At 41.5% G+C, this 564,653-nt stretch overlaps 3 protein-coding genes across 23 annotated transcripts; 2 read left to right on the forward strand and 1 right to left on the reverse strand.

The window, feature by feature from the left end:
• Positions 1-811: 811 nt before the first annotated feature.
• On the reverse strand, positions 812-13,627 carry UBLCP1 (ubiquitin like domain containing CTD phosphatase 1). 4 transcript variants are annotated; one of them, XM_074916322.1, is made up of 12 exons: positions 13,567-13,603; positions 12,154-12,247; positions 10,810-11,000; positions 10,314-10,405; positions 9,823-9,908; positions 9,623-9,738; positions 8,416-8,514; positions 7,456-7,493; positions 5,229-5,327; positions 4,682-4,798; positions 3,202-3,329; positions 812-1,827 (listed from the first exon to the last, which is right to left on the reverse strand). In XM_074916322.1, exons 3-12 carry the CDS (start codon positions 10,961-10,963, stop codon positions 1,800-1,802), a joined length of 957 nt encoding a protein of 318 aa, XP_074772423.1. In that variant the 5' UTR covers positions 10,964-11,000; positions 12,154-12,247; positions 13,567-13,603; the 3' UTR covers positions 812-1,799. The 4 variants fall into 4 exon arrangements, with proteins under 4 accessions (XP_074772423.1, XP_074772421.1, XP_074772422.1 ...); XM_074916320.1 differs by having other exon boundaries at positions 10,810-11,003; XM_074916321.1 differs by lacking the exon at positions 12,154-12,247 and having other exon boundaries at positions 13,567-13,627.
• A 6,909-nt stretch (positions 13,628-20,536) lies between these two features.
• RNF145 (ring finger protein 145) lies at positions 20,537-67,651 on the forward strand. Of its 3 annotated transcripts, none has more exons than XM_074916118.1 (11): positions 20,537-20,792; positions 29,614-29,827; positions 42,308-42,416; positions 48,082-48,173; positions 53,008-53,243; positions 56,658-56,833; positions 60,642-60,782; positions 62,223-62,405; positions 64,279-64,426; positions 65,110-65,466; positions 66,633-67,651. In XM_074916118.1, exons 2-11 carry the CDS (start codon positions 29,644-29,646, stop codon positions 67,074-67,076), a joined length of 2,070 nt encoding a protein of 689 aa, XP_074772219.1. In that variant the 5' UTR covers positions 20,537-20,792; positions 29,614-29,643; the 3' UTR covers positions 67,077-67,651. The 3 variants fall into 3 exon arrangements, with proteins under 3 accessions (XP_074772219.1, XP_074772220.1, XP_074772217.1); XM_074916119.1 differs by lacking the exon at positions 20,537-20,792 and adding an exon at positions 22,257-22,298; XM_074916116.1 differs by lacking the exon at positions 20,537-20,792 and adding an exon at positions 23,620-23,638.
• A 17,391-nt stretch (positions 67,652-85,042) lies between these two features.
• Positions 85,043-368,911, forward strand: EBF1 (EBF transcription factor 1). 16 transcript variants are annotated; one of them, XM_074915730.1, is made up of 18 exons: positions 85,043-85,928; positions 87,377-87,533; positions 87,876-87,939; positions 88,197-88,252; positions 97,408-97,481; positions 104,555-104,623; positions 263,316-263,397; positions 271,351-271,492; positions 293,752-293,882; positions 301,627-301,753; positions 334,926-335,014; positions 353,958-354,023; positions 354,621-354,798; positions 355,973-355,975; positions 356,343-356,522; positions 359,982-360,176; positions 360,548-360,616; positions 365,725-368,911. In XM_074915730.1, exons 1-17 carry the CDS (start codon positions 85,795-85,797, stop codon positions 360,613-360,615), a joined length of 1,815 nt encoding a protein of 604 aa, XP_074771831.1. In that variant the 5' UTR covers positions 85,043-85,794; the 3' UTR covers position 360,616; positions 365,725-368,911. The 16 variants fall into 16 exon arrangements, with proteins under 16 accessions (XP_074771831.1, XP_074771825.1, XP_074771837.1 ...); XM_074915724.1 differs by lacking the exon at positions 355,973-355,975 and having other exon boundaries at positions 293,749-293,882; XM_074915736.1 differs by lacking the exon at positions 360,548-360,616.
• Positions 368,912-564,653: the final 195,742 nt, after the last annotated feature.

The raw sequence follows: 564,653 nt of genomic DNA on the forward strand, positions 1-564,653 counted from the left end.
AAATTTTAAAAAAATCTTTTTTTTAAATGTTCCTTATATAAATCAAAAGAAAGTAGTATCACTTATTCATCATAAAACTTCTGTCTGTATGCCAACTTCGAGGAAAAAAAGTATGGGTGTGTGTTTAAATACATTCCTTTGGTTCAGTTTTGTGTATCTGGCTAGCATACTAAAATCTATAGGCGATTCAAGTGCAATGCCTCGACTTCTTTCAATTGTTTAAATTGAAGGGTATTCTCATACACCATGTACCAGTCCCATATTCCCCTATCTATGCTCCTGAAGCCTTTCTAGGTAAAGGATCAGTTCTAACCTTGGAGACTGTACCTGCACTGTATGTATGTGACCAAGTCAGCCTTCTAGTTCAGAAATCAGCTGTAGGAGACAAACCTTCAGAAATTCACCCTCCATAATTACCTAAGCCAAAGATTTTTATACATCAGGTTTCTGGTTTACTAGTTTAAAACACAGCTTGGGTTGGCACTAAACCACAAAGAGCAGTGGATAAGAAACTGTATATTTTGTGACAAGTCATTGAGCTGGAGCCTAACATGCTCATCTTAACAGCTCATTTGTGTCTGCTGTTCTGACATTTGCTGTCAAGGTTCCTTTCCCGGGCAGCTACGTGCTTCACTATTCACCACCACTGCCCTAATCTGCAGCAGCACATACCAGTCTCTTACTTAACTACTGATGCAAAAATCACTGTTTCTGGAATCCAAAGAAACACCTCAACCCCCCCCCAAAATTATGATTATCAATAGCTCCTCTATTATGCAAACTAGATATGTAAGACAGTACAGGACACAAATTCTGAAAAAGGTATTTATTATTTACACAACTGCTATAGTTCCTTAAGAACAATATATACCATTTTTATTTGAAAGGGTCAGTCTTCTTTCAAATACATGAACTGCATAATGCACAAGTGTTGGTAATGCCAGACAGCAGTCACATCACACTTCTATAGTGCAGGCATAAGCAGCGCAAGTAAATGATATTTTAAGAACAGTATGGCTGAATATTGTCTTTAAACACAGTGTTTGCACTTTGACAAGATTTAGCTAGAAGAGAACAAGGGTTTTGTTCATGCTTTGTTAGGAATGTGACTTTCCCATCGGAGGTTTAAACCCTTCATCTGACATGAGAAATTTTCAGGCAGACTGCTTTTCACTTACCACGTAAGAGTGGGTTTCTCTCCCTCAAACTTCAATCTTTTGTTTTCCAGTTAACACTGCTTTATAGTACAAGTTCACACACCGGGGTAAATTGGCCACAGAGGTGGTACTTTCCCATCTTACTGTCTTGCACAGAGAAACACTGACATACTAATACATACCAAACTTAAGACAACTTGTAATTTATAGACTTAAATATTGGAATGGGAGAGGGAGACTGTTTCTAAAGATGGAGGGAATAGAGGGCTTATACAATTCATACACAGGTTGGCTCCTTACTCAACTTTTTTGGTCTAAATATGTTTTTTCTAGTTTCAGAATGGTTTTGGTCTTTAATGGTTATGGTTGTGCTTCTGCAGCAAAGGAGAGGAAAGTATTTTTAAGTAGTAACACCAGAACTGAATGCAAGAAAAAGTAACTGACTTGTTTCTCCCACTTTGAGCTTATTGCTGTGATCTTTTAAAAAAACCCACAACCAACCAACTGGAAGACCAAGTATAGCAGTCATTCTGGCATTGGATCCAGTGTCCAGCACTATCATACTCTAGCATAAAAGCAAGGAAAAGTCCAATGATCTTAGTTATGTTCCCTTCAGTTCAGTGCCACACAATTTTATTAGTGTTATTGTCCTTGCTTCTTTGAAAGATACCTAAAAGAAACAAAAGTACAGTTTTTCACAAAATAAAAAGTAGGCACAAATATATCCAGTACCTTTTATAAACTCAAATTATAAATCTGATTTCTTTTTTTGTTAGCAATCCCCCTTTTGATAACTAAGAAGTAGGAATGTGATCGATACTACTTATGATTTTGATTTCAACATTCTTTCAATTCCATGGTAGGTTACTTTACAGTAATTCAAAGTCATGTCTTAAGTCAGACTCTTTTAGTCTTCTAAACAAAAGGGAGGAAGGAAATGGAAACATGTTTTATTCTAAGAGGTTGAAAACAACATCAGTTGGAAAAGTAGCTATTACATCCTTCAAGATAAAAAGGCCCATTAGATATGTCACTCCTTCAAATAAATTGAAGACTTTAATGAACAGTCATCCAGCATAACCTGAAAAGAACAGCACTCCACTATCTTCCTTAGAGAATCTGATTACTCCAAAATGCCTGTTTTCTGATCTCACAGCTCTCTTACCACTACAGCTGAAGCAATCTGGCTATGTGGTGACATTGAGATCTTTGCAAATACTCTAGGAAAAAAAAAAATCAATTAATTTAACTGACAGTGTGAAATATCCATAGAATTTCACTGCTTTTAAAGTTTCAACGTTTGAATTTCTTTTCTAATCAGAAACAAGAAAATTGTATCAAGTTTGCAAGGCTGTTCTTTTAAGCACTGAATGAGTGTTTTTCAAATAGCATATTGTGCACACTTTTTTTTCCACATATATTGAAACCAGGTTGTTGCATAAAACCATTAAGAACTCTGCTCAGACACTTCAGCTAATCATTCTCTAGAAAGAATGAGGATGCTAACTGGTGCCCTAAGGATTTGGAAAACTCACGTTCATAACAGTCATTTGCATTTCAGAGCTAATGAATACCGTAATACCACACAACCTGGATAGAGCCTGAGAACCCCACTGTAACACCCCAAACCTCTGAAGTAACCACCAGAAAAGCTGCCTTGTAACAAAAGGCCCGAGATCTGAACTGACAGCCTAACTACGTAGGGGTGAAAAGAGACAGATTTTCAGGGACCAGGTTGCTTCAATTTTTTTTTTCTCCCCCTTTTGGAAGCGCAATTACTTAACTGAAAACAACTGGTGGTCCTGAATACTGGAGAAGTGTGAAAACAAAGTTCATTCTGTCAAAATCTTATCATTTTAGGGAAGCAGCCCAAACACTATAGCCTTATTAAAATTCTACTCAAACTAAAGAAAGGACCTTCATAACTGTAAGTGATGTCAAAGTTCATCAGCTCATTTGTTTTCAGTCTTTGTACAGACAACCTCAAGAAAAACACAGTGGGGTCAGGGACAGAAGGAAGAAAGAATTTTGATTTTGTTCTTACCTTTCCCAATGTTTGTGATTCAGCTCCAAAAAGTCATCTAATTTTGCTATTTCTTTGAGGTATTGAGTGAGCTTTAGAAGCTCCTTGTCTTTATCCCGATTTAAATGTGCTTTCATAAAAGGCCTTATCTGTACAAAATAAATAAGCTGGGTATAACAATTTGCTCAAAGTAAGAAAACCATGTCTGATTCTTTATCACTTACCACCTAATTAAAAGACATGTTCAGTACTATGCTAAGTTATAACTCCTCTCAGGTAAGAGGAAGAAAAACCTTTTCCATTCATGGCCATGTCTAATTTGTCTTGTTGTTGATGCAAACCAGACTGCAGGATTTTTGTGTTGCCTACCCATCAGGAAGAAACTGTTTTGTCTTCAACCAATTTGGGCCTTCCCTTTCTAGTCAGACAGAATGATAAAATGATCTAGAATGGACTGCCACCTTTTCCAATATGATTTCACAGATATTTTTGTAGGAGAAATGAGGGGGTTTCAGTTCTGCTTTGAGTTGTGTGGCATCACTGAAACCAGATGCTTTTTCTCAACAAAGAGCATTTGACTACAATCATAGCTTCTGTGAAAAGAGATGTCAGAAATAAAGTTTATCTGACAACTGCTTTTAGCCTGGAATGCATTATACCTGTGCTTTGGTTTAGCGATTCAATGTTCTTGTCTGCAGCTCTTAACAACAGTTTGAAAAACATCTTTCAAATCTGAGCTAGAGGGAGCTCCCTGGATAATACTCTCCCAGCAAGATCTTTGCTGTTCGTGATTCTCCTAACACTATACAGTTCCAATTAACATCATTTTGCTAGATCTTATCAGTTGCTATCGTCTTCACATCATGGATACTTTCAAAGAAACATCTTGGATTTTTGCTTTTAAAAACACCTTTTTTTAAAAACAAACAAACAAACAAACAACAAAAAACTGAGGGTTCTCCATGCTGCTATACCATCATATACAAGTAGAAATTTAAGTTACATTCTACTTATCCAGAACCAGCACTGACAATGGAGCCTAAAGTGGCTGATAATTTTATAGAATGAAATATTTGCTGTTCTGCAGTCAAAATGGCTCAAGATAGTAATTATTTCCCAGAGCGGAATGCTTGCTATTACACTGGCATGCTACCACAAAGTACAGCCACTTGTTATTTGATTTATTTCCTGAATATAACCACTCTTGAGATTGAACATCATATATTTCAGCGGTGCCTGTCAGCAATGCTCAGCTTGATTCTGGCTTGAAGGTATAATTTAAGCAGAAATCATAATTTAATTGATTTTGGTAGTCTCTTAAAACTTATTTAATACTATTATTACAGAAATATTAGTCCAGAAAAATGTCAGTCTAAAAATATAATAAAATCTTTGCTAGTTAAGAATAGCCTTTCTCTGTGATACAGCAAAGAAGTATGAGAAAGTGCAACTTGAAGTATAAAAACCAGTAGTAATAAGTTAAAATTCTAGTTAAAATTACCTTGAGTCCGTTCTGTGGATTCATTAGGAAGTTTCGGCCGATATCATCAAACATAATAGTATTTTTTTTGCTGTAATATTCTGAAAATTTTCCCCAGATAACACCAAGAGGCTTCACCTGCAAAAATAACACATAAAAGGTACGTGAAGTAAATCAGGAGATAAAACTATCAGTTTGTAGGAACTTGAGCCCAATGGACACTTGTATTCTTTTGCTGAAAAATGAGCAGGTAGTTGGGTTTTGATAAGGGAAGAGATGTAAAATAATACAACATACTAAATACCCCTCCCACTAAAGAAAACCTTCCTGTTGGTATTAAATTTTCTTGCAACACATATCTATTATTTGATTTGAAAGCAGTGTCATCCAAATGTCCCAGTCAAAACATTAATAGAAAATTTAATTAGGAAGACAAAAATCAATGCTTCTAAGATTCTTACAGATTTCTTGCATGAAAACTCTAGCACAACTTTATTGTTGAATATTTCAAAGGGGTGTAACATGTCAGTTGAATGTAGAAAAAGATTAGGAAAAAATAAATACTTACATCTATTAGTCCTCTTCTAGGAGTGTGCACCGTTATCATGGCAGCACTGTCCAACATGAAAGTTATCTTGTAGTTTGCATTGGTACTCACTCCAAGCTCCTGCACCACAAAGGTTTATTATTAATTCTAATTGTGACAGTTTTACTGCTGTACAACTGAAACTATGATTGTCAAAAGGCTGAGTTGCTGAGAATTACCAGAGACACACTAGAAATAGATATCTGGGGGGTTAAATTTTTTTTAATCTCAATCACAAAAGTACACCATTCTACCAAGAAAAAAAAAAGCTAAGAGATTTTTTTTGTTGCAGTGTTTACTATCAGAAACTTAACAGCTGATGTCAGCATAAAATCAAAGCAACTTTGCAGAAAAGGCAAAATACAGAGAGAGAGGTCCTGTCAATACCTTAACGTATAATCTTTCACAGGTTCTACATGCCTCAATTTTACTCAGTATCTATAGCAAGGATAGCAACTGTGTACCGTCTGCTATTTGTTCCTTCCAGTATGTTACAACAAATCACAGCCCAATCCAAGATGAAGTATACAGTAACAGTTCATTATTACTGTTTCCTCCTACACATGTCCAAGATAGCCAATGCTAGTCAGAAATCTGTCAGTTTGCACTTTAAAGATCTGATAACTCCTGAAATAAAGACTCTAAGGAAAACATCCTTTATAGAAATAAACTTTGTTTGGATGAGAGGAGCATTTCCATTTCAAATCCTTTCCAAAGCTGAAAAGCAATAGTAAAATCTGCTGACACATTACATTGCTGACAATTTCTGGTGCATGCAACAGCAGTAACATGCAAAGCTACGTAACAAGGAGAAAATATCCACTGCAACAGCTCTCTTGAAAATATCCAGCCACACTTAACTGATTTGCTTTTATATGAAAAAGCCTTGCAAATGAAAAGCGCTACCTACCTGGGTCAGTGTCCTGTTACACTGAAATAACTACCTGTTCTAGATCTTTTGAATTCCAGGCATAAATAGATAGTAAATGAGAGATTAAACTTGGTTATCTGATACTCCCTTCTTTTTAATGCTGTTCCTGCTTTGTAGTTTAAAACAAAAACTTTAATTCCAAGCATTGCTGGGATCACTGTTCCCTGATAAGAAGTGAAACTTTTAGAGGTAAGCACCCAGGTGCTATCAGTTTCAGGAGAAACAGCAGTTGGCATCTGGTGGTAGGAATCTCAGCTGATCAAGATCCTGGAGTAGGTATAGAAAGGTTGTGATTCAGTAACATAAGAAAGGGCTGGAAATGCAGAGTGGTGGCCAGTGCAAGGGAAACAACCTGGTTTTGAACAATGATTTTCCATAAGATTAAGTCCTAGCACTACACTGACAGACACAACATAAACAGAGATATAACACTGCCACAAGAAGTGCAAGGTTCAACACTGATTGAAGATCACTGAGGAATTTTTGTTTGCTTAGAAAAATTGTAGCCATTTATTTTGAGGAAGTGAACACTGGAAAATGTGCTTTTGCTCTGTTAAAACCTGAAAAAATGGTTAGTCTGTAACAAAGAATAGAGATACAAATGCTTAAATTTGGAGAAGTTTTCTCTGAAAAGGAAACAAGCTTTGATTTATAAGCATTAAAAATATAACCCACCAACCAAACATACAGCAATTCTTAGTAAGCTCATCAGATTTACAGCTAAGCTTCACTGTAAATATGTTTACCACAAGGTCAGCTGTGCAAAACTGGCTAGTTGCCTGTTTTAGATACAGAAGAAACTAGGATTGAAAGAAGAGTTCTTACAGATGTTTTAATAAGGCAGAGGAAGCAACAGAACCATACAGCTGCAAGAGATACAAGATAAATATGAAAAGAGCTTCCTCTTGATAACCTACTCCAGCATTCCACATCTGTTTGCTCCTTTTAAGAAAAAATGTTATTACACTTAGAGATTAGATCTCTTAAAGGTAAGATGAAAGCAACTGTGAAAGCTGTGTGACTAATCTAAGTTTCAGCAGGTACTGACTTGTTTTTAGTTCTTCTAAATTTTGTACCTACTGCTGATAGTTCGCATGGAATTCTAAAATTAGATTTAATCTAGTTTTGTGACAAAGATAATTTAAAGTTAATAAGATCTAAAAATCTCAGGTTTGATTCCTACAACCTCCGCAGTTGCTAACCCTCTCTATAATGCTGAGCTTGAGTCCAACTATATGAACAGTCAGCCAGACTAGAAATAAAGTCACAACAGCTTACTTTCATTTTGGCTTCAATCCACTTCATATTAGTAGCAGCTGAAACAAAAGGGAGAAAACAGAAAGAATATCAAAATAAGTCACTGACAGGCAAAAAGAAACAAGCCAAGAAATTGTTCACTTAACATACCAAATTTTAATACAAAATTTTATTTCAGAAAGATCCACCTCTCTTACAGCTTTTAGGGTTCTCTGCCTTGAAGAGTCTTTCTTCAAGGAAGTTTATTTCTATTTGGAAAAGCTAGATACAGCAGTGCACACATTCAAACCATTTTCTAGATCAACTGTTACGGAACTACAGTCTGCAGGACCACAAGAAGTGGGCTACACCTGCTTTGAGGAACCATACTGCCTTTGCAAATTTTTCTCCTGGAAGCAATGATAAGAATACCTAAGGCCTGGAAAAGACAAAGTGTCAACATTGCCCACTGATGTAAAGTATGCGGAAACATTCTTCCAGACTATGAAAACTAAATCTGTAACACAATTTTTATATGGTTTAAATTCTGCACTGGCTAAAGTCTGTTCTCCAGCTGTTGGACAGGAAGTCAAACAGCATGCAAGGGCAAACGATCAACCATCCCTGCAGACAGGAGAATCTGGTTCATTTGGCAGTTCGTTTCTTATTGTCTGAATTGAGATTACTTGTAAAGACAGCCGTCAAACGGTGTCTGAATGTGGATTATACATTTTTATTACTTCAAACGTACGTCTGTACAGAGTAACACATAGTAAAGTGGTGCTGAGCTTTAATACTGTCATTAGACCCATTCATAGGAGCAATGTAAGAATTACTATTTTTCTAAAATAGCGCTAATAGCTGTGTGAACATTCCTGCTGAATTGTATTGTTTTAGACCTTGTGATTCACACTAAAAAGCTGTATAAAAACCTCCCACCTGGAGTCTCTGCTCTGAATGACAATTTACAACAAAGTCTTAGGTATTAAGTATAAAACTTACACCAAATTACAATATCATAATCCTCATATGCAGACGTCAGGAATTCATGAAGGTATGGCCTCATCAGTTCTACCCCAGTTTCAGCACATGATCTGTGGTCTAAAAAGAATATGAGAGAGAAGCAATTCATTATTAAAGTTCAAATTAAGTTATTGAAATTCAGTCCGACTTTCCTATTTACCCAGACACCTGAAGAGTTTTCATGAGGGAGGCACTGAGGCACTTCACAATCATGAATAAATTCATAACAAACTACCATTCCCATTTTACAGGGGGAGAGAAGATGCAGAGGGGATATTTATCTGTTGATCCTTGCAGGTATTTGAGGGCTTAGCTAATAATTAAATCAGAGATCTGTGGGTCTAAACATCTTTGAAGAGTCAGGCCAAATAGTTTATCTGTGTACCTTAGCAAATTTGTAACAGCTCAGATGTGAAGCAGATTCCTTCAAACCTAGTCAAATTTTGTGAACGTATATGAAGCTTATTTCAGACGTTCAATGTTGCCTGTTCCAACTAGAAAACTTCCATCAAATTCTGCTAGCAGACAACCTCTGAACAAAAATTTTAAACTCAGTAATAGGCTGAATTTCCACCTCAGATTGTAAACAAATCTCATTTAAAAAAAAAAAAAAAAGCTAAGGAAAAGGAATAAGGCATGCTATTATTTACTGTTTATAGTCAAACTGTCATGACAAACCTACATCATGGAAAACTAAGTCAGAAGGAAAATTCTGTCTTCCGGAAAAAACAGTCTGACAGAATTTCCAAGTAAAACACGTTTTAGTGCATGTTTAGGAACAATCTGGAAATAAAACTTGAAGCTATTGTCCCATGTCTCCAAAAGTGGAGTCAGTCAGGTACAGACTGAGATTATTATTTTACAATTTCTTGCTCTGCCATTGTGATGTCCAAGATCCAAGTTGGTCAAGAGAAAGATTATTTGGATAAAATACTAAATTGCTACTTTTTCATGTCTTCTTGAAGGAAGTAAATAGTTGCTGTACTAAAATCAACAATACGCAACACTTAAGTTCAATACTATTTAAAATATGAGCAGAAGACCCCAAAATATTACAAAGCAGAAGTTACATAGTACAACACGTACCAAAATTACTGAAGTAGATTTGTAAAGCAAAAATCAGGAAACATGAACTGCAAATAAACTGACCTCTTAAATAAAAACCACAACTTGCATAAAAGCTCACCAAATAGTGTATAATCAACATCTAGCACCAGCAGCTTTTTTCCTTCTCTAGGAGGATTCAGAATTTCCACTTTGTATTCTTTAACTCTGCGGGAAATTTTTAGTAGATTTTCTTCCCTAATGTAACAGTGAAAAAAGTTACAGTTAATTAAAATGTATATTCAATAACAGGACTCGTTTTTAATAGCTAAAACTCCTAACCTGTTTTCTACTTCCACAACTTCCTCTTCAATATCAAAGTCATTGACAACATCATCATTATCAGGAGGTGGCCCAAGGACATCTTCCTAGAGAAAGAATAATAAAAGATAAATAGGATCACTGAAGGAAAAAACCAATGGATATCAGGTTTCTGTTCCTGCACGTTACAGGGAAAAAAAAACCCTACTATTTAACCAAAATTATTTCACTTTACTAGTGAAAAGAATTACTAAAGTATGCTGATGATTGTTCAGATTTGAGAAGTCAGTGAATATCATAATAGGTTTGTACTCCAAGTCCAGAACAACACATGACTAGAGAATACACTGCAATCAGAGTTCTGCAGGATAGCTTACTTTACATAGAGAAATAAATACCAAAAAAATCTACTGTGCTACTATTTTCAAATGAATATTCAAAATCTAAAATTGTAATAAGGAGACATATATATGAACATCTTTTCCTATTCAAGCTAAAAAACAAGTATTTACCAAACTCTCTTCACGAGTGCCCATCATCATAATTTTAGTATTTGGTTTCAATTTGAGAGCTCCAAGCTTAACATCATCATCTGCAGGTTTGCCTATAATGCAAGCAGATAATTTTTTTTAATGCCGCTGAGAGATTTTAGAAAACTGTCAATACATTTCATGCTTAATAGAAATAAACTACCCATCAAACACCAGAATACCCCAAGCTGTATTATCATCCTCCTCCTATACAGATACATTGCTTGTCTGCCAAGCAGCAATTTAACTTTTTTTAACGCATGTTTGCCACACTTCCATGTCAGCCATTAAAAAATGACCAGGTAGATGTATCAATAATACACAATATCCATCAATGTATAAAATTTCTATGTTCATTCAAAAGCTAGGTCTGGGAGGTAGATGCCCTGTTTAGTACACCCATCCTGGCTAGGTTTAGGGGATGTTCAGCCATAAAGATTTCAGGCACATCTGCAATATAACAAATAAGAATAGTTACCTTTCATTTTAAGTCCAAGTAGTTTTTGACGCTCTGGTAATACTCCGGTAAGGCCTTTAAGAGACTGCTTCAGATCCAATACTGTGTCTTCTTCTGATAGCGAGGTTATTGTATACTCCTGTCCACCCCATTTTATTATGAGAGAGAGAGACATCCTTGAAGCATATGTTCAGTATTATTTTCTGAAAAATCTGCTGCAGGAGGGAAATACAATGATCATGTAAGGAGAAACAGAACTACTCTTTTCAGAAGACAAACCCTACAGTCTGCTTAAAAGTATTTTTGATTTCTTATTACATTGTACATCAAAGGGCTGTTTTTATCAATATGTTTATACCATAAACATATTGATAAAATGCTGAAACTACAGGAGAAAGAACAGTGCTAAAACTGGGCCTCCGAGTTCCACTTCAGTGTATTTAGCAATGTCACATTCACCGTTTGCTCCAGCAGATGCTCATTTGCTGTGTGTTCCATGCAGGTACAGCCTGTTCACTGCACAACCAGCACCCAGGCAGAGCACTGCAGTATCATAAAAGTAATTTCAGATCTCAGAAATGTCCTCTGCAATAATTACGCAACCGAACCAGCCATGGATATCTTTACGTATGTAACAACAAAACAGCAAGTAGGAAATACCTAAGAGATAAAACCATAAAACTAGTTCTGAACCCAACACTTCATTTTTAGCATTGGATTTCTCTAATCACTTTCACTGTGCGATACCTGCAGTAATACACACCCCAGGTCATGTCTCATTGTAGCAATATCAAAGTAGGAGTTTGAAAACAAAGCCAAAATACACACCTACACAGTGCAATTACACTGTAAGAACTGTACTTTCATTGCAGTGCTGACAAAACAACCATAATTATACTATCTTTAATTTACACAGCATCACTTATACAAATTGTATTTAACAATTTAGTCCTACATTAAACAGAGCAGAGAAACAAGATTTTTAGCTTTATGGAAGGGAGAAGAACGTGGGTTTTTTTCTGTTAAAGCTCGGAAACAGAGAATCAAGGAGATAGAAAGGTATGAAAGGCTGTTACAGGCTGTCAGGCGATGCAGAGAAGGTCTTTGTACCACTAATGGTCAGATTGTCTTCAAAAGATATTCAAAAAGAAGAGAGAACAGACTTATGAAAAAAGCAGGCTATCCACCTATAAGAAATACATTACACCAAGAAATACTGGTCTAGCAATTCTGAAAAATTTCAGAATCCAAAAATCTGACTCCTTTTCCTCTCTGGCATTGTATTCTCCGAGATTATATGCTCTCAGACAAAATTATTTTCATTTATACAATGTAGCCTATAAGAAACAAAACAAGCATACCCACCAGGCTCAGACCAGATGAGAAACAGAGGGCTAGCTACAACCTGCTTGCTGGGGACACTACAAGCCACACCTCCACACTATTCCCTCTAAAAGCCCTGAAAATAAATTGAAGAGGAAAACTAGTATCACAGAAAAAAAAGATTTTTACTTTTTTTTCCCCCAAATACCCCCACATCAGCTAGGGATCTAGTGTTATCCTCTAAAAATGGGGTCTTAGATGCACTAAGAAATTCAACTGAGGTTAAAGCTGCATAACATCAAGCAATGTTGATACATAGGGTGATTATCATAAATTATCCCTGTTCATAAATGTTGGACCAAATTTACAGAAAGAAGAGTTTATTTTCTGGCTTGTCACCTCAAATAGTTCTGCATGAAAATGCACAGGGTAAGAACTGTAAGAAAACTTCTCAAGTCTCTGTCCAGTGCTAAATTGAAAAGATCATCCCTCCAAAGCTGAGCACTTGACCAACCGTCTATCCTTAACTGAATTACAGTCCTGTCAAGATGAACGTTATCAGAAATGCCAAGCAGAAATAACACAACTTTATTTAATGCTAAAATGCTAAGGGGACTGAGTGTGGACACCAGAATCAATCATTACAGGAAAACAGATTAGGAGCAGAGGAAGACACAGGGATTTTCAAAGTTTCTACCATCGGGGCTGGATGCCATTCAAAAGGTAAGTTTACTGAAATGAAGCCTGATTTGGCTAATTACAGCTTCAGAGCCTTTACAAGCGCCTTGGACCACCAAGAGCCTATGGGTTGGAAGGTCACTGGGTCAGAGAAAGTAGTGTTGTAGTTAAATTGTCGTATTACTCCACCTTCCTGTGAAGACAGGGAAGAGAGACACCCGCATCGTTGTTTCACTAAGCACCACGAAACCCCCAAAGCACAGAAAGCGCAAGACTGTGCAGGCAGGACCGCAGCGCTTCCCACGACACCGCAACAGGTGGCGGAACGGGCTTTCCAACAGAGCCTGCTCTGTGTCCGCCGCCAGCGCGTCCCCGGCCCGCAGCCGCAGGAACGGATGCCGCGGTCCGCTTGTCCCCCCGCTCCCCGCCGGGGCTGTCCCGGCCGCGACCCCGGGCCAGGCGGGCGGGGAGAGCGCGCACGGTGCTGCCGGCCCCGGGCCCGGGGAGCCGCTCCCGCCCCACAGACGTCACGGGGGTACCGACCCGCCCGAAACAAATGCCTTGGGCCCTGCCCCCCCACCCCCGCGACCGGCCCTGCACCACCCCGGCCCGGTAAAGCCCGGCCTCCGCCGCACACGGACGGGCCCGGCCCCGGGCCCAGACCCACCGCGCTGCCCCGGTGATCGGGGGCACGGCGGCGCCTCCCGAAACCCCCCGGGTCACAGCGCCGCCGCCGATCCACCCCCCGCCCCCCGGCAGCGCGATGCGGCCCCTCACCCTGGCAACGGAACCGGCACCGTCCCGGGATCCGCCGCACCGGAAGCGGAACTGGCGCCCGCCGGAAGCGGGGGGGGGGGGGCAGCGCGCGGCGCCCGCCGCCGCCCGGATGTGCGCGGTGTCCCGCGGCGGGAGCGGGGCCGCCTCGGGCTCCGGGCCAGGCCCTGGCTCCCCGCCAGAGCGGTCGGCGGCGGGCGGGGCGGCCCTGCCTGTCCTGGCACCGGTCAGGCTGTGGGGCGAGGGAGAGGTTTCACCTTCTTTTAACGAGAAGAAAGCCGTTTCTCCGTGTGCCCGCCTGCGGAGAGCTCCTCGGGGCTCCTCCTGTCGGGTTCACGCAGGAAATCGCGGTTTCGTGAGGTAAAATCCCCGGCAGCCGCGGAGCAAAGGCCGTGCCCGCACCCTGCGCTCCCCTCATCGGCGGCGGGGAGGCCGGACTGCGCTGGAGCCCCACCGGAGCTCAGCCGGGGCCCCAGGGACGCCGGTAGAGGCGACTATTGCTACAAAAACGTCAATTTTCCGCTATTAATCCTGAAAGGAGATTGCTCTCTACCCAGGCATCCTCCCTCACACCTTCCTTAGCTCCTAAGCTGACTCTTGACAGGCAATGCCTATTACTCTCTTTTTGTGTCTGTTGAGGCAAGGGTCACTTCTCAGCTGCTGTTGGGATTCTTGGGAACTGGCTTCAGCTGAAGTGGTTTTGTGCATGGACAACAGATGTAGAAGAAAAAATGTATTTTGCACCAAGATGGCTTTTTGCACTCAGGTATTCTGCTTTGCAGAAGCAGTTTGAAGGAAAAAAAACCCTGTTCTGTGGTAAAGTCAGGTTTTTTACACATGTCAAATAAAGTGGAGATGATAGACTTAAGTTCCCCTTGGCATCAGTAGATACTTGAGAGAGAAAGTTAAAGTTTCAGTCCTCCCTTAGGTCTTGCTCTGTAGAGAGGTTAGATAATTTTTCTCTCCCTTTTTTGTTTACTGATAAATAGTGAAGGGAACAAAAGAGCAGAGGTCAGCAGCTGTGCACCAAGTCCGAGTTTCTTCAGAACTGTCGCTTTTAAGAACCATTGCTAGTGTAAGTAAATCTCTGAAGATGTGCAGTATAAACTGAAGAACTCTGTAGAAACCTGATTTCTTTCCTGAGTGGATATGTAGTTTGAATTCTGTTCTATATTCAGGTTTTAGCATATAAGCACTTCGGTTTCCAAAAGGGTGGTACAAATGGCAGACTACTGTAGTGACTGTTCATGTTGATTTTAGCTTCTGACTACACATAAATCCATGGAAGACCAGTTGTTCTATATATATCCCAGTCATGAAGAGTCTGCTTTTCTCTGTAAAGACACGCAGCTCTCCTTTGCACAGAGGCAGCACATTACAGTAGTGCTGGAAAGCTTCCAAAGCTGCAACTAGTAATTAAAATCACACCCTGTCATAAAACTATGCACCCTCCGGGCCTGTTTAAAAATGCAAGCTACAGAAATATATAGTGTGATCACTTCTCTGTAAACTTTAAAAATTTTTTTTTATTACTTTCTGGTTGGCTTTTAAAAAGTTCTCTTGAAGAGGAGTAGGGTTTTGGCTTTTGGTGTTGGTTTTTTTTTTTTTTTTTTTTCTGATTGAGGAGTAATATGAAAAAGTATAAGTATTTATGCATATTTAATTCTGCTATGATACTGGTGTTTTAGTATCCTGAGCTACGACTAGGATATCCCTGCACTAAGCACTGTTGAAAAATGCTGTGATCCTGGCAACATTCACGTGGCACAAATAAATATGTCCTTTTACTTAGCTGTGAAAACGCATGGTGGTGCTCAATCCTAACATTAATAAGTGCAAAGTGGTAATTTGACTAAGACCATATAATTACCATTCAGAGCCCAAACAGCATAATCTTTTCTTTGTACTGAGAAGTTTGTTTCGTGGTGGTACTCCGGGTTTACGCTGTGGTACACTAGCAGAGCAAGGAGGGAAAAGCAGTGGGGAAATTTTAAAGCAAATGCACGAACCCTTTCACCTTGATGTGCACTACACCCTGGGATGCTCCAGGGTGAAATAAAAAATGTTACTGCATGTCAAATTGATGCCTGCTGGCTCCCTTCCAGTACCTCATGTTCACAGCAAGCATTTCTGAGCATTTTGAGGAATACACTCCTGTGCATAACTACTGAAGCCTAGGAGCTCATCTCCTAAATTGCTGTTCATGCTGCATATAAAAGCAAAATTCCTGCTAGCAACTCTGGGGGATGCTAGGTCAGAATCCTTTAAAATCATCATTTAAAGCTGAAAGTTGTGTAGAAAGCTCAAAAGGTTGCTTTGAGAATTAAGAGAAAGATTAGATCACATCTTTAGATCACTTCTCTATGTAATCTAAGGAGATAGAAAGCAAAAGGTGATGACACATCTGCAGGGCTGAGATGCTAAATATTTGTGACAGTCAGTGACTTTAATGGTGGAGAGACAGTGCAGATGTTAATGGGATGCAGATGGGCCAACATCCCAGATTTCAAGGTTTTGCAACTTTTTTTTTTTCCTTCCAAATTGTTTTTTGGTTCGGAAAACTCATTTGAATATACACCAGTCTCCCTACCCCACTTCTAAATTGAACCCATGTTAGGAAAAAATCTAGAGCAGAGCCCATATTCTCCACTAGGAATAGAAGAATCCTTACAATACAGTTTGGGACCAGTGTATTTTAATCTGGTTTAGATTTTTTGGTTTCTCCTCTTGACTCTTTTTGCTATTTCCTACAATACTTTATTAGTTTTTCCCAGTCCCTTTTCTCTGGTCTACAGTTTATCCCTAAGCAGGTAGAAGCAATGATGTCTGAGGACATCAAGCTCTTCATGTCTGCACCATCCAAGCATCCAGCCCAGTGCAGATGTGTGTGCAAGCCTCCTGTGCTGGTCGTGAGCACTTCAGTGTGATACAACACAGCGTGATGTACTGGACACTGGCAGCACTGTGCCCTAGAAGTGTAGCATTTGAATGCAAGCTCTGATTCTGAGTCACTGTGTGACTCCAGGCAAAACACTGAGAGCTTAATTTCCAGTGCTTAATAATGTGGTGTGCTTTAGTGGCTGGCAGCTCAGCTGGAGACATGGAAGTGTCTGAAGTTTGAAATGAAACACATTTTCAAGTTATCACTAATACAGTAAGTCTCTGTCTCAGCTTCCTTATCAGTAGGGTGGAGGTTAGAATAATATTTCTATAGTTCGTTCCCTTACAGGAGATTTTTCACGATAATCTAATTAATGTTGGCACTGTGAAATGCTAGAAATACTAGAGGCTTGTACCAGTATACCATATGATTCTTCACTTTCTGAATGCAACTGTTATTCTTCTGCCACTGTTCAGCCCAATTATTTTTATTTTATTTACTTCGATTCTTTGTATTCTAGCTTATGCCCCACTGGCAAGGGATCTTGGGAGGGAACTGTGATGCTTTTGTTTGCTGAACAAAACCTGATTCATCACTTTTCTTACATCACCACCCAGCTCTCTAGCTTCTCAACACAGACATTGGTATGGCTTTCCTTTAGGTAGGTTGTAAATCACAGCAGCTGTTTATCTGTTTGGAGTCAGTGCTCTCCAGAGTTAGGAAAGTGGTAAAAATAGAGGTAGTCATCTGAGATATGTAATTATCAGAGATACTGCAGAAGTGTTTTCCTGCAGAGAGTGAAAATAAATATGAAGTGAGAAAATGGAACTAGCCAAATTGCTAGGAAGAGCTCTGAAAAGCAGTCAGAATGAGAGGAAAAATGAGGGTTGATGAGAAGCTAAGTGATGGCGAGAAATTCATGAAATAGGGTCACAGATAGGGAAGAACAGGGGAATTCCTGAGATGGGGCTACAGTGAGAGTAGGTAAATCAGAGAAAGAGATGCACGGGCTCTTGCTATCATGGGACCCCGTAATGCTCCCAGTTCCTGTGTCTGGGTATGTGTTTCTGCAGGAATTAAAGTTTATTTGTTCCTTTGTTTAGTGAATGGAATAAAATTGCAAGAGAACACAAAGGCTTTGGGGGCTGGCTGCCATCAGTATTATAAGGCACACGTGAGGCACTAAATTAGGCTTCATAGGCGATCTTAATTTTTGAATTATTTAACTTTTATCTGACTTTATGCAATGCAACCTACTTCTTAAGATATCCCTTTGCTTTTACATATGTATATATATTTTTTGAAACAATGGCTTGTAAAAAGCTTCAAATAAAACTGCCCATGTTATTGTCCACCTTAGGCATGCAATGTCCTTCCATGTCAGCATATTTTGAGAATTCTTATAAGGGATTTTCTTTGTAAGCAGTTTGGGGTGCTGGCACTTGTCCATCTGCATGGACGAAACAAGCTTCCACATTATCTGAACTCTGTGAAGGTCTTTTGAAAGTTTTAATGAGATGTCACCATAGTGGCCCCCTTCAGTCCCCAGTTGCTGATCACTGAGTTTGGAATCCAAATGCCTCTGTTAATACCAAGAGATAAACAATCACTGAATTCAGAATTCTTAGCCACCCAGTGTCAAATGGAGGAAAGGCTTTTAAAATTCCAGAGAAATGAAGCAGAAAGTTCAGGTGCTTTTAAAAAGACATGCCTGACAGGACAGTGGTAACGCCACATACCTGATCTGTCCATTAGAAAACCTGTCCTCTTTTCAGGTAGCACACTTTCAGAATTAAATGCTGGGAGATGATAGAATGAAATAAAAGCGGGTTTCAGTTCCTGTCGTTTGCTTGCAAAATGCAGTGACAACTTTGGTGATTTGCTACAATACTTTCTTGGTATAATTACATTAAAATAATAATAGAGAATTCCACTCCATCTCCTATAAATACCTGTCACTGTCTACAGTTGTGAATATATATATTTGTCTCTCTGCTGCTTGCTCTTTTTTCTCAGAAGCAGCACTGAAGACAGGCGATAGGACTTACAGATTCTGCACCATCACCCCTGGCCTCAGTCAGCATTGAACCAAGCCCACAGTGAACAGAAAAGAAGTGACTCATGATTTTTTTTTTCCATGTACGGCATGAGAAGACAAGCAGGCCCTAGAAATGAAGCTGAAATTCTTATGCCTTATATGACAGTGGGTTCCTACTCCTGATAACAAGTGGGGTACTGGCAAGTATTAGTGATGCAGTAGGGAGCAGGTTGAGCCAGGCAGAACAAAAGGGTGGCTGGAGGCTGGTGAAGCCATTGTTTTCCCATGTTCTCTGCAGCAGTCCAGGGTTTGGAGCAATGTGTTTACCCCAGATTCAACAAAAGGATTAGGTGATAGTGGTGTGATTAATAAAAAGATGTATAAAACAGGAGCTGCAAAAACTTGTCATGCAGGGACCTGTTAGGTGATAAAGGAGGAAACTAACTGTTCAGGAGAGAAAACTCAGTGGCTCAGCAAAGCCCTGTGCAGAATAAACCTTGTAGGCCTGACCAGAGCACAAAGTGCTTCTGAGTAATAACCACATGTATATTCATGTCCTCACTTTGGTTGGACGTGCATATTTGTTCTTTCTAAAGAGAAGCATGACTGACTTTAGGAATCCTTGCACAAACTGATAGGTCTAAACTAAAAGCTTTACAATAATAAAAAAAAGCCTGTTATTTTTTAAATAGCTTTAAAATCTGGATTGTGAAAAATTGTACCGCTGAGCCCCTCTGTGGTGCCTGAGCAAAGGCTTCCCTCTGGGAGAGCCCCACTGGTTGTGGTTGTGCTGTTTGTTCTCCTTTCTGCTGCGTGTGCGGCTGACGGCGTTTGGGCGAGGACAGGGAGGACAGGTCCAGTGTTAACACCTGAGAGTGCAGCAGGGCAGAGCCCTACACAGGTTTGATAAAAGTTAACACAGGCAACGTTCAAACAACCTTTTGCTTCGGGTTTTGAAAACCTTTGCATGCACAGACAAGGGTAATTTTGCAAAGCAGAATGTGGACAGACACTCAAACCCCTTATTCTAATCTTTCTACTTCGAGTTGAAGACATTGTGTTGCGAGGACACATTGTTAATACCTGTGAATGCTCCAGTCCATTAGAGAGGGAAGGAAAAAAGCAATTATCAAATTGGCTAGCCCAACCCTTGTGAACTACAGGATTTTCCAGTTCAGTGTATTCCCTCATTCCCTGCTGCAGCGTTTTTTCATGTCTCAGACAACGTGGCTTTGTAAGTTTTCAAACGTTATGGCAAAAAAACATTACTCCTCTTGGATCACATTTTTTCCTTAGCACTTAAGAGTGCATGCTAGGCCTGGGCCACGCAACCTTTACAGAACGAGTAAATACTAGTGAGACTTTTCATGCAAGGGCTGAGGGAACTGAAAAAGCTTAGACATGACAATGCAGGAGAACAAAAAGTCTGTTTTTCTGTTTGATCTCATAACAGAGGTGACTATGGATTTTGCAGTACCTCACTGGAAAAAAGAGAGTCAACTTTAGTATTTGAAATTAATACAGCGTTTTGTGTTCCACAAGGCCAGTAAAGAGTATTATTAAAAGAGCTGAGCTGCCTTTCAAACATCTGCCCAGACACTACCTCACATTTTGCTGAGCGGCTCTTGTGACTCATCTTTCAGTCTTGCAGCTGCCCTGACGAGTCCTTCACGTCCCGGGAGGACCCAAAACCAAATCAAAACGAAAACCCTGGTCTCCCACCGGAATTTACAGCCGGGGGACGGGGACGGGCAGAAGCGTGACGAGAGGGCGGCCGGCGCTGCGCTCCCCCGGCGTTAAGCGCGGAGCCCCGGCGGGCTGGCAGAGCTCTCGCTCGCTCTCGCCCCGCGGCGCGCAGCCTCCCCAGCCGCATTCCTACGCCCCAACCCGCGCCCTGCCGCCCCAAGGCGCGTTCCGCCCGCCCGGGGGTGTGGGGGGGGGGGGGCGCCCCGCGGGCGCGCGCTACCCCGCGCTCTGGCGCCAGCGGCCCCCGGCCGGGCGCGCGGGGCGGTGCTGCGGGCGGGGCGGGGCGGGCGCATGCGCCGAGCGGGGCGGCGCGCGCGCGCAGGCAGCGGGGCCATGGCCGCCCGTCTGTGGGGCCGTGGAGTGTCGGCGCCCTGAGGTGGGGCGGCGCGGCCATGGTGCCTCGAGGAGCCGCTCTGCCGCCGCCGGGCACCGAGGAGCCGCCGCCGTCGCTGTGAGGCGCGGAGCCCCGCCGCGCCATCGGGGAGCGGGAGCAAGAGGAGGAGGAGGAGGAGGAGGAGGAGGAGGAGGCGGCGGCGGCGGCGGCGACCCCCCCCGCCGGCCCAGGTGATTCCCCACCCGCCGCCTCGGGCACGCGCGTGCCCCTCCCGCCCCCCTCGGGCCGTCGCAGGGGCCGAGCCCCCCCCGCGCTCCGCCTACCCCGGCCCGCGCGCGTGCGGGGGGGCGCGCGCCCGGGCCAGGGTCGCCCTCCCACGCGCCCCGCTGCTCCCCCGCGTGTGCGGGGCCGTGCGTGCGTGTTTGTGCGCCGGGGCTTCCCCGACCTCCCCGGTGCGCAGCGCCCCCCTCCTCCCCTCCCTCCTCCTCCCCCTCCTCTCCCCCCCGCCCTCCGCCGGCGCTGGCTCGCCGCGGGCTTTGCAGGGGGTTACTGGAGTTCAGAGGCGGCGGAGCTGCGCGGGGCCCGGGGGAGGGTGCGAGGGGCTATCTGCAGCGCCGGGGATGAACGCGAGAGTTTCGCCCGGCGGGCGGCTGGACGGAAATAAGTCGCCGGTTGGGGAGTCTGCGTGGAGGGGGGGGTCGTAGAGTTCGCACGCCTGTATGTACGCGTACCTGTGCGCAGCCCGGCGGTTGGAGCTTGACTCGGGCCCGGAGGACGAGCTGCTCGGTGCTGCGGTCGTGACCGAGGTGCTGGCTCCGCTGTGGAGGTTACGGTGCTCCCCTCCCTCTGTGGGGTCTGGCTTTACCTTCTGGTTTCCGCAGCCGGCTGTAAATAACCCCCATTTTTCCGGTGGCCGGACGCCGCACGCCTTTACGGGTGACACGGAGCTGTGCCTTGTGCCTGGATTCAGGTGGGAAGAGGGGAGGCCCGGCCGATCCCCCCTGGAGACGGGCCCTGAAGCATGTGGTAATGCTTATGTAAGAAGCAGTCTCTCCGTGAAGAACAGGGCTTTTTCTATCTTTCCTACTTATGTCATGTTAGTCGATTTTCGGAGACCTTCTGTAGTCTTTTAAAATAAGGTTTGTGATGAGAATTTTCCATTTTTTTTCTGTGATCGAGAGTAGTTCTGTGTACTAAGTACACTTGTGACAGATGGTCGCTCTTAGAGGGATTCTTATCTTTTGGCTGGGCTGCCTTATTGGGGGTGTGTGCAGGGGACCTGGTGCATAAATAATGTGATTGGGAGAATAAAGTGAAAGAAAGGTGGGGGTTTTTGTTTAATGCACGTAAGTATCAGTAAGCAAGGGAGAATAGACAGTATAGGCAAAAAATACCTTTTGTTTACCAGTGTAGAAGATTTCTGTAACATGTTTGACTCACAGATACTACCCATTTGTGATCTCACTGAAAAATGCTTACTTTTTAAGTCTGTGGGTGTTGCTGTATTCGTTTCTTGAGAAATTTTTAGTACAAGAGTTTTCTGTTAACTTGCTTTGTGGATTTGGGGCTTGGATGCTTTTAGTTTTGTTTGTGTTAGGGTTTCTTGGGTGTGTAATGCACCCCTAGAGATCAAACTTGGGAGGGGAAGAAGGAAATAATTTTTAATTACCATCTTTGATCATTTTTGGTTGTAGGTTAATGAAGATAGATTTAAATACCGGAAAAAAATTTTTAAGGTGAGCGCCGTTAAGCTGTTGCACCCTGTAACTTTGGTTTATCTGTAACCTTGGCTTATTTTTGCCAGTTACCTTAAATAAGGAGCTGCCTGTGCTTGAGAAACTATCTTTTTGTTTCTAGTTAGTTTTAATAACTGTGTTAATCAGCTGCTGTTTTTTTGAGCCATAGTGTCATGAAAGGATTTAATTAATTCCTAAACTCATTAGCATCAGGATATAGTGTCTTTGTGACCACCGTTATATAGGAGAATCATCAGAAATCTTAGAGCAACATAAATCTGCTGCTTGTCCAAAACACAGGATTCATTCACCTTGTTTATATCAGTCTTACAAGGAGATACTGATGTTAGAGCGACCAAATTCTAATGGAGATAGAAACTGAGCGACACACGTTGGAAGAAATATTGGGGAATTTCTTCCTTTGGAGATGATGGAAAGATTAGTATCTCACTCGGGTTCAGCAGCTGGAGTCCATGGTGCAGATGCAGAAAGACACATCATGCCAATAAGATGTGAATGAATGGGTGTGTCATGGAAAACTGTATAAGCCTGCTTAGTGTTTCATGTTGCACTCTCAAAAACATTCTCTAAGCTGTTTGCTAAACTTGAGTTGGTTTCCTCCTCTTCACACAGACATGTGAATAGATTCTCTTGCAGTCCTCTGGTACACTTCATGTTTGTGTGGTGATTTACTCTCTTTCTGAATCTGTTTTTAGCTCCAAATACACCTGGCAATGTTTGATGTGGTTATAGAGTGGACAGTCTGCCATCATTTTGCTTTTTAAAAGCATGTTCATGTCTAGTGCCTTCAGTACGATTCAGACATTTGTGCCAGTTTCCCTGCCTTTACTTTTATAGCATTTCCTTTCATTTTAGAGAAGCCCTGCTGCTTTGTAATTAGTTGCGTACTTGAAAGGAGTATTCAGAAGTGGGTACTTCACCTCGTGGAGTTTTACTGGAAAGATTTTTTGGTTGCATGTCTTGAGTTTGAACATGTTTTAAAAGGGACTTTTCTAAGTATTTTCACCATTTGTTGGATCTTTCTGTTGTATGAGTCTGGTACTGCAGGAAGCTAAGCTGCCTGTGTCACAGGCCTGGAAGCTGATGTTCATCATTTACATGAGTCAAATAGCTAAGGCAGCAGCAGCAATAGAAAGTTTATCAGAATTGACCTAGACAAATCTTGAAAGTCTTATTTTATATTTTAACTTCTTGCCAGTCAGGTAACTACTTATTGGCGTTGCAGGTTCTAAACATAGGCTGTCTCTATATCTGAAATGGCTAAAAACTAAAGGAGCAGCTGTGGAGGATATTTCATCCTGGCATGTAACTTCATGCTGGTAAGACTTTTGGGTTGCAGGGTTTTTGTGAGGTTGATGGGGTATGCCAGCTTTACTTGTGTGACTGGTCTTCCTGTGGTCGAGCTCTCTGAGGTGGGTTGTCACAGACTGGATCATCTTGGGCTGTCATTAATGCTCTGTGTGCAGGTCCTCTGGGTATTCTATCCTCTGCAGAGGCACTTTGGGATTGCTGCCCAGATTTTCTCAGAATGTGCTGATACAAATGTGGTTAGGCAGGCCTGTAGGTGTAGGCTTGCAAACGTGGCTGTGATGGAAAAAAAAAAAAATGCTGAATAACTCGTTAATAAACCAAACCTTGGGCTGGCAAGAAACTGTAGAGTCAGGAAGGACCTCAGAGCAGTTCAGTTTGTTGATTCAATCTAGACTTTTTTCCTGTGAAGGTTTTACTTTAAAATAAAAATATAACTATTAATATCTTTATCAACTAGATTCCTGTTGTTCAGGTGCCTGACCGAACTCAGCAAATCTGTGATCTAAAAAACAAGCAGCCTCTCTAAGTGTGACTGGATTTGAACTGATCGTATGCCAGCAGAGCGCCGATCCTGTAGAATCCACAGAAAGATTTTGCTGCATACCTGGTGGATTTGTTAACTTTTGTTAACATACATTAGTCCCTGAGTTGAGTGCCATGGTCTTACCTGCTCATTATGAAAAATAAAAGACACAGGATGTTGTACAGGGTGCCTATAAATAATACACTTGGTATATAATTGTGTACTGGAATTGCTCATAGGGTATCAATGTACACCAGAAATAAATCTTTAAAGAAAACTTAAACTTCACAGCTCTGTGATATGTATCCTCATTTTCCTGAATTGATTTTCTTCTTCCTCATACAGAATTCGCTAGAAAGTTGGAAATGTACATTTTTTTTTTCCTTCTGTACAGTTAACTGTCTCTAGTTGGTTTTCTCCATTTTTAATATGCCTTTAGTGCAAATACATGTTCACTTAAGTCCCTGTGAACAGATCAGAAGTTGACCTAATTTGTTTTGCAGTAAAAGTTGTTTTTTGCGAAGTATGTTATGTATTTATTTGGAATGATTAACCTCAGTTCACAACTGAATGAGTCTTGGGTGAATAGGAATTTAGGAATTAATTTGTTTTTTAGATAGAAATAACAGTTCTCCAGTCACACTACCTCAGTAGTTCTCAGCAATCCATATTGTTAGACCAGATGGGAAAAAAAGGAGAAAAAAATTTTGTTTATTCTTGTTAACTTACACATAGCAAGATCAAGTAGTCTGTTTGCCGACTGACTCTCTCCAGACTTTTAAATTGAAGGCTAAATACTCTGTTTATTACTTGAAATTACTGAACTGCTCTAGTGAACTACAAAAACTGAGTATAATTGGAAATGCTGACCGGATCCTAATGACAGTGTTACTGTACATGTCTGCAGTGTTTCACTGCTTGGTTAGTACACTTGGTACACTCACTGTATCTGTCCTCCTCAGGAGAAATTTTTGAGTGCTGTCCTTGTTAGCCACTTTAAATTGTATAGGAGCAAGACATCTTTTGCTTTCATTGCTGCTGACTGCATGAGAAAGAGCTGTTTTGATGGATCAGTGACTCACTCTCTGGAGTTGTAGGGGTTTTTTTTCCTACAGACTCACACAGGGAAATTATTTTCATAAGCGTGTATCTGTTAAACCTTTTTGTCATGTTCCTTCACTTTTCTTCTGTTTTCTCCCTCCTAAACTGATGATTTAAGATCTCAGTCTCTGAAGAATGGGATTCTTCTGTACTTCAAATTATGATACTTTCTTTCTGCTCCCAAGAACAAGACAGGCACATAGAAGCAAGGGTTCTGGGAAGTGTGTGAATACAACCCAGCTGATGGGTCTGATCTTAGTTTTTGGACTGTGACACTCAGCTTTTCTATAGTTACAGATAGGAGTTGTATATTTTGTTTTGGGTTTTTTTTTTTTTTTTTTTCTCCCTCTTCAAGATCTATCTAGTAAAGTTTACCCTATAGGAAAATAAAAGCTTTTCCTGGTGATGTTTTTAGTTTCAGAATATATCAGTGAAAAATAATTTGAAGTGGAAACTAGACTACAGGTCAGAGTCTGCTTGTTAACGGACGTATCCAACATAACTAGAATTTCATAGATGTGACGAACAGAGGTTAAAATTGTCTCTTAGTTTCTAGTCAATCTTACCAAGTGCTTTATTTTAGGTTGTAATCCTGTAGGAGAATGAGCATCTTGTTCACACGTTGGGCTGAATGTTGCAGGATCAAGTCTGGTTTTGAAGTTCTCATCCTGACTTGGAATCACTGTCTCTTTCTGCGGTGATTTTTGGTGGCAGTAGTATTAGAATAACTCTTAAATTTGCAGATATTTCAGTGTATTTCTGTAACTGTTAAGTAACTATATAATGAATGCTTTTCTAAATGTAGAAACTACTGTTAATGTAATTTTACATATGCTTGGATAAATGGATGCAGATTTTGTGTGACCTCTTGTACTGCTTTACCAGTGAGTATTTTCTGCCTGTGATGTGATAGATTTATATTTATGTTCATGCATAAACAAGTTACACTGATTTAAGTGACATAATTCACAGCTTCAGCTTAAATGGTAAAATTTTATGTGATGACAAAACCTCAGAAAGAGGATTCTATTAAAGGGAAAATGTGTGTTATCTTTGGGGTTTTTTTCAGAGTTCATTGCTGATCTAATGAGCTGGGACAGACTTGCGATAGGGTAGGGGTTTTTTAATTGTGTTTTGCTAATTCTAATGTTTTCTTTGAAACTAACCAGGAATATGCTTTTGATAAAATGGCTATGTCAGATAAGGGAAGAATTTTTGAAAATTACTGTGTTGTTAGAAAACAAAGGTGTTTCCATGAACCTCAATCAGTTACGATGGGAAAATTTTTAAAAGGTGATTTTGGTCAAATAGCATGACTGTGCTTGCACTCATTTAGGATGTGAAGTCTGAAGTTTTTCCTGTTCTTTTCCTCCTGATTTGGAACAGGGAGATATTTGAAATCATGGGAAAAAAGTGTTGATACACAAACTAGTGGCTTCCTAGTCCTGTTCTTAAGTCCATTTTTTGGCTGTGTACAACAGTGACCTATTTTTTCCTAACATCTGAGCATCCAGCAACTCTTGTCATCATAATTTATCTAAAGGTTTTAGAGGTTTAATGTTGTGGTGCTTTTCTGCTTTTTGTTTGTTTTTACACCAATCAAAATAATGTATTGTGAGAGCTCTCTACAATATAACGAGCTTAGAGCAATGGACTTTGTTGCTTGCCTGTATTACGTTCTGTTAGAACTTGGCAGCAATTACAACTGAGGCTTTATTTAACACATCCGCATTTCTAGTGGAGTTAATTTTAAAGAGTTTCTTATTAGTATTGGATGCTTTGTCAGTCAGTGGCGGAATATGTTGCAGAGTTGCAGTGGTTGCTTCTCATAGCCTATCTATTACAACATAATGTGGTTTTCAAAGTTTGTTTTGCTTCTGTTTTAACAGGGTATGAAATGAGAATTATTTTCCTAGATAATACAAATGCTGCACTTTTCAGTTCTTTTACGTTCTCAAGTATGCGTGTACAAATTTAGGAGGCAGAATTTTTCAGCTTAATTTGGATATTCTGAACCTCAGTTAACTTTCAGTATTAGAAGTCCATGGACTTCTGCATTTTGAGTAAATAAAGTGAAAGTTCAAGTGAAAATTTCCTACTTGTCCTACATGTTTGGTGGTTGTTGATGACTGGAAAAGGTTTGACAGTTATGATAATGTAATTTGAAATCAGGTGCTTGTTGTCACTTTACATGGCTATTTTTATGATGGAGTGAAAACCTGTAAGTCAGTTCCCACCCACTCCTGAGCTCTGATCTGCTTGGAAAAGTAACCTAGCAAAAAAAAAACCAGGAGGCATCTTACTTTCAGAGTTTTTTTAATTTTGTGAACCTGGGAAAACCAAAGATGTATTTTTTTAAAATGTTTTGATATTAATTATTTAAGCTGCATGCTAAGCATAGGCTTGTATTTCAGTATGCAGCCTGGTGAGACTCTTTGCAATCTGTGTAGCTTCCAACTTTTGTGTGATACCATATACGTTTAACCACCATCTTTTATTCACACTAAGTGTTGAATGCTAGTATTTTGTAGTAGCTGCTTGGGCAATAGCTTTGGTTGTTCATTCTAAATATTTGTAGTCTTCTGGCTGACCTTTTAATTCATTTTGGGAAGCATTGTGAAATGCTGGTATTGTGTGGGATGCCTGATGTAGCGGGGAGGCGCTTCCTGTGCGAGGGGAAGGATGTGCTGTCTTTGGGGTTTGTAGAGCTGTTGTAAGAGCTCTGTAAAAAGTGCCTGCATTTACATAACTCGAACAGTTAAGACTGTGGGCTAGATGACGACAAGCAGCAGCCCTGTACCCTGTGGCTTACTGAGCCAAATCTTAGTTTTGATCTGTCCTGACTTCTTAAGATGAATTAGTTTTGTCATACAGATGTTAGTGTAGCTTTAGGTATGCACATGAACAGGCTATGGTAGCATCTTGGCCATGGCAAGACAAATAGAACTTCACATGAGGATTGTGTGTGTGTTCCCATAAAAGAAGGAAGAATTTTTTTTTTTCTTGTTGTCTGTATGAGCATGGTTTCATTTCATGCTGTACTTGAATGTTGGCTTGATAGTATAAAACTTTCACAACTGCAAATGCTTTTAAAACTTACACAAGGACAATATGAATGAAGTCCTGTAAAACTTTTACTTTAGAAGGGCAGTTCCAAGTGCGGATTTTTCTGTCTCTGTGGTCAGAATGCAATTCTTTCCAATTGTCCCCCTAGTAATTGGGATTGCGAGCCTTTTCTTAAATCTGACCTCATCTGGAAACTGATTGTGCTGCAGGTGATTGGTTTTACTTGTTTGAATGGCTGCTTGTGGATTAAAAACTTGCTGGATCATCCTTACCTTGTCATTGAATACTTCAACTGCACTTTTCTAATACAGTATATATAATTGGTGGCTCACAAATACAGCCTGGGCTGAATGCTGTTCCTGGGTGGGCAGGTGGCATGTGGTAAAAACAGCACATTTCATTTAGGAGCAACTGTCAGTCTCAGCTGAAGGCAGTGGTCTGACACAATGTGGAACCTGATCCTTTTGCTCTTTAAAATCTCTTTTGAGATGCTGTTGTGGACCAGCATTTTTTTCCTGTTAAAAAAAAAAAAAAAGTGCCCTTCATTGTCTTACATCATCCATCTTCTCTGATCACAAGCTCCAAAATTAAATTACTTTCTAGTACCCTGGAATGAGGATATGGTCTTTTGTATGACTCCTTGTGGTGAATGACATTAAAATGAGTAGAATAGTTGGATTATTGGTCCTGATCTTCAAAACGCACAGCTCTCATTCCATAAATACATAGATGTTAATGAATGCTATAAATGATTTTTTAAAATCTTAGATGTTGGAAAATTATTTATTTCAGTCTTCATTGAGGAAGTGAATCTAAAATGTTTTAAGAACTGTTTTAATTGGTGGCTATTTCATTTGAGAGGCATAGAAATAGTGTTAAGCAAAGTGGAGATAGTATCTGAATTGTGTTGGTGTTTGCTTTCTAAAGCTTATCACGTTAATGTTTATGTAGTACCTAGTACATTGGGGTCATTTGGCTGGGATCTTGGATCCTAACTTAATGCAAATAAGAATGAAGGTTTACTTGGTGCACACCTTTTGACCATTTCTATGTCATTAACCTGCCCCCTCTGCTCTTTCCCCATTTTATTGTATCACCATGGAAAAATTGCTAGCAAATTGACCTTTATATAGCAAAAATAGCTGTCCTGTCTCGATTTGAATTTAACTCAGTTGATTGATTCAGTCATTTGTGGCCACACAGGAAGCCCCATTCATATGATCACAAAGCATAATAGCTGTTTGTACAGTGAGATTGATCTGATTACCTTTCTCTGTCTTGTGCTATTTACAGTCTGCTGCCAATTCACAGAAAGGGAAGAGAATGGCTGCAAAGGAGAAGTTGGAGGCAGTATTAAATGTGGCCCTGAGGGTCCCAAGCATCATGCTGTTAGATGTCTTGTACAGATGGGATGTCAGCTCATTCTTCCAGCAGATCCAAAGAAGTAGCCTGCACAACAACCCTCTCTTCCAGTACAAGTACTTGGCCCTTAATATGCATTATGTGGGTAAGTGGACATGTATTTAAGAGAAAACGCTACTGTAATAAATACCATTTTGCTTGCTACAAGAATTCTAAGAAATTGGTAATAGTATGATAATATATCAATTACAACAAATAGCACAATAATATATTTATTATGCTTCAGCTTAAGGGATTGTTTATGTTGGCCGTAAATAGATCCTGTCTAGGGTCTTCTACTGAACTTTGTTATTTAGTCTTGATATATAGAGTAAACCTGGTGTCTGAAAACACAATTGATACCCTGAAAGAATAGCACAGTGACTGGCCTGTGTCTGACTCAAGAGAAAGCTGCTGTGAAATGCTGTGCAGACAAGAAGTACTGTAGCCCATCATTGTCATTAAACAAGAGACTAGGGAAAAGGTTTCCTAGTCTGGACTGTGACCACAGCCCCAGAAGGTTACCTCTCACTGCTGCACGGACATGGCTCTTTGGTTTATAACCTTATAAACTGTATATATGCTGTGAGTAGATTAGATTAAGTAAAAAGTCCTTGTGTTGCAGATAAATGGACAAAATTACTAACACAGCTCAAGGAGCTGAGGTTTGAATCTTGGCCTGCAAGTCTAGCTCTGAAATGCCAGACATCTGTTTTTAGGAGATGAAAGGATTGATGTTCTGGGACCTGCTCTTCAGGTGGGTATGTGATTCATCTAGTGACTGCACATGGAGTTAATGAGGGTTTGGATCCAGGCTGTTGAGGTTGATCTACCTGAGTACTGCCTAGCTTGGAGGGGAATGGCTAGCATATAATTCTCCTACTCTGCAATGTTTCTTCCTTGTAGATGGCTTTGGAGGATAAAGGTGCGCTGTGGTTGGCTAAAGGAAACACCCTTTAGTTAAGTAGTTAAAACACGGGGGTTTTTTGAAGTAGCTTGTCCAGGTTTTAATTCTGACTCTGTAAGTGTAGGCATGTGACTTTTTTAATCCATTAAATGTCTGTTGTCTGGAAGTTATTTACTGCCATTAAAAACACATGTGGCTTTCTTTGTTATGGCTCCCCTATGCTCATGCTGGGATGGCAGTGTACTTGTAGTGCAAAAAGCTGATGTTAACAATTCTGTGCCTTTTTCATATGTTTGTGGGAGAGAGTACTTGTTTGTTGCTGGTCAATGTAACACAGGACCACAGTGGCACATAACTACAGCTGGCTTTCTATGCACTGGTATGCACACAAGTACCTTTTAGGAATTAGTTTATCAGATCAGTTTCTAATGCATGACTAACAGTTGTGCAGCTATCAAGATGTCAGTGGGTAATTTCCAGCTGTGATAGCCCCTCTTTATAGTCTTTTGATAACCTTGTCCTTGCCTAAGTACGTTGAGATAAACCAATAAGAAGTGCTACAGAGAGTAGGTATTGTCACCAAAGTATTTCTCACCTGGGTGCTATTTTAGTATTAAACCAGTGGATTCTGACTTTATGCTCCTCATACAAGTGGTGCTGTTGTGTTGAAGCACAATCACTCAGGAGGGTTTTTACAATATTGGTGTGCTTTTACTGCTCCAGCTGGTAGTTGCTGATCAAGAAGAGCTTCTAGATCATCAAACAAGTTGCTTGTTTTGTAAGATTTTTAGATGGTTTTCAGTGACAAAACTTTGCTATTACTTTTCAAATAAAGTTGATTTGTTTCAGTTCGTTGTTTGTTGTTTTTTTTTTTTTTAAGCTGTGTCAGTGTGAGGCTGGGCTAAATCAATTTGCATGTCTACACGAGATTTTATATAGATTTAATGGCATCACTTTACAATATAACCTTAATTAAAATGATGTATCAAAATATATAAAGTGGATTTGTAAGGAAAACAAAGCACCTTTCCACCAGTTTGGGAAATTAAGTGTCTTTGAAGATATGTTGGAGGAAATTAACTGCCAGTGTGTAATTTAAATAACACTGTACTGTGGATATGTTTCAACATGCTAATCTGTTTTATTTAGGAAAAAAATCCTCTGTTCACATTTGCAGTTAGGAGACACAGTATCAACAAATGCTGTGGCTGCTTTGCAACATGAAACAATTGCTGAATTTCTTATATAGGCAGTATGAGATACCGTATCGTAGAAGCGCTTCTAGTGGCTTAGGAAATTGGGTGCATCTATCTTGGACAGATGCTCAAGGAACGATATGGTTAGAGAGCCATCAAAATCAATAAACTCTACCAATCTAGATATTGTGAACCTCTTCCTGGAACTAAGGATTTGAAGTTGGAAATTTGCTCAGAACTGGGCTTACCAGGAATATCTTTTCTGCTTAAATGCACTTATTTTCTTCCATGTCTTTGACTTAGTGTGAAATACCAGTTGGTTTTGATCAAGTGATACATGTTACAATGTGATTCACGTTCCAGTTATCAGTACTGGGAATGTAATAAAAGACGCTTGGATTCAATTTGTGCTTTGATTTTTTCCCTTTCATATCTTTTCATGAAACAGCCCTTATCTGCTTTAGTGAAGGAAAATAATTCTGATAACCAGTCAACTGCAAGTTCAACTGTATGAAATTTAGCTAAATATACATAAAGCAATCAAACAGCAGAGATGAATTTCTGGTTAGAATTGCTGAATGTAAACAGATTAATTTCATACAGGAAAATTTGCAAAGTAATTTTGTTTATGAACTTTTATCTGTCAGATGGCACCGTGGTTACTGTTTCGGCAGGTGTAGAAGGCCTGTGACTGGCCTGCAGTGGCCTTCAGTGTGCACTTTAGCTCTTGTGTACAAAGTTTGTATGGTGTTTTATTTCATAATACTGTTTTTCTGCTCATGAATTATCTTGGAATCACCATTAAAGCTGTTTTTCACTTCTGAAAACATTCCCAGGTTATGGAGTGTGCTTAAAAAGACAAATATCAAACATAGTTAAGCAACAATTCAGGAATGTCTCTAAAAAATCTTTGTTCTATGTGTGTGTGAAAATTCATACTTGATGGTCACAGGATCACTTCAAGCTTGAAACTTGATTGATCACACCCAGTCTTTCTGGAAGTACTTTTGGTACATCTTACAGGACATTTGCCAGGTAATAATTTGTGAAAACTTAAAATTATTAGAGATGCTTGGGATGAAAAGGAGTTGACCTGTGTATCTGTTTTTTTGTTTGTTTGCCATATCTACTGTATATCTGTAAAAACAGGCAATAATTGGATAAAATGGGTTTGCAAACCAAATCCAGGTGCATGGCTAGTGATCATAGAATACTAGAATGGTTTAGGTTGGAATGGTCTATAAAGATCATGTAGCTCCAACCCCCCTGCTATGTGCAGGGACACCTTCTACTAGTCCAGGTTGCTCACAGCCCCATCCAAACTGGCCTTGAACCCTTCCAGGGAGGGGGCAGCCACAGCTTCTCTGGGCAACCTGTGCCAGTGCCTCACCACCCTCACAGTGAAGAATTTCTTCCTTATATCTAATATAAATCAACCCTCTTTCAGTTTAAAACTATTATCCCTCGCCCTATCCCTACACCCCTTGATAAAGAGTCCCTCCTCATCTTTTCTTGTAGCCCCTTTAAGTACTGGAAGGCCGCTCTAAGGTCTCTCCAGACCCTCTTCTCCAGGCTGAACACTCCCAACTCTCTCAGCCTGTCCTTACAGGGGGAGTGCTCCAGCCCCTGAGCATCTTTGTGGCCTCCTCTGGACCTGCTTGAACAGGCCTGTGTCCTTCTGATGTTGGTGCCCCCAGAGCTGGACACAGCACTGCAGAGGAGGGTCTCAGAAGAGCAGAGTAGAGGGGGAGAATCCCCTCCCTCGCCCTGCTGTCCACACTTCTCTTGATGCAGCCCAGCACACAGTTGGCTTTCTGGGCTGCGAGTGCACATTGCTGGCTCATAGTCAGTTTTCTATCCACTAATACCCACAAGTCCTTCTCCTCAGGGCTGCTCTCCATCCACTCATCACCCAGCCTGTATTTGTGCTTGGGATTGTCCCGACCCTTATGCAGGACCTTCCACTTGGCCTTGTTGAACTTTGAGATTTGCACAGACCCACCTCTCCAGCCTGTCCAAGTCCTTCTGGATGATGTCCCTTTACTCCAGCATGTTGACTGCACCACATACTGTCCATGTTGCCAGCAAAGATGTTAAACAGCATGGGCCCAGTACTGACCACTGAGGAATGCCACTCGTCACTGCTCTCCACTTGGACATCGAGCCATTAACTGCAACTATTTGAGTGATATTCAACCAGAAATTATATTAAAAATAGTACAAATTCTTTTGCCCTCTAGAGGGGAGTCACATGGAAGGTTTGTTCTGTATTCTGGCTCTTTTATGCCATTTGCTTAAATACAATAAAAAATAATTTTTTTTTCTTTTAAGAGTATTGAAAAATCCTGAATTACAAGCCTTACTTGCAATTGTGTCCTGTGAATGAAAGTGCATTCTGTAGGTCTTCCTGAAGTGTGTAGGAATATCTTGTCAATAAGCACGACTGTCCCAGGACTCACCCAAATGCTCCAAGTCATCCCGTTTAATTTTTTTGGTAACCCATTGAGATAGTCTGGCTGAAGATTAGTATGTGATAAATTTGTGTGTAGTGTTCACCAGATACAATTCTGTCAGTTGGTATGGTGTCTGTTGCCAGGTGGAAGGATCTGGAGGGAAAGAAGCTTAGAAAGCAAACCAACTTTTTTGCCCACAACTGTTATAGGTATAATGTGGTTTCATTAAGATTTCATTAAAATCATTTTGTGTAAATTAAAATTAGCCTCTCCTTCAGGAAAGGTCTGTACTAACTACAGTGGCTTTTATCTCAAACTTCTGTGCAGGGTAGACTAACATACTCTGCTACTTCAAGATTTCAGTGTTTTCTTCTGCATTGTAGAGTAGTTCCGAGGAGGAGTCACTTTTCATTCTTTTGATGAGGTAGAAACAGTTGAAACCACGTAATTTTCTGCTGTGAAGGGCAAAGCAATGCTATTTGTGCTAACTGGTAAATACTCTTGAGCTAGATGGGAAGAGGAAAGTCATGAACTTTAATCATTTCAACCTGTAATCATAGTCAAACTTGGCATTCAAGTCATTGTCATGCTAGAGTCACAGAATAGCACTAAATACATGGTGTTTTCTTACCTAAGAATAAAAATAAGAGCAGTCTTCTATCTTAAACTATATTTTTTGTCATTACAAAAAAAAGAAATTCTTGGGGGAAACAGTAAGGAAACTATTTAAATAATTGAAATAGGTGGAAGGTGTGTCATCTTTCTCAACCCTGTTTGTAATCACAGTTTCTTAAACAGTGTGGTTTATACCTTAAATTCCTCAGTCACCTCACCTGCTATGTGTGAACTACTTGATATGAAAGTTGCTTTTAAACAGGGTTTGATTGAGGAGAAACCTTATGAACTTACTGCTATGGTGTGTTCTCTGATTCCTCTCTACTTTGGTCTGCCCACTTCTCTTTATGTTATTGTGCATTTATTAGAAAATCTTTTATTTGGATTGCTTTTTTGTGGTGCCTTTTCTCTTAAGAGGAAGGATACAGTACTGTGATACACAGTAAGAAGTGTCATGTGAAGCCTCAGTGTGAGAAGAAAGAAGCAGCTGGTTCATTCCAGGAACAAATTTTCCAAAATTGTGAGAAGAGGATGTATGTCTAAATGTGGCAGTTAATGCATACAAAGATGAGGTGCTCCTCAGATTCAGCATCTCTGGGTTTGCTGTCCTGTGCCTTCTGTCTCCCTCCTGTCAGCAGCATTTAGATAAATGGGTAGTAGGACTATTTTCTGAGTGTTACTATTTTAAAGTGTAGCTGTTTTTAACCAAATGCAGTTTTACGACATGGACTTGGTCTTTATTTCTTAAAAAACCCAACTTGCTATGTCTTCATAGACTGTTGGATAAAATGAAGTCTGTGCTGCAGTTGGTAGACACAGAAGAGGGTAGCGAGTGTGCTGTGCTCAAAATACAGCATATCCTTGTTTCTCCTTCCAGCTCTAGAGACTGCTCATTCCTATACTGCTTCCTTAGTGTCGTAGGCTTTTACTAAGCAGCTTTCTCAGCATATAGATACTTTCAGGCAACTTTTCTGTATAAAACTGGTATCTCTTTAGCAACCACTTTTTATTAAAAAAAAAAAACCCTCAAACACCCCCCCCCAAAAAAAGCCCAGACCCCAACAACCAAAAAACCAATAGCGGCTTGCTTGAAAAGGAGGCACAATTTTGAGGTTTAATCTGAGTACCATTCTTATGACAACATGGCAATTTGTGTTCATAATTTAGAATACATTGTGACTGTTTATATTTTTACAGTTCCACTTCTATGTTCTTTTCCAGTACTCTTCAGGTTCTCTATGGTTATAATTAGTCCCAGAATTCTGATTATTAGGTATGATGTAGTATAGAAGCAGCCTCTGAATTGTATGGCAGAACTAAAGTCCATTTTATTTGTTCAGACAATACTGCAAATCTCTGTAAGGAACTCAGTTCTTGGGTTATTTATACTTAGAGTGCCCAATCTGTTAGGCATTTGAAATTCAAGAAACAGCTGTTGAAGCTGATGGCAGTGCCCCAGTAATGAGTAAATTGTTTTGTTGGCATTATTTTCACTGAGATGTGCAGATGTTAACAGGATTTCTGATCTCTGTTTATAGTTACACCGTGCCATGAGTGGGTAAATACTAATTTCCTTGTGTGCAAGTATGTTTAGATGTGTGTTTTCTCAGTTGAGAACTAATTTTTCAACATTTTCTGAAGGGCAAAATATTTGCCAGTTTAGTTCAAAATACAGTACTTCTTGGAGTGAATAACATTTGTTTGGGCAGCTCTGGCTGAGTGGGAGGGTGAGGAAGAGGCATGCCTTGGCGTTGCCATGCAAAAACATCACTCCCCAAAAATGCAGTACACCTCAAAGCCCCCTGCACTTATAAAGTGGTGGTGAGACAGGCTGGATGACAGATACCCTTTGTGGTGGTAGTATTGGTGCCTCAGTGGCTGCTTGAGACCGACAGGGATTTTGGCATTAAGTGCTCTCTGAATGGCTTGGCTTCTGATTTGATTTCAGTGGAGTGAATTTTGCATGAGTTGTGTGTTGGAGCCACCTCTGATGCAGGAGGGGTCAGTCTGTGTGGTGGCAGAGGTTCTCTATGTCATTGCCTTTTGTAACAGAGCAGATGAAGAACTAGTCTCACCCTCAGGACTGTCCCAGTCAATTCAGAAGACCCCATTTGGCTGAGTTATCCTTTAAAGGATGCTTAATGAGAATTAAAGATGTACAAGGGCTTTTTGTCTCTCCTTTTATCTGACTTAAAAATAAGTGGCTGTTAGGGTTCCTTCTGGGCTTGAGCTAGCCTTCAGTGAAGAGGTCACAGAATCTTCCTGGGAACTTTTGCATCATGTCTTTAACTGCAGTGAGCTCTAAAATACATCTTTGAAAAATCATCCACTTGAGATGATTTAGACATAGACAGTTTTATTAGTGTAAACTGTTGTGTAACCAGTCTGGTGATCTGTTATCCCGAGAATTAGACTCACTGAAAATAAAGGTGCCAATTGTCACTATAATGCTTCCACCATATCAAATAAAGTCTTTCAGAAGTCTGTCCTGTGGTATTGGCACTTTCATGTTGTGGCCAGATAGTTGTCTGAAAAAAATGAAATGAGGACAGTCAAGGGTTAGGCTGAAATGAAATCACAAACTCAGTACTGCAGTGATCCTGCATTGAGCTGTGAGAGACAGGAGTTCTGATATTCTGTGGCTTACGACTTGTTGCTTCACAGCTTTGCAAGGTGAACCCTTTTACCCTCATAGGATATGGGTGAGAGGGAAGTTAGGGCCCCCCAATTAATTTCTTGGTAGAATCCAAGCAATTGTGCTGTTAGTTTCTGGCACTCCAAGAGATGGTGTGGTTTTATTAAGAAATCTTACAAACTCTTGCATGTGCAATGGTCTTATTTTTAGACTAAACCTGCAGGAAACCTAAAGTAATAATGTGAAGTGGACACAAGGGATCTGTAATCATGTAAATGAGCACTAAAATGTTTCATAAAGAGGATGGCTTGCAACTTTGATCATACTCCAGAAGCCTCCATTGAATGCATCATGTCAGTAAAACTTAGACACCTGAGTCGGCAAAGAGGTAATATCTGGTGAGAGAAGCTGGGAAGCACCTTGGTGGTACACAGACAGAGATTGCTGAAAGGCAATCAGTGAGCTGCTGCTTACTGTAACAATGAGCATTGCACAGTGAGAGGTTTTCATTTAGCTGAATCAACAAGTTGTACATGAGGTCATGAGCTAGTTAATACTGTTCTTGTCTAGCAATGTTTAACTTAGCTTTTCTGCTTATTAGTGTTTTCACAGTTTATTTTCTCCAATGAGGCCTAAATCTGTACTGTCTTGCAACAGAGGCAGTAGAAATGCTCTGCTTTCTTGGGCTCCTGAATAGATACTGAGTGGTGGGTGTGTGTATTTGTAAGGTTGGCGAAATGGGTCTTCTATAGTGTTCCTTACAGCTGGAAGCCTGAAGGTGCAATTCTGTTTCTTGGTGGCCTGGCACCAGGGCAGTACTACTGTGTTCAGGAAAGTTTATTCTCTTTTGTCATTATCTTTTTTTTTTTTTAACATGTCTTTAGAATGGTTTCTTTACCAGAGCAGGAATTGGACTTCACTGACCCTGCTGCTTACACTCAAACAGGAATGTACTTGGTGAGTTAAAAAGGAGAATGCATCAAGTCCCAAGGGTGAAAATAGCATGCAGGGCCTAGATCAAGGGAGGAGAGTGCTCATTGCAGGTGTAGAGCTCGGTCAGAAAGCTTTGGATGAAAGTTGGTGTTAGTTACTCTTAACACAAGTCTAAAGGTTACCCAGTAAGGTGAATATTTCTCAAACTGTAAATCCCTTGTGTAGAGAATCTTTCCAAACGGGTATATGTTCTCAACATCATGTTTTCTTCTGACAAGAGGAGGTGCAAATGAAAACAGAATATAATGATTTAGATGAGAAAGCTGCTGTGAGAAATCTAATTTCCTGGTCCTTTTTTCTGAAGTAGAATCTTGTTTATACCATACGCTAATTACATCATTTGGCCAGACATGAACAAAGGGAATAGAATATTGCTACTTGTAAGTCAGAATCTGAGCATGTCTTCCTTTTCTTCTGCAATGAGACAGTTTGGTAATGAATTATTTGCTTTTTTTTGGCTGAGGCATTGTCAATAAAAATGTGGTTGGTACCACTTTAGGAATAGGGCCTCTGCAGTAAAAATGCAAATATTGCAGTATGAAGTGTGTTGAAATCTTTCTCTTATCAAGTCACAAGAGGGAATTGTAAATAAGAGTGAAAGGGAACTACTTTAAACGTCTCTTGCTCTTCCCCTCTTCAAAATTTAACAATTAGAGCAAACGGCTGCTTCAAAGCGAACATTTAAATTCCACCCCAAACTCATGAGCGGTGGAGTTTATTTCTCAGGCTTCTGCAGTAACCTTGGCTGCCTCGTGCTGCTTCCCTGTGCAGTGTTGTGAGCATCTGTGCTGTTTGGAAGCCCTCTGTTGAAAAGGCACAAATGTGATACAAATCAAAATGTGAGAAGATTACTATTTGGACAGTTTTTTCACTCCTTCAATGTGTCCTGCTATATTTTAGTTAAGGTTGTGATCATGTAGAGAAGAATGAACTTCAGTCACTTCTAAAATACTCCTATGTAACATGGCTGTGTCAGAGTGGAGTTACTGCACTCTAAAATGTCTTCCTTTTACAGAAATTATCCTAGCACCACTCCAGTACCTCATCATGTGGCCAAGGAGCAGACTTTCATGTGATAGAATAAGGTAAAAAAGATGGCAGAGCTTAAATGCAGATAGAGTAAACAGGTGTTCTGAGACTATTTATAGAGTAATGGAGGAATAAAAGACTGCATAATAAACTCCACTTAGTTCTCCACCTGAAGGTGAGTCACAGGCTACAGTGAGAAGGAAGGGTTTAGAGAGATTCGACTCAAGTGCTGGAATGATACATGGCTGTGCCACGTGGGTTGTTCTGCAAAGAGAATTGTCCCTGACTAAGCAATCAAGGGAAGGTGGCGAATACAGCAGAGATGAGGTGCTAAGAATGTCTGCAGATGGTGTGAGAGCTGCTGGAGCTGGCTCATGATGCTGGGGTGTGGTGCAAACTAGTTAAATGTCTTCATGGAGACTCTGCTGAGGAGTTCCTGCTCTTGTCATTTGTGTATTTGGCAGAAGGAAGGTGGTGAACAGAGAAGGTGAATTCCATAAATACAGGTGTTTGCTAAGGAAATAGATGATGTAGAACGTCTGCTGTGTTGTATTAACTCAAAGCACATTCTTCTGTTTTAAACAGTTGCTAGAAGGAAACTGTTGTAGTTCTGAGTTTCAGGTGTGTTTAAAAAGTTTAAAAATAAAAGTTGTAGAATCATAGAATGCTTTGGGTTGGAAGGGACCCTTAAAGATCACCTAGTCCAACCCCCCTGCGATGAACAGGGACATCTTCAACCAGATCAGGTTGCTCAGAGCCCCGTCCAACCTTTCCTTGAATGTTTCCAGGAATGCAGCATCTGTCACCTCTCTGGTTAATATATTCCAGTGTTTCACCACCCTCATAATAAAAAATTTCTTCCTTATATCTAGTCTGAATCTACCCTCTTAGTTTAAAACCATTACCTCTTGTCTTGTTGCTACTGGCCATATTAAAAAGTTTGTCCCCATCTTTCCTGTAGTCCCCTTTAAGTACTGAATGGCAGCAATAAGGTCTCCCCAGAGCCTTCTCTTCTCCAGGCTGAACAACCCCACATTTCTCAGCCTGTCCTCACAGGAGAGGTGCTCCAGCCCCTGATCATTCTTGTAAATGATCACATGGGTGCTGTACAGGAACTAGTCATGGTGTCAGTAACTATCAGTTATTTCGGTTTTTGAAAAGGCACATCCTCATGTGCAACTTGCTTTATGAAAGTACTTGGAAATTATCTTAAATGCATAAATTACATATATATTTGTATTTTTTAAAAAAGGTGAGTAAATAGACTTTGTCTGTCTATCATCAGTCCTGTTATCTGTCCTATCTGAATTGAGTTTTGCTTGGCATACTGTGCACCTTTTCTAGGAGCATGTTGCAAGTTAACTTCCTGAAGACATAACTATTGGTAGAATTTTAGAGATGGCTTATTGAAGGTGGCAGATATTAAGTACTTGTGAAGTACTTATACATAAAATACTGACTGACTCTGAAATTGTATCTTTTCCAATATTGGAATATACTGTGTTCCCAAGCTGTTTTATAGTAGCCGTTTGTCTCACTAGTTATGAGTGCTTAATTTAGAGTTACATTATTTTCTTTTTTTAAAAAACTCGAAGTATAAATTAACTCAGTTAAAAAGGCATGCCCAGTGTTGTTGAATAGATGGATGAAACTTTAAATGTAATGTGACTGGTATAGCTGTAAGTGTCAGGATAAATTCTTCTGTAGTGTTTTGTTCTTAGCTGCAGGGAAGGTGTTGGGTTTTTTTCCTAAATGGATTTCAGTGCCAGGCACTTAAGCTGACCTTCAGAAAAAGCATGAGTGCACTGCATTGTGATGGAGAGCTTGGAAATAAAGATTAGTAAAGGCACCATGTGTTGGGGTTTTGACCTGCAGAGTGTGTCGGGGAAGGAGAAGAGGATGGGCTTCTACCACCCAGTTGTGAAATGGACTTCAAAGTACTACTTTATTTAAGTATCCTAATGAGAGCAGGTATGAAAAAAAAGTTCGGTGTTCTGCTTGTTGGAGAGGCTGCTGAGCAGCCAGGCTATGGTCTTGAGAGTAAAACTGTATCTGCATTGGGTCTTTTTCCACAGTCTTGCTAAATGCCAACAAGAGGTGAAGGAACTGCTGGTGTAAATACCTACAAATCCTAGGCTGTGCCAAGTCTTGTCCTTGATTAATGCGACACTGATAGCTTGAATGTGCTTTAATATTACTGGTATGGAGAACAGCCTGGGTGTCCCCATCTCAAATTACAGGCATGCAAAGTGTCTTTAAACCATGAAGATACAATGGAAGAATTAAAATGTGTAATTCTAATTAGTGCAGAAAAGTGTTCTGTGTGCTTCTTGCTTGAAGAAAAGGATTTTTTACGTTAATTGACTTGAGTTTGTTGGATGGCTAGGCTTTTTTTCCTGCTATACTGAAACTTGCTTTCACTTGGAAGACAAGGGAGACGTAGGCCTCTTTTCCCTTTGTTGCTTAGGTTATGTTAATTAAGTCTTGTTAAAATACTGTGGATCAAGTCCACTCCTTGACATCTAGATGTAATCTTACAGAAGCTGGTAGAGCTATTTCTGTTCATGGGGAGAAAAAAGAAAAAGTGGCAGGTTTTTTGTGCTTTGATGAGAGGAAAATGTATGTACATGAATTTTAAAACCAAATGAAAACAAAGACAGTTACAGAGCTCTGAATAACTTGAATGTTAATTCATATTTTAAGAAAATTGGGTTTAGATAGCATTTTTTTGAAATTCAACTTCTGCTTTTTGTTACAGGTTACATCTTAAGTGTTGTGCTCCTAACTTTGCCAAGGCAACACCTGGTTCAGCTTTACCTATACTTTTTGACTGCACTGCTGCTTTATGCTGGGCACCAAATTTCCAGGTAAGAATAAATGGATTATTTCTGTTAGCTTGCTTTGGGAATTAGAAAAATAAGTGGTATTTTTTTAATATATAAATGGGGTAGGTCTGCTTTTGTGGAGGCATTTTTTTCTGTGCTAGACACCTAAATATGTCTTGCTGTTCTTTGTCTTGAAAAAGTGTACGGAATTAAATATGCAGTCCAGTAGTTCTGACAGAGTATTTTCATTGACTTAAAAGGAATTTCCAGCTGCTTTTCTGTGGAGTGTAATGTCCACTAATCTGAGGAGAGAAAGCACTTACCACAAGACTAAATGTGGTCTCTGATGTAGTAGTTGCTCAACTAACATGCTTTCAACAGTGGAGCATTCTACAAAGCAGACAGGATGTTACTTTTAGTTTCCTGGCATCTAGGATGAGAGCAAGTTGTGATAAGGAAGGTGGTAAAAGTAAAGTAATAGTGGAATTTATTCTTAAATTAATCTTTGTGTAATACATTTTACAATTAAAGACAGGTGGTTTGGATCTAAAATGCAGAGCAGGAGGTTGAAGAACTCTGAGTTGGACAAGATAAAGTCAACAATCTTCACTTGTTTGGCTCCAACGAAATCTGTTGAAAGCCCATGTAAACTCTCAGACTGACAAGATGTTTAATTGGAACCAAAGAGAGTGCCACCACATTAATGGCTTGACATGGGAAGTTTTGAAAACATGGACTTGAGCCTGACTTATTTTGGTGCCTGCTGATGTGAAACATTTAAAAATGTGCTTTTGATTGATTTAAGTGATAGGTTTGTTACTTCTGCATCAAAATTGTTGTTGCGAAGCATTTGCCAGAATATCTCTTACTCGGTATGTTACAGTTCAGGGGAGTGTTAATGAAGGTTTTGTGGTGACTTGACATGTTGCTGTTATGGCTGTCAGAGTTGCAGTTAATGATTTCCTGAATGGATGAGGGTGCAAGAGAGGAGTTATGGTCTCTTCTTGCCTGGGTAGGAAGGAAAGAGGGTTTTTTATCATTCTCAGGGGAGTCCTGCATTTTTATAGGTAGAGTTTGTGGATGTTTCTTATGGAGTTGAAGGCTTCCTTATTAGAAAAAGCAATCTAAACATTATTTAAGGACTTGTGTTGAAATAAAGCTAGTAACAAATACCCATCAGATAGCGGACTTTGGTCCAGAACATTTACAGCTAGAGATCTTTATGCTTTTCTGGGTCTTTAAATTTTTTAAAAGAAAGGCAGTTGGTATGGATTTTGGTTGATACATTAAGGGATAGGCCTGTGTTAGATTTTAATACCTCTTTTGTTTGTGTTTCTATGTGATGTGAATTGTGACTTCTATTGCTTTGTGAGGTTTGAGACATTAGAGGCTTCATTGAAACATGTTGGATAACTATTGCTTGGATTGTTCATCATATTCATACTAAGCTTTCCCTATTTGATGCTTCTGGAGTGAGTTAATAAAGACTTTAATTAAATCTTGCATCAACTGGCACAAAAAAATATATTTAATTAAACGATGTCTTGGATTCAAATAGTCGAGCAGTATTCCCTAGCTATTTTGCAAAGCAAATGTAGTTGCTAACACTTTTGAGTGAGCTTAGCCATTCCCTAGATAAAAGACTGACTTGGTTTGGAAGGAAGCACTGTGCAAGGGGTTCTCAGCAGCCGCCTTTGTATAATGTGGGGAGTGACACTTGCATTATCTTTTCAAAAGAATTTTTGATTCCCATTAGTTTTCATATTGAGAATAGTAAAGTGTAACACACAGATAGAATATTAGTGGAGCTATTCCTTGTATTGCCAAAGCTATCCAATTCCAACTGATGTTTCTATTTAGCAGACTGATCATAACAAGGCATACAGTAGTCACATGTGCAAACTGTTCCTGAGTGGTTTTTGTTAATAATTCTGCGTAGAGCTGAAAACTTCCAGTGAATTGCTTGCATGCACTACCAGTTGGGATGCTATTTAAGACGGATGAAGAGGTCTCATATTGAGGCCAGTTTAGTTAATGCAAATTATAGAACAAGACCAGAATCAGCTGGCACTTGTGACTCTGCAGTGTCCTGGAAATTCTGAGCTGTTGAAAGACTTCAGCTTTCAGTGCTTTTTTTCCACCCCAGAAATAGCTTGCGGTTCAGCTGCAAGTCTGGGAATAAGATCTGAATTTTATAGTTAAGCTCTGACTTCAGACTTCCATGTCTATGTGACCTTGACAAGTCACCTAATTTAAGTGTTTGTTTCCTTGTCTGCAAGACTGAGAATTACCTTAATGCATAAAGCTTGATTAGCTCATGTTTGTGAACACTTGGAGAGCCCAAGAAGATGCTACATTTGTATGTAGCATGTTAACCTGGCAGTTTGGGTGGAGATAATACACCATCTGTTTATGGAAAAAGGAGAAGTCAGCTTTAAAAAACAAAATCCTGCTGCTTCTGACAAGGAGAATGAATGCTGGCTTTACTTTATATGTAGCTGCATAACTGTCTTGCTTAAAAGGATCACATTTCCTCATTTCCAGCAATAAAATTTAGCAAAATAAATGCTGCAGTTATGCAGAAATGATGCAATTAAACACATTGCTAATGCTAAAAAATTGAATCCACATCATTATCTTATCTCATGTTTTGCAGTGTTGTTATGGTTGTATTCCAGGTGTTCAACCTCGCAGAGCCCAGAATGAGAAGACTGGGGGGAGAGTAACTGAACTGTTTCTTACGGATAATCTTAAAATACACTTAATTTTAAGATTGTCTGTAGACATTTAATACCTACGCGAGTGTGTGTTTGATGTTGATGACAGAGATTAATCAGCCAAAGTAAATGTCAGCAATACGAGTCAATTAGATCAGATAACCACTGTGCCTTATGTCAGTCAATTACAAAGCATATTTTTAATAACAGAAGACCTTTCTGCACTTTCAGTAACAAAAAAATGGTCATTATGAAGCACTGTATCTCTTTACCTTTTTACAGCAATGTTAGTCACGGATGTCCGTGAGTAGATGTTAACAGTCCAACAGTTTGATTAAGTGAGTTTGGGAATGCATCTACAGAATGAACAGCAGGCAGTCTGATCTAAGCTTTATTTTTATATCCTAATTTTCTAAAGTAATAATGTAGTTTCAGTCATTCAATTAACTAGTAAATAATGATTTTAGCATTCTTGTTTTCTTACATTGCTGCAGTAAAGTGAACAATTCTCAAATGTAAAAGCTGCAGCTTAATACAGCTTTAATTGATCAAAATTGAGTGCAGGCACTTGCTCTTCTCAGCATCTTGTATGGCACTGCAGCTGTTCGAGTCATCTTCTGATTGGTGTCTGTGCCAAAAGATCCTTGTGTTTGTACTAGTAATAAGAGAATCACTGCTTTGACTTTCCTTATTCAGACATCATCTACAAATACTGTTTAAAAAATTTAGGAGATCTTAAAATACTGCTTCTCCAAGCTGGTAGGCCTAAAACTCAATTAATGACAGTTACTTTAAGGAATTAAGCAAAGTACGGACTTCAGTGCAGATGACTGAATCAGATAGACAATGGCAAGAGATGTATCTTGAAGGAATTTGGGTCATCTCCAGGCATGTTCTTGGTGTTGAAGAAGTAACTGTAAGTGCAGCTTTGTTGGTATGTCTTACTTAAGTTGTGTAAGGTTGTCTTGCTACAGTTGGTATCCTGGATGATTTTGTAACCTGTTTCCTAACAGATAGAGAAGAAACTTGATGTCTTCGCTGCTTTCCTTCTAGCAGTTTAGAAATAGCTTCTATTTTCACCCTAAATTTGAGGATGGAGCATGGCATTGCTAATACAGAAAGCCATCTTCAGCATGTTGCAAATGGTGTTATTTTTTCCTTCCCTTGTAATTCTGATGGATTATCCTGTTTGTGTTGCTGGTTTCAGAAAGTGCCTTCTGCAAGTTCATATGAAATAAATGAAACAGCGAACTTTGTCCCAAAGACTACTACATCCATATGGATGTTGGAAGAAAACTTTGTTCTTAGTTATACCTTGATAACAAGGGGAAAAGTCCTATCTAGAATCAGTTGTCTTAGGTGCCTTTTCAATCCTCATGTGTTTTTAATTGTAGGTTACAGTCTAAAGAACCCATTTCAACATACCTCACATGTACTCTGACACTTGAAAAACTGCAGTGAGTAGGAAGGGTTGTCAGCTATGAAGAACAGGCTTTGAAGTGTTTGTTTTAGTACTTTGAGATTTATGTCTTGAATTCCAGAGATTTTTTGCAAATGAAAATGTGAACACCTTAGCTTGGAGTAGCAAGCTAATACTAGAACAAGGGTATATTTCCCCATTTGTGGGGAGAAGTGAATGCTTCCAGTAGCATCAAGTTGCATATTTTTCCACACTGAAATAAAAAGAGCAATTCTTGTGTTGGTTGTGGTTTCCAGTACTGTTTGCCTTGCTTTGACTGCATCTGTTTCCAGCAAGTGTAGCCTGCCTCACCAATATAAATAAATAGGTAATAAATGAAGTGCCATACACCTCAAGCAGACAGACTCATCTAGTTCCATGTGGGATCAGATCAAGTCTGTCTGCCTGGCATCCCTGGGACGTGATGCAGCTAGACATGAATGACCGGACAGTATCAACACGATACAAGCACAGGCTTGGTTGTGCTGCTGGTGGCAGAGTTGGTAGTGTCCTGATAAGGGTGGAGCAGCAGCCGGCCTGGGAGTGGGGAAGGGAAGGGTCACAGAAGGCAGAAAAAGCAGCTGGGTATCTGGATGCAAAGGGTTATGAGTACTGCCTGCTGTCTCATGGCAGGGGATTAAGGAGCCATTGGAGAATTACTGCTGTGCTGTTCCAGGATCACCTTCTGAAAGTGCAGAATGCTCTTAGTGTGATGTTCATATTGCTGTTACATACGTTAGCCTACTTGAATGCAGAGCTGATGGATGATCACCAACAGCAGAAAAATGCCCAGTCTCCTCAGGTTTTTACCTTTTTCTTTGTTTGCCTGAGCCCACCCTCCTAGCCAACATTTTCTGAGAGAAATTACAAATACCCTGTCAGATTTTCAGGCTGTTACACTGTGTCTGTCAATAGTGATCTATCAGTTTGAGGGTATTTGGTTGGCCCTCCAAGTTTCCCAGGATAGAGCTAAACTTTTAAATCATGTTGGATAAAAGGATTATGAAGCAACTCTGTTCCTGACTCTAGTCCATGACACTCACTTTTCTTTCATACCTATTTTTTAGTCAGTGCAAAGAGATTTTTGGGTGCAAAATACTATAAGCATTCAACTGGAAGATCTCTCTGTCAAGGTCTCAGTTGTTTTGGTTTTTTTTTTTCACGTGAAGCTGGTGAGGAAAAAAAATTATTATTAGGAAGAACACTGTATAAGGATACTTAAAAATGGAATGGTTAAGAGGCTTTGTCAATAAGCAGTTTCAGGCCACGCTCTGAAGAACAGCTTGGATGTCCCAAAGGATTTTTGCAGCTATGCCAGTGAGTCTAATTACAGATAATACTTCTCTTGCTTAAGTCATGCCTCAGTTAGATCCTTACATCAGTGAGGCTGCTGTAACAGTAGTGTTAATATTGCTTTTTGTAATTTAGTTAATTGACTGTGACATACACTAGAGTTACATATGTGTGGAATTAATAAATTACTTCTTGTCTGATCAGATGGATCTTAATAGTTTGTGGGGTTTTTTTTCAGGGATTATGTGAGGAGTGAATTGGAATCGGGATATGAAGGGCCAATGTACTTGGAACCTCTCTCTATGAATCGTTTCATGACTGCTTTAGTAGGTAAGTGCTTTAAATATTTGTGATGCAGGAGAGAGCTCTGCCTAATTCTCTTCATTGAAACCTAGGCACGTTTTACCTCTTGGTTTCAAATCTCTTAGCACTTTTAGTAGCTGTGATTCTCATTAATATGCAGGAGGCATGGGAGGCTAGGTGTTTTCTGCCTGGCTTTTTCTATGCCACTGATTTACCAATATTCCCATACTTGCAGCTTTGAAGTATTTTCTAGGTCTGTTTGTCATGCTCTGCCCCTGTGTTCTTCTCAGACTTGCAGTCTGATTCAGAAAGACCAGATTGTCTATAATAATCTTTAGGTGGAATGTACTGTAGAAATTGCAGTAGTAACATGTATTTGTAGTGCTTTTGTCAATGAAAGCGTTGTACAAGTTTTTATTCTTTATTGGCCTTATATATGAACACCATCATGTTCTTACAGAAAAAAAACAGTTGAAATAGGTTTGTGGGTGTGTGCATGGGACTACAGGCTACTTTTTTTAATGGATATTTCTGATTAAAGAGTTTATAAGTAACAAGTCAAAACTACATTTAGATTGTGTTTCATTAACGACAAAGATGACTTCTCTACCTAAAAATCCCAAATAAATCCTGAAGAATTGTACATTCTGGACTGTTCCCCTACCCTTTGAACTTTGACTAGAAGAGAATAAATTCAGCGTTAAGGTTGCTATGCCATACCGTATGTTCTACTGAGAGGATATTGGAATACACATGCACCGTGTGTATTTTAAAATTAAGCCTGAGTCAAGCTTGGAAGAAAAATCTTCCTTAATTCCTTTCACTAAGATCTATGGTTTTCATCAGATTATTGGCAGATTTAGTCAGCCATGGACTGTTGGCAAAACTGAGCTGCTTTCTGTTTACTTGCAACTGTTACTGGCAGATATAAATGGGTTTGCTTCTTTACAGTATGTTAGGTCTACCAAAATATATACATCTGTTTGCCTGCATCTTTACTTTCAAATGCGGCATTTGTCTTTGCTTTTAATGTATTTTTTATAGAAATAGCACTGGTGTTTTTCAAGGAAAGGAAATCTTCTTTAGAGATCATTTGTTCTCTCTTGTGAATTTCTAGATATATTTTGCTGTCTTGTCAAATAACACCAAAGTACAACTAAAGCCTTTTGTGTGTTTCTGTAAGAAAATGTTTGTAATTAGTCCTTTGAATCTCTCAGGTGCAATGCAGGGTCCCATGATGAAGCAGAATCCCTCAGGGAGCTTCACAAAGCAGCAGGCAGGCCTGGGCAGGAAGAGATCAGGAGGCATTGTGTCATTCAGTATCATTTAGACAGAAACTAAACGAGAGTCAAACCTATTGTGCTTCATCCAGCTTTTCATATGGATTAAAAATAAGTGAGAAAAAGATAATACTGGTTTTATCCAGTACAGTTTTGGTTGTACTGAGTGTCAGACTAAAGTGTCCTCTTATTGTAATTGTTTTTCAAAAGTAGGTGCTTGACTATACTAGTAAATGTATGCACTTTAACATACTTAATTATCCCCATTATTAATTTCCTCTGTTCTTTTAAAGCCAACTTGAAAGTGTAATTTTAGGCTTGATGGCAGGTCGTCATCTTTGGGGAAGACCTGTGAAAGGCTTGACAGTATCTTGTATAAACATGAAATACTTTCTAAGATTTGTTACACACAAAGGTGTTTATCCAGTGCAATCTGCCATGTCTCAGGACTGCACTGAACTGTGTCATCTTCACAGCAAAATGTATAGACGGGTGCTCTGCTCCATCTTCTTACGTGTTCTGCCAGAGTGTTGTGCTGCAGCACTGTTGCAGAGACACTGAGGCAGGTGCATAGGGGAATAATGGTGCCACTGATATAGCTCTAGTTCCTAAAAGTTCTGGTCAGAATTAAGGGGATGATGTACAGTATGCCAGCTGGTTTGCAGATTTAATCTTTGCTAATGCTTTTATTCATGAGTGCTTTTTGAATGGGCTCTCATAGTCATTTCTTCCCCTGTATCTAATTCAGTCTGATGACTTTGACTGGGGTTACTAATAGTTCCTAAGTGCTGGATGGAAGAAATAAGTATCTTTGAAGACTGCCCCTTATATGAGCATGCCACTTTGTGAGTGTCAGCTGTGAACATGACAAAGCTACATGGTTTTGGAAGTGATGCTAACATGAAGACTTGGTTTTTCTTAGTGCACTGTAATGGTATTACATAGTAACTTTGAGAGCCTGTTTTTTGAATAACAGTTAATGACGTAGCTAGGGAATTTGTTAATGTCAGCTTTTTAAAATTGGGAATGAAATAAAGACAGTTCCCTACTCAAAGTGGCTTGAGCGGTGGCTGTACCACACAGACTTTCTTGTTGCACGTTTTCCGTTCGCTTACAAGCTGGGAGGCTTTGGCTACTTGTCAGCAATGGTTAATGTATTTGTGGAGGTTTTGGGTAGGGAAAAGAATGGGCTGGAATTGAAGGCAATAGATTTCTTCCTTATTGCCTCATTCCCTAGCAGAGGAGCCTGGTGTCCTGCAGGAGGATTCCAGCTGTCGGGTTCCTTAGCTGTGTCTGACAGTTTTCAGTCCATGGCATTTGAGTTTAGAGTGCAAACATTCAGCTGGATTTGCTAGTTTTAGCAGATAGCTGGAGTGTTAAAATCTTTTCATGGTTTGATATGAGGTACAAACTCATTTTTTTTGACTGATTCTGCTATGTTATGTGTGATGACTGATGGTGTCCCCTTGGAATTAAACTATGATTTACTGCAGAGAGAGATTCTGTCCTGAGCTAAGCTGCTGCTACACCAGTTTAAAATGGGAAGTACCAGTAACTAAAAGCTCCATTGGAGACATTTTCAGACCCTTCCTGAAAGGATTGAGAATTGACAAGGTGCAGACTACAGGAAGGAGATCGGGGCCTCCAAAGAAAGTGCTTCGTTTATTTCCTTGATGGTTCCTTCCTCTCTTTCCCATGACAAGTAACTTTTGGTGTTTCAGTTAAAAAGGTGGGAGGGTCAGAGAGTTTAGCAGGCATGACCAGCATACTCAGGACATCACTGTTGAAGGAAAACAGGTTTTGCTGTTGCATGAGATGAGACGAGACTGAATTCAGAGGTCCTATTGCATGATTGGAGAGCTCCACTCATCCCAAAGAGTGCTGATTGTTTAATGTGATGTTGTCGCAATATTTTATTTCAGATGATGACACTCTTTACTAAATCCTGAAGAACATATTGGATGCTGATATTTGTATCCCTTTGTGTGTGAAGCTGGGTTGCCTTAGTTACCATGAGTCGCAGAAATCCTCGCAAGCTGGCTGTGCCAGGCTCCTGAATATTACAGCACAGCAGTGTGCTGGTGGTTTCTTAAATAGGGTTGTAGCAACGTGTGTGTGGGCAGAGAACAACAAAGCAGAGGGAGAATGCTTCAGAGCTGGAGTCTGTTGAAACTTCTAAAAAGATGAGTAGAGTAACTTTCTCTGAGGCTTGTAAGACCCAGTATGCTGGTAGTGTCTTGCTGAGAGCAAGGGTGCTCGTTCTGAAAAGACGCCTGCTAATTCAAAAATACATCTAGTAGATTGACAGTAGGACTTAAACTTGAAAGAGGACAGTGTGGAGCAAGAACTTTGTATGCTTAAGTAGTAGAGATTAGAGATTGGTTTCAGCTCAGTTGCAGTTATTTTGAAAGCAGAAGTCCTTTCCTAGGTGGGGAAGCTAAGCAGAATGAAAGCAAAATCCTGGTGCTGCTATTTCTCCTCTTGCAACTTCCCTTCCCAACCCATCCAGGAGGGCTTACAAGGTCAGTAAACTTATGTGAAACAGGGAGTTAGTGCTGACCTAGAGACATGAATGCTAAGGCTAACTCCTGGTTTCGGGCAGAGTTGTGAAACACAAACATTAGTGGAGGTAGCTCCAAAACAAAGCACTTACTGTGGCTCTTGGATGTACGCTACCATAGGTGGTATACTGATATATATTGATATACTCAATATTGATTGATATTGATATACTCAATAAACTTTTCTTCCTGACTGCAAAATGATGAGTGAGAATTGTTCTTATCCAGGCAATATGCATTTTGCCCCATTACATTTCCTCTGAAATGAAGGGTGGAACTTCCAGTAACTCTAATGGGAGCAGTTATACAGAAGTGGTCTGCTGTAGAAACACCACCCTCCAAATCTCTGTGTGTGTGGGAGAGATGTGCTCGTGCTTGTGTCCCTGCCAACTGTTAAAGAGAATTTAGTTGTTAATTATCTGTCACTTGCAAGCTTCAGTGATAATTTTGAGCAACTGCCTCAGGGCATTATGAAATTATTGAAATCTCAGCTGCTGAGCTGGCTGTTCTCCTGTTGCTGTTCTTAGCCAGTAATTCCTCTTGACAGTATAAATACCGTTGCTGTAAATGCCATTTGGAATCTCTGATTACTTTTTTTGTGTAGATCAAGATGAAGTAGTAGTATAGCTGGGCTTTAGAAAAGCTGCTGCTGTGTGTACAGGTAGTGATGGGATTTAAGTTGAGCTGGGGTTGTTAAAAAGAGGGATGCCTGTTGGGTTATCCTCTGCATGATTTATTCTGAGGACTTCATATTAATCTGAGTATGATTCTGTATGTGTTTTGGGTTTACATTTTACTAATCTGTAAAGTGAAAGCATGTGCACTTTGCACAGGTTGAAAACGGTAACTTTTGTGACCCAGCAAAAGACATGGAGGAGCCTGGTTTCATAACAGGTAGTTAGAACTGTCATAATATGCTGGATGTTGATAACTGTGTTATGAACAGATAACGTATTAAAATACGTGTTTTCCTGAAGGGGATAATAAGCTTGATTATGAAATACTGTGTCTCGTTTTCAGGTCAGCTGGTGGTATGTACACTCTGCTCCTGCGTCATGAAAACAAAACAGATCTGGCTTTTCTCTGCTCACATGCTCCCTCTGCTGGCACGACTTTGCCTGGTCCCTTTGGAAACCATTGTCGTCATCAACAAATTTGCCATGATTTTCACTGGTTTGGAAGTTCTCTACTTTCTGGCATCAAATCTTCTGGTGCCTTATAACTTGGCAAAATCTGCATACAGAGAACTTGTCCAGGTAAGACAACAAACGAGTGAACGTAACAATTTTGTTTTCCTTGTCTTGGGCCTTTTTTGCAGGAAAGAAATAATAAAAAAAAAAACAACTTTGGCTGTCTTTTGTGCAACTGTGTGTGTTAACTCATGCTTTCTTAGCAAATCAAATGTGTTCCTATCCACAGAATCTTCTTTAATTTATGGTAGCTTATAATTTGTATGGGTGAGCAGTTAAGACATTAGCCTGAATTATGCTGCTGGCCAGCATGGCATCTCTCTTTGTTTGGACTTTGCTTAGTACTTCCCAAATCCAGGCTAAAAGACAAGGTTATGGCAGAATTAAATTTATTTACAGCCTTGTTAAGTGAGTGAGGTGTTCCCCATGCATTAGTTGTAGTAGCTGTTCATTTCAATAAATGCCTTCCTTCTGTATGAAAAACATTTGTAATTACAGTAGTGTTAAATTGGTAGTAACACTAAAGCTGATTCTGGCTGTAATAATCACTGAGTGATTTGTAACTTGCAGACAGTGATTTGAAAAGCCAATAGTATTTTCATTAGAACAGCAGCATTGATGAGACTTCTAACAAAAGAGTTATCAGAAACAGAGAAGACTGATCTGACGTATCTGTTTTGTCAATGCTTTGACACCTGGTATATATTTAGTTGAAAAGACGCTTTGTTAGTGATAGAGAAACATCACAACTCACATTTTTTATATAAAAATAAAATAGATGTGTATATGCATCCTTCTGTGTATTTCAATATAAAAAGGTTGATGCTTGCTTGACTTTTCAACTGACCTGCTCGTTCAGCTGTCACCACTTTCTGCATTTTTTTTCAAACCAAGCCACTGGTTCTCTTTCTTCTACTCTTCAGTCCAGAAGCTGTCTGAAAAGTACCTTAAGCTCTTTCAAGGACCTCTTTAAAGCTTTTCTTTGCTGTCATATCTGTCATACACAAAAACTTGGCAGAAGTTAGGTGTCTGGTGTGCCAGGGTCTCAGCCTGCTGTGTTGATCATAACTGTCTGGTTATTTATTTTGTAAGTAATTGGTCTTTGGAGCAGGATTATCCTTCTGTGCTTGCGCTGCACCTAGCGTGGTTTGATCTCATCCATAACTAGCTTATAGATTTGCTGATTAAAAACTAATTCGGGAGCTAACTGGCAAAACTTCAGTATCCTTGTTTTTCAGGGAGAGTAGGAAAATCATGCTTGCTGTTTACTTAGAGTAGTAACATTTGGGGTAAAACAGCTTTGTACAACTTGAACACTTGCAGCAGGTTGGAACCAGCACTTCCATTTTCCTTGTGCATGAACAGATACAGAGTTTAGCTTCCTAAAGTAAAATTCAGACTAGATTTGGATTTAAAAGTCATGTATCTGGCTTTTATTAGATACTTATGTTTAGAACACTTCAACATCTTAAGAAAGTTTTCATTACAAATACATTGCGGGGTAAGGGGGGAAATAGTTGTTTCTTGCTGATTTTTTTTTTTTTTTTTTTATTTTGGTCAGAATTGTCTTCTGAATATAACTGTTACACAGGTCTCCTCATTTCCCCCCCCCTCACCACCACCACTCTTTCAGATCTTTGCATGCCAGTCTGTATTACTTCTACCTCATGATTACAACACTGTATTCTCTGTACGTGACCTTTGGACACTGATTGTACTCCTGACTTTTTATGTAGAGGGCATAAAATTTTTTCCTTGGAAATGCAGAGAAAATGGCAGAAACTTTATAACAGAGTGTTGGATGCTGCTTTTCTAAATGCATGTGCTAGAGAGTGGGTTGGAATGAAAAGTTGTGAGTGGTTTTTACGTTGTATTGACAGGAAATATAGGAAAATGGGTTTTTTTAAAAGTTTTTAAAGAGCCTGTTGCTCTTTACTTATGTTCCTGAAACAGAACAGGAGGAAAAAAAAAAAAAGGCTTATAGCATATTCATGTGACTGGTTGCAACTCTACTACAAGTCGAACTTAGTATGCTTATTCTAGAGGAGGATATTACCATTTTGTGTTGAATATTTTCCTACTTGTATTTCTGTTACTGTTGCTAGTTTTCAGTGATGCCTTGATTCTGGTGTTTGTGAGTTTGCTATTATTTCAGGCTTGATTTGATTGCTGTTTTGATAATCAGTGGCAAAATTTAGTGAACATTGGGACATTAAACACCAGGAGTGTTTCCTGAGACAGCTGTAGCAGGTGGGCCAAGGCAGGTGTTTGTGTGTTTGTGTATTTGAAACTGTGGCTAATGGTATAACTTAAAAGTGGGTCCACAACCTTGGCAGCCTACTTGCAGCAGAAGATGCCAGAAATACCTCATGGTTATGAATCCACACTATGAGCGTAGCATGACCCTTTTCCGATGTGGTGGAGCGCTCTGCCAGGAGCTGCATAGGATTGCTTGCATTGGTCCCAGGCCAAGGGAGAGGCCAAGGGGCTCTTCTAGGGCAGATGCACTTCCTTCACAAGTCTGTGTGCAGAGCTAAAAGCAGGAGCTTGGCACCGTATCCTTGCCAGCAGCACATTGCTTGTCCATCAGCCACAGTACATACTGCAGCAGGTCCCATGAGCGTAATATCCCTCATGCTTGTCATGAAAGACTAAGTAGACAGCTTTTTTTAGCACTCCACTAAAATTTGTTAGCTATTATGATTGTGTGTCATTGTGGGAAGCAGATGATGAGGAAATAGTAGTTATGAGTGATTTCCTTTTGACCTCTTGTTAATGCAGAAATCCAGCTACATGAGGTTCCAGCTTCTTGGAAATAACTGTATTGTAACTTAGTCTTTGCAATACAAAAGCAGTACTTTGAGCTTCAGAGTCTTCTGAAATAACTCTTTAAGCATGAATTTCAAAACGTGGTGGATTAGGAGCAGTCAGAAGCTTGGTACATGTTCTTTTTTGAGATATCTCAGACATTTTATGTTCAAGTATTAAGTTTTTCCTTAAAAACAAGCCAGCAAAGCAAATTTACTGTGCTGAAGTGATGATTCACATTTCAGTATTTAGTGTATGCAGTGATTTGGCAGTAGCTACAGAGAAAGCAACATTATAGTGACTTAACATGGGCAGAAAGGTCTGAGAGGGTTGTGCATGAAGGAGAGGCATGTGTCCTCACCCCTCTGGCTGTGAGCGGGCTGCAGTCAGCAGCTCTGAGCCAGTTATAGGAAGGGGACGTTTGGCTGGTCTGATAGTTTGCTGCACAGTCAGGTACTTGTCCCTGCTTCAAGACAGACAGTAGTAATATGACACTGCTGAACCTGGGCTTTCTGTCAAACTGTAGTTTGATGTATCTTCTCTTTTCCTTTGGGATGGCTAATGCCATGTGAATTATCCTTAGTTTCCTTGTGGTTATATTGTTTATTCTTTTGTTATTGAATCACAGGTACTGTGAACCAGTAACAAACCGCATTTTTCTGTCTTGCCCAGGTGGTGGAGGTGTATGGTCTCCTGGCTTTGGGGATGTCTCTGTGGAACCAGCTGGTTGTCCCAGTTCTTTTCATGGTGTTTTGGCTTGTCTTATTTGCTCTTCAGATCTATTCCTATTTCAGTACACGAGACCAGCCTGCCTCAAGAGAGAGACTCCTCTTCCTCTTCTTGACAAGGTAATTAACTAGTCTGCAAATAGCTGGTTTTCTGTTTTGACTATCTTCTGAAATGTGCATGCTCTTTTAGAGACTAGATATGTAGATTGGCTTTATTGCATTTGGATACTCAACAAGTATTTGTCCTTATCACAGTGACTATGTATGTAAACCCTGTTAAGCTTGTCCTTCAGAGACATGGATCCTGTTCAGAACAGACAGCATTAGTAGAACTGTGGAATAATTCCCAAAGAAAGTAGAATATTCCTTTGATGAGGGAATAGCTATAATTAGAGCTTTGGTCCAGAAGTGTTCAGGATACAACTTGGTTTTAAGTCTGAGATATTTCAGCTGAAATTCAGTCCATCTGATATCTGATTCATGATTGTGTGGCTTTCTGAGCCCTTTATGTCTTGTTTCTTCATTCTGGTGTGGGACACATTCTTGAGTTCATCCAAGTAGCTGAAGTAGCTAACTCCCAAAGTAACCTTTGAGCCCAGTGGTTAATTTGGCAGAGGTATAAAGGTCTTATATACCAAATTCCCAAAACTTTGTAAAAACTGGTTGTAGGGTAAAGGAGAGAGGCTCATGTTAGTGCTCTTACTGAGAGAAGGGCAGCATTTGAGTGATTCTTCTGACTGCACCCTACATTGCCTTTGGGTGCTGTTGAACTAGAAATTAGAGCACATGAAAGGGCAGAGAGGAACTGGGTGTGTTGCAGAAGGTGGGTTAGGCAAATTAGTATAATAGTGGGATGGGGAGAAAGGAAGTAATAGTTGTCTAAACACACAGTAACTTAGGACATATTCTTTAGAGACCATACATCTTTAGTTCTGTTTGGGTAACTTGCTCATCACTACAGCTTTCCAATCAGACTTCCTAATTGCTTAGCTTTTTCTTGCCCTTTTCTGTGTATATATGGTGCTATAGTGTAAGCTGTCAAAATTAATTAACTTTAAGGAGACATGCCAGAGATTTTATTGCATGTAGTATTAAGATTGCTTACAGTTTCACACTGCATTATGTAAAAGCACTGACTGTGTTACCTGGTTGCTAACAAAACCATTGGTGTCTGAAGTTTTTCCTCCTGTTCATCTCTGCTGCAATTTTAGTTTTGTTACAATAGAGTACTGCGGTTAGCAGAGGTGGGGGAAGCTATCCTTTTCCTAGTAAATAAGTTTAGTTTATTCCTACACCAAATTGTTAGACTTCCTCTAATCATGGGAAAACAGGGAACTTGCTTTGCCAACTTGCATTGGCTCGATCTGAGTCAGTGAATACCAATTGAACTCTGATGTTCTTCTGCAGTTGGAAAAATACAGAAAAAACTATATAGATGCTCTCAGTGTTCTCAGCTCTATCACAGTAGAAAAATAATAAACACTTATTCACCTTAGTACCACTAACAGCCTCTTAGCCCTTAGGAGGGAGCTCAAATAGCTTCTGAGGCCAGTTAATGTAGTGCTGGCTGTTTAACAAGAAGAAAAGATGTGCTTTTCCATGAAAGTGAGTGAATTCTGTATCTGTGCCCTTTAAGTGTAATGATTGCTTAAAATAGTGTATCTGGAATTCAGGTGAGAGCAATTGGGGTGTGCAGAACAGCTGCCTCTGATTTTTCATAAGAATGTCTGAGTGGCTGTACTGGGTCAGACCAAATACTGATCTAGCCTAGGATCCAGTTTCCAGCAGTGGCCATAAATGGGTGCCTGGTAAGACACCCACTCATAATATGACAAGCAGGACACTTCTTAGTACTTACTGAGTCTCACATCCAACATATGTTTAATATGTATTCAGTAACCCTCAGAAGACTTCTCTTCCATCAGTTTGTGCTTTCTACCCTTGAAACTGTGTACACTTGTGTTATTTGAAAGATCCTGAGGCAAGGAGTTTCACAGCTTAACTTGGCCTGTCTGATGAAAAATCCATCTTGATTGTTTAAATCCATATAGTTTCATTCAGTGCCCTCAATTCATGTATTGGGGGAAAAAATATAAGACCAAACAGTTCTGTATGTTTCGTTAAAATTAAGAGTGTAGCATAGGTCTGTGCTTCCCAAACTGGAAAGCTCGCTCTTGCATATTTTCTGTTAAAAAACCTGCACTCTACCTTTCATTGTCCTTGCTGTTCCTCTCAGTTTTTTCCATGAAGGTGTAACTGCTGTGATTTTTGAGAAGCCTTGAAGAGTTCAGCTCTTTGGGAGAGTTTATAAATTTGTGCTTTACACATGAACACATACACTGAGAGCTCCCCAGCCTTCTCTTTGAGCTCTTAAGCTCCTCTGGGACCTCTGCATAGCAGATTGTCTGGAAATAAGTTAAGAAGGGTAATAAAACTAACAAAAAAGAAAAAAAAAAAAAGGATTGGGCACTGGGCAGAGAAGCCAGGACTCCTGATTTCTGATAATTTATTTTGAAGCAAAACTTAGAGTTTCTCAAATATCCTACAGAAATAACTGCTTCAAATACTGTATTTTCTCACTGCCTTGACCAGCAGGAACATTTACAAACTTTTTCAGCCTTGCTCGATTTGGTAAACAGGCAGAGTTTGAAGCCTTACCAGAAGCACTGCAAATAGTATATATAAACACATCAACATTTTCTGCTGTGAATTGCTTTCAAAGGAGATTTCCGGTTACAGTAATCCTTAACAGAGACAAAGTAAATGTCTCTTGGACAAACTTTGTTTACTTTTGAAGCACATGCTTCCTCAAAGCTCCGTCAGAGCACTGGACCAGTTCACTCTTCAGTCAGTTAATTACCATGGCATGTTTTTGACCACTGTAATTTGTCTCACATGACTACTATCCTGGTGAAACAAAAGTTTGGGTTTTTTCTTTTTTTAAATTAATGGTGGTGTCAGTGTTATTACCTCTGATTATGCATGTGAGGATTTCCAGATGTGTGATCCCACGCTGACACCTGGTTCTATACCTAGTGTTGGGGCATGTGGGTGCACTGCACTGCACTCCCCCACTTCTGGCAATGTAATGTTTCAGAGGCTGAAGTATGCTCTGAGGTTTAGGCTGCTCCAAATATTGCAGCACCAGGATCATCAGAAGAGCAGTCCCAAGGTGAGGGAGCTGAAGTAATGTAGCTATTCTCAGCATCATCAAAGGTATTCCAGGGTCTCAATTTTTGGGACTTTGCTGCTGTAGCAAAAGAGAGGAAGAAACCTGCTGAGGGAGAATATTATTCACTGTCTTTTTCTGCTGTTTCTGGCTTAGCTGTTTGCAAAACAGCTGTTGCCTACCTGAGTGTGATGTGAACGCTGCCAGAAAGCCCCCAGACTCCCAGTAGTATTTATCAGTTTGATGTTTGTTTGCACTATTGTGGATCTGGGTGGAAAGTGCCGTAGTGCATCCATCTGCTTTAACTGTTTCTGGTAGCTGGCTGAAACTCCAACATTAACCTGGGCACATTGTGACTGTCAAATTGACTTTTGGTTATGAAAAACCTACGCGAGCAGGACAGTGCCACCGTGTGGCACAGCGCAGGAGAGGGACTGGAGAGAGAAATGCCCCGGCACAGCCCTTAACTCTGGCCTGACGGCCTCACTAGCTGGGGAGCTGAGGTGCAGCTGAGATGAAGAACTCAGGAAAGATATGAGGATCTGTCCAGTTTAAACAAAGAAGTAACAGAATACGTCTCTTCTTTTTCTTCTTATAGGAGGATTTTATGGTGATGAAGAGCTTTTAATATTTTCATTAAACCAATGCAACTTTGCTTTAAACCCAGTTTGCACAGTTAACAGGACAAGGGGAGAGCTCATCACATTGCTTTCAATTGACGAACCTTTTCTTTTTATTTCTTTTCCCCTCTCTTTACAGTATTGCTGAATGCTGTAGTACTCCATACTCACTGCTGGGCTTGGTCTTCACAGTCTCTTTTGTCGCTTTGGGAGTTCTGACTCTCTGCAAGTTTTACTTGCAGGGTTACCGAGCATTCATGAATGATCCTGCCATGAACAGGTACATGTCTGGTTGTGCCTAGGGTCTAAAAAGAAGCAGACAAAAAGGGATTTATATAGAACTATATGGGTTGCATTGCAGTTTTTTGATTTATGAAATTTTGGGTATCCTTGAAAGGCTTTTTGTATGCCAGTCTGTGTGTGCATTGGAAGGATATGAGGTGAAAATACAGCTTGTCACGGACTTCCTGGGAGATGGTTGATTCTGTAACAAATTCTGGGCTGTTAGTTGGGATTTATAATTGCACAGTTTGATTGTCTTAGTGCTTTCATTTTCATGAGTCACTGGAAAATTCTCACATGCTTGGATAATACAAACACTTCATATTTCAATTTCCTCATTTACCCTGTAGTCATGTGGGAAACATTGCTAATCTATGAGGCTTAAAACACAGTTGTATGGGTTGCCTATAAATTACTACAGGAAATAGTCAAAATATAGAAATTGTCTTTTCTTAATGCTGTCCAAACTTGTCTGATATGAAATTGGGATCCTAGGTATGACAGTACTTTTCTGTTATTCCAGCCCTTAACTCTACAGATAAAGTCCAGACCATATGTAAAAGAATGTTTTACATTTTGGATTCCAAGATGTGGAAGCAAAAATGGGATAAATCAGGTTGCCCAGCAGTAGTCTACATAAAAGCATCTTTTGGGGAAGCATGTGGTGCTGGGTGATGTGTACTTTAACTGCATCAAATACTGGTGCTAAACTGTAGTCCTTGGAGGTATTAAATTCAACCTGAGGTTCCAAGCCAAAAGGAAGTGGACAGCTGTATTTGGTATAGGCACGGAGAGAATAAAGTGAAAAATTTGAAAAACTGAAAAAACAGCTCAACTCCTGATTTGCTTAAACTGGGCACTGGGTGAGGTGTTGAGTCAAGGATGCTTCCCCAGGGCCAGAGGACAGGCAGGAGGGTGATGGGGAAACGTAAGGGCTTGAGAGGACCCTCATGGTGATCTCCGGATGAGGCTGATGAGTGCCCGGGTGTAGACATAGCAGGACTGCTTCAGGCTTGTGTAGGCAACACTGAGGCTGAATTAAGACACAACCTTAATCCAACACTAGGTATAGAACCAGGTGTCAACCAGGGATCACATCCCCTTAAAACACAACCTGGGTCTTTAAAATGCTTTGTGCGGGGGGGGGGGGGGGGGAATGACTCTGTCGCTGGGTGGTATCTGCTGGGCTGGATGTAGCCCACACACTGCTAGTCAGGAGCAGCCTTTGAAATCTGCTAGTTCCTAACCCCCAGCGCTTCAGTGTTTCTGAAAACATTCCCCTCTGGCTAAAGCCTTAGCAGGGACATCAGTAAAAGAAAAAACCAGTGACATTTGAAGAGCTGTGACAGCTTATTTCCTGATGTTTCTAGATGTATTTTTGAACTAACATTGACACACAGAAAGATGTGATTGTTCTTTTGACTGTGTTGATCTGCAGGGGAATGACTGAAGGAGTCACACTCCTGATCCTGGCTGTGCAGACAGGTTTGATTGAGCTCCAAGTTGTGCATCGGGCGTTCCTGCTCAGTATTATTCTTTTCATTGTGGTGGCATCCATACTTCAGTCTATGCTGGAAATTGCTGATCCCATTGTCTTGGCATTGGGAGCCTCAAGGGACAAGTAAGAGACTGGTTTTCTAAACTGGAAGTTACTCAATGCTGGTTTAGGAGGTGATAAACTAGTAATTGATGGCCTGATTTGGACTTCTAGTAGCTTGTAAAGTTACCCTGCCTTTTCTGTATGCAGATTTCTAGTCTAAATTCTGTATTTTTTTTCCGCTCTGTCCTGCTTCCTCAAGGGCACAGTAATACTTTTCACCGTGCTGGCAAACAGAGCTGCCTTCAGTCACCTGCTCCTGCTCAGGACTGGGTCCATCCAGCCTGTGCAAGACCATGCTGTTCTGCAGCAGCTGGCTGCCCGCTCTGACTGTTACACTATTCAGTGGTTTTTCTCCCCAGCGAGAATGTCAGTGCACGGTGGTCTCAGTTAAGCAAATCCAGGACTCCAGTGCCTGTGCTCTCCCCACCCACGCTCCATTGTGTGGATTCGCAGAATGGTTTTGCTTAACCTCCTCTGCAGTTGGATAGGTTTCCCTCTGATTCAGTGGTCTTAGCTATTGAGGATGGGAAATTTCTAGGGGCCTTGTGTTAAGGTATTGTAAAACCTATTTTTCCGTGAGGCTGCGATCCCAAAACAGTAGGGTTTACTGGTGGAAAATAAGTGGTGGAAGGCTTGCGTTAGTGCACCAGATGTTCTGATCATGTGGGCTTGTTGTTAATTTGTGTTTTGAAGAGCTGTATCTGGTGTTCTGATATTAATCTGTTTGTATCTTTGTTAATTGCTTGTGTCTTTTCCCTTTGTGTAACCTGTAAGTGAGGAAGTAAGAGAAGGTTTATTTATGTGTAGAGAGTTTGTTTAGCTTAAAGGCTACTTGTAGCCAGCGTGTTCTGCCTGCAGCAATGTTAACTTCCAATACGGTAACAGAGGGAAAGGGAGTAGAGCCAGGATATGAGCATCTGCCCACTTTAAACAAGCAGTCTGTGGTAATAGTGTTTTAACTCTCTTCTGCTAAATCTCCCAGGCAGTTCTAAATCAACTAGGATCAGGGTAAATTCCACTTCAGCTCTCCCTTTCTCCCACACCCACAGACAGAGAATTGCAGACTTCACAGTAGTGTTCTGATGTTTCTTCAGGCTGTATTCAATTAGCCCATTTCTGCTGCTGTCCTGTCCCCCCAGTACTTTGACTTTTTCTGTACCCCGTTTCCAGAGCTAAATGATGTTAAAGTATAACCTGAGGGACATGTCGAGGTAGTGTAGTAAATTACTGGAGATACTCTGAAAGCCTTCACAAATGGGTGGGTGTAAAAAGATTGATGGTGTGTTTAGGTTGGGGAGGAGATTAGGAAGAAGTAGATGATAGCAGCAGCGTAAGAACTGGCAGAGATGAATGTTCAAGTCCCACTGCATTTCTTCTTTTGTGATCTTTGAATTGGAGAATAAAGGCAGCAGGGTTAAATCTGGTGATGAAAGGGAATACATGCGTATTAGCAAAAAAGACATAGAGGAGTTGTAATAAATATATCATTTGGAAGAACTGTTTATATAAAGAAGTGTACGAAATTACATGCATATTTAATGTTTTTCTTTATTTTAATGGACTTCCATCAGAAGCATTCAGTATCTAAGGTACTTAATTTGTCTAACCACTGACTTGACCCATTATGACAACTACTGTAGGTGAATTTTTTGCCTATAATCTTTGTCTTTGTATTGAAAACAGCAAAGGTCAGATGAGAGGGACCTTTTCATACTGTATATATTGTAGGCATACATGCTGGGAATGAGGCTATACCCAAGTAAAATAGAAACTCCTTTCAACAAGTTAAAGCCTTGAGAAAACATCTAATGTGCCTACATCCAACAGTCAGCCTATCCTTATTCTGACACTCAAATCTGACTTGAAAAATAAAAACCCATTGTGTTGTTTGCAGGAGTCTGTGGAAGCACTTCCGAGCAGTCAGCCTCTGTTTGTTCTTACTCGTGTTCCCCGCGTACATGGCCTACATGATTTGTCAGTTTTTCCACATGGATTTCTGGCTGTTGATCATTATCTCCAGCAGTATTTTGACCTCTCTTCAGGTAAGAATGTTAGCCCTGTAGTAACTGTGAAGCCCTGCATTTGCTGTGATGCTGTTGCTCTAGGGGGGGGAAATAACATGATGAGAAGAGGGATGATAGAAGGGCAGAAGTACAAGATACAATATAAAATCTCTTTCTTTATCCTATATCTGAGGCTAAGGAGCTCCTTGGGGTGGGCTGAGAACACAGGTGAATGGAAGTATGTTTCAAATTGTAAAGCCAGAAGGCTTTTGAAGGCATAACTGTCACAGTAAAAAGGGTTTTTTTTCCAGACCACTCATTTATGCATTGTTACTTAGCTGTGGCTCTTTGAAAGTAGTCTGATGTTCAAAACAAATAGTGTAAATACAGGAAATGTTTTGTACTATTTGTTATAACTTGCGTTTTTTATTATTAAATTTATGAAATCCCCCCTCATGCTGCTCAGCACTTTTGTTTAATCAACTCAAGCTATATTCTGGACTCAGTACAGAAGGGGAGGTACTTGGGAACAAGCTTAAATGCTTTGTAAGAAAGAGTGACTTTTGTTTGTCTTGAAGTTCAGCAACAATTTTACTACTTTGGGGCTTCTGCCCTGTTTGATTTGGGAGCATTGTGTGTACAGAGCTTGGTGGACAATGCTGAATGACTTAGCTCCAGTTCAGAACTGAATGCTGAGCTCACAGTCTTGCACTGTGTTACAGGTGCTTGGGACACTCTTCATTTATGTTTTGTTTATGGTGGAGGAGTTCAGAAAAGAACCAGTGGAAAATATGGATGATGTGATCTATTACGTAAATGGCACATACCGGTTGCTGGAATTCCTGGTTGCTCTCTGTGTGGTGGCATATGGTGTCTCGGAAACGATCTTTGGTGAATGGACTGTGATGGGTTCTGTGATCATCTTCATTCACTCCTATTACAATGTGTGGTTGCGGGCCCAACTGGGGTGGAAAAGTTTCCTTCTTCGCAGAGATGCTGTGAATAAGATCAAATCACTGCCTGTTGCCACAAAAGAGCAGTTGGAGCAACACAATGATATCTGTGCTATCTGCTACCAGGTAAGAATGGAAGTGTCAAAAGATTGACTTGAACTTAAATACCTCTAGACTGTCAGGTTCAGTCTGCAACTAGGAAAATAAGTTAATTGAATCATGTTTAATGTGTAATATTGTGCTCAATAAGCTACTTGGATTACCCAGTTCTCTGCTTTGTGTAAATTGATCTGGAGTGCTGGACTGAAATAGTTTTTAACCAATAAAGATACAGGCTGGATGTGTTTAAGCTTTCATTCTTTTTTCTTCAGTTATGCAACAAACTGTGTCCTTGAGCTTCTTTGAAACCTCTTGTGTGGGGGTTGAGCTGGTCTCAGTAGTAACAGCAAATGTGCCCTTTCTTCATTAGTGGAAGATTTTGTTACTGAAGGACAATGTGTACTCAGTAGCTGATTTGTTATTACTCCATAGAAGCAGCTCAGTCTCTGTAGACATAGCGACTTGAACTTCATGTGCAATGTCAGTTTTATAACAGAAACCTAATTATCAAAAGGTTAAGTGTCTTTCTAATGTAAGCTAGCAGATGTAAGGACCTTAGAAATCAATGCTGAAAGTAATATCTTTATCACCCCTCTAGCTCCAAGGTCTCTTTCTCTTGGATTGAAATTGTGGTTACATATGACAGTGAAAGAACCACCCTAAAATTAGTAGAGTGCAGTTCATAGAGTTTTGGATTGATTCCAAACTTGATACAAGCTCTTTGAAGAGTAAAACTATCGGTTCCAGATTGAATGACAGTGTTTGAAACACCAGACCTAGTAATACATGGGTCTTGGCTGACAGAGTTAGGGTGCTGCTTCTTTTCTGGTTTGCTGCTGTTACAGGTTGTGTCTGTAAGTGTGCTGGTTTTGACTTGCACAGTTGTTTCTTAAGCCAATTAATCCTGTGACTCAGCCTACAAAAGCTTTTATTAAGTTTAATAATGCTTTATAAATGAAGCTTTTTGCCTAATTTCTAATCCTTGTAATACAAACAGCCAAACCTGGCCTGTGTTTGAATTGTGTGTGTATTTGAATGTGGAGGCTTGTTGGTGTGAAGGAAGAAACATTCTTTTGCTTGCCTGTGGACTGCCTCCATCTCCTCTGTGGGTAGTGGACCTACTACATATATGGGGTGAGAGGAGAGGAATGGGACTGCAAATAATACTCTCTTTCTTTTTTCGTGTCTTTCAGGATATGAAAACAGCTGTAATCACACCATGTAGCCATTTTTTTCATGCGGGTTGTCTTAAGAAGTGGCTGTATGTGCAAGAAACCTGCCCTCTGTGCCACTGCCAACTTAAGAGCCCTTCACAGCTACCAGGACTGGGACTGGAGCCAGTTCAACAGCCAAATTCTAGTGCAGAGCAAAATACCAGACCTGGAGATGCAGCCGAGCCCCCCGGTGTCGAACAGGACAATGGGCCAAATGTGAAAGACAGCCCAGGCAAGAGCGATGGACAGGCTGCTGAGGGACAGGACAGCCTGGAGGCCTGTGCCCAGACAGAGGGCGCTCAGAGCACAGACGGTGACAGCAGCCCCTGTGAGGCCAGCCAGGGAGCAGCTTGTGCTGCAGAAATAACTGCAGCCCCAGAGGGGTGCCCTGCTCGGGATCCAAGGGTCTGTGTCCAGCCCTGAGGTGACAAAGGATGATGTGGGAACAAACACATTTCAGAGATCCAAGTTTGACTCAGAAGAAAACCAATCCTTCCACAGCTGTGAAAGAAGTTTAGCTATTAATGCTGGTCAAAATATAATCTCCCATGCTGATTTTTGTGGGCTGCTTGATAGTGGTAACTCCAGTGAGATGCAGTAGAAATGACTCCAGAAGCTCTCTGAACTGTGGGCATAGGAAGGATGTCTGGAAATAAATTGCAGTGAAAGAGTGTTTTCAAGGTGTAGGTGAGGGATAAGAGGAACAAGAGGTGTGTAAGAGGTTGTGTAGACAGACGGACAGAACTTTAGCTCGTGTTACAGTCAGGAAGAGGGTATCGCATACAGCCATGTCCCAGGGTACCCGAGAGGTGTTCAGTGCAGTGCGTTGCTGGTCTCTGACTGAGGTGCAGCTTTGCTGACAAAATTTTTTTATGGCACGTAAGCAAAAATCAAAGATAAAACAGCAGTGATTGTACTAGAAGATGGAAGCACTCTTAATACGTCATGTGTATGCTTTGGGTGTTCTTGGTGGGGCAATTGCATTTGAATTCATGTAATCTATAGTGACTCTTGACTTTTATGACGGAGTCTTCAATATTTTGATGTATATGAAACTTTTGCTAATAATGGGCACAGTCTGGGCTGTATGAAGTAAACTAAAGCTCTAATGAACACTTTGACCTCTGCTACCGTGTGAAGGAGGAAAGTGGGATGAGTTTTAGGGCACAGATAAAGGCCTTGCAGTACTGTGCTGTGTAATGTTTAATTCTTGCAGCTGAATTAAAACAGTATTAAACTCTGGCGATATTTGCACTTTGGGAATGAGTACATTATTGTGTATGATCAGACTCCGCAAATGCCACTTTTAAAGCTGTTAATAGGTTTGCACCTTTTTTTCTTTGACAAGGACATGTCCATACCTAAATTTTTACATGCATCATGGCTTCAAGTAGAACTGGGGTGGGGAAATAGGTGGGAGTAGGGGGCAGGCAATTTTTTTATGTGAATTTTGATATGAAGAGAAATTAGTCACTTATTTATACGATAGGCTTGACTCAAGTGTTTTTCAAAGTCGGTATTCCTAATGTGAAATGTGATACTATTTTATTTTTAGTAGTAAATTTGGATGTAGACTGACAGACATAGCTGAATGTCTTAATAAATTACATTTGAAGATTTTTACACCTGGTTATGTGATTCTTGTACTGCAGTTCTACTAATTAAGTATGTGTTGAGATGCTCTTCTGCAGTAGTAGTTCTGTTCCCCTTGGAGATCAGTGGAACTTCTGAAGCACACTCTCTTCCCACATTTCCATTTTGATGCTGTGTGTTGTGGTACCTCCCGGCCTCCCCTGGTCCTTGCCACCTGCCAGTACAGAACAACAGCAGAACACTGAGGCATTGCATAATTCAGACTGTTTCCATTCTAGCCACACTTAAAAGTCTGTGGAGGTGGGAAATGGGGAATTTCTGGGCAGCGCTGTCACAGAGTGCTGTTTAGCATCATGAAACAATTCACGATGCTCTGCCTCAATTCACAGAATACGTTCTTGAAGGATGCTCTGTGAAACCCTGCTTGCTGCCCCTGGGTGTGGAAAAATGACCTCAGAAGTTCCTCACACCAGTGAGGAACTTTGTGCAGGATCACCTCACTTACAGAGTAGGGAGCAAGTGGTACCCCAGGCCAACGGGAGCAGGAGAGCGCTTGGTCAGTCCTGTGAAATGAAGGTTGGAGGGGTTGTGACTGCTCTGTAGGTACCTCGGGTGAACACAAGGGAGGAGGGGAACTTGTGCTCGTCTACAGTATTCACACAAGGGCAGGAGGGGATCACGGGGGTCATCAGCTCCAGATTGTTGCTATCCCACACAGTATGTCCATCATCACTTTGATAAATATGGGAAGTGGTGTTGAAAAAGTAACAAAAAACAAGGTTTGCCTTCACTGCTTATGACAAGAAGCTGTTTCTAAGCCTAACTTATTTCTTGGCAATAAACCTTTAATTTCTACCCTAAATTATTCACAGCTAATTGGTAACACAAAAGCTGGAGGAGAGGACTACGAATTTACACCAACATTGGTAAGAGGTAAGTGTGCCTGGAGAGACTGCTCATTAAGAATCTACAAGAGATTCAACAACTGCGCTGCCTGCCAGGACTGCAGGTTGGAAACATGGATGTGGCACTGGAAAGGAGCCTGATGGACTAGGAAGGTGTGTGCTGTCTTTCAGGAGAAACTCTCCTGCAAGATTCCCGCTGGAGTGAACCAAAAGCAACTATTCTGTGCTGGAGAGGGTGCTCAAAAATGGATGGGGCTCAGGCAACCTTAGCAGAGCTCTACAGCCTGGCAAGAGGAGCATGATGAGATGAAAACAGCTCTGATGCACATTTTTTACTGTAAGAAGGGTATTTTCAAGGAGGAGAGGAGAGAAAGGAGAGGCTGCTAGCGTGGAGAGTTCATAGGAAAAGGGCTTTTCTTGAAAGATGGAAATTACCTTCATGAGATGCCAACACCATTACAAAGAGTTGTTTGTAGAGAGCAAGCTGAGGTGGAGTGTGTACATAACTGCGGGTTCACGAGGCAGAGGTAACAGGTTAGTAAAATCAGTTGGACTAGAAAGTTCAAGGAGGGGATGTGGGTGTGTATGTATTCATTTTTGCTTTGTTTTTGTTCTTCCAACTCAAAAATGCTGACAGAATATCTTTTTCTGAAAAACTAGGGGCAGCTAGCTCTAGAAGGAACTTAAAAATAAGCCTGCATGGAATGGGGGTGGGTGGAAAAGAAATACCGATAAGCCAAGCAGGCTGTATATTACAAGTCAGGAAGTGCAGGGGTGAAGTGAGAACTGCCAAAACTCGCCAAATTAGATCTTGCAGAAGAAATAAACTGCATAACTTGAAGGGGGACAGGAGAAAAAGGGGACAGGCTGCCATGGGGGAGCAGGAAGGTAAGGAATGAAATGAACCTTGTGTCTCGGTGCTCTGTAGAGCATCTGGGTGAATGCTTCTGACCCCCGAGCTTTGCCTAGTGCAGAACTCCCTCTTGGACATGGCTTGCTGTGAGTTGATTTTCTCTGGAGCTGTGAATGAGTAAATGGGGGGAAAAAAATGCTTTTTGAATGTTTATGATCAGGGTAAATGTAGGCTGAGGCTTGAAATCATCTTCATGTGGATCCCTTCTGATGGTGGCATGATTGACAAACATTTGGACTCCAAAAGATGCTTCCAGCCAGGTGATATAATGGGAACAGTTGGAAATTTTATGGCTGGTTGTTTTTTTATTGGAAGAGGGAGTGCTGATCACGTGATGTAATGGTGTATGTCTAGTCAATCCTGTTGAGTATCCCAGCGCTGCTGATTTACAGAGACCATTGGTCTGGGCTCGGAAATACATTTACATAAGGTGAGATGACTCCATGAAAAGAGCAAACAAGTCTGTGGCTAGGAATTTGAGTTGAAAGCCTTGGTTTGAATTGCACTGCTCTCAGCTCCCCTGACTTTTAGCTGCTTTGCAGCAGAAGAATCTATTTCCTTCCTTATTCATACGAAGCACTTTATTTTATGCCAAGGCAGAGAGTTCTTGAAATGCACAAGGTTTTCCAGTGTGGGAAAACATCTTCATTCCAAGTTCCTTTCCTTTCTTCCCTGATTCATTTTAAATTAAATTTCTAAGTTATCTCAATCCTTTTCCTAAAGTAGACCAGAGTTTGGGCTAAACTATCTGAATGTCTGAGAACAAACTTGTAAAACTTTTCCTAACTGGCAGGGGACGTTAAGGAGTTTGATTTCAGTCGGTTCAAAATTCAAATTGTGTCTAGCAAGTAAGATACACAAGAAGGTTGATATTGGTGTCTTAAAAAAAAAAAAAAACAACAACAACAACAACAACAAAAAAAAAACTAAACAAAACCAAACAACAAAAACCAAACCAACCATGCTTGGGAAAGAGAACTGTCTGTTCAAAGCATGTTATGTTTTTGGGAAGTGAGCTGTGTTCAGAATGAAAGTAGCTAAATTAGAATGAAACTGATGTTCCTGGGATTTGTTCAGCTCAGGAGAGCAAACAGCAGGGAGCTCGCTGGGTTTGAAGCAGGCGGCACGGCACAGCACGACACGGTAATCGCTGCACTGGAAGTTCCCAAGAAGGAAGGGCTATGGACCACTGCTGGCTTCTGCTGCTCTGAGGAGGGCTGGGGAGGCAACTAGTGGATTGGTGTTGGCTTCTTTTTCTTCCTGCATGTTAAATTTGTCTGAAGAGACCTTTAAATAATTTTCCAGCACTATTTCCCAGCCTCTGCAGTGTCTGGAGCTGTTGCATACTAGCTAAGTCTGTCCTGTAAGGATTGCTTATTCTGTCTTGCCTGTGATGTCACCCCGCAAAAACATTTGTGGAACAGATCTAGAAATACATTTCCCTACCAATCTCTTTGGCTTTGCTTGCACTCACAAAGGTGTTGGCAAAGGCAGTTCTAAACTCTTCAGTGTTACAATACCGAGTTCAGAAATTAACTGGTCCCTGTTTTTTGTGATAATGGGTGTTCAATCACATTAAGGATCACGGTTCACTCCCCCACACCCCAAAGATACTAGTTTTCTCTTTGACAATGCTTATTTCCTTTAGCTATGGCTATTTCATTTGCTAGCACCCTGCTAGAGTCCAAGACTAGAGGTGCAGTGACTTCTCCTCTTGGTGCGGTTCAGCGCTGCAGCACTGGACGGCTGTTCCTGGGAATGCCTAGTGCCGATGTGGGGACTCTGGCCAGGGAAATTCCATCTGTTTTCATAAAGGAAGTTATGTTTCAGTTGATAAACCACTCAGCAAATGTATTCTGTGGCTCTGAGTTCTTGATTATTCTCTTGAAAACAAACACTGTCTTTTAGAGAAAAAGCCTGCAAAACTTGGTGATCTCTCTACAACTTGGAGAGCATCTCTGGCATGCACATAAACCTGAAGATGACCATCATGGTTAAAGAGAAAATACGTAAAAGAAAAACAATTTATATGCATAAGCAACCAACCCAAATTAAAAAAAAGAAAAAAAGAAGAAAAAGATTTCTGTGTGTTACAAGTAACTAGACACAAATTTTCCCAGTGGTTGCCATTTCCTGGAGGCTTATGATCCACATCCTTAAATAAATCTGGTAGCTGAAACTCTCTGAGCTAATACAATAGCCAAAGACCAGATGATCTGTAGAATTCTGCAGCAACAGATGTGAAAAGCCCAGGACTGCGATGTGGATAGTGACTTAATTCTTAGGAATTTAAAATGTAAAACTGACTTAACTGCATAAAAATAATCAATTGAATAGGTATCTGGTATTTGTAAATGAAATGACATACAGTTTCTTAATTGACCATAGTCTGAGTTTTCTTTAAATTGATTGTTTGCTTCTAGCTTGGGGAAAAAATGCCAGCTGGAATGCAGAGGGATTAAGTTTTATTTATTTTCCTTGCTAAGAGCCACATTGTGCAATTTAAAAGAAAATGTCCTTGAAAGATGGGTTCCTCTGTAAACTGTTTCAGCCCTTGTTTGTTTTCAGATGGAAATTAATTTCTCAAAGACCTTCCGTGTTAGAAAGTGTGTGTTGATATGTAAAGAAAAATGAAAAATTGTAACCTGCTATGGTTGTGTTTTGGGTATAGCTGATCTGGTCACCTTGCTGGAAAAAAGGCTGTAATGGTCTTCATTTGCACAGGTGGTGGGAAACAGTCAGCAGGAAAGCCTCAAACCCAACTGGTAAATACCACTCGAATTCTTCATTATGCTTTGATGTACTTCGATATTAATCTTAAGTACTGCAGAAGATGCACCCAAGCAAGTCAGCTCCTTGTTGAGCTCAGCGGGTGCAGCGGGGGGCTCTGCTCTGTCCCGTTCCTGTGTCCAGCTGTAACACGTGGCAGTGAGGACTGACTGAAGCTGTTAGAGGCATTTTCACAAAAACTGGGCCTGTGCAGCCATTTCTCACTGGAGTAGGGTTGCATTTAAGATGGCTCTGGTGACTTCCAGGTCCCCTTTTTTTCCTAAAGGTGTAGATCTGAAGAGGAGAACTAAAGGAAGCTACAGGGTACGTTTTTCCCTTGGTGTGGACAAGGAATATTAGATGAGTCCTGACAGCTGCCCGACCCTGGAGGCAGGCACTAGGCCTGGGGTGACGGGTGGGCTGCCGTAATCTCAACAGAAAACACAAGTCTTACCCTCGTGGGGTTTTATTAGCTGGGCCTGGCTGTGCACTGATGGGTCCTGAATTGCTCCCTCTGGATTCAGACCCAGGTTATCGATTTGTGCTGGGCTTTCGGGGGGGGGGGGGGGGGGGGAGGGCGGTGCTGCCTGCGGTCGGCTCCTGCTCCTCCGGCCTTGTTCTCTATCAGACTGTGGGATCAAACTTCTCCCTGGGTAGAAAACCAGCACTAAACCTGTGCTTTGCTCCTGAGGATCCAACCCTCAAACATGTGTCCTGAAGGTGTTCCGACCCCTGCAAAACATCTGGATGAAATTAAGCCCCGTGCTTAGACTTCACCCCTCAGGGTCCCGTGCAGTGGGACTCCAAACTTCCCCAAGACCCGGGGCTGCTTCCCAGAGGGCTCACTTGTCTCCTTTTCAATGACAGAGGTGACCAGGATGAAGAAGACGGAGGCGAGAGGAAGAGGGAGGTTGGGAAGGGTGTGAAAGCCCGCGGAGAAGCCGGGGCCGGGGCTGGCAGCCCCCGCGGTGGCCACGGCGGGGCAGTGCCGCTCCGCGGACGGGAGCGGCGGGGGGGGCGCAGCACCGGGGGGTGCCTTCAGTGCGGTTTGGCAAATTTAAATAGAAACCGGGGAGTTTTACAGGGGGGAGAAATAATTTTTTTAAAAAATATTCCACAGTTAAATTCATCAACGAAATCCGAGCGGTTTCCCCGATGCTCTGCTAACAGTTCATGTCTGCGAAGTTTGCTGGGAAAAATGGGATTTACATTTACAGGGGATCAGAGATCTGCTCTGACAAGGGTATTTTTCTTTCCGCTTCAAAAAACCCCTTTTCTTAAAAACCAGATAGTCCATTCCCTTCTTAATGACGAAGCAATTAGTGCCATGAAGCAATTCCCTTTTTTTGGAGCTTCCCACAGATAAAGATTTATATGATAGAAATAATTTGATTGGGGTCAGGATTTCTGCTCAATATAACCCAAGGGTATTCTGAGAATTGCTTGGATTCTGGTGAAATCCCACTGGGTGCCAATCAACACTGTCCAGCTTCAATTATGGGTTTAGATATTTTTTCCTCTTCCCTTTGCACAGGGTTTTAAAGCTGAGATATGCAAACATGGGCCATTGTCAAATACTCCAATGGGAGACTGCTCTTCAGCTCCTTGAATACAATATCTTTTGCCTTCTTGCATAAATATTTTAATTGCTAATTTGCTGGTCTCATTTAACACAGATTTGGCATTTATCATTTGAATTTAAACTTGTTAAAATTGACAATTTTCTTGGTTACCTATGTTAATAATTTAAAGGGAAAGCTCATTATTAAATTATTATGGGTAATTATTTTGTAACTAGTGTGGAAACTGTCATTTCTGCAGCCTTAAAAGATCCAAGAAGTGTGTGCGGATCAATATGGATCAGATCTCAAAGTGTAAAGATGCACAGTAATATTGTCTTCTGTATAAAATTTTATGTAGCTGGGGAGAACTTTCAAAATTAAAATTAGAATTGAAATATAGTTCTTTATACTCGCAACTCCAAAGCCTTGGAGTCTGCTGAAGCAAAGTGATGTAGTTGAAGGGTCACAGCAGCCTTTTCAACTCTGGGTTTCAATTCATTCTGAAGCAGTGGCTGTGAAACTGGTGGGATGGGATTTGGGGGAGTGCACCTTGCAGAGCTCAACAGGAGTATTGTATACAATAAGATGTTTTCTGCATGTGTTTTGTGTGGGCTGTTTGTGCAATGCAGATGCTGTGGGTCTGCCAGACCCACCATTCAGCACCTTGCTGCCTTTTGCATGGCTAGTGTTTGTTTGTCCAGCACTTTCCCAGTGTGTCTAAGACTCCTGGAACAATGGGGGGAAATTTTTTTTGCCTTAATTTTTAATTTTCCACCTGGAAGGTACTGAGTTCAAAAAACAACTACCCCAAATATTAAGGTATGAAGCCTTGTTGTGGCACAGAGTAAAGCACAGGCTTCACTGTTTGCAGAGTCTATGGTCCAAGAAGACTGTGCAGTGCATGAAGTGAGCACTAGCACACATGGAACAGGATCAGGGCTATTGGTAGCAGTTCACGTTATTCCTGGGTGGCACTGATACTTTTTTCTTTGCAGGAAGATGTCAGGTAGCGGTTAATGCTCTGGATTCTGCTGATGAAGTAAGTTTGTTTTCTCTGATAAATGGTACTTAAGAGTGATGAATGAAATTTCTCTTTCCAGATACCAAAACCAAATGCAAGCAAGAGGGACAGATCATTTTTGCACACCCTGAAAAAGGTGACTGTCAGTTGTGTTCCTGTTTGTTAGAGAACGCACTTGTTAGGGTGCTGTTTGCAGGCTGCAGTTTGAGATCTGTAACTCCAGCACTCCCATCTAGCATGCACTGTACCTGCTGAAATGGTGGGCAGAGAAGGCTGAGTCCCAGTCCCGCAGGATTTCTAGGGGTCAGGTAAACACTGATGGTTTCAGTGATTCAGTGCTGAGCTTTACTGGGCAGAAAAATTCCTGTTCTGACCCTGCAAAGAGTGCGGAGGAGCCTTTCCCTGCCTGCAGCACCAGACTTCCCATCCTTGGCAGGTGTTTGTGCTGCAGCCAGCGCTCGGATGTTTTTGCAGGTACAGTGCACCCCCGCGCACCAGCCCCTGGCCCCCGGCAGCTGCCTCCATCCCTGACGCAGAAGCACTTGGCAGAAGTGTGTTATGTTTAGGTGGTGACACCGTCATCACAGATGTAATTCCCTTAAAAAGGATGTTTTGAGGTGCAAGGCGTGTTACCAAGGTAAGTGATGCCATCTCGGCCCCTCTAGCGCTCCCCAATTTCTCAGCATCCAGCCAGCGCTCTCCACAGCTGGATTTAGCCCACAGCACAAACGCGGAGAACAATGAGGTAAAGTCAAACACCCTCCTTCCTCCCGCCAGATGGCCCTCACGCTTTTTTAATTTCACTCTAAAGGGCTGGTAAATGCTCTGCAAGCACTTGGTGAGTTTACAAGGGATGCGAGTCTTTCCCGGCACTTTATTCTGGGAGCAGGCAGCGTGGACTCGTGGATGGTGCCAGCGCCTGTGGCGGACACTCCCCCGCCTTTCGCAGTGGTCCCCCTGTTTTTCTGGGTCTCTAAGTTGAGTCCTGAAGGAGGAGCACTGAGGGACTTCAGGAGGGTGCAGAGCAGGTCCTGGAAACGCTGCTGAGCTGGACCTTGCACATGTGTGTTACAGACCACGTCTAGCGCGTGCACCTGGCGCTGGTGCTAGTCTGGAGGCAGGCTGGGCGCCCGCGGGCCGGCGCCTGCTTCTTCCTCAGACATCAGCCCTTGGTCTCTACCCGTCAGCGGCTGCCAAATTCTGCCAGAGATGCTTTTTGAGAGCAAAGGACAGTTTGGGAAGTACTGAATTAGGCAATAACTAATTTTTCTGTTGGTCTCGGAGAAATAAATAAACAAACAACCCCAAAAATCCCAGTGAAAATAAAAGGACATTTACTAATTCCCTAACACTACCTTGACATTTGAGTTTCAGCTTTATGGTAGTGTTACAATATTGAGAAATTCAAACAGAACTTTTCAGCTTGCAAATTTGTGAATTTCTGGGTTTGGCACTAGCATAAACCAGTTCTTGATCCTGGATTTCCTAATGTTTGCATCTTCCCCCATACGCCAGGATCATTTTCCCTCTGAGAATGATACAGGATCTGGCTCTCTCATACTGTGATGTTACTGGTGTATTTTACTGTATTAACTAGTAGATTTGTTTATGCACAGAAAAGTTCTGCCCAGACATCACTGCTATAAGCTTTTCCATCTGCATGCCCCCATCCTGAACTTGATGTACTGTAGGGCTGAGGGCGGCTTGTGCGTGCTCCAGCCTTGCAGTCTTTTCTATCGGGATTAGCTTTAAGGGGCTCAAGTTGTTGAAGGGTTTTTCTACTGATAAATGGATTGAGACTCATATTTTAATCTCACGTCATCAAGCATTCATCAGATACTCCTGGTCATTACTGACAGAGCCAGGTTTGAACTAGTGACCTAGCAGTAAAAGGTCCCATTAGCAGTTTCCTTAAACTGTCAAGTCATTGCGTAACACAAATGAAATGCGATGGGATTATTTTTTTTTCCCCCACAGGTAAAGACATTTGGTTTCTGCCTAATTTTTATTTACTAATGACTGTGTTACCAAAACACTCCATGTTAAAGTCTTTATATAAGCCAGACATACGAAGAAATTCAAAGCTATGGGGTGTATCACCTGAATGCAGCCCCTCCACCAGGGCAGTTGCGTGGTCCCGCAGTGCCATGCAAACTTCACCCGTTTGTTTCCATGAACTGCAAGAGTCCTAGTGGCAAATCCCATCCTCACTGTGCCAGGCGCAGCACTCGCACCCGTGCCAAGACACATCCAGGCTGCGTGTGTTGTGCTCTGTAAGCAATAAAACCAGAGACTGACAGGCGTTTAGAAAAGCTTCTTTGGCTCACGTCACACTGCACTGCTCTCTTACCAGCAATTTTTGTATCCAAGTTCTTTCTTCATTTGAAGAAATAATGGGGGGGGGGGGGAAGAAAAATTACCTCCGGCAGTCATGTTATAATGGCTCTTGTGCTGACAGCCCTTTGGGAACAGTGGCAGCAGCAGGGTAAGTATATATGACATCTTTGTAGTGATAAAGAAACAAATAAATGTTCCCATTAACACTCCATCAGGTCAACAGCTATTCCAGACCAACATGATGTTAGAGGAACCGGTTTGATTCATATCATCTAAGACACACTTCTCTTGCAACATATCTTCTGGAAGGCACATAAAACAGAGGTCCTGCTCTAACCAGGTGGAGTCATTAAAGAATCAGTGAACTTTTTACAAGTTGCTTGAAATACCCTGGCTGAAATCCAGCTCCAGCGTTGTTGCTGTGTCTGTTCAACAGCTCCTTCATCACACCATGACAATGACTGTTTCAGTGCTGGAGGAAGTAATTTCTCCCTACATTGTTTGTAACGCATTTTGGGAGGCTTCTGAACGCTTCCTAAGCCCTGCAGTGAGATCAGTGGGATGTGAGCCTTACCATAACAATCTGCTCGGGCAGCACGAGCAGTATTTGTATATCATCCATAATGAATGGGTGTGCATATGGAACAAACACACACATACAGATGCCTGCTCAGACAGGCTACCCTTTTCCTACGCAAGTCAGTGTGAGTTGTGCTTGAATAAGTACCACGATGTCTCTCGTTCCCTGCAAAAATGCTAGGTAGTGAACAACAACTTCCAAAAAATTTCTGTTCAGGAGAGTGTTTAAGCACACTTTAGCTCTGCTGAAATGCAGACTTTAAAACAGGTACAGACTTTCTAATTAACATGGGATAACCCAGAGTTCCTAACGAATGTGGTGCTTCCTTCCCATATAACAGGCATTGTCTGGTTGTCTCCTTACCAGAACTTTTATTACTTTTTCACACAGGTTGAATATTTTTGAGAAAAGGTCCTGAGAAGGGATGTGAGAAGTCGGGGTGGATGTCTTTGCCTTGAGTCACACAGATACTGGGCAAAGATAAAACCAAAGAAATCCCCTCTTCTGGATCATGCAAAACTGGGGACTTGAACTTCAAGTTGTCCAAGGCACTGGAAAGTACTTATAAAAGTGAGTATCTCTTTGCATCTTAAATTTCATTGCAACCAAAACACTTCTATGCTCTGTTCTGGCAAAATCTCACTGGTCAAAGGTGTGTCTCCAGCTCCAGGCAAAATGTCAGAGCCCAGATGAAGAACTTAGTTCTGCTTCTGTTGAAATCATAAGACTTTCTGATGCTAACATGAATGCCAGAGAAAATAGGTTTCAAAATGGTCAGCACAAAAAGAGCAGCCAAATCCTGAGCAGTCAGGTCCTAGTCATAGAGAACATAACTCTTGCCAACCCAGCCAGTTATGTGTCTCCCTTATTGCTCCCCTATTTGAAGAAAGAGCCTGGGATTTTGGAGTACACCCCTCAAGAGAGCTTGTGCACCTCTGAAGTCAAAATCCCAACACGCGAAGTCCTCAGAGTTTATGTGTTTAAAAGGAGATGCAGATTCTTAAGTCGCTTAAATACTTCTGATAATATTCAGTCTTGATTCAGCAAAGCGTGTGACAACTTTAGTAGATGGTTAAATCCATTCCATGTAATATGCTTAAACTCATCCTCTCAGAGGGAGGGAGTGCATGCCTCTGGGTTTCTCCCTTTCCTCTTAAATGGGAGACATGTACTTACATCTCCCTGAAGCCAATAGCAGTTGATTATATGCTTTGCTGAACTGACAATGTAAAAATCATAGCAAGATTTTGTGTGATAAAATAACCATAATCTGTCCAGTGGCTGCCAGAATAAACAAATAAATACAAGCTAGCCTTAAACATATTGCAGGCTTGTGTGAGTACAGTTGGGAACAGAAATCTGCAGCTCTTCATCTTTAGTATATCGGTGGAAATTGCACTATGCCAAAGAAAGAGATTTCATCTGCTCTTAGCTGTGCAAGCAGAGGCTGTTACCCCCTGTAGGGACGGTTTGCCCTTTCGGCACGTGTAGGGCAGCCAGGAGGGTCCCAGGGGGCGTCGGGCCTGGGGGCACTGCCAGGCCAGGGGTGGGCAACTACACCTGCAGCCCCCTTTGCCCCAGGACAGCTGACAGCGGACCCCTCCGACGGCTGACAGCGGCGGGGCGGGACCCCGTGCCCTTGCCCACGACCAGCAGCCCCGCAGGCTCCGTGAGCACCGCGGGTATGTGGGGTGCCCCGCAGCACCCCCTCCCCAGCCCGGGGGGTGGCTCTGCTCCGCGCCCTCTGGGCTCAGCATCAATTCGCTGTCGGACGCGGGGACGCGGGAACCCCATGGGACGGACGGGGGCTGGGATGCGGGGATGGGGGGGCTGTGGGAGCCGCTCTCTCTCCCCCCGTACCCCCCCGCCCCCCGAGGCGCGTCCCCGCGGTCCCGGCGGCAGCAGCGTCCCCGCGCGGCCGCCAGGTGGCGCCGTGGCCACGCGGCGCGGCGGCCCCGGCACCGCCCCCCCCCCCCGAGGGGCGCTGGGCCCCGCTGCGGGAGGGGGGAATGGGGGGGCTGCCCCCCCCTCGGCCCGGCCCGGCCCGTGGGAGCGGAGGGGGGTGCCCTCCTCTCTCCCCTCTTCCCTGTCCCCCGCCGCGCAGCCCCGTGCGGGCTCGCCCCGACGTAACGCCACAGCTCTGCTCGCCCCCCCGCCCCGCCCCGCCCCGCCCGGGGTCTTCTGCCTCGGGCGGTAACGCGGGGGAATGAGCTCGGGGAGGGGGCGTTTCCTCCCGTCCCGTCCTTCTTCCCACGGGTCCCTGGGAGAGGCTTCGACACGTCGGACTCTCTCTGCCGCCTGACAGCCCTCCCCGCCCCGGGGTCCCGCACCCCTCCCGCTCCCGGGCACTCCGAGGTGGGTGTCCCCTCCTTCCCCCCCACCCCTTGCAGGTCTGGCGGGCAAACGCTTCCCTCAGCGCCCCGCTGGTTCCGACCCGCAGGAGTTAACCCTGCCCCAGGGCCGGCAGCATCCCCCTGCCCGACGGGAGGCAACGCGGGGGTCCCCAGCTCCAGTCCCCAAGGTGCAGGGGAGACATGAGGAGGAAATCTCCTGCGTGAAACGTTTCCGTCTAGGTTGCTTCTTCATGGCAGCTAGGGTAGAAGTGGGGTTCTGCCATCACTGTGCTGTGGACAGACCCTCTGGTCCCAGAGGCATCCAGCCTGCTGCCTCCTGAACAGGGCAGGCAGAGCATCATATCCCAGTCCTCTGAGCCTTTTTGTCCTCTTCTCCATCTCCACAGGAGCAAGTCAGGTAGAAAGAATACAATACCCCATGTAGCTGAACAGTGTTATCGCCTGCCAGGGCAGACACTGGATTTATCTGTGGATCAAAACAGGAGCCTGTTGGCTATAAGGAAAGTACTCATGAAAAATATTTGCTGGGGAGGATACAAGTGAAGTGTTCCCAAACCCTCAAGCCCTTTCCACCTCTGCATCAGCAGAAAGTACAGGTATGTGCTCAGACACCGAGTGCTCTGCTTTCCGTCCCACCTTGAGAGGAGAGGCTGCTTTTCCCTTTTCCCACATCCCCCCATTCCTTCTGAGAAGGGCAGGAAGGAGCACAGTCCCGTTGGGGGGTGCCTCATCCAGCTGCAAAGGTCAGGGAGGAGGGAGCAGAAGGATTTTCTCGCAGAAATTCCCATTTCCAGCTGCTTCTTCCCACCCTTGGGGTCTGGGCAGAGGGAAGTGGGGCCTGACTGTCGCCCCTGTGCCGGCAGCCCAGGCAGAGGGAGCGGGGACTGGAGGCAGGAGGAGGGAGTTATCCTGGATAAACTCCAGGTCAGAGGCGAAAGGGGCCTTGAGCCCACTTGGAAACGGTGTCAGGGCAGGGGAGAGGCCTCTCCCCACGCAAAAGATTCCTGAGCTCTGGGACCTCTGTCTCCAGCCTCACAGGGGTTGTGTTTGTCCTCTGGAGTGAAGCCTCCTTCCATGGCCCCCTTGTTCAAAGGCCTCAAAACCAGTGGTACCCCAGGAGCCCTGTTTTTTCCTATATTGATCAAGCAAACCAGAGCCCTTTCCTCCTCTTTTCCTTTCCACTGGCAATTGGATCCCAGCGTTGCTGCATCCCTGCTATCTGTCACAACCAGGGACACTGTGACCATGTCCTGGTCCAGTTTGTAAGCTGCTCTTGCCCGCGCTGTGAAGTTGCAGATCATGGATTTGTGTTGCTGGGGTAAAATCCACAGCTCAACCGTGCATCTCTCACTCACTTTGGGAGTGAAGTGTTTACTCACCCCTGGGAGCAAATCGCAGCCTGCAAATCTGTGTGTGTTTTATTCGGCGTTGTATGTTGGGAGCATTTAACTCGGGCTCGTAGGGAAGCCTCGCTGCCGTGTGCCTGAGTTTCTTTCTGCAGCAAAACAGTTAAACGCTGAGTCCCGGCCAGCCCACCAAGGACTCCCCCGTGTCCTCCAGCTCAGTTTGCCATGCCGAGGAAAGGACAAACTCAGCTTGCCACATGAATACGCCCTGGCCTCCTACCCGGGATGACAGCGGTGCGCACCCAGAGCGGCTCTGCTGTGGCAGTTGCTGGGGTGCGGTGGCCTTGGTCACCTGAGAGCAGACCCAGGCGGTGTGGAGAAAGTGAGTGCTAAAGGCGGCTGGGAATTCTTTAAAATAAAACCCCCGTTACGCTAAGGTTGGCCTCTGTGGTGTGGATGGAGCACAGAAGTCTCCTTGCCTGCTGCCAGGTCTTTTATTTTTTTCCTTCTTCTTTTTTCCTTCCCCCCCCCCCGCAAGTCCTCACTTTCTCACCCCCTCCTTGTTTCAGCTCTGCTTTTCTTTCACACTCCTCCTGTGGGGGTCGAGCCAGTGTTTAACTCTTTCTTCTTTGCAGCAATTAGTTAGTGGCTTTGAGACTACCCGTAAGCTCCGGGTGGGGCATCTCCCCAGCCCTCAGGAGGAGCCTCGCCTGTGTGTTGGGCACAGAGGCACGCACGTGTGTGTGTACATGGAGGAAAGCAGTGGAGAACTTGTCACTTTTATTGTCGTGGCTGGCTGTCCCGCCCAATGGAGGTGCCCTCAGACTGCTGCTGGGATGCTGTTCCCTTCAGCATCCGGGAAAAGGCATGGAAACGGTCCCCTGATCCCCTGAACAGATTTGAAGGGCAAAATCTGCCAACTGCTCGGTATATTGATTCAAATGCATTATTCCTCCCTGGGCAGATCCCTGCCCTGGGAAAGGAGCAATCAGTGCAGGTGCAAATAGCTCTTAATTGCAAAATGTATCTCACCACGGAGGCATTTAGGCTGGATATGATACGAGTGATACAGCAGCAGCCTGAAGACGACCAATAAGCCAGAGTGCTGCAGGGGCCAAACTACTCCTATGCAATACCTATGGCGTAAATATTCATGTATGGCTGTATGTCTGTGTTCCTCCACATGTCCCCGAGATATGACACAGTAGGATTGTGTGAAAATTCAAATATCATCTGCGGGGAATGTGAAAACTTGCTCTCCGTAAGGGTTCCTGTGTGAGCGCGTGGCGTATGCTGGATGGGGATGTTCTGTGTGCGGACTCGCCCGGAGCCAAGGGTCGGGAGCAGTTTCTCGTTGCCAGTGAGGTGCTGGCAGCGGGCTGAGCCTGCCCGGGAGCCAGAGCTCTCAGGCCGAGCTTTAGCCTGTTCCCAGAGTGATGGACGGGGGGCTGAAGAGGGTCCGAGAGAGCTGTCAGGCTGCCTTAGGGTGCCTGCGGAGCTCTGTACCGGTGCTTATAGCCTGTTGGACGTGGGGAGCCTGTTCGCCGGGCCGGGCCCTTAGCTGTGCTCGGGACGGGCAGTTGGTGAGCTCCGCGGGGCTCCGCGCAGCCCCTGGAAGGGGCGGACAGCAGCCGCGGGAGCAGCCGCCCGCCCCGTCCTCCCCCGCCGCTGCCGGGGCAGCACCTCTCGCACCTCGGGGAGGGGGATGGAGGAGCGGGGGAGCAGTTCAGACATAACCCCGACACTTCAGAGGTTGCCCTCCCCAACGCGGGGTCGGGGGGTCCCCTTCGAGCCTCCGCGATGAGACATCGCCGCGTGGAGGGCGAGTAGCCCGGCTTACCGGGACGCACCAAGGTTTGTTTTATTTCAGTGTGCAAAAGCTGCGCAAGCCTGTCTTTGGGGAGACATCACCCGCGCAGCCGGCACTGCGTAACCCACGCAGCCCACTCCCTTGCGCGGCCAGAGCCCGGGGCGCAGGGGAGCGGCGCAACAACCGTGCGGGAGTTGCGCGGGGGGAAGGATGGGGGTTGAGGCCGGGAAACCGACGGGTGCCAGGTCGGGGAGCCCGCGGAGAGGTGCGGAAACTGCCCCCGCTCCGCCGCCGCGCAGCCAGCCCAGCGCTTCCCCGGCGAGCGCGGGAATTGGTTTCATTAGTAGTATTTTTCCCTAGAAAAAAAATCGGACTTCCTAGAAAAAAATAAATAAATTGGACTTTCTCCGTGAACTGTCCTGTTCGGAAATGGTGTGTTTCTGCCGCAAAGCAGCACACGGCTGCCGAGAACGGGGCAGGACCCGGGGCGAGCTCTGGGGGTTCGGCGGGATTTAGGGGTTTGCAGAGGGGAAGGTGGCGGGGCCCGGGGCCCGTCCGGCTCCGGCCCGGCTCCCCACGCGCGTTTCCAGCGGCGTTTGCGCTGGGAGTAACCCCGCTGCGTGAGGCGGCCGCTCCTCGGCGGGCTCGGGCGGGGGGCTCCGCCGGCGGGGCACCCCGGGCTCCGGGCGGCCGGGCGCGGGGGGGCGGCCCCGGGCGGTGGAGTTGGGGGGGGCTCTGCCACCCTCGCGAGCAGCGCTGCCGCTCGTCCCCGCCGGCCGTGCGGGAGCGGGGAGCGCGGCGCGGGGCGCTGGGGAGGGGGTGTCGGTGCGGGCCGGGGGGCGTCTGTGCCCGCCGCACCCCCGGTTGTCCCCGGCGAGCAGCGCGGCGCTCATGAACAAAGGCGCGATCGTGTCTGTGTCAATGCCCCCCCCCCGCCCCCACCCCGGGGGGGGCTTTGGGGCAACTTCCCCCCCCCCCGGCCCCGAGCGGGGCGTCTGGGCGGGGCTATGCTAATGAGGGAGCGTGGCCTCGCCCCCGCGGCGGCGCCTCGCGGGCGGCCATTGGCGGCGGCGGCGCGGGTGTGGGGCGGGGGAAGCGGTGACGCGATGCAAATGAGGGGGCGTGGCGGCGGCGGCCCCGCCCCCCGCCCGCCGGGGCTGCGGGGCTCGTGTTCGGCGGCGGGGACAGTCAAAGTGGCTCCCAAAGGGAGAGACGGCGAGTCCGCCCCGGCGCTGCGGGAGAGGGAGGGGGCGCGGGCACTGGGAGCCCCAGGGTCTCCCGCCGTCCGTCCGTCCGTCCGCGCCGCGGGTGCGCCCCGCTCGCTCCCTTCCCGGCGTGCGCCCGGCTCCGGCAACTCGCTTCCTGCGCGGCTGAAGGAGGGAGGAGAGAGCGCTTCGGCTGGGAGAGGAGAGGAGAGAAGAAAGAGGGAGAAAAGAAAGAAAGAAAAGAGAGGGGGGAAAAAGGGGGGGGGAAACTTGCCTCTCTTGTCACTGGAAAATGACACTTGATGTAGCAGAGCCTGCCGCAGCTCCCGTTCGTCCTATTGTTTCTTAAACTGCCATCTGAGATTTTTTTTTTTTTTTTTTTTGCCTGCTGCCATCCGAGGGGTGTCTTCATACAAAAGGGACTTCAAGTACTCCTCCGGCTTGCGAGCGCTGCAACCAACCCCCAGCACCCTGCCAGCCCCTCCAAGCACCCAAACAAACTGCACACGCAGCAAACAGCAGCAACAAAACCGGGCTCTGATTGCCTCTGGATTTTTTTTTTTTTAATGTGCGTGCCTGTGTTTGCTTTCTCTGACTTGCTTTGATTCCAGAGATCAGCTGCAGAGAGAGAAAAAAGAAAGAAAAAAACCCCCATATATAACAGTCCGCCTGGCGATTTCATCACTTTTTTTTTTTTTTTTTTTTTTTGAGTAAAGAAGGAAGATTTGCGCCGTTGTTTCTGATTCATGTTTGGGATTCAGGAAAGCATCCAGCGGAGTGGGAGCAGCATGAAGGAAGAGCCCCTCGGCGCGGGGATGAACGCGGTGCGGACCTGGATGCAGGGAGCCGGCGTCCTGGACGCCAGCACGGCCGCTCAGAGGTAGGCAGGCTCCGCGCCCGCGCCCCGCTCCGCGCCCCGGGGCGCACGTCGCCTGCAGCGCTGCTCCCCGCGGGCAGCGCCTTTCCCCCTGCACCAACAAAAAGCCGGCTCTGGAGCTCTGCTAACAGCAGTGAGTTTCGCGTAGATGTCGCCAGTTAAATATTTATCCCTCTTGTCCCGTAGGAATGACTTTTTATTAAATAATAATAATAGTAATAATAAAAGGAAGCGGCGAGTTTCGCTAGGTAGGAATAGGTGGGTTTTAATCTCTCTAGCCCCTTGTGTTCGCGCGGAGGAAGGAGTTTTCAAAACTCTGTTTGCTGCTGATTTAGTCTTAAAATCTCCAAATGACACTTTCCTCCTCCGATAAGCAGCGAGTTGTGCACGGATGTATCCAAAATATATTTCTCTACCTCGCTTTCTTATCCTCGTCAGAATCAGCAGCTTCCCTTCTCCTCCTCCGATAAGCAGGGAGTTTTGCAAAGCTTTCTCGAGGAGAAATTTAATTCGAACCCCCTTTGTAAAACCACTGCCACTTATCTTAGATATTTTTTTAAAAAAATAAATCCCTTCAAACAGGAGGTGGATTTGGTGAAGCTGCGCCCAGCCTCGCTTTCTCATTTCTCCTTCTCCCCATCCTCTTCCCCGCGGAAGAAAAAAAAAAAAAAACAAAAAACCACCAAACAAAACAATCCCCTGAAGCCGGATTCGCAGCCTGAGCCCTGGAGCCGGCATCAGCTAAGAAGTTTAATGTTGACATCTCCCGGTGTCTCCCACCTCGCCCCGCACCCCTCCCTTTGGAGCCCTCTAAGGAAGGGAAAGTTTCTGCAGGGACAACCCTGAAATATTTCAAGTTGTCTCCTCGGCTGCCGTCGCGGTGTTTACCCACCACTCCGGCGAGGGGAGGAAAGGCTGCCAGGACTGAAACTGAAAGATAAGGCACATGGGCGCTCGGGTGACAGCTCGGAGCCGACTTTGAGAAGTGGCAGGACCAATGCCGCTCCGCGGGGCAACGCGCCGGCGGGGCTGAGCGCGGCTCCCCCGCCATGCAGGGCCGGCTGCGAGCGGGCACGGCCCCCGGGGAGGGTTGGTGGGTGCCGGGGTGGGAGTGGGAATGGGGGGGGCTGCCTGGGGCTTTTGGGGCTCACCGCAGGGCGGGATGGGGTCGGGTCTGTGCCCCGCTCCCGGCTCCGCGGGGTTTCGGCGTGGCCGCCCTTGAGCACGGCTTTGCCCTCGCCCGGAGGGAAGAGCCCCGGGGCGACTCGGGGGATGCTCAGCCCCGGGGCGACTCGGGGGGAGCGGGGGATGCTCAGCCCCGGGGGAGCCCGGCCGGGTCCCGGCGGGGGAGGGCAGGGGCCCGGGAGCCGCCTGGGGGGCGGGGGGGGGGGTGGGGGGTGTTGAGGCCGCGTCGTCGGGGCTGCCGCTAACCCGCGTCTTTCTGGTCCCAGCGGAGTGGGTCTGGCCCGGGCTCACTTCGAGAAGCAGCCTCCTTCCAACCTGAGGAAGTCCAACTTTTTCCACTTCGTCCTGGCTCTGTACGACCGGCAGGGGCAGCCCGTGGAGATCGAGCGCACCGCCTTCGTGGGCTTCGTGGAGAAGGAGAAGGTGAGTAGCCCGGCGCCCACGGGGGCTCGGCCGCCTCTCCCGGGTCCTTCCCGCTTCGCTCCCCCGGGGCCGCGGCACCGGCTCGTCCCGGGAGCCACCGCCGCCTCCCGGGCGCTTTACTCTTCGCCCGTCCCGGGGGGCAGCCGGGGAGGGGGTGTCCTCTCATCCCTCGTTGTTCCCGGGGTAGAGGAGGGGGCTGAGAGCTGCCCCGTCCAGCCCCGGAGGCACCCGGCATGCGAGTGATGGAGAAGCTTCATATATGTATGAACACAGACATTTCTTTTTTTTTTTTTTTTTTTTTTGTCTTTTTCCTCTGGCCTCCCGTGTCCTCTTTGACTCTAGGAAGCCAACAGCGAAAAGACCAACAACGGGATCCACTACCGCCTCCAGCTGCTCTACAGCAATGGTAAGGGCTGGGAGCCCCCGGTGTCAGCCCCCCCACCCCCCTCCCCGCCGCCGCCGGCCGCCCTCCCCTCGCCTCCTCGCCTGGGAAGCCCACCCGAGGCCGGGGACCCGCTGCCCCGGTTCCCCTCCGCTCCGCGTATCCCTGCGCTCGGTGCCTGGGCGCAGCCGGGACACGGGCGGCCCCGGCGGGGCGGGGGGGGAGCACCCGTCGCGCTGCCGCCGGCCGACCCCGCTCCTCACACCTCTGCCTTGTTTCAGGGATCAGGACGGAGCAGGATTTCTACGTCCGACTCATCGACTCCATGACCAAGCAGGTAGGTGCTGCGGGACGCCAGCGGAAGGGGGTGGGGGTGTTGCGGGGGGGTGTGGGGGGGTGGCAGCCGTCGGGGCGGCCCCCGGGAGCGCGGCGGGGCGGCCCGCGGAGGCGAAACCCGCCCCCGAGGCTCAGCGCAGCGGCTCGGCCCCGGCGGGGAAGGGGCTGCCGCCTCCCGAGGGGCACGGCTGCGCTCCCCGCTCCGCACCCGCGGCCGGTCCCCGCGCAGCGGCGGGGGCTGCAGCGCCGAGCCGCGGGGACCGACCCCGGCGTCGGGGCTGCGCGGAGGGTCCCCGCGGGACCCTGCCCGCCGCCGGGCTTGGGAGCTCCGAAAAATACAGGGGACCCCTCCCGCCGTCCTAGTCCGGGCTGGGGCAGGTTTTGCCGCTTAATTAGTAAGAATTAACCTCCGGCCTCCGCCGGGCCACCACACGCCGCGGCTCAGGCGCGGGGCTGGGGCTGTCCGGGGTGAAGTCGCGCTGCCGCCGGGTCCCGGGGCTCCCGCTGCAGCGGCCGCATCGTGGCTCACGATCGGAAAAGTCCCCGAAACGCGGCGCGGGGAGCGGCGAGCTCGGGCTCGGGGAGGGCGGTCGGGCAGCAGACCTTGTCAAGGGATTAAGCCTAATTTTGAGCTTGCTCTTTAGCTTCCTAAACAGAGTAATAGCGTGCGTGCCTACCTGCAGTAAATACTTTCCTGTATGAAAACAGTATTTTTACAAAGAGACTAGGTGAACAAATCGATTCTCTCTTTTTAAAAAAATTGTTCCTCTAGCTTTTCCTTCTGCTCCTGTCGGAATATTTTTCTCTTATTATACGTTTCTTCTCAGTAGTTGGGATTGCTTTTAAACCTTTTAATCCTTAAGATATGTTTTTTTCCTCCTAATCTGTTTTACTTGTTAAAGAATATTCTTAAATTTTATTTAGGAAAAACATCAAGCTGCTTTTTTTTTGTACCGATAGGAAAAGTCAGTCCCTGTATGTTGTCTGTAGGGAAAAAAACTCTTGGCTTGTATTTGGGTTTCTTTTCTACAGCAAAACATAAAGCTCTAAGGGCTGAGTTTGTTTTAGAAAACTCTCTTTGATGGTCCCAAAACATCCTTTCCTGCTATTGAAGACTTTCAACAGAAAAAAAAAAAAAAAAAAAAAAGAAAAAGAAAAAAGGAACTCGGATGAATTTTACTAGAGAATCCACTATGCATCTGAACTCTGTTATACACTTCCAAGCAGAGCCCATTCCCTGTAGGAATTAAAACAGCAGCAACATACCCTCCTTCATAACAAATCTTGGACAGCATTTGCTGTCATTCCTTGTTTTTCAGGCACAGATTGGTTAGTTTGTGTTAAAAGTAACAAAGTCTTCCTGATATATGAACTCTTTTTAGTCCTTTTGGAGCTTATGTGTTCACTGTAGACCATATGAGAGAGACTATCAATAAATATTATCTTTAAATAGCTTTCCTATCATTACGGAAATGCAAAAGCCTCTGTTCATAATCCTGTTGAAAACAGAGCCCTGAACTCATGTAGAGCAGCGGATTCAAAATAATTTTCTTAACAAAGGCATCTTGCATATGAAGAGTTCATCCTAAGGCACTGTTTGACCTCTTGGTCTCTCATTATTATCAAGTCATCAGAGGGTCTTTGGAGAGAAAGGGGAAAAGAAACCCCGAGATACAGTTTATTTGTAAAACCTACCGTGTAGCTTTAAAGCACATTCACAATGAAAAAGAGTGTGTGCATATATATATATTTTAAAAAAAAATCTGTCTGATTTCAGGAAGTCTTACAAAAACAAAGTTAGTGCAAATTACAGATTTTGGGGAATGTGCACTGAAGTTGAGAAAGGAGGATTTAAGAACAAAAGTTCTCTGAATAGATTAGAAAATGGGGAGCGAAAGGCTATTTTAGACGCAAACATGTTTGCTTACGTATTAATTTCTTTAATATCATTTCTTTAGGCATGACTATAATTGCTTACGAAAAATAGGGCATTGTCATGTCAAAACTGTGGCATGTGTAGCTCTGACTTTTTTGGGGGGGTCAGGGGCTAAATTCTCCCTCCTCTTCTTTTTTAATTATTTCTTTTTTAAAGTGAAATTATTTCAGAGTTGCAATGGCTTCAGTTACTGCATGCGTATTAGGAAGCGAAGTACGACACATGACAGAAGCCCACCCAAATGTTGAATATATCATTTATGTTTTACAACAGTGAATTATATAGAAGAACTTTCAAGTCATCAAACTGTAATTAAATATTGCAAAGACTGTCTGAAAAATCTTTAATTTTTAATGAAAGTTAAATATATATTGTCAGTCTACTTGAAGGTGTAGTATTTTAATGCATGACGTTCAGAACAAATTGGATAATGAAATGATTACTTTTAAATGAAACTGTTGCAGAAGCGTACACGTTTCAGCTGGCAAGTATCTTCTCAATACTCACACTCACACAGTCACACACTCAATAATTGTGAATTCCCAGGCTGAAATTACAGCTACTCTGAGGTTTCTGGTGGCAAATTAAAAATCCCACAGAAGCAAAGCTTGAATGAGTTAGGTTCCCCAGATCATACAGGAAAGTATTCATGGCTCTTCTATGTATTAAATAATTATTTTTAAAAAACATGGACACATCAGATTTAAATGTATTATCTTTGTCTCACAGTTATAAATTGCAAGGTTTTGTACAGTTGTGGATTATTAAGTTAGATAAGATAAAATAAAATCCGCTCTGCAAATCAGACCTAGATATCCGTATGTAGGATTGCTACTCATAGATTTAACATAAATGTCCCATTAGCAGCGTGCTCTATATCAGCAGGTAGACAGGCAGGGCTTCGCTATGCTGGATGCTGCGTATGTAATAAATAGGAAATGTTCCTGCTCCCATAGAGTTCTTGATCTGAGTAAGTCAGGGATTTGTTTGTGAGGCTGCGTCCAACTAAGAAATTCATGGCAAGAGTCCTGTCATAGGTGGAATACGGGGATCTGTGTGTCCTGGTGCGCGTGTGCGTGTTCTCTATCAGCTGTGATGCAGTATGGGAAGCGGGGCTGGAGAGTGCCGTTGCTGAAGTAACCAAGAATTTTGTTGTGAACTACACCCCAGGGCAGATCTGGGGTGTAGGTGTGAACTATGCATGCGCTGCCCCAAAACGTGAGCTTTTGCTGCCTGCTCCTTGGTAGCCTGGGCTGTGGGGCTTCCGAATGGGAAACCCAGGCAGGATTGGTCTCAAAGTGCATCATTTTGAGTTATATTTGTGGTAATGTGCTTGGCCTTTGGTGGTAGCCCCAGAGAAGTGTTGGGTGAGATGGGAATTACATGCCTTTGAGGGGTCTCGCTACGTTTCCAAAATGTGTCCCTGTCATTTAAAAATTGTAAATGCTACGCACAAATGGTTTATGTTGCGGAGAAGTTCTTTTCGGTTAGGATAACAACATTCGGCGTCAATACTGGCTTAATTAAATTTTCTTTTATGTTATCTTGGCACCTCATTTTATGTCGGGATCACATTCCTAATGCGTTCAAAACCCCGTAGGATCCCAAACTTTATAGCTGTTTCTTTCCGTAAAGCAGCAGCTCCTACTGCAGTAGGTCTGGCTCTAACAATGATGCATTTTGAAATTGCCTGCAAAATGTGAAATATGTCTGCTCTAATAAAACCGGAGTTTTTAGGCAAGTCTGAGGATTTTAATGTATTTACGGAGAAGAGATGCCTTCTATTTCTTCAGCTGTATTTTCATAAAGTTGAGATATTTCACTATTAGGAAAGATGGAGGAAATAAATCTAAAATACTTGTTCCCCACCCATTTTTCCTTCAGCCTGTTCTCATCCATAAGATATAACGGATGCTAATATGGCTCAGGCATCTTAAAAATCATAAGTTTTGCACGATGGCTGTTGTCTATTGCTGAGAGTCCTCATGAGTCAAAAATCTTTCCTTCAGCCTTAGACTTTGTTTACATTTTGCTTTTTTTCAGTACTTTAACTCTGGATGCAAATGGTTTTTCTGTTGACTTCTCTATCATTCTCTGATGTCTGCAGATATTTGATCAGCTCTCTATTCTGTGTGTAGCATGGCCCTTCTCTGGCAGCTCCATGCCTGGGAAAAAAAAAAATGTTATCAATAAGTTCAGAGGAGCCTCAGCAGACTCGGGGAAATTTCACACAAACATAAAACAAAACCTAACCCCTGTGACGGGGAAAGTTTACATTGTGCCAGATTTTAGCAGCTTTCTTGTGCCTTTGGTGAGATGTCAGAAGCGCAGGTGATTTTAATTTTCTTGTACAGAGAGGAATGGAGAAGTTTGGAATTTGCATGCATGATCAGGACCTGTGTTTGGGAAAATGTAAACTCATCACAGTGGAAAATGTGTTGTTTGGAGTCTGAGGGTGAAAACAAAGCTGAGGATTTTGGAGAGACTGCCTGAGCCAGATGGCCTGGTGCATTCCCAGTCTGGCAGCCCAACTGCTCCCTCCTGTATAATATACAGCCATTTGTTCTGGGATATTTACGCTAGAGCTGTTTCCATGTGAATGTTTGAAAACCATTAAAAATGAACATATTAGGAGAGATAAATTTATTTAATTTGTGTGAATATTTCGATAAGCAGGCTGTGTATCAAAGGCAGAGGGAGACTGGATAAAATAATTAGATGCTTCTGAATTGTGCGTTGAGAGACACAGCAAGAGCTAACCGTCCTCGCCCTGGGACCCAGCGCTCTGCTACTTGTCCGGGATAAACCGCGCTGGGATGAGTTGAAATTTTGCCTGGGGAAGGGGTAAAAACGCGGGTAATAAAGGGTTAAGTATTCGAAGCCAAATAAATGTAATTCACAGTATTTTCTGTGTAGATACATAGTGGATACAAGCCTAATCCTCTCTGGGTGAAATTCTGGCCCATCTGAAGTCAATTGCAAAGCTCCTATTGAATTCGGTGGGGCCAGGATTTTATTTTCTCTCTGTGTGTATGGCTGTATACGTCATTCCAAATCATTTTAGTTCTGTTTTCAAAAAGACCCTCGTTTTAATGAGTTTTTCTTCCTCTTTTATTTCAATAAAGGAGATAGTTTGTTTTGTGAAACAGATGAGGAATTTGAAAGCGAGTGGATTTAGATGCATGTTGATTTCTCTTCTCTTACTCTTTTAAAATCAAGGCCATGACATAACTGAATAATATAATGACCATGATCTCATTCCTTCAAGATTATTTTTCGTCCAGTTCAGAAAGCAGGATTGCTTGACTGGCAAGCTGACACCACGAGACGATTCTGCCCTCAGTCGTACCAGCATAGATCTGGATTTATTCAGGAATAGTTAAGGACAGAATCTGGCTCTATATTTTTCCAACTTATTCGTTGACTCTTTTACTGCTTTTTCCTGCCATCTTTACTGGGGAAAAAGTGGATTAAATGAGAACTGTAGTCTTGACTTTTATATTACACCCCCCACACCCCCCCTCCTTTATTTGTTTGTTTATTTATTTATTTTTATGAACTCTGTCACTGAAAGGTTTAGGTGAATTGTCTGAGGCACATATCGTCTAGAAATGACTGTGGTGTGTTCAGTTTAGTAATTTTTATTTGCTGGCAAGTAGTGAATTGCATTTAACTTTTTAGGCAGATTTTATTTAAATGGAAGTAAGGGAGTCTTATATTTTGATACTAATTTTTCGGGGGCCTGATTTTGAAATCGGTGCACAAGTGATTGTTACTCACGGGGATTTCTTGTAGAAAGGTTACTTGCGCGAGTAATGGCTTACAAAATGGAAGATTAATTTTGTGGGGAAATATTTAAGTTGTTCAGGAGAAGAAAAGCTACTTTGAAATGCTTATGAAATAACTATGAGTTAAAACTACATGAAGTAAACAAAAAGAAAAAAACAAAGTCTATAATTTTGCATTTCCTTTGCTGGTGTTTTGTTGTGCAACCCTGATGTGTATTTGCAGGCTTATTTTTAGCTCTGCTGTGGTCTAAGTTTATACACTGCAACTTTCACTTTATCTCTCATTGATGTGATCCCTATTTGTAAAATCACGACGATGTTAGGGCAACAAGGAATCCTGCCACAGTCACCCTGTTTTAAAGCCTGAACTTTAAAAACTAATAATTGAAAAAAATATTTAAGATGTTTTTGTTAAAAGGGTAGCTTTTTAAATCTTACGGTTAAAAATTTTCACAACACGAATATTGTAGACCCTTCCTGTAAAAACAATTCTGGCAGCTATAACGATCTGAAACTTTAGCAGTTCCTGTTTCCTTTTTGAAACTAATTGCAGAATTAATGCTTTAAAGCAGTGCAGTTTGCAAGACGGTGGAGTATCTGTAATACTGTCGGGCAGCCATTCATGGACATAAACAGTTGGTGCTTTACACACCCGTTTGAACAAGCAAATTGGGACATAGGAATGGGAGTTGGGGATGAGTTGCTCAAAAATGAATTCAGCAATTCCTCCTGCTTCTTAGGATTTCCTAGAAATTCCTGCAGGAATAGGATATACTGGAGTAGCTGCACTTAATATGGAGAAAACAAAATGTGCATGGGTACAACATCGGTAATTAAATGCAAATAAAGTGAAAAGCAAATCCTTAACGTAGAAGAAGGCAGAAGAATGTCATGTGCGCAAAGGAGGGATCACTGATGCTAAACACAACAGACAAGGTGATTATGTACCACAGTGTTGACTCTGCCCGTTCATTATTGCTATTTAGTTGAGTTATTTAAGCGGGTACCTGGAGGTTAAGTAAGCATAGCAGCAGGAAGAGAAGGGGAGGGGGAAAAAAAAGAAAGTAAATTTTGTGTTCTGGTTTGTCATTTCTAGTGTTTCCTTGGCTTCACTGGCAAGAAGATAACTCGTACTGGGTAAATTTATTTTAAGATTTGAAAGTCTTAAGAAGAATGAGCCAAGTTCGGCCGTGCTCTCTCAGGCACTGTTCCCCCCATGTCACGCTGTGAGTGTCTAGAGGTGAACAGGGACTGGAGGTGTTTGTCTCCACTAAAGGCCTCAGGGGTAGAGCTGTTCTTTACCCCCACACTCTGCACTCTCAGAGGCAGATTATTCTTTAATTATTGATTAAATTCAAAAATTGCTGTGAGCTTTCCCCTTGCCTGGCCTGTCCCACTGCCAGGTGGAACCTGATTTGGGGTTTTCTAGAGTCTTTGCAATGTCCCTGCCGACTGATCCCATCAGGTGTCAGTGGGTTACTTTGGTTCCCTGGTTTTGGCTGAAAGAAGGCTTCTGCCCATCTTCCCCTTTAACGTGTGGAAATGAGGATCTCCTGAATTTGTCCCACCTCCTGATGTAACACACGGATGACTGCAGTGCCATCTTCAAAGGCTTCCTGCAAACCATCTCTAGCTCTCTTGGGCACTGGTGAGGAAGTTCATCGAGGTGTGGGACAGCAACTGAGCGGGACGTGGGGTCCCAGCTGGGGTTAGGGGGGTTTGCTGGTGTCTGTGCTGTGGGGACCTTGCATGCGTCCTGTGACCACTTTCATGTACCCTTTATACGAGTGCTGTGTTCGCAGGGTTTGTGCCTCACTGGTGGGAATGACAGGGCACAAGTCAGGTGAAACTCCGTACCTGTTAGTTGCAATGACATCACCGACCTGTTTTATCTTAGCAGAAAAAGAAAAACCAAAACCACTGGCTCTCAGGTTTTCGGGGAATGCGCATAGCAAAACCGAAACGAAAAAATTAAAACTAGCAAAGATAAAACAGCCCCACTCCTGATATCATTTATGTAATAATTAAATAATTTTATAATGCATAATATTAACATTGCATATATTACTGTTAAAATGGTGTTAAAAATCAGCTCATGGTTCTTCAGATTTGTGTGTCCTGAGATCCGTGCCCCCTTTGCAGGTACAACACCTCTTACCCTTGGTGGGTTATATTTGTAAGGACTGGGGAAAGCTGTTCATATGATCTTACTTCATTGTATATTAAGATAACTTATTTTTTCTCAATATTTTCCACACTTCCATTTCAAAGTGGTCTCATTCTATAAAATGTACTTAATTTGTATAGCATACTTTTTTATTTTCAAACCGCGACACTATTTTATTGTTAGCTTTAGGATACTCGCATCAGATGTTATTTTATCTGCAGAGTTTGTTCCCCAATTTCTTCTTTTTAAGTCTGTATTTTAGAGGCTGAATATGTCACACCAAGGTCAAGCGTAGAGCTGATGCTCAGATGCAGGGGTGGGCGTACTTCCAAGGCTGGGGCTCTAACCATTGATCCCAGCTCTGGAGTGGCACCCTAAAAGATTTAGGAACCTCAGTGCTATCAAAAGATGCTTTTGAGAAGGCAACTTATTTTCACTCTTGTTTTGCTGCTAGAGGGCTGGTGCCTGGGACTAGGGGTGGTTAGAAAACAACTCTGTCCTGATCAGATGGAAACCCTGTACTGAGCGGGCTGTGAGTGCTAACCTAGTTCATGTGTAATGTCGATCCCTCACTGTTGCTGCTGGATCTGCTGGTGGGAGCACTGCAAACACAGACTCTTCTTGAAATGTGAATACACTGACTTTCCACAGTTTTAACTTAAAGGATTCTCCCCGTGCTCTCTCAAATTTCTCAGGCTGGTTGATCCTCTGTTTGTTTTGGTATCCTCTGCTCTGGTAGGGCCTGCTTCTCACTTATTTATATCCCTGTAACTCCAGAGTTCTCTCTGGAAAACGGTGGATCGTGAGGGTCAAGGAGAGAATCAGGCCCAGGCGCTTTCTTGGGAACTACCAGGAAAATTCCTGGGCTGTGTTGCTTTTGTAATTAAAAATATATGAGCTCTCTCTTTTCTTTTTTTTTAATGAATAGGACCCAAAGTATGCCAAGCCTTACTGTTTTTTTCTTTTAATGCTATTAGATTTATATTCTATTCTGATTTTAAAAGAAAACTGTGGTTGTCTTGACTACTAAAAAAACCCATCCTACACACTCCTTGAGAGATGTGCAACAGGGAGGAGAGAATTTAGCTGTACTCAGCTTGTGCTGTTTTCCAACTGCGAGTCTTGGAGCAGGTTTGGTGGAGACGCAGTCTCCTTAGCCTGTGACTTGGCTTGCAACTCCAGCTGCGCCTTCAGTTACTGCGATGTGCTTTTATTTTCTCCAAACTCAGCTTGCTAAAACAGCTAAAAATCTGTTTTGTTTCTAGGCAATAGTATATGAAGGCCAAGACAAGAACCCAGAAATGTGCCGAGTTCTGCTCACACATGAAATAATGTGCAGGTAAGAAATACCCCGCTTCCAGTTAATTAGTGATGAGAAGATGAACGTGTCTCTCAAAATCTAGGTTGAACCTGCAGCTATTTTCGGACTTAAATTTATCTTTCTTGCATTAAACAATCCCAAAATAACACAGTTCAGTGCGTGTAATTAGCAGCAAGGTCTCAGTCGTCACACTAGTTTTCAATTATTTATAAAGAGTTATTCTTAACAGAACGCTACTGGTTTTCATTTAGACACCATAGCCCACAAAAGGTCTCCTCACCAAAATTAACAGTCAATTATAGTCTTCTAGCACTAAATGTCTCTGTCCCCAATTCCCAACAAAACCTCCTCAGTAAGATGACAAAATAATAATTTTTCTTTTTTTTTTTTTTTTTTTTCTGGGTGTGCATTAAGACTTGAGGTCAAGAGTCCTATTTTGTCCTGGTTGCTGCCCACACAAGGTCCCTGCTCGAGTGGAGCAGAGTAGGTGATACTCGTCCATGCAAAATATGTCTTCTTGTTGATTTTCTTTAAACTTCCCTGTGCAGATTTAGCTCTGCCCTGTGCTCTCTTCCCCTGAACATGCCTGCCTGGGGTTGGTCACTTAAATTCAGGACAGTCAAATATCTTTTCTCCCAAAGATGGTACTTCTGCAGCTGCTTCCTTCTCTTTTCTAGCTGATTGAAATAGGTGAAGCTTCTTCTACTTCCTTTTTACTGCAGAGAAGGCAGCATCTTCTCGCAGACCACTTCGACACCTAGGAGAGCTTGACCTTGCAGTCTCATTAAAGTTAGTGGGTGTTTTTTGCATGACTGTAAAAATAATTTGTTACATGTTATTCGATGGCAGAAAATAATTGCCTGGTGGAAGACGAGGCAATTCTTGCATAAGCTTATTGTTACAATCAGTTGTTTTAAGACTGTAAAAATGCCATTGCATGCGTTGTAACTTTTACAAAACACATTTACTAAAAAGGAGTAACTTGAGGGTAGAAACTAGTACCCACTTCTAAGAGAATAAACTTGGATGAGGGTTTCCTGGTGGGGGAGAGTTTTAGACAAAATATTCAGATGGAAACTTCTCTGTTGGTTGATTTGAAAAAAATTTTTTTTTTCATTCTTGGTGATCTGCATGTTTTGTCCTCCGCGGCAGTTCCTCCCTGATAAAATCCTGCCGAAGGGCTGACATGCTGGCAGAGACAGAGCTGCTCTCCTTGCTTTGCCAGCCTGGGTGAAACCCTGTGCAGCTCCCCAAATTCTTCCTTGCAGATTTGGGGGAATTTTAGTTCTCATGTGTATTTTTCTAGGCTGCTTCATTTAGTAGGTCTGGCTTCTTCCAGGAAACCAAAGATTACCCATTGCAGCCCGAGAATGATCAGAGCAGACGGGTATCTCCAAGAGGTGCCTGAGCTTCTGCTCTTGTTGGGAGCTGCCGTGTTGCTTTGCTAAGGACTCCCGGCCTCTTCTCCCAACCACTTCTCCCTTTCCAAATGGCAACCCAGTAGTGCTGACAACTCATAATTGCCCTAAAATTCATTGGCCCAATTAGCACCACTTTCACACTAGATACCTAGCCAGGAACAATTCATGGAAATATTAAAGGAGGCCCCTGACCTGATAAGGCTGAAGTGCATGCTTTGCTTTTCTCCTGTAATAGACCAGTAAAACAGTGGGACTGTTCACATGAGTAAAATTAAGCACATGCTCAAGTGCCTTCAGCGTCAGGGTCTGAATCTGCTGTTAGTCCTGGGTGATGTGCCCTCCTGATTCTTAAACAGCACGGTTATGAGGTAGGAATGAGATCTGCCTGCCACTCACTGAGCCATCCGTGCCAGAGTAAGAATCACCTACTTTAATGCATTAATTTTCTTACAAATACCTCAGAAGTTTAAAGAGTAAGAAGTAAATTGAAACTTTATATAGAGGGCTGAGTTTTAACCAGAAGATCAAATACCTGCATCAAAGATTTACAGCCGTTCAATATACTTTGACTGAGATAAAATTATTTCCGTTCTGGGAATGTGGAAAGATGTGCAGTCTTTCCTTTTATTAAAGCACTTTATACTTTCTTTGTTCTTAAAATTCACTGGATCAGGAGCTTTATTCGTCTCCTTCTATTTGTTTACTGCTAGTTCTTGCTTTGTGTTTCATAACCATAAGGTGGAGGGGTAGCAAAAAAAAAATAGTCTCTGACCACAGTAGGCAAATATTGTGTGCCTGACAGGGTGGGGGAGACATATTCAAATTTCTTACAGCTCATATTAGATATTACCCATTTCCTTTTTTGCCTATACATGTGTAAGAGGGTGCTGTTTGTTTACTAGGCCGCTTGACCCTATTGCACAAATCTGTCATCTATTGTGCTGCTAACACTCTTTTAAATTGCAAATCTGATGCTCTTTAGGGGTCTAGAAGGGAGAAAAAAAATATCTCTCCACACCATTCTGTTTCTCTTGATTTCTTGCCTGTTGTAAGTGGAAGTTGGGATGTGCTGAATTTGCACCAGGGGTGCAAATGCAGCCTCAATTATAAGCATAAAATTAGAGTCTGTTCCCCATTAATCAGCTCAGCTAATTGCTATGCACTACCATTAGCCATATGGTGTGAAAGACAGCTTGCTCTCCCTAAGATGAAATTTCTTCATTTCAGACATGAAATAGTGAGGGCTCTGTATTTTAAAATAGCTTGTTTTAGATATTTAATTTCTAAACAACTTTCAGCAGTGCTTTCTATCAAGGCTAACTGCACAATAAAACTTTGCATTTATGTGACAAAGCTGGGTATTTATAGTATACTACAACTATGGCACGGGTAAGACAAAGAATTCAAATGTATAGGAGAGTCCTAGTTGTGGTAGGAAAGTGGGGCTGTGGTTTGCTTCAGGTGGCTGTTTATTTCAAAGGATTTCATTGTGTTTTGTCAAATATAAAAATCTACACTGTTGGCGAAAATGTTAATAGCTGGGGAGAATTCACAGCCTCAGTGGAATTTATTAGTATTGTAGGCAGCATGGGGAGGGACATCTATAGTTAATATTGCCTCAACAATTTCCATTATGAAACCTTCAGTGGCTTACAGCTTTGCCAAACTTAAACTGTTCTGGCTGAAATGTCCTTTGCAGGGTGTCAGCCTCAGGCTGACTTTCTTTGGAAAGTTTCAGCTAAAATGGTTCAGTGATTTCTGAGAATGAGGTTGGAGTAAAATATGGTTTTTGTCTGTGTAAAATAAAATCTTACAGCTGTTTTGGCGAGAAGCTCCCGTACCTCCACGCTTCGGGGTGAGGAGCCTGTTTGGGGCAGGGGTTGTCCTGACCACATCGTCTGAGGGATGAAATCCACCTCGCTGGGAGTCTCTGCAACATCTCCCACACGGACTCGCTAAGGACTTGTTAGAGCCTGGCAGCTAAATGATCGGAAAGTCGCATTTGCGCTGGCCACGTGCCATCGCCCCGTAATTTCTCATTGTTCATTGTCCCCGCAGAAAGCCTGAGTGCACAGATACACAAAGCAAGGCTCCTCTCACGAGCGATGCTCCTGGTCGCCACTCCAGGGTGGGGACAGGAGGATTTGGGAGTTGCCAGATGTTGAGGCAGGGGGGCCATCTCCTGTGCATCTGCGGCGGGGCCGGGCAGTGTGGGGTAGAGATGCTTCATCATCACAGGGAAGGCAAGGGGAAGAGGAAGGTATGGAGCAAGACGGCAGGAGGGCAGCAGGTCTCCAGAGGGTTGGGTGAGGACAAAGGCAGCCACAAAATCTGGAAGAGGTGGTGGCCAGGGGATGGGGAGGCCTGCAAAGGGGCAGGATAAGGTGTAGGGATGAGACCTGAGGGTGGCAGTCAGGTGGGGGGGAAGCCTGGGGTAGTCAGAGATGGAGTGCAGGAGCTGGAGGAGGTTGTGATGGCAAGAGGCTGCATTACCATTAAGGACTACTTGTTTTAGAAACAAGCAAACCCCCAAACAAATACATTTTTTGTGTTTTTTTTTTTCTGTGGGCCAAGGTGGTGTTGTGCCTGAGCTGTGGCTTCTTGCTCTGCTTGGGAAGAGGCATCACGGATGGGCAGCAGGGATGAGTCCTTGTCCTCCTGGATGCAAGAAGCCAGCGCTTGGCACCTCTCCCTGCGCTTCACAGAGCCTTGCTGGGAGCTGGGGGGCTTCTGGGTGACTTGGAGAAGCTCCTAGGAATATTTAAATTCTTTCAGGGAACGGAGAAAGGGCACTAAATATTTAGGAATTTATTTTCAAGTGTTAAGTAGGCACTAAAAGCCAAAGCTTTCCAGGCAAGTTGAATTAAAAGCACTTCTCATGCCGCGCAACCAGGTCTCAAACTCAGGATTTGCGTGATGTTTTAATTCTCTGCATAGAAAAACTAGGGTAGATGAGGCCTTGGATTCTGCTGTTACAGGAAAGAAATGCAAAAGGCAAGCTGAGAACATGTTTCTAGAACATGAAAGAACATTTGGGGTCTCTTTTCATGCCACACAGCCACCAGATGGTGGGATGTGCCGGCCATGTACCTCTTCCACATCACCCTCAAATTGTGGTGCAAGGAGTGAGAATTCTTAGTATTACTCAGGATTATTGGGGTGCACTCTTGGGAAGACCTATCCAAACGAGGAGGCCACCCGATCAGCAACGTGGTGTTTCCCCCACTCTCGAAGCCTGGTTGTGCCCATTGGCCAGTGCCTGACTCCAACCCGCTCACGGCAGGAGGTGAGACTGAGGCGTCCCCGTCTTTGGGCCCCCGCGGCCGCCTCTCCTGCTGGGTTCGCTCCCCGGGAAGGTGCCGGCCTCCGAGCCTGGTGGTGTGTGGATGGTGGTATCTGCCCATCTCGGGCTGGGAGCCTGGGAACCTTTGCTCGCCTGAGTAAGTGTGGCAATTTCTGTCCCTCCAGTCTGCTGTGAGAATGTCAGGACTAGCCCTGATTTGCTTTAGTCACAAGAACTGCATTGTCTTAACTTGTGCCAACTCTGTTTCTAATTACATTTTAATCATTTAAAAATGATTAGCAGTTTTTATTGCCTTGTTTGTGGGTAAATTTTCTCACCCCACACATTCTAGCTGCACTCCAAGGACAAGTCCTTTTATAGGCAAAAAAGCCCCCTGAATGTCCACATGACTATTTACCTACAGCATATTTTATTCCTTCCTAAATTTTAATACTTTCTGGGTGCCAAGGCTCTTGCATTTTCTGGTGGATCAATTGTGGTATTGTGCTGTAAAATTAAGCAGTTTTTTTTGGCAATCCCAAACAATGTAACTTCCACCGAAATGAAGATACCGCACATGTGTTAACTGTGAAAAGTTTCAGCCCTGAATAGTTGCCTTGAAGCTTTTTGCGGTGAAAAGAATTATGTATTTTCCTCTCTTTGAAAACAATTTTTTTTTTTTTTAAACCATGTTTAAACAGGCTGTTTTTGTAAAAGGCCCCCCTTTTTTTTTGTTATCTTTAGTGTGGTTAGTTGCTTTATTGCTAATCTTGGTGGGTAACTGTATATTATTCACTCTATTGTTCAGCAACACAAGAGAACCTTTGTCATACTCCCAACAGGGCTATTTATATAGCGTGGCACTTCTGAGGGCTTCTTCCTGCCCTGATGTTCTTCCACCTTCTGGGGAAAAGAAAATAGTTATAGTTCATTTGAGTGGGAGTGAGAGCAGTGGTCGCTCCTGCCAACCGCCCAAAGTCAGCTGCTGAAATGAGGGCAATGCGCAGGTACCCAGGATGGCCTTCAGAACAAACTTGGTGGTTTCCAAAGATTTGGTTGCGTGTGGTTGAGGTTTACCAGAAAGTTTACTGAATGGAGAGATGCACTCAGGTCTGGTCAGGGAGAGCAAACGGGGTGGTCGTCACTGCCTGTCCGTTTGGTGCCATCATGGGATGGGGTCCCTGCAGTCCTTCACCCCACAGGAGCTGCCCAATCTTCATCCAGCAGGTCCTTGGAGACCAAGGAGGGCTTAGGAAGACCAGGAGCTTCTTGGGTTTTGTTTTTGTTTTTTTTTAATTCCTTGGAGTCTTGATTTCAGTGGGGGATTTTCTGTTAAGGGACACCAATAAACAGGAGCTTTCCTTGCTAAATGGGTGTTTTGTTGTGGGGTGTGTGGGTGGGTGAAAGCCTGAGGCTTTGCTCACCTGCATAGCTGTGACTTGGTCTCATGGGCTTAGATGCACTACTGGGGAGAACAGGGCGGCCTCCACATTGCTCAGCTGCAGCTCTAGATGCACCAGGAGGGATTCCCATCCTAAGCAGAAACGTATATATTGCCTGTGAGCTTACCTGCAATACATTTATGGTTCCTAATGGACAATAACCTCTGACAAGGAATCATCACAAACAACAATTTAACTTCTCTTAGGAAACAATGAGCCACCTTAGTTCAAAAGAATCCCAGCCTCGAGGTCAGCGATGGAGCAGTGCTTTGGGAGACGGAGCTTATATTTCACATGCCTGCTTTGTATCTGACCTGACGCAGGGCACCAGCCGCCGGAGCTGTGCTCTCCATGGCATTAGAGATCATTAACATGCTCAGAAAACTTGGGGAAACAGGCACGCTCGAGCATAAAAAAGCTGCTGCCGATGGCGCTTGCATTTTAGCTCCCCCATTAACAACAGTGTTTCTTAGAGGGAGAATAATTGTGCTTTTGGATACGGGGGGAGGATTCCCAGTAGCTGAGAATTGGGTTCTGTGTAGAAGCAGGAATATCCTGTGGACGTGTAACATAAGCGTTAAGCAAATGCAAAAACCAGGCTCAGCGGGGAAAAAGCTGCCTTATATTGTGTGTGAGTGTATGTGGGACAACTGTTAAACCCTATGGAAAAGAGGCTACAAATAAGCAGGTCTCCCTGTTTTGGGTGATCCTTGAATTATTATTTGTGAAAGGGGCAAAACCCCTCTCTTTTTATATTTTCCGTTGCTAACCAGCTGTGCAAGAAGTTAAACATAGTAATTAACCCATATGTGACCCACTACATTTGACTGATTTCCAGGCAGGGACCGAGCAGTAACTCTAGCTGGCAATTTGAACCTACCATGTTCGTAATGATGATTTTACAGTGTAATGGTCGCACTAAATCCTTTCACTTTTGCTCTGTAGCCGCTGTTGTGACAAGAAAAGCTGTGGCAACAGAAATGAGACTCCATCAGATCCAGTGATAATTGACAGGTAAGGACTGCTATTGTTTCCTTCCATTTTTTTTCTCCCCCTCCTCATTATAATGAAACACCTGCCCTGTGTTGCTAATGGGGAAGAATTAGGAGTATATACGGATGAAATTTTGTTTTTGATACCGAATTAGTTGTGCTTTGCGATTGCGATTGCCACGGAAGGGCCATATGGAGGAGAACGGAGCGACCTGCTCTTTGGAGGGCTCCGCTTCTTGTAACTGATTCATGTGCATAAAGAGGAGATTTTTCTTTCTGACTTTCTGTGGCTCAATTCACATGCTGTGCCAGGGAAGCTTCAGGAATAAAATAATAATAGTTTGTGATTTATGAAATGTGGTTGGGTGCTTATAAATATTTAACTTTTATTTGAAAAATGTTTGAATCATTATCACTTTTAGCTACAGTAGTTCTGTTGGATGCAATCCATCTACATTTTAAGGTTTTTATTTATGCATAAAAACAGTTGAAAAAAATAGATCTGCAAAGTAAGGCTTTTTTCCTCCTCTTATTTTCTTTCATTGGAATACTATTTTGACTGTATTGTCAGTTGATTAATTCATTTTTGCCTGTCTTAATTATTGTGTTTTTAAACAGATCCATATTGCTAATCTGACAGCACCGACTAAATCACTGTAGTGTGTAACATCTATTTTAGTTGTGCCGAGCCACGTGTAGTTTCTGTGCTTGCAAATTATGCAAAATGGTAGCCAAATAGTCATTTTTACATTTTAATTGTCCAAACTCATTGTATAAAGCCATGTGCGATAACCAGGTTATTATGCAGCATTACTCTAGAAGAGTTAAATGGCCATGAAGTACTGAAAGTGTCTGTCATCAGCTGCGGAAAGCAATACCCTTGCACGAATCTGTGAATGGAGGGACCCGGAAGGGAAACTACCTCTACATCCAGGGCAAGAGCATGGAATAGTGTGCTTCTCCTTGCATTACTGTCTGAGCTAATGTTTGCTACATTAAGTTTAAAGTATCTGCTGTGCCAGTGCATCCATTTTATGAAAGAATGCGAGGAGGGTTTGATGTATTGGGTGCCACGTGCAGAGAGCGGTCCAGGGATGTGGCAGAGCCTTGCCTGGCATTGTGCTCATCCAGACTCCCAGATTTACGGTTCTTGTTTGAATTTGGTAAGAAAGTGCATATACTGGAAGTTCACAGCAGATGTTTTGATTAGCTATAATAAGTAATCCTGAGAATGTTTAAGTCTCAGAAGATATCTCAATCTATTTTAACTGGGCAGATTTTCATCTTCTGTGAGCATTAGGTAGTAACAGGGAAAGTGGGGGGGAAAAAAACCCCACAGTGAAATCTGTATAGAGATGTGTTTTATAAGCATGCTGCAGAGTTGAACACTATAAACATGGTGCTGAGTGGCATTTTGAGCAACATGAAAGCTACAAAATTCACATGAATTTTTCATTGTACTGGAAAGTGAGATGTTAAGATGCTAATGGCGGGTTTACGGAAATATTTTGTTTAACTATCTAGTATGCAAAACAGCTAGTTGCAAATCATTTTAAATTATGAAAGCCAGAGATGCTGTCTGTTACATGCTTCCTGCAAAATGCGGAGAACAGTTACATGAAAAAAAAGCAGATTTACCTTCCTAGCAGTGATCAATTTATCAGTCTTTACGTAAATTGATGCAAAAGGTACCAATTCTGCAGATTATTTTTAAAGTGCAAGCTAAACATAATTTAAAGATGATAATACAAACCCTACCTCACCACCCATACTGAATCACGCTTGGCTTGTGAATGGGTTAAGCTTTTAAGTTCTTCGCTTGGTTTTAAATTGTGACTTTGATACAGAAGGTTGATATGACTGTGGTTTGAATAACATTTGATTTTGACCTGTTCCTGTGGGTTGCAATGGTATAAGAAATTTGACTCAGCAGTACTGTAATTAGCCCTCCCTGTGTTTTTGAAACAGGATTGGGTTACCTGGATTGCATTAGTGTGGCTTCTATTGTTGCCGCTTCGCATCTGTCCCAGTAGGGTACTTAAAACCTTTTCTTGGCTGGGGCTAGTTCAAACAATTTAGGCCAAATAAGTATGTGCTTTATACAGTTAGTGGCTTTAGTGATGTTTCTCGTGACATTTATCCTATTCATTTTTTTCTCCCCCGTTTGGTTTGGAAAGGATGAAGTGATCTATATGGAGCCTTTTTACCTTAAAACGACTCCTTTAAAATTGTTCTAACATTAAAATGCCTGCACAAGTCAGAACATGTGTTTAGTTGTACTCCATTGTCACTTCTCCATGCACACAATTTTTAACTATTATGTCAATTGATATGCAAAACCATATTTAGCTATTTTTATTTGCATGTGAGCTTAGAGAATTCATTTACCATTTGGGCTAAAGCACTCCCACATGCCTTTACGCTCTGATAAAGTCTTGCCTATGGATTTAATCTAACTCTTGCATCAAATACTGCGAATCCACAGACTCTGACCTAACATAGAGTTTAACGTAGAATCTATCCATGGGATTTTTGACATATGTACTTACATGGAAATGCTATCCTCTTCTTACATGCTGAAATACTATTTTGGATTGATTAATTCTCTTTGATGAGGCTAGAGAAACTTGGGGTAGAGAGCAGTTTGTCTTTGTGGCGGTTTAGTGAACTTGGTGAAGAGGCTGTTTGGCAGCTTCAAAGTTAGATGTGTTGTGTTCTTTTTCAAACCCTAGATATATATGAGAAGTAAATAATATCTTTTTATTTAATCAAAATGTGGGGTTTAAAAGGAGTCTGTAGTTGTGTTTGAAACAGGATATGGCTTTATCCTTTATAAAATTGCTTTACGTTTTGCTCTATTATAGTATCAGCAGATACAGCAGTGAAAGGGACCTAAAGAAATTTATGCTTATATAGTGATCTAATTTTTCTCTGGAGAACAAAATAAATCTATTATGCTTATAGAGCAGTCATTTCAAGGAAGTTTCTTGGAAACCTGTGTGTGTCTGAATCATCTTCTTAGCATAGCCTGTATATTTTATCACTAATCCAGTTACATGTGTTGAGGTGAAGATCCGATGAACAGGAACTCATTTTAAAAGGGGTATTATTGTCACAATACAAACGCACAATTCCTCCTACGAATGTAGTGGCAGGGCGGTATTGTAATCACACTTTAAGAAAACACAGAGCACTTCCTGTTATTAAATTAAATTCTAGATTGATTTAACTTTCAAATTGTAACTCATATTTGAATTTAAAAGGTTTGCAATAAAATTCTTGAGAAGAAATTGAATAAATCGTAGTTTTATTACCACTTTGGATATCCTGGTGTCCTAACCTTTTTCCTTACAGTTATCTTAGTTCAATAAATAAAACCTCATTAGACTATTCCCATTTCAACGAGTTTATTAAATTTTACAGGAGTAATTAGCATAAGCTGTGCTAATTTTTCTGGAAGACTAATGAGAGAGCTTCCTAATTAGGTTTGCTTTGTAAGAATCAGAAAAGATGATAATGACAAAAGTCACATAGGGGAGAAAGTGGGGCTTTATATTATTCCTTGGTTCAGGAAAGAGGTTCCTCTCTCAGCATTCTCTTCCAAACTTTAAACCCAATTTACCGTTGTCAGGACTGATATTTAATGGTGTTACCCATGCCTGCTGGGGCTTCTTTACCTTTTATGGCTGCATCCAGTAAACAGGAGTCCTACTGACTGATAGAATAGGAATAACCACTGCAATCCCAAATATAGTGGCAGAAAAAATCTCAGCATTTAGGATCTATACCATATACCTCCAGCTTGTGATGCTGCATGGAAAAAGGGCTGAGAACAGCCTGCTTGGCAAGTGCTGGTTCATCCCAAATTTTGCTTCTTCCCAGAGTACTCGAGCAGGCTGATGGCAGTGACCTGAAGTTGGCTTTGCTGAGATTTACCAATACAGATGAGGCCTAGTTAAGAAATCTCACCACTGTCTATCTTTTGGATAGATAAAACTTTGCTGTGGTGTAAGTCAACGGGCTTTGTGCTGGAGCTCCCCCCCTGGGCCAGGCTGTGCCCTTAGGTCAGCATGGGGATGACCAGGGTCTCTTCTGGCCCTTGTCTGGCAATATATAGAAGTTCTTCACGTGCTGCTTTGGATGCAGTTTCTGAGGAATGAGGCTCTTTCTGGCTTTGGAGAGGCGCCTTACGCATTTCCAGTGCAATCAGAGCTCTTGTCGTGAAGCAGGGGTGAGGAATCATGGATTGAAGGCTGTAATATTTTTTACACTTTATTATCAGATGACACCAAGGTACATTTTAGTGCACGACCTGCTACCAGTGTTTGAAAGGCCTGTGTGCTTTTGACGCCTGCTGTACGGGACGCTCGGCTGGGCTCTCTGTCCCCAGCACACCCAGCTGCCACGGCTATGGAGGGAGCCAACTTACCTACATATGTTTTTGAAATCTTTCAGCCTTTAACCCGAAAAATTTTATGTTTGTGGGTAGGATTTCACTGTGCAATGACACGAAAAGAGGCATGAATGACTTTCAATGTCTCCATTTTACCTCTTTACAAGTCATCATGTAGTGGATTGTATTTTACGGGTCTGATCATCTTTTCATCCTAAATACCAGGCAGGTGGAAAAATGACACAGAGGACTGTATCTCACTCACTGCATCCTCCCCACAAATACACTTGTTAGGCAGGTGTGGCGATTAATGCATTTTGCAGTAGCTTTCCATGCCTGGAGGGAGAGTGATGGAGATGCAGGCGGGCTGGCAGAGGAGGCAGGCTTCGGGAGAGGTGCTGGCGTGAGGATGAGGTGGGGTTTGTTTGGGAGGGATCTGCCAAGGATTGCTTTGCTGCAGGGGATGGGATCAGCGCCGCAGCTGATCCTCAGCCAGACTCCAAGGATGTGGGCTCGTCATAGCACTGGTGTCACAGCAAAGTGGCAGAAGATGCCAGGCGCTTTGGCAGTGGTTCCTTTGCAGGAGTCCTAGTTCCTGCCCTGTCCTGGTCACATCCTGAGTCCCTCCCAGCCATATGCAGTACCTGAACCTGGCTGTGTAGGGTCAGGGGAAGGTGTGTGTACTGGTGTCCTGCTTCCCCCTTGCTCACACCAGGGATGGGGCTGCAGGAGGCTGTGGGTCCCATCTGTCCAGGGTCCTTGGGTGGGTTTTGCATGCGGGAGGGCAGGCATGGTGTGCTCAGATAGGTCTCAAGACATAGGTGAGAAATGCTCCTGAGCTTGAATATTTGGCTGTTCTCTTGAGTCTTGTACTGGAAAGTGCCCACCTCATTGCTGTGCCCCTTCCAGAGCCAGACGGGAGTTACTGATCCAGCAGGGAGGGAGTCCAAGGAGCAGAAACCAGGTGACGGAGGATTACCCCCAGCACCGCAGAGATGTGTCCCAGGCTGTCTTTTAAGGCTCTGCTGACTAAACCCTCTGGGCCTCTAAGCAGTGTGTTCAGACCGGCAGAAGTTGGCCTGGAGCATTTCACGCGAGCTCCCAGAGCCTGTGAACCCATACATTTCTGAGAGGGGAGGGACTGAAACACACATCCTTGAGGATTTGGTTATGATTGATGCAGCTGAGAAGCATTACCCAAAACATTTCCCACATGACTTAGGCAACTAAAGGCATTTGGAGCTGTTGTGAGATAAAGGGGAGACTCTGATTAGTAGATGCTTTTCACACAGATTCAGACATAAATGATTGCCCCTCTACCAACACTCCCCATGCATGCGGTGTCAGTCCTCTTTCTGGTGATGAAATCACTAGAGCTGGGGGTAACTTTGCAAGGACTCTTAAAAATCTTTTGGTTTCAGCCTACTGGGGTTGGCACATATCTGCTGCTTCAAAATTGATTTACTTTGCTCTTGGGGTTGAGTGAACTTGGTCAGGGTCAAACCAGCTTCTGCTTATTGTTTTTTTGATTTCTCTATCCTCTGCCTCCAAGAATTTTTGTATAATCTCAAAACTATTATGTAAAAACCTTAATTTGGTCTCAGCTTCACTCAGGAGGTTTGTGATTTTCTCAGCAAACCTGTTCTGAGTTTTCAGTTTGTTATAAAACCCCAAACCAGGCATGTTTTATGTGGTTTTGGGTTTCACTGCAAACATTTCACACTACTCTATTAGTTACTTGCTTCTCTCAGTGATGCCTTTTGAATCTGCAGCTAGTGTTTTGGGCTTTATTTCACTGTGATCTTATGCCTGATTATTACTATTTAATATCATGATGATGTAACAGAGGCTCCTATCGCAAAGAGGGCTCATTGTGCTAGATGCTGTGTAGTCTCTAGGTAGGTAGATGATCCTTTTCTTGAAGAGACATGGTTCTCTTGATGCAGTTTGAAAATTGAGATTTTTCTATGGAGAATAAAAATCTTAGGCTTGTATTGAATGTCCTGGGGATAAGGGAGACTGAAGACCAGTCCACTCTATTGCTTTTGGCATCTGCCTGTCATCTTTAGTGCTCACACAGCCCTTTGGGGCTTGGCCAGTTGTGCTGTCAGACCAGAAAGGTGATTTGAGTGAACACCTGGGATGTGCTGGACCTGCTGCCCCAAGACCCCGAGGTCGGTGTATCCATGTCCATAGAACTCTGCTGTGCCTTGGGTGGATGGCGAGCCTGGGGTGAGCAGCTCTGCACCTACTGCTTTCAGAGCTGTGGCTGCTAGCAGGTTGGTAAGTCCCTCGGGCTCTTTCTGAAAATCTCAGTCTTGGTTAGCAAGGGTCAACAATTTTAGGAGACTGCACTGGTTTGTCTATGTCCTTGAAGTCCATCCTGAAGACCCTATGGGTTTGCTTGTGCAGAGGAGCACTCCAAGGTCCTAACAGACCTCGTGGGTTACTCTGCTGCTCCATTCAGATGGCAGGATTTGGGTATCCAAGCTTAGAGGTGCTTTAAGAAGTTTGGCTGCCTCTGCAGTGACCTCCCGCAGCATCAGGAAAGCTCCAAGTGCACCGGCTTGGTCCCAAGGGGAGCCCAGGGCCTGGCAGGGTGATCTGTCCCTTTGTTTCTGGTCACAAAACTTCAAATGTGCTATTCATACCTATCGATTTCTTAATAGGAACTCCTACTTCAAAGCGTGTCCTGCAGCAGGGAGGATGTGCTCAGCGCAGTGGGCTACCCAGCTCCATGCAGCTCAGTGCCAGTTCTTCTCTTTCTCAAGAGTGGGGATTTTTAAAAAAACAAAAAACCCTACTGGCTTTTTCTCATATGAATATATATATATATATATATACACACACACATATACATATATATACATATATACACACACAGTTTCTGGTGTGGATAAATTTCCTGTCCCATCTCAACACCTGATTTATTTCCGTATTTGCTGTCACAGTGGGAATGCACACACGAATAAGAGTGATAGGAAAATGTATTTGCAAAGATCATCCTCAGTTTTAATGCAGATTAGCTAAATTTGTTCTGAACATGAAAAATGTATCTTAGCTCTATCCCAGTGTGTATTTAGTAAAAACATAACCCGAGCCTTATTCTGCAGAAGCTGAGGTGTATGAGTAGTTTTCTTCCTCTGAGTAGTCATAAATGTTTGCATGTTCTAGCCACCAAAATGTATTATTATAAGTAATTGGCCACATCTACAAAAATAACTATGCTAAATTCAAATTCACTTCTGTGTGCTGGAGGCATATAATTTTAATACAACATCTAACGAATAAAGTTAAAAGAAAGTAAGAAACAATTGTAGGTTTCTGTGTAAATCATGACTGAGATAACTTCCTAGAAATGAATTTAACGCTGTCCTCAGAGAGCAGCAAGTCTCTGTAGTAGTAGTGGTAAATACTGGTATGAATTTTTCTCTTTCCCTGTAGCATCATGGGTTTTTTTCTGTAACAGTTCTGGAAAAGTACAGAAAAGCCATACAAAGTTCCCAGTGTGTCACATTAGCAACTCTGCATAGGTAGTTTGTGATCAGAATATATTACTGTATCAAATGAGTGTTTACTTTTTTTGCTAAGGACAGTATTTTAGAGGCTTTTTTTAAAGCAGAACGAATAATTTTCTACCCACTCTTTAAAAATAGTGTTTGGAAATAGGAAATGTAAAAACAAATTTTCTAGTGCTGTTAATATGTGAATTATATGAAATCAGTTATTAAAAGGCTTTATTTCAAGTCACTGAAATTATATACTGGACAGTAGTAAGGTGACCCAGATATAGAGCCTTTCACTGCAATCATTGAAACGCTATGAACAGTACTGTTTTGTCTTTGGTTTCTTGCTGCCTCTAAAGGTGTAGGCAGATGAAGATAACTTTAAAAAGAGCTATTTCTCCAATTACAAGCTTTTGTCCAAGAGCAAAGAAAGATTTTTAGACTAACAGCATTCACTATAACAAAATTAAATTCCCTTCATCTGACAAGAAGCTGAGTTTGGCAATAGTCTGGGATTTTTTGTTGGAGATATAGCAGAAGCTGCCCTCTATACCCACTGTTTTTCCCTGCAGCGGTGAGCCTGCCAGACCTGGAAGGCAGTGACTGGAATTTGAGGGGGGAGCGAGGCGGGGAAGGGGGGGTGGGCACTGGGTGGTGTCACACACGGCCAGAGCAGAGTGGCCACCAGCCCGGGGACACCACTTTCCCCTTTGGTGGTGAAGTGGGGGTTCCCCTGCCCAGCGGTCCTGGGGAGGGGGTGAGGGAGCAGCATCACCGCTGCTGTCCCCCCCCGCCGGGCCGGGCCTGGCCGCCTGGCCAAATCTCTCTGGTTTTGTAACAACGCGGTAATGTCCAAAGTGGCATTCCACAACTATGCCATCTCACTAACCGGCTGAGGCACAATAGTTCAGTAATGTAATATAAAAAGTAATGGTGTTAGCTAACACATCCTTAATAAGATATTGTCCGCTGCTCTGCCATATGCTACCGAGCAGGCTTTCCCTCTGTGGGGCTTTTGAGTTCTCTCAATAAGATTATTTCAAATACTCTAATCCTGAATCATTGACATGAATACAAAAGCCTAGTGACATCTAATAGATGCCTCTTAGCTTTGCTTTTCCTCTTGTTCCTTTCCTTTTTCTTCTTTTTTTACCTGACAAAAAGCTTACAGACACTTGGGCTCTGTCTCTCAGTACCAGCATGTGGGTCCCCTCATGAAATATAAAGGAGGAAAAAGGGCTGACATAGGGCTGATAAGCCACAGAGCAAAGGACCATAGATTAAAAGTAAATGCCAGTAAATCCTACCCTGTACACTCAGTTGTTCTTTTATTGTTTTCTTTAACTCTTCCAGTGCCATGCCGGGCTAGAAAAAGATGAAAAACGGTGTTAAAAAAAAAAAGGTAATGCTACAGTGGCATGGTGCCAGGGTCCTAAAGGCTTGCTGTACACTTGGATTTTCTCAGCTCTCCTGTCACCTTGACTTTCTAATCAGAGTAGCAAACTGTTTCAGCTAATCGCATCATTCAATTAGCTGAATGTTTAGGTCATTTTTTTCAAAGATTAATTAAAAAAAAAAAAAAAGAAAAAAGAGACACCCCCCAAGTGACATGATAGTGACCCTGGAAAGGACGAATTTTATATAAAGTAAGTGTTAGGAAGAATTGATATCCCACTGTGAGTGTCTAGCAATAAAAAAAAAGGATCTTCCTCTTGTTAGTATTGTCTCGATGACTGTTAGAGACAGAAAATCATTGTCTGTTCATCTTCTTTTGGACTTTGCCAAACTGTTTATCTGTTGATGCCACAGTTTGCCTTTGGAAAAAGTTACTGGTACAGCATACAGCCCGTGTCTACAATGGGTTAAAAGGAAGCTGTTTAAAACATAATCATTTTCCTTAATTTTTTTCCACGAGTTTGCAGGGAGACTCTCAAGCTTTCCTGACCAGGATAACCACCCGCTTCCACCCAGTTGAGTCAGGTTGTCTCTGTAATCTCCCTGAATATAATCTTTCAGTTGGATTTTTTGGCATCTGCATCACTACATAACCATTGGCTGACTTCCCAGATGTTAAGTCACTTTGATAAGTGGATGTTAAAAACCACTTTACCTAGTTCAGGTTTTGTAGAAGGATGACACAAGAAGAGGAGAAATGTATTCTGTATTCATTATAAAGTTCTTTGCTCTAAAAGAAGGAGAAAATTAGCCACACTCAGAGCTATTAAGATCTGAAGGTAGCATCTCCTCCAGTCTGCTCCATGTGCCTCTGCATCCCTTGCACAGTCCTGCACGAGCCAGGGTCCAGCTGCAGACGGGAGCACGTCCCATTGCACGTCTTGCTGGGTGTTATGCAGGCAGGAGAAGAAAAGGAACTGCACATAGTTTGTGGTAGCTGTCCCACAGCTAGGACCAGGGTTTGGCTCTTTTTAAAGAAAAATGAGGGAGTCCTGCTGCATTACAAAGGAGTGCCCTATGTAATCCTGGACTCTTCTGGGGTCTAGGGCAGAATTTGTTTCTCAAGCTGGGGCTGCTTATGTGCTAAAAGCAGCTCTGTAAAACTCGGTGATGTTCTCACCTCTGGGTCTTGGGTGCCCATTGGAACTGTGGTCTGATGTTACTGGGCTCCAGTGGTCTCTGGGCTCCGTTGGGCTGCGGGGCTTTGAGCGCTGCTGAGTGAGGGATGTACAGTGACATGGTGAGAGAGTCTCTACCCCAGAGAGCTGTTTAGGGAAGACAATTCCTAGGCTACATATACCTTTTTTTTTTTTTTTTTTTTAAAGCACAGTGAGCTCTGTAATAGCTCTGGCATTGTGAAAAACAGAATAAACTGTACTGTGGTGTAGGAGGAAAACTTCTTGCTAAACCCCATTATGTGTACACGAATTGTCGTCTGTTGTATACCGCGTGGCAGGAGAGAGGAATTTTTTTTTCTGAAGGATTGCCCCGCTGTGACAATGGTAACTTAATTTGTCAGAAATTACAAGAACATTAATACATCATGCCCTAACGCGTCATTAGAGCATTAATACTTTCAAAGTCATCAGAGTTTTTCTAATAAACGCTTTCAAAGTCGGATGGGCATTCATAAATTTGAGTTTTCACTATTATAATTGTAATTGAGACACCTATTTTCTCTGATTAATTCCTGGAGTTTGTGTGTAACAGTCAGCCTTGTTGACATTCGCAGCCATCCGCACTTGAAAGAATAACATACTGTTAGTTAATATTTGTGTTATTGTAAAGTGGCATGATTTGAAAAAAAACCAAAAAGAAAAAAAAAAAAAAGGAGACTGTTCTCGGGGAAACAAAAGAGAATTTTGGGAATGCTTTTTGCCATGGTAACCCAGTTATCGCTCATTAATCTGTCACATATGAAACAAGTTCCAGACTACAACACACTTAAACGAGGCAGCGTTCCCGGGGGGGTTCGCCCCCTTGGCTGCTCTACCTCTTACCTGCAGGCAGCGTCACAGCCGGGCTCTGCGCAGTGCTGGAAGGGTTAACCACGGCAGAAAATCCCATCATGTGCCTGGTTGGCTCTGAAAGAGGGGAACCCCCCTCCCCGCTTGGGCCACCTGGGCTGCCTGGCCCTGCCACCCCAAAAGCAGCTCCCCGGGGAGATGGGGGAGCTGGCCCCGATGGGCGCCACTGCTCTGGCTTTAGGGGCTGCCTGTGTCTCCAGAAGGAAGGAAGTTTTTTTTCCTTCATTTCCAAGATAAGGTGTCATTCATGAGAGCAGCGTGCTGAACTAATCAGGTTAATTGAGAGGCCCTGAATAGCTCTCATTGAGCGGATCCCTCCTTCCTGCTCAAGGCAGATAGTGCAGACAGAGAGATTGTAAGTGCTTTAAACTCTTTCTCTCCATCTCTGAATTTCACACTGATTCCGGGATGATGAGGGTCAGAGTAGACGTGTGACACGGGGGTTGTACAATTTAGCTTTGTTGGGAGCAAGGCGGGTTTTGTGTTTTGTTTTTTTGTTTGCTCTGTTTTCTTCTTTTAATCATCATCGTTATGATTATTTTTTAGTGCAGGCAGAGCCTCACAGCTCTCCTGATGCCAGGGACACCCTGCTGATTTACACCAGCTGGAGTGGTGTAAATTATTCCACTGTTTTGGAAAGATGTAGAAGACTAATCCAGACTCTAGACTGACCTGCTCTTGAGTGTTGTTAATATTAAAATTATTTCAGACCTAACTCATGGCAGGGCTGCAGGAAACATTAATTTTAAAAAGATGTTTTCAGTGTTTGAAGCAGATAGCAGTTGGTTTTATGGCTTTTATGGTATCATTTCCCTTTAAACCCTTCTAATCGAAGTGGCTGTACATAATTTTATTCAAGTTTACCAGAATGCAAAAGCATTTCCCGCTGGATGCTCTTGCCAAATTAGGAACATCCAGGCTCCAAACCTCACTCTAATCTTCCTACTTGCCACAGTCTATTACATTTTCTTTGCAAATATTGTAACTATTACAGTGCAGGAGAGAGAATTTTCAGGAAAACAAATTCCCCAAAAGTAGTGTGTGTCATCCCCCCCCTTCTCCAAGCCAAACCAGTTGCTTAGTTCAATTTAAACACGGGCATCGTCGTCCCCGTTGGTCCCCCTCCTCCCCCCAACTTCTTTTCCTTGGAAGTTTCAGGAATGACTTTAATTATCTCTACAATCAAATTCTCACTGCTGTCCCTGTGAAAGCGTGTAGTCATGGATTGCTGGGATTATTTTCTTTAGCACTTGGGGATAGAGAAACTGGTTGTTTGGAAATGAGAACCAGCTGGGTTCTCAGAGCTGGCGTTTGGAGGGAGCCACTTTGCACACAAACCCGACGCTGAGCAGAGTCGTGAACTCAACCCCCAAATTACCGGCGCTTGGTTTGCCACGTGGGATTATGCAATATCGGGGCTGATTTTTATCTAATTAATATGCATCTTCAGGGTGGCTGTTGCCAGAGCTTGCTTTAACTCCTCATGAAACTTTATCGAGGCAGAGGTGTACCCTGCAGTCCAGTTCCTGGGCTTCACCTGCCTAAAGCATAGAAAATAAAATTAAACCACCAATACTTGATAACGTTATATAAGACACATGTTCTGCAGATGACAGGTAAGCAGGTAACAAGAGATTAATACAATAAAAGAAAAAGCAGAGATAACTTCTGTTATCTTGCATCTTTTGTTGCCCTAGAAGACAAGCTGCAGGGATGATGTTCTTCCTTTCTTTCCAGCTTGGAGAAATTAGTTCTTATTAATCTGTTTTAGTGCCAAATTCAATTCGAAATTAGGACCATACGTCTAGTCAGAAATTATATGACCTATGCTTTTAGCTGAGTATTTTGTAACAGGGTAAGTTGCAGAAATCTTCTTCATTTAGTTATGAGGATGTAAATTTGGAGATATTCCACTGGATTTAAGGCAGCTGTTTGAGATTTCTATCTTTTTAATAATTTTTACTTTCTCACACTCATGCACGCTTGCACACAGCTTGTGTTTCACTGCAAACTGTTGTTAGGTGCTTTACATTTAAAATTGTGAATTTTTAGTGTTTGAAATGCAATAGTGACTAAATCAGTAACTTAAGTGAAAAGGTCTAGAAAAGAAGTCTTCCAGTTCTTTTATTGAAAAAAGTTTATAGCAAAGAAAATGATTGATTGCTGAGCTTTGAACAGCTACTTTTATATGATTTGATTTCTTTATTGCCTGAAATACGACTTTGACTCTATTAATATCCCCTTTAGCACAACTAAATTATTTTTTGAAAGATGAAACCATTTAGTTCTGAACATGCTTAGATCATATCATGACCTAAATACTCTCATGGATCACACACACACACACACACACACACACACGTTTTAGAGTTTTAGGCTGAAACAAATATTCTGCAGCCACCGTGACTAACATTTGAGAGGTTTTCCACTTCTGCACGTTTTCTTCTGCTGATACATTTATTCAGTGTTTCAGTTTATCATTTTATGCGTATGTATACACATTCTCACACGCATACTGTGGTTTTGTGTTTTGGGTTTTATTAATCTGGATTTTCCATTTTTTTTTCCCCAACAAATAACTGCTGCATTTCCAGTCACTCAAATTTGGACAGAATTTTACTTCCTGTTTCAAAGGTCAAGGAAAGCTGACCTCAACAGCAGTGTTGAGGCTGCTGAATTATTCATATCATTGACTTTGTGTCAGCTTCCACATTTGTGCAGAGGGATGTTTTATTCATTTATCTCATTTAGGGACCTGCTCTGCACCTGTTTCTACCATTAAGTACCCTGTAATTTGCATTTGATGCTAATTTAGTTTCATATCAGCCTGGTCCCCCCTTGTTAATTTAATTTTCTAAGACCCTTTTCATTACAGTAGAAATGTTTCCCTCTTTAAAGCAAACATCTATACAAGTAATTGTATAAACTGCCTTTTAAATAATATCTTTTAGAAGATTCCATCGTTTAATTCCTTAATTCCTATAATTAGCCATGGTTTGATTAATGTTTCAAAGGGTTAAATTAAAATGCAGAATTACTCAAATGCATACTTGAATAATTTTCTCTCTGCTGATAACAGTTTCTGCATTGCTGCTTTTATTCTACTCGTGATTCTGAATGTTACATGTACTAACAAGCACTAATTTTTCTTATGTAGTGATTTTCCTCTGCTAAGCAATAGCTGTTTTTAACGTATAATTGTTGGAAACTCCATATTGCCAGTGGGATATTTAATTGTTTTCTTCTGATTGACTGTAAACAGTTAAGGAGAAACGCTGTGACTGAGGAGCCGCTCTAGGTTTCTTTCCAGATTGTAAGAAACTTAGACATCCTTTATTTTGCCAACAAACATCGCTGCTGTGTTCTCACAAACACCATGATTAGCACCAATCTCTACAGAGAATAATTTGGAAATATTTACAACCATCATGGATTTGTTTGTGTAGGTGAAAATTTACATATGCTGTGATCCTACAGGGCAAAATGTTCTGCGATTGTCACCTCCAAGCACATTTATGCCTTTTCAGTGCAAGAATACGGTGCCGGGGTAAATAAATGACCAGAGGGGCTGTAGTGGAAAATCCAAGTCCCTTCACTCCCCAGCGGGTTTATTTAGAGCGAGGTTGGATAATTGCAGCTGGGGGTGGGCACTGTGCTCCCATCTCCCCATGCTGGGGCTGGGGGATGGACATGGTCCCCTCCTTCCCCAGCCAGGGGAAAATGAAAACGGCGACTCGGGGCTTCCAGAGGTACAAACCCCCCAGTCCTCGGTGGGTGTCAGAGAGGGGGACGGGGAGATCAGTAGAAACACGGGGCTGGGGGCAGTGGGCAGCTGGGTTTCATTACCCCAGCAAAACAGCTCATGCTAATTCCTTCCTCTGCTTACTGTGGCAGGGGGGGTGAGGGGGGGGTGTGTGGATCAGGGCATCTATCCCAGAAGACCATTCCCCCATATCCTTCTCTGCCCTCCTGGGGACAGCAGAGATTTGGCATTTGGCTCTGCTTTGACACTTCGGTGAGGGTCTCCAGTGCCTGGTCGAGGCTCCAAGTTGGTTCCAAGTCACCGCTGTGGTGCCACGCACGGCAGGAAGGGTGCGGGTCCAGCATATAGCATCAGCTTAGCATTAGCTTTTGTTTTGCCCCACCAGAAGGTGACACTCCTCTTCCTCCAAGTCCCCCTGACGTCACATCGAGTCTGGGGAGAGAGATGCTTGCAGGTTTGGGCTAAAGGAGGCTGTCCTGCTCTTCTGCTTTCAGGTGGAGCTGGGGGGCTCCCGTTTGAACAGTGCCCAGGGCTGCACCAGGGGCTGGGTTTGGCTGTGGTGGTCCCCGAAGTGTCTCTTACCTTACACGACATGCCGCTTAGACAGGCTGGAGACTTGGGCTCTGGAGCTGCTAATAGCATGAGGATTTAATATGCAAAATTTGGGTTGAAACAAAACCTCTGTTTTTGAACTGCTGTTAGGATGTTTTGCTTTTACTCTTTTTGGTTGCAAAGATGTCTCGTGCTGGCAGAGCCCCCAAATGCTTGGTGTTGGGGTCCCGAGTGGGTTTGTGTTGGGGTTGCGCTCCTGAGCTCAGCTGGTTCTGGAAGTACTGGGGGTGGCTGATAGTTGGACATGCACCCTGCAAACATCACCTCTCTGAGCAGCCCCCAGATTCAGATATTCATAATTGCTCCCCCTTTATTTTATCATATACTCACAATAACGGCCTCAGAGCCGGGCATTTCCTGAGTATTAATGACCAGCTGGGGTTAATGGCCCTTGCTTGTGCCTTGAGCCATCAGCTCCTCCCGACTGGTCATTAATTCCCAGGAAAAGCCCTCTGTGGAGGTCATTATTGCTTAATTATCTCCATACACTTTAATGCCAGTTTTGACAATGTACAGTCTCATACTTTGAGTTATAGGTACTTTATAATTCATTAAATAGCTTATCATTAAAACTGCAGATGATCTTGATTATTATTTATTAATGTTTTCCCTTTGATTTTTTTTTTTTTTTTTAAATCTGACGCTCGCGTGCTGTAGTAAGGAGGGGACAAAGGTAGATGGAGTATGGCTCTGATGCTGAAAGCCATCATGCGGTGGCTCTCCCTGTCTGGAGGGGTCTCCCTGGCTCTGAGAGGTCCTCAAGGCACCTGCCAGCAGAGCCCAGACCTCAGCTTTGAGCTCAACTTGCTTGGCCCTCAAGGGCCAGCAGAAAGACTTGAGGAGTGGGATGGTCACATCTGCTGGAGCTCCCTGCGCCAGCCCCACGCTGCGGAGACGCTGGCAGGATCTGGCCCAAAGTTTTGGCAGTCCTTGCCTCACTTTTCTCCTCACAGTGGACCCGCCACAGGCTTGGGGTTTGCTCTGGGAACCCTTTCTCACCTTGGCGAGCTGTTCATGTGGTGAGCTCTCATGGGGTTCATGGTTTGGCCCTTCCTCCAGCAGCATCAGGTTGGCAATGTGTTTTAGTGCAGTTAGGCGGTGTGGAAAGTAGACGGGACAGGCTAAAGCCAAGTAGAGAGACTTTAATTTCCACTTTCTAATAAAAGCGTGCATCTCTTCCTCCTGGGAGAAGCTTATCTTTCTGTCACTCAGGTGTCCCTCTGCGTGGCATGACAGGAGCTGCAGCTGCTTCTGGCTTTGCACCTGCGAGAGCAGAGGCTGAGGGCGCTGCCCGTGTGTTCATGCCGGGGAAGGGCCCGTACGCAGCCCAGCCCAGAGAGCTCTGCCCCGGGCTCCTCGCTGAAATCACGACCCATGGCAATGGCCGGAGGGCCACGGGCATGTTCTGGTGCCCTCATTCAGGTAACGCTGACCCTGGGGGAATTTACTGCCTTATTTGCCCCAAATAGCCAAATCCTGTGACTTTGTCTAGTTCTCCCCTATTTTCCACATTTTTTCCCCGGGCTTTACAAGCGAGTATCTGGATGACAGAATGCTAAACCTTTGTGTCCGCAGTTCCTGTGAGGTTTCAGTGTGTAGGAGCCTCAGTCAGCACTGAGGGGGGCTGTGACCCTGCTTGGGGGACCCCTCCTGCACCAGCTTGGGGTCCACGATGCTGCCCTGTGCTCAGGGGAGGTTGCAGTGGCAGGAGGACTCTGTTAGCCAGAAAACTCGTTAGGATGTTTGCTCCCTGTACTCAGTCATCACTTGTATTTTCTGTTGCTCTCCCCTGACAGCATGAAGTTGTTTAGGCAATAATAGCACAGATTTGGAGCTGTTTTCTCCATTACCTGCGTCTCTGTTGGTTTTGTGTTTGCTGGAGGAAAAGTTGTGTGTGGATGTGAAAATACTGGCCCCATTGAGCTGTGCCATCGCCTTCAGAGGAGGCCAAGATTTCACCCACCGTATTTGCTTTTCTACCTCTGAGCTGTGTTTATTTACAAAACCTTCTTCTGAACTGCTCTAAACCGCCCAGCCGATCTGACTCCCAGGCCCAGTCAGCTCTGGCCTTCTCCCGAAACCAGTCCGTTTTGATTAAAATCATAATGTCATTTGAAAGCAGGGAAACAAACAAAACCAAAGCCTTGCGCAAAGTTTGAAAGCAACTCGTTGCTGCTGAGAGAAAGAAAAAAAAAAACAACAACCCACCCCAAAACCAAAAACACCAACCAAAAACCAAAATCCAGTCGCAACGGGTCTCCTGGTTACACCGTCAGGAAAGTCCCAACGGTTTGAAGCTGAAGAGTTGCATGTTAACAAAAAAAAAAAAAAAAAGGGAGCAATGTTATTTATTTATTTATTTAAGAGCCTAAAAGATTTATGGTAAAACTAATTTAGGAGCGCGCTCTATTCTGAATTCCTGCTGCGTGCGCAAGCCGGCCGGGCGCAGAGGGGCCGGGCGCGGATTTCGGGAGAAGGTGGCGGAGCCGGGCACACGCCGGTGGGGGTGTGTGTGTGTGTGGGGGGGGGGGTCGCAGTCCCCGTCCCCCCCCCCGTGCCCCCCGCCCGCAGCAGCGGCGCCGCAGGTACCCCGGGATCAGGCCCGGGGGGGCGGGGCGAGGGGCGGGGCGCCCGCGCGGGGAGGGCGGGGCCGGGCCGGGCCGGGGGCGCCGCAGCCGGCGCGTGGCCCGGGCAGCGCGTGCCCGGCGCGGGGGGGCGGGGGGGCCGCGCGCGCCCTGCTCGCTCTCCTCTCGCCCCCTTCAGTTCCCCTCGCTTTTATTTTTCTCTTCTTTTTCTTTCTCCTTCTCTCTCTCTCCCCTTTCATTTCCCTCGCTTTTATTTTTCTCGCTTTTCTTTCCTTTTTCTCTCTTTTTCTCTCTTTTTCTCTCTTTTTCTCTCTTTTTCTCTCTTTTTCTCTCTTTTTCTCTCTTTTTCTCTCTTTTTCTCTTTTTCTCTTTTTCTCTCTTTTTCTCTCTTTTTCTCTCTTTTTCTCTCTTTTTCTCTCTTTTTCTCTCTTTTTCTTTTTCTTTTTCTTTTCATTTTCCTTTTTCTTCTCCCTTTCCCTTTCTCTTTTCTTCTTTTTCCTGTCTTTTTTCTCTTTTTCCTTTACATTTTTAATCTCTTTTTTATTTCTTTGCTTTGCTTTGCTTTTCTTATCCTGGCTCTTCTATTTTTTTTTTTTTTTTTTCACTTTCATCTTTTAATATTTTTGTCTCCTTTCTCTTTTCTTTATATTTCTTTTCTACTTCCACTTTTTTTATCTTTCATTTATTCGTTCACTTTTTTCTCTTCCACTTTTTAGGTTTTTTTTACTTTTTTCTCTCCTCTCTTTCACTGTTTCCTCTCCTCTTCTGCTCTCTCCTCTCCCCTTCTCTAATTGTTCCCTTGCTAAAAGCCAAAGACAGAATTACAAACGCTGCTTTGGCATTGCGGTTTACGGCATTCTTTGGGGATGTTTTCTTCTGCACAGTGTGTTCTGTATCTTCCTTTTGGATCGTCATCTCTGCAAAAGAGAAAATATCCTTCTCTGTTATGAGTGGAAAAGCATGGAAAAATTGCGAGGTGTAAGGAATGTGCAATGCTTCTTCCCTTTCTCAACATCCATATAATTACTGTTGAGACAAACCAAAAAGCCTCAGGTTTAGAGATCGCCAAAGTTATGTTTCACAAGACAAAAACTGAACTCCGTACTTAAAAAAAAAATTGGTGACCAATTCTGTGTCATAGACTGTAAAACCACGCATGGTATTTTGCTAGGGAAAAGCAGAAGCATTCAGGTTTGTTACCATATGGAATATAAAATTAGCTTTATTTACATTTCTTTCTTTCTTCCTGCTTTGCGGAGAGCAAATTTAGCTATTAAAACTCTTGATTTTTTTTTTTTTCAAAAAGAATAAATAGCACAAATAAAACATCGGGGGGAGGAAATAGATGTGATGTATAGTGATGATGTTTCTTTTTTTTAAGTTTTAATTTCAGGGTGGGAGCACTGGAGCTGTGTTGGATGGGAAATGTATTCATGCAATGAAAGGCTGCATTTGAATGCAGCCTTTTTGTTTACTTTTTCAGCAAAACCAAGATGACACAGCTGGGCATGTTCAAAGTGAAATAAAAATAGGAATGAATAAATAAATAGTAGTAAAGAATAGTAGTAAATAAAAACGAAATCAAGCGGGCGGCATGCTGAGCCTTGCGGAAGGTGCCCTCCGCCTGGCCAAGCGGCGCCGGGCTGGGAAGGTGGTGTGAGCCCGTGGCCGGTGGCCGGTGGCTGGGGAAGGAGCAAGGGTGGTCGGGTGGCCCAGGGAGCCAAGGGAAGAGGTCAGTGGGGCAGGAGTGGGGCTCGGCTCCCCTGCTGCAAGCTCTTCCTCCAGTGCTGCAGCCCTGTGGCTTTGACCTGCCCAGGTAGCTTTGCGCTGCTGAGAGCCGAGTATTTTCTTGTATTTTCTTGCATGTTTTGGGGGGTGACGTTTAGTTGAGAAGGGGAAATTTTGTCTGCCCATGCCAAATGCCATGTAGAAATCTTCTGCCTGCAGGCAGAGGAAGAGGAGGGGTTGGGAAAACTGGGGAGGCTGCTGGGGGGCTGGGAGTTGTAAGAGAAGAAGAGTCTGGGAGACCTGGAAGTGGCAGGCAGAGATAGATAGCAATTAGGATCTAGAAGCAGACTGGGAGATAAGGAGTCACTGAAGATTTACTGTATGTATATGGACAGAAAGAAAGAGCGAGTACATTGGGAGCAGAGAGGGAGGTGTGTACGCACAGTAAATCTCCGGTGATGCCATATCTCTGGCTGCTTCTGCATCCTAATTGCTATCTCCTTGGCTGCAGCTTTCTGGCCTCCAGCCACTTTCTCTCCATTTCCCTTCCTACCTCCAACGCCACCTTTGTGAGCCAGGATTAGGCCCCTGTACACTTAGGGCTGGGCAGGGTGCTGCTCTCCTGGCATGGGCTGGAGCAGTTTTCCTAAGCCTGCTGTGATTTATGCTCTGCTTTCCGGGGCTTCCAGTGAACACTGGGAACAGCGGGGCTGTAGATGCTGTGTGCTTGCTCCTTGTGGTAGGACTTCGGGGCACAGCTAGGTGACCTGCACAGCTCAGCCGCCCTGGGGTGTTTTCCCTACCAACTGTAAGACCCCTTTGCACCAGCTAACCAGGAATCAGGCAATTAATTACATTTATAACGGGGAATTCAAGAGGCGTTTCTGATTATCACCCTGGGGATGAAAGGCAGCCCCGAGCTCCAGCTCATGCTCTCCACAACAGCAATGATCTTTGCAGACTCAAGAGTTTGGTCATTGCCACCACTCTTAAATTTATTTTTTGGATCCTGTTCTTCACCCAGGAACAACCTGGAACTGTCTGAGTCTTTGGGAAGATCTTTCCTCTCCTTGTCAACATTCATATCCACATAGTTTCACGTGTGATTTTTCTTGGGTCAAGTTGTATTTGCTTTAGCAATGTGAGTAACCCCAAGGACTCTCTCACAAGGAGGATTTACCTCTTTAGGTCAAAAGGATGGTGGTATCTGCAGTATTGCACTGAATCTTGTGTGGCTTTAACTTTTAAGAATTTTTTTTCCTGCCAGACAGGAATAAATGCCTCTTTGAAGTGGAGTATCTTATTCTTTCATACATCTTAGAGATCATCTCCTGATTTGTTCAAACTCATATTAGTATACCAGTAATGCTTAATTAGAATAGTTTTATATTGAGTAAATATTCTCTTAAATGCATAATTGATTGTGTAGGGAAGGAAGAACTGCAGGAATGGAAATCATACATCATTTGATTATTAATGGCAATGTCTAAATAAAATGCAGACCTTGTCATATTTAATGGATGGCTGAGTCCATTCTGCTTTAAAACGCAAACTGTTTTTTTTTTTAAAGGTGCCTGCATAATTTCAGCCAGTTTAGGTGGAATTTAATATTTCTATAACTGTGTTTGAGGGGTTTTAAGTTTGTAGGTCCTAAACTAGGTTGTCTCAAAGCAAACCAGTAAGGAAATGGTCTTGGCATAGTGTTGAAAGTTAATATTCTTTTAAAGTTCTCTTAAAGAGATTTTTTCCCAAACTAAATTTATTTAGGGATTTTCTTACAAACTGCATAACACCTAATGAAGGTTTTATTTTTTTACTGTATATAAAATTGAAGCTGGTGGGGCTCTGCAGATTTACACTCACTGCAGCTGTGGTCCCTAGTGTTACCAAAGGACAAATTCTGTTTCTTATCCTTTTATTATCTGTGAGGGCTGACAAGTGATGCTGAGGTCTGAACATGCTAGCAGATGGCAGCACGAGCCAGCCTGTCCTGTCCATGAAGAGCCTGGGATCAGACAAAGGATAGCAGGAAGATGTGGTGTATGAGCCGTCCCCTAACATCAATGGATTTAAGCATTAGAGGGCGGCAAGCAGGAGATGGGTTCTAAAATGAAGACCAGATCCGCTACTTACTCAGTCCCTCAGCGTCTGGCTTCAGTGGGAATGGGAGCACTTGGGGCTGTGTTATGTTTGCCTCCACACATAGAAGCCTTGAGGGGTTTCCTCCTCATGGCAGTCTGCACGGCAGAGCAAAGCCTGCTCGCTGGAGAAGTGGTCTCCAACGGCCTGAGGTGGGGGGGGTGCACAGCTCCGTCTCCTGGGTGCAGTCCCACCGAGCTCTCATGGAGAAAAGTTTCCTGAGGTGGTTGCATGCTGGAGGCACAACATAGTTTCTTGCCCTTCTTGTCCCTTGTCTTATGGACCAGATCCATCAGGGTGGCATTGGAATCTCCTTTCAGCAGAGCTTCCAGACTTTGTTTTAATGCCATGCAAAGCTGGAGAAATTTGTCGTATTGTCTGCTCTGTGAATGCCAGTAACAACCACATGTTCCTGTGACACGTACAGGTGCCAGACCTGGCATGGGCTAATTTTCTTCTGGCAGGATCACCTGCTCTGTATCATGGTAGTGCCAGGATGGGAATGGATCAGTGTCTGAGCAATGCAAGTGATGAAAACCGTCCTTGCTTGGGACCGCTGCCTGCCGTTCAGGTGACTCCCAGCACCCATGCATGGCTCCTGACGACAATGGTGGGAAGGCTGGAAGAGGAGAGCAGGGTGACTGCAGGTGAAACACAATGGTGGGAAGGAGAATGACTGAACTTGAAGTATCTTGGCAGCCCTGGGCACACGCTACAGCTGGTGCTTGCAAGAGGATGTCAGGGATTTTGTTCCTCAGTGTTTGGCAGAGCTGTTGTGTCTTCCTTGCCTAGCACAGACCACAGAGGCCTTTAGATCTGAGCTGTGGAGAGCTCCTGCTCTTCTCATCTCTAAATCTTTAAAATATTGCAAATAGTTCATTTGTTTTAAAGCTTTAAACTCAAACCTTTGATGTTGCTTTTAGGAAGTTAAATAATAAAGCACAGTGTTCTCCAAACGAGGGCTTTTGTCAGAAAACCTTGCTTTACAATGAAAAGAAGGAAAACATAAATAAATGATACTCAAATATTTATAAAGGCGTTCAGCAGATCAAAATGTTTCATTCTGCCTTTATATTGTTACTTCGTGTCTCCCTGTCTGAGGCTATTTTTTGTTTAAACCATGCAATGCAGAATGTATTTTGCTTCTTATGTCATTAATTTGCAGTGTTTTACTGAGTCCTTTCTCACAGGGACATCAATAGGGCATTCAAGGGATATGTATGTAAATGTATGAACATTATTGCTTTGGCTGTCAGTTTTGTGCCTCGCTGCTACGGATGGTGGAGCTGAGCTCAAAGCAGGAGATACAAGGCTGCTCCAATGATAATATTAATTGTCTGCAGGTTGACTGAGCCCTGTGTTTGTGTATTTCTGTTCATGTGTGAGAGGTTCTCCTGCCCCCGACATGTATTACATCCTGCTGCTTCCTTCTGCTCAGGGAATATGGGATTGCCTGCCCCCATCAGTGGCAAATCCCCATCTCCAGCTCCTCTCAACCCAGTGGTGGGAATGCACCCTCATCCTGCTGTGGGCAGGGAGATCAGTAGTCTTCTGTCTGCTTTTTTCCCCCAAACCCCTCTGGACTGATGGGGCACAGTGGTAGGGAAAACTGCCCAGGACCCAAGAAGGAGGAGTCTCTAGAAACAGAAATTCCAGGAGCTCTTTATGAGTCATGGGTTTTTTTCCAAATAAATAGTTGGCATCACTTCTGGCAGCACCTGAGCTTCTCCAGGTCCTCATCTCTCCACGTTGCCCATATACTGTATTGCCATCAGTAAGGTTTGGTCATGGTGTCATTGCCTGGAAGAAAATCCTTTCATTATGTCAAGAGGATCTTGGCCAGGTCCTTGAAACTCCATTACAGTATCGATATATGCTGCTAAACAGGAGAGGGAAGTACTTTGGCACCTTGAGCCCGCATTGGGTTTTCTGCATGCAGGGTGTGCTTTGGAAAACCACAACAAAGTAATAAACCCTATGAATTTTAACAGAAAAACAAAAGTCATTGTTCACATTTATAATTTGCCTGGCTGGGGGCAGGGATTCAGAAAAGCGTCCTGTGGTTATCTCTGGGGACTTTGAAGAGGTTTTCAGATGTGGTTCTGAATCCATGGCATTCATTGCTTCCTGCGACACATGTGACCTCTCTCAAATTTTTTTTCTTCTTTAAATATAAATAAAGTTTATTTATTTATTTATTAGTCAAGTTCTGTATTGCAGGTTAGTAAAAAAACCCCACAATCAGTACTTGCTATTGAGCAATGTAAATTCTGCTAAAACCTAAGCCTGAGTGAGTTGTAGCTTTTGTTCCTGGAAACTCAAGGATTCCTGGGATTTTCACTGGACAATGAGATTATCTATTTTTTTTGTGGCTTTGAATTTAACATTAATTTTCTGCTGCTTGTTGTTTAATCACCCGGAGTTCAAATGCAAAAGAAATCCTGTTGTTAAGAGGGCATTTGAAATGGATTAGAGAGCTCTTGACAAACTATGAAACCCGTTAAAGCATAAAGTTATGTTACATTTGTACTCTGGTGTTTTGATTTTCTTTGTGGATGATGTAAAAAGAGAAAATGTAAATTGACCCAACATACTGGCAGTTGGAGAAAGCTGTTCTGAACCCTCTTATTGATCACTGGCAGAAAATGTTGTCCTGAATTTCCAGAGCAACTCATCAGGGTGCTTGAATTTCTGGGCTACCAAGCTTTGAGTTTTGTGGGGGGTCCTGATTTCCAGAGCAGAGATTTCCTTCCCACGGTCAATATTTCACGGTTTGGCTTCCAAAGCCACTGTGTCCCCCAAAAGTGCAGACTTGAGAGCTGAAGCAGCCAGAGGCATCTCTGGGAAGACTCAGCAGTACGGTGCAAAACTCTTTGTGCTGGAGGAACCCCACCTGGGCCGCTCTGGGGTGGTATCTGCTCCCCACCGTCGTTACAGTCAATTAATTGAGGTGTTTGTTTCTCTCCCTTCCGGCTGCGCTGTTGCTCGCCGGGGAGTGGTGCCGCTGGTGCTTCATCTCCTGTGGTGCTGTGATCTGAGGGTCGTGCAGAGCATCCTTGGCAGTGCGTGTGATGAGGGATGTGGTCGGGGGGACCTTGACAGGAAGGTGTTCCCAGCAGCAATCATGTTATAACGATGCGAGTAAACCTGTTTCCTGATTTCTTTCCAGTGGGGCTGTAAGGCTGCGGGGCCGCTCCGCAGCGCTTTCCATGTGCTTCCCGGCATGAGCTTGTGATGACATTTCACTCTGTGGTGCTTTCCACCCTGGAGTTTTCATGGAAAGGGTTGTCTGATTATTTTCCTTTTGCAAAAATATATGTAAAAATGATGCTATGTGCTCTTATGTGGCTGTTGTGGGTGCTGTCGTGGAACTTGCAGTGGCCCTGGGCAGAGAGGTTGGGCAGGGAGGGGAAAGCTTGGCCAGGCACAGTTATCTGTTCCCTGCCAGCAGCCTCCAGGGTAGAGGGCCGATGGAGAGGGTAGGAAAGAGAAAAGGGGGTCACATCATGGAGTGACAGGAAAGCAGCTCATCCTGCTTGCTCCAAAGGGGGTGATGCTGTGCTGTCCCCACGGGACATGCCCAATCTAGTGCTCCCAGCAGCACCGAGCCACTGCGTGGCCTCTGGCCTGTGGCATTGCCTGTGAAGGTGAGGAGCTGATTTCTATGGCAAGGAATGTGCTTGTATTTTATGGTTACTTCGTCTGTGGTCTCAAGCTGCTGCTTTTAGTTGTGGCTTATCAGGCAGCTGGTCCTATATGGGCATCTGCCTACCTGGCACCCCAGGGGCTGCCCTGCAGATCTGCAAGGCAAGGGGCATCTCTGTGTGCCTGTCTGTCGGTCCATGCAGTGCTGTGGGGCTCAGCAATGGGTTGGTTTAACCTGTCAGGCTTTGCAGTCATGAGCCATGTAAAGCCCCAGAGCCCCTGGCTTGCAGCAAGCTCTGTGTGAGCACAGTGGGTACTTGCCTGGCTCCTTCACATGGAGGCGGTGGGTGGGCAACTGTCCATCTGTCCTGGGAGCATCGGTCGGTCCTGGGAGCGTCCCTCCACCTCCCGAGTGCCCTGGGGCAGCGTTGTGTCTGTGTGTCCTCTTACATTACAGGGCCCTCTCTGTGGCTTCCTTGGCCTATTATAATACAAATAAATAATCATAATAAAAGCCCATGTGCCTCCTTGGGAAAATAACAGTTTTCACATGCAGATACTCAGGAAGTTAAAATTGGCAGTTCTGACTAGTCCTGCTGATTTGTCCACACATTTATTCTGATATGATGCTTAAATGGAATCAGCTTTCTGCTCTGGCACTTGCAAAATGCATCTTTCCTACCCCCAGTCTCAGCATAAGAGGAGTGGAGATGAGAAATAAGGTCTGTTTCTAAATGAGTGGGAGAAGAATCAGGTATGTGACTCCTCTAATTCAGACAAGGCTGTCTCTTATTGTTTGGCAGTTTGACTATAGCTTTAGTACATGGGAAAAATTTCTCTTCCAATTACACAGCAGTTTTGTGGTGGCTGAGTGCTATAAATGGGAATGCTTTGCAGCCAAAGATATCTCATTCATAAATCCCACTGTTCCACTCTATAATTTTTCTCTTTTGGATAGATCAGTATTCTGTGGTCATATCAACCACAATCATGCAAGCAAAAATGAGTAGTTAAATATTGTGACAGTCCTATAAGTCTTCTTAAGGCGCTGTGCATAACACAGTTATTCAAAAGTGTCACTTGGTGGATGAAAAGAATTGACCCTTTACTAATATTTTCAGTAAAAGCTCTTGATTAAAAACCATAAAATGCTGAAGATACCTGGTCTGGTTGGCCAATTTATAAATTTTACTCTAAGTGCCAATATTTTGACACACATGTACGTAGACACACATGTATATAGATACACACAAATCCATTTGTGCTATAAAAATGCAGCTATGGTGTATATGCACTCATACGTTATCCTTTGTATTGGGTTTGCATGGCAAAGCTTTGGTAGCAGGGGGGCTACAGGGGTGGCTTCTGTGAGAAGCTGCAAGAAGCTTCCCCTGTGTCCAGAGGAGCCAACGCCAACCGGCTCCACGGTGGCCCCACCGCTGGCCAAGGCTGAGCCCAGCGGCAACGGTGGGAGCGCCTCTGGGATAACAGAGTTAAGGAGAGAAAAAACTCTGTGTAACTGCAGCTGGAGAGAGGAGTGAGAATACATGAGGAAAAATAACTCCGCAGACAGCCAGGTCAGTGCAGGAGGAGGGAGGAGATGCTCCGGGCGCCGGAGCAGGGGTTCCCCTGCAGCCCCGGTGAAGGCCGTGGTGCGGCAGCTGGGCCCTGCGCCCAGGGCGGCTGACGGAGGAGAGAGACCCACCTGCAGCCCGTGGGGGACCCCACGCTGGAGCGGGTGGATGTGCCCGACGGAGGCTGTGACCCCGTGGGGAGCCCACGCTGGAGCAGGCTCCTGGCAGGGCTGTGGCCCCGTGGAGAGGGGAGCCCACGCTGGAGCGCGTTTGCCAGCAGGACTTGTGACCCCGTGGGAACTGCACCCCATGGGGGACCCACGCTGGAGCAGTTCATGCAGAACTGCGGCCCGTGGGAAGGACCCACAGGAGAAGTTCATGGAGGACTGTCTCCCGTGGGAGGGATCCCACGCTGAAGCAGGGGAAGAGTGTGAGGGGTCCATCCCCTGAGGAGGAAGGAGCGGCAGAGATAAGGTGTGATGAACTGATTACAACTCCCATCCCCTGCCCTGCTGTGCTGCTGAGGGGGAGGAGATCAAGAAAACCAGGACTTAAATTAAGCCTGGGAAGAAAAGAGTGGTGGGGAAAAGGTGTTTTTTAAAGTTTTGGTTTTATTTCTCATTATCCTACTCTGATTTAATTGGTAATAAATTAAATTAATTTCTCCAAGTTGAGCCTGTTTTCCCCATGATGGTAACCGGTGAGTGATCTCCCTGTCCTTATCTCAACCCATGAGCCATTTTGTTATATTTTCTCTCCTCTGTCCAGCTGAGGAAGGGAGCGATAGAGTGGCTTTGGTGGGCACCTGGCATCCAGCCAGGGTCAACCCACCACATCCTTATATGCTCACTTACTTTCTACAGTGTGTGTTTATGAATTTAACATGACTCTCCCTCTCTATTTGCTGTCCCTGGGAACACCTCTAGCCAGCAAGCTAAAAAATGAAATACACATCTAAAGAAATGTTCCCATAAAAGAAATAACTCCCCGATACCAGCGCTCTGCGCTCCTGTACCCATTAGCATTCAGTGCAGCAGCTGCTTTACACAAACCTCGTAGGAGAGACCTGGAGCTTTCAGCACTCCCATAGACCCTGTGTCACCCGCTCAGCTGGTGTAAATTGGGCAGTTCAGTGGAAATTGTGGACCTGAGCTGATTTACACTACCTCAGAGGCTGGGACTGGCACTGAACCTTGGGGGGACTGAGCGAAGACTCTTCCTCGCAAGCACACACGCTTATGCACATCTTTGAATGCACCCCTGCGTGGTGGGAGGACGACGTACGTGTATGCAGTTGCATACCTATGCATGTTTCTGTAGATGTCTATTTTTTCAAAGCTGCCTGCTGATCAAAAATGCACAGAATGGCATTTTTGTTTGCAAAACACCCATAATGGATTTCTTCCCCTCACTGGTATCTTCTTCTTCCCTTTTTTAAAAATTTTAAACTTAAGCAGAGCTGTCTGTCTAGAAGTATATATTCACACTGAGAGGTCTAGTTTTCCCGTAATAAGCACGTGTAACTCCCATTAGTGTCAATGAGAACTTCACATGCATATCAAAGGGGAGAATAGATTCATATGCTGTGAGCAGGATCTGAAATTCAGATTTATAGTTCATGTTGCGTTTAATGGATAAATTCTTTGGCAGAGAGCTAAAAACTCTGAGGTGTTTATAACATTCCAGGTTCCCTTCCTTTTTAGTTAAAAGCAATAGCAGAACAAAAAATGTAACTACCATTCTGTTGTATTAAAAATGTACATATTTACAGCGAGTACTTTTTTCCCTTGCTCTTCTGATTTTTCTGTAATGGCTTTCCTGTTTTTAAAAACTCACAGATAGTGACCTCCAGGGTCTCTGAGGGCTGGACGCACTTGTGTGGCCAGAGACCAAACTAAAATGAAAGATTAAAGCAATTCTGAAAGATTTCCTGATAGGCCTCTGCCAGCGCTATTTCAGAAAAAAAGTCCCCTGTCATCTGGCCCTCAGCCATTTCCCTGGCCACCTCTGTGGGTGTAGAGCAGATAGTCATTTCAGAGCTGCACTCAGAGTTTTTGTGGAACTGTTTATTAAATATTTAAGCTTTTCCTTTTTTTTTTTTTTTTCTGCCTCTAATTCAGCCACATCGCAATGAGAGCAGGATTTCCTAAAGGTATTCAGCTGCTCTAGTGCCTGATAATGCGCTTTTTGGGAGGATGAGCCTTTATAGCCCAGCCACGTTTTATCAATGGTTTAGGGCAGGCTTGCTGCTCTGTCTTCTCTCCTTTGTGTGTGTTGGGGGTGACACAGGGACTGGCAGGGTCACGCAGAGATTTTGGCTGGTGGGGGGGCCACAAGCTTGGAGCAGGATTGTAAGGTGTGTCCTAACACAGTGATGTGGGATCCCTGACTGCCTCAAAACCATCCCACAGCTCCCGCTGGTCCATTAACGCCATGTCTCCTCCCTCTGTGGGCCACCTTTGGGCTGGATTGCCCTGTTCTGGCACTTCCCCATGCAACCAGCTGCGTTTCTTCCTTTTTGCTCGCTCTGAAGAAATCATGGCCCGGGGAAATGGGATTTTCAACTGGTTTTGTGTTTATGAGTAGTGGGTGCCGTGGTCAAGGCAACTCATCCCAGCAGTGCACTGGGCAGTGATCCCACAGGGGGGCAAGGGGGTCCCCAAGATCCTGCCATGTCCCTTCCCCTGCAAAGTCTGTGCTGGGGCAGCCACGCCGTCATGCTTTGCTTAGGTAGCACCCCATGGAGCCAGAGGATTTTATTTTTTTTGGACAAACAGCTGGATAAACAGTCATTTTCATTATGTTTAACTGAATTGGTTGCCACTGAGAAGTGGCAGGGTGTTGCTGTTGTCTATGAGCTGGGCAGGCAAAGGACTGATCTTTAAATAAATTCTGTTTCAGACCCTTTTTCACTCAGAAATAATGTTCTGCATTCCAGCATTACCCGGGATTAGATATTAAGAAACTCAAACAGAACTAAACCTTTGGAAAAGGGTTCCTAGGGGGAATTTTGGGGCAAGGATAAGAGGAGAGCAGAGACTCAGGGCTGCCCAGCCCCAGACTGCACCCCAGTTTGCACCTAGGGCCAAGAAGAGGATCCAGGGGTGAGGGCAGTCCAGCCTGCAGCCTGAAATGTGCTAATAAAGTAGATTCACTGTCTCCATGTAGGAAACATACGTTTTCTCCACTATTTTAATTAGGTTTTAAGTGGAATCAGTGGCATAAAGTTGTTTAAAAAAAAAAAATGCACAACAGAAACCACAGCTGATCTTTAAAAACTCTTTTTTGGAGGGAAATGGTGATTATAAATAAGAAGGCAGTTTTATAGCTCAATTACTTTAGTAACTTGATTTAACAGCTTGTTTTTTAAATCTACACCAAACCTAAGATAAAGGATTGATAATGTAATATGTAGAATACATTCAGCATAAAAACTGAAAATCCTACATCATACCATTGGAAGAGAAACATAAATGCATGCCGAAGTCTACAGTGGTTTCATTTTAACTAGTATAATATAACAACATGACATGCTGTGAAAAATAAATAACTTTTGAAAATGCATTTTCCAGGAATGAAAGTAATATTGAAAAATGACTGAAGTAATCACTTTTGTATGTATTCTGAGAGCAAAAGAGACGAAAAGAATAATTCAGAACTCAATGCAGTGTTATACGAAAGCATATAAGGGATTTATAAAATACACTGCTCCAGCCTGGGCTGTGTATCCGCTTATGGGCAGATGTGGTGAACTTTGAGTGGTCCTTTTTTCTGTGAATAGTCTTATTAAAAGTGATGTATCCTGCTATGCACGCAGGCTTTTTTCAGCCTTGGAGTGACAGAATATGACCTGTAGACAGAGCATATGAGCTTCTGGACTCTTACTAAATGCCATTTTTGCTTTGATTATCATTATTTGGTGTGGAACAGGCCAGCTACAGTGGAAATGTAATCTGGTTCCTGTTAGCCTCAGTGGGAACAGCATCATGTCTTCACTTTTTTTTTAAATTTATTTCTCCCGAGAAATCTCTCCTATTATTTACATACAATTTGCTATTATATTTTTTAGCTCATAATACAAGTGGGATGCACTACTTGCAAGTCTTAAAGTATTTACCTCTTGTTTAAATCTTTTTAGTATCATAACAGTAATGGAACCTGATTTAGGAACTTTGGGGTCTGAATCTTCTCTCAACTATGCCAGTGTTCATAACCAGCCAGCCCCATAACCAGGGGAATTAGTTATATGTGATATAGAGAGTATTCCAATAGCTGCACCTCCTGCTTATTCCCATGGATAGTGTTCAAAAAGTAAACAGACTTGTACTTTGGGTAGGATACCTCATGTCAGGCTCTCCATTGGGCTGCAGCACTCGTCTCTCCAGTTAAAGGCACAAAAAGTAATGCTTTTATTCCTGTGCTTGAGATTGGGTAAGACGGCAGTTGTTGCAGCACCTTTTCTGTGTGCTTCTGATAGTTTTTTGGAAAAGGAGGTGGTGCATCACTTTCAAAGCCTGTTGATGATATATTTAAAGGGGACATAAGGCAGTTGGGGTATTAAGCGAATGCTTGTTGGGCAAGGAAGATGCTTTTCTTTGCAGGGCTTACATTTCCACTTGGGAGTCTGGGCAGGAGGTAAGGGAGAGCTGGCATCTTGGTGGCCAGAGCTGGGTAAGGGCTTCTGGTTCACGGCACTGCCAAAAGTGTCTGTGCAGAACCCTTTGCATGGTGCAAAGGGAAAGCCTGAAGGTCTTAGACCTGAAATTGTCTTCTCCTGCATTGCTCTGAATATTCGCAAACTCCCACTGGGATCAGACAGGGCTTTGGTGGGCAAAGGATACAGGAGTAGTGCCTATGGAGTTAAATGTCCAGAAAAGGCGCTTTATGTGGCTTTATGTTAGCTTCAATTTCCTGGTGGAAAATGCGGTTAATCTCTAGTGTTCTCCCTTACACTGTGTAAAACAGGATATTATACCTATAGCAATATTAACTCACTTTTATTGAGGAGCTTTTATTTTTGGTGCAAAACAGTGACTTGAGCATTGTGTAAAGTTGGTAGCCGTGCGCAAAGGCAGTCATGAATAGGAGTGATTCAATGTCTGGGGTACACTTAGGACATTCTTTGCATCCTGTTAATTATGTTAGTTTTGGGATGGACTTGAAAACCCTGTGCTGTGGCAAAAATTGGTGTTTTGAAGCTAGAACAAAGGAGTCTGTTAGGTTTGCTTTACTCAGACCTACAGAGGAGCATTTAAATGAAAGAAGCCTGTCGTTTTTCTCCTACAGCATTACTGTATGTATAAAACAGTGTGCAGGCAAGAGGGGGTTAATTCAATAAAATAAATATAAAATACTCTCCAGGCTGTTGGACAGAGCTGGAAGGGGTCAGAGGTTGCTGAGCTGCTTCACTAGCACACTAATCGATTTGCTGTCAAGGTAGTGGTGCTGGGGTTTCAAGTAAGAGAAGAATTGAGTGCCGCTCGGGCCCAATTTCCATAATTGCTCACTGCCTTTAGTGTACAACCTTTTATGAAACACAAAAAATATATCACTGAATTGTATTGATTAGCCATTGGTCTGAATAATTCACTTAGTATTTATTACCTGACCCTCAGAGGTTAAATAAATCCACTATCTAACTTTGGCTTGTGAGAAATATTACTTATTCATTGAAATGTGGACTGATTATTACACAATAGGAGTGTATCTTTGTTGTTCTTTTTATCTCCTCCTGGAAGACTTCGTCTTTGCTGCATCTTAATGGCAACAAGTTAAAAGAAATATTTATGGGTAGTGAAGAGCGTTTTCCAAGATAAACAGTAACGCATCCGTACTAGCATAGCTTGGCTTTCTTTTGTGAAGCTTTTTTTTTTTTTTTTAGCTCACCCCATAGTTTGGGTCGCATTGCAGGGTCAAAATTCAAAATCCTCCAAAGTGAACTTTTATGCGCGATGGTAAAATATATTCATACGCAGAGTTTTCACTGCAAGCATCAAGTCTGCATAACAGCTTTATTGCTTGTGATGGGATCTAAGTCCATTTTTATAGCACTATTTTTGGATAGCTCCTGAAGGCCATAAATCTTCCTATCATATTAAACACCCTCTGATAATTAAATTCTCAAAGAAAACAGAAACCTTTCCTAACATGAAAAGATAAAATTTAAACCAGTCAACCATGGACAGCTCACTGTCATTACAATAAAAATGATTTCACATCACCTTAAAATGTTTTGGACATAATCTGCAGGGCATTTTATGGCTTTGTCAAACATTAAGGCAATAATCAATTATTTATCAGAGGATGGTATTTACATATCGCTTTTAGCATAGCTAAACAGTCCTTCTTTTGTTGATGAGCTGATATACCTCAAAGACAATAGCGTGGCTCTTAAATTTAATTATATACTCATTTACCATAAGATCTAGTCATCTAGATAAAATTGTTCAGTAGCTTGAAGTATTCCCTCCAAAAAAGATTTCCTAACTTTGTGTAAAGTCTTTCCTCAATTTCCGGCCTGCATCCTCCAGCATCCCAAAGTATTGTTTTTGAAGTTTGATGGAATTTGTGTTAAGTTAAGAGGAGGAAACTATGTGAAGCTTTTTTTTTTTTAGCTTTTTTTTTTTTTGGTTTTTTAAATGAAATGTAAAGGAAAAACCTAATGTGGTTTCAGTGCTACCCTGTGTTTGTTGATTGCTGTGTGTGTCTGTATCCAGGATCTGGGGGCTTATAGTTAGCAGGAGCTCGAAACCCGTGTTCTTGGTGTTATAATACTAAACCTCTTTTCCTGTATCACATAATGGAAGGAAAAGTCTGTCAGAAAATAATGGGGATATAATATGTACAAGATCCTCTAACATTTACCCAGGTGGCCAATTTCCTGAGTCCTGAGCATGGAGTGATAGCGATAGTATTTAACAGCGTTTCAGACCCTTCAGCTCGGAGACCTCGCGGTACGTCCCAGACTGTGCCTGGGGTCCCCAGTGCTGGGAAGAGGCAGCCCCATGGGATGTGGGGGGTGCCTGGGCACAGATCCCAACCCAGAGCAAGGCACGGCCGCAGGGGAGAGATCGTTTTGCATCCATACGGACCTTCAATTTATAAAGTGCCTGCTAAAGTGCCTGTGCGCAATGAACTGCTGGGAAGTCCGTTTATCTGCCCCGCGGGCGGGAGCGGCTGTGAGAGGCACCATGGTTTTGGGGAGCAGAGAACGGGGCTCTTCGTGTTCACAGGGCTGGGCGTCCATGAGGGCTCATCAGCAACAGCCGAGTCCTGCTGGGCTGTTTAATTCAGTGAGGGTTATTCCCTGTGCTAAGTCCAGCCGGTAACTCTTGGCAGGAGCTGAGCCCATGGGTGAAGCTTGGAGAGGGGTTTAGCAGCTGGTAGGTCTGATGGGGCTCCTGAAGTGGCTGCTATAGGGTGAGGGCACCCTGGCAGACATTTATCCCCATCTTTAGGTGCCTAAATACCTGCACAGATTTGGCCTTTGGCTAAACTTAAGGCACACAAATTCTGCCTGATGTTTGCCACTGCTTTACACCCAGTTTGTATTAAAGGGATTTAAGGGATGTCCTAATGTGTTTTTCTGCTGTTAACGGGTGTCATTTTGATGTTGCCCTCCCATTTCAGTGAGAGAAGGATTAAGAAATGTGTCTTTCATCTCTGATAGGAAAAGACAAATTCACTTCTTCCTGAGCTACCATCCCTTTGTTCAGGTAAAAACTTCCTGGCTGGGATGTGCAAATGAATAGGAAAATGACTTGAAAAAGTTTATGATGGTATCTCAGGATAATTCTGTTGTGGATGTTGAAAGATATATGTTAGCTGGACGGTCTCATTTGGAACGCCAGTTATACAAATAACATTTTAAAGCAAGCTAATGTCATAATAAATTCCGTAATAACAATCAAACAATCTATTAGTAAGAGGATCCTCAAACAGCAGCTCTATCCTCTGAAGAAAGGAGGTTTATATCGCAGTTGAAGCCCCCAGTTTTGTTCACTCCAGGAACTCTCCTATCCTTATGCTCGTCAGTAGCTCCAAAGTGGTGATGTCCTGGTCCTGGCTCAGGGGTCTGTGGTCTGTAAAATCACCCATGATTGTCTAAGGTGGGCATAAGATTCTCCCAAGAAGTATAATATTTTGCAAGTTTATATTAAAACTGGGGCTTCATTTTGGTTTTGCCTGCCTTTTCTGGTGGGAAAAAAACCCCCACAACCAAACAAAAATAGAAAAGAAAAGCCTCCTGGCAGTCAAGGGTGAGAGAGGCTGGTCCCTGTGCCCAGTTACATATTAGGAAGGGGCACAGGGAATCTGACTTTCTTCCAGTGTTGCTCTGCTCCAATGCAGAAGCAAAACCAAACCAAACACGCAAAAAAAAATCCTAAACTGGCTCCCTGCCTCACTGCGACCTGCTCCTGGGGAGGGAGCATCTCTTTACGGCCGAGTAGAGTGGAGCAACGGGTGGAAGGCTGAGAGGAGCACTCCCACCTTCCCGCAGAGTGCTCCTACCCTGCCAACACTGCCCTGAGATACAAGATCCTTTCCATTTCCCTTCTCCCAGGAGGCCCTTGATGGGATGAGGCGAGATAGGGAAGGTACCCTGCGTGCAGGGTGTGCAGCCAGTGGCTCCCCGTAGCTGCTTTTCCCCCGCGCAGGTCGCCATGCATCTGTCTGTTGTTTCACGGGTGATTTCTTTGGCCTGTGTCAATCATGATGCTGTGCACCAGCGTGAGATGCCAAAGGTAGACGTGGCAGTTCGGAGCTTTTGTCCAAGGAAAAGGGAGGGGAACTGTCTCCTTCCCTGTCTCTCCTCCCCCTTGTAGACTTTTAATGCATCCTGAAACATACATTCTCTTTTCCTTTTAGGTTGCATTGTACATAACATTTGAAAAGCTCTGTCAAAACAACTCATATGGGGGAAGAAGTAATTGTCTTGATACATGATGATTATCTAGAGCTTAAGCAGCAGCAGAGAGAGGGTTATTTTGTTTGCAATTTAACTAGAAGTGCCCAAGATTTCCCAACTGTTCTATTTTTGCAAATGTAAAAGTTTCATAAAAGGGTCAGATTTAGGCCCCTGTGTGGGAAACAACTGATACTGCCAGCAACAGGGCAAGATCACTGCTGTGTTGTGGTTTAAATGTCTTATTGCATTCCATGCATTGCTGAACTGTATATAGAATGGATGACTCTAAATCTCTAGGACTTTGTGTGAATTACTAACCCTTTGATTTTTTTTAACAATTATATATTATTTTTAACTCTAGATGTTTGTGACTTCTACTCTCCCCCCAGTAAATAATCAGCTTCTAACACAAGAAATGATTGGGGCAGTTATAAACAACCCTTAGAAATGGAGACCACTTCTCTTTCTTTTTTTGGGCTCTTATCTTTTTAATATTCTCATCCGGGTGGTTTTGGCCCCAAACTAGAAGCAAATGGAGGACAGGGAATTGCCATCAGTACAGAAAATATATAGATTTCATGTGCAGTAATGATGTATCTCAGTAGATTTAGTAAAACTAGAGATGTCACATTCACAGCTGGTTAACATTTTACACTTGAAGTCCTCATAACATTTGTATATGTTTCAACACTTCTTTTTTTCTAACTTGGGACCATCTGTATTCCTCATATGTGACACTGACTGGGAAGCACAAACTTTCACAGAACCAGCAAATGACTAGTTAGCTCTACCAGATGTCTGTCTCTTCCCACTTTATCACTCTAGATGCTATTAAATTGAAACTGGGTGGGGGAAACGGTGGACTTAGGAACTAAGAACCATTCCCCAAAGAAGTTTCAAGTGAAGAATTTAGTTCCCAGGGTCCTTGCTGCACTTAGAATAGCAATAATAAGGATGATGGATTTGCACAGAAGGAAGACTTTTTTAATTTTAAAATAGATAATCGTAGACTAATCTAAGCAGGTATTACATCTGCAAGAAAGGCTGTTAAAACCTATTCTCCTAAATTTCAATTTGTCCTCCATGTATTTCTTTGCTCAGCTGTATAGATCTCATCTTCTTTTCTTCTCTTTTCCATTTAGCAAAAGTTAATTTCTCATGCTTGGAAAGGATAAATGTATGAAAAAGAAGTGCTTTCTTTCCTGCTGCTCAGTTCCCATTAGGAAAAACCTGGAGAAGCAACTCGTGTTCTTATTGCATCTCTTCTGAGCAATCCTACCCCAGTGATTCATTTTTCCTCTCTTGGCTGCTGTCAAGTCATCCAGTACTTCAGTTGTTTTGCACCGGTATGTTGACTACACCCTTTTGCCTTTGAAGAATCTTGTAACGGATTTTAGTGCAGTCAGCTACGCAGGCTGGGGGAAAGCTCCAGCAGATCCAGTCATAAGGATAAACAACAGCTTGGTATGGTACAGTGCAGCGTGATGGGTGTCACTTGAAGTCAGAGACTTAAATTAATTACATTTAATCAACCCATGCTGAACAACTGAGCTAGACACCTCAACCTTATGCTATCGCTTTAATGTCCTACTTACACTCAGAGCTGAGGTTCAGGGGATGGATGTGACCATGCCATTCTGGCACTTTGCTGGGAAAATCAAAGATCCCTTCAAATGGAAGATCTGTGGGTATGCCATTAAAAAAGTGATACATAATGCTTGAAAAGAGTATCACAAAGTTGTTTCAAATCACATTACTGGGAGCTTTCATTAAAGGGAAAACTTACTCCTATTCTAAGGTGTACATTGTCAGTAACTAAAGTTAGCAGGAATCTGATTCCATTTTTTACATTCAGACAGACCTGTAGAGACATATTAAGTAGAAAATCCACAGAAAAGGAGAACCACCTATAGGAAATCTTGCAGGGTTCAGACAAGGGCAGTTTCATGTGACCTTGTAGATTGGATATAAAAAGGCTGCTATTAGTTCCATGTCAGTTCTTGTAGCGAATGTTGCAGAGTAATGGAGGGTGTTAAGCTGTCAAATACTAGCAAGGGTTAATAAGGTTAAAGAAGAAGTAAAAGCAGGCCAACAATAAAAAAAAAACCCACATGGATAAATATGCTGTAATAAATGAAGGATGGCATATCAAGGGGGAAACTAAAGTCATAACTTGGGAGCAAAGCAGTAGGAGAAATCCGAAGCAGGATAATACCACGTTGTTTCTTTTGTGCTGGTAATATGGCTAACTCCATGCAGTGCGTGATGATGCATAGCAAAGCTGAATCCCCGTATTTCCCACAGATATTTGGGGGAAAAAAAAAAAAAAAAAAAGTAGTTGAATCCCCTAAATGTTCTAAATATAAATGGAGGGATGCAAATGAGTGAATAAATGCATGCATGGACTAAGTAATTAAATAAGAGAATCCCAGGAACAGGAGCAAAGCACCTGGAGTTAGATATGAGCCATGTTTTGACATTGTCCTCTGAGATGATTTGGGTTTCAGTGCTTTTTTGTATCTGAGTTCTGAAGTAATTAATATCTGTGGGTTCTGGTTTTTTTTTAAAGAAAAAGGTAGAACTTGAAGTTCTTATGGCATATTATTATTTCTAGGATTTTCTAGCATTTATCTTAATTTTGTCCTGCTAGAACATTATTAAGGAAGGCATTTTAAAGCTTTTTTTCTTCCTTAGGAATATTTTACCTGTTTTATAAGTCAGGCCTGAGTTTTGCAAGTACTTACATGCACGCCGTCCTTCATCTCTAGGTATGGTTTCTGTCAGCTCAGTTATTCCAAGGAGATCAAAATTGCTTTGTATAAAGTTAAGGCTGAAGCAGCATTTGCAGGTGAGAGCTACTGGACTGCAAAAAATGCTTAGCTGTGATCTCAGTGGGCATTTTGATTTTAGCAAAATTGCTGGCAGGTCTCACAAGCTGCTCTTGGGGTGATCTAGCTTTCTATTGCGAATGCAGTCAGCAAGTTACCCCTTCTATTGGAAAGGTTCATGGATTTGTTGTTTTGTTTATAACCAATGCAAAGAGCTTGAGAGCATATTATTTTGCCTTTTAAGTACTGGTCTTCAGCCTTTTTAGCTGTACCTCCACCTGTCTTATCTGGAAAAAATATTAGTCCACAGACTATCCTATGAATTGTTGTCAAAATGTTTTTATTTATACCCAAACTCTGAATGTTTGTCTTTGCTTTTGCTTTTCCCCATTCTGTTCGCTCGTCAGCATGCCCATGAAAGCATCCAAATATTTTTTATTTTTCTTCAAACACGCTGTCAGTCATCTCACAGTCACTTACAGACCACCAGCAGACAAACATCAGGTTGAGAAACACTAAGAAAAGATGTAATGAGTCTCGAAATGGCTTTTAAGCTGCCGGGTTTGCCAGCAGGCAGGCGATGGTTGGATGTCACCTGAGTTTGCTGGGACCATGAGGCTGCAGACAGCCCGTCGGTTGTCCCCGCTGACTGCCATCTCCCTGCCAGGGACAGGGGCTTTGCAGAATGATGGGTATTTTTGCAGCTGTAGGAAAATATTGTCCCTATCCCGTAATACTTTGTGCAATCATCTCTTTCCTTTTGCCCAGGGAGATTGGTTCAGTGGCAGGAAGTTTCAGTAGGGAAGAATGAGGAAAAGATAGTATTTATTTCCTCCACGAAGGAGCCTGAGGATCTGTCTTATTCCAAGACATCTGATTAATAGCTCAGCTGAAAGAGCATTGGAAAACGTTCACATCATTTATCAGTTTGGAGGAGGGAACTGAAAACAAAAAATATGTTTGTTTTCATTTGCTTCCCTTCTTTCCCTCCTCCATCCGTCCTCTCGTCCTCCGGTCCTCCCCTCCTCGCCGCGGGAAGGGAAGGACGGCAGGGCAGGGAGAGGCGGTGGAGGGCAGCCCTCAGCGCACTGCCTTCCCAAACCCAATTACAGGATTCATTGTTAGTTTTCAGCAGAAAATTGGAACATTTCAGCAAATGGAAAATCTTCTCTTAAGATGTTCTTTTCTATCCAAAACATGCTTTTCCAGAAAACTATTTCAATGATTAAAATTCTAGTTATTTCTGTTCTGGAAAACCTAACCGGAGTTCAGATCTGAGCTCTGAGCTGGCCAGTGGCTCCTGGACCTCTTGCAAAAGTTACACATCTCTCTGTGAGCAGCACTATAGGATGCTTGGAGGGGAGCAATACGTTTGTTTTTAATGATGCTGCTAGTTTTCGCTATAAATTTAAACAAAGTGGGCGGTATTGGAACCAGCTGCTAGAATTTTTTTGTTTGTTTGTTTTCATGAGAAAAATGGTAACGTACTGCAATAAATTAAACAATGTACATATTTTTACATAGCGCTGTCTCTGAGTGTCTAGCTGCTAGGAAATTACAGAAGCTGAGGGCAGCATTTGGCCCTGTATTCATTTCACATGCACTGAAGTAAAGCGACAAATGTTTCAGAGTAACTGGATTTCCTTTTAAAGTGACACTTTATTTGTGCTTGAAAAATGTAATGAGCCTTCACTAAGAGATTTTTCTGGCTGTGTTCCTTCTTTAATGACCTGCCCTTACAAAATAAGCTAAGGAAAAAAATAATAATAAAAAAAAAGGGGGGGAAAAACCCAAATCCATTTGGTCAACTACTCTTTTCATTAAATGGAGAGCAGCAATGCTTTTAGATGGAGAAATAAAATGCAGCGCCTTGTAGGTTCCCATTAATTTCTCAGCCCATCCTTAATTAGTGTTTTACAGCTAATCCTCATCATATATCTTAAGGAGTTTCACTTGAGTTGGTTCCCCACAAGTTTTATTGCATGCAAAATACTCGGAGTGGCGGCGGGGCGGTGGGAATGGCTGTGGTCTTGGTGCGGAGGGAAAGCTGCTGCTCCTAATTGATTGCTCACTGGAGCTCGCCCCAGCTCGTTACCCCCAGGCCTGACTTTCCTCCATATGCCTGGTGTCAAATTTGGGAAAGCAGCTGGTCACTCAGAGCTCATCCTGCGGGAAGTGGTGGGAGCCGGGGAGCGGCGGCACCGCCAGCCGCTGAAGCGTGTTTTGCTGCTGGTTCTGCAGCCTTTAATTGAGCTGCGTGACAACACCATTCAGGAACTATCAAAATAAAGCCTTTGAGGAGATTTGTGTTAACAAGTTTTTGAAGAAATGGGGGCTTTGTTGCAAGCGTAATATGCAGATCAGACGCTTTTCAGCGTTGCAATATTCTTCCTCGTGGTGGAACCAACTGAAATAGAGCTGTAGAAAAAGGCCCTTTTTAAAATGCAGTGGTCGTCTGGTGAGCACCCCCCTGTATGGGCCGGTTTGGAAGTTAACTAAAGACACTAATTTTAATGCCCTCAGTGTATAAAATGCAAGTATTTTACAACTAGCAGCAGTAACGGGAGTGGACTAGACCTCTCCCAGTATCCATAATTGAAAACCACTATAGGGTCCATTAAGGCCATTTAAAGTTGCAAGGCAGTCTAATGGTATTAAACTATTATAGGGATCACACACGTGGCATTAGAAATTAATGCCCACAACAGAGAGCAGGCACTCTGCATGCTTTTTTGTCAACACTGCAGTACTTCAAGAATATCTCAATTGTTTCTGATAATTTAGACCTAATGTTGTGTACTTTTTCATAAAATATTACTAATACTCAGCAGAGGGGCTGGGAATTAGCATTTGATTAAAGCCAGCTTGGAAATAAATGCTATTTGGTGGCCTCTCTCTATGCCATTCAGCATAAGTTTATTTTGCATTCAAATAACCCGCGTAGAAGTGATGGGCTTCTAGGTTTCAAATGATTTTCAGTAATTAAACCAAAGAAGAATGACTTGCTCCCGTCCACCCTCTCCCAGCTTTATGAGGACATTTGTCACCTTTCTACCTCTCGCAGGCTGCAGCAGCCAGCAGGTATCAGCTGAGTAAGGCTGTCTATGGTACAGTAGATCTTGCTGCCTTTTAAGCACTGCGGTTTGCTCTCTTGCAGAAATCAATCTGCCGGGGAGCTGTATACACTGTGGATGGAAATGAGAGTCTCGATTTCAATTTACTAAGCAAGAAAGTTGCATGGGAGGGGAGGGTTAGGAAGGGAAAATCAGAATTCCTTAGCATGGCCTTTGAGCTGGGTGATGCTGTGCGCTCAGCTAGGAATAGCACTGGCACCGGCCCAGGGGGAGAAGCTGTCAAAAACTTTGCTGTCTGTCCATCTACAACGTGTAGCAGGTCACATTTAAAAGGGTGAATTTGAAGAAAGCAGAAAGAGGACAAGTTCAGGGGTTGTTTTTCATCATTTTCTGTTCTTTGGCAGTTTGGTTGGGTTATTTTTCCTGTGCCGTTGGATCCTGTTGTAATTTTTATAATTTTTTGTACTGCACACCAAATATTTTTTTAAGCCTGTGACAGAAATGTCAGCATAAAGAAGTAGTACCAGAGCTCTACCAAACATTAAATGATACTTGGTGATCAGAATTTAACAGCAAAGCAGAATCTGTGTCTGAGGGAATACCCACAAAACAAGTGAGGAACACAAACATTAATGAGCCTGATATAAAACATTTTTAAAGCATTTTTATAGTTGCTATAGAAACACCTTGGCCTTCACTCTTGCTAATTAGTTGGATTTTGCACATTTTATATTTGAAAATGCAAATCGGATTTCATAAATTATTACTTATTTTTCATTTGTATTTACAGTACTGTTATCCAGATACATGCAGGAAGTCTGAGATATTAATTAGTTATATAACACAAATAAACGTGACATTTATGGTCACAGGACATCTCTTGTTTTAAATACTTGTCTGGTAAATGCTTGGAGGAATTGTGCAAAGATTAATGCTTTTGTAGGAGAATTAGGTAAATATAAATGAATGGGTCCTAATGAGTTTTTAATAAAGTGCATTTTTGGAGCAGTAGAACTATAATTATTTTGGTCTAAGGAATGCAAGTTCATCTTTAAGTGGTTGTGCATGGCTAAGAATATTGCTCGGATTTTATCTTCTTCACCCCTCTGGAAACCATTACCACTTACACGGGTGTAAATCCAGTGAGGTCCCACGGACAAGACTGGTTTTGAAATGATGCTGCTAAGACCGCATGTTTAAAGTGTTGTGCCAATCAATGTACCTTTCTGATGTTCTATGAAGCAGTCCAGGAAATACTCCAGATTCTTCCAAAATATACACAGTACTGTTCTCTCAATTTTTCGTTCAATAAATACTCCATTTGAGTTAGTGAGGGCTGAGCTGAGGAAAAGGCTGCAAAGATCAGGCTGTGTTTGTGTGTAAGTGTGTGCAGATCTACCCGTTCACTATGGATATGGATATGCATTTGGAGACTGAAAATACAGTTCTTCTTGTCCTTATTTGATCTGTGGTTTTAGTAAACAAGCAAAAGCCTTTTTGCTTGGCAGTCTGGTGGATTTTCTATTGTACTTCACTAATTTTACTTACTGTTTTAGTGATAAGCAAGAATAGCCTGTTTTCCTGTGTCTGTAGTTCCATGTAAATCCATATTTTTCCACATGCTAGATGCTAAATAGTTTTAGGAAGGCACTTGAATATATATCTGAAAAATGTGGTTTGTTCATGTGTTATCTTGTTAATCAGTGACTTCCGTAGATGCGTGTGTTCTGGACTGCACTCACTACAGTTTAAATCAGTTTACTAGCTGAGAACCCGAACAGCTTGTTCAAATCTAGTCTATTTAAGCCATATAAGTAAAATACTAAACAGATTTACTTATATGTTGCAATGAAAAAGAACAAAAGTTTGGAAAAGGCTTCTTTTCTCTTCTGGAAATTGAAACTGATATTAGCAAACACACGCACATACGCTTGATGTAGCCGGTAACAGGAATGCCGTGGCAAGCGGCTAGCGAAGCGCCGCAGACAATGCTAATGGAACAGCTCCCAGATCTAAAAACATTTTTGTTGGCTATTTGATACTTGAAATGCCAGCAGACAGCCAATCTGAAAAGGGAAAAAATTACATTTCTGATATGTTACATTGTGTTAAATTGGATTCTGTTGTCATGCCATGTACTGCTGTGTCATTTCATGTATTGACTTTTAACCGGCTGGAACCATGTCGTTTTTAGAGATTGCAGCGTGACAAAATCCAACCTGCGTTATTGAAAGAGCAGTTGCTATTTCTCTTTTGGGGTTCTGGAAACCAGAGGAGGAATTCACTCCTGAGTATGGAGCGAGATGTATGAATATGGAGCGCATTTTTATGCTGATTACTATCTTTCCTGCCAAGCAAAAGAAAGGTGCCTGTGGAAGTGAGGTGGGAGGATAGCTACACACACAGAGGTCCAGATCTTACAAAGTTAAATGATATGGAGAAATGGGGAGGAATTTTCTTCTGTGCACTCCACAGGGCTGAACAAAACTAAATGTGAGCTGTGAAACTTTTTGCCCTGAATTCTTCTTGCAGCAGTTTTTCCTGCCACCCGTTCACACCCAACATTTGTCTGGTAGATAGGATAGTACCTGGATAGATCACGTGCACTCCAAAATGTGGTGCTTTTTGCTGTGATAGTGGGTGTTCTGGTGCAATGGGTGGCTGAGCATATGCAGAGGCAGCTGCCTTGGCTTTACAGGGTTTGAGGAGTGGGCTAAAATGGGGAGAAGAATGTGATCCCTTTTAATGAGTTCCCAAATTAAGTGTCACTGCATAGAAAGAACAATAAGGCCATCAGAAATGCTTAGGCAGACAATGACATGGTTTAACTCCTTAAAAAAAAAGGCCACATAAGTAAAAGTTCAGTAACTTCTGTATAACTGAGGTTGGAGAAAATATTTGCAGATCGGGACTCAGCCTTCTGTGAGCAGTGTGCGTGAAACATGGTAATGCTGAACGTAAACACAGAAAGAGTTAAAACATGAAATTTAAGGCACAGTTCAGTGAGGAGTCAAGAAGGACAGTGTGCACTCCTCTTCAGTCCAACCCATGGGCTGATTTGCCAGGACGTTACTGCACTGGTAATTCTGTCAGGAGCAGACAAGCTGTTCCCCGTAGCAGTGGCCTGCATTTCAGCTCCAAACTGGGAGAAGGGGCAAGGGGACAGTTTTTATTTGGTTGTTCTCTTTTTATGGACATCACCTCTTCTGCTCTCCCAAGTCTTAAAAATGTTTTTGTTTTTTTGGAATGGAGTAAGCAAATGTTGCATTTTTTTCTCTGTTTCTCCCCCAATACTTTTTTGTAGAAGGAGGGCAGGAGACAAAATGAAGTAAAATGCAGAAGTTTTCCTTTCCAATTTCTTTGCCAAAATGGAGGTAATGAAATCAGTAGCCCTCTTGGGATTTCTCTCTCTCTCTCTCACACTCAAATTTTGGTATTTGTGACATTTGCTCCTCATATGAGGAAATGCTCCTAAAAAGTCCTGCACCGAAAATGTCAATAAACAAAGCAATAAAAGAAGGCGGGATCGGTAACAAAAAGGCATTGTATTTTGGTATGTGGTGAACAACAGGCTGCAGTGCGAACCTCTCAAAATAGACTTCATCCTCCAGGACGAGGCCCCCCATACCTCTCTTGCAGAGGATAAATTAAATGGCGAGGCATTTGCTGGTCCCCAACCCCACCAAAGCAAACAAGCTCTTGAATTCAGGGCTGTCATCAGCACCGGGAAGGCCCTTGCAGGATCACAAAACAAATCGAGTAGCAGAGGGTTTCCGGGCAGCCAGCTAACAAAAATATACTATCAGAGGATGCAGTCCGCTGAGCTCTGCGTCCGACGCAGCAGTGGGCTGCAAACCTGGGCTTCCGCTGCACCGCTTCACCCCACATCTGGAGGGTCTGCGACCATCAGCGTCAGACCATTTTAGAAATCAGATACTCGGGGTATCAGGAAGTTGATTCGACTTCCACTTCCTTAGCAAAACACGCATTAATATTTAAGGTTTTCTTTTATAAAGCTGTGTTCTGTCTTGAGCACAGGGTGAAATTATGCTCTGGGAAAATTCACTGGGATGGAGCTGGAGCGTTCAGTGATTTTGGGCCGTTTTTAAAAAGCACAGGCTAATTGAATCCTGCTGGTTTGTTAGTGCTCTTTGACAGCTTTATATAAGTACTAAATAATATTCATAAAAAATAGATATGTACGTCTACATAGGCATACACACACCTACAGAAAGGAGGAAAAAAATCTATAAAACATTTCCACACTCAGTTAGAAAAGAAATCATGTGTATTATACTTGGTTCTGCACTGTGTTTAGCATCTTTCTTCAATTAGATGTCCAGATGACACAGATCTTCCTGTTACTTTCAGTAAGCACAAGCTTTACTATCAAGGTTGGACCTTTTGCTTTTCCTTTCTTGAAAGACAATTTCCCTTTAAAAAAACCCCCCGTATTTTATTGTAGCAGATTAATAGAGTGCCACAAAACTGATAATGCAATCTTGAATGCTGTGTGGAATTCCACTTCTAATCCAAAAGTCTCATTTTTCATACATTAAAAAATGTTTCTTGCTTATGAAAGTTTATTTTTTTTCCCTTTTAAATGTTGCTGGGATAAAAAAAAAACAAGCAGAAAAATAGTTCTTTAAGGGCTTTACTAATTCTGTGTGAATAATCTATTTTTTTGAATAAACAGCCTGTATATGTTAATGTTGGTTATCTGAAGTTTCATGGTCAACAGATGTTCAGTGGAATAACAGGCAAAGGTTTAAATTCAGGCACTGAATGTTCTTTCATGGGAAGTTTACCTTGTGGATCCAGACATGTTGTCCTTTTAGAAACGCTAAATCCTTTTTTCCCCTTTTTTAATCAGAAATTAATGTAAGTGTGCCCTATACAGCAATACTTAAAACAAGCATAACTTTTGACAGCTTTCTACCCATGTGCTCCCGTCTGCAGATAAAATACAACAGTCAAACCTCTGTCTCTCCTAAAAATCAGACTTAGGCAAATAGCTGAGACTTAAACTCAACAAACTCGGTCTCTGAAGGGCTGATGGTAAAAGAGCATTCCAGAGCCAGGAGTCATGTATCAGCGATGGCCTGTTTCCCATCCCCGGTTGCTCAGAGCTGGGAACAATTAACAAGAGGGCCACAGCTGATCCCGAATGATGGGCTGACAGATTGGGAGTGAAAGTGATCTCCTAGGTGCTTAGCCTCAAACCGCAGCCTTAGGGATCTCTGGCAGAGATTTGCAGAGTGTGTGTGGGGGGCTGTGCCGCCAGCTGCTGGGGCTCGGCATCGGGTGCTGCTGGAAACGGCGTGTGGGTGCAAAGCCCTGGCATTGCGTCTTGAGGTGAAGAGGGGGTGAGAGAATGGGAAAGGAATAGAGAATTTCGTTTGTGGGAGCAACCGCCCCGCACTTCCAGGTGGTCTCAAATTAATATTAGAAAAAGGGATTTTGTTGGTATTTAGGGCATTTAATTAATAAGCTGCCAGAGAGGGAAAACAGATTTGAAAGTTGGCTTGGCTTTTTTTGCAATACAAGATGGATTACTGTTCCCCTTTAGCTCATGTTTGGCAACTCTAATTGTTGCCTGCTTCTCTTGGTGTGAGGAATCTAGACCACAAAAGCTTTGTTTCCAACATCCATCTGTCCGTCCATCCTCAGAGACACATACCTTCTCAGAATTTTGTTTTATCAGCCTTGGCTTATATGAATCTGGCATGTGCTGCAGCAAGGAGGAGTTGGGGCAGGCTTGAATGAGGTGTGTGGATGGTGTAACGCCAGCTGACGTTCTCAGCCCCAGCCCATGCACAGCTCCCCACCCCGATCGGCAGCAGCCCCTGCAGCTCCCTCCTTGAGCATCGCTGTGCGGGATTGCAAATAGCTGCCATATCAGCTCCCAGTCCCTCAGCTAAGACCCATCAGCCACAAACAAGGGGCAGTTGGAGTGCTTAAAATTTATAATTTTTTCCCATGGGAAGAAGCTGACGTGCAAACCTACCTACAGAGACCGGGTTTGCTGCTGCTGCTGCTTTACCTGGATGCTGAACTGGGCTTTTAATTGGTTTCCCCAGCCTATTTTCCAAGTGTAATAACTAGTTTTGGGTCCTGAGCAAGTGTGTATTGTTATTGTTAGGGACATTGCTGTGATTTTCCAAGGAGGCTGAAGGGGTGAGATTCCCAGGTCCTTTGAAAGTGTCAGACTAAGCCCATTGTGCTACCAAGCTGTAAACTGATAAAATAACGTATGTGTGTGTGTGACCCCTTATGTGTGTCCCTGTGTGAGCAGGCTGAATCTTTAATGCAAGGGAGAGGAAGGGGCTTTCTGCAGGTGAATATAAAAGAAACGTTGAGGTTCTTTAGAGGTGGCATCCTGGAGATAGTTATATGGGAAAAGTCAGACATAGCCTAGGGGTGCATCTTTATTTTATTTATTTGTTCGTTTGGCCTGGAGCTGGACTCATCGTATGATTGCAGCTGCTGTAAAACTTATGTAGGGCCAGTACTGCAAAGTACGACTGAGTACCTTTTTGTGAATTCTCTGAGCATTCAGAGAACAATTTAATAAATAGACAGAGAAAGCCATCACTTTTTAGGTTTCTAAAATAACACCTTTCCCTATCATTTTTCTCTTAACCATTTTCTATTAACATTTTTTGAGAGTGAAGTTAGGGACACTGAATAATTTCACTTTAAAAAGATGGGAGTCATTTTAATAGAAGAAGTGGTGGTTCTGGAATGGTCTGTGAATTATAGGATTTACTTTTTTCTTAAATCTGATGCCTGTGCCCTCACTGCAGAATATTTCAATGAGTGAATCCTTGCTGGAAGAGAACAACAGATGAGACACAAGATGGACTCTGACTTGTGACTCTAGAGATGTCAGCTAATTCCTGCTCTAGTTTCTCTGCTAGGCTACAGGTACTTGCCCCCAGGTTTTCCTGAGAAAAACTCAGCATTTTGGATGCCACATTCTTCTGAAAAGGGGGAACTGAAAGTATTGAGAATTGCTGAAGACTTGAGGTAGCTGTTGTGCCTGAGCACTTGGAAACCTGTCCTTGCATTCGTCCCTCTGTCCAGGGTGGTGTTCTGGACTGAGACAACTCAAGCTGCTTTCCAAAGAAGATGGGTCTCATGCCCAGATTTGCATCTCCTTTGCACAGGTGCACAGCAAGTGACTTGTGTCTCGGCCAGTTTTCTCCTTACAAACCAGAACTGCTGTGGTTAAAAGTTTATGCAAACCCGAAATACTTGATTTCCAGCTGTGTTCAGCTTCCATAGGAATGTTACCTTCTACATTACCATGTCCTCAGCATCCTTAATGAAGTAAACTCTTTTGTTGTTAAAACTGAGATTTTTTTTTTCCATTGAGGTGTACTTTCCCCTGTAAGGTATGAATGTTTCCTTTTATGCTCCTTCTGCTTTTTTTGGTTTGAGTACTCCCTCGGGTACCAATGCAATGGCCATTTGGTCATTCGGGGGGAAAAAATACATTTAACAAATTCTTTTCAGACCCATATCTTGCTTTGAGATGTGCAGAAGATGGATAGTCCTAACAGATTCTGCTCTCTTCCTTAGACAAAGCTCCCCAGATTTCATAGACAGAATGTATGTTTTCCATGATGGAAAGTTCAAACTGTGTTGTCATCCAAATTATCGACGGTTTTTTTGAGGTGTTGTAACTATGGGCATGAAACAGTGCAACCTGCATGTAAGACAATGCAAAATACCCTTTTAAATTATAAATACTCAGTTCTGTCACATTTCTTAAAAGCCTGCTGACGAATAGCTTTATGCTGGGAAATGGCTTCCTAAGCATGTTTGGTTGTGTGTGTCTTTATAGCTGAAAATGGGGATATTTTATTTTAGCAAAGATTCCCAAGAGATCTGCATGTCTCTCGCTCTTTACCCCTGTTCTTTCTTGATTTGTGTGATGATGAGTGTAATGTCACTTTATTGCATTGATGGGATCATATTTAGCGGCCTCATTGCTTGGTTCTTATGATTGCCCGAAAACTGTATTGACACTGATCACTTCAGAGCCTATTATACTCCAAAACCTAAAATACAGTTGACAGAAAATGGTATCAATCCTATGGCATTTGCAGAGGCTTTTCCATGGCACCGGAGTCTAAAGAGCTGTAGCTTTGCAGAGATACACACAGGTTGGAAGAAATCTGCATTCACTGCTCATTTTTCCTGGTTGTTAGAAAGTAAGGAAGAGCCCAACTTGGATGGGGTTTTTGTCATTAATTTTCAATGAGAATGTGATTATGTTTTAATTGATGAGCTCTCCTGTGAAATCTCATGGCATAGATAATAAAGCTAACAGGTATCTTCCTGACCTGGGGAAAGAACAGACGTTCCCTCCGTATAACCACAGTGCTAATGACACTTAATAGAGAACATAATTTCACCTTTTTCTTTTCTTTTTAAATTCTGTCCCAAAACTCACTAAGGACTACATTGTCAGCAAATGTGTACAGCTTCATATATTTTTCAAGATACGCTTGCTACCTGTGTGATAAGCCTCATTTTATGCCCCATATGAGGCCCTCTACCAGTCTGGGTGTTATTTGTTCTCTGGCCCTGGATTATCTTGGAGCAGGCACTTCTGCAACGCTGTGATTTGGTGATTATTGTTCTTGACATTTTTCTCCATGGAAAAAGAAGAAACTTCCCTGTGACTGCATTTTGCTGTTCCAGGCGCATGCACTGCACAGCATCTTTACTATCTACTGATACCCTTTCTGAGGTTAATCTATTGTAAAATTAGATTGTAAAAATGGACACAGTTTCCACATTTACATGCCAGCACTGAAGACCTGTGGAATAATTCAAATACTGTACAATTCCTTTTGCAGAAATCACTGCAAAATTCATTTGTAAGTGACATGTAAACCATGCAAATTAGCATGGATCCTTCCTCAGTTCAATTCATCTTTCAGAGGTTGTTACCCTTCCCAATCTGATTGCCTTAAGATCACAGATTGTCTTCTCTTGATGGTGAAACTGCTTTAATCCCCTTTTCCAAAGGTCAACTAATCTCCAGTCTTAAGTGCAATAGATGCAAATACAGTTCTCCTCCGATGTTCCTTCTAATTTAATTCTCTCCTAAGCTTTCATGTATAAACCTAGTAATGGATCAAGTTTGGAAGGGGTCAAAAGGTTCTTGTTCCAGTAAAATTTAAATTGACATCGCATACTGATAATGGTTTGCTCTACTTTACAATAAACACTAGCTGCTACTCTATTGGCATATCATTTTGTGCAGCAACATAGTGATTCCAAACAGCAGCAGAACATATTCTTTGTTTTGTTGCAAAAGTTAGTGCCTGCAACCTGTGATACAAGAGAAGCAAAAATGCTTTGTTTTTAATTCATGGTTGTTATGCAGCATCTTTGGCCTACTTGTTTTATTCCATCATCCCTAATTGCATTTATAAAACAAAAAAATGATGCAGATTGCACACAAATATAAAATTAACAATTAATTACCTGCCCATTGCTGAGACCTAAATAAAGGCTGAAATGTGATTATTTTTTTATTACTTAAAAAAAAAAAAAAAAAGGCTCAGTATTAACCAGCTGTATGGAGTTGCTGTTTTGTTGGTCTTTGGTGTAGAAACTCCCCATCTTTAAAAGCAAGTGAATAAGCACAGTCCAACATCTGATTGACTGCAGGAGAATGGCAAGCACATTGTGAAATATTGACAACGGTGTTTTCATAGGTGGAACATGCCCATGACGTCCTACTGAGCTGGATCGCGCTTTCTTGTTAAATTCAGAAAAGGGCTGGTGTTATCAGCGAGGGACACTTACAGGATTTGATTGATAAATTTACTGCTCTTGTGGATTACCTCGTCCTTTGTGCAGGACTGGCAGAGTGTCAGGACTGGGTCTTGACAGACACCAGAACATATGTCCATACTAATTTACGGTGAAGACCGGGGAGCCAGGGCATCGTTAGACACCAGGCCACCGTGACATGGAGCTGAAGGCCTGGATTTCGTTGGATGGCACTTTTCCCTCCTCGAAGGCAGCCTTTCCTATAACTGCTGTGTATGATTTCACGATGTACTAGAAGTGCTGTGTGATCATTAATGGAGTACGTGGCAGGGCACAGCGATAAAAGATGGGGTTATTGATTAGCTTGTCTTTTGAAACAAAGGGTTGTACAGAGCTTATAGCTTTATGCAAGGAACTTAAAATATTTTTTTGTTCTAACCTTGTTAGAGTTTCTGGACTGCCTTTTTTCTACAGTGAAAAATGGAAGGTGTGTTGGTGTTGCAGCCATCCTGATCCCTGGTCGTGCCAGTGGGTTGCCCACACTCTCTAGGAAACCCTAATGAGTATTTTTGAAACAAACACTGTGCAGGGTATCAGATTCTAGCACATGAATTATACTCTGTGTGTCTGTTTTTCACCAAAGCAGATAAGGGCGGAAGATAAACAAGGTATTACATAGTTGGGGGGTATTTTAATTTTCAGACTACCCTAGAATGAGGGCAGGGCGGGAAGGCTGCCATGAGGCTCTGTTGGTCCTGCTCTCCCCTCCCAGCATGCTCCCACTGGGTTGGAGTGGGGGGCTTGCTGGAGCCAGGACCACGCAGTTCTGCTCTTTGTTCCCCAGCTGCCTGAGGTAAATGGCTGGGAAACTTCAGTGAGCATCTTTCGTTAGGTTTTCAAAAAGGGGGGGGGGGGGGCAGGGAGAGAAGGGGGAAAGAGGGAAAGAGAAAGACAGGAGCAATCCAAATGTGCCCTGCCAGCCTGAAATAGCTCGCCACAGGTTTGAAATCCATTTCCCACAATGGTAAGAATTAAAAAGCCACAAAAGCCGACCTGTACATTTGTGCTGTATGAGGATTGCTGATACACAGCAGAGCTGTCATTTTAGGAGGAAATCATCCATCATCTGCCTGCTAGTCCCCAATAATCACCTTCTATTACAGTCAGATTGAATCTTCAATCGGTGGCGTAATGCCAGTTTTTCCACAGTTCTCAGTTTCCTGTTCTTTACAGAGGTATTCAAAATAATTTGCCATTCAACTCTACAAACGTAGCACTTGTAGAGAATATTATTATTGTTAGCATGTTGTTTCTAAAGCGAATCTGTGCTGAAGCATAATTTGCTGTATTAATCATTGGTCACCCATTTACATTCTTCTCCCCTTATTTTACCCTCACACCCAGTTACGATTTTGTAATTGTTGTTGTTGTTGTTGTGTTTCGTAGACACTGATGCAATGTACCATTTGAAAAAGATGTTGAGCAATGACCCTATTGCTAATGATAAAAGCAATGACCTGATTAGAAAGATTCCATCAAGCAGAAGGCTAAGGGTGCCAGTGCAAGGAAAACTCACAGAGATAAAATGTATAGTGAAAATGGCAAATGTTAAAACAGAGTTTAGGATGGGTTTTATGGCATCTCCCTCTCTCTAATTGTTGGTGTATGGGAATACAGAGAAGACAATGAGGATGTCCAACTTGACAAAACCTCAAAGATTCCTGAGCAGACAAGATATCGTGGGGAGTATTTTGGGTGTACTGAGGGCCCAACAAAACTTACCCATCTTTTAAATACTTTAAATGTATGTGAATTTTCACATCTCTTTTTCCCCTTCTCCCCAGTGTGAATTAAGATTCAGCCTTGTACTAAATTGAATCTCTGCCTATCTTTCGCAGTGCTTGTGATTGCCTCTGCTTTTCACATGTCATTTTAGTCTTCACCAAATAGATTTCTTTTAGCTTTTTGCACAAAATTGAAGTACTGTATTAAAGCAGAAGCCTTTAGGGCATACCATTGGTTTTTTTTCCTTTTGGAAAATAAATAATAGTAAAATTTAATTACTGTACCTACTACTTAAGTAAAGTTTTGGTTCCTCTATCCGAAGTCCAATTTCCTACTTTGTGGTTAAAGCTCCAGTATATTTTCAGGGCAGTGTACTGTTACATGCCTGAATTCAGCAAAGGAAAATAGGAAATAATTCACTCTGGCTTGAAAAGGGTGGGGATTTCTTTGTTTCTTTTTATATTTATTCAGGAAAAGCTGACAATCGTCCCACATTAATGAACAACACCATCAATCAAAGTGCTGACAATGAGCGGAAAAGCGAGGTAGATGTCAGACTGACGGCATATTGCTTTTTTCAGCTAGGCCAGGGCTGTTTATAGCACTTTTCACTGGCAAAACTCTGGCTGCAGCTCGACAGGAATAGAAAGCAGAATCAGAAAATGCATGTGGAAAGTTGCTCCTGTGCTTTGTAATTTGAAATTAGCATTGAAATCCAGTCACTACTGTGTTGTTTTCATGGTTTTGCTTTGAAATGTGGCAGGGTTTTTCCTATCTCCTGGTGCAGAGATGATGAACCTTGCTTCAGTAGCCAAGAGACAGCTCAACCAATGGCTACAGCACCTTGCAAACAGAGCAGAGATGAAAACATAACTTGGATTATAGTCCAGTCTCTCCTTGGAGTGCCCTGAATCCTCCCTGTGGGCACCTTTTTCTTGTCTTTTTCTTTCTGCACAGTTTGCTTGCAGCAAGGAGAAGCTGCCAGGTTCCTTCTCCTGTGTGCCTGGGAAAGGGTTGCTGATACCAAGAGGTTTTCTGCCCTGCTTTGCTGTGTAGGAAGGGTGATGGGCCACCTGATTTATGGAGGATGGGGGGATGTGAATGCCCAAAGCTGAGTGGTTAGATGTCAGGGGACCTGGACTGCAATAGAAATAAAAGCTGGGACACCACAAAAAAAGGGTATTTTGTCTACTGCCCAACCTGTCAACTCATCTTCATCCTCACTTGCTTTTTCTGGAAGACGTGGGTTACCTCCGTCAGCTCTTAAAATAGCTACCTAAATGCCTATCTCAGGAGTCTCCCTCTCTTATTCAGGCTCTGTAGTTTAAAAACACACGTATCCATTCCCCCTCTCCTCCCCTCCCAGCTGAACCAATGCCAATTTTTGCTTAAAGACTTGGCCTGACACAGTGCTGTGTAACTCCTCTGTAGCTGCTGGGACCGTGTTATTCTCTGCAGCAGCAGCGCAGGACAGTGAATCAAGCACCATTTCTTTAAAGCCTTTACAGAAATGACTGTGTTATTGGAAATCACTTGAGTCATTGCCCCACTGTGTGACCTTGGGCAAGTCATTTCCCTTCTCTGTGCTGCCATTTCAGCCCTCACCCCACATCTGTCTGGTCACTATAAACTGTAAGATCATCAGGGCAGGGCTCTGTCTCTCACAGACCTTGCACACAAGCATGAACACAAGATAAAACAGAGACTTCTGGCTCAAAAAAATGGGGGAGGGAGTGGTGAATACAAAACCTAGGAATGTTTTGGTCATTTCTGCTTTGAGAATTTCATAAGAAAACAGTTTCTCCTACTTCTCTGCCGATGTGTGGGAAAACTTTTATTAAACTTTTTCAGATTTGAAACATCTGAGGGTTTTGAGTTTCCCTTAATTGTCTCTTTCCCACCCTCACTCAGCACAGAGAAAGAGGAGGAAAATGGGGAAAAATGATTAAACTGAAAAATAATGTCGGAGGGCGTCAGAACTTAATGTTTCCTTTTAATGCTTTGGAACTTTCCAAAGACGAGGAAGTCATGAAAGGTTGGAGCAGCAATTAAAAACAAATAAAAAAAAAAAAGAAAGAATCCCATACAAGGGATTTCATAGAAGGCTCTGAAGCTTCAGGAGCTTTAAATAGGAGATTTTTACAGCTGTTTCCCTTCCTCTGCATTTTCAGTGGAAGAGCATAACACAACCTCAGGGTAGAAGCTGCCTCCCGTGACCAGAGAGCATCCCGGCAGGGACTGGCTTGGTCCAGATGGGAGGGTTTTAGCCTGACATCTCTCTGCTACTAAATACCTTATGGTGTCACATGGCAGACTCCGATATTCTCTGCCACGGGAGGGGTTCATCTCGGCTGGCTGACATCGGGTCACTGTTTAGGACGATAGCACACAGCAGATTTGTGTAAAACCAGAAAGGGCTGGTTCTGTGTTAGGAAGAGCCTCGGAGGGCTCCTGTGGGTGGGCCCTGAAAATCAGCCCGGCACAACGCTGTCTGGCTCTTGCAGGGGGCTGGGTTTAATCCCCCTCCTCTGCCATGGCCGTCATGCTGGGTTCTGGGCACATCTCTTTATTCTCCCCAGTGCTCCTCTAGTAATGTGAAGGTGTTGCAGCTCACCAGGGTAATGGGGACATTGGGGGTGGCTGGGTGTTCAGGCTCTGCCGGAATGGAGACCTGGGAAGGCGTTAGCCAGAAAATCACACAATCCATCTCAAACAGATGGGAATAATGTGAAGAAGTGAAAGATATCTAGTAAGCTTTTAGTTTAAACTTGTCCCTCCACACCTGTTTTTATTCTTATAAATAATCAGTACTTATGCAGCCTTCTTCCCCTTCCATGCTTATGCTGCAGTTGTATCACATTCAGGACAATGTTAACCACTTAGAAAGGTGCGCTCTTCATTTAGCAGCCTCCAGTGGCCCACGGGAGAAGGTGTGAATCCGTGAGTGGTGTTTGTGAAAGAGCAGAGGCAGCTCTCAGCAGGTTACAGTGTGTAGGTTGCTCTGTGGGAGACATGGTACACCAGCATTCAGGCTCTGGCCTTTTTTTTGGTGTCCCTGGAATGCATTTCCCACCAGACAGCCTCTTCTGGTTGCTTGTACCCTTGCAGCAGCATGCACGATTCAGTGGAGGACTTGGTGCAAAGCTGAGTGGTATTTGGCTTTCCTGAGACATCTAACTCTTGTTAGTGTTGTCCAGAGGGACATACCTTAGAAGAGCATTGCAGATCACCTTCTGGAGCCTTGCTCTTTCTTTCTTCTGAGACGTGCTGTGCTTTGCCAGGGCCGGCTGCAGGTACCAGTTTAGGGGTATAGAAAGGGAAATACTACAGGAGAATGAACATACAACTAAGGCGTCTTGTACAATGAAAAGCTCATAGTGGGGTGGAAGTGGGTGGAAATACTGACTCTGTTGAGCTTAGGGAAACAGCCGCCCTCACATCTCCTTCATCATCTGAAACAAATGAAAACTGGGCTGATAAAATTCATGATGCTATTCCCAGCTGTTTCGTTTAAAGGAAAGTTTCCTTACGTGCAAAGTAACTGAAAACTAGAGATGTAATTGCTACAAAATGTAACAGTATCTAGCGAAAATTACAGCTACTCGATGAAATATATATTTTCTCAGCATCAGCATAAAAGTAAGAACATTCTCATCCAGAAATGGTATGTAAATAAATAAACTCTAATTGGTTTGACAATGCCCCTTTTCCTGGCAGTGCCAAGAATCCTAGCATTGTAATTACACAGTTCTGGGCAGACATGTGGTTTCCATTAAGAAAGACTTGTGATTGACTGAGTTCATGAGGCATGTCAGAAAAAACACATCAATGTCTTTATAAAATGAAAAAATAGATCCAAATTTACTTCCAACTTCATGAGAAATGTGCATTTGTAAATACTCTGAACACGGTACAGTAAATAGAAGTAAGGCAAGTTGCTATCAGGAAAATTTGCCAAATTCATGTAAGATCATAAACTTAGACAACTAAATGCACTTACTTGTATTTTTGTAAGGAGAAGTTCCTGCATTTTTGGTGAGCATTTAAAGTTTTCCTAACCTTTTTTTCCCAGTTGTTTCTATTCAGCAGTGTAGTAATTGAAAATGTTTCCAATGAAAATGAAAATGATATTCAAAGTCTACCACATTTTGTTTTACCTACATCACGCAAGAACACTTAGAGCTAAGACACAAGCTTTAAGAGAAAAAAAACTGCACACAGTTTTTTTTCTGTGGAGAAGGAAAACTGGCTAGTTAGGTAAGGGAAAATTTTATCTAAGAGTATTTTAAACTGAAATTCTAATGACTTGTTTTAATCACTTAAAGTGACTAAAATGTTGGATAGTTTATTTTCTGCCTTAGCATAAATACTTTTAAAATGACAAACATTTTAGGATGCTGCCAAATACTGTCATCTCTTGGCAACCTTAACATTTTATGCTAGATGTATTTTTCTTGACAACAAAACAATTCTGTCTGTTTCTTCTCTTCTCTCTTTTGAAAGACAGCAAAAGTGGCAAATACAGGATGTTTTTTAAATGGATTATATATGCGATGACTTCTTCTATATATAAATACAGATTTAAAATCTACTGATTTAAAACCCCACAACTTTTGGGGTCACTGACTGTGACCTTTTACAATTGTGCTAAATAATAAGATTTCTTTCTTGACCCCTCCCAATATAAATTGAAAAAAAATCTTAATTCTGTGACAAGAAACAGTACTTTTATGGATAGGTCACAGCACAGCGAATCTAACTGTCCTGCCAGTGACTCACTGCTCTGCTACAGGCTCCTGGCATGGTCACGGGCAAGTCGTTTAATCCATCTTGGGCCTTCACCTCGTTGTTGTGAGGTTAAAATCCACTAATCACTGTGAAGTGCTTGCATGGCACAGTGGGGAGGATCAGAGAAGTACCTAGAAAGATACGCCAAATCTAGTAAAGGATTTAAATTGTGCAGTATGCCTGCAAAGTGTTAGAATACTTTTTGAACTTTTAAAAAATACTTTTAAACTTTTTATACATTTTAAACTCCTAAGAAATGTTGAATTGGCAGGAAAGACTATTCTGTTCAGGTAACTCTAGACAGTGGTACCAGGTAAAAAATATAGATATGGTCTGAGCTGTTAAAATGGTACGGGAATAGGAGCTGATACACACACACACAAGTTTCTTAAATGCTTAGAAAGATTTAGAAGATCAAGCTGTAGGACATTTGTAAAGTTCATGGGGCAAGATTACATGTAGGGAACCAAAAGCAAATTTTGTGGCTCATGAAAAAGAGCACCCTATCACTTTCAAACACTTTTAGAGCTTGGTCGGTATGTTGATGGGCTCTTTTAGCTTATTTCTTGCACCATAGAGTTAATTTGGAAGTATGATTGATTTAGATCATTCTCAGTTGTCATTTCAGAAAGCCTACAGACTGGACAAAAGGGCTTGTCTGATGCCTTTTGACCGACCAGTCCATGCTATTAAATTTGCTCACAACAGAGAATCCTGTCTTGCAGAACTGGCTTTTTCTATGTATTTTAAGGAACAGTGGGAACGACAATCAGTTTTTAAGTAGGTCCTCAACAACAAACTCCTCAGGACGGAGAAATGATGGACTTGCTTCAAATGATTGCACAACATAAAAATTTGTGTTCATTTGTTGGCTGTAACCTTTGTGTGCATGCTATATCGATACTGCTTTTGTAAATAAGCTTTTAGGTAGTGTGCTTAGAGGAATGATGGTTTGCAAGGGATGTATGCAAATTTTGGAGATCCACAGCTGAATTTCTGATCCTGGTAGTGAATTTATAAATCATAGCAATCTGCATAGAACACTTAAATGCGTCTGTAGGATATCACATTGACCTAAGTGCCACTGAAGGAGTATCTCTACTCACTTTGTTCCTTGGAAGAGGCTCTGAGTGTTGTAAAGTGTGTGGTCAGCATGAAAGTACCTTGGAAAAATCCCCATCTTCACTTTACCAGATGCGCTCTCTCAAAGGAGAATAATAGCACTGTGAGGGCTTGGAGGAGATGAGGAGGTTTTGAGCACCCACCAATGGCAGAGCCAGTCTCTTTATCTGAATATGATGAGCATTTTCTGGAGCCATTGCATATTTTATTAAAAATGCTTTTTATAGAGAGAATATTTCGTTCATAGTTTCTCATAGTACGGTTTAATTATGCTTTGCTTTTCTGTATATAGTAATAGTATTACTGATCAGCCCTATTAGCAAGGTTTCAAAAGAACAATTGTGTCTCTGTAAAATCCTGGTACAGCAGTTAAAAATAAAACTTCCAGACTGATTACAAAATCAGCACCGTACTGATGGCAAGAGAAATGCTCCCTTTGCTGGAGTGTCTGCCTGTTTACATTTTGAGCCTGGTGTCTCGGTTTTAGAGTCAGAAGGACGTAAGGACATTGGACTCTGCTGATGTAGCCTCCAGTTTTGATGGGTAATCCAAAAAGCTTAAAGCTATTTTTTTAAAAAAGCCCCCCACCTTAGTTTAACATAAATGATTCTGTGATGGAGAGACTGGTTTAATCCTCCATTTTTCTAGGTTCAATGCCAACCCTTGCCACTGGGATTTGGTGTCTGGGGCTGATGACAAGCACACAGTGGTCTAGCAAGCACCCAGCACACAAATGATCCCACTGAAGTCAGTGGGGGTGTGAGAAGAAGGAAGGAGACTTTTTGCTGAAACTCCCACGCAGGTTGCCTGCTTAGTGCTCTTACCATTCATTCTTAGTTGCTCATGAGACTTTGCAACTTCTCTTTATCATGCAACAGAGAGTTTTTTCGTGAATATAGTTTGTGTTTTGGTTAGCTTGTGGAGTGTCAGGAAAGATAGACGAGATGAAATCTGTCATATTAGTGTCTGTCTGTTGCGGATGCTGGAGGTGATACAAGGTCCCACTTGTTAGCGAAGGGGTCGATGGTGCTGTAGCGCTACACTGACATCAGTCATGCAAGAATATTTGGGAATCTTCTGCTTGTACTTAAGCAGAGCTGTAGGAGTCTTTATGCCTGGGAAAAGTGGGCTGTCGGTCTGGATGTCTAGCTTCAAGCATTTGCTCAGTGCTCAGGAAGTTTGTGACAAAGTGGACATGTTGGTGGCAGTGGCAAAGACAGAGCTTTTTCCTTCTTGCTTTGTCTCTGATAATGGCTCCAAAGCCCTGCCATGCAGACAGAGGCAGAGGAAAGGGGGATTGCCAGTGTGAAATCTATGAAGAAAATGGTGGATAACTCATAATTACCGGCAAGAATCTGCAATCCTCACTCTTACTATAAGCTTTACAAAGCTTGGGAGGGGGGGGGAACCTGGCCACCTCAGAGTAGCTGTGTGAGAAGCAGTGCATCCCCTGGGAGCTCCTCCACATAAAACTGTTTGGAGCAGTGTTGAGCTGTGATCCAGGATTTCCACCCTGAAGAGCTGTGGGGGGTGGTTTCTGATGCCAGACAGCTGTGTGGCTGCTGATCCAGCTGCATTGCATTTGGGGAGAGGAAATTCAGGAGTCAGTACCACAGGGGCAGGCTTTTAGTAGCATCAGATGTTTGGGGCTGAGTTTCTCTATGTGTCTTCTAGCACTGCTTTACCGGGCAGCTATACGTCCTCTGCTGAGTTGATGTTGCTAGTCTGTCTGTTCCCAGCTCCAGAGATGATGGCTCAGATGCTGAATGCTGTGTTAGTGAGTAACTTAATGCCAGATTCACAAAAATACGAGGATCTTAGTTGCTCTGTAAGAGCTTGCTTTTCCATTGCTTTGAAAGGAAAGTTAAGCATCTGAAGTTTAGGTAACTAAGTACCTTCATGGATCTTGCATTGAAGCAAATCACTTAGGCAGTTTTGAATATGATATCCATAATATATCACTTTGCTTCTTGTTTAAATATTTATGGGGAAGACTTGGGGCGAGGCAAGGGGGTGATAAGGCTGACTGTAAAGTGAGAGAGGACATTGGGCTCTCTGATGTCACTGTAGATGAGTCACTTGTGCACATTAAGACTAATCTTACAGTAGTTTACGAGCCTTACCAGTTTAAAAAGAACACTTTGAAAATATTTATAAAGCCTTTAAAGTGCCTGGGCAAGTTCAGCAGATGGCTTTTTTGCTTGTCTTTTTTTGATTACTATTTGGCAGGGAACTGGACACTAGAGGTTTTTTGCTTGTTGGTTGTACCAGCAGAAACCCAAATTCCCCCAATGAGAATATCTGATGTTCTCTAGAACAAGAGGATTCAGGGAGTTCAAGCTGCAGGAAATTCCTCTTTTGGGGCATATAAGAAACCCCTAAGTTCAGTGGAAAAACCCTATATTTGCATGGTCTTTCTCCCCATAGATGAAATACTTCTCTGTATAAGTTTCCTCTGGATCATCTAAAGAGGTTAACCTTGGTGGGGAGACTCAGTCCTCCCACCCATGCACTGTGATCCATTGTTCTCAATGGCATGTACTGCCCTGTGTTGTCGCATCCTCACGGTAATTAAATGTGTCTTCAAGGAGCGCTGAAGATGGCTAGTCTGCAAGCTTGCTGCTTAATTACTTTAGCTTCGTCCCGTTGCTCCCCATCACTGTGCAATCGGTATCACTCGCTGATATTGGAAACAGATACCTGAAGGTATGGCCCCTGAGTGACTTAGGTTATAGTGTAAGGTAGTTTTAATAGGAATATACAGTCAATTACACTTTCAGGAAGGCCGACAAATGACTGTACCTTTCCAGAAAGCACATTTATATACACAAAAACTCCTCATGTTTCCCTTTGGTTCCTTTTTTTTTTTTTTTTTTTTTTTTTTAAAATCTTTCAATTTTCAGGAAACATAACCAAGTAGGAGACAAAGCTTTTTCAGTGAAAATGCCAAATAGAGTGCTTGTCTCATTTAAATACCTGCCTTGAAAAGCAGTAATCTTACATTTAGAAAAAATTGCAATGGAGGATAGAGGGTAATGAAAATGCAGAGTCGAGGTCTATTTGTCCCTTCTGAGGAAAAGCAGTGTTATGAGAAACCTTCTAATGAGGTGAATATTCAAGTTCGAATGCACTTTTTTTTTTTAAATACTCAAGCTCTTTCTGAAGACTACTTTTAAATGTTAAATTAAGAAGTAATTGTTTTCTGCCTGTTGGACTTCCCCCTGCAGCTCCAGCCACACCTTGCCGCTTAAACTGTCCCATTTATCGTACTCTGAGCAACAATTTAAAGTAACAGTGGCATCCGATATCCCATCCCCAAATACATACATAGTTTTGCGTGTTCAGATGTGATGTACGGACCTAAAAGCAAATTAACGTGTGTGACGCTGTGGGTCTGTGTGTGCTGTGTACAGTCTGTGATGTTACAGAACAGAAATAATACAGTATTTAAAATGGAAATTGTGATACATTTGCAGGTAGTACTTGGCATTGTTATTTCCTAGGAGAATCTGGGGGCATTATGATGCCTCTGAAGTATGCGTATTCTAATAGTAATGCATGCTGCAGTGATAATCTGTACCAAAACAAATAACGCATATTAGAATACAGAATTCAAAATTTTTATCATTGTTAGGTAAAGCGATTTTCAAATTAGCTTTTAATGAGTTCTAATATTTTAATACAACACAAATTTTCAAGTTAGAGGTGCTTTTTTAGGTTTTCTTTTTTTGTTGTTTTAGACAATGGGATACAGTATTACTTCATGGGATAACATTTAATTAAAATATACTAATTTATGTATTTGTTTATTAGTTTTATCCCTAAAGCAGCAAAAACCTCTGCATAATTTTTATGAAAAATGTAAATGAGGACTTTGGCATCACTAATAAAGTGGAATTAGCATACATTTTAAAAAAGGCTTGTTTCACTTTAATAGCATTTACAGCAATAACTTTAAAAGTGCCGCTTTGATTGGGAGTGCAATGAGTTTGCACTGAGGCAACAGAGGGGACTTTTCTTTCCCTGGACCAGATTTTGATGCTGTGTTTTATCATCCCATTCAGTTTGGTGGGACCTGTGTGAAGCCCCCCTTGGTTTGTCACATCCTCGGCTCGTGCCCGTGGTGCGATGCTGATTTACACAGTTGGTGTCTGGGTGGACGTGCCAGTGGGAGCCTGGCTCGAATCGGACTGAAGGCATCTCTAGCATTGGCTAAAGCCAAGGCAGGATCAGACTGCTCTGGGAATAACCTTCCATTTTTGTAATTTCCTTTTTAACTTTATTAGGTTTTACCTGATGAGGTCTTGTCAAAGTTTCCTCTTATTACTTTCAGCATATGAAGAGTTGCAAGGCGAAAGCCCAGTTGGTCCTGAGACAGACAAAATTTCCATTGAAGTTTATAGGAATTTTGTCTGAGAAAGGATTGTTAAGATCAGGCCTCAAATTTTTATCCCGTGATATAATGCATCACTGCAAGACAAGCAGGGTTGCTGGCAATCTGCTTAATGAGACTGTTTGTGTTTGGGTTTCTTTGTTGTTTTAATCATAAGTATTTTTATAATATCCTGTAACTTGTTGTGGGCTCGATCATTGGTGTCGGGGAGCTGTGCTCTGCGGGGTCAGCTCCGGTAAGCTGAAATCTGCAGCAGTTGGCGTGGCTGGGCACAGAAAGAGGGGCTGGCTGGGTCAACTGACAAGGTCTTGATGTTTTGTGCGTGTCCGGGAGTATTTGTATGTGTATAATAGAAAGAAAAAGAAGCATCCCCCTCCTTCTCCTCTCTCGGTTTCTCATCTCTTTCTTAGTCTGCTTATAAGAATAATAAAATTGAAATATAGAAAGGTAAATAGTTTCAGAAACATTTTGAGACCACAATCCATTCAGTGGCTAAAATCCAGAAAAGCTGCAAACTGGTGCTCCGGGGGGGCAGTCTGGCGGTGGGTGGCACTGAGATGTGGGCAGGGGGGGAACCCACCCTCTCTGTGCCCCCCTCGCTGGTCATGGGCCCCCACTGGGCCCCCTCCTCAGTACCCAGCATGGGGGGGGTCCTTGGGCCCCTGCCTATTTGTGTGAAATGTGAAGGATTGTCTTTGCTGCTCCTTCGTTTAAACGTCCCAAGGGTTTTAGATGCCTCCGGGGATCCCCATCTCCCTGACCCCACACCTCCTTCCCTGCGGAAAATACTCCAGAAACACACCATGCTCTCCCCCCGCCATTACTTCTTTGAGTTCACACATCTTTAGTTCACTGTGTGCCTTCGCCGGCAGCCTGTGCAGGGGCTGTTTGTTAACAAACTGTCAATAAACATACGGGTTTGGGGAAAAATAGTGAGTTTTGCACACAAGCTGCTCAGGCCGGTGAGGTGGCAGAAGGCAGGGCACAGCTGTGCTCTGGGGGGCTGGTGGGACGTTTGGGACAAGGGGAGGGCTGTTGGCAGCAGAAGAGCCCAGAGCCATGAGGAAGAAGCTGCGAAGGGCTTCTGAGCCTGGCTGGCAGTGCTGCCACCGAGGGATGGCAGAGTCCCCCCGACTGAGCGTGGGGATGCAGGGATGTGCTTTTGTGCAAACCTTTCCCTCACCCTCTCTGGTGAAGTGAAGGTGATGCTGGTTTGCTGCCCATCCTGAGCAACTTTGCAGAAAGAAACAATGATTTTTACTGTTGTTGTTGTTTTCTCTTTCTCCCTCTCAGTTTTTTTTTGTCAATTATCCACGTCACTGAAATGTTTTAATGAGGAAATCCCAACTGCGGAAAGGTCAGGAGATAAAAAGCAGAGCTGATTTTAAAAATAACGCCCAGTTTTACTGCGTGGCCAACTCCCAATGCATTTTGAGATGAAAGGGAAAGAAAAGCTTCACAGCATTTAAGCAATAAAAGTACTACAAGGAAAAGCTCTTTCATAGTCTTTGGCTGGCATGACGGGGTGGTACGTAAACGGGGGAAAGACAAACAACTTCTTCAAAGCAGTGTAGGATGTAAAAAGTAACACACACAGAATCAGTACTCTCCGGATAGATGTATATATGTGTGACTTGATATTACATATAGTCATAAGCAGATGTAGGGCCTGATTCTTCAGGCGTGTTATGCAAATCAGGAACTCTTTTTATCATGAACAGTTGAGATGATCATAAATTGAACTGATTAAGCACACGGTTAAATCGGCAGAATTTAGTTCACGTACTTATTCCTATATTCCTATACAAGCCTATATTCCATCAGTGTAAAAACAAATTACCCTAATGTGACATTAATATCTATTTGCTACCATCTGAGATCTTTTAAAATGGTATTTAATTTCTTAATATTCTGAGACTTTTTTTCCTTAAAAATTTCATGTATCATTAAAAAAAAAGTCTAGTCTAAGTCACAAATGCATCCTTTTTCTCATGTATATTTGATACCAGGCTCCAGTCTAATCTGATAAAGTGCACTTTGCCTGTGGTGTCTTACAATAAGCTGGCTGCATTAGTGCCGGGAAAAATCAATACCGATTTATAATTTACCATCGCAAAAACCTATCACTTTTTATGACCCTCCATCCTGGCTCATTAATATTACATTAAAACACACACACACACCACTGCAACAGGGTGAAATTGTAAGCTTGTCAGGTTTGCAGTCATAAAGAAAGCTTTAATTGGTCTTGGTTTGGGAATTCAGCATTAGATTTTGTTTATTTGTGCGATTATTATTTCTTTAAAATCTCCCTTACTTTTGGCGGATTTCTAAAATGCATCCTGGTAATGCATCGATTTCTCAGCCAACATCTCCTTTCAGTTTTCTTTTTTTTTCTGCATGAAGACATGGTTTGCAAATAATGGCTAGCCCTCTAAAATTTTAGCAAGGTTAGGTAGATCACTCAGAGGCATTACTTGTTTGGGATTTTCACTTATGATTGGAAGTGATAAAGTATAACAGGTTCTATCCACCGGTAACATATTTATTTTTCTAATCATGGTTGGATTTTTGTTTGTTTTCCTTTCATCAGAGTTCTAGAAGACAGTTTTGGGGCAAAATATAGAAATCTAATCATTGTATGTTACATTGCTTATCTCTTATAAAATGCCTTTGTTTTCCGAGCTGGCAAGAGCAAAGTGAGAAGTTGGAAGTTGTTGGCCCAATCCTGCCGGGTATAAATGGCCCAGTGCAGTTTACAGAGCACCAGCATCTCCAACTGATTTGAGTGGATCTAATAATTTCTTCCCTTAGGTGTGCACAGAGGATGACAAGAACTGTGAATTATAAAATCAGTGGTGAATTAAATTTTTTTCTTACATATTTTAGAAATAAAGTTTAAAAAAATCAAAACAAACCAAAACAATACTTCACCCCCTGCAAAGAAAATTAAAACAGTTTCATACTCATATGTTTTTAGACTCCAGAACTCCTTATATCTAAATTCTTTCCAGATAATGTCAAAAATAATGATGTCAGTGTTTATATTGGCAACAGAAAGGTGCTCTTTATTTATTTCATATTATTCCCAGAGAGTTTCCAGGGATTTTTATTTTTTCTTGTTAGTATCATGGAGATTCCTTCTTAACAAGATGGTTCACTCTCTTTCTTCCTGCATAAAAGGTTAAGGAATAAGTAGGTAAACAGAGTGTTAATGCAGAGGTTAAAAAAAAAAAAAAAAAATTAAATAAATAAAAACCCCGGGAAATTCAGTGTGTTCTCAAGTGTGCAGTAGATCCGCACCATGCAGCAAGTACATGTCGTGATTGGGTTTTTAAAAGACGTTCGCCTCCCCACTGACTGACAGGGCCTATTGATTTTTTAGGTTTCTGCCGTCATCAGTTTTCAGCCTCACAGCGGCCATATGTCGAGGTCAGGGCGCGCGGGGGCTCGGGCAGGCAGCCTTCGCCACATCCAAAAGTGAAGGGCCGCTGAAAGAAAATCAATCATGTCATAAGTGGGAAGCATCAAAAATTTTCCCCCTGTATGGCCAGGGCCCATCAGGCTGTCTCCACTCCCCAGCGAAGGTTAGGCATCTGTCAAACCGGGCTAGGTGAAAAGTATTAGAAATGCCAGTTAACCCGTGGTACGGCTGAGCAGAGCTGTGCTGCCTCTGCCTTTGTTTGCCTAGAGAATATGACAAGGTTAGCATTTTCACTTAATTTTTGAGACAAGGGAGCTCCTTCCACCCCCCTAGTTAATCCGCAGAATGTACTGTACTGGCTCAGGTTTTGGCAACCGATGGCGAAGCGCGCAGGAGCCGGGCTGGGAGTGGGCACACAGGCACGCACAGGTATAAAATTCATCCATTCACATGGATGTTTTACTTTGTTCTGGGAAGTCAGCACAATCTGTTCATAAGGTCTCCAAATGTGGTTCTGAAATGAAGCATCACCACAGGAGCGCAGCTTTTTGAGCAGAACGTGTAAGTTTTCAATGTTTTTTGTTGTTTTAGGTTTTTTTTTTTTTTTTTTTCTTTTTTTTTCCCCATTAATGATAAAATTATTTGCTCCTGCCCTGTGCTGGTCTGGATGTTGCTTGACTCTTGTTTCAGAATATTTTCACTGAATTGACAGTAAATATTTCCATTGTTCCACTAATTGGGGAAAATCTATTTCATGCACTCTGTGAAAGTATACTGCTGTGCTGTATGATTTTAATCTTTCTCCTCCTTGTTCCATTTAAAATCCATACAATTAGATTGTGCAATTATGCTAAATAATCGATCTTCTGTATCTTGTTTGCCACTTACATGATGCCTCTCGCAGAGAGGAAAACATATCTGAGTATGTCCACTAAATTTGAAATACTGATTTGGTAATACACTGGGATATTTAAGATTATGTTGGCCATCTTTCAAGCTTTCTGATTGCTGATCATGTGCCCCGAGGAATATTGCAGTAGGCTATGGATAATAGAGTGCGTGTGGATTTATTGTTAAGCAATTAGGCAAAAAGAGAAAACAAATTTATCAGTACAAGAATGGGAGCATAGCCTCTTTTTTTTTTTTTTTTTTAATTCTAGATGAAGAGCAATGCTACTTTCAGTAAAGGTAGATTTGCTCCTTTACTTTTTAACCCCACCCCACACACACACCATTTTCCTCATTTGAGGCCGATTATATATCCCATCTCCATGTGTGTGCCTTGTTGACTTAGTCGAATAGAAATCTCTCTTCCATGAGCAATGCTGCCCGTTGAAGCTCCTGAGGGGGATCCTCCTGTGAGTGTTTTTCAGAGGAGCAGAGCAGCAGCACAGCTTGCTCCAGTGCTTGTCCCGTGCTCAGCAGATGATTCTAAGGAGATGATGGGATGGGGTCTGTGAATGAGACTGAGAGCTGTAGTGCAGCTTACCACTTCAACATTGACTTTCGCCGCCTGACCTGAGATGTGTACTTCCTAATAAATGTTTTAGCTCTCTGCGCTCCAGTGATTACACTCTCCATTGAATACAGATAAAAAGACAAAATGTTTCTTTAATCAGTACTGTGATGTGAGACCGTTAAGGTAATAGTGCTTGAAACTATTAGAATCTTGAAGATATTGACTGGTTTGCTTTTGGCATTGCAATTATAATTGTATTTTTACTCTGCATTATACGGTTTTATAGTAGTTATTCTAACACAGAAGGCTTCCCTGTCCAGAGCCTTAACCATAGGGAGATACATAGGGGAAGAAATTTTGCAGTCCTGAGCTGCAGGTGGAACTAGCAGATGACCTAATTGGGACTGATATAATTTGGTTTGAGAGTGTGCAAGGAAATCCAGGTCATCCCTCTGGAATCCACAGTGAATGAGCATAGACAGATTTGAGGGGAAAAAGTGTTTGAAACCTTCCTCAAAGTATATTTTAAGCTCTTGAAGCGTTATGGGGAAGACTGGTGACAAAAGTTATCTTTTGTGAATTTAAGCCAGATAGGCTGCATCGGGCCAAAGAAGTCTCCCCTCTGCAGGCGTGTATCCCCCGTTCCCTGAGGAGCGAGGGTCTCCAGGTGCAGGGCACTTCAAACTTCATCCACTGACACCAGTTATCCTGCCTCGTAGACGCAGACAGCTGAAGTCCAGAAGAGACCGTGGATGATACAGGCTGACTGGCTTAGCACCTCCCAGGGAAACTTACCCCTTCACTACTACATCCAGCCTGTAATGTATAACCAAACCCTCTCTTGGGAGGGTAAGCTGGATGCCTTGTGTGAAAACACATTTGCAGTGACTGTAGCAGGGTCATTTCCACCAGTGTACACCAGTGGTAACTTCCTCCTCACTGGTGGCAATGCGCTAGTGTGAGAGGAGGGTAAGGCACAGAAATTCTTACTCTACTCAGTTATGGATATCTAATTTAGAAGCTATCATAGCTTGCATAAAAATGTTCAAGAGCGGTCCTGTTTTTCTAAATCTTATTTGGACATAGATTAAAATGGTTTAAATGTGTTGTGTTAGGCATTTGCAATAGTTTAGTGAAACTAATGCCCTTTGCAGTATCAGCAGGCTTATTGTGAGGTTGGATTTGATGACATATTTACATGATACGGTACAAACCATGTTTGCTAGCTTTTAGCTGATACTTAATTCCAGCTATTAAGAAAAAAAAAAAAAAAAGGATGGCAGCTAGCATTTTAGAATTGCTCTAGATTTGGTTTGGTGGCTGAGCTGTGGTTGCAGCCACAACTGGGTTGTTCTTTGAGGGTCTTTATCTCCTCCATAATTTCCTCTTGAGGGTTTGCTGGAGGCTGCCTTTGAAGATGGATCGGTTACTGTCTCTGGCACTGTGCTTTCAAGATACGAAGCACCATGGAAGTGTTGTCATTATAATTGTTCTTTATCAACCAGAGAATGTTTCTGAAGAGCATGAACCAGTCCCTACCCACTGACATGGACAGGCCACCTTGGCTGTCTGATCCACCTGATGTGGGTCAGAGGTGTCTTCTGATGGTTCCGCCCAGGCATGAGTTGGATGCTGTCTCTGTTTCTTCATGCTGGCTGTTCACCTTTCTCCTCTTCCATCACTCATTCACAGTATAGACCAGTGTGTGGGCTGGGTTTGCCTAACGGGCACACAGGACAAGACTCAAACAGCCTCTGCTATTTAATCTCAGGGTGCTGTTGTGCAAGCACTTCCCTGGGGTAGCTGTCAGCTCTGCAGCTCCTGCTCACCCAAATCAACCTTTTCACTTCTTTATTTCCTTCCGAGCTGGCATGTTGTAACATTGCAGTATGCGGGAGCAGTGCTTTCCCTTGAGCTAAGAAATAGTTTCCCCCCGCTCTTTCCTGGAAATTCTAGACCTCCTCCTCACTGGATCTCCTACCAGGACTGTGGCTCTTCTGTGCCTGAGCATCTTAATCATGTGGGTAGTCTCCCTTCTTCTCTCCCTCTTCCATTGCCTTTCCTTCTTCCACTTCTACTTCCTTTTTCCTGTTTCCTCTCTCTCATTTTTGTCTGATAAACGCTGCTGCTGTATGTGCAATAACATGTTCCAAACTTCATTTCAGCCCTATTAAAACAATAAATTCTGATAGTTCCATAGAAGCTGTTTAAGATCTCTTGGGCCAAAAAAATTTCCTTTTTAACAAAAAAAGTCCCTGAATACGGATTTACAAAATACATTTCAGAACCATTATGGCCTTCTGGGTAAATAATGTTCATTTAAAAAAAAAAAGTCTTTATAACATGTTTTTAAAGTGTTTTAAATATGACTTTTTTATAGTAGACCACGATGGGTTCTAAAGAGCCATTATGGTTTATCGGGAAATCATATACTTTTTTAAAAAAATTGTCTTTTAAATACTCATTCTGGAATTGTTGCAACCATGGTGCATTTCTAGCACAGGGGATTTTTTTCTGGCGATTTCCACACACACCCCCCCCTCCCAACTAACATAAAAGAACATTTCCACATCTCTGTCTGTTTCTAAAACAGAATGTGATAGTCTGTCTTAAACTATCAGCACATTAGAAACTCCACCTTTAGGGTGCAATATGCTTTTCTAAAATTGTCCATTTTAAAGGGCAGCTGATGTATAACTCTTTCCTGAGACAGCCTTGTCACATTGCATGACATTACCTACCTTGCAAGAGCTTGGTACAGCAGGTTACGTAAGAGGCAGCATCTCATTATTTTTGGATTATTTTGGGCATTCATTGAGAGGAAGAGGCCGAGTAGGGACTTCTCTGTGTTGACAATTCCCTCATAAGGCAGGGTGTGAAGAAGGCCTAAAGAGCCACCACAACTTTTCCAGAGTTCAGGGGCTCTTCCAGCCAATTTCTTGGCATGTGCAGACCATGTTATTCTTGTACTCTGAAAGGTGGGATGATTCAGGGAATGACTGGAGACTACCTCTTCTCCAGCAGCCTATGGTGAAAATCAAGACAGGGATAGGTATGTCATTTGACTGAACCTTGGTTCACCAGAAAGTGTGATTTGAATGCAGATTCTAGGTGTTGCTTTCATTAGAGTCAGTGTATCAGAGGAGGGCCTGGGATGAGCTGAGAAATGCCCACAGGCAGTGGGGAGAGGAGAAATCTCCTGCCAAAGCCTGTGTGAGATGTCCTCAATTTTACAGACACCTTCATGGTAGTCACTTCCAATACTCCCCACTCCTCCATGTGAGCATTATGGTTTATACAGGGTTTTCTGGAGAGTCAGACCTGAAGCCTTGTATAACCTTTTTCTTGCCTTCATCAGTTGTCTGAGGCTAGGAGGTAACTCAGTCTCTCACCAGCCCTCTTGAATCTGTGTCATATCTTTATTAGCTGCTGCAGAGAGGAAATGGAGGGAAAGGATCAAAGGAAATGTCAGTTTGAAAAAAGTCCTTGCAGAGCTGGAGAGAAGAGGTTGTAACGCTTCCAAATTTTTCTGGAATGAAGTGGCATTGCAAAGAAGTTGGAGAAAGTTAAATATTTGTGCTATGGTCACACCTGGGACACCAGATGAGCACTGAGGTCCCGGTGTGCCAGATGCTGTACAAGCAGACAGCAGATGCCGCAGGTGTCCTGGCACTGGTGACTGCTGTATCTTCCAGTGATGCCATAAATGGGATTGCAAAGTGTAAGATCAAGACACACAAAAAATACAGAAAACCCATAATCCTTACAAGAATAATTCATGGGAAAACCACATTATCTTGGTTTACAAGCAACTATCTGTGAAATAAGATAATTGGCCATTATGTAATAGTTCTGTGCAATAAAGCTAAGGTATGTGCATTTGAACAGTTAATAAATGGACTTAATGCAGACTGAGATGTTGGTAGTATCACAGATAACTGGGTTAAAGGAAAATTGTTCTGAGAAGTAGACTAGTTTTTTTCAGGGATATTTGTAAAACTACAGAAAATTATTCTTCCCAAATGCAAGAGTTAGGACTGAAAAGAACAGATAGGTGATTAACTAAGGATGCATGCACCAAAATATTAGGACAGAACACAAAGATTTAATTAAAAAGTACATATATTTTTGCAATAGTGTAGAAGTGATCATAAAGCAACAGAAAAATGTCTGACATAATGTAACAGCAGCATGTATGCATATTATCCTGAACTAACCACAGTAAACATCAAAAGGACCTGTTCATGGCCATTTGGGAAACAAAGTGTGATGATGAGGATGATGCAGGACCTGAGCTTTCTGTGGAATCAGTAAGGAGTTTCCGAAATAAAGTTCTGTAAAATCATAGACATGTCAAACAGTGCAAGGCTGGGAACAGTCATCTCATTTTTAGAAAGCTAAACTAAACTGCTGTGCAGCACAGTGAGTAACTTTGAAATAATAAGTTGCTGAGACTGGATTTCCAGGTGAATTGACAGCAGATAATATACAGTTCATGAATGGCTTATTTCAGTAGTTCCCTTTGACATGTCAGGTCAAGAATGCAGAGCTCAAGCATTGACTTTCATATTGGTCAACTGAAAAAATCTGTATGTTGCAAGGTGTTTAATCTGGAGAGATGAAGCTTCGGAGGATGCAAAACATCAGCACATGATGCTTTCCTGGTGCACCATGTCTTGAAAAGTTTCATCACAGTTGCTAGTTTGGGAGCTTGTCAGTAGATGACTGCTTTGATGGTAACATCTAATGGTTCTTCAGGGATCCTGGTAGAGCTGTGGAGATACAGAGTTGCTGCGCTAACTTGTGTGTATGTGTGAGTGTCCATGTGTGTAGGCACACAGGAAAACCTGAAAAGATACGGTGTGGTAAAGGATGCTCAAGGGGACTCTCCTGGTAGGGGAGCATGTAAAGAGAAAGCAGCTGGCAAATCTCCTATAGTGACAGCCTTGCTCGTGGTCCAGCACCCTGACCGCATCTTGGCATCAACCCAATGCCAGCCAGACTGAGCAGGATGCTGTTGGTTCTGGCTCTTGACCCGCAGAGCACAAACGAAGTCTGATAGCCAGTTACTAGCAGTGGGAGGGCAGAAGCAGGGAATGCCAGCAGATTTCCTCTGCAGAAGGGTTGATTTAGTGGTGTTTCCTGCTGAACCTCAGAAAACCCAGTTGTGTTGAATGGGGCTTGTCTCAGCCCATGTCACTTCTGATCCCTGGAGCTGTGGGAGTCATTTTAACTGGTGTGTAAAGGGAGAGGGCATGGCATCTCTGTGGAGTCTTAGGATCTGTAGCAGTGGCACTTCTCATGGTACATTCTTGGACCCCAAAATGCCTTCCACCAGGGATGAGCAATCTAGATTTCACTGGCTGAATTCTCCCTTCCCATGGGACCTCTCTAAGGGAGGTAGTACTCAAACCTTGAAGCTTTTTATGTACCTTACAGAGTTTCCATCGTGCCAACCCATCTGGGAAATGTTCATGAAAGTAACTTCCTAAAACACCGCGCACGTCACAGGTAGTGACCGCGGCAGCTGAAATGCAATACAACCACACTCTGAGGGATTATTTTTATGAGCTACCCCCACCTTTTCAGACTAAACTATCACAATAAAATGTAAGACAGGTAATTAATAATTGTGCCAGTGACCTTGAAAATTAATATTGTTTGTTATTCCTGTAAACAAACTGAGTTTCCTTTCCTTATTATATTTTGTATGGTAATTTGGCATAAACACTCCTTTTCACATAATTTCCCCAGTTGACTTTTGTCTCCTTGGTAATTTCCGGCTTTAATAAAGAAAACCTAATTAAGAAGGAGCTGTTGATTGGTTTGCTAGTGTAATTAACACAGGTGATGCTAATGAGTTTCAATGAAACCAATGGTTTATAGGGAAAAATAAACAGAGTTGTGCTGCATCTGGTGTGAGTGATATCTGCACTTTGGGAAGATATTATTGTGATTTTCAAGCCTCATGTGAGTGGTTTGTGAACATGGGCGGGGGAGATAAAATGTTTTATAAGATTCATTAGTGGTGTTAGACCAAGTTGAATAAGCTTCATGGCTTGGGTATATTAAAAATCAGTTTTTTTCTGACCCCGTTAATAGCATGTAAAGTTTTATCTTCCTGAGGGAAGGAAGAAATGTTAACTTTTTTCTGTTTTGTCTGTGCTAAATCTGCAGTATGACTGAAGCACTGTGCAGCTGGGTCCTGACTCTGTGGGGCTTGAGTAGGTCACCAGTCCCCTGAGAGCAGTGGGGGGTGCGAGGGGGAACCCCACTGCCCCTATTATCTTTCTACAGAAAATGGAAAAGGCTGGGGATAAGGCTGTGCAAGGAGGCTTTCTGTGATTTCCTTGTCACCTCAGGCAGTTCTCTCAATCTTACTTTTCTTTTTCCTGACTCTGAGAGCAGGATTTTGCCCCATGTGTTTAAGTTAATGCAAAATGTGAAATATTTGTTAGTGTAGATGTGCAGTGCGATATTCTGAATTTCTGCTAGAGGTACAATTCCTTTAACATCATGCTGCTACCAGTTTTGTGTGGCAGTTTCTTTAGGAGGAGCCGCTTACTTTTGTAATAACATTGATAACATTTTATAGTTGGTCTATATTTCTAACAGGCATTTGTTGATTCTTAATTTACATAGCTTTCGTTCTGCAAAGCGAAATAGAGTTATGTTTTATATTTCAAGGGTATGCTCTTTTGTTCGTTCCTGTCCTGCCTTTACATCGCCCTTTTATTTGTTTTTTTTTTTTCTTTTTTCTTTTCATTTTCATCTCATTTTTCATCATGATGTAGTTAATTCTTTTTTTCAGCTCATGCTACACTTTGTCTTGTCTATTGCTATGTGACAGAAAAGCCAGAGACATTCCATGTCTGGCAGTACACCTCCAGGGACATCTTTTGAACTCTCATAATTTGTATTTATTGCCACCCACTTTGTAAGTTCACAGTTTAATTTGCCAGCAGTGGCAGTGTTAGGCCGACACAGTAAAACAAGATAACGTTAAAATGTCAGAACGAGAGGGGGCATGAATGATGCATTACCCACTGCTAGAACTTGCACTTGTCATGCCTTTCCACCAAAGTGATGTTAACTACCTTTTGAGAGCCTTATCTGACTGGTATTACTCAGAAATAGGATCATTAGTTCACTGCTCTGATTAGAAGGTTGCTATGGTTGATTAACTCTTCTGGAACTGGGATCACGGTGGGAACATAACATGAATCACACTGGATTATGCATCTAGAACTAATTTTATAATTATTTTTTGCATTTATTTATAGTTGTTTACATATGTATTTTCTTAATTCACTCCTGGGCTGACAGAACTGAGGATAGAGGGGGAAAAAAAATGAGCATATTTTAATGGAAACATTTGAGGTAGATTTCAGTTGAGCTGTTTCTCCTTCAGCACAGTGTGCTAACGGTGACCTATTATGCAAATTACTATAAAATCAGGAAAAACTGCAATTTGATGTGGTTTCTAGAGTTGCACAGATAGTGTGAGTTAAAGCCTCAGCAAAGAGTGACAGCCCAAATGAGAGTCTGGTGTCAGGCACAGAAGAATGGATTGCTTACCAGAATTGGGGGCTGAAGGAAAGCCAGCCAGGGTGAGCACAAGGGGGTCCCTCTAAGAGGAACATGGCAGGGACCATCTGATGGTTGAAGCTGGTTTTCCGAAGTGCTTCTAAAGTGCTGCCTTGTGAGTGCTTTCCTGAATTTGCGAAATGAGCAGAAATCAATGCACTGCAAAAATGTTTTTAAAAAAATTATAAGAAAATTTTGCTACAGCAATATTCCCATAACCAATGTAGGAGTTTATTCTTGAATGTTGTTCCTTTGGCTTCTTCACTGTAGGGATTCCTTTCCCATTATGACTTCAGATACCATAATGGACAACTAACATTAGTGTTATACTAAAAAAAAAATAATCCTTGTGATGTGGACATTAGCAAAGATGCATTAGTAAGAATAATGTCTCCTAGCCCAGCAAGTGCATGTGCACAAGATGGCTCTTTATAATTTCAGTGCTTCCTTCTGTATGCAAACAGTTTTCTGCATCAGGCTATCTGATGCAGGCAATTTCAGACTGAGTTCAGGCGGTACACCTGAAGACCTGACTGAAATACCTAATCCTCTACCGACGTTATGCAAAATGGCTCTGATCCAATTGTCTTTGTAGTCAAGGAGAGCTGGATCAGATCCTAAAAGATGAAGGGCCAAGATGGATACAATTTAATTGAGTGAGTAGCATGACTGATTCCTACAGTTACATATCTGAGTAAAATGAGGAGGCTTTGGACAACAATTAGCTGAAAAATGCAGTTTGAAAAATACAATCACACTGTTGACAGTGACTTTGGAGAGTAGATTTTGGCTGCTGAAGAAGAGATTTTGCTTTAATGATAAGAAATAAAGATTCCTTTGTACCAGAAACACGTTTTAATGAAGTTGAGACATTTTGAGGCAGAATTTACAGTTGCCTTCTGCCACAGACTGTGTGTGGGTACATTAGAGATAAGACCAAATTTTATATCCCTTACTCAGTTCTTCCTCAGACAGTGATGAAAGAGTTACTTAGACTTTGGTCATGACTTCATGGGGGCTGTTCACAAGAGAGTGGTCCTCAGAACTGGATCATGGTTTATAGTTCGCTTTTTCATAGACAAGTATCCACCACTGTCCTTTTCTTGCTGGGTTTCAAAGGCAACCTGTAGATGAGTTGACAGTTGCTGGTTCTTTCCTGGCTACATCAAAATCAACCACAGTGTAAATCAGTGTTGCGTGTCTGCAAAGGAGCTGGTGTTCTGCAGGGCTTGTTTTACTAAGACAAGCTCAAGAGATGTAAAAGCAGATGTAACCTCTACCTGTTGCTAAAACAAGCCACATGAATACAAAGCCACAATTAAGGAGTGGTGCAGCACATAAGATTTTTAACTGTCACACTGAGCGTAGGAATGGAGTATGGTGCTGGCTTTATAATCCTGGCACTTCTAGTTTTGAGGGTGGTATTACTGTAGGAGCCTTTTCAGGGATTGCATTTGAACAGAAGTTTATATATATACCAGCTTTTTTTTTTTTTTTTTTCATGGTATTAAGCCCACATAATGTAGCTTGGAAGTATTTTTTCCCCTTTTTAAAAAATAAATATAATAGATTCTCTTTGGCATTAAAAATATCCAGGCTGCCTTTTGGAAATGGTAAAGTTGGACATGATCTGAAAAGACCTCTATTTTTATTAAAATTAAATGAATTTATGAATGACAATCTTAAATGTTGGATGTGTTTTAAATAAGCGTTGAGAAAAGACTGTAAGGGCAGAGCTGATGCGTTAGGCTGACAAGACAGACCTGAAATTTTTCCTCATCGTGACAGGTTTTTCAGGGACCAGAGGATCTCTCTGTCCTTGCAAAACAATTATTGCACCTGAATTATTGAGCTGCTCAGCAGCCCCTCTCTCTGAGCTGTCTTCTTACTGCACTTTCTGCATTGCCCAAGTATGCTCATGTCTTGTGTCAGATGGAAAAAGAAAGAGAACAAAAAAGAAAGTGTCACCAATTTTTGCCTACCTTTTTTTGCTGTGAGCCAAGGCTTTTGCAGCACCATTAGGATGTAGATTATCATATTTAAAACCTGTGATGACACCATTGTACCCATCTGAATGATTAATCTGCTCATTAAAAGAGTGCCGATGGGCTAGTCTAATTGGAACATGGATCTTCTTAAAGGACGTTGCAGGGTCGGGAATAGGAAATATTACTCATAACATAAAGTAGGGATTAATTATGCTACTAAATACTACTGTGTGAAATTTACATATGGGTCTGGTCATTGGTGAGGGGTTAGGAAAAGTGTAAGCATCCCATTTTTATAACCTTAAAAATGTAGGTGGTACGTTCATGGCAAATCTTAACCCCTTGTTATTTCAAAGGTAAGATCTGCTCAGATGCCATGGGAGGGACAGGAACACAGCTTCATACCAATTAATCACTACTGCTTAAATTGAAATGCTTTTCAATGTGCGGATCGCAGCAAATCCTCCAGTACCAGCAGTGGTTTCTAACTGTGGATTCCTGTGAAATGCAGCCCTTCGTCTGTACTATCAGAGGGCATGGTGGTGGGGTGCTGGGGGGGCAGTGAAGCACAGTGGTCACTGCATGAAATTCCTTAGATTGCTCTCTGGAATTTCACTGGCCATGTGAGTGCTTTGGCTGCAGTCTTGGCTTGGAAGTAGGACTAATCATTTAATTACAGGAAATAGGCATTGTTGCTCCAGTCTGTGATGGTAAATTTTGCCTGTTCTTAGGTAGTTCTTGGCAACTGTTAGGCAGTATTATTTAGTTGCATGGACAGCTTTTACTGTGTGTTTGTCTCCTGGTGGTTGCTGTTGGAAGGTTGCTTTAGCTGTGGATTGGCAAACAGTACTGTGGAGCTCTGCTTTTCCTGAACTATCTTAGGCCAATGTATATTCTTGTTTAGAGTCACCAATCCCTCATGGCAGTGGTAGTCTATATGCTCTTTCTGAATTAACGGATGTCTTTATCCTATAGTTGCACTGTCAAGGTGACCTTAATACCAGTTTGGGCAGAGACTTAGAAATCAGTGGAGTTTGGATAGGCTGCAAATCGGGGAAAGAAATAGTGAAAGTATCACTGGTGAAACAGCCTTAATATAAAGTCTACCTGACATCTTTTAATGGATTATGTCCCCTCTGAAGTAGTGATGTGCTATTATATTGAGATTTTGCAGCAGAGATGAAACCAATTCTCCAAAGAAGTCTGTATTTAAGCTGGGATCCTCTTCTACATTCTGTATCTCCTAAATCCCTGGGCAGTTCCCTATCTACGAGATCTTCCTCTCTGAATATTAATCCACACTGCAGCCAGACCTTTGGAAATCAATTTTTCCCAAGTTGTATTTCTTAAACCTCACAGGATCACTCTCCCTCTAATAAGTGAATATATAATAATGAGTTCTTATGAATCTGAAAAAGCGAGGCAAACCAGTATGGTCTGTTTCCTTAGTGAAAAGCCCCTTGAATTGATTTTAAAGGACTAATTACCCTAAAGTTAACTTTGAATCACATCGTAGCATCCTAAACATTGACAGAATTTGAGGATTTCCCATTAGAGAAAGCATGATAAAATTATCTTTTTTTTTTTTTTTTTTTTCCCCCTGACCAATTTTATCCAAGATATCTCGATATCCCATGGGAATTAAAGATCCAGCAAAACTTTACTTAGAGGGGAAATTTCAATGAAATTTGAAGGGGCCTACTCAGTGGGTGGGGGGTGGTCCATGCATTTGAGGAAGAGTCTGGATGTATATAGTTAAATGTATAAGCATGTCTGTGTAATTCATTACTCCAGTATCTGGTCACTGGATAAACATCCAGTATATAAGACAACACTCACAATGATGAAACTCAGGATGACTTTCCCAGTTTTATAGCTGGAGGAAATGAAGCATGGCAGGGCAGGGCTTGAATCACTTGTACGAGGTTACGGATGAGTTTGTGGTAGAGCTGTGAAAAGTGAATCTGGCCATCAAGCATCTGCATATTTGGTGAGCTGCCTTCCCTCTCTGGAGCTACATGAGCATTTAAGTGTTTTGTTGGATAGGGGCCTAGATGCTTTTAGGGTTTGTTTTGAGAGCTATTGTTTTAAAGCACTTTCCCCCACTAATGTACAGGTCTGGTTTTGAGGTCTGCTATGGAAAGCCCTACCTTATGGAAAGGGCTTCTGTATGTCATAAGACACTGAAAGACCTTTGGGATCCACTTTCTGGTAAAAGCTCTTGAGGGTGGAGCAAAGGAATGGGTCACTTGTCAATCAGCATAGGCAGACTGTCCCCTAAAATGGTTCTTGCCCATACCCAGATACTCCAGGGACTGGTTCTGCCTCAGGATGCAGATCGTGGAGGCAGGGATCCAGCCAGCTAACCAGATGGCCAGGATTCACTGAGCATGCTTGTGGTGCAGAGCCTCCAAAGACTCTGGCAGCTCGCCAGCAGTTATATATAGCAATTTGCTTGGGGGATGGAGACGGGGGAATACCAAGCTGCTTATTGGCCATCAGAGTGGGAGCCGTTAAAAAATATTGGCTCTGTAATTGCATTTGGCCTCCCCAGTGGCAGAGGCTGTAATCCCTGTAGAAGCTATTTTCAGTTTTGTTTTTTTTTTTTTTCAATAGAAGAGCCATTAGAAGAAAAATATGAGAGTTTTTCTTTAAAAATAGAGTCTGCTGGGATGATCTAAGTGATGGTTGGCAAAGTGATCCTTGTATGCCAGGATTCTTCTGTAAGTAATGAGATCACTTGGATCAGCATGGGAGAATGGGATAAGCCAATCCTGTAGTAAGTGAAAGCTCTGATACAAAGCATGAGTGAGCTTGTGAAGTATGTCACTGTATGTTTAGCCTCTATGCATAAAATAACCTTGTACTTGCTTCCTAATAGTTGTAAAGAATACGGTAATGCTAGAAACAAGTGTTCCTGACACATTTGTCAGTGTTTCAGTGAACCCTGATGCTATATGTCATCGATGTGTGGCTACAGACAAAGAAACTTTTTTTTTCCTTTTCTGTCTTCCTTCCTTCCTGTTTTTCAATATTATTATTTTTTTTATTTTAATAATGACTGTGTGAGATAGAGGCTGCATTTATTGATGGGCTATGTTGTTGACAATGTTGTTTACATATTTGGAATGACGCCGCCCCTCAAGCTGCTACAAGCTTATCAAATCACTTTAACTAACTCCCATGCTACCATCAACATTAGTCCAAATCTGTCACAACTGGCAACCTTCAGTGTTTGTTTGAAAAAATGGTTAACAGGTTTGAATGTCGTCAGAATTGCAAGGCATAAGCAAATAAGATTATTGCACAGAGTGTATTGTTAGATGCATTAAATAGATGGATCACATAGGCCATGTATTAAATTCTTTGAATGTTTTATTAATAATGACACTCCCGTGTGCTTTTTGGTTTTCAGGAAAATGGTTTTCAAGTTTTCTTTCCAGTAACTTTCTGAATGGATACATATGCATGTATATGTAGATAATAAAAATAAGTAACACTTTTTTCGTAATAAATTAAAACCTCCGCATTTTGGCACTATGAAGACAAAAGTCTTGCAGGAGAAAAGGGATAAAACTAGGGATAAAGTAAGTTAGGCTAGGGTTAAATAAAATATAGTGTATCCTTGACAAGGACCCAATTTAAAGCAAAAAGTTTAACTCCCATACCGCACTAAACCCAGACAAAATAGCTTCCGTGGCCTTTGTGTGACGTGGAAGGTGAACATAGAGCATCTTCTGTGATATTGCCCTTTTTGGCTTACAAAATGTATTAAGTTACGTGAATGGAGAAAGTTTTGAAACAGGCCTTAGAGTTTGACATAATATCTCTCAGTTGGAACCAGTGCTTATTACAGTGAATACTTTTTTTTTTTTTTTCATGTCCGTAAAAGCGATTGGGTGACTGTTAGCAAAGCCGTGATATTGGCAGTCTGTGCCTTGACCTGGGATCTGATACTCTTCCCAGGGGTTCTTGCTTAGGAATGCTTACGGCAGCAATGCTGCTAATCACAAACGAAGAGGCAAAACACCACTGGCTTTTGTCTCGATGTTAATCAAAAAGTAGTCTGGAGGGCAACGTGGACTGCCTTGTCCCAGAATGGTGGGGAAGTCATCTGTCATGGCATTAAAAATGTTGGCAACATGAAGGTGATCTGAACTCTGTGTGATGTAGGCATCATCCCATAGCTGATCTCTGTATTTAAAGGTGTGGCAAAGCAATCGGTGACACAAATTAGAGTCATCCGATTTGCATAGATTAACGAGGGAAGGTTGTAGCCTGGTGACAGGTCAGGGGTGCCTCCAGGGATTTGAAGAAAAACTTTGATTCTTCCTTTTTTTCCTTTCCATGAAGTAATCGTGCTGTTCTATTGTAAAAGGAGCTCTGTTACTTATAAAGGAAAGCTTGTCATTTAAATTCATCCAAGTTAGGACACCACTGAGCACTGTCAGATGTCAATCACAATACAGCAGGGAAATGTTTTTCAACAGATTTCTACCTTCATTTTTCCATAACACAGAGCGGTGGCATAAAGGGGGTCTCTGAATGTACTTCTTAAGGTTAGATTTTATTTCTTTTCATCTGCAAAGGACTGTTTTTGAAGGTATGTAGTAAAGAATCGTGGTCATTTCTGTGACAGGGAGGGAGGAGAGTGAGGTGAATGTTGTTTATAATATCTTTTCCATTTGGGAGATGTTAGTGGAAGGTTTTTTGTGTGTGCTGAAGCTGACATTCTTTCTTGCTGGAATTGTTGATTGTGTCTCCTCGGCAGAAGTTGCTTTGAAATATTTTGGCTGGCGACTTGCGGTCTGTTCTTTTCACCAAACCCCTTTCACCTCTGTGCTGCTGTCCTACATTTTTGTCCAAGCCTTGTGGAGATTGAATGTTTGCCCTACCTGACATCTGCTCAGGAATGAGATTTTGTACTCTGGCCAGTTCTGGCAGAAGCATCAATTTGATGCCCTTGTCATCAGTTTCATAGGGAAGCCGGGGACTGCATGATTTTTAGCGCTGAGCTCCGGTGACCTGCCAAGCTTAACTGTTGGTGTATGGGGCTGGTGGATTTGCAAGTGCTGGACCGGCAAAGGATTCAGGACATGGTAACGGGGTGATTCCTTCTTTCTGTGCTCTTCATTTTTGCGTATCCTCAGTAAGTTTATTTTGATCTGACTTTTCTCAGCATCTGTACTAATCATATGAAATCGCAACAGTACTTACTGAGAAAAATCTCTCTCTGGGCTGCCACATGCTCTAAAAATTACCATCATAGTTTGCTAAGCCTGCTGTTCTTGAAGATCCTGGTTCATCTGATGGCCACTGTGTAGGTCAGGGCTTTTTCTCTTGGAAGTGACACAAGACCACGCTGGCATCTGCCCCTAGGAATGAGTGAGGAGGACTGTGTCCATACGGCTCCCCGTCATGTTAAGCAAAGAACAGATGCTGGACTTGTGAGCAGCTTGGTGGCTGAAGACCAACTACAGGGGAGCTTCTGGCAGCTACTGGGGCTGACGGTGCCAGCAGGCGTCACTACTGTCAGTCAATGGCGATTTCTGCAGAGCGCCGTCATTCACTGGTGGGCATGTTTTCTCCAAGAGTCACTAAGTGAAACACTTTCCTGTAAGGAGTAAATAGAGATACACATAAACATAACCCGTTGTTTGAAATATTATTGCAAGCATATGTGTGTTTTTTTAAAAATTAGCATTTTTTTTTTTTTAGCCAGCTGATTCTTTCCAGATCCTGCCTAAGTCCTTTTTTTGGCCTTAAGTAAACCTACGTGTTTATTTAGATATGGAAGGATTTTAGGCTTGCAAGACTTGGGATCAACCATGCATTGATCTAAACATTTACTGAGTAGCAGGCAGTTGGACACAGAATACCCTGAGAAAATTATGTTTAATCATGTGGAAAACTTTGCCATTTGCATCAGCACAATGATACGTAGATAAGTGTGCTTTCAGTTCCTCAAACAAAATAAATGCTGTAACTAAATGCTTTATGAAGTTGAACATCATATTGTACACAACTTTGCTGTAAAGCCATTAGAAAAAAACACTGTGAAAATCCCCTATTATGCAAAAAGGTGTATGCAGTATTTCCTGAGTAAAATGAGATACAGTAAGAGGTATAACTTTATGGCTCTTTTTTTTCCTATTAGCTTTTTGTTTACAGAAATTAGGTGAAGTACCCAAGCACAAATCTGCTTGGAAATGAAACAGCACTTGGAATCAGCAGTATATGTAAGTGGGTATCTTATGTTTAAACAGGTGAATAGTCTCCTTGACTCAGGACCTTAATGACAGGCCTAATAATTGTGCTGCAGCTTGCTGAACGTGTGTCCAAAATTACAATTTTAGCCCCCTGCTATTCAGTCCAGTGCAATCCAAGCTCTTTCACAACTTTTTCTGGTGGGCTGATGACTCTTAATGCATTTTATTTCAGGGACCAACTTCTAAAAGAAAAGTTTATGAAAAGATGAAGAATCACATTTGCGTACTGTAATGGTAGCTTGGGAGCACTAGGAAGAGGTTTGTTTTCCCAGAGTATCTTTGTAGGGACAAATTCTGCTCCATGGAGAAAACCTGCTTTTGACACTGTCAGAGAAAAGTGCTGTCTCTATTTAAAATAATAGTGTTGAATCAGTGTTAGGAAGAGTAGTATTGAGTCATAAAAACTAATTATCACTGTTCAAAACATTCTCAAATACACTTAAGTGGAGGTTTGTTGCATAAACATACAATTAAAGAAAGAATTTGTGATGAATGTAGGAATACGCAGCTCACAGACTTACTGTTTACTGGTGCAGTTAACAGATGGGTAGGCCAACTGATTCACAGATGTGCAGCTTATAAATATAAACTAACGTCTTACTAGTGATGTATATCTGCAAGTGGCAACAAATTACTTTCTCTTTAACTCTTGGCTGTATAGTGGGGTGGATTTTAATAATACAGTAACTGTCATTAGAGCTGGTGATGAATGATTAACAAAAATACACTGCGCTTCCTCAGTCTTAGGGTGCACTGCTGCAAAGTGCTGGTAGGACCAATCTTCAACGTATTTTGGGGTTTGTTTTTGCAGGAAGTGTACAAATCTTGTATTCTGAAGCACATCTCTGATATTTTAAGTAAGGCATTCCTAGCAGATGCTAATAAGAATCACATCGCTTCTTGTCCTTGGGTTCCTTTGAGGGGATGAGGGCACTGGAACAGGAAGAGAAACTGGAATCTTTCCATGTTCCAAACTATGATTTTTTTTTTTCTTAGTTAATAAGCCCTTCATCATCTACAAACCAATGCACTGATGAAAATAGAGAGTTAAGGGGGGGGGGGGTGAATTCCATTGTTATATTTGCTCTTTAAATAATTCAGTTGCAAAAAAATCTGAAGGCTGTTTTAGCATTAATTAATTATTCATTAATGACATGCTAATTACATGGTACCTTTGAATATTTAACAAATGCAAAAACAAGCACTGTAGTTATGTTTTTAATGTAGGAAGAAATTTTTTACTATACTACCTCTTTTGTAGAAAAAAATAGACCTCTTTTTCGATGGACTAGGGAAAGTCATAGTAGTGGCCTACTTTCTATTCACTATCTTCAGTCACTCTTTGTACAGTGGAATATAATGTCCTTATCTAGACTTAACAATTGACAGGGTGGCAATCCCTTGACTTTTGTCCAAATGATTTCTCAACAAAAATGGGTTAATTATCGCTCTCCGTAGCTTTTTGAATAACAAAAGGCCACGGTTCCTTTTCTTCTTTTCTTTCCTATTTACTGTATGGAAGCCTTTGAAATGCGATAGTTTAATCGGTGACACCTTCTAACCGGGGATTTCTGAGTGCTGGAGCTCTCTGCAATGAGCTCATATTGCTGTGTGTGAACATTACCATGATTAGGAGATATGACCTTTATTATGCCAAAGCCACCCTGGACTTTAAGGATGAAAATAAAACCTCTCCAAACCTCTCCATGCACTGAAGTAGGTTTGGATTGTTTCACCTCATAAAAGCCAAGCAGTGTGCTAACAATGTCCTTTTAATACACAGACTCACGGAGCTACACTCTTGACCAGCTTGTTAAAAATATTAATTGTTAGCTATACCGCGCAACTGTTCTTTGCTGTGTTTAAGTAAGCCGGATTAGAACTTTTCAAATCTTTTTCCCTGTTTGAGAACTAGCTTGGACATTTTGCTATTATGCAATAGACTTTAATAACCTGGCTAGCTATTTCCCTTCAAATACTTTGTTTTGTTGTGGGTTCGTGGGTGCAAAATGTAAGGCAAATAGTCAACAGAATTTAGAGTCACTGCCCTTGATTTTGCTCTACTCTGTAATTCCTCAGCGGGAAGATAAGTGACATAGGCACTACTCTAATTTGCATCCTATAGCCTAGATTTTGTTCTCCTTTCTAATTAGTTGGTAACTCCCATTAACGTTAATAGTACTTACAAATATGCATCAGTGAGAGAATAGATCCTAGTAAATCTGAGCATTATTAGGGCGATACAAAATTAGCATGTAGTACACTTCAAGCTCATGCTGAATTTTATAGCCTGCCTGGCTATAAAGGAGTAGAAATGCATTCAGTGACAAGATGAGGGAAAACCAGAAGTACTTAACTCGAAGAAATAGGAATGCTCATGCATCCTGCATGTGATTGTCTTCCCAAATATGCCTTCAATTGAAGTAATGTAATTGTTTCAGAGCTGGCTCGGTCTCTCTCCCTCTTTGTTCTGCTGTTTGGAGGATTCTTCTGGCATCTGTAGCAAAACTTGTTGTAACGGCAGCCAGGCTGGGTTTAGACTGTGTAGAAGACGACAGGCAGGCTCTTCTCCTCTTAAATGTTCCTTTTGCATTTATGAGATTTAATCCAGTGACAGAGAAGGCCAGAAGTAATATAATTCATTACTTGGGTATTCTTTATTCAGTCTTCTGGGAGAGGCATTTGGCCTGTGCATGCCTGAAAACATACGGATTAAAAAGTCAGGGAAATATATGGCAATGAGCTGGGGAGGAAAGTTCAGTTGTGCTCAGGAACTTTGACAGGTGCCATCAGCACCACCTGCAGCATCTGCTCTCCAGGTGGGGTAACACAATTCAGTGAAACATTAAACCTGAGTGCTAAACCTTGCAGGATGCCTTAGTGACTCCACAGCTACTGATGACTGGTGTGAAGAACTGGATCCCTTATTTCAGAGCACAGTGGAGAGGCATTCACAACACATTAGACCCCAAAACACGGTTCATCAAATAAAAGCAAGACACAGAGCTTTACTTTGAAAATAGCCAAAAATTTACCTAGCTGTGAAGCTCTGTGCAAAAGTGGCAGAGGACTAGGGTAAGGTCTGCTTATTGCAAGATGTGAGCCATTCGTGGAGTAACAAGTACAATCAGGCCTCTGGGTTCCCCCACCTGGGACAGGACACAGATCCACTTGAAGAGACAGACGTGTTCTGGTGAGTAGTTTTCAGCTCTTTATTTTTTTAGATACCTATTTTTGGCTGCATAAAACGAGCTCCTATGTTACTTTTCTTCACCCTGTGGTTAGTGGTCAAAATGTTAGCCTAATGCATATAAAACATGTAGAAATTTATGCAGATGAATTAGGGTCATGGTAGAGAGAGCAATGATGCATTATCCCAGACAAAGTATTCCCAGTCTGCCCTATTGTTATTATTTATTATTTGACATCACCAAAGATACAATTTTTATGCTGTTTGGGCACTTTACAATGCAGCTAAAAAGATATGATCCCTGCTTGAGATAGAGGATAACAAATTAATTTCAGACGTGGCAAAGCAAGGAGAGGAAGGGTATAAGAGGGGGAGAAGAATAAGTGTTAGAGGTAGTCTGAAGCGTGTGCGTAGCATGAAGGAACAGTGTTTTTTTAAAAAGGAACGTTGTACAGGGTAGAAGTGAATCTTGCTGGGGATAATGTGATGCAGAGGGTAGTGACTGTCTTCAGAGCCAGACAAGAAGGATGGTCCATGTTACTTGATGTACCGTGGCAGGAGCAGAGAGGTGGACTAATGGCATGTACTGGTTAGTGTCACTGATATAAAATACCATAAAGACTACCACAGCAAGCCAAGCTTTGCAGGAGAGCACGATTCCCTCAGTCCCTGCACTCAGCCCTGACGTTGAGGCAGGCCTCACGCAGATGGAGTGTCAGAGTTATTTTGGATGTACATGGAGGTGGTAACCCCTTTTGCAAGGACTCAGTGCAATGCCACCGAGCACTGCATCCGAGTGAATTGCCCTCATGTTGTACTTACACTGTATGTCAGCCGAGTGCAAAGTGAGCTGTTTTACTACTTCCACCCACTTGCTTCTGGTTTCTGAATGAATTACACCTGATGCGTAATTTACAATGATGTGTCGGTTGCAGAGCTACTCCTGTCACTCAGTAGCATGCTTACGCCACCGTCTTGAAGGTTTAAGGCCAAGAGGTGCTTTGGTTGCAGAGTTGCAAAAGAAAAGGGAACTTGGTCAACCTTACCTTGTAAGGATACTTTTGTTGCAAATGTGACTTTTAATACCAAATGGCAATTAAATGCCAGATTTGGGTTCCTGACTGCAATTAAGTGTTTGGATTATGAATTCATATTTGTGAGATATCATGGCATTAAATATAATAAATTAAGTGAGGGGAAGGAGCAGCAAATGAGAGGAAAAAAGGTCCTGTTGAAACATATTCAGACATGACATTTCCTGATGTCGATAACCATCAAGGGCTTTGCTTCTCCATCCATAAAGACAAGAATGCCACCTGTCAATCAAAGGGAGAGCCACAACAATAGATCAAGAAAGAATGAAACAAACAAACAAGTCTTCTTCCTTTGGGAAAGCATGGGCTGCTTCTTTTTGCTGATGATAATATTTATAATGCCCACATGCAAGCACAAGGTATATATAGGTGGTGTGTAGCTTATATTACGATGCTTCATCTCCTTTTAAAATTGTATTCACCCGGTGGGAGAAATTATACAAATAAGGCATTTCAAGCCACTGAAGCACGACCCATGTTTGTAAGAGTTATTTTAAAATAGGTTCTTACTTTTGGTGCTCTCTGTGACTGAGAGCACCTTTTATCAGTACTGAATGTTCAGTTTAAAATAAAATCTACTTTTTGCTAAATCACAAAAGTTTGGTTGCAGTGTCACCAATTCTTATTTATAAAAGAGAGTTTATAGTCTTGATAGTTCAGAAAAAAACCCTTGGAAATCATGTTGTTTAATACTGGAAAAGTCTTCTGCAAGTTTTCACTTTTAACATTCCACGATTTTTAAAACGACCTCATGATGGACAAGTGCTGTTTGCATACAGCACATCTGGAGTCTGAGGTATGGGGATGAGTAACACAGCGGCATTAGGTAGATAATCAGTAGAATGTATTTTTTTTTCTTTGTCTTACACAGACTAAAGTTAATGTGAGTGGAAATTGTCGAAGTGGAGCATGGTTACGGTATAAGTGCAACACAGATCTTAAAGTCTGAAAAAAATTAATAAATAAGAATAAAACATGGATACTGAATACATCATAATGTATGTTTCACATTTGAAAACTTTTCCCATCTAGAGTAATTTGAATTTCTTCATGTTGCCATCCTTTGGTGTTCTGATTAGTTTCTATATTCCTAGCCTATGGATGAGCTTTTCCTAGATGGAGACCAAGTGCAAGAGAGGGCCAAACAGCATCTTGATAATAAGCTTTAACTTTGAATATCAACCCAGTGCTGATACAGTCAAAATAATGTCAGACGACGTAACTTTTACAGTTCAGTAAAAGTCTCCTCGTAGTTTGTGAATGCAAATGGCATCCTGTCTTTTGCAAGCTGAGAACACATGACAGGAAGTTGAGAGAAAATAAAACTTGAAAATGAAGGACAGGAAATTAAGACACAAATCAATTAGATGGGAGCCAGCCGTGCATTTGTCTGGCCTGGGAGTAAAACTGTGACATTCTTTTGATGGGTGAGTTTGAACTTCCGAAGAGGCTCACCATCCATGCCTGATACTATATTCTTTTCAGATCTGTGCGTTTTTGAGCGTATGTCTGATACTGTAGGCTTCTGGGAGTGAAGTCATGAATTTCAACAGGAATTGAGGAATTGTTGTTTCCAGAGGTCCTTGGAAAGGCTGGACCCAACTGGGCAAGTTCAGTAGTGCTGACTGAAAATGAAGAATTCCAGTCTGAAAAAATGTCAGTGTCATTTAATTTTCTTCAACTTCAGGAGGAAAGCAAACTTAAAATAGCTTGCCTTTTTTTTTTTTTTTTTTTTTTTAATGAGAAAATAATTTCAAGAATAGATTATTTCTCTGTGGTAATAAACTGCTCTGGTGCATTAGATGATCGTGGTTCTAGTCTTTGCTGTGCCTAAAATCAAGGAATGGAGTCCAGGTTTTAAACATTTCAGACTAGAGTCCTTGACCCAATAGCTCTTTTAGGCAGAGTGTACTCTTTTTGCTTTAAAGATCTACTTTGGGTCTGAGGTACATGGAAAAATTGGTAGAAATATTTGCAAGAAGTGATATCACTGAGAAACTTCCATTTGCCAGTGTAAAATGTGCTGCTGAAAACCTAGCATTGATCACCTAAGAATCTGTCCCTGACCTGTGTTTTGAATATCTGGAGCATGTTGAATGACTCTTGGCAGTCATGCTGACTTTAGCAGGGCCGTGCCTCTACTGTGAGGCAATTCTGTGCTCTGCCTGGGTCTCTGGGTCCATAGTACGGATACCTTCTGTATGCATGTCAGAATAAAACCTCGAACTCATTGATTTCCTACAGGCAAGTGGAGGAGCAGCAGCAGGATGCTCCTACAGGTCTTTAATCCTGATGACTGGGGACAAGGAGTGTAGACAGCTAGGATGTACCACAGTGTGCATCCTGAGAGTGGGCTGCGGGCTGGGTCAGCTCTGCAGCACTGCATAACCACTGAACTGCAGTCAGATGATAAGGATAAACATATTACAGTCTTTCTCTGAGACCTTTTCTTAGCAGCTGCAACACTGCTTAAGAGTTCGTATATTGATGCCTCTATTCTCAGGAGACTGCTACCTTTATGGTTGTGTTTTATTTTTTTAATTGTAAAAGAAGCCTACAAATTCAATTAGTATCACCAGAAAATAAATGCATGTCTACAAGTCTGCAGCTTATCTGGTACTGTGCTTTATCTGTTTTTCCCTTGAATATCCTTGAAATTTTTTGTCACTTTTCTCTTATCTCCTTCTAATTTGCCAGTATTTCTTGTCTAATCTTGCTGTCCAAGAGGAGAACACAGTGCTGCGGGTGTGCACCCATCAGTGCCGTTTGACCACTGCACGCTGCATTTTGGACATCTGTCTCCAACTCACCGATCATTTTGTAGCCGTATCACATGTTTAATTTGCTGTCCACCGGCAGTACAGTGATCTTCTGGCATCTCAGAAGTTTCTTTGGAAGTCATCACACCAACAGTCATTCTGGATAGGGACATCTGGGTGCACACGTTCATCAACTGCCCTTCAGAAAATGTCATGGTACTTAATATATGGGATGTATTTACTGGCTGCTATCAAGTGCTGCCATAGAAAGCTTCTAGTTACTGGTATCATGATCTGCAGTTGTGCTTCTCTTACTGTTTACTCTTCCACATCCACCTCAATGTCATCATTTGGACTTGTTGCTAATGCAAACCTGGTGTGTTCAGGAAGGGTATAGGGATGGATTGGCACAGAATGAGCACTAAGAATTTGTAGTAAGGCTCTTCCCATGGTTGTCATTGTCTCTTGTGTTACAGTACATGATATAAGCTCACATTTGAGACTATGTGTCAAATATAAGTAGAGGAAAGAACAGAACCCGAATTGGCCTTCTTTGTCTGATTTTTGCCACAGAGGTGGATCCACTCACATGAGCACGATGATATGCTAGAAGTCAGCTACAAATGACTAAACTTCTGCCTCTTTGAAGATGTGGTTTGGACACCCCAGTGACGCTGCCTCCAGTGGTGCTTTCCTCCCTGCAGTGACTAAACAGAGTGTAATTTTTCTCAGAGAATCTGAATGTGCCTATAATCACATGGGAAAAAAAAACCCCAGTGGGGCATTTTCTTGGTTGACATCTCATGTTTGCATTCAGGCTGAAATCCTGCCTCCTCCATGACCCATGGTTACTCTGTGTGTGGGCGAAGAGCTAACCATGGTGAATGCACCTCTGTGTCGTGCAGGCTGTACAGCAGTGCTTTTCTCTTTTCTCAGTACGGTGGAGGCAGCAGGCAGAGATGGGGCTGGAGGGAAGCAAGGTGATGGTTAGAGGGCACTTAGCCCTTCAGATGCAATGAAGCTCTCTTGAGTGTTTGTGGACATCAACTGCACCTTTGCTCCACCAGGTTTTGTGCCGTGAGGGAGGGATCCCTTCTCCAGACTTTACTTGAGAGGTTGAGCACGTAACTTCAATACATTAAGCAAGTTTACATCACAAAGTTTTAAAAATACTTCAGTGATTTGGAGATGCCCTTGAAATATGTCTGTGATACAACACTGTTCTCCTTGCTTTTATCAGCAGCATCCTGAAATGGAGCAGCTGAGCACCCATGAGCAATGACATGGTTTGGACTGGTTTGAACAATGCAGCAAAGGATTTGCCTGAAATACTTCATCTTGTCTTCAATTTAAGAATCTAGGGTTATCCCATTTGCAGAGGTGCTTTACCTTGAAGCCTGCACTCATCAACAATGTTTATGTGCAGGGAGGCCACACGTGTCTGATGGGGAGGAAAGTTGTTAAGAGCCATAAGGCTGCTGATCAGTGACTTGAGAGACTCCTCTTGGAAGTCCTGCTTTGCTAGGATACCTTCCTTTACATAAGCTTCCTGGGTCTTCAGTTTCTTAATAGTAAAACTGGAAGAGTAGCCCTTCATTAGTAGCTGCAGTCTACTAAAATTGGCAGTGGCACTGCTGATAAGCAGGGCTGGTGAGAAAATTTTAAGCATCATGGGAAAAGCAGGTGGGTACATCCTCCAGCTCTCAAGAAAAATGTCAGAGCTCAGATATCAAGGTGCTTGGCCCCGTGAGGATAACTCCCATCTACAGAGGGCAGATAAGGGATGGGATGGGATGGGATGGGATGGGATGGGATGGGATGGGATGGGATGGGATGGGATGGGATGTCCTCTCTCACATGGATGGCTGACGTCAGGATGAGCTCCTTAAGAAGATCACAACACAACGCAGCTCTCAGCTTTGATGACAGACTAGGAGATGGCATTTTGTGAAGCTGGTAGAAACCTTCTGGAGATGCAAACTGTTAGCTTATAAACACAGCTCCTCCTCAGCATTTTGTACTAGGTGGGATAAAGTTTTCTGTCATCTTTTATGTTTCTAGGGAAGTCGCATTTTTGGATGAGAAGGTGTCTGTGATTTCAGACAAAATATAGATCCTGAAGTGGCTAATCTGCAGAAAGAAACTAATGCCTGCTTTAAAAACATACAATTTAGGCAACCCAACCTATTGACCTTCTAACTTTGGACTGCCAAGACTGCTTGCTCAGTACATCTGTTTTTCTATGTTTCTGCCTGTAATTATGTTGTCCTCTGCAGTTACGATAGTGGTTTATCCTGCTTTAGAAATGTTATGTTGTGAGGTTAACTTTCCCAGGGGGTATGTTTCTTTCTTTCTTTTTTTCCCTTTCTTCTTTTTGTCAAAGCAAACAAAACATAAAATCCCACGCGGGAAACAGAAGCCAGGAAGAAACCTATTAGAAAGAGTTAAAGCACCTTGCACTGAGGGGACGCGTCTGTCAATGGGAAATACTGTATAATGTGGTTACTTGAAAATGGCAAATAGTCCTGCATCTTATTGAATGAAAAAGGACAAATGTCACAGAGCCTGATGGAAAAATAAAGATAAGGTTAGGGGTCACGTGACCCAGACGTGTCCCCTGCTGTCCACATGAAGGGCGGCTCTCCCTGCATCTTGCTGCGATTCCTGCTTTTTACTCTGTGTGGACAAAATGATGATTTATAGCTCCTGCCGTTGGGGTGGTGGGTGAGTTTTCAGGCAATTTCTAATTCTCTGCTCCTGACTGTAACGCAAAAATTCTTTTCACATCTTACAAACAAACTGAGATGGTTGGATGGTGCCACTGTAAATATTGTTTATAAAAATCACTTTGGGGGCTGTTTATTCCTCATTAAAGGTCCAGTCCTGCCCCACTGAAATTAACAGGCGTTTTGCCAGTGACTTCAATAAGGAAGGATGAGACTCTTTTATCTCCAGTATATTCTGATGTGTCACGTTGCGGTGTTAGCAGATGCCAGGGGTAGTAACTGTGGGAAGCGAGTGGCTTTGCACTGTAAGGCATGGATCATATTCCCAGGATGAAGCATCTCTCTGCAATATTAATTCAGGGAGTGCTGTGCTCTTTGGGTTGTCCAGAGGTTGCACATGGACCAACAGACACAAATGGCCTCGGTCATCTTTGTTACCCTGCAGGGTAGGGCCAAAGGACGAGGTGAATTTGGTGGCCTTATGCTGGTTAAGTTTGAGACCATTCTCCCTCCTGCCAGATGGCAAGCAATACAGTACGGGCCAGGTGTTTAAAATGGGATCTGACTAGAGACCAAAGCTTTGAATACCAGCTCTAAATTTGAACTGTAAGTAAAGATTTCCAGTATTAAGCTTGCATGTGCCATGTTGGATTTCACTTAGCAACTGAGCAGTGTCCAAATGCTATTTATTGGAAACACTGGACTTTCGCCACTGAAAAATATTTGTGGTCCTTTGGCTTTCTGAATAATTTGAATTTTGTTTGGTTTTGCCTCATCTGACTTTTAAAAAATTTTTCTTGGAAACAAACTGAATTTTTAAAAAAATTAATTTGATTTAAACTGAAACAAATTATTGCCTCCATTCTTCAGGGAAGAAAAGGGAGACTTTTCTCATAGAGCCCATTTCTCTAGTTTTTTAGTTTCTTGTTATTCTAAATAAGGAAAACTTCATAATCTTAGAACTGTAGTAGTTTTAAAAGAAGATATTGTAAATGTGAGCTATATTTTTAGTGGCATTAGTATTAACATGTACCTAGTTCCTTATTTTTTAGCATACAAGGGCAGAAAAGTAACATTTTGACCTTCTTCTTAATCATATGAGTGAAATTTTGGGGTTGAAGCGGGTTGCCAGGAAGTACTGTGGTCTATATTACATTCTGAGTAAAGCTGAATGTCTGTGTCTTTAACCTACTGCAAGGCTTTAGGACAGATGAAGCCCCTTTAAATCAGCTTACTGCTTCACTATGTTGAGATTACTACTTGAGAGTCCGCTGCTGTTTTGAAAATATTTCTGCAAAATGAATTTAAGATTGGTATCATTATTTTTTTAAATTCATAAATGTATTTGTCAAGGAACCAAACAACTTGAGGATTGATCAGACCAGGTGTTATTGATACAAACGTTGTCTATTCAATAACGCTTATCTCCACCAAAGGAAGATCTAGGACCCTTTGTGAATTTTAGCCCCTGCTCATGACAAACTGGTATAGACATATCTATTCGTTAGCTCTGCTTGCAGGACTAGTATTTTTTGTGTGTATGTGCATTTATAGGAGCCATAACTTACTCACAAAACATTTCTAAGGTTTTTTTCCTGTGCAGATGTGGGCCAAGCAAATAATATTTCTACATGACCAAATCCCCAGTGAGGAAGAGTGCAGCAAAGACTCATTCTTCTTCAGGTTCAGACCTGAAGAAGAGTGTGAGAGTGTGTTTCTTCCATCTAGTTCAGTTGGTCTAATAGATTACAAACTCTCCTTGCAAATGATGCCTTGCCTTACTAGATCCTTAGCCTATCGTGACCTCACCCCTATAACTATTCTTTCATTGGCATAATCATAGTATTAATTGTACCAGTAGTTTACAGTTATTTAGCAAGCTGGAAATGATTCATTCAAACTCTTTGATTAGGACTTGCAAAACAGGCTGCAATCAGAGAATTTCGGGATGTACTTGTGAATAGGTGGGCAGCTAGAAAAGCAGGGCTACAATCATCACAACCAAGTAGGTTACTCAAAGCTAGCTATTTCGGAACAAAACCCCCCTTACAACTACAGCTCATGCTACATTGCCTTTTTAAGGGATAGTTTTAGATGCAAATTCATTTACAGAGGTAGATGAGATGAAATGTGCGACAGACACACCTGACTAACTCGCATTTTGTATCTCTAACACTCAAAAGTACAATGCTTATGGTAATGAATTTTATCTATTACAAGGGAAAACAATCACCTTTGATGACATTATAGAATAAACACATTTAACAGCATGCTGAATTGCTGAAGTATCATTTTCAACGACCTCATTAGTGTCACTTAATTAAAACTTCCTGCTCTTGACTTTGATGCTGGTGCAGGCAAAAACACAGAGGGAATTGAACAAACAACAAAAAGGGAGGGGGTATCTTCTAGTGATAAATAGCAGTAGTTGCTAATGAAACCAAATTATGTACCTTTTTCCTGCAACTCCGATAAAATAATATGAAACACACAGCAACTTTGCATCAAACAAATTAATCAGCTGTCAGCAGATTCGCCTGATAATAATCTCCTGCCCTTATTGATAATTTAAGAAAAAAAGTTGTTTTTTTCTGTACACAATCATTAGGTTGGTGATAATTAAAGCTTCAGCTTCAGAAATGCCATAATAACCGTTAATTAGCAGGATGCTATTTTCAACATAATTTGCTAATTAGGGAGGGAGCTTATATAGTGTACGTTCCTAATTATGAAAGGGTCTTGCGCTGCAGACTCATGTGACTGGAGTGTAAATGACACCATTATGGGGGTCCTGGCAAATTTTAATTATTTATTTTGAAAGTATACTTTATTCAGAATTATTTAGCCAATTTAAGCATGTAGAATAACTGCTTTTCCTCAAAATCCCTTTCCCTGCACTGACACATTTTGCCCATCAAATGCAAGATGCCAAGTATTTTGTTGGATAAACTCCACTAATTTCAATAAAATTAAGCTGGCAGAAAATTTAGCTCAATATATTTCCTTCATGTGGTTAGAGGACAGATGCCAAATATTGCATTGATTGCTGTGTTCTGATGTTCTAATTTCAGGGCGGAAATTGTGTACCTGCTGCTTGAGTAGGATAAATTTCTATTTCTCAGACCCAGTTTTTAGTACAGGACACAAACAACACCCACCCTTCCTACTTCATTTAACTAAGGTGCTTGAGTGTCAGGTATAAGCCTTTCTCCCTTTTTTTTTTTTTTTTTTAATTAAAAATAAATAAAACACTATATTTTCTGAAATAGATCTTGACTAAATACATTATTTAAAGAGAGAGAAGTACTAGAATATGAAAAAAGGTGCTAAGATAACAGACATATATAGCCTTAAAATTAAACATATGTTTAGTTTCAGGATCTAGGCTCATAAATAAATTAGATATATGTAATCTGTACATACATTTGTAATTTTATATATAGATTTCCAGATCTGTATGCATGTACACACATATATATACCTAAAAGCAGACATGTACATAAACCCTATACATATGTGCATTTATATTGTAAGCACATATATAATTTTTAAAATTTACCTTTACACCAGTGTTAAAACAAAATGCTGCTGTCACCCACAGATACATATTCTTGCTTCCTGATTTGTAATAGTTGATTTCTTTTGAACTGTTTTACCTTGTTTCACATAAAACTATATTTCTCTTTCCCTTTAAAAGAAATGAAAACTTAATTCAATAATAAATGAGCTTCAGCTCGGCATAAGAGTCACTTAACTTAAATCTTTTTGTAGAGGTTCCCACTTAAGCAGCTTGAAAGACAGTAAATCACGTTGGGGAACGGACATCCCAGCTTCATTGCCACACTGCGGAGTGCTGAATTAATGGCCACCTCTTTAGAATGTATGGATGTGCCTCCCAGCTGCCGGGCCTGACAGTGTTATAGCTCAATTAATGTGATTTTGATGTAATTGCAGATAGGGAACATAGCGCCTAAAAATTATATTTTGCCATAAGAATTATATTTTATCATCCAGATGTGGGGATGAATATGTTAAGTAATGGGGCTTCGATCTATTTTTATTTTCTGGTAACTTATTTAACAGAGAATTATGTGGTTTAGTTGCTGGCAGTTGCAACTGCTTAAAGGTCTGCATGGGAGGCAAAACATTGTTATGGTTGCTTAGCCTGCTTGTGGCTAGTATGTCAACTGATTTTGTTGCCTTATGAAGCAGTGCTCGTGAGATGCTGAAGGAATGTCCCCTTGGCTTAGAGTGAGCAGGGAGATGTTGGAAGTGATTTTGTTCTAGATGCGAGCATTAGTTACTGTGATTCGGGTGCATTCACTTGTTGACCATGAAAAGTCTTTGCTTTCCTCTGAATCAATAAAAAAGAAGGTAGAGAAGCATTTCAGATTATTTCTTAAAGCATGCATGGCAAAGAGATGGAGAAGGAAGATGCAGAAAGGGTTACCTCAATGAGGTTACATGGGACAAAGCATTTTAGACTATGAACCTTCTGGAGCAGAGGTTATCTTTTCTGTGCCCAGACAGGAAGGTTATGGGAAGTCACAAGGATAAGTGATAGTTGATTCCTGGATCGCCCTATTACTCTGGAGGTAGAGAAAAGGTAAAGTGAATTCATATTCACAGAAATCCGTACTTATTAATTTGTTTAAAAAACCATCAACACATTCATTTGCATTAGGGAGGTAGAACAGAGCAAGTACAGAATAAACATAGGAACAGGTAAAAGCCGTACCCCAACTGCTAGACTGAACTGGCTGGCATTATAACAGATTTACAAAAGTAAGTAATAATATTCAGGCTTCTCCCCTCAGGTGAGCTCTGAGCTGATCAGTAATAGTCCTGCTGCTTGGTTATGAAGGCTGTTCAAGATGCACATCACCCTCTCTGACCTCAGTAAAATAATTACAAAGGTCTCCTTATGCTTTTATTACAAAGTGAAATAACATGGACTCAGAACAGGTAAAAAAATAATGGCAGCTGACCCATTTGGTTTTTACCCCCTTTTTGTTTTTTCCCACCCATTTGGTGTTCACCCCCTTTTAATAGTTTCTCTGCTATTTGGCTGGTTTATTTGCTGTGATTTCAGGCAGTCTCATTAGCACTGGACTTCAGGGCAGTCCTAGTACTTTGCTTGTCTATCAGTCACCGTTTGCTAGGCAGAGCGTGGGGATTTGCAGAGCACCTACAATTCGTTGTCAGTAACTGTTGTGGCTGTAAATCCCTGTGCTCTGATCAGCCACTATGGTGTCTCAGCTCCTATAGGCTCCAGGACTTTGATTTCTTGTGATGTCTACAGCAAATATCTTGAAAGGGCTGGCTTCTCATCCACTTCAGCAAAGACAAATCCCCTGATATACCCTTGAAACGCAATTTTCAAGGTACTTAACCACCTAGTACTTTCAGAAGGTTTCATTTTAGATAGGTTCTCTGTTTAATACAAGTAGAGAGCCTTATACAGTGTCTGATATTACACAGAGCTTTCAGGGGAGATGGACCAAGGCTTCACTTTTCCATTTCTTGGTACGCCTCTTTCACACACCACAGTGGGAGTAGAGGAAAAAAGGTTTTTTTTGGGGAAAAAAAGCACACAAGAGGAACACAATTGTGAAAGCTCAACAGTTGGCCGGGAGTCAAACTGTAAATCCCAAAGCCTCATTTTGTATGTGTACTTTTAAGCTAACTGGATTGCAACTTGACTAGATCCTTTTACCACCTGAATAGGCCACAGTAAATTAACCTGGAGAAATCTTGTCTGTTAATATCCCGACTCCTGGGCAGCTATTAATGGATGGTGCCCAGTTTTCAGTGCATTTATGAAGAGATTAGCAATAATGTGGCAATATTTTACCACAGATTAATACCATTATCTTGCATTATCAGCCTTCGGCCTCACGCTGCGAGGTTCCCTGAGGCCTCAGGGGCTGAACGTGGGTGAGGAAGCCCTGACTGAGCCGCTGTGCCCACACGGGCCGCATTTATAGCCTTTTTCTCTTGTCCAGAAGCACGGCGAGACAGCACAACCCGCCGCCCGCGGTGCCTGGCGCGGCAGGGGTGACAACACCCGGCTTTTCCGGGGGCGCAGTGCGCGGCGGCGGCCGCCAGGTGGCAGCGCAGAGCGGCCTCGCGCCGCGGCTGCCCCATTGGCCGCGGGGACCGGAACCTTCCGCCGGGCCTGGCTGAGGCGCCATGTTGTGGCGGCCCCTCGCCGCCTGCCGGCTCCTCTCCCGCCGTTAACATCCGCGCCTTGCGTTGCTTTTTTTAGTATCCCTCCCCTGCCCCCCCCCCCGCTCCTTGTTTTTGTGCAGTTTGGTCCAGCGAAAGCGGAAATGGCCCCTATCCCCAAGCAAGCGGGCCCTTTACTTTGTCAGGGTGGCCTCTGGCCTTCTCGCGAGTCCCTGAGCTCCATGCAGGAGGTGGCCGTGCATGGCGGAGCTGTGGGGATGGTGTGCAGGGCTGCCATGAAGGGAAAGAGGTGTGCAGAAACACTAGGCGTAGCCCCTGCACACACACAAGGCAGGGGCGAAGGAAGATGTCTGGCACAGACAAAAGTGAGGGCAGGCAGCCAGCACACCCCAGTGCGCTGTCACCTGTCTTGGATGGATGTGTTCAAAAGTTAATTCATAAAATTCATCAGTTGGGTGAGCACAGCTGATGCAGAGGGGAGGTATCAGGTATAAACCTCAACAGTGCTGCACTGTTGTCTTTGAGTTTTGGGAGCTGGCTGGGTTGTTTAAAAAAAATAAATTCTGGAGAGCTTATGCAGGTGCTCTAAAATACGTCGTTGTCCTTGGCTGCTATGGGCTGTTCTGGCAAATGGGGGTGGGTAACAAGGTAGAGATGCACCTGCCAAGGTGGTGTTGTCACCTGAGAGTTCGCAGCTGGCCAGATCCATGGCTTTTTGGGCATGTTCTTATTGTTTGAGCACATAGGTTGCCATGTTGGCACTACAAGCTGGATCCAGCAAGAGCTCTTTCACTGTGACTTTCAACTCACTCCAGCAACAGCAGAGAGATTTCAGACTATGCTAATACTTTGAGAAAACAACCTGATACTAGTAGAGTTTAGTAGTGTTGGCCATGGCCACAGATCAAACTAGCACTTGCAACTTCAGGCAGATCATGTTGTCCTCTTGCCTTATTTTTTTTAATGTGTAACAGTGGTGTGAGAATTTCTGTGATTTCACTTAGATTAGCTTGGTAAGATAGCCTAAAGAGGAAAGCAGTGCATGAGGACTAAATTTTGTTATTAAGCTTAAGTTTTAGGATTAATTTGTGCGGTCATTGCTGTGACAACAACAGCAACAACAAAAAAATCATTGTGTAATTGCCATTCCTTCTACCACAGACTTTTTAAAATTCCAGGCTTGCTCAAATCTGGTTAGATTTTCTTCAGCCAGTTCTTTGGAGTGAGAAAAAAGCATGACATGTTTTAACCCAAGGCTGTTTTGGGACAGTTGTAACTCACTGAAAACACAGTTTCGCATGAATGCTGTTTAAGCCTAGATTACACACAGTGCTTCCAGTTATATTGTGGGCTATGTCAGATGAAATATTTAAACTGACAAAAGCCAGAAATGGCCATTTCAAAAGTTTTCATTTCTTAGCTATTAGCAATTTGCATAGGATGACAGGAAAAAAAATGATACCTATCATGAAAACAAAACTAGGTTGTCTCCAGAGACTGATACATTTCATGATTTCCTCAGCTGCAGGTTTTCTTTTTTTCCTCACCCCTTTGCATAGGCACATGCAACCAAACTTCACATTTCTCAACCTTCTGCTCTGATTGGTTGTTGTACCTGGTGCAGTATATGTATGTAAATTTTTTTAGAGCTTTAGTAGTTTTCATAGCTTCTTCAACCTCTTATTGTTTCAAGAGCAATATTTTAGCCTGAGTCTTTCATTAAGGGACATTGAAGCTCCTATTTGTCATTGTTTGACAATATTGGTGATTATTATACCTCTTGTGTGGTATGTACTTAGAAGGCCCAACTGTGGGCTATGTATAGGTTTCCATAATACACTGAAGAGGTGATCCATTTTCTGTAAAAGTGGTTTGAAGCATTTTTTGACAGGGAACTGGATGAAAACTTGTTTTTTGGGGGAATTCCAGCAAAGAGTTGATTGTGACCTCTGATGCTCTGTAGTGTCAAGGACAGATGGGAAGATGGTATGAATCAATATATGTCAACCGCACAGATGGTACAGTCATGCCGTGTCCATATCCTGATCTCCTATCCCTTTGAAACAGAAATTAATAATCCCTTCATTATAGGCAATAGCTGCCAACCAGCTGAAAGATCAGACTGTGACTTAGGGTGAAATTCTCTGCAAGGTTTCTTTGGAACAAGAAAGCTTGACTGAATGTTGATTTTAAAAAAGTGGGCCTGGGATTGATACTGACCTATCTTTGGGCATAAAAGGACCCTAAATGTAGAAGGGCTGCAGGGCAGGCTGCTGTGAGGAACGTAGCGAACACAGCACCAGCCACAGAGTGTCAGTGCAGGGGGGGATTTGTGGCATGGAGGCCTGTGGGGTGACAGAGCAGCCCCACTTCTGCCCCTGGAGAGATTCTCAGGCCTGAGGAGAGTGGCTCTTCCTTGTGCCAAGCTGCTGGAGATGTTAGCTCATTTTCAGTGCCCTGTGCAAGGTGATAGCAACACATGGCTTTTGGAAATAAAACCTGGGAAACTTGGGACATTTGTCTGATAACCACATCCCTACTGGAAGATGCTAGTGCTGTTCTTGCAGTTTTATTGTGCTTTTCCAAAAGGCCCTACTTTTGTAGACGTGCAGTCACTTGAGAATTGCAGTTAATTATTGTTTATGCCTGTCTGATTTTAAAGCTTGTAATCCCCACAGCTATGGAGAAAACCAACCAGCCAACCTAAAAAAAAATCAGAACGACTCTTTAGGCTCAAAAGAGCAGAGGACAACTAAGACAGCCCAGTTTGTAAAGCTTCAACCAGTGTTCCGACTTGAGTGCAGTCCAGCAATGGTGTCAGTTGTGGGAGTACTGGATGACAGTATCTGTGAAGCCAAATGAATGGGCTGAGGTGGCTTCTTGCACACTTGGGGAACTCTTGACATGTAAGTTTTCTACATTGCACTGTTCAGTGGGAGAGTACCAGTTTGTCCTTGTCTTTGCTTTTAGCAGCAAACAAGGTCTGATATTAAAGGCCACAGTTTGAAGGAGAATATGTAATATAATCAGCTACTGCAACCCACCAAAACGAGTATTGGCACGCCTGCACAGGCTTCACTGGTAATGATGAATTCAGTATTCACCACATGGACTAATTAATGCACTATAACATCTCCCAGTGCAATTTGCAAGTCACAGATTGCATTAGGTGATACAAATGACTCATTTGTGAACCTGAAGGATGACCTTTGGCAGGACTAACTTCTGACCTCAGAAATATTAAAGAAAGGTTATTTCACCTTGCCATTGTCTCCAAATGCCAAAATAGCCCAATTAAAAACCTTGACATGGAACCATAGGAGCAGATGCGAGTCCTAAAGGGCATTAATTATTTTCAGTGTCAGCTGGTTGTATAACTGAGGCCAAATGAGAGTTTGGAAAGCTATTAAGCCCCTGTCTTACATGGATTGGGTCTAAGGTTTGAATTGAAAATAGTGTGTGGTTTTCATTTGGGTAAGATACACTGCGTATAAGGGCAAGTTGTCCCAGTGAGAGTTGTGAGCTACCTTTCTATACAATAACTGTTAGATGATCTTTAAAAATGTACCCCTGCAGTAATAATAATCCATCACAGCTTCAATATTTATGAAATAATCATTAGTCACCATGCTGCGAGGTCGAAATCCTGTGCATATGTTCAGCATTGTTTCCTTGTGTGCTGTTCTCACCCTCCCTCCTTGGCCACTGATCTTGTTGTGTGTACGCTTTTTTCCAAATGCGGTGACAGATGAAGATATTGCACCAAAACTAAGTTCCCATATGGCTAATTTCTACATTTGCTTTAACAACACACAGATTTAAAACAAATGAAAACACAAAGACTTGAGTAATCTTGGCGTTCTTTCCAGTGCTCTGTAATTTCTTCCTCCAGGTGGGCTTTTATTGACACATACTGAAATGCCTTGATGTGTCTTAAAAAAGAAACTAGTCAGACCATAATTCACTCAAAGACTTTCATTTGTTTGGGGCAAAGCCTTGTATAACACTCACCCTATTTCAACCTTCCCTTCCCAACCTCAACAGTTTGAAAATATTTAATTTTCTTAGCTCGGCAAACAGTGAAGAAAAAAAAAATAAATTTAAGGAACCCGAATAAATAAATTTGTCATTTACATCTCTATCCAGAAGGGTTTATTCCACTGAAATCTGCACTGGCATTATGTTGTGGGTTTTTTAAAATTTTCTATTTCCTCTTGGCATGGTTATTTCAGCATTAGTCACTAAGAAGAGCAAATGATCATGGTTCTTGGATGCCATGATAATAGGAATAAAATAAGAATAGATAGTTCCTATTTGTTAGAATGGTTAATGATATCACCCAAGGGAAAAACTTCCAAACTTCAGTTATTTTCCCAACAGATACTTTTTCTCACCTGCTGGAGATTGCTCTTTGCCATCATAATTCTGAAGCTCTACCGAGAGAATATAATACTTATGCTTCCCATTAATTTGACAGAGAATTAAATAGAGGCATTTTTCTGTCAGCATGTTGGCATGTCCTTCAGCGACGTCTCCAATCTTGCTAATTGTTTAGTGGAAGGTTCAGTCTTACCCCACTGCAGAACCTAGAACTGTATTAAATTAAACTCTCCTGTGTTGTGTGAATGAACAGAAGAGATTGTGCTACGAACTTTTAATTGTGCTTTAGCTGAAGTATTTCTTGATTAAGATGGGTCTTCATTGCTCTTATGAAATCATAAAGAACTCACCTTCATTATATGTAGTAAAAGATACTGCAATCTCAGAATGTGGAAGATTTCCCAATTGTTTTGTCTGGTTTTGTTCATGCTAATATTTACTTACCCAGATAATCCTTGTTCAACCTTCACACATCCAAATGGGTAATGCTAACTGATCTGCTTTTAGAATGGTAGATTTCTAGGGGAAAGGGAAGTATGGTCTCGTGGTCTAGTCACAGGACTTCTTAACTTCACTGTTTGCATTGTATTATTAGTCTTGCTGTAGTCACATGGTGAGTTAGAGACATCTTACTGCCTCATTTATCCTGTTCCTTAATTGGGGTAATAATGCTCCCTTAGAGTTCCTAAAATGATTGTTGGATTCTTAGTGGACATCTCTTCTTAAGAAGATTGGGCCAAATGTTTATGAAAGTTGGAAGATAGTGAAAAGGGGTGTGATGGAGTTGCACATAATTTCCACATCCCATTAATGAGTGAAGTCAGAGACATAAATGTAACCTTTCTTATGTTTACACGCATGACTGATAATTTAGTGAGTTTTTATGCAAGTCTGCTGGTGTTTTACTGCTTGCAAAGGATGCTTTTCCATAGCCACAGTGAAAACAGCAAGAAAAAAATAAAGAAGTTTAAAAGGGCAATGAAGGGAAGGTAGAAACAGAGATACAAAAAAGAGTATAGCTTTGTTGAAATAACACTTTATTCTGAACAGTGGAACTACTGAAACTAAACCCTGTTTTTCTACAGATTTGTATTGTTTCCTGTGCTCCTTTATCACAATAACTCCATTCATCATGTCCATTTGTCACCATAATGCTCCTTGATCACTGACATAACCTTTATAGCCCTCACTCCAATATTCTTACAACTTCCCTATGAACCTAAGTCCTGCTGCAAACATCCAGTCCTCTCCTGCCTTCCTTTATAACTGTCCCTTAACTGTGGTCCTCATACCCTGTGCTCCCTTCCAGTTGGGCTGTGCAAGGATGCACTTGCTGCTTGTCTGGTTGAGTTGTACCTGCCTTTCCTTCCATGGGAGAACTTGCTGCTTTTTCTGCTAAGGCATGCATTGTCATGAAAATTATCAAAACTACTTCTTTGGACACTTATGCAAAGAATGGACAAGGGGTTAAAACTATTAGGGGGAGGAGCTCATGAGCAGACAATGTGATCTCACAGATCCTCATTTCCTTAGGAAATGAGGCTAAAAAAAAAAAGGTCCAATTGCCTCAGGGGAAGAAGACAGGAAACTGGCCCACTGGCCAACTATGGCATTGTTTTCTCTGTAACGTGGTTTATTTGCCATACTGATGAGCAGCTTACCAAGATCTGAGCACAGAAGTGTTTGGGTATGTCTGATTTTGCTCAGTGCTGCAGTAACTATCTTTTCTTGTTGAAATAGGCTAAAATAGCTACACAGGAATATAGGTCAGGGTTAGTAAAGTGAACTAATTTCTGACTTTGCAAATTCTAATGTTTACCTATAACAACACCTGTGGTTTGGAGCATTTCAGCTCCAAAAAGCCTTTTCCAGATGCTTGTACTTTTGACAAATGTTACCTCCTGTGTTGAAATGTTCTGCATTAGGCAAGATCTGAGCATTATCAGAAAGTGTGATTAAAAAAATGAGGTACTATTCTTGAGTATGTGAATGCATATACTTTACTCAAAGTTGTGGCCTTCCTGTAGGTAGTGCTGGTGGCTTGGTGATTAGAGTGTATGACTGAAATTTAGCAGAGGTTTAGTCCTTAGGTCGCAGAAGTGTCTTTCAGCGATTTGTTGAAAATCTGTTTTGAGTTCTCAGTGCTGAAATGGTTTAAAAAGGTACCTTGCACATACACACTGGCTTTTGTTATACAATAGCAGGCTTCTACAAATGATCTCCCAGAATCCACTGGCACTGTGCCTGTGCTCAGATGAAGGGTAGTCTCATTCAGCATGCAATTTCACTATTTTCAACTTGTGTTGTTTGTAAAATATAAAAGGCCGGATTGCATTGGATTCCATTTATACTGTGTGGGTGTATCCAGGATGTGCTCTATCAGGATGTTTGGGAAGAGATCGTACTCTGAAGTTGCATTCAGAATTGTTCCATTGGCTGCATGAGGGGGATATGGAATAATTGCATACAATAAGTGCTATATGCAATATATAAAATACAACATAGTTCCATAAGAGAGATTAATGATGCATATGGAATCAAGTGTGTTTTCAGAAGAATGTCTTTGTAAGAAGACAGACTGAGGGCAAAAGGAAAAAATACCCTGCTGATTTTACCATATCCATTTTGTGTCAGGATAGCATATCCAGCTGAACTTTTAATTCAAAAACTAAATCAATTTGGGAAACTGAATATCCTCAGACATAGTCACGGAGTTGATATTTTTACTAAGGTTCACCTATATTACTCATATTTGGGCTCATTAGATAGATTATCAGAATTGCAGCCTCTGTGTGCTGATGAGTGTACTGATTTAAAATGCCATTATGGGCAACTTTTGCATTGGATTACATCCTCCCTGACCCCTGAAGTTAATGGAATTAGAGGGAGCTGTGTATCAGCCCAGAGTTTTGGCCTACAGTCATCTTTCCCATTTGTGGCAGAACGGCATTGATGTCAGTGAACACGTGAGTTGAGGGAAATTATGGCCTCAGAGTTGGGGTTTTTCTTGGGTGTGTAGTGGCTGTTTTTTTAAAATTGCTTTTCTTATAAAACTGAAACTGATACATTAAGATTCTCCTGCTTTCAATTAGCAAAAGCATATTTTAAAAAAAATAAATTCTGGCCAGTTTCATGGTAGATGATAGGAAGAAAAAGGATGGAAAACCAGGCATAGTGAGTGCCATTTTTTAACCAATGGAAATACAGCATAAAATAGTGTCTGTGGTACATTATATAAACTGTGTTCCACCTGGCTTGCATTGTCCCTTTCTTACATTTATGGTGTGAACATTTTTTCCCTCTCTGGAAGCAGCTGGAAAGTGTAAATTTCAAGTTTAAGTAGGTGTGTGTTGTTGCCTGTGGATCTTTTTTTTTTTTTCTCTGAGAGTGGGTAATTGCATGACTGTATTTTGGAGAAGGCTATCATGACCAAACTAGTACTTATCACCCCACTGCACCGTCCCTTTAAATAAAGCATGCAGAGTTCACTTTCTGAAGTTCATTAGCTTGTGTTATCAATAATTTAGGATAATATTCCAGTGGTGCCTAAGTGCCTGGACCACCTTATTTTCCCTGTCAGCTTTCTCATACCCTAGCAGTCCAGTGAACTTGATAAGTGTCCCATCATCCTGTTAATCAAATTACTTATGAACCAAAATTGACAGTTTTCATTAATTATAAAGGATTATTCTAATTGCAATTCAAATTTATTCATTTAGAACAGACGGCATTCAGTAATATTTCAGGAAATTTGCATATTAAATGGAGAGGGTCGTCCATTAAGTATGGTAATGTATGCATATTTCCTTATTTTTAACTTCTGGGCCATATGCACTGCTGCTACTTCAGCAGGTGAAAAACCAGAACGTGCTTAATTTGTTCAACAAACACAGGGGCCATCGCACATCTTTTGGCACTAACCACCATTGTCCTTCTTCCTTTTTATTCGTCCCTCCCTCACTCCCAAAATAACTTGTATCCTTTGAAGAAACTTTTGATAAGCCTGTTTTTAAATAAATAGCTAAATGATTTTATTTAAAAAAAAAAATGGTAGGCACAGCTGGTTGGGGTTGATTGAAATGTTTTGCCATCGAAGCTGTGTTCATTAATTTCTTCAAGATGCTGAAGCAGGCATTAAGGATGCCTGCTGGAGTCCTTCCCAGTGTCATGTGGAACAGCGAGGGGGCTAATCGTCAGCCTTGTAACATCAACTGGTTACCCCCCTCGTGCGATATGAACCTTTCCCCTCCAGTGAAAAATGAACCTGTCTGAGACAAAAGCAAAAACTATGCATGCAATGAGACAATGTCATTATTCAAACCTATATAAGGCTGTGCTCCCAGATCATTAAGAATCATATCTTCATGATATTAATAAGCACCTAGCTTAAATCTATTGCTAAAGTTACATGCAGGTATATTTATATCTGTCCCTTTATTGATAGTATTCTAGATTAGGAATATGAAAGCTAGTGCATAGGATACTCGCGATTGACTTTCAAACTGTTAAACTGCTTCTGTACCTAATGTGAAAACTGTGTTGTCAGGCATCACATGATCCAGATAGCAATAGTTTAGTTAACTTACCTAGAAATTATTGCCATGTTGTCTTAATGATTTTAGTAAAACATCTGTTAACTCATTCATCTCAAAAAAAAACCCAACAAAAAAAATTTTCTTGGAAAAATGCATTGCTCATTTAACTTGTTTTTACGCAGGTTTCTTTCATTTTCTAGAGTGAAATGAAAATCTGGCGTTTCTATTTGCAAATATTTTAGTTGGATGCATTTGCTTCAGGCTGTTTATATATCACGTTAAATCATTTTTTAAACTGTCATATTGATTGAAAGTTACTCTAAATAGCAGTGTGGAAATTACAAGTGTGTTTTTTGAGCAGAAAGTGAAATTCAAATGAATGGAATATGTACTGCAAATGTTAATTATCCTATGTTACTCTTCTTCTGTACTTCTTTTTGGACTCAGGAAAAGCACCAGGTAGGAGTGCATCTTGAGCATGCGCATAAGTGCATTTCTAGGACAAAGTTTAAAGCACATGCTTAAATACTTTGCTGCACTGGGATCACAGGCAGGAAATGAAAATAGTATTGAAAAACTATTAACTTTGATTTTCTACATGAACTCTGAAACTCACAAGGGGGTACATTGTCATTGTAAGAGTTCTTTATTATTGGTGAGGTATCTGCCAGAGGTGTTTTCAGGGATAAGGGGGGTTGCCGAGTAGAGAGAGACATGGAAAAAATACTGCAGCGCATTTGAGGGACTGCAGGTAGCTTTTAAGTTACCAGTATGGTGTATGGACTTGACTCCTTGTTTCTGGAGAAGTTTGGCCATGCTGTAAAGTACTCTTCAGTGCTGGCCAGTTGCCCTGTGGCAGACTTGGCATTCTTTAAACAAACCTCAGATTTTGTGGCCACTTCATCTGTGCCCTGGAATTTCTATCCATGGGGGAGGAGGCACCTTCAGCTTTGGGATGAGACTTGCTGGGAGAGCAGGTGCTCTGAAACAAAGTGTGTTGAAGTCAGGGGTGTGGTCATTCTTTATAAGCCTCACCATATGCAAAATCCATATGCCATGTAATTTTTCCTGATATTTTTGCAGCTATTGTGCACTCCTTGGTAAAAGGCACATGTTCCCTGCATTCAGACTACATGTGTGGCAAGTTTGACAGGGTAGGCTTACAGCATGCATACAGAGCAACTTCACTGCAGGATCAGCAATTTCAGCATGTTGGTCCTTGTGAACTTAAACATGTGCATGCACATGTTATCTGTCCCAGACAGTTATTGCAACATTTATAGTCTTGGCCTTATCCACAGTTCCCTAGGCCAAATGCTCTTTCTGATCAGTTTTGTTAGGCCTTATTTGCCTTTCCTAAAGGCACAAGGGAGATGGCATCAACATTGTGCAACTGTAATCTCTGCTCGAGTTTTGTGCTTGCTGGGTCCTTCTTGGGTGATAAGTCCAATTTCCTGACTGTACATGCATATGTAGAAATACCCTGACACCCCCCCCCCCCCCCCCCCCCCCCAAAAAAAAATCTTTAGACTGGTGTGACACATTCCCTTCAGATAGAAAACCTTTAAAATGTAGTAGATTTCTCCAGAGTTCTCAATTTATTTGATCTGAAAATCATTGAAAAACCCTATCCCTGATTAGCATTTATGAAACTTCAACTGAATAGTCATGGCTGTTGTATAGACAGTTGACTATACTTTGCAAATAACAGATCTGTTGAAAATACTCCCCTCCTTTCTGTTTGTATTCTGATTTCACTCTTTGACATTTTCTAATGTATTCACAATTATTAGAACTTAATGTAATTGAAAGTCTGCAGGCTTGGGAAGCACATGATCTTAGCATTGGTCCTCTGGCTGCCAGTTTTTTTCTCTTGCACTTACAAGGCATTTGTAAATTGTTCCTGGTCTTTACACTTTCCAGCCCAGAGGTGGATTTCCATGTTCACTCAGGAGAAAAAAAAAAAAAGAAAAAAAAAAAGCTTAAATGTGCAGTTCTCTCAAGGCAATATAGACTTCTATTCTTATGTTAGTCAAATGCATTTTTCTTTTCATCCCCTGCTTCTCTATATGTAGTACTCTTTTTATTTGCATGGTGTGCATATAAAATTTCTGAAAGTAGTGGAAGGTAGGTCTCCTGCTACAAGTGTAGCAGCATAGATGGAATGAGCCAGGAAAATTTGGTATTTGTGCTCTTCCATTTTCTTGGAGAACGAAAATCTTGTATGCCCCACACCTCTGCATTTATGGGTGTGACTTAGGGCAAACTTTTCAGAAATTTTTTTAGGTTGTGTATTTTTTTTGAAAAGTCAGGAGAATGTGTAAAATTTTATGATAATGGAAAGGGTTTTTTCAATTAGCTGTACTTAGACAATCACAGTTTGCACCCCAGAACTTCCAGGATTTACATGCTATGCCACAAGCTGGCTTAGTCTTTTAATTAAAAGAGCAGATGTTTTTTGAAAGAAATATGTAAGCCATTGCTGATGTATACCTTTTACAGAAGCCAGGTTTTTGGCCTCGCAACCAAGATGATATTTTATTCAGTACACCCTATAAAGACCAGAAATACTCTTGATACTCCACTTTTGATGCAGTAGACTTCTGCATTATGTATGTGCCTGTGTGCATCTAGTGAGCAGACCATTCAGAAGAGGGGCTGTGTCCATGCTTAGTGGTGCATATAAGTTACGGTATTAGCAGTGTGTCAGGAGAGGTACAAATTATGATAGGGCTCTACAACTGTTCTGGCATGCCAGAATTTTAGAAGAGCTCAGTAAGGTACAAAAACATTACATGAAGCTGGTGAAAATGCTTGCCTCTGCCTCATTTTGCTTTAACAATTAGAGTCTCTCTGATTAATGTCTGAAGAAAACTCTTGCCTGCTCAGCTTTTGGTTTTCTGTACATTATAAAGAGGGGTATAAAATGAACAGGTCCTGAGAAAGCAGATTTAGATTCTCGTATGAGGAACATGACCTTCTTCACACTCGTACACTCGTGCACATGTTATATGCTAAGACCCAAAACCATTTGTTCTAAGAAATATTTAAAGATATGGGGAAATTATCAGGTATTGCTGAGATTAGTCAGAAAGTACATATTAATACATTTTTTATTATGAAAAGGAAATAATATATAAATAAAATATATGGTTTTTAAAAAGTCATATCTGCCTCAGTGATTAAACATGTGTCTTTACTCCACTAATTTCATCAAGGTAGCTCAAGCTCACAAGACTTTTTTGAGACCGGTGCTAAGATGCAGAAGCAAGAGTTTCTCCTTTTGCCTTTTCCTTTCTCTCCCTTTCTGTTCTCTCCAGCACCTCCCTCTTCCCTTCTCTTCCTTTTCTCTTATAATTTCTTATTTATTTCACATTTTTTGGTTAATTATTGACAAATGGGTTGTCTGCAAAACATCTGAGCAAAATGCCTGTGGGGATAATATTTTGAATGTTCAGTTACTACATTTATAACACAACAAATTCTGTGTTCCTAATTCAGACCTTGAATCTGTATAGTCTTATGTATTACTGACAGCAGTGTGTACGGAAATGGAGAAAAGATTATAGATACTCACATGTACATGTGTGTGCTTACTTCAAACGTTCTGCCAAACCAAAGCTGGGTCCGTGGGATTTGGGTAGGAAAATCCCTGTTTACCTGTGTGGCAATCTCATTATTCACTGAGGTTTAGGTGGTTTGTGCCTACTTTTAGCATGAAACATCATAACTGATTTTACAGGTCATTAAAATTAGACAGCCCTTTCTAAAATCTTGATTTAGGTTTTTGTGCTGTTTTGTGGACAGTGCACTAGCTTGAAACACAGATAATTTGTTGACAAAATGATTTTGCTGGCTATGTAAGTGTTGTAGAGAATTTTGGTAAAGAAGAGTCGTGTGGTGTAAGGTTACTGGATGGGGTCTCAGGAGAGTCCCTTGCTCCAGCATATATTTCGAATGCATTTTTGGAGAAGCTGTTTCACATCCCTGAGTTCTGACTCCTAATCACTGCTTGTACATTACGTATCTCACCATCCTCCACCCAACTATCTCGACATTAATTTATTTTTGACAAGAATTGTCTATGTGGTTTTGCATGACACAGTGAGATTTTGACTATTGTTTGCAGTGACTGTAGGTTCTTCTCTGTCACCCTTAGCAGTAGCAACCCCAACTGAGGCACAACAGCTGAGATTTGGACCACTGGTTGTTGCACTGGTGCAACATAGCAGGTGACACGTTAGAGGGCACCACTTTTGGGGTACGTTTAACTGTTCAGTGTCATTTATGACAAGAAGCACCATGTTTCACTTTGTCATTTGGTTTGCTGCTACTGATGAGTTTTCTTTCCTAATGTGGCATAATATTAATGTTTCTGCCTGACAACTTCCAAGCCTGAGGGTCAGAGCTCATGTTTCACCACACGAGACACCCAGCTATAAATCTTTTTAAATAATACAGAAGGCAAGATGGGGTCACTGCAGAAAAAGCCAGCCAGTCTGAACGAAGTGGCATTGATGCATGGAAGAAAGCACGTAGATTTGGTTGGCATTGGATAGACACCGTTCCGAAGAAGTTTTTCTGAGGGAAGGATTATATGCCTTTTTTTCTGCTGAAAAAATCTTAGTCTTAATTCCAGTCTGTTACAAAGTTTATTAAGTCAGTTTAACTCTATTTTTACTTACTTATATTTATATAAATATACTTATTTATATCTATTTATTATTACTGTTCAGAATACTGAAAGCATGCTATAAGATATTCATACATGTATAATGGCCACTGTATGCTGTGAGCTGGTAGCAAGCAATTGATTACTGGTAGCTGAAAATAAATGCATGAAATAGCTGCCTGTTATGTTTTTGGTATAAAAATCCAAAGGGAAAATCTGCACCCATTGCATTAGTAAATATGGTAAAAGTTAATCCCATACAGTGTCGGTGTGTCAGTAGGTGCAAAACTGTCATAGTCTGGATCTTCTGTTTGTGCAGTGGTTTCAGGATTTGAACCACAGTTTGATAATAGATCTGTATTTTCTCACTTCGCACTACGTGTATTTATACTGCTTCTTATCTTTGCAAGATGGATGTCATATGTACCTGTCCTTAATGTCATCTGAGCAGTACATGGCAGGTTTTGCTACATTAGATGTTTGCTTACAGGATCTACACAAGACCATGGGGACCAAGTGACGCATAAAATCACCAATGCACTTTTCATTTTTTTTGTTTTTCAGATAGTGGCTTTATGATTTTATATTCTTCTAGTTAAATGGAAGTTGTTGGTTCCTCTTGTAATAACAATAAAAATAACTATCTTTGATAGCATTATTGCCATTATTTCATGGCATATTCTATATGTATGGAACACAGTGATGAAAAAACAGAACCCCATTCTTTAATAGAAGCCACTGTATTTGATGCTAAGGATGTCATGGAGGTTGTCTGGCTTTTGTCCTCCTCTGTTAAGGAAAGCTGTAGTACTTAGAACTAATGGCTGAGTTATGTGAGTTTTTCACACAACAGGCAATTAAAACTTTGTGGAACAAAACTGCCTTTTTCCCTCCTATATGCAAACACATCCTTGCATTTTAATACCACTTCTTTACATGTGCTTTTGTCCTCTAATTTTCTGCAGGTGACTGGGTGCATGAGTTAATCCTTTAGACTCTCCCCAGCAGTGCCACATCTTCCCAGACAATACTGCAGTTGTTTAGATGACCATCAGCCAGCCTGTGCCTTTTCTTGCTGGGTGCAACAAATCCCAGGTAGCTAGCACCTGTAAAAAATCTTGTTGAAGAGAAAGATAAATTCATTGACAGGAGGCAGTGTAAGACGCTTATGAGGCAGCATGATGGTAAGAACATGGTAACTTGAAGGACAATGCTTGTTTTATAAAAGGAAAATAGGGAAATAGGATGGAGCACAAAGATGAGAAAAATAGGCTGATAGCTAACAGCTTTAGTTAATTGTTACCGTAATGTGTTTTGGCTTCTGGATAAGGAGAGGTGCTATTCTATCATCTTCAAATGCAGCTAAGGAAAGTGTGACATCCTAATTTTGGAACAAATCAAGCAAGGAAAAAGGGCTGTCAAGCTAAAGTACAAGAGGAGAATGGTAGACAGCGCTCAGTAATTCTTGTGTGCTTGCTTTTCTGGCCTGGGACCCAAAAGCAATATCACTCAGGCAGCTACACGAAGTAGGTGCTGTGGATAAAAGGGAATCAAAGCAATATCTTTGTTCTAAAGCTCTAAAGCACTTAGCTTTATTTTAATGTCTCTCTTCCCATCATTTCTTGCCTCTTCTCTTTCTTTTTAATGGGAGGTGACTGCCTCATCAGGAGCAGGTCCTGAGCTAGGTTGTTGGTAGTTTGGGTCTTGACCCTGTAATCTTCTCCTGTGTGGAATGCCGTATGTCCCAACAGCATCTCAGAACAAAACCAGATGGTGAGTCCTAAGCTGGTACATGACAGTGCATTGGATGCAGTTTGGATAACGAGGGGACGCAGAGCTCTCGCCTTCACTTAGGGTTATTTGTCTCTTTCTGGTTGATCTCTTACTTAGAATATCAATCATAATAGTCCCATATGTAAAGTAAGTATTTGCATAATCTTTTTCATGGAAAACAACACTTAAAACCTAGGTATTTGTTATTATGATCAGCTCTCGGTGTTTCTGAAGATGAATTCAGAAACTTTCATGAAAGCATTTCCTTTTCTCCTTACCCCATTTGCTCAAAGTAATTAACACTGTGACAATGCCATTTTCTGAGTACACACTTAATAACCTCTGGAGAATAGATTAGTTTAATATTATTTACTTACAAAGATCAGTTTTGATAGGATTTTAAGTGTAAACACTCTTCCTTGTAATCAACAATTTCTGCTACTCCAAATTTTTGCATCTTCAACTAAAACATCTATTACACAGGCCACCTGTGGTGATAAGTGAATCTTGTCTGTGAAATTATTTTAAACACTCTCAATTCACTAAAAATGTGTATTTATTTTCTGCATTTGTAAGCTGCACACATCATTCCTCCCTCCCCCATACTTGGTTGCTCTGTAGTATCAAATTACTCCTAAGCCATTTGTGTATAAGATGTCTGCTTTAGAAAAAGAGGTGCATAACTGAAGGTTGCTTTTTTGTGTTTCCTCCTCTCCATCTCTGTTTCTTGTTCCTTTACAGCACTTTATGTATTTCATAGTGCAGGTGGCGATAAATCACCAGGTGTAGAGCTCCTAAGACATATGTTGTAGGTGGGGTAGTGAAGATCTCACTTAGGACTTAGTTCGAAATGAAGCATGAAAGAGCTCTCGACGGGTGGAAGTGGTCATTAGAGATGTGACTACTGAAAAGTAAAATACCAGAGTCTGCAGTGATACAGGCAATCTGGATTCCATGGGTGTTAATACTGTGCATTTCTGCTGGTGGGAGAGGGAATTTTTACCAGAAGATGCAGTCAGTAATGCTCTTGCTTTTTTGCTGTGTTGGTGCTCTGGGAGTATGTGGCATGGCTCTGCTTGCTGTTACCCCCAAATCATCTCTCTGAGATGAGCAGGTTCTGTGCTCACCATGTGTCCTAACCTTCTGGAGCCAGATCTTGTTAGCTGGGCTGACAAGATGAACTCTTTGCAGCAAGAGCTGTTGTCATAAGCTGAGAATTTTTGGTGGGAAAAGCTGATTGTTGTGGGAATAAAGAAAAGAGGTTACCAGAGCATTTCTCTTTGCTTTGTCGCTGAGGACTTGCAGCACTGTTATCCCCAACCGCTGAAAACGCTTGATCCATACATCCCTTTTGGTCTTGTAATCCTGTCTCTGTTCACACTGATGGTGGTGGGTGCATGCTAAAAGATGTCAATTCCTGTGTGCAGGCAGCCCCCCAGAAGGCCAGTGTGTGTGTGTGTGTGTGGTAGTGGTCTGGCCTGTTTCAGTACCAAGTAAAAAAAAAAAAGGTTTTATAGTTGTTTAATAAAGCAGGAGACAAATGTTGCCCCTGTGCAAAGAGGCTGAATTACATACTTCATGAACCAAATTAGTATCACAATGCTTTGCTTTGTTCAAGAGGTGATACGCATTTACGGGCCCATTTTTCAGCAAGATAAATATGACATACGCCAAGACTTCCCTGAAGTAAATAGTGTAAATAATAAAAGACTCTGCCAAGGAAAGCTGAGAAATGACTTAATCCTCACCCATTTATACTGCAATGCCAAAATGCCACTGACCAAATTGTAGAACAAACTGCCCATTTAATCAGCTCTCCCTGATGTTACAGAACACACTGTCTTCATTTCTAATGATATTCCACATTCTTTCATTTAGTTATTAAGCCTTTGACTTTAAATGTGTATCCAGACTGGACTATTTGATACTGTTGGAGGACTGCTTTATTTGCAGATGTTTTTCGACTATTAGCTTTTTTGGGTTAAAAATGCGAATTATTTTACCTTTTAAGAGCAACAACCTTTTATTAAAGGAGTTGTTGTACCCCAGATATTTTGTTCCTTATTTTTATTTCTGCTTTGTTAAATCCTTTTCTTCTTTCCCTGGCACCCAGGGCCTGCCAGCCTGGACAGAAATGATTAAAAGACTGTGTAAACATGTAGGATGGGATTTTCAAAAGTGTTCAATATTGGCCTAACTGGGGAGCATTGCCATTGAACAGTTATGTGAATGCTGAGTGCTTTTGAAAATCCCACTCTTAAAGTATCAGTGTTTTAACAGAGAACCTCCTTTGACACGGTTGCTCATCACAGGGCACACTCTGCATGTGTGACATCTTTAGTTACTGACAGTCAAGCCTGTGACAATGAGACGTGGTCTTTGTTGGAACCCCACTGTGTTTTGCTTTTAAAATAGTCTAATAAGGGGATTGGAAAGCTGAATGTGGGGAACTTTAGATGGCAATTTGGGATTTAATCGGGAGAAGGGTGATTGCCTTTGGTTTCCAGCCACTAACTTTTGTGGCTGAAGTTAAGCCTTTAGAGGTTGGGGAAAGACAGCCAACAGAAGGCAGTCAGCTCTTTTTAGGATTGGAGCATGAGCTCTCACCAGAATAGGAATAATTTGCTTCCCAGGAAGAGTTGTAATTTAAACTATGTCTAGAAAATCAGGAATACCTCAGAAAACTCTTTGCTCATATCCGGTGGAAATGTTCTTATTGGTAAAGAGTTTACCTGATCGAAGAGTTGGAGAATTGAATTAATAATCATATCAAAATGTCAATATAACCCATATTTTTCAGCTAATCCTTTTCTCAATGATCTGAAAACATCTCATCATGCATTACACAGCTCTGGAGAGGCCCAGTGCCAGCTGATGAAGAGAACTCAGTTCACGAAGGGTAATTTAGTCATAATATAATGGCTCTCAATGTGTGTATATGCCAGTGAGGACCACACACATGAGCAAGAAAAAGGTGTTCTTGCTCCGAATATCTTGTAGTGTAAATGAACAGAAGTGGTGGCAATGGTGGAGGACGCCATCCCCATGTGCTAAATGATGAGCTGGTGGGGAAGAAGGCAAGCCTGGCTGAACAGAGAGCTTTGTCTGGAACTCAGGAAAAAAGAGAATTTATGACCTTTGGAAAAAGGTGCAGGCAGCTTGGGAAGAGTACAGGGATGTCATGATGTTATGCAGGGAAGGCCAAAGCCAGCTAGAATTTAATATGGCTACTGCTTTAAAAGACAATAAAAAATGATTCTATAAATGCATTAGCAACAAAAGGAGGGCTGAGGAAAATTTCCATCCTTTATTGCATGTGCCAGCAAACATAGTAACAAAGTATGCAGGAAAGGCTGAGGTACTTAATGCCTTCTTTGCCTCAGTCTTTAGTAGTAAGAGCAGTCATTCTCTGGGTACCAGCCCTCTGAGCTGGAAGACAAGGACAGGGAGCAGAATGAAGCCTCCGTAATCTAAGGGGAGATGGTTAGCGACCCACTGCACCAGTGAGACACACACAAGTCTCTGGGGCAGGATGGGATCCACCCAATGGTACCAGGGGAGCTGGCAGAAGTGCTCACCAAGCCACTTTCAGTCATTTATCAGCAGTCCTGGCTAACTGGGGAGATCCTGGTTGATTGTAAGTGAGCAAATGTGATATCCATCTATAAGAAGTGCCAGAAGGAGGATCCAAGGAACTACAGGCCTGTCAGCCTGACCTCAGTGCCAGCAGGTCATGGAGCAGATCATCTTGAGTGTCATCATGTGGCACATACAGGACAACTAGATGATCAGGCCGTCAGCATGGGTTTATGAAAGGCAGGTCCTGCTTGATTAACCTGATCTCCTTCTGTGACAAGGTGACGTGCTTAGTGGATGAGGGAAAGGCTGTGGATGTTGTCTGCCTAGACTTTTGTAAAGCCTTTGATACCATTTCCCACAGCATTCTCCTGGAGGAAATGGCTGCTCATGGCTTGGACAGGTGTACAGCCCAAAGAGTGCTGCTGAATGAAGTTAAATCCATTGGGCAGCCGGTCACAGTTGGTGTTCCCCAGGGCTCAGTATTAGGGCCAGTTTTCTTTTATATCTTTGTCAGTGATCTGGATGAGGGGATCAAGTGCACCCTCAGTAAGTTTGCAGACAACACCCAGCTGGGCAGGAGTGTTGATCTGCTTGAGGGTAGGAAGGCTCTACAGAGGGATCTGGACAGGCTGGAGCCATGGGCCGAGGCCAATTGTATGAGGTTCAACAAGGCTGAGTGCTGGGTCCTGCATTTGTGTCACAACCCCACCACCACTACAGGCTTGGGCAAGAGTGACTGGAAAGCTGCCTGGCTGAAAAGGACTTGGGGGTGTTGGTCAACAGCCAGTTGAATATGAGCCAGCAGTGTGCCCAGGTGGCCAAGAAGGCCAATAACAGCATTCTGGCTTGTATCAGAAATAGTGTGGCCAGCAGGATAGGGCAGTGATTGTCCTTCCGTACCTGGCACTGGTGAGGCTGCACCTGAAATACTGTGTTCAGTTTTGGGCTTCTCACTACAAGAAAGATATTGAGGTGCTGGAGCGTGTCCAGAGAAGGGCAATGGAGCTGGTGAAGGGTCTAGAGCACAAGTCCTGTGAGGAACGGCTGAGGGAACTGGAGCTGTTTAGCCTGGAGAAAAGGAGGCAGAGGGGAGATCTTACTGTGCTGTACAACTACCTGAAAGGAGGTTGTAGCGAGGTGGCTGTCAGTCTCCCAAATAACAAGAGATAGGACAAGAGGAAATGGCCTCAAGTTGCACCAGGGGAAGTTTAGATTGGATATTAGGAAAAAAATTTTCAATGAAAGGGTTGTCAAGCATTAGAACAAGCTGCCCAGGGAAGTGGTTGAGTCACCATCCGTGGAGGTGTTTAAAAGAGCTGTAGATGTGGCACTTAGGGACATGGTTTAGTGGTGGACTTGGCAATGCTAGGTTAACAGTTGGACTCAATGGTCAGCCTAAACAATTCTATGATTCTGTTAATCTGTATAAGAACAGAAATGGGCTTAGTCATTTATCAAAGATCAAGAAAAAAAAAATCAGTCCTTCTGTACCCATAACTGTAAAAAAATAACTGAATTTGGGGATGGGTTATCTTAAATGGGTTCTATTTCTGACTTTTGGAAAAGAAGGAAAGATCCTCTGCAATATCAGCATGTGTTGAACTAAGGACTCCATGCTGCTGTGAAGAGAATGGTGTTCTTGGCTTGGCATCTGGTTTCTGAGATCCTCTCCAGTGAAGAGCGATTTATTTATTTATTTATTTTAAAATTTATCTTATTTGCTTGGAGAGTGAAGTAAATGAAAATAAGAACTTATGGTATACCATCAGAATGCATAGTCTTAATAGATGTTTATGGTATGGAAATTTCCCTCTGAATCCTCTTATCTTCTGTTTATAAACAGGACTGAATATAGTTGTGTGCAAACATTTCACAGTAGGTGCCCTCTGACAATTTAGCAATTTTCCTAACATAATGAATAAATGGCTCTTTCACCTGGTATAATTCAAGAATGTAAGATTTGTTTGTTATTGTAGATAACGGGCTTGTGCTGGAGAAAACATGATTAAATGCAGTCCTTTTCCTGGAAAGCTTATAACTTAGCTCCCTGTTCCTGCACTGGTTTCTTTATACTGATTCAGAAGACTTCCAATTTGAATGCAGTATCCTGCTGCTGGATCAGAGCTCAGGACCTGCAAGGCCAAGCCAGTTAGAGGACCTGGTGAAGAGAGGGGAATTCTCTTGTCCCCTCAACTTTGTGTTTTCTTACCTTTCCATAGAAACTTGGTCTGGAGTCTGGAGGAGGGGATCTAGGAAAAGTGAAGCAATGTGATATTTCCTCTCTTCGACTTCAGAAGCCACGCTTTGTGTCTCAATGATATGAATGAGGGATGCTCCATGCAGCAACATCTCCAAAAAAAGGGCAAACTGCATGTGGTTGATTTGTACCTTCAGCATTCTGTATAACAACGTTATGTCAATCAGTGCTGGTAGTTGCAATTGGATTTTCTTCATTCATGAAATAACTGTAGCACCAAGGGCAGTAGGTTCTGTTCTAGTTCTGGATTGATAAATAGGAGAAATCCTGTAAATGCTACACAGATGCAGGTGCTTTTATCTGCAGGGCAGGGATTAGGACCTCACAGTAAACTACAAAATTCCAGTGAATTTTGTATTGGTAGTATTTGCACAAGTGCTCTGTTAAATATTGTTGGATGTGGAGTATTTGCTTGTGTTAAAATATTTCTTTGATGCAGAGTATCTGCTTGTGTTACTGGAAACAAACCCTACTCAGTGCATTGTGTTTTGAGGCTGGTATCTCAGGCTTGGAACAAAATCTATAGGCTTTGGTCCTTGTTGGCTCAGAGTGCATCAGTTGTGCAAGCTGGTGACTGAAAATCAGACACCTGGATGGCCTCTCATGGGATGCAGTGAGGTGAGCAGGTCTCTGCCCCTTGCTGCTGGAGAGGGTTGTGCACCACTCCCCAGGGACATCACTGAAGATCTTTGCAGAAGGGTGGTTGTGGGGAGGTGTGTGGGGCAGAGCTCTTCTCCTGAATCAGAAAGTTGAGGTGCAGAATGTGTACTGTGCCTACAGTAGCTTTGTTCCATGAATACAGAAACAACCGTGATTTCAGTGGACTTGGATTTGTCTGAATTTCAGTGGAATCAGCTAGTACCCAGGCTATATAAAAATTTTTCTGAGATCTTTCTTCAAAAAAGAGAGAGACTTTCATTTGCAATAATGAATTTTTTTTATTGCACACACAGATGTACACAGACATGCTCATTCACACAGAGAACCTTAGAAACACTGGCTAAGATAACTTTTCTGCATCATCTTGCTTCTTTCTTTCTCGTTGTACCTCTTACAGAATTTGTAGCACTGTGTTGTTCCAACACAAATCCAAATACATTAAACAAGCCCCCCTGAAAAGGCAGCAACAACATAAAACATCTGTGGTCTAGTTTTCTGGGAAATCCAAACGTGATCATCAGCATAAAATGCTAATAAGTTTCATAGCCATATTTTGGTCATTTTCCTAATTCCACATCCAGATATCCTTGAGTCTATTTATAACGAAACTCGTTTTTTGGGGGTTTTGTTTTAGGTTTGGGGTTTTTTTTTGTAGTGACACATGCCTCCAATCACAGGAGATGTGTTAGCAGAACTCTGAAGGACACACAATGTCTGTAACATTTCTCAGATAATATTGTCATATACTTGGAGCAGCAGGCCCATTTTGAAACAGTAATTTGGTCCCTAAAGAGCTCTTTAGCCTCTGCCTTGCCTGCCCACCCTGGCCAAGCTGTCGAAGAGAGCAGCCCAAGATAGATGATCTGGATTTGTGTAGAGTAATTTAAAGCATCCTGCTTTTTTTTTCCTCCTGCTTCGTTTTCTTTCCTGGTGAAGAATTTACTTGGGAATATACTTTATCTGCAGCATTGCTTCTTATACAGGCATATACATCTCCTTGATTTTTTTTTTTTTTTAATTTTATTTTATTTTGTCTTACTCTTACTAAAACCTTTATTAGAATGCAGATGAACCCTGACCTCAGCCGAGGATTAAGTGAACAGATTCTTTAAGTAATAAATCTAAAGGCATATTACAAGCAAGGAAAAGGGATTTCCCTTGTGTTTTTGGATTTATAAGTGCCAGAGGCTAAACAACTTACAAGGGCTCTAAGATTGCTCCTTTTTTCTAACCTGGGACATGTTCTAATATTGTGACATAGCGAAGAATTAAGCTGGCTTACTAAGTAGAAAACATGTAGAGTAATTGAAAATGCATCATACAGACAGGAATGCTCAATGCAACAATGTCCTGTTACAAAGATTACACTGATTTATAGGGGATGTCTTAACTCCTAATCCCAGGGACATAAGATCACATCGACCATGTATTCTTTCATAAGCAGCAAAATAAAAAAGGTGGTTAATAATATATATGCTAGAGATTGAAAATAAGGGAGAGGGGCTGGGGCAGTGTTGACTTTCACGTTAGAAGAATTTAACAGTGCCAATATTTCCGTTAGGTTTTTGTGTTTGTTTCATCAGGGAAGTGCAGCTATTTTGTGTTTTGCAGCTGAGAGAAGTAACCAAATGGAGCAAGAATGAATTAGGGCTAAATACTGTTTGGTATAAGCTGTTCTGAAGAGCTCAGAGAGGAAATGGCTGGGGGTGGGGGAGGGAGGAAAGGTCACATGGACCATAGATGTAAAGCAGGGTGTGGAAACAGCTGGAGCTGAATCACCGTGTCTTGAAATTAAAAGAGAAGATGGTGAAAACAGTTATTTTCTTTTGACCGTCCAAAGGGGAAGACTCAGGGAGAACAATGGTAGAGCTCTGCAGAGCTAACGTCACTGATAGTGACCTCACCCTAGACAAGTTCAAGGACCTCTTCTCCTCCATTAACCACATTTAGAATAATCACACATACTCCTTCCTGATCCATTCATTTTCTCCCAGCTGTTGGTTCCTGCTCTGGGTCTCTGATCAGTCTTTTATCTTCTCATTCAGTAGGACCTCTTCAAAGATCTGCTGGAAACTGGAGGAACTTTTTCTCTTTGGAGTCAGTCCTCTTTCCGTTCCTTCCTGCTTCTTATTCTCCACTCTACTTTGGGTTGCTTTGTTGAGTTCACATTTTCAGCTGCTTCAGCTTTGCCAAGAGAACACAAATCTATTATTTAAGTCTTTTCTTCTCCCCTATGTTGAAATTTTCTGCCTGCTGTGTCCCTTGTGATTTGCATTTCCCAGGTTGCAGAATGACCTCCTTTCCCAAGGCAAATTTTCCTCCATCTCTGAGTCAAATAGTAGGGGTTCGGTTTTTCCAGTTGGTGGGGACAACTCTTATATCAACTGAGTGGAAAGGGATATGCAGAGCTTTTGGCTGGAGTTTGCCAGGAGTTGGAAACAAAAGTTTACGGACAGCATAAAAAACATGGAACTTCAATGGCAAAGCAGATGACAGAAAACCTTTTGTGTTACAAGTATTAAAATCTTTGCTATGCTTTTAGTTTTATCTGTGATATTTTATTGTTTTGTTTTGTTGTTGCACAGATTCCCCTGGCCTCTTCCTACTTTGTTATGTCACACTAAAGCCTGGTGTGAGAGGAAATTAGAGAGATTAATTTCTGAATGTTGACATTATGCAGAGGATTTATTTTGAAGTGAAGGATATTTGGGTAGTTGACTGAAGACTGATGAAGTGGCCATAATGCTATGTTGAACGCTTAAATATTTGGAAGAAATTATAATTTTTGAAGATGCAATTTAGGGGAACACTTGAGTAACAGGAGTTGGTACCTTGTAGTTTAATGCCTGCAAAAAATGTATGGCCCATTCAGGGAAGGTACTGTGGGTTTTGTCCCCATCTTGTGGCTGTCCAGATAAGGCATTTGTAAGTCAATCTTGAGTCAAGCTGCAGAAGGTCCCACTGTTATCTCTGAAGAGCCTGCCTCCAAGCCCTGCTGTCAGCCGAAGAGGAATTATTTGTGCATGCTCTCATGTAATCAATACACTAAGCATAAAAAAGGGTAATAGAAATAAGCAAGAGAATTCAAAAACTAGTAAGGAAACCTGAAGGCTGCAAAATGGCAGCTGAGACTGCAGAAAGAACTAGAGGGAAGTTTTGAAATTGTGTAAGCATAGCTGGTAAAGGAACTTTCTACTCAGAAGAGCCTCTAGAGGCCCCAAAGCCCCCACAGTCAGAAATATTTCACATCCAAAAGAAGAAACTTTAAGGAGAAAGCAGGGTTCTCTGATAGATGACAAGACGTTTCTTGACAGAACACCAAGAGGTTGCTATAAAGTATTGAAAAGCTTCTTTGCCCCTCATAGTTGACAAAAGAAACTCCCGGAGAGATGCCATTGACTGCTATGCTTCTACTATAGATACAGTAACAAGAAACAGGAAGGACTTTTACGAGTCATGGAAAGAGTAGGTGAAGCTTTGGACAAGTCAAATTGTGTCCCTGAAGTCTAAAAGGTGAAAATGCTGTGAAGTTGCTCATTTATCACAATCCAGAAAAAGGAGCTCCAGGTGACTGTACCCTGCAAGCTCTGAAATCTGCAGCAGGGAAATGCTCACAACAGACTTCATAGGAAAAAAAGGAAAACTAAGTTGGAGTCTGGAGAAAGAAGCAGAGAGACACATTAGGAGACAACTACAAATCTCACTACAATGCTCTGAAGTAGGCCAGAGACCTCTAACTCAGAGCCAATACTTGGATGATGTTCCCCCTCTGCTCCAAGTAAGATGTTATCAGTGCCAGACTTATGCTCAGACAAATTTAGCCTCTCCTTTCTCCTTTGTGCTGCTTGGAAGAGATTGGTGATATCTAGGCCCAAGGTGGGTAGCATCTCCCCACCTGAGGAGCTGTAGACAATGCAGGTCATTCACGAGGCTGTTGTTCATCCCCTTACTTGCCCTGGCTGTGTTATTAAATGTAAGGCGGCAGCTAGAAGGTAATGAATGGATTTGAGCCTCTCTGTGGAGGGATCCAACTCCAACAAAATGGTCAAGAAGATGTTTGAAATGGCAATTAAGCATGGAGATTAGCCAAGAACTTCATGTTTACAGAGGTGAACTTTAATTAGCTATTTGTGTAAGTAACTAATCTACAGAGCTGTGCATGGGATAGTTATTGACAATACAGTCAGGAACAAATAGTTAAAAATTCTTCTCAGTAGTAGTAGCTCAAGACAGAGTGGAATAACTCATGGTAGCTCACAAACCTCATTATCTTTATTCATGATGCAAAACTGGGAGTAAGTGCAAGGATGTCAAGATGGTGGGGATCAAGGGGATCAAATTCAAATAGCACAAGTAAATAAAGGAGCATCACTTACTGTATTACAGGAGGGAAATGGAAAGTAACCAAGATTAGTAAAATCCCTTCCTTGATAAACTCTGGACTCCAGGGGCTATCAAACTACATTTTACAAGAACTTGTCTTCTGTGCACCTACCCTTCACTCAGCATTCTTCTGTTCATTGGCAATTCTGTAATGGCAATAATGTAATTTTTGAAATATTATCGTTGTGTTTTTTTAAAAACATCTAGCGGTTAGAATTAAATGTGAGAGAAGGGACTACATTTTAAGAAAACCATTTATTTCATTATCCTGATTCTTAGAAAATGAAATCTTACAGAAATAAATTTTAAAAATAGATAATAAAAAGATTTATTTGAACAAAACATTTACCGATATGATTCCTCCAGCTTTCACTTCCCAGCATCCTAATCAGAAGAACACAAACAAGTGAAGGAAGTAGTGATTTTGGGGGGAAGGGGGAGGAGGCAGCAAGAGGGATATTCAGGACTGTAGAATGATTCATATATGAGAAGAGATTGTAGAGACCAGGAATCTTTAGGATGGAAGAGATGAGTGAAGGAAGATATGATCAAGACTATGAAATCATCAAAGGGAATATGGAATAAGTACTCACAATTCCCAATACAAGGAGTAAAAATTTCCCTGTTAAATGATCCGATATCAGGTTTGACACAAACAGAGGAAGTAGTTTTTCACACAATGCATAATTAAATTGTGGAACCCATTGCAACAGGATGTTGTGGAGGTCAAAACTGTAAATGAGTTCAAAGAGAGACAAGTTCAAGGAGGATAGATCTGACAAAGGCTATTAAATACGAGGGCTCAGATACAATCTCTGAGCTCAGTCAGTCCTGAAACTTTCATTTCTGGAAGCTGGGAGAGTACAGTCGTATCCATGTTCCTGTTTTCTCCTTTCACATAGCTAGTATTGGCCACTGCTGAGACAGATACTTGGCTCAGTGTCTGCTTTTATGGAAGACATAATGTTTGTAGGTATTACACTTCGGAAGACTTCAAGAAAAGCCCTGCTTTTGGAGGGTGTTTATTCCAGATCTGATTTTTTTTTTTTTTCTCCTTGGGACCCTGAATCTGTAAGGTTTGGGAGTGTGACAACCCAAGGTGCTCTAGCACTAGCTCCCTCCAGAATAATGAGATTGAATGTAAAATCAGAAGATTTTTAAATACAGAAATTCTAGTTTCTTTCTATTTGCATTCTTGTATGATGGCGAGTAAAGAGTTCACTTTGCAGTTTATATCTTTTGTGGTTTTCCCAACAACATATGAAATCCAGAAATCAACTTCCTTTTAAAAATGGCATGCTGAAAACCTCACAAAAATCACATGGAGACAGAGGTGAAATAGCTATTCTTGTGAGAATTTCAGTAATGCTAGTCAGCATCAGAAACAATAGTTTGAATGGGTGTTGGAGAACAAATGGGGAGCTGGGGCTGGCTCAGATTACTCTTCCTAAATCAGCTAATGAAAACTGTTCAGTATCTGTGAAGTGTTCCCTAGAGGAGATGGGCCCCAAAATGCACAGTATGCCAGCTGGGATTGAATGGGGGTACATAAACAGATGTATGGATAGGTATGTTGTTATTACTTATTTGTGAAGTAGCATATAATGCATATAATGGCTTTAGCAAAAATCGGGACACTAAATAACATTTTCTATACAGAGTAGAAACGAGTCCCTGTTCTCAAACGTCCTTACTGTACATAAGTAGTCAAAGACAGGCAACAGTGGGGAAGAAGAGAACAGAGAGGCACCGCCAGATAAAGTGATTAGCCCAAACTCACACAATAGATTGGTGGCAAAGCCAAAAAACAAGCCCAGGGTGTCTGGGGCACAGCTGAAGGGATCATATGCTGCACAAATCCATTACAGAGAGATATAGTGGCTTTGTGGTCTGAGCAGTAAGTTCAATGTTCATCCACACCAAAAATATAATGTATGGAGAGTTGAGTGTTATTTTAAGAGTTGTTCCTTTATTCTTACAGCAACTGGAAAGGATGGCAACCCACCCTGAAATAGTAACTATCAATATATGATGCCTTTTGCAGCTCTCCTTCCTGATCAAATAAATAATTTGTAAGGTTTTGATGACAAAAGGATGTATCCTCTGCTCAGCTATCACCTGCCAGCACTACTCTGTGCAATCTGATTTAGAGATTTAAGCATAGAAATCGTCCTTTCTGCTGTTTCCCCTGGAAACAGGGAGCCCAGCGGAGAGGTTAATCATTTGGGTTTGCAATTCATAGTCGGCAAAACCCAAAATAATTTCCCAACTTGTGAGTTTTAAAACATGCTGCTAAACTTTAAACTTTCAAGGCAGTGTTGTTGTAAGGTCCCTGATATTGTTTTAAAGTAATTCTAGACAATGGTGTATGCCCAGAAAAGTGTGTATTAAATATATTGAAGCTCCCTCTCCTTTACTGTGGTACAGTCATGTATGGGAAAGAGGAGAAATAATCCATACCTTCCCCTTGGGTTTGTTGTATGTTCTGTATAGCAGTAGCTGTGCCCTAACATACCAGTGTAGGAAATATAACCCAGTATAAATCAATTCATTGTGGGTGGAGAGTGAGCTGGGAACTGAGGCATCCTGGTCCAGAAATAGGTCTTAGGTATGTGGAGCCGTGGAAGGGAGGAGCATTGAACAGCCCCGTGCTCCATACTGTGGGCTGCTGTCAACATTTTGTTTGTAGTGTGGGTAGGTACGGCACAATCCTGTTTGCAGGGACATGGAAAATCTGGGCTGTGTAATGTCACACTGCACCCAGCCAACTCAGTGCAGTGCTCTAATCAGAAAGGGTTTTCTGTCTGCAAGAGTGAAATGAGAAGAGGGGAAGAAAGGGAGCAAGGGAAGGAGATGGGAAGCTGGGGAGGAAACTGTGACATGGTGGGTGGCAGAGGAGCAAGTTTTATTGGTTTTGCAGAGTTAATGGATCACTGGGTGCTAGAATACCTTCTAACCTATGAGCTACAGCTGAAGGTCAGACTACTACAGCAGGTGGATTGCATGTTCTTCACTGAGAATAACCAGCTATACCCTGTACACCATGTAGAGCATATCCTTCAAGTCTAAGACTAGTAACTTCTCTTCATCTCTTCACTTTTCTACCAACCTATTGCAGTGTATGCTATGCATGATATGCAAGGGCATGAACTTACAGTATCCAGGCATGAGGATGAAGTCACATCTTTAGTTCAAGCGATGTATGCCTTGGCTGTGTGGGATTAAGTAAAGCCAGTCATAAAGTACTGGGTGCTGCATGCTACATTTCCAGCTAGATGAAAAAGCTCTTAAAAATATATTTAAAACAATGATAAAAGCAGAGTGTTTTAACAAACCCAACAAACAAAAACAAAGCCTTCCTCTTATGTCTTGACCATTGGGGTCAAAACCCAGTAGGCTGAGCTGCAGACATTATTATTTCTGCTATTAGGCATCTGAGGGAGCCATGACTATAAGCACATTTTCCTGGGCTTTCAGTAGTGTTCAAATATACTGTAATGTTTCCTGCAGGAAAATAGGGGTAATTGCTGTCACTGTACTCTGGGGGCTAACATTCTCAAAAGATATAACTAGTCACTGCAAAGGGGTTGTACCTGAAATGAATTTGACCCATAATGTATTGCAAAAATACTATATGCATCTTGGGATCTCAGCACTCTGCATGCTTTGGAGGTGGGTCAATTAAAAGCCTATAATTTAGGGTCTTCATGAAAGTCGTTGGGAATAGGGAAGTCTGAATATGGTAATGAAAATCCATAAGGGTATTTTCATTGTGTGTATGCACATCTGAATTTATATCTCTATTCTTTGTATAGATAAAAACATAGTATCACATTTGTGTGAGATTTCTAAAAGTTAAATAAAAATATCGCATAAATAGTGTGTGCACAAACACATGCACACACATACAGAATACACATGTGCACACGTGCACACACGCACACCCCGCCCCCCACACCTCTGTGTTAATGAGCTTTTCCTCTGGAGAGGACAAGTCGAAAGGAGCCAGTCCTTCCAGCCAAAAAAATCAATTGCTTCTTCATGAATTATTGAGATGTTTGCCATCAGTTTCTTTACAAAAAAAAGAGTCATTGTTCCATGTTTCCTCCCCCAGCACACTCTTTGCTTTTACCTTGTGATATCATGACATGAAGATACAAATTCTTACATATAAAAGTTTTCATTCTTTTAATGACGTGTATATTGCAGTATTTGAATATCGTTTTCTTCTCTCCAGTGTTAGCTGTATTTGTGCACATACACACTCTTCACATATAGCAACTGTCATCCTCCTCCCAGCACTTAGCTAGGGAAGGGACGCCGCAAGTAAAAAAAATTCATAGCAAAAATACTAATATGTTCTCTGCTGCCAAGTGCAGTATTGATGTACTGATGCTCAGAAACTGAATCAAGGCTCTTACGCTGAACGGCGAGACACCACTAAAGGAACACTTTTGCCTCTTGTGTAAATAGGTAGATTAATGATGTTAAGTGAAAGCCAAAGCAGCTGAAATGTTAGCTTCCTTATGGTGCTTTGAATTTCCCTTATTTTTGATAAATGAACCAATCTGGCAATAAAATCCTTGCACAGTAGGTTAATAATGTCATAGCTGTACTGTGAAATAGTAATGTTTGTACTATCTCTTTGCAAACAATAATCCTTTGAAGCTTGATGAATCTATTTTCAACCAACTTCTCTGTTCGCTGGTACACAGAGCTGGTCCTTTGAAAATACAGCTTAGAAGATATTTAAAACCCTGGAGACAATAGGCCAACGAAGAGGGACAGTGGTTTAAAAGGCAGAAGCCAGGTGAATACTCCTCTTTTCCACTTAATTTTCTTCTCTGTGTCTCCTTTAATAGCTTTGTAAGCATTTTAAGAAAGGTTTCCTTGATACCTTTCCTAGCCACAGACTACTGCCTGGTTTGTTTGCTGCAACTTTCAGTTATCACTTAGAAAAGTAGCTTTTCCCCTCAATCACTTGTGAAGAGAACTGGAAAAGCAGTGGCTGAATGTAATCAGAAACTTTGCTTGCTAAATCAGGTTTTGAAATTGAGCTGTCTTTGGAGGGCGGCTTTCACGTGGTGACACTGTTTTTGTTCCTGTACTCTGGGAGGAGCTCTTACTTGTGTTGATATGTAGTTTATCATATGTATATATCAACAAGAATATCAGGACACAGCGAACTAATATCCCAGCAGGAGTTTTTGTTGCAGCTTTACAAGAAACTTCAAATGTGGACGCATCTGAATTGAACCGGCTTTGTATTCTTGCTAATGGGGAGATTTAGGAGGTAAAAAGAAACTGCAGAAGCTGTGAGAACAAGTGGTTCTCACACAAGTTAATCAAGTAAAATGGGGAGTGAGCTGTGCAGGCAGCAGCAGATCCTCTGCCTGGAGAGTATTTGTCAACGTTCATATGCAGAGTGAGGAGCTCTCAGCACTTCCCCTCCGCAAACAGAGTTGTCAGAATCGGCCCTGAAACCCCTGTCACCTGACCTCGCAGAGATGGAACACTTCTCATTGCACAGAAACACAGACCTGTCTTCCACAGTGGCCAGACACCCACTTTCCATTTGAGAGAGAGTGCCAGCAGCGAGGGCATCACAGGAAAGAAACAGGACCATCGTGGAGCAGGGCAGTGAGGTCCTTTCTTAAACATCCTAGGTCTGTGTATCTTCTGCTTACAGAACTTTCCCCCTCCTCTCCACTATCGCCTGGAAGATCAGCTTCCTAATGACTTGCACGAGTAAAGGTGGCGCTCCTCAAACAGAATAGAAACAGCGCCCTGGAGTTTAGATCATCAACCACGTCGGCCACTCACTGCACCTCTCAGCGGACAGGCAGACCTCTAAAGGTGGTCCGTTTGCAAATAAAAAGACCAGCTTGATTGCAGCAAATAATTCTGTTGTCTCCAGTGCTCATAAGTGCATCAGAATGAGAGCAGCAGTGGATTTGGTGCTGTAAGGGGCATAATGGATTGGCAGCAATTGGGAGAGGAAAGGAATCGTGAAAAACCAAAGTCTCCCATCAAATGGTTAGCAAAGGGCCAATTGTTCTATTTACAAGAGCTCTCCTGCCTGGAGGAGAGGCAAAAAAAAAAAAAAAAAAAAAAAAAAAGTATCAAGACAAGCATTTCCTCCCTGTAATGATAAGGAGCTGTTGCCTGCAGCGTTCAGACTACACGGTTTCACAGATGTTTTAAAAAAACCCCAGCCGACAGCCTCTCTCTACCTTAACTATAGCAGCAGCACAATTGTCTGTCAGTCTTTGTACAAAGCAGAGTGGAAATATTGCCCTCCTGTTTCTTTAAAGTCCCAGGGACTTAGTAAAATTAACACTAAATGTTTTAAAAGAAACCCTATCAAAAATCACTGATGATTTCAAGTTATTATTGAGCATGAGTGTCTGAGTAGCTTGGGGCAGTGCACATAAACTTGACAAACAGGGTACTTCAGTGCTGCCTGCCCAGATCCACATAATAGGGCAATGAAGCTTTTATTCATTCAAAGAAAGGTTGAGTTTGATTGGCAGGTCAGCCTGCCTGAACACCACAGTCTCTTTTCCCTAACACTTCACTGCTATCAATTACAGTTTTGAATGTGAATTGTTTCTAATGTAAAATAATGCCAACCTCTGCCTCTAACCTCAGGCCAGAAAGCTCTCTTGTGTTTTTTTTATTCATATTCACTGACTGCCTGAGGACTCTGTTTCTGCTTTGTATTTTCTCAGTCTCTCACCAAAGTGCTGTCATTAGAAGCTGGATTCATGCACAGCACATTATTTTCATTGTATGAATGATATCATTGGTGAGCAAAATTAAATAGAGTGATATTACACCCCCTTCAGTTGCCACAATAGTACTGTTTGGTTTTGTAAACATGCAGGTTCAGGGACATAATTCATAATAAAGTTATAATCCATTACAAGCAAGCATGACTCTGAAATTGCTTGATTTTTATCTGGCAGTTGACTTAAATCTGTTTGCAAAACTTGCCCGATTGAAGAGAATGCAGATCTTATTTAAATCAGGTGATTTGGTTCAGCTGCCATCTGTTGGCCGGTTCATTATTATGATTCCGCAGTTACAGTAGTTACCTGTCTTCATTTATTTCAGTAAAACAGAAATTACATTTAGTAAATAGTGGGGGGTGTTATGTAATGTCTCTTACCCCAGGGAACTGGTTTTATGTGTATGCATGTATAACTTTAACACAAAATCTCCTTTCTATGCTGGACGACCATTTATGCTGTAAGATGCATTTCCTGTTGCTTTGTGACAATCCCCAAAAATGAGTTGCTTTGCTGACTTACAAAAATGCTATGTGTGTTGCATTGCGGTACGTTAGAAAGGCCCTACAGGATGGCGTTTTTGAATAGGATCCCAGAGTGGGACATATGAGTTTAGGGCCCTCTGAACATTGGAGTCTCTTGTAGAGACTTCTTTTGTAGTATCAGATGCTGTTGGTTTTTTCTGCTCCTTCATACTGTCAGTGTCCCCTTAGTGAGGACTTCACTGTGTCCATTTATTCCATTTCACAAAAGCTTCTATTCCAACTGAGTTTCCATTTCACCATTGTTTACCTGATTTTCAGCAGCATTTTCCCTTTCTCATGTTTGTGGCTCGTCTCTCCTGCTCCATTATGGAATCCACATAACACTGTGTGCACTCTGCCTCCAGTGACATCACTTCAGGCTTTCTCCCATCACATCCATTAATATCTTGATAGGGATATACAGGAAAGACCTACCTTTGCTCTTTCAACTCTCTTGAGACAGGCACTCTGCAGAGTAACCTAGAAACAAGCCATCCCTTTTGGATGCAATTGCTTACAAAAATACCAGTTTCAGGATGGAACAGTGCTTTCAATAATAGCTTTTTTATCAAATGGATTCACACATGGTTTGAACATATATTTAATTATATGGTATGATATTTTACTTGCAGTTTGTGGTGGAAAAGGGTCTCTTACTTTAGAAAAATAAGTGGATGAAAATGTTATATGATACTTTGTATGGCATAGCTGGAGACACCTCCTGCTCCTGGTGGTTTTGTGTTTTCCCTGTGAGCTCTTTCCTGCTATCTGAGATTTCTCCATTAGCTCCAAGGGTAGGGTGGTCAGAGATCTTGGAACAGGAAAACCTGAAGTCTGGGTTTTTTTTTTCCCTGTTACCAAGTTTCACTTGACTTGTGGTATACATCATGGTGGACAGCAGGATGTCTGAGGAAATTACAGATTTCCCACCATATTGTGTACTTCTATCATGCCTTATATAAGGTGATTTTGATATTGCAGGTACAATTCCTATTTTTTCACGACATGTTGGTTTTTATTTTCATTTCAGATGAAAATAAATTTCAAAATTTCAGTCTTCTAAGTCAAACAAAAATCCTGAATTTTGACCAGTTTGACATAAAGAAAAAGCCTATCAGCATATTCCTGCTTTATACCCACTTTGCAGTTTGGGCAGTGGAGGTAAAGTGGCACATGGGCTGATTTCTGTCTTACACCAGTTTTAGAGCAGAGTAACTCTGTATTTTGCGTGGGGAATTCCTGATTTACAAGCTCAGGCTAACAGACCACTTTCACAGCAAACACATTATGTAGTTTTGGTGCAAGTAAATGTGTGCCTCACTCTGATCCTCAGTAACTGCCTTGTGAGGCTCAAACCTTTGGAGTCTGAATTCGGAGTGTGTGAAAAGCAAGCTATGAGAGATGTCACCTACTCCAACTCGTCCTCCACTTTCCAAACAAACATATGGCACAAACACATTGTAAATAAAGATGACTTCAGACACAGCTCTTTTCATGGGTGAATGAGTTACATTGGGCTTTTTACTGGCAAGGGAAATGTTACTTGGATTCCACATTTGAATACTTGATCTGTTAGCATTGCTGGATACTTTCATTCCCGTGTATTGATTTAAAGTCTCTACAGCAAACAAGCAGTTAGCTCACTCACTGGAAGGCAGCATTTGTGGGAGATGCTGATGCACAGCTAGCAGCTGATGGAGTCCGGGTTTGCTTTAGTCGGGTACTGCAGCAGCAGGGTTATGTTTTCTCCTGTACAGCTCCGGGGCAGTGTTTATGTACCAGCTCGCTCTGCCTAACAGTCACCAGAAGCCATTATTTCTGCTGCAGACAATGGCAATTTGGCAATGCCTGTGCTCTTGCTGTATTAAAGCACTGGCATTATCCAGCATTATGAGAAGGATCATGTTTACCTTCACTGGAGTATGAAGTGGTTAAGGCCGTAATTCAAGAAAGCAACTGAGCATTTAATATAAATCCATCATTGTTCTGCACATACTGAAGCACGTGTTAAACTTTGACTTTAACGAGACTTGACCAAGTGTTTGAAGGTCTATATGTGTTCAAGATCAGCTGATACCATGACGACTGTTTAGTTGGACTTCATGCACAGTACGGATAAACACAGGTTTAATAGCAGATGGAAGATGCCCTGCTCATAAGAAAGGGTTTTGGCAGATTAGTCTTTCAACTTTTGTTTTTATGAAGTCTGTTGCAACTCATAGTGCATACTTCTTTTCTTTTGGAAGGAATACACAAAGAATTGAATAATTTAGCTTATAATTTTGAGGCACCAATATTTTTGAATAGTCAGCAGAATCCTCCCTCAGTTGTTTGGAAGCTTAAGGGGTTTAGAAAGTTCTTCCTTAGAGATAAATAAGCTGTCAATTCATGATGAAGAAAATCAAACTTGTACTGTTGATTTTGGCTGTGGTATTGCAAAAGTATGAGAGAAATTTTTGCAGTTGTAGAGCACTCCATGTGTTAGCATTTAGCTTTCCAGTGCCACATTGTGCCTCTGATAGCATTTCTAAAAGGTAAACAGAAATGTCAAAATAATGAAAATAAAAGATTAAGCATTCGGATTTTTTTGAGTTAGAAATCAAATCTATATTGCAAATTAATAGAAAGCCAGATCAGATTCCAAAAGCTGCTTATTACACCAGTTGCCTGGGATTTTGTTCCCCCTTCTTCTGAAGGCCTTTTTCAGACTTCACCAGATTTAGATTGTGAAATGTCTAAACAGAGGTTTTAAACAGAAACCTGGGAGGTATAGAAAGTATGCCAAGAGCAAATTAGTTTACTTAGTTCATGACTTTAATACACCCTTGCAATTAGCAGAGTATTTCCTTTGGACTTGTGGTCTCAAGGTATGTGTTTCTGTTCATGGTTTGAGTTTTTTTTTATTCGCTGCCTTTAAATGAGAAAAAACAAACTCTGCAGTTCTGCTTTGCTGGATTCATATATACCACAAGTTTGATCATATTCAAGTTACAGTTTTGACTTACAATTCAGTATCTCCAAATGCACAGGCAGGTGAGACAAAAAAGGCTGAGTTAAGACGTTGTTGCAAACAAGGCAGAATTAGACTGTAAAACCCACTTGTGAAACCTCTCCCCAGTACACCAGTTTCTCATGGGTGTACATGCTGAGGGATGTGTTGTTTTCCAGGTTCTTCTGCTGGAGAAAATGCACCTATTTGCTGAGTAAGATATTATACTCATGGTGATAAAGGTTGCTGAAGGCGCCGATTCATTTAGAGGCTGCATCTTCCCATATAGATATCTTAAACCATTCCAGCTCCCAGATGCTTTGTGCCTCTGCAATCTCCCCACATCCTTGAACTAACTACCCTTTCTTCTTAGTGCCAAACCTTCTAGAAACAGCTTCAGTTCAAACTGTGTCTTCCAGAGCCGCCTGTACTCTCGTCTCTTCCCTCCCTGGAAAACAACTGCAACCCACCTAGTAGCTGCCAAATTGGCACCCACAATTGCAGTATCTTGACCCAGCATGACACAACCCCTCTCCCTCAGATACCAATCCTGCCCACAAACCCCCCACAATGGCAGCTTGACCCTGGCTGACACAATTGCCCCTTGTGTTTGCCAAACCCACAAAATTATAGGGGTCGTGCAGGAAAAGGCAGTGAGATGGGTGAGTTCGTGCTCTCTGTGCTGTCTGTGACACTATGACCCTATTCATTGGCACATCCTTGCAGGAGGACTGGGCAGGCTGTCTGCAACGCATCGTTTTAAATTGTAGCCTTAAAAGATCCTTTTTTAGATGCAAATGAAAGACCCAATTAGAGTTTAAAAAAAAATGGGCAAATATGTATTAAGATTGGTAAGAAATGTCTGATGCTGCCTCCTTAGCCCCATCACTTTTCTGTTTTCAGTCTTAATCTTTATTTCTCAAGCATGTATGTAAACTGCCGTGTGCCCCAAACCAGTTGCATCAGTTATATTCACACATGTGAAATCTTCAAGCTATCAAAGATCTGTTTATATTTGGCATAGAAGAGTTATCTGATGGTCACTCAGGTTCCAGTCCAGTTTCTTTTAATAGCTGGTGGTGTTTTAACTGTGTATTTTAGTTTTACCAGTCAGAGAATGGGAGAAATTATACATCCTCATTTCAAAGAGGTGATCTGTGGACTAATCAGACAGTGTTTATAACACATACATTCTAAAATGTAAATTAATATAAATAAATGTATGTGTATTTATATATAGTATAAATAGATTTAGTGTGTATGTGTGCACATACATGTCTTTCTGTCTATGTGCATGATATGCATGTAAGAGATTTTTTTTGCTAGTGTGCTACTAATTTACTCATGTGCCACTGAGTGCCTGGCTTGGGAGCAGGATTTGGGGAACTCTGCTCCAAGTTGTATTTCACTGCAGGCCTGTTGTCTCTGCACTGGGGCAGGATGCAGCAGTGCCATGCTCCTTACAGGGAGGTTTTCTCTGGGCTTGCTAATACAGGGAAATTTACTGGCATAATTATACCCGTATAATTATGCTGGAGTAGTTATACTGCTGTAACTCCCTTGTGAATGCTCTTGTGCTGCAATAATAGTGCCCATATGGGAAGTTATACCAGTATATCTCTACTGGTAAATATCTCCATGTAGGCAAGTCCTCCTTTAGGGGCAGATTTTGCAGACCAACGTACTGCACAGCCCTTGCAGGCCCTTATTTTGTACATCATAGTTTGCTTTTGTCAACCATGTTTTGTGCGTAGGAAAAAGTTGTTTAGAATTCCTAATTCCTACTAGAATCTTTGGAAAGAAACAAACATTTTCTTTCACAATTATAACATTTTTTTTCTACAGTCACTTTATTTATTTATTAAATATCTTTTAATATATAAAAATACAGATGTAACTTCTGACTTTTGTGTTCAGGAAATTTCTTTTTAGATGTACTAAGGATCAGATATAAGCCATGTCTGGAAGCAATACTTGGCCAACAGCTGAGTGTGTGTGTATGTGTGTGTGTGTTCATCTATCCATGATTCATTCTGAGGGCTGTTTTAGCCTTCATAAAATATTCATGCTGGTTGTGCATGGTTCTATAATTGCCATCTCAGGCCTTGAATTATTTATAGGTTGTACTGTTCACATAGTCTCATTTACTGATAGAACAGATAACACTATACAAGAGGATCCCAAACACTCTAATGCCTGTTACTTTGCATTAAGTAGTGGAATTATATTACTGTAGGTGTAAAATGCTGGCCTTTTTCTCCTCTCGCTTTAATATATCATTTTTGTATTTATAATATGCTAATTGTTGAGATGCTGTTAAGCCTCATAATTCCTGCCGAGTTCTGCAGAAATCAAGATGTGGTTGAAATGATTTAGCTCTTGATCCCAAAATGATTGTTCTAAATCCAGCCCCCCCCCCCTTCCCCCAGTTGTAACACCCAGGATAATTTATTGAAGTGATGTATGAGTACACATGCATACCTGAGCTCCTTTGTTTTACACTATTGATCAGTTTGTGTATCTTAACTGCTAACAAACATTCAGAAGTCCAGCTAATGCAGACATTCACTGAGTGCATTTTCAAGTTCATTGTACTCAATTAAACACTGACTATGAATTCATCAAGAAAAGTGATCTTATTTCCATAGAATTTCCTATTCATCTTTTCTGTGATTAATTTTGTCAGCTTTTCTGACCTACTTTTGACTTTATTTTTTTACTGAGTATGTGGAATTGCATCAGTTTATCTTGGACATACAATGCACTTTGTGTTTTCTTCGCCTGTTCAGTTTTTGGTTTATCTACTTTCTCACCCAAGTGCTAGTTCTAGTTGGAAAATGCATCTGAAGTAGACTTTATTTTAAATTTTTAATCCTTCTGCTTTTCTAATTAAGAGAAATAATTACTGGAGTAGAAATTCAGTCACTAACAGGGCCAGAGTACCAGTCCATGTACTGGAATACCTTCCCTTCTTTTCCCAAAAACTTTTGCATGGCCTTGTGAAGTCACTTATTTTCTTCCCTTATGAAAACAGAATATTGGCATTTCCTTAACTTGTGTGATGGCTATATGGACTAAGGACATAAAGAATATAAACTGTGCTTCTGCTATAATAAGGAAGTGCAGTAGGAACACATCGAAGGGAAGACTGCTGAAGTCTTTGGTGGCACTGAAACAGCACAGCATATTGCAAAACACTGCTAGCCAGGGTTTTTGTAGAGATGCTAGTTCACACAGGCAGGTGGTAAGGAGAGCTGGTTAAAGCCCTTCATTTTAGTGCAGCTCATTTCATTGCAGCTCATTTCATTGCTCACACAAGGATTAGGAAGGATGTTCTTCCAGCTGAAATTCTTCTTGGCTGTTTCCCTCAGGGAGCCAGTTCCCAAACACCAGCACCAGCCTCTGCTCCAGCTGATGGGTTTGGGCTGCTCCTGTCCTCCCGGGCCACCTGGATATTCCCCAGCAGTGATTTTGCTAGCATAGCTCAGCAAAGGAGATCCTCACTGTGGGATTCAGGCAGTGCCTCTGTCTCTGGTGGCAGTGGACTGAGTCTTATATTGGCAGTGCTTTGCTCCCTTCTTGGCTCTCCAGAGGTCTGAGGTCTCTGATGTGTCAGAAGGGAGGACCCAGACAGTTATGGTGCAAGGAGGAAAAGGTGGTGGCTTAGCAGTGGTTGTGTATGCAGCATCCCTGTTCAGAGGAAGTCTGAGAGCAGCAGGTAGCAGAAAAGGTGAAGATTAAAATTTACCTCTCTCAAAGCAAAGCAAAGTATGAATGAAGGCAGCTCTAGGATGAAGCCAAACTGCCAGAAAAAAATAGAGCAAAAAGAAATGTTTCTGCAAAACAAACCATTTTGGTGAACAATAAATTCTTGAGAAAATATGTCTCTGCCTGAGCCCTTATTTTTCTTGATAATAAATCATTATAAAATAAACCTTGCGACATTCACCACTCTATACAATGGGCTGAAATGAAAAGAGCTGTGTTCTTTTCTGTACCATTTTGTGAGACCTGTGGGTCCCTCAGAGAAGGAAACAGTGTTATTGTCATGCAGATTTCTCTTCTTTTCTTCAAGGTTTCAGAGATTCCATGAATCCCTTGCAACAGGGTAATTCTACTTTTTTTTCCTTTTAAAGCTTTCTCCAGCAACGCTTTATTGCAGAGTCTCCACCTTTCTCATGGAGTTTTCTAAGTTTTCAGAGCTAAGCATGACTGCTGTAGCATGCGTACGTTACTAAGCTTTCCTGTTAGCACTCAGCTCACTTTTTGCTTTTCTTCCTGCCCGTTTAGAGCTTAATGTGTATGTAAGGAAAAAAAAAAAAAGATTAAGTTTGTTCCTATATATTGTCTTTTGCAGTAGTACCTGGAGGCATCCAGTAGGTCAGATTTCTATACAAATAATATAATATTGCCCCACAAAAATTATGACTGAAAGGACTAAAGATGGTAAAGGACATGGGATGGTAAAGAGAATGGGATTAGAAAAAAGTGATGGGGGGTGCTGTACAGCTGAGCTGCTCAAACCATTTGGGTTTGGTCAGGAATGATGGTCTCAACTTCTGCTTGCCTAGGTGTTGTCAGAGTTATTTGGAAGGAGGTTTGCACCATGGAATTTCTGAGTTAGGTACTGGAAATACAATATTGCTTTTAGGGAAAGTAACACACATTTTAATAGCCAGTTACCAAATAAATTTTCCTTAGTGAAATTGTTAAAATATTTAATATCTTGGAGGTTTTGTTTTTCCCCCTTCCCTATTTTCTCTGGTAAGAGGTCTCTGTATTGCTTGGCTGGAATGTGGTCCCGGGTTTTCAGGGTCTTTATTGCCTTTAACATTGTGCAAATGGCAGGCTGCTGGGACACCAAGGCATCACTTAGCTTTAATTGGTCAACTAGCCTTTGCTGTTATGCACCGCACGCTGCCGCGCCGTGGCTGACCTCAGACTGTACTCCGAAACAGTTTCCTTCAGCACGGGGTAGTGCCCAATTATGTCGAGTGCAGAAGCAGTGATACTCAAGCCTTTCAACAAAATTTTACCATATCTATTAGTCTAAATGTATGAAGTGCCAAAAAACCCCATACACGACCTAGAAAAACAAATTGGTGTGCTTCATTCACTGATACTGCCTGTACTGAATAATTTTCTTAGAGACATTTAAAATAAAGGTCTATGAAATCCAACATCATTTCCACCTTTATATATCAGAAGTCTTTAAAGATATCTAAGAATTTTTTTTATGCCAACAATACATGAGAGAATCCTAGATATGTGTGACACCTTTTAGAAAGTGTCTTTGTCTTTATCTATCCTTACAGTACCTGTGTGCTAGGGAAGTGTCATGATCCCTATTTTAAAGATGGGAAAAGAAGACACAGAGAGATTTAAAGCTAGATTTTTAAAGGTGTTTTGACTTCTAAAGATTCAGTAAAATGTGCCGTAGGACTTTCAAGAGGGCTTAATTGTATCTTTAACAGCCTAAAAGCAACTTGGAGGCTTACAAAATATACCAAGCAGAGACATGAATCTAGGTCTTCTGTGTTCTGGTCTAGTACTTCAACCATTGGATGACCCTTCCGGGGTGGATTGATTTTGAAAAATAAATAGGACTTTTTGCTGCACTCTTCAGCATTTCTGCTTCAGTAGGACATGGAAGCACTGAGTCATTGTTGCTCATGAAGCAAAGAGCAAACCTTTGTCAGTGGTTGAAACCTAAACGGTTTCGAACACTATTTAAGTATATATATTTCAGAGACAGTATTTATAGAAAGGTTAAAATTTCCCATTCTGTAAGAAGGCATCTTTCAAGGGGGTATTTGCACAATTTAGCCCTGGAGCGCGGTGGAAAAGCTCACATCAGGAAGCTGGCCACACTTCACAGAGGCTGTGGAAAGACAAACTTTTTCCAAAGACAATTTGGAGCACTTGGGCTGGGCTCCTGCCCAGAACTGGCCTCTGGAGAAGCCCATCTCTGTCTGCACTGCCTGAGTGGAAAGCTTGGGAAGGTCTCCCAGCCCTGGCTGACAGAGGGGACCTTGGTGGTGTCAGCGTTGCTTTGTGTGGTCTTTACTGTTTGTTCCTAAGAGGCAAATTTAAATCTCAGTACCCATAACTGGTCCCAAATTCAGTGAAACATAGCTGTGCAGTGATTCCCGTGTCGCTGTGTTGCTGGAAGTGTGATGCTTCCTCAGAGATGGGCTTAGCTTTGGTGGCTTGAGCCCCAGGGGGTCACACGGAAGACATCTGTGGGGTTTTTGCTAGACCTATGCAAGAAACCTTTCTCCAGGTCCAGAGGCCTTTCAAGAGTTTCCTGGTTTGAAACCAAGTTTAAAAAAACCACCCACAACTGGAATCACTATGCTATTTGTGAATTGATAGTTCAAGACAAAAGGGAAATTTGTGAGTAAAAATGTTATCATTTCCATGTCAACCTTTTAAATGTATTTCTAACTTTTTTTTTTTTTTTAACTCTAGTTAAAATTTGCAAACAAAATTTGTATTTTACCAGGACAGGATGCTTTTAATTTGTAAACTATCTGAAGATGATGTTTTGACACTCTGGAGGGTTTTTTCCTGAACATTTTTTTTGTACTGGCAGACCCTCAGACATGACTCTGTCCCACAAACGTTTCTTTTTTACAGACTGTCATTTCCAGAATGACAGAGGCAAAAGAACCCAGAAAATTCTATCGCTCCCAGACTGGCTGTGGGCTCGTCACAAATTCATCACACCTCAGTTAAACTTTTCAAATTATTGCGTGTATTCTAATATGTATCGTTTCATAAGGAATCTTTTGCTGTAACACAGGATACATCATTGATATAAAAGTGAACGGAAGAGTAAAATAGGGATTTACCATTTTACCATTGGGAAAGCTTTTTTACGAAGTCAAAACTGGGGTCCTGATCTGTAATTTGGTAAGATTCAGCTTTCATAGGGACTGTGTGCTCAGGTCTTAGAGATTCTTTCCTTATCTGTCTTCTTCCTCTGCTGCTGACAAACTAGTTGAGCTCTATAAAAGCTGCTTCTAGTGACAACTTCCCTCCTGGCCACAGTGTGCATTTGCAACATGCAGTTTTATTACTGCATATAGTAGTACTTAATGCAGCCGTATGTAGATCCAGATGTCTTTCATCAATCCTGAACCTGCCACAGCTGTAACCAAAGTAACCAAAAAGATGCTGACATTTTCCCTGTTACTTTTCAGTGCTTACACTTTTTGCAGGAAAATAGGAAGAAGCATGTTGAAAAGTACATGTATATCACATGTACATTTTTTCTTCATGTACTGTGTGCCTTTAAGTTCTTAAGTTATGTATTATTCATACTGTTTAAAAAAAAATCAGTTTTGCTCAATAAAATGAAAAGAAACCATTGGTGCTGTGCCAGTCATCTGCAGTTTAGCATCACATTTTGCAATACAAGTCTATGGTCTTTCCTTTCTGTTTCAGGCTGTGGTTGGCTATGGAAGCACTAAGCATGGAAATATTACAGGTGTTCAGACTAATTGTAAATCTGTCTTGGCCTCACATGTATGTAGTATTTTTCTGTCATCTAGGTTGGTTTAAACTAGTGCAAGTGATATTGTCACATGATACATACAGTAGACGTGTTTTTGGTAAACTTGCTGAAGAGTTGTACCTACATTCCTGTAATACTGTATGGATCTAGTGTTCATATATGTGCATGTATGATTAGGTATGATGTATGTTGATGAAATATAATGACTGAAAAGTATCCTGCATCAAAATGTATGAAGTATACCTATAAAGGCATATGCAGGTGCCCATTCTTTGTATTGTATGCCACTTCCATACACACAGAGTATGCATGTACATGTGTGCGCACACATGTGCCCACATATATAGGTGTATCTATGTGTTGCTGGGGTCCCCAGTGTGTAGTTTATAGTTTGGAGAGAAATCATCCTCCATCATTCGTCACTGCTGAGCTGCAGCAGACCAGGCCAGCACATCATTTGTTAACAGCGACAAAGCCGCACTCATAAACGCCGACATGTTACATTAATTTATAGGCACTGAGTGACTTATTAAATGTGACGTGTGAAATATAACAGGGCCCGGTATGGATGATTAGGTTTTGGGCTTTGAATTGTTGACAAGGCAGGGGTAATGAATTGCGGGACACAAGCTAGTATGTTTCCCCCTCATTAGTCAGTATTAGCTGCATTAATAGTAATAATTGGATATATTCATCATTTAAAATGTTTTAATAAATGTTTGGACAGCACCTGATCTAGGCTGTCAAATATTAGACTGGAAGGTTTGTGATGGGAGAAAAATTATGCTGTTCCTTCTGCAGAGATTTATAGAGCCTAAGGGGTGCCATTTGCCAATGTCCTTTAAGAAGTAATGGGTGAAGATAGTTTGGAAAAAGACAATGCAACAGGAGAAACCAGCCTCTCATATTTCAGGAAGACATTTCCCTTTTATTCCAGAGACTTCTTGGTCCTGAGGTCAGGTCTCCGAGGTGGAGTCTGAACTGGTTATTTCTGGTCAGGTGCTAACCTCAGGTTAGAACTTCACAAAAGGTGTGTGTGTTTCCACCTGAATTTTTGTTTCACTCTTTTACAACTGCAGACTGAATGTTGCCCAGAGCTCAGGAACTTTCCAATTTGGGGTTTTGGCTTGGAGTCATCAGTACGTTGAGCTATTAACATACTTAAAATTCCAGAAAATTTTCTGCCTGGACATTTTAAAAACGATTCTCTACAGGATGAAGGCAGGACAGTTCTATAGGTGTTCTGCCAGCTCCACTTTCATTCTTGGTTTTTGTATCTCAAATGCATTATTGCCTACAATTCAATATAAAGATTCCTCTGATTAAAGGAAAAAAAAATAAATTTGTTTCATTATTTTGTGATCTTTAGAAGTGGAATTTAAAACATAACTTAAAACTGTTACCAAAGAATGCAGACTGTATTCATTTGTTGCTTGAAAGGGACATCTAGGTGAACACTAGAATGTGCCTTCTAAATGGCTGGATGGAGATCAAGAAGACCATGTCCAGTCACAAAAAAATGATATCAGTTCAAAATTTGTGACATGTCACTTGGCTGTAACCCGTTATGCAATGAAACCCATTTTTTTAAAAGCAGCCTTCAGAATACACAAAAGCAAAAGCACATGGAGTTATTGGCACTGCATCACTAGACTGACGGTTTTTATTTTAAAAGAAGAGTCCTCTAAGGAAAAGCCTCGCTACTGTGGGAAGCAGTGTTTGGTGACTCAGTAGGAGGTACGCTTCCCTTTTAGATGCTACTGAAGAGGTGTCACACTAGGGAGTACTGCGTTGCTGGAGGTGCTGTCTTTCAGGAGAGACACAAAGTCAAGTGTCTGGCCACCTGTAGTCATAACAAGTCCCAAGACACTTACTGCAAGGATGAAAGTTTTCTCCTCAGTGTCCTTGCTAGTTTCAGTTAGTTGCTTGTACTGAGCATAAGGAATCTTTAAGATGAAGGGATCTTCATGCTCTCCTAAATGCAGTGAGCCAAACCTGCCTCTTTATATCCATGAACTTTGTGCAAAACATTGGTGGAGGACTCAGAAGGTGCAAAGGCTAAATCTGGCTGTAGATAGGTAATGCTGCAGCTCCAGGATGGCAGAAAAGCTTCACTGGAGGGATGGGAACAGTGCAGTCATTTTGCACTTGTCATAGTTATTCTGCAGGGGAAGAAAACTCTGAGGGTAGAAACTTGGTCATTCAGTTGTAATCAGAATGATTCATGCTTCTGAACTTGAAGTAATGTTATTGCATTTAATAGACACTAAAGTCACATACAACTTTTTTAGGTAGTGTACATTTAGTTGTATTTTCCTCTTCATTTTGAATCAAGCCCTCAGTATTATTTTGTCAGGGTTGACTGTTAGTTGGTGGTTATTGTTGACAAGTTGATGTCAGGGTATTTTAGCATGTTGTCTAACACGTGTCTGCTGATAAATTTGTTACTGGCACTGCACAGTATTTCTTCAAACTCCCCCTTAATTTTTATCTGGGGATTAAGCAGGGATTTAACACTTGATATTGTACTCTCAGCAAGTGAGGTTCATCAAGCCTTTGGGCATATAGTTGTGTTTTTATTTTCTGTTAGTTAACTCTGGGCCTGGAGTCTCAACTCACTAGAGAAGGTGAAAATTCATGTTTTCTCTAGGTTTATATTAATATTTCTGAGATCAGCCCCTGATCTTGTCCTCTAGGTTCACACTGTTTAGCCAATCATCTTAAAGGATTTCAGCCTTTTCATTAGTGATATGTATGTATTACAAAAAGGATAATGTGTTTCAACATTTACATTAATTATTATGCAATAAGGTCTTTAGTGGAACTTTGTCAGAGTTTCAGAATTGAGTGAAAAAAGAATGATCAATACTCAGTACTCATGTAGAGTTTTTGATGATCTTAATCTACTGTCTACTTAGAAAGAATCGGGGGGAGATTTGTTAGTTATATTTACATTAATGAGGAATTATTTTTTTCTAGGGAGGTGCTAGAGGGAGGCACCTTAAGTTTTTGCTCTTTGGCAGTTGCCGGCACAATTGTTCTCAAAAGCACATAAAATAAAAGAGTAGAAGGTTGTTAAGTTGCAAGCATTTCCTAGTTCATTGAATTAATTGTGACTTTCATTGGTGTGGTGTAGATGAACAGGAACTTGAACCTTTCTGCCCTGACAGGATTACTTAACTGCTCGTTGTAAACCTTGTTTCCATCGCTGATGCTTTCCTCACTCTTCTACAGTGATACAGGAAAAAAAAAAAAAAAAGAATTATGCAGTACTGATATCAGATTTAGTAAACCATCATGTTCTGTGTTTTGTGGATATGAATCCTATTGATCACAGGTGTCATCCATGCTTTCACACAGAAAAGCATCTCGGTGACACATCCAGACATACATTTCTCTCCAAGAAGTACAGGAGAGATCCCAACTCTTGACTGTTTTAACATCCATAGGATATGTCTGTAGCTGCTAACAGAGGTCACCTTCTTTCCAGAGATAATAATGCATGTTGTTCCCTGCTCCCCTCCCTTGTGTAGAATATCCAGTGCTGTGCCTCTGTCCTTACGATGTCTTTGGTCCGTTGAACACTATGGTGAATATGGCATTTCTCATAACTCCAACCAACTAACTACACAGTGGCACAAGGAAAATATATTTTATTACAGCCAACTGATGTGCTTCCTTTACTCTAGTTATAACTTGTCCCCAGTATCCTGATCTGAATTCTACTCCAGTTTTGGGGCATTGTTCTTCAGCTTGGATACCCTCACTGGATGGTTGGATTCAAGGACAGAAGAAAATACTTTTGTTAGCAGCATCACCTTTCCAGATGAGTGCAAAAGCTACAGGCTATAATGCCTTTTCCACATCTTTCTGACACGGAAAAGGACTTCAGCAAGAGTATTTTTGCTACATATTCAAGGTCCATTGCTTTAAGAAAAGCTCTGAAGTACTTAATCCAAAACTTGTGATATAAGCAGATATGATTTGATTCTACATGTCTGCTGAAGAGGTAATTATTTCTGAGATTAATTAAGCTCTTTCAATGTCGTGTTAAAGGTAGAGCACACATGCAATATTTATTGATGACATCTCCAGCATTACATATAGCGTGATCCTCTTCACCATCACATCAAAAACTCCCTTTTCCCTTTTCTCTTTCAGTCTTCCCCTTCTGTGGTGACTTAGAATGAATTTTACAGTGTCTGGGTTGCTTCCCCATACACACACAAAAAATTCTGCAGCATTTTATACCTAGAGCAACTTTAGGATCCCCTTCAAACACCCCTGGAATATCTTCTCTTGTTCAACCATCGCATGCACAGCTCAAACAAAGTGCCTCCGCCTTTCCACAAAACAACTCTTTGCTTCCTTCCAGCACTCAAAATAGCAGCTATACTCCGGATCCCATCCTCATTGCCAGAGCGTCCTGCTGTAAAGGAAGCAAGGGCTTTATTCTCTTCGGTATCATGAAACAATGGGAACCCCTGGATGGAATGTCCAGCTTGTGGGCAGGAGCTGAAGTCAGCATTCAACTTTCTTCTGTAGCATTTTTGTGCTTGTTCTTGTATAAATACAAATATACATTTGCATATATAGAAATTTTTTTCTGGGCAGCTAATTCTAGACTAACCCTTAGTAGTTTCTTTTAACTGTTGGGCTATTTTTTTCCCAAGAGAACCAAAAAAGGTTATTACAAAAAGTAAAAGCAATTCTCCCAGCAGAATCTCTGTCAGATTGTCCTTTATCACTAACTCTGACTAGTTCCCAGTTTAGTTTTGGGTTTAGTTTATTGAAGTTAGCTTTTAATAACTTTGTTAGGTTTTTTTCCTACCCCACATAAGGTCCTTCACTGCTCATACTTGAAGCAAACACTTCATTTGCTTTTTGAAGCATGAGTTGTCTGAGGAGGGCATGGGATCACTCTCTCACCATATTGACAGCTTCCAAATATTTCTCTTTAGTTAGGTAATTTCTGCTCTTCATAGCAGGACTGTGTGAAGAGAAGATTTACAGTCACGTTTCTAAGTCAGCATCTCATGGGCACACTTCAGCACGTGGGCCAAGTTTCTCTTACATTTCTGTGGGGCTGGAAACTCCTTGGATTGTGTATTTTTAATGATTTTGAAACATGAATGAACTCAACAATCACTTTCTTCATTTCTTATATTCTTCTGATTCATTATTGGCACTATGCATTATTGTAAATAAAAAACTAACAGCATCTTTCTTTGTCATTTCTCTCTCTTCAGGCCGTCAATCCTGCACATAAATCTGATCAAAAATAATTTCCATGTCAGTCTAAGCAGACCTGGCTTTTTCTAACATTAAACATCTTCCACTTCAGAAGAAAAAAAACAATTTTAAAAAAAATATATCTTGAGAACAAAATGGAGCAGGTTCTGAGCCAGGTCTGGGGAGGGAACACTGTTATAACATGATGTCTGCACCTAGTGTAACCATTCAAGGATACATCTGTTCAGAGGGGTTTTGTGCAGCACTCCACCTGCAGAAACTTTTCTCAGTGCTTTAGAGGCTCTGACCCTGTCCAGAAGGTGTACCGTGCACACGTGTCCTTTAAATAGCCTGACCCTCTGGGTTTTGCAGATTTGGATGGTAGCACTGGTGCGTCAATGTTATTTAAGGATATTGTTGGTGTCAGGTTATTTGAGGAGTCATTAATTATTGTGTGTGCAGGCAGAGTGTACCCAAATTTATGTGCAGTGATTTACATATGCCTGATCCAGGGAAAGGTGGAAAATGTGTTTCCCACACATGAAATATTTACCATGTGAATCTTTATAACTTTCTCAGTAAGCTGATGAAAGAAATATGTCATCAGCACCCTCAGCATAAGGTGACAAGTTTTAGAGTCCCATGTGTGCTGTGAGAAGAACAGCTTCAGTTGGCTGGATTAACACTGCTCTCCGACATGCTATGACTTTGATACTGCTGATGCTTTTTGGTAACCGTGCTAAAGTTACAGTAGTTTACCTTGAGGTAGCAGGCAACTGAATACTGATATCATATTACAATAACAGTAATGCTGTTATCTGTCATCACTTACACTGAACAGAGGTTCTTGTAGCAAAAGTATGACTCTGGGAGGGCTGCTAATTCAATGGCATTGTGTGAACTATGACAGACTGCAGAGCTGGTTTATATTTTTCTTCAGTGACTGAAGTCTAGTATCTTCAGTAGAAATTAAAAATAGTTAACCCACTTTTATACCCTAGTATTTGAGGGGGGGAACAGGAGTGAAATGGGGAAAAAATTAAGGGAAAAGGAGGTAAACTGAAACAAATTGACAATGCATTGGTGTTTTAAATAAATAAGGGTAAATTCTGTTGATTATGTGACTCTACTCCCTTGATAATAAAGTGCTCTCGTGCTGGAAAGTCTGTCGATTTTAGCTAAAGCCCTGGCCCCTCAGCTCCTCAGGAACAGTCTGTGATTCGAAGCATGCAAAGAGAGGCAGAGCCGGGAGGCTGCTGTGCTGTGTAAGCTGGCGACTGGAGCTGTGCGTGGGGCATGGATGCGCCTGCACTCCACTGGTTATCTCACAGTGCTGTTTGTGTCGATATAATGTAAAGGATGTGTCTATGTTCAGTTATCTTGCATCTACCTGTCATAAACCAAATACGCTCTGTATACTCTGTACACAGATGGCATAGACTTTCAACTTTTTTTTGTGATAGGAAGGTAGCCGTAGTTCAAATTTAATAAAAATTTTAGATAATGGAGCTGGGCACAAGTAAGGGGATATAAGAAAATTCAGATTTTCACTACTTTAAGAAAAAAAAAAGTATTAAAAAGTCAGACCTGGGGGCAAAATTAAATTACAGAAAACTGAGCACTCAAACCTGCCTCTGGACTATTCTTAATTCTGTTTTGTGATGTTGTTTTTTGGTGGTGTTATCTCTTTCTTTTCTTATTGAAAGTCTGGGAGAAGAAACCAAAACAGTCTCTCTGGGATTTTAACTCACTCATGGGAGAAAATGCCAAACACACTTTCCCAAACTACTCTAAATTTCTCTGATGCATTATAACTCAGTATCAGAGAGCTAGAGAAGTCCAGAAGATGCAAATGAAAAATTGATATGCTGTGCTTCACTGTGCAGAACACACAAACCTGAGGAAAAGTGGCTGGGAACACTTGCTGAAGCAAGCAATGAGTAATTTAAGGCTGTTTTGGGCAGTCCTACCTTCTGATTTGGTGATTATGTGGGTGCCTCCTCAGGTATTTGCTGTGCTGAGCTGAATATTTACTGTATTGATAACAGCAAACCTTGGCAATGCTAGCTCCAGGAGTCAGAGCAAGTTCACAAAAATAATGTAGACTGTTCTGTTTCTATTATTATGGCACTGCCTGAAGAATCTCAGTCAATAGACTCTAACTGCTTGAGGCTTATTCTCTGTGTCACGTTGCCTTTCTTGGACATTCTCTGCAGTTTGGGAGGAAGATATGTATTTTCTAGTAAAATAAATAATTTTCCAGGCTTTGGGTTTTGGCTGTTTGTTTGTTTTGGTTTTAACGTAGTGAATTGTTTAGCATCCTATAAATGCAAAATACAGGTCTAATTCTGCTACCGTTTTAAATCAGTGAGAAGAGTGAATCCAGGGAGAGCAGATTTGGGATTTTTTTTTTTCTTAATTAGGATATTTGACAACCCAAGAAGGTTATGTTTAGAAGAGAGTTAGATGGCTGTATCTGGTGTTTAATTTCTCTTCTGCAGAATAAATTTCCTGTTGTAAAAATGCCACAAAAGGTAGCTACTGCTGTTTATTGACTAAAGAGCCAAGTAAAATCCAGCTGTGCACATGTGGGTAATAGGAGGTTTCCCCCATGCCTATATTTGATTTTCATGCACAACCTCATGTTGGTAAATATCAGTGTAAGTCTCAATTTTTCTTTTGTCAATAGAGCACCTGACAAGACCAGTTAGTTGTATGTGAAAAGGTCTGCAAGGAAAAAAGAAAAAACAAAACGAAAAATAAAACATTGTAAGAATAGAATTGTTAGTAAATGGGAATCTTCATATCTTAAAGTCTCAGGATTTTTCCCACCCCTTTTTCTGCAGTTATGAGTAGAGCTGAGCTAAGCTTATATTTTCTATAGTGTAGGAATTTCCATTATTTTGACAATTTTTCTTTGGCAAAGTGCTCCATTCAAGTAAACTTTAAAAATGTTGGAAAATTAAAGAAATTATTGTTCAAGAAAAAAATAAATTATTTATTTTGTGTTAATTTTTTAAAAGTTGGGAATTTTCCATCATAAAATAGGAGTTTTAATTAGATGAGACTACTTGAAAGGCAAAAAAACCCCTTTGTCCTCCTGAAATTTCTAAAGGGACGTTTCTACATTTTGATTATTTACTTTTCCAAGTAAAATTGCATTAAACTGCATTTTCTCTGTATTTTTATTTTAGTGCCAAATTACTAACTAGATCTAGTTACCAGTAGGTGCAGTAGAAGTTACTGATTGAGAAAGTGTGTGAAAAATGCACAGAAAACCCTGAAAAAGCAAATGAAGTGGCTGAAGTGTCTCCTATGTTGGCTTAGTACTTCTTGATATTCCAAGTTTTCACAAGAAATAAAATACCCATCAGATACTGTTTGAGGCAACTGTATTTGTAGTATCACATCCCCAGCATCCTCTTTTCCTGGGAGGACAGCCAGTGAAAGGAGGTCTGCTGACAGCAGAGCTGGTTCTGCGAGGTACTGAAGTATGTGAGTGGTACCTTTGTCTCCATCAGTACTGCTTGTGTATTTAAATTAATGCACATATTTAGTACTCTGCTGAGTTGGTATGTCACACAGAATGGGCATGCAATCCTTTTATCTGATGGACTGTTGCTAATTATTGCACTAGCCCGTGTATTTTGGTTTTACTAATTTTGCAAACCCACATATACTTACTGCTGTGTTTCATCCAGGAGTCTAAAGTTGCCCTCTTCTATCAAATGCGTTTATGCCTCAGAAAAGGTGCATTTTGTCCGTTTTGTTTGCCCTAGCCAGGTTTAAGTTGTATAACCAGCACTCACTTTCTGGATAGCCACTGGTCTGGCTGACCTTGGCAGCATGACAGCTGTCATATTTTCACATGGATGAACTGTTCTTGAACAACTTCTCCAATGTATCGGGAACAAACAAGCTTTTCTTCAGCATCAGGAATGCAGCAGGTCTTCTTTCCAACTATTTTTTTCTCCTTCCACAGACATATTTATTGTGGCAATGGCAAGAAAATCCTACTGCTAAGCCCTCGTGTTTGAGTTCCTTTAAATTTCCTTCAGGGGAGTGACAGAAGAGCCAACCTAGATCATGTCAGGACTTGCTTTCTTTAATTTAACCCTTCATTTATCTTTAATAGCCATGGGTATTAATTTGTAGTGGCAGGAAAAGTGGGAGGGCAAAATCCTTTTACATCTTTAGTGCTAGTATTTCCATTTCTGCTGTGTATTTATTTAATTTAAATCACTGTGGTAGTTAGCAGTGACAATGAGTGCAATGCTGCTGGGGAGGATATTCACAAACCCAAAGGGTTGGTTTGCAGTATGATGGACAAGATGATCAGCGATGAATGGCAGGGAGTATTTTATACAAGTGGAGTGACCTCCAGCTGATAACATGCTCGCTGGGTCCTTTGGCTGAACAAGGGGAGTCAGAGGATGGAAGGAGTAGGAGCAAGGATTCAGAAGTAGGAGTCAGGATTCAGAAGCAGCAGCATGGGAAGACGGCAGGGGCAACCAGGGAGCTCAGACTAGCATAGAGCAGTGAGCAATGGTGAGAGCACAGTCCTGCTGACACCAAAATCTTTTTGGGAATGCAGCAGTTCTGTTAGAAAAAAAATTCTTCGTCTCCAAAAAAGGAATTTTCTGTTGAGTTGTGAGAAAAGGAAAAAACGCTCCCAGAAGAGCCAATAACCCATTAGAGCTACTGCCCAGCAGACAGAAGTTTGTGTTAATTTGAGGCCTGATTCAGACTGGAGGTTTGTATTTAACTGAAGGCTGTATTTCTACATTGGTCCTTGCAGTTACTTACAGATCTGTAGTAGTCCAGTGCTATAGTATGGATTAACTGCTTGGCAGCTTCAATCCTTGAGTAGTTTTTGCAGCCTGCACTGAGCTGCATCTTAGCACACCTAAATGTAATCTAAAATTAACCGATTTTCTCCAAAACTGTGCTTCCATACCCTCCAACCATGTCTCTGCGGCATAAGGCAGGAAGCATAGAATCAGGATTTAATAGCAATGTAAATCAGTAAATCCAAGTGCTTTGTGAAAGTTTGCATGTTTCTGTTTCTCTGCTCCATATGCACAAATGCTTTTCACACCAAGGATGTTAGTAGTCAGGGAGGGAGTCAGAAAATGTTTTGTTTGATTCATTAAAAAAATAAACCTTCAATGGTAGCAATAAGTATAATTGATGACTGAGTCCTGTGTGGCAGAAGAGCTGATGTTCAGCAATTACTTAAGTTTGGAGACAGAGTTAAAGTTGAAGATTTTATTAACACTCCTGTGTTTCGCACATTTTTTCCATCTTGGGAATGAATTTCAGACCCCAGTGGTTAGTATTAATGCTATATATCCTCTGTGGTTAGTATTAATGCTATACAGCCCTGCCAAACGCGGAGAAAGTTAGAACTGAAAAAAATAACCCACTGTGAAGAAGTTAGATGCAAACAAACGGGGATGGAGGTTTATGCTTACAAAGAGCTCAGCTCGGCTGGCACTTCTCCTGGACCAGTCCTGTCAATCTAAATCTGAAATATTTGCAGAGTGAAGTGTTGCTAATGAGCAAGGCTGGCAGGACAGGACTGGAGGTGAAGAAGGCGCCTGAACAAGCAGTTTAAAGCAGGAACCAGGAGACCGGGCTGAACCCCTTGAATCAAACTGCTCCACTCTACCCTTGTCTTAATCTGTTCGCATCTGCCTTCCTGCCAAAGTGGGGGGAGACCGTCAGCCGGCACATGCTGTGCCAGCTCGGGAGCCGCCCGGCTCTTGCCTAGATGAGCGTGGGATGCTTTCATGTAGCCAGGGGGACTCCAACTCTAGTGTGTTCCAAAATAAAGTGCAGCCTATAGTTTGTTTCGTCTTTTAGTGGAATAAAAATATGGCACTTGGCAGAATGTGTTCTGTAAACTGGAGACTTTTTACTTAAAAAGTGAATTTGGCTGTGTAAGCTTGGGGTCTTGAAATTTCCTCTGAAAATACTGTTATTTTTTTAAGTTAATTTTTTCTGGAGTTGATTTAATTCAAAGGAAGTTTTGTTTGCTTGCTTCCTTGCCTGAGGTTTTTTGGTAGGTTTAAATAGATGAACTTAATTTCTTCTGCAGTTTATTTTGGTGTAGAATTCTGTAGAATTTGGGGGAGATAGTACAGTGCAAATGGAGTTAAGACTTCAAAATTTTGGGGTTAGAGTTTGCAGACCTCCAGGCCTTTGAGCTCAGACTTTGTAAGGGAACTGAAGGTCCAGTGTTTCTCTGGAGAGCTTGACAAAGACCTTGCCAGCTCCTTTGGGGCCCTTGAGTCAACCCGCCAACCCCATTGCCCAGCACTGTTGGCATTATGCTATGCAAAGCCAGACTGGGAAGGCGCTTCCCACGTTTGCATGGCTGACGCTGCCTTTCAGTGCAGATATTTTTAACTATTCCATGTCCCAGCTCCTCTCAGTACCGGAGTGTTGCTCCAGGGCTGTGGCAGACCAGGCAGGCAGCTGCTGAGCTCAGTGCTTGGTGAAGCCGGCAAAAATCCACCAGCAAAACCAGGGCAGTGCCAGCTTCTCCCCAAAGAGTAAGTCACTCTGAGAGGTTTTGCCACATAAGGGCCTGTTCGAGGCTATAGGCACCAGCTGACAGGGATGTCTTTGCCTCCCAACAGATGGCCGGGCTTTTTATTTCAGCAAGCAATCTCGCATGGAGGGGTGGTCTCTGGATCCTGCCAGCACTTCGCATGACAGGGCCAGCTTAGGGCAAGAGGGATCTGATGTCCGTGCCCTTCATAGCTCATGAGCTAAATGACGAGCTGTTGACAGGAAAGCCATCATCTGAAGTGTAAGATCCTGAACTCTCCTCGCTTTTCGTTTTTCTTTGGCGGAATTAATGCCCTATTTGCTTGTCTCTCAAAATCCATTCTGGCACGAGTACAAACCCTCGCCTGGTGGCAAGCAGTTGTCTGGATTCGAGATGCCAAGATTTGTGCTGACAGCTCCTTCTACACAATCTGAGTCAGGCTGTCACAGCTGGCCATTAGAGGCTTAAAAAGACACACACACATGTACAACAAATAGCACCAACTTTCCGTTATTGAATATCAGAACCTGCTTGATGAGAAAACGTAATGCCTTGCACTGCTCTTTATTTTAGTGTAAACAAACAGAATGTCTCCAAACCCCTGTTCAAGCGTGGCGGCTGTTTATTTTATGTTGATTGCTTGCTCTTATTTAGGAGCACAGGACTAGAAGAGACTTCCTGGGTCAGGAGATCCAGGCCTTGATAATCCCAAGCATCATAATTTATAATCCTCCTCATTACCTTACTTTTCTTTAATGAAAACAGTTCCTTGTAGTTTCAATTTGTCCTTGCACACATTTGCCTGGTATGATTTTCTTGGCATGGAGGAACAAGCACCAAAACTTGCCTTGTTTAGGGATGGGTTCACAACTAGAGCAGGGCAAAGGATTCTGCTCATCAAAAAGGGATTTTCTGAAGCTGTTTATCCTGCAGTTCCTTGGTGTCAGTGTTCAAATTCTGCTGACCTAGCATTTGGTTTGGGTGCTAAAAGATGGATGCTTGCAAAAGTTAACTTTCTGATTTAAAGTAAAACAGGATCAAACAATTCCCTGCCCCACTTTTGGATATGGAAAGAGGTCAGATTAGCTTCTGCTTAGTCAACTGATGGTTATTGCAAGGGTAACACTGCTCTGTCTGGTTGCACTAGCTTTTAAACTTGCTGTAGGATTAAATTTTGCATGGCTGAGCTTTAGTAGGCCTTAGTCTGTAGTTTATTTTGGACAAAAGGTTGATAAACTTTGGCTCACAAGGAGGAAGCCTGGAATCTAAGACCCACTATTATTCATTGACGTGTCTTTATGAGTTTACAGTCCACTGATGCATAACACCGAAGGAAATATTTTCAGTAAAATGTTTGCTTTTTTCTTTGGCTTTGTAAAATGAAATGTCTTTTCTTAGAGATACATGTCAGGGTCATATAGCTACTTCAGTGAACTGTATATGGTCAGGAAATAGACTGCATTGAAAATACTTCATTTTTCTGTGAAGTAAGTCTTTTAACCAAGACTTCCCCCCTTCTCCTCTCAGGGTTTTGGTCTCCCACTAACCAGTGTTTGAGCATTAATTTCAGGTACAAACTGGGTTTAATTGTGGAAGGGAGATTTCAGATGTATGGAACATTTTCAGTAGCTTTGTGTTAAATGAAAATTTTCACATGACAGCGAACTTGTAAAACAAATTCCCTTATACATGTGGGTATTTTCTTGGCTGGCATTTTTCTATCCTGTTTTTGCTGTACTAAATATATGTCCCTTACTTCCTTGCTGCTATGGATGGCACAGTGAAGCTGTGAGAGAGGGACTGACTCTGCAAAATTTAATGACTCTGACACAACAGATCTATTAATTCAATGCTTAAATGTTTAGCATGGACTTACATATTTTGCTGGATTGGGGCCCATGTAAGCTCTGCTCCCTCTTTGGATGGTCAGTGGGATGATTTGTCCTGTGTTCAGAATACTAATGTAAATAAGGCTTTGTTGGACCAAATGTGCAGATGTTACACAGTACTACTATGCACTGTTCATAAGATGTTAATGTCCATTTCTCTTTCTCCACAGGTTCTTCTTGAAATTTTTCCTCAAATGTAACCAAAATTGCCTAAAAAATGCAGGAAACCCTCGAGACATGCGTCGATTCCAGGTCAGTCGGACATGCTTCCTCCTTTAAAAATCAGCAGCTGTCAGGGACAGAAGTACTTTGACCCAAACTAACCTAGTGATTCACTGGAAGATGCTAAAAACATAAGGTCACAGAATATTGCCTGAGGACTTCTTGTCACAGCAGAATCAGCAGGAAGTAGTTTGGTTTTCTTGCGCTGGACAAGAGAACTCTTGGAGATAATGTCACCTCCATGGGAAGTGAAAGTGTGAAAAGGAAAAATCAAAATGATCTCACTATTGTTTGAGGTTATGGGGCTACCCTGCTCCGAGATATTCCCTTCTACCTGGGGAACTATTTGCTTTCATGTAAACACATGAGCACCATGTTTATTGGAAAGGGCAGAGGAGGATATAAGAGCAATTAATAAAATCAGGCTTGTGACTACACTTCAGCAGTTATTCTTCAGCAGTGTTAAAGACCCATAAATGTGCATCAGTGGGATGAAGGGCCATCCCTGTAATTGGCACTTGGAAAAAAAAAAAGCTACCATTGGCTGTATCTTTCTTGGGATGTTTTAGGCTGGTATTTCCCTGCTATTGCAGCATGTGACGGTGGGGCTTAGGAACTATAGTGTCAACGCAGCTTCAGATGGTTAAGGACAATTTTTTATGCTGTGCCTATGTCCACGACTACTTTTGGGATCAGGTACCTCACTGTCCCTTGGGAAGATGGTCTGCACTTGCCTTCCCCAGTGCTGGCAGCAGAGTGGTATGGTGGCAGTGCTGAGAAATTGTTGCTCCAACCCCTTTATTGAAGACGTGGTCCTTTGACTGTGACAATAACGCTTTACCTGAGAATGTGCTGAATAAAAATATGGACTAGAGAGCCAAAGGACCTTCTCTTTTAATAGGATGAGTGTGTATGGCCCAGGGAGAAAACGTGATAGAGTCTGTCAGTGGGGATTCACCTCAGGGTTCTGAGAAAGAAATGTGAGATTTGTCCCATAGACTACATGGGACTCTGGGAGAACACAACTCCAGAAGACAGCTGCTTTCTGCAGTACCTCAGGACCTTGTTTGCTCTTTTCCAGCATTGTAGCACTTAAATAAAATTTCTAGATGCTATGTAAATGGTAATATTATTTATATGTAGAACATATGTCTTCTGTTGAACTGCTTAATTGCAACAATTCTGGAAAGCAGAAGGGTGTTATTTACCCCTCTGAGCATAAAAGTGCAGAAGTGAGGAGATGTGGCCACAGGGATTAAATTAATCAGTGTAAGAGCTAGCATTAGCATGGCAGAGCCCTCGGCTTCTCACCCTACACTCCTCCCTCCATTACGTTTCTCCTGTGATTCGAGAGGGCATTATCACTGAAGGAGAAAGTAGAAAAAGGACTCTTACCAGCACAGGGATTTAGGCCAAGCAGTCACCCCTGGGGCCTGTCAGAGCTTGCTTTGCAACATGTACACTCTGCTGGATTTGTGCTCGTGCAGGCTCGAGGCTGATTTTCATATGGTAATGCCTTTGCATGTTCTCTCAGAACAGCAATCAGGAGCCTGTGTCGGCGAGTAGGTAGGACATAGGAAAGGTGGTTGATCTCTTGACTTGTAAAGACATTCTGTCATACAAACCCAGCTTCACAGCAGTTGAGCTTTCCATGTGTAAACAGAGACTGCTTAATTACACAGGTCATGTCAATTAGTGTGACCTTACCATTTTCTAGAAATTCATCACCTTCAGCCGAGCGAACCACTCATACTATAATACAGGGTGGTATTGAAGCTTGTACCCGTCTGTTAAGTGCCCAGGCTTATTGTTTTACAATAGCTGCTTTTCTTGTTTTTTTTTGTTTTTCTGGGTTTTTTTTTTTAATTTTGAACTTGTTACTCTTTGAGCAATAGCCTTCTCAAAATAAAACAGAGAGCTTCTCCAGACTCCAGGTTTCATTCATCATTTTTTAGGGTGTAAAGGACCAAACATACACATAGTATCTCAATGATATGATGCACCTAGATGTTTGAGACAATGTTGTGTAGGAACCAAATGAAGTTTGGGCCCCTGTGAAGTCAATGGAGGGTTTGCTGTCAGCTACATTTGAAATATTGCCGGTGACTTACAAGGTCTCTAATAGTTATATCAAAGTTCTTGTTAAAAACCATGAGAGTAAGGTATTTCCAGGTACTTTTTAAATAGTAGTATACCCTTTTTAGACAAAAAAAAATGGAGCCTTTCCCTTTCTTTACTCCATTCCCCTACCTGTGCTGGACTGTTAAGCTGTCCAAAAGTTTTTCCATTTTTTGGCCATGGTCTCTAATTCATCAGTCCCCAAAAGTTGCTAGGAGTTGTTAGAACGGATTGTGGTTTTGGTGGGAGAAACAGTGAAAAGACAGGGATACAAGTCTTGCACTATATAAGGACCAGCCCTGTGGTAAATTTCTTTTCTTAGTAGTTTTGGGTTTTTTTCCTGCAGCAGGGAATTGTCTGATTATCATATGGTATAAGAGAGGGAAGAGGCAGAGAATGTGTTGATTCAGGTCACCTGTGTGTGAAGCTTCATTCAGACTCACATACAGAAATTAATTAGGAAGTCTTATCCTGAACTTTCCTTGCAAATGTGGTAGTGTGATAAGCCTAACATAAAAGCAGTTGCGAGCCTGGAAGGACATACATTTCTCTGCAAGTCTGAGATGTCCAGGCATGTGACAACTGAAGTGATGTCGAGTGCCAGCAAAGGTGTGTGCTGGAGCAGTGCGGGCCCTGGCTACGTTAGTTGTTGTCTCTATTAGCAGATGGAGACGGTCAGGCAGAAGTCAAGTACTATGCAGGGAGTCAAGACAGTTGAATTGAGTGTTCAACTGTACTACAAACTCCCTGCTTGTGAGAAAAATAATTTTATCTCTGTGTTTCATCAGCCGAACTGAACAAAACTTTTGGTGATATCACATATTGTCACCTTTGTCCAGCCTTGCCTTTTTATTCCAAAAACCCCGTGGAGCAGGTGCTCAGTCTGGTTTTGCATTCTTCATAACAATAAGTCATCAGTCTTGATCGGATGGGCTGTAGTGCCCCAATTAGTGATGATAATAATAATAATAATAATAATAATAATAATAAGTAGATGGTATTATGGGTGAACTCTGCACAGATTTTATTTTTCAGCACTAAAAACTTATTCATACAACCTAAACAGTTTTGTATGTTATTGTAATTAATGAAACCCAGGTGCCCTAGTTATCTTGTTGTTCTTGTTTTAGTGCAACTACTTGCAAACTGACACATGTCAAGTTTTAATTTAGAGGAAACTTTTCAGACTGAGTCACTGCATAAAACCCCAAACATTCATTTATTATGAAAACCTTGTAAGTCACTTAGAAATTGCCTTGCTGTTTGATTCTGTTACCACAACCTCTTCCTCAGCCTAGGCTGCTAGTTTGCCTCCATGGGATGCTGCCACTCATGTTTGAATTGAAGCCACTTGTGTCTTATTGCAAATTTGCATAAGAGACAGAGATGATGCTTCATGAATCCCAGATAATGGAATCTGGACATGAAGGCTCCATCCCCAGAGAAGGGAAAGGCAAAAAAAAAAACCTGCTGAAAAATCGCAGTGAGAGATGTGGCCCAATTCAACAAGGTAATTAAGTGCCCAGCCTGTCCTTGGGCACGTGAGCAAAATTACCGAATATATTGTACTTACGTTCTTTAAGTTAGGCACCTTTTTAATTCTTAAATCAAGAGTGATTTTTAGTTACAAGAATAAATAAGTCAATGCATTGTAAGAAGAGGTCACCAAGTGGGGATGAAAATAAAGATGTTGCTTAAGACTTTTCTGCGTAGCTTTCAGAAGAGCAGCAAGCACTAGAGTTACAGGTTTAACACTAATGACACACTTCAGACCTGGAAATCATCTTAATCAGATTTTCTCTGCTTTTGCCACTGGATGTTAGGGACATTGCAAAAATATCAGTTCCCTCACCGTACATTGGAAAAAATTGAAAGCACAAGGAACATGCTATGTCTTAATCAGTTAGCAAAGCTTAATGGGCTATGTTTAAAAATGAGGAGTCATGCAATGCTTAATTTTGATGTATTAGGTGAGGTACTATAACAAATAAACAGGCCGAGTGCTAAACGTGGATAAATAGCTTGATCTCCAGGCTCCTGGTCTCTGATTTTTTTTTTTTTAAAACTAAGCTCCGAAGTATTCACAAACTGAACTATTTAATGGCAGGCAGAATAATTCACAGAGCCATGATACGTTAATGCAGTTGATAGTGCCAACTTCATTGAAGAAAGTTGTAAACCAATGTGTTTCTTTCATACCTCTGTCTCCCCTGGTGTTGATACAGGATTTAAATTCAAAATCTATGAAGGGCTAAAGCTAAAGCTCAAAATCATTTTCCATGTTTGCCTGTCCCAAATTAAAACTGTGTTTTGTTGACAAAATTTGGAAAGGTTTGAGATTTGGCAGGCCTGGTTGTCCCTGTGCTTACATTAATGTGTCAGCACCTCATTAATCATTTATTAAACTGTAGTGTGCTTTTCCCTCTTGCTATGGTCTGTGTTTTAGGATGCCTCAGTGCCCATTCCACATATACTTTGGCTCTCCCCTCCCCCTAATTTTATGATTTCTCCACAAATTAGTTTTAGCATGTGCTTTAACTTGAACATATCCAAGTCGTTTCAAAATCAAAATGAGGAGAGTGTAGTATTTTTTTAGATTAAAAAATATGAGTAGAACTTGTAAGTATGTAAGTGCTCTGTAGCTTTCCAAGTATGTAACTGTGGCACACAATATTCAAGGTGTATTATTTTGTCTGTTAATAATTAGGGGCATTAATATTTTGTTAGTGCAGTGTATGTTCAGTATTCTTGTATTAATGAGATTTTGCATTTAAAGAATTAAGCAGTAAGCATGTGCTGCTTCTTACAGGTGCACTATGAATAATCATTTTTTTTCAGACAGATACATAAGAGTAACCACCTTTTTTTCTGCGTTTCCTGAAACTGGAAACAGTTTCTCTTGGGGATTCCTTTTATAGTTTCTTCTGCTAACGACACTGAAGAACCACACCAATGTGGTCTCTTTGTAGTAAATCAAACTCTCTGTTCAGGAGGTAGGTAGGAAGACACTGTTAAGTAATTCAAAATATGTTGCATTAACAGTTGCGGAAACCTGAAGGAGGGGGTGGTGTGGAAATTTGTGTGAGTAAATCTACATTTAAACTGACCTCACTAGGATTGTTTCCTCGAGTTTTTCCCTAGAAAGGTGCATGTATAGCAACAGCTACTTATATATATGGTTTTCACAGGTTTGAGACCTACCTTGCTATTATTCCTCTTGACTTGTTATTTTTCTGGAATCTTATTTCTAGAAATGTTTAAAAGTTTCAGTTTCAGCATAGGATTGATCAACTTCAGTGGGAAGTCTGTGTGTACCTATTTGGTTTCAGGACTGGGGAAAATATTTTATGTTGTAGCCATTGTTAGTAATTGTACTAGTGTTAATTCTCATAGGCATCTAAAGAGACCCATAGAAGAAGATTAGGAGCTGGCATAAATCATGGAGCTGTGACAGGCAATGCCAGCTAAGGATTTGGCTCAAAATCCCAGGTGCAAAGAATTTACAATGGTTGCAAGTGCACAAATAAGATTGCAAACCCTGAGCCACTTACTATAAGATCATATTTTATTGAAAATATCATAAACTTTATTCTATCCCTCAGGAATGCAATGGATAAATTACTTTTGAAATCCCTTTTGGAATTTTTTATATAGGGCTTGGGGTTTTTTTCCCCTTAGTTTGATTTCAGAAAAACTTGTCTATAGTATTTGGTGCTTTCTTTTTCCCAAATTTCCATCTGTAAGAGCTCTTGAATCATTTATTCTGTATTTTAATATCTTTCACTTAAAACACACACAAAAATCTATTGCCTGGAATGCCATTCTAAGGGATGGTTTTAGGATCCTTTAGATGTAAACTATCCTCTTTTGTATTCCTCTTTTTAAAGACAAAAACTTTGGGATTAGCTGTGGACAGTTCAGCATCTTTGCTTACTTTATATTTTTGAGCATTTTAATTGGAGGTCAGAAATATGTGGAAAATTTTTTCTTTACCATTTTTTTTTAGATCCAATTCAAGTGATGAAATTGAATTGTTGTAAGCGATCCTTTAAGTGTCCCCATTTGACCAACTTTGAGAGGCAGCAGCTTCCTGAGAGAGTTGAAGCAATGTTTGCCAATCCTTGTAAAGCATTTCACCTCTTCAGAGGCTAAAGCCTCTCAAAACCAAGAACAATTAAAGCGAGAGCCTTTCAGAGCGACTGGGGAATTCAGCAAAATAAATCAGAAATCCTCTGCCGTGGCTCTGGAGGCTTGCCTCATTATAAGAGCAGATCTATTAGCCCCCTTGCCATTGTCTTTCATTTCTCAAGTGAGGTGATTCTAATTAAATTAATCTGCATGTCAATCTATCGGTGATCAATCAAAAGGGCTGAGGTCCCCCTTTGCGGCAGTGTGCTTGCGGCTGACAGGGGCTGATAATGGAGGAAGAAATAAACTGTCGAGCAAAGTTAATTAGTCAACATAATAGGTGGATTAAACAGGAGCTGCTGATTGCTGTTTCACATGTCGAAGCATGAGGTGGGAGCTGAAACTGCAATTAACAGACAATTATTATATTTGGTTGTAAGAGGTCGCATGAATAAACATATCTCTATGGGTTTCAGTTTTTAATCCCTTTCCCTGTTTAATGTAAGGAGAAGTGTAGGTCATTTCTTCTTATTGTTTTAGTTGAAGTTCTTGAAGGCGATGCGTGCTGCTGGCAAACCAGCAGCCAGCTGAAGGCCAAATCTTTGACAGGGGTAAAACCCTGGGAATGCCATACTTTGTTGGGAAAAGACTGTGGGAGGGGGTGCCTGGATGAAGAACAGGGAAACTATGAGGTCGCTTGGTCTGAGTGGGGTGGGAGAAAACCTGGTGTGATGAGCTTGCATCTCTACCAGGGATTTGTCCCATGCATCCCCCCATTTCCATTTCCTCCATGATGGTTCGTGGCTTGGGTGCCCTCAGCCTGAGCAGGGATTTCCTATAGGATGGTGCCTGCTGAGCCTCTGTGTTGACAGGTCCCTCTGGACACCTCTGAGCAGTTGGGTCTTCTACTCTGGACCTAAAACCTACCTGTTTGCCCCCACCGGGTTGGCTGCTCTCCCACACCAAGCTGCTCTGGGGAGCAGAAATGTCGGATCCTGCCTCCAGGCAGTGCTTCTCTGTGTCGCTCCCCTCACCTCAAACCACATCCCAGGTGTTGACATTGAGATAACTTGAGAAATACAAATAATTCTAACGCTGGATGAATAGGGTTGTGTTCTCCAGATCAAGACCCCACTGTCAAGCGTGTGTGTGTACACAAACATGCCTATACGTACGCCCTAAGATAGAGCTTGGGAGAAATTTGGGCAAGTCCAACAACCTGTAGTGACTGTACTGTGGGGAGAGCAGTAGTAAAGGGGAAGGGGGAGGCATGCAACAACTCCCATTACAACTTCACAAAATACACTTTTGTTTTCTTTTATTCTGAATCGATTCTCATTTGCAATGTCAACAGCCCTATCTACTTCAGCATGGAAACTGAAGGATAATTTAGGGTGAAACACAGCTGCCCTTGTATATAGGGGAAAAAATACTTAATAAAGATCCTCTTGTTAAAATGATGGTTAACAGCGTGCCGTCTGCCATGCAGCTACAAACTCTGCAATTTGACTTAAAACTGCATCAAAAGCTTTCGATGCCAAAGACCCACTCATCAATAGCGTCTCTTGTTAGATTTGTACAGCATAAGCACCAGTTATTATGCGAAATAGCTATGCAATTTTCTACAGCTCCCAGCTGTTATTTATTTAACTGAGTTTATTACACTCTGTGCTTCTTAAAAAACATATATATATATCTCTCTCCAAATTTTCCTCCATTTTGCTCTTGTGCTTGCAGGTTGTGGTGTCTACAACAGTCAATGTTGATGGCCATGTGTTGGCAGTGTCGGACAATATGTTTGTACACAACAATTCCAAGCACGGGCGGAGAGCTCGAAGACTTGATCCCTCGGAAGGTACGCCTTCTTATCTGGAACATGGTAGGCATATCATTTTCATTGGTTGGCATTGCTACTTTAAATGTGGATTTATTTGGTTTATGTCTGTGGCAACTGGTTTCACATTGTCCTGTAAGAGTTTATATCTTTGGGACCAAGTATTTTAAAGAGACTGGTCGCCAGACCAAAGGGGGAGTTTTTCAAGTAGGTCAGCCCTAAATGTAGTGAAATGACAAACCAGTAAGCAAACATGGGTGTGGAGTTTGTCCTGTGTGTCAGTGAAGTGTGGTGACTTCTTTTTTTTTTTTTTGGTTGCGTCTATTCGGCACCCAAAACTGGAGTCTGATCTTTTCCAAACTGGCTTGATTTTTGGCCATGCATCTTAAGGATTTTGCATATTTTCTGAAGTTTTCAGCACCCAAATATCAGATTGGATTTCTTCTATCTATCGAGTTCTGAGCTTTAGGAGATCCAGCTGTTCCTCTGAATTACGCTAAATGAAAGCAGAGCCCTTTTGGAAATCCAGCTGCTTGCTCAAGCCATGGATGGATGCTCTCTCCTGGCTCCAGCTGTGCCAGCTGAGGAAGCTGCTCTTCCCTGCATGCCATAGCTGCCTGTCTCTCCTCCCTGCTGCAGTCTATTCTCCACCATGAACATGCCAGCTAAGATGGTTGTCTGACTGCTCCCTAGTCTCCTTCACTCCAAAGAAGTTCATTTGAGTTAAACTGTTTAAAGAATAACTCTTTGTCAATCTAGCTTAGTTTGCTGAAATGATTGAAGGAGAAATGGTGCAAGGCAATTTGGCTTTTCTGAAAGGACAGTAAACCCCAGCAAGGGTGGAATGGAGGCACATGGCTGGAAGCAGCCTGGAGGACAGTAATCTTTTCCGTAATATCAGCTGGTCCTGGAAGAGAACACTGCTGGTGACTGTAGGTGCTTAAAATGGGAGTTGTTGAGTGCAAATGTACTTTGAAAAATCTGGATTTGATTAATGTTTTGTTTTGCTCTTTGTCCTCAAATTGATGACTACTACTGAAAAGCAAAACAAAAACAGAGGGCATTTCACTCCCCTCTCCCTGTTCCAGCTTGGTAGAATAGCTCTTTGTCTTCAAAGCATTTTGTAATCCTAAATTCAATAGGTGCTTGCTCCCTCTCAGAGATGTGTACCCTCAGCTTCCATTGAATAGTTGAGTGTAGAAGGCACCAGTCCTTTATGCTGGTTTGTTTCACAAATATTTGCCAAGGATCTGATGAATAATTAAATAGATTTTTCCAAAGAGTTTGAAGAAACCAGATAAAATTTTCTCTGGGAAAGCGAATGCCACTCAGAAAAATGTTAACTAGATATGTTAAAAGAAATTATTAATACTGAGAAATGGGCAAATGTGTGGGTTTTTGCTACACAGTGGATTTCTGTGGAAATAGCTTTCTATTCTGTTCATGCTTTCAGGCATCAGTCCTGCAAGCACTTATGCATATATTTAAGATTATCCACACATATGGTCCTGTTGGGATCAATGAGGCTTCTTGTGTCAGTAAAGTTGAGGGTATTGATAAGTGTTTGCAGAATCAGGTCTGTAGTTCACACTTACTAACCTAAAATTCTTAGCTCAGCAGCGTTTCTCATTATATAAACATAACTTACATCTGTATTTATTTAGCTCTAACTTTTTATGTAGGCTATGAGCCATTTTCAGCCATAATTCATGTTACAGATTTTTTTTTTCATCCTGCCAACAACCTAATTTAATAAACAAACCACTGTCATAATTTTTGCTGAATTTTTGTAAAGAATGTACGAACTCTGTCTTTATTAATTAGCAGAAGGCAGAACATTACAAAAGGAAACATCTATCTGTTCAACTTCACAATCTTTCCATTAAGTCTAGTCTTTAAAAAAAAAATCCTATTTTTTATATTCCTACAAAAGTAGATGTCATCCTTTTTTTAAATTTTTTTTTTTTCCCCCTCCCCATTGCGGTCTTCTCAGTGCATGCTTCTGGTCAAGGCAATACTTACTTTCTCATACATAAATGTTCTTATTCTCATGCATGGTGTAATAGCATCTCACTTTACTATAGCTATCGTTCCCACTCCTAGTACCTGAGAGATTCTGTTAGCAAAAAGGAACAAAAAAAGATAATGCTATGCTTGCATATCTGTTCAAACCCTAGTTACTATGCTAACATTAAAAGTCAACATCTGCAAAATATCTCCATGTGTACATTTTGTGGGAAAGGTGATTTTTCTAATTTACTTTCTCAGGCATCTCTCAAGCAACTTTATAAAGCAACCACTAGTAACTTCTTACTTTTGAATAGCCACCTCCACACTACAAAATTGCACTCTTCCCAAAGGCTCAGTGAAGCCTTTCTTTTTAAATTTAATTCTTCAATCCAGCTCTCCAGAATTCTATGCACATTTGAGTCCAAGTTACAGGAAAAAAGAAAATTAAAAAGAAAATCCAGTACCTGTTTTAAATGTTGTTGTTAGATGTCTAAAACACTTAACTGAATGAAAAAAAGAGATAGGAAAAGTCCCAAACTGGGCTTAATGCTATTGAATTTTGGGCAACCACCACGAATCTTAGACCCATTGGAACAGATGCGTTTCCTCTACTCAAATAAATTGTTACTTTTAGTTTGAGTGCTGAAGTATATTAATTTTCTACAGTTTTCGGAATTTTTATCTTGCATAATATCTTCAAGTGTAAGTAACAGAGACAGTTTGTTTGCCTTTCCTCTTTCCAGCTTTTCTACCTCCCTCAGGCCAAGGACAGACTGACCTGAGCGGTATCTGTAAATGGTGAAATGGGAAGCTAATGTAGTCATGGCTAGTTTGTCTCTGGTTTAGTGCTCTGGTGAGCAACTTCTGATCATAGGTTTTTAAATGCCGGGATCTAACTATAATATGCCCTTGACCAAATGTATTTCTCTGTACTTTTCTAGATGTTTCAGTCTTTAACAAAAACATCTGATTGCAATGGAGATGAATGCCTGGCTGTGTGAGGACTGGGGAAAGGGGAGAGGGGACGTAGCAACGTGTACTGGTTGCCTCGTTTAGTTAGACAATATCCAGCTTATTTTTCCTTGCCAGGTTGTGTTGGAATGTGCTGTTCTTAAACATGGAGTTGCAGTTTATTTGACACCTAAAAGAGACTTTGGGTGCCAAAAAGAGAGCTTTACCTCCTGAGGCATTCAGGAGCCTGGTGTCTCCACATTCAGGTTTTACCATCTCATTAGCAGGTAGCCTGGATTATTTTGGGGACATCCAACACATCTCTATTTATATCTTGCTTGTCAGACAGTAAAACGAAAGTTCCTTTTCGTAGCTTGTCTGTGAATATAACTAGGAACCCAGATCATGATTTGTATCCACACACTGTCCTCCTTGAAACCAGTGGGTTAAGAAGCTTGTATTTCAAATAAATATATCTATCTTTCAAAAGTAATAGCTGGGAGAGGCCAATTATTTCATACATCTCTGTGTGGTATAAATAGGGTAAGCCACAGTAATCTGTGGTTTTCAATAATTATCACTTTTTCATTCACAAATAGTTGGATTCTCACTTGTTTTATATTTATGGTAAACCAGAAAGCCAGTGTGGTTGACCTTTCTAAATTGTACATATATAGTAAGATGTATACTGAAGAGCTAGTAGGCTCCAACCAGTAGAATGTATTTCAGCTTGTAGATCATTCCAGGATGTCAATTTTAAAAGTAAAATCTTTCTGATGCAATTTAAGCGACTAGCTTATGGAAGGAGGCTTTGCAACAACCCTTTTCAAGTTTACCAGCATGAAGACCACTGCTGCAGGTGTCTGCAAAGTTTCCCGTTAAAACTCTCATATTGCTGCAAAGTAAAAATACTTTTTTTCCCCCAAATCTTTGAATGGCTTTACAAGAGTGTAAAGCCAATTGCAGCATCAGTTTCTCAATTATTTTTCCTCACTGGCAGAATGCAATGCCCTCGAAAAATGATAGTCCCTGAGACCCTGTCAGTTTGCATGCTCTAACACTTTATTATCTAATGATCTAATATGCAACAAGGCAAAGAGGGGGTGCTTATCACCCTGACAGGATGCCTAAGAGAAGTGACTAAATTACTTTATGTACCATTAGCGCTAGCTGCCACGGTGAACTCACTGTGAGCATTTATGCAAATATTCCTGAATACATTCAAGTGGCCTTGTCAGGAAGACAACTGACAAGCAGCTTAAATGCTTGCATTTTTAAAGGGACACTTTTAGTTCTTTTTCTTTTCCTTCCTCCTCTTCCTCCTTCATAGGAGAGCACTGAAGAACTAGGTGATGGTGAGGTTTGCTGGCAATTTGATTCTCAGTCAGCTCAACAGCAGCAAAAGATGAAAGATGCAGGGTAGAAATAGAGACAAATTATAAGATGTGATGCCAGAATTTGCAGGTGGAAGCAGAGACAACCATGATTTCTAAAGCAGTGTCCTGCCATTATTTTAATATGAAATATACGTAAATCTGTGCCTGGATTATTTGATCGCTCTATTGTGGTACCTGAGACAGTCAAGCTTTTACAGTGTTGTTTCAGTTCATGATAGTAATGAGTGATTCAGCCCATTTGCTGTCTGCAGGTGCAAAACCTCCTACAGTAAGTGAAGAGTAGTAGTTGCTGTGCCTCAGCTGGGTACGTCAGGTAGTTCCTCTCATCAGCAATGGGGCATTTAAAGAGCTTTTCTTGCCATTCCTGTCCATCTTGGGCAATCTGACAGCCCACAGTCACCACAGTAGGCACATTCACAGATTTTCTACTAAATCTTCGGATTTGAGAACAAAAATGATTGCTAGGCTGTGTCTTAGTTGATTAGATATTTTCTATTTAGGTTAATAAAAAAGGGAAGTTTTTTTCCCCACCTTATAAACTATTTAGAGAGGATGATCTTTAAAATAAAACTTTTGAGACGGACAGCCTTTAAGTATCATTGTTTTCTAGTCATTGTATACCTTGAATTTAGCTGGGCACATCAGTTGATGATTCCTGAAAGATTCTCAGAAATTTGACTTGGTGACCTGGTTCTTGTGCTGTAAGTGGCTTTGCCACAACGTTAACCACTATGTTTTTGGGAGTGTGGAGAGTCATGAAGAGGATGCCCCTACCAGCTCTGTTTTAATCATTTCAACCTGAATCCCTTGGTGTTGCATATGTCCATGCTAGCTGATGAAATACAAGACAGAATACTGACTGAAGAATTCTAGCAAGTTGAGAAAGGTTAATCTTCAAAACTTGATATATTTTACCCTTAGATGGTGTAGAATCAGATTCTTAAATCAAAATTAAGGACTACTGCATTCGCAAACTGGCCAGGTTTAAATAAAGAAACTAATGTTTGACTTGTTCCATCTATGGGTGGAAGCACCTTTTATTTCTTAGTGCTTCATTTAAGAGGGTTTTCATGATTATGTGAAAAATATAAACACACAAGCTTTTTCTGCACCATATCATTCCATATAGAGGAATGCAGTGGACTTGATTTATTATTTAGAAGGGAAATATTGAAAAAAAATATTAGGATTCTACCACTCTACTTGAGGGGATCTTGTATGTTATGCTGAGTTATGTCTGCTTTCTAATTTATTTTCTATGAGGGAAGAATACCTAGGGTTGTTGGACATCTCTATGCATACACAAGGGAAAAAAATGTGACTTTCAGAACATTGCACAACACGGATAGTAATAACAGTAAGTGAGCCTTGATATACTGAAGGATTGCAAAACTTCAAGCTGGAAATAATTTTCTTTACTTTTGCCAAGTTGTCTTTTTCATATCAGTTCCTTCATAAATGCAGTGACTCATAAATTCAGGCAATTTTTTACATAATGGCTTGTTATGTGTTCTTGGAGCTTGACCTCACTGAGCGTATAATATTAACCTCTTCACTGCCCTGTGGACTTACTGTATGTTTCTAATATAAGTGAGCACACCAGGGCTGGATTAGTCCAGTATGTGTATTCAGATGGAGCTAGAGTATTTGTTCCTCTGAAGAGACAAAACATGGCCAGAAAGTTAAGGTGTTCATTTGAGAGAATTTGTAGATAAAGATTTCAGTATGATCTCAACAAGATTTTAACTCCGGGGACCATTGAAGTAAGTTGCCAAAACAGTGGCAGGTTCTCTGCAGGTTGCAAAAGTTAAGCCAGGATATGGTAACTTCCTAAAAAGTATATGGCAGGTCAGAAGGAGGTTAAGAATTTGAGTAATTCCTCACCCAGGAATTGCTGGGTGAGGTTCTCTGGTGGGCGCTACGCAGTATGTCAGGCTGTGTGATCAAAATGGTCCCTTTGGGAGTAAAATCTTGGGATCCATCAGGTTAGCAAAACACAGCAGAGCTCAGATTCCTACAGCTTCAATTTCAGTAGCCAAAACTGTGTTAACTAAATTATGCCCCATTGAATTATGCTGATGTCTTTTTTTTTAATCTTCACCAGAGCAGAGTATCTGTCTGCAGGCCCAGACCCCTGCTTCCTCTCTGGATATTACTGAGAATTTCACAAGAACTGGGTGGGTGGGTAGGTGGAGCTGCCCTTTTTGCATCTAGTCACGTCAAACAGAAAGCAGAAAACCTCCTATTTGTCTGGCTCATAAATCGGCTCTTAAGGAGAGGTACTGAAAACCTAGAAAATCTGCATGGAGCAGTTTTGATCTTTCAAAGTTTATTTTTAGTCTGAGGCTAAATGAAAACAAGATTTAAGTGATTTTCTGGGAGGTGGACTTTTTAATGGTTGATTTGGGCAAGGAGATTCCAGAATTTCAGTTCTGCCATTAGACTGTAGGTATTTAATGAAGTTGAAGGTTTGAGTTGGTGATTTTTTTTTCGTTGTTTAAATATTTCTTCATAACATATGTATACTAACAGTGCTGCCACCATGTTGCAGGAGACGTAAGAGATACCATTTAAAGTATTCTAGTATAAAAATAATTGCTGTTACGTAATGCCCATGAAAATACCTCCTGAAAAGTCAAGTTTGGGTACTAACCACAGTTAGAAAGTATTCCTGCCTGACAATCACTTATCAGGGATCTAGTGTCACATCTAATTGAAAAAGGAAAAAATGCTACAATGGAAGTGGGAGACACCTTGATTTTGAAAAGATAAGGTGTGGCAGTTTCTACCCATGAGCAGCTGCCCTTTATGTTTTTAAATAAATGAAAAATAAAACAGCCCTTCCCCCAGAATATCTAAACGATGTCAAGCTGTGATGTGTTGTTACTCTCTATTGTTATGAGGATGTCATGAATTCATGGAAAAATAGTACCTGGATGAAGGTAGAGCACATTTTGTGAATTTCCCAGAGGAGCTTTCAGAACTGTGCTCCCAAAATTGCAAAAAGAAGAAAACATGGGGAAAACGGTCATTAAAATTTGACAAAGATTTGTGTGGAAAAAACTTTTGTTCAGGCAGACAGATAAGGGAGAAAAGTTCAGATGGAAATTCTCCAACCACTATGAGAGTTGACTCTTACTTGGAGAGTTAGACCAACCACTTTCTGAAGGTTTGAGGTTTCTCTTCAGACCTCAGAGGAGTCAGAATACAGTTATGCAAGCAGAAAACCTTACCTACACTGTTTGGCAGAAACTTCACAGCTACCAGTACAGGAGTACATTCAGTAGCACTCAAATAGGCAATGAATATTCATAGATAATGAGCATTCATTACATTTCAATTTGCTTTGCTGGCCACCATGTCACTAATACAATGGCATCATAGGGGAGAAGAATGACATTAGGATTAGAGAAATGTTTGAGAGATTCTGCACCGTATGGCAGTGAAGTTCTGCCAGACCTTGTTTTTCCAACCTTCCCAGCAAATGACAAAACATTATATTATTGTAATGTCAGTAATATTATTTTGCAATTCCTCTAACTTAGCTTTTTAATTATAGGATACCTTTATTGTTGTTATGTTGGGAAAAGATGTTTTTTCACTCCAGTCCCCTCCTGATTTGGTCAGAGTACAAAGGAAAAGGATTTTGTGAATTGTGGTTTGTAAATGAAGGCCAAGAACTAGTGATTCTTTGAGAACTCATCTGGATGTCATAAAAAGTCATTATTATCAAAGAATGGTGTGCACAGCAGTTTGCAGGTGTTTGGACACCTCCCAGTGTTTCATGTTAGGCACCTCAGTATTTAAATACCCCAGAGCAATCGGTGATTATCAAAGGTCTCTGTTCCCATGGAACTTAATGTCCAAAGCTGTGAATCAGCTGAGGGCTAACAATCTCAGGATTAAAGTTTTGTTTAGATGGAAATTTTACACCAAATTGTAATTTAGAATATTCTGATCAGAAAACTTCACAAATAACGAACTTGGTATTTTTTGTATCTCAGGCTGCACATCTTCTCATTGAATGGTGAGAAGACCGATGTGAGCATTCAAGTCTCTCTCTTACTGTCCATTGTGAGGTGCCTGCCAAGTGTTTCTCCAGCAAAATGAGTATTTGACAAAGCACCTCCACATCCGAGGAAATGATTTAACAGCATAAACCAGGAAACTGATGCAGAAAATGGAACCCACCAGGGTGGGATGTTTGGAGTGGTTATTCTAATCTGGGATGCCATCTGAAAATTATTAATGTTAGTGGTAAAGAATAAAAATAAACTACTAGTAATTAATATTGGAATGGAGACAGGCATTGTGTTTGGCCCAGATCCAGAATACAAGATTTTCAGGAGTGTATGGCAATTGCAAAAAGCGTGCTTTCATTAAAGTCAGTAGTACAACTTCATAAAGTGTTTTTTAAAATCTTAGTCCAAACTGTTTGCTGAGCATAACCAGAAAGCTTTGTGTATCACAATTAGTTCTTTCTGCTTCCCACCTTCATTCCACGAATTTATAGTTCTCTTTGTGGCAAAACAAATCTTTAGTGTGAAAGTGACTGTAGTATAAGCAGTTCTAGTTTATGACCTCACTGAGCAAAGCAAATAGGGTTAGGAAGTTTATTAAAAAGATCGGGAATAAAGTTTTATCAAAAACTTGTCTGAAATTTAGCAATTTAAATTTGTTTCTCAAAAGTAATTAAAACATTTAGATCTGCAAGTTAAGGTACGAGGGCCACTGTGAGATGCTTAACAAGATATTGTCCTTCGTGAAGTGGATGTTTAGGTCTTTCTGAGCTTCTCATACATTTTTGTGAGTCAAGTGGTCACCCAAAAATATAGGTGCCCCAAAACAATCTTTGTGGAAATTCTTGGACCTAAAGCCAAGCTCTCAAAGCACCAAGGTGCCTGAAGCTGCAAATAGGTGTTTAGTGGGATTTTTAAAACATTGGCTACAGAATTTCTATGTCTGTCTGCCACGTACTTTGAAAATTCCATTATCTGCTTACTGGAACCACTGGATAGCTGGGTGCTTCCAAAAATCTGGTCCCAAGTGCTGCAGAAACCTGTGTGCTTTTTACTGTACTACTGTTGAAGTGTCTTTTAGCAATGGGAATATAAGGACATTCAAAATTAATTATGATTGGTTAATACCATGTCATTATGGTTTTGTAGCAACTCTCTCAGAGGTTCTGTATCTATCCCATGAAAAAATCAAATGCGTTTCCCACAGAGGTCCCTTTTGGGTTGGATCTCCCCTGCTGTTGGAGACTGAATTGACAGCTCACATTGCTGCTTGCTGAAAACCCGGGCTTGCATATGGAATTCATAGGTTTGGTGTTACCTGATCCACGCTGAGAGGGAAGGCCAGCGCTTGGAGGTAAATTGCAGGCCTGACCACAACACTGCTCATCTTTCCAGCTGCAGCTTCAGTTTGTGGGTTGGGGTTTGAGGTCACAGCGCTTTGCCGCAGTATGTTCAGGTGAGAGCATCGCTCAACTTCCTGGGCTCTTTGAGGAAATGAAGAGAGAGAAAAAAAGTATTTCTGATCAGGTTTGGCCCTTGGAGACACTGAAAAGTAAAGCAACCCTGATTAGGGGCCCTCTGGGAAAAATTATCCCATTCCTGGGATTGTGGCCTTGCAGGCAATGCTGAGTGCTTCCTCATTCAGTCCTGAGTCTGAACAGAGGTGCCTGCTGGAAAGCCCAGAGTCAGGTGCCTGTTCAATATTAGCTGCCAAATATTTTTTATGGAGTTACTCCTGGCTGCTTCCTACCTATGATATCGCCTCACTGAGGTCCCTTGGTACTTTCGGGAGCCAGCGTGGAACTCCCGTGTCTCCAGGCCTCCAGAGGTGTCTGCCCATCTCTGCTCATTGTACAGAGGACAGAGGATCCTAATTTAGGCAGACTGACTCACTCAGCCAGAGCTGGAATCGGACTTTTTACATGCTGCAATGCCTTAGGTAGGTGGTCTGAATATTACCCTGGATAAATAAATAAAAACATAGCATGACTTTATCAGACACGTTGAAAGAACAACTTCTCTAAGCATTTGTAGGCTCGAGTCCAAAGTATTCACTCCTCAGATTTTCAGCGTGCTGGTTTTATGTGGTGTCATTGCTGGAGAGATACTATGAACTATAAATATATTTTTATGCTTATGTTTTTGCAAGTAAAGCCTAAATGACTGGGAGGGGGTGCTTGACCCTGCATGCAGAGCAGCACAAAGAACAGAGGAGGAAACAGTCTGAAAGACACTGCACAGGAGAGACAAGGGGTTCTCAGTCTGCAACGCAATCAGGGCTTCTGCTTGAAATGCAATTCAGGTTACGCTGCTTCCATTTCTGTCCCGCTGCCATCACAAACATGGGCTGAGTGTAATATTGCATTCCTAAATCAAACCTCCCTAATAATAATAACAATGATAATAATAGTATCAATTGAATTCTTTTGTTTATTTTTCTTACCCACCTTTCCCATCCCAGGTAGTCATTAGTCTGTAGTGTATTTCAGGACAGCAATTTAGTTAAACCTTCTGATCACTGGTCTGTTACAGAAGAGCCAGATTCCCTACCTTTTCCCTTGGCTCAGGGCCTGGAAACCCGAGGCCATCCATCGGACCTTGGTCTCTCCGTTGGCAGCTCTGCGTAACCTGTCACAGAGACAGCCTGAGCGCAATTTTTGCACATGATGAATATGGATCTTTGCTGCATCTGGCAGGCTGCAACAATGAATGCAGAAGACTGTCATTAATAGATAATAAAAGCAGAAAGCAACATTAATGGGAATAAGCTTTTCTTTTACTGGGACTGATTATTACTTTTTTTTGTTCTTGGCCTGTGACTAGATTGAGCTGCAAATAACAGCTACCAATGTTGTGTGCACGCATGTGTTTTGTTGTCGGCTGGTTTTTAATCTGGAGTATTTAACCATGATATCTTCAAAGTGTGATTGTGTCATACGTTCTCATACACTAATAGATTTCAAAGATGAAGAGCCTTGCTGCTTTATGTTTAGCCATGCCTTCATCTATAAATTTATGGCAGTATTATGGTTTAATGAATTGAACAAGTCCCAGAACAACAACAAAAATGCTTTTTTGTTTGAATTTAGATATTGTGTACTTTGTTCTTCAAACGAATAATAAAACCAATATGTTTCTTTAGTGGTAAACTTCAGGCTAACTTCATCTCACATTACTAATCAAGTACTCAAGGATATGTGTGTGCCCATATACATATGTGTGTGTGTGTGTGTGGTAAACAGGCGCTTTCAGTCGTGGTGCTAGACATAGGCTGAACATTCGTATTCCGATAGCGATAGGCAAACCTCCGAGAACAGATGGAGCAGAGTTCAGCACAAAGGTTTAATCCTATCAGGATGATTCCTGTATGGCCATCTGGATAATCCGGCACACAAATTCAGTGCCTGTTAAAAATACATAGTAGGCCAAGATTAGCGTCACAGATTTTCCACTAGACTTGTTCATATTTGACTTTATGATTCTCAGACTCCAGAAAATTGCATTAGAGAGCAGCCTGTGATTTGTGAGAGAAATCAGATGAGGAATAAGAACTCTTAGGGTACTTGAATTTCCCTTGAAGAAACTGGATTACAAGCACTCCCTGTCCCTGCCACAACTGCTTTGTGTTTCTACGCGGGTTGTTCTGTTTCTGAAAGATGATTACTGTGAGCTCTCTGTTGTGGGCAGACTTACTCGATTCTGCTGAACAAAGAGACTTCAGCTAAAAACTAATTTTAGTTGGGGGTCTTGTTTTTATCAGGATGAAACAAATTCTTTGTTTGCTATAGAATCAATCTCAGGTGAACTTCTGATTGTTGCACTATATAATATGGGGGTGTGTGTCTTTATTTTCTTTGTGATGATGAAAGTTTCTATAAAAGTTTAACTGATACTAATATTTAGTTTGGGGGAGTGAGAATTTAGATTTAGCTTGAACTCTATGTTTCATCTAGAATAGTTTCTGTGTATCATCGACCAAACCTTGCCAGTGTGGCCATAACATACCAATGTACATCTGAACATCAAGACTCACTGCTGTTGCACTTGGGATGCTGAGCTTTTTACACCTTGAGAGATGGGATACTGTGGCTCAGGAGCTTTTATCTAGTCCTATGTTCTGACTCTAGAGAGATTTGCTGTGAGAGATTTACAGTTTTGTTAAGGTACTGGTGGAAAATAAAAGGGACAAAGTAAGACCAGGATGATGGTGAAACAGAACATGAATTTAGAAATAGCACCCGCCTGCCCTTCTGTTATGTTAGGATTCAGCAAAAACACTAAACCACATCAAGGGGTTAACATTAAGAAAATGACTGGTTCCATCCAATAAAATGCTTTGCTGGTTCAAGACTTTAGTTAGCAGCACTGAAGGAGCAGAGAGATAAATTAAGTAGGTTTTGGGGTATGCGAGCTATGCAGCGATGTTTGTTTTAACAAACTTTTAGGGTTGATTTATATTACACATTTTGGGCTTCCATTTGCAAGGTTGCCTTTATCCTCACCCAGAAATTGCATCAGTGCAACTATTTTTAAACTTTAGTGCACTTAAACAGATGCAGTCTCCTTTCTGGACAAGTCTATTGTTTTTAAAATAGTCAGATTGGCCTAGCTGGGCTCTGTGACTTTATCAGCGGAAGTTAAATCAGTAGGAAGCTGTTGAAATTCAAGTGGGAGAGGCATATAAGATTTTTGCACTGTTTTACTAACGAAGTCCACATTCAGATAAAATGGTGCAATCCTGTGCGTATATCACATATGTGTGCCCTGCATACTATTGCCTTTGGCTTCCCATCATTTAGCAACACTGTTCCTGTGCCTTTGTAAGTGACCCCATGGGATGGAGGAGGAGGAGAAGAAATTGAGGAGCAATAATTTGGGGTCTCATAGTAAAGCATTTATCTTGCGAGGGGTCAAAATGTGCCTGTGCATCCCTGCAGGAGGAGAGCACACTGCACCAGTCACTGGTTTGGTGCTTGGGTCTGAGCAAACTTGTCCCCAGTTGTGGAGCTGGAAGCGCTGCCAATATTTGGTAGGTTCTGAGCGATATTCTTGGATGCGCTGTTTCTCCTGCTGATCCAGTGTGTGTATGTCCCCTGTGCAACCAAGCTTCCCAGGATAACGGAGACCGCGTCAGTGCTGAAGATGAATAGCTGCATCAGTTTAGGCAGAGTGCTGTTTGGCTGGGGCCCCTCGCCAGCAGTTTCTTCATGGCTGACGGAAAACAAAAATCTTCCAACTTTGGGGCAAAAATAATGAATGCAAAAATTATAGTTTAGAAGCTGCTTGAAATTTCCTAGAAATAAAAAGTCAGAACAATGCGTCAAAAAATTTCACAATAAAATTGTTAGGCTTCTTGAAAAAATAAATTTAAAAAATATAGAGAGAGTGCATACGTATTTTTTTCAAGAATATATGTATTATTTATTTGTATATATATATATTCATGCTTTGAATTAACCTATATATTGAATGTAAGTAAATTTTTAACTGGTTTTGCAACACTGCATTTTTTTTGGAGAATTTATTATTTGCCAAACAAACATGACAGGTCTCTTTTGGAGGTCAAGTTTTACTGACTTGCAGTGAGATGCTAAGGACTCTTACTGTTTTATTAATTTTTGGAAAGCCGGGGGTACCTCCTAATTAAAAAACAAACAAGAAAAAAAACCCCAGAACTTCCTCTATGATGTGAAAAGGTGTAAAAGAATGAACGAAAATGCATTTCTTGCATATATAGAGACAACTAAACTGCGTATGTAGAGATAACTGAATTATTATTTTTACAGTAATGTTTTAAGTAAAATACAGCAGATTTTTTTTGTAACACATCTCTCATTACTCAGGATTGCCTCCTTTTTCCATGCAATCATTTTTCAGGCAGTGATCAACAACTGAGAGCTTTGGAAATCATTAAGGAAAGAGAAACACAGAGGACTCCATGAAATGTAACTTTGCTAGCTGAGGCATCAGCAAGGATAAAAGAGAAACACTGGCTTAAGTATTGATTGTAGGTGGAATATTATGCCAGGTAATTTACATTTTCAGTTCCCATTAATGGGAACTGAGCATCCGAAATGTTAGGCAGAAAATCACAGCCAGTACCTTTAATTTCACTACTTGAAAACGGAAACAAAGGCAACCTTCCCTCCCTTCCCCCAACCTGGAGGGATTGCACGGCATATATATTTTTGGTTTGGTGATTTCACCCAGTGCAGACGTCATGAAGAACCAGGAGGAGGTTGCCATTTTTGGCAGAGTGTTGTAATCTTTCAGGCTTGCAAATGGTGAGTCCCAAATATCAAGATGCTGTAAAGGAGGGAGCTGGGAAGGGGGAGCAGGGCATCACATCCTCGTGCCTGTGTTGCATAAAGCTGCATGAGTTATCTCCTCAAGAGGGAAACCTCTGTTACCCTGTTTCCTGCACAGCAGCTGCTTATTGTCAGGAGAGAATAGGAGAGAGAGCAGGCTGCGATATGAAAAAGGAAAGCAGGAAGATCATCACTGTACTAAGATAAACAGCAAATGCATTGTTTAACTTAAGAGCAAAGATTTAATGCTCCAGTACAATATGTAAAAACTCTTCCTCATTCCCGTACCCTGAAGCGTCTATGACTAACCCTTTGGGCTGCTCCTGCAGATTTTTCCCATCCAGGCTGGTTTGGTAAAGTTCAGTTGCTTTCAGTTGCTTGTTGGATACAGCTCCGGCCACACCTCCACAGACTAGACTGGAACGGTACCACTGTGTGGGCACACAAAGTTTTTAGGTTCACCCTTTCAGCCTGCTCGAAGTAGGTGAGCAAATGATGGCAACTCCCGCTTCTCAGCAATGAGAATATTTTTGGAAAAAAACAAACCCAAAACAGCCCAACTCACCCACCACCCCCACCTCCACCCCAAAACAAACATACAAACAAACAAACACAAACCACCTTAGTTCATTCTTTCAAACTGGCAAATTTTGGAAAAATTTTGATTTTGTTTGGAAAAAACCCCATTCCCCCCATGATAAAATTGATCCATTAGAGTGCTTAATGTGGAAAATCCACAAGAAAGAGTGATGAATGGAATAACCCTTCCCCCCTGTATAACACCTATGTAAATCTATAATTAAAGAAGGAAAGAAGTAATGTTTTTCTCACCTTGCCAAACTAAAAATATTGGTCAAAAAGGCCTTGAGCATCCCAACAAGTGCTGCACACCTTCGGTTCCACATTGCTGTGGGAAAGGGATTTAGGCTCAGACCATTCCTGGGCACTGCCTTGCTCAGTCACAAACCCTACGTGATTTCACTAGCTGTGAGGTACCTGAGAGAAGATGTACATCAGATGATATAAAAACGCTGTAGAAGTTAGCACTGAGTTGCTGCTACATTTGACTCTTTCCAACTCTGTGTAGACATAGCAGCACGGTTCCTGAAATCGGCATAGTGGCATTAGTGTGTCAGCTCATCTGCTGCTAGTTTTTCTGTCAGGTTGGATGAGCTCTGCACTGACAGGGTGGTCTACATGTAACCTAAGTTGTTTTTGAAATCAGAAACCCCAGTTTCGTATACATTACATAGCTCTTGGCAGCTTTGCACTGAGCACTGCCCAACTATCTTGAAAAATCTAGTTCCATATTCTGCAACTTCTTCAGCTGGGTTTTTAAGCACTTACTGAAGTGGTTTGTTGAATCACAACTTCAATAAGCCATGGTTTTGAGTGCTTAAAACTGATTTGTCTTGATATTCTGGGAAACAGTAGTTTGCTGAAAGCATTTAACAGGTTGCAGGATCATACTCATAAACTGTGGATTAATGTGTGGCTCGTTTATATATTTAGCCTGGAATTAGGTTTTACCCAAGAAAAAAAGGAAAATTAAATTAAACTCCAGATATTTTCAGTACTTCCTCAAAGATGAGACATAAATTCTCTGTTCCTCCGAAGTCCCAGTTTTAACTGCCTTTATGCAACTCTCCTTGCATGTCACAATACTCTTAAAGAGAAGAAAAATAAAATCATACCCCATCATTTAAACTCCTGTTGTGATGCAGCAACTGTTGTCAGAGCCTCATCTATGGAATAATGGGGGATGAAACCATGCTTCATGATAAAAACTGCAGGCGAGGTCATTCTTACAGTCACCAGCACAAACTGGATATTAATCATAGAGCAAATACATTTCAGAAGCTAAATAAAAGCAGTCCCAGAGCCCTGCTGATAGCTGTGCATCCCACTAATTCACCTCATGAACATGTACCTCTAAGCCCAATTAACCCTTATTCCAAGGCCACCCATAAACTTTGTGGAAAATACGTTTTTTCCTCTGGCCTGTTTTATATCAATGGAATAGATCATTTGTGTTGGAGGATAAAATGTTGTCTCTGTTTATAAATGCAGGTTCCTAATTAAGAATAGGAGATGTCCAGTGTGTGTTTGTGAGGGTCCTGGATTGGTAGCTCATTGATTCTGTAAACTCAGATGTTCCATGTTCCTAAGGGCGTCTGCTATTTCTTCTGACTTCAGGTGCTATTTGAGGCAGATTAAATGCTCAGGAGGCTGACGGATGGTGATGTGGGGCAGAGGGATTTCTTGGTGCAATTGCCTGCACACAAAGTTAGTTGTTAGACATGTACAAAAAGCCATGAGGAGACATGATTGCAGTTGTTTTGTTATTATTATTATTGTTATTAGTATTATTAGTAGCCATTATTATTCTCCCTTCCAAACATCGTTCAGAGGCAAATTGGAAATGTGGTAATTAGGCCCTGACTGGTAGTGTAGTACTAGTGTCCTGAGCCAAAGTTCAACGCCCTGAAATGAAATTTAAACCAATTAATCTGTTAGATTTTTATCGCTTGTCCATGTTTTCTCAGCAATTCCCTCAGCACGCGGCCTTTGATCAACTCTCATACAAAAGCTAAAATGTGTGCCTGCTGCTAGCAAGATGGGGCTGACATTAACATGGCACTCATAAAACAATCAGAGCAGTGAAGCCCTCAAACAGACAGGGCATAGTAATATTTAATAAAAGCGCACACATAATCTTCAGAATTAGCATTTTGTGCCTTGCAGTACCTTTGGGAGAAGAGCTTTTATTTGTGGAGTGATCATTATTATAACAAAGAAGAGCTACCTAATAATTTCCACTTTAACTCTGCAATATGCCACGAGCATTTCTGAACCATTATGCTAAACTGTGGCGGGGTAATCATTTTATTGTCACAGATTGAAGGAAGAAAAATCCCCTGTATATCAGTAGCTAGGGGAGTATGGCAACACAGGATCACACTGACACACACAGCACACAACGGAAAACTTTTCCTTTTTGCTACCTATGTGCTGAAGTTGGTACCTACCATCCTTTGTATGAAAGGTGGTAAGATTTTAACAATGTATATTCTGAGAAAAGATGAAGATTTCAAAAGAACATTGTTTCCCTTGAAAATCATTAGGGTTTCACTCATAAATCCTTAAAATGTATCGATACAGACCTTACCTTTGAAGTCAGTGGCAAAATTCCCATTGGCTTCAATAAGTTTGGGATTGCAGTGCCTCCCTCTAACATCTATATCTGTTAACTCAACTGCAGGAGCAGCACAATGAAACATGTCAGATGTTAACACTGATTTGCCTTGATATTATGCAAAGAAGGAGAGCAGCTCATTAAGACTCATAACCATTAGGCCATTTTGGCAGGTGGAGGATGTGGCCACATCACCTTCAGCAAGGAGCTGCAGTTGGAGGGGTAATACTTAGTTTTTCCTCAGTCCAATGACTGTTCTGAAAACATGCAGTGAATGTAATTTACTAACATCAAAGAGTCTTAAAATCTTATCTGATAGTTAGGCTACCAAACTCTTTTGGTTCTGGTTGTAGTTGGCTGCCAGCTGTTCATTTAAAGAACATGTTTATATGTGTAAGAATGTGTAATTATTCTTTTTTATTATTTCCCTGGACTTAAAATCCATTCATGTTATCAATCATGTACACTCCACTGCCTTTATTAGAACTGGTCTAAAGTCCTTCACTGCATTTTTTTTTATCAGTGAAGTTTCAGACTTCAACTAAAATCTCTTTTTCTACAGAAAAACATAATTTTATGTAACTTTTTTCTATTTGCTTTAAAAACACCATTTTAGAAATGATGCTTTGGTGTTACAGAAGGTCATGTGAAGTGATAATATTTTGAAACAAAATATTTTGGTTTTCTTGGAAATATTAAAAAGTGTTATAGTTAATTCCAGATAGAGATTCTGGAACTTTGCATTCTGAAAAAAAATGTTCTGTATTTTGGTTTCTCTTGTGACCAAAACAAAATGTAGAAAAATCAAGGTCTCCAATGAAAAGATTGTTCTGCCTAGTTCTGTTTTTCTAGGGTTGCACAGAAGTAAACACCTTCCAGACAGTGCTTTGAAAGTTGCCAAATGATTAACAGAAGAAGTATGAAGAGCTGAGGGCCCGAGCTGGCCAGACGTTTGTACCAGGGGCATAAACAGAGCTGAGGTCATTGCCTTGCCGCCTCCCGACGTTACCTGTGGTGATGCTGGCAGATGGGACTCGGTTCTTCCATCCTCCTTCCTGGTGCTCCAAGGAAAGAGCTTGGGAAGTACAAAGTTTTAGTAAGACCAGTGTCCCAAATGACACTGGCTGTTGCAAATATGTCATTGTATAAACATGTTCTGTGCCTTCAAAAACAGGTAGCAGCCCGGATGCCTCCTTCAGCACGTCTCCTCAGGCTTCCTCGGGATGCAGCCCTTCAGTGCAGCTTCCCTTGTGGGGCAGCACCTTTGTGCAGCCATTCCAGTCTTTTACAGACACTTGCATTTTAAGAGAAGAGAAACTGTGTGGGCAAAGTAGAGAAGTCCCACTGGCTTTTGTGACTAGTCCCAAGGGAAAATAATGCCCTGAAATCTTTTGGGAATGCACAACTTTCTTGCTGCTTCTCAGGTAGCGCCCACAAAGGGTACCAACCTGCCCTGCTTATTAAACCACCGAGTCCTGACTTCTCCTCAGACAAGATGTCCTGGGCTATTGCTAGCAGTTTTGGTGAGGCACTGATTCAGAACAATTGCTACATATTTAAATAAAATTACACGTGTGAATGGTCACATTGACTTTTCAGGCAAGAATGTCCCAGTGAACAACCCACAGCGCCAGTGCAGCACAAGGACCTGAGTATCTACTCGAAGTCCCCCTGGCTGCCATGGCACTTGGCATGTGTTTGACATTAAGCACATACATGTATAAAGTATCAGAATCGAATACATGCGGCAGCACAGACAGTGCAGCACCTTGCACTTCTGAGTGCAATGTAGGTTCCACAAAGAACATCGCGAGATAAATTGAAAGACCTTTAGCGGGGACCTGTAACTACAGAACAGTATCTTGCATTCATTTTAAAGATGAATTGAATCTATAATTTTGAAGCCTGCATATGTTTTCTGTTAATGGCTTATGGTCTCAGTTTTTATTCATTGGTATTTAGGAAAAAAATGTTGCTTGTAGTCTTTAAGAAAAGTAGCTCATTCTCTGACACATGGGAAACTGATTATCTTCAGGTTTTATTGTGGGGGGGGGTGTCCACAATCAACTGGAAATACTGGAAAGGGTGTAATTTGGAAGTGATTTTAATTTTTATTTATGAAAAAATTTGATTCCGTGATAGGGCTAGATAGCATTTTGAAAAGCTGCTTTTACTGTAAATCTATTGCTGTGAGCTCAGCTGAAAGGCAAGCATTTGGTTTTGGACTTTGCAATGGTTTTTATGCACAGTTTTATGCAAGTAACTTGAATCCAAATTAAATATACTGAAGTTACTTCTGTGTGTGCGCTACATTTTCGTGATGGTAATGTTAGGATGTTTCTTTTGTTAGCTCATGTAAAAGTTAATGGCTGTGCTCTGCCAAGTTTGAAGTAGGGTAATGATTTTTTTCTGCCTGTGTTTGTGTTTTTCACTGGAGCTGGCATCCCCATCAGCTTAAGTAGTGGAAAAGTTTGTGCCTGACACTTACAACCTTTTGTAGGTAGGGACGGGGTCTGTTTGCTCCCGATGCATGCATTCCATCACCGGTGGTGTGAGTCTGTAGCAATGCCCACAGAAACACTCACTGCTAGGGGTGACTCAACAGCTCCTTTTCCAGCTCCCCTCCTGCTTCCCAGCTCCACACCCGCCCGCCCTGCCCGGGGGCTGAGGGGAAGGAGCTTCTCACCAGCCTCACTGACTCTTGCAGTTAGCTCCAACTGACCAGAACTCTGCTACATAATCATAAAGACACACAGGGTCTCTTTAGTGCTCTATGTCTGGAGCATTTTAAAGTAGGCCTCTGTAAATGAATTAATTTACTGTCTTTATAATTAGGAGAGTGTAGGGCAGGGGCTTTGCCACTACACAGCCATGTTAAGTAATTCATGGGTGCAAGGGTGTTGTGGATGGTGCATGGCTCTCACACCCCTGTCTTCCTAGTAAGTCCTTACCTGATGAAGTGCCTGAGTGTTCTCCCTTGAGTATATCTTCAAATACTCAGTTACAAACCAAATTAACAGATCAGCCAGCCTTTCAACCAAGTAGCAATTCATAGCCAAATGCCAGCATCCATAAAAGAAGAAGGGTATATGCATATATATATGTATATGCACATAACAAAGTCCTGCTGATTGACGTTGCAGAATCAGTGTGGGCAATGGCAGCCCTTCATGAGTTTTCAGTGGAGCCAGTGTTTTCTCTCTGCTGAGGTCTGGGCTCATAACTAAAGGAAAGAATCTTTCTTTTCAACATTGAGATTGACTGGTGGAGTTTTGCTGCTCCTTAAGGAATCTGTTTTTTGTGGGTAATAAAATTGTTGCGATACCCACTTAAAATGTTACCTAATGGTGTGGTGTCATATTTACGCCTTATGCTGTATTAGCAAGAAGTTGGTCGCATTTGGGATAGAGTTGCTTCTTTTTCTCAGCCTGTATGATGATCCTAAGACTCCACAGAGCCCTACTCACAGCTCTGTGTCTTATTCAGGTTATTATTACAGTAATGTTATTCCTGTTGCTTCACCGCAGTTAAATTCTGATATACTCCAGTACTGCAGAGGAGAAGAATCAGTATGTGGCTATTTATATTGCCCTATCCCACCAATACATATAAAGTTGTGCTTGCTTCTGCTTAGATAGTCTTAAACCAGAAGATCTTACATCAAGATCTGAGCTTACTACTTTGAGCAGTGCTTGAGTTTTCAACACCCTCTCAGGAAGCCCTTAGTCCATATGATGCCAAGAAAAGTGGCTAGTGAAAGCAGGGACAGACTCTATGAGTATGGCAGAACACATTGCGCATGCTTCTTAATTATCCAGTAAATGCAACGTAACTAGAGTAAGTAGATGACGGGGTTGTGGGTTTTCGTTTTGTATTTTTTGTGGCAGCCAATGCATTAAGCAGGGCAGGGTGGTTTAATACTAGAACAACCTGGATCTGATTGCAGAATAAAGAAATGCTGAGAGTTACACCCTTTTTATTTAGCCAGTATTTTCCGTAATATTTATGGGAGTTTCCTTGATGAATTTAGGTTACGATGGATAATAAAGCAAGCTCGCTGGAGATTGTTTTATTAACTCAGGTATTGTGCATTTCATATAGAATAAAGATAGGGATTTGTCATGATTTCCAATTGGTCTCTGCCCATCATGCTGTGATTTTTTTGTTAATGTAGGCTTAACAGAAAGTTAATTTTTTCAGTGCAGATAACAAAACCAAACAGAAATTAATTGAGAAAAATGCTTCCAAAGATATAGTTTGAGGTCATGCACATGTACTAGAAAGAACGTGATTGCCGGAATCTTTGTGTTAGTAAGGGGGGAAAATGAAAGCTCCTTTTATTTTATTTTTCTCAAGTCTTCTATCATTAAAATCTGGTTCTAACAGCAGAATACTTCTCTTTTTCATGTGTGTTGAAAAGCAGCTACACCATGTATCAAAGCCATCAGTCCAAGTGAAGGATGGACTACAGGAGGTGCCACTGTCATCATCATAGGAGACAATTTCTTTGATGGGTTACAGGTCATATTCGGCACCATGCTGGTTTGGAGTGAGGTAGGTGTTGTCTGAACGGTAATGTCTAATAGCTTTGTCTAGCTTATAGCTAGCCTGTCCTTTTTCTATGCCACATGCTAAATCAGCAACAAATGTTGAGATGTGAATCCTTTCCTCATTCAGTTTTATGAAAATAATTAGTCAAATTTACCTGTGGCAGAAATCCGTTAGAGCCGGGGGATTTGCATCTCCTCTCACTGACCCAGAATTTAGCTCAGTGTCTTTTATTGAAAGAAAAGGAAAGGATAAATGCTTGTGTGAATAATTCTGCATTTAGCACTACAATAGCTAAGGGCCCACAGGAAACAAACGTTTAGGTGATCCTGCTTTCCAGGGAAACTGGCTGCTTGTAGCTGCAACTCAATGAGGTGGAGATTGCAGAAATTCAGCGCCTCTGAATAGCATATCCTTAAAGTGTAGGCGCTTGGTGTATCATTTTCATAACAGCAACTGAATACACAGTATTGTATCCACAGTGAAAAGTACAGACTCATCATACCTAGCGGCGTCCTCTGTAGCTTGAGAGTAACCCTTCTTTTTATTTCTTACCCATTTTTTGCTGTTCCTGTTCCTCACAGTTTCTTAAATCTTTTCTTCTCCTGGCACATAATTAAACATGGAGTGTGATATTTCTGAAAAGCCCGTGGAAAGTTAAAACCCAGGCAGCATCACCTGAATGGCCACTTCCAGTGCGCAGGGCTGTAGAAGTCAGGGCAGAGTTCCCACTGGCTTCACTGACACAGGAAGACAGCTCCAAGGAAAAGTTTACATTTTGCATTTATGGCTTTCCAAAAACATTTTGGAGGTTTTATAAGAAATTGTTAGTTTCATTATTTTAATACTGAAATAAATATGCTGACAGACAAACCAGCATCTCCAAAATAGCTACACAATGCTTATCCAGTGACGTAAGGATCTTCTAATGCTTTGCCTTATATCCTATAAATATTAAATCAACATTATAGCTTAATTCATATCCAGCACATTCCCCCTACTGATTCCATATGGCAGCATTTTTTCCGTATGAAGAGTATTCTCTAATGCCCTTCATGGGCTTCACTGTTCTCTTTCTCTCTCTCATCCTTCCACTTGAGGACAAGTGTGGATGAAAGGGCATTCCAGAAAAGGAGATATATTAAATGAGCCCTATTCTGAAGCCCTTATGTGATCATGAAAGTGCCCCCTGGGTCCAGTGTAAGCATTTTGTGTGTTAGGATTGAAGCCATTATGGCTACAGACATTTAATAGGGAAAGGTGAAGAGGCTGGGAGGAAAGTGCTCTGATTTTGGTAGTGCAGAATTGGATCTTTCATTATAAATCTTGATTCTATATATTAGTGGAAGCCATTAATTGGCAATTTCTAATCTCAGGAGAGTGAGTGCTGGTCAAAACATTGTTGCTGATGGTTACAAGGCCTTGTCGTAAAATTAATAATGTTAAAGGGGTCCAGACCAAAGTCAGTCTGCTTGTTGTGAATGCTCTAACAGGCTGCAAGTTAACTTGGAGTGAAAACTGTTTCACTGTCTCTCCCTTACAGAATTGCTTCTCAGTTTCATAACTTATGAGAGCAATAGAAAATCCTATAAGGAAATAATTTCTAAAAGAAGCAGACAAACATGATAAACAAGTGCAGAAATGCATGAGCTGACTGATCCCTAAATAATGGTGATTTATAAATAACTTAAATTACACATACTAGCCACCTATGAAGTACAAAATAAGTTCTTTCATTTGCCTTCCCATTTCTAAAATTGTCTAGTGCATTTTCAGTACCCAGGAAGAACATTTTTGTTTTAGTTTAATAGAGTGTAGAATTGGACTCTCGATCTTCTGAATTCCAGTGCCATTTCAAACCTGGAGCAGGTTCATCCTGAGTTGCCAGTCAGGCCCGGTTTTAGGCAAACCTGGCCAGGTTATTTTGTCATTGAATTCAAGAATTTTCAAGTTGATCCTCTTGTTTCATGGATCAGAAGAAAACATGATTTTAACTGAGCTGCAGGAAATCCAGAACAAAACTAGATATGTGGAAACTAAAGGAAAAGATTGAGTCTTGCAGAGCATTTTCACATGGATTTTTCTAGCTTCACTTTCAGTTATAATTGCAGGTGGTTTGGGGGATGAAGTCTAATATTTAAATTAAGCATCAGTTTGCCACAGACATTGCATGGAACCTTGGGCAAATCACATAATCTGCTTAAAGTTCAATTCCCTTTCTCTAACCTAGTAATAAGATTAGTCACCTTCTTTGGAGAGGTGCTGTGAAGATAATTATCGTAAAGGTCCTCTATTACTCAGATTTTATTATAGCAAAATCTATGTAAGTACCTGAAATGCATGGATATTTAAAGTATAAATCCTACCACAGTTCAGAAGCAAAGTTAAAAGCCAAAAAAAAAAGATTGTTCATTTTAAGGGTGAATTTGTTGCTGTCAAGCAGCATATGTTATAAATAATTTGAAATGTAAATAATATATTTTTAATTTATTTTACATGTATTCAAGTTTTGTAATTGAAATATTTATATGCTTGAAATGGAGTTGACTGTGTTAAAAAAGGAGGTTTAAAATGGTTTCTGAAACACATATTTATTATTTAAACATATATTTTAGCTGTAAACACTCTAACATAATTACAACCTTTCTCAGCCAGGGAGAACTAAATAAAAACTTAATTTGTCACATTAATTTTGTGCAGAAATGCAGATACCCTAAGCCAGTAGGTTCAATTAATCCTTAACTCCCATATTACTTTATAAAAATTACTTTAAAAGCTCTTGATATTTTTAGAATACAGCAAAATGGGCCATCTAATGCCTTTTTTTCAACGGACTTTCATAACCGACAAGCAAACAGCATTGGTATATCATGTGCACATGCTGAATCTGGACAGACAACTCCCAGCAAATAGTCTGTTTGCCAGATAGGCTCTGCCTGTCTGTCCAGTCCACAAACAGACGGAGTTGTTATTTGCAGGTTTTTACCCAGTATTCTGGGTCTGTGCATTGTTGCAAATAGTCCAAATCTGAACTGCTGATAAAAATCCTCTGTTTCTCTCTCTTATTGAGGGGCTGAAACTCCGAGAGTCGAGTTTCAGGGCAAATAGACGATTGTGAAGACAAAATTAGTTTCTTATAAATATTCCACAATATTTGCTTAAAATGAACTATTTCTTCAAACATTTTCCTGCCAAGAACATTCCTCTAGCTGTACAGAGTCAGCTGGAAACAACTTCTTTTTCTTTTATATTAAGAAAAGATGAAGCACTGAAACATCAGTTTTTTTACCTTTGTACAGCATAAAAAAAAAAAAAGAGCATGATTTTTTGGTTTGGTTTGGGGGTTTTGTTTTGGTTTTTTTTAATGCTGCTGAATCAAATTCTGTGACACAGTTTTTTATTTTGCTTTTTGTGTTTATTATTGATTTTGGAAGTCTGTTTTTGAGTGCTTTTTTGGAGGTCTGACTCACTTTACAAAAACGAGTAGGCACCCTCTTTTTGAAAACCAAGGCTTATTAGGCAGCATCTGGATGCCCAGAAGTGAGGCATGCAAAGTCACTGGTCATTTTTTAAAATATAGGTACCTTAAGGGTGCTGTTCTCACTGCAAGCTGTCATTACCTTCAGTTGGAGGGATTTTTCTTCACTCCTGTCCTAATGGTCCTCCTCACAGAGTCCAAGTTAAATTTATGACTGATTGTCACCATTTCCCTAACCACAAACCAGAGCTCAAGCATGCAAAAATAAACTACTGACTCAGATTAATGACATCTCCTTATAAAATGTCACTTTTAAAAAAAGAAAGTAACCTGGCACTCTGAAGAGTGTGAAATGATGCTGTATCACACAAGAATGTCTAGAATATATTGGCAAACCACAGAAAGAGGCTTGTTGTACACACTCAAACCAAATGTGTTTTGGGTTTTGAAGGACATGCACCTCCCTTCATTCTGAAGATCTCTAACTCAGGTTTTAATGAAATCCACAGCGTGTCCCAGCTGATATGTAAGAGTTTGTATCAAACAGCTAATGCAGTTGCCAAGCATCAGACCAATTCACTTAAAAATCCCTTGGGAGAGAGTGTCCAGTTACTAGTTTTATGTCCAGTTCCAGATCTCAATTTGCCAAATGCTGGAATGCAAGAGAAAGCTGGATCTGGGATTCTGGCTGGTGGTTCATGTCCAAATCACAGGTTAATGACTTGCTCAAGATTTACATTTTAAAAATGTGTTCAGAAATGTACATAACTGATATTTACAAATTCTTAGTTCTTGGCATGTCATTGCTGTGGTTGTTATGATGTCTGTTAATGCTCCAAGAGTTCCCACCTGAGGTTAGAACATACAAATGGCCATACTGGGTCAGACATAGAGGTTTATCTAGCTCAGTATCTGGTGTTTGGTGGTCAGCAATGACAGAAGTCTATAAAAACAGGGTGAGCATGTTGTGATGCTTCCCCAGAACACTCCACCAGTCTCCCAGCTGTTTGGGGCTCAGAGGCTTCCAGAAGTGGTGTCTTTACTTTTAATATCCCTTGATGCTAATAGCTCACCTCTTCCAGATGCTTTACGTGCAAATATGAGACAGACCGGGCCTTGAAGAAGGTATAGGCTGTCAGGGTGAGAGGAGAAAAAATTCTAGGAAAAAGTGGAGTGGGTTCCCAAGGTCAGGCCACAGGTTGACAGTATAGACAGGAAAACATCCCATGATCCTGCAGTTACCTTAGTCAGGGGCAAATTTGCTTTTGCTATGGGTGGGCCTTGAGTACCCAGACCCATGCAGCACCCATTGGGTCTCTCAGATTGTAAAATGGAGTTGGGGCAATTCAAAGACCTGGTCCTGGTCCCTTCCCTGGGAGCACTGGGGAATCAGAGTTCAAGACCAAAGGTGGGATTCAGAGGGCAAATATTGAAGTGCAAGGGGACATTTTTTGTCCCTTAAAGACAATTTATTGCTAGGATGTCAATATAAGGGACTACTAGTATGTAACTGAGCTAGCCAGTTCCTTTCTGTGTGCATGAGAACTGAAGGCTGACCCAGAACAAAGGTCCTTCTAGCTCAGCACTATATCCCTGACAGTGGTCAGTGGCAGATGCTAAGGAGAAAAAAGCAAAAGGAAAAGGCATGTGTGTTCTCCTGGTATACCTCCCAAGCTTTAGTTCTAGAGAAGAGAGGAGTAAAATATATCCTGAGCATCCTAAACCATAGGACTTCAGACATAATGTTCACCCTTTGGGAATGTGTGGGCGACATTATTGTATATTTGTGGTTTTAAACACAGTTAAACTTATTTACTTCAGAGCACAAAGGAAAACCAAACTGTTTGTGGAGAACAAACCAGGAAACTTGCTTAACTCTCCCCAGCTCTCTGTAACAATGGACCATAAATAGGTCAGACATTTCTTGGGAACCAGGGAAGATGAGTATTGGAAAATGCCACAAATTATGTTTAAAGAACATTAAAGTGGTGACAGACCAGTAAATGCTGGGAAATTCAAAGATACAACCAGAAGCTGCCTGTATGGCTCATGCCAGAATGGGGGTGAGGGGTGCAAGGCACATGCTGATGTAGTAAGACTAGCATGTTAACCTTTACTATTAAAACCCTTGGCTGTTTTTACAAATATTTTCTCCCTAAATATGTCATGAAACTTTTCTCATCTTGCCAGTTCACCCAGTTAACTAGAACCACTTGAGGATGGGATTTATCTCAGCTGTGTTTGGCTGCCTACAGTTAAGCATCTAGTTTAAACTTGTCATCTTGGTTCACTGCAGAAAGGTAGATGCTTCCAGAGAGCATCTCATCCCAACACGAGAGGTGTCTAAAGCACTAGAAATAAATTGCTATTTGGCAGTGCTTTCTGCCTCCACTGACTATTGAGGGCATGTAGGGAATATTTGGTGAGCCCAACGGTAAGACAACTCAATTTAAGTAAAAGTAATCCTTGGAAGTTTGGTTTTTGGTGGTTTGTTTGTTGTTTTTGGGTTTTTGGTTGTTTTTTGTTTTTTTTTTTACCCCGTTGATAGAGTGAGTAGAAAAAAAGGCAGGTTTATTTTTAAAATAAGTAAGTTTCTAAATCATGTGATTTCAAAGCAGAGCCTGAAAACATGTTCTTTGGAGCTCACAAACAAGAAGGCATCAATTCCTACATGATAATTTCTAAAATGACATATGGCATGACTTTTGTGGATCTGAATAACTTCTGGAGCATTCGATGATGGTAGTTTTAGTTTTAATCTTCAACTTCATTTAATATTAATTTTCTTATTTTAAATATGAAGAACTTCTTACTATGTATGCAGTTCCCCTCAGTAACACAGATGGCTCTCAGACAGACATTACTCTCCTGTGCTTTTTTAGTCCTCTTCCCTAAACAAAGAACCAGTTGAAAGTCTGATTTTTGGTAGGACCTTACTACAATTTTGAAATATTTGGTTCCTAGTAAAAATAAGAATAAAATTAGCTTTATATTAAAAAAAAAAAAAATTTGTTGAAAAGTATTCCCTAATCCAGGACACAATTCAGCCACCAGCACAGAGCAGTTGACTGTCTGCATAGGATGCCCATGGCTTTGCTCACTGTCAAGGCTAGTTATGGTCGTGGTCTTTTTTGCCTCTCCAGAAGCATGTTAATGTGCCACAATCAGTTAAAGAAGAATTATCCATGTGCCAGAGCTGTATCTTGGTTGTTGGACACAATCATCTCACCTTTTCTATGTACCTCTTTTTACTATTCTTGTCTGAGGGAGCATAGTGAGTGAGAAGAGGACATTTCAGCGATGGGGAGGACAATATTGTAGTTTCTAAGTGCAGCAGAGAATTGAGTTAACCTGCCATAAATTAGTGAACTCCTAGATGTCTCTAATGTTAGTTTCAGGAACTGTGTTTTAAATCCAGTCCATAATCCTGAAAGAGCAAAAATGGTCTGGAGCCTGGAAACTGCAGCACTGACCCATCCCAACCTTTTATGTAAGAGGATCAGGATCCCCAGCCCCAATAGCAAGAAAGTTAAGTTTGTCTACTTATTACTGTGTAAATCCACATCTGCAGAAGCCCTCTCAGATGTGTGTCAGTCATTGCAGTGAAGGCAGACTGGAAGTGATGGTTAGATGGTTCTGTTTGGTATATCTCGTTTGAGTGCTCTGATCATATGTAAGGAAAGATCCACCATCCTTCAGAAGCCAAACTTTGCATTTCTGCAATAATCAGTGATACCTCCACGAAATGAATAGAAAATCTAAACAGCAGCACATGGTGCTTTCACAGTGTAGGGATGTCAGCTGGAGACCAGTGCATTTAAAAGCCTGCCTGGGCTTGGGCTGTGCAGTGAATCTCAGCCTGGGCTTGTGCTGTGCCGTGTTCACACATGTAACTGCGTGTTATTTATCAATCAGATTTGTATGACACTGTCATGACCCCAGTGTTCATCTGAGCAAACATAGGCATCCTGCTGCTCTAAGCTAAAGTTATTGCATTAAACCAGGGTTAATGCTTGTACTAGGAAGCAAGTGCCTGCCATGTATGAAAACAGAAATAATGTTGTTACGGCTGAGAAGGAGAATGCTTGTAAATATTGTAGTCACTGGCTTTTGTGTGGGTTACATCAAGATTATATTCAAACATTGACAGGTTAATTACATGTTTCAAAGCTTGTTTACTGTGATCTGAGAGGAAAGTGTTACTAAAGAAATGCTCAGCATCTAACATTGCTTTTTTTCCCTTTCTTCTCCCTCCTCAATGTTTTCCTCTAGCTGATTACTCCTCATGCCATCCGCGTACAGACACCTCCCCGACATATCCCAGGGGTTGTAGAAGTCACATTGTCCTACAAGTCTAAGCAGTTTTGCAAGGGAACGCCTGGAAGATTCATTTACACAGGTAAGGATGCTTTAGTACTACATATAACGTGGAGAAATAGGACAGGCAATATATCACACTTGCTAAGGCTTCTGCTTCCGTCATTAAAAGCTGTACTGTATTTTATTATTTTTGCTGAGCACGTCATTGAAGGTACCAATTTAAGGTTGGTTTTCAAAAAAAGGATGACTATAGAGATGTATTTGAAAACATACCAGTGTGGGATTTTTGTTTGCTTATTTGTCCTCGCAATGGGACATCTCTTTACCCAGGAGGGGGGGAGGAAGGAGAGAAATAGATACTCCAATACTTAAACAAACAGAGGAAGACTGCAAGCACAGAGAGCTAGACATACTAGTGCAATCACAAACCTGCCTTCCAAGAAGCATCTTGCTAAATATCTCCATCCCATGTTGCCCGTTAAGTGTTGCAAGCATTCACAGTAGCAGTCTGCCAGCCCATCTCAGCATACCATACTTGTCTCTGACTTCCAGGGAGGCTCAAGTAGCTTTCACCCCAGATGATGCTCCAGACATAGTGGCTTGCAGTGTGTTTTGGGGTGGCATCCCACACTGAGAATGGTAAATTGAGTGGTTTACCCTGAAGAATTATTAACAAAAAAAAACCCACTAGGACATTGCACATGCTGTCCATGTTAAACCACTCTCACTAGTGATAAGAATGGCCTGTGAAATAAATCAAGTCACAGCCTAACTTTTTAAAAGAATGTGTGTCATTGATTCCTTGGAAGATAATGAATGCTACAAGAATTAACGGCTTGGTCCAGGTTTTGATGTGCTTGTCGTTTTATGAGCTTGTCATTCGACATAAGCAGACAGGACTGCTTCTGTAACTCTTTGCCTCAACTGTGGTTCATCACAATACAGTGCAATTCCTTTCCCTATTCGTGATTGCCCCTGAAACTTTAAGATATAGCACAAATACTTGTGGCTATGAGGCTTTCTGAATTACACTGGACACATATATTTGTCCAACTGTGAATGTACACACAGGGACTCAAGGCAGAGGAGAAACTTCTGTGCTCTGTCTGGGTAGCAAAGCTCTCATTTGATTTTTCTTACACTGAGCAAGTTGAACAAAAGTGCCTTATAAAGCTTTGTTGTCTTTTTCAAATACCCTCTCCCCCGGTTGAGAATATGCACTAGGTTTCTCTAAACTGGGTCTTAAAGTGTTCATGTATCGTCTTGCTGGCTGAGTGGCAGACACTTATGTATTTATTGTGAGCATTATGATTTCAAGAGTGTGTGGGAAATTCATATATTGGCCAATAACGCACCATATCAAAAAAAGTTATTTAGGGCTTCTATGTGTTGGAACAAAAGAAAAAGGGTCAAATTGCCAGGTGGTACAAATTGCCAGTGTATAGTGCATGAAAAGTGTCAGCCAGAGCTCTGGATAGTTTGACCATGAATCCTTTGCCTGCTCACTTTCTTGCAATAAGTCGTGCTGTCCTGCTTGTTGTCAAGCCACTGGGGTGACTGCATCTGGGGCTGGTGAAATGGCAAGTATGCATGCAGCAGAAGAAGAAAGGGAGGAAACCTGCCCCCCTCAACTTTGCGAAGAAATTTTTGGAGACTTCATTTTGCGATTTAAATGTAAAAACGGCTTGGAGCCATTTTGGTTTTGCTTTTCAGATGATCATTAATTAGCTTTTCCAGTAAAAAGGAGGGTGGCAGTTTAGCCTGTCTGCCCAGAAGCAGATGGCTGAATGTGGAAATAAGGTGTCCCAGTAGGGAGAGTGTTTCCATATATGCATTTTTCAGGTTAGTGTTTAAAACACATTATTTTTCATTCAATAAATGAAAGCTACAAAATACTAAACAGTGATAAAATCAAAGGTGATCCAATCCATGGACAATTCTCTTACTTATGCAGCTTTTATGGAGTTACGGTAGATACAGAAAAGCTATTGTGACTGAAATTGTACCTCACACAATTTGCATTTTCCTTTTAGAGGCAGCCTGAACTTAAATGTGGCTTTTTAAAAAGGACTAAATGAAACTAAAATAAAAACAATTAATGCATCCTGACCTTCAGAAGTGCCTTCCAGCCCTTTAAACAAAATGCAGGTTCAGTACACGCCTGCCGATTAGTTTTAGTTAATTGAAAATTATAGGATTGACCCAAGAGGAAAATTTTGTTTGCACTCCAATCACTTTTACAAATTAAGGAAAATTACCACAATTTTGTTTAGCTAAGGTTTCACACTGAGTTCACGAAATTAGCTCAGCCATCCCAACAAAGTCAGCACTTTGTTAGTGAGCACTAGAAAAAAACTAATAGTCTATGGTGTGTACAAACGAAGCATAGAAAAAGCTATGATGCTTTAGAGAACTAGGCCAAGTGTTTTTAATTAGGATTATTGGTTCATTGTAAGTTTTGAAGAACAATCAAACTAGCAGATTAGCTGTTTCTTTTAAAGCTAGAATTTCTTGCCATTCATTTTTCCCATGAGAACTTGTTTTAACTCCCACATAGCACTATTTTTTTCTTTTTTTTTTTTTTTTTTTTTTTTTTTTTTTAACAAGGCCTGCAGGAAATGGACCAATTGGAAGTTGGGATACAGTAACATTCCCCAGCATCACTCCAGCCGATGGGAGTTTTTCACAATGTTCTTCAGTGAACTCAGTGTTCTGGAACATATTACAAAACCACAGAGGCCAAATGTTTTCTCAGAGGAGTTTGGCCTCTGTTTTTGGCCGAAAACATTTCAGCATCACTTGCTGCTTATTTACCCTGCTATTAAGAACAAGAAAACGGGAGAGGAGAAAAGGGGAAAAAAAAAATAATAAAAGAGAGTGTGAGAGAGAGAGAGAGAGAAAAAGACCTGGGGTTTGTGGGCGGTGCAGGAGTTGATCAAGCGTAGTTTCCTTTCTGGTGAGAATGTCCCGGCTCGTTAATGGTCCCATTTTGTGGTCAGGTCTCATTTAGAAGAAATTATTTTTAATCAGTGTTCAACAAAATATCCCCTCAAGCCACCTGGCTGTAAACTGTTTTTTTTTCTTACTGTTAAGTACTTAAGTTCTCAGAAGAAAATACCCAGTGACCCATTAATTTTAGCCTTTTTTTCCCCCTTTAACTGCAAATAACTTAGTAACATGATCTCCAAGTAGTCCATGTGCCATCTAGGAATCAAGGTCACGTACATACAGAGAAATCCTGGCTTTTGTAAGTATTTTTGAAAGAAATAAGCCAGTGTCAACCCCGTGCTTACAAGAAGACGTAAGTTTTTTATTTTCCATCTGCAAAGCAAGCCATTAGCATGCACTTACAGAGCAATTATTTCTGAGATTTTAATTTTGACATTCCTGAGAGAACGTTATTGGAAATACAGAAATTTAAACACAACTTGCATATGTGTTCATTTTGGAATAATATTAAAAGTCCATATTGCACACAGAAATACCCAAACACGCTGGTCCGTATTTCCCTATGGAACCCTTCATCTGTAAGTCTCTTCTGGTATTAAGGAGCATTGAATGAACCAAGTTTCATGTCACAACTGAGAAGTCATGTATGTATCACTACCATTATTTTAGGACTGGAGAAACTGAGATAAAGGAAGAAGCCATTAGGGATCTAAATCTGTAGGTAGTTTGCCAAGGTGACTCAGGACATACATGGTTAAATAAGGGGTGAGAATTGGCACAAACATGTGATACCTGGACAAGCCTTTGAGATTTTGTTTTGGTTTAATTTTTTTAAAATGGATGCATCATGGACAGCATGATTTTCACAGATGAATTTTGCCATGGTACTAAACTGTGAGATTTGAGTGGGACTGCATGAATGTAAGTGAAAGGATAATTTATCTCACTGCATATTGGAAAGGACATATGGAAGGTCTGTAAAAATGCATTATGCTGTATCTTCTGCCACCTGCTCAGTTTAGGTTTTGTGCTTTTGTTCCCAAACTAGAGCAAATGATTACATAGGGGCCAGAAGAATATTGCTTTGTCACTAAGGTTATGTATACAACATGGGGTTAATCAGATTCTTGGCTGAGCAGTACCCCAAATACTGTTCCTTTTTTTAAAAAATTGGTTACATGGTTGGTTAGGGTTTGGAATTTAGGGACCATTTTCATTTGCATTAGTCTTGCAGGGAGGCTGCAGGCTAAACCATTTGTGTGCTGACAGAGTACCTAAAGAAACAGGCAAGTCCCCCCCAGTTCACTTGGGGTTTGTTATAAGCTATGGGATATATAGAAGTGCTACTAGCAGGAATAGGTGGATGTAGGGTCAGCGCAGACACATGGGGCTTGCTGTGCAGTGTGAATAACACAGATGCTGAGCACTGATCCTCCAGAATAATTGTGACGAAGGCTGAGTAGGTCAGAGTGGAGCGCTGCTGAGACTGACCAGTGTTTGTGTTACAATTTTGGGCCATTGTGTGTAAAGCGATGTAGAAATTCTAGCACTGTGAAGGTCAGGATATTTGCAGAATTTCTGGGAAACTGCCTCTTTCTCTGAAATGTCATAGGCCTTCTCAGAGAACTTTTCATTCCCCTGGTTGTTGCAAAGAAGAACGAACCTCATGTGGAAAAATCACTGCTCCATCCTCATTTCACCCTTTATTTACTTCAGAAAACATTTGAGTCTGTATACAAACAGGAAGAGCCTTGCAGATCACAGATGATTTGGGTAACATTTTCAAAAGGCTCGGGTTTAGGTGGCTTCATTTTTAGGTTTTTATCTTTAAATGGGTTAATTTACAGAAGCACATGGGTAGTCATCTTCTGAGAATTATTCTTTTTTAATTTCTTAAGTCAAAAACCTCCAAGAGTAAGAGACTACCCATAACCATATAAAATTTCAGTCCATGGCCCTAGAAGCAGAGGTTTAAGTCACGTACACAGATCTGATCAGAACTGGAACTACTTAAAAGGAGATCTCCAGTCCCTAAAGTTTCCAGCCTGGTAGACTTCAGTGATTCCTTTGCTAGGAAAATTTTCTGCTTTCAGGAAGGCACCAATAACTATGCAATGTTCAAAAGATATGTAACCAATGAAGCAATCCAGTTTCAGAATGGAGAGTTCTGGAGTTTGTAGATTAAAAAAAAAAATAATTAAAAAAAAAAAAAAGTGGTGATAAGAGACAGACTAGCTGTCAACAGGTTCCTGGAGCCCCACTGGAGCCCTTCTTGATCCCTGTGGGCTAGAGTTTGACCCTTACACCAGCTAACCTTGGCCATAGCTGTGTATCTGTTAGTTCCCAAGAAATGTTAAAACCCAGTGGCAGTTACTCTCAACATCAGTAATACACAACCTCATTAGTTTTACAATGCCTCTGTCGTGTGTTTATTATTAAATCATGAGCACTTAAATAGCTGATTAGTATAAATGAGGAGAGAAGGCCACCATCAACAAAACAATAAAAATAAAAAAGCCAGCATCTCTGATGCCGTCTTGGGTTTTATCCTGATGTGTTTATAAAATTCTTAACCCTCAAAGATATGATGATCATTAATCTGAAATGAAATATAGAGCACATCACTCCTCTAGAAGAGTGACCAGCTAGGAGATCTGGTAGCTAGCAAATGAATGCCATTTGTTTTTAACAGCAGTTTTTATCTGTCTTTCACTAGTAAATATTAATAGCAGCGGTAGAATAAAAAGTATCAGATGTCTCAAATAGTCACACAGTGCTACAGAGGAACAGAAAAAAACCCCTCAGTACAAAGAAATGTATAAAGTTTAAAATAAGAGCTGGTGTCTGTTCTTAAAAGCAGGAGAGCACTGTGCTGCAGGTTACCCTGTGCCTTGGATGCTCAATATAAAGCCTGTTCCTGATCTCAGAGAGACTAGAGGACAGAAGAGAGATGGTAAATCCTAACTATAGCACAATCAAGTAAAGAATGAAATTAAATCCTTTGTAAATGTAGACTTTTACTGGTGAATTTAATTAATGTTTCCAAAAACAAGCAAAAAAACCCTCATAACATCTACCTGAAAAATGTCCTAATGCAGAGTTCACTGGGTTTCCCCCTTCGTCTCATTGTGCTGAGTGTTCGTTCCCAACTGGACCTTGCCATGGGGACACTGGAGGCATCAGATGATGTGTGGAGCTCAGAGATGGACCTGTCTTTGGAGTGGTGCGTTGGGCTGAAGAAATTAAACTGTACCCATGGCTTTCTGCTCCCATAGGAGTTTGCCAGAGTCACTGAAGAACTGGGTCCTCATGGCACCACTGCTGAGTATGGGTCACGTGCCGGTAGAACACAGATGGGAAAACAAGGGAGGGATCAGTGCAGTCTCTACCTCCAAGCACCCACCTCAGTGATGTGATCTTGGGTGTTAGCTGCCCCTGAAAAGGAAAGTTACACTCAGGTAATCTCTAGTTGAGTTTAGCTTGAACCTGGCCCTTTCTAAATTCCAGTCCATTAATTTAGTTGCTCTGCTGAGCCAGTGTTAACACCTGGAAATTTTTAGGGGGGAAAAAAAAAAGGTTGCAATTGTTTTGGAACAAGCTTTCCTAGATGAAATAACTTCAGTCTTTATTATTTGGTGGTGGGCTTGGGAGTTAATGTTGTTACAAAAGTGTGTGTTTTGAAGTTCGTTAGGATGTGCACAGTGGAGTGAAGTATGTCCAATTACCAGGGTTGAATATCAGGGTTGGTTTGGTTTGCAGAAATTCAGGAAAGGAAGCTGAGAGGAATCCTAATTGATTGCAGGGCAAAGGGTGTTACCAGACAGTGAGGAGGTGGTGGAGGTAGACTGGAAAATCCCTTTTGTATGCTAATAGGAACACAGAACCCTCATATCTTTGGCATTTCTTAAACACTGGCAGCACCATAACACACTGCAAAAAACAATCACTAAAAGCGTGCAGTGTACCTGTAGGACAGCTGCAAAATGAAAGCAATTACAGCAACCGTCAGAATAAAGCTGGCTGTGAAGGAAACATATTATTTTGCATATTTTATGTATACACTTTCCAAGAAATATGACCTTTATTTTCTACTTAGAGGGAAGTGCAATCAGAGTCTACACAGCAAAGGGTAGCTGGATCATTAAAAAGAATATTTTCTCTGATATTAGAAGTCTAAATGGGCACTAGTCCTTATTCACAACCTTGGCTGTTTCTGTCTGCCCTGAGTTAATAAGTGATAAGGCCAAAAGAGAAATAAATCACTGAAGTCCCTGTCCAAAGAAAACATATTGACTACAGCCAAGCAAATAACAGCCCATAACCAATGGTCCCATTCATCATTCATGTAATAGGGATATAAAGTATTCTCTACCTATGAAACCATAGAGTAGGAAAAAGCCTGATAAGCCCCCAATCTAAGCTATGTGATTTGATTATTAAAGGACATGAACTGTTTGTCACATACCTTTAATCTTTAAGATGTGTTGCCATTTCTAAACTATAAATTTGTGGTAAAGGATTAGAAAGCTATTAACGATAAAGGTATAAACTAGACTTTATAAGGATTCCTGCAATTGTCATGCAATCCTGTAGACCCTTGGAACCTTAACCTATTGAATATGATATAACATCGTTATCTGACCTTCAAAGCCAATAAACCATTTTTTGCTTTTCAAGTTCCAGACTTACTCCATGATAAATTAACCCTCTGGGTTCACAAAATAAGCCTTGTAAATTCTTTTCTTTATCCCCACCCCAAAACCTTTAAATTTTCATGCCTTTGCTTCAAAACTCTCTTATTCCAGACTGAAATTGTTAATCTTTTTTTATTTTCCTTTTAGTTCATGTCAGTTGATAAGATATTATTCGCTCTTTTAAAAAAATGTCCAATAAAACTGAGAGCTGAGATGAATTACTAAAAAGCCTGGATTGGTCTCTGTTTCTACAGGGGGCTTCACTGTCTTGTTTTTTAATGCATGGGTATCCAGATTAGACAAATGCCACAGAAATCAGCAGTATGTAGTAGCAGCAGTGGCTGTACTGCTTACCTTAATGCATTTTGATCCTGTGCCCTGAGAAGAGAGACAAGGCACTATCTTTTTGCTGGTCTTGAAAGCAGATTCCTCGGCTACTTGTTGCCAATGAAATATTTCACAGGCAGTTAGCTGGGAATTCTGGCTGCCTTGCGGGTATATATGTACCTAACTCATCCTTCCTGTGCTTCTCATGGGGTGTAGCAGGTTTTGATTTCTGCCTGGAACTGTGTGCAGGATTTACTGCGTGTTGTTAAAAAATGGCCAAGCTGTGGGCTAGACTGTCAGAGGAGCCCATGCGCACAGCACACTGGCTCTGGCAAGGAAGTCAGAACGTGAATTTAGTGCGCGGCCGCCTGAGGCACGCTCTTGCACAGCACTACCTGCAAAATAGCCTCCTTAAGATGTGCTTAGTCCTTTGAGGTGCTTGTTAGTGAGGGTTCATTTTGCTTAGGCATTTTGTTACACCGGTGAACACTGTACGGCTGGCTCAGACCAGCAGTGTGGTGTGCAGCCATCGTTCCCCAGGGGCAGGACTTGGGCAGCCTCGCTTGCTTTGCGCTTGTACTAGCATCCCTATGCAGCCAGTAATGCTTATCTAGCCTGGATAAAGCTCGCTGACAGCAATGACTACAGAGTAGTCATGCCCAAATATAGCCCATGTCTACAGATTTGGGCTCTTTTGTTAATATATAGATAAAAGGAAAATCTTGTACTTGCAGCCTTTCATCTCAGTGGATGCAAGAACAATTTCTTGCATGGAGTGTGAAGTTCTTTGTAGTTTTCTGCTGTCTTGCAAGAACTCACACAGGCTCTTTTCCTTAGTTATGAAGATATCAAGTGCGTAAGTGATGTGGTCTGCTGTGGTGTCTGCATAGAGATGCTGGAAACAGTTTAGTCCCAGTATGACTAGGCTCAATCCTGGCAGCTTCTCAGGTTTACCCAAAATGCTGTAGAGTTGCCTCCTGGTCAGGCTGCAGTGTCCGTTGTTACTTTATTTAAAGTCAGTTTGAGTATTTCTGTATGTAACATATTGTGGTCTGCAGTGCAGACATGCCCTTGTAGGCTGGACAGATATTGCTGGCACCACAGGAGTCAACAGGGGGAAAGACAAGCAACTCAGAAAGGAAGGGGATTGTAACCATGGTGGTTTAAATGATCTGAGACATTTGGCAATAGTCCACATTTATTTCACGATAATGGCTGACTAATGTCTTAGAGAAAGCAGAATTTCCTTGAAGATTCAATCTGCACAAAAGTTTAAACAATCTCAACAAACTTCCCTCGGACCTTCTGGCAGATCTCTATGTCACCCAGTTGCTGATGTTGTTAAGGAAGAACACTGTAGCATTCATACTACTGCTTTTTTTTTTTTTTTAATTTTTTCAATTTCCCTGCCCCCCTCCAAAAAAACCCAAAACAAACCCTCAAGCCAAATTAAAAAATCTCAAGTCCAATTGGTTGAGGTCTGTTACATATCTATATAACCTTCACTGAAAGGTGTTTTGCCATTGGATCTTGCCATTGGTCTGTTGTGAGCTCTGTAGTTATTACGGAAGCGTAAAACCATCATTATTTAGTTCTGCCAAGCCAAGCATACGCAGATCTTTTATTCCACAAGGTAGGACAGAAGTTATTAAATATATTAGTACACAAACATGTTAGCATGATGTAAATTAGACTGGTTTTGCAGCGTGTCAGCTATTCTGCACGAACTTCTTTCATACCCATGCTGAACTTAAACTACCAAGTACCAGATAGTTCATGGCAGTTTCGAGACAGGTGTGAACCATCCACTCGGTATCACAGTAAAGAACCTGTATTTGGACAATTACCCTTGAAGACCTACAGTCTTGCACATTTTGCCCTAAATTATTTGCATGGCTATACCTGCTGTTATTTCATCTTCAATTTCTCTCCTCTCCCTTCCTTCCCAAATGTGATTTTTTCATCTTTTTCCTGTTGGCATAAATTGTGGTTAACCTCTTTGCATGAAGAGTTGTAGACTTGAACTGCTCTTGCATAGCACCAGGTGTCAGCATCGGTGGTTAACAAGAGGAAACCCCATTCCCAGCAGACAGAGTGTTAATTAAAAAAAAAAAAAAAAAAAGAGAACCCCACACAATCAACTAAGAATGTTATTTTTTTAAAGTCCCCATGGGACAGAAAATGCATGTGGAAATGAAGATGTTGTAACAGTCATCTAGCAAAAATACATGTTTGTTAAAACAGAAAGTGGCGCCAAACTCTCCATTTTAAATCTGGGAAAATTACAGAGCAAAACCTGTAATGTCTATGAATAATTGTGAAACTTGCTGTCACTTTTCAGTACTGCAGCATCTTCCAGGGTGGGCTTTATCCCTTTTCAACATGATGAGATCCTCTTTTACCTTGTCTGCATAATGGGTAGAAATCTAGTGAGGTTTAGTGACCCTCCCTTTGGAGCTCTAGGGCATGATACCCCCGTGACCAGCTCAGACATCATCTTAGAAGTGAGTGAATCACCACAAAAACTCTTCTCTCTGTCCTCTGTCTGCAGATGGGTTCTAAACAAGTGCTCAAATATGCACTTGGATGGCTGAAGCTGGGTGAGAAGCCTTGCACCCTCAGTGACTCCATGTGCTAGGTGCTGTGTAGGAAAGTAACTATTTCCCGAAGTATTACAATCCCACAGTAGTTTCTGAAATACATGTGCTTACTGTATCTGTTTTGTTTTTTGTTTCTGCTAACTTATATCCTATTCCTAGTTTTTGGTGAGGTACTTTCCTTAGAAGACTACAGCACATCAAATAAAAATACATAGTTTGTATGCTCAGGCAGTTCTAGCAGCAAGCTTGTATTTGTAAAAATGAAAGGCAAGATTTTACTGCCATGAGTAACCATGAATTCATGTTGAAAGGTCACTTCTGCAAGGGAAATATCTTTTCCAAGTATAGAACTCTGACTAGTTTCACCACTCCAAAAAGAATTCTCCCCAAAGTTCACATGCATCTTGTGCACAGCTAGTAGAAACAGTCATTACATTGTTGCTCCTAAAAATAGATCAGAATGGCCATCATACTGAAAAACAGTAGTATTTTCCTTACAGATTTTTAATTTTGAGGTACTTTTAGTTCTCTTAAATCTTGCATTGAAATGTGCATGTCATTTATTTAAGAGGAAGAGAGTGAAACATGCCTCGTGTATTTGGCTTAGATTGTATTTTCCCTGGGTGTTTTTGTCAGCTCACGTTCTGTTATTGATAGAGGGGATCTCAAGGGCAGTGCATGGGTCCAGCAGGTCAGGGACAGGACCGAGAATCTGCACTAGGTATCTTTTGTTCTGAAATGAAGAATTTAGTTCAAATTTCCCAAAGACAAGGCCAGTCTGCACATCGTTTCTTCACCAATTCTGTTCATCCTTGCATTGCTTGCAAGTTCTGTTAAAAAGATAAATGAACCTTCTTTAAATTGGGGCCTAAGGGAAAGGATGGAAATGACCCCCTCCCCTCTCCAATCTCCCCCATTAGACTTTTTTTCACAGATGTTCATGCTGATTAGAGCTGGGAAATAAGGGTATTTCTGTGGACCATGAATATTCATTTGTTTTTTGGGCAATGAATTTCCTTCAGTTTCCCTGTAGTGTTTTGCTCCCTGTGAATGTTTGAACAAGTGAGTTAGCTGAGACAGACCGTTTTAAGAAAAACTCATAGCGTACTATGGAAAGTGAACTTTCTATAGGGTATATGTCTTTGCCTGAACAAAAGGATGTAAAACTTACTGTTGGTTGTTAAGAAACATAACTCGAAACCAGCAAACACAGAGGTGAGGTGATGCCCTCTCTGACCCTGTGCTATAAATGGAGAATTTAAACCAAAAATTTGTAACAGTCCTCTTTAATGATCTAGCTATAAGGATAAGGTTAATCAGAAAAACTCTTTGATAAGTACTTTCAGTGAACAAGCTAATTGGAGAAAAACATTTCTTTGGACAGTTACTGAGAGGGAGTGGTTTGTTATGAATTATTTGCCCCACTGTAGTACTGGTACCCAGATCCGAAGAAGCTGCTGGACTTGCTCCGTGAGGGGTCTGCGATGCTATGCCTAATTAGACCAAATGGATATGAGCAGAAATCTATACAATTTATAGCCGAAAATCCCATGGATTTTATTTTTCCTTTTAAAATTTTAAAGTGTTATAAAACGTTGAATGGAGATTACTGTACCTCCTACTGCTCCATCTTGTAATTCTGCAGTAAATGTGAGGACAGAAATTGTAGCCTGTGTGTAGGCAATAGCCAGGATCCTGCAGTCCATGAGCAGCCAGGCCAGGCAGACTACATGCAGGAATTCAGCAGAATTCCTCTGATTTAAGTGGGAACCTGCATTATCCTTTTGAATTACAACACTGCAGACCTTGGGATCACCCAAAATTGTCATTATTTTCTGTGCAGCACCTTAATACTTACCCAGCATGTTCTGTGGGATAATGTACACAATTTTACAATAACTATGTAATTAACTCACTTTGCTACTCCCCTCTCCAGGGAAACTCATGCTTCTCTTAATGCTATTAGGAAGGTCCTATGCATAGAACAAAGAAAGTGGTGCAGCAGATGAGTTAACATGATTTGATTTGCAGATGCTTTAAACACTTAGCAGGAGACAGCTACGGAAGCTAATTAAATCACTCTAAGGTGCACAGGATTATCTGCTTCGTAAGAAACAATTTCAGTGAATTATGGTCGCCCTTTAGCAGAGGGGAAGTAAAAAGCATATTTGTTTGGAATTAAATTTCCCACGCGAAGTGCCCATCAGACCTCTCTTTCCTTGTACTTCTAAAATAATCTTCTTTTGTGGCTAATATTTTCTTGAAACATGAATTTTGATTTTGTAAGAGTGGTGCTGCTTCCAACTTCCTTATGTAAAAATTTTCCTACTCAGCTATTGATTAGGATCTGCCTTTAAGCAGTGTCTTGAGTAAAAAATCGTGTTGGTACATTCACTACCTCTCAGATACTGCATCTTATTTAGTGTACCGGAATTCCCAGTTTAAAGTAATCACAAAATTTATGGAGAAACGGATAAAAAAGGTTGTAAAATATCGATTTGGGGAAAATAATAACACAACTCATCTATAATAAGAAGAAAAATGAAGCAATAATTCAGGTGTATTGAACGGCTTGCTGCTGGAAGTATTGATCCAGTGCTTTAGTGTGCAACATTGCACCTAACACTGCAATGGAAGAACAGCACTGCATTCCCCTGCTCATTATTTCACAGACACTACTGCCTTGTTACACAGGTCCCACAGAGCCTGAACTGCCAGCAGGGAAAGAGAGGAACCCCCAAAATAACCACAAACCTCTAATATCTTAATGTCACAGTATCCCACTGTAACAACATGCAGACATTGTGCTCCTGTGCTCCTGTTATGACAACCTTGTAGTTTGGCTTTGCTTGAGTTTTTTGCTCTTGCCCTCTTCGCTATATTATATGTATTGCCTGTGTTCTCTATAAATGGTACCTCTGTGCTGTCTTTTTTGATAGCACGTAATCAGAAATGGTGTAATCGAGGAAACATGCTTCCCTTAAATATTGACTTTCGGGATCCACATATAAAAATTCCTAATCTTATTGCAGTATTTCCTTACTGTGTCAATAAGCAAACATTGAAAAAAACACAGCAAAGGTCAGTGGAATTTTAAAATAAGAGCCCCGACATTTCCACAGCATTAAACTCCATCATGCAACATTGCATTTCTGTTTATCTGCTGACATCTGCAGAGGTATCACACTTGATTGTTTGGCATAAATAATTTAGCAGCAAGAATTTTATAATGAGCAGAGATAAGATTCACCTATGTAAAAAACCCCCCACATTAAGAAGTAAGAAACTGTGCAACGTAAAAACTAGTGAACTCCTGTAACAGGGCAACATTTTAGCACTTGTGAAGACAAACGTGCATCCTGCTCTGTGAGGAAGCTGCTATGTTGTGCCTGAAAACTTACTGCATCCCCCATGATCATTATCTAAAAATATGAGCCAGACCAGATGAGCAAGTTCTGAACAGATCAGGCCTTCTGCAAATTTAAGGTAACATTGATCTGCAGGATTTGCACTGGATCCTCAGCATTGTTGGGCGTGCAAGGTTTGTCCTTTTTTTCCCTTTAATCCATAGGGGTGGTGGTGGTGGGAGAGTGAAACAGAAACTTCTGATCAAGGAATGGGGGGAAGGGAGGAGAAATGAAAGGAGGAAAATAATCTATAGCCGACATAGAGGCCAAAGAAGATTGCTTTCTGTAAACTGAAAGGCCCTGTAGTAAGACTCTTGAACCGTCAATACCGAAGTCACCACAGGTTACGATGATTGTAGCATCTCTCCGTGTGCTGCTTTCCCAGGCACAAGTTCTCCCTTCATCAGTGTGTGTTTCCCTGGGCAAGGAGGGTGAGGAGTGTGCTGTGGCTGCAGCCCTGGAAAGTTAAGATTCCTTTCATTTGCATGCTTGCAGGTCTGCGCTGGCTCAGGAAGTAGAAAACGTGCAATTGTTTTTGTAACCTAAATAACATTTCTAGTTTAGAAACCCCGGGGGAAAAAATCATTGTCAAGCTGGCAGGTTGAGATGGCATGATGATAAATGACTGAGGAGTATGTTCTGACTCTGCGGGGACACGTGGGGTGAAGAAAACTCTTCTCTTGCACTCTTTGCATCTACAGTCAGGAAGGGCCAGTTGCAATCTGAAGACATACTCTTTTCTTGCCTCTGGAAAGAGGTAGGACCATGCCTTTCTGTTCACTGAAAAAATTATTTTCTTGTGAGTCAAGGTGTTTGTGGTGTTGCAGCTTTTTAAGGCACTGGCAATGCTTGTGGGTTTTTTCTGCCTTTGGTGATTACAGTCATAGGACAGACAAAAAATGTGTGTTACGGCTAACAGAGGAAACGACTACGGCGTGGGGTGTCAATAGAGCAGTTACGCAGTTTCATTGGTTCACACATGTTTTTTTAGAAAATGGTTTGAGACTTACACTGTTATTGGCCAATGTAAGTTTTCTTACAAAAAAAATTTCCTAGGGGTTTGTGTAATAAAGTCTAAACCTGCATGAAATTCATCACAGATACTCTCTCAAATTTGCGCAGTAATTCCCTAATAACTTTTATCCCTCTAGATTTCACAAATTTGGTAATTTGAGTTTTTATGGAAGGTTTTTTTGTTGTGTTGTTTTGTGTTTTTTTTTTTTCCCAAAGTACTACTTACAGTGCCAGATTTTTTTCAGGGAAATTGATTTTTTTCACGTATGTTTTCATAATGAAAATTTCTTTTGCATTAAAATTCATTAAAAATGTGTTGCTTGTTTATTTACTACTTCTTTTCAGAAGCTCTGCACACTTTTAAACGTTTTTTTAAAAACTAATAAAGGCTCCATATTTACATACATTACTAGTTAATTTTCATTATTCTTTTCACTAAAACCAGTGTAAATCGATTGGTATCCTTTAAGTTTCAAGAACATCCTTACTTAGAAGCAGCTAAACAACTTGGTGAAAGTCAAAGAAACTCTTCAGATTACTTATAGGAATCTAATTGTTAACCTTTGCAAAATTTCATGGGATTATTATAAGAATTACGATACCTACAGTCCTTACAGTAAGTCTTGACTGCCTTAGTCAAGTGTTTAGTGGACTCTCCATCTTATATTTCGATCTCCGCCATCCCATTTCATAGATGTGCTGATTGATTGGCTTGGTTGGACTTGGGTCATCTCCCTGTACATCCTGGGCTAAACCCAACTCACTTCTCTGCTGTCAGCACTGGCAGGATCCCCTCTTAACGCTTGCTTTATGCTGCTCTTAACCTACTCTAGGACATCTTCCATCTCCTCTAAAACCTGTGTTGGAACTTTGTTGCTGAAGAAAAGCTGGGTAGCCTTTAATATTATTTAAGATCCTAATATGTGTATTATAATTCTAGGTATGGGTACAGTAGGTAAAGCCACACACTGATTTGAGTCCCACATACCTCTTGATCAAAAGAAATACTGGTTCTGTCTTCTGTTGGCTTTCATTTCTACTCTTGTTGTGTTAGTTCTATGTAAGTATTTATCCAAGCCTTTTTAATATGGTCTGAATAGGGTTGCTCTGCATGGCACTTTGACAATTGCTGATACCTTCTGTGAGAGCGAGATGGCTATATACACAGCATTTTCTTATTAGAAGATTTCCTGTAACATGTGCATACAGCTTGATTTTTTTTTTTTTTTTTTTAAGGTCTACTCTGGTAAAACTGAGGGGGAAAAGGGTAGAGCAATTGTATTATCTTGTTAAATTGCTCAGAGCTTATTTAGATAAAGAATTACGTAGTGCTTTTCTTAGTACATTGTACAGTTGCTTTTTTTTCACAGTCATCTTTTTTGCATTTTGTACTTTGTTATTCTGATGATGCTGAAAGACAAAGAAACAAACTCCTCTCCATAATTCACTCCAAAGAACGTACCATCTCTTTCTATTTTCTTGTTAAAACCAAATTGTGTGCAGTTTGTAGGAAATCGAAACCACATTTTTCACTTAACTTTCCAAAATTAAAATTTATGAGGAAAAAGAAGCAATAAAGCAGTTACAATCTGGTCATCTATAATTATCTCTGTGGTTGGAGTAGTTCCACATTTAAAGAAAATGACACCAGAAGTTTATCAAGCTTGTGTCACTATCAAAAATTTCACTTCTCTTTTATTATTTCATACCCCAAGAACTGCTGAAACCAGTATTATGCACTTGGAAATTATCTTGGTGAAAAAGGAATTGTGTGTTCTATAAAAACAAAGCTTTTCTTCTGAGAAACACAGAACAATATTTATCTTCTCTACTCATTTTAGAATATCAGTGTTAAAATAAATGTAACAAATTGTGCTCTTTAAGCTGATTTAACGGAATTTGTTGTGAAAAAGCTTAGTTTCCTCTAGATGTATTCCTATGTATGTTTCACATTATGCTTTTGCTTCTGCTGTTGCATCTCCCCTCTACTGCATTGCTTGCTCTCTGAGAACAATGGAAATGACAGTCCAGCGCCAGAAATCTCGACTGCTCCAGCTCTAGAATGTTAGTGGCACTTGCTTTAGTTTTCTCATTTTGCCTTTTTTGTCTCTGAATTAAAATCAAGCCAAATGATGGATGCCCATTACAATCAATTGTTTCAGACAAGCCACCAAAAGTATTGTAGGATTCATTTACATTTAATCAAATTACACTTTATTTGCAATTCAGGGAAATGAGAACTCTGCAGTAAATCAAATATTTCCTCTCCAAGGGCCCCATTCAGCAGAAAATATCTACAGTCTTCCGAGCTGGTGCCTCAATGTATGTAGCAAATCTTCCAGCGGGAGGAGAGCTTGTGCCAACAAACCATCTTTTGCTGTGTCTTTTCAACATCATTCAGGGTTGTGGACACCTAAATATTTTCCAGTACAACTGCAGACCCTTGAACAATGAATTGTGCAGTGACTTTAAGCCTGCTGACAATAGACTTGCATCTCTCTTAGTTCCCTTTCATGGACCACCAAGAAACAAATGCAGAACTTTTGGTGTCCTGGAGGTTTGTACACCACAGGTTAACAGACACTGATCTTCCCTTTGCAGAGACTGTTATTGTAATGGGAGATTAATGACAATCACTACATGTAATTTTTTTCTGGGACATTATGTGTCTCTAAAAGATTTCATAATGGCTGCAAATAAATTAAGAGCTGAAATACATTTAAAAACTTCAGATAGGATAAATTCTACTTGAAGGCTATAGTACAGTTGTTGGACAGATACTCATTTTTACCCATCAGTGCCTTATGGAGAGGTTAGAAAACTTTATTTGCTTTGGAATGGGAGGTAATCTTTGACACAGAGCTCCTTTCCTATGTGGTTTACTACTGAAAAATTGTGCCCAACAGGTGACACTTTTGCCCTTGCCCATCACAGCACATAGCACAGAGCAACGAATTTTGAATCCCCTGTAATTGTTCACATAGATAGTCAGCTAAAACTTGAATGATAGCAGGATGCTACTAGTGGCCACCTACCAGACACTGCAAACTGCAGATTCACAGTACTGGTGGGAAGTAGCTTCCTATCCAGTTGCAGAAAACCTCTGTCTCAGCCTTCCTGGGTGATTTTGACTCTGTACTTACAGTCAGAATTTTGATTCTATTTAGAGTCCTGAAAGTTCATTTAGGTGCCTGCTGGGATTTTTAAATAGGCAAAGGTACCTAAATTTTATGGCTTTGTGTCTGTTCTCGAGCTCTAAAACAGATATAATGCAGGACTACCATAAATTACAGGGAATGTATGATGCCAAATAACGTGGAAAGAGCTCTTATACCACGGCAAAAAACCCACAGCATAGGTGCCTGACAAAAAGGGTTACTTCACTCTTGGTACTGAAAAAGCACCTTCATTGCTGGGGAAATACCCTGAAACTTGAGGGCCCTGCAGCCATAAGCTGATTGAAATACAGAGCCTTTAATGCTTAAAAAAAAATCTGACCAAATCATGTAATGTGTTCTTTAATCCAGTGGGATTCAAGAGTCTAACCAATAATAAATAACAATTTGCATGCTTGGCAGTTAAATGTAATAAAAATCAACCCTGAGTACTTTTTCAAGAGTACTTGAAACTGAATTCTGCCATCTGATGCTTAACACCAAACTTCAGTGGGTCAGTGTCCATCATGCATGATTAGCTGGAGGAAAATGAATGCTGTGTGTAGAATAATATGGTATTTCACAGTATAACTAGCTTTAAAACAGAGTTGGATTGGTCCCATCTCTCCCTTTCCAATTATTTAATTTCTGACTATTTGAATGTTGAAAAAAAAGTATTCTGGTTTTGTTCTAGGGATGATGTATTTAGTTTCCTTTTATATGTGTTTCAGTAGATGTTTTATTTTATGCTTGTGATAAACTACTGAAATAGTATTTTTTGAAGGGGGCTCTGTCTGTCATGCTGCTGGTGTGGGCAAATCGAGAAGGAAAAGGAACAAAGGGGAATGACAGGTCTGGGTCATCTTGAGTAAAGCAGGAGAACCCTGTGGGAATTTTTTGCCTCTTTTGTTTTGTGCAACAAGCAAAGTTTGGAAGAAAAAAGTGACATAGCATTTCCCTTTGCTGTTGGGAGAAAGCATCTATCAGTTTGCAAGTCCTAGACTTAAATATCAAAGCTGTGTCTTTCCCAGCTTTGGCTATGATGAGCCAGGATGCCTCTGCTCCAGCATCTAACCCCTTGCTACAGGCTGGAGGAAGGATTGTCCCCTTGCTGAGCCTCTGTACAGACGGATATACAGCCTATACAAATTATCTGCTAGAAGATGCAGATAATACATTTTCAGCCACACAACCACTTATACACACACATAACATTTTTATATGGCTTCATTTAAGAGAAGATTGTTAAGTCTTTGTTAAGTAAAGATGTAAAAATAGCAATTTTTTGAGACAGTTATGCAAGCACACAGTACCTTGTCAGTGTCCATTTTTCACTCAATCAGCTACAACTTGAGATTTATTTTGAATAATTACCTTTGCCACTGAATGTGTGTCATCCACTCAGTTAGGGAAGAGACTGCACAGAATGTAAAAATCAGTGCCAACGAAGGGAGTAAACTCCAGTGGTGGGAATCTCTTGAGAGACATCTAAGGTGTGGTCACTACCGCCCTGGCAGTCCCCAGGCTCTGCAAGCCTAGGCACTGCCAGTCCAGCGACATACAAAGGCTGCCAGGCATCAACATGCTCCTGTCAGTGCAAAACCAAAGCAATTTTCTCTGAAGACCAAGACGTTGGACATTTTTGCAAATTCTTCCCTGCATGGAGGCAGTTTCTGATAGCCTTTGTGCCTGCTTTGCACAGTAGCTAAATGCGTTACGGGCCAAAAGACAAGCAGCTCCTCTTTTAAGTGTGCAACGCTGCGAAATGATGCAGGATGCTGCTCCTTCCCATCTGTGTCCTCCTTGGTGACCAGAGGTGTCCTTACAGCAAGTGGTTAGATACCAAGATGATGGGCTTGGCATGCACGGCGATCACGGGGGAGGAAGAAAAACCTTCACTGTTGAGTTGCATATACACAGCAGAGGAGAGCAGAAAGCAGAGATGCCCCAGGCCAGTTGTGATGGAGCTGGTTTGGAGCAGGAGCAGCAGCTCGGTGCATTGCTCTGTGCAGACTAATTAACTCTGGCAGCCAGGTGCTTAATATTTCGGCACTCAGGGCCTTAGTGGGTTTTTCTGTTTAAGCGCATTCTTGCATACTGCTGATGGACCCAGAAGTATATTTATATATATTGCTTACTGCCTGGAAAGCTACAAATCAGTTACTGATAAGTATGCTACTTTCAGCAAGATTAATGTTAAATTCCTCCTTTTAGACCGGCAATTTGCAAATTGCTAAATTAGATTTTAACATTCGAATACTCTTTTTTCATGTCACACTTGCAGCATTTTTGTTTTTATCACCTGATGATACTGTTTGTGTCAGTATTGAACTTTGAGGCATATTAATACGATACACATATATTTTGGTGGCAATTTTTCATAATGACAACAGTTCTTATGGTATCTACTAGAAACAAATCTGTGCCGAATAATGTAATCCATTACAGTGGGATTTGGATTTTGTTTTGAACTGTATGGAAGGAAGGTATTTATTTTATACAAAAGAAAATGGACAATACCATGCTACTCTGAGGGTATTTTATGGTATCTTCAGGGCTGGGATCTGAATTTTCCTATAGGCTGCCAAGGATACCTAGAAAATTAGGAAATAAGCACAAATGCATGATCATAAACCTGTGAGATCATTTCTGGTTGTCTATGGTAGCATTATATCTTCTACTCTATTTTCTGATCATCTTGCAGTCTTTAATCTGTTTATTCTACCTCAGCCTTAAATTAGGGAAATGATAATATTTCTCGTTTAGGAAAAAATAATGGAGTAACACAAATTTATTTTTTTTTTAATCATTTCAAAAGGAAAATCGCTAATTTTGGTGAGCCCTCTTTGAGTGCAAAAAAGTTTCAGCTGCCTCAAAACAGAAGTGTGGATGAGTGTAGGGATGTGGTTGCTGCCTCGGGGTGCCACCAACCAGCAGAGATGTGTGTGTATCCCGAACTCAGCAGTGACCACCGAAGACCCAAAGGTTGGTTCACTCCCGTTGTAAATGCAACATTGGAAGTTTTTCATAACAGGACAGTGAGTTTCAGTCTGACTCCTCACTTTCTCTCAGTTTCTTTTTGAAGCATCAGCTTTATAGGCGAACAGTAGCTCCTGGGATATTTTAATTTCCATACTCATTTTCACTGGTTTACCAAGTATATTCTAGATGGTAAATTGTGATGGTGGGAGAGAGGCAAGATGCGAAGGGAGTGATACAGGCAATTATTTTTGCTTCCTCGTTTCTTATGCCTGTGAGGCTCCGGATTCCAGATTAGTGATCTCTCTGTAGGCGTGTTTGGAGGCTACTTAACTCGTATTTGGGGCCAGAGCTGCAGTATTTGTTGATTTCTCTGTAATTGATTTGCAAGGTGATCTAGCGCTGACAATTTAGCGAAGGCCTGTTCGGCCCCAGAACACTCATTTTGTCATGAGCGTTAAACCCTTGACGGTGTTTGCTCATCGCCTCCAGCACCTCCCCTCCTTTGCTGAACCTCAGATCCCCCTAAGCACAGTGGTGGGAGGAGACCTTCCAGCAGAGCTGCTGTGCAAATGGGGCACTAATGGTTTGCGGATCTGAAGATGGTTAACTGATCTGTGCATTCAATTAAGATGAGTTTCTCAGTTAACAGGCACCCTGGGAAGAAATGAGTTACTTTCATTTCTGGGATTATGAGCACTTAATGAAGAAGACATATCAGAATTCTGCCTGTGTTGCATGAGATAACCCTAAAATGCAGAACGGATTTTCAACTTACTCGTCTAGTAAAAAACTTGCCAGGTTAGAGGGAGAAATCGATGCTTGTATGAGTTCTCCTGCAGATAGACTCACAGGGCTGAATGTGAAGTGGTATTTGCATGCAAAGTTGGTTTTTACTTCATACTTTTCTTGAGGTCTCTCACTTTGCTTGTGACTTGCCTATTTAAAATTATAATTTGAAATGTAATTTAAATAATATTTACCATATTCTTTCTGTAAAACTGACAATGTGAGCAGAACATCTGAGAAAGATGGATGTACCTGACTAGGGGTAGAGGCTTGGCTATCTGATGTATATATGCAAAATATAAACTAAGCTCCAGCCAGTAAAGTTTCCAGCCAGTATCAGTACAGTTTCAGAAAAATTGGCAGAATGGTTCTGCTTTATACTGGTCAAGGATCTTGGACAAAGTGAATTTAAGATGAGTTTATGCTGGACCTAAGTGACTAATAAGCACATTGAGGAGAAGCAAGGAAAACATAAGTATTTCACACCAGTTTTGCACTGACATTGCTGACAAATGGGAAGAATGTGGGGATGATACTTTGGTTTTTGGGACTTCCCTTTGTATTTCAACTTCCATGAGGAATAGGTGGTATTACGGTGTCTCATTAGCTCTTCTGGGGAAGCTGAGCCAGCAGCTGACTGTGTCTGAGTGACCAGCTGCCTGGAGAAGCGTGGCCGCTTTCTCCAGAAGTGCAGATTGGATCAGGGGCTGGAGTTTCTTACCCCCATCCCTTGTTTGCAGAGATTGAGGGACTGTATATAATTGTAAGCAAACGTAATGAATGATGATATATCAGGGAGAAAAGGCAGGAAGGACTGCTTTCACCCACAAACATCACCTGTTTGTGATATTTTTGCCACGTAAGAGTATGTACACAAGCAAGCTAGGAGAGCATGACAGATTCAGAATAATACCGTGGGGCTGTCCCCGCTGCTGCCAGAGCAAATAGCCTCTGTCGAAGGAATCCCTCTACTGAACATGCTGTTCTCACTTGCAGACCAAGTTATTCATGAAGGGGCTGGGCTGGCTTTTTTAGCAGTGGTGCAGAAATACGTGTAAATGCAGGGCAAGGTCTGGGGGCTGTTTGGGTCCATGAAAAACAGGGTCTGTCTTCTGGAAAAGGCTGCTGGAAGATGGGAGCAGACCAGGAAGCACTGAACAAAGATGGGTCTCTTCCAAAGTCTGAAGGGGTGAGGTGGATGGGAAACCTGCTTTTTTGAATTTGTTTTCAAAAGACTGATGGTAGGAAAAAACCAAGATGGATTTGGTAGGTTTAGGCGCTGCACGGAGTACAAGATGTGTGAGCAGGTGAGGACCCCATGTATACTCGGTTTATGTGCACGTGTACACAGGAAGCATGGGAAGGAGGTGAAGCATGGGAAGGAGATGCTGAGAGGGGGCTGCAGCTGGAGTGAACCAATCACCCTTCCTTGGCTGCAGACTGGCAGCTGAGCCCTTGCAGAGAAATGGATGTTAGTTCACCTAGGCTGAGGAGGAAAATTAAGTCAGGTTCCCTCTTTACTTGGTGAGATCTTTTTTTGTGTATAATCAGTGCAGTAAAGAATAACTTGGAAGTTTTCTTTGCCCCTGTGGAAGGAATAAGGAAAGATACTTTGCTTCCAGTACTGTATTGGTCAGGATCACTACAGTCACTTCCGAGGGAGGAGAAAAATTAATTAGAATTATTGTTATTACCCTACCATACCTTGGCCATTGGTTGATGGATCATGCCATATTACTCTTTGCTTGTTTACCGACCTCCTCAGCAACTCACCTTGGTTAATTAATTAGTTTCAGTTAAATTACTTTCACATATGGATAATTTTCTTTTTACCACCACCCAGTACCACATTGGAAAAATTGCATCAAGCACATAGTCTATTACCTATCTGCCAAAAAAAGAAAAGTCATTGATGTGGTTTTCCATCATTTGTAAATTACCTAGGAAAGCCACTGAAGAGGTGTTTAGTTTGGTCCTGAGGTATGGCTAGTTGGTGCATGTAAGGCAAAAGCAATACTGCATCTTTAAACGGCTTGAATAAGGTTTCTTTAACTATTGAGCCTAACTCTGAGATCTCCCCTGCTGTGAGCCATAAGTTGCTTGTAGGCTTGTTCTAGAGAGTAATAAGTATTGTTGTTTAGCAATTGTGTTGTTGAAATGCAGCTCCACTATGTCTGACAGTATTTATCTAAAATACTTTCCCTGGTGCGTGCTCAAGTTCCAGTAAACCGTGTCTTATTGTGCGACCTTTTCATTTTCCAGTGAAAAGGGATCAGCTCGTCAGATAAAAGCTACAAGCTGGAGTACAGGAAAAATGCGTGCTCAGAAAATCCGAGCATGATTGAAAACAAGATGTGTTAAATCAATGCAGTTTATCGCCTGCCTATTCCTGGCAATTGCTGTTCTAAGCTCATTCTGAGCACACACCAGATGATAAAAGTATAGTGTCACAGTGCTCACTGGGGTGTGAGGGCAGGGAAACATGTTTATCAGACAGGCTGGTATGATTTTTTTTTTACCCTTGATAACAGTTATTGTCAAAATTTTTGCAAAAAAACCCTGAACAATTATAGAAGCAGGTGATATAACTGCTGCTAAAATCAGAGAGTACTGAGAGCTCTCAAATTATACATTTCTATTTAAATGTTACAAACTAGAAAACAACAAACCCACCTGTTTTAATTTTAAACAATTTGCTGCATCGTGGAGGATATAGCCAAAATATTCCTTTTGCTTTTGAGTGAGTAGCCTTATTGCAATTTCATGCAGACAAATCAAAGCTAATGTTTAGAAATAAAGATGTTCAGAAACTATTGTTTTCTCAAGGGATTTAAGCTTAGTTATGGAGAAGGTATTAAAGACCTAAATTAAATCTTACAGGAGGTCAGTGCCTTCCAAGAACATCACACCTATAGTGTTCATTACAGCTAGGCACAATTCATCTCATTTTTATGATTCAGCTTTACTTGCATTTCTCTGTGAATCTCATCTGCAGAGATTTTTGGATGCGATAGCTGGTGTTTTTCCAATTTTCCCTCTTGAAGATTCTTTTTGCTCTGACCATAGTGCACTTGCACATCAGAAGAAACAGCCAAATTTAGACTAAGATGCTTTCTGATAGGAATGGCTTTGGCATTCAGACAGGATACTGAGTTTTTCATTTATGCATCCCCTGGTAATAATATATATTAATATATATATATATATATATATTTAATGATCTGAAAAGAAGGTGAGAAATAGCAGGGTTAAAAGTGAGCGGGTGAGAGGGATTATTCAAAAGAAAATATTTCTGCATACCAACATGTTACAACAATGGTTTTCAATGCTGTCTACCCCAAAGGAGTTTGTGATGGGTGACAAAAAGAAACAACTTCCTGTATGTTATACAAAATTATCTCTATGAGAATTTTAAAGGTGTCTGCACATACATTGTAGAATTTGAGGAGTCCATGCAAAGAAAAAATGTTGAAAATATGTATCGTAAAAAATGGAAGAAAAAGTTACATGAGGTGACATTTTAGTATTTCCTACACTCTGTATCATATATCTCTACATCTGTTTCTGAGCCAACAGTTTAAAAATAAATGCAGCGTCTTTATTTTTTAGATGTTTTTAAGTAGACCTAAAAATAGATCTTATAGCTAACCTTAGGCACCCATTATTTTAAATCTCGGCTTCTATTCATTTTTGTGCTTGTGTACATGTATTTATTTATTTAAATGAAGGGGTAATCCACTGAGAGCTAGCCATTTGCAGTAAATTTTTTCCTGGATGCTCATGTGCATTACCAGAATGTGTCTGACAAATAGGAAAATATTCACGTGTAAATGATGTTCTTCCCTTTTCATAATGACTGCCAAAGATGCATCAATTAACCTAGATGACTAGATGAAGTAACCAACATGCATTAATTTCCTTCTGGCCCTCTGTATACATATCCCCAGTGAATTCTACCAGCCTGTTCTGAAATTGGTATGTTTAAATTCCAGTGCCTGAAACTGGACTCTGTTTCAGAACTCCCTTAAGGCTGAATCCTCCCCATTAGACAAGAGGTCACCGCAGTCAGGGGAAGAAGAAACTGTGAAGCTCACAAATTGTTTGACTTTTTTTTTCAAGCCACATTGCAGGTTGCTAAGAGTGAACATTCAGAGTTAATGTATTTTGAGAAACCAACACATGATTCTTGCTAGACAGATCTAGTAATTTCGTTCCTTAACTTTCATAAAAAAATTTGGGCTCAAGACATGCATTCCTTGCATCTTCAGCACCCCCACTGGCTGCATATACTGGGCTAGGTTGGAAGGGAATAACTCCTCTGGTTCCTAGTTGCTGAAGAAAAATTGTTATCAGGAAGAAAATATCACGCTGTCTATCACGTTTGTAATAACACTGATGAACACAGAGGAGCTGCCTCAAAAGCTGGCCTATTGCATCTTTAGTTCAAGTAAAGAGCAGTCACTAGGGAAACTCTAGGTGTTAGATTTATCATTTGACTCAGCTCTGCATTTTTCTTATTGCTTGGCACATGCACGTGGTGTCTGGGCATTACACAGCAATAAAATATAGGAATTACGTTTCAGATATCTCTATTTCTAATTTAAAAAATGACATCATGTCAGAGTTTGATTTTAAAAATGGGAATTCAGTGCACAAGAGTATGTTTAAGTGAGGGAGTATTGAGACCAGAAAAGCAAGGAAATTCTGAGTTAGCACTGGAAGGGCCTTTCTAGCTCAACTCTCGCTGTCCCACCCACTTCCGTTTTCCATCGCTTGTGGGAATAAACACTCCAAGGAAAGTCAGTGGAAAGGAAACTTTATAAAAAGCAAGCCAAATTCACAACAACAACAAATAGCTCAAATGCTTGCATGTTTTCATTTAACGGTCTTTAATTAGCAAAGGAATAGTCTTTGCAGGGAGATTTGCAAAACAGACTTTTTTTCATTTGATGATGGGTTTTTGAAGGTTGTTTTTTTTTTTTCTGTCTTTGTAGAGCAGGCAAAAAGAGGCCACTATGCATAAGAGTTTTTGGGTAGGGTTTGCTTACAAGTATACCATGTCAAGATGTTACTTTATAATATCATCCATTGTTAGTATTGCTGTACTGCAGGGCCTTAGCAAGGCCTTTTGGCACCTGGAGTTTGATATTAATATGGTCTATCCTGTCCTATCCCTACCTCCCAGAGTTGAGGTCTTATTTTGTTAGTGTCAGGGGCTTCTAGCAGAAATGACCTAGAGCTTGGAGACAGAAGCCGCAGGATGTTAGCAAAGGCAAATACACTGGATCAGCTCCATGGCAGCATCTTGTCTCTACAAGAGGCTGGAGCCTGGGCTTTCCATCTCGTCATAGAGTCTGTGCTTGGTAGGAGTGAGGAATTGGAAGCCACAACATTTTGCGTTAACTACTTGCAGTTGTTGCCACTTGGCACCCCATACTGCTGTTTCTCAGCAGGATGGAAGTACAGACAGAAGTACAGATTAAAAAGGAAGAGAACTGATTATAAAGGTGGACATTTGAGTTGATGGAGGAAGAGGCCAAATGTCCAGAAGAAAAGAAGTCTTTAGCTATAAATTGCAAGGTTCCCATTGAAGAGTCTACCTTTCTAGCTGCCCTTGATTTTATTGACATTATTAATTCTCTGTGTGTTCAAATGTTCTGACCTGGTTTAATCTGGGCACAGAGAGACATGTTAAATGTGTTCCTGACCTGGCCTTCATTATTGTGACAGTGCAGCAGCATTTTTGCATGGATTTCTTCATACTCTTTTATGGCTATGAGGTGTTGAGATGGGTAATTTTGTGTGTCTTGGCCACAGAGTCAATTTCTGTTTATGTTTTGATGAAGTTTCTCTCATCAAACAGGAAAAAAAATCAAAACAACTGTGTTGTAGACCCCAAAGCTTCATCTCTTGACGTAACAGTTGTCACTAGGTGTCTAATTTTGTTGTAGAGCCAAGTTTTAAGAAAAAGGATTTGTGAAGAGACAATCTAAAGGATCTTCCTCCATTCCACTGTTGTAGCCACAACCTCCTGGACATAATCTGAAGCCATTATAGCTCTGTGTTTCTGCAGGCCAGTCTTACCTTCTTCAAACTCTCCCCACAATGACTCTGGCTTCCAAGAAAACCAGTGACTCTCTGGTGCACCACAAGAGCAAGCGCTGTGGGACATTTAGTTCCCATGTGCAGTCTTTCCCTGGGTGTTTCACTTAAAACAATCAAGACCAGATTTCTCATCTGGGATGACAGTCAGACCAGTGGACGTGAGGCCAATTTGTTTGTAGCCTTCAGCCTTTTTTTGTTTTTGTTATCTGAGCCCTTAGAATCCCATCCCTCTACTTGCAGCCTTTTACACTGGAAAAGCATATGGGAAGTTCATAGGTCTAAATGCTGCTTTCTCATTGGTTTTGGGTCAAACAGAATGAAAAAGAAACAAGGGCTGAAAAATAAAAGGAATAAATGAAACCATGAATGCATGGGAAACAAATTAACTGGATATGTTTTATGTTCTGAAATATTTCCATAATGCTTCCATGTAGTGTGTGTTTATTTTTCTTTGAATAATAATGTTAAAATGTGTCTAATTCAATTACTCTCTGCATTCGCTGAATGAGTTTTCCTTGGTGAAGAGTTTTCCTACACTACCCCAAGCTACGAATTCCATATGATATTTGAACAGGTCCTTCTAATTGCTGATATTAAGTGTCGATCATTCTGCTGTAAGTTGGCGGCGTGGTCAGAGACAAAAATTCCTCTCTCAGATACATCAGACAGTCATTCAATTAACGACAAAAGCTTTATTGACACAGTAGGAATTCATTATGTGAAATATTAAAAAAAGCCCTCCACTGACTAGCTAAAAAAAAGAGAAAAAGATGTTTAAAGATGGTGGATTATCTACATGTAGTTATTAAAATTATTCGTGCAGAATTTGAAATTATATGTACAGTAGAAACATTTTTCTCAAAGGCATAAGCAGCATTTCTGTTGAAAAATAAGTTAGACTTTGAAAAGATGAATATAATGTACGCATCCTTATTTCCATAGACATTGTGCATTTTCTTGATTAAAAGCCTTAGATTTTATAAGTTATGGCTTTAGACTTGCTGCATAAAGAGCTTCATGGCTTATTCTGTTAGAGTCTAATTTGAAAGAAAGTTCTTCCTCAAGGGTTTAAGAAGTAATTCATAAAATGGTAAGAATAATAAATATTGTGCCTTAACTCATACACTAGGATAGATAGACAGATTTTGTACACCTGGGTGTAATTTTAGTTAATTCACACAAGAGACAGGCTGAAAGTTTATTGTTTGGAAGGAGAAAAATGGCTTAAATCTTGTATTTGCAAAAATGATTATATTAGCTTAAATGAAAATGCTACTCTATTAATGGCTTCAATAAGCTTTGCATTTGGAAAAGTATTTTAATAAAAAGTTACCTGAAGTTTACTGCAACTTAAAATATGTAAGTGAGGGAAAAGTACTTACTTTGATTTATATGTCTTTTGGAGGTGTAATTATTGGCTTTTTACTCACCTATGTAAAACAATGTACTTTTGTAAATGGATTTCTGGCCACTTTACTCCTTTTTTTTTCCACATAAAAAGTAAGCACTGTCAATCAAAGAATTTTAAGGTTTATTTCCTCTTTAGAAATGATTGATAGCCTTTTAGATTTACAAGTTGACAAGTTAAAGGGTTCTATTGGTATAATTATGTACTAAATTCACAGTCTTTCAATTTAAATGTCCTTTTAAAACCGCAAGATTATCATACCTGTATTTTGAAAAGTGGGCCAGTCAGTTTGGGTTGGTATACAAATTGCTTCCATTAGCCTTGGGACCTATTTGAATTTAGTAGTTTTTTAAAGTTAGTAGTACTTTCAATAGTACTTTTAAAATTTAGGGTAATGGGAATGCATTTTAAGTACAGTGTGTGTTAGCTTGTTTTTAATGTATGGATGTCAAGAACACAAATAGAGAGTTTGTATTTCTTATTGATTCTTTTTTCCCGATCATGGGGAAAAAAAAAAAAATGTTCTTTGAATTAGAGCACTGGGAAATGCATTATTGTGAATGGACTTCGAAGGCAGAGACCAGGCTCGCATGCACTGGGGACAGAGGCAAAACCTTGCGTGAAGCTGGCATCAGACCTTGTACATTATCTGCCACTAACAGTGGCCTGAGCACTGACTCTTCTGCAATGCTTAGAGATCAGAGTATCACCTTTTCTTTGGAGTTTTGCCAGCTGCTGACACAGAAACTGGTGTGGCCTTAACACTGAAGGGGGGGGTAAATATTTAAACAGGGCTCTTTTTTTGAGATATGACTAATTACATTTGACTTGAATTATAAATGAATTGAGGAATGGAGGGCTGATATTGTCCAATCTGTGGTTAGATATTCTGTCAGCTAAAGATTTCTTTTTTTCATTTTATCTAAGATTGAAAGGGTTCAATAGTTATAGACTAATGAGTGATATTGGACAACTACAGTTTAGGACCCAATCATGCAAATTGCTGTGTGCAGCCTCTCCCCACCACTAAAGTAAAGCTGAAGCTATTTGAAGCAGAAAGTTTTCAGTATCTCTCAGAGGATGCTTGATGCCTTGTGAGATTGGACCATAAAATTAACATTTTTTTTGGTCATTTAGTTCAGAAAATACTCACAGGAAATACTCTGTGGATTTCAAATGTGTTGAATGTGTGGGAAGATATGAGAAAATGACTGCTATCTCTAGGGGGATTTCAGAACTGGCCTCCATTTATAATATTGCAGAATTTAGTAACTACTTTCCCAAAGGATGTAAAGGGAAAATGGCCATAAACTAGACTGAATTAGAGAAGAAACACATTTGACAAACCACGCTAAAATCTTCTAACATATTTGCAAAAGAAATGTAAATTAGAACTCTAAGGTGAGTTTTTTTAATCTTCTCAGAGAACAGCTATTTTTGATAATAAATACAAATAGCAGTAAATTAATTTATTGTAAAATTTGAAGAAGATCTAAACTAAATGGGTCCATGATAAGAAGCCATGTAAGGAAACTCAAAGTTAATGAAACCAGGGGGTCACAAAGCCAGGTACTGTGCTACTTTCTGCAAAAGTACCCAACAGAGTGGACAGCATGTGGCCAGGGTATGAAAGGAAACGTGGAAAAAATGCCCAACCATCCAACAACCAAAAGTGACATAAGCAGGGGAATAGCCTTATTCGCACTCTTTCCATACAATTACCTGAATATAAAGAAAAGATTTAATTCGGATATTCCTGATAGAGGGGAATACATGAAAAAACCCAAGGAGACTAGAGGGATGCCATGATCTCTGGGGCGATAAAAAACTTATGACAATAGCCCGGAAAGTAAAATCCTGACAGATTTCTAGTCTGGTGCTACCACAGTAATGTAACAGTAATTTAAGGATATGCTCAGAAGATCCCTTTCTGCTATTAGAGAAATATTGAGCTTCTGCAGAACTGTGTGCCTTTCCGGCCAGCCCCCATCAGCCCCACACTTCTGTTTCACTGCTGTTAGGTAGATCTGGATTCCCCTACACCACCTCCCTTCTGCCTTTGCAGTAGCATTGCTGGGCCTACTTATGGAGTTCAAATGTACTGTACGTCCAGTAGGATATAAAAATCTGACCCTTTGGTTGCCAGTAGGACCATCTGCTGTAGAAATGTGGTTTGAAAATAATAATTTCAGTGGAACAGTTTCTTTAAAAACTGTTTGTGTGATTGTTTATGGAACAGCAATTAATTAAAAACAAACCAGGGATTAGATGTTACTTCCATGATAATTATGTGGTCTGGCTAAAGATCTTTGATGTTAGGAGTATGAAAAAATGTTCTCTTCACTTAAAAGGTGGAAGTATGGACAAATTGTGCCATGTTGATCAGACTGATGGAATTGTTTAACTTGCTCTGGGATAAGCATTATTGAGCCACATGAGAGCGCTCACACAAGTGAGACTGGAACTTACAGTTTGATGTTAAATCTCTTTCGAAGAAGCAGATGGCATCATTTTAGCCACATAATAAAGTTCACAACAAAACCATCATCAAGGTGAATGATATATTCATAATTTAGTAGGCAGACCTTGTGCAAAAAATAATTATTTTGCTATTAATAAGCTAAGACAAAATAAGAAAAATTTCAAGTGACCCAAAAATGGGGAAAAAAAAATTAGATTTCCTTCCCATCAAAAAAAAGGCTGAAAATATAAAAATCCATATTGGAAATTTTTGTTTTCATTCAACTCAAAAAAATTGCTAGCAAATTGCTATGCAAAATTTCATCATCTCTGTTGGCGTAGGAGAGTCAAGATGTGCTGTTGTTTAGAGATACTTGAGAATGCTTGACTGTTGTTCCAGTTCACCAAAGCACTTAGGAAATTTTAAGCACATGTTGAAGTCTCACTAACATCTGAGTTTTAAAGTGATCATATGACTGGAAATGTAGCTAGAAGGTCATTCAGTACAGTCCCCTGTAATTATAGGCAATCATACAAAAAACATAATATGCTCAAATTTGCTTTCCTGAAAGCAAATGAGTTTAAGTATGTGCTTACAGATAAGCATGTGCTTAAAGGCTTGGCACAATCAGAGGTTCGATTAATGCAGGCAGACCAGCATTTTCATGAAGATTAAAGTATTCCACTTCCACTACTTCTCCATTTTATTGGACAATGACTGGGAAAAGATGAACTAAAAGCATAGATGATTTTGGTTTTTTAAATTCGTTAAGTCTTTTGGATCAGTTAAGTGCAGATTGGAGCCTGAGCTGGGCTACTGAAGTCAGTGTCGATGAGCAAAAAATGAAGCCTCTGCCAAGACAAATGCCTGTAGTTCACAAAAAACTTATATGTGATCATTGCACATGGAGCATATTAAACACATAATAGAATCTGGAACAAGAAAGACTGCCTAATAGTTACTTCTTTTGCCTTCCAATCACAAAGGTCCTTCCTCATAATATGAAAGCAAGAAAACCAACCTGAAACATGGGGTGCAAAGTTTACCAAATTAATTTCGTTGCAGCTTTCAGAGGTAATAATTGCTTCCTATTTGAAAGATGTATGTAACATCCCCAAATTTTCCAGCAACCTTGTTTTAGGAACTCAAGTGGGAAGATTTGCATTGTTGTTTGAAGCAAAGACTCAAACCCAGCCACAAATAGCATTTGAACCAAGACTTCATAGTCAGTGCCGATTTCAGTAAAAGGGGATTTTGCTGTGATCCTTCCTTGGTCTCGCAATGCATTGCCAATTGTTAGAGTGCAACAGAGCCTGCTTGCTATGCATTTATCACATCACCATGTTGTTTGTTGTTGTTTCAGCTCTGAACGAACCCACCATTGACTATGGTTTCCAAAGGTTACAGAAGGTTATCCCCCGGCACCCTGGTGACCCTGAACGCTTGCCAAAGGTCAGCACAAAGTTTATTGTTTTATTAAATATGATAAAGGTGGTTGCTGTATGTTTTTGTCTGAAAGGGCAAGACTCTGTAAATGTAATGGCCCTGGTTTGGTACCCAACCCAGATAAGCTGAAACAGAGGCATGACCAATAAAGACCAATCAGCAACTTTTATTGTAGGCTTATGAGACTTCTCTGACTTTCTGAGCCACAGCTAACTCAAACAGCTCTTGCCTTAAAAGCAAATCTTACTCTGTGTTCTGAAATACTTAACAAAGAACACATTCTTGGTTGGTATTTTGGAACCTGAGCAGCTTATTCATAGAAGAATGACACTTCTCGATTTTGGTGTCACAGTAGTACATGTCATTATAATTTTGAGAACTTCACGACTGATAAAATCAAGTTACTTGAATCTTCAGGGAATGTATGTCCACTGCTGCTACACCATGTCTTGGTTTGAAATAATAATTATTATATACTGCTTTATTTCAGGATTGCTCAAATAATTAGAGCAATGTGTAGTGAAGTAATTTGATGTTCATTCTTCTCCCACCCATCAAAATTAGTGGGATTTTTTTGTTGTTGATTTCTGTAAAGTAGGAGTTGAGGAGGAAACGGGGTAGTTCACGTAGGCGTTCGGTACTTCTGTCTTGTACCGTGAAAACACTGTGGGTCTGCGCTCACATCTGTTCTTGCTACCTTGCCATACTGTACTTTCTCTGGTGAGAATGTCCAGTGAGTTTTGTGATATACTGGAGAAGAAGGTGAGGTATTTGAAAAAGTGTTGGTCTTTGCCACAGGAACACTGAGCATGCATGAGCTGGAGTCACTGTATGTGACCAGTGTTTTATCTGTTCTAGCATCATGGCTGATAGTGAGTGAGTTGAGGAGTCAAATAAGCAAAGTGTGTGTACTTGGAGAACAATGCCTTTGACTTATGGAAAGGAAGATGTGAGTTTGCAGACCTGAGACATAGAACAAATTGGGCTTTGATGCCTTAGACCAGATCCCTCAAATAATGCACATCCAGCTTAGCCTTTGTGACTGGGTAAATCTTGTGACCTTTTTTCTGTAGCTTCCTGAGCTGTCAGGAGGCTTTCATCAGGGATTGCTGTGGGCTTTGATTAGTTAAATTTCTAAAGCATTTCAAAGGTGAGAAGATTTCATGAACGCCATAACTTGCTGTGGTTTATTTCTTGGCAGAAATAAAATGCAGTATGTGATTTTTTTTACAGGCTTGTTAAGTCTTTTATCTTTGCCTAGGAAGGCTGTAGACTGTGGTTTTGAGGTCGATGGTATGTTGTCCTTCTCGCTTACCACCAGAGGAACATGCTCTCCTGCAGCGTTACATTTTACATTGGCTCTGTTCACCCTCTACAAGCTGTCCCTTTCTCTGACTTTTGGACAGATTTGCAGCAGGAACACAGCTTTCATAGGCTGTCAAACTTCCCTCCAGAGGTGCAACCCTTTCCAAAGAAAGAGAGCATCCTTTGTAGGAGCCCTTCCGTCTGTATCATGCCTCTGCTGCCAAATGTGCTTGTTGAGAAAAGTTGTTTCTCAGACTATAAGAGACCAGCCTTCACTATGCACCAGGCATTTGTGAGGCACAAAAGAAATGTTGCAAAACTTCCCCGAACCCCGTGTTCCAGCTGACTAGTAGATGGACATGACTTACCTCTAGATCAGGAAATTCAAGTAAAATAAGACTGAGCAATTCTAAATTAGGTTAGGCAGCTGGGGTTTGTAGTGCATCACAACTTCCACAGGCGTTGGACTCCCTTTCTGACACCCATGGCACTGAGGGGGTCCCCGCAATGCTCTTTTGTGCTGGCATGGGAATGCAGCCATCAGGCTGAGCAGCCTCCCTTTTCCCATTTAGAATGAGACTGTTATCACGCAGACAACAACATTATTCTTTCTATCTAGTGTCATGAGACATAAAAGCGGGCAGAAGAAAGCTGCATCTAGCTCCATATCCTGATTCCAACATTTACCAGGTATTTATGGATAGGATAGGAGAACGAGGGCTAGCACTGAGTCATCTGTCCCTTCATATACCCTCTTGGCTTAATGTGTTTGTTCTTAGTATCTTCTCAAGCTATTTTTTCAAATCTTTAAATCAAGGGAGACTGTGGTTATGTATGCAGAGGTATGGTGTGATGGCCTAAAAGAAGAGTTACTGCTTAAGAACTGAACAAATTCAGTGAAGAAACTAGTGTCACTATGCAAGGTTAGAGAGAAACAGGACAAGGGGGACCTCGCTTTTTTTTTTTTTTTTTTTTTTTTTGTCTTTGAGTAATTCCTTCTGTGCAAGCTTGAAGGTTGGACCTCAAGTTCAGGACTCATTAATATGCCACGCACAGAGACTGAATGCAGCAGGGGTTGGCACATGTCGACTTCTGTATTTGAGGCACTGATGGTTCAATTCCCAGCATCACTTGCTGGCTCCAGAATCATAATCAAGGACGCAGTGAGTCTCTGTGCTGGGTGAGCACTGCACAGCGCTCTTCCCCATGTCATTAAACCAGGAAGGACTTTGGCAGTATTCCACCATAGACAATTCTCAGTGGCTACTTAGAAGAGTTGGAAGCCATATGGCTTCCACAGTGGAACCATGGGCAGAGAGGGCAAATGTGTGAGAAAGACAGAGAGCGAGATAGCAGAGAGGAGAGCAGTGCTCAAAGCTTTCAATATCCTTTCCTTCATTTTCCCCATTGTCCTGCCAGTGCATCATCACTTTCTGTTCATTAAAAAGCTTGTGCTTATGCATTAAATAAATAATACAAAACACATTTCTATAATTGCTGCTAGGGTTTGTGGCCATTATTCCATTGAAACATTATGGAAAAATTAGAGATCTTTCAAGAAACAGAAATGTTTATAATTTTTGTGTTCATAACAGCATGCAGTTCTTCCCATGGACCAAAAAGAGAATTCTGCTGTGCGACTTATCCCCAAAGTCAAGGAGAATTGTTGAGGCCGTCAAGTGAGTGTTAGCACATTCTCTACTCTCCAGAGCTGAGGATTTAAGAGCCATATCTGTGTCAACCAGCATTTCTAAAACCATTGAGGCTATCTGAGAAGTTTGATCGCCACTAGTTTAGAACCAGTATTTTCAGAAGTGGTCTTTGTTTATGCTTGGGATTAATTTTTTGAAATGTTCCAGCTATCTGCTGAAAGTAGGCAAAGAAAAAAGCCTGATTTTGATTTTTTTTCCATCTCTCAGTGCTTCAGTAGCCAAATTCCAGCAGAGAAATTTCTCCCATAACGAGGAGAACAGGAGCACCTGGGAACTAGGGTGTTTGAACTGTTAGACTGACTGTTAATGTAGAGATGTGTTTAAAGTAGAAATGCAATACATAGTTTCTGGAGAAAAAAAGTGGGAGCTGCTGTTGGCAGCTGGGCTATGAAGCCAGCTACGGGCCAGAGTCCTGTTCTCTTCTTGTACAGAGTAGGTTGGGGAAAGCAGCCAGCGTAGGGTTGTCACTAGCAGATGTGCACGTCGGTACATACACACACATGCAAAAACACATGCATCAAGAGGGGAGACAGGCAATACAGAGGTGGTGGGATTAGCACCCAAAGCTTGGAGTGAGATCAAGTACCAGGAGTGTGCTGGGCAGTATAGTCTTTCCTTTCTAATAAAGACAGGAGGCAGATCAGAGGAAACAAGAGACCTCTGGGGAGAAGTGAAAAGAAATACCATGATGCTAATGTTAAGAAACTGTATCGTTGTCCTGTAGGAGCAGCCTGTAGAAAGCCTGCCTGTGGAGCTGGGGAATAAGCCCGCACGTGTGTGCCATTTCCCGGTCTCATGTGTTTGCATATATGCACACAAATACACACATACTGTTGGTTCTTGCATACGTAACTGCAATGGAAATCACTACAGATTTCAGATCACAACAACACGTTGAGTCTATTGAGGTTCATTGATGTAACTACCCTGCAATCTTTAAAATAAATCCCTGGCACATACATTGCAATTCTGCAGTTTTGTTGAAACTCCACAGCTATTGCTGTAAAACAGTTTCAACTGTGAGCTAGATTTGAAACACATCCATCTTAAATGATTTAATAACAACAATTCCTCTTTATATGCAATTTCCTAGAATTTATTTGCCATTTTCAGCACTCTTACAACTCATCACTTTTATTTAAATTAAGCACAAAGATTGTTCACTGTGTTTGAGAAGCAAGTCATTGCACTGACCCCCTCCGTGTTCTGATGTCCTCTCCCTCCCAATCTGTTGCTTAAATGCTCTCTCTAGGAGACCCCTTATCCCTCCTGAAAGGGACCTTTACTTCTGGTTTCTCTTCATGTAGATGAAAGAGTGGAGCCTCCCTCTGTCTCTAGCACACAGGGGCCTTCCTGCTGAGCAGAGAGCTCACGTAACCAGGCTCCACCTTCCCTTCAGCTCCTTTTCTCTGGTCAGTCATTAGGCCCCCCCAGCCTTATCCCACCTCCTCGTTTAGGACACTAATAGAAGACAGGTGGTTATTAGAAACCAGTGGCTGGCAAAAGCAGTTGTCATTTCCCATATGAAATCCCACAGATCTGCCCTTTATCCATTGTGACATGGGTATTGTTTATATTGCAAATAAAGGTTGTCTCTAAATGCGGGTGGGTTGGCCCAGGTTAAAATAGCAATGAAGACAAGGCAGCTCAGGTTTGCTGCTTTAGACAGACCCAACGGAGATTCCAGAATGGATCTCTATCTGCTAACTGTATTTTAACCAAAGTTAGTCATCTTCAGCTAAGAAAACACACATTTTGTTGGTTTGTTTTTTTTTTTTTTCCACCCAGCGTAACAAGAGGGTTGTTAGAAAACTTTTATACTAAGTATGGGCAGGAAGGGGGAGCATGGGAAGAGTTGCTCCTGCAGTTCATCTGTATAGCAAGGATGTGCTTGGTGGTTTCTACACAGTATTGTAAAATTTATAGAAATGTGAGACCAGAGTTAAGGTGGGTGTTGAACCCTTAACTGTTGGGGATTTTTAATTTTGGTTTGGACATTTAGTTGGTTGAGGGGATTGGTTGGGTTTTTGGGGTTTGGGTTTCAATTTATCCAATTGAAAATATTCAGGGAGAGAGTTTCAAAGCTATTGAGAAGACAACGACCAAGATGCCTGAGACTACTATGAAAGTATCACCCTTATGGGGTGGTGCATTTCAGAGGCAGGTCTGGGAATATACAGAGTCTGAAATGAGAGCGAGCGAAGAGACAGAGCCACACTGCTCGCTGAAGGGCAGAGCCACATACAAATGGCTGGCAAGGAGCCCTTTCCTTTCTGAAGGTCAACAGTGTGCATACACATTTCAGTGAGTTTTCTTTATAAGTGGGTCAGCATTTACTCAGCAAATGATTAGAGCAGATGGTGTAATTTAGAATCTATGAAAAAACTTTTAATAGATCACGGCTAACACGATGACAAGGAGCTCTGCTCCTTTCTTCATTCCTGATTTCTGCTTTGCCTTGGGGTAAAAATCATGACTGGGATTGGATTTTCTAGTCTGCACATTCCATCTGAGCAACTTGAACCACTTGTTTGAACATCCTGTAACAGGGAACCCTGCATTTCCCTATTCCTGTATTGTTATTGTTATTGTTTTAAAATACAGTTAACTGAGGGTGCAGGAAGATACCAAACAGGTAAACACAGTCCCTTCGAGGAGCAGAGCTTCTGAAGGAAAAAGCCACAGTTTGAAGAAAGTAACAAAGGCTGCATTTGTGTATTTTGCTCCATGGAGCTGAAAATATCTAGTAAATTGATCCCGTGGGAGTAATAAATACACATTACTTTATCTTGTACTTCATGTCCTATACCCCTGAGCCTTGATAGAACAACACCACTTAATAGACTTAAAAAAAGAGTAATTACAGTCATTGGTTGTGTGATATTTCAGCCCTTCCAGCCCTGCCTGACCTTCTAATTTAGCTCACCGTGTCTAACTAATGCATTTATATTCATCTTTTATGAAGCATGTGTAGTACAAAATTGACTTTGCAGCCTTTAGCAAGCTGTCTTACCAGGTTTAGGGTCTGGTTAGTACAGCGTACTGTATAGCATATGTACATTTACAGCAAAATCTTGCATGCGTATGGTTCTGATCAAGTATTACTTTTTATCCTTTTGGAAATGAAATAAAATAAAAAATATTTATTCCATTCCATCCTCCCCTCCCCTTTTTAAAGCTTTTATTCATTGCAGCATTATTTACAGCTAAACATGCAGGCAAGAAAGATGCAAACATTTTTGAAATGATTACCACTAATGTTTCTACTTGTCAGAAGTGCTTAAATTTTCCTGCACTTTGTCTAAAAACTTAGCACTTTTACCTTTTAAGAATTACAAATTTATAAGATCTTACCAAGCTGATTTACAAACATAGCTGACAGTTTATGATGAATGATGTTGCAAAACGTACAATATGTTTCCTTGTCATTTCTATGCATGTATATATTAAGAAGATTAAGAAGAGAGAGAACCCCCCTCTGAAAGAAACCCTTGAGTTAGAGAGCACACGCACAAATCTCTCTCCTGCGTTTCCTCATAACTTCCTGCTCGCTTCACTCATCCAGTAGAGCACAATTGTTCTCTGTGCATTTTCTCCCACCATATGGTATCCTCATTACCATACACTAAGGGTCCATATGGGGAACTTGTGAAGTGAACTGTATTCATTTTAACTGCCAGATGAGCAGCCTTTTGCTTTGCAAGCTTAGCTTAAGTCATCTGCTGTCTTTATGTTGTTATGGCAACACAGCACCAATAAAAAATTCTAATCTACTGTAAGTGTCTGGGATCACAGTATTTTAAATGCTTGCCGTAACTGTCCTCTAAGTGAAGATACTTGTTCTTTTAGTATGACAAAGGGTTATTGTCAACTCCAGCAGGTGGCAGTAAAGAAATTGTTTCTCTTTTTTTAACCTTTTTTTTTTTTAAAAAAATTTCCTTTTTTTCCATGTCCCCCATCTCAGAAAGTCATAGAACTACACACTGCACTCAGTCCTCTACATTTCCTAGGATTCTGATGCTGAGGTCGGAATTGCAGGTGATGCTTTTAAGTTGCAACTCAAATACAAAAGGTAGTAAAGTATGAAACTGTGGTGGCAGGTCATGCACTTTATTGACAGAGATCCAGGCTCAAGTACCACTTCACTGGGATTCTGAAGCCTCCATAGCCACACAGCTAGTTGTTTTGGAGCTGTTCTTTAGCTACTTTTTCAAACTCCTAAATCAAACACCAAGCTCATTAAGAAAATCTTATATAATGGAAGTAGGCAGCAGCATCCTTAAATATAAATCATTTTCACCTCCACAGGCCACATGATATGTTGCATCTCTGTCTCTCTCTCTGTATTGAAAGTGAATGTTTGTAGTCTCAGTTCATCAGTTCACATTAGCCTCATGCTGAATATTTAAACACAGAACAATTTGAACACACCATGAAGAGAGACAGTGACTGCACTTTCACTTGGAACAGCAAGAGCTCATCTAATAATAATTTAGTAAATCAGCCATTTAGTGGCTCAGTTGTATACTGTATTGTGCCAAATAATATTCAGTTCAACTGTATGCTGGTGAAATTGAAATTCAGACTCCAGTCACGTGGCACTTTTTTGCTCAATGGAGAGATGAAATGGAAAATCACCCTCCCAGAAGACTGTTTGAATGTAGTGATTTATCAAAAATATAGCAGAGCGACAATATAAACAGGATTTGGTTGTATGTGGTACAATCTATTCTAATTAGGCTTTTAAGATTGCGGAAGAGAAAAAAAAAAAATGTTAGCAAGATGTTTTGGCTTACATTTCTGCACAGATTACTTGACAATTCAGGATTTGCATTTACATCTTCGGTTTGGTTTTATATATGGGCAGAGAGCAGATATGCGTAGTTACTGCGTAGTTCCAGGCCTTTAAGGCCCAGTCCTGTGGGAAGTGTGGTGAGACCTTTATTGCCGTATTTCAAGCCCTGGCTCCCAGGGAACAGCATGCCCTTAGGAGCAGTGGGGAGACGCAGCTGCTGCCTTTCCTCCTCATGAAGCACCATGTATGTTACCTCATAGCATGAAAGCAGTATCAGATTATTTTCTTTTTCCCTGTTTAAGGCAAGCAGGATTTGTAGGGAGTGGTAATATCTTATATTAGACTAACAGATATAACTGGAAAAAAAAAAACAGAAAAGCTTTTGGGTGCCCAAGCCTTTCTCCCTGTGTGCTGACTGTACCTTTTCTTGCCTGTATCAGTGGGTCTAATAAAAGATATTACCTCACCCTACAAAACTTGCCTTGGTTGTAACCATAGACCATTGTGACTTCCACCAAACAGCTATGCTTTAAGGCTCTCTCTGATGAAGATGGGGGAGAGAGAATATTTTACTAGAAAGTATGTTGTGAAGTTTAATTTGTTCCCATTAAAATGGTGCTTTGAGATCTTTGAATGCAGGGCATTGCAGAAGTGTGAAGTAATGTCTATAATCTCACCTACGGTTTCCATTTCTAGCCTAGTTTTAGGTGTTATGCAGTGGTTTACGTGGTGATGTAAAATATGATTGCCGTGTATTTCTCACAACACAGCCCAATTGAGTAGCAGAAAAAGCATCCTCCTAATCATGATGATCCCATTTAGCAGAGAGTGCTGGAAGCAATGGATGCCTGTTGTCGTAATTCTTCTAAGAAATACAGAGCTTCACAATCTATACTCAACTGCTGACACTTGAAAACTCAAACATTTTGGTAAAATGAATCAAGCAGTAATGTTTCTTTTATGAGATCTCCTCACGGGAAGGGAAGGTTTGGCACCATTTGGAGATCAGGCTCAGTGATCCATCATAGCGAAGTCAGCTGTCCTGGTGTGTCTCATAGGTCACTCGATCGAACTGGTGGCTCTTACAACTATATTATTGCTTATGGAACAGTAATTGAGGCACCATGGTTAAAAATTACCTGGTCTAATAGGCAGTGAACAATTTGCACTCAATACAATTATAAGCCAAATCATTCATTTCATAACACTTGGCCTAATTTATTTGTTGACCTTTTAATATCCATAGCTCTTCAGTAGTATTAACTGCAACTCAGACAAAATCTCTTGTTCATTTTACTTTCATTGATTTTTTTTTTCCATTGAGGCAATAACAGTTGTTTGAGTACAACCTTTTCCTTCTGTTGTAAAAGTCAATCATGTAACTTATGTTGATATAACTCAACTGGACTGAAATATCCTCTAAGTACAATAGCATACAATCGCATGCTACTTATGAAAACACAGATACGTGTTTTGGATTTATTTTAAATATTTTTTTTAATATATTTGTGACTATAGATGAGAGATTTTATGCTTGCTGAGAGGAGAATAAAAACAAAACATAGAAACATTTTTTTAAAGCAGTGCCACATATATGTAACACATTTTTTGTTCACATATTATGGGAGATCTAAGATACAGAAATTTTGGAATTTGCTAATTTTGCTCTTTAGGATGACCGAAGTGTCTTTACTAATAATGCTATATTCATAGTTTCATCTGGACATAGCATCTTGTCTCTTGAAGTCCTAACATTTACAGATTAGAGGTGCTTAATTTTTCCAAATGTGAGCTTCTGACAAATATAACATGTGTAAATGTATTTTTTAATAAATAGGAAATAAATAATACTAGTATTTTGATAATCTGAATTTTCTTTCATTTTTTCAGCTTTAAACTAGCATGAGAGCTAAGAGTTTTTGATGATCAAAAATGTTACTGAAATATTGATGCATTTTGGAAAATCAGTGGTGAATTTTGAAACACTTCCATGAAATATGTTGGCATGGTGACAATGGTAACCTCTCCACTCACCACTGAAAAAGGAGCTCTAGATTGTGTAAAATGGTGTGCCTGATTTTACATTGTGGAGGTCTACAGAGAAAGATAGTGTTACCTCTGTGAAAAGCTTGGTAACTAAAAGATAAATTTGATTTCTTAAATACATGGTTATTCAACATATATACCTGCTTTGGATAATTTCAGATGAATTTTTAAGGCTTTAAATTAAAAATAATAGTAGCAGAAGCAAAAAGTCTTTTGTTTCTGATGAGAAAGTTGAAATTTTTTTAGAATATATGGTACGAGGCAGTTCATTGAAGTAGTTTTTCTGAGCCAAAGCCTCTGTACAATAAAATACCGTAAGTCCTTTGAACACAGTTATAAAATATAGTTGTTACACATTTGGCATTTTATGCTTCCCTAGAAATTACCACTTGGTATCTACACCTAATCTATGGTCTGTCTTTTCATTTCAATTGGGTCTGAAGTGGTCCTTCTTTGTAATGAGAATGCCCCTTTCAAGAGACTTCTTTTAATTATACCGATGATAAAATGTAAGTGAAAGTAGTCATTTGTAGGGGTTATGACTGAGCAGTGTTTTAACTGTAATACTAAAATCTACCAACGTTATTCCAGTCTCTATTTCAACATTTTTATGCACTCACTCTCCACAGAACATAGTGGAATATCATTGTAGGTCAGAATTTCAATGCGTCTTATTTTTCAGTTTTCTTCCTGCTATTAAAAGTAACCTGAACTCTCAATTTCTAACTACTATCTACCTGAAGCATACAATCCAGAAAAGTGACAGTTTCACAGATCTTAATGACATGCTGTTTGGGGTTTTTTTGTTTGGTTTGTTGTTTTTTTTTCCCCTTCATTAAAAGAAAAAGTGAGTGGATCTTTAATTGCATATAGGTGAACACTTGTTTTTTACAGAAAATAGCTAGTTTGGCATACTTAGATATTTATATGGGTAAATGCATTAATAAAGACCCAGTCTGAAAATTGAATGGACAAAACACATATGTACAATTTCCACTTTAATTGCTAGATAGCTCTGCTGATTTAACTCAGCAGACATTCTTGCTTTGCAATACCGAACATAATTATATATCTCTATAAATTTAAATGCAGTCAAGTGAATTATGCCACCCAATACATTCTAGATTTGACCTAATGGGAGAACAATTTAAAAGTGATACAGCTTGATTTATGTTTGGAAAGTCTTTATGTATACAAATGATAGAAAATAGATAGCCTGTCTATTTGCCAAGTAAAATATTTTTCACTCTCACAAATACATAATTGGATATCTACGTTGTGCCACACACAAAATCACAAGCCACATTTAGTTTTTTTTGATCTCCAGTATTCCAGGGAATTTTTCTAATGGACACAATAATATGATCTGCAGAATAAAACTTCTAAAACAGCCTGTGCAGTATCTTTGTACGATGGTCTCAGAATTTAGTGTCTCTGTTCATTTTTCCAAATTCTTTTTAAGTTTACTTAAGTCCAGACCCTTCAAATAATTCAAAACATTCTTCTTTCTCCATAAGGGGACTTTGACAGTTTTCCAAAAATATATGGGTATAAAATGGTCAGGAGAAGACTTTGAGTAATAACTCTTTTTTTTTTTTTTTTTTTTTTTTCCTTACAACTCTCATCTGCAGCTGTTTTTCAAGAAATAGGAATGTTAATACTATGAAGAGCAGAGGAAGAACTATCAGAAAATCTTACATATGCAAAACGAAAAAAATAACCCCAAATCTAAAAGCTCATTAATCTCAGTAATGAACATCTGTTTCAACGTACTGTAGATGCTGGTACAAATAGTTTGGGGTAAATTTTCAAAAAGAAATGCTTGAGATTCCTATCTGAGATTGCTTTGTGCATGCCTCTGTGTATTTTACTCAGGGACTGAAGGTAGCTGTGGCACATCAGGAAAATTTAGAGTGCAAAACGTGCTTTTAGGTCATTGTGGCAAACCTCTGAGGTCAGATAGAGGAAAAGAATCTAATGTTATTGTTTATTTGGTCGTATGTTCATGGATAAATCAGGAATAATCTTTTTGTTGTCTAGATAGATGGGAGTAGTATGAGTCACTGTAAACTGGTGGGACGGAGGAATTTCTGTAAAGGAAGTCAGTGAATAATTTTTTGTTAGCCATTGAGTTTATGTGGAATTATCCATTCATGATCTACTTTGTAACTCATTTATTTTGTCTTCTAATGAATCACTGGCTCTGACAAACTGATCATAGTATGAAAGATGGGATTGCATAACTAAGGAAAAATATGTGCAGAACTGGTCTTTACATGCTGGGATCATTACTGCAGCCTTTTATACAGCATGAAAAATGTGTTTCCTTTCGTGATCTCGCTATGTTTCAAACTGAGCGGATCTGTCCTTAGATCCTCACAGTGTGAGCTTGCAAGATAACCTGTGGGAAATGCTGTAGAAGATGCCAGATAATTACCATAGCGTTGATTTCTTAATGACAGTGCTAGTCAGTCCCAAATATGACTGACCTCTACCAGCTACCAGTTGATGTGTTGTAGGATGTGAATAGACGTGAAGGTACAATGTAGTAATGCCTGCCAGCCCTGCACTGCGTGCATGGAAGGTAGACGGGCTTCATGAGTTAAAATCTGGCAACACTAAAGGGTTGCTGCAGGTAGCTATCAATGCTTTTTTCTGGTAAACTTAGGGGTCTGGGGCAAGACATACTGTAAACATAGTTTGGAGAATCAAAGTTCTACCGCTATCTGAGGGACATAAATGTGATCATGTAATCACTGTTAGATAAAGTCCCTAAAAGAGGTGATTTAAACACTGGCAGAGTGATTTTATTTCTGCATATCTGCTTTCACATACACACTCTTCTCCCTTTGACTTAAAGACCTAACATTAGCAGAGAACTCCAGAGCTTTTAGCAACAAAACCATCCAAATTACTTGCCAGATGCTTCAGTTGACGATAATATGGTGGGAGCATCCAGACTCTCAAATGTCAGTTTATTCAAAGAGTTATTCCAATGCAGCTATATTAATGCTAGTTTATTCCATGCTACTCTGTATCTAGATGAAGTACACATCTGTGCTAGCTACTAATTCTGTTGCCATTGTTTTGTGCCCATCATTTATGGAAATAAAGACTAGCAGCATGAGTGGAGTGGATTAAAAAAAGGAGGCTGATACCTTTTTTTAGTATCGAAGTACACTATATTAACAGGAGGATAAGAGAGGTAAGATGGGAGACTTGCAAGGACAGACTTACAGGGGATCACCATAATTTTGTTCCTTCTTTTGTCAGCAGTATTCGCAATGCAGACTTTTGAATAGGGTGTGTTTTCCCTATTGCTATGTATTTATCACCTTTGTGGTTAAGAGGTGTTTTAATCATCGATTCTCAATGTTTATGGCTAGATGTCTGCTCACATTTGCACTTCAGTGTTTGTTCTTTCTTCTGCCTCATATAGGCTTTCTATATTTTATTTATAAGGTTGGCTCGTTGTGGAGCAGGTGGTAAGGTCACGCATGACTGTTTTTAGTGCTGTAGATTTAGGCTGTGATTTTCAGTTTGGGTGGAGGCTGATTGCGACTACAATGGCTTGGAAAAGCTAAGGTTCTAGCTCTCACTGTAGACTTACTTTCTGGAAACTGCCATTGAAATTCAGTGACAGGAGTTCAGTGCACTTCCATCCTAGAAGCAGCAGTAAGCAGAACCTTTTTTTTTGTCTCTCAAGTGAAGTATGTTGTCTTTCTCTCTCATTTTACCTTCCTGTCTTTCCAATATCTGTATGGTGTTTCCTTCTTCAGTATGATTCAGTTATAATATATGGAACAATTCAGTTGTTTGTTTGCTAGAGAAGTTTTCATCTTCGTGTGAGTACAAATATCTTTTTAGTGAAATGGCCCTGTTATTTTATACTCCCCATTAGGCTGGCATAGTTCCCTCAGTTTTACAGTAAATGGAGAATCTTTACATTTTGAATGGCTTTTATGAGTCTTTATAAACTATAATTGCTGAAAATGATACAATAATGCAGTGCTCAGTGTAGATGTGGAGAGTTGGTAGGTTCTGGACAGACTGAAATGCTTGTATACCAAGCTAGATGGCTGACATTTTAAATCTGTGGCATCCTTCTACATGGCCCTCTACCAAAATGTTGTTTTTTCCTTTATACTTGAAACAGGTGTTCACAATTTTGTCTTTATCTTTTAAAATATAATGCATAGACAAATTCTAAGTATGTTTAAAACTTAGTTCTAACACATATCCTTAATTAGCACATTTAGAAATTCACCAATTGAAAAACAGAAGTTTAAACACAAATTATTGTAATTTTTGACTATTGAAATTTCAGAATGTGACCTTTCCAAGGTGGAGAAGGGAACCGAAGTCTAATGTTCAGCATTTTGACTCTGCAGAAGAGTTTTTTTCTTGCAAGTAGCCATGAGAGTAGGAAGTTAGAAGGCAGAGCCAGGAGGTCAGACATAAGAGTCAAGGAAGTATGAATGACATCATCATCCCTAAGTACCCTCTCAGAAGATGAATGAGCTCTCTCTTGTATTACAATGCTAAAGAGCATTAGAAGGTGATATGATATCTAGACAACACATAAGATAAATGCCTCAGAGTGTGCTAGAACAGCTTCCCCCCCACGCCCTCCACAAGTACATAAATCCTTTGGTGGTCTCAATAATACAATATGTGGCTGATGAGTATTATATATTGTGGTCAGCTGCTTCTTGACAAAATTCATTTAGATTTAACAAGTACCTTGAACATTATCTAATTTAGTTACTTAAGCCAAATAACTCAGTGTAACTTTAGATACCCTTTATCTGACTACACTCACAGCCCTTTTGGGACACAGGGTGGATTTTTTTCACTAGTTGCTGAATAACAAATAAGCGGATGTCAACAGGAGAAATATCCCATCTTTTTTTAAAGCTGGCACAAAATGTGTTTATCGTGATAAAACTTGACACAAAATGTTTTTGACATGATAAAACTTGAAATGCAAGTTTCATGATCTTAATGAATTCCTTCTGAGAGCAATGCATGCCACAAACAAAACATGGAAAGTGCTGTAATGTTGGTTCAAGGTATGTTCTGTCAGAAGTGGATTCAGTCTGCATTTCAGTGTTTATGCTTCAAAAGCACCGTCATTCCAGTATGATTTATATAATCTTTCCTACAGTAATTTCGGAATATGCGAAGTTGTAGCAGTCCACTACCCAGCCTCCTCTTTTGCTTATCTAAACACCCATTAGTATTTTCAGGAGGAAAATTTGATCAAAATATTTAATTGCATTCCTATTTCAAAAATTAAGAAAGTAAAAGTCCCTCAGTAGAAAATCAGTTTCAGTTTGGAATAAAACCAGACTCTGGATCTGTGGTGTGTAACTGCATGGAGGGCAGAGTTCTGATGCATCATATTTAATCAATAAAGCAATCTTTCCTCTCTTCAATATTTGCTCAATTGTTATTTTTATAGAAATAAAATGATGTTCCTTTGAAATAAAATAAAAGAGAAGACTTACTTTACCTCTAACTAAATGCTGCAAAGTCCTTTATTCTAAACCAAAAGCTGTCAGACTTTTAGCATTAATAGAAGAGTGGATCTTTCTTGACAAATGCCCCCATAAATTAGATATTAGCTTTAGTCAAACTCTGTCTCTCTCAGGAAATATTTCCACTTGCATATTCAATTGGAAGGACCTTACATGATGCCCACTTACTGCTATGAAAATCTAGGCATCTGAGATGAAGGCAAAGAAAAATTTCTGTGAACAAAAGAATATCTGGAATAACAGACCTTGAGCTTATGCAGAGAGTTCTTTTTATAGAATGTGAGTTTCATTCACTTTTTGATATGTCTGTCTGCTGCTCTGTCCACCTATCTATCTGTTTATCTATCACCGTTGCAGTGGTAGCATGCAGCATCAATTGGATTTTAAAAGACATAGATCTTTTATATTAGCTGTCCTTTTTTATAATACCTTTTACAAATTTAATCAATGCATTTTAATATACAATATAGTTTAAGTGCAATATACAATAAATATTCGAGCTTCATCTTAAACATGCTCTAGCCTTTAAATTGTTAAAACTGCAGTGCCCTTTCAATCTACTTACATAATGTCATAAAATATACATTTCAAGGTAAATGAAGTCAGCTACTTCAATTTAGTCCCTCAAACTGGTAGTAAATGAGAGGTTAACACTATGGTGCCAAACCCATTATTGAGTAAATTTAGCACCTTGGACAGCTCTGTAAAATCTTTATTGCTTTCCTGACCTGCTCGTCATGTTCTGTCTATGTGTTCAGTGGCTCTCAGCTCTGATTGAAAGGCAATATATTAGATCCCGAACACAAACATGCTCGGGGGCTGCTTCACTGTGCGCGTAATGACATGGAGGTGAGAACAATTTTCTGGTCACCGCAATCCAAGCACCTTGCAAGGTCTGTTGCTCTAACTTATAGAGGACTTTTGGGGCTCCTTTGTATGTGGAGTTGTAACAGTAGCTTCTATGGTAATTTAAGCAGAGCTGCAAAGGGTTTAAGATGCATTCAGAAAACAAGAAGTTAATGTCTTGAGCATGTCTGTAGTAGCATTTTATTGTGCATTTTTAAAGCTAGTTTGTGTCTATAGGAACTACCGTCAGCTCTGGAGTAGAAGATACCACTACTTGACACAGGAGTTTTTGTGAAACATCTACTTTGTATGATCTGAAAATGTCATAAACAAAAAATGCTTTTATTGTGTGAAAATACTGTTAGATAAAGTTTGAAACTCAGATTTACAGACTCTGAAAATGTTGGAAAAAATATAACTGTTGACTCGCTAGGAAAATGGAATGCTACTTGTCAAGCATATTTCAATAAACCATCATGATAATTAGCTTTATTTACATGCAATATGATATGGTATCAAAGAACTGCCAATGTTTAAGAACTGGATTGTATTTAATATTAGGTAGAGTGGCTGTAAGAGTCCATGTAATTACCTCATTTTTTAACATGGTCTTCAATCTCTTTTTAGATGCATTCTAAGGTTTTTAGCTCAGCATTACATAAGTAACTATGATTAGTCAGGCAGAGTAGAAATGACTATTTAAACTTTCTCTTTTTTTAGTAATTTGGCATAATGACAGCTTAGGTTAACAATATTCTAAAGCAGTTTGTAGGCTTTGTATCACATTCTAATTTTCCATCAGTGAAATACATAGTGCAAACAATTTCTACTGAAGTGAAATAAATCGTAGTTTGCAAAGTCAAACACCTGTGCAGTAATTTTCCACCTAAAATCATGGCTTGAAAAAGATAACATTTTTCAGTAGCATCTCTGTTCTTCTCTAGTTTGTATCTTCAGTATGAGGCAAAAAGGGCAGCTCAGTGTTCAGATGATTCTGGTAAAGCAACAAGGATTGATTGTACTGGATGTTGTTTGTAGTCTGTCTGTCCATGATTATACTACTAACTGTTGTGGTCAAGCTGCACAAAAAAAAAGCCCAAAACAACAGCCACAACAGAAAAAAACCAAACCAAAACACCAGAAGAAGGCTGTAGCAACTTAACTCCTCTGAATCTGTTTCAAATGCCGTGTTTTAAAAATCCATCAATTATATATTACATCTCACTTCATATGTGCAAAATAATTTAAATGTGTGTTCTGAGAGAGGGGTGTGTGCAGCAGAAAGCAAGCCTAAATGTTTACTGGGAGTACAAAAATCCTCCATCTCATTTTTGAATTTAGGACATTATATATGTCATAAGTAGTTACTGCAGTATGACAACTATTTTATCTTATATTATAGAGAATTTAAAATTGAAAAAAATGCTAATATGCATCTAAAAGCTTGTCATTTGAAGAGTTGTTCAAGGATTTTTGAAGAGGTTATGGTGACAGCAAAATGAATGCAATTATATCTCTATTTTCTGATCAGAGTCTACAGTATATGAAAATTGAGCATTACTGTTTCTTTTTGGTATAAAATATGGCTATTGTGTAAAATATTTTAAGTTTAAAAGTTTAACTTTGTAGAAAACTGTAAGAACCTTAGAACTGTACTATTTTTGTAAGCTACCTGCAGTAATATACTGTGGTGAATAGCATCATGTTAGTATATTAGAGCAATACTTATGGGCTGGGAATTACAAAAATATGTTGTTTTACTCAACAGACAGTCTCAACTGGTTTTGATCAGGCAATCGGGAATCTGCTAGATGCTTTGAAAGAATAAAAGAAAAAAAATCTTCTGGGTTAATTCTGCAATGCATTTTTACATTGTCTATCAGGATTTTTCATAGAGATTTTTCCACGCTGTAACATGTAAGAACAGAGGAAATGCTTTTATTACATGACTGCCAATTTAAAATACTCTAAGAAATATTAAGTGAAAAGGAACAAATAAGAAAATGTAGAAAAGAAAATTTGCCCCAGATGACAAACTAAATCCTAGACTGTTTTAAATTCTTCTGTCCATGCAGGGAATTTTTCCAGGAAGCTGCACCGTACTGGGTCATGTGTTTACTTCTTGTGCATTATTTTATGTACATGGATCCTACCCTGACCCATATTGGGGTACAAACTAAAGAAGTTGAAAGGTTACATTACCAGTAGCATAGGACTGATTGGATATCTTTTGAATGTGGCCTGCTGGGTAAGGTCACAATTCCTGCAGTATCCAATTAAGAAAAAAATAAACACATTGAAGGGATTCATAACATGCTCTGAATGACATTGATTGCAGTAATCTAGTAAATGACCTCAGGATTGTATTCTGCAATAAACCGATGAGTGGTTTATAGTGCAGATGGTAGAGACAATTGAGTGATGTATTTTATTTTGCAGCACCAATGATTCTCACCTTTTGACTTGATTAAGCGTGTGTGTGTGTGAATAGGATGAACTAGTGATTTAACACCAGTCAGTGGTTGCTGAGAGTTGTTACAATTAAGGTGTACCTGGTGGGAGAAAAAAAAAAAAAAAACAACCAACAAAAAACCAACAGAAAACATGGTGCAACTAATAGAAGAGTATAAAAGATTCTAATATTTGTTTTCCCCCACAAGGAGTTTATTGAACTCAGAGGAATGCATCTGTTTTTATATTGACAGGAAGTAATACTTAAGAGGGCTGCTGATTTAGTAGAAGCACTCTATGGTATGCCACATAATAACCAGGTAAATGCATTCTACTTCAGCAATTCTAAAACATGGCTATTTCATAGATGTATAGATAGATCAGGGGCTAAAGGTGTACAATGTGAGACAAGACTAAATATGGAGGGTAATGTCATATCTGGATTGGGGGTTCATTTGCTTGTTTTCTTTTTTAAAGGGTGTGAATTTAGTGCTCGTAAAAGCAACATGTTATTAACCCCGGAGGCATTTGCCCACTCTCACCAGGTATTCACAGATAATATGGGCAATGATATGCATTGTGTCTTGCCACCTGTGATTTTTCAATCTTACCCTAAAGATAGCTTTAAGGTGGAGTAAGCCTAGGCTCCAGCCCCATTCTGCCAGTTGGTCTTGTTATACAGAAGCGTGGCTGCTGGGACTGAAACTTCCAACTCTCTTACACAGATGTCAGGATGTATCACGAAGACAGCAAATCTTATAAGCATTAGCTATCAGTCAGCCAACTGGTTTAGAAAGCATATCATCTAGTTTTTGCCTTTGGTCAGGGAAATGTTTCATTTTAGCATGTAAGAAAAGGTTTGTCAGAGTCATATTGCTAACTCTTTCTTTTTTTTTTTCCCCCTTCTTATCCTCTAGGAAATAATCCTGAAAAGAGCAGCAGACATCGCAGAAGCACTCTACAGTGTCCCCCGCAATCACAACCAGCTCCCCGCCCTTGCTAACACGTCAGTCCATGCAGGAATGATGGGAGTGAATTCCTTTAGTGGTCAACTAGCTGTCAATGTTTCTGAAGCCTCACAAGCCACCAATCAGGGTCAGGAGAAGACTCGTCTTCCTCTCTCTATGAACTTTTTCTGATAAAAGTCAGGGAACCGTGCCGAGCAGTGAAAGAGTGATGGTTCAAAGCTGAAGGCTAGGAGCACGTCTAGACAGACTCCATCCCACACATATGCACAACCTTTGAATGACACAATACTGTCATGAGATTTGGCTTTCTTTAGTGACTTTTCCCCTAATTCGGGAAAAGTGCTTCTGCAGATATCTAAATAGCTTTTGCTTCTGCTCAGAATAACACTTATATCTGTGTTTAAATCCCACTAATTTTAAAAGGATTTCTATTGTCTTGAGCATGTACTTAATGTTAAGTACTTGCTTGTATATTTTCCTGAGCATCGCTGATCTCTCTGTCTAGGCCCTGTGTATCATTTCTTTATAACACAAAAGTATCCCTCAAATACTTTTGGTTTGGTTTTTCAAGAGACATAATATTGGCACTGATTTTTTTTCAGACTTTGAGACTTTCCTAAATTTTGAAACTAGCAAAAAATAGAAATATTTATGAAGACATTTTCAGAGCTTCTCCAATTATTCAAATAAAGTGCTTTTCAATTTGTATAAAATCGATTGATTTAATTGGTTGAATTCCTACAGTTAAAAATAAAAAAATGAACATTTTTGTAAAAGCCTTTTGCATTTTCCCCTCTCCTTTGCTCAGCTCTATTTATTATCCAACTTAAAAATTCAGTTTAATGAGAAAGTATTAGAATGAGGCTGTTTTCTATAGGGGCAGACAAACTTCTTTTGCATTACACTGCAAAAAAACCCAAACCTTTTAAATTAAAATATTTTATAGATGTACTGTGTGGTAGGAAGAAAAGTTGGCAGTTATTCTTCTAGGAGTGAAGATGCATTTTGTATTTCTGTGCTTCTAGAAACAAATCTTCATTTTTGGATATTTGGATATGAGTTTCTGGAAATGTTTCCAGAAATAGGTAGAGATACAAATTTTAGCTCAGTGCCAAATTTGATACTCATATTCTACCAACATAATGAACAGACCAGGGCCAGGAGACTACGGATATCCCACTACTTTGAGAGATACACCCTACATTTCCTAATGTGTGCAGTGAGCATCTAATCTGAGATGCGTTAAGTGAGAGCAGCATCAGAAGAGAGGTAACAATCATATGCTTTTAACATACCTTAAGTCGGTATGTACTCCGATTTGAAAATGTAGGTCATGTTTACTCCATTTCCTACAAACAGCTCTTTTAGAGTGAGCGTTCCTATCATACCCAGTGGTAATCTTTGCTTGAGGGCAGGGGTTGCCTGAGGAGCTGTGAAGGCTGTAGCCTCCCTCCTCCCGCTTTGTGGTCCCATCAGCAGTGTCCTAGGCAGTGAGGGTTCACAATTTGGATTACCTGGTGGTAGTGGTGGTCAGTCCCAGCCCTCCCTGTGCACACCATGGCTGGACTAGGCTGCTGGCTTGGTAGCCCAGTTACTTGCTTTTAGCTGTTTGTGTAAGAAACTGTTCTCAGGCTAATACCAATTTCTAAATGTATTCCCTCCCCACAAAAGGTTTTACTCGCAACTCAAGCAGCGTGTCACCTCATGGCTATGTGCCAAGCACCACCCCTCAACAGACAAATTATAACTCTGTCACAACAAGCATGAATGGCTATGGGAATGCTGGAATGTCAAATTTAGGCGGTTCTCCAACCTTCCTGAATGGATCTGCTGCCAATTCTCCCTATGCCAGTGAGTATTATATGGTTTTTCTGTCTCTTGCACATTTTCATTGGAAGGAGATGGTGACTTTTCTGTGATACTCAATATTTAGTTACTATTTTGAGCACTTGAAAGAAAGCTTGGTCCTTTCTCTTCTCTCCAAGGCACTGACCTTTGAAGCACTTTGAAGACATTAGTATTGCCAGCAATGCTCTTCTCTGTTGATGATGATGATGATTATTATTGAGTCACACAAGAGCTTAAAAAGAATAATGTCTTTCATGATTTGGGCTGATACTTTCATAACTTACCTTATACTCAGTAAATAAGAAATGGCGTCCTCAACGTTGCTAGAAAGCAAGGATGGCACAAGTGCCTTAATGTCCGTTGGAGCTGCTCAGAAGTCAGTTGTCAGTACACACCTTTTTGCTGCAGTGGCTGTGAAAGGAAACTAAGGGTATTTGCTGCAGGAAAATAGTTTTTTCTAGCTGTAAGATATGAAGGGCAGAAAAGTTTATTCTAATAACACTGACATTTCCATAAGCTGCATGATGATGTTTCCAAGACCCTTCAGTAAATAATATGTTCATAACCTTTATAGAAATTATAAATTACTATTGGGCCTAATCTTGATTGCTTATGCTCCATTTGGTTTGTAAGCAGATATTGACTTCACTGAGAGATTAATATTAGTCAGTAAAATGTGACAATGTCTCTTAGAGTTTGTGTTTTAGTGTCTGTATGGTGAATGCCACAAAGATGTAAGTCATACAAATCATACATTCCAGGGCATAAAGAGCCTATGGTCTACAGTCCCAGTTATGGAAATATTTATGTGTAGAACTAACTTTCTGCATTTTGATATTAAAGGTTTAGTAACCTGTTTAAGTATAAATACATTTCTATTGGCAAAGGCCTATGAACCTCTACTGCAGCTGCTCACACAGCTCAGTAGTCCCTATTCACATGAGAAAATTAAATGAATAGGACCTGCCCAATTCCTCTGACATTACTCATGTGGCATAAAGGATTCCACTGACATTTGTAGAAAGCTGCTAGCAAAATCAGGCCAGAAGGTCTTGTCATATAAATAGGTTTATAGTCTGAGACCCTAGCATGGACAGGACGAACGGACTGCTGAACATAACAAGGTTTACGCAGCAAATCTTATGTTCAGTGGTGTAACATCAGTAATGGATTCTTTTGAATTGCATTGCTAAAGTTCAGCATTAAAAAGGGATAGTAACTGATTTTAAAAATTACCTCCAAGGCTTCTTAGCTGCTGCAAATTTAGAAGAAAATATTTACCCACATAACTAGTACTTATAACCTGGGAAGTGCTAACCAGTTATTATTTTTGTACTCTAATAATAATGTAACATGTAATGTTACAAAGTACCTTACTTATTAAGTTGAATTTACTGTCATAGAATCTGCGCACTCTGAATTCATAATATAACATGATTGATGAGACATCTCTTTTTGGAAGCAGATGCCAGTAATGCATTTAAAATACCCTAGCAGCATATTATTTCATATTTATGAACAAGTCCTCTTTAGAATAGCACTTCACTTTCCAGCCCTGGTTCTCTATTCTAGTTATATTTTGGGAGGTTTTCTTGGTAGATCTGTCATTCTGCTAATGCCTAATCCATTGAATCAGAAAATGCTTCAATCATGACCTGAAAATTAAAAGGTGGCATTCTTAATTAAATCAATAAACTAATTGCTGTATAGTAGCAATTCAATTTAGGTGCTTTGATTGCTCTCCCTTAGCAAGTACTTCCAGACATAGAGTGACTTCAGACTAAGATTGTATCTGTCAGACTGTGAAACTTTGAACATTTAATTTCCATTAATTGATTTCCTCAGTATTAACAAATATGATATCAGATTCTCAAATAAGAACTTAAATAGGGTGATTTTTATCTACATAAATGCAAATAAAATAATAATTCAAAGCCCAGATGATAGGAATTTTACTCTATAATATGTAATTATTCATAGCCCCCTCATGTGTATAAGCAGTTTCTAAACAGGACAAGAATGAAAGTATGGGATCTTACTACTGGTCCTTTCCTTGTTTTTGTTGGATAAGAGGAGAAGCTGGCAGTGCTGTCTGAATATAAAAGTAGTGGGCTTTATTTTTGTGAAAATAAATTCACTTTAAACCTCAATGATAAATATATGAACCAAAGATATTTATCCCACTATAGAGTTAAATAATGGTTTAAAGATATATTTATTTTAAAACTGAACCTCCTATGTAGCAAGTTTGCATTTTGGACAATCAGTTCAGTCCCTAAAAAAAAGGAGAGCCTCATGTCTATACTCTTAGAAAAACTGAAGACTGATTTTATTCAGTCTTGTAGTTAAAGCCAGATCTTCATCCGATGTGTACCAGAATGGCTTCATTGCTTAGCTATTCCAGCTGAGATTCCAGTCGATGGCTCTGAATGAGAATGTTATATTGACTGTTCAGATGCTGGTCATAGATCCTCTGAGAGAATTATTTGTCTTGACCATTATAAAATAGACTTTCATTTTCAAAATTATCCATCTCGGGTGAGATATGAAATGCCAGTTCCATTCCTGTGCATAAATCAAATGGTCCTGTGAGACATCTGACTGTTTTTCATGTCACTGAGAATTCCTGGGAAGTCCTCACAGCAGAAACTTTCCAAAGCTGATGGATACAGGGAAGCTGGAGACTGACTTGGTAGTAGTAGCTATAACACAGAAAGTGTCTGTGGCCATTGTGAGAATGATTTATTAGTTTCTCCCACTGGGAGATAAAAGAAAAGCATGATTTCTGTCAGTTATATGCACATTTTTTGCGCAACAGACACTGAAAACACTAGTCACAGGAGACCAAAGGAGTAAAAAACTGTCAGAGTGGCCATCTCACTGCTTGCTTCATGCTGGACAGCCTCCGTGAGTGAGTGAGTGATTGTGAGTGTGTGTGTGTGTGTGTATTCACAGATTTTGGGATAACTCCTTTTAAAGCCTAGTTCTTGCAAGGTTTGAGAGAGGAAAGAAACACAACCATTTTTGCTGACTTTTGACAAGCAGGTTGTCTGAGTCACCAATAAACTCTCTACCTTCTGCAAATTTTCTTGGAAGCCTACAGGTCTTTCTGGAGTCATCTTGCTACAAGGAAAGCACGTCTTAAAATTCTAGTTTTGGAGGCCAGTTCAAAACTCAAACCTTCCCAAGTTAAAAAGACTAAAGAGTTGCAGTTACAGAGAATTAAGGGAGTGTTTAAGAGCTCCTAGAATTACTGCTCCTGAACACCTGCAAAACAAAACAAGTGGGTTTCCGGTGATGACTGATGGTGATTGTGAACAACCAGGAATCTAACTGCAGTAAAGACGTTGGCCATTTGAAATTAGACATAGTGCATCCAGGAAGCAGAATTCTCGTGTTTCTGCAGCCTTCTTATTATCTAATACTAAGGAATGCCTTTTGGGGGGTCTTTTTTTCCTCTAGTTGTGCCATCAAGTCCGACAATGGCCTCGTCCACTAGCCTCCCCTCAAACTGTAGCAGTTCCTCTGGGATTTTCTCCTTCTCACCAGCCAACATGGTCTCAGCGGTGAAACAGAAGAGTGCTTTTGCGCCTGTCGTGAGACCACAAACTTCTCCTCCTCCCACCTGCACCAGCACCAATGGCAATAGCCTGCAAGGTAAGTGAAACCAAGTCTGGAGCACAGATGGCTGCTCTCAAAACCGTGAGTTCCCAGTGCCTTGAGAGGCTCTAAGCAACACTGAGTTGTCATGTCAAAGGGGATAGAGGACAGTGGGGGATCCCTGGTGGTCTCTGTCCTAAAGTTTTCTCCTGTAACGAGTAACTGGACTCCACCACCAGCCCACCTCGTACCACGCAGGTGTTTGGCAACCACCCTATCTCTAACTCGTCTAATACTGCTGAATTGAGAGGCTGTGTCTTTTAAAGCACAGACCTACTGTTATGATAAAAACGAGTAATATTTCAGCTTACTAATACCATCCTTTTTCTTTCTTTCCTCTCTTATTCCCTGTTGTCGTCCTTTATCAGACCAGTCTTTTGTGGACTCTAGCAAGTACTCCACTGCAGGGTCTCTCCAGGGGCTGGCCTTCTCCTGAAGTACGTCACTCAATCTTCCCTTCCTTTTTGTCCTTTGTCATAGTACACTTGTGCAGAAATCCTACTGAGAGCAAATAGACCGTTACAGAGCTTGGCACAAACCTTTGCCTTTCATAAACAGAAGACACTTTACAAACTAACAGCAGCATTTTTCAGTTTAACTCATACCAGGACGAACATTAGTTTCCACTGATTAAGGTACTTCTGTGCCAATTAATTCCATAGATGGCGCAGGGCCTTTCTGAAAGCCCCTTCAACTGTTGGTATCAAGGGGCTGCTCCTTTTCTGCATCCCTTCCCCTCTCATTACAAGTGTTCCAGCATTAGCACCTAAATACATTTTGAAGCATTGATGCAAGCTGAGGGAGTGACAGACAAAAGCTTGTAAAACTGAGGATGCTGCACAGACCAGCACTGCCCATTTCATTGTTTGATTCAGCCTGTTTTACAACACTGTGCCTAAACCTTCCTGTGTAATTACCTCACTACGCATTAGTGTGCTGAGAGAGACATTTTCATGCTCGCTTAGACCGAGGAGTTTCCATAAGCAGATGCAGCCAGCTGCCTCCAACTGTGCCAGAGGTGGGAAAGATTTTGCGGTATGCGTTGTGCTTCTCCCAGACCTGAGGTCTGTTTTCCTTTCCACGTGCCTGTGCAAATTATCCAAAGAGCATCAAGCAGGGAATAAAATCTGTCATTTTTAAAGCCATGTTCAGGAGCTGTGCAGAGCAGGGGGAGGATAGTTCCACAGTCTCCACCTGTCACTCTACGGCCTCTGGAAAGAGAAACGCCGGGCTTGGAGGCATAATGCTGATGGCACCATTAACAGCCAGAAAAATCTATATGCAGGCAGAGTGGAAGGAATTCATTCATAAAAGCTGAGATCTATTGTGACTGAAGGAAAGCATTGTCCTCAGCGCATTTTACACTGGTGAATTGGAAGGAGGATTCCTTGCAGATGTACACACATGCACACAGAAATTGTGAAAGTACTAGGAACATATAAACAGAACTTGGGTACCTTTGCCCAAGACTTTCTTATAAATACAGACTGTGTCAGGAATAAAACACACCAAAATTTTCAAATGAGCTGTAGTGTGTAGGACATTGATTTCTGTATGTTTTAAAAATTTGGCACTGCCCACATGCAACAAATTTTAAAGGTAGCACCTAAAAATATTTCACCTCCAAATTAAAAAAAAAAAAAAAAAAAAAGGATGCTAAGAGTTGACTGCTAGAAGCTTTTGAACATGTTAATGTTTTTTTCTTCTCTTCACCTTGTCCCAACTTGCTGTTGCAAGTGGAGAGAAAAAGCAAGTAACAGGAGAAAGCTTTTTCAGGCACTGTTTTTCCTTTCACAAGACACGGAATTCTCAGATTCCACATACTCAGTTATGAAAAGCAATTATGGAACAAGCTGAAAGCACCGGACACAACTGCAGCTTGCTGATTGCCTCCTCATTATGTCACATCCAGATCTGTAATGCCCAGAAACCACACAGATCTGAGTGTTTCCCCTAATTTTTATTTAGCAATTCAGTTTTCATAATAGGAACAAGGCACCAAGAGATGGTTCATTTCTAGGTTGTCACAGAACTTCTTGGTGAGTTAAAGACACACAGCTTTTAGTCCCATGCCTTCTGACACCACCTGAGGCTTGTAATAATCACTCAGAAATGCACTGCCTGTTGTGCCTTATTGCTTAAATAAACAACCATGTATAAGGAGGCTGTCTTATCTCTCTTGGGCTTCTGGATACATCAGAAAGCAATCAAGCTTTCCCTCTGTAGCTTAGATATCAGCAGAACTCACTAAAACAACAGCTAGGCTTATCTGTTGTTCTCTTTGCCATGCAATTTTGTAAAACTCAAAATACATTATTTCTGTAATTTGCTAGCAGCAAATACAAATTAGTATATGATAGAAGAAATAATGCCCATTGGTGGGAGTTTTTCTACTCTCTGCCCTCCCTTTATGGAGGTGGTGTGATCTCATACCTACACTGTTTCCCACTGATATCTCTGTTTTCACGACCAATAACATGCTACAGCTGAGAGAATTTGCATGACTAGATGTAGCACTTACAGAATAAAAGTAGAGTGATACAAATGAAGACTTGCAAAGAATGGAAATATCAAAGCTTTTAGGCAGAAAAGATATCATTTGCCATTTGCCTTGTAATTTAATTCAGAATTTCAGAGCTCTTCAAAAACAATAACGCTTTGAAAAAATGAGCTAAGATCTGCATCTGTACCATTTGTTTCCAATGGCAAAAGGTGCGTGGCTGATATGTAACTACAGGGAAATGTCTAAGCCATGAAGGGAGGAGTTGCAATTATGTCGCCTTTGTTTGGGCTCTTACCCAGGGTAGGCAGCTGCGCTGTCCCAAGAAAGAGACAATTCTTGACCACTTTTTGGCGAAATTGATTTGATTTTGATGAATCTTCTAGCTGAGAATTTTTTGTTAGAATAATACTTTGACATTTTCTGAAGTATAGGTAATTTATTTTAAGCGAAATAACATCTTGTTTTAAAAGTTTCACTAAATTTAGAATTTAGAAAGGGCAGAAAAGGACAAAAAGTGTTGAAGTAGTATGCACAGAGGATTAATTATCCATCTGACTCTGCTCAGTTGCACTCATCACATGTAGAAAGAATCTATCCATTCCCATCTGCTCAACTCCTTGCTTATCTGAACAGTAAAGGAGGGAGCACTGTTGTCAGTATTGCTTTTCTCTGCACTGTAATGTGTGGCACTGATGTCCAAGCACTGCAGTCCCACCCCTATATTCTGCTAAATAACTGCCATCCAGAAATCTCCAAGTGCTTTACTAATAGGGGTAAAAATTGTTATCCTCAGGTAAGAAACAGAAACAAATCAAATTGCTTGATGTAATGCAATGAGCTAGAAGGAGAATTGGGACAAAACGTGTGTCTTGGGTCCATGCCCACATGAGTCTTCCATACACTCAGATGAGGAAAATTACACTGTCACCCTTAGCTGCAGATGGCTGCCTCAGAAGAATTACAGTCCGGTTGACTGTATCCATCGCTGTCAATACCTATTTTATTGAAGCCATAGAGGTCCGTGGTTCAGGGCCCATACCCTGGCTCACATGTAAGGATCCCAAGGGCAGAGTAAGGAGCAAGCACAACAGTGAGAGCATTGCTTGGCTTGGGTTTGCTTCATTTTCAGTCACATGTACGGGACAGCCCAATTGCGAGGATTCAGAACTTGTTATTTGAGACACTGCTGAAATAAAACCCTTCGAGAATATTTTTTTAAACAAAGCTGGTGTTGTTTTACCCAGTGTTGATTAAATGAACAAGGATTCTAAAAAAAATTACAATATTGAATTCATCCTGTGATTTGAGATGAAGGAGATGGTGTAGCTGTGGAGATAATATGAAAATGCATCCTCAGATTATCTCCGTGGTGAAGCCAGAAAAGCCCATGACAGGAAATACCTCAGCAAGGAACAGCTAAGACACAGTGGTGGCCTCTATGCTACTCACTTGAGTGTCTTCCTGTAGGGCTTAAAGCAACTTAACTCACGTTTCTATCCCTTTTATCCTCATCCTCAGCTCCTTGAAGAGCCCTTATGTGGAGCGGAAACAATCAGTACAGTGATTCCACATAAAACCATTGCTGAATGATAAATTCCAAGAATTGAAATGCTGCTGTATAGTTGCAACATGTCACCTCTGAGGATGGCCTGTTCCAAACATGTGGATGTGTTTTGCATTCTCGCCTTCTCCTCTCATTTTATTTCATTTAATCAGTGCAGTTTACTCGAGCTGTTCTCCTCTTGCTGATTAGACTTGTAATTCTTGCACATATGGTGGTGTTTGTGGAGAAAACATTTCCCTCCTCTCCCCCTCCAACCCCAAATCTGTGAGTCTTTTACTTTGGCTCTGTTCTTATCAAATAATTGCAGCTGTAATTAAAGCACAATGAATCAGCACCAGTCACAGGGTTGAGTTCTTCCTTAAGAAATTACATGTCCAGATGTCTGAGATGGCAGGCAGTTCTAGCATTTAAATAATGTGCCCATGAAGTGCCGCCAACCTGAAGGCAAATCTGTTTTCTACCTTTTGGCAAATAACCATACAACTGATATTTTGAATGCATTGTTGTTGCAGTTTTTATCATAAACTTGCATGACTACCTCCTGTAATGATGTACTTGCTCACAGTATATCACTTGGACACTCGGTTTGTCTGATCTGCATAGAGTCCCTGGTAAATAGAGGGAGACCAAGCTGGAAATCAAGCTAGGTGGAAGACTGTACCTGTTGACTTTTAATTAATGTCTCCTCTTTAAGAGAGGTGGTGGTTTCATAGAAAATGACGTTAGGAAGCATAATGAAGAAATACTGACGATTCAACTTAGCCAACAAAAGAGAAGACATTCTAAATTAGCATTAACATACAACTCGGTGCAGCTGGTGATGTCTGCTACAAGCGTAATAAAACCATGAGGTGCCAGTCTGCTAAACCACCAGTTAAGGACATACTTCAATTTGAAAATTGAATTTGAGATTTTAAGTCCTTTTATGAGTACCTGGACTCATAAGAGCAAACCGGCACAGGAGAACAAACCACTGTCAGTGTGCCTAATCAACGAACACCCTGCCAGGTCTGTGATCTTGGTGGCCTATGGGACTCCAGCCATTTTCTCATACGTGGAGCAAGTACCTGCTTTGCTTTTAAGAGAGTAATAGAATGTCTGGCAATGGCTGGGTCGGGTTTAAGCCTCCCGAGCATTTTGAGAGTTTGAAACTGAAGTCAGAAAATTAAGTTGGGGTCTGATTCTGATATCAGGGGAAGTGCACTTTTTCTGCAAGAAAATCACTCATTTCAGCAGAGTCACTTGCAATTTAAACCACTTTCTGATCAGAATGAGGCTTCCCATGATTACTGTGTACATGGTTGTCTCTACTGGATGATACTTATATATAAATTTAATTAATAGTACAGCTGAGTACATTGCTAGTAAATGTTTAAAAGCTCCAAGGATTTTAAAAGTTGTTTGATAATGTACAAAAGTAACTTTTTTTCCCTCTCTCTATCTCTCTTCCCCGCCCCCCTCCCCTTTCCTTCTGACAGCTATATCTGGCATGATTGTTCCCCCCATGTGAATGAATTGCCTTGAAGAATTTTACTAATGAAGAGGTTGAATTCTGCTTCAGAGAGAATCTGATACAAGTCCCAGAGTGGAACTTTTTACTCAGGCCTTTTTAAAAATAAAAAAGAAATAAAGAAGAATCTTACAATAACTGCGGATTTTTAAACAAAACAAAAATCACCATCCTTGCAAATACTGAAATTAACAATCTACAATTGCAAGGTGTTGATTCAAGTTGTCCATCCCAAATACCTGGGAGATATATTTATTGTATGTTGATAAAAAAATCCACTTTTTTTTTTTTTTTTTTTTTTTTTCGGGAGCGGGGGCTTGCTTTTATTTCCTTCTGGTTTTTGTGTTTTTTTAAGGCTTGATTTAACTCAACACCATTTGTCTTTTATAAATCATGCAATCACACAAGGGACACTAGAGATGGAACTCCACATTTTTAATTTATGATATTTTTTTTGTAAAGCTGTGTAAAGAAAAATGAAGTGGTGTCATTTACATACAAGTCTGTATGGGACAGAATAGAAGTGCCAGTTAGTTTTTCGTAGAAGAATTATGGCCATTTAATTAAGGGTCGGCTCATAGAGGTTGCTTATCCAGTGGTGACTTGCTAATATGATGCATTTTTAATGTTCTAATTAAATAGATATCACTCCCTAGAAAGCTGATATTTTTGGATGATGAGGGCGGGATGAGGGGTGGGATTAGTAACCTCTGTCTTTAATTTCAGGCTAAACAATTGTGTAAATAATGCAACAAGAAAAGTTGGTGAAAGGGAAGGTAAGGATGCAAATAACAAACACATTTCCTCTTGAACTGAAAATCCAGTGCCTCTAGATAGAATGCTAAAACTGCAGAATTAAATGAGCATGGCTCTCTCTTTAGCTTATACATCAGAATCTTTCCTAAACGAGTGGCCTTCTTGAAGTTTAGTGTCACCCAAGCTGTGCATAAAATGCCATCTGGATTTTGCGTAGCCATCCGATGACACCGACTGCGGCCACCACACGTGGGGTGTTTTCAGCATAGCCCCTCTCCCCTTGACCTATTTGTTTTTGTGGGGCAGAATGAGAACAGGCTCGGCTGCGGTTCTGCATCCTCACAATCTAAAAGCACACGTCTCCGTCAGCCTCCCACTAGGATTGTTCCTGTATCAGTCGACCCTCTCAATTTGTATCATAATATATTAAGCAACAGGTAACTGCTTTTGAATAGTAAATGAAAACACGAGTTTTGGGGGTGGGTGGTGGGGCTGTTAGGAAGATTTCAAATCAAAACCATAGCTTCTGTTTTACAAAAATTTTGCTATCATTATCTGGGAAGTGTTCTTAAAAACATTAGTCAAAGAGGCAGCAAAGCTCTGAAGATGCATTACCTGATATTTTTTCTTTGCTGTTGTGTTTTGTATGTAGTTATAAATACTGTAGATTTTTTGTGATTTTTTGCCAAAGTTGTTGTTCTATTTATACATTTTAATGTCTTAAGACAGTTTTTCAATATCACAAAAAAAGAATTTTACTGCATATTTTGCAAAAAGAGCTCACTACCTTTAGCTTGCACATACTTGCAAAATTAATTAATAAAAAAAAAAGCTTTTTGTTTCTGTTTTTTGTTTGTTTGTTTTAAAGGGGATTTTGTAAAATATCCATATAAATAATGTATTTATCTCTGGAATTTGTACATTGCTTTTATCCCCTACCAAGTTTATTTTATTGTGTATGTTTGCTATGTGAAAAGTGCTGATTTGTTTGGTCATTCACCGTTGTATTAGCTGTTTAAATGTGATTTTAAAACATTTCATTTATAGGGTTTTTTTTAGTATTGTTTAAAACCATGCTTCCATTTTTTTTTAATTTCCACCCAAAAGCCATTGTCTATTTTTGTATTATTTGTAAGTTAAGAAGTTTTTTCCAATATATGGCAAAAAGTAGCATATTATTCTTGTAGCATTTAGTTATGTAGATTTTAAAAAAAATGTATCCTTTGCTTTTGAGGCTTAACAAAAACTAATGCTGTTTTACTCTATTAATATGCATGGGATTTCTCCTCTTTGGAGTGACGCATTTTTGTGCATTAAATATGGGGAGAAACTTCATAGAACTCAATGAAAATACTTTCTTTCTTAAGTCTGCTTGTATATTTCTCTGTCTTTCACATAAATATAAACCAGCAGATTGGATGCCTTAACAATGCAAATCATATTCATTTCACTTGTACATTGTACTGTGCACCAGAACTGTCAATCATCACTAACATTCTAAGAAAAAAAAAAAAGGAATTGAAAAGCACAAAAGAACTGTTTTGTTACCTTAAAACAATATAACTTTTTTCTAGTTGAGCAAGAAATCATTTACAACGATGCTGCAACTGTGCATGCTTCCTGTATGAATTTTGCAATGGTTTTCACTAGAATGTCACAGTGTGATCTTTGGGGGGAAGGGAAGAAAACAGGATTTTTTTTTTTTTCATGATGAGAAAATAAAAGAAGAGAAAACTGGAAAATGTGAGAGACATCAGTTTATTGCTTCTCTGTATTCCAAGCAATTATTCTAATTCACATAGTAAGCAACAGCACGACAATGTAATCAAATTTAAAGCCATATTTTGTCCAGTGACACCATCAATTATTCTTGTAGAGCTCCACTCAAAGTCATAGCAGTTTTGACACCAGTGTTAGCCATCGATGTTTGTAGTCTTCTATGCCAGTGTCCAAAGATCCTTTGACAATGTGCATAATTTTGTTTTGTTGCAGCTATTTACAGTGATCTGATGAATGGGAATTTATAAAAATCTCCCCCTCACCACACTTATCTTTTACAAAGTAAAAGATGCAGCTGTTTACAGAATATGGCTTTAAGTGGAAACATTCAGATTTCAGTTTTAACAAGGTGAAGCTTCACAATGACTGGATTGCATAAAGTATGCCTATTTCCTCACAGTTGTACTAGAATGCAGCTAAAATGAAGTCATCTCTGAAACTACTAACCTTTCACCTTCTTATCTAAATCTTTTTGAATAGACACACACACTGTACAGTTCTATTGTTAGAGAAACTAACTACTGTAGAGATTGTTATAATTTTTTTGCAGAAATTCAAGCTGTAAAAACTTTTCAACTTTCACAATATTTAATTAAAGTTACTTCCTGTCTGTGAATACAGCTCCTAGTTGCGTTTTTATTCTTCTGCTTCTGCTAGCTAGTAGATGAGAAAAAATAAAATACAGAAGCCAGAGACTACTGAATTGTCTTTCTGAAATTAAGGAGAAGCAGATATTCATGGAATTACACAGTGAAACATGGTGAATGCTGGTGCACTGAAACTCCTCTTCCTCTGTCACAAATGGATTTCAGTCGATCCTCACTCGTAATGATGAATGTTCATCCTGTTATCGTTATTATTTCCAGTGGTTTAGTCTACTGAATTCCTAAAGAGCCCGTGTATTTTTCTCGCAGATTTCAGGAGCATATCTAGCTTTAGGTACGTAGTTGCAAAGAGCTGTCTCTCTAAATACAGTGATCATAAAGTACAAGGCAAAGACACATTAGATCCAGTGCCAGAGACCCGGGAAAATCTAAGTTTTTATCTTGATATTATTTAAGTCAATGGCAACACTCCAGGACCAGGTCTTAAGTGACCTGCTCCAGGCCAGCTCCAGGAACTGCATCAAAGTATGTGGAGCTGTAACTAGCCCCTTGACTTGACTGTGAAGGAGTTTCCATTCTGCTGCCCTTCCTAAATGACAAATCATCAGCTGCTAAATTGGTTCTAGGTGTTTCATTTCATTCTGTACATCTCTGGCGTGAGAGGACTATAATGGTTGTACTTCTGGCATGTGGAAGGGTGACAAAATGGCACTTAACTGGGCCTGAAGAGTGGCTGTCATACAGAAGATCTGTATGGGCACAATCAAAAAACCTTTAAACACCACACCTAGTACAAGGCTGCAAGCATTTCCAGTATAGGAATAGGGATGTCAGGGTTGCAGTTTAATTTAAAGCAAAATTTACTTGAAAAAATCAGATTTGCTAAAAACATAAGCAGCTGGAATTGGCTTCTTGCAATGTAAAGTGTTTGATGTCTCTTACATGTTAACAGATCCACTCCAGTAGTTGTCAGAGAAAAGAGAGCTGCTGGCTAAGTCAGACCCCAAACGTGTTTACTCTGTCAGCACAGAAGATCTGTTTCTTCTGTCTGAGGTAATTCTCCTGGTTCTCTTTCAAATGGTGTGACTGTTGGCAGCTCTCACTGCAGCTGAGGGCAGGTAAGATAGCATGAACCATGAGGCGTCTAGTTCAGATGGATGCTGAAGAAGATTCTGCTAGTCAGCTCCAGGGATGTTCATCAGCTGAGATCACTTGGGTGGCAGTGCTGTAGTAGATGAATTGTTTTTTTGATGCCAGAAGAAAACCCTCCAAAGCCCAAACCATGTGAGGACCAGTTGCAGGGTGCTCATTCAGGTATGGCTGCAGTGAGACACATATCCCATGATGGGTCAGACACTAAAAGGGAGAGAAGTGTCTTCTGTCACAGAGAACACCTACACGTGAGGGCTTAGGGTGAGGTGTGTAACGGCATAGCTTATTGCTGTCTTCTAACCTGGTGGCTTCTTTAATTTTTCAGCAACTGTAGCAGTCGTTTTGATGGAATTGTTTGTGTCTGGCAGCGGGATTGAATGTATTTTTGTATGCTCGTGCCTCTAATTTTTTTTATTTAGTTTAAGGAAACCTCAGCAAAATGGGCTACCTTCACTGTTCATTCCCTAGCCTTGTCTGTGTGTCTGCTTATTCTCTTTAGAGTCTGTCTCCACAGGCTCTTGCTTCATGTAACATTTACATAACTCTGCTTAGCATCACGGCCTGTGTATCTTCTGCCATTTAATGGGTTAGCTGAAGACACATTTCATGTTACACACTTGATTTCCTCAACTCCTTCCTGTTTACTGCCCCTTGTTTTCCAGTCCTCTCAGAAATATTCACATTGTGCTGCTGTACTAAAGATGGGTTGGAGGCCTCCCACAGAGTCCCTGGCCCCCAACTCAGCTCCAGACTCACGGGACAGTTTCATGGGATAGAAGTTTTTGGAAGAGCTTTAGCAAATGCCACATTGCCCAAGCTTTTTCAAAAATGCACCTTAGTTTAGTTGCCCTCATTACCCTTTTAGGGGGAGTTGTCACTGGAGCCCATTCCTCCAGTGCAGAGAAAACATAGATTTGTGCTGCACCAGCACCGTGCTTTTGAATTCCTTCTTACCTGAGTTAGCTCTCCTGGTAAATAAGCAGCAAACAAGTGCTGCTGCTACAGTCTTTGCTTTGCTGTGATAAGCAATCCAAGCGCTTCTAGTGTCTTACTTAAGTTGCCCTCCTTTTCATGGAGAATTCCAGTGGCTTTTTTTTTTTTTCCAATTCCATTTCACTTTGTACTTTTCTGCATATCTGAGAGATGGGGAGTCTGTGAGGACTGTTCATCTCATCATCTCAGAGCTGTAACCATTTTATTTGCTTAGCTCCATCCACAGCAACATTACAGAAGCATCACTTTCTACTTGTTGCTTGATTTCTCCCTTCACATACACACTTTGTTACTACTGTACTAATAAAAAAGTGCAAAACCTACCAGTGAACATTCAAAGTCCACTCCATACAATAAGGCCACATCCCAGAGATGTGAAGCAGCCTGACACAGAGCTTGAGCAAGATAGTCACTCAATTTGGTTGCTGCCTCCTTGCCCACCCACCAGTTGTACTTCTTCATGTCATTGCCACCTTCCAGCCTGCCCCCCCCCCCCCCCCCAGTTATCTCATTGGGATGCTGCCTGATGATTTGGGCCTCATTTGACATCTCCATTTCCTCTCTTTCCCAGAAGGAGCTGTTTCTGGCATCCCTTTTCCCCAGCACCTAATGCTGGTATTTCAGTAGGGGAGGTCAGGTCAATACTTTAGATAAATAAGTAATAGCTCCAACTCCACAACCCTGTTCTCTCTTCCTCTCCTTGGTGCCCTTGAGGATACAACTAGACAGAGCTTATGGCACTGCTCCAACTTGATTGGCAGGTCATGTGAAAGAGCACACTTCTTAGAAAACTTCAATATAGTCATTCCAGGACACGAATGCCAATGACTACCCAGGTCACAGCCTAACAGCAGGGACTGCAATTCTAGGTGGCTTTTTTGTGTAGACCTACAACAGGCGCAGTAAATACAGTGCTTTAACACTCATTTTTCTACTTATTTTCAATGAATGACCCAAACTTCATCACTAGTATAGATACACATTTGAAGACAGCCACCAAAAGTATTATTTAGATGCTCACTTAACACTTTCCTGACATATACGGCAAACTCTGTCCTAAATGTCCCAGTCCAGCCAAACTCTGTTTTGTATAGGGGGGATGAAATTGTTCACTTCTTTCTTTGTTAGTACAGTATATGAGTCCCTAATTTTCCCACATTTATTCATGTCAAAAATGTATCTTATACTGTAAGCCCTTACAGGGGTTTCAGTGGGTTTGCAGCTGGTATACAAGAGGGACTCACCATGCCATGGCGATTCACTGCAGGCTGGCAGCTCTTGACCATGCATGTGAGAAAGGCAAGGACGGATTACGGCTGTAGCTACGTATAAGTGTGCCCTGAAGAGGCACAAGTTATCTGGTTGAGAAAAACCTCAAGATAAATGCCTCAGTGACTCCCTGTAAGAAGGTGACAGCTCAGCTCAGAGCTTTGCTCAGGAGGCACAAAAATGTGGAGGTGGTGTGTGTGTGTGTGTGTGTGTGTGTGTGTGTGTGTATGTACACCTGCGCGTGTGTGTGTGTTGAGGTGGGAAACTGTGTGAGAGCCATGACAAGCTCTGGGAAGCAAGGCCCTGGATGAACCCTGTCAGAAAAGTTCACTTTTCTGCAGTTTTTAGAGGAAAAGGGAGCACAAACACTGCACTGAGGCTCATCTGGAGGGTTGTGCTGCAGCTTTCATCTCTGCTCCCTCCCAGACCCACACGCTCCCCTCCAGCTTTGCCCAGGTCCTGCCCACCGCCCTGCTGCCTCCCTGCCCACTGCCCCTGCCACGAAGGGCTCTGCCTTCAGCCTCATTTCCACGGAGCATTGCTCCCCGTCAGCCTGCCCCAGGCACTGCCTCGCTCCCCCACCTCGCCACCATTAACTTTGCCTTCAACCTCTGCTGCATCATTGCCTTCTCCTGAGGGTTCCCTATTTATATAGAGGGGAAAATGCAGTTGCTGGGACTAGAAATATTTTGTTACCTTTTTCTACTTAAGTGCGAGGCATTTTTATCTGTGCTCTCTGGAGACTTATGCTACAGTGGGACTGATTTTATCCACTTACTCAATGCACTTTAGTTCAATAATGATTACAGAACTTCTACATAATATATTAGGCATAGCTGATTTCCCAGGGTTTGTAGCCCTCTATCTCCCTAAGCATTTAAAAATGAATCTCTCTGTGATAGGTATGTTATGAATGATACACTCCTCAACAGTCATGATGTAAAAATAATAGCAGCAGTGGGCCAGGAATGAAGAAGAGGAGAGCATCCAGCTGGAAAATGCCAAAGCCTGTTGGATAACACAACCCAATAGCAATGGCCTGGTTTGTTCATTTTATCACTGCTCCTTAGCCCATCAGCAGCACTTGCCATCTACGAAGTTCGGGCAATCCAGGACAGATTCCCAAACTCTCCCTCCACCACCTTACCCAAACTGAGGGTTTTGACAATTCACTGTCTTCACTGAAGGATGGGTTCACCTGGTCTCTCTTTCTCACTCTGTCTCTCTCTCTTTTTATTTATTTTTTTTTTTTAAATGCAAGCTGAGCTCTTCAGCTTGCTCAACTGTGGATTTAGCAGCCGTGAGCAGGCCTGTCACAGCCAGCACCCCCAGCCCTGAGGTGCCCGGTCTTAGTGCAGAAAGCCTGCACAACGTTTCTTTTCTTCAACAGCAAAAGGAGTAGCAATGTTTGCAGTCATGGGCTCCTTCATACCTGAGGTTGGACTGTGTGCCCCTAATGCAAGAAACCTGGTCCTAAGTTTTCCTCTGGTTGAGAGGCTTTCCAGACCCATTTCCCCAACCATGGAGACTGCAAGTCTTCTCCATCCTCTGCTATCCCAGTTGCTAGTGACCCTCTGCCCATGTTGTTCTCCATCTGCCCTCACCTCACCCTGCTGCTCAGCACCTTTATGGCAGAGGGCATCCAGCTTCTCCATAAAGCCTAAGACTGGCTTGGTCAAAGCCCACTCATTTGCCCCAGGGAGTTTTCCACACCATGAATCAAGTGCCTTGCTCATCTTGTCATCAGCCTCCCCAGTCGGTGGTGATGGTGCTCTTTTACTTTTTTAAACATAAAGACCCCATTTTATGCATTTTTCTGATAGTCTCTTACTTTCAGTAATGACTTCTGGCAAGGAGTTCCACAGTGTTGTGATTTAACCCCAACTGACAGCTAAGCCCCACCTGGCTGCTCACTCACTCCACATCCCAGTGGGATGGGGAAGAGAATCATAACAATAAAACTGAGCCAACTTGTGGGTTGAGATAAAGGCAGTTTAATAAGTAAAGCAAAATCCACACACACAAGCAAAGCAAAACAATTATTTCGTTCACCACTTCCCATGGGCAGGCAGGTGCTCAGCCATCCCCAGGACAGCAGGGCTCCATCACATGTAACGGTGACTTGGGAAGACAAACACCATCACCTTGAATGTCCCCCCTTTTCTTCTTCTTCCCCCAGCTTTATATGATGAGCATGACACCAGATGATCTGGGATGTCCCTTGGGTCATTTGGGGTCAGCTGTCCTGGCTGTGTCCCCTCCCAACTCCCTGTGCACCCCCAGCCCCCTCACTGGTGGGGTGGGATGAGGAGCAGAAAAGGCCTTGGCTCTGTGTAAGCACAACTCAGCGATAACTAAAACATCCCCTTATTACCAACACCATTTCCTGCACAAATCGAAAACATGGCCCCATACAAGCTACTATGAAGAAAATTAACTCTCTCCCAGCCAAGACCAGCACACACCGGTTCATTGCTGTTATTTCCTTATTTTCTACTCGTGCAATGGGATGTGTGGCTGCTGCAACCATTAGTGCCCGATGCGGGCAGCCCCTGCGGGCCCTCGGGGGGCTGGGGGGAGCCGTGGTGCTGCTGCCTCTCGCCCAGCCCTGGAAGAGCAGCGTGGGGCAGCTCCATCACCACTGCAGCCCCACGGCCGCCTGATTGACATCAGGAAATAGCACAACGAAAGTTGCTACCAGCTAACAGCTGTTTCAACAGTTTTAATCACAAGGCGAGCTGTAAGATAAATAAATAAATAAAGCCTATGAAGTGACAAAACAAATGGCCTGGTATCGGAGACAGATTTGAAGCTTCTGGCTGCCTTCATGGGAGAGCAGCCTGCAAGCTTTCACCCTCCCTCCCCCAAATAATTAATTTATCACCTAGCAGTGCTGTGGCTCTCTGGGAGGCGCTTGGAGATGGCGTTTGAAGGTGAATTCCAGCCCTTCAGAGGGGCTTGTGGGGCTGGTGAAAGAGGAGCCGGAGTCTACAGGTGAACTGGCAAGATCACAGGAGATTTATATCAACCTGCTTGAGCTACCGTGAGCCAGCACGTGCTATATTGTTCCACCCTCACAAATCACTGTTATGCCCTTTCTGCTTTAAACACTATGGATCAGCTATAACAACACTTGATATTTATTTTATTTCAACTATCACTCTGATTTGTCAGGTGTATTTTTTATGCACAGCAGGTGTACCCTAATGGGGTTAGGGAATAAACAGAAAATTGATGGGCTTACACACCCATTAGCTAATGGATTACTAAGCAAAAGGGACTCTGTTTAACCCCACTGCACTTAGCCCACTGTTAGGAGGAATGTTAAAGACTATAAGCTAACACTCAAACGTCTCTTCGTGGACCCAGGGGAAGAGAGCTCAAACTTTAATGCATCGCTTTTGATAGGCAGGTGAATGAATGTGGCTATCATTATGCAATCACGCATCTCTGGAACTATTTATCAACTGCACAACGTGCCCCATGAACCCTGTGTGCTCCTGACCCACCGTGCTGTGAGTCTGTCACCGTGGCGTACAGAAAGGGTTAACAAGGATGAAATCCCCCCTGACAGAGGTGCTTCCCACATCCCACTTGCACAAAGCATAAAGCAAACTCAGTGCTGCCGCTGCAACTTCATGTTCCCATACTACAGTTTGTATGTTAGCAACATGCTTTTCTGTGCAAAGGCCTTGTGTCAACACCAGCTTTAATCAGTTATTTCAAGATAGATGTGCCTCGTTAGCATCAGAACAATGCAATTACTTCCCCTCCTCCCCTCTCTCCAAATCCCAGGGTTTTATTGGCCTATTAATGGTTTGATTTGTTGTTGGTAGAAACAAGAAGGATTCCAACTCATTGATCATATTATCCTACAGATATCTAGCAGAATAAATAAATGGGATGATAAAATCCAAACCATATGCACAAAGGTTACGTTTTCTAAGTCCTTTAGTGTTCTGCATCATAGTTTATGTTCCCTTTCAACTGCAAATACACAGTTCAATGCAGTACATGACAGCTAAAAAAAGGTCTGTAAAGTTAAAGGTTATATTTACAATCTTCTGCCAATTTTCTCACATGGAAGCAAGTAACGGTGATCCTTGGTGTCCACAGATGCAACAAGAAACAACTCTCTGACATAGGTGTATAATCAAAAGCCAATTCAAAAGGAGCCTTCTGTAAATAGCAACTTGATCCAGGCATGTGCAAGTTTTGCATGAAGCACCGGAAGAATCCTGCTGACATCAGTGGGATGGCTCATGCGTTTGAAGGGAAATAGGTGCATGCGTGCAGGAGAGGTGAAGGTGGAAGAACAAAAAATAAAAAGAGAGAATATAATTTTGTGTTGCTTTCCCCTAAGCCGTGACAGAAAATTTCACAGCCGGTGGGAAGCTAAGGTCCTTTCGAGTTTCCTTTTGCCTTCCTGTTCCTGGGGTGCTTTCAGGTGCCCCTTACATTAGCTCCGGAGGCCCATCCGGGTTGCAGTTCTGCTCAGAGAGTGCTCCGAGGGATACAGGATGCCTCTGACAGAGAGGGGGATGTGGCACCGAGCGTGGTCGCTCTGGGCTTTGCCTTACTGATGGTCTCTTCCTGGAGCTGGGGAAAGAGAGTGCTTCGGGCACTTGACAAACCAACAGCTGAGCTCTTCGGTCAGCTGAAGAGGGATACCATAGAAAAGGCCACAGATACAGTGGCAAAAACATAGACAATTGGGACTTCAGTATGATCAAAATGACAACTCAGATCCCTCCTTACTCTAGAGAGCAGTGGTCAAGCAGAAATCTGCTGATGACTGCTGGAGGACAAATTGCTCTGTTGCCAAGTCAAAACGAAGGTCCAAAAGTATGGTGTGGTTCAAGTGATGCATGGATACAACTTTAGCTCTAGGTTGTAGAGTCTGTATTTGAGATGATTTAATTTATGCTGGAATTCATCAGCATCAGTCTAAAAGGCTGGAGCAGCATAGCAACAAGCTTGTTAATTACTAAGCAATTATTTTACTCAACTTTTAGACCAAGGGGATACCCAAAATATCCGCATCTGTTTCATTTTGATTTCTTATTGTTCCTTCCATGCTGTAGCTGAGGTTATTTTACAGCAGCTGTCAGTCATAGCAGTAACAACTTCCACAGTAGCAGCTTCCATTTGGCGAGCTCACTATACAGAAAGTGCTGTGATGGAGTGGAAGGGGTTTCTTTCTCTTTCTTAATATCATCTTCCCCTAGGATAGACTATCTTGCCCTCCCCAGCAGAACACGCTTGGATCACACTGCGGAGTTCTGACTGCTGCTTTTAAAAAGGTATATCTGTTTGTTTCTATCAACACATTTCAGCTCCTCTGGCATGCTGTCTTTGCAGCTCTAATAGAGACACTTCACATGTAATAGGGTCACACAGTGATCCTCACGTTCGATTCCATTCCTATCACCATGTTAAATTGAAACAATATGTGTGCATCAGGTTTCTGCAGTGCAGGGAAGCTGTAGCATCTACAAGTTTTGTGATGCGATGAAACTAATGATTTGGATTTTATTTTCTTGGTACCACATTCAGCTGGTGAACTCTTGAAACTACACCTTACCTCATTTTCTCTCTGTCTCTTTACCTCTCAAGAGCTTTCAACAACAGATCTACTTTCATGCTATAAAAAAAAAAAAAAGTAATTCTATCAGTAATTTATGGAAATTAGAAAACTGATTAGCATAAAGCTTCTACTTGTGATAGTGGGGTTACAAAAGTGGGTTGATAGGTAAAAATGATCTCCTTAGTGATAATTAACTTTGATCTCTTAAATAACTGTTAACTTTCATAAAGAAGGAGAGTACAAATGACATTTGCATCATGGCAACTCTAAAAAGGCAGAACATAACTTTCATTGGAGATTACATGATAAGCTCTGTTCTCAAAGAAAATATACTCATTTCAAAGCAAAATGACATGAATTGTCAAGGACTGTTGGGTTTGTTCTTATATCCTGTGCTAACCTGAGTGCACTGAGATGAGACATTGCAAATGCTTATGTGAACAGCTCTGTACATGCATGTAAATGATATGTATTTATCTACAAGGAAATTACAATACATGCTCTGCTTAGCACTTCTATGAGACCATTCATCCAAGGACTTCCAAGTACTTTATAAACATTAATTCATTCTGACTATGTGACTGTGAGGTGAGTAAATATTAGTCTTATTGCAATATTATTGGGAAATGGAGAGACACAGCAGCTAAGAGACTTACTCAAGGTCAGATTGCTTGGATGCCTAGCTTCTAGTTCTGTGTGCAGGCATGACCTCCTCGCAAAGCACATGATTTTCTTTGGACATTAGAGGTTGCACTCCTCAAACTTTGCTTTGAGTACTGTTTTGAAAAGTTTCCATTCCATATTTATTTCTGAATGATTTCACTGTGCATGTTTGGGGTTGGGTAGTCTTCCCACCTCTGTTTTACAAATGAGAAACTGAGGCAAAGAGAAAAAAGAATCCAAAGGACCCATTAGATGTGAACATCCAGTTTGAGAAAGCAGCAATTGTAACCAGAAGATCCATGCCAAGCTACAGTTTAAGCCAAAAGACAAGCAGTTGTGTCTTGAGTTTTATGGACTCATTAGAAACCAAGTCTTCAGGCGAAACTGAACTTGTGAAGTTCCACTTGAACTTAACATGCAAGCAAAGAAGATTTTTGGAAGCCGAGTATACCCGACGTTAGTTGTTAGTCCTCTCATAATGGACCTCAGAAAGATTTACACAATAAGTGTAAACCAAAAGTTACATATGATGTGAAGTGCATATCAAGAAATGCACACACACTCACTCACAAGGAGGCTAGATAATTTTAAGTAGCAAATTTTAAATAATATCTTAATAAATAAATACTTAAAGCTTTGCAAGATCCAAATTTTTCAATTCATGGAAATCATCTTAGAACCCTTCTTGCACACTTAAAGCTCCTGGCATACTGAATTGTTGCAAAGAAACCATTGCAACATCTCAATATCTTTCTTCACTAGCTCCTTCAGATACAGAGTATGCTGGCCAGTCTCCAAATCATTTTATCCTGTCATCTCTCTTCCTTTGATATGCATGAAGTTAAAGGGAAATGGCAGTCTCCTAATTTCTATTTCCACCCAATGTCATGGGAGAGAGGAACGAAAAAAAAAAATTACTTTTTTAATGCAGCTTTTAAAATAGAAAAGCAAAAAAAAATTTTTTTACAGCACTTAATAGGCCTCCCTTGCAATTTAAAAACTGATTTTCAGGAGCTCATATATTCAAATCTCCAAAGTCTATTTGAAGGCACATCTGAAGGTGCACCCTGCAACCTGTGTGTAGCAAACTCTTTTGAATCTTGTCCTTGAAACAAAAATTAGTGCCCCATGGGAGCTCAGCAGTGTAGACAACCACTAACTGCAGAATGACTGAAAGCAGAGCTGAGAGTCCTTGCAGCTGGGAGGGAGAAGGGGATGAGAGAGCGAGGGAAGATGAGAAAAGCCTTCAGGAGCCATTTGGGAGACAGTCACTGGGAAGAAGAAAGAAAGACATGCACTAAAAACAACAGAAACACAGGTGGAAATGGCCTACTGGGAAATCAGGCTGTCAACAAACAAAAGCCGAAGGCCAGAAAGCAGTTTCAGTAGCAGCCCCTGCTAACAGGGCTTCAGTGTTCAGTAAATAAATTAGCAGCAGCTTTGACTGTTTGGAAATTAGTAGTGACATGATGAAAGAAGCAAATGGCTTGCTTTTATCTGGAGTGGAAACACTAAACTTCCAAAGAAATCCTTGCCTGTATTAGGAGAAGCAGAGATGCTTATATCAACTTAGACTTGAACAACAATATCAGAAAAGTTTAATTTCATTTATCAGAGGCTCAGAACTTCATTTGTAACTAATGAGACCTGTGTCCCTCTGGGCTGCCTCTGACAGCATCTCTCCTTTGAATAGTTTATTACTTAGGAGGGAAAAATAATGTAGATTAGGTAGATAGACAGACAGACAGATAGATACCTAGATGTTTGAAAAAAGAAGTAGAAAGTTGGGATATTAGATCAACTCTTCAATTATTGCAAACTGGGAAAACTCCTTTGGGAGAAACTCTAGTGATTTACTTCTGTTGAGAATCTGATCCTGTTTAATTAAATGGGAACTAAATGAGGGGCTGAATAGTAAACACTTCAGCACGTGCTTAAACATTCAGCATGTGCCAAAGTCCTATTGATTCCGTTGAGATATAATTTGCTTAAGCACTCCTCCCCAGTAAGGGTTCCTACCGAATCAGGGCCTCAGTTACTGGAGATGAATGTTTATTTTGTCAGAGGTATTAAGAAAGGGCTCTATTCCCACATCCTCATTGCTTAGAAAGACAGTTGGATAAGGAGTAACATCGCAGTCTCCAAAGTGAGCAAATATTTACGTAGGCTGTGCTGAGTGTACTTGATATGGCAACCAGTCCAGGAGGCAAACTTGCACTTACAGTGGAAAGGTGGATGTCTTGGGTAGTCCTTTGATCTGGTGGGTCCATCCCACTGTGCTAGTGTGTGTGGATCCACATAAAACCTGAAATATTAACTTTGTCCCTAGCATGGACAACCCAGAGTTGTGTCCACATTGCCTTTGACAAATGGCAACAGCCTCTGCTGTATCTGTTGCCCATCAATTTGCGAGATGGAACTGGTATGTGATAATGCCATGACATACCAAATCTAAAGAATCACAGATTCACTAAATTGTTTGGACATTGAATCTGCCCTTCAAAGAGCATTGGTTTTGTGTCCCCTGAAATACCTGGATTTTTCCAGTGAGCCAGGAACTCCTTCCACTCTGCCTGGCTCATACCATTGGTTCTTACCACTGTGAGAGGTAAATTAGCTACCATGCTTCTAGACAAAATGGTCAGTAAGTAGCGGCATCCCTCAGGGATCAATACTGGGACCAATACTGCTTAATGTCTTCATTGATGACCTGATGATGGGATGGAATGCACTCTCAGCAAGTTTGTAGATGACACCAAATAGTGGGGGGAGCGGTCGATACACCACATGGCAGGGCTGGCCGTCAGAGGGACCTGGACAGGCTGGAGAAATGAGATGGCAGAAACCTTATGAAGTTCAGCAAAACCACATGCAAAGTCTTGATATGTGGGATGAAATAGCCTTATGCAATAATATGGACTGCAGGCTAATTCTCTAGGAAGCAGCAAAGTCAACTGCATCTTGGGCTGTATTAGCAAGAAAGCAACCAGCAGGTCTAGGGATGTGCTCCCCTCTGTTTGGCACTTGTGAGACCACACCTGTAGTGCTGAGTCCAGTCTGGGGTTCCCAGTTATAACAGAGACATGGACATACTGGAGCAAATCCCAGAGAGGCTGAGTGCTGGAGCTGAGAAAATGAGGGAGCTGAACTTACTCAGCCTGGAGAATCATCTGGTCCAACCTTTCTGGCAAAAGCAGGGTCTAGACAAGATAGCCCAGCACCCTGTCCAGGTGAATCTTAAAAGTCTCCAATGTTAGGGAACTCACCACTTCCCTGTGGAGATTATTCCACTGGCTGATTGTGGATCCTGTTTCCATTGTGAAAAATTTTCCTCATGTCCAATTGGAATCTCCCCAGGAGTAACTTGTACCCACTGTGCCTCATCTTTTCCAAGTGACTCCTGGTAAAAAGGGACTCTCCATCTTCTTTGTAGCCACCCTTTAAATACTGAACATGATGATAAGGTCTCCCCTAAGCCTTCTCAAGTTTGAACAAACCCAGTACTCTCAGCCTTTCCTCACCTGGCAGACTTCCTAGTCCCTTGATATCTTTGTGGCCCTCCTCCGGACCCTTTCCAGCCTGTCTACACCTTTTTTGTATAGTGGGGATGAAAACTGAACACAGTATTTCAGGTGTGGCCTGACAAGCGCTGAGCAGAGTGGGATAATGATGTCTTTATCTCTGCTGGAGATGCCCGTTGTTGATGCAGCCCACCACCCCATTGGCTTTCTTTGCTGCTGCAGCTCACTGTTCACTCACATTGAGCTTGTTGCTCACCAGGACCCCCAGGTCCCTTTCCACAGAGCTGCTTCCCAGCCAGGTAGATCCCAGCCTGTGCTGCACTCCTGGATTATGTTTTCCAAGGTGAAAGACCTTACCCTTGTCCTTGTTGAACTTCATAAGGTTCTTGTTAGCCCACTCTTCCAGCCTATCCAGGTCTCCCTTCCAGAGTGTCCACTTCCCCAGTCAATTTGGTATCATCAGCAAACTTCATCAGGGTACACTTGATCCCATCATCCAGTTCACTCATGAAGATATTAAACAGCATTGGGCCCAGTGTTGATCCCTGGGGGATCCCACTTGTGACATGTTGCCAGTTAGAAAAAGAGCTATTTACCACCACCCTCTGGGTGTGACCCGTCAGCCACTTCCCCACCCATGGACCACTTGTCTAGACTGTAGCACACCAGTTTCTCTAGGAGGATGCTGTGGGGAAGGAACTATATCAAAAGCCTTGAGGAAGTATAGGTAGACAATGTCCACTGCTCCCCCCACATCAACGCAGCAGGTTACTTTGTCATAGAAGGTGATCAGGTTTGTCAAGCACGATTTGCACTCGGTGAATCCATGCTGTATTTTCCCAGCCACATGCTTAAGATGAAGGGGGAACTGTATTGCTACCTGCAACTGCCTGATACAGAGAAGACAGAGTCAGATGCCTCTTGGAGGTGCACAGGAATAAGACAGGAGGCAATAGACACAAGGTGGAACAATAGAAGAAAAATCAAATACAAGGAAGGGTGGTTTTTTTAACCACAAAAGTGATTAAATATGGGAACAGGGTGCCCAGAGAGCTTGTGCAATCCTCACCACTGGAGGTGCTCAAGACTTGACTGAACACAGTCCTGACCAACATGATCTAATAGAACCTTTGAGCAGGGGCTTGGACCAGATGAGCTTCGTGGTCCCTTCCAACATAAATTATCCCGTGATTTTGTGGAAGTGAAACATGGTAGAAATGGTGAAGACTGTGTGGAACCATGTAATAGGTGATACAGGTCTGTGAATGGAAGCTCAGACCCATTTAGACTGAGAATTTAATTAATTAAGACAGACATAACATAGTTGGATTTTTAGTAAATTGTTAGTTTAGTGCTACACATGAACTCAGTAGGAAAGCTGCAATTGCATAGCCTGCATAATAATACAATAAGGCAGACAAAAATCTATCCAACAGCTAGGAACCAATGAGTTATCATCAACGGTTTTATGTCAAAAGAGAGAGAAGTATCAATTGGTCTCCCACCGGGATTGATACCGGAGCCAGTATTAATCGATATACTCATTAACAGCCCAGAGAAGAATGTAAATTCAACAACCACTGGATCTGGAGAAGATTCAAAGGAACAGTGGGGATGTGGCAAAGGAGGGAGGTGGCATATAAGAAATAGAATTGTAGTCAAACAGTGTGTAGATTTAATCAGATGAATGAGCAACATTTAATATTTTGTGTATTCAGGGAATAATTTTACAGAAGATAGTTGTAAAATAGGGTGGGGATAGTGCTTAAAACCATCCCTCCTAAAAATCCCCAGGTTAGCCAACTACTAATTTCTTGCACCATTGCAAAAGAACGAGGCAGTGTATGAGGTTTGATCCATTAAAAGCCCTGCAAGACAATGTTTTAAATTGCCACTTAACAATGTGTTTGGTGTCAAGTAGCCAAATGTCACAAGATATTTTGATAAAGAAAGAAGATTAGGAGAGAGAGACACTAAAATTGTGCAAAGTCTGGATTCACACCTAGCTTATGTACTTCACACTGACTGGTTAAAGAGATTAAAATGTTTAAGCCTGTAGCAGATGAAAACTACAGTAATGATGATAATGGGACAAAATTTGACTTCCTGTGATTTGGTATGGAACATATAATGTTTTTTTCCTCCATGTTTTCCTACATCTTCTCCAATCTTAGTCCTGGGATTTTGATGCATCCATATATATATGCACATATATATAAATTTGTTCAAAGATCATGTTGCTTGGTGAAGGTGTGAGTGAGCTGACCCATAGATATTAAACCCACACAAATTGCCATATTAATCTAAAATATCTTCTGTATCACAGAGGTCAGAGCATTTCCCTGCACAGGTATCTCAATTTTGGGGTTTTGGAGAATATAGTAAAAATTTATTCTGGATTTCAAGCCTTCATCTGTTGGAGAATGCATGACATGCCTTGCCCAAATGTTGATAGTGGGTTTATATATTCTCAATCTGAACTGGCTGTGTTTCACTTTGTAGCCTGCTTGCATCAGAAATATTTTTCCTCACATAGCTACCTGGTGGTACCATTTAACTCCATAATGCATTATAACTATCATTTTTATAAAATATGCTTATAAACTAGGAACTTATATTACTCCCATTTAAACCCATGAAAACTCTCATGGACATTAATGCAAGCAAGGGCCTGATATTTATTCATCGAAAACTAGAACCGTGTGATGGAAAATAAGAAATCTTTTAAGCCACAGTTCTTAAGGGTATGTTGCATGGTGTTTACTGTTCAACACATCAGAGCCTCATAGCCATATTAGTTGTATGAATGGGATAAGATTACTTGGGCAATTTTCCTCTACATTAGAAACAAATCGCAGCTAAACCTCTGCTGGCTCCATACATTTTAAATTCCCATTTTCTCTCACTAGAACAGAAAAATAAATACATAGATAGCTGACCAAACTTAGAAAGTGTTCAAAGCAATCAAGTGCAAATTCCCTCCTGTTAAAATGTGAACAAAACAGAAAACCTTTGACTGAGAGGTAACTTCAGAGATAAGTAGTTAGATAGATGCTATAGACAACAAGACACAAACAAATTAAATCTATTCCACTGAAACAGTGATATAATTTCCCTCCAGAGACTATCTAAGACTGACAAAGTAAACAAAGAAATAACATGTTTCTTAACTTGTGAAATGTGACAGTCAATGGCAGATAGCAAAACAAAACTAAACAGTGCTAGAAGTTCTTAGCACAAACATGCTGTTCAGAGACGATGCAGCTCTATTTTTCTTTGACTTCGACCTCTTAATAACTGTACTTTTTCACACATCCCTCCTCTGAGGTTTTTCATCCTCTTTCCAGCATGGTCCTCCTGCTTAAGAAACACACTACATGTTTATTTTGAGGGACAGACTGAGTGTCTGGGAATGAGAGAGCTGTTAGTCTGGGACTGTAATGACACCTCTGAAGGCTTTTTGCCCTACAAAGTGTGCACGGACATGTTTCTGTTTGGCTTTGATGGTAGACAAGACCTTGCTAAATGTTAAGCACATACTGCAGAGCTTTGAAGGCACAGGCTTGGGCATCAATGTTCGTTTTAAAGCATTATGGATCTGGGGCCAAAGAAGGGATCCTTGGTCTGTTATCTGCTTGGTCATCAGATTATTCTGTCAACTGAATTTTAAGGCTTGTCACAGAGACAGAAACCTTTTTAAGGTTTCAGGTCAGTTCTGAGACTTCTGTATAAGGAGTTATGCTACCTGGCATAACTTAATGATGTCGCAAGTCCAAAAGAAGTATCATCAAAGCCAGAAGGAGACACTTCAGGCACTACTGAGATGGCCATACTATAAAAGCAAGCTCTAAAGATAGGAGCAAAAGGCTGAGCATGCCAAAGTGCAGTACAGCACTAATTTTCATGTTACTCATAGCAATCATTTTTCCATGAACAATCTGTATATGTCACTTACAAATATCTCATTTATTCCCCAGCCTTCATATGCACATAATAATCCTTTCACTTTATTTTAGTTGATAGTTTGCCTTTAAAATGTCAGGTCTTTTCCCCTCTAAGTTGCAAATTGCTTTTGTACCTAAAAGTTTATAGCCGAAATATCTTAGCTCAGAGCTGCATAGGGGCTGCTGATGAAAAATGGATCCTTTCACCCCCGCAGACAGTCAGAAACCAGTCCAGGTCTCCAACTGCCATCACCTACTGAAGGTGGGATTCATCTCCAGAAGTCGAACTTTAAGCATCTGATTTAAGCAGCTTCCTTGCTAGCTGCTTGGCAAGCAACAGCTCCAAAGGGCATCTCACCTGGCTGACGTTCCCCAATACTTATATTTCAGGCTAAGTGACTTGCCAAGGTCCCTCAGGAGACTCTTGTCAAGCAAGACAATCCCCTGACTCATAGAACTGGATCATCTCTTCTCACTACTGCTTGAAAAGTCTAGCAGGGAATCTGGTCTCTGAAGGGTCGAAAATAGTCTCCTGTTAGTCTTAAGGTATTTTGAACATAAAAAGAAACACAGAATATGAAATATGAAGCAATGTAGAAACCACCACGCTGGTGGAAGGAAGGTGAGAGTGAAGCCAGCAGGTTCACTGCCTGTTTCAGCACAGCATTTTGTGGGTGAGTGCTGATCCAAGCTGCATTTAAAAGGACAAAGATGGGCTGTGGAGCAGTGTGAAATATGTTGCATGTTTTCAATCAAAAGTTTTATGATAAAGCTGCACGGTGGTCTCTGGGAAATTATGAGGTTTGAAAGTGGTGCAGCTTTCTCAAAGTTTTGGGGCCATGGCAGTGTGGGCCAGCTTTGCTATCAAAGAACACTTTCTTCATGGTTCTCAAGAGAGTGACTCCTATCAGCCTTCACTTGCAAAAACAATAATGAAAAACACAAAATATGAAACAGAGCAGCCACTCAGTAAATCACATTTTGGACCGATTTTTCAAGGGTGCTGAGCCCAAGTGGCTTCCATAGACTTTAGTGGAACAATTTGGGTTTGCAGCATCCTGGGAGCCCCCAGCATCCAGAGTTGTTTCTTCTGCCACTAAAGAGCATCCACTGTACATTTTCACTAGATTTTCTGAGTGTGTTCTGCAGCCTGTCGATTTCCATGTTAAATAATAAGTCTGAATTACATAACACCACATTCCTTTCCACCCCTCATCTGATAACAATAACAAGCTCTGTATCTTAGAGACTTGCACATTTATGTTGGCACTATTGGAAATACTAACGTGAACTGAATCTCTTCTGTGTTCTCAAAGACTAACAAACACCATTCATTTCCTACAGATTAGTTTCAACCTAACAAGCGTTTTGTTGAGCCCCAAAGAATATTTCATTTATTTAGATAATGTTGATTGCTCACTTATGAGCGGCAACACATTCAGTAAGAAACAGACTGTTATAGCTCAGTACTTTTTAAAAGAGGGAGAAAAAAACCTCAAACAGTAACTTGGAGATGTGATTTAATACTCAAAAGACAGCACGTCATTATGATAAGCGGATCTATTGCTGTGAATAATGGAGAAGGTTTAATCACACAATGGTACAGATACACTTAGAATAAATATTTAACGGCATGTTTTGCAAAGCTGAAGCATGAACCATGATTTGTGCTCGGTGCCATCATGGCGCAGGATGATTTTCGCATCGCATTTTGCCAGGAGCAACCATGCGTAAGGGTTACTGCAGAATATATGAGATTTGTGTGATAAGGTGGACAGAGTTATTCCCTGATGGAAGCAGATAAGGGCCTGTTCATCTGCATGGCCACGATCCTGCCACATCATGAAAGAGCATGTCCACTCCTCTCCACCTCTCCAGCCTGCCCACACGCTCACCTTTTGGGTCAGGGATGCAGAGCTCATGCCAAGAGGATGGCATAAAGCCAGCCTTTGATATGCTAGGGGCAGGCATGCTTCTCTTCGGGGAGAAATGCTCAGCCAAGTTAGAGGGGAGGGTCCAGAGAGAGGAGAAAAAGAGGCATTTTCTGCACTTTCTCTGCTCCAGCAACTTCTGTGCCAGATGTATTGGTCACGGGCCAGTCAGCTGCATTTAGCTGATGGGTCTGAGCAGCCAGAGAGAAGCTGCTGGGAGCATGGGGCTGCCAGCACTGCAACGATGAGGAGTATTATGGGCTCTAAAGGCCTGTTAGCCCCCTAGTAAATCTGTCTGGTGTTTACCCCTTCCCTCTCCTGCATCTTGAGTTTCCTCTTACTGGAGGCTTGGGTACTCAGCTATAATAACAGCATGATGGGCTTCTAGAAAATATGTACATTATCCACGGAGGTCTTATTACAATGGCACTTAACGACCCATAAGATTTAGTAAACACACAAACTCATTTTGTATGAAAAGATGGAACTAGAAATTGGACTCAAATGGAAACCTCAATGGGAAATTTATTTATGAGTGAGGAAAGCATGGGTGCAAAGGAGAGGGCTGGGCTAGCATACAACTGGGAACAGAGGGTGATCACAAGAGAAAAAAAAGAGAGAATTAAAAACATAATTGAGAAAAAGAGATGTAAAAAAATCCAGTGAGAGAGCCGATTCTATTTTCTGCAAGGTCTACTTTTTTAAAGGGTGAGCATTACAGTTGCTAACACAAGGAATAGGTTTCCCCTGAGCTAGAAAAACATTTGGATTTTTTTTTTTCCCTTTTTATTAATCATCGGTGGTGTGGGGAGGGGAAAGCCCCCTGAGAATTCAATGACAGGAAAAAAAAAATGGTTTGTGAAGTCAGACTCAGTTTGCGTACCTAAAAAGCAATATGATTGATTTGCAAAAACCTCTAGCTTCACAAAGTTCTTCCATCTCTAATGAGAACTAACAGCATTTTTGTCCAGCTTCCCTGCAAAATATTGTTCTAGTGCTGAATCCATCAACAAAAATGGCTAAACATTAGCTTTCTTAATGGCCTCTGGTTTCACTTGCCAGCAACTGCAGATGGAATGGGCTAAGCAGGGCTGGGTCTGAAGCGTACTGGCCTGTTGCAGATCTCAGCTGCATTTTGCTGTATTAGAAGTAAGATTGAATAGTGACTTTTTAGTATATTCTGAACACAACTCGTTTTAAAACCACAGGGTGTTTCTAGCTCTGCTAAGGCACAAGTGCTTAATCCTTGCACAATTTAATTCATGTAAATTGTTACACAAGTGAATTCTGTGTTGAAGTATAATAAACAAAGGAAGGAAAAAGTAAAGAAGGAGGCTTTATGGTAAGAGGGCTTCATTCAGTACTGACAGCAGAATTTTTGGATTTTTTTAGTCTTTTTATCTGTCTCTGTCCTTTGAGTGTGTGATTACAAATTACCCTCACCTCCTGCAAGAAAATACAACATTCTCCCTCCTTCTCCCTGACTGCTAGTATACCTACACAGCACACACAAGGTGATCTCAGCACAAAAGGCACGGTCGGTCCCAGTGAGTAACCTAAATAGGCTGCAATGTCTATATTTGTTATGGTCTGTGTGCACCTTCTTGGTCATCAGACTCCTTGTCTGAACACTCATTCACCCGTCTCTTTGAAGAGAAGCATGATACAGTGGTACTATTCTCCCAACCAAGCTTCCAGATGAATCTGTTATTTCCTAACTTTCAACCTCAGCAGGAGCAGCTAGTAGTAGTCTGATAACAGAACCCTGTTTTCATAAGTTTTTTCTGCTCTACTTTGAAAACCCCTGAGATTAAGACACTTTAGATCAAGCTTGAAAAGCCTGGGGACTGATCTGAATTTATGTGAACTTCTGGGACCTTATGAAATCTGCATGTTCAGTCACAGCCTCAATAATCTTCTGTTTAACTGTGGGCTAAATAAGCTTGACTTCCCCTCACCATGCACTGGGACTCCATTTTTTCCCAAAACTATATAATGTTCTGCCAGGGACTGCTGGACAGCCGAGACTAGCAGAATGAATTTAATCTGAGAGCCAGAAACAGTAATTCTAATATCTTCTTCCAGTAAACATAGGGATTAATAAATATCCCTCAAGAACTAATACCTAAGAATACCTTCTTTCACCTTTCTCAGTGAGATTTCAGACCAAGAAATCATAACATTAACCTCCATAGAATTTATTATCTGTTTATTAAGAGAGAAAGATGTTTTATGAAGAAAACTCCTCACGCACTCAGCAACTTCTGGATTATAAAACAAATGAGAATGTTTGAAATGTCAGTTATAGATGGTTCATTGTAATAGCATCCCTTTTAGAAGGCACTCACATTTTGCAGTCTGCATTAGTGTGCTCAGATATTTTTGCACACCTTGAAGAACTTTACACTGATGATGTAGTCACAAAAAGCCACCCCAGAAAGTGATGGGTTTATAAGGAAGTGAAAGTGGAATTATGCTATAGACACATGACATACAGCAATTGGCACTGTGTCTGTGTTATACAAATAAAAGACAATGAATAGTACAAGATAATAGTTCCCAGTAATTATAGAACTAAACTTCATCCCAGCACAGCTCCTACTGCTTTCATGAGAAACTTGAATAGAACAACACATCTTAGAAAGTTTCATTATGCCAGAGAAGATTTTAGAATTTGCAACACGTTTGGTGCGGATAGCACTGGGGTATGATATAAAGGATTCAGCATCACTCATTTGAAATGAGTTTCAAAGCCTACCAGTGACGAGTACCGTGTCTTCTGCAAATGGATGCTGTTAAACTTCATACCAGTGAAACTAATAGCACCACCGTGCATTTGACATGAGCTTTTGAACTCATCTAGCACCAGACAACTAATGAAAGGAAGAATACATATGTATTTCCACATTCCCGTTATTAAAATATGCAGATGTATTTATTGTTTGCCATAGTAAGTCAAAAAGTGAAGTATGTTTTCAATGCTCAGCAGAACAACATCCTTAACAAAAAGCAGTGTGGAAGTTTGAAAATACATATACAATTCTTATGACAATTGTCATGAAAAAGCAAAATCCAAGAAACAATTTACTGGTAATCAAAGATAACATTATTATAATATCACTGACATCTCCTGCACTAAACTTGTTTCCCTAGCAGTTATGACATGCCAAATTCAATATGTTAATATTACTTTCATTATTAGATGACTACTAGGGTAAGAAACATTTAACTCTTGACAACATAGTGCAGGGCACACCTCAACAATAAATACTGCATTTTGATGTTGTATGTATCATATAAAATGTATCAATAATTTGAATGTCATATCTGCTAACTTTCATTTTTTTAAGTCAAATCCCTGAAGAATTTTTAAGAGTTTATGATGAACGTACTTTTATACCTGTTGTCTGTGTAAATCCACACTGGTAAAAATAGCATCTGTTCTAGAGAACAACAACCACATGCTCACCAACCTTTAGAACATTCTATACAGTAACAGGAGGTAAAACTTGTTCATTCATTGTTTGAAGTGTTCCTTCTCAGCCCCCAGTTGTTAAATATCGAACTAAAGGAGTTCCTGAAACATTGGTAAGAAGCTGAAAATCGTTCCCTAATTTACAGTGAATTGTGCTAAAAATCCACATTGACAGACAGTGTGCTGTAGATCTTCATGGTTGCTGAAATGTATGCCTAGTGGTTGGTACCTATCAAAAGGGAAATTAGAATAAATGAATATTTAAATATTTAAATTTTCTACGATATATTTGAAGCACATTTTCAAAGCATTATCATCGGATTTGAGAAACCAGTACTCAATTGGTTACAAACTCCTTGCTGTAGAGTTTCACAAGCCTCCTTGCTCCCCACCTTCTACTCATTAGCAATCAGAATGCTTTTACATGCAATAGTGTAATTGTAACCAAATACAGGCTGCACTGGCTGCTTCTCTCTAAGTTTCTAAGAATCCCCTTTGGCTGACCTTTGGTAGCCAGTAAAGCATGGTGGAAAGGAGACAAAGGGAAGCAGTCCTGAGTTGTAGAGAAGAAAGGGGATATTGAACAAGCTGCATTGCTTTCTCCAGAGGGCTAAATGTCAGAGATATGTGCAAAAGTCAATGCTTTTTTTAATAACAATATATTTTTGGTAGAAGTAACTAAATTTATCTATTGCACAAATGTGTGTGTGTATGTCATATGTGTTTGTGTGTGAGTGTTTTCCATGTACACCTACCTATATGTACGTGTTCGTATTCCAGTTTAAGAGGAAGCGTACACTGAGTTACGAGTCCCTGTACAACCACACATGAGAGGCTCTGTTCTGTGAAGCAAAATTAAACAAGGTGTCCTCATGAGCTGGCAACCTGAGTGTGGCAGATAAATATCCACCTATGTTTAACAGTTTCTTAATATCATGATAAACTAGATTAGCTGCCACAAGTCCCCTTAGACGCCATTAAAAAAAATCAAAAAAGAATAAAGGAAAAGTAATCATCAGTAAAGAGAAGAAATCAGATTTTACACTGAATACTTTTCACTGCTTATCTTACAAAATTATTATTATTTGCCTTCTTAGTTACTACTATTCATCAGGGTGATGTGTGCAGATTGTGAGAATGCCAAACATTCTCTGAAAACTGACGAGTAAGCAAAAAAAGAGCTGCTCTTTAAACCCTTCACAGTTTATAGCCACATTTACATAACATTAAATAAGTCAACAAAGGCATCATTAGCTCCCATTAAAATATGAGCAAAGAAATTTAAACGAACAAGACAAGCTAATTGGTAAGTAATGTTGTGTATCAAAAATTATGACTATAAGATTCCAAAGTTAATGAGAAGCCCTACAATTGTGTTTACTAAATGTTTAAAAATTAAATTAATGGTGAACATGGAGAGCCAGAAAACTTTTCTTGCTCTCATTTGGGCTGACTGAGAATTGTGAAGGTTACTGCTTCTCCCTCACAGACTTGAGAGTCTTTGGAGTCACCAGCCCACCATTTGACCCCTGTCCATCAGGCAGATTAGGTCTCTCACTGCCAAACAGCACTATTTCCCACTAAAACATCAACATGAGCTGTGATGCCAAATAGAAAGATTAGGTAAGAGCCTTTTGTGAGTCAGCTCCTGCAGGTGTATAAAACTGGATTAAACTACCAGTCCATCTGGTCCTGCCTGGCTGGTGAGTTTGCTCAGGTGTTTCAAAGGGAGGTAGCAAAAGTGACTGTTAACTGTGTGGTTAAAAAGAAACCTATTTGTGCTGCCAGAGTTGGGGCTGGACCCACGCTGAGCCAGCTCTGGCATCACCACATCCAACATTTGACAAACGTGAGCCAAGTCCTTTGCTGCTGCTTTTGCCCATGTCCATGGAGTAACTAGGAGCCTTCTACCATTTTCTGAGTTGCAGACCACTAGCAGCTCATATGTAATGATAAAAGTTGCCTTTCACTAGTCTTTATTCCATGAAGCTCCATCAGCTTACTGACTACAAGTTGAAAGCCACTACTGAATTTGCTTTTATCTTTACCCTTACTAAAATCCTCTTCGGTTGGTGCATTTCAGCTGTGCTCTACTCCCTTCCAAAAGGTAGAAACCACTGAGTGGAGATATAATCCTGCAGTGCCATTAATGAGCATAATTATAGTGCCACATTACACTGTCCCTCTTGCTAATTGGTCATTCATTTGCCATTGTGCATGAAATTGCAGGTGTTATTGCCTTCACGATGCTTATCTGAATTCGCCACATAGCACCAATTCCCTTCTGCTTCATTTCTCAGTCCAGTGGGATCAGTGTGTGTTTAAAAAGGGAGTACGGGACTATCTCATGTGCCCAGATGTGTAGAAATGGGTTTCAGTAACACCACACCATTAGATCAGTATCATATTCTCAATCACACAGAGCTGTTACAAATGTACCCATTGATCTTCTCCTACAGGGAAGTTTTAGAGATACTGGCTGAAAGAGTCTAGAAATTATTTTTTTAAAAAAATCTAATAGCAATTGCAATTGTAATTGTATTGTTGTAAGTGGATGTGCTTGCATATTTGGCAGTGAAGGAAGTTTTGAAAGAAATAAGAACCTCATCGTGCTGGAATGCAACTAATTGTTCTACCATAATTCAGTGCAACCTTATAAAACTTGTGAGACAAAGCCGACATTCACTCATTCTGGACAGCAGCTTGTTACAAACTAGCTTTAACCAAATGCTATGACTTCAGTTAACATATGAACAAGTGAAACCCCTGAATTCACGTGACAGAATTTTTGGTTCACTGAAAGACAGAAAAGTCTTGCAGATATCTCATGTTAGTTCATAGATTTACAGTGACAGAGTTTTCTCTGCCATCTTGAAATCTCTCTTGATTTATTGCCCTTTCCACTAGTTTACATTCATCCAATCAAGGAACAAAAACAAAACAGGGGACATCAGTAAAAAATCAGGTACCAAGCATTATGTATGCATCAAGGATGTGTACAAGAAAAATTGTTCACAAGCAGTATGTCATCCTGAATCAGGAAAGTACTTCAGTAGGAGATTAACTCAAAGCATGTGCTCGTTTACCACAGTGGGACTCAAGTACATGCTCAGATTCAGCACTTTTTTATGTGTTCCCCTGAGTAGGGATAATTTCCTGATATAGGAAATACATGCTGATTTTTCTCCCTTAGGATAATTGACAAACATTTATGTAACTTCCAGTTTCTTTCAGATATGGGGGGAAAAAAGCAAACTAAAACTCAGATAACTGTTTTCCCTCATCAGTTCACCAGAAAATCTGCCCCATCCCATGACCAGAAAAAGCTTTTCCTTCATGCTCTATTATGAGCAACCTAATGCAATTTCCAAGTTGGCTCTGCTTTGAGCAGGGGGAGAGGGGGGCTGGACCAGAGACCTCCAGATGTCCCTTCCAGCCTCAGCAATTCCCTGCTTTTTCTCCGTGTTGGATACCCTACACATGATGATGACTTAAGTCACAACTAACCTAATTTCAGAAAAGCATGGTAGAGTAAGATGATAAATATATTAACACATAAATAAATACAGCTTTGTTTGGATGAGAACTGGATATGGGACGGCATAACAAAGAGGAGGGAAAGTAACTTTTACATTACCCAGCTGCTCTTACAATAATATACAGAAACTCTGTGAATCATTTCATGGTTTATTAAATGAAATTTTGTTTGCAACTGGTGAGTTAGGAAAATAAACGTCCATGTTTGTTTTCATTTTACTTTTCCTTGGTTTGTCCAGATCTTCACAGCCTTGTGTGCCAGCGTTGTCCTCTGGGGCTCATTAAACAGCCCAGTGTTTGCTACTCTGATTGTCCAGGGAAATCAGCAACAGATTGCCATTAACCCCATGAGGCCGAGAGCTAGAAATTCTTGATGCATTCCCTGTTGTGGGCAATAAGATCCATTGTAGCCATCGAAGCCAAAGGGTTAATTTTATCTCTCCTATAGCTGCTGTCAGACCTCCAGTAAAACAGTGTGTGACCACTATGGGGTACTGACCACTTAATACAGCAGGACCTGCCAAAATTGGCTTAAGCCTGAGTGAGATCAAGGGGCAGAAAAATACTGGTTTTTCTAAAGCACATTGTATTACCGGTGTTTACTTACAATTCTCTCCTGGGTCAAATGCTTATTCTTAGTAAAATGGTCTTGCTTCTTATAGACTCAGCTCCACAACAAAAAGCAAGTTATAACCTTGTCTGAAGATAATATCCTTCTATTTGTTCACATTAAGTTATGAACTGCTGCAGATGGCATTAGCAGAGATTATCAAGGATATTTTTTAACCTAAAGATATGTTCCTACTTCATTATTGCTGCCGTTAATTCAAGTTTAAAGAAAAAAAACCAACAACAACAAATTATTCTCTACCTAAAACACACAGAAATATCATTTCAGCATGCAACTGCCACAGTCCTGGCACACAGCTGATGGGACTCTGAGCTGTGGGGTTATGGTTCTCCCAGGGAGTTGTCATTTCTGTATTCAGTATTGACTCCTAAGGTGTTGGTAGCAGTGGAAGTCACATAGCAGTGAAGCAGTGCACAGGCTCTGTTTGATATTTCTACTTTATCCACTCTGAATGGGTATGGAACACAGGATAACATCACTAGGAGGTGTGCCCAAACCTGTCTCAGTGGTGACGGGCAGGTTCACCCCAGCGTGCTCATCCCTCAGGAGGGGTGGCTCCAGCAGCACTGCCTGTCCCCCTCAGTCCCCGTCCTGGGGCCACAGCCAGGGCTGTGTCCAATGTGCCCACATGCCTTGGCTGACACATCGTGGCTGTCCCGGGAGGCCTTCGGCTGTGTAGGTTCAACACTGGATGTGGGAAAGAGAGCTATGGATTGTCAGGTACATGCTGAAAATGGCTGGGATGATGCCATCAGGATCCAGCTTTGCTCTTCTCTGTACAGTGCCATGCCAAATTATTGGTAATGGCACTGATAGCCCTTGAGGACCCAGTGGCTGATTTTAGATATCAAATTGTTCTCGAGCTTTTCAAAACCCCCATTGTGGGACAGTCACTGACATGGACTTCCATCTGCCTCTCATAGACTGTTGTGTTGGTACTGAGACAAGGGCTGGGCAAACAACCCTCAGATCAAACACAGCACAAACCAGGGGTCAGAGCTGGGCTGTGCTGGTTCCATCTGTGCCAACGTAGTGGTCAGCTCTGCTTTTTTGCCCTTCTGCCCTTTCCCCACATTGGAACTTGGGGTGAATTAACACTTGCCAGCCTCTCAGGTTCTGTGAAATCGTAGTCCTTTATGGGCTTCATAGTGTTTTGAGACCTGTACCTGGGAAGTGCTGCAGAAATGTAAAGCATCCCTATGGATGACCTTATCACTGGGAAAGGAATCTTAAATCTGATCCATTTGTGTTAGTCCCGGAGAGCCACTGTTGCATTATTCATGACAGTCTCCTCTTCTTCAGAAGGCTAATATTACTTCCCTCCCCTCCTCCACCCCCATACAGCATTCATAATATGAATTTTATATTCTGAACTAAACCACACAGTCCTTTGTAGTGGTCAGTAATAGGATTCCTACCCATACTTAGCAGAGTCCACATCAGAGAGAGCACAATCAGCCACCCCAGGAGAAGAGTTCCCAAGATCTCCTCTTACAAGGCATTGTAAAAGTTATAAATAGATTACTCTCTCTCCCTTTGTACCTTCTGGCCCTTTTCCTACACCAAGGGAACATATTTGTCACTAGGACACACAATACGTACTTAGATGTTTGACATCTCTGCCCTCATCAGATGGGCCATACAGAATTTTTCAACGAGATAGAAAATGTGAAATGTTTGGGATGCAGTTACAAGTTTGAGAGCAGTTAAAAGAATGTTAAGAAGAATTAGCCATGGCAGCTTACTTGGTAGTTTGTTATGGTTCCCATTTTCTAATACATCATATTCTTTTATTCCCCTAATTACTTTTTTTGTGTGAAAGACAATTCCCAGGGAACGAACACTTCATTTCTTTGAACCACTGCCAACAATATGCACCACAATTGCTGAAAGCAGAAGAGAGGATCTGGCATATCTATTAGAGTTTTGCAAAGACATACTTTTTTTTTTTTTTTCCTTTTTAACCTTGGTTTTTCCCTTAATACCAGCACTGAATAAATGAATCACATTTCCTATTTCCCCCCCTTTCCTCACAACTTCTATTTCTGTTTTCAGGTTGTTTTTCCCTTTTTTTTTTAAAGTCAAGTCTTGATGGGTAATTATTACATCTCATGCCTCTTCTGTCTCAGTCTTCTATTAAAAAAAATAGCAGCTAAGAAAACAAGTCTAAATTAACAATCTACTTTCTAGAAAGTGATTTTAAAGGCATTAGTACAGCATTCCTTCCACCTCGCTCTCCATCCGCAGTGTCCTATATATCCTTTTAGCGCAAGCCGTATTAGCTCACCTTGAGATGAATGAAACCCTTTATTCAAAGGCAAATCACACCCAAGTCCTCACTGATCTCTAACATTTCTCTCCCACCTTCATATCTATAACAGTGATACAAAGCAGTATGCCCACTTTCAAAATGTAGAGATTTTGGACCTTTATCTCTGGCTCCTCATTAATAAGAAAGACACTTCCACCCATACATAAGCAAGGATGGGTAATGAGTGCTAACAAAGCACTTTTAAAATACACAGCTTCCAGGAGGGATGCTGAAGTTCTTGGTTTGGGTTTTATGCCCATTTCTAACTACTGGATATTTAGATGTCCCCAGTAGAACATGGACAGCACCTGCAGACATCAGGGATTCCTCAGTTCCCTCTGAAAAAGTCTGGGATTCTGGGTATTGAAGTGGGTAGTACGTGACCTTGATCCAATCTGACAATTCCTATCTGTTCATCGAGCACAACCAGAAAAGACGATCCTAATCCTTTCCTAGAATTAGAGAGTTTCCAGGAGTTGTTTTTACTGAAAATACAGGAAGTGAGCTGCCTGTTGATCACATATGACTTACTAATCATTTAGAAAATACTCATTTTTCCAGGCAAAACACAAGCTGCAGTCCTGCAAGAATTCTGTTTGTGGAAGTCCCACTGGGTGAGGTCTTTAGGAAAGGAATCAAGTGAATAACATTCAAATAAAGGACCGTGCTCCATTAGGAGGAAACTATTCCAGTTGAAATCTTACCCAGGAACTTGGGGGGGTTGCTGTGTGGGAACTCTCATTACAATCTCAAACCAGCAACTACTGGGGAAAATGGAAGCTACTGTTTACTCAGAATGAGGGAGATCTTTGTGCCCATAGTCATGTACTGAAAAAACTACTTAGCTGTTAGTTGATCTTACAGCATCCTGATGCTCTAGGAGATGGGGGCAGGGGAGAGACCTAACTAGCTTTTTGTAGTTCAGTACTGGTTCAACACAGTGATAAGCAAACAAGTCATCATACCATATATTTCCGGCTATTTCAGATATCTAATTTATGTACTTTGAATAAACAACCTGGAGACACATTTGTTTCTGTATTTACTTTAAAAGTAACTTTGCCGTCTAACTTTGGTCTCTGCCTGACTGAAGCAGATTAGTATGAATATGTGCCCATAAACTGTATTTTCCATGCAACTAAATACGCTCGGATAGATGTCAATAATTGTGTGTTTTACAATGTTCAGTAAAGAAAGACTCAAGATTTCTGTATTTCTTTTTTTTTCCTCCATCTAATGGCCTTAATGAGAGCCAAATATTGAAAGTCTGGTGCTCAATTTGCAATGCAAATTAGCCAACATGCTAATGACTTGATTTGTGCACACAAATACTACTTGTATATTCACATTCTATTGCTTGAGCATGCAAATGATCTGCACACCGATTCAGTAGCTGGATGGATACTTTCTGGAAAATGAAGTCCTTAAATTCAATTGCTGTTGGCACAAACAGCAAAACAAAGCCACACAAACAACAATCTCTATGACTCTGGTGAGTATAAAGTGATACAAATCACTGTTCTCAGTTATGTTTTAGCAGAGATTCAACAGAATGCACTGCTCTTGTTTCCTTGATGGTGGGAACCAGATCCAACATAACCCTCAAAATAGCCCATCATTCTTTGCAGATTTGTGCTTTTGCTATTTTTGGATCTTAAGGATATTTTGAAAAAGACATAACTGCTGGCACCAATTCAGTCACTCCTTCTACAAATGTTTTCTTCACCACCACAACATATATGCTATGTATCTCTCTTACAGCAAACGTAAGTACCAGGGAGGTGTGTCAAACCACTGGAGAAATCCCAGAATCTACAGCACAGTCCCTGCCAATCCTATCCAGGGTGATATTGAACAGCCCAGTGGCTGCAATAAATTATGCCAGCTGGACAGAATCCCTCCTTGGTCTTCTGCCAGCTGAGCCATGGCAGAAACTGGTTGCTCCCCCCCTCCAGACACTATTAATTTGAGGCTCAGAGGCAATAATATCTCTGTAGGGTAGGGAATGCTGTCATCATATACCCATTCCTTGCTTTCAGGTGAGGTCTCGGCAACTTCGTGTTAGCCAGAGTCCAGCTTCTTTTGGGCTGGGTGAGCAGTGTAAAAAGCCCTGGGATCACATCTAGAGACAGGCCTTTAGTTTTTAATTAGTGGAGGAAGAGGTCTAATAGGACACCAGCCTGGTGCTGTAGAGAACAGCAGCTAGGGGCTCGCAAAAATTAAAAGCAGAAAATTACCAAGGCTAAGAAGTTTCTCAGCAGAGAGCAAAAAATTTCACCTTAGACTCCCTGAGTTAGTATTTTATTTCCGGATTGAGTCATATGTCTTTGATTCAAGTAGTGAAATATTTTACTCATCTTTTTATAAGGATGAATTAAATTATTTTTGGCAAAAGATGTAAAATATGTTGGATAGCTCTGCGCTGTTTTAACATATGTTACTGCAATAATTCAGGCATTATGAAAAATGTTGTTAATACTATGGTATTGTCCTACTTACTACCAATTTAGTAAATTGTTCCAGAAATAGATTATTTTTTTCAGGAAAAGTCTTTAAATATGATGCCAAAAATGTGCATCTTCCATGGGATTCAGGCTTCAAGGAAATATATACCCATCTGAAATTGCCCAAGGACATTCTAAGTCCATTGTTTGCCCATGTAAAATGTTTCCTTTTTATTAGCATGGGTTTTTTCCTTATCCCTCTTCATGACAGAGAGGGAGAGAGAAAAGAAAAAGAAATGATACAGGGCTCATTTCAAAATCCATGAAAGTTGGATACTCCCAAAATTCCAACAAGATTACAGAGAAATCTCATCTGGTAAATATTACGTTCTGTTTTTGTCTTTGCTTAAGCTTTTACACAACTTGACAGCTTGTGGTATTGTGCCACATTTCAAAGTTAAGGTTTACAAACATCTGGCTGGGGTTCAACATTCCTCTCCATATGGACCACAATGTCTCCAGCATACACTGTTTGCCTGTACAGAGTGAGGTAGAAAATAAGAGTTTTCGTAGAGAATTATGGAAACCTCAGCAAGCAACCCTACTTTCATCATTCATCAACAACAGCCTTGATTTTAGTGCATCTTCATAAAAAAAATAGCTTTTGTAGTCTTATGTGGACATTAACATTGGCTGGGAAAACTTTTTTCATCCATGAAGATTGTCACAGTTTAGAAAAAAAGTTGTATCTTGAATTGAGATGAAAGTCTAATATGACAATTGCTGCGAGTGGGAGATGCAGTTCAGTCCAAGTGAAATATTTTGTTTCAAATAGTTTTAAAATATTTAATTTAATTATTACTATTTTTATAGGCATTGAGTGACTTTTTGTTTCAAAAATTCAGAAAAAAGATATTTTTTAATTTGGAAAATACTGGAAGAAAGCCTTCTGATAATTTGGATCATTTAAAAAACTATCTAGTGATGAAAACTGTTAAACTAACCCTCTTTCCAGTAAGAAAATAGCAGTTTCAGTAAGTCCACATTCCTGACAATACAGCTGTAAATATTTCATCAACATTTTTTGAACATAGATGGAATATGAAAGCACCCTAAGAGAAACATATTTCTTTCCCATAAGGTTGGTGTCTCTTATGCTTTGGGTTAATAGAATGATTTTTCCTACAACATCACTGAAATGGCTAAAATTCATACATACCTAGGCCATTTCTGCAACTCTACACAGCTCTAGAAATTGAGTGCCTCACTATCTTCATTGTCATGACTGGGTGAACTTAAGTTCTGTTGTCTCTTTTTTTGTCAAGGATAACTGAGTCACACAAAGATGTGTTTTTCTTTGGGTCATACAGGAAGCTTCTGATTGAACAGGAAATAGTGGCTGGGTTTCCAGATTTGTGAATCAGTGCCAGTGGTGTGGGAAGGAGGGCTTTCAGGTTGCTATCATTGATGAGAGCTCACTGACGATAAGGCTAGCTTGGTAGTTGGCTTTTTTTTTTTTTTTAATTGGAAAGGAAGCTCCTAAAATTTCAAAATTGAAAATGTGAAAGGACATAGAGCATCCCAGCCTGAAGGATTGCTGCAGGGCAATGGAACCTGTGTACTCCATGGACCTGAACACTAGGGCAGTCTCCCTGATGAGGTGCTGTAGGGCTGAGGACCTTGGAAATCTCTCTAGGTGAGCTGACAGGTAACCAGGATCTTGGTGAAACCAGTCTCCACTAAATTAAGATACAACTTTTTTTTAATTGGAGATTTTCAGTACAGTCTTTCTTCTCCAAGGGGCGTGCCAGATAACCACCTGTAGAGTGAAGATCATCAAACATTTAACCACCAGCCTGGCTTATAGGACAGCAATAGGTGTTGGATGAAAGGCAAACCTGTGGAGGAGTGGCTAGTAAACAAGATTTGGGTTTCAGATTCTCTGGCTTGGGAAATCACTAGATTGCAGACTGCTGAAAAAAAAAATCACTGTATACACACCCTATTTCTTCAATTACACATTCTTTTAAAGGATGGAGCTTGGATTAACAGGGAACTGAGACCCGAAAGTTCCAGGTTTTATTCTTGTGCCTGTTACAAGTGCACTGTATGATCATTACAACATTCCTTAACCTCTCAGACACTGTTTGCCATCCTCTAGAATGGGATATTTTGACTTTAAACTTCAGAGGATTAACCTTTGTAAAATAATTTTACAGGCTTTGATAAAATTTGACATTAAAAAAAAAAAGCAAAAATAAAAAATGCTTCCTTGCAAATTCAGCAGCATGCCTGTGCTGTCTGGGCATACAGATAGGGTTTGGGACAAGAGTTATATGTACTGTGGAAATAGTCATTCTTTATTCATTTTAAAAGGTCAACACAGCTTGCCAGCATATCACTGCTGCAGCTGTTGCAGAGCTTGTTATGGCATTAGGCTGACTCGGAATGATTTCCTTCCAAAGCATTCTGGCACGGAGCACAACCCGACTCATACCCGAGGCAAGGAAACCATTACTGATGGTGCTGATGACAAGAAAGCATGCAGGATGGCCAAGCCAGGGATCCGTGTGGATTGGAAGCTGAAGAATGGAGCGGGGGTGAGAAGGAGGCATGAACCCCTTCTATCGCTGACCTGGCAGTACTTTCTTTCCACCGCAAAACTAACATACAATAGGCTAGAACACCTGCTACTAATTTGGGTGCGTGCAAGCGCTACCCATGTGAAATCTTTTGAGTTGTTCCTAGCTAACAATTTTGCTTTCTGATGGGAATGATCGCAACAACTTACATGCTGTGCAGCCTTTGGCATAGTACAACTGTGGGGCTTGGGCTGCTGATAGCCAGGGAGCTTTTCTTTCTTTCTTCCTCTTTTCTTTCTTTCTTTTTCTTTTTTCATTTTTTATTTTTGATCTATGGGTGGAACCCCCATAATTGTCAGAGGGAATTTCATACACCCTCTGATGACAGACTGAATCCTTGCAAGAATGTATCGTTAAAACAAAAACACAAAAAAATCTGGTCTTCTAGCATTTCGAATGAGACTAAAGGGAAACCTCCCTAGAAGGTCTTTCTGAGGCATTGTTTTAGTGACATTAGTCTGTCTTTCTCTGTCAAGAGTGAGGAAAGAATATCTTTTCCAAGAGAGATTCTTTCTGCAGCCAAAACAACCCACATGCTGTCCCAGAGAGACCATCCTGAATGGTCCATTGTTCAAGCTCTCCCCATATGCAGATCTCCTATCTGGAAAAGCATCTGCTGCTTCAGACAGCACCTCTGTGAATCATGCTACTTCTCGCTCTGTTCTGACTTTTTCAATGGAATATGCAAACTGCATTTTGCAGTCCTGGCCCTATCTTCAAATCTGAGACTTTTAAGGGAGGAAGGGACCATTATGATTATCCAAGCTGTTATCCAGCCTGATGTCCTGCATTGCACATCCAGTTTGCAGTCAGTGATTCAGGCATCTTAACCAGGAAGCCAGGGGTTCAGTGAAAGCATGTCTTGGAAAGCCTCTATGGGCGGGACTAACCTGACATAATCTAAATTCTGCCTGGAAGTTAACTATCTAGTCTAAATTACTCATTAAGTCTCCTTCAGCAATCCATGGAGAAAAGCAGGTACCTCTGCAAGGTTTTCAACATATCTCAGGGCAGATTGCCTGGACTGACTCTGAATTTTCATTTCTCAGTGCTAACCTTTGTGGAATAATGGACAACTAGCTTAGTATGAACAAATTTTTAAATTTTTAATTTTAAAATGGCTAAAGTGAGACCGGTTTCCCACATCTCATGGAAACAGGTTCCAGCTGTGGGTCACCATCCCTGACAACATTTCATATCTGATATCTATGTCTAAATTCCCTTCTCTAGGGTTTGCAGCATACCTTGTGTAAAAAATTAAGGTAATCTTTAGTGTCAGAAAAAAAGGAATTACATGTCTACCATTTAAAACTCCAGTAAGTGAAAAAGATCCATTATTTAAACCCAGATTAGCTGGCTTTATAGCTTCCCTTGGATCTTCATGTTCCCTATACAAACACTTCCATTTCTGCTTTTTTATTATCTTGACACAAGAGCATATTGATATATAAGAGTAAACTCCAATAGCCTCCCCGTTGCAATGAATGACATAAAGCAGGGATCTCAGCAGACATTAGGCAGACCCACAGGCAAAGTGAATTGGAAGCAAATCTTTCTACAACAACCTTAATTACACATAAAAGCCAGATAAACAATACATAGCACACCTATTTATGCGTATTGCAACTAACCATTAGTCAGTTGGCTATGACAGATGATGTCTTCACATAGGTTATTTTGAATGAAAATTTCCTTTCAGCCATGAAAACCTCTGAGCCCATGCCAATGGCCCTAAACAGCTGTACAGGATTACATGTATGCATATGCTGGGATGTATGTGCACATGGTGGATGTGTTTCAGAGGAGAAAGGACCAGTTCATGGCCATTCCTTGGGTTCCACATTCACTTCAGATTTGAGAGAGGAGCACTACATTTGTAAGTGTTCGTTCTCAGAATTCCCTTAACTGGGAAGCCTTTAATGCAAATATTCTAGTACACAGTGAAAGAGGAGATCCTTTCAAATTCTCTCAATAGAGAATTGGCTTTATTTTTATTGTGATCATCTATACAACTGAAGGGCACAGTATTAAGTCAACCTTTCTTATGGGAAGCAGGTTGCCTCTGTCACCACCAGACTCCATGGGCCAGTGAGATGAATGCTATAGATCGGTTCACTGCCAGTGAAAGTTGGGAGGGGATGGCTGACAAATTCACAGCAGCTAAGGAGGAACCTATTTTGTTAAAAACTAGAGAAAGTCCCAGAGCCTTAAAGTATGGTCAAGTCTGCTGGCAGACAATCAAAGGAGGCTGTACCCAGCCATAAACGTGTTGTCCCTGCAATGGAAAGCTTCACTCTCTGCCCTTGAATGTCTGTAACCAACAGCTTCCTTCACTCTACAGGGGCACTGTCATTTACCAAAAGACTTCTCTGTTTGCCATGAGTGTCAGGTGCCTGAGGGATGGTTTGTTTGCACTAAATATCGAGAGGCTGCCCTTCATATAAAAGAACAAATACTTTCTAACCTACAGAGGGGGAGATTCACAGGAGATTCCACTGAGCAATTTGTCTGTGAGAAGTGAGACACACTCAAGGTAAATTCTTTTGTAACAAGAAGCTGTTTTCAGAGAAAATGTAAAAAAATATGCCTGCAGTGCAATTGCAGGTAACTATTTATTTCTGGAGTGCGGGGGCACAAAACAGGTGTAATATCTTAGGATTAAATTGGAATTAAAGGCCTGGGTTTGCCACGATTCCTCCCACACTTGATACCTTACTCTGCTAGTGTTGACTTGGAAAGCAGTCTGCCTCTCAGCCAGAGCTGAGGAACCAGACTCCCCAGTGAGCACAGGCTAAAAAAACAGAGCATCACAACCCGATTGCTTCCCAGATGACACATTCTGCTCTTAAAAATGTTCTTTGCTTAAAGCATTGTGCAGCACGCTGATTGTGTCTATGTTAGTGTTTCAGCTTGGTGCAGCAGTGCAGCTCTGAAGTGGATCCTTTGCTCATCCCCATACACCATGCATTGCTTTCAGTCAGAGTGGTTCCTCCACACATGAATGGGATCCCTTCTGGAGGAAACTACATGAGATGCTCCAGTCCAGGTGAATACCAAACCCCAACTTCTTGAACATAAAGTCCAAACCAGTGCCTGGTCCTTCAGACCTCTTCAAACCACATGGATATGAGGACATGAGGGCACGCAATTTAGTTTAAATTTAATCCAGAGTAAAGCCTGACTCTCACAGACTGGAGATGCAGGAGTAGCATCATCAGCTGCTTTGACCTACTCATCCCTTTAATTGTCCAGAATTAATTATTAATATAGAAATTTACATTTACACTTACCCCAACACTGATATAGGGGAAGACTGGTCACACCCTTTCCCCCACAAATCCCACTTCTGATTGATTCTCATATAGTCTAGTAAAATAATTTAAATTTTTTTTTTTTTTTTTTTTTTTTTTTTGGTGCACATTTTAAAATATAGCTAACACCCAGAAGTAGAAAGCAAAGGCAAGACCTGTTCTGCAGGAGTCCAGAGCTGGCATCTCCCAGCACCTAAGTGCCAGCTGCCAGATAGTTTTGTTTTTATTAGGTTGACAGCTACACATGGGTGGGTGCCAACTTTTGTTCATTATATTTCATATTTTATAGCTTTGGTTTAGGTTTGGAAAGCTGTCGGCATTTGGAACGACAGCAGCCCCTGCCCCTAAGGGACAGTCATGGTTTTTTTTTTTTTCCCCTTCCCTTTTTAACTTCTCTCTCTTCTGTGACAGCTGCACTTTCTACTGGTGCTTGTTGGCTGCGCTCCCCTCTGCCCCCCCAGGGCTCTGCTCCTCTCTTGCAGCTCTGTGTTTAAGGCACGTCGTGAGCAATGTTTAGCTTTGCTGCAAGAACTCCACGGCAAACAAACCAAACTCAAACAGATTGGAAAAGCAGCATTTTGATAACACTCCATACATGACATTGCAGCCCCAACGAGCTGTCCTTCAAACCGACCTGCTAGCTGACCCGTGCTGCAGATAGGGATCAATCCAGTAAGGTTGTTAGGCTCCACAGTGGGGCAGCTTCAAAGGAAATATATGAGTTTCAGCAACTTGGGCAACTGTGTCATTCAAAGCTGCAGTGGGGGCATCTCACAAAAGGGTCAGCTATCTGCCAGACACTGCCAGCACTGATAGGCTGCAGTGTATTTGTAAGGGAATAAAGGGTCCTCACGTTACCTGGGAAGCTCTTTCAGCCAGGGAATCCCCTAGTGGTGATTGATTTCATTATACGACTGCGTAAATGTGTCCAGTGGAGCTCAGGACCGTGACTGTAAGTTTCTAAGTGTCAGACATCATTCTGAAAAGAAACATTAGCTTGCAGATTTTGTTTGCATTTTTGTATTTTAACTGTCAACTTCTTATTTTTGGCTAACAAATAATTTGTAAACTTGGAGTTTACCGTTCATAGGGCTTTTCCAAAGGATAAACCTGATTCTTCACCTACAATCTGTTCAGGAATACTTTGCTCTAAATTTCGTATCTGAGGGTCAAAATTTTGCGAATTTATTAAAGAAAAATCTTTGACTAGTGATACCATTTTGTTTTTAATTTTCAGGAAAGAGCATAACTACTGAATTTTGATCATGCATTTAGAAATTGGATGACCCTTCATACCACAGTCTGTGAAACTTTCTGTATTCTTCAAATATATTTCATCATTACCTGAATAAAAGAGGGGGGGGGGGGGAAGGAAATAATTGTAAAACTGGCAGAGAATAAGTAATGAAACCTTTTCCAGTCAGCTCAATCTGGATTCCCCTTTTACTGCCAAGGAAGAACGCTGTCCTGGAGCACGCGCTGAAGAAGTCTGCAGCTGTCAGGCTGGATCCTCAGATTCAGCATGTTCAACGTTTGCTCAAATGAAAGCATTTTTGTGAGTGTGAGTACAGGGACTGCAAATTTGGAAAGAGAAATCAACAGCATCCTCTTGCTGTAAGCCTTATTTATTGGTCAGATATGCAGAATCACATTACCGTGGTTTGTGAACTAGAAATCTGACAAGAGCAATTTGACTCTTGTATTTACATTTCGAGCAGTTTCATCTTGTCATTTGTGGTTTTCTTCAAATTAGAAAACAATTAAATGAAGACTCTGGCAAAGAAGTGGAGCCAGATGTAACAGTTTCTCTTTACTCTTTGTTAATAGCAGCAGCAGCAATGTAATTTAATTCTGTCAGCTCTTCAGCTGCTCAGCAGCTGAGGAGATATGCGAAGGAAGAAAAGGATCATTCTCCTATGATGTTGGATCAGCATCCAATACTCTATCTGCCAAAAAGAGAAGAGGGAAGCCCTTGAACCATGACTCTGCTGGGTCCCGGTGACCATCACCGAAAACACTTTGACCTGACACTGGAGAGGGAAGAGTCATGAGTTCAAATTACATTATCCCAAAAGTAAGCAAATAAAGCTCCCTTTATTAAATACATATACCAGAAAATTGTATGGTCTAAAAGGGAACTCTCTTACATTAGTGGAACATCTATTCACAGACAATACTAATGTCATTACTCAGTCAGATACAATCCTTGAGAAACTCTGTTTTGATTTCCAAAGATATTTATTTTCCCATATGCCTCAGCCATGTGATGTGTCCATGCCAGATACACCAAATGGTAATGGATCATTTTCTACCTGTTGTAGGAGAAACTTTGCCCTCCACCTGTAGCAGAGTTGCTTGGACACAAATCCCTGAGATCATGACAGAGAGCTTTCCTTGGGACAGAGCTCCCAGCACAAGGGAGCAGACACCAGGACAAGTACTGAGAGACCTGCTCAGCTTGGAACCAGCCCTCCTTTTCACACATCCCTGTGGACAAGTGATATAGACAGAGCCAGAAAAATACTGAGGCACCTAACCCTTGATTTCTGTGTGAGCTTTGTGGGCTTCCCTGACCTGCCATCTGAAAACCAGGAATAACAGCCCTACCCAGATAGTGATAACAGTATGTACATCAAATATTTCCAGGCTATATTTAATACTATGCCAATGATACAGTGAAATATTTTTATCACTACATAAATATCCAAATTTATAATTCTTCCTGATATTCAGGAAAAAAATAATAGCCTATTGCAGCATTTGAGGGAAGGGAGGCAGTTATCTGCTATCAGAGATTTAAAACCTGCAAACCCAACTGAGAATTAGTCTGAAAGGAAATTGGGTTAAAAAATTATCATTGTTACTCTGCCATACCACAGCCTCTTGCCCCCATGAAGGCACTGCCATGCAAACTGCTGATTCTGCATTTGTCACATGTGAGTGTCAGCAGCTCCTGGTGTAGGGATGGGTGTGAGATGTAGGGGCTGGAGGAGAGAAAAAAATATTATCTTAGAACAACAGGAAAAAAAGGTAAAACAATTACAGAGAGTAAAAAAGAATAAAATCAATTAACATCCCTGTTGAAGAGCCATATTGAAGATGCCCGTATGCAGTGGGATGTTCTCTTTTTTTTAAATGTCTGCAACGACTGACATAAGACGTGGCAACTCTTTACAAGACTTGCCTTTTTTTCTTAATGTACAAAGGGTCAGTTCCATTTAGTCATCTCATTAAAAAACAGAAATCAGGTGCCTATTTGCTGGATGAAGAGGGGTTACAGAGTCTGGAGCTACATTTTAGCTCTGTCAAGGTCCCCAGCCTGATGAAGCTGCTTTCTGCAAGGTCTGTAGTGCCACCCTTCCCCCAGCCACGGGCTGGATGCATCTGCCTCTGGGAATGGCTGTCCATAGTTTAAAAATGGGCTCTAAGAATTAATCTTTAATAAAGTTTGGCACTTGGGCTCCAGAAGTTAAGATCAAAGGGCAATCTAAACACTACCCTCAGGTATACAGGCACTCCTCCAAATCAAGTCACCAAAGAATTTGGTCCACAGTATGTTACTCGTCTTTATTTTTCTAGACTAATTAGTATGCCACGTTACAGGCTTGAACTAAATGCTCCAGTTTCATTTGGTTTGTGTTTTCTAGGAAGAGAATTTGCTTGAATGAGTCATATTCTAAATGATTCTTATTAGGAACTTGAACAAAAAAATCCCAAACCTTGCAGCATTCATGTTGACCTTAAATGATTGACTATAAACTCTGCTGTTACTGAGATTCCCTTTCCTCTCCACAGAAGTGCTGAACTTCTTTTAGTCTCAGACACCAGTGCCAGCTGCCTAGAAACATTTTTAATTAGCGTATATTTTTGCGCTGGAGGAAAGAACATGGGTTGTGCTGATCACTCTCTTAAAGATTATAATCCTAGCAGCAAAACAAGTTGCTTGTCTAGATAAGGATCAATGAAAATGCTGTACATAGAGACTGAGACTGGAGCCTCAAAGCTAGCAACCTGGACTGCACAATTTGTGGTAATACTGTATTTTAACAGCAACAGAAGCAATAAAGTCACAGCTTAAAGCCTCTGCTTCAAATTCCCATAGTTCCTGCTTCCATCAGATGCTGTCAAAGCAGAAAGGCTACGTTTCTCCAGCTCTGATTCGGTGATGGTTGGTGCTGGTAGATTTTTCTGGGCATACTGAACTTGTAATTATTGCAATTGTATTTATTTATCCCCGTGACTCACACCAAACTGGAAGCAGTAGGCCAGGTAAGCTCACCGGTGTTCTGGTTTTAGCAGTTCTGTGTTGCAGTTATTTGTCCAAATGGAAAGTGTTTCTCCAAAACTAAACTGGGCATAAAACCAAACAAGACCCTTTCCCCAGTCCCCTCCCCAAACAGCTATAACAGGCTTTATAGGAAACATATGATTGCTTTCCAAATTAAACTCACAAGAACACAATTGCTGAATTGTTGTGGGTTTTTCTCCTCCTATATATTTTATGCAAAACAATTCTCGTATCAGACAGAAGTAAATTTTTTTCACCATCCCAAACAGATCCAAGAGAGCACAGTCTAGGTAACATGCACTTGAAATGACCTTATTATCCACATCAGGAAAGGGTCTACAAAGCTTTTCATGGAACTGCTAGAAATTAAGCATCAGAAAAAGGAATACAACATCAACTACTGGTTTGGATTAGACTCTTCTCACCTACATCCTATATTGGATTATACAGTTCCTTAGTGTTAAAGTTACATATAATAAAATAGAATTCAGGTGTCAGTTCTGATTTACTTCTTGTCTGACCAGCTACAAGACAATACATGCAAGTGACTTTAGGAAAACTTTGCTTATAAACTAAAATAAATTATCCATGTGTTTTTCTGATGTCTTTGCATTCAAAACCCCAGTAGAGTTTATCCATTAATGGATGAGAAATTAGAAGAAAACTGTACATTTTAATGTGAAACATGTGCTTGGAAATACTTGGAAACTCAGCACTTACAATTCACAGCAATAATGCACTGAGGAATATTTCTCCTTAAAACCAAGACCCCAGTTAAGTGTTTTCAAGAACAACATCATTGTCTCCATAAAGATAACTGAGTCCTCATTATTTACAATCCCTGAAATACTCAAGATTGCTCGTATGGGGGCGAGCAGGAGGTTGTTATTTGCTTGAGATTTAATTTTCAAAAAAGCAAAGTAGTTTTTCTAAAAAGAGATTATAAAGGGTATGTTCCGGTAGGTGGGTTTTTTGCTACTCTTTTTTTTTCAAGATTAGATTTTTTTTTATAGTGTCATTGGAAGCTGGCTACAAAGTTTTCTTACTTCATAGCTTTGTTACTTCTTTATTTCCATGGAAAAATATTGTAGGGTTGCTCAGATGGACAAGTTTTTACTTTGATTACCAGGAAGTTTCCAGGAGTCCAGGACCAAAAAAAATTTCTTGCTTGAGCTAGGAAAGTAATTCCTGTTACTTACCACTGTAGTAACCTCTGCTTTGGACCTGCAATTTGTTATGTCATAGGGGGAGTTAAGGAACAAAACTGCTTTGGTGCAGGGTAATTGAAGACAGTGAAAATAAAGGTGGTCACTTACCTTTTGTCCTTCAGTGAGATCTCTCCTTCAGGGAGATATACTGACTAGAAGTAGGAGGCGACAAGGGAAGGTGGGACAGAGCTGCCTTTGCAATCAGAAGTGATTGGTGCAAGACCTAGAAGAGGGTCCCCTGCTAACACTGTCAGAAGGACCATAGAGAGAATGAAAACACAAGAGAGATCTGAGATCACTGGATAAAGCAGAGTTTGGGCTAAGGCTCAAAAAGAGGGAAAATAATCTGGTGGGGAGGGTCACACCTGCAGCATTGAAGTAATAGGCTCAGCTGGAAAAAAAAAAGAACAAAAAAATGGACACTCCCACCCACCCACCCTCTGCCAAACCAGATGTAGTAGCAATAAGAGAAAAAGGAACTTGTAAAATTCTACTTTTTCTTTTTCTGTCCTATTTTATCTCTGGTAAGAAATTACTAAGACTGAAATTCCTGCAGTGCTGCCAAACTTCACCATGTTACTGGCAAACTTTCATTTCCTAAAAGAGCTTCAGTTCTTTGACTTAAATAACTTTGTGATGATTTAGGTTTCATTGTGGGTTTTTTCTTTTTTTTTTTTTTTTAAAAAAAAAAGGAAGTGCAGGATGTTTCACAGTGTCACTGTGGTTGAGAAAGGTTTAAAAATGCATGTGCTTATGGTCTGGAACCCATAAGCAAAACCAAAGAATTGGAATGTTTTTTAGTAATAATAAACCTGTGAACATTAATCAAGTCTCATGGGTTTTTAGACTGGGTTAGCAATGAGTTCATGTAGGTTGGTGATACTGTAGATCATCACAAGGTAGTCACATATGATACTGAGGATTTGTTAAACAAGAAAACTCTACTACACTGTCCAGCTGGTGATCTTTACATTCCCCCTTTTTAATTCTTCTGTCAAGACTTCTTCTGCAGCATCCAGAAGTAATAATAACTACATTATGCCCATTTTCCCATTATCAGCCTATCCCAGCCCGCCATTACTTCAGATGATGGAAAACAGAGTATACAATAGTCATTTCCTTCTCTACTGATGGAATAACATCAGTATGAATGGTGAGAAAGCCAAGTCTGATATACCAACCTCTGCTCTCCAAGGCAGGGCTGGAAGAGAACATTACGGAAGGTTTGGGGAAAAGTCTGATCTCACAGGATCAGCTGGAAATGCTGAGAACTCAAAATTAGTCTTTTGCAGAGGTGTTTTGCCTAACTGCTAAGAATTGCAGATCTTGTCTGTTAACTGAATAATTTTCTTCCAACCTGTATTGCCCGTCACACCGCTTTACTCTAGGTCTCTTCTTTCTTTCATCATCCCTCTTCTGCTCTTCTTGCTCACCAGCCCTCTATTAAAACCTGTTTCTGAGGGATGCTTGACCCTAAAACTGAAGATTTTTTTAGTTGACCTGGCCTTTGAGAAAAACAACTAATACAAATTAAAAAAACCCCACATGGTTCTTCAGTTTTGATAACGTAACTTAAAGAATGTGAAGCCCTGCAAGTCAAAAGGTGTCAAAAGGTCTTTGCAGCCCACTGGCTCCTCTTGGCAAATACCTATTATCTTTCCAGCTGAAGGACGGCCCCCATGCCACATCTTCCCCCTTCCATCACTGTTGTATAACACAGCTTCATTTCATTTCTGAAAGAAGTTTGTTTACCAAGAGGAAAGGCAAAAAGAATATGTTTTGTCACCTCTAGGCTAAACCTATTGTCTCCTTCCTAAAAGCAATCATCTTTAGATATTAAAATGGCATGATCTGGGTATTGCATAGCATTTCTTCTAATCTGCCTGCATTGCCAATTCAGTTCACAGATTGCATTCATTCTCCTTTGAAAAGCTTACATTGTTGAGTCAGAACTTTCCTAAGAAATAGCATTTGCTCACATCAGCCACGCGTTAGCAAGGCAAGGACAAAGTCAAGAACAGAGGAGGGACTGTGTTTTATAAGGGAGACAGGAGAGTCAGAGGCTGGAGCTGGTTATGACATCTTTTGGAAGAATTCAGATTAAAAGGCAGAAATACATCGAAGTTGGTTTTTTTTCTTCCAGTCATGAAATAATAACAGCAAGAAAGGCATAGAGCACAAGTCACACTTGAACACAATGATGGATAATGTACTCTTCATCGTAAAATGTAAACAAGTCAGATCTTTTCCCAGCCTGTGTCCCAATTTCTTTGGCCCTGGTCTGAACTTTTTTTCAGACAAAAGGGGCAAAACCCAAACTTCCAGCCCCAAAAGCAAGAATTTTGGGGCATTCCACGTTCTCAAACAACCTAAACCTTGTAAGTCAGCACAAAACATCAGCCCACTCTACAGGCAAGGAAAGCATCCCTTGAACTGGCTCTTCTATTCACCAATTCCTATGAACACTATGAAAGCATGACATGTATGTGTATATGTGGATCTCTGTGTATATATATGTAGCCAACCAGCTGAGCTGGATTGCACAGGATCAGCAAGCCAGCTGACCAGATCCTATCTTTTTGTTAGGTTCTTTATTGCAGATTTACAGAGTAAAAAAATGCAACGTTGTATACAACTTCTCTTTCCACATCTCCCCCTGAGGCAGGTGAACCTTTCCACTCGGCTTTATTTTTGTCTGCAGTTCAACAAACAAAATTTCCCATATGACACAGGCAGACGCCTCAGTTCCAGGTCTACATTAAAGCTTTGCTAGGGAAGCGCAGAGCAAGGGCGATGGCACTGGAGTGCTTGAAGGAAGCAATTCAGAGACATCATTCTCTATCAGTGCAGGCTACTAACGCCAACGTAAAAGATGTCATGCTGCATGGATCACTCATCTAACCCTAGAGAAGGTGTTAATAAAGACACATTTTTAATTTTGCACACAGTAAGATCATACAGGGCTCACAAAGCAGCAGAAATGTACCTATAACTTATGTGTATTCCCAGACAAATGATGCAGCTTTCTTTATGACATCAATTTATTTTTCACTTTGCAATTACGTAAAACCAGCAATAACATAGGAAGAGAGATGATGTGACGGATCACAGTGCTGAATTATTCATTGCCCTTCAGCTGCTGACTTCACATCAGACAGCTCCCAATGCATCTCGCATAAATCACAGTGGATCTTTTTTGCCACAGCCACTCTAAGATCCTATCGTGTGCTTTTTCACCTAAATACCATAGGATAATGGTCTTCTTTCAAGGAGATGCACATACATTGATTGGAAGGGAGGTCTGTTTCTTGCAGTCATTGACGTTTGGTGAGGAGGAAGAGTAATGTAATGCACTGAAAAAAATGCAATGGATGCAGACGATTTGTATAGAAAATAAGTTATTTTATACAGATATATATGTGTGGTGTTATCGTGACGAATATATGCATATAACTTGGTATACTTAATGTTCAGTATCTGATAAGCTGTATTACCTCACAGAGCTGAATCTCATAAAGACAGCAATATTATAAGACATTTGGGAAGAATAGAACAATTAATCTCATTGTCTCTGTTTTGCATGTATTTATTTATTTATTTATTTGCTATATTCACTTCCTAGCACTTGGGCTTGATCAGATGAACTTCAATTCCACTTTGGGGCAAAGTGATCACGGTTTGCCACATCACAGACATCCACGATAAAAATTACAAACTGCAGAGGAACATGCTAAGCTTAATGAACATTCAAAAGAAATTTGGTGCATGTTTGTTGCCAGACCAGTGAAGGGTTAAGCATTGTGTTTCATTCCTTCTTTCCAGGCCCTTGGGCTGGTTAATCATTGCTGACTGTGAACTCTTCAGGGATCTGGATTTTCACTACCCTGCCTGCACAGGGTCTATTGCGGTGGGACCCCTTCTCACTTGCTCCACAAGTGCTATCACCTACACTAAGGTAAAAAGTAAAAACATCATTCTTAAGACATTTTTGTCGTTCAGACACACCAACATTTTTTAAAGCATGGCTTAGCAGGCTGCTATTTTATTTTTCTGCAAAGAAACAAATGGGTAAATCCCCTCCTTCTCCCCATTTTCCCTCAAGCTACTTCTGAGACCTTCACAGATCACAAGGGTTCCAGGAACAAGCCCAAATTACTGTGGCAGAACAAACTGTGATACCTCACCTGAGCTATGGCAACAGTCAATAAAGGAGCTCTTACCCCTCACAGCAGCTACAGGGTGGTACACCTTCCCCCAGCCTTGCATGAAAGGTCTGGAGGCAGAGTTGATACACAGGCAGTTACAGTAGCTCAGCTGACATGCAATAATATATTAAGTCACATTTAATGTCTCCAAGGCTTAGGATCCTCTTTTAATTCAGGTACTACTTTAAGTTGTAGCCTAGAGAACTGCCTACAGCAAAGATCATCTTTCAACCACATGGGCAATTTGTTCTGTACATAGTGTCCACCTGCTGCAGCGGTTCTCTTTTTTTGACATAACATTTTGCTTCTCTAAAGCTTTGCATTGGAATTTATTCCCATTATTAGTATTTGTTTGTAATACGGCAGCTCCATTTTGTCAGCCCTGAAGAAGTACATACTAAAAAGAGGGTCCCCACATGGAAGGATTTAGCCATGCTCTTGTTTACTTTAACTTGTCTGCCTATGCCAGGAGCAGGAGGATGTGGGAACAACAGGATATTGAAGAGTAAGAGGAAAATCAGTGAATCCTCAATAGGAGGTTTTTTGTCACAGACAAACTTTAGTTTTCAGGGATGAGTCTGGGATGAGCGTAGCTAATAAGGTCCTTTCTACTATAGTATTTGATGTATTTTATGATTTCATAGCTCATATGTGACCATAGCAAGTGATATTCGATAACTATATATGGAAAATATATGCAACATCAACATTAAGTCAACTGTCAGTATTAGCACATCTTTGCTCTTTGTTTCTTTGTTTTTTAGTAAATAGTAGAAACTGAGATTCAGAGCAAATAAGGGACTTGGGGAAGAGGGAGGCTGTAGCAAACCTAGAACTAGGTTCCAGGTCTCTCAAGTCCCAGCCCAAGGCATAAACTAAGCAGGAATACTCATGTGCATAAGCATTTGCAGGATCATGGCCTGCAAATGTAATCCAACTTGGATGTAATCCAGCTTGGATGAAATTTAATTTACTCATGAGATCTCAGTTAAAAAATGCTGGTTTCATGAAAATATAACATTACTATTGATTTTTTTTTAAGTTGTAAATTGGGCAAATACAGACGTAAATGCAAACCACAAAATACTTGAACAGATGCACAAAGGGCATCCAGTCACCAGACTAAAATCATTGGAAACTTGCTTCCCCCCCCCCCCCCCCCCCTTCTTTCTTTCTTTTTCTGTGTTTTGTTAACATTTAGAAGAGAAGAAAATATGTATTTCTGACCTCTTTGTTAAAAATATCACAAGATTCATTAAAAGAAGTATTTGGAAACCTCAGAACTCTTCTCCACTTCCATGAATACCTGAAATCTAATGCTTCTGATTAAGCAGAAAAGAGATGAACTGTTATGTGAAGCTGACAACAATAATTGTGAGCTGAAGAATGGCATGTTCATTGCAAGTAGCTGGTAATGATTTCATGCAAAGGATTAGAGACTGGAGGGGGGGAGCCGAGCTGAAGTTTGTTTACAGACAAAGAGAGCCTGTGGAGGGGGTGCTGGGAGCTCCTAGAAATTGCTGAGCTCCCGAAGACAATGGGAGAGATGGATTTTCTGCTCTTGTAAGGCAACTTCCTAAGGCAAATGCTTCAGATCTGGTTGTCTACCATCAAAGACCTAAATACTAATTTCCAAAGTGTAAACTACTCCCCGGGATGGCATGGGGATTTGTGACTACTCAGAAGCACTAAGCTGCAGAAAGGTCCCCTCCCTCTCATTATAAAACTGAAGCCAAAATGAAATAAAAAGTATTTTCATGAAAACGTTCCTGTGTAGAATTTATCTTTCTTGTTCAACCAAACTACAAAAACTCCAAAATGATTGTTTCAAAACCAGAAAGCTGTTCCATTTCTTCCAACAAAACATAATTTTCTCCAAAAAACATAATCCCTGATTCTAGGAAATTCTGATTAACTGAATAGTTGTTTTCCATTAAATAAGTTTTAATGTAGAATTATTTAACCATTCTTGAAACATACACTTCTACAAATAAAACATATTACATCTAGGAACCAAAATATTAATTTGGAAATCTAACATACCTATTCAGACTTAGAAAATAAGATGATTTCATTTCTTAAAATAATTGAATTGACTTTTCATTTTAAAATATTAAAACATAGCATATTTTAGTGTTATAAATAGTAAAGTGATACAGCTACTATCAGCTTGAATGGATTATAGCGAAAGAATGCCATCTGCTAAAACCAAAATGTTTCCTTGAATGATTGAAAGATATCGATCAATAAATACATGGATATTATTGATGCTGTTCTCAGCACGTGCTGAAGGATCCTCTTTGAAGTGAACATGTTTTTATTCAGTAATCAACTTTTATTTTTCAAACTTTCATCTTTGCAAGAAAAAAAACAGAAAGAGCCTAATGATACCCCTTAAAACAAAGCAAGGAGGGTGCTGCAGACCACAGACCCAGGTTAAAACAGGCTGTTCAGCACTGTCGAGACATCTGCTTCTTTCTCCGACACTACACGAAGCGCATTACACGGGGAACACGACAGCCTGTATAATTTACAAATTGCTCTGATTGCTTTAGCCTCTTAATATCACTAAAACTCTTTCTCTCTTCCTTTTTCACCCCCTCCCTCTCTTTCCCTGCACTATATTTATATCTGGGAGGCTGTGTTCAAGCATTTGGAGATGATGTTTCCTGTGGAAACCTTTGAATTATTTCAACAATTTCACAGCATGTTGCTTTTCTCTTCTGTTCCTTGCTGCCTTGTTCTGGTGATTGGTACTAACAGTAATAGGAAAAATGGTAAAGAAAACAATGCCAAGACCAGCTCTGCCAGAGGAATCCTAACGCAGCACAAAGATCTGATTTCAATTAGATCTGCTCAAGGGAAAGAAATACTGCAGCAGGGAATTGATCCTCCGCTGAAGTCAGCCTCACTGGGCTGGGGCTCCTGCCTGCAGAGGCAGAGCTGGGCAGCAGGACGTGCCCCGCAGACCCCCTGCATCCCCCCACTCCAAACCCCTTCTTTTCAGTCTTGTGAACAGCAACAGATTGTTTGCTGGAGACCACTTCGCATGAATGGTGCCAACAACCCATGCCGTGTCTAAACTCTTTTAGTATACTTAATGTGGATTCCAGAAGACAAGCATGCTCACACGTAGATTTCGTAAAATATCTGAAGAAATCCCAAACTGCTAGGTATAAAGATAATTAATTGTGAGCCCTGATCCTTACTCAAAGAAAAAGTTTTTGTGTTGGGGTGTTGGTTTTTTTTTTTTTCAGCTCTGAATGGAGACTATGATTTCCTGGTTTCTTTTAAATTTTTAATATTGCACTTTTTAAAACTTTCAAACTATTGATTCTTTCGCTGTAAACCCAGAGTCTCCTATGAAAGGTAATGAAGTGAGAGGCAGAATTAAGAATGCCCAGATGTGTTGTAGCACATAAGAACAGTTTACAAGGAAAATGCAAAACTGCCAGCAGACTAGCGACGGGTTAGCTGTCTATATAAATATATTGTGCAGGAAACATATCGCCAAGCCTGGCTTCTGGACTTTGGTCTGGGGCATGTAGGCTCAGCTGCTACTGCCTGTGCTGAGAAAATGAGAATATACTATTTTATGATGGTTCAGAACAGTTCAACGCCGATCCTCAGCAAGGAATCTATGGTTGTTCCTTGAAGCAGGGGTATATATGAAGGGCTCCTAATTACATGAAGTGGCTGGCCTGGACTTGGTGCAGGGAAGGAAAAAAGCATTTCTGTCCAGCCTGTTGTTAACCCTGCCTTTCTTCCTGGTGTCTGCAGCCCAGCACTCGCCTCCTCCCTCAGTCCCTCTCTTCACCCTGTTTTGGGTGAGCGGGTCCCCAGGCAAATGAATTTGGATTCCTGCAAAAATCTGCTATTATATGTAATTCTTACTTTCTGAGCTTTCTTGCTAATTTCACAAAGCAACTTTTGGTGTAAGTACAGTCCTCCATAGGTTATGTTTGAAGGATCGGGCACTCATTCACAGATGCTATTAGGTTGCAACAGAAATAGTCTGAAATATATGCAACAGAAATATACACATTCCCAGCTTTCCCCTAAATTAAATTTCCTATCCTATTCCTCATGTGGGCATGGTCATTTTTAATTTAAATTTGTTAGAAATAGACATTAATTTTAAGGAGATTTCATAAATCCCATGGCAATGTTATAAAGCAAGCATGTAAATATGTCACTTTGCAGAAAGCCAGGCTTTAAAAAAAATATGAAAGAGCATAACACTGCTGACATTCCCATCATATGCTGGAATTTCTGTCCAAAGCTGCTTTCTATCTCAGTGGCAAGGAACCACTTCTGAATAACAGAGATAAACAGATATGTAGGACCTCTGCACTATTATTTAGTAGCACATGCGAGTCAGCCGTAGGCAGGCGGCTCTTTGCTGGGCAGCTGTCCCGTCACGCCATGGAAGGGAGATGCAGCCTCTGCACCTTGCACGAGCTGGGCAGGGGATGGGGCTGGCACTGCCTGCAGGATAACCAACCCCAAACAGTTTCTCCCTCCTTTCAGACCTGTACAGCTTCACATCACTTGCAACTGCAGTGATGAAGACAGAGGAGAGAACAAAGGGGGCCACTGTGTCCTGCCTGCAGATGTGGGGCTGTTTGGTGGAGTGTCCTCTCCAGAGCTTTGCCCAGCCATGGTTTAGATATTTAAGACTACAGGGATCTGTCCCTCTCCTGTTGGGGAACTTCCCACAGACTCCTAGACCTCAAAGCGCTCTTGTCCAAGAGGCTGGGTAACATAGTGATGGGAAATGGGGCTGTGGCACACGGGACACTGTGTAACCCTCTGCTGCATGGAGTGAAGGGGTGAGAGCACTTTGCTATGGAAAATTAATATTAAATTCAAGAGACACTGTTCTCTATAGTTGGTCTGAGCACGTTTGATGCTTACAGCCTCTCTGCGCAGGCAGGTCAGGGGGTGAGAAGCCCAGGGGGTGTGAGTGCCTGAACCTGCTCCAGCCCTTCTGATACTCTGCTGCAATGCAGCTCCTGTTGGGCAGCACTTGGAGACCGCAGGGAAAAGAGGTACCATAACATTTCTCCATTAAAACTTAGGAAAAGTTGAGCTTGTCCAGAAAGAGCCCTTCTGCTGTCCAACTTCGGTTCCCTTATTTACAGAGCAACATTTATTTCTATTGCCCTCCTGCCTGATGCTATTTATAATATAGGGAAGCGTTTTTCATAAAAAATGCCAGTGAAAAGTTTTCCTGGGCTGCTCAGCCCATCGCACAAGGGCTGCTTTGTGTCCCTGGCTAAGGGCTTGCCATTTGGGGAAGCTGTAGGTCTGCAAGAAACAAAAAAAAAAAATTTACAGGAGAATGTGCTTAACATTTTGTTGCAGTCTTTGAAAGTCTTTACGAGAAGCTGAGTATTTGGAGCAGATAACCCAGCCATGCATAGGCTCGGCTGTGATTTCTTTCAACATATTACTCTAATTTTCTCCTTTCCTATTGATCTGCAGGGTACCACCTCTTCAAACCCCAGACAAATTGATCCTCTGAGTAACATCTGTGCACACTATTAATCTTTTTCACACATTTGATGTTCCACATAACTGGACACAGGACACACACTATGACTCAAGTGTTAATCAACTAATACCTGAAAATTAGGCTTGTGTCTACTGTATAAACATTGACAGACTATCCATCACCTGCTTGAGTGAATAAATGAATTTTGCTTTTGTTGCATGCACGGTAGCACTCTGTGGCCTGGAATATTTACTGGGCTTGGAGGACATCATACAGTGAGGCCAATGTGTGGCCATGGCCAGGCAACCACCTGTGCAGGATGGGGTACAGGTGAGGGGTGCACTGCAGACCCCCACTTACCCCAGCAGACCACGCCAGTCCCAATTATGGCAACAGACTTCTCTCAGTGTATTTTGGAACAAAAAAGGGGTGGAAATCCATTGGCCAGACTGGCTAAGGCCACTCCATAGATGTCCCAGGCTACTGTCCAACTCGAGTCCCAGAAGGAAAATGGAAACACTTAAACTGTCATATGCACCATATCCGATTTTACTGCACATTAGCTGAGTGCTGGATGTTTGCCTCTGGTGCAAAAGGTCCTGAACTTGCACTGCTATCAAATCCTATTTCAACACCGCCTGACAGGCAGGGAGGCACTGTTTGCAATGCAAAATCCTGGATGTGGCTCTGTCTTTTTTTTTTTTTCCTTTTCTTTCCCCCCCTCCTCCGTAACCATTGAAACAGATGGTTATTTCTTCCTAGGAGTTGGTAGAGCAATCTGATTGCAATGTCTGATTGTGATTATTGCTGACTCTGACACCCTCCTGGCAGGCTCCTCTCTTCTCTTACGTCAACTTTCATTTAACAAAAAAGAAAAGGGGAGAAGAGGACAGGCACAGCTGAAAAAGCGGTGAGTTTGGGTCCCTGCTTGGGCCAGGCCAGGCTGTAGCTGAAGCAGAGCAGATCAATGGCCCCAACCCTCGGCACAGGAAAAGGGCCAGAAAGATTCTGACTGAGTTTAATAAAAGGCGGTCAAAGCTTAGCTGCAGCATTGTTTCTGCATAGCACAAAACTGTTTGAAATATCTTTGTTCTGATTTTTTTTTTTTTTTTAAGTGGCTTTCTTGGAAGAGGAAATTTGTCCAGAGAGGGTCTCTTGTGACAACTTCCTGAAAGCATCTAAAAAATCTGGAAAATTAAATATATGAGGTTATTTGGCAACTAAAAAGTGAAACATTGTATCTACAGAAATTAAGCTGTTGGGTTTTTGATGGATGCCTGAAAGCTTTGGGAGAAAAATTCCAATGAAAAAACAACCTTTACTAGTAACAAAAATAATTTCCTCCTCACCAGGAGAGATTAATTCACTTACATTCCCCTCTCAGGGTGGAATTCTTCATGCTCCATCTTTTTCTAATAGTAATTTTTTTTTTTTTTTTTTTTTTTTGCAAAACAGGGCAGGAGGGCAGAGGCCCCACAGTAAATGGGGAGGAAGGCAGGCTGAAAGGGTCCACACTGAATAATGGTTGATGGAAGAGCATGTTGGAGCAGGTTGAGCTCCATAGGTCAGACTCAATCGCTATAGCTGCTAATGGTGTGAAAGAGAAGCATCTCCAGCTCAGGTCTTTGATGGGGCTAAGTCACTCTGGAGCTGCCAGTCTCTCTCCTGACTTTGCAGGAACCACAACATGACTGTGCCCTTAATACAGGCACCACAGGTAAAGCACAAGTGGTTTTCTGTACTTGCTGGCTTACCACTGCATCTCCCCATGCCAGTGGTGCCCTTCCTGTTCTTTGTCTCTTTGCTTTGGCGTGTTAGGTCAGTCCTCACTGACAACTCCAATCAATATGGGAATACAAATAATGACAAAATAAAAGCATCTTGGCAGCAGATAAAGAATAACAGCAATAGTAAAAAGCCTTAAAAAACCTAACTGCAAAGAAAATAAGGTACTTTCCCATATATATTTATACAGACACATGTCCTCATAGAAAATTGAATATTCTGTCTAAAATGGCTCCATGAAGACACTATAGATGTTACAAATTTAAGCTCTTAGATGTCCACACAGCCCATACTCCAGATCAGCCAAAGATAGACATGGGAGACATAAAGGACACAATAATTTAATCTAGATATTGCTCAGGCAATTGGTCCATGAAAAAGGACACGTAGCTTACATATTTCAGAGAAGCCCAATTTTTCCATGAATGAAGTCTCAAGCTCCAAAAACACTATGTCTACAACAGCTCTGCAGGTCCCTAATCCTGTTATCTGCTACCTGGCAGATAATCCTGTTATTTGCTACCTATCTGGATCAGACAACTCCGCATCTGAGTGCACTGGACAGTCTCCTGAGAGAGGAGACATGTGGATCTGAATTACTCTAAAAGGGCACTGAGCTGTTATCCCCCTAACCCAGGGAGTGCTGTCACCTTTAGGTGGTGGTATGGAAGGGTAATAGCTACATTGTCCATTTAAAAAAACCCCAACCAAACAAAACCATCTGCCAGCTGAAAAGTCTCTATGTGAGGAGAGAAGTGCTATCCCAAAGTCCAAAGAGGTGCCTGGGTGGCAGGAATAAATAATCAGCCCTGTGCATAGTGTTTTTCATTAGCAAAGAATAGCAAATAAAACTGGTCAAAACTAGTTATTAAAATTCCCTCCATCACATCAAATATCAACAGCAAGGACCTAACTCTCCCCAGCATCAGCTGGGGAGCCAACATGCATGTCCAGGCTGCTGGACTCCACTGAGAAACCAAGCATACAAAAACCAGACAGCATCAAATTTTTATGTCTGCATCCATTATTGTCCATCATACCCACAGTGTGCTGATCTGCATTGGGGTGAGGGCTTGATTATAAACAAAACAGAAGAACATTCTTTTAAAATCTACTTAATTGCATGTACCTACTCTCCATGCATCCCAGAGAACAGTTCCTAGTATCAGCTGATGTGGGAGGTGAACCATGAAAAAACCAGGTTTCACTCAAAGTGATTCCATTAGGGCCTGGAATGACTAGGTGAAACATGAGTAAGGGAAATCATTGCAGAAACACAACAGCTGGGCTCCATGACATCACTTGCAGGAATCAAAGGAAATGAGCTTATAAGTTATGCAGAAAAAAACTTTTTTTGTTTGTCTGCTTATAAAGTTACAGTTTGCTTTCTGAATGACAACAACAAAAGCTTTTAAAAATTTGGACCTCATGATTTGCTCTTTTAGGTAAATCATTTTGCATTTATTGAAGATGACATAGGAAATAAAATGCCTGAAATCCTTTCTGTTTGCTGTGCATGAAGTTGAATTATTGCAGAAGCAATAGTACCACATGCTTCCAACAAAAATACAGCAGTATGCAATCTAAAAAGTTATGAAAAAAAAAAAGGAGGATGCAGTGGTTAACATCTATATTATTGTTGCTGTCATTTGTTTGCATGTTTTGACCTTATTGGATAGCTTATCAGTAACTAGTTCTTCACAGACATCATGTTTATTGTCAAGGGCTATCAAATAAATGACAAATAACTGCTTTTAGAGTTCAAAGAGCAAAAAAATAACACAAGCCAGGATATTTACTGAAAAAGCTTCTGCCTCATGTTTAGCTCACTCGCTTGTGTCTTACTCCAAGATGTGCTTGAGTCTTTAAGCCACAGCCCAGAAGACAAATCAGAAATCAAGGAATCTTTGCAGACAGACAGGCCAGCTTCTAGTTTCTTTGTGCTCAGGAGCATGGGTATGTTAGGAGTTGGTTTAAGATAATGCGCTTAATTATTTAACAAAAAATAATTTACTAAATAAAGCCATTCCTTACCCTGTTCCAGTTACTGCTGGAGGAGTAAATAAAGGGTTTTTATGGATTCTTTTTTTCATGAAAACAGATGAGCCATGAAGTCAGAGACCTGGGATGGGATTCATCCAGCTGGAGCCATCACCTGGGCTCCCCCTTCATCATGAAAAAGAGAACAGCATATCCTGAAACAACCTGTTGTAACTGAAGTGCATCTTAGAAAGGTGACATGATCACCTTTAGGTGGGGTGAGTTTCCTCTGGGTTATACATAGTCTAGACAACTGTAGTTGACTTTGGTGAAAACTACAAGAAATTACTTCTACCTTCAGAGCCTCTGTAACACAGCTGACTTGCGCCCACAGTGGCGCTTGCTCCTAGCCACATCCCCAATTTCACTCCAGATGGACAGTCCATCCCCGTGTTGTTTTCTGACATGCCCAGCCTCATGTCCCTGTTTCTTTCTCCCAGGTTTGGTTCCTGCCTCACACCATGCCACTCTTATTCCAGTTTACAAGGCTGTAGCCTCAAACACGTTATCATAAAAAAGTGTCCACTGTAAAGATTTCCTCATAAAAAACTCAACTCTGTTCACAAATAAATTAAGAATGTGCTTAAATCCCAGTGAAAGCAATGGAACATAAGCATGTGCTGAAAGCCTTTCCTGAATGGGGGCCTATTGCCTCCCTCTTCCTAAAACCTATTTCAGTTGAGCTCATATTTCTTGTTGGCAAGAACTTAAAAACAAAAAAAAAGGAAAAAGCTTTCCCATAAAAGTTAAACTTAATAGACCACTCTAGCATCCTTAATTGCCACATTTTTAAGTATTGATGCAAATTCTTATTAATGGACCTTTTCAAGAAAAAGGTTATATTTCATATCAAAAATACATAGCAAAATGAGTTAGCATGGTTGTACACCATAATGCTTTGCAAAGTTAATCAACCTAGATAGCTGGAATGTTGGAGAATGTTTTGTTTCCAAATGGAGAATGATTACAATATACTGGGGGTTGTTGTCTTGCCAACTTCCTTTTAATCAACTCCTATTTTACATGGAATGAAGGCCACGAAACATCTTAAAACTTCAAGCAACCTCTTCACTCAAAAAAGAACAAGGCAGATTTTTTTTAAGTGGGTGAAGGAATCCACTGATGTAATAAATGTATCCATGTATTCCAAGTATAACTTGGAGCCAGTCTAGTTATAAACTCCTTAAGATCAAGGTTCATCATAAAACCGGGCCCTACCTTTATTTTCGTAATACTAGCGGTTGCCACTAGAATTCCTGAACCCCTTCTTCACGCCATCTGGAATGCATACACGAGCAAGTTTATGATGAAAAATATACTGTGCACTAGAGCTGGGCTTTTTTAGGGTAAAAGCAACTACAAAGGCAGTAATGTGCAGGGATTGTACATTTGTTTTATTATAAGAACCAATGTGTTCTTTTCCTTTTGGTCTAACCAAGCTGAAGACAGATCATAGAAGCAAGCTTTTCAAATGAATATTATGGTCTATGTTCACATTTGTTCTGTGCCATCTGGAAATGAAAAGAACACACGTAATATCTTTATCTACTTAATCATGTCACTGTTTGTTTAATTAATTATATAGAATTTCAGTCTGGGTCAGCTGTTATGTCCAAGGTCGGTCTATGGCAGGTTTTATTGCCGTATGTCATCCTGATACCTCAGCGTTCATAACTTCCATTGCAGTTATATTGGGACAACAGGTAGCAAAATTCACTTTGGTTACCTCCCTAGTGTCACTGCAATTGAGAAGTGCTAGCTCTGGCCACCTTAAAAGTTTGCTCACAATTGCCACAAGCCATCTCCTAATCAAACCGCATTTCCATACTATGAGTTATTTTATTCTGGGTGGTTTTTCCAGTGGTCATTTGATTTGCGTTTTTTTAGCAAGAATAGCATCAGAGATACGTTCTTTCTTTAACTTTTCAGATTTTCAGTCCAAGTGCACTAACTTTTGCTAAGATCCAAACCAGTAAAATAAAATCCTAACTTTCAAATTAGGGCTCTGATTCAGGAAAGTCCTTAATCACATGCGCAACTGAAAGACCATGTGTCATTTTTAGCAAAGTCAGTGTCCAGACATCATGTGTTGTTCTGCACCTTGAATGAATTGAAGTCAAGGTGAATTAAGCATGTGGTTTAAATCAGATATGTGCTTAAGTGCTTTCTTAAACAATGATGGAGTTAAGCATATGCTGAAGTCCCGACTTGGGGCTGTTAAGGGCCACTTTTCCCTCCTTCAGCTGAGAAAGGAGATCATCTAGCCACAAGCGAGCCTTTCCAGAGGAGGCATCTGCTTTATCATTTCCTAGTCCAGAGCACAAATATCAGCTTTCTAATTTAGTGAAACAGTGGAGGGACATTCTCAGTCTGCAGGGCCAGATCCCACACAGAAAGCCTCTTTGTAATAGCACAAGAATGCCACGAGCTTCACAAACATACACACTCAAAATGTGAGAACACCAGGTATTCATCTGCCTGTGCACCCTTCCTTCCCTCCCTGGCACAGCCTGTCTCTGTCTCTCTTTTGAAGCTCTAAGGAGCTCACCAACGCCTTGGTCCAGCAACTGGAAGGTGAAAGGAGTGATGCCATTTGCAAATGCGTGCATGCCCACAGGGAATCCACTGTTCCTTTGCTCTTCCCTTGTTACTGGGTAGCACAGATCTCCTTTCTGCCTTACTCTCTTATTTGGATTCTCTGCTATGAATCTGCCATAAACATTTCATAAACATGAATCATATGACAAAACAAATTCTAAAAATGCCTTGGACGCCATCAGGCCAGACAGCCCCCTGATGTCGCCCGAAAGGGCTGGCGAGTTCACAGCTGTGAAGATCCATGCAGCTCTCCCATCTCCACTAGTCACTGGCTCCTGTTGAAACCAGCCCAGCTCCTGGCTGCTCCACACAGGAAATCTTTCCCAACAGCAGTCCTATTTTCAACAGTAACTGCCAAAGCCGAGCCAAGGCCATGCACAAAAAGCCTAGTTTACCAGATGAATTCCCACAAAACACAAGTGACGCTATTCAGGATCTCATAAGCGGTAGGTCAGGGAATAAGGTGTTAGGGCTCCTAAAGTTTAGCAGGAGGGAGCTGCTTGTCCCCTGGCCATAGGCTGCCAGCAGTACTGCAGGGCTAATTGCTGTGCATTCCTCAGCCATGATGTCACTGAATCATGATGCTAACTCTTTCCCTCCTATGGATGGAGGGAATTTGTGGTGTATCTCTGAGACACCCAAAAATACATGTGCTGACCTTTTAAAAAAAAATCTTTTACCATATACCTAGCAGAGCCAAACTAAATGAAGCTGAGGTCTCTGTCCAGCATTTGGAAGCCAGTTAAAATAGGAAATCAGTGTTTCTCTAAATACACAGAGTATATTACCTTAGTCATAAAATTGGGGACTTTCAAATCTAATTTGTTCAGCACTAGCGCTGTTGAAGGCTGGGAAGTGTTCCAGAGGAAATCACCTCCACGCAAACAGAGATTAGCAGCTCCCCATTGCAGACATATGGAAATGATTGCCTATAATCTCCGGTAATTGTGGCTGTATTACATTCAAATCCTGTTTTCAATTTTCTTAAACTTCTAGACTGATTGTGTTATTAAATCATGCTGGCTGATGTGTTTAATAAGGACCTATTAAATGTTTATAAAATTAGGGAAATAAATACGGGCTTTTAGTCAGATTGTGTGATGGATCTGGTAACCTATTGTTAAAAGCACTGCTGGTAAAAACGTGTCTAAAAAAAATAGACTTAAAGGCTCCCTTTAAAATAAGAAACCTAATATTCAATACAGCCTATTTCCAAAATGATATTCACAGATGTTTAGAGAGAAAAGAGGAGCCCAATTAGAAAGATCTCTCTGAGCTGTGGGAAGGAGCATTTCCTCCGCAGGGTGATGGGTCCCCATTTCGGGCAGCTCAGGTAGGGCACAGCATCAGCCCACGAGTGGCCACGGTGGGCCAGGGTGGCTTCATGAGCACCTGCGTGGCTCCAGCACTGGCGTTTCAGCTGCTGGGGCAGCGTGTGGCCAGCTGAGGTCATGCACCATCCCCACCACCTCTGAGCACTCAGCCCTGCAGTGCATGGTCAAGCGTGTCCCGTGGCCCTGCTCTCCTATCTCTACCCGCAAACACTCACCTTAAATGATTAAAGAGTTAAAAAAAAAAAATCCAGGGACATGTGTCTGACACAGAAGAGAGGTCTAAAGGATTGCTCCATGCCTCCTCCTCCTCTCATTCCCCTTCTGCTGGTTCTCCCTTTCCTACGTGGTGCTACCCACAGCCAGAGACAAAGCCTCTGTCTCACAGTTAGTAACCCTGATAGCTCCTTGCATGCCCGATGTTGCTTTTTGGAGGTAACCTTCCGTTTTTAAGAGCTAGCTCTGTGCTTTCTTCATTCTAAACTCCCTTTTACAATAGCTCTCACCTGGTTGTGAACGTGCATGCATCTAACTTGTTTTAACCACGGTACACATGCTAAAGTAATTTTGTCCTCTGTCTTAAGGGCAAACATGAACCTGTTTTCTTCAGCAAATTAATCTTTTATTTTATTCTTTTTTGAGGAGGGGGGTGAAGAATAAGGGGTATTATAAATTAATTAATTGTTGAGTTTTTCAGCATAAAATGCACCGCATCATTATCTTTGCATAAACACACCATCTTTTAAAAAATATAACTAGCTCATAACATCATAGTTACAGAATATTATCAAGTAATGAGGAACTTGCATGGTTCACATTAGAGACTTTGAAAGGTTTGAAGAGAATTGGATATAAGGTTAATATTTGGCAGAGCCTTGTAAATAGCCTGATTGTTATTTTATATTGGCTGAAGTATAAAAATCTGTGCTGCGTGCCAGCAAAAGCCGAGTGGTGTGGCCAGGTAGTTACATGGCTCTGTTGTTAGCCTGTTTCATGTAGGAATGTTCTTGCTCTCAGTAGGTTATTTTTTGTGTGTCTGCTTATACTCAGCTAAAATAGAGCAAGGACCCAGCACAGCAATTATTTTTACTAAATTTTGTTGGTCTGCCCTCAGGGGACCTTCTCCCAGTTTAATTGTTGGAGGGATTGTTGCCTTCTGGGATTTTATTTCAAAATGTTCTTGTTAGAATTTGCTTTCTTAACATAGTAAGGGCTTTTATTTTTAAAAATTTAGTCCCTTTTTTAATGCATATAAAAATGCATAAAACAGTGTATCCTGAAATTAATAGAGGTGTTTTTTGATGCATAGATTTCTAAATTATTTGTCTAAAGATATGCTTAGAATTGATTATATTAAAGGGGCATAAATCTCCTGCCTCCTCCCCCATATAGGAGGTTTGGAAGTGAATTCAAGCAACCCAACGGCATTTTAAGTTAAGACAAACATGGGAGAGATCATTTGTCTCTAGATGTACATGAAATAGCTTATAATAGTTGCAGCTGAGTACATGAAGTATATGTTAGAACTCCTTTGATATAAATCCCAGCATCGGCCTACAAAGATATTGCATTTATGCATCTGACAGGATTCACCCATAAATAATAATAGGAGAAAAATCCAAATTTATAAGCTGCTATTTCTGGATTTATTTTTAATGTGACTGAATATTCGTCCCACTTCTACAGCAGGCACTACATTAAGCAGAGCATGGGCAATCTGGTTGAAATCAACAGAAAGAAAATAAATACTGAAATGTCCCCTCATTCAGCCACAACTGGTCAGAGACGTGGGACAAGTTCCACGTGAGGACAAATATCATCCTGGCACATAATTCAGAGAAACTGGGGAGACACATAATCCATTTTGCTATTTTTAGATTAGTCACAGGATTTGTTTGTTTGGGGGAAGCTCTCCCTATGCCAAACATATGGTTCTTCCCCCATCATCTTAAATTATATTTACAGGCTATGAAACCATGGTGGGTTAAATCTCAGCTCGTGTGAACTGGCATCCTCCGCTGAAATCAGCAGAGTGGTGCTGGGGTCTCGCTCACAGACTCTCTGTGACAGTCTACCTGCTAATTTCTTTTAGAGAAAAGAGTGGATGAGGTCAGACTTTATTCCTCCACCTTCCTCCTTCTCTGATATTTTTTGCAGTTAACCCAGCATCTGTAATTAATCTGTTAGTCACTGCCTCCATCTTCCTCCCCTCTCTTTTCTGCACCCTTGGGGAGCTTTGGAAGGAAAGCAAGCTAAACACAAACATGCAGGTAGCTAAGTTCACCCTATATGTCAAAGCGTTTTTTTCCACCCAAAATAAAAACAGTGTTAGATTGAAACTCTGAAAGGTAAATAAGACCCTTGAGCCTCTAAAAGTAAACCTATCAACTAGAGAATTTGAAAAGCCTGGATGTCCTTTGTCAGACCTAGTGTTAACAGTTTCGCCCACATACTGGGCTCATTCATTAATTAATATTGAAACAGAATTGGAACCATCAGTCCAAAGCTTTACATCCTCCACCTCAGGATGGAAAGCCCAAACATGAGCTCCAGTGTCCATGCTCTGCAAGCCCTCACAGTGTTACTGCGTTGTAAGCTTGCAGCGAGTTTGGGAGGCCTCAGACAAGAGTCCACATCACAGAGCCACCACATGTAACGCAACATAATTTTTCCCAATTAGTTGTCTCTCTTCAGGAAAAGCCTGAGGCGGATGCAGCAGACACATCCCTAGAGAGAGCGGTCCGTCTAGGTAGGCTTGAGATCACTGGCGGATCAGTGAGATTCTGTGTGTATGTATGAAAAGCAGGAATGGGGAGAGCTCGCAATACAGCCAGTCTTCGATATTCCCAGCTCCAAGCAAAAAAACATCAGAAAATCACATCATTATGAAGGACAACACCACCACCCCCACCCCCCCCTCAAATAGCAACCGTTTAAAAATTTCTTTGTATTTGACAAAAAAAGTGGAAGACACCCAAACAGAATTACAGTTAAAAATAAAACAAAACTTCAAAACCCCCAACTCCCCCCCAAAATAGAAAAAGACTCATTTCAGCACTTTCACGAGCTCATCATTTTTGTTAGTGTCAGAACATACTCTAAGGTTGGTTTTAGGGTTTGAGGTTATTTTATAACATGGAAGCAGTAGCCAGGCTGACTGAGGAGGGCAGGAGGCTGACGGCAGCCCGTGGTGGAGCAGCACACTCAGCAAGGGCACCCTTTATTACATTACACACCCCTGCACCCAAGGCAAACTGCTCCCCATACCATCGCAGGTCTTGTGTCTGTAAGAAAAGGGTGGAGCTGACTGACCCACGCGGGTGGGCTATCCTGCCATACTGTTAGGTGCAAACAGCAAACATCCACAGGGTTCTTTGAACATAAAAATACCACTTGGCCATCATTCAATCAAAACCACTTTTGCTCCTCATCGACCATTTCTATTATTTCCCCCAGATTTCTCAGTTGCCAAACCTGCAAAGAAGACTCTCATCACACAAAGACCAGCGAAGTCTATGGCAACATTTCCACTCAATTTGGCCAATTGTATCGTTATGCTGGGACTGGAGAAATCTTCTCTTGGCTCGGTGCTTCAGTGCTGCCTCCTGTCTACCCTTACATCAGGTCATATTAGACAAACTAAAGGAGTGGGGAAAAGGAGAGAATGTGCAGAACAAGACAATTCATGGAGATCACCGCCATCAGATACTGACCTAGGTCCTCTGCTATGGTGCCTTCACTGGTTTCAGAGAGGTTACCTTTGTGTTGAGGAAGAATACTGCAGGATGGAGAGAACTGGTGCACGACATGATGGACTTGGATGGTACTTGATAAAGCTGCCATTTGCCCAGGTCCTGGGGGACCACAAGACATCCTCAAACAGGGTGTCCTTGGGAATAAGAAGTCTGGTGCCTATTCCTAAATAAAGGCCTGTCAGTTCATGCAGAAAGAACAACTAAATAGAAAGAACAACAAAACAGTCCCCTGGCAGGAAAAGTTGTGAAAGCAGGGCTGTTTTCAGACTCACTGACAGTGCATGCACAAAGAGAAAAATCTGGTTTTCACATAAATGTACTGGGTAGAATCAAGGCTGGGGATGAGATGGGGTACATGTGTGTGCAAGTGAGGGGAGCAGTGGTATTTGGCATGGATGTCTTAAAAAATCGCTCAGGCTGTTCAGGGACTGTATGCAGCGCTTTATTGCTTTGGCTCAGCTGTTCTATTGCACAAGTGACAGCTAAAGGCTCTGAAAAAGGGAAAGAATGGAAAAGTGAAAGGTGGGGAAGATTCAAGTTTTATGTCAGAGCAATGTCAGGCTGGGGAAGAGAGAGGGATGATGTAATAGGTGGGGGAGAGAGGGAGAAAGGAGGTTAATGGGGAACTGTAAAATTTCAAATGCACTATTTTATTACAGTATTGAAGCTTATGCTTACTGTTTAACAATAGGACTGGCATGGAATAGCTTAGTGGTGTGAGCCAGCAGTGCCAGGAGGATTTATGATTTTTTTTTCTTTTTTAATATTACAGAAGGAGAGCCTCAGTCTTGTTTGGGTGACAAGCCTCAAGCCTGGTAAACTGGAGTATGCTTGAAAATGCTGGTCACTGGAAATCTGCCTGAGCTTACCACTCCAAGGGAGGGAGCCAGGGCTCTCAGATATTTTATGGAGTCTGTTGTTTCCTTCAGATACAAAAGAAGAAAGGTGGCAGAAAAAGTGGGAGCAGAGCTACCTGTGGAGCAGAGCCACTGACTCCTCGGGAAGAGATTTCCACTGGAGGTGCTTCTTTGAGAGCTGGGAGTCTTCTCCAGGCTGCCCCTAGCCCATCTTCAAATGACAGAGATGCTGCCAAAAAAGCCTTGTGAGCTCAGACAGGGTGGAGCTGGGCTCTTTATGAATCTGGTTTGTGGCCCAGAGCATTGTATAATAATAAGCAGCTTGTGTGGTCGTGGGAGGCTTTTCCCAGTCTCAGACATAGGGATTGAAATTATTTCCTGTGCTGATGGTCAGCGCTGGATCTATAATCATGTCAGTCCCATCTATGCCCACAGACTTCAGTGATGTTTGATGCCAAGGTATGGCAGGAAGAAACACTGCATAGGGAGAGCTGGCAGGGAACTGCAGAGGGGTTGAAAAAGCCCAAAGGTGAGTGGAGAAGGTCAGTGTTTTGGGAACATGGGCTTGAAAACCGGCTCAGAGTATTCCTAATTGTACATGTTATGGAGTGAAGCAAAACAGATCAGGAAGGCAATCTTACACTCAATGTTCTCGTTGCTTCTGAGTTATAAGTAAAGCCACCAGCCATCATCCCACTGGCAAGGAGCAGCAACAATTCACGTTTCAATCTGTCCTGCAGACCCAGCCAGTTACAAGCCAATATCCTGTGCCCCCAGAAAGACCCACACAAGAAAGTACTTAGAGCCCCATTCTGTGGCATGCAAGGCAAGGGCAAGAATTGTAAATAGAAGATCCTTAAGACTAAGTAAGCAAAGAGATTAATACAATAAAGCACTTGAGACAAGGGGTTACAATGCCCAGAAAAACTAAGAATTATACTCCACTAAATTTGAGAAACATTCACAAAAAAGCATCATTATCTCCTGTTACATATCACACGGTGCATCAATGCATACATTACTTTCAGTGGAAGATTGTCTGCCAACTCCTCTATGACATGGGTGAATCCTAAGGAGGCAAAGCAGGAGCCTTCTCTCTCCTTTCCCTGCTCTTACAGATGAGACACCATCCTGAGGTTAAATTCCAGCTGGCTTCCCTGTCCCCAATGCCATCAGCTCATCAGAGGAACTCATCAGCTTCTGAACGCAACAAGCCAACAGGGAAACTTCAGCTGCCTCTGCTGCATTCTGCTTTGGTCTGTTTATGTCTTCAAAAATAGACAAATAAATGAAAACATAAGTCCCATGCCATTGTGACCACTGTTTCTGGGAGAAAGCGAGCTTTTGGCACAGTGGAACAGCAGACAAATGCCCCAAGCTAAAGTACTTAACACAGCAAATGTAAAAAATGGTCAGAAGAGACACGTGGGACCTGGACCACCTTACAGAGGTGTCAGAGGGAGGTTCCCTGAGCCTCTGGCACAGGCACATCCATGCACTCTGTATATGGAGAGGCAGACACAGTTTGTAAGGACTGCCAGGGGGATATGGCTTGCCCACCTGCCACAGATCTGAACATTAACACAGCATTTCCTGGGTGCTCGCTGGGAATTTAAACTCTTCAAGTTTTAAAATTTTATCTTTGCACAACTAGCTGCTACCTTTCCGAGGGGTGTTTGTGCATACAGAGGAAGAGAAAGTGGCTCCTGCGTTCCCTTTCCCTTGCAGGAGATGCCAGAGCCTTTTATCAGTGGGGATGGACAGCTGTAGCTCACGCTCTGAACCACAGACCCAGCTCCTTCCCCCTTCATGCAAGGGCCACATCCTGCCCTGAGGAAAGAGGCTCCTTTGGACTGCTTTGCTTCAAGAGCAGCGCCACGTGGAGGGGTACACATGAAACACCAACCTCTCCTTTGGTCCTGGGAACATAAGCCACAAGTCCCCTGGCCCCTGTGCCTCTCACACCTGGGGCCAAGTCCCGAGGCTCCAGGTGAGATGCCTGTTTTGCAGCAGCCCCGAAGCCCCAGGACCCCCCCGTGCTGTGGGCTGTGCTGTCCCCTCCCTGCCGCCGGCGGCAGCGAGAGGTGATGTTCTGCAGAGCAGCTTGCCATTCTCCAGTTTCCCTTAGTGACCAAGCTACATATGTTCAGAAAACTGAATTTATGTCGGCGGCTCGTTGTTCCCAGCCAGAAGATTCAGTCTGATTTGTATATAGCTCTGCATAAATTCCTCGTTAACCTTTACAACCATCTGGAGCGAGAGTTGCTCCTCATATCACAGCGGACCGCAGCAATGGCAACAAGCGTAACCGAAACCGCCGGGCTTTATGAGGCTGTGCCAGGCCCCTCATCTAGAGCTGGAGGAGAAGGGCAAAGGGAAAAACCACCTCTGCAGGGTCCCCAGCCAGCACCCACCACTGCGGTCACCCCACCCAGCCCCGTTTGGAAGGAAGCACAGCCCCGAGCGAAACCCATGGCAGTGCCTTCCCCAGAGGCAAGGGGCTGTTATTGTTCATCTCCTTCCGTAGCACAAACCCTCTACCTTCTGTCGCTCTGTTTAAGAACAGGCAGCCGCTTAATGCAAGGCTGCTGAGACTCCGACGGCAGCCGCACGCTTAATGCTTCAATTTCCACATTTTATTTTATATGTAATTTAAGGCCCATGGTGCCTTAATTGTAAAATAGGCCTTATTAAAATAATAGCTCGAGAAGCAGTGGGGTACCCTGTGCAGCAGAATGAAGCTTTCTATCTTAACTGCTGTTTACAAGGATTTAAAAGGGAGATACAGCCAAAATAGAGTTGTAGAGATGTTTCCAACGTGAGCGATGGACCAAAGACCACTGGATAATTAAGCCTCTTTCCTTTCCCTCCCCTCACCCCACTATGTTATTGCTCGTTCTCTTTGGATATCCAGTGTGCACCCTTGGCTGCATTTATGATTGATGATGCAGTACAGATACTTTGGTACCGGTAAGCAGCGTGGGGTTTTGATTAATGATGTCAGTGGCACTCCCAGAAGACCAATGGCAAATAATATTGTTATCAGAAAACAACTAACATGGCTCGGAAAACAGCAGGGTCCTACGAGCTTGGAGAAGACTTTCTTGTCTAAAATCACCCTTCTGCTGTCCAAACCCTACTTTCTGGAGACAACCCCTAGGACATGGAGGACATCATCATGAAACTCTGAACTGCCTATAAATTCCCTACATCTGGGCCCACGCAAAGGACAGCCATAGTCCCAATGTAAGTTAGGGGTCCCTCGGGGCTGCTTTGATTTATGTCATGCCTCAGGCCTGCCAGGTAATGAATGAGCAGGCTGTGACCAACCACTGTCACACCTGATCTTCCTGGAGGGTGGAGGTCAAGAGCAGGCTGGCACAGCACTCTCAGGCAGGGGCATTTGCTCTGCGCTGGGTATCCCCAGTCAGCCTTGCCTGGACAGCACTCCATGCCGCTGGAGGAGCCATAGTGTAACTTGCAACGTCATGCTCACCAGCACATAAACTGCCTGTTGAGTTTCATTTTCTCCTCAGCTTCATGTGCTCCAGACACAGTGAGGCTTGGGAAGGGTTAGGGTGGTTTTTTTCCCCTCCACTGTCTGTGTTGTACCCGCATCCTCTCAAGTCTGCAAGGCTTGGCAGTGTTTTGTTGCCCACTCAAAGGGCATGTGCATTCTTCCTGTCAGACTTCAGTAGGACATTTCTACTGTCCTAGACTAAAGGATGGAACAGGAGGTGCAGAGCCCCAGGGTTTGCATGCTGTGGCTTCTGAAGCCTGTCCTGCTGCCAGCACAAGCAGTCAGAGCTCATGCTGTAAAGCTGGGTGACTGCACTTCTCCTGCATTCACAACAGCCCTACTGACAGTTCTCCTGGTGATGAAAAGCCCTTAAAAACAAACCAAAACCAAACACAAACCAGCTGCTGATCTGTGAATGTACTTCAGCAACACCAGCAGATTGATCCTACAGAAGAGCTGTTGCTGGGATTGAAGACCCTGGGCATCTTCACCACTATGGACCTCCCTGTGCTGCCAGTGAAGTGCAGGTCCACCTGCTGGTGGGATCCAGCCACCTGTGATCCCTGCCGTGAGCACATCCGCACGCTGTCTCCACTGAGGCCACAGTGAGCGGGGAGCCTGTTCATCCCCTGCCCTTCCACTAGCCCAGTGATGCTGCCTGCAGCACCCTGAGACTTTCTGCGAGGGAGCACGGACACTTCTTACACTGGAGCTGCTGGTGCACAACATCCCAAAGAGCACAAACCATGCTGGGCTGCTGTCCCAGCTCTGAACACACACCATCACCAGCATGGTCCAGCACCCTGTGCTTTCAAATCCCTGGAAAAAGATGGCAGGGTCTTCCGTACAGGCTGGGCTGCTCATGGGAAGCTGCACAACCCAGAAGAAATAGGAGCAGGGCCAGATCTCACCCGTCCAAGAAAAGCCCCATCTGGGGCACCACGTGCTGCCAGAAGTTGTAACCAGGCACAGGCAGCTCAATTACAGCCACTTGCTCTATGGTAGCACAGGAGTTGGAGGAAGAAGCACGTGTACCAAAGATCTCAGTGCAGATCTCGGGATGGAGGTGACAGAGAGGGGCATGCGTAGCAGCGTGGCATCTGCATGGCCGGCTGTGATTTTGGGTGCTGGGAGTGCACATGGGTCCACAACCCCCCCACCCTCCACCTGCACACTGCCCACAAAACCCATTCCCCAAGGGCCACTTCCAACTTTCCAAACCCATCAGCAGATTCACACAGCTGCTATTTAAAAATAAAATAAAATAAAAATAATAAAAAAAGCCCACAGGAGAAATAGTTCCTTTTTTTCATCCGCTAACAGTAACATTTCCCCTCCCAGCACTAACACTGGCCCGAGGCCCATGGCTGGATTATTTAGTCTGACTCCTGAAGCAGGAACAGATTTACAATTCAAATTCTCATGAAACAGCAGAGCTAGAAACTTCATCAAACTTTATATTATTGGAAAGAAGAGATTCCCAGAAAGGATCTGAGCTAACTGCCTTTAATGCTGGGATATCTTTACTGTATAAAGAAGCTATTTTATGCTGTCTTTCAGATGTGTTTAAAATGCATTAGTGCTTTTCTTCATCATTTGCACCCTAACAGAGAGGCTAAGACCCTACAACTTTTAAGGAGTGATTTTTAAAAACAGTCAGAATAATTTTTTAAATATTTTTAAAAAACCTTTATAAAATTAAAACTTTTGTGAAGCGTGCTTCAATCTAGCGTAGGGTGTATATGCAGTACACGCTCAAAAAGAGGGGCAAAGCCTCATCCTCTGCCAGGGACTTGCAGATCAGACATGCTGTGTTCTGTAACGAAGGCTACTAAGGAGGTAGTCCAGACCCCCACCATTTCCAACCAGCAGCCACCTACAGTAAGGAGGATTTTAACATCAGAAGTCAACAAATGCATACCTATGTGATATTTACTGTACATTTATTTACATACTTATACATTGATATATAATGCACCTCAGACAAGGGTCTTAGTAAGATTTTGAGAAAATCCGTTTTTTCTTAGAATATAGCATGTCATTTATAGAAAATGAAACATTTTCCAAATATATTTGACCTTATTAAATAGTCCTATTTTAGTGAATGTTTCAGATTTTTTTATTAATATTTTTATCATGCTTATATCCCAATTCACTAATGAACTCTGAATTTGATTAGGCTATTCTTAAAGGGGAAAATATGGGAAAAATAACTGAAACAGCAAATGAGTCCATTCTGAACTCTGCAAATTGATAGCAGATTCTCATTTTTAACACCTTCCATAAAATGGCTGTTTTGGGGGAAGAAAGAATGATTTTTTCTTTGACCTGCTCTGGCCAAGTTTTGCTGTAAAACAATATAGCATCACTATAATGTACCTGGGATTCAAAATAAATGTGTCTGTCTCGCAATATCTCTGCAGGAATTATCAGTAATACTATATGTTCCAGTTTCAGATGGTTTTAATCAATCTTTTAGTATCTTACATGTCTGCCTATTAAGCTTGAGAAGATCACTTGGACTCTGAACTCTCTCTTTCTTTGTAAAATCATCTTGAGTAATATTAAATCATGTTGTTGGAGCCCTGAAATTTCTGGGTTTCATCAACATTTGCCCTCATTTTTCACATGGCAAAGTTAAGGAAATATCTGGTAACATTTTAATTCCATGTTATTCAATGTGGCTTGTATAGGTGTGGTGCAATTGAGTCCTACACAGGAAAGGCTTATTTGAAGTCCTGGCAGAGCGATTAGCTGATTCCCAAAAGATATGGATATAAATTTCTCCTAGGCACATCTGCCCTGTCTGCTTTTAATTTTGAAACACCAGCTTTAATTTCGAAACTGTACTGTAAGCTCTCCCTTTTGTGAACAAGAATGACATAATTTGCTGAGCAAAGACCCAGAGCCAAGCTTTTTTTGTCTTAAGTAATCAATGAGTAGTAACCAACAGACAAATGTTCCTTCACTAATTCTCTTCTGTCTTCGCAGGTTATTGCGCCGCGTGGATCACGTCTCAATGGAGAGGCTGGGCTGCACAGCCCTCTCCTCGTTTCCAGAGCTGCAGAGATCACCTCCTCTCACATTCTTGATCAGCTTCCCTGTGGCAACAGCAGCAGCGGATCACATGGAAAAGTAATATTAGGAAAGTATTTAATGTATTTATAGCTGTCTTTTAATGACATTTACCAGCTGGAAAGGAGGAGGCCTGCCAGCACCAAGTGATCAATCAGCTTTGAGGAACTCCAGCAAGTGCTCTCGAGACCACCAGCAAGCCTTCCTCCAGCCCTGACTCCATCTTCTCCTGTTAGGCTGCAGATCCTTGGGGCAAATCAGGCTGACAGAGTGTGTTTGCCTGGCCCTTATCACAGTAGGACCTTGAATTTAGCCCAGGGCTAAGGCTGCTGCAGCATACAAATAAATAGTGCTAATTCTTAGATCACAGTTTAGAAATTTCTGTTCTACATCAGCCAGGCAATCTGTGATCATGGGACTCATTAGGAACACCCCATATAATAAATGTAGTGTGCCAATCAGTTTTTCCAGAGGACGAGAAGAGAGACTACTGAAGCCCGTACTTGGCCACTGTTTGCAGCAGACCTTCAGATCTCTCCTTACAACAAAATGCCATCAGACAGAAGTTCTGGCTGTTGCAGGAGGAGTTACCTGCACTTGGAAAATTGCAAAGATCAACCCATATGGAAAAGATCATGATTGAAAGGTCCAAGTAAAGCAATTTTCTGCTTCCCAAAAGATGTGGATATAAATAGAACAGTGCCTGAAAATGAGCAGGCAGAAATGAAATAAATGCAAACAGAGAGCAAGTCTTCTAAAGCAAATAAAGGTTTTACTATATTTGTCCCCAAACGGAGTGTACCAGACCCATCAGGCAATCCAAATTCTTCCTCTACCCTGCTGCCCCAGCTGCCATGACATGTAATTGAGGCTGGACATAATCACTTTGTGCAATAAAGTTGAGCCATTATTCTGCCTAAGTTCAGGTTGACCTAAAGAGTAGTAATTGAGCAGAAGTGCATGTTCCCGTGACCACATTATCCCCGGGAAGCCGTGCCCCAGCGCTGCAATCCTGAGCATCCCTGTACACTCCTGCAGAGAGTCCCTCAGGAGACACTCCAAAGTTGCTCTCTGAGCACCATGCCAACCTTTTGTTTTAACATCAAGGGGTCTTCAGCCATCTTATCTGTTACTCTAATTGCTCTGACAAGCTGTGGAAATACACATCATTTAAGTGTTAACCTATAAAATAATCATTTGCTGCCTGTGCGCTTGATGCTCAGAATCTGCTGAAATTTCATGTGGGAAAAAGCTCCACTGGGCTTGAAGGAATGATTATTTCATTTCCCCCTTTTTCTCTGAAAGGGAATTTTACAGCTACTGTAGGAGTTCACATCTCAGACTTCAAGTGTCCATCACTATTTTCTACCCCCCTCTCTCCCTGTATAGATTATATATAAAATATTTTGCATCTTGTTTCTACTTGTTCTAATTTGAAATTTCAAGCTTCATTTCTTTCTTTTGAGAGCCAAGTTGAAATACAGATATGGAATAAAGGGCTGCAAATGCTCACCGTTTACAAGACAGGTAATGACAGTGAGAAGGCAGGAGGCTGGAGATTTCTTCACCAGCTCTCTGCACTAATATCATTTAAGCAACAGAATTTAAAAATCCCATCCTCTTATAATTGCATAACTGAACAGAGGCAACAGGAAGCCAACAGAAATCTGTAATGCCAAAATCTGCAGGATGAAACACTTGAGAAGTAAGTGCCTTGCAACAGAAATCCCAGCAAAATACCTGCAGATAGAAGGGGTTGAAAACTGCTAAAAAACACCTTTTAGTGGTTTTGAAACAATATTTCTTAAATATGAAGGGTTTGTTTATTCCTTTTTTTAAAAATTGCATTTCAGCTAATTGAAAAGCTAAAAACCCAAGTGGGGCAAGTCCTTTGGGTTTTGTTTAGCTAGTTTTACTTCAGCTTCTGTGGTTTGGTCTTACATTAAAGTATTTGGGCAAATTGTAAAAAAAAAAAAAAAAAAAAAAAAAATCCCCAAAACTCAACTAGAAAAATTAATCTGATCAAAGTCCACTTCAAGCCCTGTTCTGGAAGCAGATGCTCATACCCTTAGGAAAGGTGCTGCACTGTGATTTTCTTTTAAGAGACTGGCAGTGCACTATAGCTGCTGCCTTCTCAGAAAGCTTTACCTGTAGACAGTTTTACTAACAGATTTTCAGAGCCCCCATTAGGATTCTTTTTGCAGAATACTTGGACAATGCCTGTAGCTAAAATGAAGCCAAACTATCTTTTCCTAGACAATGGCGTTAAAACTTCAAATTGTAGTTTTACAAGAAGGTTGTAACTTTTGTGCAAAAGGAGCTGCAGAAACAAAACAACAAGATTGAGTGCAAAGCTCAATGCCTTAATACAATCCCGCTGCCTCCAGAGAGGAGAGCTGGGGGCTGGGGGCAGTACTGTAGCAAATATCGCTTCAGCTTTAGACTTCAGCAGACATTACAGAGAAGAGGCTCCTGAACACAGTGTATGTCATCACAGGATTTGAGGTGGGGTGTTCTCCTCCTCTTTTAATTCAGACTAATAAACTTTGGGAAACACTGATGCACTTCCACCACTGGTGCTCTGCTGCTTCTGTTCAAACTTCTATAAGGAAATCTGTTAATAGTTAACTAATAAAATACTTCAGAGTCCTAGAGAAATAACAAGATTAATTTCTCTGAGCTGCTGAAGCAACTTCAGAGGAAGCTTAAATGATGAATATGTAGAGATGGCAACACGGGTAATGAGAGCATCTACAATGGCATTATGCAAGGACTGTCATTTTGCCTGTGTTTGTACAGTGCCTACAATCAGGGGACCTGACCCAGGTGACTTCCTCTAGAAACTACTGCAATCCAAATAACAAATAAAAATAATGGGATTAAATCTGAATACGTGATATAAACCATCATGCCGCAGGGCATATCCAACCCACCAGCTGCCTGAGGGGAAGGTAGGGAGGGAGAAATTTTCCCCATGGGCAGGTCATCCCATGGCTGCTGTCCCTGAGGTTTCTTGGATCCTTCTCTGAAATGTCTTGTCTTGTACTCTTCACTGTGAGAGACAGGATACTGAACTAGACGGACAAGCAATCTGATCCACCGTGGCAATTCCTATGATCCCACAGAGATGCTATGAATAATTCAATTTGCTGCAAAAAATCCCCCACACTTCATGCAAGTTAACTGGTGTCTCCAAGAGAAAAGATCATATAACCTCTTTATAACTGTCATCATCACTATTTACGTGTGTATTTGACAGTTTATGGGTGCCTCCCTGAACAGGCTGTTAAAATGAGACGTAATTAAAATTACAGCATATCTTTAACAGGTTTAGATGTCACAGAGGGCCCAGTTGAAGAAAGCCTTAACCGGACTCTTTGGTGGGTCAGCAATAAAAGACAACCCTGGCTTTTAGTGAACTTGCATAAAATGTTAATTATTTCAGTCTTGTTCCTACTTGGAAGATGTCCTTATCCTTGCAAAACACACACATAGGACTACACCAGGCTGCAGTGTCAGCAGGAAGAATCAAGAAGGGAAGCACTGAGGGGGATCCTCTTCAGTTTGGGGCTTTCTCTCTGGGACTTTGGTTTGGTCTGAGTGAAGCCTTCTAGGAGCATCTCTCACTCCTGAGCCTTATCTACGAAACAGCTGGCTTTCAGGTCACTGGAGCCCCATAAGCGTTCAGTATCCCAGAGCAGCTTCTGACATAGTCCACAGCTGCACAAGCGGCACAGCCAGGCTCATGTGGGGCTGTATCTAAGTGAGCAAGCTCTCCTGCTTGACTAAAGTACACTTGAATGGAGTTACTCCGCTTCCAGCCCCATGAAGGCTCTCATGCAACTTGTTCTAGGACCTCTACTATATGATCCCACTTATTTTGAGGATAAATATACAAATACACACAACTGGTCTGTCTCCCAAGGTTGTATAGATATGCAGGAGTAACAAGAGGGAGTAACAGCTTGGCACTTGAAGTTTCAAGATGTGGGCTCTGCTTTTAGCCTTACTGCTGACTGCTCGCATAGCTATAGACAAGTCACATCTGCTCTCTGCGCCTGGGTTTCCGCTCGCCCTATCCTCTGATAATCTGTGAAGCCTCTGAGGACATGAGCCTCCTACTTCTGCAGGTCCATACAAAAGCAGAATAGATTTATTCTCAATTGTTTTCTGCAATCCAAACTAATCAGAAACTGTTCAAATATCTGTAGACATCACCCTGGGCCCATCATACCTTCACAGAGGCTGCAGTGAAGTTCACCAACACTGAGCCAGATTTTTGTTCCTCTCATTTCTGTGAAGGGAGTCTTTGCTACAGTCCAAATATCATGGGTGTCCTATGGTGTTCTCAACTCTAGACTGTGCAAGTATCTTACAGGAAAGAAAATACGACAACTTACAGAGTTATGCCTAAGCACCTCAGTACTCCTAAGGAGCTGAACCATTTGGAGTTTGCAGTCGGCTTAACCTGATAATGGTTTTATGAGTCTTCTCATGTCAGAGCTATTCTCACAGTCCCCTTTTCCCTTCCCTTCCCCACATACATATTCATGTAGAGAGAGAGAGGGAGCTGCTCAGTGCCTCACGCACTCCTCTGTGACCTGTTGCATGAGAGTTGCTCACATCTTCAAGATCTTATTAAAATATCCACTAAAGTATTGGAGGAATGTTTTAACTCCAAACTGCTTCTGAGATACAAGAGCTTGAGACAATTAAAAAAGTTATTCCGAAGCTTGGAGCTTCTACTGAGTGGGAAGAATGGCATTGGAATACTTCTGAAAATGTGTCTCGAGGTCACACTTCTGAGCTAGTTTTGGAGAAATGTGTGTGGAGGAAGGACCAATAGGGAATCTGCAGTCTCCAAAGTAAAAAGTAGTGAATACAGTCAAGATTTAATGACTTCAGAACTTTGCTAAGGACCAGGCTAAGTACCTCTTGAAAAGCAATAAAGTATTAGCTGTAGGAATATGTACAGGAAAATATAGGAGGAAGAAAAACATTAAGTGCTTCATGGCCTCCAGGAATGGACACCTGCAAAGAAAGAATCTGGTCCATATTCAAGGATACCTTGTAAAGATATTTGCCTACAATATACGCATTTATATGCAGACACAGGATTATGTGCGCATACAGACTCTACGTCTTTACTTGCAAGGACTTGAAATTTGATATAAAGTCAGAATGTCGATGAAGAGAATAAGAAAACCTTGTAAAGGCAGTTAATGGAAAATGTCTATGTTGGAATAATGTAATTGGTCCCTGCAGAGTATTGCAGGTTAGGGCAAAATGTTAGATAGTGACAAAGGAGGAGAAGGAACGAATACATAGGAATTTTCCCCTTCTTCTTAAGAACAGCAAGTCAGCCCAGGCAGGAGCAGGGGAGGCTGGTGCAGGGAGTTCTTGCATCTTCTTCCAAGCAGGGACCAAAATAAGAGTAGGAAATTTTAAAGGGCTACTTTCTTCCCTCCTGCATTCAAAGGCGAGCATGTGGAGATCTCATTGCAGGTCTATGGGAATTGCACAGCAGTTCCAGGGGTGTTGCAGAAGTTCAGATTGTGATCCTGTGTCTTTAAGGATGTAAAATAACAGTTCTCACTCTATGCCAGCCCCTTCAGAATGTTTTTTTCAGTATATTTCATCACCAATCCCTAGCTCAATTAGGATGTTGGATATTTATTGCTATTTTCCTTCTCCAATCCTGAAGGATCTGGATTTCTTCCACTGAAGTTTAGATACTGTCACTAACAGGTGAATCAGAACCAAGTGGCCTACCTAAACTTCCCAAATAAATGTGCATGCTCACAAACTACAAGAGGAAGAAATACCTTAGGAGATTGTAAGTGAGGGTCCTCAGAATAGATGGAGGATGGTTTACATTCAGCGATGACTTCAGTGAGTCTGTGTCTGCCCAGGTATGCAACGTGTCAGTAGCATATATTCCAGACAGATGAAGAGCTTAGGAAGTATAGAAACATGGATTCAGATGTGTCAGCTAGTATGCATAAAAACAGCTGCTTAAAAATAATGTTTAGGGTTTGCCTTTATGCAATGACAGGAAAGGAATTCAGTGTCAAAGTCGCCTGAGCATTTAGCCAGATGTGTTATTTTACTCCAAAGCACACTGTGCTCTGATCCTTAATTCTTATAATGCCTTCCTGAACTACTAAACCATCCATACAGGTCTCTCCACACTACCTACCAATAACAAATAGGTTTGTTTAGTTAATGACCCTGCCATTTGTGTTGGCCTGCATATAACATCAAAAAAACCCTTCAGGACAAATCCCTCAGGCAAACTGAAACCCTAGTGCGAAAAATACTTGTGTTATTTTTGATATTATTCAGTCCTTCCAGCCACACAATACTGATGACTCGATCTAAAGTGGTATGAGTCAGTCAAACACAATCCTCAATACCCATCACACTGATCTGTGCAATCTAGGGAATGTGATTTAGAGAATTGCTGATGCCTGGACTACAAGTTCTTTGGGGATGCATCATTCTCTGGGGCTTGTGAGAAAACGAACACACTGTCAGCAGTTAAATAACATATCCGTATCATCACCATATAAAAAATCCAGCCAAAAATCTGTTCACACAAAGATTGTTGCTTTAATTGTCATTTGGTTGCTCCTAACCACTTTCTCTCCAGCTGAGAATAAAGCTGAACCTTCCTCATAGCTCTGTGCCCCTATTTCCCTCCCTTGCTTTGGGTGTGCATCTACTCAGACTGCACGCTCAGCAAAGGAGAGACTGGCTCTGATGGTTGGTGCTTCCAAGAGTGGACCTTTCTCAGGTGGAATCTTGTTAAATCTATTAATAAACCAGTTCCTGCTCAAAATGCAGTTGGGGGACAGTGACTTTTTGGAAGCTAAAGAGGATCTTTGAAAGTTAGCTATACTGCAGCTACTAGAAAGCATGTGACCCCACAGAAAATAGACTGGGGGACAACTCATTTTGAGTGCATTCAAAATTAACCCATAGGGATGGAAACTGCTCTCAGCTGGATTGTTAAATTGCTAAGAAAAAAATTATATAAATTTATTGTAGTTCATGTCAAGACTGTAAGTTACAGGTGTTCTGATCTTTCCACTTTCAGAAGTTAGTTCAATATTTAGCATATGCTGGTAGCATTTTTTTCCTAAGTCAATGGACTAAAATCAACTCTTCTCTATGAAACATCACACGCTGGAATGGAGGAGCTTGCTGCAGTATTCCAGGCTAGGCAGCTACTTTTGTCTTGCCCTGTTTCTTGCTTAAGAAAAGAGTAAAAAGAAAGGAAGAGTGGAAAAAAGAACTACATGAAAGAAGAAAGTAGATAAATAGAAAAGCAAATCTTAATCAGGTTCTTTTTTCTTTTCCTATTATTTTGGAGACTGCTGTTTTAAATTAAAGTCATACATAGGTTTCAAAGAAAATCGTATGTCTGTGGAATGGTGAGCCCACCTGACAACGCATGCTAACAGAATTGTAAATGTAAAGGGTAATGCTTGTCACTTCCTGACAGCTCTAAATGGCCTTTTAGTTCAGTACGCAGAGCTGTCATAAAAAAACATAAAAATGCATATGCAGACAGCTGAAACTGCAATGCACATCATTATCTGCAAATGGTATAAGTATCCTGAACAAAGGGCCTTCCAGTTTAAGGACAAGCATAAGACATTTTTCTGCCTCTAGCCTTAAAACAAAGTGCTGTCAAGAAAACAAGATTCTCAGTGCCAGAACTGAGGATTTTCTGTCAATCAGCAAGGTGCTACATTTGTACATATTTTTCTGACCCCAAATATGAGAAGAGCATCCTTAACAGATGTGTATTTAACTTCTGGCAGATACATCTGTTTTTTCTGGGTTTTTTATTTTTTGTATTTTTTTTTCTTCCCCTCAAACACACTGCAGAGAAGAACAGTTTTGTTGTGTACTTATTAGTTCCTTCTATCCTGGTTTTTCCTCTGTACTTGTTTAAAGTATCTGCATGGTGGCTTCACCATTATTGTGCCAAGGTGTTGGGGAACTTTAGGGACTAGCATTAACCTGGAATGGGAAACATGCAAAAAAGGTGAACGCCAATCTGTTGATGTTCAGCACTACCATGCTATTCTGTCTGGTTGTGGTTTAAAAATTTTCAAAGTTGCAAGTTAATTTTCAGTGCAGTTTGAAAGCACACATAAAAGTAATGAGAGCTTAGCACAGACATTAACGTACCCGAGCAGCGTTAAGAATAAACCTATCCCCCGCGCAACTCCGCAAAGTGTTAGTGAATATAAGAGCCATGGTGTGCAGTGGCTGCTCACTGACGGCCTGACTCTGATTTAGGTAGTCCCCAGTGCTCCTGTACTACCATATGTGCTCACATTTCTACTTATACCATCTCTCCAGATAAAGGCTGGGGGACCATAGCCTGACAGATACGATTTAGGGATCAGGGAGAAAAGGAACCTGGGGTCCATGATGAATGCTCTACTCTGAGGGCAAACTGGCATGAACAAGAACTTCCACCCAAGAATTAGAATTTACCTCATGAATGCATAAAAAAGCAGTAAGGCAGCAGTTGGGTCTTATATTTTTTTCTTCCCAAACCTCTAATCTACATCACATCTACACTGACCCCACTCACAAGTATCCACTGCACTGCACAGACCCATGACTTAGACCTTCAACGGTATCTAAACCATCCCCTTCCAGCAAATAACTTACACAAACACTTATTCATCAACACAACCAGTAGACCAAGGGTGGAACATGGCTAAGCAGCAAGGACTTGAACAACAACCCCCAATTTTCCTAGCTGCTAGACATCCAAAGGTGTCTCTTTAAACTCTCACCTTGGCCCCAGTTTCAGTTACACTTCCATACAGATACCTCTATGCACATTAAATTGCATAAAAACCTTTTTTTCTGCAGATTGGTGTCTCCTCCAGATTTACAACATTTACTTGCATTGCTTTTCATGCTACTCTCCTAGGTTGGGGTTGAGGCAGCACTCTAGGATCTGGTACGCAGCAATGTCTACTCCGGGCCTGAACACCACTTGCAGTACAGAACCTGGTGTGCACAAGAGATCTTTGATATATCTTCTCAGTATCTTGAATTATCCACCAAATGTCTTGTTCCAATGCTCTCTGCTTGCAACATAAAATATGGGAATATGAATCAAAGATATTTGGAATTTCAGAACTTCTAAGATCACAGAGGCAAAATATCTCAGAGTCCACAAGAAGAGTAAGGGAATAAATGTCACATATAAAAATTTTCTATTCATCTCATGGCTTATATTTACAAAGTGCTGTGTTTGAATCTGTAAATTTTCCAGTGTGAAATTGCCCTGAACAGTTGCTTAATGGCATCTTAATTTTCCCTTAATTAATCACCTTTAGAACTTCTAGCTGTTTCTCTATTAAAATCCACATATATCACAGGTATAATCTTCATTCCTTTCTTCCAAAATTGCCCAAAGAAACCATCAAAGGATAAGGCTGCAATCCTAAAAATTCATTTCTTTTGTATCTGCAGTAAGACGATATGGGAATACACAGTCATCTTGGAAAAATATAGGTTTTGTGTGAGATTTAAAAGATATCTAGTAATTCTGGATGCCTTCTTGGTGCTGTTTGAGACATCTGAGGACATCTAAATCTTAAGTTTCGTTCCTGTCTCAATAACTGATTCTAATCCAAGCTCAAGAAAAATAACATCTTAATGCTCACTCAACAGTCTTGCTTCCAAAGCTGCCTCTACAGACACCTGAACAACTGAAAACAACTCTGCAGTACATCCTCCCCAGAGTCAAAGCTTACACATGCTCTTAAAAAAAAAAAAAAAAAAGCTTTGTAGACTATGTGTAAAAGCCCTGTCTGGTGATGCCTGACATAACAGTACGTTTCCACCTAATTACAGTACACTTAAATACACTGCACCTTATTGACACAAAACCAAGGGCATATATGTCTGTCTGCTAATAAATTACATTGGACAGAAGAAAAACATTTCCAAGCCCTATGGAGTGAGCTGATGAACTAGACTTCCTACAGGAGTAGGAGAGAAAGGAGAAATGAACAACCAAAGTAGTTTTAGGGTGGAGACTGGTACATTTGTGAGAGATGCACAACATGCCAGTTTGGGGGGAGACCAAAGCGACCGGAGAGGCTATGCAAAAGCATCCTTGGTTTCCTTGCACGTCTGGCCTTAATGACACATGTACTTTCCTGATACAGTGAATGTTTCATCTAGCAATTCTTTTTTGAGCTTGGCTTTTGTATTGCCATGTTTAAAATGTGACACTGTCAAATGTGGCAGTGAGAATCCTGGACTAATACAATACCTACAGCAGAGCTACACCAGCCAAAATATAACAATATTTTAACCACAGTGATATAGAGCTGAATTTGAACACACATCTTCCAGACAAAAGCTTGTATATCCCATTACCATGACCTGTGCCAGATAGGCCTCCCTCTCAATCTGTTCCCTTTAAATTTACAAGGAAGGAAATAACAAGAAAGAAGGACATTCTTTTATTACATTTTTTCAAATAAAATGTCTGTGCTTTCTCTGGATGGTTCCAGCCCGATTTATACAAGGTGAATTTGACCTTCAAGAGGCAGAACATCTGGGAATGACAATTAAAGCCATCTGCACCCAAGGCAAGCAGGTTGCTCGCTATCCACTCCATTCTGTCGCCTTCAGAACATAGAGGAGGGGGGGGTAATCTCAAGACAGCCATCCTTTTTTTATTGACTGTCTCCTGTGCTTTTAGAGATGTGAAAATACACAGAGCCTGACTGCACTCCTTACCAAGAAGGCTCACCGAGGCTGGCACAGAAACTCCAGCAGTGCTCTTGAAGATCTGTGGTTCAGGTTCTATGGGAATGGTATTACCTGGACCCAGATTTTCTTTCATATTTAATAGAGCTTCTATAAGTCTCACCAGTCGTGACAACCTGTCTGAATTTAGGCTTTCGCATCTCCTTTATGTAACTGAGCGGCTTGTGCATTTTTTTTTACTGGCCATCTGAGTCCAACAGGAGTCAAAGAAAAGGTCGTTGAACCCTCTGTTCCTGGAGGTACTGCTTTAAACTCCAGCTCTATTTAGGAAGGCTGCAGATGCTGAAGATATTTTGAAACTGGTAAAAGTCCAAACCACCAATCTCTGTAGGACTTCAGGGCGACTGGACATTCCCTAGAGCTTGCAAATCTTCAAATGTTTGCTGCAATAGGGTAATTTATAACCCTATAAAACTCATTTTTGAGGGTCCTTTGTTGTTGTTCCTGTTTAAACCAAATACTGTTAAGGCCTATCGTGATGATTACTGCTGTCCCAGTTTTTCCCTGTACTGTTCCCACCTGTCTGTACCATCTGATTTCTCATTTCGTACTTTCCTGGTGAGCTCTTTAGGACAGGAGGATTTTGCTAGCAGAGCAGGATTTTGGCGTCTGGCCTGAGACACTAAAGCAATGCACGTGACAGAGCAGTACTTAAAGCACTAGCTGTGTCATATAGGTATTTGCACAGAAGGATCATATTCACTTTTGGACAGGCAGTATAGTGTTAATGACTCATTTGGATAGCCAGACCTGGTTGAAATTTCAAAAGCAAAGGAAAAATAAAAAAACAGAGGATGGGAAAAAAACCAACTAACCCAGAACTGGAATCTTTTCTGTGGTATTTGGATTATTATTATTTTCATTTTCTCTTTGTATATTCTTTTCAGCCTACTTAAGAGCTCCCTGTGTGCCACCTATTGGTCCAACCCATGCTCAGTTCTCTTTCTGACAAAAATGATGGTGGAAGAGTTGTGCAGGGCCAGAAAACAGGAGGTGAGAGGCCAGAGATTGCGTACAGCAAAGCTGTCCAGAAAACAGAGAAAGGAAGTGTATTTTTCTAGGCAGGTCGAGCCAACTGCAGCCCAAAAGACAGCCACACCCCCTGTTTCAAACTACGGGTGTGACTCAGATAAACCAGCAACATGAAATTACACCAGCAGAAAGATATCTTAGAAAATATTCCACACCACAGATGACATATTCAAGTATTATGTCTTTGGAGATTTAACCCTGCCTTTTTTGAGTGAGAAACCAGATACTTGGAGATTTAACCGAGATTATATTGACAGGTCTAGGTTCCACAACAATTCCCCTTGAATATGTCCCATAAACACCTTTCTTTCCAGTGTCAGTCATACATTCATTTTCTACCACAATAATTCTTTGCTAAGATCCCATTCCCATAATAGAAAGAGAGAGGAAAAAAAAATGAGTGACACCTCAAACAATATTTGATAGTCTAACAACAATTTCTAACTTCAAAGACTATCTACATAAAAGTTGAAGACTTTTGCTACAAAACCAAACCATTGGGAAATCATTTTCCATCTGACATCAATTCCCCAGCTAGTAGAAACAAGGCTTTAACTAAAAGTATAACTTTTACTAGAGGTTCTTTAACATTTTAATCTATGCTCTGAGAAAGTAGGTACATAGTCAGGTTATATTGTGTCAGAATTCAAGAATGGGGTGTAAGAGAGATAATCCCACAAATTAAAGAGAGAGATGGCCTTCTTGGTCAGCTGATAAGCACTCAGATACATGACTGAGTTGCTCTCATTTAACAGATTAGGAAGGAGATAGGAATATTTGACTGATTAACCCCAAATCTTTATGAACACAAGAACACAAGAGATACCACCAAGAATATTCCCAACCCCCAAAATTATTGTCCTAAAGGAAGGGAATGCATTTTTCAGAGCTGAATCATTACAGCAAATCACTCCTAATGTACTGAACCACTGGAAGGATCAATGGATTCAGGTCTACAAATCATGTATTCAAGACTCAGCGCTGGCAAGCGAAGATCTGTAGGGCTTGACGATGGGCCATTTTCCCTTCCCAGAAATGCTGGCTAAACCCCACAAAGTCTTCTGTAACAGTCCTTTTTTTTTTAAAGCCCTGCTTTCATTTCTAGCTGAAGAGGAGATTGCATGTCTAAAAAATCAAGTTGTGACCTTGTGGTGAATTAAATGGCTGAGTATGTTAAAAGGCTTGTAAATGTATCTGGACCTTTTTTTTCTCACCATCTGTTTCATACTTGATATCTTGATAGATAGTTCAGCTTATTACCCACCACTAACGTCATCTCTGCTGAAGCCTTGTTATTTGAAATATGGGGTCTCTCCTTTGTACAGCAGTGACTAAGTACATTGGAACCCACTTAAATTTGTTTTAAGTGCATTAAATTGGTAACATGCAGTGTTGCTGCATACCAGTTTCTAAGTTACACAGTAAAAGTTTAAATGATTAAACCAATTTAATGTATGAACCAGGCACTCCGTATGGCTGAGAACAGTCAGGTTTTCCAGGGAAATGTTCTCCTGATAGTTAGCATTGTGCAGAGGTATGCAGATGCTTTTGCCAGGAGAAAGTGAAATAATTGATGCAGCTGAAAATGACCTTGATCTTAAAGTCATTACCTCATTCCTTGAAATATCTGAAAATACAATGACAGAAGCAAGGGCCTGAGTGACTACTGTGACTTTTACTTTGTCCTGAGTATCTGTGTGACATGGGTACATGCCAACAATCAATCATTTTCCTGGAACACACGACAGTAAAAAGTTGGGGTCATGTTTTCAAGCTGGCTTTTCTTTTTTCTTTGTGTCTGTTGGTTCTGTGTCTCTGCAGACTTTACATGACGTCCTCCTGTCTGCCTACATCTATTTTATAGATTAATGGTACCTGTAACTACTCAGCTGAAAGGTAAAATAATGGCAAGGGTGATGAAACCGCATGCTCCATGACATAGGAGGGTGACTCACAGGGTCAGGAATGAATTCCTGCCTTTCACCACTGACAGGGCCTTGTACTGCTACCAAAGCACTATGCATGGCAGAGCAGTGACAGCACACACCTGGAGATGCACAGAAGTCCACAAGTTCCACTGGGTTGGTCTGATTCCCAGGCAGAAGGGCAGACTTTCCCAGGCTGCCACAGGACTGGTTATACCACACCACAGCAGGTCTCTGGGGGAGCTTCATGCCAACTGGTCCAGAGCCCAGCAAAGGCAAATAAAAACTTTTTTATTACTAGATTTTCATCTGGGTTGCCAAAGTCACTTGTACCCAATTGGAGGGGCTGGCAGGATCGGACTCCCTCCTACAGCTCCCTACAGGAGTAGAGCCACCCTTTCTAAAAGGACAAGCCAATTTCTACAACCTCTGGTCATCCCTGAGATACCACGAAAGGCAACTCGTGCCTTAGTAGTGTTACAAATCAATGGTTTCCCACCCAAAATGTGGGATCATGACTACAAACCATGTTAGCTGGAGGACTTCCTACCTTTTCTCTTCGAACAGGAGCAGGCACAGAGGAGCTGGGAAAACACTGGCCCAAAGAAGAGAGGGAAGGCATTTTAAATGTAGTGAACTAAAAGTTGTGCAACAAACATAACTGCGACCAAACACCACCTGCCAAGTGTTAAGAGACTTGATTCATGCAGCAAAATGTCACACCAAGCAGTTTTGATGCAGCCAGCTGTCACAGGCAAAGCACTCTGCATCTAAAGATGACAGGTTACAGGAGGAGCTCATGGCTCAGGAGGAACCTGAGAATCACATTGATGACTTTACCTTTGAGAGGAGCTTCTTCAGAAACAGTGCAAGAACCAGAGCTAAAGTCAGGCTACTGCTTGTGCAATAAACACACATGCCGTGGTCTTAAGAGTTGAAGCCAGGAAGCTCTGGGTTTTGGTGGAATTTTACCACCTGCAAGACAGCCCACGGCTCTGGAAAGCAACGTGCTATTGGCACAGTGTAGTTTTGTATTTTCATCTCTGACCTTTTCATGTCTTCCCTTGCTGTGGTCTGTCAGGGCAAATTCTGAGAAGGAAGGTGTCTGCAACAGCAGATATGTAAAGTTTTCAGAGCTGTCGTTCTCCACTGATACAGAAATTTATTTTTTCTGAATTTAGCAGTTAAATCCACATCAAGGTGTTGCAAACACTTACTTGTGTTACAAAAGATGGTTAAGTGTTGGCAGGATACCTATATCCTGCACACACCAGGCAGTCAAACTTGATTTCTCATAAAATTAAATGAAAATGAATCCAGGCAGAGTTTATGTAAACAGCATCTCTAACAGTGGCAGCAGGACCTCACCGAAGAACCAGAGATTCTGTTTCCCAAACCAAACACAGTCCAGATCTTTCAGCTCAAACTGAGGTTTGAGCACAGATCTGGATTTACTCACAGAGTTCAATTTGGAATCCAATTTTATAATCAATTCTTCATTGTTTAAATCAATGTTGCTGATATAATGCATCAGAGAACCTATCCCCTTGATGGAGGATTTTTTAAAAGCTGTATTTTATGGCTATGTCATCACCAAGCATTTGTGGATTTAAAACATTTGTGAAATAAGATTTTCTGGTAAAATCTTGTGTGGTCCATTAAACATACAATACACAGCAGAGGAAATACTTGATTATGCTTACACACTTTTCTTGTTTCTGGTAATATTCCAAATGAGTGCAGCTTTGCCACATGGTTATCAGCCTAAGATGGCTTCTGAAGTTTGTAACTTTACTGTTCTGCCTTGCAGTTGACAAGTTACCTGGGACTAACATTAGCTTAGAGCCAGCCCCCGCACACATTTTGTATTTGCCCATGATATTACCACTGAAGCAAATTTCTCAGGAATTACGTTCAAAGACCTAAACATACTGCATATATGTATGCTTTTGCAGCACTCCCATATGTATATTATGTTTGCTTGTGTGGTGTATACAAAGCACATGTGGAATCTGTAAGCATAACAAGCAGGATCGTTAACTGAAAAATTAATCATGCAAATCATGTGAATTTGCACTATTAATTCTACTAGGATTCAGCAGTGTCTACATAATTTAGTACTGTTCCTCAAATCTCAGTATGGGAATCCAACAGTTCTTAGCTGGCAGCACCAGAAGTGTCATTTTTCTAAGGATATGTATAAATAAAATGAGGATGTCCAAAGTACATGTATAAAGTGATATATACATTCTTGTACTCCATGCTGCATTACAAGGCACAGCTCCTTAGCATACACCATTGTACCAAAAAAAAAAAAATCTACAGGGCATCAACTGCAATATACACAACTTAATATAAAAAACACCTTTTAAGAGATACACTAAAAAAGTAACAGTAACACTCCACAAATAGAAATCCCTCCATTTTAGGGGAGTGAGTCTTCTGAATTTTTCTTCCCAAAATGACTACTCGTTGCTTTATGGATTTGTCACATTCTTTATTAGCAAAGTAACTTTTCTTAAAAGGGGTTACTTTGTATGCATTTGAATGAAAGTTTCGAATTTTTACCTGCCTGATGTGTTGAACAGCACAGAAGAACAGTGTCTTGAAAGTTGAAAAAGAAAAAAATTGGGTCATCTAATGCATTTCCTCAGGACAGAAGGAAGCCCGCCTCTGAAGTGCCCAGTAAATCCATCAAACAGCCAACTCCTAATTACTGCCTTATCACAAAATTCAGACCTCCAGAACCAAAAAGACCAGAAGTTTAGCACAGTATAGGAAGGGAGCAGGAGACAGAATGCATACTACCAGTGTACAGGAAATATTCTACGCAGAACACTAGCTTGTACTGCCATTTTCAGAAACTTACAGGTATTCAGCAGTAACTAGTCTTAAATGTATACCACACTATCTTTAGACATCACATTTCATTTGAAGAACTTTAATAGAACATTAAAAACAGACCTTTTGTCACATCCATCATGGGGAGACACACAGTAGCTCTTGAAGCACACAGAGGAAAGCATCAGCAATTTTGAACAAGAAACAAATACAAATAATGTAGTCTCTGGAAATTATGGGCATGAAAGAAAACAAGATTCCAACTTTCCAAGTAAAATTCATTCTAACAATCAGTGGTGAAAATCACTGGAATAAATGGGAAAAAAATTCAAAATTAAAATCTGACTTTAAAATAATGTTCTTGGTTGCTTTTTCTTACCGTTTTCCCCATAAGGTGACAAATACAACAAAACACAATCTCTTACCAACACCAAAATAATGTTTGGCTGAGCTCTATTTTTGGTGCAAATATTTCTCTGCTTGCTCATGTCCTCATTGGAGTCTTGGAACCATTTTCTGGCTTTATTACACATTCACTATGTCACCATCAGTAAATCACATAATCTGTACACCACAAATTAACATCTGTAAAATTGGGAAAGTCATTCCTATTTTAAAAAAGTTGTTGTGAAGCTCAGTTAGTTAAACCACTAATTATTTCTTTAAAGTTATGGAAACTAAAGATGTTTTCAGCTACATATGATTTTTGTAATCAGTAGTAGGTTTCAACTACATGGATAAGTAAGGATCTCAAACATTTTAGTCCAATCTGAGCTAACCAAAGTAATGTACCAGAGAGTACGTTCTATCAGACTCCCATGGGAATGAAAGTATGATTTTGCATCCAGAAGAAAGGAAGTACAAATCCCCATTTGACCTTACTACATAACAAACCCCACCCAGGTTCTGCATCTTCCAAAGCACACCCTGCCCCTATCATACAACCATCTAGTAAAAGATTATACCATAACTCCGACAACACAAAGACAGACAGAAGTTTTAAATTATTATCGGAATTACCTGGATTTACTGACACTGATAGGTTTAAATCCCCAAGAGATAGGTTGTATCATTAACTGAGAAGGTGAGGAAAGTAAAACATAGGCAATTACTCAGTACTTCATAATAACCTGAACTAGAATTCCCTGAAGCACCTGTGTTTGCCTGACACAGCTCATAGGCCAATGCTTAGGATAAATGTGATACACACATTTTCTTTTGCTCTCCTTGGAAAATTCTGTGTTTGTGCAGACGCATGGAAGCAAGCAGTCACTGCCCACCCCTGAGCATCAGTACTACTGATACAGGGAGCCCTCAAGCATGGTCAGGGTGTTCCTTGAACACACACACACAGAGTCGCATCAGCAGTGGGAAATCCACCCAGAATGTGTCTGTTACCTACAAGCAAGTTCAGTTTCCTGATGTGAACAGAAAGTCAACCAGGAGAAGTCATCAGAGACCTAAAACATATAACTTATCTCAAAGACACTTGACTCTCTAGGTTGCCACTATGATTAACAAACAGGGACAAACTCATCTGTGGGCAATTTAGAGCAGGCATCTCACCAAAGTGCTCTCAATCATCTTCTTGGAGATGTCAGTCTCTGACAGGTACCACAGCATCAGATTCTCTTCAGAAAAAAAAAAAAAAAAAATCATAATAAAACAATCCCAAACCTGCTTAACTTTCATGCTGATGGTCCTTGGGTATGTGTGGAACAGGGTGGATTGAGGGGCAGCCTTGTGATAACTGTAGGGTCCTTACCAAGCCCAGCTGAGTCTTAATCTTCAAGGAGGAAAAAAAGGCTTTTTCCCTTTTGTGTCCAGACATGTGCAGGTCCTGGCATCTCTGCAGGCTCACAATAGAAGACCTATCTTATTCATGCCGCAAAAGATCTGGAACCTGACACTTCTCTTGGGCACTCAGTCCTAACCCGGCAGGATTTGTCTCTGACACTCTCCTTTCAAGACAAGTGTCAGCAGGTGATGAACTTTGTATTCTTTCACTCCTGCAGCTTCAGAGCCTGGATCTCTGTTTCTGCAGAATTTATGAATGGTAAATGTCAAGCCCTTTGTTTTTTTTCAGACCTGTAGTTCTGGTGTCAGAAAATAAAGGAAAGACGAACAATATTCTTTCCTCCATCCTTTATTTTGCAAGTTCTTACACTGAAGAAATAGAGCTGTATTGCTTGGTGTACAGTAAGCACAAATAATAATATGCAGCAGGGAAGACTCCAACATATCTTTGTGGCATCCTCCTGGCCTTGTCCACTGAGCATGTGCATTGGTGAAGCTGATGATTACACACATGATATTGTAACCGCACACCTTGTGGGGCTTGATTGTATTAGGTAACTATTGCTAACTTTTACTGTGATTTTAGTGTTTTGGTTAATTAGTTCCACCTCATGAGGCAAAGGTCTCATAATTACACTTTGCAGGATGTTCATTAGCTGAGCAGATTTCTTTCTCAGTTCAGGGCATCTCTAGCAAGGGCTCTGTGGGCACTGTATGTGGATTGCAGCAAAGAAAGGGATGATGAAAATTTTACTGTAAGCCTGCCCTCTCAGTAAACTAAGAGCTCATGCTGGTCAAACATGACTGGACAAAGCTGAGATTTAGAATGGTTATGGCTAAAGCAAATCAAATTATTTAACATGAATGGCTTAGTCCTTACACCTGTTTCTGAATCATTCACATCTTGTTCTGTGGATCGACACTGATAGCTATGCAAACATATTTCAACTGGAGTGTCCTGTGAAACACTTACTTTGCCTTTGATTACACCTTATACAGTCCCTGTTCAAGAGCACTCAACTCCAAACACACACCTACTGCTCAGTTATTTCAAAGTCTAGGGAAAAACACAAACCTAATCATCACAGGCTTTCAACAGAGCATAAGCACATCCTTAAAGGCTTGACTGATTCTGGATCACCTCATTACTGAAGTTACACCGTACAGGTTTTTCCTTCCCTGGTGAATTGCTCACACTGTCAATGACTGCATGGGAGCACCCAGCATGCCAGAGCAGCATCTCACCTCCCTTTGGGGATCCCAGGCTCTACTCTCCTGCTGACCAGCCAGGACAAAGACCAGCCCAAAACACCAACCACTTTTCTCCTCACACAGCAGCAGAGTCTTCTGTTCCCCCGGCAGCTGTGAAGCAAACACAAAAACACCTCATTTGCACGGAAGCTTGTTGGAAGAACAAGAAAGGAATAGAAATATGATCAAAATATGATCTGATCACTCATTCTTTTGAACCGGTGCTTCTACTGGCACATCTACTGCTGCTCTAAGCAGCTGCCATATAGTCATTTTGTAAGCAATTGCTTCTTAAACCAGAAGGCTGAGGAGATCATAACTGATCACAGCCAACATATCTTGTATATTTTCCTGGAGACAATCAGACACCACTGTCCCTAGACCAGGGCATCATGATGGTAGAAACAGTATCCCTTTTCCAAGCGCTTCTTAATACTCCATCCTAATAAACAGTGATTCCTCAGGAAGTGCTGTACCTATTACCCACATGTTAATACCAGCTTAGGTTTCATTATGACTAATGTCATTATAGTGAATTCCAAACGAATTATTCATGATTGGCTCCTTCTTTTAATGCCTTTGGCATGTGACATGTTTTCCACATTGCCTGCAAAATGTCTGTGGTAGGAAAATCCTCATAGGTGTCCTTGGCAGCTGGAGGCTGAAAATGTAACTGTTTTGCTTTGTATCCAATGAGGGAAGTTTAACATTTATTTTCAGGAGAGCAAGTTTTTTGCTTTCCACAACTATCTCCTTAAGGTCAATATAGAATAGACTGGATGGAGGCTGATAGACCTATCTTGGTTCTTCAAGTGAGATATGTGGTCTTACTTTAAAATAAAAGCAAATACCATCTCCATTACTCTACATCACAACTACTGCCAAAGAAAATATCTTATGTTCACTAAAAACTAAGAAAAATTTAAAAAAAATCCAATACTCCTTAAAGTCACTTCATTTCTCTGGGCCTCAGAATGAAATTCTAAAGCAAGGAAAAGGATCACATATTTCCCCACCTCTTTCTTCAGCCTATGGTTAGCTTTTCTAAGTAAGGAAACCCTTTGGAGACGGATGTGCTCTTGAAGTAAATGGGACTTGACTTTAGTTGGGACCTAAAGAACTCCATGCCACAGCACAGCCACCAGAGCAGAAATAATGAGTAATTTAGATGGGTTATCACCATCTCTTCCTGTTCTTAGCACAGCACAGCTCACCACGTTTTTCCACTTGTGGTTCACACGCACTACTGTTGGAGGCTTTTCCTGAGAAGGCAGACTGATATATAACTTTTCCAGCCTGATATATAACATCCTCCATTTTTCTCTCCCCAAAGAGTCAGGCTTAAAGTAATTAGAAGAGCCCAGCATACTTGACAGTTGGGAGACTCACAGATTTCTTATATGCCTCAAAGGAGATTTTTTTTTTAGACTATCAACACCTGAAAAAATTATGTTTGTGCCTAACCTGAATGAAAAAACCCTGCTTCTCTCCCTGAGCTCAGGGATGTGCCTTCTTGTGCTTCCCAGGGGACACAGGCACATACAAGAAAGGTTGGACCAGGTCATGCCAAAGGCCCATCCAACGCAACATCCTGTCTTTGGAAATGGCTAGTAATGGGCATTTAGGAGAAAGTGTATAAGAAGTGATGTAAGTATAAAATTCTCCGTATCTTCTCCTTTTCAAGCAATTTGTGGTTTAAGGACTTCCTGAGCTGTAGCCTACATCTGCGTCATCTCATTTAATAGCCCTTTAGAGACCTTTGCTTCCATTCACTTGCTTAGTTGCTTCTTGAACTTTAGATATCTAAAACATCCTATGGCAATGAGTTCCACAATTTAATTATGCATTGTGCGAAAAAGTAGATTTTGTTTGTTTACAGCCTGTTGTGCAATCATTCCATTTGGTACTCCTTAGTGTTATGAGAAATAGCTAATAACCATTCCCAACAATCATTTTTCCATATCACTGCTTATTTTAGACTAGCAATGGATAGACAATACTGGAAAGTACTGAAATTGCAAATTGCAAACAAATGTGCAAAGGTTTGCAATAAAGATCAGACTTAGAGGGGAAGGGAAGTTACTTTGCATATATGTATGATACATATATAAATGAACTATTAATATTTTCATGCATATTTCTTAAAGCTGTATAAATGTGAAAAAATATTATTCACTCATCATATTTTTTTACTGTGACCATATATTAGGAACACAGAAAAAAGGTGTTCCTGTCTTCAATACCATTTTCATTGAAACAAATGTCCTTATAATACAAGACATTCACATCATACAAGTAGTAATATTTGAAATCATGTTGATTAAAGTGAAGTTTCCTTCCTAACAGTTAAAGCATTCTCAGTTGTTTTTCTGACCAAACACCATACAGAAGTATTCATACTATTCCCTTGCTGTAAGTATCACGGCAATGTTATCTAAATAAAAAGGCAACAGTGAAAAAGTTTTAAAGAGAGACCCACTGTATGATTACTAGCTGTTGGTACTTGATGTAAAATATCTAACTTACAAAAGCACTTTGGCATGTTTTTGGACAAGTCTTATCAATAGCTGTAATGAGAAATGACTAACAAAGGACTTTCTGTACAAACAGTAAATGAGATGCTTGCAGACAGAGGGGAATTTATTCTGAAGGAAAAAGAATGAAGCCTAGTGTTCTCATTCACTGGCCCTTCACCTAAAGTTGTTTTATTGTTGTTCGTGTGTGTCTTAAGTACCATGAAGAACAGCATATGCTATTACAAGGATGTCTTATTTCATCTGACTTTTGTTCCCCATAACCAAGTACCATTGTCATTATCAGATGGCAAAAGTAAACTAGCAATCAAATCCTCGCATTCATTTTCTTAAATAATCTCTAGAAAAGCCTACTTGCCAGATAAGTCAAAACTGGAGACATAATATTGTCTGAACATGTTTAGTTTCCAAAACAGTAATGGTAGTAAATGAATAGGCAGGTATAAATAATTTCATCACTTAATTGTAATTTATAAGAAATCTACTTTTCACTTTTTAGAAGGTTTGCTTTAGACAAGGTTAGAAGAAAAAGTTAAGACTGATGTCAGAACTGGAGCAGTGATCGCCGGGGAGTGACAGCTTGTTTCTCTGGAAGTACCGAGACTGAACTCAGCTCCTTGCTGAAGGGCTGTGTGTGACAGGCGTGAGTCTGGGCAGTCCTGTTATAGCCCTTCCCACATCACAGCAAAGGGCCCCTGAAAATTCACCTCACATGTTGCAAAAGCACAGAAGAAACAATAAGCTGAGCATTTTGGTTCAAAGTGGATTAACATCCATTGAAAGATTCCATAATAAAGATTCCTGGCACTGAGGATCTGCTTTATCATAGTGGCACAGCTGAAATTCCAGCACTGGCCTTCAGAGGTATCTGTGCACTTAATATCCAGCACTGGGCTCAGCCTTGCTCCCACTCTCTCCTCCCTGACACTGGAAGAGACCGCCTCTGTCATATGGAATATTTACTCTGAAGGACCTCATGTGATCTGCCCTCTCTCAGCATCTAAATAATTTTGGTAGTCTGCAGAGAGGCAGACATAGGAAGTAATGAATGGTACTATAACGTTATAAAGCTGCTTCTTGCTTTCATTTCTGTGGGAAAAAGAAATAAGCAAGAATCAGCAAAGACCCTGCTAAATCCACGTTCAAAGAGAGATGTGAAACCAATTAGTAGGCTAGCCCAGTACCCGTAAAGTTGCTGTCTACACCATGAAATGTTATAAAACAAAACAGAACAGAAAAAGAAAAAAAAATAAAATCAATAAAGAACAGTCCATGGCGAACAATAAGCCTGCAGGTGCTTGCAAGGTGCAAATTCAATATGAATAGTGGCACTTTTAGAAAACCAGCTATGACTGAGATGAAACCGAGCAGAACAGAAATTCAGAAGCAAGTGAGGATGCACTTTCAAAATATGTCAGGATTTATTCCGTTCCTAAAAGAACCAGACAGTTAATCCACCCTGTTGGCAGGTGCATGATAGTAGGTGATTCCTTGCAACTACCTCTATAACTATTCTCATTATATTATCCTCCAGATGGGGATAGCGGTAAAGGGAGCAAGGGCAGAGGATTGAGATGGAGAGCCCATTTGCCCTGCTTGCAGCGTGACTGATCATGCAAAAACAAAGGGCCACTCAAACAGAATTTCTTGAGTGGGGATGACATACAGCATTGGTTCAAGGGTCTCTGTAGACACCAGCTTCTGCAACGCATCTTTGGGAATTGTGTACCTCATTTTGGGGAGGGGGGAAGATGATGGCAGGCTTGCTTGCATTTGCACAATGACTTTGAATCAAGTTGGAAAGGAGGTGACCTGGCTTAAGGATGGAAGGTTGGATTTCTCAAAGACTTTATAATTAGGAGTTCAAAGCGTTGCTGTCTTCTAAACAACTACACCACCTTCTTTCCCCAAAATTCACGTTTTTGCAAAAGTTTCTAAGGAAAAAATAAAAGCAGCTTTTTTTTGATGAATTGAAACATTTCTGTTTCAATCCATTTCCAATTAGCTCCCACAAAATACTAAGAAATTTAAGAGAAAATTTGTTTCAGACCAAGAAATAGGTTTTTTCCTTTTTTTGTGTCAGTATTTCAATTTTAACATTGTTGGAATTCCTGCACCCTGTTTTTCCCCCAAAACAAAGTTGAGTCATTTCCAAAAGGTGCAGCAGCACTGAGACACGCAGAACCCAACAGCTGGTGGAATATGGTTTCTTCAACATTTCTCTAGCCAGCTCTCGTCATCCGTAGCAGGATGAGTTGGTCACATCTGCTGACCTCCTAAAACAGTGTGGCTGCTGTGAGTAATTCTGGTTTTTCCCACGCAGTGAATAATCCCTACAAAGCGTCACCATCCCAAAGCCTGTCGTTACCACCTACCAACCTTGGAGGGAGGAGAAGTATAGAATAAGGCTGTTTTGTATTTTCAAATAATGGAAAAAAACAGCTATGCTAAACAGGAAAAAAAAAATCTTCCACACTGACCCGGCAGAGCAGACTCTGTGGTGCACATTCCTGAGTGCTGGATCCCTGGAGACCGGAAAATTCATCCTTATTTATTTATTTAAATTAAAAATCCTAGCCGTGACCTCAGAGGTGTATGTTTATTATCAGCTCCAATGCACTTGTCACAGCTTTGGCTGGAAGGGAAGCCAGGGGAAGATTTAAAAATAATAATAATCCAAGAAATTTCTCCATTTCAAATGTCATTGTTTTTTTTTCCTAATTAGAATACAGTTTGGATTTCAGATTCCAAAGCTTTTGGAATAGTGGTTTTAAGCATGATGTAATTTTCCTGTCTATATGACCACAGCACGGGCTTATTGCAAATGTTTTGTAACAACAGAAGAATAACTGTGGAAACCTATATGTAATCCTGCAGGATCTGACTTAGTGCCACACCATTACCAGCCACAGTTCAGGAGCAGACAAGGCAGGACCTCTGTAAGGGGACGTGTCTATTCACTCTGATCCTTTCCAGAAAGTATGGCTTGGTCAAAAGATCCCAGCAAGTCCTACCCAAGGGCTTATGCAGTTACCTGTTTCAACTACCCATGTTTTATGTGCACATGTAAAGTGAAGATATTTTGTCTTTTAAAACAAAACAGGCAGAAAAAGAATTAGTGGACCAGATTTATTCCACTTATAACTACATTATGTTATTCCAGAGCCAAATTTCATCCATATGTGAATTGCAACCCCTCAGTGACTTAAAGTATGAACAATTTCTGGTTTGCTATCTCCTTTTCTCCACCCCAAATGCAATTCTGTTCCCCTTGCAGAGAAAACAGGACCACTAGTATGTGGTATTTGTCTTACAGTTAACATTGCTAAAGTTTTCAGTGGCCTTAATCTGATTTGATTTACTCAGGACAGTTATTATTCAAATTAAGGACAGTTCTCACCCCTCAGTGTCTTAGCACAGAAGTGGGTGAATACCAAACTGCACTGAGAAGACAAAGGATAACACGATAGTAAAAAGGCAATTTGGCTACAACTGCAAGCCAGCAGCTGGTCAACCCTCTTGTAAACTGCATGTGAATAACATGGGTTTGGGTTTTCCAAGGATTTGAGTGTTTTTGTGTATCTCATTATTGATGGGTTTGCTGCTTGTGTCAGCAACTGGCTCAGCAGCAGTGGTTTTGTAGATGCTTCATTTTCTTATGGAGAGATTTCAATGAGTCTGTCAGGCTGCCTTATGCTTTTGGAGCATCCACTGTCACATGTGCTCAATAAAAACCCACCCTTAATTGTCTCTGCTGGTCCTGAGCAGGTGGCTTGGGAGCATAGAGGTCTTCTCTTGCATGTTCAGGGCTGCACTGAAAAAAACACCTGGGGAGGGGCCCTGGGATGCTGCGGCATGCTGGGGTAGGCACAAGTTATCTCCCCTTAGCTCCCCTGACCACAATGGTCAATGGACACCAGGTGAGAAACAGGCAGGCTTAAAACCACTCTACTCCATCTCCCCCTTCCCAGAAGCCAAGGCACACATGCACACTGCATGTATAAAAGTTCAGTTAGTATTTGAAGAGCATCCCAAAAAGCCATCTTGCCGATCCTCCCTCGAGTCTCTATGCCAAACCCATTCATACTGGAGTGATAATAGTTGACAGAAATCAGTTTAGTTTGGCTGAAAAGGAGGCATCTTAAGGAAAAAATATGGTTTCAGAGGCCCACCCAAAAATGCAAAGGCTGGACTCTGTCTGAGAACAGAACTTGGCCTTCTGTCTCCACTCCCACAAAAAATGCTTGTAAATGTTATGCTCTTTGGGCTGTATTTTTTTTTCTTCTGCATTAAAAACTGAGTGAATTTAGTGCTTATAAAACCAAGGGGCTGATAGCAACTGGCTAGAACCAGATGTTAGGAATACTGGAGCATATCGTACAAACAGATCGTGCACATATAACTATTCAGAAGTATGTAGCTGCATTACTTATTTTCAGTCAGGTTACTGAACAGATTGATTTCTGAGGCAATATAAAAACATTATGCCCAAACCCCAGGGCTTGGGAAGAAAGGGAAGAAGGGGAGATAGAGATGTTTGTAGATATCCATGTCCATAGATTGGGAGAGAAGAAATATATTCCTTCTCCCCCAGTCCTTGCAGCTCTGTCCTTCCCTGCTGTCCCAACCAGCAGTGCATGGCGAGCCCAAGCAGAGACAAATGTAATGCTCAGTTACATCTGTAACCGAGCAAGTTGCTCAGCCTCTGGAGGAGAACGAGTGTCCCAGCGTGGGGGATGAGATGACCTCCCAGGATGTCCAGCCCCACATTCTCCTGATGTGGAGCCATATAGACTACCTAGCCACCACCATTCAGATTGCACACAGAAACAAACACTTTTATTAGGACTTGTACCAGAAATATGTGCCTGAAGAGCCAGCATCGCTTTCAACAAGGCACGGAAGGTAAGTGGTGCAATCTGCCAGTAAGCCCTGTGGAAAGACAAGCCTGTATAGCTGGCTCCCTTAAGGAATTTGAGCTGTTAGTTTTAATGGCTTGAAGGGGTTTTTTTTGAACAAAAACTGGATCAGTTTTATTGACTTAGAGTGAAATGTTTCCATTTATAGCTGTTGCTCCTTGAGATTTCTGTTAAAAGATTTAAACAACCTTAAAGTCTCCTCCTCTGATCCCATGTCCCCAGCTACTTTCAGCACATCCCCAGTTGGCTTTACCCAAACACCAAGCCCTCCCAACGTTCAGTTTTGGCCTTTTAGGTTCCTCCTAACACCACCACCTTCCTTGCTGTACAATTTTCTAGAGCATTTAGCTACCAACAGGGCCTTGTACTGTGTTGGTGCTAATGAAGCCCTTCCCAAGCCTTTTTCCACCACACAGCCTGCCTCACTGCCAGCTAGTCTCTACTATCAAGCAACAACATAAAATCCAACACCACCACAACTCAGTTTTCTTGCTTGAATTATTTTTTTCTGTGATTTCCATTTCACAGATTTTGCCACTACAAGGAGCCTTCACATCTCTCACTCAAGCTTTTGCACCCCACAGGGCCTGCACTCTACCCCCTGGTATGCCACCAGCAGTGCTACGTCCACCACTGGTGGGCTGTGATTGCAACAAGAGATTGAGTGTCAGAAACACCTTAACCCCCAGTCAGGGCAGGGATTCACTGGGTCAGACCTCCTTAGGGGACCTTACCCCATGAGCTATACTGCATGCCACATTCCTAATGACATCAAGCTTGGTAACTTTATCCAGGAGACAATTCCTTCCCAGCTAAATCAGCAATCACTGCAGTCTGTGCAGAACCTCAGAGTTTCTAATCCCACTATACAGCAGTAGTAGCACACCAGCAGACACCTTTCCTAAGTGCCATCCCTCCCTCAGGCCCATACTCACGACACCATCACAGTCTTCATCTGTCTCCTCAGGCCATGACCACACGCCACAGGATCATCTGCTACTTCATGAGACTTCACTTAAGTGCACTTTTACACACATACCACTCACCTTATTTATCTGGTTTGTCCAAAACGTGGAAAGACTAAGAACTATGAGCTTCTTTAATCATCTGTGCAGCACAAACTGGGAATCACAGGTTGTGATCATTAGGCAGAGCCTGGAATAAGAGAAGACAGGAGGTTAACATTGATATTGATACTGTGGTGGTGGGTGCAATTTTAATCCAGTGACTCAAACTCATCAAGCAGAAAAGTTGCAATGTATTAAACTATAAAAAGTTTACAAGAGCTGAACATCTAAAATATAGCTCTGAGAAATTACTCCTTAAAGCAGGCAACCAAGAGCATCTCAGACAGAACCAGGAGAATATTGTTTTCACAGGACACACTCTGTGGGTGTGTTATAAGCTCTGTTCTTTGGCCTGTCACCACATTATTTCTGCACTTCTTGTATTTCTCTCTCTTTTCTCATACTCGAGCACTGTCCTGTGATACAGCAGAAGTGCATTTACAGCCAAAATTACAGAAGTGGCCCATTATGTTTTTTAAGGTAGTAAAAAGGCTGCAGTTTGTCACAGCTGTCTAGAGCCCCAAACGCCTACAACTGGCAGAGCCGTGATCCCTTTTCCTCTCCCCCCACCCAGGCTGAATCTGTGTTTGTGTGCACACAGATTAAAGTTATGTACAAACAGCTCTTTTAATGTGCTTTTAAAAAGAAAAAGAAAAAAAACAAGGAAAAAAATGGTGCTTCAATGAGGCAAGAGGTCAGAGCATTCCTAACCACTTATTTCAGAATAGCTCCGCTTCAGCTGCCGCTTCCTGGCTTCCCACAGTGGCCGCAGCAGCTTTCCTATCTCATGGGGCAGGGGGAGCATGGTGGGTCATCTCAAGGGGGCTCTTTCCAGAGGTGAAAAGTCTTAGCATGCCCAGCAGGAACATATGCAGAGAGACAGGAGGGAAGCAGCTGGCCCTCATGGTAGAGCCAACCATTATGGGGCCAAGCTCAGAAGCCCAGAAAGACCCAGCCTTATATTGTTCTAAGCCAAACCTTTCCCTTAAACATCTCCCAAATCCAGTATGGAGACACCTCTTCTGCACCTTCCCCAGTGAAAGGAATTTAGTGACAACAGGGATGGAGAACTCTCAGGCACTTCTCAACACCCATTCTACATTTAGGCACAAGCAAAGCTTCACAACCACCTCCAAGCAGCACACCTCAACTTCCACCTCCTTTCTGCTCTTCCCAAAACCTTTGTAAGCTCAGGTCTCTCAGGTGTACACCCTCAGTCTAATTGGATCCTTGTTAAAAAAAAAAAAGGTGAGGAAGCCCAGTCTAGGCCCTATTTCAATTAATCAGTTAATTATGTTAAATGTGTTTTCTCTTTGTCAGATGTGTCAAGGAGCACACAGGTGTGGGACATCTTCAGCAATGGGGAAATTCATCCAAGCTGTTACTGGGTTGTTTCCATCTCACCAGCAACCACCAAGTGCAGGAGTCTGGAAGCAAACTCTATATGAATCAAAAGTCCCACGGCTGTTTGGAAGCTCCTTTTGTTTTACGCTAGGGTCATACATTTCCCCTTCATAAATGGTTGCAGGAGTCTCGGGTTATGATCCGATGAGGTCCCACAACTAAGATATCAGAATCCCTCTTTCAAAATTGGCTGGAAGAAGGCAGATCTCAGGTCACCCACTCAGTGGAGTTGGGTTCAGCTGGTGGGACACATGCCAGAGAGCAAATGACTTTCTGTAAGGTCTTTCCTTCTGTAAGGTACAGCTTCTGCAGATGAGGCACTCACGTTGGCCTTAAAGAGCAGGCAGGGTCTTGCATGGGTGAGGGAAACTCTAATCTGCTCACTGCAAATGCTGGGCTGTGAGAAGATTTGTTTTTAGGCTTGAATTTCAGTGTGATGTGGTATTAAATCATCCACATCAGTCTAATTAACACCTTCTAGACTACAAGGGAAGACCAAGCAGTTTTATGTTAGTAACTCAGGCTAAGTGGGTTACATTAGAGCTTGTGTAGACAAGGCTAAGGGTGGCACTGCTGGTGTGGGCACAGTTTGAAGTAGTTTTCACTGATTCTAAGCTGCCTCAGTTGAACCAACACCACTGAATAAAGCACCAGGGGTTTTTTTCCCTATGGAAAAATTAAGGATCTCATCTAATGGCCAATAACATGAAATCAGAGTCAGTTACTGGGAAGGGGGCAGCTGATCACACCGTAGCTGAAAGGAAAAATAAATGACGAGCAAGCGCTTCAGAGCAGAGGGGAGTTTCTCTCTCTGTTAGGCCTGCACAAGCCTCAAGATGGAGGTCTACTCTCATTTGAGGCCTTTGGGTGCTTGTATAGTATAAATATTTACTAATAACATAGAGAGAGTGAGAGAAGGAGAATAGTCATTTTTCTCAGTGGCTTAGGGTTAAGTACAGGGCAATGGCATCTTAAATCCAGATGTTCTCCTTTTGGGATTTGCCCACGAGGCATATTCTCATGAGATTTCTCTGGCGTTTTGATTTGGATAGTAGCAAGCACTTTTAGCCCAATGATATCATGAGCAGATGACTCAAAATGCTCAAGGATTTTCTTTGTAAATTCCAGCAGTTTATTTTATGACTAATGCAGGGAAGAAAGTTTTGCAGATTTCATCTTCTCATCCTTCTGTGTTTCTATTTTCAGTTAGTTTTAAAGGATACTGAACTTGGCCTGCTAGCAGAAGATTTATTTAAATTTATATATTATATATAAATAAAAATATTGCATGCACATGAGTGTCTGTGGGAGCTGTTCCCAAGGTACTGGTGGAACAACTCATCCTGATGAAGAGACAGAGACAATGCAGATGTTGTGGGCTGCCCCTTTGGGAGAGTAAGATAAAATAAAAATAGGACCCCCCTTCCCATTGCAACTGTAGCTGGGCACAATATTTAATGACATTTTATCACCTGTGCTTGAAAAGAATGGCTCAATAGTTACAGTTCTTGCACCTTCAGCTGAAACAGTAGGGGCACCCAGGTCCTTTACTTTATATAAAATGGCCTGAATGTGACAGGGGAGGGTGGAAGCACACATGAAGATGCACACCATTTACCAGCCACAAGTGCACGAGCGAGGAGCATATTTAAAGATCGAGCAAATGCAAGACACCAGAACCAGAGCGAATAAATACAGAAAATTCATTGGAGGTGAAACTGGGCTGACTTGGCCAATGCAGTTTCACGACATCATCAATTCAAGGCTTGCACAGGGGTGATTTTTCTCTCCGTCCAATTCACTAAGGAGTTGCACGCTACTTTGGTGGATTTTCTGCACAATTACAGATTATTGCCATGGTAACAGATGCATCACATGACAACTTTGTTACCTCAGAGACAAGAAACAGCTGCTTAAAGAAACAGGCATCCTCCAGGAATGGGGATATTTATTTTCTTTTTTTCTGTTGGCCTCATATTGTTTTAGGAGTCCTTGCTGATTTTCTCATGGATGCGGCTTCCATCATTTTGATAGTTAAAAATGTTTCAGTGCATCAACTGAAAGTTATTTTCTCCCACGTCATATTTTTCCCTCTTACTAAGAAATGCAGCATATGTTTGAGGAAAAAAAAAAATACAGTTCCTGTAATTTTGGGAGAAGCAAAATGGCTTTTTTCCTCCATCAGCATCTCTCTCTAGTGCTGCCATTTTGTTTTTATTAATTTAAAGACTATTGAAACATTGCTAATAATATTATTTGAGAGAAATCCCAGATCCCCTGAAGTCAATGCTACATTGCCGTCGGCTCAAGGGAGGCCAGAAGTTCTCTCTCATGCCATATTCTGCAGACAGAGAGCCTAGTCCCTGTCCCTGCTGCCGGTACCTCCAGAGCACCAGCCACACATTAGTTACTTTAATTTGCCAGGGAAAAACCAACAGATTATAAACTCTCATGTAGTTCAATAATTATTCTTCACACTTGTGAAAAAAAGAAGTTCAAAGATGTCATTTATTGCTACTTCAATTTTTATGAAATTTTAAACTAAGAAGCCTCTTTTAAAGAGCTTCACAGAGTAAGCTATCCAGTTTAGATTTTTAATTCCAGCTGCCAATTTATTGTGATTTTTCAGTGCATAAGGTATAGTAAAAACTTCAATCTTTTTACCCCTGTTTCACAACGTATTATCCCACTAAACGTTATCTCCTGTTCACCTCTGGGAGCCTGATGGAGCCCACTTGCAGACTGTGCCAGACTTGGCACTGATGGCACAAACAGTTCTGCCGAGAACAACACCTCCAGCTCCTGTCCCGCACAACCCACCACCCATCACAGGAGACCTGCAGCTGCCTCAAAGTCACTCCGCTCCCCGCTGCCAGGAGCCAGCAGCATTAATTAAGGACCTCCCGGCTCCAGGGCTGGTGCTCAGACAGCCAGACCACTTCAGCCCACAGTGAACATCTGATTAATTAAAGGCTTATAATTAACCTTCATGGCTGAAATTTCCCAAAGACCTTCATGGGCTGAGGTGCACAAATCCCATTGACTTGTATAGGGAGGCTGGAACCAAATTGCTTTTGTCCCTCACTGGGAATCTCCCTGCTCACCAGCACAGTAAAACCTCTCCCTTTCCCAGGTTTGGTTATGTTTTCCCAGCCTCGCAGAGCTGTCAAGGCCTCAGAGAGAGCTAGAAAATAAATCATGCACAGAAAACACTGCTGCATCCCTCTGTGCTACCACCATCACTGCTCGTGCTACGGGTTTCCAAAACCAGAGCTCAGAGCTGGCACCAAGCTCTGCATCACCGAGTGGGGCTACTCAAGATTTACCCAGCATAAAGGAGAGCAAGAGTGTGGCCCACAGTTTTCATGCAAATAGCTTCAGTAAGATGTGAGAGAAACCCACATGTTTTTTCTTTAATCATTTTTTCAGTTTCTTTCAGGAGTCAGATTTCCCCCTCAAAAAAAGAAAATTAAGTGCAAAGACACCTCTACATAGGACATTTTGGTTAATGAGGCAACTGCCTTAATGTGGTTTTCTTCAGTTAAATATTTCTGGTAAATGAAATTCTGTTCTACAGCTTAATTTAGCACTGTTATTTTTTTGTTGCTGTTGTTTTTATTTGACCACATGGAGCTCAGTGACTTGTAACCCAGTCTCTCAGCCTATTTTTAAATTTCATGCAGACCTTTGTCAGTCATTTATGTTTTTTTTTTTTAGAAGCATGAGAATGGAAGGACCAAACAAAGTTGATTTATCATTGAGAGCTTTTGTTTCACATGCACACAGGATAAAAAGTGAAATGAGTTTGTTCAGCTCTCAGCCCAGGCTCTGGTGAAGAGGAAGTCACAATTTACTACTGAAGGCTCCTAATCTTGTAGTTTCTGGTTCACATTAACAGTCTATGGAAGATGTTGCACGCTTATCCTATGGTTCACATCCTGCTTCAAATTATCCAGAGGACAGCAGACAAAAATCGGACAGCCCAGTTACTTCAGGCTGTTCACAATCCTGAATGGCTAGCGTGCACAGGACTGCAGGGCCTTGCCCTGACCTCCTTCTTTCCCTGATTGCTCCCTCTCCTCTGGCTTAATTGTGGTAGTGATACTGATGCCAGCAGCATGAGAAACACTTAGTTGAGGCAGTAGTGATGAAAGGCTGCAAGACAGAGCACAGAGATCCATCCCTTAGACACCTGCACTCCTGATCCTAGAGATCAAGCTGCATTAAACTGGCTTTGAAAAACTCAGTGAGATCTTACCTAGGTGCTACCCAGGGTATTCTCTAGATCATCCCACCCCCACTTACTTGTTGAGCCCAACAAACATTTTTGTTTCCACTTGGTGGCAAAGAAACAGGGGGTGTGGTGAAGGGGGAGAGGGATGCTCTTAGTCCCTTAACAAAGTAAAAGCAGAAAATCAGCCGACTGAAAACACCTCAAACTTAAACAGGGCATTAGGCAGAATTAACAGACTAGACCTCCAAGCCATCAGAAATTCCCGGTTGAATAAAAGATTGATTTCAAAGACTCAAAGATACCTCAAGGCCAACATTTCCAAAGAAGACAGGAGCTGATTGGAGCTGAAGCATTCCTCTTGTTCAGTGCATTTGAGTGAGCACTTTAAGTCTCCAAAGATTGAACTATAAAGAGAAATTAGTTTATTAATAATTCACAGGCTCCAAGAAGAAAAAATGTCAAAAGCATATGCTCATGAACAAAGCTGATTTTATTTTCCCTGTTTAGAATTGAGCAACATGTAGAAAAGTGGAAGGTGTCGAGCTCAAAAATTTAATTCAGGGCTTTTTCTCTTCCTTCCCTTTAACCCAAGCAAGCATATATTCTGACTTCCTCATGAGCACTGAAAGTTCTTCAAATCCCAGATGGTTTATGTGAAACATTAAAAGCACACTATCATCTTCAGCTCTTTAATAGTTTAGGACATTTTCATGGCATAGTTATTATCCAATAGCTCTTAATTGCAGCTTGTACGTTTCAAGACAACACATTCACAGACTGAAATAACAGAGATGTTCGATTCCCCATCCAGGAACATGGTAAAGCACATGCTTACTGTTAGGTACATGACGTATCTCACCGAGTCTGGCACTGCCTCACCCCACTTTGCCAGGCAAACGAAATCTGTAATATTCATACGCTTAAAATCAATCATGTTATTCCTCCTGCACTTAGGTATTATGATTCTATGATTGTTCCTTATAATTCTGGTAATTACTTGCTTATAGGACACTAGATAAATACAGGAACTGAAGAACATGCTTATTAAAATTCACTGAAAGACAAACAATAGGGAGATTGTGAATTTAAGAAAAAATGTTGCCCATTGCCCAATAGAGAAATTACAATCAGAGTAGGGTTGTCTTCACAATTTTAATCCCCCTGTCTTCAGTCAAATATTGGTTCCTCTTGTAAAGGTCCTTGTTTCCCTCTACTGGAGAGCTGAATGCAAAAGTCTAGAGTAAAAAAAAAAAAAGAAAAGTTTAAAAAATAAATGCATTGACTCCAAATTTTGAAGTTTCCATTTGTCACTGGAGAAAAACAAATTGAAAAAATTTATAAAGAAAATATTTCAAAAATTTTCAAGGGAAATATTTACTTCCTTCACATAGGCTTTTAAGGAGCATGTCATACCATCAGTTTTTGACCCTCACCTACTGATCTCAAAGAGTTTTTGCAGCCCTCTGTAAGGTCAGTAGTTCTCACATTGTCACTGCACTACTGAAATTACATGTGAAAAGACCATAAGGTTCCTGTATCCTTCCACCAGTGCAGGTAAGTCTGTGGCACTAAAGACCATACATGGACCATAAAGTAAGCACCATAGATAAACCCAACACGAAAGCAGGAGGATGCCTATTAATTTCTCTGGTATTTCCCAAGCTGATATGAGAGATGCAGGCACAGAGGACATCTGCCAGCTGCTCCAGGCTCCTGTGAAAGACAATTGCACAGTTAAAGAAAGCTCACTTTCCTTCTCTTAACTTCATCTTACTATTGCAGATTGCACCATTATGGGATATAATTAGCCTCAGTTTTACACATGATTAGGCCTGGAAAGTTTGATTCAAATAGCACACTTGCAAATTAGGAGTGTAATTAAATTTAGGATGTGGCTGTTGAGGAATCTTCTCTAGTTAAACAGCAGTAGGTGATGGTGAGTCTGCAAATGTGGGTCCTGATCCTGGCTGTCAACTCCAGTCCTGTCTACAGGGCTGTACAGTCTCCCTCTGCAGCACAGGAAAAGACCTCCAGGCAGAAGTAACAGCAATTTGCAGCATCTAATCCGGGTAGCCGGGACATGGGCACCTCTTCCTCATAAGAGAATCAATGTCTGAAAATTTCAAAACCACCCTAACTTTTAACAGTATGTTTGCCAGCAGCCTGGGCCTTGCAGAAGGGTGTCAGGCAGCAACATTAGCAGGCAGGAGGGTTCTGCATCGCTGATGAGCTGCCTGAACAAGGCAGGTTGTTCCCAAATGTGCTCTCTGAGAGGGAAAGCTAGGGCTTCTCCCTGTGCTTTTCCAGAGATATTTTATCCTGAAAAAGACTAAGCAATTAGCTACTACTACTGGGCTTTTTTTTCCCTAACCTCATGAAAGAGAAAAATCTCATACCATGACCCAATCTCAGCAAGGAAAAACCAGATTATGCGTTAGAATTATAGTGTGTCAGTTTCATTTGTTTCTCGGTTTCCATTATATTGAATCACAGTATTACTGCTTTTGGAAGGAATCTGATGATAAAGAAAGCCACCTCCCAACAACCGATGAGAATGATAAAAGTAAAAGAAGAGGCCAAACACCATCATCCTAAAGAAAATCCACCAACACCAGGGCCCTGAAGCAGCTGTGGTTCCCATGGGACCCTGCTCTGACTCAGAACATGGGCTGCAGCTGATGCTCATCCCCCAGGATCACCCTCACAGCCAACAAACTGTTGCTCTCTGAATATAATACTTTTAACCATGTGAATTTTTTCCCCCAGAGATAATTATTTATTTCACCTCTGAATGAACCAGAGTGGAACTTGTTCCAGAGCAGCACTAGAAGAATGTAAAAAGCTTAGATAAAGTCTTTGCAAGATGACTTTTCTTTTTCTCCTTCTCTTTGTGAGGAATGCATGGCCAGGAGACAGAGATAGTTGTCCTTTCTGCAGGTTCCTCACAAGACAAAGTTCACAGTGCATGAAGAGCAAAACAAAGCAGGTTTAGTTGCTCTTGGCTGCTCATCCTTGTTTCCTAATATTCTGCATTACTCAAGCAAAGGATTAGGCGTTTGTTGCTGTGATAGGTGAACTGCAAGAGACAAAGGTTCAAATTCTAGAGTTACTATTTCATCTTCTCCCAGGCCAATTTCCTCTTGGCTCTAGCTGGAGTCCTTGAAATCCAGGGAAGTTTTGCCTATGGAGTGAGTAATGATTCCAGGAATCAACATTTGGAGATAACACCAAATTGAATATCTTTGCTAAATTAACTTTCTTCCTAAGGTCATCTCTGTAACACTCAAGCTCACGATGTGTTATTTTCAAAATGAGCCAGTCTCTATCTGTTTATCAGAAGGCCGGTATATGAATTACTGTTCATTTTTCCACAAGGCACATATGATTTGGGTCTATTAGGCAGTGCTTGTCCATACCTCCATCGGACGGATGTGTTCCTTGGGAGCGGTTGTCCAGGGTTTGGCGATAATAACCCAGTGCAGGCAGCAAAATCAATCCCAACAAGTTTCAGAGGGACCCTTCCAAAGCTCCCCAGCATGTGACAGAGGGCTGCTAATGAGAGGGAGAGATCATATTCATTGCATGAGTGACAGGTGAAAGGAAGATTAACGTTAGCATACACCTGCTCTTTGGTGCCCCAATTAAGACCTCCTACTGTCAGCAGTAACATAAGATGCAAATCAGCCAATGCCCTTCCCCCTCCTCCAGGAAGGCTGCAGCAGGATTTGGAATAAACTACAATGAGAAAAGGAACACAAAAGCTTGCATGTCCTCCTTGCTCTGCAAATCGTTTGCTTGTTTGATGGTTTTCTCCCTTTCCTGCCTTTTCCTTGCCACCCCTCGCCATATTCTTCTCATCTAGAGAGGGAATATGACCTGTTTCAGCAAGGGATGCCTGCCCTGGGGACAATCCTGGGGACAGACTGGAAAGCCATGATTTGAATTGACAATATTCATCCCTGCTTTAAATTCATTTGAACCACCTTGCCCAAGCCACTGGCCACAGACAGAGGAAATGGGTGGAAATATCACTGAAGGAGATATGTGGAACGGAGAAGGAGGGGGTTGTTCATCAGCTTATCCTGCACTGGGTCTAGGGGACTGCTTCTGAGGCAATATTTTAATGCAACATTGGCAATCTGTGCTGGAATATTGCAAATCCATGAGTAGCTCTTGTGAGTGCTTTTCCAATATGTCCATACTATCCCTTTTTGTCTCCTCCTACTGTCCAATATTAATCAAATTTTGCTTATCTGATGGAATTCCAGCTGCCAAGGTATTGCAGACTTCTGCTCAAAACTAATTGTCCTTTCAGCTTTCTTGTAGCTGTTGTGTGAGGGGAGCAGCCCAGAAAATGCAAATCCATTCCAAAGGAAAAAAAAAAAAATCTTGAACGAATTTGCATCCTTTGCTCTGCGAAAAAAAATGGTTAAAGGAGGTTTGAAAATGGCTTTTTAAATAGGTTAAATTCAAACCAACAATAAAATTTTGGGTAGGTTTCCAGAGACCAGTCCTCCAGGACCCCTGCCTCCCTTTCTCCCGCCCAACCCAACGGGCAGAGGTGACCGTGCCTTGTGGCAGGCAGACAGCCAGGGCACTCAGCCTTTCCTTCCTCCTCCCAGCTCTGCTGGCTGTTGGAAAACATGCATCAATTTGTTTTTCTCCCTTCAGGCAGAAAATAAAATTGGCAAAAATCTTCCCAGGAGGAAGCCAGGAAGCCCTGTTTAAATCCTCCCAAGAGGAGGGGGCAGCTCAGCAAAGTCAGAATTTTCCTGCAGAAAATTTCAATTTGCGTAAAGACAAATTTTTATTAGAACAATTTCTTGATAGGAAACATCTAGAAAACCCATTCCAGGGTTTTACTGGCAGAGAAATGAACTCCTGCATTTCACAACCTCAGACTTTTCTCCTTAAACAAACTGTCAGCAATTAAAAATACCTCAAATCCTTTAGTTTGTTGGCCTATTGCACTCTGTCTGGGGTGACTTAGCCCATATCATCTGAAACAATTACATACACTCAGAGTCCTTAGACTCTAGAAAAACTGATGCATAGGCGGGGAATAAAATTCATGGGATACTCTCTAGTTCATCTATCTAGCCTTGTAATCTTTTGACAATATCCATAGACAGGAGCTAAGTGGAAAGCAATAGCTCTATGGCCCAGTTTCTCGAATTCCTACTTATACTGAAATTAGACCTATGAAACCCTCTTTCTCCCAGTGGTGTTGTGAGAATAAATTCTTCAGTGGCACTAAAAGGCCCTCAGATATTAATGCTGAGTGCTTCCAAGGGTACATAGAAAGATGGATGGTATGTGTCCTTAGCCCCCAGAAACCATTAAGTTCCATTGCTCTGCAAACTTGTCTGGTCTACTAGCTCTACTTCCAAAGCTGTTTGCATCCAGTTCTCTTCTCTGCATGCACATTCAGTGGGGTTGGGATTGGCAAATTTAAGAAAAAAATAAAAAAAAATGTTTTGAAGAAAATCTACCAGAAAGAGAGGACACAGCAGGTCAGGGCAGGGGGTCACTGCTGGTGGGCACCATGACTGGCTCTCCCCAGCCTGCTCTTCCAACTCTTCTCTGCTGCTCTCAGCCATGGACTCGGGCAAGTATCGACATATATCAGGCACAACTCAGCAGGTAACAGCACAGCAAACATACGTTAGGAATTTTTCCTGCTTTCAGGAGGAAATTCCTGCTTCCACTCATCATCCTTTCCTACCTGCTCCCACCCCATCTGATGTTCCCATTTCCCTATAGCTGCTCCGTAGATTTGCTCTGTTAAAAAGAGTCGAATTAACTTCAACACTTTTCTTAGCAGGTTTTCCTAAATTGGATCATTCTGAGAGCACTGAATGACAAGGAGCTGGCTCACAGTGTCCTCAGTCAGCCTGGCTTCCATCCTGACCCGCTGCTTTACCCCAGCTGTCACTCCTCACTGGAGAGTTATGGACTCCTAAGGAGATGTACTGGTGGAAAGAGAAGAGTGTGTGGTGCCTGGCTTGGGATGAGATTGGGATGGACAGGAAATTTGTGCATACTTATTATGCAGGGACATGAAAAAAACAATCTGCATTTATGTATTAAAGGATGTTAATTTGGTCAGAGTAATTTTCCATAGATTTTATTGATTGACTTCAGGCTTTGAGGGTTTAACTGCCGTGTCAGTTTGCCCACTTTAATTTAGCGTGTGGATGACTTATAACAACAAGCTGGTTTTATCACTTGAAACCCTTCCTAATTAATGATAGACAAAAGAGGTATAGAGAAAACACTCTGGGTGAGCACAATCCTTTCCCTTCTCTTTCATCCTGGAAAAGCTCTTAAAACTTGTGAGCTTCAGTAAATTATCTGGAAAACTGTTAAATACATAGGCATAGCAGCGGCAGCAACAACTGTGCGAAGCTAATATATCTCACAGAACTGGGAATATTGCAATAACGATTGTTCCAGATTTAGAACAAGAAGAATAAATATCACTATGAAAGGTCTTCATCAGTGTCTTCAGTTTCATCATTTTCTACTGCTGTGATACAGCTATTAAAGTGTACACATGCTAGGGAGGAAGTCAAATTTTTACAAAAGGGAAAAAGAGGAATTAAACCTGGCTGGGATCAAACAGGGATACAATTGTACTGCCACTGGCTTAGTTTACAGTGCTGGGCAATACATCGGACACCTCCCTGTTTCATTTGTCCATCTGTAAACTGTTAAAACAATTCTCACTCCAGCATCCAGGAGAAATCAATCATCAAGACTGAACTGAAGCAAACAGCAGTTAAGTTCTTGGATGGAAGACATAACAGAAACACAAATATTTTTACTTGAAGTGTTATACTGCCCTCAGTGTAGACTCTACTGGTGGTGATGTTAAACAATGCACATTCTCCTTGTTTGCAGGACAGACTGCACTTTCAAACTTTTTTCAGAGGATTATATAGCGATAACATTTTCTTCATCTTGAGCCCCTTGTGAGGTTGCACCCCATAATAGGCATTGCAAAACCCCAAAGCTTTAATTCTGAAAGACAGCACTGATTACTCTCTAGCAGCTGTCTTGCCAGCAGACCTCCAAGCACCTTTATGGAGAGTCCTTGCAATTATCTGACCTTGTCCTGCCCCCTCACTTGCATACAGCAGCAGTATTGCCAATTCCAAGCACTTGACATCATGGAGTCAAGCCTCTAAAGCAGTCATGACAATGCTTTACAGATAACTTTGAGGTCTTTAAAGGAGGAATACACTTACATTATCCTCATGCTTGACCTCTGGTTTTGGTCACACTTTGAACCCTTTCCCTTAAATCACTGGACTTGAGTTTTCCTTTGGTTTTCTGAATGACAGCAGAAACTCTTGCGCAATTCCATAAATCCAGCAGCTGGGGCTTTGATAAAGAAAGATCTTTAAGTATTGCAAAGCACAAGTTCATTCTAAAAGTGGGAAACACCACCAAACTCATAGGAAAGCAAGCACAAATCACCAAATTTGTTCAGTATGGAGATAGCCATGAAACGGAGCCTGTCCTGACCACCTCTTGAGAGTGTATTTCTCCAACAAATTCACCACATCCTTCCAGTGACTGCCAAAAGAGCCACAGTGTGGCAGCCAGCATGGGGGCTGAGCCACATCATTCAGCACAACAGCAGGTAAATCTACAGAGGCTTTTCTAGCTGAGTTTTACCACAGATAAAAAGATTCTTGCAATTCTAGGAATTCTCTTTCCTATTTCTTTTTGGGAACAAGTTTCCACTTTATACTGAAAATGAACTAAAACATTCCAGAGTTTACTTTCAATACATAATACAGAAAGACTAGTTTAGGATGCAGTGAGAATTTGAGTTGCAGGCTACAATAATGGTGGCACTGCCTAACTTTCCATTAATGCTGTCAAAGGCCTGGAGGCTAAACAGATGGGAAAACTGAAGTCCTGCCAGAAGTCACACCACCGCCCAGTGCCCCTGCTTCTGCTGGCTCCCAGTGCAGGGCCAGAATCACCTGGCTGCACTGTCTCCCCAGACATAAACCTGAAGACCCTGTACCTCTGCCTGTACTAAGGGATGCTTTCCTTTCCTGTGCACCTTCAACTACACAACTTGACTTAATCCAACAAAATCATTATTTGTGTGGCCCAAGCACAATGCAAAGAAGCAATGTACACGATAGCTTCCAATGTCTTGCCAGGCACTTTTGTTCAGAAATTTTATTCCAAACCCTTAGGTCTGGTCATTCTTCAGTGGTGGCCTTGGCATACAGAAATGACAGCACGTCGTTTATCTGTGAGCTCTGCGCCCTCCTCAGCTTTGCATGTGCCAAAGTTGCTTGTAGAGCTCCCATTGGTCCTGACGATGCTTTCAATTTAGCAAATGTTTATGTGACTCTTGGTTGGAAAGGATGGAAAGAAGTCCAGGCACATCACTCTAAATAGATCTGTGGGTAACACTTTAGCTACACATTGAACTTAGATTTAGTAGCATCGTTATTGCATGTAATGTTTATTTTATTAGGTTTATTTTATTAGTGTGCCCACAGCAGAATGTAAGCCTTGTCTTTGTCAACTCAAAAGGCACCCCACAAGAGGCTCTGAGTAGAAAAATATGGTGTACTTCATTTTTTCCTTTGGAAAAGCCAAGCAGAGGCTGATGAGTGGATAGTCACAATAAGTGTGTGTTTTGAATACAGTGTTAAGCTCCGAAGCTCAGCTGAGTTGACTTGGTGGGAAGTAGGGTTTAATTTGATCCTGTCTCTGAGTGTTCATAAAATGATGCAATTCAGCTTTAACCAGATGAGTAGTATCATCAAAATACATTATTTAAATCCCACCCCCTCAGCCATGTGGCCAAATTGGAAGAAGTGTCACTTAAGTATCTCCTTCCAGGCCAGGAAAAGATCAGTCACACTTTAAATTAAGTGTCTCAAGTAAGGATTTAATTTAGACTTAATAAGACAGCGATTGTACGTTAAATACCATTGGGTTATTAAAACCATATTCATTGAGGTTTTACAGCTATGTCAGGACAATATGCCATAAATGGAAAAACTGCTAACAAGGCTTAGTTATTGATTCTGACAACATGTGCTAGATAGGATGCATTCATATGTTCAATAAAAATAAGATAAACATAGAAGAAACACCCACAAGCATCTTTCCTGGAGTCTCCATGGACCCCTTCACCAAAGAGTCAGAGCACTCAAAAAAAAGAGTGAAGTTATCCTCACCGCCTCCCTAAGGCTGAAATTTATTTGTCCTATTGTTGGAGAAACTGAGTCACAGAGAGGCCTTCAAAGGCATGTCCTTCGGCTTTGCTAAAAAGCCTTTGTGAGGACAGAGATCTAAAACTACCCTTATGCTTTAGCCACAGGACAAACCTGGTAAAAACAGGGTGGGTCTGAAGGAGGAGGCTGCTGATCCCATCTAGCCAAGGACACAAACGTGCCCAGACATGAAAGAGGACATTCAGTGGGGTCTGCCAGGGCAACCCCCTGCTGAGGAGGGAGTGCGAGGTCTGGGCAGACCCACGGCACCTTTGTGCTCAGGGTGAGTGAAGCACAGTAGATCCTTGATACATTATAGAGACTGTGCGTGGGGAGCTGGCAATACCTTTCCCTGCACAATGCTGGGAAAAATATTGCATTTCCATATATTCACTTACACACAAATATGCATATCTGTGTGTGAGTGTGTATATATAATACATATATACATATATATAAATATAAGAGGACTTTAAGGAGGGACTTTCCCACCGGAGCAAAACTTGGAAAATGAGAATGTTTATACAAAAAAACATTTCCTTTGCCAACAAGTTTCTGTATTCCCCTTACTGTTATTAGAGACATTTGTGTTTAAATCAGAGCTCCCAGCCCTGCCTCTCCTTCCATCTGAGCCTACACAGATTGCATAATCCTCTGTTTGTGGCATCATCATATGTTGCTATAGAGATAGGGGAAATGTCTGTGATGATGATGATGTCAAATCGCTCAGCCAGATAACTCCAATATCAAGATAGAGGAGGAGAGGTTTTGTAAACAGAAGCAAAGCATCATCTCCAGTAGTCAGTAAAGAGGAAAGGTAATATTATTTATAGACCTTTAAAGGTAAACAGATGTCAGCTCCAAACAAGTGAGACTTGAAAGCTTTCTCTGGTGTGAAAGTCCCCAGCTCTGCTTCCACTTTCAAAGGCTCTGCTTCGCCAACATGACTTCTTCAATTGCTCCTTTATTCAATGGGCTCTATAAATTTGGGAGTAGTTATGTTGCTACTGCCATGGGAATGTGGCAACCCTATGAATACTTTGTCTGTCTCATCTTGTGGCTATGTCTAGAGATGGGCTAAGAGTGAAAATGAAGATCCTCTACTCATAAGCAGTATATATTGCTTTTATTCAGGACTTCAGACAGGGTTCAGACCTGGATGCTCTGCTGTTCTGCTAGAGAACAACACCCAAAATCCCCTTGGCAGGGAGCTCACAGGGGTGGCAGGGAGGTAGAGGCATGGCTGCTGTGGGACCTCCACAACTGAGTCCACACAGAGATGCCAGAATTGCAGTTTTCTTTAGAAATGAAAATATTTCTGGCTCTTGGAGGTGGAGTGCCCTGATGGTCAGGCTTGGCTGGAAGCTCACCCTCACTGCCTGCACTGGAAGTCCCCGAGGCTGCACAATGAGGCCATCCCAGACCACATTTGGGAGATCCTGTCCAAGCTCCCAGAGGAAGGAAGGTCTGGCAAGCTCAGCACCTGAAGGCAAGTCTGGCTCTTGCTCTTATAGTCCAGGCAGACCAGGCATCAGGAGGACCAGTCCAGCACCTTGGGCCAGATCCTGCAACCCACAGGGGGAGGAGATGTAGAGCCTGAGCCACCACCATTAAGGGAAGGCAGGCTGGATAAGTGGGTGCTTGTGGAGGACAAGTGACTGGCATAGGCCTGCCTGCACCACACTGTGTACAGCCATCCGTAGGTACCACGGTGTGAGGAGGGCTTCAGGCTAGCAAGGAGTGGCTGTCTTCATATGAGCCTCCACCAAATAGATCACAAAATAATTCAAGCCCTCTTCCTGGCATGGGATTTCAGGACAGCAGCAGCCAACCTGACAGACTGATGGGGGTGGGTTGGTGGCCACCAGCACTAACAGACACAGATGGAGCTGTGACAGACTCCCCCTGCTCCCAGCAGGTCCCACAGCCACCACCTCACTCCTTTGGGATCTCAGGCTTCTGCCCTGATACATAAACTTAGGAGCCACTTTGGTCTGCAATTTACCAATCCTGGGGAAGCAGATCTGACCTCACACTTACATTTTATCTCACATTTCTGCCTACATCCAAGTTTTCCTCCTAGCCTTTAAGTACAATGAAAACACAGGTTTACATGACAGTAGAAGGAAGCTGATCTGAAAGACAATTACATTTTATAATTTCTCTAAACAGGAGAAAATAGTGGCTTGGTTTCTTTCCGCCCCAGACTGTTTAATTACTAGGGTATCATGGAATGCCTGCATTGTAATAAAACTCCAGTGTGTATCCAGGTACCAGGGGATTTATTAACTTGCACTCAACACTGGCAATCAGCAGCCAGGGTCAGATGTGCCTGGTGATGATGACATCATCATTTTTGGCAGCTCTCTCCAACGAGTGTTGAGTGAGGTAATGTCCCCAAAATTAAAACTGACAGCAGGATTAATAATGATAGATTCTTTGAGCCTTTTCTTTGTGTTTTAAATTGGTGTTCTATTTCTTCCATCGGGGGTTGCCAAAAGATCATCATAACACTCACCCAGCATTTCAGCATGCCACCGGTAAGAGTGACAGGGGACATCGGTGAGTAGGTTACTTCAGGATGGTTTTGTCACATGTGGGCACTGACTGACCATATTTTCTACTGGAGATGGGTGGGTCTCATGGCACCAGACCAGTTGCCAACCTTACAGACACGCCAACATTCAACTTTGGGTGTACAACTGGAAATAACTCGCAGAGATGTGGTTGTCAGCTGCTGAGTGCCATAGTGCCTTTTCCCTGCAGCTTGACATCTATTTCCATCAGAGGACGGTCGTGTCAGGGTGCGTACTGCTCCAGCCCTTTAAGGCATCTCCAGTTGTACACCACAACATATCTGCTGGTCAGGATCATCAAGCCCAGAAAAACTTTCCCAGCAAACCCATGGATATTTTCAGAGTTCAAGTAGATTTATTTTTTAAAAAATTTTTGAAGAGGTTTGCAGGTGGTTTAGCCTGTCTGGCCCAGGAGGATTTTGCTTATTTGTTTTTGAACAAGGGAAAGGGAAAGGAAGGGAAAGCCAAGCTGTGGCTGACACCCTGTGATCAAGCTCCCTCAGGCCAACCTCAGCAGCCACAAACCAATGCTACGAGTGTAGAGCATACACTTCAGCCAAACTGACCTGGTGCAAAGGGACCTGCTGACACCAGGGGACATGAATCTGCATCTATTAAAATGTCTGGACCCAGCCTCCTTTTTCTCTCCCTTGAACATCATATGGAAAGGTCTTCCTGGGACATCCCTGAAATCAGCCATGCCATCACCACTAAGTCCCAGGGGTATAACAGACGTGGGACTTTCTGTACAAAAGACACGCATCATCCATGGTCCCATGTTCTGGCCCTAGCCCCCTTTCTCCCACTTCTCCCACTATCTTAACATTTTGCTTCCTTGAATTCTCCTCAGATTCATCTCCTGACATTTCTCTGTGTTGTTTTTACCTGCCTGCTCCTTCCTCTCCTCTCCTGCATTCTCTGGTGCGACTGACACAACCAAACAATAAAGCCTGAATGCAAGTGTAAGCTTCAAAGTCAGATTTCTTACATGAATTTGCCAAATTGGCCAGAAGGAGACTTGAAAGATTAGCAAAAGCAAGTACCTGGATTTTTCCTGTTAATGGTATTCTGTCACAGCAGCAGATGGAGGTGACTTGGGTATTTGTATAGTCTATTGACAAATTAAATCCTCTGATGGTCGTTAGGTACTAAAATGAAGAATTAGAGAATACTAGAACTGTTTGGATCTCAAATAGCTTATATTAAATAGTATTTACTACCCCTAATAGTCACCTAGCTCAGATAAAATCCATCTCACCAATGCATTACTCTGCCTGAGCACGAGCTATAGACCCAAGCACTTTTATGCACTTAAAATGCTGTAAAAGCATTTTACTGTATTGTCTTTGTGCGTAGGTGGATGGTACAGTGCATAGAGCAGTCCCTGAACTCTCACGAAAAAGACAGACCCTTGCAGGTCCTTGACTTGTCCCCACCCCTTGCTCCATATTCAAGAGCAGAGACATACTGCCTCTATATTGCTAAGTCAAAATGAAGACATGGAAATCTGAAATAATGATGGAAGAAATGAGCAAAGTTTTGGTCATTGTTTAATTTGCTAAGAGAACAACCCCACCTAAGATTCCTTCTGCCAACTCTGACAAAGTGACCAAAGATAAAGACAAATATGCCTCAGAGATGGAGCACAGCTGTTAAACTAACAGCGAAGGGGTGGGGGGAAAGCACAAAAATCAGTAGCTGTGCCCTTTCCATACTTCTTTCTCCAGTGCTACTGGTGAGAAACATAGTTTGAGATTTTAATTTTTCCTATACAGATGTTGCCCTTAAAAAAGTCTACTAATAACCTCATAGATCTCCATTTCTCTAATGATGATAAAGTGCTTTTGTTAATTAAACCTCACAACATTTCTGAAAGTGTCAAACAGTGCAGCAGCCTCATTGCAAAATGCAGCACTTCCAAAAATGTGTTTGTGGGTTTTGCACAGCCACTCACCCCCCCGCCCACCACCCCCATGTCTGTATCAGTTGCAACAGAACCTCAGGGGAAGATTATATACAAATTGACAGAGAAAATGCTTTGGAAGGGCTTCTACTGAGAGGTTTGCTGGTTTTGGTTTTGAGGTTTTTAAGCAGAGAACCTGCCCTATTACCAGAGTGAAAATATTTTGCAAAAATTATCTTGATCTTGCCCAATATTTTAACAGAAAGGTTTGTGAAGTTCAAGGTGGACTAACTTGTCCCTCTCAACAAAAGAATGGGAGAATGTGCGATCAGTCCAGACCCTGATCTTGAGGCCTGAGTTTTATATTGCAAAAAACTTGGAAAGATTACTTTTCATGTCAGTGCAAAAACATCTCAAAACTGCAAAATGTGGTCACCAGACACAGTTGTAGTTTTACATCTAGTTTTATCATCAGGCGAGTTTGGGTCTGCTTTTTATTTCCCTTTCAGGTAGTGGAGTCGATAGTACAAGTAATTACAACAACAATGCTTCTAGTCAATACTTACTTGTAATAACCCCTTCACATGGCTGTGTACATGTATCATGGCATGTATATGTTTGAATCTACTTTATTATGAAATAAGCATAAGATTTGCTATTAATGCTCTGCTACACTCCCCATCCTTTTACTTTGAACGCTGAATAGGAAAATCACTTGTGTTGAGACCCTTTAACCAAGGTTACTGTACAATGGCTCGGGCACTGCCTCACTGCCTGGTGCTGGTCCTGAGGACTCCAGAGAGGGTTGCCATAGGCAGATCAGCCCATGGTTTTGCACTTGGTTTGTGCAGGCTCCAATTCAGCAGATTAATAAAAGACAATGTGATATTAGGGGAAACAGGGCATCACATTCACTTCCACATTTGATGAGAATCCAGACCCTCTCTGCCAAACTTCAGCTCCTGTGTGGAGTTTGACTGCTGGATTTAGAAACACAGCAAGAAAGAGCTCATCTAGGATAAAGCAGCTGATATAGAGCTATTTAAAGAAATATGTATATTGGCAGCCAGGATTCACACAACCTACCTGGGAAGATAACAAAGAAGCAAGACCTATCTTCACATCGGGTACCAGCTTCATTCTTATTAACATTGTGGATCCTGTGGTGGTTTCCTTCACTCCAAAAACCACTAATTTAATGTACAGTACAGTCATTCTATGTGGGGGGAAAGAGAAATTCTTTCTTCCTTCCTGTTGGAAAACTCTTTGGCAGTAACGCTTGGATTGTTTTCTTTGTAAATTATATTCATGCTGTTTTCAAGATGTTTTCCTGACTTTATTGAAATTTGACCAATTTAACGAGTAATGTAGAACTTGTTTCCATGTTAAAAAACTCTCAGAGCTGCTTGGGAATAATTATTAAAACTTCCATGTGTGCAGCAAAGCCAGTCACTTTTGCAAATAGCAAAAAAGTCCATAACAGAAGGACATTGCTCTAACAATAGGCAAAGTAGTGCAAAACCCAAGGCCACCAACCTTTGGAGACCAGGGGCTGCGCTGGCTCTGTGCCAGTAACTTAACACTCACACCTGGTTTTCATGCCAAATTCCATCTAAAAAAATTTTAATCACAGATAAGGGACCAATACAAAGCCCTGAAATCAATGGAGAGGCTCATATGGAGTCTAGCAGAACGTGAATCAGGCTCCAAAGACCTGATCTCTTGCACAGCAGTTACACATGCTCCTAACTCATTCAACTCCCCTTGAACTAGTGCTTGAGGGGATAAAAGGGCTGTGGCTTGCTGGAAGCCCTGTTTGATGCAGGTATACATGACACGTAGAGCAGCCACGTAGCGCAGCCACGTAGCCTCTGTATGACCCACATGACAGCTGTGTCCGGCCCAGAAAACCCGTAAGTATCTGCCTGAACACTTTTGGTTTTGCTAAGTAAGGATGGATGTTAAATCCAAGAGTGCACTTAAGGGTTTGATAGACTTGGTGCCCAGAGCAACACACTGCTCCATGATTCTTCATCTGCCTCTTGTTCTTTTTTAATTCCCTTTGAGACCCAAAGTGTAGGGATGACCTTTTGATGGGCAGCTGCCAAGATTCACCCCCTAAACTGAGGGATTTACTACCAGCAGCTACATGTTACTTTAACAATGTATTTGAGATGGCCATCTTTTCAAACAGCTCTAATATTGTTCAAAGCAAACCAGCAACTGCAGTAACCTGAAATACCCAGCCCATTCTTCACAACTAACAACTGGTAGCAACATGCTTTTCATGCAGCTGCACCAGCAGCATTAAAAACTCCAGCTAACTTTTTCCCATCGCATCCTATTTCAAATTGGTGGCAACAGAGCAGCTGGCCACGCCTTCATGCCTCAAAACCCCTTTGAGCTCAGCTCCATCCAGAACTGGATGAGGACAGCAATGCTAGGGAGATGTCTGCGCTGCAGAGCCTTGTCAGGATGGTGGGATATCCCCATTGCTGTTCAAGCAGAAAGCCGAAGGCAACCCTTGCTGGTTGTACAGGATGCGAGGAGAGCATCGTGCATGTGTAGTTTACAGAACTGAAATACAGAAGCTGACATTTTTATGACTTTCATAATCTCTCCAGTAAGCAGCGTTGCCACGCGGCAGAGGCCGGCCCTGCGCCTGTGACAGGTATGTGGAGAGACAGGGGTGGCGTGCTGGGGTGGCAGCCAGCGCTAGGGCACTTCTGCTGATCTCTGGGGACTCTCTCCAGACTTTGATGCCAGTTTACACAATGAACACTCACCAACTTATGAGAGACATGAAAATCTTACAGATTTCTTCAGCTATAGATTTTGCACCTTATTCTTCCTGGCGACTAGAAACAAGTTCATGGGGGCAAACACATGAATATGTCCCTTTTTCTTCCCCACCCCCCTTTAGCCTCTGAGGCCCGCTTTACAGGTAATGCTTTTCTTCAGCTGCCTTTGAGGTCCTGCTTTCTTCACAGGATTCTCTGTCACACTTACAGTTTTCATTGCAGATACAAGAATACAACTGGACTTTCGGGCAACAGGAATGAAGGGCCAGACATCTAAACCAATGACTAAACAATGCATTTGTGAATTTATGGGTACTCCATGCTTTTAGCTACTTCTGAACTGTCAGTTGGCTCAGCGGCTCTGAACAAAGCCCTTGTAACACTTGCATTTCCTCAGCATCAATAATACGTCCCACCCGGGTAGCCTGTGCCACGCAGAAGCGAACTGAGCCGCACAGGGTGTCACACCCCCGCAAGCCAGTGCGAGGTAACAGGACTAGATGGGGCTGTTGCAGCTCTAATGGATCCAACGTGGCAGAGCAGAAGCTCCGTGGCTTCATCCTTCCAGAGGCTCAGACGCCTAAAGTGATAAAGTGCCTTTTTTCTTCCCCCTCTCTTTTTTTTCTTGTCACCCAACACCAGAATAGCTACATCTGCCTAGCTGTTACTAATTCAGGATACATTTAGGATTATATTCATTAAACACCTTTCAAAAGTATGAGAAGCCTCTACAACCATGACTCATGCAAGTGGCTCACCCTTGCAGGATGGGCGTCCAGGGAGATCTGATCTTCCAGGGAGGTGCAGGATTACTTTTCAGTGCATCATAAAGAGGTGAGGGAGGTGGAGCTGCTGCAAAAGGTTACACTTCCTTTTCCTACAGGGCTTGGGTTTTGCAAGGAGTTCAAAGAGATGACACACACCCATTCACTTCCAGAACTACTTGGTTGCTTTGATGTCTTTGAAATCTCCTTAGTGCCATGCAGATGTTGGCAATGCCTTCAGCTTATCTACCCAAGTACATTGCCCACTCCTTAGAGCAGGCATCAACACATTTTTTCCACATAAAAGGCTCAAGGATAGCATTTAGGAAGCCATTCCACCTCTGCAGCACTCAGGCCATGGGTTCACTTTAAAGCCTGAGTGCAAGAGTAGCAACGTGTATCAAAGACAGCTTAAAATGAAAAGGTCCTCCTTCAGAAGTAAACCAGCAGCTAAATGTGCAGCATAGGCTTAGGAACATGTCAAGTAACAAAAAAAATAAAGCTATTTTCCTCTCAAGATTAAAGCAACATACCATATAGTATGTTTATTAAAATGAAGCACTGTTTCACAATAAATGGCATTTATACATAAAAACAAGGTGATATATTTACCCACCTCTTCTCTAGGGGCACAAGACAACACATGGGTTGGAGAACTTTGCCTGGTACTTGCTTGCACTGATGAGTCTGAAGTGTGTGTGTCCAGATGTTTATTCCCTGTGGTTGAATGGAAATGACATGTAGGGGACAAGCAAGGCTTAGATAAACTAAGAGTTGTGGGAAAGTAGAGGCAGTCAAGGATAGAGGAAGACAGCCAAACTCCGCCAAAACCATCACATCTCACTGTTACTGAGCATTGTTCTGAATCAGTGAAATATTTGTAACCTAAACAATTGTTAAATTTGTCACTGAACAAGAAACCCAAGGAATTCTTTGATTTTATGCTTCACCACACGTTTCAGCACACAGTTTTCTTTGCAGCTGCTCCTTGACCATGTCACAGCTCAGGGACTCACTGAGAAATTCTTTGTCCACTCACAAGCGTTGCAAGTCAAGTGTGCAACATGTTGCAGCTCTTAAGAGTGAAGTTCATGAATGCCATTAACTAATATTTTCAGTATTCATTCCTTTAGTGCAACATAAGCCCTCAGGAAGTTCAGACCAGGATGACAGAAGTGAATACATGCATAGTAACTTGTTTGTGTAGGGAACAAAAGAAAAGTCCCAAACCTTGAAATTCCCCTAACCTAGAAGAACATAATCGCTTTAAATACTTTTAGATTATGAATTGTTTCTCTTATGGGAATCTTCATAAGGGTTATTCATGTGTGTCTGTCTTTCTTTGTCATGGCCAGAGATGAAACCACACCTACATTAGAAAGATTTTCAGAATCCTCAAATACTAAAGAAAACACCTTTAGGCAGGTCACATCACAATCAAGTTACAGTTTATAAAGTAAAACACAACCATGAAAACAGATATTTAGTGTTATAAAGAACATCCTACCAATTGTAGCTAAGAAATTTCCCCTCTGCAAGGGAAAAGGAATAATAAAAATAAAGTCGCAGGTGTCTAAGTTTTTGGGTTTTCTTAATCTAAATGGAAACTAGCAAGTTAGAGCTTAACATTCCTTAGCATTTGGTCTTTGTTAAGGCTGCTATTTGTGCAGAAACAACCTAGCACACGTTACAAGGACAGGAGTTATGCAAGAAGACTAGAAATGGTCTGAACACCTGAGGAAAGAGAGTCTAGGTCACACTTCAGGGGGTTTTAAATCTCAGCAAATCATGGAGATCACAAGCCAATAAAAAGCAAGACAGCTCCCTCCCCAACATATATAGGTGGCAACAGGCATGCAAATTTGGATCCTGAACCCTCAATAGCAATGCTTAATTTAAAATAAAGAAGCTGATAGCTATTGAGAACCGCTTGGCAAAGGGCAGGGAGGGTCTTTACCTCTGTGTCTCCGCAGAAAGGCTGGAGGAGAGGCAGATTCTCAGCTCAGGGTACCTGCAAGCCCAGCACAGATACCAGCAGCTCCCATCTCAGGGAGCCATACAGCAGCACTGCCCCAGCTAAATTCGCCCCTGACATTATTCCTGGGTGTGGGAGAGTTCCCCTCCTATTTGTAAAGCACCTGGGTCACCTGCAAATAGTTTGCAGTAAAGAGTGCTAAATCTATGTGATATATATATATGGTATCTACTTTACAAGCTGTGTGACAGGTTACTTAACTCACCTGGTATCATTTTGCTACCTACGGGGCATTTCAAGGGTAGCCGTCTTACAAAATCTTTTTACAGGTTCAGGAGGTTTTAATCTCTACAAGCATTCTGGTAAACAGCATGGTTAAATATTCATTGCCAGGAACACTTATGGAAATGCTGAGGAAGTCAGAGCCAGGACTAAAGGCAGATTTCAGAGGAATTCTCTAAAATATCAGCTCCAAAGTTCACTAGCACTTGCTGTCAAATCCAAGCTGCTTTTGGGCAAGGCAGAATCTTGCACATAAACCATTTGCAGCTGTAAAAAGCAGTCGTGCTTGCTCCAGAAACTATTCTTTCCAAAAAACAAAATGACTTACAAACATTATCATCAAAACTGAATGACAAGGAAATAAAGTGCCTGCAAGAAAGAGAAATTAATTGTTGCAAAATTAGTCCCATTTGTGCAAATATTTACAATTAAGCTTAATATTACACACACATTCCCACTCAAAGGTGTTGAATGTACTCAACCCTATATTGTTATGCATTTGCCTTCAGTGTCTGAAATATTAGTGATAATTGGCATGAGAAAAGCCCTGATGCTTATAAGCTTTTGGAACTGCTGATAACCTGATAAACAAAAATGTTAAGGCAACTTCAGGAACTAATCAAAACCCTGGCAGGTTGGGGAAATGTCAATATTTACAGCAAGCAGTCTTTCATCAGTTAATCACTTTTAACCTTCATAAACTAAGATGTTATAGAGGACTTCAGGTTAATGTATGAATCCTCTATTCAATTAAGGTATTACAAACGCAGTTACAAACAAGAAAGGCATGATGAAATAAAGTACAATTGAATTTATCTGGGGAGAAGCAGGCCAAATAGGGAACTCAGAGCCCCAGTTTCCACGTTTTAAAGAAGTGTTCTGTGTAATTCTAAAGAAACAGACTCAGCATTAGTTCCAAATTTTTTATTTCACACATAAAGCACAGTACCCATACCCATACTAATAAAGAACAGACTTATGCCAACTCTGGTGCATGCTTTTGTTATTGCATTATAGTTCATGAGAATTATAGTGCATAATTAAATAGAAAAAACTTGAACCTGGAATTATAAAACCGTCACCACAAACCAACAATTCCACTTGATATGTATTAAGTCATTACTTTTTCTTTTTCTTTTTCTTTTTTTTTTTTTTTCAAGGAAAGAAAAAGGGAATCAAGGAGGAGGAAAAGGGGGGGAAGAGAGAGAGAGAGAAAGAGAGAAAAAAATCTTTTCCTTGTAAATCATTAAAAATGCATGAAGGTTTAAAGCACGCCAGAAACAGCCTGTGCATTCATTTAGGAGACTACGCACGAGAAAACCCACTGCATTAAAAGCAAAAAAGAGATTTTCTAAAAATCAGTATGGCAGGGAGGCTGAACAAGCTGTGGAGGAGACTGGTGGGGTAGAAATGCTCTAGGCAGGGAGGGGCTCCTTGTTCCCGTCCCCTTTCTTGACGGAAAGCATCAGGGGCCTTGAGCGCTGCAGCATTTGTGATGCTCCAGCAGAGCTTTCTATGTTTTATCTTCCAGAGGAGCTGATCACAATAACAAACATATGGATTATTATTCTTGCTGTTGAGTTCAGCTTCTGCAATAGAGAAACCTCCTGGTATGAATGGCTAATTTATTGAGCTACAGATGTGAGCTCTCCTTTGCATGAGGAAGGCAGTATGATATAGAAGTTAGACAACAGGGTCTGGGATCAGCAATTGCAGGTTAAATATCTCTTTGACACTTCCTACCTCCTGAAGGCACTTCAAGCTCAGTGTTTTCCTGCCCTGTGAGAGGGAACATTGCTATAAATGATGTCCCACTATGACAATCCTGGGTTTTATGTAAATATAGTTTATCGTTATGAAACACCAGACATTGCACACCATCAGGGGACAATTTTCACCCTGTACAAAGCCGTGGTCCTGTGGGACAGGGTATCTGACCTTGATGTGTCATGCCGTAACTAGAGAGAGACATCAGGAGAGAAATGGCTTTTATTGTGTGGAGCTGGTTTGTTTGTTTGTTTGAAGTTTTCTGCGTCATCCTCTTTAAATTTTTAGAGTGAATTTATTGCTCTTGAAATCCATATCCCAGGGGCCTGAGTCTGCTCAGCACAGAAGAGAGTACATGGGAAGCAGTGCTGCAGCTTTCCCCTCCAGTGTCTCGGTCCCAACTTTTGGTAAATTGCTTGGAGATTATTTTAAAAAAAAAAAAAAAAAAAAAAAAAAAAAAAAAAGGTAACTTAATCTCTCTTGGCACTGCAATGCTGGGAGATGCTGCCAGTCCTGATGCTTTTCCTTTACGCAGTGGACACAGCCAGCCTGAGAGAACCATTCATTAGCTGTGAGGCACCTAATAACCAATAATGACTGATCATCACTGGCACCCCCAGCTCCACTTACCATTAAATATCTGCAGAGGGAGGGCTCTGTGCAGGATGCTCAGCTCTCTGTGTCCCCAGTCCCTGCCTCTTTGAAAGACTCCAGCAGCCCGAGGTGCTGCTCCATCCCAGTCCATGCTTGAGTCACCTGGTCTATTGGTGATGCCACCACTCATACCCTTAGATTTGAGGTAAAATATGAGATGGAACAGAAACACCAGACTCCACAGATTAACTAAGGGTTTGATATAATCTGTGATAGGGAGACAAAATGTCCCACCCATGCTGCAGGGCTCCTGCTCTTGCTCTGCGTAGCACCTCTGGTAGGGAACACCGGAGCCTGAGCTGCACAGCCCACAAGTGTGATCCAGTTTGGGGACCAACCGTAGCCTGGAGCTTTTCCAGGATGGAAATTTCACAAGCTAGACAAAAGAGCAATCCTCTACTTTTCTGGTGTAAGTGAGAGTTACTGCTGTGCCGTTCACTGCTCCTGACCAGGCATTGCATAATGCCAGCCCTGTTGCATCCTTCCTAATGATGCCATTTCCTACCATAGGCAGGAGGCAGTCGGGTTTCACCTAATCAGCAATTTTCAAGCTTTTGATTCTCACTCTTCCCCACCCCCTCTTTTTGTCAATATTCATTTTAAATGCTTGAAGTCAGGGTTCCTTTTTAGCTGACTGTGCTTTCTCTGCCTCACCCCTTCAGGTGGATAGCTGACAAGTGACCACTTCATGCACAAGGAAACTTTAAATGAATCCCAAAAGAAAGTATTTGTGTAAGAATGAAAGGGCATCCCAGGCTTCTGCTGAGTAATGGATGTGATAATAATTGTAGGGGAAAAAAGATCCAAACAGTTGGGTGTTGGGTTTTTTTCTTTCTGCAGCCAGGCTCTTGATTAAAAGATGTAAAAAACCTGACAGTTGCTGGAGCAAGAGCTGCACTTTGATTCTGGGGCATGCAGGAAGGATAGTTGCCAACCCAAGAATCAAGAAACTGGCTATTGATCCTTTGAACTGTATCAAAAGCTCATCATATTTATTTCTTCCAATTAACAAGTGAATTTATTAGGAGTGCAAATGAAGGGCTGGTAGCCAAGATTGGGAACAGATAGGAAGGAGGGCACTTTGCTAGTTAGAGCCGCAGTAAGGCACAGCAGTTCAGCAACACGGCTGTCACCAGTCCCAGCCCCTCCCCGATGCTCACTTTTGGACCCAGAGAAACCACTGCTAACCCAGCCGTGGGCCACTTTTCCCTGGAGACAGCCCCTTGTTCCTAACAGTCCATCAGTTTTGACATGCAGAACAATAAAACTGCAATCAAATGCCTTCCTCCTGTGCGTGGAGGCTGGGGATCAGGTTCCCCCTGTATCTCTTACTTTCCATCTACCACTTTGAAGGGTTTGTTCTTGAATTGTATCTGGATATCTCAGAGTGGAATTTCATTCTTCTGAGACTTTTAAAAGTAGACCGGCTAAAGAATTAGCATGAGACAGGGAGCACACCAAGCAGCTTGCAGCTCACAGAGCTTTCTATCAATGTTGTTGGCACTGCGGGTGCTGCCCAGAAAAGATTCTGCTTTCCAGAATGTGGGAATTACCCTGAGAAGCAATAGATGGCATCTACCTACTTTGCACTTCTGGAAGAACAAGGGCAGTCTTCATTCTTAGCACAGTATAGGTAAATATGTACTAGCTGAGATCCAGCCAGCATCTTCTCACTGAGAGTGGCCAAAACCGGCCAATGATGGGAAAGGATAAAAAAAAATATAGGAGGCATATTGAAATTTTTCAGTACTTTTGGAAAAAATATGTGAAAGGGCAGATCAAAGCAAAGCCCATTCCTCAGTCTGAGGCACATTTGTGCAGGACTGAATTCTGCTGGGTTTTGTGATATTTTGCTTGCTAAAGGAAATATCCCAGAAGCAGAATGAATGCATCCAGGAGTTAAATTAATACGTTTTGATCTGGGATCCAATACAGCTGATCAACATATATCTTTGAAGAAGTTACTCGGATTCAAAGCATACTCTAAACTAAGTTAAATTCTCCAATCTGCTGTATCCTGGCACATATACCACCCTTGTGCCGCTCAGGGTGTAGCAAACACCAAAGGTGCTAGCATGCACTCATGAAGCCCATGTAAAATGTCTAGAGAGGAGTTGTTACTCTGCACCAGAGCAAAGATGCTGTTTCCAGGATGCTATTAAAGGAGTAAGCAGTGCCCTACACTTTGTCCGTGCTTTCTGAATGCGATGTCCTGGCTGCTTAGCTGAGGAGACTGTCAACATGACTGATAGCCCCTCACTGCCTCAGGAAAGGGCTTTTGTTTATATTTCAGGTAGACAGTTTTACTGCATTATATATGATCCTTGCAATTGTTACCACTATCTGCTTCTGCCCTAAATATAGTGTGAATGTTCCTTGCCCTTACCCTGGTGTCACTTCCATCCTTCATGCTCCCACTCCAGGTCTCTTACACCAGCTCCAGAAGTGACAAGTCAGTACAAATGCATCTCTGCTCTTCAGGGCTTGGCAGTGAGGCAGCAGCATGTGCCTGGGACATGCCTCTCTGTTTGCAGGCATGCCAGGGGATGCTGTGTCTTGGAGCTGAACAGAAACTCTGATCCCATGCAGTTCCTCTGAAATCTTCCCATAAATATACAAAGCTTACGCTGACAAGCTTGCATTAGATTTATACCCCCAGGACAGAGCAGTCACTTGTTTAGTCATAGAGAATGTCCCCAAGTCCCTTGAAGATTTAGTGGTGGGTAACCTGGTAACAGGACAGAGCTTTGATTTCACTGCCTATCGGATTTCACTGCCTTCCTGGGGGTTTTGAGGAGGGGGCAGAGAAAGGAGAGGGAGGGGATTACAGGACCAAGTTGAGAGAGAAACCCTTGCTTACTTGCTTCTGTCAAGATCCTGCTCAGAAGCATTGAGGAGGTGGGCTTTAGGAGTGATTATGATCACAGTGTCTCTCCGTACTTATTTTCCCTTGCTGATGCTCCTGTCAACCTGGCTTGCTCTGCAGGCCAGGAAAAGCTGCATCCACCGATTCCAGCTTTAAGTTCAGCTTGTGCATCTGAAAATGAAATGGGATAAATGCCCATCGCTCTCCAGCGCTAGAGTAAAGCCGTGAGGAACTCAACAAGCAAACCATGGTGCATCTCAGTGTGACAGGCTGAGCAAAACAGCACATTCTTCCCTCTCACTGTTTGCTCTGTGCTTCTGACAGTAACAGCAACTTGAATTTTTAAAAAACCTCACACTCTATGAGAGGAAGAACCATGTGCCACCATGATAGAATTGCTTTTAGATCCAAAGGATGCCTCAGAGGAAAGAAAAAAGGAGAAGAGGCAGCAGGTCGGCCTTGCTGTAACAGAACGGATCTCCATTTCCGTTTCCTGCCCAGCCACAAGCACCGCGGTCCCTTACAAGTGACAGCGGTCAGGTTAGAAACTGCTTTTCAACTGGGCAGTTTTATATAAAGTCAGTGCCTTCCCCAACACCAGATATGGAAAAAAGATCCAACTTTTTAAGACTTGTATGTACTGGGAAAGAATGAGCTCGTGGGATCATCCTGTTGTCTATATATTTATTTGTCAGTGATTATTCCATAGTGAAATGCAGTAAATTCTGGGATGAAAGACAAAGAGGAACTGTCATCAGGGAAAAAACAAAACAAAACAAAACAAAACAAACATAGATCACTGAAGCACAGTTTTCCCACCTGAAATTACAGGTTTCAGGTAGTGCAGTAGTTAGAATTTAGGTAGGACACTGTCATTAACACCCTTCCTTTACTCACTGAATGTGGACAAGAATTCCACCATGCATTCACCATTGATTTGCTGCATTCAAGGTGTATCAGATCCAATAAGAACATGCCCTTAAAAACCCTTGGTTCAACAGAAATTACTTCAACACTTGAGTTTTCATTTGGACATCTCCTAGCCATGGACTAGCCTGGTCTAACTGGGACTGAGTGAAGTATTCACTGAAGTTACAGCCTGAGTAAACTGGAAGTAGACAAGGAAAACACTGACCATGATGAATTCAATGGCAAAGCACAAAAGTGCAAATGCCGGCAAGTCATTTCCTCTCTGTAATTAAGGTTCCCTGCAGAGACACAGTAAATACAGGATGATCCAATACCTTACAGAATTCAAACTTCCGATGGCATTAGTGCATCTGAGATGCCCTCAGATCATTTGCAGGAACAGTCCAGTCTAGCCCAGATCAGGAAAGAAACTGCTTTTTTCAGGTGAGAGGATAGCTGTTTCATACATAACTCATCAGCCACTCTGCTGAATTGCCAATTACCAATTGTTTTGATCGGTGGCTCTTGAGTAACATTCATCTCCCAAGCTTGCTCAGGCCTGGTCATTCCTTCCCACTTGCCACTGATGGGCTCTCAGGCAGCAACCTCTGTTCCTCTTTCCTCTTTTAGAGATGTTGATCTGACAAGCAATCATTTTACTTAACTTTTTGAACTACCCTGCTGGCTAGATTTTTCCCTTCACTATTAACCTAAAATCAAAATAAAACAAAACAGAAAAAAAAACCCTCTTGACTGTGTGTCAAAAATAGCAAGCAGAGGTTTTTAACAAATGACCCATAATGGCACATCAGCAACCGTGCTCTGTAAAAGACAAGGAGAATCCTGGCTGCAGTTTAGAAATGCAAGCATGCTGGTGAGGGAGTGATTTCCAGCCTACTTCACAGTACCATGAAATACAAGGTCATACTTCCTTTAAGCTAGAGTAACAGTGGAGTATTTCTATTTTTTACCATTTCTTCAGGGTAGTTAACTTCACTTTTCCTTTGGTACCCACCCAGACAGCTTCACTGAGTATACACAAAGATGCAACAGCAAATTAAAAAGTGTGACTATAAAATGGAGCAGTAGGATTTACCATCTAATAATACTTTAAACTTTTGAAAATAACTTGATCAAGTCTCAATGAGACTCCTTTGAAATAGCAAACCATCTCTTGCATGAAAATGTATTCACCAGAGTGTAGTTAATAGCCAGCTACGAGAGACCATTTTTACCACTGAAATTGCAGCTAATTCATCATATCTCAAGGGCTGGGGTTTTGTTTTGTTTTTTTTTTTGGGGGGGGGGGGGATGTTGTTTGTTGTTTTTTGTTTTTTTTTTACTGGTAACTTTCATTCCATCAATACACTGCAGCAATTCTGCGTGCAAGACAGCCCTGATAAAGCATAATAGAGCCAAGACTTGGAGAAATAAAGTGAGAGCATGCACTCTGTGGGCTCAGAGCAAGACAGAAAAGCTGAATAACACACAGTGCCAAGGAATTTAAACCCCCCTAAAGAAGTAGCTGCAGAGCTCCCCCTGCTTTAGTTGCAGCTCATTAGCTTCCAAACCTCTGCAAACTTCTCCCGAAAAGCAGGTGAATTCTGGTGTCACGATCACAGCTGTAATTGCAGCTTTTCCCTGAACACGGGCTGCTCAGACTTATTCGGCAGCAAACAGAAACTAGACGAAGCACCTAGTCCCATAGACTCCTGTTGTCAGCACACATCCTGCGTGCCATCAAGGCAAGCACTACGGGCAATCCAGAAATAATAGGGCAAACCTACAGTGCATTCTATTTGTCACTGTTTCCTTTTTATAAACATTTTCTGTAAAGACTGCTAAGAGTATGGTACGCAGACATAAATAGCAAATGATAATTTTACTGGATGGTGCCAGTGCACTTCTTGTGTTAAAATCAAACCATGGTTTTAAACTCTGGAAAAATATTAAGACAAACCTTTAAAAAAGCACCTTAAAACAAGGAGAAGAAAAGAATATTTCTATATTCAGTTACATTCATTTATTTTGTCTAGGTTTCACACCATATGATTAAAAAAATTAAAATAATTTATGCTGATTCAAATTTTTAAAACGTCAGCCTCACCATTGGCATGTGATGGTAGAAAGCAGGGAGAGGTCTGCATTTCAGTGCCGACTGCCTTGAGCATCTCAACATACCCATTTTTTGTCAGACATCTTTGGCTCAGTCATTAAAATTTGATTGACAAACTTTTCTTTTTTTTTTTTTTTTACACTAATCACACCCACTCCCATACTAACTGGGTGACCACAAAACAGGTAAAAACAGAAGAAAGTGAGCCCGACTGCTAAAGCTCAGGCTCCAAGATCCCAGCTCAGCAAAGCAGCTCCAAGCCTCGGTGTGTGCCTGCTTGGTGAGGCTCTTCGGTACCTGCTGAAGTGCTGTGCTGAATCGGATTAGAAATTCAGGGGAGGACATGTATATTGAAATGCTACAATCTTCAGCAATTCTGGCATCCGCTGGGAAAAATCTATGGGATAGGACCAATAAAAAATAAACCAGAGCAAGAGAATTATTAATCTCTCTAAACCACAGTAAGGGCTCTCTTACTGGAACTGCACCCTCTGGAGGATGCGTCCCAACAGATCTGCAGCAACGTTCAGCTCACATATTTATGTGTGTGTGTTTTATCACATGCTAACATGGGACTTTCTTTGATTTGTATATGGGATAAAAAACCCGAAGTTTCCATCAAACTTATGGAAAACCTTAATGGTGATTTAATGCAGTGAAATCTGGCTTGCCACAAGACTGTGACAGGACTGTATTTTTTTCTGCTGGGGTTAGGTGCTCTCTGGTGCAGCAGCATTCTTTTTTTTTTTTTTTTTTAAATGAAGAATATATTAATCATTTATGAAGCTCTGGAGTCTTGTCTGGACTCTGAACATTGTTAAAGGTGCAGGGTAGGCAGCATGTGGCAGGAGAGGGCAGAGAGGGAGAGGAGCTCCAGCCTGAGCGGCCGGACATGGCTGGAGCTCTCGGTCTGTCTGAGAGCAACGTCACGGCCACGTCTGGCAGGTTTGTGAAACACACATCAGCAGGTTGGCCTCCGGTTTGTGTTCATGAATAAATCTCACTTTGCAAGGGCAACAAAAAAAATACAGAGCCCGCAACACCCCTGGCTGCATAGGGTAAAGCTATCTAGCTTTCAGCCCATGTGCTTAATAACACCACCTAAGGCCATGCCGTGAACGTGCCATCTAGGGAGCCTTTTTGCTCATTTTTTTTTCTCTCTGCTGTATTTCATCATGCTTAATAATAAAATTCAATAATTGCTAGCTTGGAGATGAACCACGTTCTCTGGGAATAGCCCTAAAAAACCAGCAAGCGACCTGGCCAGGTGCTACTTCACAAAAAGCAAAAGGAATTCCCATCCTCTTGTGCCCTGTTTTGAGCAATGGATATCCCCAGTGCTTCACATTTTACCTTGCCATAAGAAACATCCCTGTTTGGGGAGAAAGAAACCAAGAGGCAGTGGCTCAGCCTCGTAGTATGCGACTGACATATATAATCTAGATTGGCTTTCCCAGGCAGACCTTTGATTGAGGAGGAAGAAGAGCAGCTGGTCAAAGTAATCTGCTCAGAGCAATTTGCATAATTTTCTCCCCCGTTTCCTCCGGCATTGTGAGCGTGTCTGGAGAGGAACACAAGCGGCAGATGCTGTGTCGCTCTGTCACAGGGTATAGCAAAGTGGAGAACGTGGGTCAGAATTCATCTGCTAAATATCCCCAACAGGTTAAACAGTTCTGGAGAGCTTCAGTCACAGACCTCCTTTTGAAAAGCTTTTTCTTTTTTTTTCTTTTCCTTTTTCCCTTCACTGAGTACAAATGATTCCATTTCTCCAGCAAGTGCATGTTTCCTTTCACACTTGTGTGCTATTCAGAAAGATACTCTTTGTGTTTCTTTATGGAGCTGGCTTCCAGGGCCAAGTATTTCCCCTGCTTGGATGAGGAACCCATTACAAATAGGTTATTTGAGAACAGAAAGCCAGGCTTCTGGATTAAAAATGAATGCACGTTTAATATTAAACACAACATTTTTAATTGTGGCAAGAAAGGCTAAAAACCATCCTCCGGAGTTTCAGATTTGTGTTGGGTCTGGGACACTGGTGGAAGCTGCAAATCTTGGCCCACCCACTTCCAAAATGGGTGCCTAAAATTGAGCATCTGAATCATGGTCCTGCTGAGATGAAGGAATCTCTATAAGCAAAGGACTGCTTATCTACCCTGACCGGAGCTCAAACCCTGCACTATGCTCCCATGGCTTTTGAGCCTGGCTCCTTGCCATGCTGCCTGGGCTACGGGTAGAGAAAACAGCATCATCCACCTACAAGAGATGTACATGTAAATACACCATCTATTGCTTAAATACAGTATTCGAGCACTAAACAAAAATTTACTTTTAAATCCTTTGGGACACAAGTGAAGTATTATTTTAAGTCTTCAAAAAGCTACTTTTCCTAAAAAATTCTTCCCAAGATGCTAGAGGCAAATAAAACTGTTTCCCTTTAAACTGGCTGTGGGAGCCCAGAGCAGTGGATGCTGTGAGCTGTGCTAGGTGCCCATCAGCCACATTTCCTACCCCAGAGGACCCTGTCTGCAGGAAAGTGCATGAACCACCCCAAGGGGCTCTGCCCTCATCCTCTCCCTTGGGCTATCCCACCTCTGATGCCAATTTTTGCCTTGTGCAGGATATGAAGAACTTAGCCTGCACCTGCCTGAGCCTCCAGCTGCCAATGGAGGCCAAATGTCCACAGCTAGCAGAGACCCTTGCTGATTTAAAATAGCCAAGCTCATCAGCAGAGTCTTAATTTTTCCTTGTGGATGCTAGGAAAAAACTTCAAACACATAAATTAGGAACAATTTCCTACTCTTCCCTCCCGGGAAGCTCCCCCCACAAAAAACAGCTACTCTGACTGAGGATAGAAACCCTCCAGCAAAAGTGGGGAGGTGGCAGGACCTCCTCAAAATAATAATAAAAAAGAGAACTAGATTATTAAAAGGTAACCATGAGTTTAGCACTCTTAATTTAGAGCACAGACAAGGGTGCCTACAACAGGTTAAGACAGCTACCATGCAGCATCCAAGGCCAAGGGGACAGCAAGGGATGTGGTTCACCTACTCTCCAGCACTACCAGACATCAGCTCCCTCCTCAACAAGAGCTCAGATGGTCTGAAGCAATCCCCGACTTGTCCCTGTTGCCCATCTGGGAAGCCATCATCCCAGCAAGGATAAAACATGCTGTGCTGTGCAGTCCCATACTGGATAACGTCAGGCTGTTATCCAGCCTGACGTTAGAAGCCAGAATAGGGGCCAATATTTATTTTAGTCTTCACAGTAAGCCATGATCATACGGTGGTGAAACCAAATGAAAGCACTCCATTCCAAATGGGGATTGCCAAATTCATTGTTTCTCCACCACAGCTCAGAAACTATTACATTCCTACAAAAAATAGGAGAGATTTCCCCCCATCTCCCATACGTCCCCTCAGTTCCCAGGCAGGGTTATTTTTTTTGGATGCAGACTGCATTGCTCGTGCCCCCACCCCCAGCCACCTCCTGGATCATGGACAGAGCTGGGGAAACTCCAAAAACCCCAGGATCAGCCTCAACTGGGCAGGAGCTTACTGAGTAAAGCAGTAAGTCTATCTAAAATATCTGCATACAGACCTAGCTTCTGAATATTTTGAAGTTCAGTACAGTTTATTATTGTTCTAATTCATTTCCTAAAATACATACAAGCTTGTACTTCATATATAGCAGAACAAACTCACAGTCTGACTGAATCAACCATCCGCAGAGTGCGGCAGGAGCCAGCATTTCCCAGTACTGCTACCCATATCTGAACCCAGCTGGAACTGGAACATCCAAGAGTAGAAACATTACCCTTTTTGTCTATCCCTACCACGACATTTTATTTTTTGGAGTGTCTGAAATCTGCTGGTGCAGAGTGGATTGTGCAAGGCCTGATCTTAAAGGCACCTAATTAATGAGTGTGTTGGGGAAAAGAGTTTGGGGTTTTTTCCTTCACTCAACGTCATCAACATTTTTTGTGGGATTTCAGAAATATGGTCCCTCCCACCTCAACTCTCTTTCCCCTATGGATTTGGCTCAGGGTTTTTTTAGAGTTTTTTCAGGGCTTTTTAAATAAAAAGCTGGAAACAAGTCAAATATTCCAGGGACTTCCCATCTCTGCATCTACTCGTATTCCACTGACCAAGTCCCTTCTATGTACGGCTACTTAAGTCCATCCTCGAGGCATTACTTGGATGTTCACACTCAGTAACTGCTCCACGTGACACCACTGGTACCCAGCAATGCCAGTCTACGAAGCTTCTTGAGGGACACAAGCACACACTGGGGATGTCCCTCTGATCTCCATAGGCAGCCGGCAGCTCCCTGATGGTTTCTGCTCAGAAGAACAGCACAGAGCAGAGCCTTCCCCCCAGCTACAGGCTCTGAACAGATTTCAGCTGGGAAGAAAAAGCCAATACTAAGATTTCTACCATATTCCCTCCCCACTACTTGGCAGTAAGAGACATGAACTTTCTAATAGCAAAAGGAGAAGGCTAGAAGCTTAATGTTACTGATTCAGGACAGAAGCTTCTTCAGCACCAGGAAAAACATGGAGTCTTTTGGGAAAGAAGGAGACAGAGAAAGGACAAAAGTTTTCTTTTGACTTTTTTTTCTTAGTGCCCCTCTGACTCCTGCATCTCTGAGCCAAGCCTAGCAAAGCCAGCTGCCAAACCACAGCTCCAGCCCTTGCTACCCGTCTCAGAAGGCAAGTACTTCAGTTTGAGCCTTTGCCCGTGAAGCCAAGCCACCCAGCCCCACAGCACTACATAGGAGACATGATTAATTTTTACACATGGAGTGATTTGTTGGCATGACAGCCATAAACAACAGACTTCATTAATTAACATGAGATTGGAGCGTCTGCCTTGTTCCTCAGTTTTGTATCCAATAGCACCTACTCTGCCCTTGCTCATCTGGAGAATATCCCAGAAATAAAAACTAAAATACTTTTAAACCCCTGGATTTAGGACAGTAAGAGAGCTTTCGTTTAACTCTGTGTTAGCGTGCCCTGTGAGGCTTTTCCTTCCTGAGGTAGCTAATTACAGTAACTCAAAGAGTTAATTTATTCCGTAAAAGCCCCTTTCATTGTTCTGTTAGCACGTCTGGTAAAATCACAGTTTTCATTTAGTAATCCAGCATGTCCCGTACCCTCTCCCTCATCTCCTATTACTATTAGTGTCAGCCATGTACTAACCCTCCATTTCTTTCTTTCTTTCGGTTTTTTTTTTGTGTGGAAACTAACTACCTTTCAGTCACTGAAATGCTAATTTCAGAGACAGGCAGTAGGCAGCTAGAAGATAATGTTACATGTTTCCATCCTCCCACGGGGGAAAAACCTGGAGGAATCACAACATCTGAGATGCTTTTGCATTTTGGATAGGAAGACAAAGGGAAAACAGTTTGTGTGTATACATAGACACAAACACATTTGGAGACTGGGTCTTAGAGATTAAAAATGTAATTGATATTAGGTGCGTTTTCTCCTTACAGGGCAGGCAAGAGAGAGATCTGAGCTTTATATTTTCAGAAAGAGGAGGAACCCAAGTGGCAACTCCCTGTTTAAAATAAATATCTTGATGGATATTTTTCTTCTCAGGAATACATACTGAGGAAATGGCAGTATTCTGCACAGAAGTATGGAATGTTTGTCATATTTTCTTGCCGTGTCACTTTTTCTGCACTGTTTCATTGAGCCCTGTTCAGGAAGGAACAATTGCCTTATTGTCACTCTGAACGTCCCAGGAGCAATGCAACAAAACCAAACAAAGAGGCAGGAGGGGGAAGAAAGACAGAAAAAGTGGAACAACTTTTCCAGCGTGAATCACTAGTTCTTAAGCAGATCCTTGTGACACGCAGCTTGGTCTGCTGAAATCCTGCCCCTGCTTACCCCTTTCAGTGTGTGTGGGCTCACTGCGTTGTTTCCTCTCTCCACTTAGTGTATTTGGGTTCAGGTCAGGCTCCCTGCTCAGAAAAAGAAAAAAAACAAAAACCCCAAACTCATAAAATCTCTGATGTGGCTTTTGGGAGAACTTAGAAATTTCCTGTCATCTCCACCTGATAAAAAAATGTTGGTCCAGGGCACCTCAAAAAAAGATTGCTTTGTTTCAGTTTTGGTTTTAATGTAGCATTGCTATTTTCCACCAGTTCTGACTTGGCCTGGAAGGAGGCAATCCATGGGATTCCTGATGGCCAGCACAGACCAGACTCTGGCAAGTGAAAGCACCAGAAGAAGGCAGCTTGCAGCTCAGGGCATAACACACTAGAAAAGCAGGGCCAAGAAATCAAAAGGCAGTTCTTCCAGATAGACAAAAGCAGGCAGCTGCTGCAGTGGGATGTCTGCTCTATGCTCTTCCTACATAGACCGTTGGGATGTGTATTTAATCTTCCAACAGGAGCTCATCTAAACATCTTCCATTCCAGCAGGACAAAAGGGGAAACACACCAAGGAAGAGTAACCACCAAGGGCCTGAAGACAAGTGTTCAGAGTCTATTTTTGCAGTATCTACCCAATGGACAATACATTATCTTCCATAATTAGAAATGGCTGGAAATCCAAACTCAGACACCGTAAAACCTACCATTAGTAGTAGGGAAGAAGGGCGTGATATTGGATTTAAATCCCCAAATTAAAACCAGTACAAACTGGACCCAAAAAGGAGAAGAACATCCAAAGGCACTGACTACAGCAACAGTCTGGTGTTAGCTGAAGTCTCAGGGCAATGAATTACAATAACTTTTTGCAGCATGCTTGGATTTGTAGAGAGAGCAGAGAGCAGCTGGCATGGAAAAAAAAAAAAAAATTGTATCTGGGCACTTGCACGGAGCAACTAATTCTTGGTGGAGTAGGATAACTGGGTTTAGACTCTTAAAGTGTTACTCGTCAGTTCAGACTCTTTCCTGCTCTCCAGTACTCAGCTCAGTTACCCCATAGCTGCCTGGTGTATTAGGAAAATCAATCATACCAATTAAGCAATTCTATCAGTTTTAAACTTATAATGTTTGAGTATCCACATTCTGGCTTTCACTGACATCATCACAAGCATTTACATGAACTTAACTTTAAAAGTTACCCCTCTCCAGCTGAGGCACAGGGACCACCATGTCAAAACTTGAAGTCCATTGCAAACACTACACTGGGAATCTAAAACTTTTACCAAATTTCTCATCAGAGAGCTAGTAAGGTCCCTGAGAAAATTATCTTGCCTGATGCCCACCTCCACACCAGAGGTACTTCTCCCTGGGATAAGGGGATCGGGCTGACCCCGGCACCAAGATGTGTGCCTGTGAAGTGGTGGTCTGGATGGAGTAATACAAAAGTAGTTTTGTATCAGGCTCTTAGATTCTACATACATATTTAAGTGAATTACTATATAGCCCCTTTATTTTCTTTCTATTTTTCCATTCCAGAGTATGCTCATTGTTACTGGGTTTTTAAGCTGAGGCTCAAGGATCACATTTGATTGCATAGGACAAACCATTTTAAGTGGTAAATCTTAAGGATGGAAAAAATGAAAATTATGTAATTTAATAATGAACCGCAACAATGGAGCACAATCTTCCTGCGTATTATTGACAATGATCATCTCCGGCTGCCAGCACTGCTGGCTGTGAGGATTCAAGATTTTCCCCGCACCAACGCAGACCTCACTCTGATTTCCAAGCCTTCCAAGTGCAAACAGAACACAGGCTGCTTTGATTACAGGGACGCCTGCCCATTAGTTTTCTATGAAAGAGTTTCACAGATTTTTACAACCTGATGTGTTCATACAGGCATGCAGCATCTTTCCTGCAACATTTTGTTGACCTCTGCTCAAAGCATATGGACCAAGACGAGAATTTGGCTGCACAGAGGGCACCTTGTACATCTTGATGCAACCCTTGTATTCCCAGTGGAGGAGGTTCTTTGCTCAGTACACATTGTGGCAAAGCATTTATGTTGGGCTGGGCATTTCTAAAGCCAGCAGAAAGCCCCTTGCAATGAAGCCCCATTGCCCTTCTCAGCATCTCATTTCTCCAGGCAAATTCAGCCCCTTGCCTTTTGTTTCCAACTTACTCTGTTTCTTGTTCCCTGAATTTGTGTTTTGAAGTTTCTGGATTTGAACAAAGCCAAAATCTCAGTTGAAATCTCACTCCACTCTGGCAGCCTCTGCTATACTACTTGTCCATACTAGGTGGAACCATATGTGGCGTGTGTGGTTGCAAGCCCACTATCGGCCAGGTTTCACATGCAAGCCTTTCAACACAGTTAAGCTCACAATTGTAACAAGCCTATGAATTTTACCTGAATTGCTGTCAATATTTTGAGCTCTCTGTTGCTTTGGTGGGGAGTTTGCTGTCCAGCAGACTGTTCCCTTGGATTAATACAGCAGGGTGACACACTGAGCTGCCCATAGCTAGCTGATATTCAGCGAACAAGGAAGCTCAACATTTTGAAATTAATTGGAGAAAGGCTTCCAAAGTTTATCTAAGATGATACAGATAAAGCTGTTTGTGACATGATGAAGACTTTTATATTGGAGGCAAGCTGCCATATCTCTCATTGCTTATGCAGTAAGGTCAGCTCCTCACTTCCAGATGATGAGGATAGTCTCAAGAGGAGGAGAGGAAGACTATATAAAGGGATATAGGAGAATCAATTCTAATAAAATAAGCTACGGCCCAAACCTCCATCAGAAATTCCAGTAAAAGTCAAAAAACGGTTCAAGAAAACAATCTGGAGATTCAAGTAAATCAGATTGCCTAAACTATAGATTCACTTCCTTCTTGTAAAACATCTGTGGAGGCTTCTCACATCCTGGCCCTTCCACCCACTCCCACATTCCAGCACCCAAAATGTAAAAATGAGATCGGCTCTTAGGAGGCTGGCTAGAACGAATGCTTGAGTGCCAGGTATGTGCAGCTGTATGCTTGATTGCTAATCCATCTGCAAGACTCTCGGCATGGGCCACTTTTGTTTGAGCCTCAAGTAAGGATGGGAAAATGGGTTGGAATAAATAATGCGAAAGCCCTTGGCCTTTTGCCTCTTTTGAAAGCTGAATTGGAAACAAAAGTTCCTTCCAGGTTCTCAAATGCTTGGTTAGTGCCACCCATTTGCTTATTATGCTGCTCCATTTTTGGATTCCTTATGGGAGAGCAGGCCCTAAAACACTGGGAGACAAGCTTTTCTCCCAGTGCCCTCCCAGGCTGGCTGGAAGCAGAGGGAGCTAGCAGGAAACATTTTTTGTGGAAACATTAAGCCAAAGTTTGTGCATCAGAAAAGTTAGGTGATTATAGGTAAATATTCAGCAGTGAGGGAACAAGGTGTTTAATCTGGAGTTAAACTCTCTGAACGTAAAGGCCTGGATGCACCAAGACTAGATAAGCAGAGCAGATTCAGCATAGTATGCAAAAGAAATTAAAAGTTCAGCTAAAAAACCCTGCTTGTTTCTCACTGGTTTATATTTTCTTGTTTCTTGTTCTGGCTTTGCCTCATCTTCTTCTCTCAGTGGGCCATGGGTGTTACCAAGCAACATGGTAATATTTGGCCCAAGTCCTAAACCATGGATTTTTGTAAACATCAGTGAATAAAATTATTTAACATCCTGCCTGAACATTGTCTTAAACCTCTGGGTACACACTAGAGAATGCCAGCCCCATACAACTTACATGCCAAAAAGAAAAAGGCTCCTTTCTAAGTTAGTTTTAAGTCATCATTTCTTGCCAGATGAACATCTCAAAATCAAGACTTTTCAAAACTAGTTTGCAGAAAGTGAGATATAGTCAGAGACACCTAACCAGTGCCTGACTGAGGGTGAGGCACCCACTGGAACTACAAAAATCCAAGTTTACAGATTGCTTGAGCTGGAAAGGGACTTTGAACCAGGATTTTTGCCTCCTAGGGGGAGTCCCTAACTGATGGGATACCAATAAACCATCACATTTTACACACTGGGACTGAGATTCAAACAACCAGCTCCCACCTCTGCAGCAATATTTCCCCGCCTGGGTCTGTCCCTCACCCTATTCCTAAACCAGCTGTATGAGCCTCATGCTCTGGCTGTCTGGGAGGCCCTCAAACACCAAAGTATCTTGCTCCCATCCCAGCAGCCACCCCACATCCCAGATCCCCACCCTGAGACATGTCCCCTCACTAGTTTCCCAATCCAAAGCATGGGTTGGCTCCTTCTGGGGAAGAAACCTGGGAGGTCTGATCCTGGCTGTTGGGTGAGATTGCTTCCCGGTCTCCCCTCACTGCCTAATTGCATGTGGCAGCCAGGAATGCTCCCCAGTGAAAGCATGAATGGAGGGGGCACAGTCCTCCCCTTCTGCTCCCGGTTCCCAACTTCTGGGGAGAAAAGAGCTACTCCCAGCTCTCTGCTCAGGCTGCAGAAAGGGCACCTCTCCTCCAGAGAGCTGGCTTTGCTGCCTTCCCTCCCTCCCAGAAAAAGACATCTCCAGGAAGAAATGGATTCATCACAAGGTGCTTAGCGGGATGAGCCGTCTCCCCTCAAATCCCAGGATTTGCAATTTGCGCTGCTTCGGGGCTGTGGGAGGGCACTGGGCTCACTCTCTCTTTCCATTTGACTCAGCCTTCTCATAGCAGGGATTATCCTCATCTATCAAAGAGAAAGCTGCGGAGCAGACGTCCGCCTATTCTTCCTGAGCACTGAGCCTGACAGCCGGCTTTTCAGCCCCGCTCCCATTACCAGCTGCCCTACAATGAGGGAGCTAAACTCCACACAAGGCCCACATGGAGCTCCAGAAGGAGCTGGGGGGCTGAAGGGTGCGGGAGGGGAGAGGGGGAAGCCCAGTTGAGTGGCGCAAGGGAGAGAAACAACTCATGCAGATGAGGGAGAGTTAATCCTATTTAGCACATGTATATTATCAATGAGTGTGTGTGGTGGGGAAAGGCAGGGGGGAGAACCCCCCACTGCAGGCAGGCGGAGGCAAACAAAAAGGTCATTCATGTGTGGCTCACAGAATTAAGAAGGTACCACAATCTGCTGCTGGTTTGGCTCCAAATGCTTCTTCGTATTCAAATCAAAGCCCCTTCCCCCAGCCTAACCTGCAAAACTTCCTCGCTTCCCTGTCCCTGCCTTGCTGTGCAATTACCCTTTCGAGTTTTGCTTTCCATCCCTTCTGGTGGCACTAGTGGGGTGAGGGGTAGCAGCATTTCAGGACCAACTCAGCATCACATCCCAGGCCTCAAAATTTCATTTTACATTAAGGTCCAGGCTTCTGACGTGCAACATTGTCATGGCCTGCCATGTGTTGCAAGCGTTACTCCAGAAAAGGCTCAGGACCACATTTCCAACACTCTGGACCAACCACTGAGAAAAGCTCTTAAAATGCTGAGCCCTTCAAAAATTTTGCTAACAGGGCCCAGAATTGAGATATCAGCCTGATTGCTCAGGAACGTTTTGGTGGAATGGTTTGACCCTGGACCATCATTAGCGTGGCTTTGCAATAAGACTTTGCATTTGAAAAGATCCTCTTTGTCCAAATTGTTACCCAAGTGCATCACACCAAGTGACTTTCTACATCCTCCCACTTTGGCTGTACAGCATAACTGTACTGCCCTTGCAAAGTTTCTGCTTCTCCAAAAGCTGATGAAAAGGAATCCAAAATTCAGGGTTCTTTTAAATAACACTGTGGGGATGAAAGACCAGGGCTGGAGTAAGTAATTTGAAATGCATAAGAAATCTCAGGCTTGAATCTACAGACTGTCCCTTTAGAGAAAAAGTGAAATGTATTTTGGACAAACCACTTGACTGCTTATGAACCACAAACACAAACATTGCTCCTTAATTTGCATTCAGTGCCAGAGGAGACCTGCACTCCTTCTAATGATCACTGCCAGCCACCCTTTTCTAAGGAGAACTCCCCAGCCACCCAGAGAAACCGGCAAATCCTCCGGGGCCCCTGCACTGGGTAACTCCAGGCTTTGGATGGCTGCTTGTGCTGTGTTGCATAGCTCTCACTTCACCCCCCGGTAATCTCCTTGCCTTCTCCACAGGAATCGGGGATAGAGAAGCTCTCTCCTCCCCTACTGTACATGCTCATAGGTTTTAATCCAATTAAACTGTTCTCTCCCCTTGACAGATTCTCTTTTTTCTTCATTTGCTTTCAATAAAGAAGCATCATTTGCTTGGGAGCATTCCAGGGTTGCAACAACAGGCCCTTCGCTTACATGTGTTGCTTACAAGTGGAAAACTGCAAACGAAGCTCAAGGTTTATTTTAGGAGGAGGGTGGAAATGGCCTTGTTATTTAATTATTTTTTTTAATGCTTTTAAAACCTTATTAAGCAAATTAAATTTCAAGAGATGTCTCACTCATTCTGGGAAGTCCCTTCCTCGTCCCTTTCTTGTACCAAATTGGTATGTCAGCACAGGCGTGCCCATTGCCTGGCTCCCACAGACCCATCAAGCATCGATTTTGACACTTAACAGAATTAGAAATGCCAGCCATCCAAACCTTGATGGCTTTTCACAGGGAAGAGCACTAACCTCCATTAGGAGGCTTCCTTTTATCACATAGATCCTCTTATAATACAATTTGCAATGAAATTCTCCCCCCATCTCCCCAAACCCTGCCAGCTGCCAGCCCCACTCCCCTACTGCCAACACTTACTCCTCAGCCAAATAGACCTGTATCAAATCCTTTCCACAATTTAAAAAAATCATCACTTGTACCAGCTTCCCTCTGCTGGAAGGAAGCCACAGTCAATAGGTGAATCAGGTCTGCGCCTTGTACCCCTGAGTTAATAAATGTTGAAAAGAGGGTGAGCTGAAGTCCTCCGTAAATATCTCTTGTGCCAACCTAATAAACTTAATGTCGTAATGCAGCACCCCTAAGTTCCTTGTAAAAATGTGCCTGAAACATGAAGATAGCAGTGAAAAACTCAAATATTCTTGGTCTGCAATCCTCCAGCCCTCAAGCAAATAACTATCTGTACAGAAACAAAGTAGAGGAAAATACAACTCAAAGATAAGTGCAATTGCTCTTAATGTGAGGCAGTGCACTACCTGGGTTTGATCCAAAAATTAGTCAAGTTCTTCATTTAACTACAGGGGGTGGTTGGATTAGGTCCCACTTGGCTGATGTGCTGGGGGCAGGAACGTGCGATTCTGTATCTTTCCCCTCCTTTTAAATGCTCTCAGACTCTTACGGTATTTTACAAATCATTCAAGGACTTGATGGTTTAGTAGGAAATTTCCTTTGTGCTGCTGTGCCAGAGACTAGGAACAGATCTGGTAGGCAGCTCTTCTCCATTTTACAGTATACGAGATCCCCATTCAGCTACAGTAGGGGAATGTATGCACAGGATTAAAAACTATCCGTGATTACAATTTAGAGTGTTATAAACCACTCAGCACCTGGAGCCCTAGCGAGGCGATATTTAAAGATTAATAAAATAAGCATTTGAAAATCCACTTCCCCTTTGGTTATTTGCCAGCATCACAGTCCAGAATATAGCATTTTCCGTGCAAGAACTGGTAAGCTGATTAACAGCTAAAGGAGAGCACTTTTCTGCACTTCCTTCAGCATGTACAGTACATACCATATCAACAGCATGAACAGGGGGAAGCCCATTCTGAACCTCTGCCTTAGTAACTGGAAAGTCAGTCCAGAGACTGTATTTTAATGAATCGTTACTGAAGGAGTGACTGCTCTTCAGATATTTGGCCAAACTTACTCTCCATCAATTTGGGATTAGTTCAATTGAAATCTAATGAGTTACTTGTCTGACAATGACTGGACTTTCATTAAATACAGGTTTTCATTATGAATATGTTTTTAAGCTTTGATCCCCAAGATTGAGCATATGCATTTAACTCCATCCACCCAAGCAGTCTGTTTCATTCTGGTGTTTGGGTTCTGGTCCAAAATTCATTAGTGTCTGTCTTTCCACTGGCCTCAATGGGCTATAGATTGCATCCCAGTTCAGGAGATCTCTTCATTTAAGTTTGACACCAAAGCCTACTGAAGTGAATTAAGCAATTCCCACTGACACCAGTGATCTCTGAACCATGCTCTTTTACCTCCAGCTTTATCTTAAAAGCATCAGAAGGAAATTAAATCAAAAACAAGGCACCTTAGCAAGGTAAATGGCATTTAAACTGCAAAGGACTCTAACCTCTTAATCTGTACATGTTTGGGTAAGGTTTCTGGAAATTAAACACATTTCTCCCTCTCATAGTGTATTTTTCTCTTCAACAGTCTATACCACTATTTCCACTGGAATGGAATCTGGCATTCAGTGAGATTTACCCACATAACTTCCCAAAGTACTGACAATTGTTGCAAATGATGCTACCCATTAACAGTAAATGCTTTCACTGTCTCCAGCTCTATAAATCTCTAAACATTACAAAGAGCTCTCCTTAGTTCCTCCCATGAGAGATTAGAGATGGGACTTTCGCGGACACAACTAGTAAAAGTAAGAAAGGTTTTTTTCTCCCTCCTCCTTTGAGTAGCTGTTTATTGAATGGACATGTGGGATGCGAGGGGCACTGTAACCTCAACAGTTAAATTCTTCACCATATAGTTTCCCTTACACTCTGTATCAGAGAGTTCCCCTGGAAGAAGTTCATCGAGGAGACTTTTGAACAATTTGCACTCCCTGTTATTATTTTTCACATGATTTTTCCAAATACTAAGACAATAAATATAAAGCTCCGGACTTCCCTGGCTTACCGATTTAGTTTTAAAGTGTTATTCATACCAGTGGCACTAGAGGAATGCACACACAAGGCATAAATTGCTGAGCCTGTAGAGGATGGAGTAGGGCATGTCGCTCCCACAGCCGGGGTTTATCCGAATGCTGGTCAATTAAATGCCCTAGAGAAATGGAAAGCGTTCCTCTGCTTCGCCCTGTTTCTCTCTATGCTTACAGGCCAGATCCTGTTCTCACTTTCCCCCTGACAACCCTCATCGCCTCCATTGGCTTTCTAGGAGGGACTTGAGATTAATGCCCATGTAGCAGAGCAGATTTAAGAATTACTTTATTTCAGTGGAAAGGTCTTGCTGTTACTTTAAAATATGTCCTTCTCTTTTTGTCTGACATTGCAATTAATCAAGTCTCCCACCCACTCAGAGCCTGTCTTCAGAGTTTCTCTGTCTCTCACTTTCTTTTATAGATGAGGCTTTAGAGCCTGGCGGAATTTATGGAGGGAAGTAACATGGATTCAGCCAGGACCTCAGAAATCAGGTTCAGATACTCTCACAGCACGTCTCCTCCTTGCCCCCTGTCACAAAGCAGACCAGTGGCTGGTCCCTCTCCTTAAGCCCACGTCTGCTCCTACATCCCTACAGCCTCCGCAGAGTCTTGTACAGCGCTGGTCCGGGCTCTGCTGAAGAGGAAGCAGACCTATTTAATGTGGCAGGTTTGAGGAATTTCAGGGCTCCAATTAGCATAATTAACTTAGCGAGTCTAACAAAGGGCACTGTGCAACCTGATGCCTCCCAGCAAATCAGCCTCACAGGCTCTCCCCAGCCCCCAGATCTGAGGCTTCAGGAAGCCCAGGAGGACCCGGTTGGTTTTGGGGAGGGGGCCAGAACAAGGGGAGAGAGGGAGCAGGAATCTCAAAGTTTTGCTCACAGTGAGAGTACTTTTCCGTGAGCAGATGTAATTTAGCCCTTTGTTTTTAACATTACTGTATTTGGCTAGGAGTTTTGGACTCTGTCTGTCTCACACTATCCAATAGTCAGCTTCACTATCCAGGAGCCCCAGTTAAAACCTGGGCGCAGAGTTAATCATTCCCAGCTGCAGAGCTGTATTTGGGCCCAAGGTCTGGGTCAGATTCATCACCAAACAGACCTCTACAAGCATGAAGTCACCACTAGATATTATGAGGAGGGTCATGTGTGTACAAGGCTGACCATGGGGTTTTGTTTGTTTGTTTGTTTTGCATATGTTAGGAAAAGGGGACAATATAAATGTTATACCTTCTAACTGGAGGCTTTAAAAAAAAGCGCCTGGTTATTTGTTTTTTGGCAAATCGTGTCTGTTTTTCCTTTGTCAGTAGGTGCATGTTGATTTCTGGAGCCAAAAACACCTCTTTTTGGCTAAATACCTGTTTCTTTTTTCTTTTAGTAGCACACCCTGGAGGAGCATAACTGAACTGACATAAATTATATGCAGAGGAACTGGGAGTTTAATGAATAGAAGACTCATGGAATTCACTTGATGTTGGCACATTAACACAGTTTTTCCTGTGCACTGAAACTAGGTTCTGTAGTTTTCCCACATAAAGTGAGAAGAAAAGAAAAAAAAAAAAAAAGAGAGAAAAAGAAAACTTTTAAGACCCAGACCTTAGAGTTATATGAGTAGTTTGATCATTTGGTTCAGTCCCTGTGAAATGACATTTGAATGAACCGAGACCAGACACAGCAGGACAGTGTCAAGGCAGGCAGCAGAAATCTTCACATGCTTTCTTTGGTGCACACTTAGTAAATGCTTGTAAACAAATAACTTTATGATAGCTTTAACTTGAAATAAGAAATACAAGTACCAGCAACTTTGCCCTCTCGATCATCTTTTGAATAACAAACTTACTTAAACCCAGAACTGGCAATCTGGAGTAAGTGAAGAATATAACAGCCACCGAGAGAGTAGTATTTATACCCTTAGTAATAGCATACATTTCTGCATTCCCCCTGGTTGTTTAAATACTGCACACTGGTGACTGGAAGTCTTTTTTAAAACAGAATAAATAAATGTGTGCTGACTTGTGCTGATGCTGTTCCAGCATTATAGGAAACACATTTGTTTATCAGGTTTGATTAAGCTTACATGATCCAAGTTCTGCCAGAGTCAGGAGTGCATTGTACACATCATTTGATAAGAGAGAAGGATGAGTTATGTAAACACCTAGCAACATGTGAGGGAGATTTACTCTAATTGTTTATGTGCCTTTGTGGGAAGATTATAATCATGTTGTTTCATTAAACAAAACAGTTGTACAAGTTCTATAAGACAAATTGCCTTTTGCTCTATTCACTTGCAAAGGTCATCCTGTTACCACTGATTAGCACCAGACAGCCAGTCATACTTTGGCAAAAGGCGAGTTCATTCATAACAGGAATGCAGAGTCTTTCTCAGAATAGGTTTCCCAGTGACTGACTTGGCAAAGACACAACATAGAAAACACTTCTGCCCAATATCAGACATTCACCTTCTGACAGCTCCAGAGGACATCTATCCTTCATAGCGGTGCTGAGCACCATCGGCTCAAGCCTTTGGCTGCATCAGAGCCACAAGTAAATATGCAAAGGTGAAATGCAGGTAAACCCTTTCCAGATATTGCTAACCAATGAAATAACCAACCTCATTGTTAACTAATCCCCAAAAGAACTGTTAAAGTTTGAGAAAATACAGCAGCAGAGGAAGCTGAAGTTCTACTCAGTCTGTCTTCATATTGGAGAAACCTCTTCCAATTCCTCCTCCTGCACCCCCATCTCACTTCATTATAGGCAGCCCAAGGAGCGGTCATGGACTCTCTTAACACATACACACACCACTCCCCAGAGCTTGGTAACTATCTTGCTTTGTCTCTTTGATAGGCATGTAGGAAACAAATGAGAAGGAGAAGATGTCTGAAGAGTCCATTAACATTGTTAGGTTAGATGCGTTGACAATAAATCGATTCTTTTTGACATGACTGTCGCAGTAATGAAGGTACATTTCTGGATAACTCTTCTTAATGCAAGATAAGATATGGATGGCCCGTGTCTTTCTGACATACGTCCAGCATATCAAACAGTGGCATAAGAAAAGGTTGTTTTGTTGATGCACTAATCAGAGATAAAGTTTAAGATTAATGATGATAGGTGGCTTTGTCTGTCATATTTTTGAGGGATAGAGGTCATACACTCCTGGGGATAGCAGAGTTAGTTCCCTACCTCTGAAAAGAAAATGAACGCCCAACAAGACCCATATTAAAAGGTCCCTCTTTTCTCTAGAGATGAAAAGAGGCAGTCAAAGGAAAAACATGCCTTAACTTGAATGTCATGCTACATTTCTCCACTGTTTCTGAGGTTCTGGCATTTGAAGGAATCTTTTAAGGCTCTTTTCTTTGATATATAAAAGAAATGTATAGTACAGTGAAGAAATGTATATAAGGGCCAAAGTGGCAAGAGGAGAGAAACAAAAAAAAAAAAATCACCTACCAGGGGAAGGCCAATGGCTGCCTCACACAGTAAGGAGGGGTAAGCCATGTCCTGTCTATGAACTGATCTTGTTGACAGTGGGAAAGGATAAATGGAAATAGGAAGATCTTCTTTTTCTACTCCTAAATATATATGGGCCTGTCACTCTTCAGTTGCATTCTGGTTTGGGTTCCCATTTGTTATGAAAAGGGACACAGTCCAGGGCTGTCCCAGGTGGTAGGATCCAGACCAGCTCTGAGGCCACCAGCATGGTCCTCCTGAGGGCAAAAGCAGCACCAGCACCGGCCCCAGGACCACTGCGCACCTTTCTTTGGCTGGCTGTAGGGATGCAGAGAGCAATGCTTATAGGTGTCCCTTGGCAACGCCCTAGTTTGCCTACATTTGAAGCTGATGTAATACCAATATCCACTATAGCACACAAGCTTTAGCTTATCATCTTGTTTCTTAGGTGAGGTATTCAATTAATGTTTGGTGAGACCTCAAATCTATGGAGAAAAGGCATTATTACCTTGAATCATCTTGAAGACAAGCATAAATGTATTGTTAGGATCAATAACAAAACCCTTGGTAGTAATAAAAAACTTAATTTTTTCTGCTTCAGAGTATTGTCTCAGCTATGGAAAGAATTAACTTTTAATTACTTTGAGAATAAAGAAAGAAACAAACAATTAACTGCCTTCTATTTATTTAGTTAAGTGATGAAGTCATGTGAAACATATTTTGACTAAAGATAGGTAAAAGCCAAAATCTTGAAGTTTAATGCTTCTAAATTTTGGGATAAATTCAGGCTCAAATCCCAATGTCTGAATTAGCCACCAGTGTTTTGGTTTTGAATCTAACCTAAAATGGGAAAAGAGCCAACAGCTCATTAGAGCAATTACTTTTGTGAAGCTTTTGAAAATTGAGATAATGGAGGAAGATTTTTGCTGCTGTGCCACCAAAATCTACAGAAAAAAAGTTTGCAAGATTTCAGCTTAAACCCCAAGCCTAGTTCAAAACTTGACTCCCCAAACCCATCAATTTTTCTCTACCAAAGACCATTAAATCCTTCTGGAAATTCAATTTGCTGTTTAAAAGGCTACATTTTGAACCTCTTGACTCTAATACTTATGTTTCTAAGCTAACTTGATAGCACTGGAACTGATTTAAATGAATAGAAAAAGAAAGACTGTTAATAAATACCATGGTTTTTCCTTCCAAAACTTTTCACTTTGAAATATTTGGGGTCATTTATTTAAGCCTTTTATTGTTTTGCTTCTTTTTCACTAGGTTTTGCTACTGAGTGTGATGGAATCATGGATACTTCCCCTTTTTTTTTCACAACATTTTTACTACCTTTTATTTTATTTTATTTTATTTCTGCTGTTTTTCAGTTTGTGTACAGTTGAAGAATTGTGAAAAGAAAAAAAAAAAAAACACCCAAACACATCCCACAACTTTAACTTTTAGGGAGAAGTAAAAATGAGGACGGTATAGAGGGACTCATTCCAGAAAGAGATGGATGTTGTTGCATTCTCTGGTTTCTTCATCTAAGTGGGGTGTAGGGGGACAGAAAGGAAAGTGCCACTATATAAACTATTAACATTTTGAAATTGCTGTGTTCAACCCGAAATACCCACTAGATACCCAGTTTGTTGTGTGTTAACAGATTTAGGAAAGATATCTTTTTACAATTAAAAGCACTCCAAATTTTGGTTAAAACATTTTGGGTTTGATCTCTTTACTAGGACATCCAGTACACATAAGCCCATCTTGCCAGTCTCTTAAAATACTATCCATTTCTGTTAACCTGTTCTCCCATTAACAACCTGCCAAGCTACCCACCAGCAGAAGCAATTGCCATTTGCACTGGTCCTGCAGTACCTAGTCTTGAACATGGCTACTTTCCATTCGGCTTTAAGACTGGGATTCATTCAATACAACTAGGACTAATCAAGTAAAAAAACAAATAATAGTTCAGGAAATTTTTGCTAAGGAGTTAAACATTCTTCTAATGGTAGCATTATGCAAAGGCATTCAGTAAGATGCTTTTCCTACCTCTCAGACAAACCTATCATGCAGGGTGGAATGGCAAGAAGAGAAATTGGGTGTAAGGAAGTTATAAAAGGGGTTGCCTGCAACCAGCTTGCATCATTCTGCATCATTAGCAATAATAGGCAGCTGTGGCTCTTCCTTCCCTTGAGGCTATACCAGCTCCAGACCTAGCCCTTTCTGTCTCCTTTCTTACTGCTGACCCAGTGAAGACTCTTAAGTTTGTTCTTCTGCTTGTGGTCTTTTGTTGTTGTTGTTGTCCTTTTTTTTTTTTTTTTTTTTTTTTTTTATTTTGTTTAGTGCACTGTGGGAATATCCCTGTTTTCTGACTTTGAAACTGCAACAGGCTTGCTCTGGCTGCCTTTCTGCCTGGCATCAGGAACACAGTTTCAAAAATACAGTGGTGAATTCTCAAGCAGTAACATGCTGAGCAAAACACACCCAGCTTCTAAGCATGCCCAGCAATAGGGCTACCAGGACTATCTGCAAAGGGAGCCTGTCTATATAGGTGAGATTAAACACAAATTTAATAGCAAACTGAGTCCTAGGGCCATATGTGACATCTCTAAAATGTCAGACAGTGTTCTCACTAGAATCTGGCCTCAAATCATACAAGTAGGTTAATATTAGCCTGTTCAAACAGATTTTCAGTCAAGATCTTTCTCAGAAACAGCTGGAAGAAAAAGCCAAATTAAAAATCTACTTTTATTCCTTAGACTTTTTCCATTTCAGCCTTGGCCTGAAACCATAAATACAGGTTCTGTCCCAAGTGCTCCAAAATCAGGGACAGGGTGGATGGTTTCCACTTCCACATTGAAACCCAGTCCCGCTCTTTCCCCATCTTCCCAGAGAGCTGAAGTTTCTCCATGGATCCACCTCTCCATCTGAGCTTGCAAATGACACCGTTGATCTTTGAGATGAAGAACTGGGATTCCAAACTGATTTAAAAAGCCAGTGCTGAGTAGATGAGCAAAATGAAATCATAGCTGCCTGACCTGCTTATACATTAAAAGGCCTTGGGAAAAAAAAATAAATCAATTAATCAATTTGTTTATAGAGGCAACTTAGCAACAGGGAGCACATGGAACTGATTGGTTGGGTCTGTTAATAAGCAAGTTGAATTGCAGATAGTTGCATCAACTGATTTCAAATTTTGGTGTATTGATTTTTGTTAAGATTCATTTCCACTGACCCTCCTCCCAGAGAAAGAATCACTGTTCCTTTATGTCAAAGTAGTAACATGCTACGATTAAGAATTACCATGTTACCATTTCAAGGAGATTTTGGTACACTCAGGGTTTCTAAGCCTGGACTAAACAGAACAGCTGCTTGTCTGCTACCTCCATGTTTTGTGGAGGCACCTTAGGAAACAGTGCTCATAAGATGCTAGAAGGCAAATGTATTTAAAATTAACCTTAATATTTGCAAAGTACCTGTTTTGTGTAAAAAAGTAGGTTATGTTCAAAATCTGTGCAAAACAATGGGAGAACTTCTAGAACCTTTTAGATTTTAAAAGCATGATATAATGCAATAAAAAATATATAAATATCAGTACTACCTGACACTTTCTATAGTTTTATTTAATATTTTAAATTATATTTTTAGAGGGACATTTAAAGCCCATGATGTATATGAGTTTATAGTACATATGGTAACTGGACGTTGCAAGTGGTAGTGGACATTACAGCCCAGAACCTCTGGACAGGCAGAGGTTAGCCTGGGGGAAACCTGTGCATCCAAACACCCACACCCTGGGAACATGTGGCTGTCAGTGTCACCACTGCTCCTGTCCCCATTCTGCAAACTGATGCCATCATTTCCTTCTTTCTGCCACTCAAACATAGATGCTGACTTCTCACTTCCATTCACCTTTTCAAAGCATGTACCTTATTGGAACGGTACCCAGAGCTGCTGCTTTGGAGAGGGCTGCATATAACACTGGGAGGGATCCTGGACATTGCAGCATCCTGGGAATGTGCTCCAGGTGCCCCAACAGAGAAAACGGCCTGTGGGACACATAAGCTGCAGAGAACCCAAAGTGGGCGCTGGACATGCAACCTGCCTACGTGAAGAGACCCTGTGCAAGGCTTGCACCTCATGTAAACCGTACATTAGCCTCCAGACTTGAAAGGAGTGCTGAACCTTAATAAAGACTCTTTCACCTCAGTAGAGTGCCAGAGAGGGGATTTTTCATTCCACCCCAAGCACTGCTGCCAGAGGGTGGCTTGCAGGGACCAACAACATCATCAGGTGGCTCCAATCAATCTAGAAGAGGACAGGAGCTGTTTGGTTTCTTTCTTTGCTCTCTCTCAAGACCTGGTGCATGATGCACACGTTTCATTTCTTCTGCTGGCTGAACTAGGTTGCCCATGATTATAAATTGTCTTGGTGATTTCTTTGGAAACTTTGCCTCATTTATGCTCATGACCTCATAACCTCCTGATACCTTTACTTACATCAGGACTTCTTCCACAGTAGTGCCGTTTATTGTCATTCTCCTGAGACCAAAAGGGCAAAGGGAAAGGAACTACAGGCACTTACATCTGAGATGCAAAAAATATAGTTTTGAAAAAAGTATAAACAAATGAGAATGTGAATGCTGGGAGCACAGGATCGCCCAGCACTGAGTTTCTGCAGAGGCCCTTTTATTTACTGCACATTTATATGTATACGAATATTCATCCCTCGATAGAGCAAAGAGCTGGTTTTGATACTAGCAGCAAAAATATTTGCTGTAAATGTCATGACACGCCTTGTCCATAATATGATTTTTTCCAGATGGTTATTTTTTTCAAATTACTGAATGGAAAAATATGTCTTAAGACAAGTACACATAAAAATAATTCTTTTTCCTATTATTGCTTTTTTTTTCTTTCTACATTTGTAAACGCACTGCTGCTTGCCATGGGATGATATGCTGGGAGAGCACATACATACTGACATCTGATTAATCATGCAAAGCGGTGGAGGCATAATTCTTAACTGACAGGGTAGCTGACCAGGAACCATTCTATTACATGAAATGCAAAGGTGCACAGTATTCACATCCTCTTCAAGATGGTTTCTAATACCAAAACATTCCACTGAGTGAGCAGTAGGCAGATATTCAAGCTGGCTTTAACTCCAAGTAAACCCATACCTCTTTTGTTAGCTGGGACATGAACCTGCTTCTGGATCCAAAATGATCTCAGCTGGCAGTCCCACCCAATACAGCATTTGGATTATTGTCTTGATCCTGCTCTTAATTTATTAAATTTGGTGTCCATGATGTTGTACCAGATGCAGGGCACCTCTCCTGTAAAACAGCATTCAACTCCGCAGTGTGTTTGTTCCCCATGAATTGGAGTTAGTCGAGCTCTGCCCACACAATCTGGAGCCTGGAAAGCAGCATCTCCAAGACATGATTGTGCTGGGGCCGAGAAAGACAGACTCCTGCATAACAATGGCACGAGTTTGGGAAGATGCCTCATGACGAGCATCATAACCATGCTTTCCACTTGCTAAGGCTTTCTCTTATTCCCATTCCTGAGAAGAACAGTGACGTGCCAAGCCAGTGGGGAGAAGGAACTAGATTTTAGTGGAGTACAGTAAAGAGTCACATGCAGTAGGTGAAAGGCAGAAAGGGAGTAACCTAGCTGTGGGCTGTTCAGAAAGAAGATGGGGGCCAAATTCAGACCATGAGGTTCCCCATCCTGTTCTGCAGGCATCCAGCTTCTGTCTTTCTCCATGACAGCCCAATGGGGGTTGGTTTGGCAGCCCTCACCAGCAGGTAAAAGGCACAGTACTCATTGCTTTCCTGCCCAGCACACTGCCTAGTAGGGCAAGAGGTGTGGGCCCCACAAATGGAAAAGCTGCTGCAGGTACAATCTGTTCTTATGTATTAATACCATGTGTCATGCTGAATGACACCCTTCCCCAGCCAGGAGCGGGGGTGTTGTCTGAATAGATCAGTTAACAAAAACTGGAGATAGACTTTCTAGTTTATGGCCCAAATCTGAATCTTATGGTTCAATTCTGGCAAGGTCCTGAGCAACTTTGGCTTAGGCAAGAGTTAAGAGAACTTGGCATTTTGCAGAATAGAGTCCTTAATGCAAACCAGTTAGTGAAGTATGAGCCTAGCAATTTCTCTTCTGTAAAAAAAGAAGAAATTTGGAAAGGGGATAGAAGGGCAAAGTTCAGAGTGGTTTCAGATTCCCACAATAACAACGAAGCCCAGCTCTTTCCCAAACACTTGCACATTTCCTTAGAAACAGGTGACAGACATCTGCAAGGCTGAGTTCAGTGCTGGAACGGCCCAGCCTCCCTTCCTTGGTTGTGGGTGTTCTGCTCTTGCAAGAGTGAGAGAGATTCAGCTTAAATATTTCCAGACAATGCTGCAATTTATTTTAAGTGTAATAGGGGTCATTCTTCACTGAAAGAATATAATAATTGTTCTGTGTGAAAGCAGAAGAAATGTGGGGAAGCAGTAGATAGCAAGACTTAACACCCATCCACACACGGTTAAACATCTTTCTCATGTCTCTGCATCCTGGGTATCACACCCAAGCCAGTAATCCTGGTGCCAGCCACAGAATAACCCAGGACCCTTTCCTTGTGTTGTTCCATATTCACCAGGGGGATTGCTCTCAAGGAGTCAGATGCTTTTCCTGATCCTGAACAAACTATGGGTCTCATCAGCTGCATTAGGAAAGAAAAGTGTTAAGAACAAAAGTGGTGAAAATGACCATCCAGCAGCAATATAAACATCCTGCCTTGCAGAGGCCCAAATCAAATAACCATCACATTACAACTTCCCAGTTTTCTTCTGGGGACCCTAAATGACCTTGCACAGTACCTCATCTGGTAGGGTAACACTCATCAGCCTGGTTTCCTCCCTCCTAAGTGTGCAGCCTAGGGAAGGGAAGAAGAGAAGGGAGTAAGAGTTCACCCTGCACAAAACACTCATCATCACCATCTCCCAAAGGATGAAAACACAGGACAGAGAAAGCATCAACTGTCCTCAAGGAAACAGAGGCTCCTCCCACCCATGGAGAAAAGAGGGATTCACCCATTGGTCTCTTCATATTTCTGTTCCTGTCTTTTCCCAGTGTAAAACATGGTCAATAATACCTCCTTTGCAATGTGCAAGGCAAGACACTGTATGTAGAGAGGTGGTGTTACTGCAGAGGAGAGCTACAGGGCCTGTGAAAACTAGATCTGAAATTTGATCTTTAAATCTTGACCAACGCCAAAGAAAATAAAACTAATTTCAAGTCAAGTGGCAGAAAAGGCAAGACTCCATCACAATACCTGCCTTCCAATGAACAAGCTCTTCTGTCTATGAATCTGATATGCATTCAACTGTTTCTAGTGCTTGATACGGGAAACGTTTCAGTTGGAAAGCATCATCACTTAGAGAGAAAAATAAAAATACCGTAGATGGTTTTAAGCTCTACATCTGTGGAAATCTCATTAGGTAGTTTTAGATGTGCTGGCATCTGGAAAAAATCATCCGTCTAAACAGAAAAATATGTCATAAATGTCATAATGGGGTGTTGGAGAAGCACATGAAATTAGTTTGGTTCTTCAACTCAGCATTTCTGGCCGGAATCGTTAAAAAGAAAATACTTGTATAAAAAATTAAACAGTTTTTGTCAGGGTTTGGCTGTATGGACCAACATGTAGGGATTCTAAAGAGAACTGACTGAAAGATGTAAAACTCTGGAGAGCTATAATAGGTTGGAGCCAACCCAAACGTTCGTAGAAGGTGTGTACAAGTACTGTGAACACTGCAGTCCGGACAGGCTTCTTCAGCACAGGCAGGTGCTTTTCTCTGACCAATGAACTGTTCAAAGCCTCTAAGGGACATCATCGCTCTGTCCTTACTCACTGGATGTTTGCGTCAGGCATCACTAAAGATCTCAGGCCAGCATCACCTTCAGAGTCCACTCAGGAGCTAACAGTCAGCCATTGAAGGACCTCAGTCTCCCTTGAGGTGGACAGAGGTGGAAAGCACTCATGAGCTTGGTCCTGTCTTCAGTCTTCAATCCCTCAAGAATGTCCTTACGGGTCTCCTCTGCTGTGTACCACAGCATCATGCCTAGTGTTGCTCTGCGCTGAGCAGGCAGGTGCCAGGCAGAAGGCAAGTGAAAAGCATGCAGAGCTCAGGGCGTCCCTGAGCACAGGGACAGCACAGGAGGGCTGCAGGCACCTCCAGCTTCTGGGCTAGCTGCTCGTGTCTGCACTCCTTTTAGGCCTTGTCCAAGTCAAGCACAGTCACTGTGCTAAATCTGGGGTGGGAATAAGCACTAGGCTTCCTTCTGCCAGGTGCCACGTCCACAGCACCATTACTGCAGAAGCTAGAAGCTCAGCTAGGTATTTTTCTGTGCCCTCTAAAATACCCTTGGAACATTCTAAGTCTGTTCCCAAACAACTTTTAGTGCTCTTAAGTATGTGGAGCAGCAGGTACTTTTTCAAGGTTGACTACAAAAGCTGTTTTCTGAGGGGAGATACTCCACTTCCGAGATGTATAAACTGCAGTGATCTGTTAGTGCTGATTGCAGCTTTGCTATTGCAGACTACCTCATCAAAATTAATGTGAGTGTTAAATACCAGCCCTCCAGGCCTTCACAAGGTGCACATCAAGAAGGCAACTGGAGATACAATTTCCTTGGGTAGTATGTAAAACACAAGCCATGATCACAACTGGTCATTAAAAATCCTGTGGCAATCTCTGCAATAGAACATTCAATCCATTGTCCCAAATCTAATCATTACACTCTGCCCTCTGCCCATTTAGCATCCTTCTAGTGTTTCAATTGAGGATAGTATTGCAGTGCATTTCCTGACCTGAATAGTTTAACGGATCATAATTGTCGCATGGTTACTTCATGCTCCCGCAGTCGGTTTGTTGTATCCATCTGTTTTCTTTATTCTTACATGCAAACTGTAAGGTCTTTGGGGCCAATGACTGCCACTGAGCTCTGTGTTAATACAGCACAGAGCACAGGGGGGTCCCGATTTTTAGGTTCAACAGGAGAACAACCCATAATTAATAAATGGCGGCTTGTCTGTTCTAAGCAGAAAAGCAGCGCAGCAATCTGTCAGGGTATAGAGGAGGAGGGTGTGACCTCTCCCATCAGGCCTATGTCCCTTGGGATTCTCCTGATCATCCTCATTTTCTTTGGAAAAGTTATGGTGGCGATCAGTTTTTTGTGCATTCAGTTTCACTCCAGCCCAGGAACAGATGGTGGCACAAAAGAGGAGTGACTTAAAATCACTTTGTCCTGTTCTCCCCCTCCACCTGCTCCTAATCACAAGCCATCCATACATTTAAATACCAAACAAGAGGAAGGAAAGAGCTTGTGTGCAACAGAAATACCAAACAATGTTTGCATTAGAAAAAAAACAACTTAGACATGCCTTTCAGCCCCTAGCAGCAGTCCCCATGGAAAATGATGTTAAAATAAACAAAAAGCAACAATTCCTTTCTGACTGATGATTTTATAATATGGTCGGTGCTGCTAAATGCAACCAGCCGTCCCTCCCACACTCCTGCTATCCACCCAGAACTGTCCCCCTATTTTAAGGGTGTCTCTTCACCCACTGACATGTGCACGTGAATACTCTTTCTTAATGATCTTTAAGCATTATTAAGAACAAAAGAAATCCTAATCATGATATAAGCCTATTAAAGGATGACAATGATAAATCATTAATAATGATGCAGAATAGACAGAAATGTGCAGTTAGCACTTCTACTTCTGCATGTAGAAAGAAGCAGACTGATGTATTTTTATTAAATGAGGATGATGAAGTATCCCCCAGTCTATTAGTAACCAAAGAAGATGTTAAAACAGTATTTATCAGGAAGTTATTTCAATCTGCATATCTAGAAAACTTGAAGCCAAAATCCTATAAGACCTGGCCAAGGTGCTCTCTGGTTTTGTAGTGTTATTTTTTATAAAACTTGAAAACAACTGTATTTACAGAGCCTGATACATGACTTGTATATCTCCTCACCTCAACTTGACCTCATCTTGTACAGTTCTGCTCTGCATTCCTGGACAGGTCTAGAAGTTGGGTGGAAGATCCTCATGACACTACTGAAAATCGTGCCTGTGAGGTTGCCTCTAAAATACTAGAAGGATTATTCAGCAGGTACTAAAACCAGTTGTAGCCACAGAGACTACATCTACACTGCAAGGGGTGGCTACAACCAGCACATGTGCCACATATTCACATTAGCTCTGTGCTGGCTCATGCAAGTGCCAGGGTGAGCAGCCACATGGCAGCAATTCTCTGTAACCCTATGGAAAAAAATAGTTCATGGCAGATCAGCTGGAGTTTCCTGGAGCTACAGACACTAAGAGCTACTGCAGATGGCTCGTCCTGGCTCTCAGGAGTTTGCAAGCTGCAGATACAGAGCTGAGCCCTGTCCTGCTTAAGCAGGACTTTCTAGCAAGTTAGTCTTGTACAGTTATGCTAGTATTGACTATGCCCACCACCCTCCACCTGCCACCCTGATACCTCCACATTTTTGGCTGGGACTTACAGGTTAGAAATGATCCCTGTATGTGTCATATTGGAAAGTGCTCAAATACTCCAGTGATGAGATTTCCCTCTTTGAATGATGTTTGGGCAAGGTGTGTGCAGAGGACCAGGAAGGGGGAAGTATTGTCCATCTTTTAGAGTTCATCTGTAGTCACCTCTTCAGGCACCAGTGACTCAGGCAAACCAGAACCCATCCTACTTGTTACTCAGACTCAAGCCAGCATCAAAAATTTGGAAGCTCCATGTTTATAGGAAGTTCTTTTGTATCTGGGGAACTGCCCAGCTGAGGCCCAGTTCTTCCCACTAGACCAGTGCTAACATTCCCATTTCACCTTCTGGACTTGGTCAGACTGGAGTGACGTGGGTGTGAATTGCTCTGCCGAAGCCAACGGATTACTCCTGATTTCCTAGAGGTCAGGATTTGACCATGCATGTGGGATGTCTTTATTTACGAGGCTGAAAAAATCCTCTCCCACCCTCTGCAAAGCAAAGCACCTGTTTTTCCTGAAAAGGACAGCAGACAGGCACAAAGGAGGCTGAATGCAGGCACAGCGCTGGCAGGGGGCTGAGCAGATACGCAGTGCCTCAGCTGTCCTCTGGAAAGGCACTTGTAATCCCTGGCTCTGCTTCCCACCATGAGCAGAGAAAAAGGACTTGTAGCCTTCTTCGGACTTCCCCTCATGAACAAAAGTCGGAACAAGTAGTGAAATGCAGGGAAAAAAATTGTTGGAGAGAAATCTTTGAGTATCTCATTCAAGACTTTCTATGCCACCTGTTTCTGCTACTTATGCCAACACTCCTAATGCATTTGGGTTCTACCTTCCTCAGCCCCAGAAGGTGGCTCTACCTGCCTTCAGTGATCTCATCCTCCTGCTACTGCCTGGCTTTTATGGAGCCCCAAGCTAGCCTAGATAACCTGAGAAAAGATAGGATCCTTCCACTGGCCACTGAAATGAGATGCTGCTATGAATCACGCAAGCTGCCAGTGAGAAGGAAGACTGTCCCAAGCCCTCAGGTTTGTAAAGCCAGGTCTGCCAAGGGTACATCCCTCTTCCCACTCCTCTCCCATAACTCTCTACAGGAGCTGGTAACTCCCACAACCCCACCCTGGGGTCCTGTGTTCCTGCATCCTGTGATGGGAGCTGCAATCAGCCACCTGGCAATTGGCTTTTTTTTTTTTTTGGCAAGAGACCACTTTCCAGCTCAAACAGGGCAGCATAAATGAGAGAATCTCCTTGCTCCGCCCTGATCCTGCCTGGGGAGCTCAATAGCCACCATTTCTCCAAGGAACATAATTTACTTTAACGCCCATCCTTTAAACTGCCCCATGCTTGCTGTCCATGTGCAACGCTCCTCAACCACATCTCTCCTCTGTGCACTGTTGATGCCCCAGATCTCTCTGGAGAGTCTTCACACAGGATTGTTGGGATGCCTGAAACAAGAAACTGCCACGCTGTTGCATTTGTGCTATTCAGTGGAAAATTGCCTTCATCAGGGACACTTTGATTCCTAAGCTGGGATGTAAGGAGTTGTAAATCAGCATAGTCCCACTGCTTCTAGCAGACTTCCAGGATTTGTGTCAGTACAGGAATTTACCACTTTGTTACAGAGCTCCTTTAGCAACAAACTGCCCTGAATGAGGCCCCACAGCCAGCTAGGAGAGGTAGCAATTTTCTCTTCACCATGGTAAACAGCAAACCCACAGATATTATTTTAATCAGCTGTAAGTGCATAGGAAGGCTCTGTGCAGATAGGTGTGTATTAACAAGGAGCACACTCATATCACACTGCTAAGTATTTTTGGGTGGCCGGTCAAGCATAGCTGCCTTTCAAACTGCCTCGGAAGGAGAAATATTAATAAACTCCCTGCAGCATGCAGATTTGATTGAATTTCTCATGGATCATAGCTCGCCTGCAGCAGGGTGGCATACCTGTCAAGCTAAGACATTGTTCCATAATTGTTCCTGATGCATTGTGTGCTAATTACCATTGCTGAAAATAATCTCCAAAGATTATGGCAGGCATCATAAATAACAAGCCAGCGGTTCGACACTGCATTATGACAAGGCCTCAATCGCTCTTATCTTTTACTGGAGTGGAGCCTATGCATTAGCTTTACTAATGAATCTTTTTCATTTGTACAAGTGATGTTTCCATTTGACAATGACATGAACATAAAGTGGAGGTTAATTTACTCTATTCCGAGAGGTTCATTATTTAACCTGACGTTGAGGACAAAACAATGTAGCCTAATAGACGGCAAATAGAAATTAGTTGTGATGAATTTTGCCATTTAACACTCTCACACTCAGAGGCAGCATGCACAGAAAGAGGATGAGTTTGCTTCACCAGCAAAACCACTTTATTTCCACAGATCTGGGGGGGGGGGGGGGGGGGGGGGGGGGGGGGGGGAAAGATTCCCTGACTCCCAGAATCCCCTGTACCTTGTAAAACACGACGGATTTACACAGACATAAAAACTGCTGGTAACTAATGGCCCAACGTTGTCATTGTGTCAATTTTTATCAGATTAGTTGGCATTAACACTGTATCACCGATTGCCTTACAAGCCAAGCTGCTGTGAATTGAATTGGATTCAGGTAGCTATTAGAATTGCCAATTTAAACACTCCGGGCTTATCTCAGCTTTAAGCCATTGACAAAAAGGTTTGGTCACTTCCCCGACATTTTCTGACATGTGTGCTCTGGGCAAGCGATGCGCATCCGGTTGCTGGCTGCACTCATCCCTCTAGGCCTTCAAAATGTATCTATTCAACATTAATTTAACATCATCCAATGTGGTTTGAATCAAGTAAATATTTTCCTTGTTTATTGCACACGCTCATTGTGCTGTTTCAAGGAGGTTTATTAATAGTTTGCAATAAATTTGCTAAACAATTTGCAATAAATTATGCAGTCATATTTATAGCAGTGACACATTTTAGAGGACAAAAGTTGACCTTTCCCATGCCTCAAAGAGAGAAGGGGCAGGGTGTATCCATTACAACCCAGCCTTTCATAGGCTCATATCCTGGCTCCTTCAGCTCACAGAAAGATAAAATGTATCTGCTCAAAAGCTAGTTTAATTTGTTTACAAACAATGGGACATATTCTCTGGGACCCTGTGAACGCTGCTAGGCCGGATTCTGATGTGCCACAGGAACTGAAACCTGCAGGGTCTATTCAGAGGAGTTTGCAGGGCAAGAAGCCTTTTGGATTTGGGGTTTTGCTTGCTTTGTTTTGTTTGGGTTTTTTTCATTCGTATCTTGACAAAAAGCAACATCTTGAGAGGAAACACTCCAATTTCAACAATACTGCATTTTCCAACAACAACAAAAACGTTCCTTTAATTACTTCCAAATAGCATCTAATATTTAGTCAGTGAGAGATGTGGCGATGCCTCTGAGGAGTGTCTCCAGTTCTACCCTGACCCCATCTCACCATCCTTGCTCTTCACTGTTAGCTGGCTCACCGTTGTAGCCACCTAGAGCCCTTCGCTTAGGGATCACCAAAGAAAGGCCAGTTACAGTGACAGACACATGCAAGTAAAAACTTCAGCCTTCTGTTGCTCCAGCACAGAGCCAAGATGGCATCCCTGGAGGTGGCACGTACCAAACCTCCAATCTGCCCTCAGCTGTGGAATTTATATCCATTTTCCCGCAGCCATCCTCCACCACCTTCCCCATTCATGTCCAGCTAGGAATACAGATCAAAAAGAAAAAAATAATCCTCCATATTTTTCCAGATATTAGGACTGCTCTGGCCAACTGTCCTGACAGAGTATCACAGGATCCTCAGCAACAACATGTGGGCAGGAAACAGTTCTCAGATTTTCAGGTGGCAGCTTCTCCTATCACACCGGGATAATTTTCTTGCGGGTGACTCAGAGCAGGCGGGTTGCCTCCCTGCCACCCCGAAAACAGAGAGCAGCCCATCAAAATTGCTGGTGAGGTAATGGTCTCACTTCTCAGAGCGAGGGAGCACCGTGGTGAGCAAGAAAGAGCATCGTTCTAGGAATGAACTGGGCAGCAGTTTGACTATACCTCTTTTTTACTGCGTATTATTACAGCATTACATTCATAGTCAAGGGTCAGCTGCCATTTCCTGGGGTTTATAACTTGCCTGTTTTAATTAACATCAGGCTGAAACTTGGTAGGGAGGCGGGGTCAGCCCAGATGTTAATGTTATTCCAAAAGTGCCTTATATCAGTGGTGCTATTTAAAATATATTAAACAGGGAACATTTACGGATGTCCTGATTCCAGGGTTGTATTTTAGACAGTAAAGACAGGGCTTCATTCTGGAAGAAATCAATTTTGGCATAGACCTTGTGCCTCTATGAGCAGCTCACTACCAAGAGACAGGAAGGATCAGTTCTCTGCTGTCCACAGGAGGCTTCTCTGGACTGGATCAGGCTGTCAGGGGGAACAAGCACCCCAGCTGCCCTGTCCAGGCTGGTTCGAGATCTCAGCAGGGCTGATATTAGCTCAGATCAGGTGGTTTATGAATTCAGCAGCACACTTCCATTCACCAGGAGAAATGGTTTCTTGGTGATATTCTGCCCTAGGAGCCCTGCCCCACAAAAACAGAGCCCTCATCTGGGCTTTCCCCTACCCTCTATTACCCCGAGTAATGAAGAATTGGCTGTTGAGAGTTAGCTAGGCAGACTGACACTTTAAAGAGTTGCCTTAAATATGCATTCTCCAATTTCCAGGTATTGGAAGTGCACCAGTAACACTAGCACAGTTATAGTAAAGTGGTCACTACCACTTTGGCAGTATTTGCTTACAGAAACATGACTATTCTTTGCATGTTTGCAAATTGTTGTGGTGATCTGAAGTATACACACTGTGCTTGTGGTACTGACATTAGGAATGGAGAGGCACTGGGACTTGGCATCACCTTTTCAGAAAATCCTCATACAATTAACAGTTCAATTGTCTGGTGTCTAAAGTTCATTCTTCACTATTCTGGTAGTAGATGGCTGTGTGCAGTGTTGAAGTGCTTTCTGGTGAGTTGAAGACTGACAGGGACTCTCTACCTTAACTGAATACCACTGTTGTGCACATAGACTATTTCCTGTTGTTTTAATCCAGATTTCTGGGTTTCCCAAGTCCATGTTGCTTTCTATAGCTTCACCTCAGGCAGACTGACTAAATCTCTCTGTTTCTTCATGCACTGGCCTGTAATCTCAAAAGCTCTTGCTAACTTTAGGAGCAATTTCAGCCTACTCCCTAAAAAAGTCATCCCCCAAATCAGCACATCTGCTTAACCAGACTCCACCACGGATCATGTCTCACTTGCTCATCTACTGAGCTTTGAGGCAGAACCTGGTGCTCTCCTTGTGTTACATACAGGGAGCTGAAGTACCAAGAGGATAAGGGACTTGCCTGAGGTGACACTGGGAATCCATGGCAGTGGTGGGAACTGAACACAGGTCTTCTAAGTTCTTGGGCTCTGAACAATTGGCCATCCTTCCCCAAGATACGGCCTCTTCCTAAGGACTAATACAGACCTTCTGCTTTTGCTGTAGAGGGGGTGTGTTTGAAGAAAACAGCACACAAAATAGCCCTAACTTACACACTGCTTGTCACAACAAACAAGACAGACAATCAGATCTTTAGCCTACGGGGACTATTCCCAAAGGACATAGAAATGATAACTAAGAGAAGCAAATCTATTTCCAGTTGGCTTAAAATTATTCTACAAAGGGTCATCTCTGTTAGAAAAAAGTTAGAAATCAATACATCAAAGAAGACTAAAAAGTGCTCATTAGTTGCCAGTTACATTATGCTTTGAGCTAAGGACTGGTCTGCCCCGTCCCCAGCCTCTTTCCTTTTCTGCATAAATTAATAGAGAAGTGTCATATCATCACTCTTTTTACATTTGAATGCCCAGGACTAAATGTTTAGGGACAAAGCTGGTACAATAGCTTTTCCCTTCATGGTAAAGGTACCAAAACGGCCCCAGGCAAAATGTGACATTTCTCCAATGCTAACAGAGAAAAATGCTAACAAGCTAATTTTGCCTGTTTTGCTTTAATTTTGATTAGGGACTCACTGGCTACAGGTAAATATCTCAGTCTGATTGAGTTGAAAGTGTGCTGTTTGCTTTGTCTTCACTCATTAGCGAACAGCAGGAGCACATATAGTGGGTAAGCTGATTACAGCTCTTGGCTCCTTTCACAGGCAAGTGGTGAATTCCCCAGGACCACATTCCACATAGGTGTTATATCCCCTGGTGACCCACACAACAGTCACACACCCTGAGATCACGGCTATAGCATCCTACTGGGTTGGCGGGGTGGTGTGTGTTTTGTTTTGATTTTTTTTTTCACATGGAAATCTGGTAACTCTACCAACTCTTTCCTGGATGCCTTTCATTATGTTTACCTTTAGAAACAGCAACATTTGATCTTTTGTTGAGAAGCTGCATGTTGCCTTGTAAACTCAGAAATTATTTTCAGGTGTATTCTGTGGGTATTTTTTCTCTCAGAAACTTAAGATGCCTCTGTAGCAAATACCTGGGTATTGGTATTTATGGAGCCCTCCTCATTTTGTTTCTCAGAAACGCAGAAGTCCCTTCTGCTCTTGCTAACATTAGTGGGAATGAGCCAGCAGTGTTAAAAGGAGTTGAGTGGCTCAGACAGGTGAGGGCATGTTTACCAAAGGAGAAAGGGGACATTACTCTGATCCTGCTCCCTGTCCCTACCACCCATGGACATCGCTGAATGTACCAGTGCTAGCAAGATCATATTTTCCTTTTGCCTTTAGTACACTTTCCAAAGAGCCCCAGTTCCATTACAGATGGAGAATGTAGAAGGGCAATAGATGTTTCTGTAAGCCAGAAGCAAAGAAGATAGGAGCATCAGCAGCATGGGTATCATATAACTATCTAAAAAGGAATGAGAGCACAGTAGTTTACTGTTCATGGAGATGAAAAAACTGCAAGTAGAGGAAGAAAACTAAGCACATGGAAACATCTGCTGTAAAGAGTCACTAGAGAAATAGTTTTGTATTAACGTGGGAGGCACATCAGCTCCCAGTGCCGCACACCACGAGGTGTGCAATAAGCAGGAGGAGGTGAAACAGGAAAAGATCGGGGGTCAGACCAAGTCATGCAAGAGCCTCTGGCTCTCTCCTGGGCCCACTTTATGCCTAGTGACCAACACTCAGTGCCTGGGAACATTCATACCTCTTGACATCCTAGTCCTGTCTCGGCAAATATTGGCAAGACTCCAATGAGGAGATCTGCAGCACTTGATCCAGGAGTAAGCAGCTCCCTTGGTATTGTCAGAGAGGGCTCAGGCCACTGCTATGGCTTTTCACTGCAGATGCAGCCAGCTCTTGCCTGCTTGGGAGGATGGAGAAAAAAAAAAAAAAAAAATCCATTAGCAGATGGATGCACGAGGTAGAAGTTTCCCCACACTGAGGGACACCAAAGTCCCTGTGGCCATCCCTTACCTTGGGAACCATGGGATAACTCTCTGGAACATGTGGGTGTTAGTGGAACCACACTGGGGCTATAGGTTATATTTGATGTTGTCCCTCAGGCAAAAGTTAACTGACTACCAGAGCAGTGCCAGAAGAGGTAGGCTTAGAAGGGCTTTTACACTGACATTGGCCCCCACAAAGCTATGGCCTTAAACTGTCTTGCCAGTAAGATCTGTTTCATCCTTCACCTTTCTCGATTTCACTCACAGAATCTGAGATGCATCACAACATAGCGCAAACCTGCACCCCTTGAGTGGAGAGAACAGTGGGTTTTGTGAGACCAAGCAAGCTTTGACTTTTTGTTTAATGTCAGGGGTTATTTTCTAGCAGGCAAAAGTTATAAGCAGTTCCCAAGATCCAGGGATGCAGATTCAATAAAGGGAAACAAAAGATTTGAGGTTATGTTCTTCAGAGGGGAGCCTCTTTTGTTTGTTTGTTTTGTTTTTACTCAAAGGGCATTTTTAATTTGTTCCTCGGTTGGCTGTTTCCAAATATATTTGTCTTTGCCATCTTCTTCCTTTCCTGCCTCTCTCTGGTTCTGATTTTCACAGCCATTAATAAATACATCACCAGTGGGATCTCTTCTCTAGGATTTATGTTTATAGTTAAAAATCAATTTCATCCTAGAAAAGAGGATAAAGGGAAAAAGTACAAGAGAAAGGAAAAAAAAGATAAGAAAAAGAAAAAGTAAGAAAGAGAGAATCATATGTATGTTTGGATGAGACTGAACAGTCCCCCAGGTTAATGGGGAGAGCCCTAATTCCATACACTGGCTTTGACTCAGTGTCCAAAAACATATTGTTCTCAATTTATGAATTGAAATAGAGAAGATTAAAAAATTAAGACCCATATTAGACTGACTATTAAAACTATGTTCCAGCATGACACAAAAACTGCATATGAATGAAATTGTTGATAATTGCCAGAAGCAATGGATGCTCACACAAACTGCTGGGAAGTCCTGTAATTGGTGAAATTCAACTCCAAATTGCCAGAGCCCTGTATGGAGACTGGCATGTGTTTAAACTTCTCTTCTAGCAGATGTTTGCATTTCCCAGGCACACACTAAATGGACACTAACTCAAGAAAGTTTAAATAGCTAAACAATTCAGGTAAACCAGCTGAGGTGCTGTATATGGCTGGGGCTGGAGGCTGAATCAGGGAGGCACTTCTGTGTTAGTGCCTTGCCACCATCTCCAGGCTCCTTCTTGGCCCCCTAGCAGGTATGCCAGCTGGCTCACCTCAGTGACTGCATCCTGGTGAAGACATTTAAGTAGCCTATACTAGTTAGCTCATTGAGGCAGGAACAGGTCTAAGGATCCCCCATACAAATAGCTGAATACTGCTTAGGGAAGCAGCCAGATCTGGAAGGGGGCAGCAGAAGGAGATGGCAACATCTTCAGCCAGCAAAACTGCAGCCAAAAGGGATTGTGTGATAACAGCCTTCTGCCTTGGGGCAGGAAGGGCTTGTCCTTGCCCAAACTCTTGGTTTTCATCAATATAACTGAATGCTGAAAAACTGTAAACTTTCCATCCGTCAATTTATTACATCAGAAGGGAATAAACATCATACATTTTCTACATTAGATCTACCCTGAGCTGTGCGGGATTTATTTTATTTAGACCACACATTGTGTGGTGTATTTATAAAGCAGAGACCTCTGAAATAGAGTTCTGCTCAGGGAGGTCTCAGCTGAGCCATATATTGAACAATCACACACTTTAGCAAGCTGGTGAATGTCAGTGAAATCTAGAAGTCACAGAAGAAGCTGGTCAATACAATGGAAAACTGGTAGGAAAGTCAGGCATGGGGTAGAGTGGGGGGGAGCCTGGAACCACTGTTAAACTCTGAGCTCTCCTGCAAATCGCAGAAGAGCCTTTTCCCAGCATCCTCCCTGCTCGCCATGAGTCACTACTGAGGCTCCACATTGAGTTATCGCCATTTAGAGTGGCATTTCCTTTCAGACTGCACAAAGCAAAGGAGCCATATTAGTAAATTTATTGAGTATTTCATTAGATCAATATGGAGTATGATTTAGGAGCCTCTGCCCAGGCTCTTTAAATCTATTTAATCAAACCAATTAATAAAAAAAATCTAGAAAGTTGAAACATATCCTGTAAGGTGCATCGTAAATATACTCCCTTACTTATGCTTTTGATCTCAGCCAGGTAATTAACGGCTTTGGTTAAGTTCAAGTCATTCCCTCATGCCTGCTCGTGGTCATAAACCCCTAGGGCTATGCATAGCTCATGGATTTATTATGTTTTTTCCAGTTGCAAAAGCTTCTCTAGTTCGGTTTCCATTTTTTTCTTCCCTCCTATAACTCCACCTATGCAGACTTCTGTGGGTCTTCATCCTAGCTACAACAGCAGCACCTGTCATGCTCTGTGCAACAATGCAATGGAAGGAAAACAGGGCCCTTTTGTCTTCTTCTAGCTTATAGAATGCCATAAATACAGCTGAAACCTGGAAATCACAAACTGTTTTGCCAGAGCCATAATCTGACCATTGAACACGCCAGTCTAATGCTCCTCAGTGGGACACCAGCTTTACTTCAGGAGAGATGAGACAAACCTATCAGGGCATTGATCTTCTACCTTCCTCATCCAAAAGCAAAGGGGTGGGAATATATCCCTCTGTGAAGTAAAGAGGGTCTTACTTCTTCAGCTAGAAAACTCTCAGCCATTTAGACAAGAATGGAGGAAGCTGGAGGGAGAAAAAAAAATTGTGTCCATCACAGGGGGATGTGTAGTACACTGGAGAGAGAGAAGGAGAGCGTGAACACATTTCTTCCCAGAGTCTTTAAAGTCAAGATAGCAGCTTTATCTTGCTTTACAATCAAGGAAATCCGGGCTCTGGGGGAGAGAGACAAGGGGCAGATGAATGGGTTTCCTCTAAGCACATGTAACATATATCAGTATCTGAAGAACACTGGTCATAACTCTTGGACAGTGCCCCAGAACAAAATAAATAATGAGAAGTGCTGGACTCACCAGCTGCTTGGAGCAGGAGAACTGAGCCCAAACACACTGCAGACAAGGAGCTTCTCTCTCCCTCCTGCTTGCAGTTAGCATCTAGTTTTACCTCAACAGTGATGGGAGGTGAAAAAAAAAAAAAAAAAGTAAAACCAACTGATTTCCTTTTTTAACAAAACTCACTAGAAGAACAATGTATGTTTCCAAATGAGTGTCAGGTTAATCTTCCATAGTTATGTGAACTATACTGAGGTATTCCAGGTGATTTGGCCTACAGAAAATGCCAAAGGTCCTTCTTCTATTGGGGATCATATTTGTTTGGTAAAATAGTTAAAAGCAAATATGGAGCACTGTGGGAGACCTGGGAGGTTGCATTTCTCACTGTGTGCTTTATGCTACCACTCTTAATTTCCAAATAAAACCAGGAACTCACAGAGCTATTAAGAGGCTCCCATGAAGACCTTCTGATCTAGACAGACAAGCCTGAAACAGAATGAAGGAGGATCTTTCCTGTGACAGACAGGACAGTGCCCTTACTGTGGTCTACAAGTTGGTTGCACTCAGGTTTCTCAATACCTGGTTCAGTTTCTCAATACTCAGGTTCAGTCTCGTCACAGCTTGCACCTTCCAGAAATACTCTGCCTCCATCTGTGGGCAAGAATTACAGTAAATGTCCCATTTTTATCATGAGAAACCTGGAGGAGAACATCCCTTTTCTATATATCACGCCTCAAAACGCTTGCTGCAACCTGAGACCTCTGGAAATGCTGGCAGTCACAAGAGTTGGGGCAGTTTCCCTACTGCAAGAGGGGCCAAGGGTTGGTGTGACAGGAATAAAACTAGTGTGCAGCAGCAAGAGGGAGATGTCTACTGGTTCCCCAGCTCTACCAAAAGCTTCAGGTTGAAGCAAGCTGACCTTCAACTGCATAAGTGGGAGTCCACAAATGGATCAAAGCCTTAACATAAACCTTGACAAAGGCCTCAGACCATAGCCTTGCTTTAGCTTTCGGTTGGGCTTTTCATTGCATGAGCAGCTGTGTGGCAATGAAAGGAGCAGAGAGGATCATCTCTTCCTGAGAGCATTTGCAAGCACAAAAACCCAATTGCAAATCCTTTGAAGACAGCAAGAGTCTTTCCATCAACTTCAGCTGACCTTGGATCCAGCCCAGGGCTCACAGCTGAATGACTCAGGGGTGAGGTTTTTTTCTCCACAGCAGACAGAAGGAAGATGCTGCTCTCAGAGCAGGTTGGGGTCCATGCTGATAAGACCTCCCTGTATTTTTTCAAGAAGCAATGGGACAGGTAGATTCTATTTACTCTGATATCTACTCAGCACACAGGAGATCAGAGCAAAAGCATTAGCAACTGTGTCTTATTGCCAGAGGGTTTCTAAGCTTCTCAGGCCCCAGAATGGGGCTCTTCCCCACTAACTCCCTCTCCCTTCCCAGGGTCTGGTGTGACTGTGTTCACTGAGCTTTTGATGAGTTGCCGCCACTGCAGTCCCTTTCTCACCCAAACCATGTTCAGCTACCTGGGGGGTGGGCAGGGAAAGGAGGGCTAAAAGGGACTTCTGAAAGCAGGAAAACAAATCCATAGCTAGTAAATTATATATAGCTCTTATCCCACAATTAGTTTGTAATTCTGAAGGACTGCAGACAGTCAGACTCCTGTGTAATAATCCCTCAGATCAGATTCACATTGAATTGAAGGACTTTGAAGAAAGATACGCAACAAAAATTAGACCAGGATCTATACCAGTTTACACTAATAAAAGGTCTGTCCCTGTAAGGGTTTTTAGCAAAAATGTGAATCCCTTTCCTCAGTTTTTTATTTGCACAAGTTCATTTCCCCTTTGAATGTTTTCTCTGTCTCAAACCCAGATTCTTCTTTATCACTACTTCAGTGCTGGTCATATTAGGGCTACGCATACTTTACACCACTGTAAGACACTGCCAGAAAACAGACATCCCTATTGCTGAAGAGATACCTATTTTCAGTTTGGATAATTAGAAATAGACATTGAAAACAATGTGTCTTTTATATATCACATTATATATATAACATTGCAAAATGGGTGGTACTTGATTTTATCCATTCATCATAAATATTGATTACTTGCGTAGTAAGTGATAAATCAAAATGCAGTAATCACTAAATCAAAGATTTATCCGAGTAAAGAGCAGCAAAGCAATTAATCAATTCCCTGTACAGCCAATGATTAATTAGGTTCCAGTCTGAAAGCATGGAGGCTGGTTTACAATTAAGACTATTACAGATAGGCTTTATATATATTTTTTTTTTCTAAACATCCTGTTCTTGAAAAGAAGATAAGTTGACCCCAAACAAACAATGCTCTGAGAAGGATCAGATGATACAGTTGTGTGTTTACATTCAAGGCTCTCAGGTCCTTGAAGCACAGATCACAGCAGACTGAAGCAGCAGCACGTTGCTAAAATCTCATAGTCAGACCTGCCACTCTGCCTGGACTTGCTCTGTTCCACGGCTCGGAATAGACACTCACCCCAATGTATGGGATTTGGGAGCTAAAACCATCAGAGAGACCCTCTTGGGGCAGCACAGATCCTGGTGACTGTCTCCCACCAGTGTCTGTTAAACTACCTGGAGCCAACACGGATCCAGGTTACTTCTGACACTCCAGATACAGCAGAGTTTGCAAGTGCCACCAGCTCTTGTGGCAAGCAGCCCCAGCCCCCTCAGAGACAGGGGCTCTGGTCACCTCCCGGCCATACACCAGCATTGCACAGGCAGAGGGTGAAGCTGGAAACATCACAAAGCGCCACTGTCCTTCTCGTGGCAAAGGAAAGTGTGTCCTGCTGAGCCCTGGGGAGTACCAGCTGCAGCATCGCAGCGGTGGGTCCCGCCTGGTCCTGTCTGCAGTTGCTGGTGACAGGGACTAGGACAGCATCCAGGGCAAACCACAGGCTGCTCTACACATCCGTTACGAAGTCACAGCAAGCACATACCAACAGGGTTATCATCAGTCCTCGATCTCAATCACAGGGGTGCATCCCACCTCCGCACTTTGATGTGCTCCATGCAGGATTCAGTTTTGAGCCAGCAGCACAGCTCAGTCTGTTCAACTGGAAGCACTGGGGGTGACATGGGATCAGCTGTGTAGCTCAGCAGAGCTGGCACAAGACAAATATTTGTTCCCAAATTCTCCTACCAGCAAGAGCTCCTCCTTATGCCAGCCAGCTGTTTGGCAAGAGTTGTTTCCTGCTCTTATTCATTGTAATGCCTTAGTCAGGCCAGTTCTTGTGCCTGGGAGAGAGCAGCATTAGTACCATGTGACGGTATTTTTATCCCACTCCTTTCTTCCACAGAGCTGAAGAACAGGCCTGGGAGAAGCTAAAAACTGGAGAAGAGCAACAGGACATGCTACTCTGGCTCAAGGTGCACCCCTAGTTCATGCAAAATGCTCTCTTTCTGGCTTGCAGCAGCATTGCTACAACATAAATTCAGAGGCTGCTGTCTGTCGGCAGCAACCATCACACATCTGCATGACAGATGTATTGAGCTATATCTGTGCCACTGCTCATACACAGGTGAGCAAGAGTCAGAGCTGAGAGGGAAGCTATCAAAGAAGGAAAAATGCTTCATACCAGAGAAACAGGTTTTCTTCCTTGTCTCTGTTTTTTCACCCCAGTTTTTTTTAGGGTGCTGACTTTACTTCCCTTCCCTAAGAGAGGAGATGATAGGGATGCAGATACCCAGATGTCTCCAAGCATTGTGTACTCTGGCTGAAAGACTCTAGCTGGAGCCTTCTTCACCTTGGCACTGCAAATTACTCTGGATAAATCTTTCTGTATGACGTGCATATTAAAAATGCAGAGGTCGCAAGCCTGCAGCTCCTCCTGTGCACCTTTCTGAGGCTCTCCACATGCCCAGCTAAGCCAGGTAAAAGCTCTGGGTCTGTGTGCACAGGTAGTGACAAGTTCCCAGGTAATTAGTTTACTTATCCAAAAAAAGCAGTTAAGGGTTACCCAGACAGTTCCAGATAAAAAAAATTATTCAATATTTTTTAGGAAAAAGTACAATCATTTTGCTTGACGTCTTGAAAATGAAATGTTACAGCTCCGTATTTCAACAGGAAGGTTTTGAGACCAAATTTGCTCAAACTCAGGCTTTTTATATATGGTTGCATACATTTTTTTCAAACAGAACAAAACAACACATTTTGCATAATTCAAAGTGATAGTTTTCAGAAGAGATGACAGTGGTGAGAGCTATTTCAGAAGAAAACTTGCTTTGTGTTCTCTTAAAATGGTGAACAAGCTGAAAAATTAATTATTCACACATCTCTAAAGCACAAACTGTACAGTGCAGTTTGGGCCCAGGCAGAGGTACCTTAGAAATCTCTCCTAGTCAGCAAATGATTTTTGATCCTGCTTCACCTCTGCATATAATAACTGGACAAGGCGTGAGAGCATCATGTGGCTAATGGCAGGTGCTTTGCACAGAGGCAGCAGTGAAGCATCTTTCTGCATAGCATTGCCTGCAAATGCTCTTTTTGACCTCCTTTTGCCTCGACGCCTGCATTACTCTGAATTTGGCTGCCTACCTTGCTCTCAAGTCTCTTGTCTCTACTTATTTGTGTTAAGCATAGGACACATGGACAAAATAACCAGAGCAATGCCAAAGCTGTAACCCAACCCTGTGTGTTCTGAAAACAGCAGAGAAACAGAACACTTTTTTGGTGGGGAGAGAGGGAGAGGAAAGGGGGAGCTGGGATAAGGAATCAGCTAATTAGCCTCATCTACATTTCAGCTACATGGTTCACGGGTACTAAATCATTCTCGACATATTTAGGTTGCCATTTATTACCAAAATTATTCAATGTGAATTTTGCCATTTAGGATGTGTTAAGAAAAATACTTATGCCTTCAGAGTGACTCCAGCTCTGATCCCTTCTGACATAACGGCACCGGCGGGCCATGGTTTAAGTGCACACGTGCCTGCCTGCAGTAGCAACCCGGGCACACAGCTGGATGCACAGCTGTAACAGACACAACTACAGGGCTGGGTTCAGATCTAGAGACTGAGGTGCTCAGAATTGACTACTTAGTCAAAAAAAACCCCATCTTCACCATCCCCCACAAAGCTACAAATTAGTATCTCCTGCTATGATAACCTCAGCATTCAGTTCAGTGTTCCTGAGATATATTGAAAATTTTGCATGCATAAAAACTTAACAAAACTTAGTCTTGAAACTGTCTAATCAGAGTGGAAACATAGCCTTATGGCAAAGGATACACACAAATATGCACACACATGCTTCACATATCTATTAAACTACCTGATATAGTTTTAGTTAACTGTTCATAGATGGGTTGCCCACATTATTTTGAGCCAATGCTCTGTCCCCCCCTCAAATAAAAATTAACTTAAACCCTTACCATTCCCCTGAGGGACTTATTGGGCCACTCAGCAGATAAGACCTCCTGGAGAGTAGGTGGATTTAGAAAAGTGAGTACATAAGTCACTTCCCTGCAGCCTGTCACCTTCCTGAGCCTCTTGCTCCAGCTCTGCTGAGCTCCCCTCCTAGCTCTGCTTTACTCTTGCTTGGCATTTTGAATCCCAGCTCTGTTAAAGCCTCCCACCCTCTCAGGTGAAACTACTAGCCTGGATTATCGCACTTCAACCTCCGCTCCAAGTCTTAACACTCATGGATACCTGTGTCACAAGCACAGGGAGACTTCAGCTGGTTTATGTGAGCCAGCCTTGGAGATAGCCCAGCAAGACACTGTACTTGCATTAGGTTGTATCTCTGCTCAGATCACCACTAACCTGGCAATTGTGCCTCTGATCACCAGTACCACCAGCTTTTCTCTTGTCTGCTGTGCTCCTGTTGTTCTTCTAATGGAGAAATGAGATTTATCACGCTGTGTGTAACTGCGTGTGTTTACATCTGTAGTCCCCATTTAATAACTTTAAGATGCAGTGGCTAATTTCAAAGAAAATTTGACAGAGCAACTGAGCTCTCAGAGATATGAAGTTCATGCAGGTTTTATGAAAATAGATTCCTGGATAGAGGAAACTGCTCTTATTAATGTCTCCCACAGAGAAAATGCCAATAAACTCACCCTTTATTAGACATTAGAGAGTCAATGTAGAAAAGAAATGCTGGAATCCCAGCTCATCAGTCCTGTTGCTTGTGGAAAAAATTGTATAATCTGGATTTAGTTTGCTCTGGGCCACCGCAGCCAAAGATAACTCTAAAAAATTAAGACTTGCCTGTATATTCTCTCATAAATTAGTAAACAAATCCCACCCCACATCTGAGGTGAAATTCCCCACATTAGTGACAGGCTGGAGATGAATTTTAATGATAGATTTTTAGCTGGCCAGTTCCTCTGCCACTGAAAATTAGCATGAGTCCACAGGCATGAATAAAGCAGAGCTGATTTTCACCACTTTACTCCTTATTATTGTTGGGAATATATTCATTCCTGCATCTCTGAGTTCAAAGAGGAAAACAAAAATAGCCTTTTTCATAAAAAAAGTCAAAGTGGGAGGGGTTAGCTGGCAAGATTTTTCCAGTGAATGGGTCTTGATTTTGCAACTGGCTTCCAACTGAGTCCCAGGCAGTCTGAATTTGACTTTCAGGCTATCTGCTGAGCTATTTTCCCAGGCATTTGAAACAGATGAGATGTAACAGCAGTTTTTTTCCCTTAGCCAGGGCCAGTTTCCTATCAGAGGTGCAAATTCAGATTTATCTACTACAAGAAGCTTAATAAAAAACACCCTTTTCCCCCTCCCCCAGTCATTGGTTATCATAAACAAATCCCTCAGCAGAAGCTAAAAAGAAGATACTTTGAGGTTAAAAGCAGCCTTTAAAAGAAAATGATGTTGTACATCATCCCAAAATTTAATATGACTTTATGCACAATAGTAATGTGCCTGGTAATGCAAAGATTTTTCTAAAGTAGCTTAATAACAATCCAATATTCTCTTCCTTAAAAAATGAAAATGTATGTCAAAAAGGGATCTAATGTAGCTGCATCTTGTATCCATTGATGGAGGGAGCTGATTTACATAGATAGCATTTAACATACTATCATCATTATCCTATCAGTCTTCTGTCTAATCTGGAAGCCTTGAGACAGAGTTCTCAATGTTCTCTGAGGTAAAAAAAATACCAACCAAAATTATGGTAAAGGGGGAGAAAAAAATCAGCAAGGGACAGATGAATATCAAATCAGATGAGATAAAAATGGGATTTTTTTTTTTTTTTAGCCAGCATAGTATGAGCTTAAAATGCTGAAAAGTGGATAAAACAAATAATGTTTAAGACTGTAGCATACGGTACCACAATGATGAGGAATAAAAGAGAGAATTATGTTAATGGTTGGGTCTGCGTGTGCTTGCGGAGACTGCTCATAGATTGCTTGTGATGGCTTGAAGGATACAGATAGTGTGGATCTCTGAAATCCAGACAGTATATAATACTCATTTCCTTTCCCTCTTACCCCCTTTTGCATGAATTTAATGCTTGTGGGGGATGTAAGAAACTGAAGGAGGCCTTCCACTGTCAGCAGGACGGGGTCATGTGAAAACCTAGACAGGGTGAGACTATCCCCACGTAGTCAGTGAGGTTTGTGCTTCTCTCCTTTTGGACTAAGTTTGCATTAAATTGCTCATCTTCAGCACAAGTGTGTGGTTATGGCAACATCTCCTACCCCCTGCTGTCTCCCACTTTTACAGCCTGTCTTTAAACTCAGCAAACCCACCAGTGCCTGCACCTTTCCCAGCCCCAGCGTCTCCCCTCACAAACTGCCCCAGCAGCAGCAGGACCAGGTCTGCGGGTCCCGCTGCCGCAACTGCCACACACACCGCTCACTGTCACCACAGGACTGAGGTTTTCAGGAAGAGAAACAACGGCACTTCTGTCTGTCCAAAAACCTTTTCTCTTGAAAACAAGGCAACAAAGCAGGAGGCAGCTCAGAAAGGCCTATGAGGAGATCGGGGCAGGGCTCAGGTCAGCAGGTTAGGGCATCAAAAACAGCAGAAGAGAGTCAGCAGCCAAGGAAACCATGCGGGCTCCCATGTGAGGTGACATTAGGGCCCTGCAGCTGCCTTTGCTGCACTCTGCACCTTTAAACTCTGATTGAGTAGGCTTAACTGCAGCCACAGGAGCAAGGCCAGCGCTCAGCTCTGATGCTGGGCCGTATCCAGGAGCCACCCAGACTGTGCTCTCCTCTTTACAGCTCTCTGCACTCCTGTAGTGGGGAAGCACCCCCTCATACATCCGCGCAGCACCCAGGACATTGGGCAGGAGGGTTTTGGCACAGAGCTATAGGGGCTGCAGCATCCCATACAGGCGATGTTCCTGCTCTGGGCCCACACTGGAAGCATGGCTGGGCAGACCTTTCTCCACCCCTCCACACACTAAACTGGCCAGGGTACATGACTGCTACTCACCCCATAGCATAAGTTCTCCTCATTTATAGAGACCATTGTAGCCTAACCACTGGGTCATCCCACCTCTCCTGCCAGTCCTTTGGCTCATGGCCACTAGTTTGCCTGTTTGACAGATTGGTTCCCTCAGTCCAAACTAAACAACTTGCATGATGTAAGGATGTGGTTGCCCTCTTTGTCTGAGAAGGCACGGCAGGAATTCCCGCAGCGGAAGAGCCCCAGGCGCTGATCCAAATCTGCTTTAAGTAAGTGGAGTTAGGCAGATTTCAGTCTCTTTTGGATCAGGTCCTTCTAGAGAAGAAATAAAAGTAACACCTCTAGTGGAAAGCAAGCATTTACCTTTGCCTGCATCTCATTCACCACATAGGTCTCTCCCAGGACCATGCACTGGCCTCACTCATAGAAGGTTGATGGACAAAATCCCAACTGATGGCTGTTATGCAGAGGGAGCCCAGGGAATTGGAGGGCACTAAAGGAAATGGAGCATCCCTCTGGCACTGTCTGTGCCACACATGTCCCCATGTCATGAGGCTGCTCAGCCCTCCATTTAATGCTGCATCTGCCCCTGCATAGAAGCAAGTATGATGCAATATAAAGCCTGGTCTACTCACTGTACCTAATTAGGAGGAAGAATAGAGCAAATTTTACCCTTACATGGACATGGAGTGCCAAAGTCGTGCTGCTACTGGCGGAGTTCCCCTGTGGTTGCAACTATAGGGCACCCAGCAGGGATTTAATCCTGTTGTAAGTAGCATTATCTTGAGCTCAGATATTTGTTCTGAGCTTCACAGGGTTAGCAGTAGGGATCAGTCCTGCCCCCAAAACCTAGTGGCTTTCAAAGTGGAACGTGATCATTTTATTAAAGGGATTATGTGCCATTGTTTGTTTGCAGCCACAAAGCACCGGACTCAGTGACTCGGGAGGTGCCTTCTAGTCTTTTGCTGCTGCGTCGCTAATTGAACAAAAACTGCTGGTTCCCTTGTCCTCAACATTTAACATACACAAATCCTTTGGAGATCTTGCAGAAGGTTTCTGTGGAAGCCCAAGGATCCTGGGACTTAAAAACTCTTTCCAAATTTCTACCTTATATTTAGTTGTCTCAGTTTCCTATTTTTTTCAGTAGTAGAGAAACCATGAAAGAGTAAGTTGCAACATTATTTTTCATAAATACACCTCACTTCACCTGCTTAATACTGTCTTTCTCAAGCACATGCAGTCTGATCGAGCTCATAGCAGTGCAGCAGACAGGAAAAAATGTCAGATCCAGAGTAGCAAGAGCCACTCTCTCTGCACCTAATCTAGACCCAGGCTTAAAAAGTACATCCTAGAAAATAAGTTGCATAAAGTGACTGGAGCAGATAAGAGAAAGAAAAAATGAGATGAAGAAATTGTAGCAAACCTTTTCCAACCAACCATGGTGTTAAATGGGCTTAATGAAACACTAAGAAGAAGTTTTGTTGAGGAGAAATAGATATATGGATCTTACCAGCTTTTGGATGAGTAGGTACTGCTTTCGTTTGAAGGGGCTCTGCCTGAGATATTTAACTCCAGTGTGGTCTGTGGGATTATGAGAGAAAAAGTTGATGGGGACCATGTCCACTTGTGCCAGTCGGGCTCATGTGATTTAGAAACAAGACAGGTTTCAGCACATCAACTTCAGCCCAGGGAAGTAAAGATCAGATCGCCTTATCTCAAAAACAGGAGACAAAGGGAAAGACTTTTCTTTAAAGGAGTTAATTTGGAAGAGATCAGAACCAAATCTTTTTCTTAAGTACGATAACTGATAATGCCCTGATCCTGGAGACAGACATCTAAGCAGATGCAAAGGATTCATTGAAGACAAGCATTAGTGTTTGTAAGATAAAGCCTTTATTGATACTTAAAGTTCCATCAGTTTAACTAAATGTATTTTTAAAACTCATTTAGTGAAAACATGCAAAACCCTTGGGCAGACACTCTGAAAATGTTTTAATGGTTTTAAATTGAATTGGCTTCATGATTCCTTACTAAATTAAACTGTGCTAACTTTAAATTGTTCTGCAAGTAGCCATGAAGTACTATGCACAAGATGAACTAAGCTGAGTTTTAAACCAAATTTCAGTCAAACCACTTTACATGTAATTGTGGGAAAAGCTTTAAATACAGGAAGATCGTTACATATAGGATGGTGAGGTAGCACCTGGCTAAACACACAAAACACACTGAGTCCACTGAGACCCAGAGTTAGAATCACTTTCAAAAACTGATATATTTGCTTTCTTAATTGTTCTGTGCAATTTTTAAGTACTCAGTTAACTACTGATAAATGGTTTTCTGGAGTAAATCTCTGCAGGTCTCACATTCATTGGAGTCTGCTGGTTTTGACATTCCAGGAGACCTAACAAGAACTTTTAAACTTTTTTTTTTTGGTTAGTTGGTTCCTCCATGACTTTCCGAGAGGGAAAGCAAAGAGGTGACATTAAAATGGCAGCACACAGAGACAGCAATGACAGCTCTACAGGCTATGATACTGAAAGAGTGACAAGTATTTCTAAAGGCTGCTTTGACAACTCATACCAGAGTTTTCCTTTAAGTTACAATCATTTTTCTGAAGCAGTAAAATTGGTGCCTGAAGGATCTGAAAATTAAGAAATAAGGTTGTATAAAGTTGGCAGTATCTTACAGTGCTCATCGAGCATCAGTTATATATATAATGCCCTGTCTTACACCTGCCGAAGTTGCCTCAAGACCCTATTGCCTTGCCATGGTACAGTGGCTTATTACTAAAGTTTCTGGCAATCCAAGGCAGCAAACAGGGCACAAGTGTGGGATTGCAGGACCGGTACCTGTCCTGCTCCCTTCTGATTCTTTTCAGTCACCTCCAAGCCTTCCTAAGAACTGATAATGGGACCATCTGTTACCTTTTCTGCTTCTGGTTACTAAGAGGGATTACTGGATTAGGGTCATTATCATTAGCAGTTTGAGGTTTGCTCCTTGCTCCCTGTGCAGAGGCACAGTGACGAGGCACCATGGTCATTCTGCCCGATGCTGCAGGGAGAAACAAGACAGACCCTCCCCCAGAACCCAGCACTGAACAGAAGAGACACGGGCGAGTCATAAGGACTAGCTCTGGCCAGGACATCACTGTCTCACCATTGGTGTGTTTGATTTATAATTAACTTGAACAGCTGAGGTGTTTAAACGCAGTGAGATCCACCTTCAGCAAAGGGAGATGTTGAGGTGTAGCCGCACCTTCCCGAGGCTGCAGTGGGTTACCTTCCCAGCGCAGCAAGAGGCCAGCAGTGTGACTGCCTGCCTCACGTACCTGTCCCAGCCCTGCCCCGAGTGGCAAACACCTCCCTGCTGCACTCTCCATTCAGGGTTTAGCCTGGCTTGAAATTTGTTTACACCTGCCTAGAGAAATGATCGCTTGCTTGAATAATTCAGTTGCTGTCAGCTTTATCAGCTGGACATCAGATTCTTACTGTTTTGTTTAGAGGGCAGCAAAGCATTCTGTGCAAAAGTGGGAATCATCTGTGAACTGCAAAAGCTGGCAACTGGACAAACATCAAGGCGTCAGAGAACTTCTTTAACCTTGCCTGGCTGCTGGGCCTGATGTATTTGACTTACACCCTGGCATCACCCTGCTTAGTGCCTTCCACCAAAAGGCCAATATCCTTTAATTTTGGCTCTTCCCTGGATTGGGGAAATTCCTTCTTTTCCAGGCCGAACAACAGAAGCTCACCAAGATTTATGGCTTTGATGAGTGAAATTTTCAGCCTTGAATCTACAGACTGCTGCTTTAAATAGATTATAGAGATTATCAGCAATGTATCAAGGTGTCTTTGCAGGATGGTATAAACTTCTACTGCACTACTTATTGCCATAAACCATACTTCCAGGTTTTTATTTATATGCGCATTAGCTCAATATGATTGGATCTGTAGCCAGCCCTGGGGACTGGAGTAATTTATATATATCAATAAAGGTCTCCAGCCAGCCACTGGGTGCTCTAAGGGGAACAGTAGTTCCATTTAAAACATTAGGAACTGGAGAAATTGAAAATAACTCTCTATTTAGAGGCCAAGAAGTAAGACAGCAGGCAACAGAGGTCCCAGCACAGCAAGGCTATACTAAAGAGATTGTTAAAATGTCATTTCACTTACATATAAGCCACAGAAAAAAATATTAACCCTTTCTCTCCCATATTCGCTACAAATAATGTTTGAAAAGAAAACATATTCTTCGAACCTAAAGTGTTTTAAATAACCCCAGAGGATATGACCATAAAATTTTGAGTGACGCGTTCAAAGAATCCAAGGGAGTTTACTTGCAAAATTAGTTTTTTAAAAGACAGAAAATCTCATTACCTTTGCATTTGTTAATGTTAGAACTGAGATATAAAAGCAGCAAAAAAATCCCTCAGTGGTTGGATTTTACTAGGCACAAAAAGCCTACAGGAAGAAGTGTCATCTTGTCTACCTTAAGTAACCAAACCCAATACTATTAAATTTTAACATTAACGTGTCTTTGACTGTTATTTTCCTTTAACGAGCTAGGAAAGCATTGCACAAGCATCTATCACAGATCTGCTGAGGTTTACCTGCCACAACTGCTCCGAAGTTTCCCATAGTTCATGGATGCACTTGGCTGGTACTTTAGGTTTTAACAGTGTTTATATAGTAAAAATTTCATCTTACAGTGAACTTTAATGACCTGTAACTCAAACCTAGCTTGATCGACTTCCTATAATTTTTTCAAAAATTCTCTTTAACTTTCTGCAAAAAATAACTAGCAGGTCAGAAGGAGGATAGGGCAAAAACGTTACAGACAGAAAAAAGCCATATGAAGCTACACAAGAAAAACAGTCTTGCTGTCTGAACTATGGAGCCACACTGTTCACATGTCAGGACAAAAAAAAGCATGTGGGATTGTTAGAGAGAAGTATCTGCTAAAAGATGGCCTTCCCCTGTCGGGCTGCTCTGTATTTGCTTCACCTTGAACTAGAAAAGCAATAAGAAATTGCAAGCTCCTTCTCACCATCCCAGACCCTCTTCCTTCTCTCTTTGTAGGGGTGAAGTGCCAGTGTTTCATTTTGTTTCCTCAAAATTGAGGATTTTTCTGAGGGTCTGAAACACCAGCATGTAGGGCCTGCCTCCTGCAAAGCAACCCAGTTGGGTTTTCTTTCTCTGTTATTTGCTCAACCTGGAAAAAAACCCCAAACCAAACCAAAACACACCCGTGTGGTGCTAAACTAGGGAGTAGTCATTTCTAAGCAAACATAGCATGGCTGATGTGACCACATCGCAGAGTGAGCAAGCCTTCCTCTCTCCCATCACGCCCCTGCAACCCAAAAGGAAAAAAAAATTGCTTAATGCATAACAATGCCATTGTGTGCGGGAGAATTCCTGCCTCGAAGGAAGCATCCCCACCAGAGTCCTCCTGTGCAGCTTGCAGTGTTTTGAACACTCCTGCTATCCTTGTTCTGCAGCCAAAGAAATAAATCCATTTCTATTCAGAACTCAGATACTGCCCTGCTGTTCCAGGTTTTGTTTTGTTTTTTAAAGGTTTGTTTCTTATATAAGGTATTTATTTGCAGTGGATTCATTTATGGCACATGAGGCTTTACTTTTCCAAGGATATTGCTTTCTGCTCTGGGGAGATAGAGACTATGGAGACCCGAAGTGTGGTTTGGAGCAGGTCATGCCCTGCAGCCTCTCTTCCTGTCCCTTCAGTGAAACCACCCACCCTCTCGGTTCATACATGGTTTCATTGCTCCCACTGAAGGAGTGGTTGCTAATTAATGCCATGAAAGTCCTCTATTTAATCCCTCCAATGAGTGGGCCTGAGTTGATACCTAGGCCTTGTGTTAGACCTTGTGTTCTGGAGAAAAGTCATCCTAGGATACATAAGTAGGAGGAAAGCATGACATGTTGCAGAGGAAGGATAAATGTCAGGAAGAGATGTTAGTGTGACAGGACAAAGGTGAAGGAAAAATGCACGTAGTATCACAGCATGGCAGCTGATGAATGTGCAAAATTTGCACCATCTACCAGTACTCAGCTCTCTCAGATAAGGGAAACTGGGCTAGTGCTTGTGGGGGAGGCGCTACTGCACCGGCTTCAGTGGCCTCTGCCTTTCATGGGCTGCACACAGGAACAGGACAGTCCCCATTCAGCCGGGACTGTGCCCAGATCCTGGCCAAACAAGCAGGTCATGGACAAGCTCCAAACTGAGGCTCCTGAAAATGTTTCCATGCATTCCACATGGCATCAATGGTCCTTCCTAGTTGTTGATAATTAAGGTTTTTTTTTTCTGAATATGTGCATTAGTGCCTCCATATTCTCACTTTGCTTGGAACTGCAGGCACACCATGCTGCAATGACTATGTTATTCTAACATTATTAAATGTGCACTCTTCTTTTATTAGGCTTTTTAATAACATTTAAGTTGCACCCCTGGGAATTTTTGCAGAAAGGGAACGTTGGCCAGCCTAATTTGTACATGAAAATACCCCATAGGCCAAGGAAACAAGATTCAGATGAATTTCACATACAGTATGACTATGAATACAACAAGTGCTGAAGGAGTTTTGGGGTGTAAAATAATTCAGCTAGGAATGTTTGATTCCCGTGTGTGGTGCTCTCTAGGCTGTATCTTGTTTGTGCACATTACTGCTTATATTTCATGTGTATATTTGCTTCTTTAGTAAATGCACCCAAGTCTTCTCATTCCACATTTAAGAGGTGCTTTGTTACACTCTGCAGTGGGGCAGTGGAGGACTTACTGCCCTTACAGGAGACCCTGCTCTGCATGCCATCCCTAAATCACTTAATTCCCAGGCTGCCAGAAACACAAAGCCATTAGGGGTGTCCTGGGTGAGTTGTTCAAGTGCACTCCCAGCCAGGAAATTCGTGGGTGTACAGTGATGCTAGAAGAGAAGGCAGATGCTTGTGTTAGGCATGGTGAGGACAGGGTCTCCTCTCAGAGAAATCACCAGATTAGACATGAAAGGGATCAAAGCTCTGCAGAGGAGCAGGCTGCCAATGCCACCTAATGTCTCTGAACACAGTTTTGTCCATTTTGCTCTAGCTGACACTGCTGTTAAGGACCTTTTATCTATAATCAGCTGTTTGTCATCTTTTTTGCTACTTCATTCCTTTTTATCCCTTTTTAAAAAGCATTTGCAATAATTTTGGAATAGTAAACAAACAAAGGCACTTTAAAAGGGAAAAAAACTATGCATAACCCTTTTCTTTTCCCTGGGAAAATCCTATCTTCAACTTAAATCTTTTAATTCATCTCTCTCTTGGATAGCTAGCTCATGAAGATTCTGACAGAATGGGCTGCAGGAATTCACAGGGACAGCCCTGCATTTCCTTGCTTACAACTGCCTTCACTGCTGCAGGGTTATTGTTTTCCTATAATACTACACAGTTTGAAAAGTTGAGCTGTTAAAAGTGTTAGCACTGAAAATGCATAGCATCAGATTCAGAATTAAAGTGTCTGGAGAGATGTTCCTGTGACAAGGCAGGGACTCCAAGGAATAGAGTTTGGCTTTTAGTTTTGCCAAAAGCTCCCTGACTTACCTTAGGTGAGTCATTGAGTATGTCTGTGCTAATTATTCTCTTTCTGCTTTGTTTCTTTAGAACCAGATAAATAACCTCTTTATCCTATCAGTATTCAGCTATTTTCAAAACTACTGCCTGTGCCTTTATCAGGAAAATTATTCAGATAACTGCTTACTGATGGGAAAATTGAAAGTTCTTTGATGTTTGTTAAATACTTTTCTCTCCATCCAGCCAGTCACTAGCACATGAGAAATCAGATCTGGCTTCAGAGCTTGCAGAACTCCCAAAATGCACATTGTTAAGGGCAAGAGCACAAAGAAAAGATGGGAGAGACTGGGTCACAGAGGTTCAGTGGTACAGTCCATTTCCAGGGCTGCAGTACCGCGTGGGAACTCTGACTCAGCAGCGGGAAGCGAGTTGCATGGTCACGTCTCTCTAAAGCTTGCAGGTTACTCTGTGGTTTGTTTCACATAAAGTTCGTGGGAACATTGTGTTCAGTTTCATGACACAAGTTCTGGTTTTTCACTTCTCATGTTTCATTTTGGGCATGAAATGATGAACAGACCCAGAACCTCAAAGTGAAACTCATTGGAAACCACCACATTTCTTTGGTCTTTGTTTTAAATCCAGGAAAATCCACAAAATGCTCACACTTTCTATGAAAAACCATCAGCTGGCTTAAGGAAAGACCCTAATCAAACCTTCTCCTAATTTCAGTAGGGAATTCCTGATTTATGAGTAAGCAAGGAAGATTCATAGCAACAGTGCCCAGGAACTGAACAGTGAACGTGGCCTGGCTTTCTTGTTGATAATAAAATGAGAAGTGAAAGAAAATGTCTCAGATCAAGATAGTCCTAAAATGGGGTCGCTTTCAGATTTCACAATGGACGTTTTGCACAATTTCAGTCACATTCCATTTTCTCTTGAGCCATTTATCTGTATCTCCACAAACCATAGTGGGTGCAGGAATATCCACTGGGATATAGAGGTCTAAAACTCAGTGGAGATGTGCACAGGGGACCCAAATATCAGGCTTGGCTTGTGTATGTCCTTTCAGTCTTTCACTTTCTAGACCCATGTGCTGGCACTGGAAACACACAGACCACAGATCTGAAATGTGTGTTGTGCATTATGGCATATTGGCAATACAGAAGGTGTGGTCCTCCAGCTCACCTCTGGGGAGAGACAAGAGAGTGGTTCTCGTGGAGAGCAGTGGTGGAGCTGGTTTTATCACCACTTGAGAAGTGGTTGCAATGTCTGACAATAGTGCTGATATATGAAACACATGTGAAGACAGTGGAGTACACATGTGGCCTGGTTTGCACATTGCCTTGTCATTTTCTCTTTCCTGGAAGACAAATGCAAGGAAGATGATAGACTTTTTAGAGGCTGGAAAATTATTTTGGTGTTTTGCAATTCTGTTTTAGCTTGTGGCGAGGCTGGCACAGCATGGCGCGGTGTGTTTGAATCAAATGCAGCATACTCCTAAATAACCCTGATCTCAGGCTCTGACGCTAGTAGCATTAGTCCTAATCTTTCTATATATAGTGACTTATTGAAAAGGTCTTACTTCAAAACTGCTGCTGCTGCAAAATCACTGTTGCTGAGTAATATGACCCATGATATTTTATATTTACTAGAGCAGATCTATCTCATCCCTGCTCCATTTGATACTGCAACAAGAGATATGTGTAATGAGTTAGTCACTGTGACTCACATAACCTCAGTCCCTATAAAGCAGCTGTGTTTCATGCTGTCTTCTCTTTTTTTTTTCATAAAAAGAAAAAAAAACCACAATACAACAGTTCTAAGTGATTCAAGAGTTAAAGGAGGAGATGGTAGTAATCAGTTCCACCTAATGATTGATCAGTTTGTGAGGAATGCTGATCAACTCCAGATGTTGCATTCCAGCCTCAAAATGTGATCATCAATTCAGAACTCCCATCTGGTTTGTCTGACACCAACAACACAAGAAGTTTTCCAAGAAACTCTAAAAAAATATGTGGTTATTGGGAGAATATCTCTGCTCAGACCAGTGTATTTGCCAGTAGGATGTGGTAGAGTTCCCTTTTGTGAGTCTAGCTCCTTTCGGTGTCCCTGAGTGACTGGTCTACTGATGGTATCTGACAGAAAACCATGTGCTTTTGGAGATACCCTTTCCTAACACCCTAACTTTCAAGGCCAGGGATTTCTGGATGCTTCTCTCTCTAGCTGTGCTGGAGGAGAACTGTGGGTGACACACTATATATTTTAACTCTCCCCCCAAATCAGAAGATAATTTGATTCAGCTATCCTGCCCATTTGCCAGATTTCACAGGAAGCAATGACTGCCAGCAACTCATCAGTGTTTTGCATTTGCAAACTTGCTTTTTTTTTTTTCTCCTTTACTTCTCAGAGCTCCACTTCCCTTATTTACTCACCTACCCTGTCCATTCCATAAAGCAACCATGCCTCTGGATAATAAGGTGCCAAAATTCACTCTCATTTACTGATTCACCATTTCCACTGACTTTAACAGGACCAATGGATCAGTCCAGCTCTGACCCAAGTGTCTGTACAAAAGTGGTCATTCCTGTGGTGCAGGGAGTTCCCCAGGGAGGGCACTTGTCAGCAGATTTGTTTTATTCCTGAACCACACGCGGTCAACATTGAGGTGAAATTCCCCTGCAAGTGAAGAGGCAGAAGGACATCAACCCCCCTTGCAAAGACACAAAGATCAGAGGAGGAAGGCTGTTAGTGGAAGCCTTGTGCACATGCAGTGGTTCTGCCTTCGCTGCGTCTGTCTGAACCCCTGTAAACCAGATCTTTTAATTAAAGTTTGTAATCACGGAATGACAGCTTGTCCTACCACAGGGCAGGGCAGGCACCACCAGGCAACCGAATGTTCAGGCTCAGCCGTACCTTCCTGGACAGAGAGCACCCACACGCAATCATGCTCGTATCAGGGATGGGGAAACAGGAGGAGGCAAGGGTAAAATGCAAACCCTACAGGAGGCTTAGCTTCTGCCCCTGCAGAAAGGGGACTCCTTGCAGTGTGGATCCAGTCCTGTACTGGAGGACTGGGCTGGGAGGGCCCTGAGCATCCCCCAGGAGCATCCTGGGGCCAGGCAGAGCACGGCAGGCGCAACCCCCACTGCGGAGCTGCCGTGTCGGTAGCACTTACAGCTGCTCTGCATCCGCGGCACAAAGAAACCTACAGTAATTGGCTTGGTCTAACCAGCCCAGCTACTGCACAACCAAGGTAATTATCTAGGGGGACTTTAGCTGCCCACTGGAAAAACAGAAGCCAGGCTTGGAAACCAGTTGCATCATGAATGATAATGGTGCTGACAGTTTTAAAAGCGCTTGGGGACTTTTTAAAACACAGCTAACCCGTCTGAGAGAACCTTTCACAGGGCAGGAGCCGCAGCCGCGCAGGCAGGAAGAGCCAGAGCGCTGTGGGGAAACAAAGAGCTGCTGCCATGTTGGGCCCTCTGCAGTTCCAGGTTCGCCTCTCCCCGTGAAAATGCTGCATTACGATGTAGCCCGAAAGGGCAGGCATGCTTTCAAGGCAAGGGAAGCCCAGAAAACGCAGTGCTCCTCACTGAGTTACAGCCCTCTAGTAGGGGCTCCATACCTGTTAAGGACATCTTGTCTGTATCTAAGGGCGGCTATACAGCAAGGCAGCGGTAACGGCTTGGAGACTGCTGGCACTTACTCGTATTGGATGGGTGGTTAAGGTGCCCCTACACACTTAAACACATTTCCTTGCTAAATTCCCTGCAGTACATTAATTTTTACTGATTGCTAATGGTTGCCTGGCTGTCTCTAAGGCAACTCGTCCAGTTATTATTAATTTCCAGGGTAGAAGAACAATAGACATCCATTTATCAGTAAGGTACAAAACAACAGCCATTTTTTGTTGTTGTTACGAACTGTTTTTTAACTATACAAGTCCCACACTGATTGTGTTTTGAGTAATTTCTTGCCTAAGAAAAGTCCTAATGGTGGAAACTTGGGGCAAGAATAAGAAAGTGAAATTAAAGCAGTGCTCAGGAGAAATTTCAGTCTCCTTCAGCGAATGAATATGAAGTGAATGCAATTTTTCAGCTGTCACTGACCTATTTTAGACCCTCTCCTTGCCAAAAAAAATTCCCTAGGAAACTTCATTTGCCATAACATGATTTTTCTGGAAGGATCAGTGAAAAAAACAAAACAAAACAAAACAACAACAAAAAAAACCCCCAAAACAAAACAAAACAAAAAAAACAGAAAAGAAAGTTTAAATACAGGGTTCATGAGCTGCTTTTTACTTGATGCAGGAACCAGGGCAAGCAGAATAAACGGCTTTGTGTCAGTGCTATAACCATTTCTGTTCAGCCCACAGGCCAGTGGGGAGAAAAAGTGACCCAAGCAAAAGTTAGCATGGCCTTAAATCTTTTCTGACATGCAGTGTCTGATAGGGAATCCTAAAATACATAAGCTCGGTTGGCTTTAAATGCATTTCCTTGTGTATGTTATAATGGAAATCTACTGGGTTTTGCATGCCCTTGATTTGATATATTTTATGTGACAAAGCCTCCACTGGCATAACTGTTTTGTGGCACTGGACTTACTCACCAAGATGATTCAGTCTGGTGTGTTAAGGGAATGGTTTGGAGGACACAATCACATGATTGATTAAATTACCCTGTAATGCCATTTCTTGACTCAGAATTGAGATCTAATTGATTTGCAATGGAAGTAGATGGATTGAACAATTTTTGGTGTCACAAAATTCACTGGCAGTGTAGGTTTAGACCATTTAACTATACATAATTTGCATGTTTGTTTTAATAACTATACTTATTGTCTTGTGTCAACTGACATAAGCAGATGAGTATATAGTGTGCAGTGTTATGCAGAGCAGTAATATTTTAGTATAGCCAGTCTTTGTCAGGCTACACTATTTAACAGTCTCTGAGTAGTGTCTCAGTTTCATATTTACACATAATTTTGCAAACTTGCAGAGGCTTCTGTGATGGAGTGAGTGGCAGAGTGGGCTTTTTTTTTATTTTCAGATGTTTTTAAGGTACAGGGTGTTTTTCCTTTCTTTTTTTGAAATTGTGAAATTACAGAAAGCAAATGCTAGTTTACAGGCAATGAGAGCGGCTAGTTGCCACTGCTGATGCCCAGTTGAAACCATAGTTCTGCTTGAAATGCCTGTACTCTTCACATTTTTATTATGTTTCAAAATTAAGGTAGAAATTGAGAAAACTTTCCAATTGTTTTATACTTTTGATCTTTTTAACATGAGATAGTCACATTCCTTAAAATCACAATTTTCATTTATGAGAATTTTTTTATTTCTAAACCCCTTTCCATTTTTTTCAGACTACCAATTTCCTTTTCCATCTGTGTTTCCTGTGCTGTCTGTATTTACTGTAAAATGGAGTTTCTTTGTAAAATGCTTTGAAGAGGAAGAACTAAATGTTATATGAGAAACTATTATCATTAACATTGATTTACTAAAGCATTTTGAGAATACTGAGGTTGAATTTACATATTTAACTGCAATCTCAGCCTTATTCACAAAGTTCTTCAATGTGCATAACTTTGAACTGAGAGTTAATGATTTGTGTAAGTTCTTTACCAAGAAGATACCTAGGCAAGAGTTACAGATATAAGAGTTTTAAATTATGGGATATTTTAGGTTTCTTTTGAACAGTTATAATGCTACAATGAATATATTACCAATTTCTATTTGAAATCAATGGAATAATTTGCATGACGCCAGTGCAAGGTTCAGTCAAGACCCTTCTATAGCTGAGAGCATGTTTTATTAGCAGTGAAATAATCAGGGGATTCCAGTAGATAAAAAGTGCTAATAGATAGAAAATTATACTACTCAGTAGACCTGCTATGAATCGGTTGGTGGTAGCTGAATCCAACTATACAGAAATCTAACCTAGAGTAATATGTTTTCCTGCGTTCATCCACAAGCATAAACACTCAGAAGCCACTGAAAGCCTACTGCAAATTATCTGTTTGATTGTATCACTCAATTTTTGCACTATGTCAACTGAATAAGTAGTCAGCCATGCAGGAAGGAGAAATGATACTGTACAAATTATTAAACTGACATTACATAGCATAATTCTGAAGTTTGAATATTTGCTGCAAATTATCCACAAGCTGTTCATAAAGGTAAACCACTTCACCAGATAATTTAAGCAATCTCTACTGTTCTATAAAGAATATACTTTAATAAACTAGCACAGATGATGCAGATAATCCAGAATGATGGCAGATCAGCCAGCAGGGCTCCTTAGGTAATTATTACAATATTTGTATCCCCCAGTGGGTTACTTTCTGCTATGCTGAGGTTCATTTTTTTAATATCTGGGTGGTGGAAGGATGAAAACTACTCATCCCAACTAATATCTCATATCAAGGATCTGAAAATTTTCATCAATTTAAGAATGTCCAACCCACCAACATGGCAGTTCTGGGTGTTTTCCAGTGTTTCTGACAAATGAGCTCTTCCCTGTCTCATGAATTGCCTCTTCTGACTCCTGTGGTGGGGGCATCCCCTTACCTCCCACCAGACTCACCATCTTCTGAGGAAGCAGCCCCCTGCAACTTCCAAAGCTCTCTAGAGAGTTGATCTCTCTTCCATGCTTAAAAATAAACTTTTCAGTCTGAAGTCCCATGGGAAATACTTTGTTAGGAAAGGTGGGGAGAGAAAGGAGTTAAATCATTCACACTATTAGCTCAAGTGGCTACTGCAGCTGGTCCAGTAAATGCCAACCCAGCCAAAGCTCAGTCATTTTCTCTCTCATAGTGAAACGAGAGTGTCTGCAGATTTATTAGCTTGTATATAACACTAAATTGATGAAAACATCCTCTAGGCAACTTCATCTACTTTTCACTTGCCATGTTCCCATGACAGTGACAACTTGTTGTGTTACAGCTGACCTGTCAGCCTCAGCTACTCCCTGTTCATTGGGGGCTGTCTGTCACTGGATGTATATGAAACGGGAGGTGAGCAGAATACAACAGGCAGTTATACACACATTCCTCCCAAACAGCCTGCTTAAAAACTGGCAAAGCTGACAGTGGAGAGATTATTGTTGAACCTTCACATAGATTCATCCAATGTATGTCTGTTCTAGCAGATGCACGGTACTGCTGCAAACATTTTCACCTAGCTATAAATAATCAAATTTCTTAAGCCAGCAGACCAAAAATAGCAGCTCTGGGCATTTTCTGCTTTTGCAAATCAGTGGTGAAAGGGGCATTCATTAGATCCTCTTTTCCAGAGAGAAGGGTGACCAGCACAAATCACCTATCAGGCAAGGAGT

This window comes from Athene noctua, chromosome 12 (assembly GCF_965140245.1).
Source record: "Athene noctua chromosome 12, bAthNoc1.hap1.1, whole genome shotgun sequence".
Taxonomy (NCBI): Eukaryota; Metazoa; Chordata; class Aves; order Strigiformes; family Strigidae; genus Athene; species Athene noctua.

What these genes read in the sequence shown, in the direction of transcription:
- RNF145 (XM_074916116.1), top strand. An exon ending in CATACAGAGAACTTGTCCAG is followed by an intron (nt 53,244 to 56,657) that starts GTAAGACAACAA and finishes TGTCTTGCCCAG; the next exon opens with GTGGTGGAGGTGTATGGTCT. An exon ending in TTGGGAGCCTCAAGGGACAA is followed by an intron (nt 62,406 to 64,278) that starts GTAAGAGACTGG and finishes TGTTGTTTGCAG; the next exon opens with GAGTCTGTGGAAGCACTTCC.
- EBF1 (XM_074915724.1), top strand. Translation starts at nt 85,795, where the DNA reads ATGTTTGGGATTCAGGAAAGCATCCAGCGGAGTGGGAGCAGCATGAAG. An exon ending in GAGACATGCGTCGATTCCAG is followed by an intron (nt 263,398 to 271,350) that starts GTCAGTCGGACA and finishes TTGTGCTTGCAG; the next exon opens with GTTGTGGTGTCTACAACAGT. An exon ending in GTATGCCACATAATAACCAG is followed by an intron (nt 354,024 to 354,620) that starts GTAAATGCATTC and finishes CTTATCCTCTAG; the next exon opens with GAAATAATCCTGAAAAGAGC.
- UBLCP1 (XM_074916321.1), bottom strand. Translation starts at nt 10,963, where the DNA reads ATGTCTCTCTCTCTCATAATAAAATGGGGTGGACAGGAGTATACAATA. An exon ending in GCACTCGTGAAGAGAGTTTG is followed by an intron (nt 9,909 to 10,313) that starts GTAAATACTTGT and finishes TTCTTTCTCTAG; the next exon opens with GAAGATGTCCTTGGGCCACC. An exon ending in ATCCACAGAACGGACTCAAG is followed by an intron (nt 3,330 to 4,681) that starts GTAATTTTAACT and finishes TATTTTGTACAG; the next exon opens with ATAAGGCCTTTTATGAAAGC.